Source organism: Meles meles, chromosome 13 (assembly GCF_922984935.1).
Source record: "Meles meles chromosome 13, mMelMel3.1 paternal haplotype, whole genome shotgun sequence".
Lineage (NCBI taxonomy): Eukaryota > Metazoa > Chordata > Mammalia > Carnivora > Mustelidae > Meles > Meles meles.
This window is the reverse complement of record NC_060078.1, coordinates 47,579,324-48,156,039: the sequence shown is the minus strand read 5'-3', so window position 1 is coordinate 48,156,039 and position 576,716 is coordinate 47,579,324. Positions and strand designations below refer to the sequence as shown.

The window sequence follows — 576,716 nt, the reverse complement described above, 5'->3', positions numbered from 1 at the left end:
CCCGGCTCCACACACCAATGTACTTGTTCCTCAGCATCTTTTCCTTCTTGGAGTGTGGTGACATCTGTGCTGTTATTCCTAAGTTGTTGCTCATCTTTCACTCGGGCAAGCAAACCATTTCCTTTCCTGCCTGTTTCATACAAGCATTTGTCTTTTTATTTCTGGGAGCAACACGTTTCCTCCTCATAGCAGTGATGTCTCTGGATCGGTATGTGGCCATTTGCAAGCCTCTGCATTACCTGACCATCATGAACCTGAAGACTTGCTTCCTTCTGGTCACTGCCTGCTTCACTTTGGCCTTCCCTCTCATCACTGGTCTGCTAGTAAAAGTTTCCCAGCTATCCTTCTGTGGCCCTGATGTCATCCCCCACTTTTTCTGTGACATTAGCTCCCTGATACATCTCTCCTGTTCTGATACCAGGTTTGTTGAAATGTTGGCCTTTGTTCTCACTTCCTTTATCTTGTTGACATCCCTTATCATAACCACCATTGCATACAGCAACATAATAGTCACAGTCCTGAGACTCCCATCAGCCAAGGAGAAACAGAGAGCTTTCTCCACCTGCTCCTCTCACCTCATAGCTCTCTCTCTGATGTATGGCAGCTGTTTGTTTATATATGTGAAACCAAAGCAAACAAACAGGCTGGAGTCCAATAGGGAGGCTGCCCTTGTGAACTCGGTGGTGACCCCACTGCTGAACCCTGTCATCTACACTCTGCAGAACAAGCAGGTCCACCAGGCTCTGAGGAAGATGATGGTGCAAAAAGAAAATATTAAGATAAAAAAATCGTATGATCTTGGTGTGGAAGTCTTCAGAAAAACATTTGTCTTCATTCTGGCCAATGTAACAGTCCAAAGAGTTAATCAGTGTCTCTAACAGACACACTTGATCTGCACATTTTAGCAAAATGGAAATCCATTTCTCAAGGTCTCATTTTACTTTGGTCTGCATAAGTATCTTCTCCATAAAGTTTCCACATTTGGATGACAATGATTAATTGCAAAATCCTTACTGAATTGTTATTCTTTCTTCTGATAAACCATGTGCACCTAATTTCCAAAATTTAGTTATTTTTTTAAAGATTTTATTTATTATTTATTTGACAGACAGAGATCACAAGTAGGCGGAGAGGCAGGCAGAGAGAGAGGAGGGGAAGCAGGTTCCCCGCTGAGCAGAGAGCCCGATGCGGGGCTCGATCCCAGGACCCTGGGATCATGACCTGAGCCGAAGGCAGAGGTTTTAACCCACTGAACCACGCAGGTGCCCCCAAATTTAGTTATTTATACACTTTTTATTTCACTTCTTTCAAACCAATGACATGGGTGAACAGAATTAATAATGATTTGACAAAAAGCATTTAGATAATTAAAATAACAGAAGGTTGTAGATTATGCTGTGATTCAGAAGAAAAGGGTGGAAATAATATCAGTGCATTGGTATACATTCCCTCCATGACTAGCCCAAGGAAATAATGGTCATAGTACTCTTCACATTGGAATATATATTGTTTGTTCACGTGTGGTCTTAAATGATGTTCTTGGCCCTTAGCTTAGCTACATATATATGCATCAATCCCATGCTAGAGAGAAACAGAATTGTTTTCAGGTCCAGACCATTCTCTAAAGAGAGGGAAAAATCACAGCAGCCATGGCTGAGCAAAGCTCCTATTTCCTAAATTATTTATTCTAGCTTCAGCATAATGGACAGTTATGATTGGTTCATATCCTAAGCTCTTACCACAGAATGTTTATGTATACCAGTTGAAGGGTGCACTTATTTAATATTTCTATAAATTCTGCCAAAGATTCAAGTAGGTAGAATTTAAGTTATTTGCTTCTCTAATTCATATTGTTAGAAAAACAACAAATAAAATATTTTTCCTGGTTACCTTGTATTGTCAACCGTAAGGTCATCTTCTGACTGAAAAAATAAATAAATTTTTTAAAAAAGACAATGTATTCTAAAACCGACATTTCCATGATCTCAATCCTTAAACCTTTGTACTTTTTAAAAAAAAATTTATTTATTTGACACAGAGAGATCACAGGTAGGCAGAGAGGCAGGCAGAGAGAGTGGGGACAAAGCAGGCTCCCTGGTGAGCAGAGAGACTGATGCGGGGCTCATTCCCAGGACCCTGGGATCATGACCTGAGCTGAAGGCAGAGGCTTAACCCACTGAGCCAACCAGGCGCCCCAACCTTTGTACTTTGAACACCTATTTTTATCCAGCTAGGATCTATTTATTCATCAGAAGGAACATACCTAGAAAGGCTGAGACAATTTATTTTGTTTGTCTTTAACCCACACCCAGAGGTTAGATTATCTCAAATACATTTTGTGAAACATGTTCTATGCCATGATTAGATCCAATTTGCCCCCAAAAATCACAGGTGATTCACTGTACACATTGCTTTAAAAGGAATTTGCAAAAGCCATGATCCGTGTAGGAATGTGGGTACCGGCTCTGTTACTGGAATTAGAAGAGAATGATGTCGTAGGGAAGAGGAAGTAGAATGGAATGCAAAGAGACCAGAGTAGACTCTGAATCATTTGCACTGGACAAGTCTGCTGTTGCCTTTGACTAACTGATCAACTTCCAAGAACACACAAGTCACCTTCTCCATAAAATATGGAGATTGAGCCAGATGACCTCTAAGGTCCCCTTGAAAATACTCATGGACATAGCAGCAAAATGCTGCAGAAACATGGAAATAATGTTCTGCCCTGAGAGTTGAACAACTGAAGAGTGTATGAAAGTGGTTGAGGTTCAGTAATGTGGGAATAAATCAAGGAATTGTGGTCAAACTACTGAAAAGAGTGTGAGCCTCCCCAACATTTTAGTCATGATTGGATAATAATTTATTTTACTTAAATTAATTAAATGTACTTCATAATACCTTGAGATAGAATATGGTTGAAGAATGAGCCTGACAAACACAAAAATGAAGACTAGAAATCTAAAACTGAGTCTATAATCCAAGGCTGATGGTTACCAGCCATAGATGGTACCAAGATAAGGACAAACTCTAAGGTAGAGATTAATATACTAGATTCTGGTGCCATAAAACATTTTATTTTATTTTATTTTCTCAAAAATTTTATTTATGTACTTGACACAGAAAGAGAGAGAGATTATAAGTAGGCAGAGGCAGGCAGAGAGAGAGGGGCAAGCAGGCTCCCCACTAGCAGAGAGCCCGATGCAGGGCTCCATCCCAGGACCCTGAGATCATGACCTGAGCCAAAGGCAGAAGCCCAACCCAGTGATCCACCCAGGCACCCCAAAAAGGTAGCCAATTTTAATTTCTTTCCATAGGAAAAGAAACTTGAAGTGATTTTTTTTTTAAGATTCTATTTATTTATTTGACAGAGAGACAGGGCCAAAGCAGAGGGAGAGGGAGAAGCAGACTCTCCACTCACCGCTGAGCAGGAAGCAGCCTAATGTGGGACTCGATCCCACCATCCTGGGATCATGACCTGAGCCAAAGGCAGATGCTTAACCTACTGAGCCACCCAGGTGCCCCCATAAAACGTTTTATTGAGACAAATCCCCTAGGCTAATTCTATGCTGAAGATACTTCCAATCATAAGTTTTAAGCCACTTCATTGGCATGTGATTCATATATAAAAAGCTGTAGATATTTACTGTATACAAGTTGATATGTTTTGATATAAATATACACCTTTGAAACCATCATCACTACAAATGCCAAACCTATCTATCACCTCCAAAAATTTCTTCCTGACCGCTTGGTTGTTATCTTTTTTTTTTTTCCTTATATGCCAGGTAAAAGCACTTAAGATCTAGCCTCTTAGCAAAGTTTTAAGTACATGATAAAGTATTGTTGACCATAAGCCCTACGTTATACAGATCTCCAGAACTTATTTATTATGCATAACTGAAATTTGATTAATACCGCCTTATTTCCATACCCCTTCCAGCCCCTAACAATACTTGTATGCTCTGCTTCCACATATTTGTTTAGATTCCAGATACAGGTGAGATCATGCAATGTTTGTTTTTTGGTCTGGTCTTTTTTCTATAGAATAATGTCCTCATAGGTATACCTATGTTCTTGCAAGTGACAGGACCTTCTTTGTAAAGTCTAAATGAGATTACGTAATGTATATATGTCACGTTTTCTTTACCCATTCCTTTTTACATGGGCTTTTAGTTTATTTTCCCTTTTTAGCTATAGTGAATAATGTTACAGTGAACTTGATATTGCCAGGTGTCGTGTGTATCTCACCTGTAAAACCTTACACTTGGGAGTACAGATATCTCGCTGAGACCGATATTTCAATTCTTTGGATGTATACCCAGAGGTGGGATTACTGGATCAAATGGTAATTTCATTTTGAAATGTTTCAGGAAACCCTATATTGTTTACCAGAGTGTCTGGACCCAGTTTCATTAATACTGTACAAGGGTTCCTTTTTCTCCACATCCCTGAAAATACTTATCCTTTGTTTTTGGATGTGTTTTGGGTTGGTTTGTTTTGATTTGGTTTGGGTTGGGTTTTTTTGTTTGGTTTTGCTTTGGGTTTTTTTTTGTTTATTTGTTTGTTTTTTGGTAATATCCATCTAAAGAAGCATGAGGTGATATCTCATTGTCGTTTTACTTGTATTTTTTTTAATTAATTTATTTTTATTTGCTTATTTACAGCATAACAGTGTTCATTGTTCTGGCATCACACCCAGTGCTCCATGCAGTACGTGCCCTCCCTATTACCCACCACCTGGTTCCTCAACCTCACACCATACCCCACCCCCTCCCGCCACCCCTTCATAACCCTCTGGTTGTTTTTCAGAGTCCACAGTCTCTCATGGTTCATCTCCCCTTCCAGTTTCCCTCAACTCCCTCTCCTCTCCATCTCCCCATGTCCTCCATGTTATTTGTTATGCTCCACAAATAAGTGAGACCATATGATACTTGACTCTCTCTGCTTGACTTATTTCGCTCAGCATAATTTCTTCCAGTCCTGTCCATGTTGCTACAAAAGTTGGGTATTCGTCCTTTCTGATGGAGGCATAATACTCCATTGTGTATATGGACCACATCTTCCTTATCCATTCATCCGTTGAAGGGCATCTTGGTTCTTTCCACAGTTTGGCGACCGTAGCCATTGCTGCAATAAACATTGGGGTACAAATGGCCCTTCTTTTCACTACATCTGTATCTTTGGGGTAAATACCCAGCAGTGCAATTGCAGGGTCATAGGGAAGCTCTATTTTTAATTTCTTCAGGAATCTCCACACTGTTCTCCAAAGTGGCTGCACTAACTTGCATTCCCACCAACAGTGTAAGAGGGTTCCCCTTTCTCCACATCCTCTCCAGCACACGTTGTTTCCTGTCTTGCTAATCATATCAAAAAATGGGCAGAAGATATGAATAGACACTTCTCCAACAAAGACATACAAATGGCTATCAGACACATGAAAAAATGTTCATCATCACTAGCCATCAGGGAGATTCAAATTAAAACAACATTGAGATACCACCTAACACCAGTTAGAATGGCCAAAATTACTTGTATTTTTTCATAGTGATATTTGCATTTCTATTAATGATGGTGAGCATCTTTTCATGTACCTGTTGGCCTTTTGTATGTCTTCTTTGGAAAAATGTCCATTTCGTCTCTTTGCCCATTTTTCCCCACTTTTCCGAAGTTTTTGTTCAAAATTCAGTTAGTTAATATACAGTGTAATATTAATCTCAGGTGTACAATTTAGTGAGATTTAACACTTACATACAACACCCAGAGCTCTTCACAAGTGCCCTCCTTAATCCTCACCACCTATTTCACCCATCCCTCCAGCAACCTCGCTTCTGGTAACCATTAGTTTGTTCTCTATGGTTAAAAGTCTATTTCTTGGTTTGCCTCTCTCTCTTTTTTCCCCCTTATGCTCCTTTTTTTTTTTTTTTTTTTTTGCTTCTTAAATTCCACATATGAGTGAGAGGACATGGTATTTGTCTTTCTCTGACTTATTTCACTTACCATAATACTTTTTAGCCTCAGTCATTCATTCTTTTTGACGGCTGAGTAATATTCCATTGTGTATATATCACATCCTCTTTATCCATTCATCAGTTAATAGATATTTGGGCTCTTTCCATAATTTGGGTATTGAGGATAATGCAGCTATAAATATTGGGGTACATGCATCCCTTTAAATCAGTATTTTTAATCTATTGGGTAAATGTCTAGTAGTGCAATTGCTGGATAATCTGGTAGTTCTATTTTTAACATTTTTGGAACCTCCATACTCTTCTCCAGAGTGGCTGCACTAGTTTGCATTCCCACCAACAGTGCAAGAGGGTTTTCCTATCTCTGCATCCTTGTCAACACCCCTTTTTTCTTGTGTTGTTAATTTTAGTCATCCTGAGAGGTGTGGGATGGTATCTCATCATGGTTTTGATATGTATTACCCTAATGATGACAGATGTTGAGCATCTTTTCATAAGTCTGTTAGCCATCTGGATGTCTTTTTTGGAAAATTATCTATCTGTGTCTTCTGCCCATTTCTTAATTGGGATATTTGGTTTGGGGGTGTTTATTTGATAAGTTCTTTGTAGGTTTTGGATACTAACTGTTTATCAGATATGTCATTTGCAAATATCTCCTCCCATTCCACAGGCAGCTTTTTAGTTTTGTTGATTGTTTCCTTTGCTGTGCAGAAGCTTTTATCTTGATGAAGTCCCAGTAGTTCATTTTTGCTTTTGTTTCCCTTGCCTGTGGTGATGTGTCTAGCAAGAAATTGCTATGGCAAAGTTTAAAGAGATTTCCTCTTGTGTCCTCCTATATGACTTTGATGGTTTCCTGTCTCACATTAGAGTATCTCATCCATTTTCAATTTATTTTTGTGTACTGTGTAAGAAAATGATCCCATTTCATTTTTGCTTTTACTGATTTCCCAACACCATTTTTTGAAGAGACAGTCTTTTTGTCCATGGGGTATTCTTTCCTGCATTGTCAAAGACTAGTTGACCAAATAGTTGTGAGTCCATTTCTGGGTTCTCTATTTTGTTTCATTGATTTGTGTGTCTGTTTTTGTGCCATACCATACTGTCTTGGTGACTACAACTTTTTAATACAGCTTGAAATCTAGAATCTTGATGCCTCCAGGTGTTTTTCTTTTCAGAATTTCTTTGGGTATTTGGGGTCTTTTGTGGCTCCATACAACTTTTGTGATTGCTTGTTCTAGCTCTTTGAAAAATGCTAGTGGTATTTTGATAGTGATTGCATTTCATGTGTGGATTGCTTTGGGTAGTATAGACATTGTGACAATGTTTGTTCCTCCAATCCATGAGCATGAAGTGCATTATCATTTCTTTGTGTTCCTTCAACTTGTTTTCTACTTTTCTCTTTTACTCATTTATCCTCCCTTTTTAAGACCATTTGTTGTCTTGAATGATTTAAGATGGTGGAGGAGTAGGAGACCCTAAGTGTATCTGGTCCCTGGAATTCAGCTAGTTTGATAGTTATCAAATCATTCTGAACACCTGTGATATCAATCAGAGATCTCAGAAAAGAAAGGCTGCCATTCTACAACAGAAAAGCAAAAAAAAAAAAAAAAAGTATGAACCACTGCATAATCACATGACTGCTTTCTGGGTAAGGGCCCAGCAAAAGCCAGAAGCATGGAGAGATGCCTCTCATTCCCTCAGGAGGAACAGCACAAGTCTGTGCTGCTGGAGTGCAGAAAGTTTGGAGATTTGAAACTGGGTCACATGTCTTTCATAAAAATTCTTGGTCATAAGCTAGGTGAACACAGAGTTCAAACAGAAACCAGGGAAACATGAGTGATGGACCACTTTTCTGTGACAGTTGGAGGTGGAAACTTTCAGCTCCAGAGCTACAGTTTGGGGCGGTGCCATTTTAATCCCCTCCCAGTGGTGCTGAAAGCATTCAGGGAGCAAAACAGCACCTCATACTGCAATCTGGAGCCAAGTACACTGAGCCTGGTCCCCTAGAGAGAGAGGCACAATGCCACCAGAGCAAGGACACTGAGAATCAGGGCAACAGGCCCCTTTCCCAGAAGACCAGCAGGAACAACTGGCTAGGCCACCAAGTTTATAGATCATAGAGAATTGTAGAACTTCAGCTCATAGGGAAAACAGTATATAGCATTCATTTTTTTCTTATTATTCTTTAGTCCTTCAGGTTCTATTCAGCTATTTTCTTATCACCTCAGTTCTTCTTTTATTCTTTTTTAATTTTTATATACACTTTTTTTTTAGTTTGGTCTCCTTTCATTTTATTTCATTTTTCTATATATATAAGTTTTTCTTTCCTTCCTATTTTGGTATCTAATTTCCTTTAACAAACAAACCAAAATACACCCACGATCTAGTTTATTGTTTTGATCTGTTTTACTTCTTGTTAGATTTTTCAAATTTTGTTTTGTTTTTATTTCCTTCAAGTTTGTTTTGTTTGTTCTTTTCTGCTGCTGTTGTTGTTATTGTTGTCTTCTCTCTCTCTTTCTTCTATTATTTTCTGGACATAATGAGGAAACAGAGAAACTCACCCCAAAAGAAAGAACAGGAGGAAGTACTCATTGCCAGGGGTTTAGAAGGACAATTATAGACCAATATCCCTGATGAACATGGCTGCAAAAATTTTCACCAAGATACTGGCTAATAGGACCCAACAGTACATTAAAAGGATAATTCACCACAACTAACTGGGATTTATTCCTGGGCTGCAAGACTGGTTCAACATCTGCAAATCAATCAATGTGACACATCACATTAATTGACGAAAGGACAAGAACCGTATGGTCATCTCAGAGATGCAGATAAAGCATTTTACAAAATACAGCATCCTTTCTTGATAAAAAAAAAAAAAACTACTCTGTAGGAATAGTGGAAACATACCTCAACATCATAAAGGCCACATAAGAAAACCCACAGTGAATATTATCCAAAATTGGGAAAAAGTGAGAGCTTTTCTCCACTGTGGTTCAACATAGTGCTAGAAATCCTAACATCAGCAACCAAACAACAACAAGAAATAAAAGGCATCTGAATCAGCAAAGAAGAAGCTGAACTCTCACTCTTCACAGATGACATGACACTCTACAGAAAACCCAAAGATGCCACCCCAAAATTGCATGAACTGATACAGGAATTCAGGAAAGTTGCAGAATATGAACACAATGCACAAGCCTCAGGTACATTCCTTTATGCTAACAATGAGGCAGAAGAAAGAGAAGTCAAGGAATCTATCCCATTTACAATTGCACCCAAAACTGTAAGATACCTAGGAATAACTGTAACCAAAGAGGGAAAGAATCTGTACTCAGAAAACTGTAGAACACTCATGAAAGAAATTGAGGAAGACACGAAGAAGTGAAAAAATATCCCATGCTCATGGAGTAGAAGAACAAATATTGTGAAAATGTCTCTGCTACCTGAAGCAACCTACACATTCAGTGCAGTCCCTATCAAAATACCACCAACATTTTCCACAGAACTGGAACAAATAATTCTAAAATTTGTATGGAACCAGGGAAGTTTCCAAGTAGCCAAAGGAACATTGAAAAAGAAAACCAAAGCTGGAGCCATCACAATTCTGGATTTCAAGTTGTGCTACAAAGTTGTAATCATCAAGACAGTATGGTACTGGCCATACTGAGACACACAGATCACAAAAAGAGACACATAGATCAATGGAACAGAATAGAGAACCCATTATATATTCTTACATAGAGTAACGGTTAAGTTTCATTTTCTCCATTTGAATACCTACCTGATACAGCACCATCTACACGCATTAAGGACTATCCCAAAAGTTCATTTTCGCTTTTGTTTCCTTTGCCTTTGGAGACATATCTTGAAAGAAGTTGCTGTGACTGATATGGAAGAGGTTACTGCCTATGTTCTGCTCTAGGATGCTGATGGATTCCTGTCTCACGTTGAGGTCTTTTATCCATTTCGAGTTTATCTTTGTGTACGGTGTAAGAGAATGGTCGAGTTTCATTCTTCTACATATAGCTGTCCAGTTTTCCCAGCACCATTTATTGAAGAGACTGTCTTTTTTCCACTGTATATTTTTTCCTGTTTTGTCGAAGATTATTTGACCATAGAGTTGAGGGTCCATATCTGGGCTCTCCACTCTGTTCCACTGGTCAATGTGTCTGTTTTTATGCCAGTATCATGCTGTTTTGGTGATCACAGCTTCGTAGTAAAGCTTGAAATCGGGTAACGGTTTTGTTTTTGTTTTTCAACATTTCCTTAGCAATTCGGGGTCTCTTCTGATTCCATACAAATTTTAGGATTATTTGCTCCAGCTCTTTGAAAAATACCGGTGGAATTATGATTAGAATGGCATTAAAAGTATAGATTGCTCAAGACAGTATAGACATTTTAACAATGCTTATTCTTCGGATCCAAGAGCATGGAACGTCTTCCATCTTTTTGAGTCTTCTTCAATTTCTTTCATGAGTGTTCTGTAGTTCCTCAAGTACAGATCCTTTACCTCTTTGGTTAGGTTTATTCCCAGGTATCTTATGGTTCTTGGTGCTATAGAAAAGGCAACTCATGGAATGGGAGAAGATATTTGCAAATGACAGTACAGACAAAAGGTTGATATCCAGGATCTATAAAGAACTCCTCAAACTCAACACACACAAAACAGATAATCATATCAAAAAATGGGCAGAAGATATGAATAGACACTTCTCCAACGAAGACATACAAATGGCTATCAGACACATGAAAAAATGCTCATCATCACTAGCCATCAGGGAGATTCAAATTAAAACCACATTGAGATACCACCTAACACCAGTTAGAATGGCCAAAATTAGCAAGACAGGAAACAACATGTGTTGGAGAGGTTGTGGAGAAAGGGGAACCCTTTTACACTGTTGGTGGGAATGCAAGTTGGTGCAGCCACTCTGGAGAACAGTGTGGAGATTCCTGAAGAAATTAAAAATAGAGCTTCCCTATGACCCTGCAATTGCACTGCTGGGTATTTACCCCAAAGATACAGATGTAGTGAAAATAAGAGCCATCTGTACCCCAATAATTATAGCAGCAATGGCCACGGTTGCCAAACTGTGGAAAGAACCATGATGCCCTTCAACGGACGAATGGATAAGGAAGAAGTGGTCCATATACACGATGGAGTATTATGCCTCTATCAGAAAGGATGAATACCCAACTTTTGTAGCAACATGGACAGGACTGGAAGAGATCATGCTGAGCGAAGTAAGTCAAGCAGAGGGAGTCAAGTATCATATAGTTTCACTTATTTGTGGAGCATAACAAAGAACATGGAGGACATGGGGAGATGGAGAGGAAAAGGGAGTTGTGGGAAATTGGAGGGGGAGATGAACCATGAGAGACTGTGGACTCTGAAAAACAACCTGAGGGTTTTGAAGGGTGGGGGGTGGGAGGTTGGGGAACCAGGTGGAGGGTAATAGAGAGGGCATGTATTGCATGGAGCACTGGGTGTGGTGCAAAAACAATGAGTATTGTTATGCTGAAAATAAATTAATTAATTAATTTTAAAAAAAGATAAAGCATGTAACTCACTTGGCATATGATGCCAGTGTTTCCTATGTGTTTCTCAAAGTCTAATTGTAATGTTATGATCATTAATGTAATGCTTATATAGGGTATCATCAGTAGGCAGGGTTGTTGATATTTTCATAGTTATACAACATTTATGGTTTTTAATAATACTATCAATTTCTAAGTAAGCATAATAGTAATGTTAGTTATAATATTCCTTTTGAATATTCTCTTTAATAATGCAACACATTCTATGGTACAAGTTGTCATCATCATTGTGTATTGAGGACTTAAGCTTGGTACTATGCTGGTCACTGATATTCATTATTTCTATTATTCGTCACAGTAATCATGAGCCCCTTTTCTATGGAAGCAGAAACTGAGCCTTAGAGAGCTCCAGAAATTTTAGGTCACATAGCTGGGACCATAGCCCAAATCTAGAGCCTCTGCTGTTTACAATACAGTGATAAAATATTTTTAAATAGAATGAAATTTATCATTGATGATGTCTCACCTTAAGTGAAGATTAGTCTTATTTATCTCAACTCTTTCTATCCATACTTAGTATCACTGATGAGTTATTGGTCTGTGGAATGACATGAGGCTTAGAGAGGATCTAGTTTAGCACAGCATTTTATAGAAGAGACTGGAGACCAGAGGACATTAGGGACTGCCTAACAACATGACATAATTTTAAAGTTAAGATTTACCATCCCTGCGCCCCTTCCAGGATTCATGCTGTCTTGTGAGGGAGGTGGGAATGACAACAGTTCATAGCATTAACCCACTTAGGGGCACTCATGCACTCACTTTTATATCAGTCCTCTCAATGAGTAACTTCTCTCATGATGCTATTTGGCTCTAGCATCTCAAAGCTAGGTTAAAGGTCAGCTATGTGGGATGTGTCTCTCTCACTAACCCACCCTGGGCCCAGTCCTCTGAAGGGCTGCTCATGAAACCAAACTCCTCACCACTGAGTGGCACAGCCTGAAGGAGCCTCTCCTGTTTCTCTTGACCCCAATAAGTCCACCAAGTCACCAGGACACCAAGGCCAAACACCCACAGGCATCATCTCATGGGGGGCAGTACTTCCTCCTCTTGCAGCTGTTGTCTTCTAAGAAATCAAGAGCTTGCTCTAGGCTGAAGGGAAAGGAGAGGAGAAGGAAACTACTTGTCACAGCCTGTTGTCCCAGAGTGGAGCCAATATGCATCTCATGCTGCCAGTGCTCTGAATGACAAAGTCCTGTTTCCATAGCACTGAATGTTTCATATCACAGCAAGGCTATGTGGCAGCCTGGACCACTGAAACTCCAGAAAGGAATAGACAGATTTAAGCAAACACATTTCACTGCCCCCAGTCCTGAGCTACATCCGGACTCTCAGATGACATAGTGTTCTGATGAGTCAGCTGGCTCAACCTCACCCAGTGGGTAGAAGCCCACCTACCATGCAACATTTCTGTCTACCTTTGTACACCAGTTAAGGAGAACAGGGAGCTTCATTCATGTGCAGCCCTACGTGCTGCTGAGACAAGGGTCCTGCTGCAGTGCTCCATGTCATGGACCCACCTGCTCCAAGACACCTTGCACTGCACCATGCTCCTCTGTCACATCCTTACCTTTCCACGTGGAGAAGCAACCTTGTTCTGCTGAATCAATGAGAAACTGCTGATATATAAGTCTGAGACTCTGTGATATTTTTCCCAGAAGACTGTTTGGTCACCAAACATAATGGACGCAACCAGGGAGCAGAGAATGCAGACCCCCAAACTTTTGTGATGATTAAGAGACAGGGTCAGAAAGTAAAAGCACAGCTGGTCTCCTGGGGGCAGCTAATTGGTCACTGTTGAGAACAAGTTATTGGTACAATCCTTATATTTATCTCCCATTGTCCGTGGTGACACTGACTCCCAGAGGTCCACACTGCTCTCTGCCAAGGTTTTTTCATGGAAGTTATATGACAATTTCCCAAGGGATTCTAAAATCCCACCTGGAATGTTGCAAATAATTTGAGGTAAAAGTCCAGACTAAGTTTTCTTTTTTTTTTTAATTTATTTATTTTTATTTGCTTATTTACAGCATAACAGTGTTCATTGTTTTGGCATCACACCCAGTGCTCCATGCAGTACGTGCCCTCCCTATTACCCACCACCTGGTTCCTCAACCTCCCTCCCCACCCCACCCCCTCCCGCCGCCCCTTCATAACCCTCTGGTTGTTTTTCAGAGTCCATAGTCTCTCATGGTTCATCTCCCCTTCCAGTTTCCCTCAACTCCCTCTCCTCTCCATCTCCCCATGTCCTCCATGTTATTTGTTATGCTCCACAAATAAGTGAGACCATATGATACTTGACTCTCTCTGCTTGACTTATTTCGCTCAGCATAATTTCTTCCAGTCCTGTCCATGTTGCTACAAAAGTTGGGTATTCGAGGGGCGCCTGGGTGGCTCAGCGGGTTAAAGCCTCTGCCTTCAGCTCAGGTCATGATCCCGGGGTGCTGGGATCGAGCCCCACATCGGGCTCTCTGCTTAGCTGGGAGCCTGCTTCCTCCTCTCTCTCTGCCTGCCTCTCTGCCTACTTGTAATCTCTATCTGTCAAATAAATAAATCTTTAAAAAAAAAAAAAAAGTTGGGTATTCGTCCTTTCTGATGGAGGCATAATACTCCATTGTGTATATGGACCACATCTTCCTTATCCATTCATCCGTTGAAGGGCATCTTGGTTCTTTCCACAGTTTGGCGACCGTAGCCATTGCTGCAATAAACATTGGGGTACAAATGGCCCTTCTTTTCACTACATCTGTATCTTTGGGGTAAATACCCAGCAGTGCAATTGCAGGGTCATAGGGAAGCTCTATTTTTAATTTCTTCAGGAATCTCCACACTGTTCTCCAAAGTGGCTGCACTAACTTGCATTCCCACCAACAGTGTAAGAGGGTTCCCCTTTCTCCACATCCTCTCCAGCACACGTTGTTTCCTGTCTTGCTAATTTTGGCCATTCTAACTGGTGTCAGGTGGTATCTCAATGTTGTTTTAGTTTGAATCTCCCTGATGGCTAGTGATGATGAGCATTTTTTCATGTGTCTGATAGCCATTTGTATGTCTTCGTTGGAGAAGTGTCTATTCATATCTTCTGCCCATTTTTTGATATGATTATCTGTTTTGTGTGTGTTGAGTTTGAGAAGTTCTTTGTAGATCCTGGATATCAACCTTTTGTCTGTACTGTCATTTACAAATATCTTCTCCCATTCCGTGGGTTGCCTCTTTGTTTTGTTGACTGTTTCCTTTGCTGTGCAGAAGCTTTTGATCTTGATGAAGTCCCAAAAGTTCATTTTTGCTTTTGTTTCCTTGGCCTTTGGAGACTTATCTTGAAAGAAGTTGCTGTGGCTGATATTGAAGAGGTTACTGCCTATGTTCTCCTCTAGGATTCTGATAGATTCCTGTCTCACGTTGAGGTCTTTTATCCATTTCGAGTTTATCTTTGTGAACGGTGTAAGAGAATGGTCGAGTTTCATTCTTCTACATATCGCTGTCCAGTTTTCCCAGCACCATTTATTGAAGAGACTGTCTTTTTTCCATTGAATATTTTTTCCTGTTTTGTCGAAGATTATTTGACCATAGAGTTGAGGGTCCATATCTGGGCTCTCCACTCTGTTCCACTGGTCTATGTGTCTGTTTTTATGCCAGTACCACGCTGTCTTGGTGATCACAGCTTTGTAGTAAAGCTTGAAATCGGGTAACGTGATGCCGCCAGTTTTGTTTTTGTTTTTCAACATTTCCTTAGCAATTTGGGGTCTCTTCTGACTCCATACAAATTTTAGGATTATTTGCTCCAGCTCTTTGAAAAATATCGGTGGAATTTTGATCGGAATGGCATTAAAAGTATAGATTGCTCTAGGCAGTATAGACATTTTAACAATGTTTATTCTTCCAATCCAAGAGCATGGAACAGTCTTCCATCTTTTTGTGTCTTCTTCAATTTCTTTCATGAGTGTTCTGTAGTTCCTCAAGTACAGGTCCTTTACTTCTTTGGTTAGGTTTATGCCCAGGTATCTTATGGTTCTTGGTGCTATAGTAAATGGAATCAATTCTCTAATTTCCCTTTCTGTATTTTCATTGTTAGTGTATAAGAAAGCCACTGATTTCTGTACATTGACTTTGTATCCTGCCACGTTACTGAATTGCTGTATGAGTTCTAGTAGTTTGGGGGTGGAGTCTTTGGGGTTTTCCATATAAAGAATCATGTCATCTGCGAAGAGAGAGAGTTTGACTTCTTCCTTGCCAATTTGGATACCTTTTATTTCTCTTTGTTGTCTGATTGCCGTTGCTAGAACTTCTAATACTATGTTGAACAAGAGTGGTGAGAGTGGGCATCCTTGTCGTGTTCCTGATCTCAATGGGAAGGCTGCAAGCTTTTTCCCATTGTGGATGATATTTGCTGTGGGTCTTTCATAGATAGATTTTATGAAGTTCAGGAATGTTCCCTCTATCCCTATACTTTGAAGCGTTTTCATCAGGAACGGATGCTGGATTTTGTCAAATGCTTTTTCTGCATCAATTGAGAGGACCATGTGGTTCTTCTCTCTTCTCTTATTGATGTGTTCTATCACACTGATTGATTTGCGAATGTTGAACCAACCTTGCAACCCAGGGATGAATCCCACCTGGTCATGGTGGATAATCTTTTTAATGTGCTGCTGGATTCTGTTTGCTAGGATCTTGTTGAGAATCTTTGCATCCATATTCATCAGTGATATTGGTCTGAAATTCTCCTTTTTGGTAGGGTCTTTGCCTGGTTTGGGGATCAGGGTAAGGCTGGCTTCATAAAAAGAGTCTGGAAGTTTTCCTTCTGCTTCAATTTTTTGGAACAGCTTCAGGAGAATTGGTGTTATTTCTTCTTTGAAAGTTTGGTAGAATTCCCCAGGGAATCCGTCAGGTCCTGGGCTCTTGTTTTTTGGGAGGTTTTTGATCACTGCTTCAATCTCATTACTAGATATCGGTCTATTCAGGTTGTCAATTTCTTCCTGGTTCAATTTTGGGAGTTTGTAGCTTTCCAGGAATGCATCCATTTCATCTAGGTTGCTTAGCTTATTGGCATATAACCGTTGGTAATAATTTCTGATGATTGTTTCTATTTCCTTGGTGTTAGTTGTGATCTCTCCCTTTTCATTCATAATTTTATTAATTTGGGCTTTCTCTCTTTTCTTTTGGATTAGTGTGGCCAATGGTTTATCGATCTTATTGATTCTTTCAAAAAAACAGCTTCTGGTTTCATTGATACGTTCTACTGTATCTCTCGTTTCTACCTCATTGATCTCTGCTCTAATCTTGATTATTTCCCTTCTTGCATGTGGAGTTGGTTTGATTTGTTGTTGATTCTCCAGTTCTTTAAGGTGTAGAGACAGCTGGTGTATTCTGGATTTTTCAATGTTTTTGAGGGAGGCTTGGATGGCTATGTATTTCCCCCTTAGAACCGCCTTTGCTGTATCCCATAGGTTTTGGACCAAGGTGTCTTCATTCTCATTGGTTTCCATGAATTGTTTAAGTTCATCTTTGATCTCCTGGTTGATCCAAGCATTCTTAAGCAAGGTGGTCTTTAGCTTCCAGGTGTTTGAGTTCCTTCTGAACTTTTCCTTGTGATTGAGCTCCAGTTTCAAAGCATTGTGATCGGAGAATATGCAGGGAATAATGTCAGTCTTTTGGTATCAGTTGAGTCCTGCTTTGTGACCCAGTATGTGGTCTATTCTGGAGAAGGTTCCTTGTGCACTTGAGAAGAATGAGTATTCTGTTGTTTTAGGGTGGAATGTTCTCTATATGTCGATGAGGTCCATCTGGTCCAATGTTTCATTCAATGCTCTTATTTCTTTATTAATTTTCTGCTTCGATGATCTGTCTATTTCTGAGAGAGGCATATTAAGATCTCCTACTATTATTGTATTCATATCAATATGGCTCTTTATCTTGATTAATAGTTTTCTTACGTAATTGGGTGCTCCCATATTGGGGGCATAGATATTCACAATTGTTAGATCGTCTTGGCGGATAGTCCCTTTAAGAATTATGTAGTGTCCTTCTGTATCTCTGACTACAGTCTTTAGTTTAAAATCTAATTTATCTGATATGAGAATCGCTACTCCGGCCTTCTTTTGAGGCCCATTGGCATGAAAGATGCTTCTCCATCCCTTCACTTTCAGTCTGGGTGTATCCTTAGGTTCAAAATGGGTCTCTTGTAGACAACATATGGATGGGTCCTGTCATTTTATCCAATCTGCAACCCTGTGTCGTTTTATGGGTGCATTTAGGCCATTCACATTGAGAGTGATTATTGAGAGATAGGTTTTTATTGACATCGTGTTGCCTTTGAAGTCTTTCTGTCTATAGATTGTTTCTGTATTTCTGTTCAATGATATTCTTAGGATTTTTTCTCTTTTATAGGACCCCCCTTAATATTTCCTGCAGTGTCGGCTTGGTGGTTGCATAGTCTTTTAAGCCTTGCTGGTCTTGGAAACTCTTTATCTCTCCATCCATTTTAAATGTCAGTCTTGCTGGATAGAGTATTCTTGGTTGCATGTTCTTCTCATTTAGTACTCTGAATATATTTTGCCAGCCCTTCCTGGCTTTCCAGGTCTCTGTGGAAAGGTCTGACATTATTCTAATGGGCTTTCCTCTGTATGTAAGAAGCTTCTTTGTCCTAGCTGCTTTTAAGAGGGTCTCTCTTGAAACATAATTCCCCATTTTAACTATAAGGTGCCGTGAGGACTTTCGAGAATCTAAAATCTTGGGAGGAGATCTTTCTGCCTCTAGTACATGAACATTGTTTCCATTCGTGAGATTGGGAAAATTTTCATAGACAACTTCTTCCACTATATCTTCTAGACTTCTTTCTTTTTCTTCCCCTTCAGGGATTCCAATAATTCTGACGTTGGAACGTTTCATGGCATCATTTATTTCCCTGATTCTGTTTTCGTGGCTTCTGAGCTGTTTGTTCCAGGCTTCCTCCGGATCCTTTCTCTCTATCTGTTTGTCCTCCAGATCACTAATTCTATCTTCTGTCTCAGTTACCCTAGCTTTTAGAGAATTTAGATTGGACTGGAACTCATTGAGAGCATTTTGAACATCATCTCTGGTGGCTTTCAGTTCTGCCCTAACATTGTGAACATCATCCCTGGTGGCTTTCAGTTCTGCCCTCATCAATTCTGTTTGGTCATCCATGGCTTTCTCCAACCTAGCTATTGCCTGGATAATTGTTAGTCTGAATTCCTTTTCTGACATATTGTCTATGTCGATAGCCATTAGTTCTGTTGCAGAAGGCCCATCCTCTGTATTTTTCTTCTGTTGGGTATTCCTCCTCCTAGTCATTTTGGTAAGAGATGACTGAACAGATGCAGCTGGACTTATCGATTGTGGTGCAGTCAATGTGCACCCTGGAACGCTTCTGTGCAATCAGGATTCCCCACCCAAATGAGAGAAAAAAGAAAAAAAGAAATAGAGAAGAAGAAAGAAAAAAAAAGGGGAAAGAAAAAAGGAAGAAAAAAAAAGAGAGAGAGAGATAGGAAAAAAAGGGAAGATACAAGAGAAGGCTCAGCCCAAATGGGCCACAAGGTAAGATTTGTGGAGTATACAAACAAAAACAGACAGACAAAAAGTGTGATAAAAGTATATGACAAGAGAAAAAAATATGTATATATAAGCAAAAAAAAGGGAAAAACCTCCTCAGAAAGAACCCCAAGTATAAGATTTATATATTGTCAGGACAGACACAAATTCACAGAAACACTGACAGAAGGAAAAATTGGGAGAATGGTTATAGATTCTCAGTGTGGGTGAGGAAGGTTATTTTGATTCTTCCTGAAGGTATCTTGATGTTTTTGTTAAGGGACTCAACTTTCCTAAGTTACAGGGGGATTAGAAACTGGTTTGCCTATAGGGGTAGCATTGATTGGGGAAAGGGGGTTACCTTGAAGTTTAACTCTATATGTATAGTAGAAAATAAAAATTAAAAAAAGAATAAACTAGACTAAACTAAGTTAAAATTAAAAAAATAGAAAAACAAAAGAAAAACACGGGTGTATGTATCAAAAATTTCAGGTTAGAAGGTTATTAAAGAATTTGATGTACTGGACATCTCAGTGTGATGGTAAATAGGTTAAAAAATTATCTGTATGTATAAAAAAAAAAGAACCAGAATATTGGTAAAGAGTTAAAAATAAAAGTTGTATTTATGAAGTAGTGGTGGTTGTTCTCTTGTAGTCTTTTTTTTTTTTTTCCTTCCTTCCTGGTTGGTTTTCTGGGGGAGGGGCCTGCCACGTGGGTTTTCAGACAATGATGTTCCCTGAGTTAGGTCCTCCCACTCCCCTCAAGGGGGTGAGCTCTTTTTTTTTCAGGAAACTGTTTTTTTTTTTTCAGCCTTTTGTTCTCTGGGGGTTTTTATGTTCTTTCATCTGCTTTCTCTCGCCTTGACAGCTTTTGATGGTTTTTGGAGGTTTAGAGGAGAGCAAACAGCACCCCAACCTCCCTCTTAGAGAGAAGCCTCAGACTGTTTTGCAAAAGCTGCTGGCAGAGTTGGTTCTGGGTCACTGTCCCTGGGGATGCAGGAGCTCCTCGTTGTGCCCAAAACCAGGGCAGCTGTGGCTGTCTAGGCAGCTCCAGACCGCCAGAGAAGTTCCGAGCAGAGATCGCGCACTGAGATTTTCCCGCTGTCCCGGGCTGGGAATGTCTGGTTTTTCCTGCTGCCAGAGCTCCAGGCTAGCGCCTATGAGCACCTATCCCAAGGGAGGGTGTGGGACGCGCGCGTTTCAGGATTGCCGTCAGACCAGGCTCCCAGCCCCTCACGGGAGACAGACCCCACTTGTTCTCAGGCGCGCTGGCGTTCAGGTGCACTCGCGGCTCAGGGACGGAGACCTGATTTCTCCGCCGCACTCTCTCTGGCTCTGTGCCAGGGGAGGCTGTCCTGGGTCCGGGGACTTAGGTCCCTGACCCTAACCGCCCAGGTTCCCACTATTACCCCCCCACACCGCGATCCTTTGCTGTTTGTTTTTTGAGTGCTTTCAACCAGACTCCAAGTTAATGCTGGTCCCCAGACGCAGAGCACTCTCGTGTTGGGGTGTTACTTTCCAATCGGTCACCTCTGGTGGCTCCCTCCCCCTTTTGTTTATCTTCCGATATCAGTCCGATGCTCCCAGTCTGCTTTACCTGCCACTGGCGTCTTCTGCTCCAGTAGAGATCCAGACGTGTATAATTCTGATCTCAGGCTGATTTCATGGGTGGTCGGAGTTCTTTGGTAGGTAATCAGCTCACTTTAGGGTACAGGTTGAAATGGTGCCTCCTCCTACTTCCCCGCCATCTTGCTCCCCCTCTGAATCTCAATTTTTTCCAGACTAAGTTTTCTATATGTGATGTACGCACTGACATCAGAGCATAGTTGTTGAAAGAACAAATATTTACATTTGAAAGAGCTGGATTAGATCTTGCTTTCATGAGGCCCTAGGGAAAATACTGAGGAAGTCCACCTTTCTTGGTCACTCATTCTTCATGCCTCCACCAAGGTTATAATTCTTTCATTGCATACTTATATGTGAAGCATGTTTTCTTTGTGATCCCCAATCTCTTTGAAAAAGGAAAGCACAAATGTTTTTCTTCTGAATGGAGTAAACAGGAATGCTAGTTGGTTTCTGTAACATCACTAACCAAGAAGGCCCCTCTCTTTTTAAATGAACCTGGGAAGTGGATCCCCAGATTTTTTCTAGATGCAGAAAAGGAAGAGATGTGGAGAAGTTTTGTCCCTAGCAACCATTGGCTTGAAAAGGTTCTCCTTCTCCTCAGCATCTCTGCTGGGCTTCTGTGGCAGGAGTAAGCCACTATTCTGTGGTCTGGCTTCCACTCAAATCCAAAGAAGGGGGCTAAACTCCTAAGTGTATTTGCAGGCACCCCTGAGGCATGCAGTAGCTAGAAATCGTTTGTTTGTTTGTTTGTTTTTTCAAAATTTGTTTTGCCTGAATCTGCCCTCATCAGAATTGATGCAACATTAAGGTCAACACAAATATTATAGAAAATTTCACAAGTATTTTATTTTCACAAGTATATTTACCTTCCCACAAATAGACTAAATCATTTTTATAACATTTGTCCTTCTACCACTGTGCTTTCAGTGTACACCAAACCTGGACTTCATGGTCATATTCTCAGTTGAAGCGAGGGAAAATAAAGAAAAATGGTAGATGAGTTATAGAAGCTACAGCAATGTGAGACTATACATTTTAATGCTCAGATAAAGGCTCATTTGCATGGGGTTTTAATTTTATTCCGTGCTAGCTTCATGGTGCAGAAATACCTGTCACACTTCAGTGAGTCCCAATGCCACGTTCATGGTGGGAAGGTGAGAGGAGAGGGACTCCATGTGGTTTGATGGAAAGGCTTACAAAGTAGACAAAGAAATGGGCTGAAGTAACTCTACACTGCATCTAGCATAAGCAGTGGTGAGCTGGCTCCAAGATTTGCTTCAAATTATCCTTGGCCTGTAGTTTCTCTTTCTTGCATCTTGCCTTCATGGTTCACCAACACCTATTATTTCTTCCTCCCCCCACCCCCCCCATGGTTGTAATTGTTTATTTTTGCTTTTATTCCCTTGCCACAGAGAGGTATCTAGAAAGAAATTGCTATGGTCAATGTCTAAGAGGGTACTGCCTATGCTCTCCTGGGATTGTGTTGCTTTCTTGTCTCATACTCAGGTTTTTCAACGCTTTTAATTTATTTTTGTGTATGGTGAAATAAAGTGGTCCACTTTCATTCTTTTCATGCTGCTGCCCAATCTTCCCAACACCTTTTGTTGAAGGGACTGTCTTTTCCCTTTGGATATTCTTTCCTGCTTCGTTGAAGATTAATTGACCATATAGCTGTGGGTTAATTTCTGGGTTTTCTATTCTGTTCCCTTCATCTAGGCCTCTACTTTTGTGCCAGTACCACACTGTTTTAATCACTACAGCTTTGTAATAGGACTCAAAATCTGGAATTGTGTTGGTTCCAGCTTTGCTTTTCTTTTTCATGATTGCTTTGGCCATTTGTGTTCTTTTGTGTTTCCATACAAACTTTAGAATTATTTGTTCTAGCTCTGTGAAAAATGCTGTTGCTATTTTGATAAGGATTGCATTTAATGTGTAGATTGCTTTGGGTAATATAGACATTTTAAGAATATTTGTTCTTCTGATTCATGAGCATGGAATGTCTTTCCATTTCTTTGTATCTTCTTCAATTTCTTTCATCAGTGTTTTGTAGTTTTCAGAGTACAAGTCTTTTACTTCTTTGGTTAGGATTATTCCTAGATATCTTATTGGTTTTGGCAAAGCTGTAAATGGGATTGGTTCCTTGATAAGTCTTTTGCCGCTTATTATTGGTGTCTAGAAATGCCACAGATTTCTTTACATTGACTTTTGCATTCTGTGACTTAACTGAATTTGTGTATCCATTTTAGCAATTTTGGGGGTGGGGTCTTCTGGGTTTTCTGTATAGAATATCATGTCACCTGCAAATAGTGACAGTTTTACTTTCTTGTCAATATGGATGCCTTTTACTTATTTTTGTTGTCTGATTGCTGAGGACTTCCAGTACTATGTTAAGTAACAGTAGTGAGAGTGGACATGCTTGTCTAGTTCCTGACCATAGAGGAAAATCTGTCATTTTTTCTTCATTGAGGATGATATTAGCTGTTGGTTTTTTTATATATGGCCTTTAAAATGTTGATGTATATTTCCCTCTAAATCAACACCTTGAGAGTTTTTATTATAAATGGATGTTTTACTTTGTCAAATGCTTTTTTTGCATCTATTCAGAGGATCACATAATTCTTATCCTTTCTTTTATTAATTTGGTGTACCACATTGATTGATTTTTTAAAAGATTTTATTTATTTATGTGACAGATCACAAGTAGGCAGAGAGGCAGGATGAAAGAGAGAAGGGGAAGAAGGCTCCACGCTGAGAAGAGAGCCTGATGTGAGGCTTGATTCCAGGACCCTGGGATCATGACCTTAGCCGAAGGCAGAGGCTTTAACCCACTGAGCCACCCAGGCACCCCACACTGATTGATTTTTGAATATTGAACCACCCTTGCAACCCCAGAATAATTGCCACTTCATCATGGTGAATGCTTCTTTTAAACTACTATTGGATTTGGTTTGCAGTATTTTACTAAGAATTTTTTTTTAAAGATTTATTTATTTGACAGATAGAGATTACAAGTAGGCAGAGAGGCAGGCAGAGAGAGAAGAGGAAGCAGGCTCCCAGCTAAGCAGAGAGCCCGATGCGGGGCTCGATCCCAGCACCCCGGGATCATGACCTGAGCTGAAGGCAGAGGCTTTAACCCGCTGAGCCACCCAGGCGCCCCACTAAGAATTTTTTTATTATGGGGGCACCTGGGTGGCTCAGTGGTTTAAATCCTCTGCCTTCAGCTCAGGTCATGATCTCAGGGTCCTGGGATCGAGCCCCACATTGGGCTCTCTGCTCAGAGGCAAGCCTGCTTCCTCCTCTCTCCCTCTCTGCCTGCCTCTCTGCCTACTTGTAATCTCTGTCTGTCAAATAAATAAATAAATAAATCTTTTTTTTTAAAAAAAGAATTTTTTTATTATGTTCAGTTAGCTGACATAGTATTTTTACATCTATGTTTATAGAGGATATTGGCCTATCGTTCTCATTTTTAATGGAGACTTTGTCTGGTTTTGGCATCAGGGTAATGTTGGCCTCATGGAATGAATTTGAATGTCTTCCTTCCATTTTTTTTAATAGTTTGAGAAGAATAGATATTAATTCTTCTTTAAATGTTTGGTAGAGGGACGCCTGGGTGGCCTAGTGGGTTGAGCCTCTGCCTTCAGCTCAGGTCATGATCTCAGGGCCCTGGGATTGAGCCCTGCATCAGGCTCTCTGCTCAGTGGGGAGCCTGCTTCCCCCTTTCTCTCTGCCTGCTGCTCTGCCTACTTGTGATCTCTCTGTCAAATAAATAAATAAAATCTTTTAAAAAATAAAATAAAAAATAAATGTTTGGCAGAATTTGCCTGTCAAGCCATCAGGCCCTTTTTGGCCTTCATATATCCCAGAAAAGGTGCTTTAAGAGGCTCCAACTCAGAACCATCAGATTTTTTAAAATAGCCCCAGGAGAGGGGAGGGGAGCCTGTTCCCCCTAACCAAAAAACTAGGAGATGACCTAATAACACAATTTTTGTCAATACCAACACTACTCCGGACAAACACCAACAGAAAAGCCATACCTTCTTCTAGTGGTTGAGCAGGGATATTATCTTCCCTACCCATTCATGACAAAAAATAAAAATAAACTCTCAATAAGCTAGAAGTAGAGAGCAACTACCTCAACTTGATAAAGAGTATCTACAAAAGACTAGAGGTAAGTCTTCTTTTTTTTTTAAGATTTTATTTATTTATTTGACAGAGAGAGAGATCACAAGTAGGCAGAGAAGCAGACAGAGAGAGGGGGGGATTCAGACTCCCTGCTGAGCAGAGAGCCCAATGCGGGACTTGATCCCAAAACCCTGGGATCGTGACCTGAGCTGAAGGCAGAGGCTTAACCCACTGAGTCACCCAGGCACCCTAGAGGTAAGTCTTTTTAGAGGTAACATCATACTTAATGCCAAAAGACTGAATGTTTCCCCTGTAAGATAAAGAAAAAGACAACTCTGGATGTTTTCCCTCTGCAATAAGGAAAGAAAAAGAAATGAAAAGCATGTAGATTGGAAAGGAAGATATAAAACCATCCCTATTGGCAGATGATATAAAAATTTAGAAACCCCCAAATAAACTACAAAAGTAGTCCTAAATCAATAAGTGATTTCAGTAAGGTCAAAGGTTACAAAATCAACATCCAAAAAATCACATTTTTATATACTAACTATAAACGTCTGGAACCTAAATTAAAAATACATTACCACTTGCAGTAACTCCAAAGGAATGGTGCTAGAGCAATTGGACATCTACACGCAAAAATAAAAACAGATCACTATGTTTGTATCTTTAGGGTAAATACCCAGTAGTGCAATTGCTGGGTCATAGGGTAGTTCTATTTTCAACATTTTGAGGAACCTCCATGCTGTTTTCCAGAGTGGTTGCACCAGCTTGCATTCCCACCAACAGTGGAGGAGGGTTCCCCTTTCTCCACATCCTCTCCAGCATCTGTCATTTCCTGACTTGTTAATTTTAGCCATTCTGACTGGTGTGAGGTGATATCTCATTGTGGCACGTGTACGCGAATGTTTATAGCAGCAATGTCTACAATAGCCAAACTATGGAAAGAACCTAGATGTCCATCAACAGATGAATGGATAAAGAAGATGTGGTATATATACACAATGGAATACTATGCAGCCATCAAAAGAAATGAAATCTTGCCATTTGCGACGACGTGGATGGAACTAGAGCGTATCATGCTTAGTGAAATAAGTCAATCGGAGAAAGACAACTATCATATGATCTCCCTGATATGAGGACATGGAGAAGCAACATGGAGGGGTAGGGGGATAGGAGAAGAATAAATGAAACAAGATGGGATTGGGAGGGAGACAAACCATAAATGACTCTTAATCTCACAAAACAAACTGGGGGTTGCTGAAGGGAGGTGGGATTGGGAGAAGGGGAGCGGGCTATGGACATTGGGGAGGGGAGGCGAACCATAAGAGACTATGGACTCTGAAAAACAACCTGAGGGTTTTGAAGGGTCAGGGGTGGGAGGTTGGGGGAACAGGTGGTGGGTAATGGGGAGGGCACGTTTTGCATGGAGCACTGGGTGTTGTGCAAAAAGAATGAATACTGTTACACTGAAAAAATAAATAAAATGGAAAAAAAAGAAAAAGAAAAGCACATTGTAGGAGGAGCCCTAAATAAATAAATAAATAAATAAAAACAGAGAGAGAGGGAGAGAAGGAGAACAAAAGAAAACCTCAATCTAAGTCTGACAACTTAAAATAAAACAAACAACAAAACTAACTCAAAATGGATCCCAAACATAAAACATAAAACAACTTTTAGAAAAAAATAGGAAATCTGCAGGATCTAGGGCGAGGCAAAGTCTTCTTACACTTGACACCAAAAGTATGATCCATAAAAGGAAAAATTGGAAATCAGACCACATCAAGATTTTTAAAACTTTTGTTCTCTGAAAGCATATGAAAAGAGGATAAAAAGAGAAGCTACATACTGGAGAAAAATATTTGCAATCCACATTTTTGACAAGAGACATATCTGGAATATGTAAAGACCTCTTAAAACTCAACAGTAAAAATATTAATAGTAATAGTAACCCAATAGGAATATGGGCAAAGGACATAAACAGACATTTTACCTAAAAGGTATACAAATGCCATTTGAGCAAGTGAAAGACATTCAACATCATTAGTCATCAGGGACATGCAAATTAAAACAACAACGGAATGTTAATACACACTTAACAGAATGGCTGAAAACATAGTGATAAGACCAAATATTTTTGAGGATGCAGAGAAACTGGTCCAACTATACACTGCTAGTGGGAATATAAATTGGTGCAAGCATTCTCAAAAATTATTTGACAGTTTCTTATAAAACTAAACAAGAACCACACAACCCAGCAATTGCACATTTGGGTGCTCATCCCAAGAAATGAAAACCTGTGTTCACACAAAAACCTGTACACAAACATGAATGTTCATGGCAGCTTTTCTTAAATATATTTTATTAATATATAATGTATTATTAGCCCCAGAGGTCATGGCAGCTTTACGAGTAAAAGCCAAAAACTGAAATCAGCCCATATGTTCTTTAATAGGTGAATAAGCATATCATACCATCCACACCATTGCCTACGATTCAACAATAAAAAGGAATGCAATATTGGCATGTGCAATAGTTTAGATGAATTTCAAGGGAATCATGCAGAGTTTATAAAAAGATTCAATACGTTCCATATCATATGACTCCATTTGTATAACAGTTTTGAAATGAGAACATTTTAGAAACAGGATGTGGGATGTCTGGCTGGTTCAGGTGGTAGAGCATGTGGCTCTTAATCTCCAGGTAGTGAGTTCAAGCCCCACATTAAGCACGGAACTTACGTAAAAAGAAAAGAAAAGAAACCGAAGACATTGCTTAGGGGTGGGAGGGTAAAGTAAGTGTAGTTTTAAAAGGCAACAGGAGGGATCCTTGGGGTGTTGGAAATGTCCAGTATCTTGACTGTGATGGTAGATACATGAACCAAGACAATGTGATAAAATTGTACAAGAGGTGAACATACACACACACACACACACACAAACATACACGAGTATAAGTAATATTGGAGAAATCTGAAAAAGACTGGTGGATTGCATTAGTCAATATCCCGATTATGATATTAAACTATAATTTTGCGAAATGTTATCATTGCAGGACAATGAGTAGTGTACACGAATCTTCCTATTTCTTATAACTGCATGTGAATCTACAGTTATGTCAATAAAAATTTCAATTGAAGAAGAAAAGGATAGTTTGGGAGGTTTGAGTGATGGTTTTTCATAAAAAGTAGTACCTCCCCTGATTTTTTCAAAAAATGGATATTTAATTTCTAATTGTACTGAAACGAAAATAGTAATGCTAAAGGCTCATGAAAACGCAAAGACACTGGGCCACTCGTGCATTGCTAATGCGAATATAGAATGGTATAATCACTCTGGAAAACAGTTTGTCAGATTCTTGTAAAATTAAATGTGCCACATCTTCCTTATCCATTCGTCCATTGAAGGGCATCTTGGTTCTTTCCACAGTTTGGCGACCGTGGCCATTGCTGCTATAAACATTGGGGTACAGAACTTTTATAGCAACATGGATGGGACTGGAAGAGATTATGCTGAGTGAAATAAGTCAAGCAGAGAGAGTCAAGTATCCTATGGTTTCACTTATTTGTGGAGCATAACAAAGAACATGGAGGACATGGGGAGATGGAGAGGAGAAGGGAGTTGAGAGAAATTGGAAGGGGAGATGAACCATGAGAGACTATGGACTCTGAAAAACAACCTGAGGGTTTTGAAGGGGCGGGGGGGGGGGGTGGGAGGTTGGGGGAACCAGGTGGTAGGTAATAGGGAGGGCATGTATTGCATGGAGCACTGGGTGTGGTGCAAAAACAATACTGTTATGCTGAAAAGAAATTTAAAAAAACAAACGAACTAAATTTGTGATTACCATACAACCCAGCCATTGTGTTCTTAGGCACTTATCCCAGGAAAATGAAATCTTAGATTCATACAAACACCTGTACATGAATTTTCAGAGAAGCTTTATTTGTAATAGCTAAAAGCTAGAAATGGGACACCAGGAAAATGGCAGGATAGGAAACCTCTGATTCTCTTCCCTTTTCCCATAGATACCCTGAATAAACAGCTACACGCAGATCAATTCTCTCTGAAAGATCCAGAAACTAGCTGAGACACTCCTACAATACCAGGCAACTGAGAAAATAGCCACATCAAAATAGGTGGGAAAAGCTGAGACACTGTCACCATAAACCCCACCCCACATAGCACCTTACAATCAGGTGAGAACCCCTAACCCCCAGCTTTTCCCAGAAGAGCAAAGGGCTTACACCACACATCTAGGGCCTCAACTTATAGGGCTGACAACCAAAGGATTGGCTCCTAACTTGCCTGTTTCTAGGAGCTGAGAGGCCCATCATAGTCTAAAATCAAAGACCGGTATTAAAGCGTATGCAAAAACCTTCCTCAGCTCTTCCCCCTGGGTCAACATAGAGCAAGCAGGCAAAAATGGCCAGCTCTCAGTTTCTCCGTAGAAGGGATTAGTCTATACATCTAAAGTCTCAACATGACCAGCTGCTACCTTGATGGTCTGGCTTCTAACTAGCCTGCCTCTGGGAGCTGACAGACAGGAAGTCACTACTCTCCTAGGAGTCTGAAAAAGTCAGTGGCCACTTTCTGTAGCTCCTTTTCCCCTGGCTTGCTCCAGAGACAGAACCAAGTCTCCAACTAACCTGCCTGTCTCTGAGATCCAACGGCCCCCAGCTTTCATCAGGCCTTTGAGGATGACAGACAGTGAAGCGACAGTTTTAAAGAGTGTGGTCTGAATGAGAGTGCAGCCATTTGCCACAGGGCCTCTACCCAACTCAGCGAAGAGTGAGTAGGGGATTCACTCTCTCAGCTGCTCACTGAAGAGAGAAGGAATTGGACCACGCATCTAGCATTTGCACCTTTTCTAGCTTCTGCTAGAAAGACTAGTTTCTATCCTACCTTTCACAGGGACTAACAGGGTTTGGCATACTTTAATCTCCTGGGGTATACTAGAAACAAAGATAGTGGATTGAATGAGCACAAAGGTTCAAGAAGTACCCAGAATCTCGCTGGGCTGATAGGTGAGGTTCATCTCCTACACTAGTCTGGTTCATGAGGCCAGGCTGTGAAAATTGGCAGAGGTGGCTATTTCATCTAATGCACGGAAAGCAGAAACCCCGGGAACTCCTGCTTTTAGATTAGGCTCAGAAATTACCTTCTTTGGAGAAATAAGGGATAAAGACACAGCTGTCCTTGGAAGATCATAACCCCCAGGACACTTTATAATCAAACCATTCACAGGAAAAAAAAAAAAAATCTAAATCAGCCAGTATTTTTTGACAGTCTAAAATTCTTCCTAATCAGATTATGCCTTGAATATAAGTAATTCTCAAATCAAGCAGGAAAGGAGTATATGTGCGCAAATCAGACATATTGAAAATCAAATGCATAGCATGCATGTGCCATGTGGGATGTGACAGGAACTACTTCCCATTAGGGCCAGTTGTCTTCAGGTGGAAGCTGCTTCCTCCTGACCCAATTTTAGTCCATTTTTTTAAAATTACCAATTGCATTCATTTTCCTTTTAAACTTTCCTAATTATGAGTTTTGTTAGCTTTTGCTGCATACAGGGTCAACCATAATTTAGCTTAACCTGACAGACAGCAGCAGCTGCCACACCCAAAGTCACATTAGGAGAAAACATCTCTTCCATGTAGGGAGAAAATCTGGTAGTGGGGTCACCTACCTTTCAGCAATGTATTGGGGTCAAGGCTTGGCAACATCAATTACAGGGTAATAAATCAGAACAAATCTAAAAGTTCTGGGATGCCCGGGTGGCTCAGTCAGCTAAGCATCTGCCTTCAGCTCAGGTCATGATCCTAGCATTCAGGGATCGAGTGCAGCATTGGGATCCCTACTTGGCGGAGAGCCTGCTTCTCCCTCCCCTTCTGACTCATGCTCTCTCTCGCTATTTCTCTCTCTCTCTCTCTCAAATAAATAAATAAAATCTTTTTAAAAACTTTTTAAAATTTTGCATTTTATTTCTATTTTAAGAAAGAGTTAAAAACAATTTTGTTGATAATATTAGATACATCCTAACACCTGGAGTTATACTGAGCTATTTATTTATTTTTTTTTAAAGATTTTATTTATTTATTTGACAGAGAGAGAGCACAAGTAGACAGAGAGGCAGGCAGAGAGAGAGAGGAAAGCAGGCTTGCTGCTGAGCAGAGAGCCCGATGCGGGACTCGATCCCAGGACCTTGAGATCATGACCTGAGCCGAAGGCAGCGGCTTAACCCACTGAGCCACCCAGGCGCCCCTACTGAGCTATTTACACCTCTAAAACCAATAGACCCAAAGAGAGAACCAGCTTACTATTGGTTCATTTACATAAAAGTTCCAATTAATTAAATGCCTTATTTTTCACTTGGCTATAATATCATGACATTATATAATTTTAGAAAAATTTACTTCTAAAATTTCAAACCCTGAATACATAAAATGGTGATGGTTTCTATCCTTTCTTAGTATCAGAAAACTCAAGCATAAGAATGTACCATGAATAGTAATTATTATTATCTGATTGAAAGATAATAATTTTTTATTCTTAAAGATTTTGTATTATGTGATTTATGTATACTGGGCTCTCCATAAATGTTGTGTGAACTGAATTCATGAAAGACCACTGAGTAGAAAATCAAGGAAGATATTCTTCAACATGATATAGAGAACTAAAAGAAATTTTCAAAGAGTGAAAAGTATTGTATTGCAAAGTAATATTGTATCCAGCTGGATGAAAATTAGCATAAACTAGATCACCATATGTAGAATTTTATAGAAAACATTTCTGCAATCGTGGGAAATTGAACTAGAAGACCAAGACGTTCCACTTACCCTCCAAAGTTCTGTTTCTGTATCCTCAATCTCGATAGAGCATCCCTCAGAGCCCGGTGGACCTGCTTGTTCCGTAGAGTATAGATGACAGGGTTCAGCAGTGGGGTCACCACCGTGTTCACAAGGGCAGCCTCCCTGTTGAAGTCCAGCCTGTTCGTTTGCTTTGGTTTCACGTATATAAACACACAGCTGCCATACATCAGAGAGAGGACTATGAGGTGAGAGGAGCAGGTGGAGAAAGCTTTCTGTTTCTCCCTGGCTGATGGGAGTCGCAGGATTGTGACTACTATGTTGCTGTATGCAATGATGGTTATGATAAGAGATGTTATAAGGATAAACAAAGCGAGGACAAAGGCCAACATTTCAATAGATCTGGTGTCAGAGCAGGAGAGATGAATCAGGGGGCCAAGGTCACAGAGAAAGTGGGGGATGACGTGGGGGCCACAGAAGGATAGCTGGAAAACCTTCACTGCCAACCCAGTGATGACAGGGAAGGCCAAAGCTAAACAGGCAGTGACCAGGAGGAAGCAAACCTTCGGGTTCATGATGGTCGAGTAATGCAGAGGCTTGCAAATGGCCACATACTGATACAGAGACATCACTGCCATGAGGAAGAAAATTATTGACCCAAAAAATAAAAAAGAAAAGGCTTGTATGAGACAAGAGGTAAAGGAAATTGTTTGCCTTCCCAAAAGGAAGATAGACAGCAGTTTAGGAATAACCGAGGTGGTAAAACAGCATTCAGAGAAGGAGAACGTGCTGAGTAAAATATACATTGGTGTCTGGAGGCGATGGTCAACCTAAGTGATGGTGATGATCACCACATTTCCTGTGATAGAGGCCAGGTATGCCAGCAGATGGATGAGGAAGAAGACATTCCCTAGGTCCTGGATGGCAGGAAACCCTTGCAGAATGAATTCTTGGATTGTTGTCTCATTCCTCACCTCCATAGTAATTTCCATTTCTCTATCATTAACTCTGCTGGATCTTTCAAATAGAAAATGCCACCACCAAAGAATAAAAATTTCATTGATGGCCACTATTAAAAAGCAATAAATACTACTTTCAGCTACAATTCTGAATGAGGAATCACTTTATATTATTTAAATGTTATATTATAAATTATTTTGAAATTCATCTATTATTAAATTGTAAAAATTGAAGGTTTATTGTTTATTTTTGAAAATAATTTTTACTGTGCAACTTAACTTCTCTAGAATATATTTGAATAATAGTCCATAAGGTAAACACTGTAAAATAAAATTATTTTCAAATAACATATAAAAACAACAGATAACAGTGAAGGCTGTCATCCCACAGAGAATATTTTTATGGGGTCACAATGTTAATTTCTATACTTCAGGTAGCATATGCAATGTATAAAGCCCTCCAAAGCACTGACTTTAGCCCTGTAGAAAAAGAAAGTGTGGGGGAGGGAGCCATTTTCCTATTAGCATGTTCCAAACCAGTTATTTTCCTGAAGTTGGCTCATCCTGAGTTCTTTACCCAAAACTTTAAGACTGAGCAGGAAATCTAGTTTATCACAGTATCTCATAACTACCCAATCCTTGGGTTTAAAGGAAACCATGTCTAAAAATGGGAGTGAGAGATGGTTGCGTGACTTGGCTGTTCAGAATCAATGAGAAAACATTTAAATGTGCATCAGTTTCCCTCTCACTCTACACACCTGGCAGAATAGAAGATCTTCCTTCTGCTATTAGTCGTATTACCTTTCAACACTGTTTTATGGGAATATTTTTTGTTACACTGAAAAATTTCAGTGTGATGGAATTATAAATATATTCTCATTATAATCACTATAGGAACATTCATTTTTTTCTTTTTTTTAAGATATATTTATTTATTTGAGAGAGAGAGAATGAGAGAGCTTGGGGGCACAGAGAGAGAAGAATCCCTGCTGAGCAGGGAGCCTAATGTGGAGATCAATCCCAAGACCTGGGATCATGACCTGAGCTGAAGGCAGATGCTTAACCAATTGAGCCACCCAGGCACTCGAGGAATATTCGTTTTTTAAAAAAGGCCAGTGCCTAGCTGGAAGCCGAATGAATTGTCATGTAATCTTTGGGAAAGGATTCAGGCATATGTTGGAAATCAGTGCTCTAATAAGTCACCATAATTAAATTGTGTTTTACTTAATTCTTTGACTTAGTTAAAACTACTACATTAACTATCGATGATCCGCAATACAAACTTAAAGATAACCAATCTCTGCTTTAAATATTTGACTTGTTAGATTGCAAGTTATTCCCATGGTCATGTACTCACCAAGACGCAGCTCACAGGAAACAGCTTCTTTGGCAACGTGCTGCTTTTTTCTTCCAACAAACCAGGATCTTTCTTCAAAGCTAATGGAAAGGGGAGGTGAACTTTTGGGAACTTTTAAAGAAATCGACAAATGCCTATGTCTTAAATTAATAGGAAATTATTGAGACTAATTATTTTTTCATGGAAGACAGAGATTTCTAAACTCTGGAAGATTAACAGTCACAGTTTTCCCCTATGGCAATTGGAATAATAAATCCCAGATCAAGACAATAGAAACTGCTGTAAATATGCACAAGAATATGCTGATGCAACCATTTAAAATTCCTGAACAAATTTATATCCATTCTATGGGATAAAATGACACAGTCCATCACGAACATCAAATCTGGTTGGTTGTGCATCCAAAACAGGAGAGAGTCAGGAAGTAGAAACAACAAACTTTACTTTCCTTTGGACCCTGTTGCTAGTCACTTTCTTACCAACTAGTTGCTTCCCATTTTTCAGAGTAGGTGAAGATCATTGAAGTCATAAATGAGATTATATTCAAGTGCCCTGTTGATATATTTACCACAGAGTCATTTACCATCCCTCATGAGGACACACAGGGTTCAAAGGACAACCCTCTGGAATATTCAAGATTCATTAGATTCATTTGAGGAGTACCAAAAAAAGGGAGCACAAATTTTAATCACAACAGAATCCCAGAGGACATTTATTTATTCATATTTGGAAATTAGAAATTTCAGCAGAAACATACCCTAATTACCATTTCACTGCATATGGTGTTATACTATCACCATTCTCAAGACCCTATGCAGTCCTTTGTACAAGTACTTAAAGGTATATTTGCCGTGAGTGTCCTAGCGTTGCAAAATTTACAAAGTCCTGAATTACATATGTCCAAAAAGACAAGCTTAGGCATCAGAAAGAATGTTTTACAATTGCCCTCGCTTTTTTCCTTTTTAACCTGGTATTTTCTTTAATGAGGTATAATTTATACACTGTAAAATGCACAATTTTAATTACAAGTTGATGATTTTCTACATATGTAAACATCCAAATAACCACTGCCCAAACCATAGAACATTCCCACCTCATCACAAGTGTCCTTGTGCCCTGTCCCAGTCAATAGCCCACACCAAGAGAAAACAACTAAAGAACTACTTTAATTTCTGTCATCGAAATTTACTTTTGCCACCTCTTGAAATTCATTTATATGGAACACAGCATATGTCTGGCTTTAATTTTCCTCTGATTCCTCTGAGTTATCCATGCTGTCACATGAACCAATGATTAATTCTTTTGTGTTGCTTTGTAGTAGGTCATTATCTATGTATATCACCATTTTCCATTCTCCCACTGAAGGACATTTATGTCCTTTCCAATTTAGGGCTACTATGAATAAAGACATTATAAATATTCTTCTACAAGTCTTTTTGAAGGCAGCATTCATTTCTCTTGAGTATATGGCTTGGAGTAAAACTACTGAATTAATTATAGAATAGGTCTTAGCACTATAAGAAATCGCAAAACAAGTTCCCAAATTGGATTTAGGCTCTCAGTAGCAATGCATGAGAATTTAAAATGCTCCATATTATCACATTGTTCTTGTAAGTCATTTTTAATTAAACACATTCTCTGTAAATTGGTTCAACCACTATGGAAAACAATATGGAGGTTCCTCAAAAAATTAAAAATAGAACTACCATATGATCCAGAAATTCTACTTCTGAGCATATATCCAAAGGAAATGAAAACAGGATATTGAAAGATATCTGCACTACCATGTTTATCACAGCATTAGTCACAATAGCCAATATATAAAAACAGCCATCAGTGGATGAATGGGTAAAAAGGACATTACGTGTGTGTGTGTGTGTGTGTGTGTGTGTGTGTCTAACAGGTATATATGCTTACATTATATATAATATGTATACATTATACATTATGTATACACATATACTATGTAATAAATATATATAATATATGCACATTATATATATCATAATATGTGTATGTGTATATATGTATATAATGTATTATTATTAAGTCATGAGAAAGAAGGAAATCCTGACATTTCAGACAACATGGATGGTCCTAGAGGACATTATGCAAAGTGAAATAAGTCAGAGAAAGATAAATAATAATAGTCCATTATGTATATACCACATTTTCTTTGTCCATTCATCCATCAATGGACACTTGTATTGTCTCTGTAACTTGGCTTTAGTGAATAATGCTGCAGTGAATGTAGGAGTACAGATATCTCTTCAATATCTTCAATTCCTTTGGATATATCCAGAAATAGGATTGTTGGATCGTATGGTAATCGTTGGATCATTGGATCATATCGCCAGTTTTATTTTTTTTTATCTAAGTTTTAAACCGTTTTTTAGTGAAATATAATTTCATACAGTGTTATATTAGTTTCAGGTATACAATATAGTGATTCAATAATTGTATACATCACTCAGTGCTCGTCATGAAAATGTACTCTTAATCCCCATCACCTATTTCACCGACCCCAACCTACCTCCCCTCCAGCAATCACCAGTTTGTTCTCTATATTTAAAAGTCTGGTTTGTTGTCTCTTTGTTCATTTGTTTTGTTTCTTAAATTCCATATATAAATGAAATCATATGGTATCTATCTTCCTTTGAATTACTCATTTCACTTAGCATTATACCTCCCCCATAATTGGGTAATGGGCACTAAGGAGGGCGCTTGATGTAAGGAGCACTGGGTGTTATATGCAATTGATGAATCACTAAATTCTACCCCCTAACTCATCCCTGCTGCCTCAAATGACAAGATTTCAGTCTTTTTTTGTGGCTGAGTATTCCATTGTGTGTATGTATATACATTTGTGGTATGTGATATATATATAAAATATATATATTAAATATATATATTAATAATATATTAAATATTATAAATATTAATGATATTAAATATATATTAAAAATAGAATATATATATTAAAATAGGAAGCAACCCAAGTGTCCATCTATAGATGGATGGAAAAAGAAGATGTGATATAAAAAAAGAAGAAGATTTGATATATATATATATATATATCACATATATCTCACATATATATTCAAATCTTCTTCTTCTTTTTTTATATCACATCTTCTTTTTCCATCCATCTATAGATGGACACTTGGGTTGCTTCCTATTGTAATTCTTTGAGGAAACTCCATATTGTTTTCCACAATGACTGCATCAGTTTAGATTCTCATCAACAACGTACAAAAATTCCCTTTTCTCCACATCCTCACCATACATCTTACCCTTTAATTTTTTGGATAATGGCCATTCTAACCTAAGTGTGAGATAATATCTTGTTGTTGTTTTGATTTGTACTCTCTGATGATTAATGATGCTGAAAATCTTTTCATATACCTATTGGCTATTTGTATGTCTTCTTTGGAAAAAATGTCTATTCAGGTCATTTGCCCATTATTTTATTTAGATTGTGTTTTTTATTATTGGTTTGTATCAGATCTTTATGTAGTTTGGATTAGCTGTGTGTGGCCCCAGATTTGGCCCTGACTCCTGTCACTAGCTTGTAGTGTAGTATAGTCATCACTGGGCTCCCCTTCAGGCCGCCTCCAAAGCTATGCACCTGCATGCCTGAGCCCAACTGCCATCACCAGTCTCCATCGCCATGTGCACTCCTATAGGGAGACCCTGCTACCAAGAACCACACTATTCATTGTTCATTCTGGGAAAAATCATCGACAATGTGATAACTTGAGCAAAGGGAATATCCCAAATGTCAGAAAAAGAGATAAACCTACACAAAAAAATACATGGAAATCTTTCTATATGCACAATGTTCTGTTAGTGGAGTAAAATATATTCTTCAAATTCTTACATAATTGTGTGCCAGAAATCTTCATAACACAGTCAATTATTATCCTGCAGTCACAGAACAATCAGACCAAAATATTAGAGTGGCCATTAAGCAACCCATGCCAACAAACACCAGCTCCAGGATTTTTCTTACAGTATTTTGTTTCCAAATCTATCCTTTCGTATGAAAATCTTGAATAACTAAATTACAGTTGTAATTCTTCCACTAAAATATCCCACTAAATATTCCACTAAAATATCATTTGCACAGTGAAGCAAACCATCAACAAACAAAAAGGCAACCTACTAAGTACAACATATTCACAAATACCTATCTAATATATCTAATAAAGGGTTAATACCCAAAATAATTTTTTTAAAAAACCCTTAAGAACCTGGGTGGCTTAGTGAGTTAAACCTCTGCCTTCTGCTCAGGTCATGATCTCAGGGTCCTGGGACAAGTCCCGCATCAGGCTCTCTGCTCGGCAGGGAGCCTGCTTCCTCCTCTCTCTCTCCCTCTCTCTCTCTCTCACTGCCTGCTTCTCTGCCTACTTGTGATCTCTGTCTGTCAAATAAATAAATTAAATATATTTTAAAAAAACCTTAATCATCAAAAAAATTCAAATTATCTGAGTTTAATATTCATGACCTGGATAAACAATTTTCCAAGGAAGACATATACATGACCACTAACACATGAAAGAGAGAGAGGCAAACCATAAGAGACTCTTACTACAGGGAAAAAACTGAGGGTTGCAGGAGGGGTGGTGGGTGGGGGATGGGGTAATTGGATGATGGGCATTAAGGAGGGCACTTGATGTAATGAGCACTGGGTGTTATAGTGAACTGATGAATCACTAAAGTCTACTCCTGAAACTAATAATACACTATGTGTTAACTAACTTGAATTTAAGTTTTAAAATATGCCATGTGTGAACACACTCAAAATTTAAAAAAGGAAAAAAAAATTTAAAAAGGACTAAAACAAACAAAAACATCTCATTACTTTCTCTCTTCTAGGCTCAAATTGTATTTCTATTACAGTGTGTCTCCATGTCATGTTCAGCAGCAATAGAGTTATTTCTCTTTTTTTTTTCAGCATAACAGTATTCATTGTTTTTGCACAACACCCAGTGCTCCATGCAAAACGTGCCCTCCCTATTACCCACCACATGTTCCCCCAACCTCCCACCCCTGACCCTTCAAAACCCTCAGGTTGTTTTTCAGAGTCCATAGTCTCTTATGGTTCGCCTCCCCTTCCAATTTTTTTTTTTAATAAACATATAATGTATTTTTATCCCCAGGGGTACAGGTCTGTGAATCGCCAGGATTACACACTTCACAGCACTGACGATAGCACATACCCTCCCCAGTGTCCATAACCCCCTCCCCATCTCCCAACCCCACCTCCCCCCCCGATAAAGTTATTTCACACTAGTACTAACAATGGACACGCAGAGATTATCACATCAAACTTCTCATTCCACAAATAAAGATACTTGTTTATAGATTTATTTGGAAAGACTCTACAGTCACCATTAGACTCCTTTCTACCTATGAATAGATTCATCCCAGTTCCTTTAAATTTCCTATAGTAGAGAGACAGTCTTAACTACTCAATTTCTTGTCCTAGAACTGATAATGCTTCCTTTCCTGTGGTACTCATCGTCAGGTCTTTAGTACTGAAATCAACAAGGCAAACCAGTAAAACCAATGGGAACTTTTAATTTCAACCAGAGATACTTATGTGTCTTCGTTATAGTGGGAACTAGAATTATAAAGATTTGTATTCTATTTATATAAAAACTATGCACCAGGGCACCTCAGTGGCTCAGTGGGTTAAAGCCTCTGCCTTCGGCTCAGGTCATGATCCCTGGGTCCTGGGATAGAGCCCTGCATTGGGCTCTCTGCTCAGCAGGGAGGCTGCGTCTCCATCTCTCTCTGCCTGCCTCTCTGCTACTTGTGATCTCTGTCTGCCAAATAAATAAATAAAACCGTAAAAAAAAAAAAAACTATGCACCATTGAAAACAATTGCATTGAGTCATTTCGAGTAATGTTTTAATATCATGACAGTTACATATACATATATGTCCTTCAAAAATCAATATAGTGAGACCATGTTGCATCTAACCTTGAACCAGTTTGATAATCTTAATTCTTGTGAATTCATTTTTCATCTCCATGCACTTACCACAAGTAGACACTTGAAAACACACCTTACAACTTTGAGATTCCACATGCATCAAACAGAATCATGTATATGAAGCTGCTCATTAAAATTTGTTTAATCCTATTGAGCTAAAACTAGTGAACAGATCTGGGAAGATAATTTCATCTCAATATAAAAAAGAAAGTTAGAGCTTTCAAGTAGAGGAGTATATTGGATTACAAGATAAATTGGCCCCTATTCTAAGAATAAATAAGCAGAACCTCTAAAAACACATTTGCAAGTCTATATAGGAGATTCCAAAAATATGAGGGAGATTGAATTAGATGGAGAAAGGGCATTCTCCTCTGACAGTCTGTGGTTCTATTTTTGCAATCTAACCCTGGACAGAGCATTCCTCAGAGCCTGGTGGACCTGCTTGTTCCTCAGAGTATAGATGACAGGGTTGAGTAATGGGGTCACCACCGTGTTCACAAGGGCAGCCTCCCTGTTGGAGTCCAGCCTGTTCGTTTGCTTTGGTTTCACATATATAAACACACAGCTGCCATACATCAGAAAGAGGACAATGAGGTGAGAGGAACAAGTAGAGAAAGCTTTCTGCTGCTCCTTGGCTGATGGTAGTCGCATGATTGTCACTACTATGTTGCTGTATGCAATGATGGTTATGATAAGAGATGTCAAAAGGATAACCAAAGCAAGGACAAAGGCCAACAATTCAGTAGATCTGGTATCAGAACAAGAGAGATGAATCAGGGGCCCAAAATCACAGAAGAAGTGGGGGATGACATGGGGGCCACAGAAGGATGACTGGGAAAGCATTATAACTGGAACCACCATGAGGACAAAGCCCCAAGCTAAACAGGCCATGACTAGAAGGAAACACATCCTTGGGTTCATGATGGTTGGGTAATACAGAGGTTTGCAAATGGCCAAGTACCAGTCTAGGGATAATACAGCCATAAGGAAGAAAACAGTTGTTCCCAGGAAAAGAAAGACAAAGGCTTGTATGAAGCAGGCAGCAAAGGAAATTGATTGCCTCCCTGACAGAAAGATGGCCAGGAATTTTGGAATAACAGTGGTTATAAAACAGCATTCAAAAAAGGAGAAACTGCTAAGGAAGAAGTAAATGGGTGTCTGGAGATGATGGTCAACCCAGGTGATGGTGATTATGAGTATGTTTCCCATGATGGAGGTCAGGTATGCCAACAGATGCACCATGAAGAGAACCTTCCCAAGGTGCTGGACATTAGGAAAGCCCCCCAGGGTGAATTCCTGAACTTCTGTCTGGTTTCTTGCATGTTCCATCACTGACTTTCCATTTCTTCAATTCTATGAACTATGTTGTAGAGTTTCATGACTAAAGAATGAAGAACTTTATTTTATTAAACACATAAAACAGTGTGTGTACACTCTGTGTACACAGTGTGTGTACCTGGAAGCAGGTACAGGCTTCCAGTTATGGAATGAAGAAGTCACGGGATGAAAGGTATAGCATAGAAAATACAATCAATGGTATTGTAATAGTGTTGTATGGTAACAGACATTGCTATACTTGTGGGGAGCATAGCATAACATATAGAGCTGTTGAATCTAGAGTTGTTCAGGTATAGATTGTATACCTGAAACTAATGTAACATTGTGTGTCAACTATACTTTAATCAAAAAACTTTTTTTCAGAATGGAAAAAATAAAAATAAAATAAAATAGTGTAATCACGGTGACTGGATTTTTCTACTATTCTAAGCATTATATTTTACGTCTAATTGTTGCATTAAGTAAAAGTAAATTTTTATCTATGAATGTATTTAAGTTAAATTTAAAAAAAATAACTGTACATGTGGCTATAAGTTTTCATAAAGAATAATGTAATTTTAACAGTGTTAGTCATTCTTCTATAGTCTATTGACAAGCCGAAAAAAAATCCTTCTTTTAGTAATATATCTGATTATTAGTTATAAGGTACCATTCATATCATGAATTCACAGGGTAAATATTGTAAAAGTAAAATTGTAGCCTTAAAAAAAAACTTATTGTCATGAGTAGGTCATCCCACAAAAAAATATTCTCCAATGATATCCTTAGGAAGTGTCATCCATATTTGAAGTCACAACATCACCTGTAGGAAAACTTCCTTTGGTTCCAGGTGCTGCCCTCTAAAGTGAGAGAGCACTACAATAGCAGACAGACGTTAATTATATTGTTGGAGACACACATCAGGCCATTTTCCCACAGAGCTTGAGACTAATCAGTAAGAGAGGAGAGTTTTCCCTTCCTCCTGTGTTAAGTGGTCCATCTAAGGGAGAGTATCTTCTGACTCTTTCAGTCGATACATTTAGAAGATACTAGTCTGACGATAGAAAGAGAAATTGCATGCCTTGGCTCTGGCAATTCTTTTTTTTTTTTAAGATTTTATTTATTTCTTTGACAGAGAGAGAGACAGCCTGAGAGGGAACACAAGCAGAGGGAGTGCAGGAGGGAGAAGAAGGGTACCTGCAGAGCCAGGAGCCTGACAAGGGGTTTGATCCCAGGACCGTGGAATCATGACCTGAGCTGAAGGCAGATGCTTAACGACTGAGCCACCCAGGTGCCCCAGCAATTATTTTCTGATTCATTCTTTCTTATATTGTCCACTTAAATAAAATATTCTCTGTTACCATTAAATCCATAAACTTCTCTATGAATCTGGTCAACTAGTGTTCATCTCAGATCTCTAAACTGGCTGGGTGACTTAGTCAAGCCCCACTCTTAAGTATGTTAAATCAGCTTGAAGAGGAACAGACTCTGCTTCAATTCACAATAAACAAACATCAAAATAAGCCAATCACACTACAGCCATGTACTCACCCAAATGTAGCTCACAATAAGCAGAACTCAGTCTTCCTCTTTTTCACTCTTTCAATAAACCAAAATGCTGATCTAGGCACTTAGAAATGTGTGTTTTCCAGAGAAGGGTCAGGGGTGGGAGGTTGGGGGAACAGGTGGTGGGTGATGGGGAGGGCACGTTTTGCATGGAGCACTGGGTGTTGTGCAAAAAGAATGAATACTGTTACGCTGAAAAAATTAATAAAAGGGGAAAAAAAAAAAAAAAAAAAAAAAAAAAAAAAAGAAATGTGTGTTTTGGGGGGGTCGGGGAGAGCACTTGCATTTGAAATGACCCTAATTTCTCCTAGAGAAATGTTTAAAATGTGCATCATGTGTCCTAAATAGGCTTTTTCATATGAAATCAGAACTTTCCAAAATTGGGGTAATGTGAAAGTTCCATGGAAAACTGGCCTGATGAAATCCTGGAAATCCTGGAAAAGAAAGGATTACATCCATACATATAGTCCTAATGCTCTACTGGAATCTGAGAGTAAGTTAATCTGGAATTCCAAAAAACTTTTATACCTTCCTTGCAGGCTCTAGGTTCCCCAAACTCCCATTCTGCTCCTGCATTAGCCACCACCTGCAAGAGACCTGCTTGTTGGCAAATGCTCCAAGACATAGTGGAAGACATTAACCTCCTCACTCAAACTGGTCCCTTCTAATAGTACGCTTCTTAAATGCATTCCGGGGTAGGTAAAATGCATTTCCACTTCCTGACTTCTCTAGGTTGAGGAGAATATGCATGTCATTGGAAGCTGAGATCAAAGTGAAATTAATTCTGCCCATAGTTTTCTTAGCTTTGGACTCTCTTGACACCACTCAGGATCCACCAGGACCACTGGGCAAACCTCAGACACACCAGACCTCATTAGAATAAGAACATAGCTAGTTAGAGATCAATGTTCCTCTAGGATCCCCGGTGGCTACTAATTGGGCATTGTTGGAAACAGAAAATTATAATACAAAAATCATACCTACCTTTTCATTATATATGCAAATACAATAATATGGACTCTAAATGTCTATTGTATTCCATAAAAATCTTCAAAGATAGACTGCATATAATCCTCCCAGATTTTATAAAGTCCCAACTTCATAGTGCTACTAAGGTGGAGTTGAAAGCTCAAGTGGGGGAATTTAGAGCCCCGCCTGAGGTAATAAAATAAAGCTCTCCCTAAATCTCCAAGAGCAGTGTCAAAGAACACCAGACAAAATACCAAGATTAAACAAGAGCTAAATGCCCAGGTTTCAGTTGATAATACCTTTCACACCAAGAACAAGGAAGAGTTCAACTTCAACGAAAAAAAGACAATCAATGGACACCAACATCAAGATGCGAGAGAGATTACAATTATTTGACAGAGTTTGAAGTAGCCATCACAAAATGCTTCAATGACCAATAACAAGCATGCTTGAAACAAATTTAAAAACAGAAATTTCCAGCTAAGAAATAAAAGGCATAAAGAAGAACCACGTAGAAATTTTGGAACTGAAAAATTTCATAATTAACTTTTTCTTTAAATTATTGGATGGGGTCAATAGCAGAATGTAGGTGATAAAGGGAAAAATTAATGAACTGAAGAAAGAATAACAGAAATTACCCAAATGAACAAGAAAAAGAAAGCAAATTGGAAAAAAAAAAGATACAGCCTCATGGATCTGTGGAACTATAACAAAAGATCTAACATTTGTGTCACTAGAGTCTGCAAAAGAAAAGAAAAAGAGTGGGGCTGAAAAAGGACTTGGAAGAAACAAAGGCTGAAAACTTCTCAAATTTGGCAAGCAGGGGCACCTGGGTGGCTCAGTGGGTTAAGACGCTGCCTTCGGCTCAGGTCATGATCTCAGGGTCCTGGGATCGAGTCCCGCATCGGGCTCTCTGCTCGGCAGGGAGCCTGCTTCCCTCTCTCTCTCTCTGCCTGCCTCTCTATCTACTTGTGATCTCTCTCTATCAAATAAATAAATAAATAATCTTTAAAAAAAAAAATTTGGCAAGCAATATAAACTTACAAATCCAAGGAACTGAATAAATTCTAAATAGTATAAATCCAAAGAAATCCACATCAAGATACATCACATTCAAACTTCTGCTAATTGAAGAGAAAGAAAAAATTTAAAAGCAGCAAGAAAGAAACAATACATTTCCCACGGGAAAGAACAATTCAAATGACAGTAAATTTCTCATCAGAAACCATGGGGGCCAGAAAGAAGTAGCACAGTATTTTTTCAAGTGCTGAAAGAAAAGTATTGCCAATATGTAGAATCCTACATCCAGTGAAAATATCCTTCAGGAATTAAGGGGAAATAAAGACACTCTCAGATGAAGGAAAAGTGTAAGAATTTCTCACCAGCACACCTATCCTAAAAGAATGAACAGGAGTTCTCTGAAAATAAAGGAAATGATATCCAGAGCAACCACTAAAACTGCTGAGCAAATACATACACTTAAAAACATTATAGATAAATCAAAATTGAATTATTATTAAATGTTCCAGTAACCCATATGAAGGCAGGAAAAAGAAAATATGGAAATGAAAAACAAACAGAAAACAAAATGTAAACTGGTAGACTTAACCCCTAAGACATCAAAATATGAATGGTCTAGCTACACCAATTAAAAGAAATACTGTGCAAAAAGAATGAATACTGTTATGCTGAAAAAATAAATAAAATGGAAAAAAAAATAAAAAAAAAAGAAAGAAATACTGAGGGGCTCTTGGGTGGCTCAGTGGGTTAAAGCCTCTACCTTCAGCTTGGGTCATGATCCCAGGGTCCTGGGATCCAGCCCCATATCAGGCTCTCTGCTCAGCAGGGAACTTGCTTCCACCTGTCTCTGCCTGCCTCTCTATCTACTTGTGATCTCTGTCTGTCAAATAAATAAATAAATAAATAAATCTTAAAAAAAAAGAAATACTGATAACATAAATGAAAATCATAACCCAACTATATGATGTCTATAAGCACTCACTTTGAATATAATAATAGAGGCTGTTTGAAAGTAAGTGGATAGGAAAAGATTTTCACACAAATATTATCAAATGAAGGCAGGAGTGACTATATTAATATTAGCCTTAGTAGACTTCAGATCAATAAAAATTACCAAAATCAGAGAGGGATATTACACAATGATGAGAGCATCCATCCACCAAGAAGATACAGTGATCCTAGATACATGCACCAAACAAGAGACCGGCAAAATATGTAAAGTAAAAACTGATAGAACTAAAAGGCAAAAAAAGATAGTCAACAATTACATTTGGATACTTCACCATTCCTCTCCCAACAATTAATAAAACAAGTAGTCAAAAAAATCATTAAGATGTAGAAGAACGCAACACCATCAACTATCAGATTCTAACCAACAATTATAGAACACTCTACCCAAGAACAAAGAAAAAAATAAAAGCTCTGAAACTATGAATGAGGTCAGGAGAAATTCCTCTAGAGCATTCAGAGAGATTTGTCTCCAGCCCAATTGTGCAATGAGGAACATGTTGACCTCTTTTTAAAAAGATCCTTAAATCTGTAAGAGGAAGCCTAAACAAATTCTTAACTTTTATAATAAATACCACCTAAGGTCATCAGAAATGTCAACAAAATCAGAATTATCGTCTCCTAGCTCCTGGGGCAGGACAGGCTCTGGCCATCTGTCAAATGTCTGACATTTTATGTCTGAAATTGATGGACTATGGCTTAGATCTATCAAAGCCTGAAGGATTCCTGCTGAAGACCATAGGAGCAGCAGCAGAAATATCATTAAAGCAAACATCCACTGAATGGAAGCCTACATCAATGTCCAAGCTGGGAAACAGAAACAGTATCACACAACTTTACAGAGAAGATTTAATGTAGGAACTGGTTAAACAAGTTTTGGTGGACCAAAAGGGCATGAATCAAACACTGAGGTAATACAGAGACAGCAAGTGCAGAAGAAAGCTTCATCTCCTAGGACTGGAGGAACCAAGAAAGAGATTAAGGCTGCTGTAACTGAGAGGCCCAGAGAAGAAATTCCACTGAGCTAGGTCAGAGATCTCTGTTGGGGGTGTGTTTCCTGGGTATCCCTGGTCTTCCTGTCCTGTGAAGAGATTCTATGGAGCTAGGACTCAGGCCCCTGAGGAATAGGCACTCCTCAGAGAGTGCTGCTTCCTCAGGATCTTGAAGGAGAGAACTCCTGCTGAGCTGGGATTCAAACTTCTAAGTAAGCAAAACTTGTCACCACAGGACAGTTTCTGTGGGGCTAATAATAGTACTCCTGCAAGTGTGAAAACTGCAGCCAGCTGCTGCCCCTGGGCCCTATCACTGCTGCAGAGTTAAAGAAAGAGCATTACAGCAACGCTGACAAAAACAGGAAGCAAGTGGAACAGAACAAGTCCCTTCTGCCTCTAGCAGCTCAGTCTTTCTCTAGGGCTCCCTCTGGGCAGAGACTAACAGAAATCCTTCCGCAAAGGTGAAACATGGTTTGCAGAACCCCTGGCTCAGAGTTCCAGAGCTGGGGTTCGCGCTGAGAGATAGTAGGTTAATAATGAACCAGCTATTGCCCAAGCAACTCAAGACCTCCCCATCTAGACTAGCTCAAGCAGCTATCCCAGCACAGAGGGAAGCGGAAGAATGTGGTTGTGTTTCTTGGCATGTAGACCCACACAAATGTTATGCTGTGGAGATTAATTAGCATCCCAAGGAATCTGAGTGCAGAATGGATTATAATTCGGTCTCTGAGTTTTTCCACTGTCCAATACAGGAAACGTGGATGACAGTTTTGTTTTAGAAAGCACACATTTATTGGGCTACCCAATCACCATAATTCATTCTAATCCAGAAAAAGGAAGTATTCTGATGGGTCTCATTCTTCTCAGAAGCATATCATAACCTGTACAAGTCTACCATGGCCTGTACAGGAGTACAAGTGTTGAAGGTGGAAAAGGCAACATGTGGGAGCAAATGACAGTAGATCAACTCAGCATCATACTACAAATAGATTCAGACACAGATGTATGGGAAATCCTAGCCCACTGAAGACCTGAGGCTTGCTTACCCACCCCTCAAAAAAAAAGACAAAGCAAGAACTAATTCTGACTTGGTCCTCAAATCTGACATGAAGCCAATATAAGAAAAACAGTGTCCTCAAAAGCACAGACCCCCTCTTCATCTCATGTTTTTCTAAGAGAATGCCAGGTGTACTCTCCAGCTGAGCTGGCAACATAGTATGACACAAATATGGTGCCTAGCTGATAGATCTAAGGAGGCTACTGGGCTCACTCCAGTGGGTTGTGGAAAACAAAGGACTAGCCCCGCCTCGGGGCTCTGTAGCTCCCAGACGAAGTGCGCCAAATACTTTTTGCTTGTCCCTGATGAAAGGAACCCCTCCAAACTCCTAAGAGAGAGGAGGATCTTAGATTAAATTTAAAAAGATAAAATAAGAATCTGTTCCATGAAATGGGAAATCAAATGTGATAGGGTTTCTATAATCTTATGAATCCCTTTTTCTGGAATAAATGCCTGCCCCTGCCAAACAGGCCTCTAAGAAATCATATCTGGGGAAAGGGCTCAGGTCTCTCATCTCTGTTAAGTGATAGACATCACTGCACCAATTCAGTATGCCTGAAAAAAAAGTTATTAGGATCTAAATCTGTGTCCTCTGATGAGGCCAGTTGCTCCATTTCAAAACACTTTCAGAAAGATTGCTCTTTCAAATGCACTGGTTGGACAGGAGCTGAAGCAGGTCTGCTGCTTGTTAACAAACTCCCCTGTCCCAACTGTGGACAGTGGCAGAAGGTGGAGTCCATGACAGGCTCTAATATGCTTTGGTGGATAGGAGCATATGCTCTGGATTCATGGATCTGTAGCTGAAATCCTATCTCCACCTCCCATTTGTTGGAGAACTCGGGTGTACCACCTAGCCTCTTACAGTGTTCCTGGAAAACCAAAGATAAATTGTGACAGTACTTAGTCTCAGACCGGACACACAGAAGCTACCTTGGCTAGAGGCAGTAGTCAGTGGTGGAAGTGGCACACCAGTGACTACAAATCCCAAAAGTGAGAGAGACTGGTTGGTTGGAGCTCAGTGGTTCTCACCCACAGGTGATTTTGCTCTCTCCTCATCTCCAAGGAGATCTCGCAATGTCTAGAGACATTCTTGTCTGAATTGGTTCTACTGACACCTAGTTGGTAGAGGCCAAGGATGCCGCTAAATTTACTATGATGTACAGGACGGCACCTGCCATGATCAACAAGGTTGAAGTTGACAAACTCTGCTATTGTGGTACCCAAAGGTCAATCCTAAACTGAAGAAAAAGGAAAGCAATATAAAATAAAAATAAAATCCTTTGTCTGGAGCCAAAGGACAGGAATGTGACCAAGACTTCAGTTCATAAAACAGCCTTCATGGAGGAGGAACTGGATATACCACAGGCCTATAACTTATCGCCATCATCCAGACCCCTTATCATATGGCTGTTGGTGCTGCTGGAATAATCTGGTGGAACACATACTACTTGAGTCAGAGAGGCTAAAAGGGTAAGGGCTTATGGTTAGAGAAACATCTGAAGAAAGGGTGAGCCTCCCTTGACTGATAGACATTATCAAAGACAAAAAGCAGAGAAATAGGCAAATAAGAAGTTTCACAGTTCCCTTCTGTGGTTCATCAAACAATTGATAATGTGAAGTCATATCAGCCCATCATAGAAAATGCTGCCTGCTGAATGCCTGTGGCATCATGAGTTTGTCTACACTAAATCACAATGACTAATTTTAAGACAAAATTTCCAAGAAGCAAGAGCTGCATCTCTGTCTCAGCTAAGAAAAGCAAATTTGTTCCTGTAAAAAGGAGCCACCAAAAAAGGGGTCAGGTATCAAGTCTGTTGAAGGAAAGGAAGGCATCTAGAGATTTTCTAGAGAAAGGAATGTCCTAGAGAAGACAAACTCCAAGCAAGACAGTACTCTGGCAGGGAGGGATGCTTCACCTGGACATAGAAGTCACAGAGAGAAGGACCAGTTACTCACATAGTGCTCAGAGGGACAGAACCTGACACAGGGCTCCACTGAAGAGGGAAGAAAAGTAATCTAAAAACTAAAATGTACTGCTTGCATTTGAAGAGCAGGAACAAAACTTTGGGGCCTGAAATATGATAGACTTTAAGAATCTGGGAGAGAATCCACTAAGGAAATGTGGATGATCTATCTATCAGGAACTCCATTTGGCCTTTCCTGAGAAGAGCTGGTCTCACTCATGAGCCTGAGGCTCCCTGAGATAAACAGGATCCACTCTACATCAGAAGCCACCAGAATGGCTTTTCATTTACCCATCTCAGTGCTGCTTCTCACTGCGTCTTAGCTGAATCCACTGCCATCCCTGCAGCCTCTTCCTCTGTGGTTCGAGCATCTTAACCTTCACCTACCCTATCCAGCTAGCCACCACAAACATCACCTTGAGGCAGGCAGAGGTGAGGGGCTGTGATATCCAGACTAATGGACTGCTCCTGTCCTCAGCAATCACCGACCGCAACAGTATCTTACACTTAGACAGCACTTGATAGTATTGTCTTCAGTTCTCTTGTTCAGTCTTGACAGCACCTCTGGGCTGTTTACTTTCCGCATTACACTTAGAAGGAAACTACAGCTGAAAATCATTTTAAAATGTAGAAAATATAAAAATTACAAGATTACAAGAAAGCAAGATGAATAACAATAATGGCTCTTCAAGTCATTAGAGAATCTATTAGTAACCACACTGAGTCATTAGTGGTAATTTCCAAATCCTTATTCATTGGAGAGTCTCTGAAACCACTGTGGACTTCAACATGTAGTCTCCACCAAAAGCTTCAGAAGACAGAAATTAATTTCTGGAGAAGGTGAAAAGCTTCCTGAGGGCTGCCTTGACCTCCTTGTTTCTCAAAGTATAGATGAGGGGGTTGAGCGTAGGGCTCAACATAGTATACAGTACGCCAGCCAACTTGCTCTTCTCTGCACTATAGCTGGAGACTGGGCTTATGTAGGCATAGAAGACAGCAGTATAATACATGCACACCACAATGAGGTGGGAGGAGCAAGTGGAAAAGGCTTTCTTCTTCCCCTCTGCAGTCCGCATCTTGAGGATGCTAGAGATGATAAAGCCGTATGACACGATGGTCATCAGGAAGTTCAATATGCCATAAAACGCATCAGCCAAGACAATCATGATGCTGTTCACATAGGTGGAGGTACAGGAGAGAAGCAGCAGAGGAGGGGCCTCACAGAAAAAATGGGTAATGACATTGGGGCCACAAAAATTTAACCGTAGCATCAGCCCAGTGTTGATGGCCGCATTGAAGGCACAGAGCGCCCATACACCTAGAGCCAGCTTACAGCAGAATGCCTTGTTCATTGTGGTGCTGTAATATAGAGGATGGCAGATAGCTGTGTACCGGTCATAGGCCATGACTGTGAGGAGCAGCAGCTCAGAGGATGCAGACCATATGAGGAAATAGAGCTGGGCCATGCAGCCCCCGTAAGAGATGGAGCTGTCCTTTGACATCAGACCCTCCAGGGCTTTGGGCATGATGGAAGAGGTGCAGATAATATCCATAGTAGCCAAGTTGAACAGAAAAAAGTACATGGGGATATGAAGCCCAGGGTTGAAGGTGATGGCCAAAATGATGAGGATATTACCTATGAGAGCCACAGAGTAGAGGGAGAGGAAACAGCTGAATAAGAGCATGTGGTATTCTGGGTGCTCTGAAAAGCCCTGCAGGATAAATTCTGTTACTAGTGTCTGGTTACTCATGGTTCTTGGGCTGAGAGGGGTTTCCAGGACTATCAGGTGAATCTCTACCCACAGCTTCATGTGATTTCCAGGCTAGAGAGAGAAATGAGAGGTAACCTAAAGCAGGTTGCTATCATTTCATTTATACTTGACATCATGCCATGAGCAATATTTTACAGATATACTGGGATTTATAAAGGAAGAGAAACATGCCAATAGGACATTAGGCAAAGGGCACGAACATTTAGCTTATAAAAAGTAAGGATAAATGGCCAATTAAATTCATAAAGCATCATTCAACCTCAAAGAAATGCAAGTTAAATCAATAATCCAATCTTTATGAACCATGATTTGGCAAAGTTTGAAAATCCTGGTTTTGACGAACAATAGCATGGGTGCCAAGAGGCAGGCCTTTTAAAATTGGGAGTTGAGGGAAACTGGAAGGGGAGATGAACCATGAGATACTATGGACTCTGAAAAACAACCAGAGGGTTATGAAGGGGCGGCGGGGGGGAGGGGGGGGATGGGAGGTTGAGGAACCAGGTGGTGGGTAATAGGGAGGGCACATACTGCATGGAGCACTGGGTGTGATGCCAAAACAATGAACACTGTTATGCTGTAAAAAAACAAATAAAAATAGGATCCAGCAGCACATTAAAAAGATTATCCACCATGACCAGGTGGGATTCATCCCTGGGTTGCAAGGTTGGTTCAACATTCGCAAATCAATCAGTGTGATAGAACACATCAATAAGAGAAGAGAGAAGAACCACATGGTACTCTCAATTGATGCAGAAAAAGCATTTGACAAAATCCAGCATCCGTTCCTGATGAAAACGCTTCAAAGTATAGGGATAGAGGGAACATTCCTGAACTTCATAAAATCTATCTATGAAAGACCCACAGCAAATATCATCCTCAATGGGAAAAAGCTTGCAGCCTTCCCGTTGAGATCAGGAACACGACAAGGATGCCCACTCTCACCACTCTTGTTCAACATAGTATTAGAAGTTCTAGCAACGGCAATCAGACAACAAAGAGAAATAAAAGGTATCCAAATTGGCAAGGAAGAAGTCAAACTCTCTCTCTTCGCAGATGACATGATTCTTTATATGGAAAACCCCAAAGATTCCACCCCCAAACTATTAGAACTCATACAGCAATTCAGTAACGTGGCAGGATACAAAGTCAATGTACAGAAATCAGTGGCTTTCTTATACACTAACAATGAAAATACAGAAAGGGAAATTAGAGAATCGATTCCATTTACTATAGCACCAAGAACCATAAGATACCTGGGCATAAACCTAACCAAAGAAGTAAAGGACCTGTACTCGAGGAACTACAGAACACTCATGAAAGAAATTGAAGAAGACACAAAAAGATGGAAGACTGTTCCATGCTCTTGGATTGGAAGAATAAACATTGTTAAAATGTCTATACTGCCTAGAGCAATCTATACTTTTAATGCCATTCCAATCAAAATTCCACCGATATTTTTCAAAGAGCTGGAGCAAATAATCCTAAAATTTGTATGGAGCCAGAAGAGACCCCGAATTGCTAAGGAAATGTTGAAAAACAAAAACAAAACTGGCGGCATCACGTTACCCGATTTCAAGCTTTACTACAAAGCTGTGATCACCAAGACAGCGTGGTACTGGCATAAAAACAGACACATAGACCAGTGGAACAGAGTAGAGAGCCCAGATATGGACCCTCAACTCTATGGTCAAATAATCTTCGACAAAACAGGAAAAAATATTCAATGGAAAAAAGACAGTCTCTTCAATAAATGGTGCTGGGAAAACTGGACAGCGATATGTAGAAGAATGAAACTCGACCATTCTCTTACACCATTCACAAAGTTAAACTCGAAATGGATAAAAGACCTCAATGTGAGACAGGAATCTATCAGAATCCTAGAGGAGAACATAGGCAGTAACCTCTTCGATATCAGCCACAGCAACTTCTTTCAAGATAAGTCTCCAAAGGCCAAGGAAACAAAAGCAAAAATGAACTTTTGGGACTTCATCAAGATCAAAAGCTTCTGCACAGCAAAGGAAACAGTCAACAAAACAAAGAGGCAACCCACGGAATGGGAGAAGATATTTGTAAATGACAGTACAGACAAAAGGTAGATATCCAGGATCTACAAAGAACTTCTCAAACTCAACACACACAAAACAGATAATCATATCAAAAAATGGGCAGAAGATATGAACAGACACTTCTCCAACGAAGACATACAAATGGCTATCAGACACATGAAAAAATGTTCATCATCACTAGCCATCAGGGAGATTCAAATTAAAACAACATTGAGATACCACCTAACACCAGTTAGAATGGCCAAAATTAGCAAGACAGGAAACAACGTGTGCTGGAGAGGATGTGGAGAAAGGGGAACTCTCTTACACTGTTGGTGGGAATGCAAGTTAGTGCAGCCACTTTGGAGAACAGTGTGGAGATTCCTGAAGAAATTAAAAATAGAGCTTCCCTATGACCCTGCAATTGCACTGCTGGGTATTTATCCCAAAGATACACATGTAGTGAAAAGAAGGGCCATTTGTACCCCAATGTTTATTGCAGCAATGGCTACGGTCGCCAAACTGTGGAAAGAACCAAGATGCCCTTCAACGGATGAATGGAGAAGGAAGATGTGGTCCATATACACAATGGAGTATTATGCCTCCATCAGAAAGGACGAATACCCAACTTTTGTAGCAACATGGACAGGACTGGAAGAAATTATGCTGAGCGAAATAAGTCAAGCAGAGAGAGTCAAGTATCATATGGTCTCACTTATTTGTGGAGCATAACAAATAACATGGAGGACATGGGGAGATGGAGAGGAGAGGGAGTTGAGGGAAACTGGAAGGGGAGATGAACCATAAGAGACTATGGACTCTGAAAAACAACCAGAGGGTTATGAAGGGGCGGCGGGGGGGGGGGGTGGGTGGGAGGTTGAGGAACCAGGTGGTGGGTAATAGGGAGGGCACGTACTGCATGGAGCACTGGGTGTGATGCCAAAACAATGAACACTGTTATGCTGTAAATAAGCAAATAAAAATAAATAAATATATAAATAAAAATAAATAAATTAAAAAAAATTCATATTCAATATGAGCCAGAACCTCCACTTCTAGGAATTTAGCCTAAGGAAATAATTAAGAGCATCTCAAGGTGTCATCACAGCATTATTTATAATACTGAAAATGCAAAAGCAACTATACTTTTAAAGGTCAGTATATTATGATGTATTAATATAGCATAATGCTTTATACCTATCAAAATGATGCTTTAGAAGGGTTTTACTGATGCTTATAAAAATAGAACAAAGAAAATTCAAAAGTAAAAAGAAAGAAAATTGAAAAGTAGTGTATATAAAGGGATCTCATTTTGCGTTTAAGAAAAACAACTTATGTTTGTATATATACCTGTAGAAAAAAAACAAGTAAATGACAGTACAGAATTTGAATAGTGGGGATAAATTACACTTGATTTCATTTCTTTGCCTTTGCTTCTCTGTATTTTCTGATTTTTCCATTTAATAACCTTTCTAAAAGGCAGGTCTGACAGAATAAATGCCCCCAGCTGGTACCTTGGATCCACCTCCTCTCCAGACAACGTCTTCCCTCTCATCTCACTCCTCAAAGTCAAAGCTCTGGCACAGCCAGGACCCCCAAGTATGGCCAGATTTCGTGGCTTTGTTTTTGCAGCTCCCTCAGCTATAAATGCTCTCTTTCTCATGAACCAGGTCTATCATCATCTCTCACCTTTTCTAATATCCCTTCCCTAGAGATAAAGATAAAGCTCTCTCCTTTGTGACTCCTCAGGATTCTGTACTGACTTCTGTCCTAGAACCCATTGCACATCACTTCATGTTATGGTCCTCTAAGACTGAGGCATTTGCCTCATTCATCTCTGAGCACCACTTCTTGTTCTCCAGATATGTTATGTTGAAATAATAGTAAGGAACAGTCCAGTAGCAATAAAAGCAGAGTGATTTCTATTCTCAACACAGTGTACATTCTGTATTGTTTAAGATGAAATCAGCATAGTACCACATTTGCTTTTCCTCTCTTTCCAACTCTCTATTCATTAAAAGGGTTCATTTAAGGAAGATGCTCATTTTCAATTAAGAATTCTGCTTTTTGGGGCGTTTGGGTGGCTCAGTGGGTTAAAGCCTCTGCCTTTGGCTCAGGTCATGATTCCAGGGTGCTGGGATCAAGCCCCACATCGGGCTCTCTGCTCAGCGGGGAGCCTGCTTCCCCCGTTCTCTCTCGGTCTATCTCTCTGCCCACTTGTGATCTCTGTCTGTCAAATAAATAAATAAAATCTTTTTAAAAATCCTGCTTTTTGTTAACTTCAATAAATATATTTACCATTGAAGAGTTAAAAGATTTATACAAAATGACTAAACACCTATGATCAAGTCATGTCACCACTTTGTAAGGTGAACATGATTCTTGGAATAGAAGAATAAATAAATAAAATTTCTCTGACTCAGAGCAATAGGCTATTTTAGTAAAAATTCTGTTCAAAGCTGATGCAAATGACAGAACTCCATCTGCATCTTCCCAGCACCAAGGTATCAGGTCAGCCCTATCGTTTTGCCAGAGATGACAAATGTAATATGCTTTAACTTATTTCATATTTGTTTGGGACAAAAGTAGTGAATATTATTTTTGTCCAACTCAGTTGGAGATCTGGAGATTTTATTTGCTCTCCTGGGACTTTACTGGCTCTTCAACATAGTCTGGTGGGTGACTCCTGTTTAACTCCAGGGACCACTGTGAGACTGAAAAGCTGAAGCAGGCTGAAAAGGGACAGAGTTGGATTTGCCCCATGGATGTCCCCCTGTAGGTTTCTCCACTTACCGCTGATTTCTTCCCTAGGATTCTAACCATCTGACACCCCCCAGTCATCACTCACAGTCCACTGAACCACACGGATTATAAGCCAGAGACTCTTAAAGACTGTAGCCATACCTAAGAGGAGACAGACACCTTCATCACTAAACACTGAGCAATAGTGTGTGGGTCGATCACACAGCATGACTGGAGTAGTGAAACAACCTATTAGGAAGTAAACCTTATACCCAGTCTTTCCCTTAACTCCAGAGTGAGGACAGAAAAATAAATAACTGAAACCTAAATGGAATTTTTGAACAGGTTCTCAGCACAAAGAAGTGTCAACAAACTGATTCACATTCAGGGAACAAATTACACCTCAGATAATTACCCTCACTATAATTTCCAAGGCAGGTGGACAGTCTCCTCATCCAATTGGTCAATAGGAAGATCAAAGAATTTGGAAGCCAAGATTCTTTTTGAGAGAATGACCATAAAATCCCTCTTGGGACTTCAGCCAGTCACTTCCTCTTCTGAAAATAACAAAAAAACCTTTCTCTCCTGATGTCCATAGGGCATTGGCTTTTATCCTCATCAAGCATTACAGAATTATTACCAAAGGTGTGAAGGAAAAGGAAAAGATTTCAGGTACCAATTGCCAAGTTTAAACATGTACTACATGCAGACTACATGACTCTCCACATGTGGGGTGATAGGACATTTGAACAGTGATAATCTTCCACGTTTACCAGACCCTTCAGCCCTCAAGTTTCAAAAAAATAAAAATGCATCTTGGATGACTTGATTACTTTAAAGAAGCAGCACAAAGTGTCCTCAAATCCCTGAAATTAAAATGTTCATTTCACTTCATTTTTTATAAAGATAGGTTGGATTTTATGTGAAATATGATTTATTTTTAATGAAATTATATCTTAGCTCCAATTTATTGTTCATACATATATATGAATATATATAGCTTATATATAATTATATATATTTATATATAATTTCAAAACTGTAGAATTATTGTTATTGCAAGGTATTCAATTAATAATGGAGAAGTTGACTACTTCTATTATTTTTATCTCTAAAGAAGTTTGAGAATTTTCAGACATCATATAATTAATCCAATGTTCATCTATTACACATGAAGATAAATATTCCTATTGCAAAAATAATTGAAAAACAGAAAAATAAAAATCAGACAATGCCAAAATCTCAAATGTTTGGGTTTAAATCTGAAAGATGCTTTGAAGACAACCTAGTCCAACCCATTTACTGTAAAGTCACAGAGGCATACAAGTGATTTACCCTAATCACACAGAGTATTAGTGACCAAACTAATACCTAGTCCCAGGACTTTGGGATTCCATGCTAGAATTCTTTGCTACATAATTTTCTAGTTGCCCCACTAAATCTCACCTCATTGAATGTCCAAAGAAAGTCAATAAAAAGAAAAATCAGCCAAGAATTTATATGATTACTATTATGATTGAGGCATGAATGCACACCCTAACTCTCAGCCAGTCTTTGCATCTTGTTAGTCTATTCATTTAGTGATCAAACAGTAATAATACAGAGTGATAAATCTATCAATGTTAATGGTTGCAGGTCAGCTAAATGAAAAATATCAGGTCTTATAAATAGTTAATGATAAAAATTAAGCATACTTAGAATTATGAGCAGAATGTTTCTCATCCATTTATATCACCCAAAAGAATGAGCCATCTTCACAATACTCCTAATTACCTTGAAAAAAATTCTTCACCTTTGTGGAGCTAATGCATTTTATGTATAGCCATCCTTTTGCCATCTGTCATGACGGAGGTTGGAAACACGGTGACACTGAAGCAGTATGCCATCTAGGACAAGATCAGTCTAGATAAAAAGCTTTCTTCCCCTATTTAAGCTAATCCTGCCAAGAACTTGTGACTCATCTTCAGCAAGGTTTGTCACTGCCAATGGGAGACACCTGGGGACACCCGTTCTCAGCTATTATTCTAAGTGGACCCTGAAGGAGCAATTAAGTACCACTTTGCTGGGTGCTTGACTGTCACTGGTGTTCAGACAAAGGCCAGTTCAGATATCTGATCCAAATATATATAAAAGCATGTGAGCTTGGACAGAGAGCAGGACCAAAACTTTGTCCTAGTTCACAGAACCTGGGGCAGTGCAAATCCAGGTTCAGGTGCCCAGAATAATGACCTCACAGATATGGACAGGGCTGGGGGGAGGGAGCAGGGATATCAGGAAGGCAGCTAGCATTTCTAGACTGCCTTTCATGGAAATCTAGAGCCATGAAGCAAATGTCCCCATGTTCACCAGCATAAACCTTCCCTATCAACAACGCTGGCCCCCTCACCATCTTTCACTCATACCTTAGCTCCCTTACCAAGCTATCTTCCCTTCCCCTGTCCTCATATTTTCTCTCCCTATCTAAATCCTATCCAAATCTAACTCTACCAGCTCAAACAAGGCTTCTTTGACTTCCTGGAGGGAAATAATTACCCTCTGGTAAATTTCAGTCACATCCATTTCAGGGACACCCCCACCATGCTTTAGTGATAATAACATGAGCTTTGCAGTCTTTACAGACCTGGTGTCAAATCCCAAGCCTGAAAGCTACTTGCTGTGTGACTTGGCACAAGTCTCTTCACCTCTCCAGACTTAATCATAATAATAAGACTTACCTAATTATTGCAGTATTTAAAACATGAAAAGGGCTTGGTAATATTTTACTTCCTCTTTCCCCAGTGTGGCACCTGTTTATACATATACATGTTCTTCTGTATGAGTAGAGGACAGGCTAGAAATGTCTATGACCTTCTTCCCTATGAAAAGGTCCTGAATATCACTGACAATGCATAGTTGTTGATTAAGTGACTGATTAGTTTGCTTGGAGACTTAAGTGAGTTTGTTATTAAAAGACACTTCAATCACTTCTAATTTTACTAAGCAGTGTGAAGTATTTAGAACAAGCACTAAAGTAAATAGTTCACAAATGGCTTTGAGACTCATTAATTAAGTAGTTGTGTAAATTAATGTAAGTCCTTTTTTAAAAGATTTATTTATTTATTTATGTATTTGAGAGAGAGACCATGCATGCATGTGTGCATGCACAAGTGGGGAGGAAAGATAGATGGAGAGGGAGAAGCAAACTCCCTGCTGAGCAGAGAGCCCTATGAAGGGGCTCATTCCCAGGACCCTGAGATCATGACCTCAGGCAAAGGCAGACATGCTCAACCAACTGAGCCACCCAGGTACCCTGAATTTATGGAAGTCTTCTAATTTCTCTGAGTTCAATTTTTTAATCTAGAATGTGAATAATAATATCTCCCTTCAGGATTTTTTAGGATGCCATTTTAGTTTTTATTATGGATTATTAATGTTGGGGTCCATTATCAAATGAATGAAACTGAGACAAAGCGAAAGTTATGCAAAGCCTTATTCTATGCCAAGCATTAGAAGTTAGACTGACTGGCCAGGGGAAGAGATTGAGACAAAGTGAAAGTTATGCGAAGCTTTATTCTATGCCAAGCATTAGAAGTCAGACTGACTGGCCAGGGCTGCCTCCAAAGAGAGTGACCCCCTCCCAGTCTCACAGGCTGGTTTTATAGGGCATAACCGCAGACCCAAGGTACATGACTTCTATTGTTAAGGCATTTATTCCCGGAATCAATACCGGGAACCATACCAGGAACTACTGGGGCGTTTATTCCCAGAATGAAGTCCGTGGATGGAAACAACAATATGGCTACCTAGGCAATATGGAGTTGCTCTGGCTAAGCAGGCCCTAAAGAAGTTTTAACATTAAATTGGCCCTAACAATTAATTTGGTTATTTTATTTAATTTATTATCTATTATTAATATGGAAACAATTACACAGAAAGATGGTGCCCTGAAAGCATTATACCCAATAAGATTATATTTTTTCCAACAAAATAAAAGATACATAAACAAAAATTTCCTTCCTGGGATGTTAATAATATGTCACCATGCATGAAAAAATGTGTATTAGTTAAGTTAAAGACTCAACTGTTATAATGACCTGCTATAATGAAGAATCCCAAATATACCGTGGCTTAATATTTTCTCTTTTACTCAATAATCTGAAGTGTATATGAGTGGTGGGGTAGTTTCCAGATGGGGTAAACTAGCCCCATCTCACTAAGGGATCCATTTTCTCCAAGTTAATTATTCTTGATCTCCTAGGCTATTATTATCTTCAACTTCATGAAAGATTCCACAACCACCACATTTCAGCTTTTAGGAAGAAAAGTGACAGGAAGCCTTAGGAAAGCAATTTATTTCAAGCAAGTAAGGCATATTTGCACACATATCTTCTTTTTTTTTCCATTTTATTTATTTTTTCAGCGTAACAGTATTCATTCTTTTTGCACAACACCCAGTGCTCCATGCAAAACGTGCCCTCCCCATTACCCACCACCTGTTCCCCCAACCTCCCACCCCTGACCCTTCAAAACCCTCAGGTTGTTTTTCAGAGTCCATAGTCTCTTATGGTTCGCCTCCCCTTCCAAATTTTTTTTTTTAATAAACATATAATGTATTTTTATCCCCAGGGGTACAGGTCTGTGAATCGCCAGGTTTACACACTTCACAGCACTCACGATAGCACTTACCCTCCCCAATGTCCATAGTCCCCTCCCCCTCTCCCAATCCCACCTCCCCCCAGCAACCCCCAGTTTGTTTTGTGAGATTAAGAGTCATTTATGGTTTGTCTCCCTCCCAATCCCATCTTGTTTCATTTATTCTTCTCCTATCCCCCTACCCCCCCATGTTGCTTCTCCATGTCCTCATATCAGGGAGATCATATGATATTTGTCTTTCTCCGATTGACTTATTTCACTAAGCATGATACGCTCTAGTTCCATCCATGTCGTCGCAAATGGCATGATTTCATTTCTTTTGATGGCTGCATAGTATTCCATTATGTATATATACCACATCTTCTTTATCCATTCATCTGTTGATGGACATCTAGGTTCTTTCCATAGTTTGGCTATTGTAGACATTGCTGCTATAAACATTCAGGTACACGTGCCCCTTCGGATCACTATGTTTGTATCTTTAGGGTAGATACCCAGTAGTGCAATTGCTGGGTCATAGGGTAGTTCTATTTTCAACATTTTGAGGAATCTCCATGCTGTTTTCCAGAGTGTTTGCACCAGCTTGCATTCCCACCAACAGTGGAGGAGGGTTCCCCTTTCTCCACATCCTCGCCAGCATCTGTCATTTCCTGACTTGTTAATTCTAGCCATTCTGACTGGTGTGAGGTGATATCTCATTGTGGTTTTGATTTGTATTTCCCTGATGCCGAGTGACGTGGAGCACTTTTTCATGTGTCTGTTGGCCATCTGGATGTCTTCTTTGCAGAAATGTCTGTTCATGTCCTCTGCCCATTTCTTGATTGGATTGTTTGTTCTTTGGGTGTTGAGTTTGCTAAGTTCCTTATCGATTTTGGATACTAGCCCTTTATCTGATATGTCGTTTGCAAATATCTTCTCCCATTCTGTCAGTTGTCTTTTGGTTTTGTTAACTGTTTCCTTTGCTGTGCAAAAGCTTTTGATCTTGATGAAATCCCAATAGTTCATTTTTGCCCTTGCTTCCCTTGCCTTTGCCGTTGTTCCTAGGAAGATGTTGCTACGGCTGAGGTCGAAGAGGTTGCTGCCTGCATTCTCCTCAAGGATTTTAATGGATTCCTTTCTCACATTGAGGTCCTTCATCCATTTGGAGTCTATTTTCGTGCACACATATCTTCTGCTCACAGTCCATGGGTAAAAATTTTGTTATATTGCCTATTTAGCTACAAGGGAAATGTAGCTGGGAAGTCATGTAGGAAAAGGGGAGAGTAAATCCTTGGGAAAAAATAACTATTTCCGTAGATATACAAGAAAAAACTAAAGATAGAATTTACCAAAAAAAAAAAAAAAAAAAAAAAAGACTGGCAAGTCAGAGTGAAATTTATTCTACTCTTTTAAACAGAGACTCAAAAAAGGAAAGGAAAATGATCATATAGTTACATAGGAAGGAGAGGAAAGTTAAAGGGAAGGCAAAACAAAGAGAGAGGCAAATGATCTACACTGGAAGTTCAAAGAAGAAAGTAAGAAAATGAATTTAAGTGTTCTAACATTCTTATATAGTATTAAGAGTCCCAGAGTGGTGGAACTCAGAAAAAATATGTGTAACGCTCCAAAGCTGCCATTTGACAGACAAGTGTACCAGGCAGAGTTAAAGAATGACTGACTGAAAGACAGTAGGCACTGTGCTGTGAGTCAGAGCAGAAAGGGAAGGCCTTCCAGCAAGGAGATGTTTGACAAACATACATAATGGAAGGGAATCAGAAAAAAAGTAGAGAGTGAAACAAGCCATAAGAGACTATTAATGATAGAGAGCAAACTGAGGGTTGATGGAGGGAAGGAGGTGGGGGATGGGCTAGATGGATGATGGGTAGTAAAGTGAGTACTGGTGCTGAGCCCTGGTGTTTTATGTAAGTGGTGAATCACTGAATTCTACTCCAGAAACCAATATTGCACTGTATAGTAACTAACTAAATGTAAATTTTAAAAAAATTATTCTGACTAAGAAGCCACAATTTCATTGAATTCATTCAGAGAGGCTTTTTATGCCCCAGGGCATTGTTGAAAACAATACAGCAATCATCTTGCAATTAGTGAAATTGAACAGCCAGGTATGATGGGGAAAGAGTGGAAAAGAGACCTACCATTACCACTGTCTCCCCAGGATGACTGTAGGCATACTCAAAGCTAGGCTTCCTAAGGCTTATATTAGATATTTCACATTGCGGGGAGGAGAGAGACCTCATTAAAATGATCCAGTTAGTCACTGAACAAATAAGCAGAGTAGGAAGTCCTGAGGTGGGGAGTCTGTCCCAAAGTTGATACAATATATTACCTAAAATGTTGAGTTTCCAACAAAAAATGACAAGTCATACCAAGAAATAGAAAAATATGACACACATACCAGAAAAAAGTAGGCAACAGAAACTACCTGCAAGCACAACCAGATGTCGGATTTAACAGAAAAAGATTTCCAAACACACATTATGACCATGCTCACAGAAAGAATCATCTTTATATAAGAAAGGGATGATGACAATGTTACCCAAATAGAGAATAACAATAAAGAGATAGGAATTATTTTTTAAAATTCATGGAAGTGATGATATCTGAAAGAAAGTAAACTGGAAGCTCCAGGCCTTCATTTCCCCCAGGGAGACACTGAATTAACAGCAAGAGATAAGCCAAAATACCTCTGTGAGAACTTCAGGAAGTAGCTCAAAACCTACAGTCCCCAAGTGAATGCACAGTCAAGAAATGAAAGCTCACAAAAGGGTAAGTTCATAGCATTTTGCTCACCTTTGCCTCTCCCCTTATCTGGCACAGAGCAATTCAAACAGGAGGAAACCTCCCAATTTTCACCCCATCACTTAGGATGGACAGAAAAGAGTGGGACCTGTGCCCAGAGTTTTGGTTTGTTGGTGGACTGCCTGAGGGACCGGTTTCTGTCTCCGCTGATTGGGAACATGAATGAGAATGGCAGCATCAATCTGTCACCATTTTAGAGGTCACTGAAAACAGAGGCAGGTGCCACAGCACATTAAGAGCCACAAGGAATCTGATTATCCACAGACAGGTGGTAGGGAAGCAAGAGACTATGGGCAGAGGAGTAAAACAGATGCCAAGATCAAAAGCTTCCAAGAAGCAGGAATGTCTTAGGAAAATTAAGACTGATAAAAACTGCATTGGTTTGGAAGAAAGGCACACACAGAAGCCTAGAGAAGATCCATCCCCAGAAAAAGACTGAAAGGTCCAAAAACTTCTAACTGGGCTACTTGGTGGAGGTCTTCTACATAAACAATGGGAGAAAGCAGCTTTTCAAATGCCCAAATCTCAATAAAAGATCACAAAGGATATAAAGAAATAGGGAACTAGGACCCAATCAAAGGACCAAAATAAATCTTCAGGACCTGACCCTAAAAATAACAGATATCTGTGGATTATCTGGCAAGTACTTTAAAACAATTGCCTTAAAGATTCATGATTAGCTAAAAAAGAAACACAAAGGCACCTAAATGAAATCAAGAAAACAAAAAAAAAAATGATAATATCAACAAGGACACAGAAACTACAAAAACTAAACAAATTCTGAGGCTAAAGGATATAATAAGTGAATTGAAAAATTCCCTATGCAGGTTGGAAATTTAAAGGGCAGAAGGGAGAACCAGTAAACTTGAAGACAAGTCATTTGAAATTAGCAAGTTAGAGGAACAAAAACAACAAAAGAAAGAAAACAAAGTAAAGAGAGCCTAAGGGACTTAAAGATCACCATAAAGCAGACCAACGTACACATTATGGAGTTCCAGGAAAACAAGAGAGACAAAAAGGGGCAGAGAGCACATTTTTAAAATAATGAGTAAAAAATTCCCAAGGTTAAGGAAAGAAATGGACATACAAATTACAGAAGCTCAAAAAACTTCAGGATAAATGCAGAAAGATGCATACTGAGGCACATTATAATCAAACTACTTAAAGTCAAAGACCAAAAGAGAGACTTGGAAGCAGCAAGAGAAAAGTGACTTGTCATGTTCTAGGAAGCATTTATAAGATTTTCCATGGTTTTCTCAGCAGAAACCTTATATAGGGCTAAGAGGTACTTGTATGATATCTTCTCAGTACTGAGAGAAAGAGCAATGAAAAAAATATTATACTCAGCAAAATTATCCTTCAAAATTAAGGATAAATTAAGAATTTCCCAGATGAAGAAAAACAGAAGGAGCTCATTGCCACTAGATCTGCTCTATGAGAATGCTAAAGAAATCTTCTCTATAAGGAAATGCTCAAATGTTACACCTTCAAGGTGTAAGAAATTGATACTACACAATGACATAAAGCCATGTGAAAATATAACCTCCTTCTGTAAAAGTAAATATATGGATGTGTAGAGACTTGTATCATGTATTTTTGGTATGTAAATCCACGTTCAATTCTTACACAGTGTTTAAAAAGGAAGGGTGTAAAAATAATCACAAAGCTACATTAATGGATGCTCAATACACCAAGATATAATTTGTGACTTCAATAACATAAGGTGGGGGCAGAGTTGTAAAGGAATAGAACCTACAATGCAATTGAAGTTAAATTGTTATCAGTTTGAAACAGATAGTTAAAATTTTAAACTGTCTTACATAAATAAGCACCATGATCTCTCTCATCTCCACATAGAAAATATCTATAGAAAGTACATAGGAGATGGAAAGGGAATCAAAGCATGTCACTACAAAAAAGAACCAGCAAAACACAAGATAAGAGAATAACAGAGGAAATTAGAGTCAAAAACCTATAAGACATACAGAAAATTATTAAAAGGCAAGATTAAGTCCTTCTCTGTCCATAGTTACTTTATACATAAATGAATTAACTCTCCAATCAAAATATAGAGATTGGGAAATAGACTTAAAAATAGGATCCAACTTTATGCTGTCTACAAGAGACTCACTTTTTTTTAAATTTTATTCATTTGATAGAGAGAGAGACAAACAGACTCTGCTGAGCAGGAAGCCTAAAAAGGGCTTGATTCCAGGACCCTGACATCATGACCTGAACTAAAGGCCGATGCCTAACCAGCTAAGCCAGGAGCCCCAAATGAATGTAGTTATTAATATTATTAATAAGGAAACAGTTACACAGAAAGATTGTGCCCTGGCAGACTATACCCAATAAGGTTATCTTTTTTCCAAAAAGAGCTCAACTACAACAAAAAAATGTCAAACAAGAGTCCTATATCCAGCAAAGTGATATTTCAAAAATGAAGGTGATATACTTTACCAGATAAACAAAAACATTTTTAAAATAGCCACTTGAAAAAAAACAAAGGTAATTACATAATTATGGCATAGAAATGAATCTTTTCTTGTCTTCTCTTAACTGATTTTTAAAACAATATATTTTAAAGATTTATGTATTTATTTGTAGAAAAACAGAAAGAGAGAACAAGTGGAGGGGGGATGAAGGGAGAGAATCTTTTAAGCAGACTCCTTACACAATGCAGAGCCCAACATGGTCTAGAACCCATGACCCAGGAAGTCATGACCTGAGCTAAAACCAAAAGTCCAATGCTTAAACAACGGTGCCACCCCGGCTGCTGATTTTTAAAACAACTGTATAAAAAAACAAACATTATATGTCACATATGATGTTATAGATATAACGTGCATATAATGTGTTCTGTTGGACCTATAATATGTACAAATATAATATATGAGTATTATATTTCCTAATAGCAGCAAGGAGCAAAGCTGTTATAGGCTAAGTAAATGACTACAGATGGCAAATAATTAAAACAAAATACTATTGGGTTTGTAGCACAAAGATATGTAAGATGAATAAGAATGACCACAAAAGGGGAGAGAAGTAATAGAGCTATACTCTATCATAGAGTAACATTTCTTTATTTTACTAGAATCAAGCTCCTATAAATATGAAATTAATACTAACAAGTTAAATGTATATAGTTATCTAGAGCAACCATTAAAAATTTTTCAAAAACATAATGAAAACATCATCAATGAAATTTAAATGCTCTATTAGGGGGAGGAGTCAAGATGGCAGAGGAGTAGCAGACTGAGAGGACATCAGGTTGCAGGACATCAGCTAGATAGTTGATCAAGCCATTTTGAACACCTACAAATCCAACAGTAGATCAAAGAGAAGAAGAGCAGAAATTCTAGAAACAGGAAATCAACCGCTTTCTGAAAGGTAGGACCTGTGGAGAAGTGAATCCTAAGCCACAGGAAGATAGACTGGAGTCAGGGGGAGGGTCCAGTTCCTGGTAAGCGGCGGAGCAATGGAGCACAAAATCAACTTTTAAGTCTGCTCCACTGAGGGACATCGCTCCAGAGGCTAAGTGGGGGTGGAGCCCTTACAGCGACAGCATGGTCTCAGGTCCCACGGGGTCACAGAAGGATTGGGGGTGTCTGAGTGTGGCACAGCTTGCAGTTATCAGAGCATGGAAGCTGGCTACAGAGACAGAGCCATGGAGTGAGCTCTCAACTTGCGGTTAGGTTTAACTGTGTTCCAGGGCACTGCTATTTGAGCAGGGACCCCACAAGTGGCAGATCTGGGGAGACCCCGCTGGAAGAGTGGCAGGGATCTGCTGGGTTTGGAGACTCTAGGTGGGGTTGTATGCGAGAGACAGAGATGCTCAGTTGCAGGCCCATTGCGCTTGGAGCACAGCTGGAGACCAGGGAGATGGGAGTGATTGAGTGCTTTTCTCCAAGGACACACTGAGGAGTGGGGCCCCGAGCTCTCAGCTCCTCCAGGCCAGAGATTGGGAGGCCGCCATTTTCATTCCCGTCCTCCAGAGCACTATGGAAAGCTCCCTAGAGGAAACCTGAGCAAATTACTTAGCCTGGTCCCTGGCAAGGGCAGAGCAATTCGGCCTCAAGCAAAGACACCTAAGAATCACTACAACATGGCCCTCTCCATCAGAAGATCAGCAAGAACATCCAGCCAATACCAAGATCAAGGAGGACAGTGGAATTCCAGAGGAGGAATAAGCAAAGCATGGAATTCATGGCTTTCTCCCCATGATTCTTTATTCTTACGAAGTTAATTCATTTTTTAATCATTTTTTATTCTAATTTTTAACTTTTACTCTTTCCTCTTTTAATTTTTTAAATAGTTTATCTTAAAAATAACTTTCTTAAAAAATCTTTTTGAACCTTCATTATTATAGTCATATTTTATCTTTCATTGTATCTAACTTTATTTTTTGTATACACATAGGGATTTTTCTTCTAAAATATTATGGGATACAACTTCTTCTAATAGATTAAAACATACCCTAAATCTAGCACAGAGCTTTGTTATAGTCCCCAGCCTGAGCAAATTCTCTCCACTTTCTTTTTCTTTATTCTCCCAACCAACTTATCTTATCAACTACTTTTTTAGAATTTTTTTTAATTTTTTCTCTTTATAGTCATATTCCATCCCTTCATTGTTTTCACACTTTTTTTTGTATATACAACACACACACACATATATACATATATATATCATATATATGATATATACATACATATATACATATATACGTACATATATAAACATATATACATATATATATATAAACATATATACATATATATATATATATATATATATATATATGCTTTTTGTTCTTTAAAATTTTGGGAGGTAGTTTCTTCTAAGAGACCAAAATACTCCCACTATTAAGTGGGTGACTCTGTTCTATTCATCAGTCTAATGTATATATTTTCTCTTTTTTTTAACTTCTTTTTAGCCCCTTTCTTCTCCCAAAATATGAGGTCTCTTCTGATTTGGCTAATCACATTTTTGGGGGTCTTTGCAACCCTTTTAGTATTTATTCTTTCATTCATATATTCTTATCTGGATAAAATGACAAGACAGAAAAACTCACCACAAAAAAAAGAACAAGAGGCAGTACCAAAGGCTACAGACTTAATCAGTACAGACATTGGTAATATGTCAGATCTAGAGTTCAGAATGACGATTCTCAAGTGCTACCTGCATTCAAAAAAGGCATGGAAGATATTAGAGAAACCCTGTCTGGAAAAATATAAGCCCTCTCTGGAGAAATAAAAGACCTAAAATCTAACCTAGCTGAAATCAAAAAAGCTACTAATGAGGTGCAATAAAAAATGGGGGCTCATACTGCTTGGATAAATGAAGCAGAAGAGAGAATTAGTGATATAGAAGACTAAATGACAGAAAATAAAGAAGCTGAGCAAAAGAGAGACAAACAACTACTGGACCACGAGGGGAGAATTCGAGAGATAAGTGATACCATAAGATGAAACAACATTAGAATAATTGGGATTGCAGAAGAAGAAGAAAGAGAGAAGGGGGTAGAAGGTATATTGGAGCAAATTATTGTAGAGAATTTCCCTAATATGGCAAAGGGAACAAGCATCAAAATCTAGGAGGTGCAGAGAACCCACCTCAAAGTCAGTAAAAACAGGTCCACACCCTGTCATCTAATAGTAAAACATACAAGTCTTAGTAACAAAGAGAAAATCCTAAAAGAAGACAGGGACAAGAAGTCTGTAACATACAATGATAAAAATGCTAGATTGGCAGCTTGTTATCCACAGAGACTTGGCAGGCTGGAAAGAAGTGGCATGATATATTCACAGCACTAAGCACAAAAAACATACAGCCAAGAATACCATATCCAGCTAGGTTATCATTGAAAATAAAAGGAGAGATTAAAAGCTTTCATGACAAACAGAAAGTAAAAGAGTTTGTAAACACCAAACCAGTCCTAAAGGAAATATTGAAAGCGGTCCTCTAAGCAAAGGGAGAGCATAAAAGTAGTAGACCAGAAAGGAACAGAGACAATGTACAGTAACAGTCACTTACAAGAAATACAATGACACTAAATTCATGTCTCTCAATAGTTACCCTGAATGTAAATGGGTTCAATGCCCCCAATCAAAAGACACAGGTTATCAGAATGGATAAAAAACAAAACCCATCAATATGCTGCCTACAGGAAACTCATTTTAGACCCAAAGACACCTCCAGATTTAAAGTGAGGGGGTGGAAAACAATTTACCATGCTAATGGGCATCAGAAGAAAGCTGGGGTGGCAATCCTTATATCAGATCAGTTAGGTTTTAACCCAAAGACTATAATAGGAGATGAGGAAGGACACTATATCATACTAAAAGGGTCTGTCCAACAAGAAGATCTCACAATTTTCAATATCTATGCCCCTAACATGGAAGAAGCCAACTATATAAACCAATTAATAACAAAATCCAAGAAACACATTGACAATAATACAATAATAGTAGGGGACTTTAACAATCCCCTCACTGAAATGGACAGATCATCCAAACAAAAGGTCAACAAGGAAATAAAGGCCTTAAGTGACACACTGGATCAGATGGACATCACAGATCTATTCAGAACAATCCACCTCAAAGCAACAAAATACACATTTGTCCCTAGTGCACATGGAACATTCTCCAGACTAGATCACATCCTGGATCATAAATCAGGTCTCAACTGGTACCGAAAGACTGGGATCATTGCCTGCATATTTTCAGACCACAAGACTCTGAAGCTAGAACTCAATCACAAGAGGAAATTTGGAAAGAACCAAAATACATGGAGACTAAACAGCATCCTTCTAAAGAATGAATGGGTCGACCAGGAAATTAAAGAAGAACTGAAAAAATTCATGGAAACAAGTGATAATGAAAACACAATGGTTCAAAATCTGTGGAACACAGCAAAGGCAGTCCTGAGAGGAAAATATATAGCAATACAAGCCTTTCTCAAGAAGCAAGAAAGATCTCAAATAAACGACCTAACCCTACACCTAAAGGAATTAGAGAAAGTACAACAAAGAAAGTCTAAACCTAGCAGGAGAAGAGAAATAATAAAAATCAGAGCAGAAATCAATGAAATAGAAACAAACCAAAAAAAAAAAAAAAAAAAAACAATAGAACAAATGAACAAAACTAGGAACTGGTTCTTTGAAAGAATTAATAAGACTGATAAACCCCTGGCCAGACTTATCAAAAAGAAAAGAGAAAGGACCCAAATAAAGAAAATCATGATGAAAGAGGAGAGATCACAACCGACACCAAAGAAATACAAACAATTATAAGAACATATTATGAGCAAATCTACACCAACAAATTTGACAATCTGGAAGAAATGGATGCATTCCTAGAAACATATAAACTACCACAACTGAACCAGGAAGATATAGAAAACCTGAACAGACCCATAACCAGTAAGAGATTGAAACAGTTATCAAAAATCTCCCAACAAACAAAAGCCCAGAGCCAGACGGCTTCCCAGGGGAATTCTACCAAACATTTAAAGAAGAACTAATTCCTATTCCCCTGAAACTGTTCCAAAAAATAGAAATGGAAGGAAAACTTCCAAACTCATTTCATGAGGGCAGCATTACCTTGAACCGGACAAAGACCCCATCAAAAAAGAGAATTACAGACCAATATTCTAGATGAACACAGCTGGGAAAATTCTCACCAAAATACTTGCCAATAGGATCCAATAGTACAATAAAAGGATTACTCACCATGACCAAGTGGGATTTATACCAGGGCTGCAAGGTTGGCTCAACATCTGCCAATCAATCAATCAATGTGATACAATACATGAATAAAAGAAAGCACAAGAACCATTTGATACTCTCAATAGATGCGGAAAGGGCATTTGACAAAGTACAGCATCCTTTCCTGATCAAAACTCTTCAAAGTGTATGGATAGAGGGCACATACCTCAATATTATCAAAGACATCCATGAAAAACCCACCGCAAATATCATTCTCAATGGAGAAGAACTGAGCTTTTCTGCTAAGGTCAGGAACATGCCAGGGATGTTCATTATCACTACTGCTATTCAACATAGTACTAGAAGTCCTAGCCTCAGCAATCAGACAACAAAAAGAAATTAAAGGCATCCAAATCAGCAAAGAAGTCAAACTATCACTCTTTGCAGATGATATGATACTATATGTGGAAAACCCAAAAGACTCCACTCCAAATCTGCTAGAACTTGTACAGGAATTCAGTAAAGTGTCAGGATATAAAATCAATGCACAGAAATCAGTTGCATTTCTTTACACCAACAACAAGACAGAAGAAAGAGAAATTAAGGAGTCAATCCCAATTACAATTGCACCCAAAACCATAAGATACCTAGGAATAAACCTAACCAAAGAGGCAAAGAATCTATACTCAGAAAACTATAAAGTACTCATGAAAGAAATTGAGGAAGACACAAAGAAGTGAAAAAATTTTCCATGTTCCTGGATTGGAGGAACAAATATTGTGAAAATGTCTATGCCACTTAAAGCAATCTATAGGATTAATGGAATCCCTATCAAAATCCCATCCATTTTTTTCAAAGAAATGGAAGCAATAATCCTAAAATATATGGAACCAGAAAAGACCTCGAATAGCCAAAGGAATGTTGAAAAAGAAAGCCAAAGTTGGTGGCATCACAATTCCAGAGTTCAGGCTCTATTACAAAGCTGTCATCATCAAGACAGTCTGGTACTGGCACAAAAACAGAAACACAGATCAATGAAACACAATAGAGAACCCAAAAATGACCCCTCAACTCTATGGTCAACCAGTCTTCAACAAAGCAGGAAAGAATATCCAAATGGGAAAAAAAAAAAAAGGCAATCTATGCAATAAATGGTGTTGGGAAAATTGGACAGACATATCCAGAAGAATGAAACTGCACCATTTTCTTACACAATACACAAAGATACACTCAAATTAGATGAAAAACCTGAATGTGAAACAGGAATCCATCAAAATCCAAGAGGAGAGCACAGACAGCAACCCCTTTGACCTCAGCCACAAGAACTTCTTCCTAGACACGTCTCTAAAGACAAGGGAAACAAAAGCAAAAATGAACTGTTCAGACTTCATCAAGATCAGAAGTGTCTAGTTAACACAACTAAAAGGCAACCTAGAGATTGGGAGAAGATATTTGCAAATGCCATATCAGATAAATGTAGTGTCCAAGATCTGTAAAGAACTTATCGAACTCAGCACCCCAAAAACAAATAATCCAGACAAGAAATGGGGAGAAGACATGAATGGACATCTCTCCAAAGAAGACATACCCATGGCCAAGAGACTTTTGAAAAAAATGGTCCACATCACTTACACCACTCAGAGCAGCTAAAATTAACAAGACAGGAAACAAAATACATTGGTGAGCATGTGGAGAAAGGGGAACCCTCTCACACTGTTGGTGGGAATACAAACTGGCACAGCCACTCTGGAAAACAGTAGGGATGTTCATCAAGAAGTTGAAGATAGAGCTACCCTATGACCCAGCAATCACACTACGAGGTATTTACCCTTAAGATACAAATGTAGTGATCCAAAGGAGCACCTGCAGCCCAATGTTCATAGTAGCAATGTCCACAATAGCCAAACTGTGGAAAGAGCTGAGATGTCCAACTACAGAGGAATGGATAAACAAAGGATGAATACTTAACATTGACATCAATGTGGATGAAATGTGAGGGTATTATGCTGAGCTAAGTAAGTCAATCAGAGAAAGACAATTATCATATAGTTTCAGTAATATGTGGAATTTAAAAAACAGTGCAGGGGAAGGGAGGGAAAACTGAATGAGATGTCACCAGAGAGGGAAAAAAACCATGAGAGACTCTTAACTCTAGGAACTATATTGAGGGTTGCTAAAGGGTAGGTGGGGGGGATGGAGTAATTATGTGATGGGGATTAAGGAGGGCACATGATGTGATGAACACTGGGTGTTATGTGCAACTGATAAATTATTGAACACACATATGAAATTAAAGATGCATTATATGTTGGCTAATTGAATTTAAATATAAAAATAATAAATAAATAAATAAATAAATAAATAAATAAATAAATAAATAGACAAAGAAGACAACCTCCAAACTGCCTCTATGAACAGTTCAATAAATTAAATAGTTCAATAAACTGAAAAGGTATCTAGACATGACATGATACAATTTACAAATGCCAAATATAAATAAATCTCTGAATATCTACAGATTAAAAAAAATAAAAATACTTTTTCTACAAAAGACCACAGAAGTCCATATATCAATTTCTTTCACAACTTCTGATATTGGAATAAAGTAGGATGAGGCTGTTAAGCTTTCGGTAAATGATTTTCAGTGTAGAATCTTATAGTCATTCAGCTACTGACAAAATGTTAAAATAACTTAAAAACTTTTAATGTGACTAGAAATCATAAAATTTGCTTTTCATGCACCATTTCCTAGGTAAATTCCTGACATTTTGTTCCCATGAAATAAGCAAACAATCTACCCCTTCAAAAAAAGTAAAAACTGCACCTATTTTCCTCATCTGTGAAACAACATGTGGATTGACTACATTAATACAAATAATGCAATTTTAAAATTGTTTACGATTTAGCAATGCAATCTACTTAACTGTGGTGTTGGTGGTGGTGGTAGTGGTGGTGGTGGTGGTGGTGATGATGATGAGGATGATGATGATGATGATGATAGGCCCAGAAATGCCCAGAACTAAAGCAGAAAAAGAATTCCAAAAACATTAGATAGAACACCAAGATCAGATTTAAAAATGAAAATGAAATAAAGAATAAAGCCAAAGCCATGATGAAAGGGGAGGGTCATTAGAAATTCCAGGAAGTTAAAACCCTGGTTAAATTAAAGTGTTTCAGGTTGCGAGTAAAGATGGCGGAGAAGTAGCAGGCTGAGACTACATCAGGTAGCAGGAGATCAGCTCGATAGCTTATCTAAACATTGCAAACACCTACAAATCCAATGGGAGATAGAAGAGAAGAAGAACAGCAACTCTAGAAACAGAAAATCAACCACTTTCTGAAAGGTAGGACTGGCGGAGAAGTGAATCTAAAACGACGGGAAGATAGACCACAGGGGGAGGGGCCGGCTCCCGGCAAGCGGCGGAGCAACAGAGCACAAAATCAGGACTTTTAAAAGTCTGTTCCACTGAGGGACATTGCTCCAGAGGCTAAACCGGGGTGAAGCCCACACGGGGTCAGCGTGGTACCAGGGCCCGCAGGGTCACAGAAGGATTGGGGGTGTCAGAGTGTCACAGAGCTCGCAGGTGTTAGAACAGAGAAGCCGGCTACAGAGACAGAGCCGAGGACTAAACTCTCAGCTCAGGGTTATCTTGAACTGGTCATGGGCTGGGTGAGCTCAGAGCGCAGCTGGAGGCTGGGGATATGGGAGTGATTGGGTGCTGTCCTCTGGGCGCGCACTGAGGAGTGGGGCACCGGGCTCTCGGCTCCTCAGGGCCAGAGACTAGGAGGCCGCGATTTTCATTCCCGTCTTCCAGAACTCTACAGAAAGCGTTCAGGGAACAGAAGCTCCCAAAAGTGAGCCTGAGCGGATTACTTAGTCTGGCCCCCGGTAAGGGCGGTGCAATTCCTCCTCGGGCAAAGACATTTGAGAGTCACTACAACAGGCCCCTACCCCAGAAGATCAACAAAATATCCAGCCAGGACGAAGTTCATCTATCAAGGAAAACGGGTTCAATACCTAAGACAGCAGCGGGATTCCAGAGGAGGAGAAAGCAAAGCACGGAACTCGTGGCTTTCTCCCATGATTCTTTAGTCTTGCAGTTAATTCAATTTTTTTTCCTTTCTTTTGTCTTCTTCTGCTAAATTTTTTAAAACTTTTACCCTTTTCTATTTAACGTTTATTGACTAGTTTATCTAAAATATATATTTTTCTTTCTTTTTATATTTTTTCTTTATTTGTTTTATTTTTTTAATTTTTTTCTTTTTTTTTTTCTGAACCTCTTTTTATCCCCTTTCTCCAACCCCCAAAATTTGGGGTCTCTTCTGATTTGGTTACAGCGCATTTTTCTGGGGTCTTTGCCACCCTTTTAGTATTTTATTTGATCTTTCATATCCTCTTACCTGGACAAAATAACAAGGCGGAAAAAATCACCACAAACAAAAGAATGAGAGGCAGTACCGAAGGCTAGGGACCTAATCAATATAGACATTGGTAATATGTCAGATCAAGAGTTCAGAATGACGATTCTGAATGTTCTAGTCGGACTCGAAAAAGGCATGGAATATATTAGAGAAACCCTCTCTGGAGATATAAAAGCCCTTTCTGGAGAAATTAAAGAACAAAAATCTAAACAAGTTGAAATCAAAAAAGCTATTAATGAGGTGCAATCAAAAATGGGGGCTCTCACTGCTAGGATAAATGAGGCAGAAGAAAGAATTAGTGATATAGAAAACCAAATGATAGAGAATAAAGAAGCCGAGCAAAAGAGGAACAAACAGCTACTGGACCACGAGGGGAGAATTCGAGAGATAAGTGACACCATAAGACGAAACAACATTAGAATAATTGGGATTCCAGAAGAAGAAGAAAGAGACAGTGGAGCAGAAGGTCTATTGGAGAGAATTTCCTTAATATGGCAAAGGGAACAAGCATCAAAATCCAGGAGATGCAGAGAACCCCCCTCAAAGTCAACAAGAATAGGTCCACACCCCGTCACCTAATAGTAAAATTTACAAGTCTTAGTGACAAAGAGAAAATCCTGAAAGCAGCCCGAGAAAAGAAGTCTGTAACATACAATGGTAAAAATATTAGATTGGCAGCAGACTTATCCACAGAGACCTGGCAGGCCAGAAAGAGCTGGCATGATATATTCAGAGCACTAAATGAGAAAAACATGCAGCCAAGAATACTCTATCCAGCTAGGCTATCATTGGAAATAGAAGGAGAGATAAAAACCTTCCAGAACAAACAAAAACTGAAAGAATTTGCAAACACCAAACCAGCTCTACAGAAAATATTGAAAGGGGTCCTCTAAGCAAAAAGAGAGCCTTAAAGTAGTAGATCAGAAAGGAACAGAGACAATATACAGTAACAGTCACCTTACAAACTAATAATGGCACTAAATTCATATCTCTCAATAGTTACCCTGAATGTTAATGGGCTAAACGCCCCATTCAAAAGACACAGGATATCAGAATGGATAAAAAAAACAAAGCCCATCAATATGTTGCCTACAAGGAACTCATTTTAGACGCGAAGACACCTCCAGATTTAAAGTGAGGAGGTGGAAAACAATTTACCATGCTAATGGGCATCAGAAGAAAGCTGGGGTGGCAATCCTTAGATCAATTAGATTTTAAGCCAAAGACTAATAAGAGATGAGGAAGGACACTATATCCTACTCAAAGGGTCTGTCCAACAAGAAGATCTCACAATTTTAAATATATATGCCCCTTACATGGGAGCAGCCAATTATATCAACCAATTAATAACAAAATCAAAGAAACACATCAATAATAATAAAATAATAGTAGGGGACTTTAACACTCCCCTCACTGAAATGGACAGATCATCCAAGCAAAAGATCAACAAGGAAATAAAGGCCTTAAATGACACCAGATGGACATCACAGATATATTCAGAACATTTCATCCCAAAGCAACAGAAAACACATTCTTCCCTAGTGCGCATGGAACATTCTCCAGAATAGATCACATCCTGGGTCACAAATCAGGTCTCAACCAGTATCAAAAGATTAGGATCATTCCCTGCATATTTTCAGACCACAATGCTCTGAAGCTAGAACTCAATCACAAGAGGAAAGCTGGAAAGAACCCAAATGCATGGAGACTAAACAGCATCCTTCTAAAGAATGAATGGGTCAACCAGGAAATTAAAGAAGAATTGAAAAAATTCATGGAAACAAATGATAATGAAAACACAACGGTTCAAAATCTGTGGGACACAGCAAAGGCAGTCCTGAGAGGAAAATATATAGCGGTACAAGCCTTTCTCAAGAAACAAGAAAGGTCTCAAGTACACCACCTAACCCTACACCTAAAGGAGCTGGAGAAAGAACAAGAAAGAAACCCTAAACCCAGCAGGAGAAGAGAACTCATAAAGATCAGAGCAGAAATCAATGAAATAGAAACCAAAAAAAAAAAAAACAATAGAAAAAATCAATGAAACTAGGAGATGGTTCTTTGAAAGAATCAATAAGAGTGATAAACCCCTTGCCAGACTTATCAAAAAGAAAAGAGAAAGGACCCAAATGAAGAAAATCATGAATGAAAGAGGAGAGATCACAATTAACACCAAAGAAATACAGACAATTATAAGAACATAGTATGAGCAACTCTACGCCAACAAATTTGACAATCTGGAAGAAATGGATGCATTCCTAGAGACATATAAACTAACACATCTGAACCAGGAAGAAATAGACAACCCAAACAGACCAATAACCAGTAAGGAGATTGAAACAGTCATCAAATATCTCCAAACAAACAAAAGCCCAGGGCCAGACGGCTTCCCAGGGGAAATCTACCAAACATTTAAAGAAGAACTAATTCCTATTCTCCTGAAACTGTTTCAAGAAATAGAAATGGAAGGAAAACTTCCAAACTCTTTTTATGAGGCCAGCATCACCTTGATCCCAAAACCAAACAAGGATCCCACCAAAAAAAGAGAACTACAGACCAATATCCTTGATGAACACAGATGCAAAAATTCTCGCCAAAATATTAGCCAATAGGATTCAACAGTACATTAAAACGATTATTCACCATGATCAAGTGGGATTTATTCCAAGGCTGCAGGGTTGGTTCAACATCTGCAAATCAATCAATGTGACACAACACATTAATAAAAGAAAGAACAAGAACCATATGATACTCTCAATAGGTGCTGAAAAAGCATTTGACAAAGTACAGCATCCCTTCCTGATCAAAACTCTTCAAAGTGTAGGGATAGAGGGCACATTCCTCAATATCATTAAAGCCATCTCTGAAAAACCCACCGCAAATATCATTCTCAATGGAGAAAAACTGAGAGCTTTCCCGTTAAGGTCAGAAACACGGCAGGGATGTCCATTATCACCACTGGTATTCAACATAGTACTAGAAGTCCTAGCCTCAGCAATCAGACAACAAAAAGAAATTAAAGGCATCCAAATCGGCAAAGAAGAAATCAAACTATCACTCTTCGCAGATGATATGATACTATATGTGGAAAACGCAAAAGACTCCACTCCAAATCTGCTAGAACTTGTACAGGAATTCAGTAAAGTGTCAGGATATAAAATCAATGCACAGAAATCTGTTGTATTTCTGTACACCAACAAGACAGAAGAAAGAGAAATTAAGCAGTCAATCCCATTTACAATTGCACCCAAAACTATAAGATACCTAGGAATAAACCTAACCAAAGAGGCTAAGAATCTATACAAAGAAAACGATAAAGTACTTACGAAAGAAACTGAGGAAGACACAAAGAAATGGAAAAATGTTCCATGCTCCTGGATTGGAAGAATAAATATTGTGAAAATGTCTATGCTACCTAAAGCAATCTATACATTTAATGCAATCCCTATCAAAATCCCATCCATTTTTTTCAAAGAAATGGAAGAAATAATCCTCAAATTTATATGGAACCAGAAAAGACCTCGAATAGCCAAAGGAATATTGAAAAAGAAAGCCAACGTTGGTGGCATCACAATTCCGGACTTCAAGCTCTATTACAAAGCTGTCATCATCAAGACAGCATGGTACTGGCACAAAAACAGACACATAGATCAATGGAACAGAATAGAGAGCCCAGAAATCGACCCTCAACTCTATGGTCAACTAATCTTTGACAAAGCAAGAAAGAATGTCCAATGGAAAAAAGACAGCCTCTTCAATAAATGGTGCTGGGAAAATTGGACAGCCACATGCAGAAAAATGAAATTGGACCACTTCCTTATACCACTCACAAAGATAGACTCAAAATGGATGAAGGACCTCAATGTGAGAAAGGAATCCATCAAAATCCTTGAGGAGAACACAGGCAGCAACATCTTCGAGCTCAGCCACAGCAACATCTTCCTAGGAACATCGCCAAAGGCAAGGGAAGCAAGGGCAAAAATGAACTATTGGGATTTCATCAAGATCAAAAGCTTTTGCACAGCAAAGGAAACAGTTAACAAAACCAAAAGGCAACTGACAGAATGGGAGAAGATATTTGCAAACGACATATCAGATAAAGGGCTAGTATCCAAAATCGATAAGGAACTTAGCAAACTCAACACCCAAAGAACAATCAATCCAATCAAGAAATGGGCAGAGGACATGAACAGACATTTCTGCAAAGAAGACATCCAGATGGCCAACAGACACATGAAAAAGTGCTCCACGTCACTCGGCATCAGGGAAATACAAATCAAAACCACAATGAGATATCACCTCACACCAGTCAGAATGGCTAAAATTAACAAGTCAGGAAATGACAGATGCTGGCGAGGATGTGGAGAAAGGGAACCCTCCTCCACTGTTGGTGGCAATGCAAGCTGGTGCAACCACTCTGGAAAACAGCATGGAGGTTCCTCAAAATGTTGAAAATAGAACTACCCTATGACCCAGCAATTGCACTACTGGGTATTGACCCTAAAGATACAAACATAGTGATCCGAAGGGGCACGTGTACCCGAATGTTTATAGCAGCAATGTCTACAATAGCCAAACTATGGAAAGAACCTAGATGTCCATCAACAGATGAATGGATTAAGAAGATGTGGTATATATACACAACGGAATACTATGCAGCCATCAAAAGAAATGAAATCATGCCATTTGCGACGATGTGGATGGAACTAGAGCGTATCATGCTTAGTGAAATAAGTCAATCGGAGAAAGACAACTATCATATGATCTCCCTGATATGAGGACATGGAGAAGCAACATGGGGGGGTAGGGGGATAGGAGAAGAGTAAATGAAACAAGATGGGATTGGGAGGGAGACAAACCATAAATGACTCTTAATCTCACAAAACAAACTGGGGGTTGCTGGGGGGAGGTGGGATTGGGAGAGGGGGAGCGGGCTATGGACATTGGGGAGGGGAGGCGAACCATAAGAGACTATGGACTCTGAAAAACAACCTGAGGGTTTTGAAGGGTCAGGGGTGGGAGGTTGGGGCAACCTGAGGGTTTTGAAGGGTCAGGGGTGGGAGGTTGGGGGAACAGGTGGTGGGTAATGGGGAGGGCACGTTTTGCATGGAGCACTGGGTGTTGTGCAAAAAGAATGAATACTGTTACACTGAAAAAATAAATAAAATGAAAAAAAAAATTCCAAAAAAAAAAAAAAAAGAAAAGAAATGGGCAGAGGACATGAACAGACATTTCTGCAAAGAAGACATCCAGATGGCCAACAGACACATGAAAAAGTGCTCCACGTCACTCGGCATCAGGGAAATACAAATCAAAACCACAATGAGATATCACCTCACACCAGTCAGAATGGTTAAAATTAACAAGTCAGGAAATGACAGATGCTGGCGAGGATGCAGAGAAAGGGGAACCCTCCTACACTGTTGGTGGGAATGCAAGCTGGTGCAACCACTCTGGAAAACAGCATGGAGGTTCCTCAAAATGTTGAAAATAGAACTACCCTATGACCCAGCAATTGCACTACTGGGCATTTACCCTAAAGATACAAACGTAGTGATCCGAAGGGGCACGTGTACCCGAATGTTTATAGCAGCAATGTCTACAATAGCCAAACTATGGAAAGAACCTAGATGTCCATCAACAGATGAATGGATAAAGAAGATGTGGTATATATACACAATGGAATACTATGCAGCCATCAAAAGAAATGAAATCTTGCCATTTGTAACGACGTGGATGGAACTAGAGGGTATCATGCTTAGTGAAATAAGCCAATCGGAGAAAGACAACTATCATATGATCTCCCTGATATGAGGACGTGGAGATGCAACATGGGGGGTTAGGGGGATAGGAGAAGAATAAATGAAACAAGATGGGATTGGGATGGAGACAAACCATAAATGACTCTTAATCTCACAAAACAAACTGGGGGTTGCTGGGGGGAGGTGGGGTTGGGAGAGGGGGAGGGGGGTAATGGACATTGGGAAAGGTATGTGCTATGGTGAGTGCTGTGAAGTGTGTAAACCTGATGATTCAGACATGTACCCCTGGGGATAAAAATACATTATATGTTTTAAAAAAAAAAAAAGAAAGAAAGAATGAATACCCAACTTTTGTAGCACATGGACGGGATTGGAAGTGATTATGCTGAGTGAAATAAGTCAAGCAGAGAGAGTCAAGTATCATATGGTTTCACTTATTTGGGGAACATAACAAATGACATGGAGGACATTGGGAGATGGAGAGGAGAAGGAAGTTGAGGGAAATTGGAAGGGGAGGCGAACCACGAGAGACTATGGACTCTGAAAAACAACCTGAGGGTTTTGAAGGGGTGGGGGTGGGAAGTTGGGGGAACCAGGTGGTGAGTAATATGGAGGGCACATATTGCATGGAGCAATGGGAGTTGTGCAAAAACAATGAATACTGTTACGCTGAAAAAAATAAATAAATAAATTTAAAAAAATTAAAATGTTTCATATTCTATAGTGGTGAATTCAGTAGCTCTTTGATATCATATAGGAAGGTTTTTCAATTGCCAAAGTATTGTTTATAAAACTATTATTGATTTCTAGTTCTTGTACATTTTGAATAGAGAATATGAACTCTACAATATCTGATTTAAAAGTTATTTTTACATTATTGATATTTTCTTTAATCTGTAATGTGGACCATGGGCATATGCAAGCAAACAGTCTTCTTCTCATAGGGCAAAGACTTCCTTCTGTAAAAGTCTCTGTGGTTTCATCTCATCAGTGTCTGTAGAAATGTAAATTTTCCTCTACATTTTTCTGGATATTTCCTTCCATGTTATTTGCTGAATGTTACTGAGGCAGTCTCTGATGGATAAAAACATACCATAGAAGAAATACGTGCTAATTAACAGAGAACCCAATCCAATACATGAAGCGGTTGTGGTGACAGGTGTGAACATACCTCTATTAAGCCAAACTTCCATATCTACACTGCAGAACATTTTTCAGGTAGAAAATCCCCTGGTATTAATACTTAAACTTCAGAGAACATAACTCTCAGTAAAATTTGCCAACCAATGTTTATGTGAGCAATATTACTATTTGTAATAAACTCAATAAGAAAACAAATTATATGCAAAAAAGACTCAAATTCCATTACAAAGATGAATGGTGGAAAAGCCACAGAATGTCAACAAAGTGGTAGGGTTTTTGGCATCATGTGGTACTAAGAACAGGCACATTTATATGTAGAAAGCCATGGGTTGCCAAGAATCATATTTGTTTCTTAGACTGTGGGACCACTGGCAGCAGCAGGGACTATAGCTCACCCACTTACACTTCAGCTATAAGTCAAGATTTTACTTTAAAAAATCTGACCAACCACTAAACTGAAGGTTGAGTAAAAGCACGGGGTAAACTTAATATGGTGGGCAAGTAACTCTAATTATTATAAAGGGTGGACTGAAAAAGACACTGCAAGACCTTACCCATATTACCTTGGTATTCAACTTGTCAGGCAACCTGGAGAGTGTTTACTGAAACTCCTGAAAACTCTGGCAGGGAACTACTTTCTGGGCCTGGGAGCACATTTTTCCATGCACAAGATATGCCAAAAGTTTTAGGAATGAATGCTCCCATAAGCAATCCTCAGGGAATGATGAGTAGAGAATTGTTATAGGCACACCCCATCTTCTTTCCTTTTGGGTTTGAATAACTTTGAAGAGTGTTCTACATGGTATACAGAATTCCACAGTGACACTGGGCTCCAATTTTCCAGAAGGGTAACTGGCTTGATAATACACAATTCTTTTTACTATATCACATTCTCTCCTCCCTACTAGTCTTCCCTGGAACCAACTCCTCAATAAACTACTTATCTTAAATTCCTTTTCTCTGGGTCAGCTTCCAGTGTAACTCAAACTAAGACATTGAGCTTTCTTCTGTTACCTATATTTCTCCAGACATTCACAACTTCTGTGAAAATTATACACAAAGTAATAATATGAAGACGTTCCTGTGAATTCATCCTTATCTCAATTTTCATGGGCTGCCATATGAGGAATGTTTTCACAAAGAAACGCCGTTCATCCAGAATAAATTTGATTTCAAGGAGCTCATTAAGGCCTTCCTGTTCCACCAAGTAGGAATAGCTCTTTTATTCCCAGGTCTTCCCTCTTTAAATTTAAATATCCTGGATGGGGGTAGAGAGTGAGGTGAAAAGATAGTGGGGGAGTAGGTTGACCCAAGGCTCATCTTGTCTCATAAGCACAACTACTTAACTATCAAATCATCCTAAATACCCAGAAATCAACCTGAAAACTGACAGAACAAACTCTACAACAAAAGACACAGAAGAGACCACATCAAAGAAAGTAGGAAGTGTGATTTAGTGGAGAAATGATCGCATGTGCTGCAGAGGGGAGAGACCTATAGTCATGGAGAAGGACAAAGGAGTGTAGAACACACAAGGGGAACACACAAGGAGAACATATTCCAAAGTTATTGATGGGGGGAATAAGCAGGGCTAATTTCCATGAGTTCTTGCAACCAGCAGGGCTTAAAGCCTGAAGTTTAAAGGAGAGCAGGCTTGGCTAAGATAGATCCCAGAGGGCACTGCCCTACCCCTGCATGGAGGACAGACAAATGTCCTAGGAGGGAAGGGGGTGGAAATAGTGGTGTGAAGAACCCCAGGGGCACTCATAAGGGAATTACTCACTCTTCTTAGAGCACATTCCCTGAGAAGCAGCATTCCCAGAGACACTTCTCCAGAAACCAAGGAGTTGGCCAGTGCCATTTCCCACCCCATACCCCCGCACAAACACAGAGCCACCTGCAGGAAGCAGCAAAGCACTGGCAATGGCAGTCTAACTAGCTTACATCAAGTCCCATGCTCCTGCACTCTGGGGGGACTGCCCTTCTCAGTGACGCTTGTCCCAGACTCGACGTGACAGACCTCTCCCCAGATCAGCCCAAGCCTTAGCCCACAACATGTCTTCCAGCCAGACAGTTTTGCGGGGCTTCAGTTCTAATAGAAGCAAATCATGTCTCATTTCACAGCAGACCAGAGTACACCAAGTTGAAACTCAACACATTTTGGCTAAGGAAAAAACACTGCCCACTACAGGCAAGGAGAGTCTCTGCAGATAAACACACACACAGCACACAACCCAGACACTCCATGGACTCTACATGACCTCATCTTCATTGCCATTACTCTCAGGAGGAAGAAACAGAGCTGGCTTTTTCAACACACAGAAGAAAGCAGAAATTTAGACAAAAATGCCAACACAGAGGAATTCATCTGAATTGAAAGAAGAAAATAAGGCCAGAGCCAGAGATCTAAGCGAAGCAATATGCCTGATGGAGAATGTAAAGCAATGAACATAAAAATGCTTGCTGGGCTTGAAAAGGAATGGAAGGCTTCAGGGAGACTTTGACCAAAAGTCAAAGCCTTTGATAAAAGAGCTGAAAAATTATCAGTTAGAAATGAAGAATGCCATAACTGAGATTGGAAACAGGATTGATGCAATGAATAACAGGCTGGAAGAAGCAGAGAATGAATTAGTCAATTAGAAGACAATATAATGGGGGCACGTGGGTGGCTAAGTGGGTTAAGCCTCTGCCTTCAGCTCAGGTCATGATCTCAGGGTACTGGGATGGAGCCCTGCATCCAGCTCTCGGCTCGGCAGGGAACCTACTTCCCCCTCTCTCTCTGCCTTCCTCTCTGCCTACTTGTGATCTCTCTCTCTCTCTCTCTCTGTCAAAGAAATTTTTTTTAAAAATCTTTAAAAAAAGAATACAAAATAATGAAAAATAAAGAAGCTGGGAAAAGGAGAGAAAAGAAATTATACAACACAAGAATAGACATAGGGAACTCTGTGACTCCATCAAAGGTAACAATATTCATAGTCTAGATCCCAGATGTGGGGTGGAGGGTAGGGAGGGGATAAATTATTTGAGGAAATACTAACTGAAAACTTCCCTAATCTGGGAGAGGAAAGAGACATCCAATCCCAGGAGGCACAAACAACTCATATCAAAATCACAAGAGCAGGCCAACATCAAGACATATTATAATTAAGTTTGCAAACTACACTGATAAAGAAAAAAAAACTTAAAAGCAACAACACAAAATAAGTCTTTAAGTCTCAAGGGAAGATCCATAAGTCTAGCTGCAGATATTTCAACAGAAACTTGGCAAGTCAAAAGAAAGTGGCTCAATGTGCTAAATGAGAAAAAGAAGCAGCCAAGAATACTTTATCCAGCAAGACTGTCATTCAGAATACAAGGAGAGAGAATTTCCCAGACAAACCAAAACTACAGGAGTTTGTGACCACTAAATCAGCCCTGCAAGAAATATTAAAGGGGACTCTTAAAGCATAATGAAACACAAAATTGAAAAAGACAAGAAAGGATCTCCCAAAACAATGATAACAAGTAATAAAATGTCATTAAATACATATCTATCTTTAAGTACTCAGAATGTAAATTAACTAAATGCACCAATAAAAAGGCATAGGGTGTCAGAATGGCAAAAAAAGCAAAACCCATCTATCTGCTGTCTACAAGAGACTCCTTTTAGACCTAAACACACCTGCAGATTGAAAGTGAGGCGATGGAGAAACATTTTTCAGGCAAATCAACACCAAAAAAAAGTGGAGCAACAATACTTATATAGGACAAACTAGACTTAAAAAACAAAGCCTTATCAAGAGATTAAGAAGATACTGCAACATAACAAAGGGGATAATCCAAAAACAAGATCTAACAACTGTAAATATTTATGCACCAAACATGGGAGCACCCGAATATATGATATACTGGGTTACAAATACAAAAAATAATTAATAACAAACATAATGAAACCCACTGATGATACAATAATAGTAGGAGACTCTAACACCCAACTTACAGCAACCGACATATCATCTAAACAGAAAGACAACAAAGAAACAGTGGCTTTGAATGACACACTGAACTAGATGGACTTAACAGACACATTCAGATCATTTCATCCTAAAATAGCAGAATACACATTCTTTCCAAGTGTACATGACACATTCTCAAGAATAGATCACATATTGTGTCACAAGCAAGGCCTCAAAAAATACAAAAAGGTTGAGATCAACCCTGCATTGTTTATCAATGACCCTGGAAGTTAACCACAAGAAAAAATTTGGAAACACCAAATATACAGGGAGGTTAAACAACATGCTACGAAAAAATGAGTGGGTCAACTAGGAAATCAAAGAAGAAATACATGAAAACTAATGCAAATGAAAACACAATGGTCCAAAAACACTGGAACTCAACCAAAGTGATTGTAAGAGAGAAGTATATAGGAATAGAGGCCCACATTATGAAGCAAGAAAAATCCCATAAACCTAAAGGAACTCAAGAGAGAATAAACAAAGCCTAAAGTCATCAGAATGAAGGAAATAATAAAGATTAGAACAGTAAAAAATGATATAGAATCTAACAAAAAATAGAACAAATTAATGAAACCAGGAGCTGGTTTTTCAGGAAAAAAAAAAGATTAATAAAATTGATAAACTTTTAGCCACACTTACTGAAAAGAAAAGAGAAAGGACCCCCCAAAAATGAAATCACATATATGAGAAGAGAGATAAAAACTAAACCCACAGAAATACAAATAATTGTAAGAGAATATTCTGAGAAACAATATGCCAACAAATTGGACAACCTAGAAGAAATGGAAAAATGACTAGAAACATAGAAACTACCAAAACTGAAACAGACAGAAATAGAAAACTTGAATGGAATGATAACCAGCAGTGAACTTGAATCAATAATCAAGAATCTCCCAACATGGATGCCTGGGTGGCTCAGTGGGTTAAGCCGCTGCTTTCAGCTCAGGTCATGATCTCAGGGTCCTGGGATCGAGTCCCACATCTGGCTCTCTGCTCGGCAGGGAGCCTGCTTCCTCCTCTCTCTCTGCCTGCCTCTCTGCCTGCTTGTGATCTTTCTCTGTCAAATAAATAAATAAAATCTTTAAAAAAAAAAAAAAGAATCTCCCAACAAACAAAAGTCCTGGCCCAGATGGATTCACGGGCAACTTCTACCAAACATTTAAAGAACAGTTAAACTCACTTCTGAAACCATTCCAAAGAAACAGAAAAGCAAGGAAAGCTTCCCAGTCATTCAATGAGGCCACCATACCCTAAAACCAAAATCAAAGACTCTTCTGAAAAAGACTATAGGCTAATATGCCTGATGAACACGGATGCATAAAAGTAATAGCAAACCAAATCCACAAATACATTAGAATTATTTACCATGATCAAGAGGGACTTATTCCTGGGTTGCATGTGCTGTTCAATATCCACAAATCAGTCAATGTAATATAACATATTAATAAAAAATGGATAAGAACCATATGATCCTTTCAATAGATGCAGAAAAATCATTTGACAAGTTAGAGCAGCCATTCCTGAAAAAAACCCTCAACCAAGTAAGTTTAGAGGGAACATATCCCTGTATAATAAAGGCCACATATGAAAAACAGAGTTATTATCATCCTCATTGGGAAGAAAGAGAGCTTGCCTCTATGGTCAGGTACAAGAGAGGGATGTGCACACTCACAACTATTATTTAACATAGTACTGGAAGTCCTAGTCACAGCAATCATATGACTAAAAGAAACAAAAGTTTTCCAAATTGGCAGGGAAGAAGTCAAACTTTGACTATTCGCATATGACTGGATACTCTATACAGAAAACAGGAAAGACCCCACCAAAAAATTGATAGAACTGATACACAAATTCATAGTCACAGGATACAAAATCAATGTACAGAAATCTGTTGCATCTCTATACACCTATAATGAAGCAGCAGAAAGAGAAATTAAGGAATCAATCTATTTAAAACTGCACCAAAAATCAACAGCATGCCTAGGAATAAACCTAATGACAGAGTTTAAAGACCTATACTCTTAAAACTAAAAAATACTGATGAAGAAATTGAGGATGACATAAACAAATGAAAAGACATTCCACGCTCCAGGATTGGAAGAACAAATATTGTTAAAATGTCTATATTACCCAAAGCAATCTACACATTTAATACAACCCCTACCAAAACACCAACAGTATTTTCAAAGGGCTAGAACAAACTATCCTAACATATGTATGGAACCACAAAAGGTCCCAAATAGCCAAAGCAGCCATAAAAAAGAAAAGCAAAGCTGGAGGCACCACAATTCCAGACTTCAAGTTATATTACAAAGCTATAGTGATCAAAGCAGTATGGTAATGACACAAAGACAAACACATAGATGAATGAAACAGAATAGAAAACTCAGAAATGAACCCACAACTATATGGTGATATATATGATAATGGGTTAGTATCCAAAACATACAAAGCATAACACTCAACACTCAAAGCAATGAAAAATCCAATGAAAGAATAGGCAGAAAACATGAATAGCCATTTCTCCAAAGAAGACACACAGATGACCAAGAGACACATGAAAAGATGTTCAACACCCCACATCATCAAATAAAAATCAAAACTACAATGACATATCCCCTCATGCCAGTCAGAATAGCTAATATCAACAATACAGGAAACAACAGGTATTGGTGAGGAAGTGGAGAAAAGGTAACCTTCTTACACTGTTTCAGGGAATACAAACTGGTTCAGCCCCTCTGGAAAACAGTATGGAATTTCCTCAAAAAGTGAAAAATAGACTACCCCATTATCCAGCAATTGTACTACTAAGTATCTACCAAAAGAGTACCAAACTACTAATTCAAATGGTAATGCAGTATTATCTACAGTATCCCAATTATGGAAACGGCTCAATTGTGCATCAATGGGTCAATATATAAGAAGTGATATATATCACATCTTATATATTTATATTATAGATAATATATATATATAAAACATATGTGTGTGGGAATATATATATGTGTGTGTGTGTGTATATATATGTGTGTATATATATATATATATATATATATATATATTAAAATGGAAAAGGTTTCTTTTTTTCAATGCAAGAATAAAAAAGATACAAAGACACCCAAATAAAATAAATTATGCTTTGCCTTCAGCTTCCCCTCCTTGTCCCAAGTTGGAAGCTACTAACATTACAATGCTTTTCCTCACATGGACGGATGGGTATTGGTGTGATATTAGTGAACTTCTAGATCAGAACTGATGTGTTCTGGATCTCTGTTGCCATTGTTGCCTTACTTTTATGGAAATTCCATGAGGGACAGGTGGTTCTCAAAGTATTATTAGTTACCCAACAGCTCCACACAATGCTGAGTGCTACTCTCCTTCCCCCACTTCCTCTTCAAATTAGCATCCCCTACACCCTCTCCCACAATATCATAGATCATATTTAGGACACTTGTGATCTCTGAAAGGATTTACCTTTCCTCAGGCCTTAACTTAGCCTTCTTCCTTGGGGATACAATATTAGAAATTGGAGCCATTCGAGGAATAGATCATATTAACCAGATACACTACAAGCCAAAATATTCCTACTGTCTACATCCTGGGTATAGGTGTAGCCTGATTTTTCAAGAGTGGCAAAGGGATGGAATGGCAAAAAGAGCAATATTTTGCAGAGGAGAATCCACAAGCTGATATTTGCTTTAACCCTCCATGGTCTGATAACCACAAATACAACCTTAAAAACTATTCCTTCACTTACTCTAACTGGATAAACACTCAAAGCACAAGGAATGCTGAAAAATAGCCAAGATAAATGAGATCTCAAGGTTATCATTTAAAACATAAAGAAATGCTGGGTGTTGGACAGCTATGAAAACACTACTCATAAAAGAGAAACTACACTAAGGACAATTTGAAACATCTCTTGGTACCAGTTCACCACCTCTTATGCTAGATGCAATGTAGAGTTAGTTCACCCCATTTCTTTGACTGTCCACTTTGTAAGCCTTTCAATCAAACTACATACCAGGCGCTCTCCTACTCCCTTCCCACCATGATGTTGGCATTAGGACTTGCTCGGGTGTGATAAGTATTTCTGCACCATGAAGCTGGCACTGAAAAAAATTAAAATCCCATATAAAGAAGACTTCACCTTAGCATTAAAATATATAGTCTCACTTTATTCTAGCTTCTGTAACTCCTTTCCCATTATTCTTTATTTTCCTTCACTTCCAACTGAGAAAATAACCATGGGATCCAAGTTTAGCCTGAAGGGAAAGTAGAAGTATGTAGATGGACAGATGTTATAAAAATGATTTTGTCTGGGGGGAGATACAAAGATGGCGGGGAAATAGGAGGAGGCACCATTTCAACCTGTACCCTAAAGTGAGCTGATTACCTACCAAAGAACTCCGACCACCCATGAAATCAGCCTGAGATCAGAATTATACACGTCTGGATCTCTACAGGAGCAGAAGACACCAGTGGCAGGTAAAGCAGACTGGGAGCGTCGGACTGATATCGGAAAAGAAGCAAAAGGGGGAGGGAGCCACCAGAGGTGACCGATTGGAAAGTAATACCCCAATATGAGAGTGCCCTGCATCTGGGGACCAGCATTAACTTGGAGTCTTGTTGAAAGCACTCAAAAAATAAAGAGCAAAGGATCGCGGGGGGAAATAGTGGGAACCTGGGTGGTTAGGGTCAGGGACCTAAGTCCCCGGACCCAGGACAGCCTCCCCTGGCGCTGAGCCAGAGAGAGTGCGGTGGAGAAATCAGGTCTCTGTCCCTGAGCCGCCAGTGCGCCTGAACGCCAGTGTGCCCAAGAACGAGTGGGGTCTGGCTCCTGCGAGGGGCTGGGAAACTGGCCAGACGGCAATCCTGAAATGCGCGCGACCCACGCCCTCCCTTGGGATAGGTGCTCATAGGCGCTATCCTGGAGCTCTGGCATCCAGAAAAACCAGACATTCCCAGCCCGGGACAGCGGGAAAATCTCAGTGTGCAATCTCTGCTCCGAACCTCTCTGGCGGTCTGGAGCTGCCCAGACAGCCACCGCTGCCCTGGTTTTGGGTACAACGAGGAGCTCCTGCATCCCCAGGGACAGTGACTCAGAACCGACTCTGCCAGCAGCTCTTGCAAAACATTCTGAGGCTTCTCTCTGAGAGGGAGGTCGGGGTGTAGTTTGCTCTCCTCTAAACCTCCAAAAACCATCAAAAGCTGTCAAGGTGAGAGAAAGCAGATGAAAGAACATAAAAACCCCCAGAGAACAAAAGCCTGAAAAAAACAGTTTCCTCAGAGCCCACCCCCTTGAAGGGAGCTGGAGGACCTAACTCAGGGAACGTAATTGTCTGAAAACCCACGTGGCAGGCCCCTCCCCCAGAAAACCAACCACGAAGAAAGAAAAAAAAAAAAGACTACAAGAGAACAACCACCACTACTTCATAAATACAACTTTTATTTTTAACTCTTTACCAATATTCTGGTTCTTTTTTTTTAATATATACATACAGATAATTTTTTAACCTATTTACCACCACACTGAGATGTCCAGTACATCAAATTCTTTAATAACCTTCTAACCTGAACTTTTTGATAATACACCTGTGTTTTTCTTTTGCTTTTCTATTCTTTAATTCTTTTTTAACTTTAACTTAGTTTAGTCTAGTTTATTCTTTTTTAATTTTTATTTTCTACTATACATATAGAGTTAAACTCCAAGGTAATCCCCTTTCCCCAATCAATGCTACCCCTATAGGCAAACCAGTTTCCAATCCCCCTGTAACTTAGGAAAGTTGGGTCCCTTAACAAAAACATCAAGATACATTCAGGAAGAATCAAAATAACCTTCCTCACCCACACTGAGAATTTATAACCACTCTCCCAATTTTTCCTTCTGTCAGTGTTTCTGTGAATTTGTGTTTGTCCTGATAATATATAAACCTTATACTTGGGGTTCTTTCTGATGAGGTTCTTCCCTTTTTTTTGCATATATATATATATATATATATATATATATATATATATTTAGTTCTCTTGTCACATACTTTTATCAGTCTTTTTGTTTGTCTGTTATTGTTTGTATACTTCACAAATCTTACCTTGTGGCCCATTTGGGCTGAGCCTTCTCTTTTATCTTCCCTTTTTTCCCTATCTCTCTCTCTCTCTTTTTTTTTCCTTTTTTCTTTTCCCTTTTTTTTTCTTTCTTCTTCTCTATGTCTTTTTCTTTTCTTTTTTCTCTCATTTGGGTGGGGAATCCTGATTGCACAGAAGCGTTCCAGGGTGCACATTAACTGCACCACAATCGATAAGTCCAGCTGCATCTGTTCAGTCATCTCTTACCAAAATGACTAGGAGGAGGAATACCCAACAGAAGAAAAATACAGAGGATGGGCCTTCTCCAACAGAGCTAATGGCTATCGACATAGACAGTATGTCAGAAAAGGAATTCAGACTAACAATTATCCAGGCAATAGCTAGGTTGGAGAAAGCCATGGATGACCAAACAGAATTGATGAGGGCAGAACTGAAAGCCACAAGGGATGATGTTCAAAATGCTCTCAATGAGTTCCAATCTAATCTAAATTCTCTAAGAGCTAGGGTAAGTGAGGCAGAAGACAGAATTAGTGATCTGGAGGACAAACAGATAGAGAGAAAGGATCAGGAGGAAGCCTGGAACAAACAACTCAGAAGCCACGAAAACAGAATCAGGGAAATAAATGATGCCATGAAACATTCCAACGTCAGAATTATTGGAATCCCTGAAGGGGAGGAAAAAGAAAGAAGCTAGAACATATAGTGGAAGAAGTTGTCTATGAAAATTTTCCCAATCTCACAAATGGAAACAACGTTCATGTACTAGAGGCAGAGAGATTTCCTCCCAAGATTTTAAATTCTCAAAGGTCCTCACAACACCTTATAGTTAGAATGAGGAATTGTGTTTCAAGAGAGACCCTCTTAAAAGCAGCTAGGACAAAAAAGCTCCTTATGTACAGAGGAAAGCCCATTAGAATAATGTCAGACCTTTCCACAGAGACCTGGAAAGCCAGGAAGGCCTGGAAAAATATATTCAGAGTACTAAATGAGAAGAACATGCAACCAAGAATACTCTATCCAGCAAGACTGACATTTAAAATGGATGGAGAGATAAAGAGTTTCCAAGACTGGTAAGGCTTAAAAGACTATGCAACCACCAAGCCGACACTGCAGGAAATATTAAGGGGGGTCATATAAAAGAGAAAAAATCCTAAGAATATCATTGAACAGAAATATAGAAACAATCTACAGACAGAAAGACTTCAAAGGCAACACGATGTCAATAAAAACCTATCTCTCAATAATCACTCTCAATGTGAATGGCCTAAATGCGCCCATAAAATGACACAGGGTTGCAGATTGGATAAAACGACAGGACCCATCCATATGTTGTCTACAAGAGACCCATTTTGAACCTAAAGATCCACCCAGACTGAAAGTGAAGGGATGGAGAAGCATCTTTCATGCCAATGGGCCTCAAAAGAAGGCCGGAGTAGCGATTCTCATATCAGATAAATTAGATTTTAAACTAAAGACTGCAGTCAGAGATACAGAAGGACACTACATAATTCTTAAAGGGACTATCAGCCAAGATGATCTGACAATTGTGAATATCTATGCCCCCAATATGGGAGCACCCAATTACATAAGAAAACTATTAATCAAGATAAAGAGTCATATTGATATGAATACAATAATAGTAGGAGATCTTAATACGCCTCTCTCAGAAATAGACAGATCATCGAAGCAGAAAACTAATAAAGAAATAAGAGCATTGAATGAAACATTGGACCAGATGGACCTCATCGACATATAGAGAACATTCCACCCTAAAACAACAGAATACTCATTCTTCTCAAGTGCACATGGAACCTTCTCCAGAATAGACCACATACTGGGTCACAAAGCAGGACTCAACTGATACCAAAAGACTGACATTATTCCCTGCATATTCTCAGACCACAATGCTTTGAAACTGGAACTCAATCACAAGGAAAAGTTCAGAAGGAACTCAAACACCTGGAAGCTAAAGACCACCTTGCTTAAGAATGCTTGGATCAACCAGGAGATCAAAGATGAACTTAAACAATTCATGGAAACCAATGAGAATGAAGACACTTCGGTCCAAAACCTATGGGATACAGCAAAGGCGATTCAAAGGGGGAAATACATAGCCATCCAAGCCTCCCTCAAAAACATTGAAAAATCCAGAATACACCAGCTGTCTCTACACCTTAAAGAACTGGAGAATCAACAACAAATCAAACCAACTCCACATGCAAGAAGGGAAATAATCAAGATTAGAGCAGAGATCAATGAGGTAGAAACCAGAGATACAGTGGAACGTATCAATGAAACCAGAAGCTGGTTTTTTGAAAGAATCAATAAGATCCATAAACCATTGGCCACACTAATCCAAAAGAAAAGAGAGAAAGCCCAAATTAATAAAATGATGAATGAAAAGGGAGAGATCACAACTAACACCAAGGAAATAGAAACAATCATCAGAAATTATTACCAACAGTTATATGCCAATAAGCTAAGCAACCTAGATGAAATGGATGCATTCCTGGAAAACTACAAACTCCCAAAATTGAACCAGGAAGAAATTGACAACCTGAATAGACCGATATCTAGTAATGAGATTGAAGCAGTGATCAAAAACCTCCCAAAAAACAAGAGCCCAGGACCTGACGGATTCCCTGGGGAATTCTACCAAACTTTCAAAGAAGAAATAACACCAATTCTCCTGAAGATGTTCCAAAAAATTGAAGCAGAAGGAAAACTTCCAGACTCTTTTTATGAAGCCAGCATTACCCTGATCCCCAAACCAGGCAAAGACCCTACCAAAAAGGAGAATTTCAGACCAATATCACTGATGAATATGGATGCAAAGATTCTCAACAAGATCCTAGCAAACAGGATCCAGCAGCATATTAAAAAGATTATCCACCATGACCAGGTGGGATTCATCCCCGGGTTGCAAGGCTGGTTCAACATTCGCAAATCAATCAATGTGATAGAACAAATCAATAAGAGAAGAGAGAAGAACCACATGGTCCTCTCAATTGATGCAGAAAAAGCATTTGACAAAATCCAGCATCCGTTCCTGATGAAAACGCTTCAAAGTATAGGGATAGAGGGAATATTCCTGAACTTCATAAAATCTATCTATGAAAGACCCACAGCAAATATCATCCTCAATGGGAAAAAGCTTGCAACCTTCCCGTTGAGATCAGGAACACGACAAGGATGCCCACTCTCACCACTCTTGTTCAACATAGTATTAGAAGTCCTATCAACGGCAATCAGACAACAAAGAGAAATGAAAGGTATCCCAATTGGCAAGGAAGAAGTCAAACTCTCTCTCTTCGCAGATGACATGATTCTTTATATGGAAAACCCCAAAGACTCTACCCCCAAACTACTAAAACTCATACAGCAATTCAGTAACGTGGCAGGATACAAAGTCAATGTACAGAAATCAGTGGCTTTCTTATACACTAACAATGAAAATACAGAAAGGGAAATTAGAGAATTGATTCCATTTACTATAGCACCAAGAACCCTAAAATACCTGGGAATAAACCTAACCAAAGAGGTAAAGGACCTGTACTCGAGGAACTACAGAACAGTCATGAAAGAAATTGAAGAAGACACAAAAAGATGGAAGACTGTTCCATGCTCTTGGACTGGAAGAATAAACATTGTTAAAATGTCTATACTGCCTAGAGCAATCTATACTTTTAATGCCATTCCGATCAAAATTCCACCAGTATTTTTCAAAGAGCTGGAGCAAATAATCCTAAAATTTGTATGGAATCAGAAGAGACCCTGAATTGCTAAGGAAATGTTGAAAAACAAAAACAAAACTGGCGGCATCACATTACCCGATTTCAAGCTTTACTACAAAGCTGTGATCAACAAGACAGCATGGTACTGGCATAAAAACTACACATAGACCAGTGGAACAGAGTGGAGAGCCCATATATGGACCCTCAACTCTATGGTGAAATAATCTTCGACAAAACAGGAAAAAATATTCAATGGAAAAAAGACAGTCTCTTCAATAAATGGTGCTGGGAAAACTGGACAGCGATATGTAGAAGAATGAAACTTGACCATTCTCTTACACCGTACACGAAGATAAACTCGAAATGGATAAAAGACCTCAACGTGAGACAGGAATCTATCAGAATCCTAGAGGAGAACATAGGCAGTAACCTCTTCGATATCAGCCCCAGCAATTTCTTTCAAGATATGTCTACAAAGGCCAAGGAAACAAAAGCAAAAATGAACTTTTGGGACTTCATCAAGATCAAAAGTTTCTGCACAGCAAAGGAAACAGTCAACAAAACAAAAAGGCAACCCACGGAATGGGAGAAGATATTTGCAAATGACAGTACATACAAAAGGTTGATATCCAGGATCTATAAAGAACTCCTCAAACTCGACACAAACAAAACAGATAATCATATCGAAAAATGGCCAGAAGATATGAACAGACACTTCTCCAATGAAGACATACAAATGGCTATCAGACACATGAAAAAATGTTCATCATCACTAGCCATCAGGGAGATTCAAATTAAAACCACATTGAGATACCACCTGACACCAGTTAGAATGGCCAAAATGAGGAAGACAGGAAACAACGTGTGTTGGAGAGGATGTGGAGAAAGGGAACCCTCTTACACTGTTGGTGGGAATGCAAGTTAGTGCAGCCACTTTGGAGAACAGTGTGGAGATTCCTGAAGAAATTAAGAATAGAGCTTCCCTATGACCCTGCAATTGCACTGCTGGGTATTTACCCCAAAGATACAGATGTAGTGAAAAGAAGGGCCATCTGTACCCCAATGTTTATTGCAGCAATGGCTACGGTCGCCAAACTGTGGAAAGAACCAAGATGCCTTCAACGGATGAATGGATAAGAAAGATGTGGTACATATACACAATGGAGTATTATGCCTCCATCAGAAAGGATGAATACCCAACTTTTGTAGCAACATGGACGGGACTGGAAGAGATTATGCTGAGCGAAATAAGTCAAGCAGAGAGAGTCAAGTATCATATGGTCTCACTTATTTGTGGAGCATAACAAAGAACATGGAGGACATGGGGAGATGGAGAGGAGAGGGAGTTGAGGGAAACTGGAAGGGGAGATGAACCATGAGAGACTATGGACTCTGAAAAACAACCAGAGGGTTTTGAAGGGGCGGGGGGGAGGGGGCGGGGGTGGGGTGGGAGGTTGAGGAACCAGGTGGTGGGTAATAGGGAGGGCACGTACTGCATGGAGTACTGGGTATGATGCCAAAACAATGAACACTGTCATGCTGTAAATAAGCAAATAAACGAATAAAAAAAAAAGATTAAAAAAATAAAGAAGAATTTTTTTATTATGGGGGCACCTGGGTGGCTCAGTGGTTTAAAGCCTCTGCCTTCAGCTCAGGTCATGATCTCAGGGTCCTGGAATCCAGCCCCACATCGGGCTCTCTGCTCGGAGGCAAGCCTGCTTCCTCCTCTCTCCCTCTCTGCCTGCCTCTCTGCCTACTTGTAATCTCTGTCTATCAAATAAATAAATAAATAATTTTTTTTTTAAAAAAAAGAATTTTTTTATTATGTTCAGTTAGCTGACATAGTATTTTTACATCTATGTTTATAGAGGATATTGGCCTATCGTTCTCTTTTTTAATGGAGACTTTGTCTGGTTTTGGCATCAGGGTAATGTTGGCCTCATGGTATGAATTTGAATGTCTTCCTTCCATTTTTTTTAATAGTTTGAGAAGAATAGATATTAATTCTTCTTTAAATGTTTGGTAGAGGGACGCCTGGGTGGCCTAGTGGGTTGAGCCTCTGCCTTCAGCTCAGGTCATGATCTCAGGGCCCTGGGATTGAGCCCTGCATCAGGCTCTCTGCTCAGTAGGGAGCCTGCTTCCCCCTTTCTCTCTGCCTGCTGCTCTGCCTACTTGTGATCTCTCTGTCAAATAAATAAATAAAATCTTTTAAAAAATAAAATAAAAAATAAATGTTTGGTAGAATTTACCTGTCAAGCCATCAGGCCCTTTTTGGCCTTCATATATCCCAGAAAAGGTGCTTTAAGAGGCTCCAACTCAGAACCATCAGATTTTTTAAAATAGCCCCAGGAGAGGGGAGGGGAGCCTGTTCCCCCTAACCAAAAAACTAGGAGATGACCTAATAACACAATTTTTGTCAATACCAACACTACTCCGGACAAACACCAACAGAAAAGCCATACCTTCTTCTAGTGGTTGAGCAGGGATATTATCTTCCCTACCCATTCATGACAAAAAATAAAAATAAACTCTCAATAAGCTAGAAGTAGAGAGCAACTACCTCAACTTGATAAAGAGTATCTACAAAAGACTAGAGGTAAGTCTTCTTTTTTTTTAAGATTTTATTTATTTATTTGACAGAGAGAGAGATAACAAGTAGGCAGAGAAGGAGACAGAGAGAGGGGTGGGATTCAGACTCCCTGCTGAGCAGAGAGCCCAATGTGGGACTTGATCCCAAAACCCTGGGATCGTGACCTGAGCTGAAGGCAGAGGCTTAACCCACTGAGCCACCCAGGCACCCTAGAGGTAAGTCTTTTTAGAGGTAACATCATACTTAATGCCAAAAGACTGAATGTTTCCCCTCTAAGATAAAGAAAAAGACAACTCTGGATGTTTTCCCTCTGCAATAAGACAAGAAAAAGAAATGAAAAGAATGTAGATTGGAAAGGAAGATATAAAACCATCCCTATTGGCAGATGATATAAAAATTTAGAAACCCCCAAATAAACTACAAAAGTAGTCCTAAATCAATAAGTGATTTCAGTAAGGTCAAAGGTTACAAAATCAACATCCAAAAAATCACATTTTTATATAGTAACTATAAACGTCTGGAACCTAAATTAAAAATACATTACCACTTGCAGTAACTCCAAAGGAATGGTGCTAGAGCAATTGGACATCTACACACAAAAATAAAAACAGAGAGAGAGGGAGAGAAGGAGAACAAAAGAAAACCTCAATCTAAGTCTGACAACTTAAAATAAAACAAACAACAAAACTAACTCAAAATGGATCCCAAACATAAAACAACTTTTAGAAAAAAATAGGAAATCTGCAGGATCTAGGGCGAGGCAAAGTCTTTTTACACTTGACACCAAAAGTATGATCCATAAAAGGAAAAATTGGAAATCAGACCACATCAAGATTTTTAAAACTTTTGTTCTCTGAAAGCATATGAAAAGAGGATAAAAAGAGAAGCTACATACTGGAGAAAAATATTTGCAATCCACATTTTTGACAAGAGACATATCTGGAATATGTAAAGACCTCTTAAAACTCAACAGTAAAAATATTAATAGTAATAGTAACCCAATAGGAATATGGGCAAAGGACATAAACAGACATTTTACCTAAAAGGTATACAAATGCCATTTGAGCAAGTGAAAGACATTCAACATCATTAGTCATCAGGGACATGCAAATTAAAACAACAACGGAATGTTAATACACACTTAACAGAATGGCTGAAAACATAGTGATAAGACCAAATATTTTTGAGGATGCAGAGAAACTGGTCCAACTATACACTGCTAGTGGGAATATAAATTGGTGCAAGCACTCTCAAAAATTATTTGACAGTTTCTTATAAAACTAAACAAGAACCACACAACCCAGCAATTGCACATTTGGGTGCTCATCCCAAGAAATGAAAACCTGTGTTCACACAAAAACCTGTACACAAACATGAATGTTCATGGCAGCTTTTCTTAAATATATTTTATTAATATATAATGTATTATTAGCCCCAGAGGTCATGGCAGCTTTACAAGTAAAAGCCAAAAACTGAAATCAGCCCATATGTTCTTTAATAGGTGAATAAGCATATCATACCATCCACACCATTGCCTACGATTCAACAATAAAAAGGAATGCAATATTGGCATGTGCAATAGTTTAGATGAATTTCAAGGGAATCATGCAGAGTTTATAAAAAGATTCAATACGTTCCATATCATATGACTCCATTTGTATAACAGTTTTGAAATGAGAACATTTTAGAAACAGGATGTGGGATGTCTGGCTGGTTCAGGTGGTAGAGCATGTGGCTCTTAATCTCCAGGTAGTGAGTTCAAGCCCCACATTAAGCACGGAACTTACGTAAAAAGAAAAGAAAAGAAACCGAAGACATTGCTTAGGGGTGGGAGGGTAAAGTAAGTGTAGTTTTAAAAGGCAACAGGAGGGATCCTTGGGGTGTTGGAAATGTCCAGTATCTTGACTGTGATGGTAGATACATGAACCAAGACAATGTGATAAAATTGTACAAGAGGTGAACATACACACACACACACACACACAAACATACACGAGTATAAGTAATATTGGAGAAATCTGAAAAAGACTGGTGGATTGCATTAGTCAATATCCTGATTATGATATTAAACTATAATTTTGCGAAATGTTATCATTGCAGGACAATGAGTAGTGTACACAAATCTTCCTATTTCTTATAACTGCATGTGAATCTACAGTTATGTCAATAAAAATTTCAATTGAAGAAGAAAAGGATAGTTTGGGAGGTTTGAGTGATGGTTTTTCATAAAAAGTAGTACCTCCCCTGATTTTTCAAAAAATGGATATTTAATTTCTAATTGTACTGAAACGAAAATAGTAATGCTAAAGGCTCATGAAAACGCAAAGACACTGGGCCACTCGTGCATTGCTAATGCGAATATAGAATGGTATAATCACTCTGGAAAACAGTTTGTCAGATTCTTGTAAAATTAAATGTGCCACATCTTCCTTATCCATTCGTCCATTGAAGGGCATCTTGGTTCTTTCCACAGTTTGGCGACCGTGGCCATTGCTGCTATAAACATTGGGGTACAGAACTTTTATAGCAACATGGATGGGACTGGAAGAGATTATGCTGAGTGAAATAAGTCAAGCAGAGAGAGTCAAGTATCCTATGGTTTCACTTATTTGTGGAGCATAACAAAGAACATGGAGGACATGGGGAGATGGAGAGGAGAAGGGAGTTGAGAGAAATTGGAAGGGGAGATGAACCATGAGAGACTATGGACTCTGAAAAACAACCTGAGGGTTTTGAAGGGGCGGGGGGGGCGGGGGTGGGAGGTTGGGGGAACCAGGTGGTACGTAATAGGGAGGGCATGTATTGCATGGAGCACTGGGTGTGGTGCAAAAACAATACTGTTATGCTGAAAAGAAATTTAAAAAAACAAACGAACTAAATTTGTGATTACCATACAACCCAGCCATTGTGTTCTTAGGCACTTATCCCAGGAAAATGAAATCTTAGATTCATACAAACACCTGTACATGAATTTTCAGAGAAGCTTTATTTGTAACAGCTAAAAGCTAGAAATGGGACACCAGGAAAATGGCAGGATAGGAAACCTCTGATTCTCTTCCCTTTTCCCATAGATACCCTGAATAAACAGCTACACACAGATCAATTCTCTCTGAAAGATCCAGAAACTAGCTGAGACACTCCTACAATACCAGGCAACTGAGAAAATAGCCACATCAAAATAGGTGGGAAAAGCTGAGACACTGTCACCATAAACCCCACCCCACATAGCACCTTACAATCAGGTGAGAACCCCTAACCCCCAGCTTTTCCCAGAAGAGCAAAGGGCTTACACCACACATCTAGGGCCTCAACTTATAGGGCTGACAACCAAAGGATTGGCTCCTAACTTGCCTGTTTCTAGGAGCTGAGAGGCCCATCATAAACTAAAATCAGAGACCGGTATTAAAGCAGCATGCAAAAACCTTCCTCAGCTCTTCCCCCTGGGTCAACATAGAGCAAGCAGGCAAAAATGGCCAGCTCTCAGTTTCTCCGTAGAAGGGATTAGACTATACATCTAAAGTCTCAACATGACCAGCTGCTACCTTGATGGTCTGGCTTCTAACTAGCCTGCCTCTGGGAGCTGACAGACAGGAAGTCACTTCTCCTAGGAGTCTGAAAAAGTCAGTGGCCACTTTCTGTAGCTCCTTTTCCCCTGGCATGCTCCAGAGACAGAACCAAGTCTCCAACTAACCTGCCTGTCTCTGAGATCCAACGGCCCCCAGCTTTCCTCAGGCCCTTGAGGATGACAGACAGTAAGGCGACAGTTTTAAAGAGTGTGGTCTGAATGAGAGTGTAGACATTTGCCACAGGGCCTCTACCCAACTCAGCGAAGAGTGAGTAGGGGATTCACTCTCTCAGCTGCTCACTGAAGAGAGAAGGAATTGGACCACACATCTAGCATTTGCCACTTCTCTAGCTTCTGCTAGAAAGACTAGTTTCTATCCTACCTGTCACAGGGACTAACAGGGTTTGGCATACTTTAATCTCCTGGGGTATAGTAGAAACAAAGATAGTGGATTGAATGAGCACAAAGGTTCAAGAAGTACCCAGAATCTCGCTGGGCTGATAGGTGAGGTTCATCTCCTACACTAGTCTGGTTCATGAGGCCAGGCTGTGAAAATTGGCAGAGGTGGCTATTTCATCTAATGCACAGAAAGCAGAAACCCCGGGAACTCCTGCTTTTAGATTAGGCTCAGAAATTACCTTCTTTGGAGAAATAAGGGATAAAGACACAGCTGTCCTTGGAAGATTATAACCCCCAGGACACTTTATAATCAAACCATTCACAGGAAAAAAAAAAAAAATCTAAATCAGCCAGTATTTTTTGACAGTCTAAAATTCTTCCTAATCAGATTATGCCTTGAATATAAGTAATTCTCAAATCAAGCAGGAAAGGAGCATATGTGCTCAAATCAGACATATTGAAAATCAAATGCATAGCATGCACGTGCCATGTGGGATGTGACAGGAGCTACTTCCCATTAGGGCCAGTTGTCTTCAGGTGGAAGCTGCTTCCTCCATGAACCTACAAACACAATAACTGACCTAATTTTAATCCATTTTTTTAAAATTATCAATTGCATTCATTTTCCTTTTAAACTTTCCTAATTATGAGTTTTGTTAGCTTTTGCTGCATACAGGGTCAACCATAATTTAGCTTAACCTGACAGACAGCAGCAGCTGCCACACCCAAAGTCACATTAGGAGAAAACATCTCTTCCATGTAGGGAGAAAATCTGGTAGTGGGGTCACCTACCTTTCAGCAATGTATTGGGGTCAAGGCTTGGCAACATCAATTACAGGGTAATAAACCGGAACAAATCTAAAAGTTCTGGGATGCCCAGGTGGCTCAGTCAGCTAAGCATCTGCCTTCAGCTCAGGTCATGATCCTAGCATTCGGGGATTGAGTCCAGCATTGGGATCCCTACTTGGCGGAGAGCCTGCTTCTCCCTCCCCTTCTGACTCATGCTCTCTCTCACTATTTCTGTCTCTCTCTCTCTCAAATAAATAAATAAAATCTTTTTAAAAACTTTTTAAAATTTTGCATTTTATTTCTATTTTAAGAAAGAGTTAAAAACAATTTTGTTGATAATATTAGATACATCCTAACACCTGGAGTTATACTGAGCTATTTACACCTCTAAAACCAATAGACCCAAAGAGAGAACCAGCTTACTATTGGTTCATTTACATAAAAGATCCAATTAATTAAATACCTTATTTTTCACTTGGCTATAATATTATGACGTTATATAATTTTACAAAAATTTACTTCTAAAATTTCAAACCCTGAATACATAAAATGGTGATGGTTTCTATCCTTTCTTAGTATCAGAAAACTCAAGCATAAGAATGCACCATGAATAGTAATTATTATTATCTGATTGACAGATAATAATAATTTTTTATTCTTAAAGATTTTGTATTATATGATTTATGTATACTGGGCTCTCCATAAATGTTGTGTGAACTGAATTCATGAAAGACCACTGAGTAGAAAATCAAGGAAGATATTCTTCAACATGATATAGAGAACTAAAAGAAATTTTCAAAGAGTGAAAAGTATTGTATTGCAAAGTAATATTGTATCCAGCTGGATGAAAATTAGCATAAACTAGATCACCATATGTAGAATTCTATAGAAAACATTTCTGCAATCGTGGGAAATTGAACTAGAAGACCAAGACGTTCCACTTACCCTCCAAAGTTCTGTTTCTGTATCCTCAATCTCGATAGAGCATCCCTCAGAGCCCAGTGGACCTGCTTGTTCCGTAGAGTGTAGATGACAGGGTTCAGCAGCGGGGTCACCACCGTGTTCACAAGGGCAGCCTCCCTGTTGAAGTCCAGCCTGTTCGTTTGCTTTGGTTTCACGTATATAAACACACAGCTGCCATACATCAGAGAGAGGACTATGAGGTGAGAGGAGCAGGTGGAGAAAGCTTTCTGTTTCTCCCTGGCTGATGGGAGTCGCAGGATTGTGACTACTATGTTGCTGTATGCAATGATGGTTATGATAAGAGATGTTATAAGGATAAACAAAGCGAGGACAAAGGCCAACATTTCAGTAGATCTGGTGTCAGAGCAGGAGAGATGAATCAGGGGGCCAAGGTCACAGAGAAAGTGGGGGATGACGTGAGGGCCACAGAAGGATAACTGGAAAACTTTCACTACCAGCCCAGTGATGAGAGGGAAGGCCAAAGCGAAGCAGGCAGTGACTAGGAGGAAGCAAATCTTCGGGTTCATGATGGTTGGGTAATGCAGAGGCTTGCAAATGGCCACATACCGATCCAGAGACATCACTGCCATGAGGAAGAAAATTATTGACCCAAAAAATAAAAAAGAAAAGGCTTGTATGAGACAAGAGGTAAAGGAAATTGTTTGCCTTCCCAAAAGGAAGATAGACAGCAGTTTAGGAATAACCGAGGTGGTAAAACAGCATTCAGAGAAGGAGAACGTGCTGAGTAAAATATACATTGGTGTCTGGAGGCGATGGTCAACCCAAGTGATGGTGATGATCACCACATTTCCTGTGATAGAGGCCAGGTAAGCCAGCAAATGGATCAGGAAGAAGACATTCCCTAGGTCCTGGATGGCAGGAAACCCTTCCAGAATGAATTCTTGGATTGTTGTCTCATTCCTCACCTCCATAGTAATTTCCATTTCTCTATCATCAACTCTGCTGGATCTGTCAAATAGAAAATGCCACCACCAAAGAATAAAAATTTAACTGATGGTCACTATTAAAAAGCAATAAATACTACTTTCAGCTACAATTCTGAATGAGGAATCACTTTATATTATTTAAATGTTATAATATAAATTATTTTGAAATTCATCTATTATTAAATTGTAAAAATTGAAGGTTTATTGTTTATTTTTGAAAATAATTTTTACTGTGCAACTTAACTTCTCTAGAATATATTTGAATAATAGTCCATAAGGTAAACACTGTAAAATAAAATTATTTTCAAATAACATATAAAAACAACAGATAACAGTGAAGGCTGTCATCCCACAGAGAATATTTTTATGGGGTCACAATGTTAATTTCTATACTTCAGGTAGCATATGCAATGTATAAAGCCCTCCAAAGCACTGACTTTAGCCCTGTAGAAAAAGAAAGTGTGGGGGAGGGAGCCATTTTCCTATTAGCATGTTCCAAACCAGTTATTTTCCTGAAGTTGGCTCATCCTGAGTTCTTTACCCAAAACTTTAAGACTGAGCAGGAAATCTAGTTTATCACAGTATCTCATAACTACCCAATCCTTGGGTTTAAAGGAAACCATGTCTAAAAATGGGAGTGAGGGATGGTTGCGTGACTTGGCTGTTCAGAATCAATGAGAAAACATTTAAATGTGCATCAGTTTCCCTCTCACTCTACACACCTGGCAGAATAGAAGATCTTCCTTCTGCTATTAGTCGTATTACCTTTCAACACTGTTTTATGGGAATATTTTTTGTTACACTGAAAAATTTCAGTGTGATGGAATTATAAATATATTCTCATTATAATCACTATAGGAACATTCATTTTTTTCTTTTTTTTAAGATATATTTATTTATTTGAGAGAGAGAGAATGAGAGAGCTTGGGGGCACAGAGAGAGAAGAATCCCTGCTGAGCAGGGAGCCTAATGTGGAGATCAATCCCAAGACCCTGGGATCATGACCTGAGCTGAAGGCAGATGCTTAACCAATTGAGCCACCCAGGCACTCGAGGAATATTCATTTTTTAAAAAAGGCCAGTGCCTAGCTGGAAGCCAAATGAATTGTCATGTAATCTTTGGGAAAGGATTCAGGCATATGTTGGAAATCAGTGCTCTAATAAGTCACCATAATTAAATTGTGTTTTACTTAATTCTTTGACTTAGTTAAAACTACTACATTAACTATCGATGATCCGCAATACAAACTTAAAGATAACCAATCTCTGCTTTAAATATTTGATTTGTTAGATTGCAAGTTATTCCCATGGTCATGTACTCACCAAGACGCAGCTCACAGGAAACAGCTTCTTTGACAACGTGCTGCTTTTTTCTTCCAACAAACCAGGATCTTTCTTCAAAGCTAATGGAAAGGGGAGGTGAACTTTTGGGAACTTTGCCTATGTCTTAAATTAATAGGAAATTATTGAGACTAATTATTTTTTCATGGAAGACAGAAATTTCTAATCTCTGGAAGATTAACAGTCACAGTTTTCCCTTATGGTGATTGGAATAATAAATCCCAGATCAAGACAATAGAAACTGCTGTAAATATGCACAAGAATATGCTGATGCAACCATTTAAAATTCCTGAACAAATTTATATCCATTCTATGGGATAAAATGACACAGTCCATCACGAACATCAAATTTGGTGGGTTGTGCATCCAAAACAGAAGAGAGTCAGGAAGTAGAAACAACAAACGTTACTTTCCTTTGGACCCTGTTGCTAGTCACTTTCTTACCAACTAGTTGCTTCCCATTTTTCAGAGTAGGTGAAGATCATTGAAGTCATAAATGAGATTATATTCAAGTGCCCTGATGATATATTTACCACAGAGTCATTTACCATCCCTCATGAGGACACACAGGGTTCAAAAGGACAACCCTCTGGAATATTCAAGATTCATTAGATTCATTTGAGGAGTACCAAAAAAAGGGAGCACAAATTTTAATCACAACAGAGTCCCAGAGGACATTTATTTATTCATATTTGGAAATTAGAAATTTCACCAGAAACATACCCTAATTACCATTTCACTGCATATGGTGTTATACTATCACCATTCTCAAGACCCTATGCAGTCCTTTGTACAAGTCCTTAAAGGTATATTTGCCGTGAGTGTCCTAGCGTTGCAAAATTTACAAAGTCCTGAATTACATATGTCCAAAAAGACAAGCTTAGGCATCAGAAAGAATGTTTTACAATTGCCCTCGCTTTTTTCCTTTTTAACCTGGTATTTTCTTTAATGAGGTATAATTTATACACTGTAAAATGCACAATTTTAATTACAAGTTGATGATTTTCTACATATGTAAACATCCAAATAACCACTGCCCAAACCATAGAACATTCCCACCTCATCACAAGTGTCCTTGTGCCCTGTCCCAGTCAATAGCCCACACCAAGAGAAAACAACTAAAGAACTACTTTAATTTCTGTCATCGAAATTTACTTTTGCCACCTCTTGAAATTCATTTATATGGAACACAGCATATGTCTGGCTTTAATTTTCCTCTGATTCCTCTGAGTTATCCATGCTGTCACATGAACCAATGATTAATTCTTTTGTGTTGCTTTGTAGTAGGTCATTATCTATGTATATCACCGTTTTCCATTCTCCCACTGAAGGACATTTATGTCCTTTCCAATTTAGGGCTACTATGAATAAAGACATTATGAATATTCTTCTACAAGTCTTTTTGAAGACAGTATTCATTTCTCTTGAGTATATAACTTGGAGTAAAAGTACTGAATTAATTATAGAATAGGTTTTAGCACTATAAGAAATCGCAAAACAAGTTCCCAAATTGGATTTAGGCTCTCAATAGCAATGCGTGAGAATTTAAAATGCTCCATATTATCACATTGTTCTTGTAAGTCATTTTTAATTAAACACATTCTCTGTAAATTGGTTCAACCACTATGGAAAACAATATGGAGGTTCCTCAAAAAATTAAAAATAGAACTACCATATGATCCAGAAATTCTACTTCTGAGCATATATCCAAAGGAAATGAAAACAGGACATTGAAAGATATCTGCACTACCATGTTTATCACAGCATTAGTCACAATAGCCAATATATAAAAACGACCATCAGTGGATGAATGGGTAAAAAGGACGTTATGTGTGTGTGTGTGTGTGTCTAACAGGTATATATGCTTACATTATATATAATATGTATACATTATACATTATGTATACACATATACTATGTAATATATATAATACATGCACATTATATATATCATAATATGTATATGTGTATATATGTATATAATGTATTATTATTAAGCCATGAGAAAGAAGGAAATCCTGACATTTCTGACAACATGGATGGTTCTAGAGGACATTATGCAAAGTGAAATAAGTCAGAGAAAGATAAATAATAATAGTCCATTATGTATATGCCACATTTTCTTTGTCCATTCATCCATCAATGGACACTTGTATTGTCTCTGTAACTTGGCTTTAGTGAATAATGCTGCAGTGAATGTAGGAGTACAGATATCTCTTCAATATCTTCAATTCCTTTGGATATATCCAGAAATAGGATTGTTGGATCGTATGGTAATCGTTGGATCGTTGGATCGTATCGCTAGTTTTATTTTTTTATCTAACTTTTAAATCGTTTTTTAGTGAAATATAATTTTATACAGTGTTATATTAGTTTCAGGTATACAATATAGTGATTCAATAATTGTATACATCACTCAGTGCTCGTCATGAAAATGTACTCTTAATCCCCATCACCTATTTCACTGACCCCCCAACCTACCTCCCCTCCAGCAATCACGTTTGCTCTCCATATTTAAAAGTCTAGTTTGTTGTCTCTTTGTTCATTTGTTTTGTTTCTTAAATTCCATATATAAATGAAATCATATGGTATCTATCTTCCTTTGAATTACTCATTTCACTTAGCATTATGCCTCCCCCATTATTGGGTAATGGGCACTAAGGAGGGCACCTGATGTAACGAGCACTGGGTGTTATATGCAACTTTGGAGTCACTAAATTCTACCCCCTAACTCATCCCTGCTGCCTCATATGACAAGATTTCAGTCTTTTTTTGTGGCTGAGTATTCCATTGTGTGTATGTATATACATTTGTGGTATGTAATATATATATTATATATATGTGATATATATTAATAATATATTAAATATTATAAATATTAATGATATTAAATATATATTAATAATAAAATATATATATTAAAATAGGAAGCAACCCAAGTGTCCATCTATAGATGGATGGAAAAAGAAGATGTGATATAAAAAAAGAAGAAGATGTGATATATATGTGAGATATATGTGATATATATATATATATATATATATATATATCACATCTTCTTCTTCTTCTTTTTTTATATCACATCTTCTTTTTCCATCCATCTATAGATGGACACTTGGGTTGCTTCCTATTTTAATTCTTTGAGGAAACTCCATATTGTTTTCCACAATGACTGCATCAGTTTAGATTCTCATCAACAATGTACAAAAGTTCCCTTTTCTCCACATCCTCACCAATACATCTTACCCTTTAATTTTTTGGATAATGGCCATTCTAACCTAAGTGTGAGATAATATCTTGTTGTGGTTTTGATTTGTGTTTCTCTGATGATTAATGATGCTGAAAATCTTTTCATATACCTATTGGCTATTTGTATGTCTTCTTTGGAAAAAATGTCTATTCAGGTCATTTGCCCATTATTTTATTTAGATTGTGTTTTTTATTATTGGTTTGTATCAGATCTTTATGTACTTTGGATTAACTGTGTGTGGCCCCAGATTTGGCCCTGACTCCTGTCACTAGCTTGTAGTGTAGTATAGTCATCACTGGGCTCCCCTTCAGGCCGCCCCCAAAGCTGTGCACCTGCATGCCTGAGCCCAACTGCCATCACCAGCCTCCATCACCATGTGCACTCCTATAGGGAGACCCTGCTACCAAGAACCACACTATTCATTGTTCATTCTGGGAAAAAGTCACCGACAATGTGATAACTTGAGCAAAGGGAATATCCCAAATGTCAGAAAAAGAGATAAACCTACACAAAAAAATACATGGAAATCTTTCTATATGCACAATGTTCTGTTAGTGGAGTAAAATATATTCTTCAAATTCTTACATAATTGTGTGCCAGAAATCTTCATAACACAGTCAATTATTATCCTGCAGTCACAGAACAATCAGACCAAAATATTAGAGTGGCCATTAAGCAACCCATGCCAACAAACACCAGCTCCAGGATTTTTCTTACAGTATTTTGTTTCCAAATCTATCCTTTCGTATGAAAATCCTGAATAACTAAATTACAGTTGTAATTCTTCCACTAAAATATCCCACTAAATATTCCACTAAAATATCATTTGCACAGTGAAGGAAACCATCAACAAACAAAAAGGCAACCTACTAAGTACAACATATTCACAAATACCTATCTAATATATCTAATAAAGGGTTAATACCCAAAATATTTTTTTAAAAAAACCCTTAAGGGCACCTGGGTGGCTTAGTGGGTTAAACCTCTACCTTCTGCTCAGGTCATGATCTCAGGGTCCTGGGACAAGTCCCACATCAGGCTCTCTGCTCGGCAGGGAGCCTGCTTCCTCCTCTCTCTCCCTCTCTGTCTGCCTGCTTCTCTGCCTACTTGTGATCTCTGTCTGTCAAATAAATAAATTAAATATTTTTTTAAAAAAACCTTAAACATCCAAAAAATTCAAATTATCTGAGTTTAATATTCATGACCTGGATAAACAATTTTCCAAGGAAGACATATACATGACCAACTAACACATGAAAGAGAGAGAGGCAAACCATAAGAGACTCTTACTACACGGAAAAAACTGAAGGTTGCAGGAGGGGTAGTGGGTGGGGGATGGGGTAATTGGATGATGGGCATTAAGGAGGGCACTTGATGTAATGAGCACTGGGTGTTATAGTGAACTGATGAATCACTAAAGTCTACTCCTGAAACTAATAATACACTATGTGTTAACTAACTTGAATTTAAGTTTTAAAATATGTCATGTGTGAACACACTCAAAATTTAAAAAAGGAAAAAAAAATTTTAAAAAGGACTAAAACAAACGAACAAAAACATCTCATTACTTTCTCTCTTCTAGGCTCAAATTGTGTTTCTATTACAGTGTGTCTCCATGTCATGTTCAGCAGCAATAGAGTTATTTCACACTAGTACTAACAATGGACACCCAGAGATTATCACATCAAACTTCTCATTCCACAAATAAAGATATTTGTTTATAGATTCATTTGGAAAGACTCTACAGTCACCATTAGACTCCTTTCTACCTACGAATAGATTCATCCCAGTTCCTTTAAATTTCCTATAGTAGAGAGACAGTCTTAACTACTCAATTTCTTGTCCTAGAACTGATAATGCTTCCTTTCCTGTGGTACTCATCATAAGGTCTTTAGTACTAAAATCAACAAGGCAAACCAGTAAAACCAATGGGAACTTTTAATTTCAACCAGAGATACTTATGTGTCTTCATTATGGTGGGAACTAGAATTATAAAGATTTGTATTCTATTTATATAAAAACTATGCACCAGGGCACCTCAGTGGCTCAGTGGGTTAAAGCCTCTGCCTTCGACTCAGAGCATGATCCCTGGGTCCTGGGATAGAGCCCTGCATTGGGCTCTCTGCTCAGCAGGGAGCCTGCTTCTTCATCTCTCTCTGCCTGCCTCTCTGCTACTTGTGATCTCTGTCTGCCAAATAAATAAATAAAACTGTAAAAAAAAAACTATGCACCATTGAAAACAATTGCAGTGAGTCATTTCGAGTAATGTTTTAATATCATGACAGTTACATATACATATATGTCCTTCAAAAATCAATATAGTGAGACCATGTTGCATCTAACCTTGAACCAGTTTGATAATCTTAATTCTTGTGAATTCATTTTTCATCTCCATGCACTTACCACAAGTAGACACTTGAAAACACACCTTTCCAACTTTGAGATTCCACATGCATCAAACAGAATCATGTATATGAAGCTGCTCATTAAAATTTGTTAATTCCTATTGAGCTGAAACTAGTGAACAGATCTGGGAAGATAATTTCATCGCAATATAAAAAAGAAAGTTAGAGCTTTCAAGTAGAGGAGTATGTTGGATTACAAGATAAATTGGCCCCTATTCTAAGAATAAATAAGCAGAACCTCTAAAAACACATTTGCAAGTCTATATAGGAGATTCCAAAAATATGAGGGAGATTGAATTAGATGGAGAAAGGGCATTCTCCTCTGACAGTCTGTGGTTCTATTTTTGCAATCTAACCCTGGACAGAGCATTCCTCAGAGCCTGGTGGACCTGCTTGTTCCTCAGAGTATAGATGACAGGGTTGAGTAATGGGGTCACCACCGTGTTCACAAGGGCAGCCTCCCTGTTGGAGTCCAGCCTGTTCGTTTGCTTTGGTTTCACATATATAAACACACAGCTGCCATACATCAGAAAGAGGACAATGAGGTGAGAGGAACAAGTAGAGAAAGCTTTCTGCTGCTCCTTGGCTGATGGTAGTCGCATGATTGTCACTACTATGTTGCTGTATGCAATGATGGTTATGATAAGAGATGTCAAAAGGATAACCAAAGCAAGGACAAAGGCCAACAATTCAGTAGATCTGGTATCAGAACAAGAGAGGTGAATCAGGGGCCCAAAATCACAGAAGAAGTGGGGGATGACATGGGGGCCACAGAAGGATGACTGGGAAAGCATTATAACTGGAACCACCATGAGGACAAAGCCCAAAGCTAAACAGGCCATGACTAGAAGGAAACACATCCTTGGGTTCATGATGGTTGGGTAATACAGAGGTTTGCAAATGGCCAAGTACCAGTCTAGGGATAATACAGCCATAAGGAAGAAAACAGTTGTTCCCAGGAAAAGAAAGACAAAGGCTTGTATGAAGCAGGCAGCAAAGGAAATTGATTGCCTCCCTGACAGAAAGATGGCCAGGAATTTTGGAATAACAGTGGTTATAAAACAGCATTCAAAAAAGGAGAAACTGCTAAGGAAGAAGTACATGGGTGTCTGGAGATGATGGTCAACCCAGGTGATGGTGATTATGAGTATGTTTCCCATGATGGAGGTCAGGTATGCCAACAGATGCACCATGAAGAGAACCTTCCCAAGGTGCTGGACATTAGGAAAGCCCTCCAGGGTGAATTCCTGAACTTCTGTCTGGTTTCTTGCATGTTCCATCACTGACTTTCCATTTCTTCAATTCTATGAGCTATGTTGTAGAGTTTCATGACTAAAGAATGAAGAACTTTATTTTATTAAACACATAAAACAGTGTAGGCAAATGGTGGAGGGCAGGTACAGGCTTCCAGTTATGGAATGAAGAAGTCACGGGATGAAAGGTATAGCATAGAAAATACAATCAATGGTATTGTAATAGTGTTGTATGGTAACAGACATTGCTATACTTGTGGGGAGCATAGCATAACATATAGAGCTGTTGAATCTAGAGTTGTTCAGGTATAGATTGTATACCTGAAACTAATGTAACATTGTATGTCAACTATACTTTAATCAAAAAACTTTTTTTCAGAATGGAAAAAATAAAAATAAAATAAAATATTGTAATCACGGTGACTGGATTTTTCTACTATTCTAAGCATTATATTTTACGTCTAATTGCTGCACTTAAGTAAAAGTAAATTTTTATCTATGAATGTATTTAAGTTAAATTTAAAAAAAATAACTGTACATGTGGCTATAAGTTTTCATAAAGAATAATGTAATTTTAACAGTGTTAGTCATTCTTCTATAGTCTATTGACAAGCCGAAAAAAAAATCCTTCTTTTAGTAATATATCTGATTATTAGTTATAAGGTACCATTCATATCATGAATTCACAGGGTAAATATTGTAAAAGTAAAATTGTAGCCTTAAAAAAAACTTATTGTCGGGGCGCCTGGGTGGCTCAGTGGGTTAAGCCGCTGCCTCTGGCTCGGGTTATGATCTCAGGGTCCTGGGATCGAGTCCCGCATCGGGCTCTCTGCTCAGCAGGGAGCCTGCTTCCCTCTCTCTCTCTCTCTGCCTGCCTCTCTGTCTACTTGTGATCTCTCTCTCTCTGTCAAATAAATAAGTAAAAAATAAAAAAAATTAAAAAAAAAAACTTATTGTCATGAGTAGGTCATCCCACAAAAAAATATTCTCCAATGATATCCTTAGGAAGTGTCATCCATATTTGAAGTCACAACATCACCTGTAGGAAAACTTCCTTTGGTTCCAGGTGCTGCCCTCTAAAGTGAGAGAGCACTACAATAGCAGACAGACGTTAATTATATTGTTGGAGACACACATCAGGCCATTTTCCCACAGAGCTTGAGACTAATCAGTAAGAGAGGAGAGTTTTCCCTTCCTCCTGTGTTAAGTGGTCCATCTAAGGGAGAGTATCTTTTGACTCTTTCAGTCGATACATTTAGGAGATACTAGTCTGATGATAGAAAGAGAAATTGCATGCCTTGGCTCTGGCAATTCTTTTTTTTTTTTAAGATTTTATTTATTTCTTTGACACAGAGAGAGACAGCCTGAGAGGGAACACAAGCAGAGGGAGTGGGGGAGGGAGAAGAAGGTTACCTGCAGAGCCCAGGAGCCTGACGAGGGGTTCGATCCCAGGACCGTGGAATCATGACCTGAGCTGAAGGCAGATGCTTAACGACTGAGCCACCCAGGTGCCCCAACAATTATTTTCTGATTCATTCTTTCTTATATTGTCCACTTAAATAAAATATTCTCTGTTACCATTTAAATCCATAAACGTCTCTATGTGAGCTTTTGTCACTCTGGTCAAGTACTGTTCATCTCAGATCTCTAAACTGGCTGGGTGACTTAGTCGAGCCCCACTCTTAAGTATGTTAAATCAGCTTGAAGAGGAACAGACTCTGCTTCAATTCACAATAAACAAACATCAAAATAAGCCAATCACACTACAGCCATGTACTCACCCAAATGTAGCTCACAATAAGCAGAACTCAGTCTTCCTCTTTTTCACTCTTTCAATAAACCAAAATGCTGATCTAGGCACTTAGAAATGTGTGTGTTGGGGGGGTCAGGGAGAGCACTTGCATTTGAAATGACCCTAATTTCTCCTAGAGAAATGTTTAAAATGTGCATCATGTGTCCTAAACATGCTATTTCATATGAAATCAGAAATTTCCAAAATTGGGGTAAAGTGAAACTTCCATGGAAATCTGGCCTGATGAAATCCTGGAAATCCTGGAAAAGAAAGGATTACATCCATACATATAGTCCTAATGCTCTACTGGAATCTGAGAGTAAGTTAATCTGGAATTCCAAAAAACTTTTATACCTTCCTTGCAGGCTCTAGGTTCCCCAAACTCCCATTCTGCTCCTGCATTAGCCACCACCTGCAAGAGACCTGCTTGTTGGCAAATGCTCCAAGACATAGTGGAAGACATTAACCTCCTCACTCAAATGGATCCCTTCTAATAGTACGCTTCTTAAATGCATTCCGGGATAGGTAAAATGCATTTCCACTTCCTGATTTCTCTAGGTTGAGGAGAATATGCATGTCATTGGAAGCTGAGATCAAAGTGAAATTAATTCTGCCCATAGTTTTCTTAGCTTTGGACTCTCTTGACACCACTCAGGATCCACCAGGACCACTGGGCAAACCTCAGACACACCAGACCTCATTAGAATAAGAACATAGCTAGTTAGAGATCAATGTCCCTCTAGGATCCCCAGTGGCTACTAATTGGGCATTGTTGGAAACAGAAAATTATAATACAAAAATCATACCTACCTTTTCATTATATATGCAAATACAATAATATGGACTCCAAATGTCTATTGTACTCCATAAAAATCTTCAAAGATAGACTGCATATAATCCTCCCAGATTTTATAAAGTCCCAGCTTCATAGTGCTACTAAGGTGGAGTTGAAAGCTCAAGTGGGGGAATTTAGAGCCCCGCCTGAGGTAATAAAATAAAGCTCTCCCTAAATCTCCAAGAGCAGTGTCAAAGAACACCAGACAAAATACCAAGATTAAACAAGAGCTAAATGCCCAGGTTTCAGTTGATAATAACCTTTCACACCAAGAACAAGGAAGAGTTCAACTTCAACGAAAAAAAGACAATCAATGGACACCAACATCAAGATGCGAGAGAGATTACAATTATTTGACAGAGTTTGAAGTAGCCATCACAAAATGCTTCAATGACCAATAACAAGCATGCTTGAAACAAATTTAAAAACAGAAATTTCCAGCTAAGAAATAAAAGGCATAAAGAAGAACCACGTGGAAATTTTGGAACTGAAAAATTTCATAATTAACTTTTTCTTTAAATTATTGGATGGGGTCAATAGCAGAATGTAGGTGATAAAGGGAAAAATTAATTAACTGAAGAAAGAATAACAGAAATTACCCAAATGAACAACAAAAAGAAAGCAAATTGGAAAAAAAAAGATACAGCCTCATGGATCTGTGGAACTATAACAAAAGATCTAACATTTGTGTCACTAGAGTCTGCAAAAGAAAAGAAAAAGAGTGGGGCTGAAAAAGGACTTGGAAGAAACAAAGGCTGAAAACTTCTCAAATTTGGCAAGCAATATAACTTACAAATCCAAGAAACTGAATAAATTCTAAATAGTATAAATCCAAAGAAATCCACATCAAGATACATCATATTCAAACTTCTGCTAATTGAAGAGAAAGAAAAAATTTAAAAGCAGCAAGAAAGAAACAATACATTCCCCACGGGAAAGAACAATTCAAATGACAGTAAATTTCTCATCAGAAACCATGGGGGCCAGAAAGAAGTAGCACAGTATTTTTTCAAGTGCTGAAAGAAAAGTATTGCCAATATGTAGAATCCTACATCCAGTGAAAATATCCTTCAGGAATTAAGGGGAAATAAAGACACTCTCAGATGAAGGAAAAGTGTAAGAATTTCTCACCAGCACACCTATCCTAAAAGAATGAACAGGAATTCTCTGAAAATAAAGGAAATGATATCCAGAGCAACCACTAAAACTGCTGAGCAAATACATACACTTAAAAACATTATAGATAAATCAAAATTGAATTATTATTAAATGTTCCAGTAACCCATATGAAGGCAGGAAAAAGAAAATATGGAAATGAAAAACAAACAGAAAACAAAATGTAAACTGGTGGACTTAACCCCTAAGACATCAAAATATGAATGGTCTAGCTACACCAATTAAAAGAAATACTGAGGGGCTCCTGGGTGGCTCAGTGGGTTAAAGCCTCTGCCTTCGGCTCAGGTCATGATCCCAGGGTCCTGGGATCGAGCCCTGCATCAGGCTCTCTGCTCAGCAGGGAACTTGCTTCTACCTCTCTCTCTGCCTGCCTCTCTATCTACTTGTGATCTCTGTCTGTCAAATAAATAAATAAATAAATCTTTAAAAAAAAAAAGAAATACTGATAACATAAATGAAAATCATAACCCAACTATATGATGTCTATAAACACTCACTTTGAATATAATAATAGAGGCTGTTTGAAAGTAAGTGGATGGGAAAAGATTTTCACGCAAATATTATCAAATGAAGGCAGGAGTAACTATATTAATATTAGACTAAGTAGACTTCAGAGCAATAAAAATTACCAAAATCAGTGAGGGATATTACACAATGATGAGAGCATCCATCCACCAAGAAGATACAGTGATCCTAGATACGTGCACCAAACAAGAGACCGGCAAAATATGTAAAGTAAAAACTGATAGAACTAAAAGGCAAAAAAAGATAGTCAACAATTACATTTGGATACTTCACCATCCCTCTCCCAACAATTAATAAAACAAGTAGTCAAAAAAATCTTTAAGATGTAGAAGAACGCAACACCATCAACTATCAGATTCTAACCAACAATTATAGAACACTCCACCCAAGAACAAAGAAAAAAATAAAATCTCTGAAACTATGAATGAGGTCAGGAGAAATTCCTCTAGAGCATTCAGAGAGATTTGTCTCCAGCCCAGTAGTGCAATGAGGAACATGTTGACCTCTTTTTAAAAAGATCCTGAAATCTGTAAGAGGAAGCCTAAAAAAATTCTTAACTTTTATAATAAATACCACCTAAGGTCATCAGAAATGTCAACAAAATCAGAATTATCGTCTCCTAGCTCCTGGGGCAGGATAGGCTCTGGCCATCTGTCAAATGTCTGAGACAGAAATTGATGGACTATGGCTTAGATCTATCAGAGCCTGAAGCATTCCTGCTGGAGACCATAGGAGCAGCAGCAGAAACATCATTAAAGCAAACCACTAAATGGAAGCCTCCATCAAAGTCCAAGCTGGGAAACAGAAACAGTATCACACAACTTTACAGAGAAGATTTAATGTAGGAACTGGTTAAACAAGTTTTGGTGGACCAAAAGGGCATGAAGGAAACACTGAGGTGATACAGAGACAGCAAGTGCAAAAGAAAGCTTCATCTCCTAGGACTGGAGGAACCAAGACAGAGATTAAGGCTGTTGTAACTGAGAAGCCCAGAGAAGGAATTCCACTGAGCTAGGTCAGAGATCTCTGTTGGGGGTGTGTTTCCTGGGTATCCCTGGTCTTCCTGTGGTGTGAACAGATTCTATGGAGCTAGGACTCAGGCCCCTGAGGAATAGGCACTCCTCAGAGAGTGCTGCTTCTTCAGGATCTTGAAGGAGAGAACTCCTGCTGAGCTGGGATTCAAACTTCTAAGTAAGCAAAACTTGTCACCACAGGACAGTTTCTGTGGGGCTAATAACAGTACTCCTGCAAGTGTGAAAACTGCAGCCAGCTGCTGCCCCTGGGCCCTATCACTGCTGCAGAGTTAAGAAAGAGCATTACAGCAATGCTGACAAAAACAGGAAACAAGTGGAGCAGAACAAGTCCCTTCTGCCTCTAGCAGCTCAGTCTTTCTCTAGGACTCCCTCTGGGCAGACACTAACAGAAATCCCTCTGCAAAGGTGAAACATGGTTTGCAGAACCCCTGGCTCAGAGTTCCAGAGCTGGGGTTCACGCTGAGAGATAGTAGGTTAATAATGAACCAGCTATTGCCCAAGCAACTCAAGACCTCCCCATCTAGACTAGCTCAAGCAGCTATCCCAGCACAGAGGGAAGCGGAAGAATGTGGTTGTGTTTCTTGGCATGTAGACCCACACAAATGTTATGCTGTGGAGATTAATTAGCATCCCAAGGAATCTGAGTGCAGAATGGATTATAATTCAGTCTCTGAGTTTTTCCACTGTCCAATACAGGAAACGTGGATGACAGTTTTGTTTTAGAAAGCACACATTTATGGGACTACCCCATCACCATAATTCATTCTAATCCAGAAAAAGGAAGTATTCTGATGGGTCTCATTCTTCTCAGAAGCATATCATAACCTGTACAAGTCTACCATGGCCTGTACAGGAGTACAAGTGTTGAAGGTGGAAAAGGCAACATGTGGGAGCAAATGACAGTAGATCAACTCAGCATCATACTACCAATAGATTCAGACACAGATGTATGGGAAATCCTAGCCCACTGAAGTCCTGAGGCTTGCTTACCACCCTGCCCAAAAAAAAGACAAAGCAAGAACTAATCATGACTTGGTCCTCAAATCTGACATGAAGGCAATGTAAGAAAAACAGTGTCCTCAAAAGCACAGAACCCTCTTCATCTCATGTTTTTCTAAGAGAATGCCAGGTGTACTCTCCAGCTGAGCTGTCAACATAGTATAACACAAATATGGTGCCTAGCTGATGGATCTAAGGAGGCTACTGGGATCACTCCAGTGCATTGTGGAAAACAAAGGACTAGCCCTGCCTCTGGGCTCTGTAGTTCCCAGACGAGGTGGGCCACATAACTTTCTGCTTGTCTTTGATGAAATAACCCCTCCAATCTCCTAAGAGAAAGGAGTATCTTAGATTAAATTTAAAAAGATAACATAAGAATCTGTTCCATGCAATGGGAAATTAAATGGGACAGGGCTTCTGTAATCTTATGCATCCCTTTCTCTGGAATAAGTGCCTGCCCCTGCCAAACGGGCCTCTGAGAAATCACATCTGGGGAAATGGCTCAGGTCTCTCATCTCTGTTAAGTGATAGACATCACTGCACCAATTCAGTATGCCTGAAAAAAAAGTTATTAGGATCTAAATCTGTGTCCTCTGCTGAAGCCAGTTGGTCCATTTCAAAACACTTTCAGAAAGATTGCTCTTCCAAACGCACTGGTTGGACAGGAGCTGCAGCAGTTTTGCTGCTTGTTAACAAAGACCCTTTTCCCAACTGTGGACAGTGGCAGAAGGTGGAGTCCATGACAGGCTCTAATATGCTTTGGTGGATAAGAGCATATGCTCTGGATTCATGGAGCTGTAGCTGAAATCCTATCTCCACCTCCCATTTGTTGGAGAACTCGGGTGTATCACCTAGCCTCTTACAGTGTTCCTGGAAAACCAAAGATAAATTACTTAGTCTCAGACCGGACACACAGAAGCTACCTTGGCTAGAGGCAGTAGTCAGTGGTGGAAGTGGCACACCAGTGACTACAAATCCCAAAAGTGAGAGAGACTGGTTGGTTGGAGCTCAGTGGTTCTCACCCACAGGTGATTTTGCTCTCTCCTCATCTCCAAGGAGATCTCGCAATGTCTAGAGACATTCTTGTCTGGATTGGTTCTACTGACACCTAGTTGGTAGAGGCCAAGGATGCCGCTAAATTTACTATGATGTACAGGATGGCACCTGCCATGATCAACAAGGTTAAAGTTGACAAACTCTGCTATTGTGGTACCCAAAGGTCAATCCTAAACTGAAGAAAAAGGAAAGCAATATAAAATACAAGAATAGAAGCACCTCATTGTCTGGAGCAAAAGGACAGGAATGTGGCTAAGACTTCAGTTCATAAAGCAGCCTCCAGGGGTGCCTGAGTGGCTCAGTGGGTTTAACCTCTGCCTTTGACTCAGGTCATGATCTCAGGATCCTGGGATCGAGCCCTGAATCAGGCTCTCTGCTGAGCAGCGAGCCTGCTTCCCCCCTCCTCTCTCTGCCCGCTGCTCTGCCTGCTTGTTATCTCTCTCTCTCTCTGACAAATGAATAAATAAAATCTTTAAAAATAAATGAATAAATAAAGCAGACTCCATGGAAGAGCTGGATGTACCACAGCCTGTATCTTATCTCCATCATCCAGACCCTTTATCAAAATATGGCTGTTGGTGCTGGTGAACTAATCTGGTGGAACACTTATAGAAGATCTGCTTGAGTCAGGGAGGCTAAAAGGGTAAGGGCTTGTGGTTGGAGAAACATCTGAAGAAAGGGTGAGCCTCCCTTGACTGGTAGACACTATCAAAGACAAAAAGCAGAGAAATGGGTAAATTGGAAGTTCTAACAGTTCGCTTCTGTGGCTCGCCAAAGAACTGATAATGTGAAGTCATATCAGCCCTTCATAGAAAATGCTGCCTGCTGGGTGCCTGTGGCATCATGAGTTTGTCTACACAAAATCACAAGGACTAATTTTAAGAGATAACATCTGAGAAGCAAGAGCTGCATCTCTGTCTCAACTAAGAAAAGCAAATTTACTGCTGTAAAAAGGAGCCACCAAAAAAATTGTCATGTATCAAGTCTGTTGAAGGAAAGGAAGGCATCTAGAGATGTTCTAGAGAAAGGAATGATCTAGAGAAGATAAACTCCAAGCAAGACCGTACTCTGGCAGGGAGGGGTGCTCACCTGGACCTAGAGGTCACAGAGAGAAGGACCTGTTACTCACATAGTGCTCAGAGGGATAGAATCTGACACAGGACTCCACTAAAGAAGTAAGAAAGTGATCTGAAAACTAAAATGGACTGTTTGCATTTGAAGAGCAGGGGAAAAAGTTTGGGGCCTGAAATATAAAAGGCTTTAGGAAGCAGGGAGAGAATCCACTAAGGAAATGTGGATGATCTATCAGGAACTCCATTTGGCCTTTCCTGAGCAGAGCTGGTCTCACTCATGAGCCTGAGGCTCCCTGAGATAAACAGAATCCACTCTACGTCAGAAGCCACCAGAATGGCTTTTCATTTACCCATCTTAATGCTGCTTCTCACTGCATTAGCTGAATCCACTGCCATCCCTGCAGCCTCTTCCTCTGTGATCCGAGCATCTTAACCCCTACCAACCCTTTCCAACTAGCCACCACAAACGTCACCCTGAGACAGGCAGAGGTGAGGGGCTGTGACATCCAGACTTCCTGGTCTGCTCCTGTCCTCAGCAATAACCCACCACAATAAAATCTTACACTTAGACAGCACTTGACAGCATTGTCTCAGTTCTCTTGTTCAGTCTTGATAGCATCTCTGGGCTGTTTATTTTCCTCATTACACTTGGAAGGAAACTATAGCTGAAGTGAGTTGAGTGCTCTGAAAGAGTCTGAATACAAATCCAGATTTTCTCCTCAACCAGTGAGGGCTCCTTCCACATTGCATTCATCTTTGTACATCCACACCACACCCTGGAATGCAACATTCTTTATGTCTTTTCTTTTTATATTCACCATCATGGATACTGCTATATTCTTAAACTGAATTTTTTAAAAAGATTTTATTATATGATCTCCCTGATATGAGGAACTCGAGAGGCAATGTGGGGGGTTTGGTGGGTAAGAAAAGAATAAATGAAACAAGATGGGATCGGGAGGGAGACAAAACACAAGAGACTCTTAATCTCACAAAACAAACAGAGGATTGCGTGGGGGGGGCGGACAGCATGGTGGGGTTAAGGACATTGGGGAAGGTATGTACTATGGTGAAATGTGTAAACCTGGCGATTCGCAGACCTGTACACTGGGGCTAGTAATACATTATATGTTAATTAAAAATTATTAAAATCAGAAAAAATATTTTATTTATTTATTTGACAGAGACAGACATCAGAGAGAGAATTCAAGCAGGGGAGTAGGGAGGGAGAAGCAGGCTTCCCGTCGATCAGGGAGCCCAATGTGCTGCTCGATGTGGGGCTCGATCCCAGGACCCTGGGATCATGACCTGAGCCAAAGGCAGACACTTAACAACTGAGCCACCCAGGCGTCCCTTAAACTGAATTTTCTAAGGATATAGATCAAATGAGCTTTGTTTTACCAAATGAGTAATGTGATTTTAATCACTCAATGCTCATTTAAATGTTTTTTATTTTTTAAATCATTACAAAATGTAGAAAATATAAAAATTACAAGATTACAAGAAAGCAAGATGAATAACAATAATGGCTCTTCAAGCCATTAGAGAATCTATTAGTAACCACACTGAGTCATTAGTGGTAGTTTCCAAAACCTTATTCATTGGAGAGTCTCTGAAACCACTGTGGATTTCAACATGGAGTCTCCAAAAAAAGCTTCAGAAGACAGAAATTAATTTCTGGAGAAGGTGAAAAGCTTCCTGAGGGCTGCCTTGACCTCCTTGTTTCTCAAAGTATAGATGAGGGGGTTGAGCGTAGGGCTCAACATAGTATACAGTACGCCAGCCAACTTGCTCTTCTCTGCACTATAGCTGGAGACTGGGCTTATGTAGGCATAGAAGACAGCAGTATAATACATGCACACCACAATGAGGTGGGAGGAGCAAGTGGAAAAGGCTTTCTTCTTCCCCTCTGCAGTCCGCATCTTGAGGATGCTAGAGATGATAAAGCCGTATGACATGATGGTCATCAGGAAGTTCAATATGCCATAAAATGCATCCGCCAGGACAATCATGATGCTGTTCACATAGGTGGAGCTACAGGAGAGAAGCAGCAGAGGAGGGACCTCACAGAAAAAATGGGTAATGACATTGGGGCCACAGAAATTTAACTGTAGCATCAGCCCTGTGTGGATGGCTGTGTTGAAGGCACAGAGCACCCAAACACCTGTAGCCAGCTTATAGCAGAATGCCTTGTTCATTGTGGTGCTGTAATGCAGAGGGTGGCAGATGGCTGCATACCGGTCATAGGCCATGACCGTGAGGAGCAGCAGCTCAGAGGATGCAGACCATGTGAGGAAATAGAGCTGGGCCATGCAGCCCCCGTAAGAGATGGAGCGGTCCTTTGACATCAGACCCTCCAGGGCTTTGGGCATGATGGAAGAGGTGCAGATAATATCCATAGTAGCCAAGTTGAACAGAAAAAAGTACATGGGGGTATGAAGCCCAGGGTTGAAGGTGATGGCCAAAATGATGAGGATATTACCTATAAGAGCCACAGAGTAGAGGGAGAGGAAACAGCTGAATAAGAGCACATGATATTCTGGGTGCTCTGAAAAGCCCTGCAGGATAAATTCTGTTACTAGTGTCTGGTTACTCATGGTTCTTGGGCTGAGAGGGGTTTCCAGTAAATCAGGTGAATCTTTACCCACAGCTTCATGTGATTTCCGGGCTAGAGAGAGAAATGAGAGATATTCTAAAGCAGGCTGCTATCATTTCATTCATACCTGACATCATGCCATGAGCAATATTATACAGATGTACTGGGATTTATAAAGGAAGAGAAACATGCCAATAGGACATTAGGCAAAAGGCATGAACATTTAGCTCATAAAATGTAAGTATAAATGGCCAATTAAACTCATAAAGCATCATTCAACCTCAAAGAAATGCAAGTTAAATCAATAATCCAATCTTTATGAACCATGATTTGGCAAAGTTTGAAAATCCTGGTTTTGACGAACAATAGCATGGGTGCCAAGAGGCAGGCCTTTTAAAATTCATATTCAATATGAGCCAGAACCTCCACTTCTAGGAATTTAGCCTAAGGAAATAATTAAGAGCATATTCAAGCATTATTTATAATACAGAAGCATTATTTATAATACTGAAAATGCAAAAGCAACTATACTTTTAAAGGTCAGTATATTATGATGTATTAATATAGCATAATGCTCTATACCTATCAAAATGAAGCTTCAGAAGGGTTTTACTGATGCTTATAAAAATAGAATGAAGAAAATTCAAAAGTAAAAAGAAAAAAAATTCAAAAGTAGTGTATACAAAGGGATCTCATACTGAGTTTAAGAAAAAAACTTATGTTTGTATATACACCTGGAGAAAAAAAACAACAGGTGAATGACAGTACAGAATTTGAACAGTGGGGATAAAATATACTTGATTTCATTTCTTTGCCTTTACTTCTCTGTATTTTCTGATTTTTCCATTTAATAACCTTTCTAAAAGTCATGTTTGACAGAATAAATGCTCCCTGCTGGTATCTTGGATCCACCTCCTCTCCAGACAATGTCCTCCCTCTCATCTCACTCTTCAAAGCCAAAGCTCCAGCCACACCCAGGACCCCCCAGTCTGGCCAGATTTTGTGGCTTTGTTCTTGCAGCTCCCTCAGCCAGAAATGCTCTGAACCAGGTCCATCATCATCTCTCACCTTTTCTAACATCCCTTTCCTAGAGATAAAGATAAAGCTCTCTCCTTTGTGACTCCTCAGGATTCTGTACTGACTTCTATCCTAGAACCCATTGCACATCACTTCACAGTATGGTCCTCTAAGACTGAGGCATTTGCCTCATTCATCTCTGAGCACCATTTTGTCTCCAGATATGTGTGTTGAAATAATATTAAGGAACAGTCCAGTAGCAATAAAAGCAGAGTGATTTCTATTCTCAACACAGTGCACATTCTGTATTGTTTAAGATGAATCAGCATGGTACCACATTTGCTTGTCCCTTCTTTTCAACTATCTATTCATTAAAAGGATTCATTTAAGGAAGAAGCTCATTTTCAATTAAGAATTCTGTTTTTTTCAAACTTCAATAAATATATTTGCCACTGACGTGTTAAAAGTTTTATACGAGATGACTAAACACCTATGATCAAGTCATGTCACCACTTTGTAAGGTGAAGATGATTCTTGGAATAGAAGAGCATAAAATTTCTCTGACTCAGAGCAATAGGCTGTGTTAGTATAAACTCTGTTCAAAGCTGATGCAAATGACAGAACTCCATCTGCATCTTCCCAGCAGGAAGGTATCAGGTCAGCCCCATCACATTGCCAGAGATAACAAATGCAATATGTTTTAACTTATTTCATATTTGTTTGAGACAAAAGTAGTGAATGTTATCTTTGTACAGCTCAGGTTGGAGATCTGGAGATTTTATTTTCTCTCCTGGAACTTTACTGGCTCCTCAACATAGTCTGGTGGGTGACTCTTGTTTAACTCCAAGAACCACTGTGAGACTGAAAAGCTGAAGCAGGCTGAAAAGGGACAGAGTTGGATTGGCCCCATGGATGTCCCCCTGTAAGGTTTCTCCACTTACCGCTGATTTCCTCCCTAGGATTCTAACCACCTGACACCCCCCATTCATCACTCACAGTCCACTCCACCACACGGATTATAAGCCAGAGACTCTTAAGGCTGTAGCCCACCTAAGAGGAGACAGACACCTCCATCACCAAACACTGAGCAGTCGACACACTGAGGTCGATCACACAGCATGACTGGAGTACCAGAAGAACCTATTAGGAAGGAAACTTAATACCCAGTCTTTCTCTTAACTCCAGAGTGAGGACAGAGAAATAAATAACTGAAACCTAAATGGAAGTTTTGAACAGGTTCTCAGCAAACAGAAGTGTCAACAAACTGATTCACATTCAGGGAACAAATTACCCCTCAGATAATTACCCTCACTATAATTTCCACGGCAGGTGGACAGTCTCCTCATCCAATTGGTCAACAGGAAGATCAAAGAATCTGGAAGCCAAGATTCTTTCTGTGAAAATGACCATAAAACCTCTGTTGGACTTCAGCCAGCCACTTCCTCTTCTAGAAATAACAAAAAACCTTTCTCTCTTGATGTCCATAGGGCATTGGCTTTTCTCCTCATCAAGCATTACAGAATTATTGCCAAAGGTGTGAAGGAAAAGGAAAAGACTTCAGGTACCAATTGCCAAGTTTAAACATGTACTACATGCAGACTACATGACTCTCCACATGTGGGGTGATAGGACAGTTAAACAGCGATAATCTTCCACACTTACCAGACCCTTCAACACTCAAGTTTCAAAAAAATAAAAATGCATCTTAGATGATTTGATTACTTTAAAGAACCAGCACAAAGTGTCCTCAAATCCCTGAAATTAAAATGTTCATTTCACTTCATTTTTCATAAAGACAGGTTGGATTTTATGTGAAAGATGATTTTTAATGAAATTTTGTCTGAGTTCTAATTTATTGTTCATAATTTCAATTTTTTGAACAAATAATCAAATAATTTCAAATAATGTGAACAATTATTTGAACAATTTGCTATTGTAAGGTATTCAATTAATAATGGAGAAGTTGACTACTTCTATTATTTTTATCTCTAAAGAAGTTTGAGAATTTTCAGACATCATACAATTAATCCAATGTTCATCTATTACATATGAAGATAAATATTCCTATTGCAAAAATATTTTAAGAACAGAAAAATAATAAGAAAATGCCAAAACCTCAAATGTTTGGGTTTAAAACTGAAAGATGCTTTGAAGACAACCTAGTCCAACCCATTTACTGTAAAGTCACAGAGGCATACAAGTGATTTACCCTAATCACACAGAGTATCAGTCTAGTCCCAAGACTTTGAGATTCCAGCCTAGAATTCTTTGCTATGTAATTTGCTAGTTGTCCCACTAAATCTCACCTTATTGAATGTCCAAAGAAAGTCAATAAAAAGAAAAATCAGCCAAGAATTTATATGATTACTATTATGATTGAGGCATGAATGCACACCCTAACTCTCAGCCAGTCTTTGCATCTTAGTTAGTCTATTCATTTAGTGATCAAACAGTAATAATACAGAGTGACAAATCTATCAATGTTAATGGTTGCAGGTCAGCTAAATGAAAAATATCAGGTCTTATAAATAGTTAATGATAAAAATTAAGCATACTTAGAATTATGAGCAGAATGTTTCTCATCCATTTATATCACCCAAAAGAATGAGCCATCTTCACAATACTCCTAATTACCTTGAAAAAAATTCTTCACCTTTGTGGAGCTAATGCATTTTATGTATAGCCATCCTTTTGCCATCTGTCATGACGGAGGATGGAAACACGGTGACACTGAAGCAGTATGCAATCTAGGACAAGATCAGTCTAGATAAAAAGCTTTCTTCTCCTATTTAAGCTAATCCTGCCAAGAACTTGTGACTCATTTTCAGCAAGGTTTGTCACTGCCAATGGGAGACACCTGGGGACACCCGTTCTCAGCTATTATTCTAAGTGGACCCTGAAGGAGCAATTAAGTCCCATTTTGCTGGGTGCTTGGCTGTCACTGGTGTTCAGACAAAGGCCAGTTCAGATTTCTGATCCAAATGTATATAAAAGGATGTGAGCTTGGACAGAGAGCAGGACCAAAACTTTGTCCTAGTTCACAGAATCTGGGGCAGTGCAAACCCAGGTTCAGGTGCCCAGAATAATGACCTCACAGATATGGACTGGGCTGGGGAAGGGAGGGGTATCAGGAAGGCAGCTGGCATTTCTAGACTGCCTTTCATGGAAATCTAGAGCCATGAAGCAAATGTTCCCGTGTCCACCAGCATAAACCTTCCCTACCAACTGCGCTGGCCCCCTCATCATCTTTCACTCACACCTTGGCTCCCATACCAAGCTATCTTCCCTTCCCCTGTCCTCATATTTTCTCTCCCTATCTAAATCTCAACCAGATCTAACTCTAACAACTCTACCAAGGCTTCTTTGAATTCCTGGAGGGAAATAATTACCCTCTGGTCAATTTCAGTCACATCCAGGGACTCCCCCACCATGCTTTAGTGATAATAACATGAGTTTCGGAGTCTTCACAGACCTAGGGTCAAATCCCAAGCCTGAAAGCTACTGGTTGTGTGACTTGGCACAAGTCTCTTAACCTCTCCAGGACTTTCAATTATAATAATAAGACTTACCTCATTATTGCAGTATCTAAAACATAAAAAGGGCTTGGTCATATGGTACTTCCTCTTTCCCCAGTGTGGCACCTGTTTACATGTACATGTTCTTCTGCTTGAGCAGAGAACAGGCTAGAAAGGACTATTACTTTCTTCCCTATGAAAAGGTCCTGAATATCACTGACAATGCATGGTTGTTGATTAAGTGACTGATTAGTTTGGGTGGAGACTTAAGTGGGTTTGTTATTTTTCTTTTAAGTAATCCCTTTTTATTTTATTATTTTTTAATTTTTTAATTAACATAAAATGTATTATTAGCCCCAGAGGTACAGGTATGTGAATTGCCCAGTTTCCACTTCACAGCACTCACTATAGCACATACCTTCCTCAATGTCCATAACCCCACCACCCTCTAGCCCCCTACCCCTGGCAACCCTCAGTTTGTTTTTTGAGATTAAGACTCTCTTATGATTTGTCTCCCTCCTGATCCCATCTTGTTTCATTTATTGCTTTCCTAGCCCCCAAGCCCCCCACGTTGCCTCTCAACTTCCTCATATCAGGGATATCATATGATAATTGTCTTTCTCTCATTGACTTATTTCGCTCAGCATAATACCCTCTAGTTCCATCCACATCACCGCAAATGGCAAGATTTCATTTCTTTTAATGTATTCCATTGTATAGTATTCCATTGTATACATATACCACTCTTCTTTATCCATTCATCTGTTGATGGACATTCGGGTGCTATAAACATTCGGGTGCACGTGCCCCTTCGGATCACTACGTTTGTATCTTTAGGGTAAATACCCAGTAGTGCAATTTCTGGGTTGTAGGGTAACTCTATTTTCAACGTTTTGAGGAACCTCCATGCTGTTTTCCAGAGTGTTGTACCAGCTTGCATTTAAGGCACTTCAATCACTTCTAATTTTACTAAGCAGTGAGAAATACTTAGAATAAGCACTAACGTAAATAGTTTACAAACGGCTTTGAGACCTGTTACTTGAGTAGTTGTGTAAATTAATGTAAGTCTTTTTTTTAAGATTTATTTATTTATTTATTTATTTGAGAGAAAGAGAGACCACACGTGCACGAGTGCATGCACAAGTGGGGAGGAGGGGCAGAGGGAGAGGAAGAAGCAAATTCCCTGCTGAGCAGGGAACCCAATGAGGGGGTTTAATTCCAGGACCCTGAGATCATGACCTCAGCCAAAGGCAGACATCCTTAACCAACTGAGCCTCCCAGGTACCCTGAATTTATGTAAGTCTTCTAATCTCTCTGAATTCAATTTTTTAATCTATAGAATGTGAATAATAATATCTACCTTCAGGATTTTTCAGGACTCTTTTTTTCTTGTTTTTATGGATTATTAATTTGGTTATTTTATTTAATTTATTATCTATTATTAATATGGAAACAGTTACACAGAAAGATTGTGCCCTGACAGCACTACACCCAATAAGGTTATATTTTTTCCAACAAAATGGAAGATACATAAACAAAAATTTCCTTCCTGGGATATTATGTATGTTAATGATATATCACCATTCATGAATAAATGTGTTAAATTAAAGTTAAATTAAATGTGTTAAAGACTCAACTGTTATAATGAAGAAACCCAAATATACGGTGCCTTAATATTTTCTCTTTTCTCAATAATCTGAAGTATGAGTGGTGGGGTAGTTTCCAGACTGATGGGGCAAACTTGCCCCATCTCATTGAGGGATCAAGTTCCTCCCAAGTCAATTATTCTTGATCTCCTCGGCCATTATTGTCTTCAACTTCATGAAAGATTGCACAATCTCCACATTTCAGCTTTTAGGAAGAAAAGTGACAGGAAGCCTTAGGAAAGCAATTTATTTCAAGCAAGTGAGGCATATTTGCACACATAACTTCTGCTCACCGTCTATGGGTGACAATTTGATTATATTGCCTATTTAGCTATAAGGGAAATGTAGTCAAGCTGGGAAGTCATATAGGAAAAAGGGAGAGTAAATCTTTGGGGAAAAAATAACTATTTCCATAGATATACAAGAAGAAACTAGATAGGAGAATTTACAAAAAAAGACTGGCAAGTCAGAGTGAAATTTATTCTACTCCTTTAAACAGAGACTCAAAAAAGGAAAGGAGAACGATCATATAATTATACAGGAAGGAAAGGAAAGGTAAACGGAAGGTAAAAGAAAGAGAGAGGCAAATGATCTACACTGAAAGTTCAAAGAAGAAAGTAAGAAAATGAATTTAAGTGTTCTAACATTCTTATATAGTATTAAGAGTCCAAGAGTGGTGGGACTCTGAAAAATTATGTATAATCACCAAAAGCTGCCATCTGACAGACAAGGGTACCAGGCAGAGTTGAAGAATGAGTGACTGAAAGACAGTAGGGCCTGTGCTGTGAGACAGAGCAGAAAGGGGAGGCCTTTCAGCAAGGAGCTGTTTGGAAAATTGTAGCAAACTTAGGGATCTACAGAATGCCATGGGAAGTCCTGCCTAGGCAATACCATAGCCCACTCTTCCCAGGCCCTATGCCCTAACCTCAGCTAGGACCAACTGTTAAAACAATATAATTATTAATTTTTGGTTGAGTCCTTATTTCCCAGCTATAACCCTGAGTGTATTTCATACTCTTCAAGTCCTTTCTTTTCTGCCTAAATCTCTTGTACATACCAGCCTTGCCTCATACCTTCCTGAAAAGGGAAACACCATCCTATCAGACTTCCTCCATCTAGTTCCTTCTCATCTCAATCTTTCTACATCTTTATCCTCAGTCTTTGTTGATTCCTATCCTCTGTTAAAGTTCTATGAGAAACCAGTAGAAAAACCAAGAACAGCTCATTTTCCCTACAACAAACTGTTGAACTTGTTATTTTCTTTAAGATACCTATTGAATCTTAAAATGATTCCCATGCTAGGCATAATTTGTATACTAGACATGCAAAGATGTAGGGAAATATACTCATATTTTGAGGTGAGAAAAATGAATTAAAACTCAGAAATGACAAAAAATGATAAAATCAGATAAGACCATTAAAACAGATATTATAACTATATTCTAAATCTTCAGAAAACTATAGAAAACATAATAAATGGAGACATAGAAGATTTAAAGATTCAAATACAATTTCTGAGATGTAAACTACAATGTCTTCAATTAATAATACACTTAATGGGACTAACAGTAAATTAGACATTGCAAGAAGAAAATTGGTGAATTTGAGAAACTAGCAATACAACCTGCCCAGTCAAACACAGAAGAAAACAAAAACCATAAGAATAGTGCATCAGTGGGCCACAAATCCACTTCAAATAGCCTAATACATGTGTGATTAAACCCCATAAAGAGGGGGCGCCTGGGTGGCTCAGTGGGTTAAAGCCTTTGCCTTCGGCTCAGGTCATGATCTCAGGGTCCTGGGATCGAGCCCCGCATCAGGCTCTCTGCTCAGCGGGGAGCCTGCTTCCCTTCCTCTCTCTCTGCCTGCATCTCTGCCTGCTTGTAATCTCTGTCTGTCAAATAAATAAATAAAATCTTTAAAAAAAATAAGGAGATAAGGAATGGGGTAGAATGTAAGAAATATCTAAATGAATAAAGGCTAATTTTTTTCCAAATTTAATAAAAAAAAATATAAACTCACAGATGTAATAAATTCAACACACTCCAAGCACAATAAAAACTGCGAAAATCACACCAAGACATATGCTTAAAACCAATGACAGAAAATCTCTAAAAACAGAGTAAAAAAGAGACATTAAGTGCAGAGAGAAAAGACAAGAAATACAGAAGACCTTCTATAGAATCAATGCAAAAAAGGAGACTGTTAAGAAACATATTTAAAGAACAGAAAAGAGGGAAGGAAATGTCAGTGTAGAATCTTACATCCAGGAAAAAATATCTTTCAAAAGAAAAGGTAAAAAATATTTCAGAAATATAAAAGGAATTCATCACCAGCAAACCTATATAAGAAACATTAAATGAAATCTTCAGTGAAAAGGAAAATTACACCAGATGGAAATCTAGATTTACTCAAAGGAATGAAGAACACCAGAAATGATAATTCTAGAAAGGAAGCAATATTTTATTTATCATTTTAAAACTATTTAAAAGATAATAAACTACATAAAGAAAAATATTAACAGTATTGTGGGGTTTATAATATATTCAGAAGTAAAGGATGACAGTGACACAAAGGCCATCTGGGAAGAAATGAAATAATGTTATCATAGATTCTTAATACTATATATTAAATGATGTAATACCATTTAAAATACACTGTGATAAATTAAAGATGAATACTATAAGCTCTAAAGTGACCACTAAACTTAAACACAGAGTTATAGTTAACAAAGCAGAAATCAAATTGAATCATAAAATATACCTATAGTCATGCCTAAGAAAGCAGAAAATAAGAAGAACAGGAACAAAAAGTAGATGAGGTAAAGCGAAAGCAAATAGAATACAGTAAATTTATGAGACTGATGCGCTGCCTACTGCGCTAAGGAGGCACCTGAATACAGTAAATTTAAATCTGAAGTTCAAGTGTAGGACACCTTTAAGAACAATGGAGGTTGTGGGGAAAGACATTCCACCTTTAGAATCATGGATCAAATAAAGATACAGCCTAGACTTAGCAGCTAGTTGACAGGGGAGAACCCAGGAGTAAAGAGCTGGAAGAAACTGTCCAGGATGAGAACAAATATCAGACACTGACCTCATACAATGGATTATTTTTCAGCCATCAAAAAGAATGAAATCTTGCCATTTGCAATGATGTGGATAGATCTAGAATGTATTATGCTAAGTGAAATAAGTCTGTCAGAGAATGACAAATATCATATGATCTTATGCATATGCAGAATTTAAGAAAGAAAACAAACAAACATATGGGAAGAGAAACAGAAAAAAGGGAGCGAGTGAAACAAGTCATAAGACACTATTAATAATAGAGAACAAACTGAGGGTTGATGGAGGGAGGTGGGTAGGGGATGGACTAGATGGATGATGGGTAGTAAAGTGGGTACTGGTGCTGAGCCCTGGTGTTGTATGTAAGTGGTGAATCACTGAATTCTACTCCAGAAACCAATATTGCATTGTATGGTAACAAAATGTAAATTTTTAAAAAAAAGGAAATTATTTCTACTAAGAAGCCGCAATTTCATTGAATTCATTCATAGAGCCTTTTATGCCCAAGGGCATTGTTGAAAACAATACAGCAATCATCTTGCAATTAGTGAAATTGAACAGCTGGGTCTGATGGGGAAAGAGTGGAAAAGAGACCTACCATTGCCACTGTCGCCCCAGGATGACTGTGGGCATACTCAAAGCTAGGCTTCCTAAGGCTTATATTAGAAATTTCATACTGGGGGGAGGAGAGAGACCTCACTAAATGATCCAGTCAGTCACTGAACAAATAAACAAGCAAAGAATAGGAGGCCCTGGGGTGGGGAATCTGTCCCAAAGTTGATACAATATATTACCTAAAATGTTGAGTTTCCAAAAAAAATTACAAGTCATACCAAGAAACAGAAAAATATGACATGCATACCACAAAAAGTAGGCAACAGGAACTACCTGCAAGTACAACCAGATGTCAGATTTAACAGAAAAAGATTTCCAGACACTACAACTATGCTCACAGAAAGAAACATCTTTATATAAGAAAGGGATGATGACAATGTTATACCAAATAGAGACTACCAATAAAGAGATAGGAATTTAAAAAAAAAATTAAAAGAAGTGATGATATCTGAAAGAGAGTAAATTGGAATCTCCAGGCCTTCATTTCCCCCAGGGAGATACTGAATTAACAACAACATATAAACCAAAATACCTCTGTGAGAATTTCAGAAACTAGTTCAAAACCTACAGTCCCGGAGGGGAAGAGTCAAGATGGCGGAGAAGTAGCAGGCTGAGACTACATCAGGTAGCAGGAGATCAGCTCGATAGCTTATCTAAACATTGCAAACACCTACAAATCCAACGCGAGAGCGAAGAGAAGAAGAACAGCAACTCTAGAAACAGAAAATCAACCACTTTCTGAAAGGTAGGACTGGCGGAGAAGTGAATCTAAAACGACGGGAAGATAGACCACGGGGGGAGGGGCCAGCTCCTGACAAGTGGCGGAGGAACGGAGCACAAAATCAGGACTTTTAAAAGTCTGTTCCACTGAGGGACATTGCTCCAGAGGCTAAACCAGGGTGAAGCCCACGTGGGGTCAGCGTGGCCCCAGGTCCCGCAGGGTCACAGAAGGATCGGGGGTGTCGGAGTGTCGCAGAGCTCGCAGGTATTAGAACAGAGAAGCCAGCTGCAGAGACAGAGCCGAGGACTGAACTCTCAGCTCGGGGTTACCTTGAACTGGTCGTGGGCTGGGTGAGCTTGGAGCGCAGCTAGAGGCTGGGGATACGGGAGTGATTGGGTGCTGTCCTCTGGGGACGCACTGAGAAGTGGGGCCCCAGGCTCTCAGCTCCTCCGGGCCGGAGACTAGGAAGCCGCCATTTTCATTCCCGTCCTCCGGAACTCTACGGAATGCGTTCAGGGAACAGAAGCTCCCAAAAGCGTACCGGAGCCAATTACTCAGTCCAGCCGCTGGTAAGGGCGGTGCAATCCCGCCTTGGGCAAAGACACTTGAGAGTCACTACAACAGGCCCCTCCCCCAGAAGATCAACAAAATATCCAGCCAGGACGAAGTTCATCTATCAAGGAAAGCAGGTTCAATTCCTAAGACGGCAGCGCAATTTCAGAGGAGGAGAAAGCAAAGCACGGAACTCATGGCTTTCTCCCCATGATTCTTTAGTCTTGCGGCTAATTCAATTTTTTTTTCTTTTTTCAATTTTTTTTTCTTTTTTCTTCTTCTGCTAAATTTTTTAAAACTTTTACCCTTTTCTTTTTTAACATTTTTTGACTAGTTTATCTAAATATATATTTTTTTCTTTCATTTTTATATTTTTTCTTTATTTGTTTTATTTTTTAATATTTTTTCTTTTTTTTCTGAACCTCTTTTTATCCCCTTTATCCCCCCCACAATTTAGGGTCCCTTCTGATTTGTTTACAGCACATTTTTCTGGGGTCTTTACCACCCTTTTAGTATTTTATTTGATCCTTCATGTCCTCTTATCTGGACAAAATGACAAGGCAGAAAAAATCACCACAAACAAAAGAACGAGAGCCAGTACCGAAGGCTAGGGACCTAATCAACACAGACATTGGTAATATGTAAGATCAAGAGTTCAGAATGATGATTCTGAACATTCTAGCCGGGCTCAAAAAGGCATGGAAGATATCAGAGAAACCCTCTCTGGAGATATTAAAGCCCTTTCTGGAGAAATTAAAGAACTAAAATCTAACCAAGTTGAAATCAAAAAAGCTATTAATGAGGTGCAATCAAAAATGGAGGCTCTCACTGCTAGGATCACTGAGGCAGAAGAAAGAATTAGTGATATAGAAGACCAAATGACAGAGAATAAAGAAGCTGAACAAAAGAGGGACAAACAGCTACTGGACCACGAGGGGAGAATTCGAGAGATAACTGACACCATAAGACGAAACAACATTAGAATAATTGGGATTCCAGAAGAAGAAGAAACAGAGAGGGGAGCAGAAGGTCTACTGGAGAGAATTATTGGAGAGAATTTCCCTAATATGGCAAAGGGAACAAGCATCAAAATCCAGGAGATGCAGAGAACCCCCCTCAAAGTCAACAAGAATAGGTCCACACCCCGTCATCTAATAGTAAAATTTACAAGTCTTAGTGACAAAGAGAAAATCCTGAAAGCAGCCCGAGAAAAGAAGTCTGTAACATACAATGGTAAAAATATTAGATTGGCAGCAGACTTATCCACAGAGACCTGGCAGGCCAGAAAGAGCTGGCATGATATATTCAGAGCACTAAATGAGAAAAACATGCAGCCAAGAATACTCTATCCAGCTGGGCTATCATTGAAAATAGAAGGAGAGATCAAAAGCTTCCAGGACAAACAAAAACTGAAAGAATTTGCAAACACCAAACCAGCTCTACAGGAAATATTGAAAGGGGTCCTCTAAGCAAAGAGAGAGCCTAAAAGTAGTAGATCAGAAAAGTACAGAGACAATATACAGTAACAGTCAACTTACAGGCTAATAATGCCACTAAATTCATATCTCTCAATAGTTACCCTGAATGTTAATGGGCTAAATGCCCCAATCAAAAGACACAGGGTATCAGAATGGATAAAAAAACAAAACCCATCAGTATGTTGCCTACAAGAAACTCATTTTAGACGCGAAGACACCTCCAGATTTAAAGTGAGGGGGTGGAAAACAATTTACCATGCTAATGGGCATCAGAAAAAAGCTGGGGTGGCAATCCTTATATCAGATCAATTAGATTTTAAGCCAAAGACTATAATAAGAGATGAGGAAGGACACTATATCCTACTCAAAGGGTCTGTCCAACAAGAAGATCTAACAATTTTCAATATCTATGCCCCTAACGTGGGAGCAGCCAACTATATCAACCAATTAATAACAAAATCAAAGAAACACATCAATAATAATACAATAATAGTAGGGGACTTTAATACTCCCCTCACTGAAATGGACAGATCATCCAAGCCAAAGATCAACAAGGAAATAAAGGCCTTAAATGACACACTGGACCAGATGGACATCACAGATATATTCAGAACATTTCATCCCAAAGCAACAGGATACACATTCTTCTCTAGTGCACATGGAACCTTCTCCAGAATAGATCACATCCTGGGTCACAAATCAGGTCTCAACCGGTATCAAAAGATTAGGATCATTCCCTGCATATTTTCAGACCACAATGCTCTGAAGCTAGAACTCAATCACAAGAGGAAAGCTGGAAAGAACCCAAATGCATGGAGACTAAACAGCATCCTTCTAAAGAATGAATGGGTCAACCAGGAAATTAAAGAAGAATTGAAAAAATTCATGGAAACAAATGATAATGAAAACACAACTGTTCAAAATCTGTGGGACACAGCAAAGGCAGTCCTGAGAGGAAAATATATAGCGGTACAAGCCTTTCTCAAGAAACAAGAAAGGTCTCAAGTACACAACCTAACCCTACACGTAAAGGAGCTGGAGAAAGAACAAGAAAGAAACCCTAAACCCAGCAGGAGAAGAGAACTCATAAAGATCAGAGCAGAAATCAATGAAATAGAAACAAAAAAAAAAAAAGCAATAGAAAAAATCAATGAAACTAGGAGCTGGTTCTTTGAAAGAATCAATAAGATTGATAAACCCCTGGCCAGACTCATCAAAAAGAAAAGAGAAAGGACCCAAATCAATAAAATCATGAATGAAAGAGGAGAGATCACAACTAACACCAAAGAAATACAGACAATTATAAGAACATACTATGAGAAACTCTACAACAACAAATTTGACAATCTGGAAGAAATGGATGCATTCCTAGAGACATATAAACTACCACAACTGAACCAGGAAGAAATAGAAAACCTGAACAGGCCCATAACCAGTAAGGAGATTGAAACAGTCATCAAATATCTCCAAACAAACAAAAGCCCAAGGCCAGATGACTTCCCAGGGGAATTCTACCAAACATTTAAAGAAGAACTAATTCCTATTCTCCTGAAACTGTTCCAAAAAAATACAAACGGAAGGAAAACTTCCAAACTCATTTTATGAGGCCAGCATCACCTTGATCCCAAAACCAGACAAGGATTCCACCAAAAAAGAGAACTACAGACCAATATCCTTGATGAACACAGATGCAAAAATTCTCGCCAAAATACTAGCCAATAGGATTCAACAGTACATTAAAAGGATTATTCACCACGATCAAGTGGGATTTATTCCAGGGCTGCAGGGTTGGTTCAACATCCGCAAATCAATCAATGTGATAGAACACATTAATAAAAGAAAGAACAAGAACCATATGATACTCTCAATAGATGCTGAAAAAGCATTTGACAAAGTACAGCATCCCTTCCTGATCAAAACTCTTCAAAGTGTAGGGATAGAGGGCACATACCTCAATATTATCAAAGCCATCTATGAAAAACCCACCGCAAATATCATTCTCAATGGAGAAAAACTGAAAGCTTTTCCGCTAAGGTCAGGAACACGGCAGGGATGTCCATTATCACCACTGCTATTCAACATAGTACTAGAAGTCCTAGCCTCAGCAATCAGACAACAAAAAGAAATTAAAGGCATCCAAATTGGTAAAGAAGAAGTCAAACTATCACTCTTCGCAGATGATATGATACTATATGTGGAAAACCCAAAAGACTCCACTCCAAAACTGCTAGAACTTGTACAGGAATTCAGTAAAGTGTCAGGATATAAAATCAATGCACAGAAATCAGTTGCATTTCTGTACACCAACAACAAGACAGAAGAAAGAGAAATTAAGGAGTCAATCCCATTTACAATTGTACCCAAAACTCTAAGATACCTAGGAATAAACCTAACCAAAGAGGCTAAGAATCTATACACAGAAAATTATAAAGTACTCATGAAAGAAATTGAGGAAGACACAAAGAAATGGAAAAATGTTCCATGCTCCTGGATTGGAAGAATAAATATTGTGAAAATGTCTATGCTACCTAAAGTAATATACACATTTAATGCAATCCATATCATATCCCATCCATTTTTTTCAAAGAAATGGAACAAATAATCCTCAAATTTATATGGAACCAGAAAAGACCTCGAATAGCCAAAGGAATATTGAAGAACAAAGCCAAAGTTGGTGGCATCACAATTCTGGACTTCAAGCTCTATTACAAAGCTGTCATCATCAAGACAGCATGGTACTGACACAAAAACAGACACATCGATCAGTGGAACAGAATAGAGAGCCCAGAAATCGACCCTCAACTCTATGGTCAACTAATCTTCGACAAAGCAGGAAAGAATGTCCAATGGAAAAAAGACAGCCTCTTCAATAAATGGTGCTGGGAAAATTGGACAGCCACATGCAGAAAAATGAAATTGGACCACTTCCTTACACCACACATGAAAATAGACTCAAAATGGATGAAGGACCTCAATGTGAGAAAGGAATCCATCAAAATCCTTGAGGAGAATGCAGGCAGCAACCTCTTCGACCTCAGCCGCAGCAACATCTTCCTAGGAACAATGGCAAAGGCAAGGGAAGCAAGGGCAAAAATGAACTATTGGGATTTCATCAAGATCAAAAACTTTTGCACAGCAAAGGAAACAGTTAACAAAACCAAAAGACAACTGACAGAATGGGAGAAGATATTTGCAAACGACATATCAGATAAAGGGCTAGTATCCAAAATCGATAAGGAACTTAGCAAACTCAACACCCAAAGAACAAACAATCCAATCAAGAAATGGGCAGAGGACATGAACAGACATTTCTGCAAAGAAGACATCCTGATGGCCAACAGACACATGAAAAAGTGCTCCACATCACTCGGCATCAAGGAAATACAAATCAAAACCACAATGAGATATCACCTCACACCAGTCAGAATGGCTAAAATGAACAAGTCAGGAAATGACAGATGCTGGCGAGGATGCGGAGAAAGGGGAACCCTCCTACACTGTTGGTGGGAATGCAAGCTGGTGCAACCACTCTGGAAAACAGCATGGAGGTTCCTCAAAATGTTGAAAATAGAACTACCCTATGACCCAGCAATTGCACTACTGGGTATTTACCCTAAAGACACAAACGTAGTGATCCGAAGGGGCACGTGTACCCGAATGTTTATAGCAGCAATGTCTACAATAGCCAAACTATGGAAAGAACCTAGATGTCCATCAACAGATGAATGGATAAAGAAGATGTGGTATATATACACAATGGAATACTATACAGCCATCAAAAGAAATGAAATCTTGCCATTTGCAATGACGTGGATGGAACTAGAGGGTATCATGCTTAGTGAAATAAGTCAGTCGGAGAAAGACAACTCTCATATGATCTCCCTGATATGAGGACGTGGAGATGCAACATGGGGGGTTAGGGGCATAGGAGAAGAATAAATGAAACAAGATGAGATTGGGAGGGAGACAAACCATAAAGGACTCTTAATCTCCCAAAACAAACTGGGGGTTGCTGGGGAGAGGTGGGATTGGGAGAGGGGGAGGAAGGTTATGGACATTGAGGAGGGTATGTGCTATGGTGAGTGCTGTGAAGTGTGTAAACCTGGCGATTCACAGACCTGTACCCTTGGGGATAAAAATACATTATATGGTTATAAAAAAAAAAAAATTGGAAGGGGAGGTGAACCATAAGAGTCTATGGACTCTGAAAAACAACCTGAGGGTTTTGAAGGGTCAGGGGTGGGATGTTGGGGGAACAGGTGGTGGGTAATAGGGAGGGCACATTTTGCATGGAGCACTGGGTGTTGTGCAAAAACAATGAATACTATTATGCTGAAAAAAATAAATAAAATGGGAAAAAAAACAATGAGAAAAAAACAATGAATACTGTTACACTGAAAAAATAAATAAATTTAAAAAAACAAAAAAACAAAAAACCTACAGTCCCCAAGTGAATGAACAGTCAAGAAATGAAAGCTCAGGGCGCCTGGGTGGCTCAGTGGGTTAAGCCGCTGCCTTCGGCTCTGGTCATGATCTCAGGGTCCTGGGATCGAGTCCCACATCGGGCTTTCTGCTCAGCAGGGAGCCTGCTTCTCTCTCTCTCTCTGCCTGCCTCTCTGCCTACTTGTGATCTCTCTCTGTCAAATGAATAAATAAAAAATCTTAAAAAAAAAAAAAAGAAATGAAAGCTCACAAAAGAGTAAGTTTGTTGGGTCCACAATGTTGGGTCCCCCAATAATGGGTCCGTGATTAAAGGAGTGAGACTGATATAAAGTCAAGGTCAAGCAAAGCTTTATTTCGTGCCAAGCAACGAGAATCAAATCGACAGGCCGGGGCCACGCCTCTTACACAGAGGGCGACCCCTCCCTGCCTCACAGACTAACTTTTAGAGAGCAAAGGCCATGTAGTTGGGCCTTGCCACACACAGGTGGTGAATGAGATTGTAACACACAGAGAACGCTGCACAGTCATGCTGGGTCACACATAAGTGACCAATTCATTACAATTTACTCTATAGTAGACATTTGAACTAGCCTATCACCTTGGTGAGAACTGGCACCAAAAAGGCTGGGCCCATACTCCTTGTTAGCTAGGGAGACAGTATGCATGCTTTATTGATTGAATGTCTCCACCTGACCTAACTCATCCCTGCATTCAGGCTATTATCTCTACCTGACCTGACCTGCCCTTGTATTTGGGCTCTGTTACCTGGGACTGGTTTCCTGGACTCGCTTTTAAATAAGTTCCCCTGGAGGGGGGGGGACAAAGGGTCAATTTAAGTTTTACTTAAATACATAACATATTAAATACATACATGTTGTTTTTACATAAACAACAAAATGACTGTTCAACCGAGGTGTGGCCACTCTGGCTAAATAGGCCCTTACAAGTTCATAGCAGTTTGCTCACCTTTGCCTCTCCCCTTATCTGGCACAGAGCAATTCAAACAGAAGGAAACCCCCCAATTTTCACCCCATCACTTAGGATGGACAGAAAAGAGTGGGACTTGTGTCCAGAGTTTTGGTTTGTTGTTGGGCTGCCTGAGGGACTGGTTTCCGTCTCAGCTGATCAGGAACGTGAATGAGAATGGCAGCATCAATCTGTCACCATTTTAGAGGTCACTGAAAACAGAGGCAGGTGCCACAGCACATTTAGAGCCACAAGGAATCTGATGTTCCACAGACAGGTGGCAGGGAAGCAAGAGATTATGGGCAGAGGAGTAAAACAAATGCCAAGACCAAAAGCTTCCAAGAAGCAGGGAATGTCTTAGGAAAACTAAGACTGATAGAAACTGTATTGGTTTGGAAGAAAGGCACACACAGAAGCCTAGAGAAGATCCATCCCCAGAAAAAGACTGAAAGGTCCAAAAACCTCTAAATGGGCTACTTGGTGGAGGTCTTCTACATAAACAATGGGAGAAAGCAGCTTTACAAATGCCCAAATCTCAACAAAAGATCACAAGGGATATAAAGAAATAGGGAACTATGACCCAATCAAAGGACCAAAATAAATCTTCAGGACCTGACCCTAAAAATAACAGATATTCGTGGATTACCTGGCAAGTAATTTAAAACAATTGCCTTAAAGATTCATGATTAGCTAAAAAAGAAACACAAAGGCACCTAAATGAAATCAAGAAAACAAAGAAAAAATGATAATAACAAGGAGACAGAAACTATAAAAACTAAATAAATTCTGAGGCTAAAGGATATAATAACTGAATTGAAAATTCACTAGGCAGGTTGGAAACTTAAAGGACAGAAGGGAGAACCAGTAAACTTGAAGACACATCATTTGAAATTAGCAAAAATGTTAGAGGAACAAAAACAACAAAAGAAAGAAAACAAAGTAAAGAGAGCCTAAGGGACTAAAAGATCACCATAAAGCAGACCAATGTACACATTAAGGAGTCCCATAAAAACAAGAGAGAGAAAAAAGGGCAGAGAGCGCATTTCTTAAATAGTGAATGAAAATTTTCCAAGGTTAAGGAAAGAAATGGACATACAAATTCTAGAAGCTCAAAGAACTTAAGGATAAATGCAGAAAAACTCGTACTGAGACACATTATAATCAAGCTGCTTAAAGTCAAAGACCAAAAAAGAGTCTTAGAAGTAGCAAGAGAAAAGTGACTTGTCATGTTCTAGGAAACATCTATAAGATTATCAGTGGTTTTCTCAGCAGAAACCTTATATAGGACTAAGAGGCACTGGTATGATATCTTCTCAGTACTGATAGAGCAATAAAAAAATGTTATATTCAGCAAAACTATCCTTCAAAATTAAGAATAGATAAGAATTACCCAGATGAAGGAAAACTGAAGGAGCTCATTGCCACTAGATCTGCACTATGAGAAATGCTAAAGAAATCTGCTCTGTAAGTAAATGCTAAAATGTTACACCCTCAAGGTATAACAAAAGGATGCTACACAGTGACATGAAGCCATGTGAAAATATAACATTCTCCCATAAAGGTAAATATATGAATGTGTAGAGACTTATATCATATAATTTTGGTATTTTTAAATCCACTTTTAATTCTTACACAGTGTTTAAAAGGCAAGGGTATAAAGATAACCACAAAGCTACATTAATGCATGCTCAGTATATCAAGATATAATTTGTGACATGAGTAACATAAGGTGGGGGCAGAGCTGTAAAGGAATAGAGTCTACATGCAATTGAAGTTAAATTGTTATCAGTTTAAAACAGATAGTTAAAATTTTAAACTGTCTTACATAAGCTCCATGATCTCTCTCATCTCCACATAGAAATATCTATAGAAAGTACACAGGAGATGAAAAGGGAAGCAAAGCATGTCACTACAAAAAAGAACCAGCAAAGCACAAAATAAGAGAATAACAGAGGAAATCAGAAGCAAATACCTATAAGACATATAGAAAATTATTAAAAGGCAAGAGTAAGTCCTTCCCTGTCAGTAGTTAGTTTATACATAAATTAATTAACATTCCAATCAAAATATATAGATTGGGAAATTGATTTAAAAATAGGATCCAACTTTATGCTGTCTACAAGAGACTCACTTTTTTTTTCTTAAAATTTTATTCATTTAATAGTGAGAGAGAGAGAGATGAGCAGACTGCTGAGCAGGGAGCCTGACAAGGGGCTTGATTCCAGGACCCTGATATCATGACCTGAGCTAAAGGTAGATGCCTAACCAGCTAAGCCAGGAGCCCCAAATTAATGTAAGTCTTATAATCTTTCTAAATTCAAGTTTTATAATCTATAGAATGTGAATAATATCTACTCGTCAGGATTTTTCAGGACTCCATTTTAGAAAACATGTTAGTTGTTATTATAGATTATTAATTTTATTTATTGATTTAATTTATTATTTATTATTAATAAGGACACAATTACACAGAAAGATTATGCCCTGGCAGCACTACACCCAATAAAGTTATCTTTTTCCAAAAAGAGCTCAACAAGAAGTGTCAAACAAGAGTCCTATATCCAGCAAAGCAGTATTTCAAAATGAAGGTGATATACTTTACCAGATAAACAAAAACTGAGATAACTGATTGCTAGTGAACAGGATGAAATCAAGGAACCCCCATATAGTAATTCAAATCCACATTTTTAAAAAGTCACTTGAAAAAAATAAAGACAATTACATATTTGTTAGACAAAAGAAATGAATTTTTTCTTATCTTCTCTTAACTGATTTTTAAAACAATATATTTTAAAGATTTATTTATTTATTTTTAGAAAAAGAGAGAGAGAACAAGTGGAGAGGGGCTGAAGGGAGAGAATCTTTCAAAAAGATTCCTTACATAGTGCAGAGCCCAACATGGTCTAGATCCCATGACCCATGAGGTCATGACCTGAGCTAAAACCAAAAGTCCAATGCTTAAACAACTGAGCCACCCAGGCTCCTGATTTTTAAAACAATTGAATAAAATAACACACATTATATGTCACATATGATGTTATAGATATAACATGCATATAATGTGTTCTGTTGGACCTATATGTACAAATGTAATATATGAGTATTATATTTATTAATAGCAGCAAGGAAAAAAGCTGTTATAGGCTAAGGAAATGACTACAGAAGGCAAAGTAATAATTAAAACGACATATTTTTGGGTTTGTAGCACAAAGATATGTAAGATGAATAACAATGACCACAAAAGAGGAGAGAAGTTATAGAGCTATACTCTATTATAGAGTAACATTTCTATATTTTACTAGAATTAAGCTCCTATAAATATGAAATTAATACTAACAAGTTAAATGTATAGAGTAAATCTAGAGCAATCGTTAAAAATTTTTCAAAAACATAATGAAAACATCATCAATGAAATTAAAATGCTATATTAAAAAGTATTCACTCGGGGTGCCTGGGTGACTCAGTGGGTTAACACCTCTGCCTTCAGCTCAGGTCATGATCTCAGGGTCCTGGGATCAAGCCCCACATCAGGCTCTCTGCTCAGCAGGGAGCATGCTTGCTCCTCTCTCTGCCTGCCTCTCTGCCTACTTGTGATCTCTGTCTGTCAAATAAATAAATAAAATCTTTTTTTTAGTTTTTTTTTTATTTATTTGATAGAGATTACAAGGAGTCAGAGAGGCAGGCAGAGAGAGAGGAGGAAGCAGGTGCGGGGCTCGATCCCAGCACCCTGAGACCATGACCTGAGCCTAAGGCAGAGGCCTTAACCCACTGAGCCACCCAGGCGCCCCTAAATAAATAAAATCTTTAAAAAAATTTTTAATATTCACTCAATGTTAACAAAAGAAGTAAAGGAATGGAGGAACACAAAAAGACACCTTTTATATATATATGTACATATACATATGTATATGTATGTACATATATATATAAAATAAATAAGATGGTAGAAATAAATGGTAGAAATAAGTGCAGTAATATCAAAGATAACATTAAATGTGAGTGAAACAGGGACACCTGCATGGTTCATTCGGTTAAGCACCTGCCTTTGGCTCAGGTCATGATCCTGGGATCCTGGGATCAAGCCCCGCATCCAGCTCCCTGCTCAGCAGGGACTCTGCTTCTCTCTCTCCCTCTGCCTCTCCCTGCTGCTCATTCCCTCTCTCTTGCTTGTTCTATCTCTCAGGTAAATGAGTAAAATCTTTTAAAAAAATTTTTTTAAATGTGAGTGAAGTAAAATATCAGAAAAGAGATACTAGATTGGATAAGAAAACATGATCCAACTATATGTTGCCTACAGAAGACACTCTTTCATTTCAAAGACACAAATAGGCTGAAAGTGAAAGGATGGAAAAAGATAGATTACACAAATAGCAACCACAGGGAAGTTTGAGTGGTTATACTGATATCAGGCAAAATAGACTTTAAAACAAAAAGTGGTATTAGAGACAAGAAGAACATTTATAATGACAAAAAGAATCAATCCATTAGGAAGATACAATGATAATAAATTAATATGAACCAGTAACAGCACCAAAGTAATGAAGCAAAAACTGACCCAAATGAAAGGAGAAATAAACAAGCCAACAAGCCAACAATCATAAAGACTTCAATATGCCACTTTCAATAATGGATAGAATAACAGAAGATTAACAAAGAAATAGGGAACTTGAACATTATAAACCAAATATACCTAAAACATACCATGGAACACTCCTGTCAACAATAACAGAATATACATTCATCTCAAGGACACCTGGAACATTCTAGAAGATAGACAATATACTAGGTCGTGAAACAACTAAACAAATTTTAAATAATAGAAAGTATGTTCTCTGACCAAAATGGAATGAAACTAGAAATCAGTAACAGGAAAAAATGTGGAAATGTAAAAACACATGCTAAAACAACCCACAAGTTAAAGAAGAAATCAAAGGAAATTATAAATTCTTTGAAATGAATACTAATGAATACACAATGTATCAAAACATGAGATGCAGCTGAAGAAAGGCTTGGAGTGAAATTAATATCTATAAATACCTATATTAAGAAAGAAGAAAGATCAATAATCAATAACCTATCATTCTACCTTATGATACTGAAAAAAGATCACAGTAAAGTAAGCAGAAGAAAGGAAATGTAAAGATTACAGCAGAAATTAATGATATAAGACTAAAAACAACAGGTAAATCAATGAATCCAAAAGTCAATTATTTGAAAAAGTGAGCAAAGTTGATAAATCTTTATCTAGTTTCATCAAGAAAAAATGAAAGGAGTCAAATTATAGAACCTAAAATGAAAGAAGGGACATTACTACTGACCTTACTCCAAAAAAAAGGATTATGAAAGAATACTATAAACAACCATATACCAATAAACTGGATAAACCATATGAAGTAGACAAATTTCTAGAAAGATACAACTATCAAAACTTACTCAAGAAGAAATAGACTGGACCTGGAGGGGAAGATGGCAGTAGAGTAGGAAAAGCCTAGGCTCATCTCATCCCACAAATACAATCGATAACTATCAAATCATCCTAATACTCCAGAAATCAACCTGAACACTGGCAGAATAAATTCAACAACTAAAGTTAAAGAAGAGGCCACAGTGAAGAAATCAGGAACTCTGGAGAGACAGATTGAGAGAGAAATGGATTATGGCTGCTGTGAAAGAGAGGAAGCCACAATTGCAGAGAAGGGTGAGAGACAGCCTAGCACACAGGAGCGTGCATGGGGGAAACAAATCCCCATACAATTGGCTTGGAAATTGAGAGGAGCTGAATTTCAAGAGTTCTTGTAACCAGCAGGACTTAAAGCCTGGAGTTTTAAGTCAGCAGGCTTGGCTCATCTAAGGAGAGCCCAGAAGCAGTGGGGCTGCTCTTGGACAGAAGGCAGGGCAAACAGCCCATGGACATACAGCATGGAGACAGTGATCTGAAGAACACTTGGGGCACACAGTGGGGAGACTATTTGCTCATCTCAGAATGTGTCTCAGAGAGGCAACACTCATGGAGAGACCAATACAGGAACACAGGAACTGGCAGGTGACATTTCCTTCCCCTACCCCTCAGATAAACAGAGCCACCTGTGGCAACCTAGCACAGCACAAACACTTGCTATCTAACTTGCTTACACCAAGCTGTGCCCCCCTATGCTTCAATGGAACTGCCCTTCCCTGTCACACTTGCCTCAGTCCCACCATAGTGGGTCCCCTCCTGCTGAAGACTTGCCCACACTACATCTCCAAACCCAGGAGTTTTACAGGGCCTTGGTTCTGATGGCAGTGGCAACAGGTCTCATTTCACAAGCAGACAAGAGCACACCTGTTGAAACATTCAGGTCAGGGACCAACAATGTCCACAACAGGCAAAGAGAGCCTCTGCAGATGACTGGTCTAAAGGACAAAGCAGCCAGAAGACAACAGCAGAGCACATACAGCACACACTGCAGACACTCCTGGAAGTGCCAGACCCTGGGAACACTACACTGCAGAGCACTACTGGACCTCTTCATAAGTCCATTACCCTCAAAAGCAGAAAAGTAGTTGACCTTCCTAACACACAGAAGCAGGCACAGAGACTTAGACAAAATGAGAAGAGAGAGGACTGTGTCCCAAATTTAAAAAAAAAAAAGGGGGGGACAAAGCTAAGTAATATGGCTGATAGAGGATTTAAAGTAATGATCACAAAGATACTCACTGGAATACAAGAAAGAGTGGAAGACATCAGTGAGACCTTTAACAGAGATAAGGAATAGCATAGCAGAGATAAAAGACTCAGTAAATGAAATGAGAAACATGCTGGATGGAATGAACAGCAGGCTGGAATAAGTAGAGGAACAAATTAATGACACAGAAGACAGAGTAATAGAAAGTAATCAAACTGAACAAAAGAAAGAAAAAAGAATTATGCAAAGCAAGAGGAGACTTAAGGAACTCAGTGACTGCATCAAGCGTAATAACCCTCAAATTATAGGAGTCCCAGAAAAAGAAGAGAGTGAAGAGGGGGCAGTGAATTTATTTGAAGAGGTAATAGCTAAAAACTTCTGTAATCTGGGTAATGAAACAAATATCCAGATCCAGGAGGCACAGAGAACCCTCCCCCAAAAATCAACAAAAACAGGCCCATACCAAGATATGTTATAATTAAAATGGCAAAATATAGTGATAAAGAAAAAGATTTTAAAGCAGCAATACAAAAGAAGACAATTACATACAAGGGAAACATCATAAGGCTATCAGGGGATTTTTCAGCAGAAATTTTCCAAGACAGAAGAGAGTGGCATCATATATTCAAAGTGCTGAATGGGAAAAATCTGCAGCCAAGAATACTCTATCCAGCAAGGCTATCATTCAGTATAGAAGGAGAGATAAAGACCTTCCCAAAGGAAAACTAAAGGAGTTCATGACCACTAAAACAGCCCTTAAAAAATATTAAAGGGAGTTTTTTTAGTGGAAAAGAAAGATCAAAAGTGACAACATGAAGGTAGGCAACATAAAAGCAAATAAAAATGGGTATTTTTGTAAAATACCCATTAAGGAACTCACAAAAGAAAAGGATGTAAACAAAAGCAAAAATGAACTTTTGGGACTTCATCAAGATCAAAAGCTTCTGCACAGCGAAGGAAACAGTCAACAAAACAAAGGGGCAACCCACAGAATGGGAGAAGATATTTGCAAATGACAGTACAGACAAAAGACTGATATCCAGGATCTATAAAGAACTTTTCAAACTCAACACACACAAAACAGATAATCATGTCAAAAAATGGGCAGAAGACATACAAATGTGAAAAGTGAAAAAGTGAAAAGACACATGAAAAAATGTTCATCATCATTAGCCATCAGGGAGATGCAAATTAAAACCACATTGATATACCACCTTACAAAAGTTAGAATTGCCAAAATTAGCAAGACAGGAAACAATGTGTGTTGGAGAGGATGTGGAGAAAGGGGAACCCTCTACACTGGTAGTGGGAATGCAAGTTGGTGCAGCCACTTTGGAGAACAGTGTGGAGATTCCTTAAGAAATTAAAAGCAGAGCTTCCCTATGACCCTGCAATTGGACTGCTGGGTATTTACCCCCAAAGATACAGATGTAGTGAAAAGAAGGGCCATCTGTATCCCAATGTTTATAGCAGCAATGGCCATGGTCGCCAAACTATGGAAAGAACCAAGATGCCCTTCAACGGATGAATGGATAAGGATGATGTGGTCCATATACACTATGGAGTATTATGCCTCCATCAGAAAGGATGAATACCCACCTTTTGTAGCAACATGGACGGGACTGAAAGAGATTATGCTGAGTGAAATAAGTCGAGCAGAGAGAGTCAGTTATCATATGGTTTCACTTATTTGTGGAGCATAACAAATAACAAGGAAGACATAGGGAGATGGAGAGGGGAAGGGAGATGAGGGAAATTGGAAGGGGAGATGAACCATGAGAGACTATGGACTCTGAAAAACAACCTGAGGGTTTTGAAGGGGCGGGGGCGGGAGGTTGGGGGAGGCACATGGTGGGTATTAAGGAGGGTATGTATTGCATGGAGAACTGGGTGTGGTGCATAAACAATGAATTCTGTTATGCTAAAAAGAAATAAATAAAAAAAATTCCAAACTCAAAAAAAAAAAAAAAAAAAGGATGTGAAGTATGACACCATATACATAAAACATGGGGAGGACAGAAGCAAAGAATGGATTCAAACTTAAATGACCATCCACTTAATATAGATAGCTATATATAGAAGTTATATACAAACCTAATGGTAACCACAAATAAAAACCACTAATAAACATGCAATGAATAAAAAGAAAAAAATCCAAATGTATCATCAAACAAAACCAGCAAACCATGAAAGAGAAAAACAAGATAGGATCAGAGAAAATCTTCAAAAAAACCATAAAACAGGTAATAAAAACACTCAACTATAGAGAGCAAACTGATGGTTACCAGGGCGGGGGGGGGGCGGTAAGGGGAATGAGTGAAATAGGTGATGGAGATTAAGGAGTGTACTTGTCAGGATGAGCACTGGGTGATGTATGGAATTACAGAATCACTATATCATACACCTAAAACTAATATAACACCGTATATTAACTAACTGGAATTTTAAAAAAACTACAAAAAAATTGAACAGGTGAGGAATTGCTTCTTATGAATGAACAAAAAAAAGTGGTTCTTGAGAATGGAATGGAATATACTCCTGGTGAGAATGCTGTGAAGATTTCTGAAAAGACAACAAGGGATAAAGAATATCACATAGACTTAGTGACAAGATTGACTCCAATTTTGAAAGAAACTCTGCTAGGAATAAAGTCCTATCAAACAGCATAGCTAGAGAAATCATTTGTGAAAGCATGAGTAGATCAAGACACAAACTTCATTCTTGTCTAATTTAAATAAATTGCCAAAACTAGCCCAACTTTCCTCAACCACTGGCCTGGTGAGTCAGGATCTATCACATCAAGGCTATACCTTCCACCAGCAGAAAGATTACAGCTCACTGAAAATAAGGATGATGATTATCATCTCTTAGCAATAAAGTATTTTTTTAATTAAAAAGAAGAAATAGACCATCTAAATAGACCTAAAACAAATTAAAATGTTGAGTCAATAATCAAGAAACCTTGCTAGATGTCTATGCTCAAAAAGAAAAGTCTAGGATGGCGGAGAAGTAGCAGCCTGAGACTACATCAGGTAGCAGGAGATCAGCTCGATAGCTTATCTAAACATTGCAAACACCTACAAATCCAACGGGAGAGCGAAGAGAAGAAGAACAGCAACTCTAGAAACAGAAAATCAACCACTTTCTGAAAGGTAGGACTGGCGGAGAAGTGAATCTAAAACGACGGGAAGATAGACCACAGGGGAAGGGGCCGGCTCCCGGCAAGCGGCGGAGGAACGGAGCACAAAATCAGGACTTTTAAAAGTCTGTTCCACTGAGGGACATTGCTCCAGGGGCTAAACCGGGGTGAAGCCCACGCGGGGCCAGCGTGGCCCCAGGCCCCGCAGGGTCACAGAAGGATCGGGGGAGTCGGAGTGTCGGACAGCTCGCAGGTATCAGAACAGAGAAGCCGGCTGCAGAGACAGAGCCGAGGACTGAACTCTCAGCTCGGGGTTACCTTGAACTGGTCGCGGGCTGGGTGAGCTCGGAGCGCGGCTAGAGGCTGGGGATACGGGAGTGATTGGGTGCTGTCCTCTGGGGACGCACTGAGGAGTGGGGCCCAAGGCTCTCGGCTCCTCTGGGCCGGAGACTGGGAGGCCACCATTTTCATTCCCGTGTTCCGGAACTCTACGGAAAGCGTTCAGGGAACAGAAGCTCCCAAAAGTGAACCCGAGCCGATTACTTAGTCCGGCCTCCGGTAAGGGCGGTGCAATCCCGCCTCGGGCAAAGACACTTGAGAGTCACTACAACAGGCCCCTCCCCCAGAAGATCAACAAAATATCCAGCCAGGACGAAGTTCATCTATCAAGGAGAAAGCAGATTCAATTCCTAAGACAGCAGAGCAATTCCAGAGGAGGAGAAAGCAAAGCACGGAACTCATGGCTTTCTCCCCATGATTCTTTAGTCTTGCGGCTACTTCAATTTTTTTTTCTTTTTTCAATTTTTTTTTCTTTTTTCAATTTATTTTCTTTTTTCATTTTTCTTCTTCTGCTAAATTTTTTAAAACTTTTACCCTTTTCTTTTTTTAACATTTTTTGACTAGTTCATCTAAATATATATATTTTTTCTTTCTTTTTTATATTTTTTTATTTGTTTTATTTTTAAAATTTTTTTCTTTTTTCTTTTTTTATTTTCTTTTTTTTTTTTCAGAACCTGTTTTTATCCCCTTTCTCCCCCCCACAATTTGGGGTCTCTTCTGATTTGGTTACAGCGCATTTTTCCGGGGTCTTTGCCACCCTTTTAGTAGTTTATTTGCGCCTTCATATCCTCTTATCTGGACAAAATGACAAGGCGGAAAAAATCACCACAAACAAAAGAACAAGAGACAGTACCAAAGGCTAGGGACCTAATCAACACAGACATGGGTAATATGTCAGATCAAGAGTTCAGAATGACGATTCTGAACATACTAGCCGGGCTCGAAAAAGGCATGGAAGATATTAGAGAAACCCTCTCTGGAGATATTAAAGCCCTTTCTGGAGAAATTAAAGAACTAAAATCTAACCAAGTTGAAATCAAAAAAGCTATTAATGAGGTGCAATCAAAAATGGAGGCTCTCACTGCTAGGATCAATGAGGCAGAAGAAAGAATTAGTGATATAGAAGACCAAATGACAGAGAATAAGGAAGCCGAGCAAAAGAGGGACAAACAGCTACTGGACCATGAGGGGAGAATTCGAGAGATAAGTGACACCATAAGACGAAACAACATTAGAATAATTGGGATTCCAGAAGAAGAAGAAACAGAGAGGGGAGCAGAAGGTCTATTGGAGAGAATCATTGGAGAGAATTTCCCTAATATGGCAAAGGGAACAAGCATCAAAATCCAGGAGATGCAGAGAACCCCCCTCAAAGTCAACAAGAATAGGTCCACACCCCGTCACCTAATAGTAAAATTTACAAGTCTTAGTGACAAAGAGAAAATCCTGAAAGCAGCCCGAGAAAAGAAGTCTGTAACATACAATGGTAAAAATATTAGATTGGCGGCAGACTTATCCACAGAGACCTGGCAGGCCAGAAAGAGCTGGCATGATATATTCAGAGCACTCAACGAGAAAAACATGCAGCCAAGAATACTCTATCCAGCTAGGCTATCATTGAAAATAGAAGGAGAGATCAAAAGCTTCCAGGACAAACAAAAACTGAAAGAATTTGCAAACACCAAACCAGCTCTACAGGAAATATTGAAAGGGGTCCTCTAAGCAAAGAGAGAGCCTAAAAGTAATAGATCAGAAAGGTACAGAGACAATATACAGTAACAGTCACCTTACAGGCTAATAATGGCACTAAATTCATATCTCTCAATAGTTACCCTGAATGTTAATGGGCTAAATGCCCCAATCAAAAGACACAGGGTATCAGAATGGATAAAAAAACAAAACCCATCAGTATGTTGCCTACAAGAAACTCATTTTAGACGCGAAGATACCTCCAGATTGAAAGTGAGGGGGTGGAAAACAATTTACCATGCTAATGGGCATCAGAAGAAAGCTGGGGTGGCAATCCTTATATCAGATCAATTAGATTTTAAGCCAAAGACTATAATAAGAGATGAGGAAGGACACTATATCCTACTCAAAGGGTCTGTCCAACAAGAAGATCTAACAATTTTCAATATCTATGCCCCTAACGTGGGAGCAGCCAACTATATCAACCAATTAATAACAAAATCAAAGAAACACATCAATAATAATACAATAATAGTAGGGGACTTTAACACTCCCCTCACTGAAATGGACAGATCATCCAAGCCAAAGATCAACAAGGAAATAAAGGCCTTAAATGACACACTGGACCAGATGGACATCACAGATATATTCAGAGCATTTCATCCCAAAGCAACAGAATACACATTCTTCTCTAGTGCACATGGAACCTTCTCCAGAATAGATCACATCCTGGGTCACAAATCAGGTCTCAACTGGTATCAAAAGATTAGGATTATTCCCTGCATATTTTCAGACCACAATGCTCTGAAGCTAGAACTCAATCACAAGAGGAAAGCTGGAAAGAACCCAAATACATGGAGACTAAACAGCATCCTTCTAAAGAATGAATGGGTTAACCAGGAAATTAAAGAAGAATTGAAAAAATTCATGGAAACAAATGATAATGAAAACACAACAGTTCAAAATCTGTGGGACACAGCAAAGGCAGTCCTGAGAGGAAAATATATAGCGGTACAAGCCTTTCTCAAGAAACAAGAAAGGTCTCAAGTACACAACCTAACCCTACACGTAAAGGAGCTGGAGAAAGAACAAGAAAGAAACCCTAAACCCAGCAGGAGAAGAGAACTCATAAAGATCAGAGCAGAAATCAATGAAATAGAAACCAAAAAAAGCAATAGAAAAAATCAATGAAACTAGGAGCTGGTTCTTTGAAAGAATCAATAGGATTGATAAACCCCTGGCCAGACTCATCAAAAAGAAAAGAGAAAGGACCCAAATCAATAAAATCATGAATGAAAGAGGAGAGATCACAACTAACACCAAAGAAATACAGAGAATTATAAGAACATACTATGAGCAACTCTACGCCAACAAATTTGACAATCTGGAAGAAATGGATGCATTCCTAGAGACATATAAACTACCACAACTGAACCAGGAAGAAATAGAAAACCTGAACAGGCCCATAACCAGTAAGGAGATTGAAACAGTTATCAAAAATCTCCAAACAAACAAAAGCCCAGGGCCAGACAGCTTCCCAGGGGAATTCTACCAAACATTTAAAGAAGAACTAATTCCTATTCTCCTGAAACTGTTCCAAAAAATAGAAACGGAAGGAAAACTTCCAAACTCATTTTATGAGGCCAGCATCACCTTGATCCCAAAACCAGACAAGGATCCCACCAAAAAAGAGAACTACAGACCAATATCCTTGATGAACACAGACGCAAAAATTCTCGCCAAAATATTAGCCAATAGGATTCAACAGTACATTAAAAGGATTATTCACCACGATCAAGTGGGATTTATTCCAGGGCTGCAGGGTTGGTTCAACATCTGCAAATCAATCAATGTGATAGAACACATTAATAAAAGAAAGAACAAGAACCATATGATACTCTCAATAGATGCTGAAAAAGCATTTGACAAAGTACAGCATCCCTTCCTGATCAAAACTCTTCAAAGTGTGGGGATAGAGGGCACATACCTCAATATTATCAAAGCCATCTATGAAAAACCCACCGCAAATATCATTCTCAATGGAGAAAAACTGAAAACTTTTCCGTTAAGGTCAGGAACACGGCAGGGATGTCCATTATCACCACTGCTATTCAACATAGTACTAGAAGTCCTAGCCTCAGCAATCAGACAACAAAAAGAAATTAAAGGCATCCAAATTGGTAAAGAAGAAGTCAAACTATCACTCTTCGCAGATGATATGATACTATATGTGGAAAACCCAAAAGACTCCACTCCAAAACTGCTAGAACTTGTACAGGAATTCAGTAAAGTGTCAGGATATAAAATCAATGCACAGAAATCAGTTGCATTTCTGTACACCAACAACAAGACTGAAGAAAGAGAAATTAAGGAGTCAATCCCATTTACAATTGTACCCAAAACTATAAGATACCTAGGAATAAACCTAACCAAAGAGACTAAGAATCTATACACAGAAAATTATAAAGTACTCATGAAAGAAATTGAGGAAGACACAAAAAAATGGAAAAATGTTCCATGCTCCTGGATTGGAAGAATAAATATTGTGAAAATGTCTATGCTACCTAAAGCAATCTACACATTTAATGCAATCCCTATCAAAATACCATCCATTTTTTTCAAAGAAATGGAACAAATAATCCTCAAATTTATATGGAACCAGAAAAGACCTCGAATAGCCAAAGGAATATTGAAGAACAAAGCCAAAGTTGGTGGCATCACAATTCCAGACTTCAAGCTCTATTACAAAGCTGTCATCATCAAGACAGCATGGTACTGGCACAAAAACAGACACATAGATCAATGGAACAGAATAGAGAGCCCAGAAATCGACCCTCAACTCTATGGTCAACTAATCTTCGACAAAGCAGGAAAGAATGTCCAATGGAAAAAAGACAGCCTCTTCAATAAATGGTGCTGGGAAAATTGGACAGCCACATGCAGAAAAATGAAATTGGACCACTTCCTTACACCACACACGAAAATAGACTCCAAATGGATGAAGGACCTCAATGTGAGAAAGGAATCCATCAAAATCCTTGAGGAGAATGCAGGCAGCAACCTCTTCGACCTCAGCCGTAGCAACATCTTCCTAGGAACAACAGCAAAGGCAAGGGAAGCAAGGGCAAAAATGAACTATTGGGATTTCATCAAGATCAAAAGCTTTTGCACAGCAAAGGAAACAGTTCACAAAACCAAAAGACAACTGACAGAATGGGAGAAGATATTTGCAAACGACATATCAGATAAAGGGCTAGTATCCAAAATCAATAAGGAACTTAGCAAACTCAACACCCAAAGAACAAACAATCCAATCAAGAAATGGGCAGAGGACATGAACAGACATTTCTGCAAAGAAGACATCCAGATGGCCAACAGACACATGAAAAAGTGCTCCACGTCACTTGGCATCAGGGAAATACAAATCAAAACCACAATGAGATATCACCTCACACCAGTCAGAATGGCTAAAATGAACAAGTCAGGAAATGACAGATGCTGGAGAGGATGTGGAGAAAGGGGAACGCTCCTCCACTGTTGGTGGGAATGCAAGCTGGTGCAACCACTCTGGAAAACAGCATGGAGGTTCCTCAAAATGTTGAAAATAGAACTACCCTATGACCCAGCAATTGCACTACTGGGTATTTACCCTAAAGATACAAACATAGTGATCCGAAGGGGCACATGTACCCGAATGTTTATAGCAGCAATGTCTACAATAGCCAAACTATGGAAAGAACCTAGATGTCCATCAACAGATGAATGGATAAAGAAGATGTGGTATATATACACAATGGAATACTATGCAGCCATCAAAAGAAATGAAATCTTGCCATTTGCGACGACGTGGATGGAACTAGAGCGTATCATGCTTAGTGAAATAAGTCAATCGGAGAAAGACAACTATCATATGATCTCCCTGATATGAGGACATGGAGAAGCAACATGGGGGGGTAGGGGGATAGGAGAAGAATAAATGAAACAAGATGGGATTGGGAGGGAGACAAACCATAAATGACTCTTAATCTCACAAAACAAACTGGGGGTTGCTGGGGGGAGGTTGGATTGGGAGAGGGGGAGCGGGCTATGGACATTGGGGAGGGGAGGCGAACCATAAGAGACTATGGACTCTGAAAAACAAGGGAACTTTCTTAACATGATAAAGGATATTTGTGAAAAACCCACACCTTACATCATACTCAGTGGTGAAAGACTATATGCTTTACCCCTACAGTTAGGAAGAAGACAAGGATGCCCATGTTCACCACTACTACTGAACACTGTAGTGGAAGTCCTAACCAGAACACATAGTCAAGAAAAGGACATTAAAAGCATATAAATTTTAATGAAAGAAGTAAAATTATCTCTATTCACTGATGACATGATTCTAAATATAGAGAATCCACCAAAATTTACTACAATTCAAAAACAAATTCAGCAGAGTTGTAAATACAATATCAGCACAGAAAAATCAGCTGTGTTTCTATACATCAACAATGAAGTCTGAAAATGAAATTAAGAAAAGAAATTCCACTTACAATAATAAGCCTAAAAAATTCCTAGAAATAAATTAACCAAGAAATGAAAAATTTGTAGACTAGAAACTATAAAACATTCCAAAAGAACTAATTAAATACAAAGGTTTACCATATTCATGGATTGAAAGAGTTAATATTGTTAAGATCGCAAACTCCCACAAAGATAGCTACAGATGCAGTGCAATACTTATTGAAATTCCAATGGCCTTTTTTGCATAAATGGAAAAGTTAATGCTCAAATTTACATGTAACTCTAAAGGGCTCCAAATATGGAGAAAGAAAAACAATATTAGAGGGCTCATGTTTCCCAATTTCAAACTTACAAGTATACAATGGTAATCAAGACAGTGTGGAACTATAAACCACTGGAATATGACTGACAGTCCAGAAATAAACCCACACATTTATGGCTAACAGATTTTTGACAAAGGCAATAAGATCATTCAAGGAGGGGGTAAAAGGGTTTCTTCAACAAACAGTGCTAGAACATCTGGATAGCTACATGCAAAGAATGAAGTACCATATCATAATATTCAAAAGGAGGAAAGGGGGTAGGGGGAATGGGGTAACTGGGTGATGGGCATTAAGGAGGGCATGTGATGTAATGAGCACTGGGTGTTATATACAGCTGATGAATCACAAAACTCTACCCCTGAAACTAATAATACACTATATGTTAATTAATTGAATTAAAATAAAAAATTTTTTAAAAACAATGTGAAAAGACAACTCACAGAATAGGAGAAAACACTTGCAATTTATATGTCTGATAAGATTAATATTCAAAACATATAAGAACTCTTACAATTCAATAACAAAAAAGACAACACAGTTTCTAAAAAACAGACAAAAGACTTGAAGAGACTTTTTTTTTAGCTGTTCTGACTGGTGTGAGGTGATATCTCATTTTTTTGATTTGTATTTACTCTATGATGAGTACTATACATACTACCACATGGATGAACCTTGAAAATATTATGGTAAGTAAAAGAAGCCAGTCACAAAAGATCACATATTATAGGATCCCATTCAGATTAAAGCCCAGAATAGGGAAAGCCGTAGAGACAGAAATTAAATAGCAGTAAAGCTGCTGGGAATTGAGGGCAGAGAAGGTAATGGGGATATACAAACATAATGGCCAAAAGATACAGAGTTTCTTTTTGAGGTGATGACATGTGCTAAAATTGTGCTGAAGAATGCACATTATCTGTGACTATTCTAAAAACTACTGAATTATACATTTTATGTGGGTGAATAGTACTGCTTATGGATTATAGATCAATCAAGGTCATAAAAATATTTAAAGATTTTATTTATTTATTTCACAGACAGAGATTACAAGTAGGCAGAGAGGCAGGCAGAGAGAGGAGGAAGCAGGCTCCCTGCTGAGCAGACAGCCCAATGTGGGCTCGATCCCAGGACCCTGGGATCATGACCTGAGCCGAAGGCAGAGGCTTCAACCCACTGAGCCACCCAGGCACCTCAAGCTAATAAAATATTTAAATTCAACCATTTTAATAGTCATCCTAACTACAATAGGTCTAAACACACTGTTAAAAGGCAAAGATTGACATAATGGGAAAAAGGAGGACCCAATTATATGCTGCCTACAATAAATGCACTGTAAATACAAAGACAAGTGTAGGTTAAAAGTAAAAGTGTAGAAAAAGTCGTATCATGCTAAAACTGATCAAAAGAAATCTAGATTAGATTTATTAATAGCAAAGTAGATTTCAGGGCAGAGAATATTATCAGGGATAAAGCACTTATTTCATAGTGTTAAAGTGCTCATTTAATCAAAAGGACATAACAATTCTAAACATTTATGTACATAATAAAAGAGCTTCAAAATACATGAAGCAAAACTGATAGAACTGCAAGGATAAATAGAGAAATTCAAATGACAATCAAGGATTTCAACAACCTTCTCTGAGCAATTGATAAAACGTGTAGAGAAAATAAAGATAAACATTACTGTGACCAAACTTGACCTAACTGACAATTTTCACTCCAAGCAAAAATAGCAAAATACACCTTGTTTTAAAGTGCACGTGTCTACCAAGACAGTTCAGAGTCTAGTCTTCAAAACAAGTCTCAAAAATGTTTTCAAATCAAATATACAAGTAGGTTATTGGAACATAATGAAATTAAATTAGAAATCAGTTGAAAGATGTCTGGAAAATACTCAAATATTTGGAAGTGAAATAATAAAATTTTAAATAATAACACATGAACAAAGAAGAAATTAGAAGAAACAGACTCTTACTATAGATAAAAAACTGATGGCTGCCAGAGGAGAAATGGGTGGGTGGTTGGGGGAAATAGGTGATGAGGATTAAGGAGCACCCTTGTACTAATGAGCACCAAGTTGTATGGAAGTGTCGAATCACTAAACTGCACCCTGAAACTAATACTACGCTGTAAGTTAACTAACTGGAATTTAGATGCTTGTTCCCTTTGTCATATTAGGGAAATTCTCTACAATAATTCTCTCCAATATACATTCTGCTCCCCTCACTCTTTCTTCTTCTTCTGGAATCCCAATTATTCTAATGCTGTTTCATCTTATGGTATCACTTATCTCTCGAATTCTCCCATTGTGGTCCAGTAGTTGTTCGTCTCTCTTTTGCTCAGCTTCTTTATTCTCTGTCATTTGGTCTTCTATATCACTAATTCTCTCTTCTGCCTCATTTATCCTAGCAGTAAGAGCCTCCATTTTTTATTGCACCTCATTAATAGCTTTTTTGATTTCAACTTGGTTAGATTTTAGTTCTTTTATTTCTCCAGAGAGGGCTTTTATTTCTCCAGACAGGGTTTCTCTAATATCTTCCATGCTTTTTTCGAGCCTGGCTAGCACCTTGAAAATTGTCATTCTGAACTCTAGATCTGACATATTGCCAATGTCCGTATTGATTAGGTCCCTGGCCTTCAGTACTGCTTCTTGTTCTTTTTGTGTGTGTGTGTGGTGAGTTTTTCCACCTTGTCATTTTATCCAGATAATATATGAAGGAGCAAATAAAATACTAAAAGGGTGGCAAGACCCCAGTAAAATGTGCTTTAACCAAATCAGAAGAGACCCCAAATCATGAGGGGAAGAAAGGGGGTAAAAAGAAGTTTAGGAAAAAAAAATTTTTAAGAAAAAATATAAAAAAGAAAACATATATATTAGACTGGTGAATAGAACAGGGTCACCCACTTACTTTTGGGAGTATTTTGGTCTCTTAGAAGAAACTACCTCCCAAAATTTTAAAAAATGAAAAACATATATAAGGGTAAACACAATGAAGGGATGGAATATGACTATAAAGATGATTTTTTTTTAATTTCTAAAAAAGGAGTTGATAAGGTAAGTTGGTTGGGAGAATAAAGAAAAAGAAAGTGGAGAGAATTTGTTCAGGCTGGAGACTAGAACAAAGCCCTGTGCTAGATTTAGGGTATATTTTGATCTATTAGAAGAAGTTGTATCCCAAATTTTTTTAGAAGAAAAAAACCCTATGTGTATACAAAAAATAAAGTTAGATACAATTAAAGATAAAATATGACTATAAAAATGAAGGTTCCAAAAAGATTTTTTTGAAAGGTACTGTTAGGATAAACTAGTTTAAAAACATTAAAAGAGGAAAGGGTAAAAGTTTTTTTTTTTAATTAGCAGAAGAAAAAAATTAAATTAAAAAAAAGTTAACTTTGCAAGACTAAAGACTCATGGGGAGAAAGCCATGAATTCCATGCTTTGCTTTCTCCTCCTCTGGAATTCTGCTGTTCTCCTTGGTAAGTGAACTGGGTCATGACTGGATTTCTTGCTGATCTTCTTGGGGAGGGGCCTGTTGTAATGATTCTCAAGTGTCTTTGCCCAAGGCGGAATTGCACTGTTGTTACCAGGGGCCAGGCTAAGTAATCCGCTTGGGTTCGCTTTTGGGAGCTTTTGTTTTCTGAACACTTTCCGTAGAGTTCCGGAGGATGGGAATGAAAATGGCAACCTCCCAATCTCCAGCTCTGAGGAGCAGAGAGCTCGGACCCACTCCTCAGTGCACCCTCGGAGAAAAGTGCTCAATCACTCCTGTCTCCCTGGCCTCTCATCACGCTCTAAGCTCATCCAGCCTGTGACCAAGCGAACTAACTGGAATTTAAATAAAAACTTTTTTTTAAAGGGAATTTCTAACTAAATGAATATGAAATAAACTATATCAAAATTGTGAAATGCAAATTCAAGCAATATTTAAAGGAACATTTTTATTATATATATTTTATTATTAATTATTTTTATTAACATATAATGTATTATTAGCCCCAGGGGTACAGGTCTGTGAATCATCAGACTTACACACTTCACGGCACTCACCATAGCATATAACTTCCCCAATGTCCATAACCCAACCACCCTCTCTCCACACCCCTCCCCCCAGCAACCCTCAGTTTGTTTCATGAGATTAAGAGTCTCTTATGGTTTGTCTCCCTCCCAATCCCATCTTGTTTCATTTTTTCCTTCCCTAGCTCCTTAACCCCCAACTTTGCTCTCAACTTCCTCATATCAGGGAGATCATATGATAATTGTCTTTCTCTGATTGATTTATTTCGCTCACATAATACCCTCTAGTTCCATCTACATCATTGCAAATGGCAGGATTTCATTTCTTTTGATGGCTGCGTAGTATTCCACTGTATATATATACCACATCTTCTTTATTTAAAGGAACATTTCTAATACTGCCTGCACATTTTATAAAAGAAAAAAATGTCTCAAATCATTTATCTGTCTCATTTTTTTAGAACTAGCAAAAGGAGGAAATTAAACCCAAAGTAAACAGAAGAAAAAATATTAAAGAGCAGAGAGAAAAAATCCATAAAATCAAAAACAAATAAGAAAACCCTATTAAATAAAAAGTCTGATATGAAAGTCAATAAAATTGATAATTCCCTACCCAAATTAATTAGGGGAAAAGAGACAAATTGCCCATATCAGGAATGAGAGAGGGGTTTCAATACAAGCTCTCAAGACATTAAAAAGATAATGAAGGAGTAGTGTGGAAATGGTATGCAAATAAATTCCACAACTTAGATGAAAAGGATAAACTCCTTGAAAGAGACACTTCCAAAGTGCACTCAAGAAGAAATAGATAAGCTAAACAGTCATATATATAATTAAAAATTTGAATTTGGAGATTTACAACTTTGACCTCAAAAACACTCTAGACCCAGGAGTCTTTATTGATAATTTTACCAAACACTTTTTTTTAAATAATGCCAATTCAATACAACTCTTCTGGGACATTGAGGATGAGGAAACATTTTCTAACTTATTGTAGGAGACCAAAGTTACCCTAGCACCAAAATCAGATGAAGAAATTACAAAAAATAAAAAATTATAGACCATTATCCTTCATGACCACAGATACAAAAATTCTAAATAAAAGTTCAGTCAATCAAACCCTAACGCTATATAAAAAGGATAATATACCACAATCAGGTGGGTTTTATCCTAGCAATGCAGGGTTGCTCTAACATGAAAATTAACCAATGTCATTCACTAAACAAATTAAAAAAAGAAAAACCATATAATCATCTCAATAGACGGAGAGAAAAATTTACAAAATCCAACATCAACGTCCATTCATGATAAAAATCATCAGAAAACCAGGAATTGAAGGAAACATACTCATCCACAAAAAAATGGCTTCTGTGAACCCTACAGCTAACATCGTATTTAATGGTAAAAGACCGAATGCTTTCATCTGAAGATCAGGAAAAAGACAAGGATATATGGATTTTCACAGCATGTTTATAGAAGCCAACAAACCTTTGGATTCTAAAACAAAAACAGAGAGAACAAGCTGCTAGAACAAATAAGTGAGTTTAGGAGTGTTGCAGGTACAATATCACTATATAAAAATCATTTATATTTCTATGTGCTAGCAATGAATGACTAGAAATTAAAATTCCCAACTTATTACTAAATATATAAAATATCAGAATTTATATAGAGAGATAAATCTAACAAAAGACATGTAATATATGTACACTGGAAATTACAAAACATTGCTAAAAGAAATAAATAGGATATAATGAAATGAGGAGATACGCTATGTTTGTGGATTCAAAAACTCAATTCTCTCCAAATTGACCTGTGGATTTAAAACAATCCCAATCAAAAGTCCAGCAGATTTTTTTATAGGTCTTGCTAAACTAGGTCTCAAAGGTATACGAATATGCAAAGGATCTAGAATTGACAAAATAACTTCGAAAAAGGAAAAAGTTGGAGAACTACCTACCACCACCTTACTTTAAGACTTACTTTGGTGAAAAGATAATACATAAGTAAATGGAAAGGAATAGTTAGCCTATAAGTAGATCTATCTATATACACACAGCCAATTAATTTTGGAAAAATGTGTAAAGACAATTTCATGGAAAAAAGTCTTTTTCCAGGGGCACCTGGGTGGCTCAGTGGTTTAAGCCTCTGCCTTCAGCTCAGGTCATGATCTCAGGGTCCTGGGATCGAGCCCCGCATCAGGCTCTCTGCTCAGTGAGGAGCCTGTTTCTCCCTCTCTCTCTGCCTGCCTCTCTGCCTACTTGTGACCTCTCTCTCTGATAAATAAATAAAATATAAAAAAAAAAGTCTTTTTCCAGCAAATGAAGCTAGAAAAATTGGGACATCTGCAAAGAAATGAACATTGATTCATACCATACATTAGATACAAAAACTGACTCAAACTGACTCATAGGTTTAAATGAACAGAAACCTGAAACTACATGATTTTTAGAAGAAAACATAGGAAAATAGTTTTTTGATCAGTTGGGCACAAATTCCCATTATGCAATACCAAAAGCACAATCCATGAAACAGAAAATCTAATAAATTGTATTTCATCAAAATTTTGAAGTCCCGCTCCTCAAAATAAGCTGTTAAAGACAAATCCATGATTCATATAAAATATGTGCAAATCAAATACCTGATACAGGACTTACATGTAGAATAAAAAAGAACATTTAAATCTCAACAATAAAAAAGAAAGCAATCCAGTTCAAAAAACTGGTCAAGGGATTTGATCAGATACTTTGCCCAGAAAAATATGGAAGTCACAAAGAAGCACATGAAAATGTGCAAATGCCACTAGTTATTAGGGAAATGCAGACTAAAACCACAATGAGATATTAGTGCATGCCTAAATGGTTAGCATTGAAACAACACACTTCACACTGACAACAAATGGCGCATCTAGAACTCTCATACACTGCTGGTAAGAATGTAAATGATATAAACACTTTGGAAGACAGCTTGTCAGTTTCTTAAATGGACACTTACCATCTTACCCAGCCCTTCTACTCCTAGATATTTATTTACCTTACAAAAATGAAAATGTATGTCTTTATAAAGACCTGTATGTAAATGTGGATACAGCTTTATTTCAATAGCCAACTGGAAAGGAAAATAACCAGCTGGACAAAAAATGAATTGTTCATCAACAGGTGAACAGATAAACAGCAATATACTCATACAACTGAATATTTCTCAATGATTTAAAACAATGAAAAACTAATAAAATACAGTCACATGGATGAATCTCAAAGTAGCCATACTGAGTGAAGAAAAAATATCCAGAAGAAAAAGGGTACACACTGTAGGATTCCATTTATGTAAAAATTCTATAAAATGTATACTAATCTGTTGTGACACAAAACAGATCAGTAGTTGCCTAGGGAAGGCACAGGGAGTGATTCCAAAAAAGCATGAGGAAACTTGGGGTGCCTGGGTGTCTCAGTGGGTTAAAGCCTCTGCCTATGGCTCAAGTATTTTCTCAAGGTCCTGGGATGGAGCCCCGCATCAGGCTCTCTGCTCAGCAGGGAGCCTGCTTCCTCTTCTCTCTCTCTGCCTGCCTCTCTGTCTACTTGTGATCTGTCTGTCAAATAAATAAATAAGTAAAATCTTTAAAAAAAAAAAAAAGCATGAGGAAACTCTTCAGAGTGATGAATACCAATTTTCATTATCGTGGTGATTTCAGATGTGCTCAAACTTCATATTGTACACATGAAGTAGGTAAAGTTTATTGTATGTCACTGACAGTAAATTGCAGTCGCTTAAGAGAAGAATCAAAAAAAGGACTCAGAATGGAGAGGCTGTGGTTCAAAAAAACAACAAAAAACAAAAAACTAATGGTAAGCATCAAACCCATTTAAATATGGACCCAGCACTAAGCAACTATGGAATTCATGGCTACAGGACACAATAAATAATAAACACAGTAATATAACTGTCTAGCACTGAAATTACTGTGACAAGGGATTTTGAAAGATGTTACCTATATTGCCAACCAAGGGAATATTTTCACAACTGTACCCATACTATTTTGGTATTTCATCTCTGCTAAGTGAGAAATACGTTCTTATTCTATATTTTATTACTCTAATTGAAGGTTGAACAGCTTTCCATATGTATTAAATTTACATGGTTATTCTTTTTCTGTTATTTGCATGGGCTCTCGATGTGTTAAGAAATCACCCCTTCTTCTACCAGACATTACAAATAGCTTTTGTTTAGTGTGTGTATCTATATGCATGCCTGTGGGTGCATAAATTTTGAATATTTTATGTAGTCAAATCAGTAGATGTTTCCTATTGTGAATTTTGGCTTTCCTGCCTTACTAAGAAAAGCTTTCTTTACTTTAGTGTGTTAAAAATATCTAGTATTTTTCCTTGGTAATTTTAAGGCCTAATATTTTATACCTAAAACTATGAATCAGCAATTCCTCAAAAATTTAACATAGAATTATTATATAACTCAGCAATTACACTTCCGGGCATACACTCAAAAGAATCAAAGCAGGCATTTGAACAGATATTTGCACACAAATGTTCACAGCAGTATTATTCGCAGGAGCCAAAAGATGAAAGCATTTCAAGTGTCCACTGATAGACAACTGGATAGACATTTGGTGTATACATACAATGCAATTTTATTTAGGTTTAAAAACGAAGGGAGATTCTGGCACATGCTGCAACACGGAGGAAACTTAAATACACTATGCTAAGTGAAAGTCACAAATAGAGAAGAGAAAATTGTGGCTATCAAGTTCTGTGAGGAGAGGGAAATGCACCTACAAAGTGCAGATCCCAGTGTTGAGAACTGTGGCTGGCAGTGGAGTCAGTTCTTCTCAAAAGTCAGGATGCCTCAAAGACATTTCTGACACCTCCAAGAGGGATCTGGCTTAGTGAGAAAGCAGTTGGCCCATGACATCCTAAATGCACCCACCATACTCTGTCCCTTTTGCTACCACCACTTGGGGGCATACTGTTTTTTTTTGTTTGTTTGTTTTGTTTTGTTTTGTTTTGTTTTAATTTATTTATTTGACAGAGAGAGATCACAAGTAGACAGAGAGGCAGGCAGAGAGAGAGGGAAGCAGGCTCGCTGCTGAGCAGAGAGCCCGATGTGGGACTCGATCCCAGGACCCTGAGATCATGACCTGAGCCGAAGGCAGCGGCTTAAGCCACTGTGCCACCCAGGCGCCCCGGGGGCATACTGTTAAGATGAAAACCAGGAGGTTTTGTCTGCTGAATCATGGCTAACCATCCCCTTCAAGCTCACTCTGGAGCAGCTCTTAATTTTGCCGCCAGCCCAGCTCTACAGGGCCCTTCAAGGACCAAAGATGTAAAGTGTTTGTTCCCAGGGCTGGGTGAGGTAAAGGGTATGCCCTGCTTTCCCTTCCATGCTAGGATTCCTTCTTTCACTCCCCAAGAACCCTTAGACTTGCCCCTGGGGAGCTGGCATCTGGTGTGAATGCCACCAGCCTCCAGTCCTGGATAGGTGAGAAGATGAATGAGAACCACTGTGGCCACTCCATAAAACATACTTACTGGACAAGTCACTTCACCTTCTGGGGCTTCTCTTTCCCAACTGTCGGCTGAGAATAACCACTAACACTCACCTCTTCTGCCTCTCAAAGCTATCATGGAAGCACAATGAAGTCCATGCAAGAAAATGCTTTGTGCTGGGCAAGGAGATAGGTAAGGGGTAATTGACACTATCATCATTGGTCTCATAGATCAAAAAGACTTAAACTCTAAAAGGTGAGATTTTTAAATTCATTTTACTGATCGCACCTCCCTTCTCCCCTACAACTTTGATGAAAAGCTGGGACCCTAAATTTAGACTACCAAGATTCACTACTTAGTGGTCTGCCACTTAACTGGGTACGCAGCCTTAGGAATGTTACTTAGTTCCTCTTCCCCTCAGTTTCTCTATTTGTAAAATGAGGGTGAGAATAGTATGTGCACAAATAAGATTCAGGTCAGTTCCTGGCAGCATGGAGCCGCCAGTAGAAGTTAGTCAACATCACACACATAATTGACATTTTGGGGTACTGGGTTTTAATCACACTAGACTATTTTCCTTTCTAAAGAGTTTTTCAGGGGGCGCCTGGGTGGCTCAGTGGTTTAAGCCTCTGCCTTCGCTCAGGTCATGATCCCAGGGTCCTGGGATCGAGTCCCGCATCGGGCTCTCTGCTTGGCAGGGAGCCTGCTACCTCCTCTCTCTCTCTCTCTCTTCCTGCCTCTCTGCCTACTTGTGATCTCTCTCTCTGTCAAATAAATAAATAAATAAATAGATAAATAAATAAATAAGAGTTTTTCACTCTAACAAGCACTTTCTTGGATGCTGATTGCTGTCCTCACCTACTTGAGACATTTAAACACACACACACACACACACACGATGCCATTTGGGAGATATTTGAACTCAGGTTCCCTTCTCTGTAAAACTGAGTAATGATATTTACTTCCTGGGGGTGTTATGAGAACAAATGAGATAGAGTACGCAAAATTTCTTAGCCCATAGTGCCTGAAAAATTACTAGCTTCCTTTCTCCCAACCTACATGTGACCACAAATCTTTGTGGTGGGGATCACACATTGAAAGTGAACAGAACTGGAAGATATCATGGTGCTCAGCCTTCAGCAGGAGACACAGACAATCAAACCTAGTGGACATAGTAGGAAAGACATACCACAGAGTCAGCCAGCCATAAGTGCAGTCATCATCAGTAAGAGCCACCCTGAACTCAGGAAGCTCCTAGAAGCTTCTGCCTAGCTACCAATTTTATGTTTTCAAAACTAACAAATAGCTATAAAAGGGAAAGAAACATTTTGAGTATGACCCCGAGGATGATGCCTGGGCAGATGAAGTCATAAAGTGACCAACCAAAAGTTAAACCAGGTTCATTATATTGTTAAAATCCCCATCCTGGGAGGGGCATAAGCTTCATTAACATAACACACATGTATGCATAGGCATATTTTCTGAATGGGCATATGCTTCTTTATGTCTGCCCGTTATATGCAACGATGGGAACTCCCCTTCTGAATATTCATCCTAAACCCTAATAAAAGGAACCTGCTTAACCCTGTTTGAGGAGTGGAGACTTTGGAAATTATTCCCCATGATCTCCTTCTTTGCTACAAATACAGATGACTTTGTGAGGCAACTCCACCTGGTGGAGGCTCTGTCTGTAACTCACCAAAGAGCAGACCCACACTGGCTCAGTGAAAACAGTTCACATGGCATGAAGGGAGTGGTCTTTTCAGACAGGAGGTTAGGGCAGGCCTCTCTGGGGAGAGACGATGATGCTCAGTCCTCCTGGAGTGAATTAGTCCTCTTGTGCTGGTTCAGTTAGGGTTCATAGAGATAATCTCTTGTGATTATCTGATGTTGGATGAAAAATATCACATAGGTTTCAGCCTGAGTATGAGAATTATTCTTCCTTTTGAAAAACACACTAATCACAAATATAACAAGTGTATTTGAATCTCGTCCTTCATGGGTCAGAAAGTATCTCTGTACTTGGAGGTTAAGTTCCAAAGGGAAGAATGTCCACTAGGTTTGTCTTCCTAAGCAAAACAGTTGAACTGGACTATAGAGGGTAAACCTACCTGGGTCTTAGGAGAGTATAAAACAAGGTAAGGTAGTATGGGGTGCCCTATCCCACTTCTTATATATAACAGCCTTGCAGGCTAGGAGAGGGACCAACCAGCAAAGGCCTGCTCTTGTTCTGAAATGCACAAAGCAGGAGAAAGTGGGGGTTTGAGAGTACTCATTCAAAAGGGCCTGAACTCTGACAGCAGACTGAAGAAGGAGCAACAGGCTTTTTCATCCTTATCCTTTCAGGATCTTACGAAGAGGCACTCTCACAACTCAGTCTTATTCTTCTTATTCTACCTGGGAAAGGATAAAGAGCAACCAAACAATGGGGCTGGAGGAGCAGGTGACATCCCCCTGAAGGGAACTCATCCAGGACTAGGAGGTCATCTATCCAATGGCAGGGGTGGGGAGGTGGGGTTCTGGGCAATTTTTTTTCTTTTTCCTTCTTTTTCTTAATTCCCGGTGAATGAGCATTAGTCAGTGTTTAATTCTGGTTAACTATGCAAATGAACTGGAAGAAAGTGAAATGAGCTACAAATGTTTGGGGATCACCCAAAGAAGGTGTGGTCCAGGTGACAGATGGTAACCACACTTATGGTCGTGAGCATATCATCATGTATGAAATATCAAATCACTATGTAGTATGCCTGAAACTAATGTCATACCGTATGTCAACCATACTTCCATTTTAAATGTTTAATGAGAAAGAAAAGAAAGTTTGTATCTAAGAAACAGTCTCCAGATGGAAATGACTACTCAGAAGGACCTGTTGGCAGTCACTTCCCTGGCCAGCCAGAGCACCAGGACCACGCTGTCCAGCTGCAGTCATTGGTGCTGTGGCTACAGGGCTTCCTATACGCATGCCACAAGTTCCACTCGTGACTCAGGGGATCATGCGACCCGCTAGAGGGGAAGTTAGAGCTGCTCTCTGGAACTTAGGCTCAGGCTGCCTGTCTGCTGTGCCTGCCACAAAAACCAGACTTGCCTAACAAGTTTCAGGTTCTCCCGTTACTCAACCTACCAAGGATCTACTTATAGCTTCTCTGTGCCTGACATCATGCAGGAGACCAAGAGATGAAGAAGCTACTGTCTCTGCCCTCACATACTCCAGGATATGTTGGGGGAGATAGAAACAGAAGCAGGTGCCCATGGGACAGAAGGGCAATGTGCCAAACTGTGGGCATGAGCAAAAGTTGTGGGAGCTCAGAAGACATGCAACTAGCTCTGCCAAGGAGAGTTCCACGGAAGGAGCAACACTGGTGTCATTTCTTGTAGGAGGAAATCAGGAGACAGAGAAAGAAGCCAGGAGTGCTTCAGACAAGGGAAGGAAATATGCCAAGACTTCAAGGGGTGAGAAGAAGTAGTGTTCAGGAAAGAGCAGAATAGTTGAAACGCAGAATGAGGTCAGTTTTCTCTGTCAATGTGGATAGGTTATAGGAGCCAGTCATTCAAACAAACACTAACCTAGGTGTTACTGTAAGATATTCTGGAGATGTGCTTAATATCTCTAACCTTTTGACTTTATGTAAAAAGAGACTATCCTGGATTATCTGGGTGGGCCTGATCCAATCAGTTGAAAGGCTTTAAGAACACAACTAAGTTTTCTCTGAAGAAGAAGAAATTCCCCCTGTGGATAGCTGCTTGGCCTCAGAGCTCCCAACCTACCCTTCTGGATACCCTGACCTACAGATTTCAGTCTTGTTTACCCAACTCCCCCAGTCACATAAGCCAATTCTTGCAATAAATCTCTTCTTGTATACACATATGCTTCTGATCCTGTGTCTCTGATGGAACCCTGACCAAAACACATGGGAAGGATGGAAGAGTGAGTGGACAGTGCCCTAGCAGGGAGGCAAGACTGTGAAGGGCCAGTGCATAGAGTGAATGCTTCACCCTAAAGACAAATGATTCTTAAAAATGTTCCCACTTGTATCAAGGACTTGGAGGATAGCAATGAGAGGTGGAAAGTCAATCAATCAGCATTTCCAGTCCCTGCATTATTTCACTTTATGTTGAGCCAGAGCATCTCTGCTTTTACCTGCTTTCAGTAGGATTCCTTTTGAAAAAAGGATTCACTCTTCAGGTTGGAAAGCAAGGATGCAAGAAGCATTTCCAGAATGATGGCACGAGGAGCTCTGCAGACATTCTCCAGAGTGAAGCCACCATAACTGGTGAGAATCAAAAAACAGAACAAAAAATATGAAAGTGAGGAGATATTGTCCTAAAGTCATACAGCAAATGAAGAAACATTTATTCAAGAAAAGCTACTGACCTCAGTAAGAGTATTGAGAATCTGTGGCATTTTAGCTTTGACCCACTCCCTTCCTTCCCTCCACACAGCCCTATAAAACAGATACTTTACTCTGGGGAAGTCCAGCAGAGAAGATAGGGCTCCCTCATCCCTCAGCCTAGTCTATGGTTATAGTGTCTTCCAGGAGGCAAAGACCACCACCATTTCTCATCTCATCTGGCTCTATGTTACAAAAGCTGTATTCTAGGTAAGCTTGGCCAAGAGGTCGAAAGCTCTTCTCTGGCTCCCAGTCTCTACTCTTAGGGCACGAGCTCTCTCTGAGGCCCAGCAGGCCAAGAATATTGTGATCTGAATGTCCTCACCTCAGGTCACTCATAATTGGGGAATGCCATGCCACGAGAGGAGATTCCATGCCACAAAAGGCAGAAAAACAGGGACTACTGCCCCACTCATAAAGAAGGGAAATCATCTGAAAAAAGAATGGTGCTGGGAAAATTGGACAGCCACATGCAGAAAAATGAAATTGGACCACTTCCTTACACCACACACGAAAATAGACTCCAAATGGATGAAGGACCTCAATGTGAGAAAGGAATCCATCAAAATCCTTGAGGAGAATGCAGGCAGCAACCTCTTCGACCTCAGCCGCAGCAACATCTTCCTAGGAACAACGGCAAAGGCAAGGGAAGCAAGGGCAAAAATGAACTATTGGGATTTCATCAAGATCAAAAGCTTTTGCACAGCAAAGGAAACAGTTAACAAAACCAAAAGACAGCTGACAGAATGGGAGAAGATATTTGCAAACGACATATCAGATAAAGGGCTAGTATCCAAAATCTATAAGGAACTTAGCAAACTCAACACCCAAAGAACAAACAATCCAATCAAGAAATGGGCAGAGGACATGAACAGACATTTCTGCAAAGAAGACATCCAGGTGGCCAACAGACACATGAAAAAGTGCTCCACGTCACTCGGCATCAGGGAAATACAAATCAAAACCACAATGAGATATCACCTCACACCAGTCAGAATGGCTAAAATTAACAAGTCAGGAAATGACAGATGCTGGAGAGGATGTGGAGAAAGGGGAACCCTCCTCCACTGTTGGTGGGAATGCAAGCTGGTCCAACCACTCTGGAAAACAGCATGGAGGTTCCTCAAAATGTTGAAAATAGAACTACCCTATGACCCAGCAATTGCACTACTGGGTATTTACCCTAAAGATACAAACATAGTGATCCGAAGGGGCACGTGTACCCGAATGTTTATAGCAGCAATGTCTACAATAGCCAGACTATGGAAAGAACCTAGATGTCCATCAACAGATGAATGGATAAAGAAGATGTGGTATATATACACAATGGAATACTATGCAGCCATCAAAAGAAATGAAATCTTGCCATTCGCGACGACGTGTATGGAACTAGAGCGTATCATGCTTAGTGAAATAAGTCAATCAGAGAAAGACAACTATCATATGATCTCCCTGATATGAGGACATGGAGAAGCAACATGGGGGGTTAGGGGGATAGGAGAAGAATAAATGAAACAAGATGGGATTGGGAGGGAGACAAACCATAAATGACTCTTAATCTCACAAAACAAACTGGGGGTTGCTGGGGGGAGGTGGGATTGGGAGAGGGGGAGCGGGCTATGGACATTGGGGAGGGGAGGCGAACCATAAGAGACTATGGACTCTGAAAAACAACCTGAGGGTTTTGAAGGGTCAGGGGTGGGAGGTTGGGGGAACAGGTGGTGGGTAATGGGGAGGGCACGTTTTGCATGGAGCACTGGGTGTTGTGCAAAAAGAATGAATACTGTTATGCTGAAAAAATAAATAAAATGGAAAGAAAAAATAAAAAAAAAAAAAAAAAAAAAAAGAATGTCATTGTCTCCAACCTACCTCCAGAGCAGTGGCATGGAACTTCTCAGAGAGAGAGGCAGGTCATAAGAAAGTCTCCCTAAGAGAACTGACTTTATTTGGAAGAGAGCATGGGGAGGTTCAATCTAAGGATATTATCAAAAACGGTAGAGATTTTGGCAGTAAGCAATTAAGAGGAGACACCGGCTAAACGGGAGCAATAATCCAAAGTATAAACCAACTAGAAGGATACAATAGAAACCAAGAAAGGAGACCACCATGAAAAGTTGTCATGGTTGAAATGTTGAAATAAACTTCAAATACAAGTCTCAGAGACTACTGCTATAAAGGGTCCAAATTTATTTGGATCTTACCATGAAGCAATTTATTCCTCAGGGAACTGTCAAAGACAACAGCAATCACTCAGCAATTAATATAGGATTAATAAATAATAGGATGTGGTATCAAAAAAGGCAAAAAACTTAGCAGACAGGGAGAGACACAAAGAGAGAAGTGCTAAAACAAAACAAAACAAAAAAACAAAAAACACATTGTCATCCCGCTTGAGAATACACGTGCCCAAGTCTGCATGCTGTGGAGTGACAGCAGAGCCCCCCACACTGCAGGGAAACAGACTTCACTGTACTGACCGGTCAAGTCAATAAAAAATAAACAATCAAATGAGTGCAACACACACATCGACCAACTGAATAGAACAGAGAATCCAGAAACAAACCCATATACATTGCCAACTAAACTATAACAAGTGTGGCAAGAATACACGATGGGGAGGGGTGCCTGGGTGGTTCAGGTCATGATCCCAGGATCCTGGGTTTGAGCTCAGGGTCAGGCTCCCTGAAGGGAACCTGCTTCTCCCTCTCCCTCTGCCCCTCCCCCTGCTTGCACTCTTTCTATCTAATAAATAAATAAAATCTTAAAAGCAAAAAAGAATACATAGTAGGAAAAGAATAGTCTCTTCCATAAATGATGTTGGGAAAGCTGGATATTCACAAGCAAAATGATGAAAACTAGCTCTTACCTTACACCATATACAAAATTGACTCAAAATAGATTAAAGACTTAAATGTAAGGCCTGAAACAGTAACACTCCTAGGAGAAAACATAAGGAAAAAGCACTTTGACATTGTCCTTGTCAATCTTATTTGGATATGATACCCAAAGCACAGAGCAACAAAAGCAAAAATAAATAAGTTGGACTATATCAAACTAAAACTCTTCTGCATAGCAAAGGAAACAATGAACAAAGTGAAAAAAACAACCATTCAATGGGAGTAAATATTTGCAAACCATATACCTGATAAGAATTTAATCTCTAAGGGAAGCAAGGGCAAAAATGAACTATTGGGACTTCATCAAGATCAAAACCTTTTGCACAGCAAAGGAAACAGTTAACAAAACCAAAAGACAACTGACAGAATGGGAGAAGATATTTGCAAATGACACATCAGATAAAGGGCTAGTACCCAAAATCTATAAAGAACTTATCAAACTCAACACCCAAAGAACAAATAATCCAATCAAGAAATGGGCAGAGGACATGAACAGACATTTCTGCAAAGAAGACATCCAGGTGGCCAACAGACACATGAAAAAGTGCTCCACATCACTCGGCATCAGGGAAATACAAATCAAAACCACAATGAGATATCACCTCACACCAGTCAAAATGGCTAAAATTAACAAGACAGGAAATGACAGATGCTGGCGAGGATGTGGAGAAAGAGGGACCCTCCTACACTGTTGGTGGGAATGCAAGCTGGTGCAACCACTCTGGAAAACAGCATGGAGATTCCTCAAAAAGTTGAAAAATAGAGCTACCCTATGACTCAGCAATTGCACTACTGTGTATTTACCCTAAAGATACAAACATAGTGATCCAAAGGGGCACGTGCACCCAAAGTTTATAGCAGGAATGTCCACAATAGCCAAACTATGGAAAGAACCTAGATGTCCATCAACAGATGAATGGATAAAGAAGATGTGGTAGGAGAGTCAAGATGGCGGGGAAGTTGGAGGAGGCACCATTTCAACCTGTACCCTAAAGTGAGCTGATTACCTACCAAAGAACTCCAATCACCCATGAAATCAGCCTGAGATCAGAATTACACATGTCTGGATCTCTACAGAAGCAGAGGACGCCAGTGGCAGGTAAAGCAGAGTGGGAACGTTGGACTGATATCGGCAGATAAACAAAAGGGGGAGGGAGCCATCAGAGGCGACCCATTGGAAAATAATACCCCAATACGAGAGTGCCCTGCATCTGAGGACCAGCATTAGCTTGGAGTCTGGTTGAAAGCTCTCAAAAAAAAAAAAAAAAAAAAAAGAGCAAAGCATCGAGGGGGGAAATTGTGGGAATCGGGGCGGTTAGGTACAGGGGCTTAAGTCTCTGGACCAGGACAGCCTCCCCTGGCGCTGAGCCAGAGAGAGTGCTATGGAGAAACCAGGTCTTGGTCCCTGAGCCCCCAACGTGCCTGAGCTGCAGCACGTCCAAGAACACGTGGGGTCAGGCTCCCATGAGGGGCTGGGAGCCTGGCCAGTCGGCATTCCTGAGGTGCGCACAGGTGCTAGCCAGGAGCTCTGGCATCCTGAAAAACCAGGCATTCCCAGCCAGGGCCATTGGGAAAATCTCAGTGTGCAATCCCTCCTTGGAACCTCTCTGGCGGTCTGGAGCTGCCCAGACAGCCACCGCTGCCCTGGTATTGGGTACAAGGAGGAGATCCTGCATCCCCAGGGACCGTGACTCAGAACCGACTCTGCCAGCAGATCTGCAGAGCATTCTGAGGCTTCTCTCTGAGAAAGAGGTCTGGATGCAGTTTGCTCTCCTCTAAACCTCTAAAAACCATCAAAGCTGTCAAGGCAAGAGAAAACAGATGAAAGAACATAAAAACCTCCATAGAACAAAAGCCTGAAAAAAAAAAAAAAACGGTTTCCTCAGCGCCCACCCCCTTGAGAGGGGTAGGAGGACCTAACTCAGGGAACATCATTGTCTGAAAACCCACGTGGCAGAAAACCTCCCCCAGAAAACCAACCCGGAAGGAAGAAAAAAAAAAGAAGACGACAAGAGAACAACCACCATTACTTCATAAATACAACTTTTATTTTTAACTCTTTACCACTATTCTGGCTCTTTTTTTTATATACATATAGATAATTTTTTAACCTATTTATCATCACAGAGAGATGTCCAGTACATCGAATCCCTTAATAACCTTCTAACCTGAACTTTTTGATACATACACCCGTGTTTTTCTTTTGCTTTTCTATTTTTTTTTAATTTTTTTTATTTTTAACTTAGTTTAGTCTAGTTTATTCTTTTTTAATTTTTATTTTCTAATATACATATAGAGTTAAACTTCAAGGTAATCCTCTTTCCCCAATCAATGTTACCCCTATAGGCAAACCAATTTTTAATCCCCCTTTATCTTAGGAAAGTTGAGTCCCTTACCAAAAACATCAAGATACATCCAGGAAGAATCAAAATAACCTTCCTTGCCCACACTGAGAATTTATAACCACTCTCCCATCTTTTCCTTCCGCCAGTGTTTCTGTGTATTTGTGTTTGTCCTGATAATATATAAATCTTATACTTGGGGTTCTTTCTGATGAGGTTCTTCCTTTTTTTTGCTTATATATATATTTCTTTTTCTCTTGTCATATACTTTTATCGGTCTTTTTGTTTGTCTGTTTTTGTTTGGATACTTCATAAATCTTACCTTGGGGCCCATTTGGGCTGAGCCTTCTCTTTTATTTTCCCTTTTTCTCCTGTCTATCTCTCTCTCTCTCTCTTTTTTTTCTTTTCTTCTTCTCTATTTCTTCTTCTTTTCTTTTTTCTCTCATTTGGGTAGGGAATTGCACAGAAGTGTTCCAGGGTGCACCTTGACTGCACCACAATCGATAAATCCAGCTGCATCCGTTCAGTCATCTCTTACCAAAATGACTAGGAGGAGGAATGCCCAACAGAAGAAGAATACAGAGGATGGACCTTCTGCAACAGAGCTAATGGCTATCGACATAGACAATATGTCGGAAAAGGAATTCAGGCTAACAATTATCCAGGCAATAGCTAGGTTGGAGAAAGCCATGAATGACAAAACGAAATTGATGAGGGCAGAACTGAAAGCCACCAGGGATGATGTTCACAATGTTAGGGCAGAACTGAAAGCCACCAGGGATGATGTTCAAAATGCTCTCAATGAATTCCAATCTAATCTAAATTCCCTAAGAGCTAGGGTAAGTGAGGCAGAAGATAGAATTAGTGATCTGGAGGACAAACAGATAGAGAGAAAGGATCAGGAGGAAGCCTGGAAGAAACAACTCAGAAGCCACGAAAACAGAATCAGGGAAATAAATGATGCCATGAAACATTCCAACGTCAGAATTATTGGAATCCCTGAAGGGGAGGAAAAAGAAAGAAGTCTAGAAGATATAGTGGAAGAAGTTGTCTATGAAAATTTTCCCAATCTCACAAATGGAAACAACATTCATGTACTAGAAGCAGAGAGGTTCCCCCCCCCCCAAGATTTTAGATTCTCGAAAGTCCTCGCGACACCTTATAGTTAAAATGAAAAATTATCATTCAAGACAGACCCTCTTAAAAGCACCTAGGACAAAGAAGCTCCTTACATACAGAGGAAAGCCCATTAGAATAATGTCAGACCTTTCCACAGAGACCTGGCAAGCCAGGAAGGGCTGGCAAAATATATTCAGAGTACTAAATGAGAAGAACATGCAGCCAAGAATACTCTATCCAGCAAGACTGACATTCAAAATGGATAGAGAGATAAAGAGTTTGCAAGACCAGCAAGGCTTAAAAGACTATGCAAACACCAAGCCAACACTGCAGGAAATACTAAGGGGGGGGGGGGTCCTATAAAAGAGAAAAAATCCTAAGAATATCATTGAACAGAAATATAGAGACAAGCTACAGACAGAAAGACTTCAAAGGTAACATGATGTCAATCAAAACATATCTATCAATAATCACTCTCAATGTAAACAGCCTAAATGTGCCCATAAAATGACACAGGGTTGCAGATTGGATAAAACGACAGGACCCATCCATATGTTGTCAATAAGAGACCCATTCTGAACCTAAGGATACACCCAGACTGAAAGTGAAGGGATGGAGAAGCATCTTTCATGCAATGGGCCTCAAAAGAAGGCTGGGGTAGCGATTCTCATATCAGATAAATTAGATTTTAAGCTAAAGACTGTGGTCAGAGATACAGAAGGACACTACATAATTCCTAAAGGGACTACCCACCAAGACGATCTAACAATTGTAAATATCTACGCCCCCAATATGGGAGCACCCAATTTCATAAGAAAACTATTAATCAAGATAAAGAGTCATATTTATATGAATACATTAATAGTAGGAGATCTTAATACGCCTCTCTCAGTAATAGACAGATCATCGAAGCAGAAAATTAATAAAGAAATAAGAGCATTGAATAAAACATTGGACCAGATGGATCTCATAGACATATACAGAACAATCCACCCTAAAACAACAGAATACTCATTCTTCTCAAGTGCACATGGAACCTTCTCTAGAATAGACCACATACTGGGTCACAAAGCAGGACTCAACCGATACCAAAAGACTAACATTATTCCCTGCATATTCTCAGATCATAATGCTTTGAAACTGGAGCTCAATCACAAGGAAAAGTTCGGAAGGAACTCGAACACCTGGAAGCTAAAGACCACCTTGGTTAAGAATGCTTGGATCAACCAGGAGATCAAAGAAGAACTTAAACAATTCATGGAAGCCAATGAGAATGAAGACACTTTGGTCCAAAACCTATGGGATACAGCAAAGGCAGTTCTAGGGGGAAATTCATAGCCATCCAAGCCTCCCTCAAAAACATTGAAAAATCCAGAATACACCAGCTGTCTCTACACCTTAAAGAACTGGAGAATCAAAAACAAATAAAACCACTCCACACGCAAGAAGGGAAATAATCAAGATTAGAGCAGAGAACAATGAGGTAGAAACCAGAGATACAGTAGAACATATCAATGAAACTAGAAGCTGGTTTTTTGAAAGAATCAATAAGATTGATAAACCATTGGCCACATTAATCCAAAAGAAAAGAGAGAAAGCCCAAATTAATAAAATTATGAATGAAAAGGGAGAGATCACAACTAACACCAAGGAAAATAGAAACAATCATCAGAAATTATTACCAACAGTTATATGCCAATACACTAAGCAACCTAGATGAAATGGATGCATTCCTGGAAAACTATAAACTCCCAAAATTGAACCAGGAAGAAACTGACAACCTGAATAGACTGATATCTAGTAACGAGATTGAAGCAGTGATCAAAAACCTCCCAAAAAACAAGAGCCCAGGACCTGACGGATTCCCTGGGGAATTCTACCAAACTTTCAAAGAAGAAATAACACCAATTCTCCTGAAGCTGTTCCAAAAAATAGAAGCAGAAGGAAAACTTCCAGACTCTTTTTATGAAGCCAGCATTACCCTGATCCCCAAACCAGGCAAAGACCCTACCAAAAAGAGAATTTCATACCAATATCACTGATGAATACGGATGCTAAGATTCTCAACAAGATCCTAGTGAACAGGATCCAGCAGCCCATTAAAAAGATTATCCACCATGACCAGGTGGGATTCATCCCTGGGTTACAAGGATGGTTCAACATTCGCTAATCAATCAGTGTGATAGAACAAATCAATAAGAGAAGAGAGAAGAACCACATGGTCCTCTCAATTGATGCAGAAAAAGCATTTGACAAAATCCAGCATCCGTTCCTGATTAAAACGCTTCAAAGTATAGGGATAGAGGGAACATTCCTGAACTTCATAAAATCTATCTATGAAAGACCCACAACAAATATCATCCTCAATGGGAAAAAGCTTGCAGCCTTCCCGTTGAGATCAGGAACACGACAAGGATGCCCACTTTCACCACTCTTGTTCAACATAGTATTAGAAGTCCTATCAACGGCAATCAGACAACAAAGAGAAATGAAAGGTATCCCAATTGGCAAGGAAGAAGTCAAACTCTCTCTCTTCGCAGATGACATGATTCTTTATATGGAAAACCCCAAAGACTCCACCCCCAAACTACTAGAACTCATACAGCAATTCAGTAATGTGGCAGGATACAAAGTCAATGTACAGAAATCAGTGGCTTTCTTATACACTAACAATGAAAATACAGAAAGGGAAATTAGAGAATCGATTCCATTTACTATAGCACCAAGAACCATAAGATACCTGGGAATAAACCTAACCAAAGAGGTAAAGGACCTGTACTCGAGGAACTACAGAACACTCATGAAAGAAATTGAAGAAGACACAAAAAGATGGAAGACCATTCCATGCTCTTGGATCCAAAGAATAAACATTGTTAAAATGTCTATACTGCTTAGAGCAATCTATACTTTTAATGCCATTCCAATCAAAATTCCACCGGTATTTTTCAAAGAGCTGGAGCAAATAATCCTAAAATTTGTATGGAATCAGAAGAGACCCCGAATTGCTAAGGAAATGTTGAAAAACAAAAACAAAACTGGCGGCATCACGTTACCCGATTTCAAGCTTTACTACAAAGCTGTGATCACCAAGACAGCGTGGTACTGGCATAAAAACAGACACATAGACCAGTGGAACAGAGTGGAACAGAGCCCAGATATGGACCCTCAATTCTATGGTCAAATAATCTCCGGCAAAACAGGAAAAGATATACAATGGAAAAGAGACAGTCTCTTCAATAAATGGTGCTGGGAAAACTGGACAGCTATATGTAGAATGAAACTCGACCATTCTCTTACACCATATACAAAGATAAACTCAAAATGGATAAAAGACCTCAATGTGAGACAGGAATCCATCAGAATCCTAGAGGAGAACATACGCAGTAACCTCTTCGATATCAGCCACAGCAACTTCTTTCAAGATATGTCTCCAAAGGCAAAGAAAACGAAAGCAAAAATGAACTTTTGGGACTTCATCAAGATCAAAAGCTTCTGCACAGCGAAGGAAACAGTCAACAAAACAAAGGGGCAACCCACAGAATGGGAGAAGATATTTGCAAATGACAGTACAGACAAAAGGTTGATATCCGGGATCTATAAAGAACTCCTCAAACTCAACACACACAAAACAGATAATCATATCAAAAAATGGGCAGAAGATATGAACAGACACTTCTCCAATGAAGACATACAAATGGCTATCAGACACATGAAAAAAATGCTCATCATCACTAGCCATCAGGGAGATTCAAATTAAAATCACATTGAGATACCACCTTTCACCAGTTAGAATGGCCAAAATTAGCAAGACAGGAAACAACGTGTGTTGGAGAGGTTGTGGAGAAAGGGGAACCCTCTTACACTGTTGGTGGGAATGCAAGTTGGTGCAGCCATTTTGGAGAACAGTGTGGAGATTCCTGAAGAAATTAAAAACAGACCTATGACCCTATGACCCTGCAATTGCACTGCTGGGTATTTACCCCAATGATACAGATGTAGTGAAAGAAGAGCCATCTGTACCCCAATGTTTATAGCAGCAATGTCCACGGTCGCCAAACTGTGGAAAGAGCCAAGATGCCCTTCAACGGACGAATGGATAAGGAAGATGTGGTACATATACACGAAGGAGTATTATGTCTCCATCAGAAAGGATGAATACCCAACTTTTATAGCAACATGGATGGGACTGGAAGAGATTATGCTGATTGAAATAAGTCAAGCAGAGAGAGTCAAGTATCATATGGTTTCACTTATTTGTGGAGCATAACAAACAACATGGAGGACATGGGGAAATGGAGAGGAGAAGGGAGTTGAGGGAAATTGGAAGGGGAGATGAACCATGAGAGACTATGGACTCTGACAAACAACCTGAGGGTTTTGAAGGGGTGGGGGTGGGAGGCTGGGGAAGCAGGTTGTGGGTAATAGAAAGGGCACATATTGCATGGAGCACTGGGTGTGGTGCAAAAACAATGAATATTGTTACACTGAAAATAAACAAATAATAAATAAATAAATAGGAAGATGTGGTATATATATACAATGGAATACTATGCATCCATCAAAAGAAATGAAATCTTGCCATTTGCGATGACATGGATGGAACTAGAAGGTATTATGCTTAGCGAAATAAGTCAGTTGTAGAAAGACAACTATCAGATGATCTCCCTGATATGAGGAAGTGGAGATGCAACATTTGGGGTTTGGGTAGTAGGAAAAGAATAAATGAAACAAGATGGGATTGAGAGGGAGACAAACCATAAGAGATTCTTAATGTCACAAAACAAACTGAGGGTAGCCTGGGGGAGAGGGGTAGGGAGAGGGTGGTGGGGTTATAGACATTGGGGAGGGTATGTGCAATGGTGAGTGCTGTGAAGTGTGTAAACCTGGCAATTCACAGACCTGTACTCCTGGGGCTAATAATACATTATGTGTTTATTTTAAAAAATTAATAAAAAGTATGTAAAGAAAAAAAATTAATCTCTAAAATATATAAGGAACTCCTACACCTCAATTGCAAAGAAACAATCAACCCAATTAAAAACTGACAAATGATCTGAATAAACATTTTTTTCAAAGACATACAAATGACCAGCAGGTGCATGAAAGGTATTCAACATTATTTGTCAGGTAAATACAAATCAAAACGACAGTGAGGTACCACCTCACACTTATTAGGATGGCTATCAACAAAAAGACAATAGATAACAAGTGTTCACAGTGCGGAGAAAAGGGAACCCTTGTGCCCTATTAGTGGGAATGTAAATTGATGCAGCAACTATGGAAAACAGTATGCAGATTCCTCAAAAAATTAAAATAGAACTACCATATGATCCAGCAATCCTACTTCTGGGTATAGATCCAAAGGAAATGAAATGGGGGTCTCAAAGAGGTATCTGTACTCACATGTGTATTGTAGCATTATTCACAATGGCTAAGATATGGAAACAACTGTTTGTCAATAGATATATATGTGTGTGTATGTACGTATATGTATGTATAGTCTATGTACGTGTATATATATATATATGCACACAATGGAATACTATTCACCCATAAAAAAGGAAATCTTGTCATTTGCAACAACATGGGTGACCCTGGAACACATCTTTCTAAGTGAAATAAGTCAGACACAGAAAGCAAATGCTGTATGATCTCACTTACATGTAGAATATAAAAAAGTCAAACTCAGAACCAGAGAAGAGAGCAGTGGTCCCCAGGGTCAGGGGTGCAGAGATATTGGTCAAAGGGTACAAACTTCCAGCTATAAGATAAATAAGCTATTGTACAGCATGATGACTACAGTCCATACATTATATTGTATACTTGAAACTTGCTAATAGGTCTTAAGTGTTCTCCCCACACCAAAAAAACAAACAAACAAACAAACAAAAAACAAACAACTATGTGAAGTGATGGATGTCTTAATGGTTTGGTTTTGGTAATCATGTCACAGTGTATCCACATCAAAACCTCACACTGTATACCTTAAATATATACAATTTTTATTTGTCAATTATACTTTAATAAAGCAGGGGAGACGGAGGGACAAAAATAAATAGCATTCCTTAAAAAAAGGTAAAATATTCAGGAATAAATTCAATAACAAAAAAGTACACTGAAAACTATAAAACATTATTGAAATAAATTAGAAAAGATTTAAATAATTTGAAACATATCCCACGTTCCTCATTCAGAAGATTTAATATTAAGACAGCAATATTTCCAAATTGACCTATAGCTTCAGTGTGATCCCAATCAAAATCCCACCTTGCTTTTTTTCCCTTTTTTGTAGAATTGAGAATTTGATCCTATAATTTGTAAGAAAAAGCCAAGGTCACAAAATAGCCAAAATACTCTCAAAAAATAAAGAACGAGGGTGAATCCACACTTCCCAATTTCAAAACCATAAAGTTACAATAATCAAAACAGTGTGGCACTGACATACACACATACTGGTCAAAGATACAAAACTGAAAGTCCAGAAATAAATCCCTACACTTATAGTGAATTAAAATTTTTACTAAGGTACAAAGACAATTCAAGGAAGACTCATCAACAAATGATGCCACAACAACTGGATATTCACAGGCAAAAGAATGAATTTGGAAAGAAAAATTTATACATGAATATTCATGGCATTATTATTCACAATAGCCCTGAAGTGCAAACAACTTAAAGTTCCATCATCTGATGAATGGGTAAACACAATGTGACATGTCCATATCCATCAAATGGAATATCATTTAACCACAAAAAAAGAATAACATACTAATGCAAGCTATAACAAGCATCAACCTTGAAAACATTATGGTAAGTGAAAGAAGCCAACCACAAAAGGTCACATATTGTATGATTCCACTCCTAGGAAATGTACAGAATTGGCAAATCTATAGACAGAAAGTAAATTAGTGCTGGCCTTTGCTGGAAAGATGAGGGGGGCAAAGGAAAGTGACTGCTAATGAGGTGGCAGAAATGTTCTAAAATTGATTGCTGTGATGATCTCACGATTCTCTGAATACTACTAAATATCATTAAATTGTATACTTTAAATGAGTGAATTGTATAGTATACGAAATACATCTCAATAAAAATGGATGGAAGGAAAAGAGAGAGGGAGGGTGGGAGGAAGGAAGGAAGGAATGCAAGCAAGCAATGGTGGACTGTAAGTAAGGTAGTGAGATTATCCCATCTACGCTACAGGGAAACTACTCTGGTTAGAGAATTGGAGGGAGGGGGGCAGCTAGGCTAAAGACAGAGAGATGAGGTAGGAAGCCGTTGTTATAGTCTGTGTAGGAGATCCTGAAAGCCTAAACCGGGACAGAGACAATGGGGACAAGATCTAGGGGTATTTTAGAAACTACCCCACAATGGCAAAATTTCTATGAAAGCAACATTCCTTGTTATACATTACAGTAAATGGCACAAGTATAAATTACTATAGTCCTTGGATAAGTAGCTTAATAACATGTTACAAAGGTCTCAGAATATTCATACTCTCTGGTCCATTTCTAAATCCCTATCTTAAAACTTTTAAAAATGTTTTAAGCACCAAATATGTACTATAGCAATTAATGAGGGAAAGCAACTTAAATGACCAATAATAGTGGACTAATGAAAAGAAAGTGGTATATCCATATAATTGAATATTATACAGTTGTCAAAATATTTAAAAAGTAAAATTACATAGGAAAATGCATGTTACAATACTAAGGAACATACACATACAAAAAATTACACACAATAGTGGGGTCCTAATGGCATAAAAATGCCTAATAAGGAATATTTACTAACCACTTTTTCTACACATTATGAATTTTGTTTATATATCCACTTTTCTCTAATTTCTACAATGATAATTTATTACTTTTGTCCAAAAAAAATATTGCATTTACTTTTTAAAGAAAAACAACAGTCATTTCATTCTTAGATGTGAAGTGCAACTCCACAGCCATCCTTCACTCCCCTCCTCACCGAGGGTTCCGGGAGCCTATCTCCTGCCTGGCAGGGGTCAGGTTCCAATTCTGAGCTATCTTCACCTGCACATCTCAGCTATGACCATTCCTCCGTGTCTTATTTGATTCTCAGAGAACCTCTTCAGTGCCTGTCTTTCCATGAATAAAGCCAGTCCCGCTGAAATCTGTCCTCATCTCCCACTGTAGAAAGTGGATCAGCAGGTTCCCTCTCTGCTTTGAGTGGTGGTCCTGCCAGACATTGGAGGAAGCAGGATTTGCCACAAGGTGGAGCCCCGCATCCCAGAAATGGGGAGCCTGTCTCAGGCCTGCCTCTTTGCACCTCCCAAACAGTGAGTGTACAAAGCCAGGCACTTGACGCACCCACCTGACATGGAATGAACTTATATTTTAATTCAGTTCAGCTCATTATCGAATATGCACCACAGTCAGACCCAGTTCTTAAGGGGGGGGGGGGGGGTTGCTGCGAGCCAAGAAAGTGGAAATGAAGGTTGGGGTAGGTGCAGGCGAACACAGATTTATCAGATTAGGTCACAGCAGTAGGAAAGCTGACCACCGATGGGAAGCTTCCTTCTAGGGCACAAAGCCTTCTACAAACATCTCTTAGCCCACCACCTGTTGAAATCCGACCAATTTATTGGGCCAGGCAGCCTGCTCCCCAACTCCCATCCATAACTTCTGGAACATGCTTGCTGTGGAGTACACATCTTTCCCAGGACTTCCAGCCAGTGGTCCCCCTGCCCCCCGAAAAACCATCTCTAAGGAAGCCTAACTCCTTCCCCAGCCTCCCGCCTCCCCAAAGCCCGCTGACCTTCTCCAGACAACACCCAGGTGTTCAGATTTGTGTTTTCTTGTCCTGGCCCCCTCGGGCTGCCCCGCTTTCCGCAGTAATCTCTAGTCCGAGAGCCGCTGGCATCTGACTCACCTCGGTGCCCATGTGCAGCTTGCCCAGGGTGACACTCAGCCAAGCCTGCGGAAGAACCCAGAGCTGCCCTAAGTCTGTGCTCCAGATACCACTCTCAGTATCAGCTCCGGTGTGGCCTCCTCCAAGAAGCCTCTCTGGTATCCCCAGGTGAATCCCCCTTTCCCCTGTAGACTCCCAGAGCACCCCTAGTCTAAGAAATCATGGCATGGGTAATCGCCCCAGGCACAACCGGAATTTGGTGAGAGTAGACACGACGTCTCATTTTAAGGGGTCGCCTAGGGGCTTCGGGGAGCCTGGCGCTGAGGCAGGAAGGATGGATGAAGGGTGAGAACAGTGAATGGGAGGCTGAGTGAGTGAATGAACGGATGCAGGGGTGAGGGGACGGCAGCTGAGGTGTCCCCAGTCCCCAGACGGCTAAAACAGACACCAAGCCCATGGGGTGAAAAACAGGAACGCGCGACTCCTACCACGTCCGCCGCGGGTCTGAGCCGTCGGAGCGTCAGGGGCGGGGCGGGGCGGGGCGGGGGCGGGGCCGGGCTTCTGGGGTCCCGGGCGGGTTGGGTCTGGCCGAGCGGAGGGCGGGGGAAGAGGCAGCTGCTAGTGCCGAGGCGCGTGGACAAGCCGCACCGAGGCTCGTGGAGTTCGCGTCCTCTGCCATGCCGTCCTACACCGTCACCGTGGCCACCGGCAGCCAGTGGTTCGCTGGCACCGACGACTACATCTACCTCAGCCTCGTGGGTTCTACGGGCTGCAGCGAGAAGCACCTCCTGGACAAGCCCTTCTACAACGACTTTGAGCGCGGCGCGGTAGGGGCGCGAGGCTGGGGCCGTGCTGGGGACACCCGCGGGCCCGTCGGGGCGGCACAAACCGAGGCGGGGGGCTTCCGGGACCCGTTGGAGTGGTTAGGGACCAGGCTAAGGAACTGCCCGGGACCACGTCTGGCGGCTGGGATCCAAGGTCGGGGGCGGCAGGCTTGCAGGGTGAGGCCTGCAGCGCGCCGAGCTTCTCCCCCAGGAGAAGGTGCAAGGTCTGCTCTCCATTTCACAGACAGGATTCCGAGGCTCTGAAAGGTCCCTTAACTGGGCAAGTGCTGTGGGCATGCTTGTGCCCCATTTCGTAGGGCTCCTTCCACAGGTTGTGGGTTGGGGGGCGCTGGGGGGTTGTGCAGTTCCTGCCCTGCTGTGAAGCACAGATGGCACCTCGGAGCAGCCCCAAGCTTTGGGGAGAAGGCACAGGTCTGGGAGTTCAGAGACCTGGGTTGAATCAGGGCCCGACTGCTAGTTCACTCTGTCTCCTCACCGGACCTCAGTTCCCCCAAATGTAAAGTGAAAGTGATGACTTCAAGCTGGTCCAGGAATCTGTGTGAGCCCAAGCGCAGCTGCTGGTCCAGAGTGATACTTGTAGGTGTCTTCACACCCGGGTCCCTGGCATTCTCAGGCAGGTCCCCAGAAGAATTTAGAGGGAAGGAACAAGAAAACTCAAGCAAGAAGCCTTTTGCAACCTGGAGATATCTGACTCCCCACAGAGTATTCACCAGGGAATACTTGAACCCCAGGTGTGAGGGCTCAGTGGAGCAAGAAGAGGAAGGAGGGCTTCTCCTCTCCCCTTGTCACTAGATACTCTGGAGCTGGGGGAGTCCAGGGAGCAAAGGGAGCCAGTGTTTACTGTACCTCTAGTCTGTGCTGCCAAGTACTATATAAGGCGGCCCCATTTAGAAGTGAGCTCCTGATGCCGACCTGGGCATGAATTCCAGCCCCATGGCTTTCTCAGTGAGCATGGCAGCTCATGGTCCTTACTGAGCATTTACTGACTTGCCCAGTCCACTAGCAAGTGCATAGGAAGTGCTCATTGTATGATTATTCTGACAGTCCCAACATGCTTTAGGTAAGTGCACAGGGAATGTTCCCTTCTGTCACCTCCCAGCCCCCGAACTGAGCCAGAAAGATTTAGACTTCACTAAACGTTCTTTTCGCCACTTAGTTGATTATTGGGTTGGACCATATGAAATTGCTCAGAGTTGACTATTTTTTATAAACAAAACCAGGAATTTCATATGATTCAACTGAATTCTTCTTGGATAAAACTTGTGAATTGGGTTTTAGGTCTGTAGAGGCTGCAGTAAGTAAATAATAGTCCACTCCTTTCCCCATTTCCAAACTCAGAGTGGGCTTGATTCCTCCCCCAAGAGCTTCAGAATCTTGTTATTAGCCAACGTGGCAATTAGCCAAGTTTGACATGTTAGCCTGGCTCAAGCTCCCTTCAGGAAGAGCAAGGTGTTGAGTATAAATACAACTATCTGTTGTCTGGTTTCCCTCATTAGGGAACTGGGCCTGAAGACAGTGGTGCAGGAGGGAAGGCAATGAGACATCCACTTGGGAAGATGACACCTTCTGCCATTTCTGAAGCACCTTCATTTATTTCCATTCTTTCATGGTTTTCCCAACATCTCAGGGAGGAAGATTGAGTGCAGACTACTTTCATAAGGGGGGCCATGGTGGGCCCCATTATCCTCTAAACACACCAGTGTGCTCACGCTGTGCAGCGCAGAGTGCCCCACGTGCAGACTCTACCCAAAGAAGACACTGTGGTGTGGCCATAACAGGGTCATTAGAAGAGGGCTGAAAGCACTGTTCTGTTCATTATTTCCCCTTGAGATTTCATTCAAATGACACTATGACTAAACACCTCAGTGAGTGCCCCAGAAGCAAATTTCAGGAGAGGTTTGCATGTCACATTTCCATTAGGGTGAGAGAGGGCAAGTTAGGAAGGCTGCTCGGCTGCAGGGGAATCCACTGGGTCCTAAAGCCTCTGATAAAAATCCACTTTTGAGAAAGTTCCTGTTGGTACAAAGTTACTCCACACTTTGTCTTGCACAGCCCAGAGTTACTTCCCCATTCTCCAGCCGGTGGCTCTTTAAGGACAGTCTGTCCCTGTTGGGGAAAGGTGAAAAAGAAACCTTAGAGAAAAAACTTGCTCTAGAGGAACTGGCCATCCCATTTTATTTGGAAAAGTGTCCGAATCATTATGGTTAACAACAGTTACAGTCACAACAATAAGGGCTGTTACCAGCCAGTTCAGTCATCTCTAGGTCTTTGGCACATCAACACCCACATACCTCTGTGCAGAATTCTGTTAAACAGTAGGACTGATTTCTTCTCCACAAATTGAGTTACAGAGCCCCATTTATTCTCATCAGAGTTCCACATACTTATTTGGTTCAGGACTAGGAATAGGAGTCCTCCAAAGGTGAGACTCTCCTGTAGATGGTCTCCCCCTCAGGAGCTCCCCACTGCCTGGTTGGAAAAACCCAGACCATGGACCCAGACAGCTCAGAGACTGGCCTGAGGCTGGGCAAATTTGGCAAATTGATTTGTTTCCTTACTTCTGTCAACTGAAACCTGTTCAAGGCAGATGGGATGACTTTTCTTGATCCAAAGATCTCTGGGAAATCACTTGAGCCATTTTCATTCCAAGACAGCACTCTTAGGAAAGCTAGGGCCAAGACAGAAGTGTTTAATATATTGTCCTTGAATATATTCGGTGAGTGTAGACAAGTCTTACAACTATATGTACCTCTCATATATTCAGGGAATGTTAACCTTATTAATTTCTATGAAGAGAACACTCTAGAATAACTCTTCCTCAATAATAAGAATTACTGATTAATGAAGAATAAACATTTCCTTATGAACTTCCATCTATATTCCCCAGTCTTCCCTCTCTGTCCTCTCTTCCTAGATTCTGCCTCCTGTTCCTCCTTTTCTTCCTTACTCTACTCCCTAGTTCCCACCATGCCCCAATGTCCCCCATTTCTCTCTTCTTTTCTGCTGCAATTTCTCCCTCTTGCTCTGTCTTCCAATCCCCCCCCCACCCCGAGTTCCCTCTTCTCTGCTTCACAACGCCCCCATCTCCCTGCCAGCCCCTCATTAGCTTCCACCAAGAAGAGCATCCCAGGCTGGGCCTCAGGTCTCTCTTCTGTCCATGCTTGAGCAGAGAGATCCCTCTCCTTGTCCCAGCAACAACAGAGATCTGGAACAGAAAAGAAACCTTTCTAAAAATGCTCATATAAAGATCAAATAAAAAGTGACTAGCTAACACATTGATGAAATATTCAAAAGCCTTAAAACCATATAACCAATAAAGAGTTGAAATTAACAAGTAAAATCAGAAAACTGGCCCTTCTGTGAGATGAGGCTGGGGAATTGCATGTTTCCCTGACTTCATGTCCCTCTCTAGCATCTGAGCACCTCTGGCCCAAGGAGCTCCAGGCTCTAACCTCCTCCTCCTTCTTTTTTTTTTTTTTTAATATTTTATTTATTTGACAGAGAGAAATCACAACTAGGCAGAGAGGCAGGCAGAGAGAGAGGAGGAAGCAGGCTCCCCGCAAAGCAGAGAGCCCGATGTGGGGCTCGATCCCAGGACCCTGGGATCATGACCTGAGCTGAAGTCAGAGGCTTTAACCCACTGAGCCACCCAGGTGCCCCTCTAACCTCCTCCTTCTAAATATGAATTCCCCACCTAAGGAGGTTTGCTCTCTGTTCTCTACAGATAAATGCCTTGCCCATTCCTTCTCCTCCCCATTGACCTCACCTCCAAAACCTTACTACTTGGCCTACTGATGCCTCAGCTCCCACCCCAGAAGTCACCCCAGAAGAGCTGTGTCCTTCCTTTCCTCTTCTCCTCCCAGGTCCTTGGGTCATCCAGCCCTTTACTGGGATCCTGCACCCTGGGGCTTCCTGGCTTCTTCCCAAGGGATTAGCATCCTGCAGTACAGATAAACTACTCAGCTGAGGTCCCGCAGCCTGGGGGTCAGTGCTCTCTGTGACCTCACCTATGCATTCTGCTCTCCCGCAGACACACTGTGGGAAAGAAGGATTCTTTCACTCTGCAGGAGGGTGCATTCTGGCAGCACAGATATGCTTGCACACCTGTTAGGGACCAAGAAATGTCATCCCAGCACAGAGGCCTGGCTCCTTGGTCCTCAGAAACATTCTGAGGACCCAGGCCCAGACCACAGGGCACAGGGAGGAGACTTCCACTTTCTGACCACAAGTGTCTGGCATCTTCAGTAACCGCAACATGCGAGCTGCTCACTGCACTCAGAACCAAGAGGTTTGCTAAAAATACCCAACTTCCCATTCCTCTTAGGAAGTCCTCCCTGGGGTTCCTCTGGCAGCTTGGTGGGAGAAGGTTAGAGACAGAGACGCATGAGAGCACATGCAGGATGAGTCCCTCCCCCTCTCCATTTACTTCACTATCACACAGAACTCTAAGTTCTGCCACCAATGAAAAAGCTCAAGGACTGGTGAAATCCGGCTTAGAAAGTACCTTGGTGGGGATTGTTGGGGGGGGGGGCACCAAGTGCAGGGCTTCCCAAACCTGCTTGTATATAGAACACCCGATGTGATGCTTGAGCTCTCTTCCTTCCTTTCCCTCTGCCACCAAGAATTGCAGACACACAGATCACCCCAGAGCCTTGGAAGGGTTGCCTGCCCATCTCCCAGAGTCAGGAGCCTGCCAGCACAAAGCACTGAGCAGCTCAGGGACCTGGTGGGCAATCTGCACAGGGCCTACGGTGGCTCCTTCTAGCAGCAAGACCAACCTCATCCCACCACCCACAGATCTCATGGGTACCGCTTATCTGATTTTCTTGACCTTTCTGTGGCTCAGTGACAGAGGATGCCCTAGGATGATGTGTACCTGTGCAACTTCTCTTATACCTGAGCCTCTGCATTTTCGCTCAGTTATTTGCTCCCCAGAGAACAAGGGAGACACGGAGTAGCTGTACTGGAAAGGTCTGGATTAGAACTCCATCTCTGCCAATGAATAGCTGAAGTGAGACTTAGTAAGCCTCAATATCTTCATCTGTGACACAGTCATGACTGCCCCTCATCCTCACATCATTGTAGGGGTCCATAGCAATTGTCAGTAAGCCTTTTGTAAGATGTAAAGGGCTTCCAAGCATGCAAGGACTAGTTTGCCCTCTCCAGCCTGCAGGGCGGGAAGGCCAGCCACCCCCTGCCCTCATTGTGGGCAGGGGCAGCTGCAGAAGACTCTTACCAAGCACAGCCTAGGAGAGGGCATCCCCTCCCTGGAGTCTCCCCTCTTCCAGCCTGAACCATGTGCAGACAGCAGAATGTCCCACTCTGAATGTGATGAATGTCCCCATCCATCCCTCACTCACTAGACCTCCATCTCCGTAAAGGCGGAGCCAGGATTTGTCCCCGTGTGTCTCCCAGGTGCAGCATGGAGCCTTGCCAAGGGCAGGCATTTGGACAGTGTCTTAGCTAAATGAACTAAGAGGTGATACAAAGGCTCAGGAAACCCCCAAACAACTTGATTTGCCTTTTTCTCCTCTCAGGTTGATTCCTACGATGTCACAGTGGATGAAGAACTGGGTGAAATCCAGCTGGTCAAGATCGAGAAGCGCAAATACTGGCTCCACGATGACTGGTACCTGAAGTACATCACGCTGAAGACGCCCTGTGGAGATTACATCGAGTTCCCGTGCTACCGCTGGATCACCGGCGAGGGCGAGATCGTCCTGAGAGACGGTCGCGGTGAGTGTCCACTCCCTGAGCTTCCCAGGAACCGAGGGGCTTTGCAGGCCCTCCTTCCTCCAAGAACCGTATTCAGAGGAATAGCAACACTGCTGCTCTGAGCCTTGATGCACCGGCAGGTGCTGTGACCTTCCTCGGGGTACTAACAAGCCCCACACGCAGAGGGTGGAGGGAGAGGCCCCTGGCCACGTGCTCAGCTGTCTTCCGTCTGTGCTGCAGTCCTTCAGGGGCAAGCTTATGACTCCCTTTTTGCCAGAGGGTCCCTCGTAGCACATGCCTGCAGGACATCTCCCTAGATGGGCAGTTTCTAGGGGAATTCTCCAGTTTTCCTCTTTGGGGGTCATAGTGGGGCTTGGGCTCCAGGGCACCGGTGCCACACAGGCCTGGGAGGGGAGGATGTTGATAGGAGTGTCCCAAGTGCCAGCCTGGAGGGGCGATGGCCAGACCTGGCCATCATGGTCACCAGTTGTTAAACCGGAAGTCCTACATTTTGCTAAAAAAGAACCTAAAATCTACCCTCTTAAGCAAGACCCTCCAGTGTACAAACCCCAACCCGGCACTCCTTGGACGAGCATTCCTCATAAGAGATAGGGCGTTGGCTTGGTGTGGAAGAACAGAGAGAGGGATGGATGGCAAAGGTCAGCTAAGGCCACTGTCCCTCTGAATGAGTCCTCCTTGCACACTAGCCTCTTAGCATATGGGAGTCAAACCCATGCCTTGGCAAATTCTATCTGACTTCAAGTCATGGCCTTTCAGTTTTCTCACGCTCTAAAACCAGAATGAGAAATCTTCAAAGCTGTGTACCACTAGAATAATGAGGAAGAGGACAGATGTTTCACCCATAAGATATTTAACACTTCCTAGTCGAAAGCGCATTCCTATCACTAGATCATTCATTCTTCACAGAGGGTGAAGGTAAAATGGAAATGATTACTACATCCTTTTTTTATCTAAGAAAACCAAGACAGAGGAGGAAGTTCTTTTCTACTTCATATTCTTAAACTATCAGGCCACATCCCCTTGTTTCTCACATGAAATTTAAGAAACCAAATTCTAAAAATATTTCCAAACTGAGTGATTGGAGCTAGAAGGATTTTTTGTCTCCTGGCCTCATGACAAATAAATAAATAAATAAATAAATAAATAAATAAATAAGTAAGTATCACTATATTCACTCTGTCTTGTGGTGGCCAGAATGTGAACAGTTGTAGACAAGGTTCTTCTCTTTCTCTGGTTTTGGAAAAACCCTAGCTCCTGGTCTCCCTCCTGCCACTCCCACCCAGGGTCTTGGTAAGACAGTGTCCCTCTTCCCACATACCCTGAGTCCCTTTCCAGCAAAAAAACATATGGCCCGTTCAAATGAGGATGTTTAGAAAGGCCAGTGTGCAGGGGAGCACACCAGTGTGGAGGCCATTGGCACTGCTAGTTCTGGTAGGGTCAGGGGAGAGAAGGAACGCCAGATTAATCCAAGAAGGGAAGTGTCCTCGAGACATCACTCCCTTGGGAGTAGCTATGGCTCCCAGTAGAGATGCAGACACTGGGGAAGTACTGAGAGAGGACCTGGGGAATAACGTCCTCCCTCATTCTCCCACGCCCTCCTCTCCCTGGTCAGGGTTCCCAGTGGCTAACCCAGTATGGAGCCCATCAATGCAGTTCATTCCCATCAAGGACAAGATGAGGCTCTTCAGGGACAAGACAAGGTAGATCTGGAGGGACACCTAGAAGCTATCCATCCAATTTGTTCCACTTACCGATTGCTGTGTAACAGTCTGGTGGCTTTAAACGGCCATTTTCTTCTGTGCATGATCTTATGGGTCAGAAATCTAGGAAAGGCTCAGCTGGGCAGTTCATCTGTGAGCCGTGAAGCATTAGCTAAGGGGGAAGGACTAGAAGGCTCACTTTTAAGATGGTTCTTCCCACACATGCCTAGTGCCTCAGGGCTCCTTAGCCTCTCTTTCCACCTGGAATCTCATTCTTGAAGCCTTCTGTATGGCATTGGGCTTCTCACAGTTTGGAGGTCACAGGATAGTTGCACTTCTTATGCAGTGGCCAGCTTCCAAGAACAAGTACTCCAAGAGACAGGAGGTGGAAGCTGCCAGTCTCTTCCTGCCCAAGCCTGGAAACTGGCGGAGGGTAACTTCCACCATATTTTATTGGTCCAAGCAATAGAATAAATCACAGAACATACCCAGACTCAAAGGCGACAGTCCCCACCTCCTAATGAAAAGAATGTCAAGGAATTTATGGCCATCTTTAATCCACCACATAGCACAACAACCAATCCTTGGGACAACTTGGAAATGAAGGGGCCCACCCCACGAGTGACATGGTAACCTCTGCCATCTAATACTTCACCATGGCACCTGGGGTGAACATAATGGTCAGAGGCCCATCACTGTGGTCCTGGGGATCCAGAACACCTATGTGGAAAGAGAGCTTCAGTAAGGCACTCATATCAGTGTTTTGGCATCAACCCCCACTCCCGAGCTTTGGGGCATTTAGTCTAGGTCTTGTCACCTGGTCACCTGCTATCTTCCCAAAAGTTCCATCAGTCACTGCAGGAAATGCCCAATACCTTCAGGGCCAGGAGAAATGGAGCTTACACCTTTTGAAACTTGGTACTTGCAGTTTCACATGTTCTGACTTACTCATACCACTGGAACTGAAGAGACCCAATTTCTCAGAGCCAGGTGCCAGAGAAAGAGGTGGATTAGAAATGATGAATGTCGAGTCCCCATGACAGCGTCTCCTACAGCCAGGGACAGCTGTTGTTACAATTAATACTCATCTTGCCTTCAATGGCCTCGGGCTGCACCTACTGGATTGCTTTCCATCCCCACTGGGGAACAAAGAGGTGCTCTATTGATCATCCTCTGTGGACCCCAGTTCCAGCCCTGGACTGGAGCTGCCTCAGCCAGAAGGGGTTCTGAGTGTGGGCTAAGAACTGGTGGGTGTTGGTCTTTAATGAGATAAGTACAGAGACTGAGAGTAGACATTTACAAGCTTTTATAGTAACTTGCAAGAATTATTCTGCGACTGTTGCATCTTATAATAAAGACAGGGCTTTGTTTTGAATGTCCTTGGTTTGTGTTTTATTTCATTTTTCCCATAGTTAATTTTTATTGTATTTTACAAAAATATCAGTCTGTGATGAAATGGAAATTTTGAAAACCACAGAGAGCTGGAGAAGTACTATTATAGGCCCACTTTTCAGGAGATGTTCTGGAATCCTGCTAGTCTGGGCTCCCACTAACTGTTCACTGGCTTTACCTTAAATAACAGTATACAGAGTAATCAGGAACGAACCTCTCCTGCTCTAAAGGCCCTGAGCAGCTTGACCTTGCCTTTAAGCCTCTTGCCCCACTCCTGAAATGAGAACCAAGACACTTTTGAATCTGGGCTAAGAGGGAGGAAGAAGCAGCTCAGGTCCATCATGATTATAAGGACAATAGTAATAATTATTGTTCCCACGTACTGGGTGCCAAGCCCTATGTGAAGTACTCACAAAATCCCCATCATGACCCCAAAATTGGGCATTATTATCTCCATTTTACATGTGAGAAAGCTAAGACAACTTGCTATATACACGGTGCCTGCTGGAGAGAGGTAGCAGATCATTGGCCTGCCCCTATAATGCCTGACAACCAAGCCCGGGGCTGGATGTGATTCTCAGGTCCCCCAGCTTGATGAGTGAGCAGGCAGAAAGAGGGGCAACTGGATTTGTCTTTTGCAATGGGAGTGGCTAAGAGCACAGCACTTGAATCTTGTGTTGAAAATCCATTAATTAGGTATATGACTTTGGGCAAAGTTCAAAGGCAAAGCTGTTCAAACTCCCTAAGTCCCAGTGTCCTCAGTATGAATGGGGGAGGGTATTCTGAGGCAGGTAAAGATGGTGCACAGGCAGGGGGTGTGAGGGAAACCCAAGTACTGAACGTTGTTACCCTTCTTGTGGCTCTCCTCACAGTCCTGTCCTTTTCTCACAGCAAAGTTGGCCTGCGATGACCAAATTCACATTCTCAAGCAGCACAGACGTAAAGAGCTGGAAACACGGCAGAAACAGTATCGGTGAGTTATGACAAATGGCTATAAAAAAAAACTGTGCCCACAGTTATGGCCAACCACTGCTGACAAATGATGGCCAAGCCACCAGTTCCCTGAAGGGCTCCCCAGTCCTCAAGCTACCCCTGACCACCACTCCAGGCAGAGATGGTAAAGAGCATTATGGAGAAAACTTGAGGTCAACCATATCGGCATTTAGGAAGAACTGGGCAGCAAAAGCTTGGATTTACATTAATGTTCTTTCCCCTCCCAAACATGGCTTCCATAGAGTTTGGAATTGCATTGTTTAGGGAAAGTTATATAGCAGTGGAACAAAAAATAATAACAAGGAAACAATTCTCATAAAAGGGAGATGGTGAGTGGGAAGCAGGTGCAGTGTGGGGGTGCCAGTAACATTCTGATTCTCCATCCGGATGTTGGTTATATAGGTGCGTGCACTTTTCTGCATGCGTCTGTACATATGTATGCTATACACATGTACACGTATTCATACATTCAATTCCATAATAAAATGTTTATATAAAACTTTTATGTCTTTATATCAGGTAAGGGAAGGTAATCTGATTACATGAGTACTGTTAAAGATTTACGAATTTGTGATTTAAGACATTTGTGTGTGAGCTTCTCAGCTCAGACACCATATAGATGTGTACTAAGACTTGTGTATTTGGCACAGTGCACAAGGCATTGCCTGAGAGCTCTGCACCACCATTCCCATCTTAAAGGATTGTTATTTCTTTTCTTCCTGAAGTAATTTTTTTTTATTTTTTCCCATTTTATTTTTTATTTTTTAAATTTAGATTAATTAACATATAAGGTATTATTGGTTTCAGAGTTAGAAATCAGAGATTCATCAGTCTTATGTAATATCCAGTGCTCATTATATCACGTGCCCTCCTTAATGTCCATCACCCAGTTACCCCGTCCTTCCACCTCCATCCCCTCCAGTTGTTTCCTATGATTAAGGGTCTCTTATGGTTTGTCTCCTTTTCTGGTTTCATCTTGTTTAATTTTTTCCTCTCTTCCCCTATGCTCCTCTGTTTTGTTTCTGAAATTCCACATATGAGTGAGATCATATGATAATTATCTTTATCTGATTGACTTACTTTGCTTAACACAATACCCTCTAGTTCCATCCACATCATAGCAAATGGCAAGATTTCATTTTTTAATGGCTGAGTAGTATTCCATTGTATATGTACACCACATTTTCCCTATCCATTCATCTATTGATGGACATCTGGGCTCTTTCCATAGTTTGGCTATTGTGGACATTGCTACTATAAACATTCAGGTGCACGTGCCCTTCAGATCACTACATTTGTATCTTTGGGGTTAATACCCCATAGTGCAATTGCTGGCTCATAGTGTAGCTCTATTTTCAACTTTTTGAGAATTGTTATTTCTACGTTCCTTCCTCAACTTTCCTCCCCACTTCAGCCACCCCTGTCAAAACCCCTACAGTGAGCACTTCATGTACTTTTGGCCCTGTGGGAAGAAGGAATCTTAGATTGTGGTGATGCTAAACAACTTTCAGAGAATTGGGCGGGTTTGTATCCTGTTAGGTGAGTGGACAAGTTTTATCAGTTCCACTGTAACTCAGACTAAGATGTTACCAGCTGATAAATTAGTCTTACAGGCACGTTGTCTTAACTCAGTATTTTCCGAAGCGTGCCCTGGAGCACTGGTCCCAGAACTTTGTCCGCAAGATAAGACAAGTTCAGGAAATCAAATGCCCTTCCTGGAAGTTTCCAGGGCACATAAGCATGGAGAATTCTGAGAAGTTCTGTGCTGGTGGATGGACTGTGCTTAAATTTTTTTGGTCCAGTGTTTCCCAAGAGAATCTGACATATAATTCCTGACATCCAGCTGAACAAGTCCTTTGCGGAACACCCTTTGGAAAATGCCCCTTTCGGTCGATCCAGGAGTGTGTTTGTTTCACAGGGATAGGGCTGTGGTGGGGACTAGGAAAATGGGACCAAGAGCTTTCTGGTGAAACAGTTTTCTCCTTTCTTAGATCTAATCGTCATTTTTTTCTTCCTCCTTCCACTCATCTGTCCTTTTCAGATGCCTTCCTCTCCTTCCGTTCAGGAAACACTGAACTTTGCATCGTCTGCATAATCTAGGGGTTCCTCTTTCACTTGAACTCTCGGGGTTCCAGATGAGAGTTTGGAAGTGAAGTAAGACCCGTCTCCACTCTGTCAGCAAGCTGCAGGTCCAGCTGGCCCTCGGCCCTCAGTCAGCCAGGCAGGCAGTTGGAGAAGCCCACTCGGCTCATCACACACTGCCCTGTTCTTAGCAGCATGTAGTGTAATGGTTTGCGATTTATAATATGTAATCTCTTCATGACTTGCTTTTTTCATCCATTATTCTGTTTTGAGGGCAGCCAGTTGACACAGATAGGTGTCATCCACTCATTAGGCATCTGGACAGCACACCATGGTATGAGCAAACCACCAGGCTCTCCCACTCTCCAGCGGATGGACAGGTGGACCATTGTTCATTCCTGGCTGTCGCAAGCCGCACCTCAGGCAGCTTCCTCGTACGTCTCCTGGCGCTATCATGGAAGAGTTTCTTTAGGCGATATTCCTACGGATAGACATGCAGGATTGCAGGCCACATTTTAAGTTTTCTAGATATTGCCAGTTGTCTCCCAAAGAGGTTCTGCCAGCTTTCACCCCTCGCAGCTGTTTCTGAGGGTTGCAATTTCCCTACATTGTTGACATACTTTTCATCTTGAGACATTCTTGTTCAGGTCAGTCTAATGTCCTGAAATCGTATCTCCTTGATTTCCTCATTCTTAAATTGCCACATATTTCTAGCTGTGTGTGAATTCAACCATTCCCCTACTGATGGGCATTCAGCTTGGTTTTCATCTGTTTGTCCGTCTGTCTTTGGCATCACCCACAGTGCTGCAGGACGCAGCCTTGCACAAGCAGCTGGATGTCCTGGTGCTTTCATCACTGTCCATTAAGTTCCAGAACCCACAGTGCTGGGTCAAAGTAGCAGTTTCATTTTAAGAAGTACTAACAGGGGGCGCCTGGGTGGCTCAGCGGGTTAAAGCCTCTGCATTCGGCTCAGGTCATGATCCCAGGGTCCTGGGATCAAGCCCCGCATCGGGCTCTCTGCTTGGCTGGGAGCCTGCTTCCTCCTCTCTCTCTCTCTCTGCCTGCCTCTCTGCCTACTTGTAATCTCTATCTGTCAAAAAAATAAATCTTAAAAAAAAAAAAAAATTTAAAAAAAAAGAAGTACTAACAGAAGTCCTTTCCCACAATTTTATGCTGATTTTTGGTGCAATTTTCCAGTTGCATGTGTATACCTATGACATACCCGGTCATGCCGATCTTTTATATTTTTAACAATCTAAAAATTTGTAAGTTGGACTTCATTGTTGTTTTAATCTGCATTCCCCTCACCACCGGTGAGTTTCGCCTCTGTGGGGGGCCTCTTCTTTGAATTGCCTATGTGTAGGCTTTATTTTTCTCTCTTCTTTACGATTAAACCAAAGGAGCCCTCTGTATATCAGGCTAGCATCCTTTCGCTATAAGTATAGAACATGTCATTTGTCTTCTGTTGCTTTTGTCACAGGTTTTAGTTCTTTGTTTTCTTAACTACATGTATTGGTTTTCCTTTATTGCTTCTGGGTTTCCTGCTTTGCGAAAGAAGGCCCTCCCCACCCAAGTGTTACATAAATACACCTTTATTTTTATCTAATACTTTTGCGATTTAGGCTTTAACATTCGGCTTTTAATTCGCCTGCCATGTATTTTTATACACAATGTGAAGCAGGGGTCCAGCACCCTCAGTATGACTTATTATGGATTACATTCCGCCCTCCTGCCTGGAGAGGACCCCCACCGCGCAGAGCCGGCCTAGGACAGTGGTTATGGATGGGCATGGGCTCTGAAGCCCGCTTCCAAGCTCAGCTCCCCTTAGAGCCACTCACTCCATGTCCTGCAAAAGTTGTTTAGTCTCTGTGTGCCTCACCCCCCCACTCTAGAAGACGGTAGAAGAATAGTACCACCTCACCAGGTTTTGAGAGAATTAAATAGATTAAACCATGAAAACACATAGACTAGTATTTGGCACCTGGATAAGGGTTAGCTAGTTTTCTGTCACGTTTACATATTTTCTTGGGACTGTTTCTGGACTTCGCATGTTAGTCCGCTTTTCCGCTCTGCAGCCAGGGCCATGTTTTCATTATTTAACTTTCTTTCTTTTTTTTTTTTTTTTTGAATATTTAACTTTCGAATATGTGTTAATAGCTCTGTCGTTCTCTCACTGTTTGTTCTCTTTTAAGATTTTCATGATGAGAATTGATATGTATGTACTGACGTGCTGATGACATTCAGTCCTCCCCACCGCCGTGGAGACCTAGAACACAGTGTGCCTTCCTGCACCCAGATCTTGTGTAATGACCTTCCGTAGAGTTTCTAAGTTTCTTCTTGCAGGTCTTTCTCCTCTGTGGGTACTTTAGACAAAAGAAGGTATAGCTTGTACCATTCTGAGTGGCATATTCTTCTGTTTGTAAATAAATATGGCTGGGATAAAGATAAATTAGTTATTTTTAAAAATATTTTCCTTGTATTCACATCTCACTAAGCTCTTTTATTGGCACTAATCTTTTCTGTTAATGAATCTTTTTGGTTACCTAATCAGTCATGCTATCGAAATGATGATCATTTTTCTCTGTTATTTTCCATTATTTTCATCGCTGTGTTTTTTTCTTATTTCCCAGTTGGAATTCCCAAAACAAGTAATAGCAGCAATGATGGTTTTGATTTTTTAAAAAAATACCTTTGATATTTTTGTTTATTTACAGTTATACACGCTATTGTTTTTTGATGAATACTCTTTACTAAATTTCAGAACTTCTTGGTTCATTCTAATTTTTTGGCTGAACTTCTTCAGTTAATTTCCTCAGAAGAGGTTTGGGGATAATAGAATATCTGAGTCAGTGCTTGTCTCCACCCCCCAAATATTCTCCTGCCCTCACCAATTACTTGATGATATAAGAGGCTTAGAGGATGACCTAAAAAGAAGTCTGTAAACACTTCATGCCATCTCCCATTTTTAGTATAAAATGAGAAATCTAATGATAACCCGATTATTTTTCTTTCCCCAGAAACTCGTGAGCTTATGAGAGCATCTCTCTCCTCCCCCCAGTTTCCCTCTCCTCTCCCTCCCGCATCCTCCCCCCTTTCCCTGCCTCCCTCCCTTTCTCTTTCTTCCCCCCATCTCACACACACACACACACACACACACACACAGAGTCTTCTCTCTCTTTGGCAGTATATATCTAAACATGCCTTTTTCCTTTTCTTTCCTGTCTAGGACTTACTCAGTAAATTGAGGTCTTTTCAACTTAAGAAAGTTTTTCTCTTATTCCTTGATTTTTACTTCTCCCTATATTTCTCTCTCTCCTTTTGGACCTCTTAGTCTCTATATGTTAAATCTTCTATATCTGCCTTTCATGTCTCCTGTGGTTTTTTTCTTTAAGTTTTTATTTTAATCCCAGGTAGTTAACATACAGTGTCATACTAGTTTCATACATAATAGTGCACTATTCAACACTTCCGTACAACACTCAGTGCTCATCACGAGTACACTCCTTAATCCCCATCGTTGTTTCCTTTTCTCTGTGGTTTTGCTCTGTATTTGTGTTACATTATCTTCCATTTTGCACAGAGCAGCGCCTGGTCCATGACAAGTTCTCAGTAATTATTTAACGAATGAACAAATTTTGTCCAGAAGACAAATTAGATATCTCAGTGACTATTCTCTTTTCCCATTTCTCTGTTGAATTTTCAATTCAGAAATCATGTTTTGTTGTTGAAGAAAGTCTTTTAACATTCTACTTATATCTCTTTAACACTTCTCCTTTTTTAAAATAAATGTCTTTTTTGCTTCTTTCCTTCCTTCGTCCTGGTTGTTCAAGTGTGATTTTATTTTTCTTTGACTATTATCTGTGAGCACGAAGTCCTTTGGCCCCCATGCAGGTCAGGTGTCTGAGATAGCAGTGGCCTGCAGTAGGAGGGACACCAACGTTTTTGGTGGTGAGCTTACAAACTGTACTGTCTCCACGCACTAAGCGGCCCTAGTCTCCTGACCACGCAGATATGGCACGTCCGTCTCTCAGTGCTGCCACCCTCAGGAGGCCTGGGGAACAGCAGCGGGAGGCCGGGAGTTCGAGGAAATGAATTATTTTCTCAAACAAAGGGAAAAAAATCAGTAGATTAGTTGACGTTGTACACGCGTCTACATTTTATCCTATTAATGTACCAGCAGTGATGCTAATACAAATATAACAAATATGGAAGATTAAACTCCAGGCAAACAGAATATTGTAAGTAAGCCAACAGTGAGAAGTGATAGTACTGCATGACAGAAAACGCTTTTCAAAATGCATCTGCTCTGACTGAGCGTATCCAGTTCCTGTTCACCTCTGGTGGTCCTAGTGGGAGTCTTACTGGGCCAACAGGACAGCAGGAAAAACCATGGGGACTTCCATGACAGTAAAAGGACAAGATGATATTAAAGGGATGCCGGAGTTTTTCATGACCTCAACTCTCAGTGCTTTTGTTTCCTGTCATAAGAGAGATTTTAATAAAGGAGAATTAGGAATACAAATGAAAAAGCTGTTTACTCAGAACGTAAATTTTGGTTTTTAAACAAATGCAAGATCATTCTCCTTGCGCTAAAGAAACAGTCTTGGTTAGTTTGAGTTTTGGGGTAAGCAAAGAAAAAAATAAATAAAGTTTTTTTGTTTTTACGTAAAATTTAAGGGGCACCTGGTGGCTCAGACTGTTAAGTGTCTGACCCTTGATTTCAGCTCAGGCCACGATCTCAGGGTCATGGGATCCACACGTCAGGCTCTGTGCTCAGTGGGGAGTCTGCTTGAGATTCTCTTTCTCCTTCTGCCTCTGCCCCTCCCCACCATGCTTGCAGGTGCTCTTTCTCAAAAATAAATAAATCTTTAAAAAATTAAATTAAGAACAAAAACAAAATGTATGTGCCCAGTGCTGCAGGGTAAGTTTCAAGACACCAGGATCGGAAAATTTGGGCTAGACAGAATGCATGGCCCATGTTTGGGGGGAATTATTTTGATTATAACAGTCACTAAGCCAGCCACGGACAGCATCTATGCCTAAAGCCCCACATCCAACCACCCTGCTGTCCTAGGCACCTACTGGGAAGGAGTGACCACCATCCCCATTCCCCAGCCGCCACACATGGTGCAGGGGCTTGTCGGCTGAGCTGGAGGGATACTGACTGTCCAGGACAGCCTGGAAGTGGGGGAGCCTTGCCCATTTCTACCTCCAGTGATCAGCAGGGCTGTTCTGTGCCAGCGGAGAGATAGTGGTTGAGTATCCCATCAATTCAGTGAGGTCTTCTAATGCTTCCTTTCAACTTCTTTTTATGCACTGGTGCACATCTACCATTCCCTACCCCTCTACAGAGAGCCCAGTCTCAGGTTCAAGGGACCTCGGGCCTCCTACTGTGATGCTCAAGTCACAGGGAAGCAGGCTACCACCTGCCCCTGGGAGGGGTCCCCGTTCCTCTCAGGCTGTACACTTAGCTAACGGAGGACACATGGGCAACCTTTAGCCTGAGGGACCAACCCAAAGGCGAGGCATTTGATAAAATTTTCTTCTTATTATTCATTCTCAGGTGGATGGAGTGGAACCCTGGCTTCCCTTTGAGTATTGATGCCAAATGTCACAAGGATTTACCCCGAGACATCCAGTTTGACAGTGAGAAGGGTGTGGACTTTGTTCTGAACTACTCCAGAGCGTGAGTTTCCAAGAGCTTAAGGATGCTGGGCAGGCCCTCCATGGGTCAGGGGCGTGGGTGGGACCCTCACTCCTTTCTCTGTAGGGGCTTGGGGCTGGGGAGTGGCTCATTTGGGCGCCTCTTCCCACATCATTTGACTGGACCCTCAGTGCACAGTCACAGGGTGGCTTGTATCTAAACCAAGTTACCACCGTGATGACTCCAGACACCAGACATACTCTGTCATCAGCCCAAAGTCTAGGTCTTTCCTTGAAGTGCCCCATCCCCATTCACGTCTCATCCCCCCTGGGCCAGTTCAGGGATGGACAGAGTCCAGGCTGTCACCTAGGTAGCAGGGCTCTGCAGTAAGAATGGCCCTCATGGGGTTTTGAAGGGTCAGGGGTGGGAGGTTGGGGCAACCTGAGGGTTTTGAAGGGTCAGGGGTGGGAGGTTGGGGGAACAGGTGGTGGGTAATGGAGAGGGCACGTTTTGCATGGAGCACTGGGTGTTGTGCAAAAAGAATGAATACTGTTACGCTGAAAAAATAAATAAAATGAGAAAAAAAAAAAAAAAAAAAGAATGGCCCTCATGGCTGCACTGGTCGCTGACACCCATCCCTGGCTGTCCATCCCAGCCCCCATGAGACAGGCACGGTTGTTATCACCTTGCCATTGGAAAATCTACGACTAAGGAAGTCACATACCTTGTTCAGTGGCCTCTGCTGATAAGCAGCAGAGACATGAGTTCTGTGTTCCTTCTTTATGACTGAATTCCCACAGGGCTTCTACTGAGACTCCTTGAGGGCTCCTGAAACATATGGAGCCCCAGAACAATCCCAGGGCTAGTTGGGGAGCCCTGAGATGCGCCTTGACACTTTAAGGAGTTCTCACACTCATACACATCTAGAAAACTCTACATCCATGATTCTGCCACCTGACTGAGCTTTAGCACCTGCTGGTTCCAGGCCAACCTCACAGCCAGGATGAGAGTCTCCAGGGTGGGGCCCTGGCCTCCGGTAGGCATATCCAGGAGGCAGATGGGTGGAGAGCCACTAACCCAGCCAGCTTCAGTGGCAGCATCTGCCTAGAGCAGAGATGCCCCCCTTGAGAAGGGCCCCTCATCTGGTCGGACACACTCAGGCCTGTGCCAAAGTCTTCTTCCTCCTTTGCACATTGAGGAAGAACTCTACATGCAAACACAGCCTTACAATCAACCTCCATAGGGGACCCCCTCAAAATGGAAAGACCATGGGCATTTGTCTCCCTCAGGCTTCACTTACCTTGGGGGGAGGAGGTGGTAGGGGTCTAACACTCATCACACCTCTGCTGAGTGCCAGGCTCATAAGTGTGGGTGTTTTCTAGTAGAATCACCTAGTTTAACCTTCACAGCCATCCTGGGAGGTAGACACTGTTCTTGAATCTTTCCAGGTAAATAAGCTGATGTTCTTCTGGATCCAGGTCAGGGAATTTGTCTAAGGACATTTAGGCAGAAATCGGCACCGTCAGAATTTGAATTCAGATCTATTTGGGTCCAAAGCTGGGGACATTTTTTTCCCTGCTACAACTGAGATCAACTAGGAAGAAAACCTAAAACCAAACATCTACATTAGTAATGCAGTGTAGTACCCAATATCTGGCTTCCTGGAAACACTGGGGCAATTATATGTCTCATGTCCCACCCAGAGATTCCCAAAGTCATGTGGGTTTTATGGCAAAGCTATGGCCGGGATGGTCCAAACAGGAGAGAAGGCCCTTGTGAGGGGGCAGACTGAAGAGAAAATGATAAGGATGGAGAGACAGCAAGGTCAGAGGTGATGATACTGCTTTGTGGAATAGGGCCACCTCTTCTTAGTAATGGAGAAGGGATAGATGGCAGAGGGATAGTGGACGATGGATGGATGGGTAGATGGTGGATAGATAGATGGTAGAGCGATGGATGGATGATGGAGGGGCAGTGGATGATGGATGGATGGGTAGATGGTGGATAAATGGATGGTAGAGGGATGGATGGATGGTGGATGATCAATGGGTAGATGGTGGATAGACAGATGGTAGATGGATGGTAGAAGGATGGATGGATGGATGATAGAGGGATAGTGGATGATGGATGGATGGGTAGTGGTGGATAGATAGATGGTGGAGGGGTGGTGGATGATGGCTGGTAGAGGGATGGATGAATGGATGTTGGGTGGAGGAATGGAGGGAGCGAAGGAGGGTGGATGGCTGGTAGAAGAATATGTGGATAGATGGATGGAGTGTGAGTGGATGGACAGTGGAGTGAAGGCCAGACTGTGCCTTTCTTATGTCTGCTCAGTGTTCCTGAAATTAATTGCCGTCTTTGTATCTCAGGAGCCTAGCACAGCAGCTTCCACAGAGTAGGTGCTCAGTAAACTCTATCATAAGGAATGGAGTATGACCCTGGTGGCCTCTCAGAGGCCTTTGTTATCACCTCATGGGTACTTCACACACCCACACTCACTCTCTGTCTTATTCTCTTTCCATCTCTCTCTCTGCCACACGCACACATGCACACGCACAATCACCTTTCTCCTCTCATGTACCCCCAACATGGCTGACAGCCTCTTCAGCTGTACTCTCCCTGCGACCTCACCCCACCTAGCCATGCCCAAACTGCTAACCCACCCTCTGTGACACCATTTCTACATGTTCTTGGAGTTCCCTGGGGGATTCCAGTGTATAGTCAGGGCTGGAACCACTGGCCTCCAGGCCTCCCTTGGCCTCATCCTCCACCCAGTTGCCTGTGTGGTCATGTCTATCCCCTGGGGCCTCAGGATGTATGTCCTTCCCTCCCAGCTCTGTCATCCCTCCCTGAGACATTCAGAAATGCCCTTCTACCTGCTTCCCTAGGATCCATCCAGCATAGCAATTGGAAGTTCATTCTCAAGTGCCCATATATTTTGTTGGAAGCTCCTTCTACAAAGGCAAATATAATTCTTTTACTTCCCCATAAAACCCTCACTGATTACCCCAGTTCCAGGAGAGAGCCTGCACATCTCTGCCGGGCTCCTCTGCCTTCCCTCCTGCCCCCAGATACAGAGGACATCCCAGCCATATGCATCCAGAACTAGTTAGCAAGGCATCTTCATGCCCTTTGTCTTTGCCTGTGCCATTCCCTGCAACTCAGATACCATTCTTCCCTTCTTGGCCTAAACTCATCATTTTTCAGGACCTTCTCCCAGAAGCTCCTAGAAGCCCCTGGGCCTGAGTGAGGTCTCCTCCCTTGTGCTCCCCAGTACTGGCCGCACAGGCCACCATTTCTCCAATGACATCACAGCCCGTCTTTCTCCACATCTGCTGTATAACTTGGTCCCTTGAACTGTGGACCATTTGGCAGGAACAAGCAAAGAAATCTTGAAATGGGTGCTCAGCCCCTCCTGCTACAGCACAGCTTGCAGGGTCGGGGGGTCAGCTAAGCCCTGCCTCTGCTGGTTGAGCACCATGAGGTTCTAAGAAGGAAACTGGAGATGTGCCCCCTGCCTTTGAGGAGGGTGCAGCCTGAATGAAGGGGACTGGACCTCAAGGAGATAGCTCAGAGTACCCTCCACCCTAAGAAGATGAGGGGCACGTGGGAGAGGCCTCTGGGCCAGCGGAGAGTGATGTTAGGGAAGCTAACTTCTCTGAGCCTCAGAGTCTCACCTGAAGAATGAGACCACAGCTCCTGCTCAGGGCTATTGTGAGAATATAATGGGGCCACATATGTCAACCCTGCACAGAGAAGATGCTCCCTAAAAACAGCATTAGTTCCCACCCATTCTTGGTCATGGGGTCAGGCCAACAGGACCCAGGTCTCCACCTTCACACACCAGCTGAACACCAGCCCCCTCAGATTGGCTTCCGCCCTCAAGGACTCACAGAGGACCCCTCATTGTGTCTGGTGTTGTCTTCTTATGGGGACCATGAAGTCTTCACAGCGGGAAGCCATCTGGCCTGGCCTTGCAGTGAGCAGGCAAACAGGCAGGGGCCTGGAGGAATGGGACAAGGATGGGCTGGCAGAGAGGGCACCTTAGGCCAAGGTCAGCTGTGGCAGGACCTGTTCACAGAACCAAGTGCATTGTAACATTTCCTGGTGGCATCGAAGGAGGAACAACTTGTGCGTTTACTGACCACTCACTGTTTGCAGACTAGAGCTTGACTGCAGGCATTGGTGGCCTGATAAGGGAATGTCCCTTTAAAGGAAATTGAGAAAGAGAGCTTCCTTCCTAGTAAGGTAGAACACTGCAGAAATGGGACTGAGTTCCAGAGGAGGTGACCAGCCTCGTGCCAAGACCAAGGGGCTCGGACCCTCATGCCCTGGGCATTTCCCATCACGTGGGATCAGATGGAGGTGCCTGAAGGGGCACCCTTCTCCCTGAGGTCCCAGGGGCACCTCACTGTGACCATAGATGCCTTCCTGGGAGGGCGGCCTCAGACGAGCTGCCACAGCCTGCACGGACTGCTCCGGGCCTGCGTTTGCGGGGTTCGGTGACAGACAGGGAGCTCTGAGAGGGATCGCTGCTGCATTGCAGAAGCTCGGCCTGGCTGCCTTCAGGGGTCAGAGGAGAGAGCCTAGAGCTGGTGAAGAGGGGAAGCGGGAGAGTAGGGAAGATTGTGGGATGTGGTGTGGATGGACCTGGGATCTGGTTGGAATTCAGGCATAATGGAGAGACTGAAGGGAGACCCCCAGGCTTCCTTGGCCTGTGGATCCGTCTGTCAGGAAAATAGAGTGATCCTTACAAAGGGGAGCTGGGGAAGGAAAGGAGGAGATGAGTGCCGCTTGGGAGCATTGATGAGGTTGAGAGCCCCAGGCAGCCTCTGGTGGTGCCAGCAGGCTCAGGGCCAAAGGCCAGAGCTTGCTTCCAGATAGAATTTTGAACTTGTCTGCTTGTCCCCCAGAATGCAGTGCTTAAGGCTGTAGACTTTAATATTAATAATGAGGAACAATTAGGGCACTACTTGCTAATGTTTGTTGAACTCTTTTTATGAACTGGGCATTCTGTACATTAGGTCAGCCCTGTGAGGCAGGGACAGTCATTGTACCCATTTCACAGGTGAGAAAACTGAGATGCAGCAAGATTAGGGACTTGCCCAAGGCCACGTGGCTGGGGAGTGATGGGGCTGAGATCTTGGGCCAGGCCTTTAACACCTGGTGCTGAGCAGCCCCATTTCAGCTGCCATCTCTCAAGGACTCCCAGCCCTAACGCAGACCCAGCACTTGGGTCAGGGGCTCCAAGACCCCTTGGCCAGCGGGGTCTGACGGGGTGTCCTTGAGGAAGGGACATCCAAGTGCCTGGCAGCCTGCTCTGCATGGACAGTTCCTGATAGGGAGAACCCGCAAAGCCAGCGCCTAGCTAGCCTGTGTCCCTGCAGCCCACGCTGGAGCATGCCACTCTGCCTGCCCATGGCTAAATCAGGTCCTGCTGTGGAAAACAAACTTGTGGCTGAGGTCACCAGAGAGACCTTCCCCATTAAATCTCTGGCTTTGGGCAGCTCAGCCTCCATGCCACTTGTGAGTAATTCTGGGGACTTGTCTCTTCTGAGCCACCTGCTCTGGCTGGAACGAGGCAGCCCTCCTCTGCAGGTGCTGCCCCCCCTCGCCCCAAACAGCAAAACTGTGAAGTGGAAAATGGAGACGCTGTTAGAAGGAAAGGGGCAGGGGAAGCAGAGGAGACTAGAGCTGTCCTCTCTCCTGGCACACAGCAAGCAGCCCAGTGCATGTTGGCGCTGACTGTGTGACCCTGAATGAACCAGTCGCCCTCTTTGGGCTGCAGGTTCCTCTTTGTGCAGTAACAGGTCATCGGCGTCCCACCAGTCCGGTTGTCTGTAAGCATGGAAAAATATTTTGCCTTGAGATGACATGCAAATGTTTTCCTCCTAATTCTACTTCTTCCTGAATCTGTGGCTTCCTCTGGGTACCAGCCCACCCCACCCTGTGCTCAGTGCCAGCCTTTTGTTTTGAAGTCAAAGACACCCAGCTGGGGAGACGAAGAGCCAAGGGCTCTGACTCACTCCCAGTTCCCCACAAGATCCTCAGACCTCAGGACCTCTTTCCTGGGCACCATGTGGCGTGTGCTGGGGCTCCTGGGCCTGCAGAGACCGGGAAGACCTGTCTTCTCCCAGAAACGTGTCCTTTTCCACACCCGGTCTGACAGTGCATGTCACAGTGCAGTTTACTCCTCTTGTTTAACGCTGCTCTCTGCCCCAGGAGGCTGAGCGGACGAGGGAGGTAGACGAGGACAGCAGATGCTGGCTGGGGAAGGGGTAGCGACGCTGATAGCAGCTTCGTGGGGCTGCCTAGCCATGGTGAGGCTCCAAAGCATGTGTGCAAAATAAGCATGCGTGTAAGAGCCCCTCCCTCCTGGGGAGGGGCTCGGATAATGTGTTGAAGAGACCAGTCCAGCCTATAGGACAAGTCCAGCTCATTCTCCAGCCCCGGGGTGCAGAGCACCTGCTGTGCGTATGACACGGCCCAGGCTGCACCCCAGTACCTTCCCGGCACTGCAGCCTCTCCAGAACCCTCAGGCAGCTGGGTCATCCGACTCAGAGAAGGCGAGGCCCATAGAGGTGACCAGCCTCATGGCTCCTGGACCCACTCCCGGGCAGCATGGCCTCCTCCTAGGGGTCCCAGGGCAGCTGGTGCAGAGGAGAAGCATTTGCTAGATTGAGCAGGGGGATCAGAAGGGGAGTCGTAAAGGTGTGCCATGTTCTGCCTCACGTGCCTTTCCCACATCTGGCAGGGCTAGGAGGGAACCCTGCTTTCCTGCATTCAGTCACTCAGACTTGCTGCCCTCGTGCATACTCCCTGGTAGCTCCCCTGGAATGAGATAGCCATCTGTCCCCATCAGCCAGGGTCACTCTGGACAAAACACCCAAAGCTCAGTCCTTTGATGCTGCTGGGAAAGGTGTGAGGTGGCTTTGGAACTCCCACGCAGGCCCCAGCCACCCGCTCCCCACCAAGGAGCGAGTCTAAGGAGGGCCCCTGGCCTGCACAGATTGGGCTGCTGCTTCTGGGGGGCATTGACTCTGCTGCTCATGCCTGGGAGGTGGGTGGATAGGAAGGGGGGTCCCCAGGAGGAGCACTGACCAGCATGGTCCCCTGCCTGGGTGTATACACTGTCTCTCTCAGTCAGTGATCAGGGCAGCCAGAGTCACTGGAGAGCCTGGAGCCCCCAGCTCCGCGCAGAGCAGTGCAGACGCACCCTTGACCTCCGGTGCTGCAGGCAGAAGCAGGGCTCAGCACTACTGGGAAAGCATCATGGGGTGGACTGGGCTGGGGAAGGGGAGCTCCCCTGAGATCAGAGGAGTGTGGGGGTCCTCGAGGCCAGCCCTCCAGATACACTGACCTCACAGACCCAGGAGGAGAACAAAGAGGGCATTTCAGGCAGAGGAACAGCACGTGCAAAGGCCCCAAGTGAGGACATACAAAAGGCAGTGCAGGCGGGAGACTTGAATTCAGGAGTGGGCAGTGAGCATTGACAGTGGGGAGGGAACAGTGTGACTGCCTGGTGCCTTTAGCTGTGGGTGTTCCAGAGAGAGAAACTGAGGCAGAATGTGTCACATGAGCACTGGCCAGAAGGCCCTAACCTCAGTCCTGCACCTTGCTTGAGTTAGTAGGGAAGTCGGGGAGACCTCTCCACCCCCCCACCATTCCCAGGCCCATTCCAGAGTTCCCTCCTCCGGTTAAGCCCCTGGAATTGCTCAGACCACTCAGATCTCACTCCTGAGTGTGTGAAGGCTGCTTTTTGGATTTATGAAGCTCCTGTCCTGGCTTATTTGGCTGTCCTGTGTAAGGAGCATTTGGAAAACTCTCTCTCTCTCTCAGTACCAGGCACAGAGCCAGAGTTAGGCAGAAAGTAAGGGATGAACTCAATCAAACTGCTTATGCCCTAAAATTCCAGACGGCTGGCTGGAGTAGCTACGTAGGACCTAGGGTGCTCTGTGCCTGGGAGCTGGTCCCTGATGGGGGCAGCAGAACTTTACTGAATGACTGAAGGCATGGGCGAAAGCTGGTGTGGAGGGGATTGGAGGAACTGTGGGCTGTTCTCAAGGGTGGTTGGCAACTTTCCTTTCCAGGGGAGATGCAGTAGGGAGAGCATCAGCGTCGGTGCTGGTTCCTGTCCTGGTTCCACCAGGCCAACCAGCTGTCCTCTCAGAGCGGTCCTGGGTTCAGTTCCTTGCTGCCCAGGAGGCCACAGTGTGAAGGGGCTGTGTGGAGGGGGGCAAGGCCAGAGCGAGAGCGAGTGGGGACGCTGTCTCCTGGTCTGCAGGATGGAGAACCTGTTCATCAACCGCTTCATGCACATGTTCCAGTCTTCCTGGAGTGACTTCGCTGATTTCGAGAAAATCTTTGTCAAGATCAGCAACACTATTTCTGGTGAGCGTACACAGCCTTTTCCAGGGGTCTCTCGTGGGGCTGGGGAGATTTGCTGGGGATTAGGAAAGGGCCGCCCCACCCCTGCTCCCACATGGCCACTGGCTCCTCCCCATCAGCCAGGCCCGCACCCCTGCCACAGCCCCCGCAGTTTCCCAGTGGTCCCCCTCCTGCCCAGAGCTTTCCCCTCCTTGGACACTCAGGGCTCACCCTCAACCTCACTTCGTCATCAAATGTCTCAGAAGTGTCAGAACTTTGTATTTACGTGAATCGGTCATTTATGGTACATCTGATCAGAGTAAAGGCAGAACTTAGCTTGTTTTTTAAGCATTTACAGAAAAGTGACCTTGGGTTTGATTGGACTAGGATGTGTTTGGTAGGTGTTGACTTGCAATAGCAACATAATTATCAGGGATGGTCCAAGAAGGAAAAACAGAAAAGATAAGGAAACAGGAATGATGGATGAAGAATGGGTGTTGAAATAAGCACCTGGGAAGACCCTGCGCAGACTTCTCCCCAGGAGGCCCCTCTGCTCCCTCCATCTCCCCCCTTCTCCCCTCCTTCTCCCTCCTTCTCCCCTCTTCTCCCTTCAGCTTAGGTGGAAGGTCTGGAGTCCCCCTCTCCCCTAGAGGCACAATGTTGTACAGCAGATCTCTAGAACATATTCATCTTGCTTAACTGAAACTTCTTGGTCATGGGGTAGTAACTCCGCATTTCCCCTCCCGCAGCTCCTGGCAACCACCATTCTGACTTTAGGAGTGGGACTGTTAACGACCACCTGTCAGTGGCATCATGTAGTATTTGTCTCCCCATGACTGGCAGGTTTCCTTAGCATCGTGTCCTCCACGTTCACCCACGCTGGCAAACTGCATGGTGTCCTTCCTTTCTTAAGGCTGTTTCCACACCTCAGCTCTTAGGAAGTGTGTTGCAGTGACCATGGGAGTGTGGCCATCTCTTCCAGATCCTGATTTAAGTTCCTTGGGATAAATACCCAGAAGTGGGATCGCTGGATCATACAGTAGTTCTACTTTTAATTTTGGGGGACCCCACCCTACTGTTTTCCATAGTGGCCACACATTTTGCATTCCCACCAGCAGTGCACAAGGTTCCAGTTTCTCCACACCCTCTCCACCCCCCGCTGTCTTGTTCTTATGGTAGCCATCCGGACAGGTGCGAAGACATACCCCACTGTGGTTCTCACTTGCACTTCCCTGATGCTTAGTGACATTGAGCAATTTTTCATATACCTGCTGGCCATTTGTACGTCTTCTTCGGAAAAATGTCTGTTCCAGTCTTTTGTCTATTTGATAATCAGGTTATTAGTTTTTTTGCTATTGAGTTGTAGGAGCTCTTTATATATTTTGGAGATGAACCATTTATCAGATGTTCAGTTCACACGTTTGCTACTTTGTAGGATCGTTTCACTCTGTTGACTGTTCCTTTGCTGTGCAGAAACCTTTTAGTTTGGTGCGATCCCATTTGTCCATTTTTGGTGGTTTTCTTGAGAACAGAATTCCCCCAGAAACTTTCTGAGCCACCAGGGGCAGCTCATGGAGGGCAGGGTAGTGCCATGTCCTGAGCCAGGGGTCGGGCAGTAGGGCACAGCCAGCGGGATTCATGGTTGACCAGCTGGCCGACAAACACCTGGGGGATGGGACCCAGCAGGGACTCTGGTCCTCAGCCAGGGTCAGAAGGGCTGCAGCCCGGGTTGCCGTTACTCAGAGCTCGGGCAAGGCCACAGTTTTCTCCCCTTCAGAGCGGGTCATGAACCACTGGCAGGAAGACCTCATGTTTGGCTACCAGTTCCTGAATGGCTGCAACCCAGTGTTGATCCGGCGCTGCACAAAACTGCCCAAGAAGCTCCCTGTGACCACAGAGATGGTGGAGTGCAGCCTGGAGCGGCAGCTCACCTTGCAGCAGGAGGTCGAGGTAGGACCTGGTTATTGGATGACTTCAGCCACCGCCAGCTCAGATGGCTAGGTCACCCTCTGTGGGGCAGAAAGCACTTTCTGCTGGCTGGTGCTCACAAACCTGTCTCCAGGCACCTCTGCCAGGCTGAGGAGGAGATCAGCTGCCCTCGGTGAGGGGGGTCTCCTCCTTTCCCTGGGCATTTATGGAAAATGTCTTGTCCAGTGTGGGAGGAAGCATTGACGGTGGTAATTCTCAGTGCTCAGGGCTGGGAGCATGCCTGTATTTTCAATATCCGTGTCACTAATTAAAAGAGCTCCCCCTCAGTAGGGGCTAGTTGTGGGCCAGGCTTTGTGACAGAAGCTTTACACACACGGCTGTCGGGTTGTCACCAACCTTGCAAAAGTAAGGAAACTGGAGAAAGACGCAAGCACAAGGAAAAAGGAGAAAATGGGTGGAATTTTTAACTTTCTAATCAAAAATGTTGGTGTCTTCTGCTTCTGCCCTCACCTTCCTCCCAGCCCTCCTTCTGGCTCACCTGCAGGGAGCTGAGACCCAGAGACAGCCCTGGCTCTCCAGTCGGTTGGCCTCTCCCACCAGAGCCAGCACAACGGTCCCCTGCTCCCAGGTGTCTAGGTGGCCTTCTGTTTCTGGTCACATGTCTTGTTTGCTCAGCTTGCCTTGGGGCCCCAGCGAGGGAAGGGTGGTCTGTGCCATCTGTGGACAGCCCGCTCAGCCCCCACCACCTGCTCACCTGGCTCTAGAGGGCCACCTGCCCAGCTGACTGTCCCCCACCCCAGGGCACATGGTCCCAACCCCTGTACCCTAGACTGTCCAGGCCCCAGGACGCTAACGGGTCACATGGGCCGCTGACCAGGGCTGCACACGCTCCACACAGCCACATACTCACACACATGCACACACAGTGGTATCCTTTGTAGATTCCATTTCTGGCCAGATGAACAGTGATTCGGTGGCTATGGGTTCCACACTTCAAGCCAGAGAATCCTACAAGCTCGAGAGCCACAGTGTTGTACAATGGGAAGGGACTGCATAGCCCTCTGGCCAGCGGACAGCTTCTGCTTCTCCAGGGCTGGGGGTTGTGGCTATCTTTGTCAGAATGGCCACCTTTCCTCTGAGTGATGGTCTAGATGCTCAGCCGTGGTTTTTGTCACAAAGCAATAATCTAATAGCCACCACTGACTAGAGTGTTACGTGCCATCCATCTCTTAAACACACACCACCCATCTCTTACACATGCCTCCCATCTCTTACACACACACCACCTATTTCTTACATGCCATCCCTTACACACATTTCCCATCTCTTACACACACACCACCTATTTCTTACATGCCATCCCTTACACACATTTCCCATCTCTGACACACACCTCCCATTTCCTATAGCACAATTCTTAATTCCCTGAATCAGTCATTAGGGCCAGGAAAATGGAGCCTATGGACCAAAAGGAGAGGACAGGGACACCAGACAGGCAAGAACACCAGTATCCAGTGCAGAATCCCAGAACATCAGAACTAAGAGATAGGGTCTCCCTCCTCACTTTTAGAAGGATGACACTGAGACCCAGAGAGAGGAGATGACTTGAGATAACAGAGCAGTGCCCCTGGTACGGGCCCAAATTCCAGGCCACCTGGTTCCCTGGCCTGGGTTCCCAGGGCCTCTTGTTAGCCTGGCATTCATCCCTTTAACTAACCTAGGTCTCCTCGAGATTGGATTGGCAGCCATTCCTGGGCAGTACTCACGATGGTCATGTCCACTCTGACAGTCCAGTTGTCCAGCCATCACAGGAGCCCACCCAGCCCAGTGACCCACCAACCCATAGGCCTCTACCTTTTTTTTTTCTTTAAAGATTTTATTTATTTATTTGACAGAGATCACAAGTAGGGAGAGAGGCAGGCAGAGAGAGAGAGAGAGGAGGAAGCAGGCTCCCTGCCAAGCAGAGAGCCCGATGCAGGGCTCCATCCCAGGACCCTGGGATCATGACCTGAGCAAAAGGCAGAGGCTTTAACCCATTGAGCCACCCAGGCGCCCCCCATAGGCCTCTACCTTCTTGACAAGGTGATCCTGAGGGGTCTGGTCACACGCTATCCTGAAACCAGCTTCTCCCCACACTCCTGCCCTGATGAGCAGTGGGCACAAACTCCGTCCTCTCCACCTCTGCCTCACACACATTGCAGACAGACAGCCCAGAGCTCATCACTGGTGCCAGGTGACTGCCAAGGTCCATCAAGCTGAAAAAGGAGGAAGATGGTGACCAGGCCCTTAGCTCCTGTCCCATGTTCGGTCCCCCCTAAGGGGGATTCCTAAAGTTTGTTCTGGGCGGTCCAGCACGCCCTCTGCAGGGTTGTGGACACACATTTCACCTGAGCACTGGTGGAACCGGCTCTGCAGCATCAGGGACCGCCCCCCCCCCCCCCAGCTGCATCCATTACTTGCTTAAAATGAGAAAAGCTTTAGAAGAAGCTCCCCATCCTCCTCCCAAATTCTTCAAGTTCTGGCCTGAGGGGGCCCCAGCCAAGAAAGGAACCCTCACAGCTCTCAGGTTGGGCTTCCTGTAGAAGACTGATCTGTAGTCTGTGAAGAGTGACTTTCTCCCTTCCCTACATCCCAGAAACATAACTTTTTTTTTTTAAAGTATAACAACCCCAGAAAAAGAGCCCAAATCAGGAGTGTCAGCAAGATCAATGAATTTTCACTGAGTGACCCCCGCCTTGCCACCAGCCTCAGACCAGGCTGCAGAACACACCATCCAGGGACACAACCGCTCTTGCCCCCAAAGAATGTACCCTCCCCCAAGGCCTAAGGACCCCACCCAGTACCCTGCAGACCCCTGCCCCTGCAGATGCCCCTGCAGAAGCTTCCACCCCCGAAGATATGGCCCCATTTCTCTTCCCGAGAGTGACATGTCGTGACACCATGTAAGTGCAGCCCAGCGGCAGTGCTCCTTGGAATTTGTGTTCTTGTCTATCTCGTCTGCACCCTATCTGCTTTCTTATGATGCTGCCACTCTGAGGGATCATCCAGCATCTTGCATGAGGGCCACGCAGCTTCCAGGGACAACACATGCAGACCAGGCCCCTGCCATTCCTTCACATCACCAGAAAACCGCCACAGCCTCTGAACACTCTGGATGCGAATCAGCCCAGAGAGAACAAAACTGTCCATTCGGAGCTCCGATCAGATGCTAGGGGCCTCTAAACCCACCTCTCCTCCCCCTGGGCCTGGTTCTTGGGTCCATCTCTGGCTGAGACTAATGCAGCCATATTTCTTCTTGCCTCCTGCAGCAAGGGAACATCTTCATCGTGGACTTTGAGCTGCTGGATGGCATTGATGCCAACAAAACAGACCCCTGCACCCTGCAGTTCCTGGCAGCGCCCATCTGCTTGCTGTACAAGAATCTGGCCAACAAGATTGTCCCCATTGCCATCCAGGTAGGCCATCACCCTGTTCCTTTCCTGGACAGCTCTTCCCTCAGCAGCCAGGGCTTGGCAGGGAGTTTCCTGGGTGTCTCCACCTGAACCTCCAGGAGGAGGTGACCACTCTGCCTCGCACCTCCTCGGGAGGGTGCAGAAAGCTGAAGGCTGTGCCAGGTGGATAGGAAGAACAAGAACTTAGGGCTTCCTGCCAGCAGTGGGGAGAGCTGGCCCCAAGCAACAGGAAGGGCTCCCTTCCCCAAAATACACTTGACAGATTCCCTCTGAGCACCTGCCCTGGGATAACATACTACCCACCTCGCTCCCTCCCAGCATCCTGACCAGGGGCCCCAAGTCAGAACATCAAAAGGGGTCTGGCAGGTGAGGCTGTGAAATGAGCTAGAGACTGAGGCCACCAGGGGGTACCATGGAGGCTGGGGTCAGAAAGGGGCCCGTCCTGCAATACTGCCTTCTAGTGCCCAGGGGTTCTTGTTTCTACCAAAGATGATGGAGGAGAAAGAGGGGCAGTTCGGGTGAATGGAGGCAGGGGCAGAGCATCCTCTCTCCCACCCCTGGCTCCTGCTTCCTCAGAGCACCAAACACTCTGTGACCTCTGGTGTGCAGACAGCAGGAAACAACACCTAGCACAGGACCAGGTGTAGGTCTATGAAGAGGGCTGCTGCCCACGGGCCCCTGTGGGGGACAGATGGACAAGCCATCTGCAGACTTGACTTTGAGCCAGCAGTGAACCGGGCGTTGAGTGCTATGGGCATAAGAGCCACTGGTTTGCCCTGCATTAACCCCATGACAAGACTGTCCCAAAGGTTAGCCTACATATTTTCATGTTGAAATATTTTCAACATATTGGGTAAAACAAAATTACCAGAAGGTTCACCTGTTTCTTTTTACTTTTATTACTGCGTCCACCTGAGCATTTTAAATTCCATATGTGGCTTCCACTAGGCTTCTACTGGACAACACTATGTTCAAAGGAGAGACAGGGAAATTACCTTCCAAAATACTTAACATGACCTTAAGCAGTCCACTGGATTTGGCCCCTCCCCACAGTCCCGGGCAGCTGTCCTCTTCGGTCGGTCACTGCGCAGCCACACTGGTCTCCGAAGCGCCTAAGGGGCAGCCCAGCTCCTGCCCACCCCAGCCCACAGTTCCTTCAGCCCACATGCTGCTCCTCCACTCCAGATAATTCCTTCTCATCCTAAATGTTCACTCCTCCAAGGCTCCCTGTCTTCCTCCAAAAGAGGAGGTAATGACAGTGCTCGCATGACCTCACAGTGTCAAGTCCAGAAGCTGTGCTGGCTCGTGGCTGTTGTCATGGGCAAAGCTAGGGACCAAGGAATTGGTGGGCAGGGAGGGCCGAACGTAGGGCTACTTCTGCAGAGATGACAGCGGCCAGATCATGGACTTTGGGGGCTTTCTTTTCTGGCATTAAGAGGTGACTGGTTTTGGAGAGGGGATTGACATAACATGATTTGCATTTCAGAAAAAAAAAGTCACCTTGGCCCCAGTGTGGAGCTGAAACTAGAAAGGCAAAGGCAAGCTTTGTTTCTCCGACAGGAGGCAGCTGGCTACAAGTCTGGGCTCAAATGACAGGGACCTAGGTCACTGCATCCTGAGGACCTTAGAGCCCTGGAACTGGAGGAGCTAAAGGAGGGCAAGAAGGGAAGTCAGGTGCACCAGCCCGAGCCTGGGGAACAGCAACATTTAAGGGAAGAAGGGAGAAAGGAAACGTATGGGACATGGAAAAGCAGCAGTCAGAGCAGTGGGAAGAACCCAGGAGGGAGAGAGCAGGCAAGGGAGGCGAGAAAGATGGGGGCAGGAGTAGAAGAGCAGAGCAACACACACTAAGCCCCTAAGCTGGTCATCTTGGTCACTGGGCCATCTTAGTCACTTGGTGTCACTCTGGGAGGTAAGTAAAGAGTGTGGCAGATGGTGGAACCGGAGCTCAGAGAGGCTCAGGTGTCCAGTGTCCTACAGCTAGTAGGTGTCGTTACTGGGGTGGCAAACCCTAGACCCTCTGCCCTCCTCCACGATCCTCTCATGACTCCAAGACCACTGTTTAAGAAATTCGGACTCTTCTGGAATTTCCTGAGAGGCTAGGCTTTCCTATATAGAACAAAATATTACCATGTATTTTCTTTCTCCAATGTATCAGCTCAACCAAATCCCAGGAGATGAAAACCCAATTTTTCTCCCTTCTGATGCAAAATATGACTGGCTTCTGGCCAAAATCTGGGTGCGCTCCAGTGACTTCCACGTCCACCAGACCATCACCCACCTTCTGCGCACACACCTGGTATCTGAAGTTTTTGGCATTGCCCTGTACCGCCAGCTGCCCGCTGTTCACCCCATTTTCAAGGTACAGCAAGCTGCCAGTGCCCTCAGCTGGTGAAGGAGGGCATTGGCACATGGTGGGGGGTGGCAGAGGGAGGGAGGCGGGGCCCTGACACCCCCACAGGCTGGGGCCAGGAGTAGGCGGCAGAGAGGGGCGCTTGGGGATGCTCTGGTGGTGGTACTACAGCTCTAAGGCTGCTGGTTCCTGAGGACACGAGGCCTGGGCCTGACAGGGCCTCACTGGCCTGGGAGCAGAGGTTGAAGAGGCAGATGAGGTCTGTGTGACCCTGGTCTGATACCAGGTGCCACCAACACTGCCCTTCTCTTCCTGAATCTTGCTGGTACTGACTCCTGGGACGCGGCAGGCTCTGGGCCTGTTTCCCCATCTGTGCAGCAGGCATCGAAGAGGACACCTGCCTCATAGGATTCCCGTCAGAACCAAAAGAGTTAGCAAATTCCAGAGCTGAAAATACTACCTGGCACATAGTTCAGCTCTACACAAGGGCTGGCTGTTATCATTTTCATCATTATCGGGTCACTAAGCGTCAAAGCGGCAGTCCCAGGCCCCAGCAGCTCACCTGACCTGCACTTCCTCCCTCAGCTCTGGCATCACCCCTCCTCAGCGGACTGGGGTGCAGGGTGCTGGGGGTCTCTGGGGCACACGGGGGGTGCAGCCCTGGTCAGGAGGCCTGGCCAGGCCTTCTCTGAGGCCTTCTCCTGCTCCTCCCCCCAGCTTCTGGTGGCACACGTGCGGTTCACCATCGCCATCAACACCAAGGCCCGTGAGCAGCTCATCTGCGAGTATGGCCTCTTTGACAAGGTGGGCACCTCCCGTCCACCTCTGTGCAGGGCCCTGCCTCTCCAACCCTCCGCCGCCAGCCCAGGTTTCCTCTCAGGAGTCAGGCATCTGGGCACCAGGGTGGCAGTGGGTGCCTGAGAAGGGTGGGGGACTGGAGGCGCTCAGAGTGAAGGCTCCCCAGGTCCTCTGGCCAGTCTGGCCCTTCTCTACGGGTGCCCCCCTCCCCTCCCAATGCACTGTCTGCTGCTCTGCACTTCCTCACGTGGCCTGTGTCACCCCGTACCCTCCTCCTGCTCCTCCCCCATCCTCTGGCTTGTGGCTGTGGATTCTGCTCCCAGCCCCCACTCCTCCCCTCCTGCTCTGCTTCCTCCCCTCAGCTAGGTCTAACCCCTACCCATCCCTCAAGTTCTCCCAGGAAGCACTTTGCCTGGTCTGACCCCTGCCTCGTAGCAGCCCTTGAGCCTCCTAGCAGCCCTTCCCCCGCCTTCCTCCTCTCCTGCCCCGTTACTGAGGCAGCCCACTCATCAGTAAGGCTGAGCCCCCGCGTGGGCTGCAAATAACCAAACCCAAGTCAAACGAGCTGAAGCTGGAAAAGAAGCATAGTCTCTCAAAACGCAGAACATAACGGAGGTGAGGGGCTTCCAATCCCTCCCAAAATGGACTCAGGGACTCAAACAATGGCCTCAGGGGACAAATGCACTGGCTGGCACGCTCTTCTACTCTTTAAACTGTGCGGGCCTCAATCCCCCACCAGTCAGGATCTGCGGACAGGCTTTCCCCCACGGGAGGGGAATGGGCCCTCATCACAGGGAGTGCCAGGCTCATGTCCCCACACAGTGACCGTCCTCTCCCATCCAAACAAAGTCCAGGGAGCAACTCCCATCACTCCAGCTTGGGTCAAACAACCCTGGGACCAACGTGTGGCACTCCAGTATCCAAGTCATCCTTTACAAGGTCCTGTGGCCTACATGCTCAGCCACCGTGTGTGCTGGGATGGGGACCAGGATGCCTCCTGTGCATCTCTCCCGCCCTCACCTAAGCACACAAAGGCCCTCAACAGAGTTGTGTGGCCCTGGGGGCTGGTATCTGCCCCTTTCTTGAGCCCAAAGCTCAGGTCACTGCAGTGCTTGCACTCCGGGCAGCCTGTGCTCAGCACGAGAGCCCTGCCCTCCCACAGCTGCCCCCAGTCCCTGCGCACACCCTTCGGCTGTAACCCCTCGCATTAGATGGGGTCTCCCTAACATCTTCTGTGGGCTGCCTGGGTATTCTCAGAATTAAATAGCCCTCCTACCCCAACTTCCCTACCCCTAGGACATGGGCTTGCCTGTCCGTGTCCCCAGCCACCCGGGCATCCTCTCACAGTTTCTCATGGTGAGCTCTGGGTGAGAAGGCTGGCCAGGGGCGGCCAGCCTCAGTTCATGATGCTCTCTCCCCTCCCACTCAAGGCCAACGCCACAGGGGGCGGTGGGCACGTGCAGATGGTGCAGAGGGCCATGCAGGACCTGACCTACACCTCCCTGTGCTTCCCTGAGGCCATCAAAGCTCGGGGAATGGACAGCGCAGAGGACATTCCCAACTACTTCTACCGGGATGACGGGCTTCTGGTGTGGGAGGCCATCAAGACGTGAGTGCCTGCTGGGGCCAAGGGACCCACTCTGTGCAGAATGAGTAGAGGTCCTGCAGGAGGAGAGGACTGGGGCATTGACAGGCCAGACCAGGGGCCTGGACCACTGACTCAGCGGGCCAGGGCATGGCTCCGTTGTCAGGGCCCTGAGAGAGGGGAAGGTAAGTGGGTGGGGGCAGGAATGAGTGACCCGAGTCTAGACATTAAGGAGTAAGTCACAGGGTCACCAGTGGAACCCGGCCCTGGGGCCCAGGGGCCCAGCTCTGCAGATCCTGGCCAGGTCACCCGCTCCTAGCTGGGCCCCCCCTCCTGAGCCAGGTTCACCGCCGAGGTAGTAGGCATCTACTACCAGAGTGACCAGGTGGTGGCAGAGGACCAGGAGCTGCAGGACTTCGTGAAGGATGTGTACATGTACGGCATGCGGGGCAAGAAGACCTCAGGTACAGACCGCCTCCACTCTCCTCCTGGCAGGCTCTGCTCTTCCCTGCACCTCTGACTTTCCTTGGGCAGCGCTGGCCCATGGCATCCACCTTAGCGCCTGCTGCTGGGGCCAGAGCTCCCAAGAGACCCGTGCCCACCAGTATGTCTCATGGGGACACCTCAGGGACTTTCTGCAGCCACTGAGAACCAGGGTCGAAAACATCAGGAACACTGGGCCATTGTCCCCTTCCAGCGTCTTGCCCGTGCCTGGGTCCCCAAAGTCCTTGTATGGGAGAACTCAGGGACTGGGGGAAGGAAGGGGAAAGGTGTCTGTGGGTCATCGGTCCACTGTGCCCTCTGTCCCCCGGGGTTGGGGCCTCAGCCAGCCCCTGGCTCTGCCCTAGGTTTCCCCAAGTCCATCAAGACCAGAGAGAAGTTGTCGGAGTACCTAACAGTAGTGATCTTCACAGCCTCAGCCCAGCATGCAGCAGTCAACTTTGGCCAGGTGGGCTAAGGCAGGGCGGGTCCTCTGGGCAGGACATTGCCAGAGTCACCTTACCTTGACTGCTGCTGATGGCCCAGACAGAGCCACCCCTCTTTCTAGTCTTCTGGGGCTGGTCTCGGGCAACCTCAGGGCCAGCTGGAGAGGGGTACCGTGGGCAGGCCCTGCTGGAGCAGGAGGTGATGGGAAGGAGGAAGGGAAGTGTCTGGTGGTTGCTCTCTCTGTGGGGCAGGTAGAGGATGGTCTGCTGCGGAGGGGGTGGCAGCTGGCTGACGAGGGGCCCACCCATGTCTGTGGCTGCCCCTGCAGTATGACTGGTGCTCCTGGATCCCCAACGCCCCGCCAACCATGCGGGCCCCACCACCAACGGCCAAAGGTGTGGTCACCATCGAGCAGATTGTGGATACGCTGCCAGACCGCGGCCGCTCCTGCTGGCATCTGGGCGCAGTATGGGCACTAAGCCAGTTCCAAGAAAATGAGGTGAGCCCTCTAAGGGGCAGGTTGCCCAGATTTAACCCATTCCTCCTTCTCAGGCCTTTTCGATTAAGGGCTTAGGCTGGACACCTGTTCTCCTGACTTCCAAGGCTGGGGGTGCCTAGGGGGTCCCAAGGCCTGTGCCCGGCTGGAGCTCAGGGTGGGGGAGGGGCAGGAGAGCACAGGGATTCTGCTCCACTGGTGACTACCCAGAGGGGACAACTGGGTATCCTGCCAGACACTCCCATGCACATACACCTTACTGAACCTAATGTCAAAGCTGGGTATCTCAGACGCAACCCCATGACATTAGCTCAGTAGCACACAGAATGACTGCCAATTCAATCAGCCCCAGACCCATGGGCACTTTAGGGGGCATTGAGGTTGCTTTGGGGACTTTGCTAATGTGTGGGTCCCTCACTAACATTTTTGTACGTGTCTTTGCACATGTGTTCAGGAGGGCCAGATGACGTGCTCTTTGTAGAGGAATTCTGGGTCAGAAATCATTGAGACCAATGTGTCCTCTACAAACTAATCCCAAATCCCATTCTTTCTAGCCCTGGCTATGAAACTTGGTAACAATCCCATAATTTTGAAAAAGACAGATCTAGTTTTAATTTGGAGACATCTGTGTGAGTGTGGAAATGAGCACAGCACCACAACAGGGCCCGGCCGTGGCTGTCCCAGGCTGTAGAGGCTAGCACTGGCCCCCGTGCTCCCAGAGCTCAGACAGGAACGCAGCAGTGCCGCGGAGGACAGGGCCCAGCAGGAGCGGACTGCCGCCCACCCGCCCGCCACAGCCCCCCTGCACCTGCACCATCCCATACACGGCAGCTGTTTCTCCCATTTACCTGAGACCCTAGACCGGGGGCATTCTTGGGGTACTCTCAGCAGGGGGTAGAGAAGGGGAAATGAGCACATGCTTCCTCACTTCCCCAGGTTGGTCTCTGGGGGTGAGACAAGGCCTGTCAGTTTGCATCACCTCAACAAAGATTAACCTGTCTGTTTCGGCCCTTAGCTGTTCCTGGGCATGTACCCAGAAGAGCATTTCATTGAGAAGCCTGTAAAAGAGGCCATGGCCCGATTCCGCAAGAACCTTGACACCATTGTCAGCGTGATCGCTGAGCGCAACAAGAAGAAGAAGCTGCCATATTACTACTTGTCCCCAGACCGGATTCCCAATAGCGTAGCCATCTAAGTGGTCACCTGAGCCAGGCTCATGTGAAAATGGCCAGCTGCTCACAGCCGAGCTCAGCACCCAGCACCTGTGGCAGGGCCACAGGTGGCCCCAGAGCCGACCTCCTGGCCGCTTGCTCTCCAGAGACTGCCCCAGCTCCTCAGGGCCCTGGCTGACTGGCTTCAAACCAAAGGCTTCCAGGTTGGGCCATGTTATGCCTCAGCTTCAGTGCATTTTCCAGTTTGTTCCTCAATCTTTAGTGAATCCCATACTTTGACCACAGTGGGCACACTGCAGGGACCCGTCCTATACAGAGCAGGAGAATGTCACTTCCTGCCCTAGGCCTTGCTCAGTGCTTCCGCAGGGGGAGCGGCGAGAAGTCAGGACCAATATGCTCTTGCTAGGGGGTGTGGAATGTTTATCTTCGATTTATGCTTCGTCCAATTTCCTGCATCTAGTAGGTGCCCAAATAAATCCTTATTGAATGAATGAACTGGTTATCCTAAAAGTAAAGGAGTGCATTTAAAACAAGCATCCATCTGCATGTTATGTTCCAATCACCCCAAACAGCTCACATCCCCTCTCACCACAAAAAAAAAAAAAAAAAAAAAAAAGCCATAATCACTGTGATTCCATCTGGGCAAAAGCTCCATCCACCCACAAACCCCAGTCTAGACAGGAGGTAGTTTTTCCTCTTCATTGCTCAGAAAGCTCAGACATTTTCTTCAGAACACATCCTTAATACCGTCCACCCTGGGGAGGCATCTTTGATTCTCATCTCTACCCACCACCCGCCCACGCCCAGGCCCAGGGCTTTGTCCAAACTTCTGTTGTTTTCTTCCCACATGGTCTCTCCCTTGGGCCCAAAGCCAGTGTAGGACAAGGAACTCACCTTACTTGTGGCACAAGGCACCAGCCTGCTGCTCCCTCATTTCCCTCCTGTAAGGCACCTGGCAGGTTCTAGGCACTATATAGGAACTACAAGAGAGGGCTTAAAGTGACTTGTAAAATGCATTTCTTTTCCCACACCCAAGAAGCAAAGCCAGCCCTGAGCCTGGGCATGACGATCCGTTGTGTCCTCCTATACACACTTATCCAAACTATACCCCCAGCCCCGGCTTCAGAATCAGATCACCAGGGTCTCCAGAATTTCTGGAAGATGTACCCAATGTGCTAGGTCAGAAACTCAAAGTCTAGGTCAAAGGTGTCCACTAGGGCCAATAAAGCATGGGAGAGGTCATGCAGGAGAAGGCTCCTGAAGCCACAAGTCCCTCTGAGGAAACTTGAGCACTGGGATGGGGACTACAGAGAGTGAGGCCTGGACATTTACTGCCCCAGACTCCCTACCATCCCTCTGAGAACTGCCCACACTGATGAGTGACCTTGGTGGTGGACTCCATAATCTTATGGTCGTGGTCAAGGCACTCACTCAGCTCCACGTTCCTGCAAGGGCCAACGTACCAACCTTTAGAAGCTGCAAGGCCGTGTGAGCAAAGGAAGGAAGAGGAGCAGGCAGGAATGATGATGCGGGCCTGATCCTGTGGGTGCAACTAGGGAGGGAAGGAAGAAGGTCTGCGTAGAATAGACTCGACTGCAGGGCACCTCGACGAAAGCCTCACTCAGCTAATGTGGAATCCTCAAACAAAAGTGGCCCATTACAGAAATCTTGCATCGGGCAGGAATGACAAAAATGGTCTTGGCATGAAGGTCACAACAGATCCAAAGGTGTGGCAGCTGGAGCTGTTGGTTAATTATGTTCTCTGCAGCTGGCCCTCGGCCTTGCCCATTCCCCTGCAGCTGGGTATTTAGTAGCACACCCCAGCAAGGCTAAGGACAGGGGAAACCCCACTTCTGTGCACAAACTCTGTCTAAACCTCTGGCTGACCCCTTAGCCAAGCATGCATGTGGCCAGCTGCAAATATCTCAACCAAGGTTCAAACCACTAAAGCGAGATTTGTTAAACAGTTTTCAGTTTCAGCTCAACCAAGTTAACTGCTTGCTTAAAAACAAAGTCCTCTTCAGAGGAATGTAAGAGAACTCAGAATCTCTATAAAATAATATTCACAATACCCAGGGCACAATCCAAAATTATTCAACATAAAAGGAAAATGTGACGTACTCTCAAGGGAAAAGGCAACCAAGAGAAACTGATCATATATGATAGTACAGATATTGGAATCAATAGATAATGATTTCAATGAAGCTTTTATACCTGTGCTTTGTGGTTAAAGGAAATATATTACCAGTTCATGAAAGGACAGGAAATCTCAGCAGAGAACTATACCTTGCAAAAGAGAAGAAGAAGGAGAAGAGAGGGAAGAGGAAGAAGAAGAATCATCATCAGATGGAAATTCTATAACTAAAAATATCTGGAAAAAATAATCTAGCAGAACAAAGACAAGAGAGCAAGGAATCCATGAACTTGAAAACAGATCAATAGAAATGATCTAATCTGAAGCAAAGAGATTTTTTTTTTTACATGAACAGAGCTTCAGAGATCTATGGGACAATATCAAAAGGTTTTACATACATGTCATTGGGAGTCCTAGAAGGAGAGGGGAGGTAAAAGACAATGGGGCAGAACAAATATCTAAAGAAATAAAGGCCAAAAATTTCCCAAATTTGGTGAGAAACAAATTTATAACTTCAAGAAGCTCAGCCAAACCTAAGCCCAAGCAGAATAAATACAAAGAAAATCATACTTCAGAGACAAAGAATGAAAGAGACTACACAGAATTCTATAACCAGCAAAAATATTTCTCAAGTATGATAATGAAATAAAATTTCCAGGTCAAATAAAATAAAGAGAATCTATTGCCAGCAGATCTACAAGAAATGCTCTCATGGAAACTCAGATCCTCAGGAAGGACAGGGCAGTATCAGATTGGTAAATATTTGGTAAATGTAAGAGACTTTCTCCCCTCTTCCTTCCTTTAAAATAGACATCATTATTTGAAGCAAATGTTATAACACTGTTATGTGGCATTTATAATACATGTAAACACACAAGGAAGATAGCATTAAGACAATGGGTGTTGAAAGACTCTTTCAGGCACATGGTTTCTACATCTTCTATCAAGGGGTACAATATTAATTCTAAGTAGTTTGTGAAATTGTAAGTAGGTAGATTATAACCTCTAGAGCAACCATTAAAATAGTATAAATAAGTACAGCTAAAAACCGAGGACTTAAAATGGAATTCTAAAAATATATAAATAATTTAAAAGAAAGGGGGGAAAAAAAAGGAATAGAGAAACAAAAACACAGAGGACAAATCAAATAATAAAATGCCAGGCACAGAACCAACCATATCAGTAATTACATCAAATGCTTTAAGGACTAAAAACTCCAGCTAAAAGGCAAAGATGATCAGAATAATTTAAAAATCAGTACCCAACTACATGCAATATACAAGACACAGACTTTAAATCCACAGCAGCGTCAAGCACATTTTTTCCTGTAAAATATTTTAGGTTTGGTAGGCCACATACAATATACTGCACTTTTGATTGTTTTTAACTTTTTTTGAGATTTTATTATTTTTTTGGCAAGAGAGTGAAGGCAGATGATTAAGCCACCTTGGTGCCTCTGTTTTACAACTTTAAAAGGTTGTTTTAAAAAATGCAGCAGGGGGCACTTGGGTGGCTCAGTGGTTAAACGTCTGCCTTTGGCTCAAGTCATGATCCCAGGGTCCTGGTCCCACATCAGGCCCCCTGCTCATCAGGGTTTCTGCTTCTCCCTCAGCCTCTGCCTCTGCTCCTTCCCCCACTTGTGCTCACACTCTCACTCTCTCTCAAATAAAATCTTTTAAAAATTAAATTAATTAAATAAAATTATAAAACACATTCCTAGCTCAAGAACTTTAGGAAAATTGGCCATGAGCTGGATTTGGCCAATGGATTATAGTCTGTCAGTCCTGGTATGAAAAGATAGATAAGCGGGTGCCTGGGAGGCTCAGTTAAGCATCTGCCTTCAGTTCAGGTCATGATCCCAGGGTCCAGTTCAACTGGGAGCTCAATCCTTCTGCCTCTTCCTCTGCTTGTGTTCTCTCTCTCTCAAATAAAAAAATAAAATCTGTTTAAAAAAATAAAAAATATAAAGATGTGTGAATGGCAAATAAGCACATGACAAGAAGCACACAAAAAAGACGCTCAACATCATTAGTCATTGGGAAAATGCAAATTAAAACTACAAATGCAAATTAAAAGCAAATTACAACTACACATCTATGTGAACAGCTAAAATTCTTATATTTTAGGTTAGTGACTGACAACACCAAATGTTGCAAGGGTCTGAAGTAAATGGAAGCTTCCCACCTTGTTGGTAGGGATGTAAAATGGTACACCTGCTTTGTGAAAATGTTTCTTTAGTTTCTTATAAAACTAAACATCTCTACCCTCTCTGAACCCGCATTTTATGCCCAGGTATTTACCCAAGAGAAATGAAAATGTGTCCACAAAAATAATCTTAACAGTTCTATTCATAATGGCCAAAAACTGGAAAGAGTTCAAGTCTCCAACCATAAGAAAATGAAGAGACTGGTATATTTACACAGTGGAATATTATTCAACACAAAACAGGAATGTGCTGATACAGGAGCATAGACAAAACTCAAAAACACTGTGCTGACTTAAAGAACGCTTAAACAAGAGTGTGAGCTCCGTGACTTCACTAAAATTAAGCTCCAGGACAAGCTAAAACCAAAAATCAGAACAACGATTTTGCTTCAGAGGGTATGGGGACAGGGGTGGCCTGGGAAGGGGCATCACAGTTTTCAGGACTGAGATAATGTTCTGTATTTTAACACAGAACCTCTGCTTTGGGGTTTCACAAGTATATACATCTGCCAGACTCATCAAATGGTACATTTAAGGTTTATACATTTCACTGTATGTAAATTTTTCCTAAGAACAAAAAGAACTATAAACACATGTTGAATTGTAGCTAACGATACACAAACTGAGGTGGGGTAAATTATACACTTCCAGTTGTAGTCTACTCTGAAAGGCACTCAAAAAGCAAGGTGTTGGAAGGACAGTGTCATGAACAGATGGAGATACATGCTAAAGTTTATACAGCAAAATGCTAACAGTAGAATCTAGGGTACGTGAAATCTCACTAGGCAACTACTTAAAATTTTATATAAAAGTTTTTCATAATAAAGTGGAGAAAAAAACAAAGAGCCAGTTACATCAAACCAGAGTTAATGCTCTTTCACCAGAAAAAGCTATGATTTAATGTAAAATATACCAAAAAAAAACCAAGAGAAATGGCCAAGGCATGGAAATTCACACAAGCAGACACATACAGTAAACAAAAGACGCTCAATCGCATTTATCCAAGAATGCAAAGTAAAACATCAATGATGAGAGAGAAGACAATCATTTTAGTAACGATTTAAAAAACACCTCCATGATACAATGTAAGGAGAGACTCCAATTCTTTTGAGTCATTTTGGAGGGAGCTTTTGGAACTTAAGTGCCTTTACCCCTTTCTCTCCTTCTAGGAATTTATCTTCCGAACTGCTCCCCACCGCCACACACACATGCGCATACAAAGATAAATGTCATGGATGTGGACTTCAGCCTTGTTTCTAATATCGAAATTCAATTAAACATCCTTATCATTGCAGTAAGGTGACTGCCGTAAGCAATAACGCATTTCCCAGCTCTTTCAGACACTTGAAGAGTATGTGACGCCTCTACCACATGACTACGGCCCAGAACCCCTGCCTACCCCGGGACCCAGCGCTGGCTCCTGCTCAAGGCCTTTCCCTGAAAAGGGGCTGTTTGATGATCTGCCTTTTTTTTTTTTAACCCATGCTGACCGCTTTGCTTGTTGCATGCCTGCCCCTCCCCTCGGAATGTTTAGTCAGAAATTTCATCTTTTCCAAAGGGACCAGCCACTCCTGCTCATCTAGGTAGTTCTACTATAGCAGCAGGCTCACCCTCCTCCCACCAGCCTGACACCCCAAATGATGAGCAGTAAGCATGTCAGTATGCCACTGAATGGGGCTGTAAGTCTGTTAAGGTTTCTTACAAAACAGGAGGCTGGCCTGTATGTAGTTTGCCCTCCTGGAAGTGTGCCAGGCCGCAGCCCTCACCCCATCACTTTGTGGCTGCTGTTAAAGGGCAGAAAGGCCTGGGGACAGCGGGGTCAAGCCTGTGTGCAACAAGACCCCACTGGGCATCTCTTCGGCCACCCTCACCAAATTTGGTGGATCCCCAAAGCAGAGAGGCTCCCCTCGGGGAGTACCCCCCACTTCATCTTTTCACCCATGATTCCTCTTTCAGCTCCACCCTCCTCACCCCTCCAACCAATAGTCAAGCACTCCCTCCCTCCCATGGGCACATACCTGTTCAGCTCCCCCGTGGTCATCCTCCTCCAGAGGCCTCAGCAGCTCCTGAAGTCAGGCAAGGATATGGCAGAGTATCCTCCCGCTTAGTTCCCAAGTCTCCTGGCAGTTACTCCAGTACCCTTAACTGGTGGACGATTCTCTGGGCTCACCTAGCGAACGGTACGTACAGGGCAATCCTGGCCTCTGTTTTCACCTTGGGCACACAGGTAAAGGCAGATGCCTGCCCTCGGCACACATAGCCCTGTGAACAGTTTTCAGGCTCAAGGCAGAAGGACCTATGACACCACCATAACTCAGGGCGGCCCCATCAGAGGCCGGGAGATACAGCCAGGCTGAACTATCACCAGAACCTCCCTGGTTCTCCTATTCAGCAAGGCTGCAGCTCAGTAAGTGTTTCAACAGACAAGGGGAATTAGGCAATAATCACCTGCTCCATGGTCACATCACCAGACACACCCTGAACTTGAATCTGGCTTCTCGCAGGGCACGGAGTCCAAGTAGAGCCTGGATGTTTGAAGCAAGCAGAGCTGTGTGAGCTACTTCTGTCTTTACTCCCATTCCCGCACACTCTCCTGAACCCAACCCCTCCCCACCAACCAATCACCGATGTCTGGGGGAGCCACCGCCCCCCCCCCCCCGCCTAGGAAAACAGATACCTCCAGAGGTTGCATGATTTTCTTCCCCAACGTGCAAGTCAGAGGATCATGGAAAGGGGGATGAGAACCACTGGAATGCCTGCTGATGTTCCCAGCCTTCTTGCAGGAAAACACTTTCATGGCAAAAATCCCTTTTTAAAGAGATGCTTTATTGCTGCAATTAGACCCCCGTGTATAACACAAACAACCCCCCTAGAGAATGATTCAAGTAATACTGAGAAACAGTGAACATACACAAAAGGATACAAAACCAGACATTCAGATAACTAGAAACTTCACAAGTTAAGAAAATCTTCGAATGTGAAGTGCCTTTTAGAAACTACACCACACATGCCAGTGTAAATTTGGTTTTATTAACAATCAGCTTTCTATAAACATTGCCTGTAAATAGGTGAAGAGCTGCACAACTTAACTGTGTCCAAAACAAAGATAAATGCTTTTACTCCCCTGTGTTCTGGTCCTTCCTTGGGCTGGAGAGGGAAGCTGCATATTTCAAATCAGATTCAAAAGGGAAAGTATCCAAAAAGTGTCTTTGCCTCGGGCCAAATGCACAGCATCACAGCTCCTGGCCCTGTGGTTCCCAGGCCCCCTCCAGCCCGGCAGCCAACCCACCAGGCGGCAGCAGCAGCCCCAGCTGTGCAGGCCCTACTTCAGGCTCTGGAACTGGCCCACTGCCTGTGGCCTGCATGTCTGCAATCAGGTGGGGCACACCAGCAAGGCTGAAAAGCAGACCCATAAGACTGAAAAGAGTGGAAGAGGCAGAAAAGGAGGAGACGGAAGAGGCCTTTGATAGTTTCCAGAATTTCTTAAAATCAACTCAGGCACAAAAACCAAATTCCTGCTGGCAGCCAAAGTTGGAAGTGCTCGAGCCAACTTTTGAGGGAACAGAGGCCAAATCAGAGAGGGCTGACTGGCAACACCCAGGAAGCCACTTCCCTCTCCTCCTGGCCTGGCCCCCCCCAAGTACCAGCCTCCAGGCCCTGAGACCACCAGCTCATCCCACATTTCTGGTTCAGCCAAATGTTGTCCTTCCACCAAAGCCACGTGCAGAATGAGGGGAAACTGGGGAATAAATAACCCCCCAAAACTCGAAGGCAAGTTGCTACGACTAAAGGAACCCCCTGGCAGATCCGCTGCGCCCACTAGATGGCAGCAGAGCACCACCTTTCCTTAGCTTGGGCCTCCCGAGTCCATCTCTGGGGGTTAGTGATTAGAGCAGAAACTAAGAATGGAGTCAGAGGTGCTCAACTAGAACCTAGGAGGAAAGAAAAAGGCAAGGGAGCATGTGTGTGCCATCCCAGGTGAGGAAAGAAGGATGTGGGATGGACCATCCCCAGGCAGAAGGTATTTTTTTAGGAGCTTGGTGGAGGTGGTGAGTTGGTGTTGGGCCTTCCTGAAAAGAAGTGAGGGTTTCACATGAGAATTTGATCAGGCACAGGAGCAACACAGCAGTCATGGGTTATAAAGGCACCTCTGCCATAGGGTGTGCCAGCCATGACAGGTGGGCTGCCCAGAGGCTATCCCTACCTAAGCACACTTTCCTCTCTGCCAGAAATCTAATGACTTTCAAGTTCAGTGCAAGGGGTTCCATCAAGGACGGGGAAGGAATCCCACTTAAAAATAGGTCCCAGTCTTCACATGACTGCTCATCTGCTGTAAGAGGGCAGGGACAAGGGGCCTTGCCTGGGCAGCTCCTAAGGGGCACAGGCAGGGCTGGTCCAGGACTCAGCTCCGCTGAGTGGACACTATAGTTACCGGGCGTCCCCAGGCTGAGAATGGGTTTGGGTAATTGCACTTTGGGAAACAGTAAACACGGGCACGGACTGGATGCGGCCTGGGAGGTGGAGAGAGCAAGCAGGCTGACCTATTTTCAGGGGATGGCCAGAGGAAGGCCACAGTGGGGCAGCTCCTTAGACCAGGGTCCGTGATGCCAACAAATCAGACACAGGATGGGAAGAGATGGCAGGGCAAAGCTACCCTCCCCCAGAGCTTAGATGCACTTTGGCCTCCTCCAGGCTTTCAAAACAAACCAGAGCACTTCCACTCTGAAAGGCAAAGAGATCGTCTTGTGTTTGCTTTATCCTCTTAGCAGGACAGGGGAGTCAGCTAAGGTTCAGGGGACAGAGGGCAGGACCCCCGGGCTCCCTTCCCCTCAGAGAAGGCTTACACATGCAGAGTCACCTGGAGAGTAAGTACCCAGGCACGCTCGTGTTACACTGCAGACCCTCCTGGCCTGTTTTCCTGGAGTGGACTCTTATTTTCCTGGTGAAGTGAAACTCATTTTTAAAAACAGAATTTAAGCAGACTTTTTAAAGGGACAAAGGCCATTTGATGGTAGTGATTTTGGTTTCGTCTTATGAAAATGGTACAGGAAATAATCCTTGATGACAGAACGAACTGATCACAAGAATCCTCTCTGTGCAGTCCAGTTAAGGCGATAAATGGGTAGAGGTATGGCTGGGGGCAGTGACCATGGGCCATGGCAGTTTGCTGCTCACTCCTGGCCTTTGTCCCAGAGCCAGTCCGTCTGTCTCTCTGCCTGGGCCAGCAATCCACAGAACTTCCCCCAAAGCAGAAGCCATCCAAGGTGGCAGGCGCCCAAGGAGCAGCCCCTGGGGCCGTGCCCCAGGCCAGGGCAGTGCACGCTTACTCTTTCAGTGAAGCCTCACAAACTGGAGAGGTTTGTCCAGAAAGGAGTCGTTTTTAAATATTCAGTTTTGTTCTAATTACTTGCTTGCTTCCTTTTGTCTAGATCTCACAAAACCTTCTTTTTCAAAGTTGACCAAAAAGAAATGTTTGGGGAAGGCCCGTGACATAAACACTTGTCATAAAATAGGCTTGAAACCACAGGAATTAGGCCCAAATTGCCATGTGGCATCCATTAATTCCCATGAAATGTTAGGAAAAAGCCTCCGATCTGTTTGTCCTTGCTTTAGAGACACAAGTCCCTTTTATGGACACAGAGTAGATGTCGGGTTTCTTAGAATATATAAGGCAAAGAGGGTTTTAGATCTATTATAATGTAAAAGAGATAATGAAAGGAAGGCTTCTAAATGAGACGTTCTTTTAAATGTCAATCCTACTGGACACACATATTACAAAATAAAGATTCTCTTTTTGTAAAGTGCTGTTTGCTTAGTGAATCACTCGCCACCGTGCACAGAGCACCACAGCCCTGTCTGCTCAGGAAAACGGTCAGTGGCAGCATCGGCAGAGGGGCTCGGCTCCCCAGGCTCTTCTCGAGGAGGAAGGAAATCCTCTCATCATGGCTAGACATTCCCGAACACTCTGTGCCAGGGTGGGGACTGCTGCCAACCGGGAGAGGCCAGGCTTCGAGGCCAGAGTGCCACCGGCTCCTGCTCTTCCCTCAGGTTTGGCATTTTATTCTCTCATTCTGCTCATGGGCCAGAACAGCCAGCAACCCATCACAGAGCATCACCGGGACCTCCCTTCCCATGCAAATGCTGGCAGAGGTGGAACCCGGCCGTGCACAGCCAATGTGAGGACTTTCCAGAAGATTCACTAAGGAGGGTTTAGAAAAAGAGAAGCCATTAAAACAGTCACCTGCCCGGTCTATGCTATTAAAGGACATAAGAAAAGGTACACAATTGGCAGTAAACAATTTCCTTCAGCTGTTCTTCGATGTCTAGGAAAACTACTCCTCCACAAAATCAGACATGAACGATTTCTGTTCCAGTGTCTTCAGGTTCTGTCCAACAAGAAGAGTTTGTGTCAGAATGGCAGAGTCCATGTCCATCTTTATTTTCAAAGTTGGCTTCTGTTAGTGCAGACTTTTCAAAAATATTCTTTTTGCTTGTTTCTGGACAGTTCTGAACATAGATTACTCTGTTATAAGCCTTGAGTCTCTTCCATAATTGCACGTACACTTTGCACTGAACGTACATAAAAAGAAGTCCGCCGGTAAAGCCGATGGCCACAACCACCAGTTTAGTCCAAAAGGGCCACTCTAGGATTCCTGGAAGGGGAAAAACCCGGTTAGCCTATCCGCAGATCTAATTTAAGAACCAAAGTAAATAAAACACAACTTCTGACCTTCACATAACCAACGGAATCTTCACTCATCAAATCCTGCTTCATCCTAAGTGGGGAGGCAGAGGGTGTCCATTCTCTCATCCTGCTGCTCTTCCAGGAGATTCTCTCTCTCCCTGGTTTATCTCTTCTGACTGAGTTTTTAAAGAAGTACTCACCACAGCAAGAGAAACATCCAGAAAGGATGCTTGGTGCCTCCTAACTGAAGCCCCTGCTCCAGAAACCCAGATATTTGAAGCCTGACTTAAAAACCAATCTAGAATGACGTCCCAATCCTAGAACCCCTATGTGTTATCCAGGATGTCTACGCTGTGCCTATCTTGCACCCTGAGCACATACCTGTTGCCTGTCCGTGTTTGATCTCCTCGGTGGTACGGTCGATGAGCACATATAAGGACCAGACGACGCAGGTGATGGCAATGACATGGAACGTCACTGAGCACATGATCTTCCTGCGCTCACTGGCCGTCATCTGCAACCTCTCCCACTGGAAAGACCACACACAGAGCATGAGGTGCAGGACCCCAACGGAAAGGACAAATAATGGGGGTGAGAGCATTGTAGATGGGTAAGATTGGCTTTCTTACCCCTCCCCTTTCCCCAGACTTCATGAATTTTCCCAAATACCAAAAGTCATTCTCCTTAAACCAACCAGGTACCAGGCACTGGTATTCTGTTGACGGCCAACTTCTCATGCAATGAAAAGAAGCTGGGATCAAGATGAGCTATGAACCACAACCAGGTATCAATCCTCCTGTCTGCTTATTCTTACAGGCAGACAGCCCATGGCTAGCTGAAGGCCTCTATGATTTCAGTCCTGATGAGAACAGCATGTTGGCCCCCAACCCAGGTGGCACACACGAGACCTCCCTGCCTCGCTGACTGGCGTGGGCAAGGGGAGGAGGGTTGATGACACCACGGCACACTAGCAGATGGGTCACACTACATCGTGAAGGTGATGGCGGGAGGCGCTCACTCTTTGATCCTTTGCTACTTTGGCAGCAACAGCTTGAAACCGATGCTAAGAGTTCCTGGTATAAGCAGACTCTGACAGTCCCATCTCCTCTAGGAGCTCATTAACTTACTCCAAAGAGCCAGATTTTCTTTTTCATTTACTGCTTTCCGAATCAGAAGAAAACACATAAGGGTAGAGAAAAAGAACAAAGTGTGAACACTCTGTATATCCTTGGCCAGCCCTAGTCATTGCGACTTTCCAGAGAGATCTGTGCAGGATAAGCTGAGAACAGAGCCTCGTGGATTTTCTACATTGGTCAGAGTGCTACAAGCCTCACTTGAGAGGACAGCGCAGAGTAGGTACCCAATAAATCACATGGGGCAAAATATTCTTCAAGTAGTTTACATCTGCCTTCTCCAACAGTGCAAATGCTTTCTGCTATGGTTTTATAGAGTATCTTCTTTTAGCTTTCCTCCTAAAATCCCCCCCTGCTCCTTGATCTCCTACTATTTCCTAAGACACACTCAGTCCAAGCCTTTCACACTGCCCTGCAATGCTCACACACACTATTTTGGTGTATGCTTTTCTACACAACCGGACCTCTCTAAACTCCTTTCACTTCACTCCAAATCCTACTGATCCTTCAGGAATGGCTTTAACACCTAGACATTCTGTGACACAACCACCATTCCACCTCCCCAAGGCTCCAGCCCACAGCCCGTGCTTCCTCCTGTGAATGTCTGACAGTGCTCTGCCGCCACTTAATCTAGCCTTCATTTGGTAATGTCATGTGTTGTGATTTGATTGTGTGACTGTCCTTGAATACACATACCAAAATTCTGAGATAAGAACAAGTCTTACTCTTCCAAACAAAACCTCACGTGCTGGGCATATAAACAAACACATTAAACCATTTTCACAGAAGGCACAAACCAAACGAGGCTCCATGCAGAGGAAGCTGTGACATGGTGCCTAAAGAGAGCTGCGCTTCCCATAAGGCCTGCGGTTCCTCTCTTTTCCCACCCACCCTCCCCCTACCGACTGGCAAATACTTATCGCAGGTACCAAACAAGTAACTATGTGCTTTGCACAGGAGAGAGATACTAATGTCTAATAATATACAGTCCTAATCAGAGACAAGACACGAACAGTTAATACATACAAAATTAAATGCTAAGATGTCACAAAATGGGCTGTGATCAACGGCCAAAAGACTGACACAGACAAAAAAGCAGTCTTAGTTTGATGGAAAAACACCTTAGGACGGAAGGGTTAGAAAGAGCTTGTCCCAAGAGGAGGGAGCAGGAAAGAAGACTGGGAAAGGATGACGCCTGTAGCAGGATCACACGCGCCAGCACCCACTTCCGACAGAGGAGCGTAAGGCTTCGCCCCTGCTGAGGTGGTGACTCTGCCCGGGCCCTCATTTCGGTGAGGCAAGGGCGCCTCCCAAGGTGTCCTGCCACGTACCTTTCTCAGAGGCTTCAGCTTGATCTCCATGATGAACTCGTACTTGCAGAGCTCACAGCAGCGCGTGTCCGAGCTCTTGATCCACTGCTGCAGGCACGTCTGATGCACGAAGTGCAGGCTCCCCGTGCAGCGGCAGGGGGTGATCAGAGGGCTCTCGTCGTCCCCCTCACAGTGGCAGATCCTGTGGGGAGAGGAGAGCCAGGCATTACCAGGAGACCCGCGTGCCAGAGAAGAGGACGCTCCAGGGGAGGGTTGGTCCCCCAGTGAAAACTTTCAACAACAAACATCACAGAAAGGACCACAGGCACGAAACACACAAACACGGATGTGGACAGTGACTACAAACTAGAAACTTCTAGCTTACCGTACCAATATGGAAAGTCTGGATGGCATTTGGCATCAGAGAGAAAAAAATAATATAAAAAATGACAAAGCAGTCATTTTTGGTAAGATTTAAGAACTTCACCGAAAGCCAAATTTAAGGCAACACGGAAGCATCCTTCACAACATGTTAAAATAATTAGAAGAAAAATTTCCGTGTAAAATGGAACCAGCACTCTACTTTCCAAAAATACCAGTGACTTAAAAAGATGATGAATTTGTTTTTTGGCGGTAATCACAGACTTCACCTTAGCACACTACACTACATGTCTCTGGCCTCCTGCAGACAGTACACAGAGAAAACACAGGACCTCTCCTGGACCTATAAACCCCATTAGAAGGTGCCATTTCTTTTTTGAGGGCACGAGAATTTTGAATCATTTTTGAGGACGCCAAAATTTTAAATCATTCATGATTTCTAAGGGTGCATGCAAGAGGACATAGCCACTAACCTCAAGGAACTTAACAGACTTTCGAGACACGGAAGGGTCTGTTCCAGCTGCTGGAGAACAGGTAGGGATACCTGGCCTGACAGGAGCTGGGCCCCGGCCCTGGCCATGCTCGCAGCTCTCTGTTTCTGTGAGAGGGGTTTCTGATCCAACTGTTAGAAATGGTAACAGCGGGCCCGGAAGGGGTGCCCAGAGAAAGGTTGGAAGAAGGAAAGCGTGAGCGTGGTGACCAAAAGCGGATTCTTAAAGATTCTAGAGGCCAGACAAGGATGCTGCACACAGGAAGACAAAGGTGGGAAGTGGAGGCAGGACCCGGGCAGAGGTGGCCACATCCGAGTTAAAAAGAAGGAAGGTGCTGCAGAAGGCCGGCCTCCTCCCATTCACGCTGTGTTGCAATTGGAACAAATGGTAAAAATGAGGCTGGAAGGGGCAGCCAATGCTTAACAACTAGATCCTCAAGCTGGGAAACTGGAGATACTATTTTCTCTCTTCTTTAAGCAAAGTCTACTTATTTTTGGTTGAGAAGAGTCAGCTTGGCCTTTAATATGTGTAGCTTCTTCCTCTTTTGTCATCTGGGAAACTATTTGGGACCCAGCTCGTAAAAATTTGTCAAATGACACCAATACTCCACTCCTCTGGAGGAAGCTATCAACCCACAATCGTCTACCTACCGCCCATTACTTCATTTTCCTGAAACTTCACATATTAAAGCAAGATGAGGCCACCGAGGTATGGGGAGCAGAGCTGGCCAGAACGCTGGTTCTTGGCAAACCAACCTGCAGGCATCCCCTGACGTGGACACAGGAGAGATGGGGGGGCATTTTTCAGAGGGGGGAGAAGGACAATCCAGGTCACTGTCCTTCTCCACTGAGCAGAGGGGCGCCCGCAGGACCTTGCTCTTCCATTTTGCAGATGTGCTGTCCTCAAAGACATCGTCGTCTCCCATTTCATCGGAGTAGAAGCCCGTGCTCCCCGCCAGCCCACTAGAGGACTTGGTGGTGTGAAGGTGGGTGGCACGGCTCTCCAGCTCCTGGAACCTGTGCAGGCTGCTGGCACTCGAGCCATGTGAGAGTGAGAACAGGTACTGGAGCAGTCGCCGACCCCGGGACACGGTGTCGCCATCCGCTTTCTCTTCCAAAAGAGGGAGGTGCATGCCCCCCTTGCCAGCTTCCGCCTCTGAGGCAGTTGACCGATGGGCAGAAAGGGAGGAAACACAAGAATGTTTGGAATTGCCAAGAGGTTTGTGATGCAGTGCTCTTTTTTCCTTCTGACGGAACCTGTTAATTCTCAGACCCGGATCTGGAGGGATGATCAATTTCCCTTCGGAGCAAGTTCTTTCCATGTAGTCAAAACTTTCCACAGTATCCTGGTCCTTCTCACCCACATCGTTTAGGGATTTTGAGAACTTTAGTGTTCTTCTGGCTTTGGTATTGTCAGCAGGCTTCAAGGCCTGGGCCCATTCGGAACCACAGGAATTTCTCTTGGACAATGTGTCTTTACAGATAACTGTCACAGTGAGCCCTTGTGTCAGAGAACTCGGGCCTGGAGGAGCTTTCAAGACAACAGCAGACTGCACGGGACTGTGGTGACAACACTCAGAACACACTGCCCTGGAACTGCATGCAGAGAACAGTGGAATAAAAGCACAGAAAGTAAAAACAATCTTAAAGGAGAACAGACATCAAAGGGAAGAAATGAGACTCGGGTGGTAACCTGGGGAGCAAACAGCACAGAAAACTGAGCCAGCTGTTTACAGCAAAGGCATACTGACCGAGCAAATGGAAAATCGAGAACCTGCAGACACTAACGCTTATTTCCGGGACGTCACATGAACCACTCCAGCATGTGAAGCAGAGCGTTACCTGCAGATGTCCTGATTGGATGGCGTGACAGAAGAGCGAGGGAAGGCGGATACCGGAGCCGACGCCAACGAAGAACCCCCAGCCTGCAACGACACACCCCCGGTCAGTTTCAGAGGAAAGAGCAAAGGGGATGGTGAACACCACCTCCTTCTGGATGGCAATGGACAGAGAATCTAAGAACACCTGCTATTTCCAACTGCTCGCTGAGTAATACAAATTTAAGGTCCTGATGTGTGGAGGCGAGACAAATCAAACAGCACTCTTTTGTTCTGTGTGGGTAAAAGCGTAGCCAAGAACTATCTGAGACTCTAAAGCAGCAACACCAACCTCCTGCAGATTCAGTGATCCTTATTTACTGAGCATCTGAATTTAATTAGTTCATACATAGTCAAGATACCAAGTACTAGACGGGGGGGGGGGGGGGGGGGCGTATGCCTGGCTGGCTCAGGGTAGAGCATGCAACTCTTGATCTCAGGGTCATGTAAGTTCAAGCCCCACACTGGAAGCCTACAAGGAAGGAAGGAAGGAAGGAGGAAGGAAACCAAGCACCAGACGGTATATGCAAATACAAAAGAAATGTGAGGGGCCATCCCTGCCAGGGCTTACACCTTCCCCACCTGGCACTCTTTAACCTGGTTCCGGGGGTAATCCTAATCAGGGTGGCTGGATGGGAGGGCTCTCTCCTACTCACCTTACACTGGGTCCAGGAAACCCTGCTACCCCACCGGATCTCTTTACACAGAAGGGAAACTAGTTGATCACAGGGCCATCAATGCGTAGCTCAACCTGGGGCCCAGGATGGGGCTGAGCACAGAAGGTTCCCGAGAGTTCAAATCAAGGGATTGGGAATTAAGAAAAAGAACCAAGAAAATTTAAATTTGAAAGAATGTGTCACGACCTAGAGCAAGGGCCCTGAGGGTTTATAAACAAGACAAAACTAGAAAGGAGCTCTAGGAGGGTGAAAGAGCACCACAGTGGAAAGAGAGAAACAGGAAGAGTGTACCTGAGCCTCCCTCTGCAGGCTCCTTGCTAAGCCTTCTCTAGACGCACAGTCCTGAGTTCCCATGAGGCCCTCGGAGCACCATGTGCATTCACATAAATGCATTCCTCCCTCCTAACACAGTCAGCCTATCTGCCGCACACAATCTGAACAGCCACATGAAAGCAGTACTAAGAGCAAGCCCACATTACCTCCCTACCTTCCCCAGGCCTCCCCAAGTGGCCTTCGGCCCTGCTCCTTCATTCGAGGGAGCCCCACAATTCCCCCGCTGAGGAAAACCTCCCAGTCTTGCTAAGCGCCATCCCCCAGGGCCACGCCCTCATCCTGGCACGGAAGCTACAGGACCCCTGCCATGGACCAGCCACCAAGCCAGCAGCACCACTGTCCAGAAGCTCTCCCCATCTGTCCTCTTCAGGAAATGCGCCCACGTGGGGAGAGAACCAGGCCTGGCAGTCGGACTGAGGGCTTCAGTGGACCACTCTTCCCGCTCCCCAGCAGGAGAACTAAACAGCACTTTAAATCCAGCTCAACCTGAAACTTGGTCCAAGAAGTTACATGATATCACACTGCATGTGTATGCTAAAACCATGCAGTAGTACTCAACTAGCACACCTGCTGAATCACCAAAGAACCTACATGTTCTAACTGAACATGGAAAATAGTCAGTGTCCTGGGAGGAGGCAGGTGTCAGATGGGAAGCTGAAATCAAAAGAAAATGGCTTCTCACTCCTGTGCTGAGTTCAAGGGACCCAGGTCAAAAAGGGAAGGCTGGGGCTGTGACAGCATCAGCACAAGCCCCAAAACAAGGGAGTGCTTGGAGGCAGGAGGGAAGAGCCTCAGGGCAGAACAAAGCCTGCACTGAGGAAGCAGGGAGATGGTCCACACCCACAGCAGGAGCTGGGATCACTTCCCCATGGATTCCGTGTCTCAGGCGTACCCCTGGGAACCCGCACAGTCACCTGTGTACTTGCAGCAAAGCATCATGCCTGTGAGTTGGTGGCAGCAGTCCTAAGCCCATGATCTGCTTATTCAGGAAAAAGGAATAGTCTCAGCATCCTCTCTCTGTGTCCCTGTCCTCATTTCATCCTATCTAATCCCACAAAAATATCATGAGACACCTTCAACAGGTAATGTCCAAGCCTCAACAAGCCTCCCCATTATAGAGAAAAATTTTCTCTTCTCATTCGATCTTGAAGTTTCAAGGAAATTTTTAAAATCTACTTTCTGTTGTTTGATATAAACACAAACCAACAAGTGCACCTGGGTGTCTCAGTAAAGCATCTGCCTTCAGCTCAGGTCATGATCCCAGGGTCCTGGGATCAAATTCCACATGGGGATCCCTGCTTAGCAGGGAGTCTGCATCTCCTTCTACCCCTCCCCCCTGCTCATCTCTCTCTCTCTCTCTCTCTCTCTCTCAATAAATGAAATCTTTATAAATAAATAAATGCAGACAGACAGACACAAAAACCAACAAATTTCTTATCCTGGCGGACTCCTTCTCCAGTAAGAATGAGAAAATAGTAAGAATGAGAAAACAGTAAGAATGAGCCTGGGTGGCTCAGTGGGTTAAAGCCCCCCATCAATCCTGTCCAGAGAAGGGGGCACATTGAAGGGCGCTTGTTCTTAGCCACATAGGAAGACACTTTTGAGCAAACTAGGCCTTTTGTTGCTAACAGTTCAGTTGTACCCAGGAACCAAGAAGAGTCGGGCAGCATTTGGGTTATGCATAAAAAAATAAATTAAAAATAAAAATATATATACGGGCACCTGGGTGGCTCAGTGGGTTGGGCCTCTGCCTTCGGCTCAGGTCGTGATCCCAGGGTCCTGGGATCGAGCCCCGCATCAGGCTCTCTGCTCAGCAGGGAGCCTGCTTCCCTTCCTCTCTCTGTCTGCCTCTCTGCCTACCTGTGGTATCTGTCTGTCAAATACATAAATAAAATCTTTGAAAAAAAAGGAATGAGAAAACAAGCAAGATTTGTGGGGCCATCACAGATCTCATAAGAGGCTCCTGCTGTTTCCAGTTAAAGAGGAGCCCATGTTGAAGTTTGGGGCCAGTCTACATGTAAAATGATCACCAAAGCACAGCATCAACAATTTTAAAGAGCTTAACTTGCTGCTGGTATCAAGTTGAGTAAAATCTATCAACCTACCGATGAGGATTTGAAAGACTGGATTGATCGTTAACAGCAAGGACAAAATGTAGCCTACAAATACAGTTCAAATACAGTGCCAGGGTCCAACTGAGGAGGTCAAGATAGGTCAGGGGCCACCGGTCCCCTCTCAGAGGCCTGGGGCGCTAAATAGCTCTCCCGCTCATCCTGGAGAGCAGCCGGGTGGCATGGGGGGAGGCTATGAACCAGCAGTAGTCACCTTAAGTAGTCTGCCTTAAGGGAAAAGGAGAGAACCCTCTCTCTTCTACAAGATTAGACCACACAGGAATGTTGCTGATAAAAGTACGTGTCAATGTTCATAATGAGAACATGCCCATGTGTCGAAAAAACTAAAGCCCTGTGTTCCCGAAGCTCTTTTTTGTTCTCAAACAAAAGATTTTCTGGTCCTGTAAAGGAATGTAAAGGAATCTCACTACAAAAAAATTTTTGTAAAAAATCCCCTCTTCTTAAGATGTCGTAATTAATTACGCAAACAAACCTCTGGATTGCAATTAGGCCTAAACCCAGTTGATTGTATTTCTTAGGAATGACAATTTTAGACAATCGTCAGTACTCAAGTCACTTGAGGGTCGTCCTTCCTATCAGACTCCTTGTTTTAAATTCTTTTATCGGGGCGCCTGGGTGGCTCAGTGGGTTAAAGCCTCTGCCTTTCGCTCGGGTCATGATCCCAGGGTCCTGGGATCGAGCCCCGCATCGGGCTCTCTGCTTGGCGGGGAGCCTGCTTCCTCCTCTCTCTGTCTCTGCCTGCCTCTCTCCCTATTTGTGATCTCTATCTGTCAAAAAAATAAAAAATAAAAATCTTTAAATTCTTTTATCAACGCTGCCAAAAACAGCCAAAGGAAAACTTACCATATAGCTTTAGTAGAAGCCGACATTTCCTTTTGCGAGAGCTTGCTGCCACAGAAAGGGCTATCATGACAGACTCATGAAGTAATTTCTCCGTTCATGCCGGGAACTTAACAATTTCACACCAGAGGGACTTTCTCACTGCAGGACACCAGCCGGACCTTCCCCAGCTCTCTTCTTGCTTCATGTCCTTTCCCTGCTCCTTCCAGTAGGTTACTTCCCAACCTCCCACTCTCTACCACCCGTTCCCTCCTTCTCTGCTGTAAACCCTCAGTGGTCTTCTTTTCCTTTACTGACAAAGCTACTTTTAAGCATCTGGGGTTCAGGCCCCCAACAAAAGTGAATTCACCCATCCGATTTACATCAACAGGTATAGGGGCCACAAGAAATGGCCTGGTTGGGTTCATTTGCTTTTAAGCCAGGAGCAGTTTGAAGAACGACTGGATAAGGACGGTAAGAGACAAGTGGGGCTCCTGTTTACAAGCGACCTCAAACTCAACAGAAAAAATGGGAAAAGGACTTCCCAATTTAGATGGCTCTCCAAACATAAGATGCTTAGCCTCTCTTACAATGAGAACTACAAATTAAAACTACAATGAGATATACCATCAGCAACAACAACAAAAGCCTGTTTTTTTCTTTTTTACATTGCCTGATACCTGTGTTGGCAAATGTGTGGGAAAACATGCATGCTTCTACACTACTGGTGTGAAAGCAAATTGCTAAATTCCATAAGATGGCAATCTGGCAATTACTAAATTACAAATGCACATTCACTTTGTCCTGGCAATTCTTCTTTCAGAATTTGTCCTCACACATATGCACAAACAGGTTTGCTCAGCACTGTTTGGGGGAGCAATCGCCTGGCATAACCCCAGTGCCCGTGGGCCCAGAGCTGACTGAGTCAATACACTGACAGAAAGGAACACGAGGTGGTCATACAGCAAAGCAGAAGGGACTGTTCTGCCCTGTTCTGCCCAGTACTGGGGACATGGAGGGACAGGCAGAGGGGACAGCCATGCCCTGGGTGCTGGCCCATGCAGACTACTCATCAGTAGAAGGGTGCACACTGCAAGGCTCCTAATAGCGGTTTCCTCTGAACCGTGGAAGGAAACCAGGGCCCCTGGGCATGAGGAACAAGGACTTCAGTGGAGATCCTTCCCAAGCATTACACCCTTTTTACCATGAACACATAATTCCTAACCACGAATTCATTTTTTAAATAACATGTGATCGAAAGTTTAAGAAGTAAAATAAAACTACAGAAGCAGAGTCAACTGTACTGATTCTCCAACTCTGGGAAAGCCAGTGAACAAACTGAGTTAGTGAGCCATGAGCTACATTTTTAAGAAATGAAATAAAATAGAAGATGTCAGAATGCATCTGACATCCTAAGGATTAAGCCTTCTGGAGGAATTTTTTTCTTTCAGTTGTGTTTCTTTCAGTTGTGTTTGTGAGTAAATGGATTTTCAATGTAAAAACTGTTTTGTACCGACAATCATGGTCAAAATAACTTGGAAGTCACTACACTACTCTATTTCTACAAATACAAAACACCAAAAGAAGAAGAAATGGCACAGTCCAGAGAGCAGGCGGCACCGCCAGCACAGAGGTTTCAGAGGTGGGAGCTCTGGCTGTGCCCGAGAAGGAAGGCCTTTCCTCCACAAGGACAGCGTTTCCACCCAGATGACATTTCTAACGCTGGCTAACAAAGTACCACCCACTTAGTGGCTTAACACCACACCAACATTGAATCAGACACATAGTGTGATGGGGTCCTCTGCTCAGGGTCTCTCTCCTTTCTGGAAGCTCTGGGGAAGAACACACTTCCACGTTCATTCAGCTCGGCGGCAGGATGCGGTTCCCTGCAGGATGTCAGTCAGGAGCCACCTGCCTTCCCCATCCATCCCTCCCCATGCTCAGGTCCACTCTTACTTCCAGTCTCTCATGTCCTCTTCTGCCACCAGCCAGAGAAAGTGCTCTGCTTTTAAGAGCTCAAGGGATTCCATTCGTTACAACACAAGATCCTGGGAATGATACCTCGTCACATACGGGCATCACATAGGCACAGGGTCTGGGTGTCGGGGTGGGGCATTCTAGAAACAGTGCTTACCAGGCTACCTGACACTTACTCACTGCTCAGTACTTACTAAACGCTGCTGCCGTCCTCGCTCCCACCCAAACTGGGAGATACTCATTTGCTCCTTACTGCCGGCTCAGCAGGCCTGCCTTCATATAAATAGAGCCAAATAAAGTCTAACTTGGTGTTTAGACACTGCAATACAGACTGCGACTGCATTTCAGCAAACTTTCCGCTTAGTACAGAAGTTGCTCTGTGAAAACAAATGCTTCCTTATAAACAGAGACCCTGGTTTCTATAAATACCCAGTTGTATTCAACTTCGAAAATGAGCTACAATTGAAGGAGAGGCCAGTTCTGTGGCTGCTCTGATAAACGCATGTTGACTCTTGATGAAGGGCTGTGCCAAGAACAAGCTTTCAAAATGGCAGTTAATTAAAACTGACCATTAAGAAAGTAAATATAGAATATATACAATATAGGATTCATGGAGGAGAGTGTACAATAAAACTACTGAATCCTCAAATGAGTTCCATTATAAATGACTCTCTTTATTGCCTAGCAAGTAGTGCTAACACTGAACGCTGTTCTATGGTGGCCTTTTAGAGACAGTTAGAATCACGGGAATAATAATACATCCCCGGCACAACGAGGGGCACATATCACAGCACTGTTAGAGGCCAAGCAACAACTGAAGGGACTTTCTCATGGCTCATCTTCCAAAGCAGGCTTTTAACTATTGCTGGGAACATTACAAATATAGCTGGTTTTCAATAAATTATATTGAAGGCAATGATTTCTGAGCAAAGATAGCTTCACATTCCCAGAAAGTACAAGTGTAACCATAAAAAGATCCAAAATCATGGTGTTGGGTCACCCAGCACTGCACACCGCTCGCTCTTCCTGGGGATGCTCCATACCCCATCCAGTAGGACCAGCCTCTCCTCAGATTTCTCTTCAAAAGGGGCTTTTCACTGTCCTGGTAACCCCGTTCTTTTCTTTCACAGCACTTACGAAGCTTTATCAAAAGATGTTTCTGGAATAATATGCTAACTCAGAAGCCATGCTTTGGCCTAGCATAGTGCCTGGCACACAGTAGGTGTTCAAGAACACTTCTGAATGAATAAAACAAGTACACTCTGAAGTGAATGTCTGTTCATAGGCATAAAACAGGTTCTCAAATGTGTGGGTCTCATGAGGGACCCCTCTATACTATCAAAAAATCACTGAGTCCCCCAAAGAGCTTGTGTTTATAAGGGTTACGTCAATGAATTTTACGATATTAGAAAACATTAAAACAAAAGGGGCTCCTGGGTGCTCAGTCAGTAAGTGTCCAACTCCTGATTTCAGCTCGGGTCACAACCTCAGGGTCGTGAGACTGAACCCCAAGTGTGGCTCCTCCCTGGGCTGGAGCCTGCTTAAAAGTCACTCTTTCCTCTCCTTCTGCCCCTCCCCCTCCCCCTCCTCTCTCTTTCTAAAAAGAAAAGAACTTTAAAACGCAAGGCCACCAGCACACGTCCCACTAGTGCCAGAGAGAAGATGCCATCTTGCAGGCTGCACAGCCCTGGGCAGCTCCTCTGCACACTCATGAGAGACTAAGAGTGAAAAAGGCAATTAAATAATATGCAGTTATGACACTGGTTTTAACCTTGCCCCTTCTCCCTGAGAAGACTCAGAACCAAGTTTTGAAAACTGCTCGTCTAAAGCTTTAGCCAAAAATGAAATTACAAGCAGCCAGAAGAAAAAAAAAATACATGAAAATATGGTCAATCTCTACAAAAGGTGAGCCACATAGCAAAACAGTGCCCGTGGCACTCCGTCAGCATCCCAAGTGAGACCACACCGTGCCGGTGAGGCCACTCAGCTCCTCCATGTCACTTCCCTGTTCCTGCCGCAGGAAAGTACGTATCTCGTCCTTAGGACTGATGTTTTCTTCAATACGAATTAAGAAAGGTATAGTTTGGCTTATACTCAACCTGTAAGTCTGAGCAACCTAAGTCTGTCACTCGTCAGCTTTGTCTTTAGAAACACAGAGAAGCAGACACTAGTCTTGACAAAAATACCACAGCCCATGGCCTCCCTCCTAAGGCTGCATTTACGTCTACACATGACATTCTACTATAACCCATTCCTATCTAACAGCAGCGATAACAAGAAAATATTCAAGAGATCTGGGAAAGCCAATGATTAAATTCACTCAGATCTGCTTGCCAAACAATAGAACAGCAGTAATTTTAGGTGCTCTTTCAACAGGTCTGGTTGGACTTGTCCCCAGGAATATCTGATTAACCAGAGACACATAAGGCTCATAGTATCTGAATAAAATTATGCAGAGCTCTAAAATATTCTACTAGGTACCAGCCTTTAGCAAATGTCAGAGCCTAGGAGGGCTAACTGCCTGAGTGCAGAAAGGACAGGGCCCATGCTCCAGTTTTCATGATGTATGTCTAGCTCACCTCACCACTACCATTTCCTTTTATGTGCTACCAACCATGAATTTGCTCGAAAAAATGGTGTCACCTGGACCAAGTCCAATTCTCAGGGTCAAATGAGAATGCTTCCCTCACGATAAAGTAATGTCGTGTCTATGTGCTAAGAGAGGTCTGAGGAGAGTCTCTAGAAAGTCCAGCCCCTACACTGAGCCAGACGGAAGCAAATTCCTGGTGCCTGAAAGAATTCCAGTAGACTGAGTGAGTTCAAGCATCTCCAGGGAATTCCAACCTTCCTCTGAAAAATTTTAAGCTGAGGGGCACCTGGGTGGCTCAGTGGGTTAAGCCTCTGCCTTTCGCTCAGGTCATGATCCCAGCACCCTGGGATCGAGCCCCGCATCGGGGTCTCTGCTTGGCGGGGAGCCTGCTTCCTCTTCTCTCTCTCTCTCTCTCTATGCCTGCCTCTCTCCCTACTTGTGATCTCTGTCAAATAAATAAATAAAATCTTTAAAAAAAAAAAAAAAGAATTTTAAGCCAAAGTACGGTTGTCCTCACTGGAATGCCCCCAGCCAACATGGTCAGCAGGCACCCTGCAACTGGGCAGTTAGGACAGTCTTCACTCCCAGTACAGCTGCCTTTCATTTCTACCTATTGTTTTGGATTTCTCAAGGAGGTGACAACCAGTTTTCTACAGTTTAATCCCATCCTGGCTGGCTCCTTTTCACTGCTTTCTGGTTTTCCATCTTGCTTTAAGGAGCCCCTCCTCAGCCACACCTTCCCCAAGCAGCCCTTCTAAACTCTGTTCCTTGGCTTTCTCTACCTCAGACCCTGTCTTTTACCTTCATAATAATTCTCTCCAGCTTTCCACATTTTCTGGAGGTCTGCTCACTCATCTCCTCTGCCTGGTTCAGCGTTCGGAGCACAATGGTTGGCATAGAGTTAAGTGTGAGACCAAATCTGACCTCACATAATCCTCATACATGCTGCACTGGGCCCCCTCATCTCGTCTGTGTTACAGATGATGGTACCTCACGCTGGGGCGGTGAGAGAGGCTTTAGGTGAGGGGCAACTGTGGTATGTTCCCCTGGACAGGGAAGCATATCACCTCAATCTGATGTAGCAGGCCTGCCATGCACAGGCTGCATGGCACATGCACACGCACAGGCTGCATGGAGAGCTGCATTCAAGTGCCCCTTCCACAAGCATGCCTCCAGTGGCTCTCATCACACCTCAACTTCTCTAGGCACTGAGTCAACAGAACAGATCTCTTTCCAGGGGGCGATTCTGCTGCTTCTTTAAAAAAAATAAATAAATAGGGGCACCTGGGTGGTTCAGTGGGTTAAAGCCTCTACCTTTGGCTCAGGTCATGATCCCAGGGTCCTGGGATTGAGCCCAGCATCAGGCTCTCAGCTCAGCGGTGAGCCTGCTTCCCCATCCCCCACCCCCACCCGCCTCTCTGCCTACTTGTGATCTCTGTCTGTCAAATAAATAAATCTTTTAAAATAAATAAATAAATAAAGGATTGGCCTCATATTGCTACAGTATCATTATAAACTACGGTAAGGGATTCAAATGAATGAGTGTGCATGTGGCCGGGACCAGATCACCTCAGATCTGGCACATGAGGGTAGAGAGTTTGAATCTTATTCTAAATACAGTAAGAACCCACTGAAGGCTTATATGAGCAGCACTGGGAGTCTGTTTACCTGGTGGCTGGGGTGGAGGCTGATTTGGAAGGTTGCAAGAATGTAGGCAGATTCTTAGAAAGCTACTACGGTAGTCCAGGGGACTTGGGCCCGGGATGTGGCTGTGATGATGGACAGAGCAGAGGGCTAGATGTCAAGGGTCCAGCACAGCACTATGCACACATTCATCCAACAAACATATACTGAGCTGCTCCCAGGCTACTGTCTATCCCTGGCTCTGAAGATTTATGGGTAAACAAAACACAACCTTAGCCTCATGGAACTTACTTGTGGGGCAAAGGGGCAACAGAAAAAGAATCAATAAAAACTCAGGGAGTGATAGGTGTTCTCTTGAAAATAAAGTAAGAAAAGGTACCTAGGGGACCACTTAAGTGATCAGGATGGGCCACTAGGAGGAGGTGACCAATTTCATGAAAACTTGCACTTGTAACAGAGCCTCAATAAATGATACCCACTTAACATCATTACCATTAATGCAAAACAAAGTACTCAGTATAGACTTTGCAATCAAAACTGCTTGAATGTCCCAATATTCTTCCTTAAATTAGTTCGTTCTCTAAGAGGATCACACCTGGATGCCCATTTTAAAGCCAGAAGAGCCATCTAGCAGCCTCTCACACAGCCCATCTAATCTGTCTGCTTCCTTCTTTGAAAGGGGCTCATGGTTTCTGAGGCTTTAGCAAAATATGGGAGTCTCCAACAAACACTGAATGAGACACCCCATCACTCCGTAACAAGATCTAGCTGGAACACTAGGAGACAGATGGAAGGTTTACTTTCACCTGCGCTCAACCTCTAACTTCATGTCCCTTCAGTTACCAGTAGCGGTACAACGCGGGAGCGTCATGCACACTGCAGGTGACTGACTAACCCGGACACCAGCCAGCACTGAATTCGGCCGGATGCTGAGTCAGCGAGAGACCATGGAGATTTCAGGTGGCATAAACCAAGTCTGTGATCTAACCTTTTTTTCTATCTTCTATCTCAAGGATATGAGGCCTAAGTATGTCTGCTATATTGAAAACAGAGTTTTATGTGCCGTGGCCTAAAGTGGCCTCAGAAAACAGGCTCATTTTATAGATATTGCAAGAAAGAACTGCATTCTCAAAAACAAAGTTCTCTTTCATAGTAGTCCTGCCCACCTCCCAGACCCATGTAACTGGTTCGTGCCCAAGGACTCCACATTATACAACTTTCTGATTTCAGAGGGGTACATTTTGCAACAAAATTTCATGCTGATAGTTCACTGGGAAGTAATGTGTGCACAACACACCACTCCTGAGATTTCCCTCTTACTCCAGTTCAGTGTGCAGAACTCTTGCTTTGAAAATCGAAGAGGCCCACATCTTCTTGGCCCTACTCTGTGGCAGAAAGCTGTGAGGCTTTCACAGTTACCCCGTTTCTAAAACCAAGTGTGGAGCTAAAATTGCTTTTTTAAGAAAACTCCCATCCTGCCCATAGGAAAGCGCTATGTCAGTGCCCGTGTTTGTCTCCCTCATCATTTTATGCCTGTACCCAGCTTAGTGCCTGGCACAAAGAACACATAATAAAAATGTATGCAAGAAGGAAGAAAGAAAAGGCCAGAGTTTTTGTTAGATTTAATTTCCACTCCAGTTGATATTTATTTTAAAGTACGCAGTCCTGCCTTTGATCAGTAATAAAATAGTAACAGCTATCATCAAGGACCAGCATGCCCCAATCCCAATCCACCTAAGATCACCAGGGTTCAACAAAGGTTGACTACAGTGAGTTCACTGATTCACTGCAATGAGGGAGCTGCCCTAGGGTTCCTTGCAAACATTATCCCCAAGACTCACAGCAACACTGAAGGTTGTATTATTCCCTGATTTTACTCATTAGGAAATTAAAATTCGAGGAAGAATCTTTCCTCACAGTCTCATGGCTAGTAAATTCCTGTCTATCAAACTCACAGAGTTTGAAAACTATCACAGAGCAACTCAGGATATCATAACCTAGTCTGCACCAAGCTCATAAGATGTTCCTATAGACCATGTAAGCCAGTGGTTTACAATGTTTAGTTTTTTTTTAACTGCAGGAGGAAACTTCCGTCCAAATAAAATCTTACTAAAACCATAAATAGACATATATTTGAGGCACAGGATATTGCCGTCCTTCAGAACTGCCCTAGCCACTGGGGCAAGGCAATGAGAGCTACTATATACTTTTAAAATGTTTAATTCAACATAACCACACAGGCTGTCTGGATCTACATCTTCTCACTCTTCTCGATTCTTAAATGTTGGACAGCTCCTTCAAAGGGGGTAGGACAAAACTGGGCATTTAACGCAGACAGCAAAGACCTATCACTGCACAGTTCCATTAACTCCCATAGTCCCAGGTGAACGAACAGCAAAAGAAAAGAAATGGAGGTTGGAAGAAGAGGGATTATTTGTTGAAAGGTATTTACTTGAGATGGCCAAGGCCTATGCCTTGAAAGACTGTTCTGGGGGTGGGGGGAGGAGGAGAGGTCAAGTCAGGAATGCACCAAGGAGCACTCTAAAAGGCCTTCGGTGTCATACTGAGCACCGTGGACTTTTCTTTTTATGCAAAACTAAGTGGATGGATGATATGGTGAGATCTGAAATATGCCTAAGAACAGACTGATCATCTCAAAGGATTTGCTAGATTCTACTTCTCAGTTAAAAAAAAAATAGGGTACTACAAATGAAAGTATCTGTATAGTTTGTAAATTAAAATGGCATATAACATGGCTATTTATTTCTGAGTACTCAGGAGGCCCGAGACAGCAGGTCAGGTTTCGTCACACTGTTCAGACCTTCCTGTCAGGATCTGTGTCGGTGTCTGGCCAGCTGACACAGACATAAGGAGAAGGCCCATCTCTGCAAGGAACCTACATAGACACACTGTATGGATGACATCGGCCGGAGCCTGTGTCTGGGCTGGGAACTGAGCAGTGCCTACAAACAAGCTTGCCTGCTGGCTCCTGGGTCACCCATAGCAGCTGATATGCTCCTGACAGGCTAGTCGAGTGACTACACCACAGGTGTGTCTGGTGCTTTCAGATGGCCAGTTCACCCTCTCACTTTCCTAGCCACTTCAGCGAGAGGCAGCTCTGTGATCCAGTTCTGGCCAGTGAAATGTAAGCAGAAGTCAGACAGCTGCGTGGGGCGTCTGGGAAAGCTTCTGGCCTTCCTGCTGGAAAGGGTTGCTCTCCGCTGACAAACCCCTCCATCCCTCATCATTCTTCTTAGTCCTGCCAAGCCCATCGCCATGATACCTGGAGGTCCAACTCCCATCTTGAGACAATGAGGTACTAAAGCAGGAGGATGACAATATGCTAAGGAAAGTGGCATAGAGAGGACAGAAAGTGCCCGGGTCCCTGACAGCACCTGGGAGCAACTACATCAGCCTTGACCCACCTACCTCCAAACACACTCCGTCATCAGGACCACATAAACCCATAATTACTGAGGGCACCAGAGTTGGCTTTTTGTTACTATCAGTCAAATGCACTCCTGAGGGGATAGATTCTCTGGTGACTCTCTGAGATCTTTTTTAACCTGAGAGTAAACGATTTCCACTGAAAGAAATACAGGGTTTTCTCCTATTAGTCACTAACTTCAATACACATTTGGAACTGCCTCACTAGAAAAAAGTAACAGCCATATACCTCACTGTATGGTCCTAAAGCAGATTAAAGAAATGTGTCAATAACTTCGCATACTGAAAACTAAAGAGTACAAATACTTGCAAGATAGAAGAAACCAAACCCCAAACTACAAAAATAACGTATTTCATTGGCACTCTACCTTAGAAATATTACTTGAATGACTCATGGAATGTCCCAAAGTCTTCTCATTCTGCAAGAAAATGAAACAGGTAATTAAAATGTGCAGAGAATAAGTAATTTACTCCTAACAATCATTTCCTCAACTAGAATTTGCTAAGTGCAAACTATTATGTACTAGCAAAAATGAATGAAACAGTAGTCCTTGTCTTAAAGGAACTTAAGAACAGGAATTTAGAATTAACTAAAAATAAAAGAGCTGTAAATGTCCTAAGACACATTCAAATGGAGGTTCAGAGGCAAGAAACTGCAGGTTGAGTTTTATCTGATGTTGCCAATGCTGTGAGGAGCCACTGTAGGATCAGGAAGAAAGTGGGATAACTGACCCCACCCAGGTCGTTTGGCTGTCCACGTGGTGGGTACTCAACAGGGACATCCCACACCTCACATCTGTTCCCTTAAGACTGTTTCTCCTCCTGGATTAGAGAAATCTGAGAGTCATGCTAGACTCCTTCACCTTTAGTAACAAAGTCTTGTATCAAAATCTTCCTGTTTAAGGCCCTTGGCAAGGATACAGAGAAAGGGGAATCCTCCTACACTGTTGGTGGGAGGCAAGCTGGTGCAGCCACTCAGGAAAACAGCATGGAGGTTCCTCCAAAAGTTGAAAATAAAGCTACCTATTATCCAGCAATTGCATTACTGGGTATTTACCCTAAAGATACAAATGTACTGATCCAAAGGGGCACGTGTACCCAAATGCTTATAGCAGGAATGTCCACAATAGCCAAACCATGGAAAGAGCCTAGATGTCCATCGACAGATGAATGGATAAAGAAGATGTGGTACACACACACACACACACACAAACACACACAAATATTACGCAGCCATCAAAAAAAAAATCTTGCCATTTGCAACAACGTGAATGGAACTAGAGGCTATTACGCTAAGCGAAATAAGTTTATCAGAGAAAGACAATTACCATATGATCTCACTGATGTGAGGAATTTGAGAAACAAGACAGAGGATCATAGGTGAAGGGAGGAAAAATGATACAAGATGAACCCAGAGAGGGAGACAAACCATAAGAGACTCATAATCTCAGGAAACAAACAGGATTGCTGGGGGGCTGGGGGGAGTGATAGGGTGGCTGGGTTATGGACTCTGGGGAGGGTATGCACTATGGTGAGTGCTGTGAATTGTGTAAGACTGATGATTCACAGACCTGTACCCCTGAAGCAAATAATACATTATATGTTAATAAGTTTAAAAAAAAAAAGAAAAGAAAAGAAAGAAAAACTACACAATCAAAAAAAAAAAAAAAACAACTTCCTGTTTAATGTCTCTCAATCTTGAATCTCTATCCCCAACCCCCACCCACAAACTTGGTCAGACTTCAGTGAGCAACACAATAATCCCGGAAGAGGCTGGAGCCACTCAACCAAACACCACCCCCCAGGGCTGACAAGGGCATCTTTACTAGGGAAGGTCTGACTTGTGAGCCACCAGTGTAGTGGGCCTCTCCAGCTGAGGACCAACACGGGCACCCTGCAGGTACCAAGGCTACTGATCATACCGTGCTCCAAAGTGTCAGCTTCAGTTCTGGTGGAAATAGGACCAAACTTTTTCTTTTTCCATTAGAATCAAGCTTACAGTTTTTTGTTTGTTTTTTTTGTTGTTGTTGTTTCCTTTCCTCATTTTTTGGATCAGACTTTTTCTTTTTTTTTTTTTCTTTGTTTTTCTTTGGAATCAGACTTAAAGTTTTTTTGTCTGTCTGTTGGCATTTTTGTTTGTCTTCCTTTTGTCTTGGATCAGGCTTTCTCCTTTTTCTTTTCCAGGCTTTTTTTTTTTTTTTTTAAGATTTTATTTAGTTATTTGTGAGAGAGAGAGTGAGCACTGGCAGACGGAGGCAGAGGGAGAAGCAGGCTCCCTGCCGAGCAAGAAGCCCGATGTGTGACTCAATCCCAGGACGCTGGGATCATGACCTGAGCCGAAGGCAGCTGCTTAACCAACTGAGCCACCCAGGCGTCCCTTCCAGGCTTATTTTAACAAACAAATCAAAGCACACTTAGTTAAAGGTCCAAATCCTCCTCACTGAAAGCAAGGAGGAACTCTGCAGAGGACTGACCTGTGGGAAAGAGTAGCCAAAACACCACAGTGGAGTGCACACAGCATACACCAGAAACACTTCCTGAAGCACCAGGCCATGGACAATTTATGACCCCCTTCTTAATATATCATTACTCTCAGGAGCAGAAAACAGAACAAGATTTTATAACATGCAAAAGAAACCTGGACAAAATGACAAAACAGAAATTTTCCCCAAAAGAAAGATCAAGAAGAAATCACAGCCAGGGATTTGTTCAAACAGATATAAGCAACATGTATGGATAAGAATTTAGAACAACAGTCATATGAATACTAGCTGGGCTTGAAAAAAGCATTGAAGATACCAGAGAAACCCTGATTCTGCAGAGATAAAAGACCTAAAAACTAGTCAGGCTGAAATAAAAAATGCTGTCACTGAGATGCAAAACCAACTGGATGTAATCACAATGAAGAAGGAAGAAGCAGAGGAATAAATAGGTGAAATAGAAGATAAAATTATGGAAAACAATGAAACTGAAAAGAAGAGGGGAGAAAACAATTTGGTTACAAATAAGACTCAGGGAACACAGTGATTCCATAAAGCACAACAATATCCACATCATAGGAGTCCCAGAAGAAGAATGAGAAAGCAGGGCAGCAGGAATAATTGAACAAATTATAGCTGAGAACTTCCCTAATATGGGGAAGGAAACAGGGATTCAAATCTAAAAGGCAGAGAGAACTCCCCTCAAATTCAACAAAAACAGGTCAACACCAAGACAGATCAGAGTGAAACTTGCAAAATACAAAAGTAAAGAGAAATCTGAAAGCAGCTTGGGACAAAAAGTGCTTAATCAACAAGGGCAGACACATAAGGTTAGCAGCATATCTGTCCAACAGAAATTTGACAGGCCAGAAGAAAGTGGCATGATATATTCAACATGCTAAATGGGAAAAATACACAACCAAGAATACTTTATCCAGCAACCCTGTCATTCAGAATAGAAAGAGAGATAAAGAGTTTCCAAAACAAGCAAAAACTGAAGGAGTTCATGAACATTAAACCAGCTTTGCAAGAAATATTAAAGGAGACCCTCTGAGCAGGAAAGAAAGACCAAAAGCAACATAGAAAGGAATGGAGACAATCTACAGAAACAGTGACTTTACAGGTTATGCATTGGCACTAAATTCATATCTATCAATAAATACACTGAATGTCAATGAACTAAATACTCCCATTAAAGAACACATGGTATCCGAATGGCTAAAAAAAATAAGACCCATGGATATGCTGCTTACAAGTGACTCTTTCTAGACCCAAAGACACTTACAGATTGAAAGTGGGGGGGGGGGGGGTGAAGAACCATTTATCATGCTAATCTCCAATCTCATTTACACTTCTACTATCAATGCCTTAGGTTTAGATTCTCTTCATTTTTCACTTGAAATTCTTGAATAACTTCCTATCTTATCATCTTTCTACTTTGAAAGTGACCTCCCTGATACATAATTGCTATGGACTGCATTGTGTCCTCCCAAATTTGTATATTAAATTCTAGCCCCCAGTACTCAGAATGTGACTATATTTGGAGATATGGTCTTTAAAGAGGTAATTATGTTTAAATGAGGTCATTGGGGTGGGACTTGACCCAATATGAATGGTGTTCTTATAAGAAGATGAACTTAAGACATAGGTACACACAGAGGAAATAATATCATGTGAAGACACAGGGAGAAGGCAGGGGAAGCTATCTGCAAGCCAAAGAAAGTGTCCTCAAATGAAACCAAACCTGCTGATATCTTAATCTTAGAATTCTAGCCTCTAGAACTGTGAGAAAATTATTTCCTGTTGCTTAAGTACCCACTGCCTCATTATTTTGTTATGGTAGCACCAGCAAATAATACAAGAATCTTCCACACTATAACTTTCTTTAAAAAAAAAAATTAATGAATGTTCAAAATGTAAATCTGATTTTCTAAAAATAAGAAAGTAACTCTCCCTTACTCTAAACCCAACTGAGTAAAAAAAAACAAAAACAGAAACTATTACCTATGGGAAAAGATCATCTTGTATTTTTAAGATTGTCATATTCTCTTTTCATCTCACATGCTTTGCAATAATCATGGGGAAGACCAGAGAAGGTTGAAATGTAATTAGCAGGTAAAATTCCTTTGGTCAAAAGTACAAAGGAGCTACTGGATTATTTTAAAACTGCTTTGAGAAGAGTTGATTCCATTCCACCAAGCTTCTCCTTAAAGAGAACTAGCAATCAAGAAAATTTTAACTTTCCCCTTCCCCCAAACCCACCAAATGACATACTGCCTTGACTTTGGTACAGTTGGCTTTTCACCCCTAAAATGTTAGTGAAGAAACATTTCAAGAGCTCCCAAATGGCCTGCCAGCTGGCACTTGTTTCAACAATATTGTCTTTACAGCAATGTGTCTGTGCAATTTTTTTGAGTATTTTCATTATATTCTCTTATTTTATAAATCTGAGTGAAAACAGAAGTTCAAATCTCTTAAGTATAATACAATACACACACTGCTATTAAATGTTTTTGCATCATTGGAATGTTTCTTGGTTTTAAGCTAGTCAGTTAGTTTTAGGAAAAGAACAAAATTATAAAGTATGCTCAAAGTATTGACAATGTCAGCAAAGACTATTTCTAAATGACCGGAAGAATCAAATTTCATTCATTCATCTTATTAATGCATTCACTCGTTGGGAGTAGAGAGTCTCTCTGTCCAAAGCACAGGTAAATCTGTAACCATTCAAGTGTCATTCATGAGTCAAGAATGTACTATGGACAAACACAGGGCACTGCTGTGAATCCAAGCTTTTAAGGCTCATCTACCAGCAATTTACTACTAAATTTTAAGTTAGCTTACTAAAGATTCCATATGCCCTAGAATATCTTACAGAAAATCATTATAACCACTATGACATTACCCAACCTTAAAGGAAATGGCCAGTTTAACACCACCTGGAAATCTACAAATAAGTTCTGAGGTACTAAAAGAAGCAATAATTTCTATCCTTGACTTTTTTTTTTTTTTACATTATTATTCCACAGAGAAGAGTTACTGGGGTGGGGAGAGGCCTAGGTATTAAGCTAGGTAACATTATAAATCCAGACTGAGATGCTTTTTACCTTATGAACTTGAGAAGTAAATTTAATAATGTAAGCCTGTATCCTGTTTTCCTTCTTAGAACAAGTCAATATTTTACTTTGGTAAAAATCAAACAAATTATCTAGCCCCAGAACATACAGATGCTTTAAAGCCTGAAACCTGTCAACATTTAGAATTGTTTCTTCTGCTTGGCAGAAAATTAATAATTCAGTTCCAAAAGACCATCTTTTCCCTTAAATACTACTACATTTATTTGGACTTACTAAAAAAAATCTAAGAAGTTCAGGACCATAACCAGACCTATTTTTCAGGAAGCAAATCCCAGGATTCATTCAAACCAGTGACTCACTCATTCCATACATATTTACTATTTGACTAACACATGCAAACAAATGTTATTAGGCACAAAACATGGACAAAAATAAATCTCACTCCTAAGCTTGTTCTAATGATTATGTTAACCGCAGAACTTCTTTGAAATAGTGTTTCAATGAGAAATATATAACCAGGAAATCAAATGAATAAAATTTTTAAAAACATTAAAAAAGTACAAACATGAATTATATCAGGATACAGTGGGTGACACCATTCTTCCCTACAGTCACACTCGCATGGTTCTGAATGAAAAGGACAGGTTACCAAAGATCAAGGTCAAGAACTGGAATTAGGCATTCTGAAGAGAAAAAGAGTTCCATTCCAGTTCAAGCCAAAATTAAGTTCCAATGCCCAAGTGATACAAACCTTAGCAAATCATTTTCATAAATCTTTAATATACTTAGTCACTGTTTACTTGAACAGTGTACTGTTCAATACTGATACTGAGTCCACCATCTTATAATCCTGGGTGAGATAAAAGCCTCACTGCTGGTAGCAAAAGCTATTACTTTCTTTTCTTGGAGAAGGTACCAGGAGATGCCACACTGTGATAGCACAAGCTCCCCTGGCTTGCTCTCACCTCCATGTGCCTTTGGCGGGCTTCTGTCTACATTTTAAAAAGAGGAGCTGCTCAGAACACAGTTCCATGCCCTCTTCTCATTTGTTGTCTCACTCAGACCAGTGCTTCTGAAACTTCGTGCACTTCAATCATTTAAACACCTTCATAAAATGTAGACTGTAATTTGTTAGGTCTGAGGTGGGTTGAGATTCTGCATTTCTAGTAAGCTCCCAGGTGACTCCCATGTTGCTGGTCCCCAGACTATACTTTAAGATGCAAGTTTCATTCCAAATCCTGAGCGAGAATAATCCATAAGGGCTATGATTCATTTTTTTAATTGCAGTATAAATGAATATGACTCATATTTTAAAGAGCAAGTCATGACTACTGTAAAAGTAAATTTTTGCATAAAAGATGGTAGTGAGCTCACAACTGAGTTAATACAAATAAATCAATCAGGAAACAGACTGATACATATACTGGGAAAGACTGAGTCTGAGGGTGTGAGAAAGAAAAGTCTTATTAATGTAAGAAGTTACCAAATCACAAAGATAAAGAGAAGCTCTGTTGAAGAATAAGGGACATTTCACAATTTACTTAGTCCAGTCAGTGGTATTTTGCAAGTCCATGTGTAGCTCCAACAGAATGTATCTTGAGGGTAGAACTGAGATGCAGAGCCCCCAGAGACCAAACACGCCCTGGGAAGTAGAAGCCAAGAATTAATGAGAAGACAATGAGGTGAGATGCCTAAGCAAGTTTTGAGGATTTTGTATAAAGGAGTCAAACAATAAAACTTCATGTGGGAGTCTCCCTAAAACTCTGACCAGGAACAATCATTTAAAAACACACACACAAACACGAAAAACCAAAAAAAACAAGCAAACAAGCAAAAAACCAAAACAAACAAACAAAAATCCGTGTAACAGATATGTTATATATCTACCCATCTCCATCCCTACATAGAACAAATTTGTTCTGAGCAGCAATGGGCCCAAGTAAAAGTTCTCACTTTCTCACTCTATTTTGTAATTTTAAGTAAATATGTGAGAAAGTTCTCCCCAAACACATTAAACTTGAGGTTTTCTGGGAGAACATTCTGCTACAGCCACAGCTCCTTTCTTCAGCATTCCTTCTTCCCTGAGTCACTCTAGAATAAACATGTCACGCCAGGAGGTGCAGCAGTCACCTTGAAAACACAAGGAGAAAAAGTATACACAGAGGTCTCCAACATTTTTCTCAGGACACCTTTACAAGTATATTACTGAGGACTCCCCAAACCTCCTGTTTATGTGGATTACATATATTGATATTTGCCATATTAGAAATTAAAACAATTTTTAAAATATGAATCTCTTAATTCAGTTAGAATAAACCCAGTTAATATAAATAACATTTCTATGAAAAACAACTATTTTTCTGAAAAAAATTAAGTGAGCAGAGTAACATAGTTTTATATTTCTATAAATCTTGTAATTGTTCAGTTAATAGAAGATTGCTGAATTCTCATTATCTGCTTGTACATTCAATCTCCTCTGTTGTTCTGACTGAAATAAATGAAGAAAATTTGGCCTTCTACAGTTACATATTTATAAAAGGAGTGTGTATTTAACAGCCATTTGAGATAACTGGATATTCTTTGTACTACACAAAAACTCAACAAGCAATTAGGGGTGATGTACACTCTGAAATGGTATTAATAAATTTTTAATACTCCATTAAAATCAACTGGTCCATCTTCTACTTTGAATTGATCTCTTCTTAATCATGCATGACTTTATAATATCACACTAAATTCGTCATTTAGAAATTACTGGTTCACTGCGTTATGCAAATCTTCCAAGACTGACACATTTCATAATGCAATATGAAAAAAAAATCACACTTGTTAATATGACCATAATTATAGAAAAGGTATCTAAAAAAAAAAAAAGAAAAAGAAAAGTTATCAAGCTCACAGTGGTAGATGAAAGTTTTCCAAAATCCCAATTTTTGCTTAGAGACTTCAAATTTTTTTTTGGCAACAAAAACTGCTACTTTCAAGATTGGCTCATTCATTCAATTTAAAGAAAATGTCTGCCAAATATCCAAGTCAGAATAAGCTAGAGTTTGACTGCCAGTAATTCTTCCAAGTAAAAATTGTATTCCACTGAAACTAACTAGTTAACTTAGCAACTCAATCACAGGCGTGCTTTGCTCTGAGTCAAACAATGCACTTTGGTATTCAGTGGAAATGATTTATACCAGATATGCAAAAATGGAATAAAACACATAATCTAAATGGAGAATAGTCACTTAAGAGTGGCATACATATTAAAATGAGCAGAAAATGAATCAAAGTATTATTATAATTGTCTTCAAAATGTTCCCAAAGTTAAAGAGAAATAAGATACAAGAAATATATCAAACTTCCAAAGATAAACACTAAAAGAGATAAAGAGATACACTCATTAACACCACACATAAAAGAAAAAGAAATTGTTAACAGGGTTCAAGCAGCCCACATGATGGTAAGAAAAAGAGAAGGACGAAAGAGAGATGGGGAGAGAGGGAGAGAACAAACAGAAAATAAAAAGTAAAATGGCACCCTTAATTCCTAAGATATCAGAAACTATCCTAAAGGCATGTGGCAAATAGAGAAACATTTATTCAAGAAAACTGACTAAACTTTGGTATGAACAGTAAGAATCTGTGGTATTTGGGGGCGCCTGGGTGGCTCAGTGGATTAAGCCGCTGCCTTCGGCTCAGGTCATGATCTCAGGGTCCTGGGATCGAGCCCCGCATCAGGCTCTCTGCTCCACGGGGAGCCTGCTTCCTCCTCTCTCTCTGCCTGCCTCTCTGCCTACTTGTGATCTCTCTCTCTGTCAAATAAATAAATAAAATCTTTAAAAAAAAAAAAAGAATCTGTGGTATTTGAAGCATAATCCAGTCCATCCTCAGGCTAGAAGCTCCACTCTGGAAGGGTGCAGCCAAGAAAAAATACCGACCTTTCCACCCAGCTCCCAAAAGAACAGAAAAGCATCTCCAGAGGGGCAGGCCCCAAGCATGACACATTCTACTCTACCAACTCTATGTTCCAGAAGCTATGTCCCAAGCAAAAGTGATTTAGAAGTAAGTCTGGGCTCCTCTCCATACAGTGCCCACTACGAGAGAAGAAGCTTCTACTTCGCATGGCGAACTGGGTATAATGCAGCCCCTTTGCTCAACGCCAAGGACTGATAGGTGGAAGATGCACACCAAGAGAGGCAAGCCAAGAAAGCCACAGGCTACTGCCCTACATAAAGCAGGTATGTCACTCCAAAAGATGTGGACTACTACACCTACCCCCGGCTCTAAAGCACAAGCTTAGACTTTGAAAAGGTGGAAAGGCAGACCAAAAGAACAGAGAGCTCATAAGCTATCTCCAAAGAAACAAACATTAACTGGAATAGAATATGTAGAAATTCCAGCCTAATGCTACTGGCAAAAATGATGGCATTTTAGGTGGCTGGTAACTCTAAGAGAGAAGCAAGAAAAACCATAAAAGTGTACCACAGAAAACCAGGGATAGAGACAACTAAGAAGGTCCTCCTGAGAACAGAAGAAACCTCAAATACTGCCGTCAAAAACAGTTGTAGCAAAGGAATCTGCATTTACATGGATCAGACGTGAACAATGTCCCAGGGAATTGTCCAAAATAGCAGTGTGATCAGCCAGCAGTTAATGGAACTAAAAACTGAGTGTGAAATCAACAGAGACAAGAAAACATAAGAGGTCAGGGAGACAATCAATCAAAAACCACTGCTCTCAACAGTCATCCTAACTTGAGAGAGCACATGCCCAAGGCTTACCACTCTGAGAAGCAAAATCAGAGACTACATATTGTGAGGAAAACAGATTTTGCTGTAAAATCCAGCCAAGTTACTAAACAAAGAACAACCCACAGGAGGTGGAGGGAGGTAAAAGAATTTTAATTCAAAGATGCTAAAAAGTATTATATAAAATATACAGCATTGAGTACAAAAATTACAAGATATGCAGAGAACGAGGAAAGCATGACCCAAATGGGAAAAAAGGGAGGTAACAGAAAAGGCCCTTCAGAGAGCCTACAAACTGTCTTTAGTATACAAAGGCTTCAAAGTAACTATGATAAATATGTCCACAGAACTAAATGAAATCATACTTAAAGAGGCAAAGGAAGATATGGTGCTAGTATCTTACCCAACTGATGAAAGCAATAAAGAAATAGAAACGATAAAAAGTGAACATGGAAAATGCGGAACTGAAAAGAACAATAACTGAAATGAAAAGTTCATCACAGTCATTCAACAGATCTGACCTGGCAGAGGAAAGAATCTGTAAACATGAAGATGGATCCTCAGATTATGCAATCTGAAGAATAGAGATCAAAAACAATAAAGAAAACTAAATGCAGCCTTAGAGAAACAGGGAACATGATTAAGTATACCAATATATCCATAATGTGAGTACAAGGGAGAAAGAAGAGAGAGGAGGAGAAAAAATATTCAAAGAAATAATGGCTGCAAACTCCTAAAATTTAGTAAAAACATTATTCTCCACAACCAAGAAGCTAAATTAAATTGTAGCAGGATAAAAGCAAAGGGACCCACATCCAAACACAACAAATTAACATGCTGAAAGACAAAGAGAAAACTTTGAAATCGGCAAGGGAAAAATAACTAATTATATACATCAACCCCCCCCCCCAAATTAATAGCTGATTTCTCATCAGAAACCACGGAGGACACAAGACTGGGGGGAGGAGAGAGGGAGACACAATTATAGAGAACCAAAAGAAAAAGAATTTTAATCAAGAATATTATTCCAGCAAACCTATCTTCGATAATGAAGGCAAAATAAAGTATCAAGAAATTATCAAGAATGACAAAAACTGAGAGAATGCAACAGTAGTAGACACACCTTAAAAGGAGTATTAAAGAGAAGTTCTTCAGGTTGAGAACAAGTAACACCAAGCAATAATTAGAAACTATGTGAAAAAAAAAAAAAGAATGCCAGAAAAACTAATTATATAAAAATAAAAGACAGTATACACATATATACTTCTTGTCCTTTTATCTCTTATGTGATTGTAAAAGGAATTATACAAAAACATGTCTATATTGTATTTTTGGACCTATAACAAAAAGAAATGTTAACATACTTGATAATAACAAACAAAAGAGATGAGTGGGTACAAAACTGTATTGGCAAAGGAAGCATCACCAGATGGCAACACAAATCCACAGGAATAAATGAGAACGAGAAATGGTAAATAATTTTGAAAGAACAAATTCTATAAATGCTCTTTCTTTTACTTATTTAAATAACAAATTAATAACTGCAACAATGTATTATTAGGTTTGGAACATATATAGTGTAATGTATAACGATAAGCAAGAAAGGGAAAGAAGAAATAGAGGTATATAGGAAGCATGATTTTATATCTTATGAATTAAATTAATATGATGAATCTGAAATTAGAGTGTGTTAAAAGAATGTATACATTAAACCCTGGAGCAGACATGATGTTGGTAACTTTAATAACTTAATGCAAGACAAAGGAGTAAAGGAGAAATAGAGAAAAAAGACGTAAGATATATAAAAACAAAAAGTGAAATGACTAACAAATCAACCATATTAATAGCAATAAATATTAACAATCCAATCAAAATGAGTTTATCAAAGTAGACAAAAACACAAAATGCAAGGGCACACTGGAGAGAAAACACACTTTACACTGAAAATTATGAATAGGATTCAAGTTAAAAGAAGGAAAAAGAAAAATTGCAAAAACAATAACCATAAGAAAGTTGAAAAGATTATAACAGTATCAGACAAAACAAAATGAAGAAAATTATACTAGAGATAAAGAGGGATTTTTTTAAATTTATTTATTTGACAGACAAGAGATGATGAGTAGGCAGAGAGGCAGGCAGAGAGGGGGAAGCAGGCTCCCCGCCAAGCATGGAGCCCGATTCGGGGCTCGATGCCAGGATGCTAGGATCATGACCCGAGCTGAAGGCAGAGGCTTTAACCCACTGAGCCACCCAGGCGCCCCAAGAGGATGTTTATTATAAGACAGTCAATCCATCATGAAAATGGAACAATTATAAACATATATGTACCTCATAAGAGACCCAAAAATTGCTCATAAGAGAGCAAAAACTGACAGAACTGAGTGAACACCAGACAATTCAATAATACTGGTGGACCTCAATACCATATATTCAACAGTGGACAGAACAACTAGGTAGAAGACGACTAACAATAAAGAACTAAACAGTGCTAGCAGCACCTCTGCCTGCCTCTCTGCCTACTTGTGATCTCTCTCTGTCGAATAAATGCATAAAAAAAAAAAAAAAAGATTATCCACCATGACCAGGTGGGATTCATCCCTGGGTTGCAAGGATGGTTCAACATTCGCAAATCAATCAATGTGATAGAACAAATCAATAAGAGAAGAGAGAAGAACCACATGGTCCTCTCAATTGATGCAGAAAAAGCATTTGACAAAATCCAGCATCCGTTCCTGATTAAAATGCTTCAAAGTATAGGGATAGAGGAAACATTCCTGAACTTCATAAAATCTATCTATGAAAGACCCACAGCAAATATCATCCTCAATGGGAAAAAGCTTGCAGCCTTCGCATTGAGATCAGGAACACGACAAGGATGCCCACTCTCACCACTCTTGTTCAACATAGTATTAGAAGTCCTAGCAATGGCAATCAGACAACAAAGAGAAATAAAAGGTATCCCAATTGGCAAGGAAGAAGTCAAACTCTCTCTCTTTGCAGATGACATGATTCTTTATATGGAAAACCCCAAAGACGCCACCCCCAAGACACCACCCCCAAACTTCTAGAACTCATACAGCAATTCAGTAATGTGGCAGGATACAAAGTCAATGTACAGAAATCAGTGGCTTTCTTATACACTAACAATGAAAATACAGAAAGGCAAATTAGAGAATTGATTCCATTTACTATAGCACCAAGAACCATAAGATACCCGGGAATAAACCTAACCAAAGAGGTAAAGGACCTGTACTCGAGGAACTACAGAACACTCATGAAAGAAACTGAAGAAGACACAAAAAGATGGAAGACCATTCCATGCTCTTGGATCCAAAGAATAAACATTGTTAAAATGTCTATACTGCCTAGAGCAATCAATACTTTTAATGCCATTCCGATCAAAATTCCACTGGTATTTGTCAAAGAGCTGGAGCAAATAATTCTAAAATTTGTATGGAATCAGAAGAGACCCCGAATCGCTAAGGAAATGTTGAAAAACAAAAACAAAACTGGCGGCATCACGTTACCCATTTTCAAGCTTTACTACAAAGCTGTGATCACCAAGACAGCGTGGTACTGGCATAAAAACAGACACATAGACCAGTGGAACAGAGTGGAGAGCCCAGATATGGACCCTCAACTCTATGGTCAAATAATCTTCGACAAAACAGGAAAAAATGTACAATAGAAAAAAGACAGTCTCTTCAATAAATGGTGCTGGGAAAACTGGACAGCTATATGTAGAATGAAACTCGACCATTCTCTTACACCATACACAAAGATAAACTCAAAATGGATAAAAGACCTCAACGTGAGACAGGAATCCATCAGAATCCTAGAGGAGAACATACGCAGTAACCTCTTCGATATCAGCCACAGCAACTTCTTTCAAGATATGTCTCCAAAGGCAAAGGAAACAAAAGCAAAAATGAACTTTTGGGACTTCATCAGGATCAAAAGCTTCTGCACAGCAAAGGAAAAGTCAACAAAACAAAAATCAACCCACGGAATGGGAGAAGATATTTGCAAATGACAGTACAGACAAAAGGTTGATATCCAGGATCTATAAAGAACTCCTCAAACTCAACACACACAAAACAGATAATCATATCAAAAAATGGGCAGAAGATATGAACAGACACTTCTCCAATGAGGACATACAAATGGTTATCAGACACATGAAAAAATGCTCATCATCACTAGCCATCAGGGAGATTCAAATTAAAACCACATTGAGATACCACCTTTCACCAGTTAGAATGGCCAAAATTAGCAAGACAGGAAACAACGTGTGTTGGAGAGGTTGTGGAGAAAGGGGAACCCTCTTACACTGTTGGTGGGAATGCAAGTTGGTGCAGCCACTCTGGAGAACAGTGTGGAGATTCCTCAAGAAATTAAAAATAGAGCTTCCCTATGACCCTGCAATTGCACTGCTGGGTATTTACCCCAAAGATACAGATGTAGTGAAAAGAAGGGCCATCTGTACCCCAATGTTTATTGCAGCAATGGCCACGGTCACCAAACTGTGGAAAGAACCAAGATGCCCTTCAGTGGACGAATGGATAAGGAAGATGTGGTCCATATACACGATAGAGTATTATGCCTCCATCAGAAAGGATGAATACCCAACTTTTGTAGCAACATGGACACGACTGGAAGAGATTATGCTGAGCAAAATAAGTCAAGCAGAGAGAGTCAAGTATCATACAGTTTCACTTATTTGTGGAGCATAACAGAGAACATGGAGGACATGGGGAGATGGAGAGAAGGGAGTTGAGGGAAATTGGAAGGGGAGATGAACCATGAGAGACTATGGACTCTGAAAAGCAACCTGAGGGTTTTGAAGGGGCAGGGGTTGGGAGGTTGGGGAACCAGGTGGAGGGTAATAGAGAGGGCACGTATTGCATGGAGCACTGGGTGTGGTGCAAAAACAATGAGTACTGTTACGCTGAAAATGAATAAATAAATTTTTTAAAAATTAAAAAAAAAAAAGAACTAAACAGTGCTATAAACCAGATAGACCTAACAGACCTTTACAGGACACTAAACCCAACAACAGAATACACATTCTTCTCAAGTGTACATGGAACATTCTCCAGGACAGACTACAAGGCAGACCATAAAACAAGCCTAAAGAAATTCAAAAGAACTGAAATAATACAAAGTATGATTTCTCACAACAAAGTTAAATTAGGTATCAAAAACAGAAAAATAAGAGATTCACAGATACATGGAAATTAAACAATAAAATCAAAAATAACCAACTGGGTCAAAGAATTCACAGGGAAAATTAGAAAATGTGAAATTAATAAAAATGAAAACACAAAATATGAAATAAAAATGAAAACACAGGGGCGCCTGGGTGGCTCAGTGGATTAAGCCGCTGCCTTCGGTTCAGGTCATGATCTCAGGGTCCTGAGATCGAGCCCTGCGTCGGGGTCTCTGCTCCACAGGGAGCCTGCTTCCTCCTCTCTCCCTGCCTACCTCTCTGCCTACTTGTGATCTCTCTCTCTGTCAAATAAATAAAATAAAATCTTTAAAAAAAAATGAAAACACAAAATACCAAACTTATCCAATGCAGCTAAAACAGTGCTTAGAGAAATATTTATAGCTGTTAAGTGCTGATAAATATAAAGAATAAGCTCAAATAAATTACTTCCACAATAAGACACTAGAAAGAAAAGAACAAAGCACACCTAAATTAGAAAACAAAGGGAAAGATTACAAGGAGATGTTAATAAGGACTAGAAAATTGATGGAGAAAAAGCAACAAAACCAAAAGTTGGCTCTTTGAGACAAGATTTTCTTTAAGTCAAAAAATTTATGTAGCTTCACCAAGTAAAAAATGAAATGTAACTCAAATTATTAAAATTAGGAACAAAAGAACATGTCTTACCAACCTTACAGAAATATAAAGGATTGTGAATAATTTTATACCAAAAAAGTAGAAAAGTAAAAGAGGAATTCCCAGGGTTACCTGGGTGGCTCAGACCAATAAGCGTCTGCCTTTGGCTTAGGACAAGATCTCCAGGTCCAGGCATCAAGTCCCACATCAGGCTCCCAGCTCAGCAGGGAGTCTGCTTCTCTGTGTTCTGTCTCTCTCTTTCAAATAAATTAGTAAAATTTAAAAAAAAAAAAAAAGAGGAAATTCCTACAGAGAAAGACACAAACTATCAAAAGTGACTCAAGAAGAAATAAAAAAAATCTGGGGGCGCCTGGCTGGCTCACCTGGTACAGTGTGTGACTCTTGCTCTTAGGGTCATGAGTTCAAGCCTCACAATGGGCACAGGGCCTCCTTAAAAATAAAAATTTTTTAAAATAAAGAAATAAAAGAAATTTTAAAAATCTGAATAAACCAGATTAAATAAGTTCTCTAAAAACTTCCCACAAATAAGGGCACCTGGGTGGCTCAGGCAGTTGAGTGGCCAACTCCTGATTTCAGTGAAGGTCATTATCCCAGGGCCCTGGAATCAGGCCCTGCGTCGAGCTCTGCACTCTCTCCCTCTCCCCCCTCCCCTGTTCATTGTCTCTTTCTCTCAAATAAATAAACAAATCTTTTTTTTTAAAGACAAAAGATATCACAAGAATAGAAAATTGCACACCAGTATTCCTTATGAATACAGACTCAAGAATTCTCAACAAAACACTAGCAAACCAAATCCAGCAAAAGATAAAAAGGATATACACTATGACTAACTAGCATTTATACTAGGAATGCAACACTGAAATAGCTAAAACGCAACATAAGACACAAGATCAAAAACTGCGTAAAATACACAATAAACATTTGACAAAATCTAACACCTTTCCTGATAAAAACACTCAACAAAAGGGGAGTGTATCTGATAAAGTGTATCTATAATAAATCCACAGTAGTTAACATCACACTTAATGATCAAAGAATGGTTTTACACTAAGATTGGGAACACGACAAGCTGTTCACTCTTTCATCTTCTATTCAACATTGTAGTGAGGATTCTAGGCAGGATTATTAGGAAAAAGAAAGAAAGAAAAAAGACATCCAGCTTGGAAAGGAAGAAGTAAAAGTAACTTTGTCCCCAAATAACATGATCTTGTATACAGAAAATCCTGAGGACGAAAATAATATACAAAAATAACTTTCATTTTTTTATACTGTAAATGAACAACCCAAAACCAAAATTTGGAAAACTCTTTTACAATACTATCAAAAAAGGTAAAATATTTAGGAATAACACTAACAGGATAAATGCAAAGTTCATACTCTGAAACTACAAAGTATTTTTGAAAGAAATCAAAGACCTAAATAAATGGAACATTAAGTTATTTGCTGTTGTTGAGTTGTAGGGAGTTCTATATATATTCTGAATATTAACCCCTCATCAGATATACAATTTGCAAATGCTTTCTCCAATCCACAGACTGTCTTTTCATTCTGTTGATGCAGTTTTTAATGTTTATATAGTCCAGTGTATTTATTTTTACTGTTACTGCCTGTGCTTTTAGTGTCAATAAATCCTTGCCAATCTAATGTCATGAAGCTTTTCCTCCTGTATTTTCTTCTTCCAAGAGTTTTATATAGTTTATGTTCAGTTAGGACTTTGACACATTTTGAGTTAACTTTTTTTTTAAGATTTTATTTATTTATTTGACAGAGAGAGATCACAAATATAGAGGCAGGCAGAGAGAGAGGGAAGCAGGCTCCCTGCTGAGCAGAGAGCCCGATGCGGGCCCTGAGATCATGACCTGAGCCAAAGGCAGCGGCATAACCCACTGAGCCACCCAGGCACCCCTTGAGTTAACTTTTGTATGCAGTGTAAGAATCCCATTTCATTCTTTAGCATGTGGATATTTAGTTTTTCCCAGCACCATTTGTTGAAAAGACTACCCTTTCCCCACTGATCGTCTCAGCACTCCTATATCATTTAGCACTCAAAAATTAGTTGAGATCTATGTGAGGGTTTATTTCTAGGCTTTCTATTCTATACCACTGGTCTAAATGTCTATCTTTATGTCAATACCATACTGTTTTGATTACTGTAGCTTCTGAAATCAGGAAGTATGAGACTTCTAACCCTGTCCTTTTTTCACAATATCATTTTGCTATTTTGGGTCCCCTGAGATTCCATATGAATTTTAGGATGAATGTTTTACTTTGGGTACTACTGACCTTTTAACAATAGTAAATCTTCCAGGGGCGCCTGGGTAGCTCAGTGGGTTAACCGTCTGTCTTTGGCTCAGGTCAGGTCCTGGGATGGAGCCCTGCATTGGGCTCTCTGCTCGGCAGGAAGCCTATTTCCCCCTCTCTCTCTGCCTGCCTCTCTGCCTACTTGTGTGTGATCTCTCTCTCTCTCTCTGTCAAATAAATAAATAAAAATCTTTAAAAAATAAAAAATAAAAAAAAATGGTCTTCTAATACATGAACACAGGATGTCTTTACATTTACCTATATCTGCTTTGATTTCTTTCAGCAGTGTTTTACAATTTTCAGGGTAGATGTCTTTCATCTCCTTGGTTAATCAAGAAAAAACTCCTAAAATAAGTAAGTTCAGTAAAGTAAAAGGCACAAAATAAACACAAAAAACTTAACTGCATTTGTCTATACATCAATGAACAAAAGGACATGAAAATTATTATTCACAATACAAATCTAACAAAACAAGACTCAAATGCTAAAACTAAAACACTGATGAAAGAAATACAGAAGATCTAAATAAACAGAGATATACTATGTTCATGGATTAGAAGACTCAATACAGGAAAGTTGTCAACTCTTCCCCAAACTGATATACAGTTTTAATCTAACTTCTATCACAACCCCAGCAACTACTTTGTAGATACAGAGAAACTATTCTAAAATTTATATGGAGAAACTATTCTAAAATTTATATGGAGAGGTAAAAGAATTATAATACCTAAAACAAATGCATACAAGAAGATTAAGAATAAGAAGTCTATATGATTTCAAGACCTGTGAAATAGTTACAATAATTAAAACTGTGTGGTGTTGGCAGAGAAACAGACACAGATCAATGGAACAAGACTGAGAATTCAGAAACAGATCCACACAATGGGCCAAACTGACTTTGGAGAAAGAATCTTCAGCAAATGGTGTTGGAATCATTGGACAATAAGCAACAAAACAAGACAAAAACCTGTAAAACTTCTAGAAAAAAAAAATCTTTAGGATCAGGTAAAGAGTTCTTATACTTGATATCTAAAATATGACTGATGCAGGGGCACCTGGGTGGCTCAGTGGGTTAAAGCCTCTGCCTTCGGCTCAGGTCATGATCTCAGGGTCCTGGGATCGAGCCCCACATCGGGCTCTCTGCTCAGCGGGGAGCCTGCTTCCTCCCTTCTCTCTCTCTGCCTGCCTCTCTGCCTACTTGTGATCTCTGTCAAATAAATAAATAAAATCTTTAAGAAAATAAAATAAAATATGACTGATGTAGAAAAGAAAAAAATGGTAAATCAAACTAAAATTTACAACTTTTGCTCCATTAAGAGGATGAAAATAAAAGCTACAGACAGAGAAAATATCTGAAAACCACATATCCAACTAAAGACTAGTATCTAGAATATATATAAATTCTGAGAATTCAACAGCACAAAAAATTTGATTAGAAAATGGCCAAAAGGGGGAGCCTGGGTGGCTCAGTGGGTTAAGCCTCTGCCTTCAGCTCGGGTCATGATCTCAGGGTCCTGGGATCGAGCCCCACATCGGGCTCTCTGCTCATCAGGGAGCCTGCTTCTCCCTTTCTGCCTGCTTCTCTGCCTACTTGTGATTTCTCTGTCAAATAAATAAAATAAAATCTTTAAAAAAAAAAAAAGAAAATGGCCAAAAGACATGTAAAGACATTCCAATGAAGAAGATATGCGGATGGTAAATAATCATATGAAAACACGTTCAACATCATTAGCCATTAGGGAAATAGAAATTAAACCATAATGAGCTCTCACTACACATCTATCAGAATGACTAAAATAGAAAATAGTAACATCACCAAATTCTGGCAGAGGATACAGAGAATCTGGATCATGTGTATATTGCTTGCAGGAATATAAACATATTTACTGTGGAAAAACACTGGAAGTTTCTCTAAAAATTAAACATGCAAATACCACATGAAACAGCCATTGTTCTTTTGGGCATTTATCCCAGAGAAGTGAAAACATATGTTCATATAAAAACTTGTACCTGCGGGGTGCCTGGGTGGCTCAGTCAGTTGGTATTTGATGCTTGATTTCGGCTCTAATCGTGATCTCGGGGTCACGGGATTGAGCCTGGGAGTCAGACTATCCATTGAACTCTGCTTGCCCCTCTCCCTTCCCCTCTGCCCCTCTCCCTGCCCATGTAGGCTCTCTCTCTCTCAAAAAAATAAAATCTTAAAAAAAAAAAAAAAGCCTTGTACATGGGTGTTTACAGCAGCTTAGTTCAAACAAATGTCTTTCAAGAGGTGAATACTTGAACACTGTGCTATATTTATACCATGGAACACCATTCAGCAGTAGAAAGGAAATCTCAAGAGAATGATACATAATTTAAAAAGCCAATCTCGAAAGTTCACAAGTATGATTCCATTTATATAACATTCTTTAGTTGACAAAATCATAGAAAAAAGAATAGATTAACGGTTGGCAGTGGTTAAGGAGGGAAGTAGGTATGGCTATAAAGGGCAACTTAAGGATCCTTGTGATGATGGAAATATTATATATCTTGACTATATCAATGTCAGCATCTTGATTGTGACATTTTACTAGAGCTCTGTAAGATGTTACCATTGGGTGACAGTAGGTAAGGATACATGAGATTCTCTGGAACATTTTTTCACAACTTTGTATGTGTTTATGATTTATAAGAAATGTATATTTAGTCATTCAGATGACCAAAATAGATGACCAAAACCTATTTTGGTCATATATATTTGGTTTTCATCCATAGTTCCCCGCTCACAGTTCCCCAAATCCTTGGAATTTCCAAAGCTGAGAGTGGTAAGGGTGTCTTTGGTTATGTTAATGAGTGACTTAAGGATAGGGGGCCATGTGATTAAAGAGTTGGAATTTTTAAGGTAAAGGGGGTGAAGGCTAATCAATTGCCAATGGCTAATGATTTAATCAACCAATCATACCTTATGTAATGAAGCCTCCATAAAAACCCAAAGGACAGAGTTTGAAAAGCTTTGGGGTTGGTGAACATGTGGGGATGTAGGCAAAGTGGTGCTCCTGCAGAGGACATGGGGGCTCTATGCCCTTTCCCTATACCCTGCTCTACGCAAAATTTCCATCTATCAGGTTGTTCCTAAATTATATCCTTTTACAATAAACTCGTGATCTAGTAAATTAAACATTTCTCTGAGATTTGTAGCAAATTAATCAAACCCAAGTAGGGAGGGCATTGTGAGAACCCCTGATTTATAGCCAGTAGGTCAGAAGTACAGGTAACAACCTAGACTTGTGACTGGTATCTGAAGTCCAAAGAAGGGCTCATGAGAACCTCCAATCTGTAGCCAGTTGGTCAGAAGCACAGGTAACAGCCCAGGCTTGTGACTGGTGTCGGAAGGGAATGGTGGAGGGAAGGGGGGCAGTCTGGAAGAACTGAACCCATAATCTCTAGATCAGATGCTGTCACCGAGTAGATAGTGTCAGAATTGAGCTGAATTCTCACTCTGCTGGTGTTCTGAGAATCGCCTGGTGCTATGTAGGAAGCCCCTCTCCCCATACTGGAATCAGTACCAGAACCAATTTGTACGTACGTATGTATGTATGTATGTATGTATATGTGTGTTTGCAGTATATATGAATTAAACACCATACTAAAACACAAGTCGAGGTTTTCGACTTGGAGATAAAAGCAAAATACAACTACATGCTACATACAAGAAAAACACTTTACATATATAAATACAAACAGGTTAAAGATAAAGCCTGCGACACCAATAACAAAATTACACTAATAATAAGATGACAGAGGTGTTGAAATTATCTGGCAAAGACTGCAGCTCAAAGGACCATTCACAATTCTTAAAATAGAAAATGGACTCAAAAATAGAGAAATGAAAGAAGAAAAAAATCAATGACAGAAAAAGTATTCAATCTTAAACAACAGATAGAAAAAAGAAAGATTTAAAAAATATGGACAAAATCTCAGGGACCTGTGAAGCAAAACCAAATGGTTTAACAATCATATCACTGGAATCTAAAAAGGAGAACGAATACAGTGCTGAAAAATACTTGAACAAAAACTTGCTGAAATGCTCCCAAGTTCATAGAAAGACATAAACCTACAGCTTAAAGAAGGCGAGTGAACTACAAACAGGATAAACAAACAAAAAACTTACTAGAAATCTTGCTTTAAAAAAATAACCGCCTTTGGGGCACCTGGGTAGCTCAGTGGGTTGGGGCCTCTGCCTTCAGTTCGGGTCATGATCCCAGGGTCCTAGGATTGATCCCCACATCAGGCTCTCTGCTCAGCAGGGAGCCTGCTTCCCTTCCTCTCTCTCTGCCTGCCTCTCTGCCTACTTGTGATCTCTGTCTGTCAAATAAATAAATAAATATATTTTTTTTAAAAAATCGCCTTGGTCAATGCTCTGGATTGAACGGGTCACTATCCAAAGTTCCTATATTGAAGCCCTAACACCCAAAGTGTCTGTATTTGGAGATGGGGCTTAAAGAGGTACATAGAGTTAAATCGATCATAAATGGCCCTCACCCAACAGGACTGGTGGCCTTATGAGAAGAGTGAGAGAAAAGACATCTCTGTCTCCACACTCGTACTATTTTGTTACGGCTGCCCAAGCAGTTTAATAAGGTTGGCAAAAAGAAAAATTATGAAGTAATCTACACCTATCTCAAAAATAAAAGCAAAACTCAGGTAGTTTTAAGGAATAACAAAATATTTTATAAGAAGTTCAAATCTGAAATAAAATTTAGAGCAACACTTGAGTCACTATAATTATAACCCAGGAAAAAACCAATTGTATCACAAAAATTTGGTGGTGGGGGGGGATCTTATAAAACTTTATTTTAACAAACGGACTAGGCAATTTATTTAAAGTTATACAAAATGCATCAATAGTTGTCTTCAGTAAAACAGTTCAAATTTATAGTAATGTAACTATCCACTTCACTTTTTTTAGCTTTAACACAATAATGAAGTAACAAGAAACTAGAAAGCATAAGACCATAACAGTAACCATTTTTTCTTGGCCATTCATCTATACTCTCTGGACTTCAGTTTTGCCCTTTATAAAGAGGGCTTGTATGGAAGGGGGTGGGTCAGAGAAGTTAACAAAGAGCACCCCTTTGGTTCCTCTAAGCTCCCAAATGTGATATATCTAGGGGGAAAATATGTTGCCCTATTTAGTTCTACTCAGCACCACACATACTACAATTTTAAAATTAGCCCTGAAGATATGAATGAATGGGTTTATAGTTCCAAAAACCCTTCTGACATAGACTAATTAATATTTTTAAAATGTTAAATGTAACTGCATGAGTAGAGTGAGAATCTTCCTAGTAATGTATTGATGAATACAATCTTTTTCAAATGAGTTTTCCATTAATTTTCATTTTTATTTTTTGAACATGAAATAAAGTTATGCTGAAAAAAATTAAAGGTCTTTGTATTCCTCATTCATATTTTAAAACCTTAATTATACAAACAGTAAAACAGATTTTAATTTCTGTCGTTTAAAAACTCAATATATCCAGTAAATTCATATACCTTGAGGTTAGCTGAAAAATCTTTATCACAAATCAGAATACATAAGCTATAAAAGTTATTACAGAAACTGTAGCACTGAAAATACTTCCCACAGTGCTGTATAAGTAACCTTTATAGAAAAAGTGTTCAATTTCTTTAATATAGAATGTATTCATTCAGGGAACACATTCATTGACCACCAACTATGTGTCAGATAACATTCTAAGTCCTTAAACGATGAATGAACAAAACAAAAATTCCTCCTCTTGGGGCGCCTGGGTGGCTCTGCTGGTTGGGTGTCCGACTCTTGGTTTTGGCTCAGGTCATGACCTCAGAGTCAGGGGATTCAAGCTCCTGCATCATGCTTTGTGCTTGGCTAGGAGTCTGCTAGAGATTATCTCCCTCTCCCTCTCCCTCTGCTCCTCCCCCTGCTCATGCTCTCTAAGATAAATAGGTAAAATCTTAAAAAAAAAAAAAAGAAATTCCTACTATTATGGAGCTTGAGAAAATGGTGCAGAAGGAGACTGTTATTCTTTCCTGATTGTCTCAGAGCTCAGAGTGTTACCTGTTCACAATATGTCTGTTCACTTAAGTTTCAAAACTATAAATGATGTTTCATGGTGAAATACATCCAGTTTGGCCCAGATGCCATGAGGTCTGATTCCTTTCATCTCCCCTATCTTTGTCCCTTGTAGGTCAAGAGCATCTCACAGTCTTAGCAAAGTTAACAGAGACAGATAGCACCTATACAAAATCAGACAGACATGCAAATGGCAACATTAGAATGTCCCTGCCGAATGAAATCACATGCCTGGCTTAGATACACACACGATATTATCAACAAACAGAACTAACAGCCGTTGTTACTGTTCCATCTTTATGCATTTTCTATCCTGTAAGAAGCTAAAAAATCTTCCCAGAATAAATGCTCCAGCAAAAGAACCAAGCAAGGAGCCTTCTGAAAACAAAACTTCCTCAGGAAAATGCACTGGAGCCTGCAGCTGTGCTCATTCCAATTAAAAACTAAGTTGCCTCTTTCAGAATCTTTCCAAAGCCATAATTCCCTGATTTAAATTTATATGGGCAGTATCACATCAAAAAACAAAAGAAGGTACTTTTTACACTAGCAGGAGGATACCATTAAAAGAAATCTGCTATAATTCATACACTTAAATGCTCATTTGGCTTAAGAATACTTTTCACAATTTCAAGGAACAGTTTTGTTACAAAGTACATCCTTGAAAATGGAATTAAACCCCTAAGCTTCTCTGGTTGAGAACCTCAACAGTGAGGTGTCCTTGAACAATTCTGGTTCTCTCTGTATTTATTCCATAAGGCCTAATGGCATCCCTAAAATCAATGAGAAATCCGGCCACTGCTGATAGGGCACTTCTCCTACCTGAAGCTTCATTTTCCAGCAAGATGCATCGGGGAGTCCTCGGTGCAGCTCTCCCCAGCAGCATGTTCCTGGGTTCCTCTGCACCGCAGCTGCCGCCCTACAGCAGCCAGCAGACACACATCTGCGCAGCTGGACTTGTAAGGGCTTGCTGGAGCCCTTGGCATACCACTGCTGTGATCAAATTGGACTAACTATTTCCTCCAGCTGATTTCCAAGGAACTAGATAATGAATGAATAATTCATGACAAGTCCATTCCAGCAAACCATTTCTGCTCTACGGTCTACTCCCCACAGCAATTTGCAATGTAAAGATTCTAAAACCTATACTTGCTGGCAAAGAATGAAAGTTCACTTTCCTAGTCAATGACAGTAAAAAAAAAACAGAGCAAATCTGTTTGCTCTTCTTTCATGCTAACCTATCACCCAGACTTACTTAAGAGATTTTTTAAAATGTAGGAAAGGTAAATGATTAACCACAGATATTGGACACATGCACACAAAGAATTTTTTCCATAAAACCTGTCCTACACAGTGGTTTCTGGTGGTAGGAAAAGCAGCAAAGTGCTTGCTGTAAGATCAGCAGGTCAGTACTTACATTTAGCAAAAGACCAGTTCTAGCAGAGCACAGGAAATCATCACATGGTAGGGGAGGGGAGTTTCAGTATCAATGCCAGGAAACAAATTGCTTCAAAGGGGAATTTTCCTGGTCTCTCAGGCTATAAATATAACTTTCATCTCATTGGTATTCTTCTAGGAAGAACATGAACATTCATTTTCACCAATTTGTCCGTGTTTACATATTTCCAAATGGGTGTTATCTAAAGTAGTCAATTCTCTGCAACCAAACACATGATGCCAAGAGGAACGTGAACAAAAAAACTCCTTCTAGCTCAGCTCCACATCCAGGAAATCCAATCCTACACCTATCATTTTTACCTGTTTCAGCCTTTCTTTCCTTTTCTTCCGCACACTGGAGCTGTCTCAAGCTTGTGCCCTGTCAGTAAGTTCATTTTCCAGACATGACTACTCTGTTCCTAGCTACTTCTAATTTATTTGTTCTGCAAACTGGTTCTCATGTGACTCCTTGGCTCTGTATTCTTCCCTTTTCACCTCATTCTGCCATTTCATTATTTTTTTCATTCTTTTATTTTATTATATCATTTTATCCAACCCAGGTCCTTAACAGCTTACTCCTTAATAGCTTACTCAGGAATTTCCCTTCATTCTGAAGGGAAATGAGTATTTCTTACAGAATAGATGGTGCATCCTTCTGTAAGTCCTGTGCCTGTGCCTTTCCCTCCTTCCTGCCATGTGTTCAGAGGGCCTGTGATGACTACTTGTTGGCTCAAGCTTCACTGGGAGCTTCTTTTATATGAGTTAGTGAAGTTTTCATTGTTTAAGCCAGGTTGGGTTGGTTGTTCTGTTACTTAGAGCTTAAAGCATCCTCCTTGGACTATCTGTTTATATCATTAAACCCTCTTTTGTTAGTCTGTATATTTTTGTTAGTCTGTATAAAATTAATGCAGAACTTCAAACTGATTATTAAGACTCAAGTATGGCTGAGGATGCTCAAAAAAAAAATCAGAATCAGTGATTCTCAGAATGAACAGAGACAAAGGTCATCTATTACAACCCAACACAGAGCCTGAATCCTTGTATAATACTGTAGCTCTGGCTGTTTCTCCTCAACACTCCCAAGAACAAAGAGTTCTCCAGCCACCTCCCAAGGCAACCGATTTGCTTCACTCTGCTGATAAATGAATCCTTGTTACTGTTGGGCTCATCATCCTTTGGCCTGAGGGGTCTATTGGAACACTGGATTTTAAGAGCAAATTAAAAAGAGGGCAAGCAATTTGGCACAATGCTGGCAGCAGCAGCACAGCAATGGCATGAACAAGGCACACTATAGACAACAATTTTCCCAAGAGTATCAGTTAGTTGGCAGAACTGTGGCTCCATTAGCATTTAACCAGATTATGAAAACTTTCTCAAGATGGACTGCACACATACACTCTGTGTTTTAGGGCCTCTTTCCACTCCTCACTCTAAGAATGAAAATGTGAGAGGTGCCTGGGTGGCTCAGTCGATTAAACGTCTGCCTTAGGCTGAGGTCAGGATCCTAGACCTCTTCGCCCTGCTTCTCCCTCTTCCCCTTTTTCATGCTCTCTCTCTCTCTCCCCCAAATAATAAATAAATAAATAAATAAATAAATAAATAAATAAATAAATAAAATCTTTTTAAAAAAGAATGATGATGTGAATATAATGTAAAAAGGAGAACCTCTGCTATAAGAAGGACCTATAGGGGCGCCTGCGTGGTTCCGTTGGTTAAGCGGCCAACTCTTGGTTTTGGCTCAGGTCATGATCTCAGGGTCTTAAGAGTGAGCCCTGCACTGAGGTCCATGCTCTGTGGGGAGTCTTCTTGAGGATGCTCTCTCCCTCTGCCCCTTCCCCACTCATGTGCATTCTCTCTCTCTCTCTCTCTAATAAATAAATCTTTTAGAAAAGGTCTTGTAAGTGTTATAAGAAACTAAAGCTACAAGAGAAGATTTTGGAACATAGACTCAATCAAGTTTTCTTCTATTTTCCATGTCCTCTTCAGCAGACTAAAGTTTGGGTAAACACATCCTAAATATCATAGGTAAGGTTTTCAACATTTTTCTATGACAAACCATGAGAAAAACATAAAAGACTGCTGGATAATATATTAATTCTGCATGATCAACTAATTCTCCAATTTTGAGATACTCATCATTTTATCACAATCTACTGGATTTTTTATATATTCTAAGAGGTAAAAAATGTTTTGAGTTATCATTCTAATTCTTCTTTCTGTCTCTCAACTACTGTCATCTATTCCTTATCTCAACTTCCTCTTTTCAAGTATATCATGCTCTGGGTTTAAAACTCTCACTGAAAGAAACATTCTTTCATATATTCTTTCAAATATGTATGTCTTTAAAACATACATATTTTCTGGTAATTTTTCTGGTTTTTTCTCCAAATATCATTTCATCTGGCAGCTGAAACAACAGATGATGAACTCACAGCATATTCCAAGTATCTCATAAAGAACTGATTCCTTTGGGGTGTCTGAGGTGAAAGGCCTGATTATGGAGGCCCTGGCTTTCATTAAAAAAAAAAAAATGAAGTAGGGCAAGATGGTGGTGGTCAGGCAAGCCCTTTCAACTTTCATAAAAACTCTGCAACAGGAGCACTTGGGTGGCTCAGTCTGTTCAGTGTCTGCCTTCAGCTCAGGTCATGATCCCAAGGTCCTGGGATTAAGCCCCACATCAGTCTCTCTGCTCAGTGGGGAGTCTGCTTCTCCCTCTAACCCTTGCTCCATGTGCTCTCCCTCTCCCTCTCAAGTAAATAAAATCTTAACAACAACAAAAAAACTCTATATCAAAGTTGGACTTCCCCAGAGTACTTTCAGTTCTGTGTTACAATGCCACATGAAATGCAGAATAGAGAGCCCTAGGTGAGACAGAATACAGCGGCTGTGGCTTGATTACAGTACACATGTACTCTCCACCCCACTGACGACGTTCCAATGAAGACCTTCAAGTTCTTAAGACCGTTACAATGACATGTCCCTGAAGCAGCAGAAAATATGAAAGGAAAGTAGCCATAACCCCGCCTGCCTGTATCAACAATCACTCATGGCTTTTCTCTGTCAGTGCCACTGTTCTGAGGACCCTGATGATGAACTCTTGGCTCATCAGCTCTTGAACATTCTTTTTTTTTTAAGATTTTTTATTTATTTATTTGACAGACAGAGATCACAAGTAGGCAGAGAGAGAGGAGAAAGCAGGCTCACCACAGAGCAGAGAGCCCGATGCGGGGGCTCGATCCCAGGACTCTGGGATCATGACCTGAGCTGAAGGCAGAGGCTTTAACCCACTGAGCCACCCAGGCGCTCCCAGCTCTTGAACATTCTTAAATGCTCCTTCAAATTTTGCCTAATACCCTGGACAATCTATCTGGTTTGCTCTGACCTCTACTATATGTTTATTTGAGTCTTTCAGAAGGACTGGTCTTCCTTGGTTACTAAAAAGTTACCCAGGAGAACTGTGTGAGAACTCAGCAGAACTTTTCTACACTATCTCTAGAATGCCAGTCCTAGCCTGGCCTACTGATAACAGCTCAGCAGCAAACTGTGCCCTCAGACATTGGTACAGTTTTCTACCTGGAGCCTTCTTCTCACTTATCTGCCACATACAAGAACATTCTTGAAGCTAACAGTCTCGTATCATTGCTCTACAGTACAATGTTTCTAATAAAGCATGTATCATATACTTATTAAAACACTTAGCTTTCAAACCACTGTACTTGTCAGAGGACTGGGGGCCTTGGAAGTTTTATAACAGACGTATTGAAAATCCCACAGTTATAGAAACTCTAACAGATGGGCTGGGAAGAGGTCTACACAAGAAAATCCTTCCCAGATTTTTCCAAATGCCACTGCATACTATTTTTTTTTTTTTACTTACTCTTAAAATGAAAATCCAAATATTTGAGTAGAATTACAATTACCATTTACAAAAGGTTGAGTATGTCTTCATTCAAAGCTGGATAGCTGTATGTTACAAGGGATTTTTGTTGATGACTAAAATATCATCCATTCTCAGGACCCTTGTACCTGGTGCTGGAATGCAGCTTGGCTCCCCAGGAGTTCCCAGAACCCCCTGCTCCACATGCCCTCAGTCCTAGTACTGCCTCCAAAGCTGGAGGCCCATTCCACTTGCACTCCACTATCAAGTCTGGGTGCCTAATGGGTTCCAGGTATTTCCCTCCTTTGTGGGTCCTCTCTGTATTTCCCTCCTTTCCCCAATTAAAGTTCTAGCCTGGGGGAAAAAAATCACTCCTACCAGTAAGGAATTCATACTCTATTATGGGGATATAAACACAGGACTACAAGTAACAATCATGTAGTAGAATTTTTTAAATGCCACATCAGAGATACAGATGCTAATTTCTCTTTCTCTCTTTTACATATCTACCCATTACAACCCATTCATGGAAGAAGAGAATGGAGAATGGGGTGGAAGAATGGAGTCCCTAATAGGCATATGAATGAGAGAATTTATAAACACTTTATACAGACCTACTTAAATACAGAAAAAAACCAGAGTATTCACAATAACAAACACCGAAGCAATCCTTGAATACTTGATATAATATACCGTATATTACCAAATTTATAACTTAACAAACTCAATTATATCAGATTAAATTCCTTCAATGCTAGAAAAAATTAATGCTAAATATATACCCGGGGGGGGGGGAGTACAAATGAAGATTTATGCCGTTTGGATAAAGCAAAATCAGGCTTCGGATTCAGAAAGGGAGTAGGATCTGAAATAGGTATTAAGTAGGATTCAGACTTGTGCCAGTCACCCAACTGCATGCTTTTGTTATGTTCTAAAGACTGATGTACAAAAAAAAAAAAAAAAAAAAGACTGATGTAGTCTCTGAATTCCTTTCCACCACAAAAGAGAGGATGTGGAGAAAATATCAAGGTGAGATTACTAAAAACTACTGCAATTACTGTACTGCTAAAAACAAATCAGCCTGGCAGCAAGAACATAATTTCATTTTTTATTAATAGGAGGTAGAAAATAGAAAATACAAAATAGTTTGAGAATTAAATATAACTAGAATATTTCATGATAAAACTCAATAAAGAGGCATTAACTTTGTTGAATGATACACATTTTATCTGAAAGAAACTATAAAATATTTTTATCCTCACATTTTACCTGAAATGCCCTGAAAAACTGTATAGTCCAAGAAAATATTCTAGTCACATTTAAAACAATCAGCTTCACTAACAAGTACTGCTTCAGCTGTTCAAATACGCATTACTCCATCGCTACGACCATCATAGCAACTGAGAACTGAGAATAGCTGAAAAATGAGCTTATCTTTAAATATGTTATCTTAAAAAAAAAAATTCTATCACTTGAAACTTACTTTGCTCTGCTCTCAAAGGTTTCTCCCTCAAAAGCTCTTGATTAAAGAATAGTAATTGTCTGGCACCTGGGTGGCTCAGTGGGTTAAGCCGCTGCCTTCAGCTCAGGTCATGATCTCAGGGTCCTGGGATCGAGTCCCGCATCGGGCTCTCTGCTCAGCAGGGAGCCTCTCTCTCTCTCTGCCTGCCTCTCTGCCTACTTGTGATCTCTGTCTGTCAAATAAATAAATAAAATCTTTAAAAAAAAAAATAGTAATTGGGGGCAGAAGAGATGAAATCACTTTCATGAAGCTATCTATACTATGCGTTCAAAATACGCAATCACAGGGCAATATAGTCTCGTTCTGAGGCCTCAGAAATACAGTTCGTGTAAGACAGAAAAAGATAAATGGCCTAGGTATTATAATGAAGTAATGTGATTACTTATTAAAAGATTTCCCCAAATCAGTAATTCCATTTGTCCCTCCGATGGCCTGAGATGTTTTTTTCCTAGGAATGGCAGCAGAGTTAAGTAAACGGATGTGTCCTCCTTCCAAGGAGGGAAGAGCTGCTGGGAGAGGAGGTGCAGGTGAGCAGTCTCAGGCTCCAGTGTACATGGAAGGGGAAGATCTGAAGACGGATCCCCTTAAGCCCAGCCACGCTTGTGCATCTTCTGGAAAGTCTGCATACACCTCCCAGAAATGGGCATGCCAGGCTGAAGACTATTCTTAAATGTATCAGAGAAAAAAAGGTCAACCAGAAAGAGTGAGCCATACATTTGAGAACACTGAAAGTCCACATATTTGACAGCACAACTTGCAAAAACCTAAACAAAGGAAGAAAATTCTCCAAAATACAACACAGACAAAATCTACAGATAGTCACAACTTTATTTTGGATATTCTACTAATATGATAGGTGAGGAATATCACTAATGATCAGCCATAACCACATTTTAAAAACAGAACTCTTTATTCTGAGCATAAACATCAACCAATGTCTACATAATCCTAAAATATAAAAAATTTAGAATAAGATTTTAAAATATATGAGTATCTAGGAAGCATCTCATTAGATAACTTACCCGCTTAGTCTTAAAATTGTTTATTATTGTTTACTGTTTTTTCATTGTTTATTGCAATCTGAGCTTTAACTTACATCTGGCAACAGCATAGTCTTTTATCTCCCAAAACTTTTTATTTTGAAAATTTTTCATCTACACAGAGTTTGAAAGAATAATATGATACCCTATATCCTTCAACTGGATGCATTAACTAATATAAAATTTGCCACATTTGCTTTCTGATACACACACACACACACACACACACACACACACACACACACTTTTTTTTTCCTTTGTTATTTTTCTTTTTCTGGCAGAACCATTTGAAAGTAAGTTGCAGGGGTCCCTGGGTGACTCAGTCAGTTAAGCATCGTCTAGACTCTTGGTTTCAGCTCAGACCATGATCTCATGAGTGGTGAGATTAAGGCCTTTGCTGGGCTCCACAGTTAGCAGTCTCTCTCTCAAAATAAATCAATCTTTCTAAAAAATTTAAAAAAAAAACTTTAAAAAAAGAAAGTTGAAGATTGAAGACATTATGTACCTTACCACTAAATATTTCTGTATGCATTTTCTAGGAATAAGGATATTCTCCTATACAACCACAGTACCATTTTTATGTCTAAGAAAATTAACCATAAGTCTATACTTACTTATCATCTAATATATACACACTATTCTAATGTCCCAGTTGTCTCAACACAGTTTATAGCAGCTAATTCTATCTAGCAGGTTCCATTAAGGTTTATACATTACATTTGGTTGTTAAGCTCCTTTAAATCTAAAACAGTGCCCCCATATTTTTCCTGTTTTTCATAATAATTTTTTATTTTTTTTAAGATTATTTATTTATTTATTTGGCAGACAGAGATCACAAGTAGGCAGAGAGGCAGGCAGAGAGAGGAGGAAGCAGGCTCCCTGCTGAGCAGAGAGCCCCATGTGGGACTCGATCCCAGGACCCTGAGATCATGACCTGAGCTGAAGGCAGAGGCTTAACCCACTGAGCCACCCAGGAGCCCCTTCATAATAATTTTTTAAAGTGAAGAGCTCAAAGCTTAAAGTTTTCTCAGAAAAAACTCTCAGTAATCTTGATCTTAATGGAATTTTTTCAAAGTTATGAAAGTGCACTTATTGGAAGACTGTTTAGTCTCTGTGTCTGTTAGTTACATCCGCAATAACAACTGCTATGGGTGCACTGGCTATGGGAGGGCCACTGAGGCCAAGAAAGGAAGACAGTGATCCTCACTGAGTGACAACAAGAATTATGCCGATAAGCAGAGGCTGATCCAAGTTCAGCAGAATCCTAGGTCACACAGTGTATTTAAAGAGAATACCTCTGCTCTTGGGGTACAGTACGAATCACTTGAGCATGTTTTTCACAATGCGACTCAGCTTAGAAGAGCTAAGCAAATGGCTGATAATACTTAATCATTATGCCTCAATTGGCCTAAGCCTAATTCAAAAACAATACCCCAGGGTAAAAGACATTAAGACTTTCTTGTAACACAACCACTACTAGTTATTCACATATTACCCAAATACCATGAATCTGACAGCAGTCTCCTGCTATTTAAGAAAAGACACTTTGAAATGTGGTAAATTGAGTTCTTTATAAGCAAACACAAAAAAACACACAAACTCAGCATTAGGAAGACCGAACAAAAGAGGCACCATTTCATGGCCTAGACAAAAGTGGCATGGAAGAAAGATACAATATTCTCAAACACAGCAAGCACCAGAAGCCACCTGAGGTGCTTGCTGCTGTGATAAGGAATGTCTCTGAGACAGGGACTCCAGATGGTGCCTCCCCTTCCTCATGTCCTTTTTCTACTCAGGCAATTCATTCTAACTGACAATTTTATCTCTTCCTAGGGCCTTCTTTACCATCTATATGCTACCCAACTTCAAAATTTCTCTCTTTCTAGCTCTTGCTTCAATAGATTTCTCTCTAAAGATTGAGACACAACTGAATTCTGGACATCTTCAGGTGACCCACCCACAAGCACCTCACACATGCATGTTCACCATCAAATTAACCATCCAATTCCCCCACCTTTCTGATTAACCTGCTGTCCTTCCTCCATCAAAGTGAATGTCTTGACGAGACCTCACCTCCCCAAGACCACCACAATCCATCAGCCATCAGCATTCTTATCAATCCCGCCTCCTGTCCATCTCCTGTGATCCGCTCACTTCTCCCTGATACCACCTCCCTGATTTAGGCCATCATCACACGGAGCGTAGCATTAGCTTTCTGAGTGCTCTCCTCCCCCATCCCCTTCACCAAACTACAATCACATTACTAAAACAGAGCTCTGCTCTTCACGGTTTCAGTTCCCTTAGCCCCACTATGGCTACTCCCACCTCATCTCACTGCTCCCCCACCTGATACATCAAGCTCCCACAATGAGTTTTTCTCAGTACCACAAATGTACCGTTCTTCTCTTCTCTAGGAATTTTTGCCCCGTACTGTACCAAACACTCTTCTCCTCAATCTTCAACTAGCTCTTACTTCTCAAGACTCATCCCTGACATCTCTTCTTCCAGACAAGCCTCCGTGTCACCACAAGACTAGGTCGGGTGCTTCTCTAGACCATGGCACTTACCACACCAAACTGGGCAACTGCCTATTTTCCCAGGCAGCAGAATGCAGAGCAGGAAGAGGGAGGCCGAAGTACAGAGACCAACATGTGGGTTGCTGCAGCAGGAGAGCCGACCAGGACCTGGACTACAGTTGAGGCGTGGCTTACAGAAGCATAAGCCCTGGGAGATTCGGGCAGCAGTGAGGGCGTCTCTGTGTTACACAGCACTTATGCCCAACGTCTGATGGCAACTGCCATGTAACGGGTGCTTAATATGGATCTGTTCAAAAAATGACAGATCAATGAAGAGAGAAGATAAAGACATAAGGAAGCAAACAGAAAAACATCTGAATCAAGCTCAGTATAGACTCAGTGAGTGCTGGGAGAATGAAGACACAGAGCAAGCGAAGCTAGGCGAGTTTCATCAGGAGGGACGTGTGGTTTGGAGAGATAAAGGCCAGTGGCTGGCAGAGCAGCACGCAAAAGGCAAGTGAATGAAGAGCATACGTGTGGAGGCTGGGTGTGAATACCAATTCTGATACTCGCCAACCGCCAACGGGGGAACCCTAGGCAACTCATCCAGCCGTTCTGCGCCTCACCTAGAAGATGAGGGTGACGATGGATGACAATGATAAAGCCTAATGGTACTTGGATGAGGATCAAACGAATCCACTGAGCTAATGTTTGTAAAGTCCTTAGAAGAACCATGCCTTGTACAGAATAATCATGATGTAAGTATGTTAAATTAAACAAATCCTTAGTAGAATCTCAACCTATTTAGATGCAGTAAAAATGGCCACCTGTGAAGTGAATAATTAATTAATGGTATATGCATACCTCCACTTATTGGAAGGAGATGTATCAACCATATTTACTGTAAAATGTGAAGAATTTTTCTCAACCAGAGTTTTAGGTAACAGAACTGCTTTTACACATATACACACAATTCATAGTACACTGGGGAAACTGGAACTTCTGAGCTACACTAAAAAAACACAACACCCTATTCCCATCTCCAGTCACATACAAATCCAGGAAAAATACAGCAAAATAATTTTTAAAGGTTTTTTATTTATTTGACATCAAGATACAGAGTACAAGTAGGCAGACCAGCAGGCAGAGGGAGAGAGAGAAGTAGGCTCTCCACTGAGCAGGGAGCCCGATGCGGGGCTCGATCCCAGGACCCTGACATCATGACCTGAGACGAAGGCAGCCGCTTAACCAACTGAGCCACCCAGGCACCCCAGCAAAATAACTTTTAGTACACAGCTGAGCTCAAAAGCAAGAAGAAAAAAATTCCCAGAGGCCAAGAGCAAGGAAAAAATTTAAAGTCAGAGCATTAAACAAGAGGCTAAAGCTAAAGGAGAGAAACTTAAACTACAGGTTCACAGAGATAAAGAAAAAATTCAAAAAACATTATGCAAAGACAAAGGAAATTATTTTTAAAAATTATGAAATAAAAACATGGAGACATTGAAATTATGATCGCAATAGCAGAACTAGACCTGGCTAAGGAGAGGGTTAGTGAACACAAAGAGAATGCTGAAGAAATCAGAGCTCAGCACATAGACAGAAAGCATGGCAGAAGACAGTGAGCTTTGCTCCCAGAGACGCAAAATGAAGAGAATGGGGGAGAGGCAATATTCGAGGAAATAATGAGTGAGTGCTTTCCGAAAGTGAAGAAAGGCCTAGGTCCTCAACTTCAAAAACTGAAAAAGCACACTTACATTCCAAGCAGAAATGGGATAAACAAAAACAAAAGCATAACAAGCTACATCACAGATCAAAAGACCTCGGTTACAGTACACTGGGGAAGCTGCCATCAGAGCGTTCACCACATTCTCTGACATGGCTCTTCCCATCTCCCTGCTACATTATAGGCTTCTCGAGGGCAGGGTACTTTCCAGCACATAATACACTGTTAGTATCTGCTTGATGCATGAATGAAAGTATAAATGTGTGCAGTGAATTCGTATTCATGGAAAAGCATTTTTTGGAAAGATTTTATTTATTTATTTGATAGAGATCACAAGTAGGCAGAGAGGCAGGCAGAGAGAGAGGAGGAAGCAGGCTCCCTGCTGAGCAGAGAGCCCCATGCAGGGCTTGATCCCAGGACCCTGGGATTACGACCTGAGACAAAGGCAGAGGCTTTAACCCACTGAGCCACCCAGGTGCCCCGGAAAAGCATTTTTAAGAAGAAACAAAATAATATGGAAGAAACATCATACAAATTCAAACGTCCATGGATAAGGCATTTCTCTTAGGACCTGTTTCTTCATTTGTGTAAAATAAAGAAATCATATCTCAATGATGTCAGATATAAAAGCCACTAACAAATTATTACAGGATACTATAATATTATTTGAATCGTTTTATTTCCAACAGGCTTACTGACAGGAAATCTGAAAAATTACCTGCCTCCTAGTTGTTTCATGCAGGTAGGACAGCTCTAAGAGAACAGTACAACCAACAAACCACAGTCATTGAGTCTTGAGGTAGGACCCTAGACAAATATATTTATGCACCACCTTTGGTCAATTTACATGCAACATACCAAAGCCAACTGCAAATGTTTCACTTCACAACCAAACTAGACTCTTGGTTTTACCTACAAGACATGGATTCTCATCTAACAAACTCTCACTAGATCAACATTACAGAGTTCAGCTACAGTCATTCTGTGCATTCTTCCATCCCCATACCTAAATAAGTAAACAGCAAACCATTAACAATCAAATTCAGAAAAGAATTTGTCAGAATTTGTTTCTTAAACAGTTGAGTGTGCTACCACTTTCTATGAATGCTTGAGCAAACTAGGAGTAACAGTGATAGATTTGATTACCAGACAGGAAAAACACATTAGGAAGCAGACTTTCAAAAAACACTCTAGGGACAAAGGAAAGATAAACAGATGACAAAAGAAATCCTTGTTTCTAGGTATGAGAATATTAATCTCTTGGGCTCTTATAGGTAAAGTAGGTAGATGATTAAAGAAGTCATACAATCTCAGAGGGTGACACTTAATCAGAGACAGTAATTTGGGACAAGTATATTTTAAAGATGTATATTCATCTCTTCATTTAAAAACACTTATATGAAGAAACCAGGAATGGTCTGCAAGAGAACAATCAGAATGCTGAGAGATTCAATTTTGTGATACATAAAACAATGGATTTTTTTGTTGCGGAATAAGACTGATGGTCCCTGGAAGAAAAAATTTAAGACTGAGATGCCTGGGTAGCTCAGTCATTTAAGCATCTGCCTTTGGCTCAGGTCATGATCTCAGAATCCTGGGATTGAGCCCTGAGTCAGACTCTCCCTCAGCGGGGAGTCTACTTCTTCCTCTCCCTCTCCCTCTCTCTCAAATAAATAAAATCTTTAAAAAAAATAAAAAAGAATGCCAATAAAATAAAGTTACAGAGAATTTGTTATAGTAGATCTCAAATTTCTGGTCACCTAAAAAAGAAGAAAACAGTCAGGGCCATGAGGGATGCCCTAATGGTGCCCCAAGAACAAGCCAGCCACAACGATACAGAGCAGGTTCAAGCATTAAATTGGGAGTTGGGCTAGATTCTGGTATGTTAAAACACAGATTTTATGATTTAAAAAGGGAATGATTTATCAAATAGAAAAAAAGAGAATAATTAAAAAGTAAATGTGTAGTGATTATGCCTCAAAACACTGTTATCAATTGAGAGGGCAGAAAATGTCAGGTAAAGATCAGTACAGTATTAGCTGCCAGCATTCATATATTCTTATAGCAAATATAAATGTGGTTAGATGATCATCACCCTGTAAGTGCATATAAACTTATGTGTAAAAGCAAATGAAGTAGCTATGTGCTTAACACACTGAAACTACAGAACATATAAACCATCTTTCCAGTAACGTCTTATTTCACTAAGATACAAGTGTTTGTAAATGTATGTGGCAAAGCATAAAAAAATGCAAAAGCATAAAAAAAATGATCATCATCCCGATGCTTCACAGTAAAATCAGAAGCAAGACAGGCCAAAGGGGTCAGCAAAGGAACTGTTCATAAAAATACAAAAGAAAATAGTACTTTCTTTTCCTACTGTTTCAGTGTTAGCTATTCACTGAATTACCTTTGTTTGCCCTTTTCCAAAACTACCATAATGCGGGCCAATTCATTCAGTATCCATATACATCTCATCTTAAAGTGATACAAAGCAGAAAATTTAAAACTGTATTTTCTGAACAATCTTGCAATATGGGTCCAGGCATAATTGGATTGTGCTGATCACTGCACTCACACTCAGTGTTTTGATGTGGAGATGATATGTGGGGGTAAAAAACAGAGGGCAGAGCATCCACTTTGCCCATCCAGATCATGGCAAAAGTGAGTGGTTCTAGAGCCAGCAGCTTCTTCCCACTTCAGCAAAGTCTGTAGCAATGTGGCAGCTTTTCCAACTACGGTTAAGGTAGTGATTTCTTCACCAGAAGTGACAATAACAACTTTAATTTGCCAGCTGACCTCAGCAGAACAGTCCCAAGAGTGCTGGGATTAGCTGTTCCTGGAAACCCAGCCTGCTCCTCCAGCCATTCGATTATTTTGTAAGCATATACTACTTTGCTATATTAAATCCCTCTCCTTAAACTGATTAGAAATAATGCTGTTGCTTACAGTGGACCCTGTCAGTAACAGGGAAAATGGACATCATTCTGGAAAATAATTTACACATACTGTCAAATGAAATGTGCACTTCTAAACATAGATTTGGTGGCCAAGTACAAAATTTGTCTTTTAGACTTTTAAGAGTACATGTTTAAAATCCTACTTAAATGAACAGAAGGGTATTTTAAATACGTCTATGTGGGCCACTTGAGTGACTCAGTCAGTTAAGGGTATGCCTTCAGCTCAGGTCATGATCACAGGGTCCTGGGATCGAGTCCCCTATCAGGCTCCCTGCTCAGCCAGGAGCCTGCTCCACCCTCTGCTTGCCATTTCCCCTGCTTGTGTGTGACATATGTGAGCTCTGTCAAATAATAATTTTTTTTAAGATTTTATTTATTTATTTGACAGAGAGATCACAAGTAGGCAGAGAGGCAGGCAGAGAGAGAGAGAGAGAGGGAAGCAGGCTCCCTGCTGAGCAGAGAGCCCCACGCGGGACTCGATCCCAGGATCCTGAGATCATGACCTGAGCCGAAGGCAGCGGCTTAACCCACTGAGCCACCCATTGCCCCAATAATATATTTTTTTTAAATTTTATTATTTTTTTCAGTGTTCCAAGATTCATTGTTTATGCACCACACCCAGTGTTCCATGCAGTATGTGCCCTCCTTAATACCCACCACCAGGCTCACCCAACCTCCTACCCCCTCCCCTCCAAAACCTCCAGTTTGTTTCTCAGAGTCCACAGTCTCTCATATCTTTCAAAAATAAAATATAGTAGGCCCAAAGATAGGAAAAAGATCAAATAATTGGGAAAGGAGACAAAAGAATGAGAAATACATAGATTTTTTTTTAAATGGTGAAATTATTTGTGTGAAAAAGAAAAGAGACCTGATAATGAAATACAGAAAAATCTCAGTTAATCAAGTAGATACCCCAAGTATGCTAAAGTTAGATAAAGAGGGGCGCTTGGGTGGCTCAGTGGGTTAAAGTCTCTGTCTTCAGCTTAGGTCATGGTCTCAGGATCCTGGGATAGAGCCCCGCATCGGGCTCTCTGCTCAGCAGGGAGCCTGCTTCCCCCTCTCTCTCTGCCTGCTTCTCTGCCTACTTGTGATCTCTGTCTGTCAAATAAATAAATAAAATCTTTAAATAAATAAATAAATAAAATTAGAGAAAGAAAAAAGTCTACAAAGATATCCATCACATGGTATCTTAAGTCAGTTTTATTCTTAAATAAATTTTTTAAAGATCAATTTGGATCACATGATCAAAAAATTTAACAGAGATATGGAAGATATAAAGAAAGAATCCAAACTAAACTTCTAGAGACAATAACTATACCAGGAGATGAAAAATACACTAAAAAGATTAACAGCAGATTAGACATGGAAAAAGATTAATAAACTCAAACACAATTAGAATGATCCAAAATAAAACACAGAAAGAAAATATAAAATTCTTTCAAATGTAAGCATTAACATTGGACATCTTCCAAGAGTTAATGTGTGAAATGGAGTCCCAAAAGAAGGGAGAGAGCAGAAGAATATTTGAAAAATATTTCAAATTAATGGAAACCATAAACTCACAGATCCACAAAGTTCAACAAACCCCAGATACAAGAAATGAAGGGACTAGGGGACACATGGGTTGTTCCGTCAGTTGAGCGTCCACCTCTTGGTTTCAGCTCAGGTCATGATCTCATGGGTTGTGCTATCAAGCCCCAGATCAGGCTCCATGCTCAGTAGATTCTGATTTGAAGATTCTCTCCCTCTGCCCCTGTCCCTACCATCTCTCTCTAAAATAAATTTTAAAAATCTTAAAAAGAAATGAGGAAAACAAAAAAAGAGGAAAAAAAGCTGAAAAATTCTTTACCACCCAACTCACACTGTAAGAAATGTTAAAGTCCTTCCCAAAGAGATAGTGAACAACAGAAACGGTATTTATGAGAGTAAACAGATATTTTTTCTTACTATATTAATCTCTTTAAAAATCTTTTAAAATGACACTGGGATTTATAGCATATACATAAGAAATATGTATGACAGGGGCGCCTGGGTGGCTCAGTGGGTTAAAGCCTCTGCCCTCGGCTCAGGTCATGATCCCGGGGTCCTGGGATCGAGCCCCACATCGGGCTCTCTGCTCTGCGGGGAGCCTGCTTCCTCCTCTCACTCTGCCTAGTTGTGATTTCTGTCAAATAAATAAAATATAAAAAAAAATGTATGACAACAATACCATAAAAGCCAGGAGAAGAGAAATACATAGTATACTTGAAGTAATATAATATCACTTGAAAGGGTAGTCTGTGACAAGTTAAAAATGTACACTATTATAAACCTTGAAATTTTTTTAAAATTAAAAAACCATTAAAATAAAGACTCATAGCTTATAAGCCAACCAAGAATTTATAAAGGCCAAAAGGGATGAGAAGGGGAACAAAGGCAGATGAGACAAACAGAAAACAAACAGGAAGAATTAACCCAACTGCAGCAATAATGTCTTTAGATATAAATGGTCCAAACACCTAAATAAAGAGTAGAGATTGTCAGACTAGATTTTTAAAAAAGACCCAACAATATGCTGCTTATATAAAGACCACTTTAAATATAAAGACACAAATGAGTTAAAAGTGGAAAGACAGAAAAGATGATGCTTTGCTAACACTTACCAAAAGAAAGATACAGTGCCTATAATATTAACAAAGTAGCTTTCAGAGCAACAAATATTATCGCCATGATAAAGATAGTCATTTCATAATAATAAAGGGTTAATTTATCAAGAAGACCAAACAATCCTAAATGTTTATACACCTAATAGCAGAGCATCAAAAACATGTAGCAAAATTGGGAAAAATAAGACAAAGCTAGAATTATAGTCAGCAATTTCACAGCCACTCTTTCAACTAACAGAGCAACTAGACTCTAGGATACAGTAGACTTGGAAAACACTACCAAACAACTTGACCTGACTGACATTCACAGAACACAACATCCGACAAGAGAGAAATACACATTTGTCTAAAGTTAGTACACTGCACATTTACAAAAAGAGACCATGTTCTGTGCCATGGAACAAGCTTTGATAAATTTTAAAGGATTTAACTTACTCAAAATATGCTTACAGACCAAAATGGAATCAAACTAGAAATAAATAAGAGCAAGATCTCTGGAAAGTCCAGAAATTTTGAAAATTAAATAACACTTAAAGACACCCATGGATCAAAGAAGAAATCGAAGGGAAATTAGAAAGTATTTGAACCAAATAAAAATGAAACTCAAAAAACAAAATTTGCCAGATGCCACAAAAGCAGAAATTGGGAAATTTATAATCTCTAAATACCTACACTAGAAAATAAGAAAGTTCTCAAAAAAAAAAAAAAAGGAAAATAAGAAAGGTCTCAAATAAATAACCTTGGTTTATACCTTAAGAAGTTAGAAAAAGAAGAGCCACTTAAACTCAAAGAAAACAGAGGAAAGCAAACGATGAAAAAGAGAAAACAAGTAACAACAGAGAAAATCTATGAAACTGAAAGAATTCTTTGAAATCACTTAAATTGATAAACCTGTGACCAGATGATCAAGAAAAAAGGATAATCAGTGCCACAGATGAATGAGTCTCTCCCAAAATTCATATTCATATGTTGAAATTCTAATGCCCATGTGATTATACTAAGTGGGGACTTTGCATGTGAGTAGGTGAAGAGAGCAGAGCTCTCATGAATGGAAAGAGGCCTCAGAGATATCCCTCTCCTCTTCTGCCACATGAGGCTTCATGAGATGTCTGCAACCCAGAAGAAGGCTATCACCCTGGATCATGCTGGCACCTTGATCTGGGACTACAGAACTATGAGAAATGAATTTCTACTGTTTATAAACCATCAAGTCTGTGGTATTTTTTATTATAACAGTGCAGAATGGACTAAGACAACAAGGGAACATTATAAACAATTTTATGTCAATAAATTCAACAATGAAACTGACCAATTCCATAAAAGACACAAATTATCAAAGTACATTAGAAAAAAAACAGATAACCTAAGTGACCTTATATTAAAAATATTGAGACTTTAGTTTAAAATTTGCTCATAAAAAATTTTGAGGGGCACCTGGGTGGCTCCGTCAGTTGACTGTCTGACTCTTGATGTCGGCTCAGGTCATGATCTCAGGGTCATGAGACCAAGCTCCACACTGGGTTCTGCACTTACCGAGGAGTCGGCTTGAGATTCTCTTCCTCTGCCCCTCCCCATCCCTTATGCACATGTGCTCTCTCCGAAATAAATAAATAAGTCTTTTTAAAAAAATTTTTTCCAGACCCAGATGGCTTCACTGGTTATTCCTACCAAATCTTAAATTAGAAATAATAATACCAATTCCATTTAAACGCTTCTAAAATACTCAAGAGGAGGAAACAATTCCTTAATCATTGAATGAGGCCAGTATTGTCCTTATGACAAAATCAGACAAAGACATTACAATCAAAGAAAACTACAGACCAATATCCCTTTTGAACATAGATGCAAAAATTCTAGACAAGAATTCTAGCAATTCAAATACAACCGTATATAAAAAAAGTTAATACAATATGGGGCGCCTGGGTAGCTCAGTCATTAAGCCTGTAAGTCATTCAGCCTCTGGCCGAAGTCAATCTCCAGGTCCCTGCTCACTGGGGGAGCCTGCTTTTCCCTCTTCCTCTACCCCTTCCCCTGCTTGTGTTCCTTCTCTCTCTCTCTGTCAAATAAATAAAATCTTTTTTTTTCTCATTCTTTTTTCTATTTTTTTTAATTTATTTTCAGCGTAACAGTATTCATTGTTTTTGCACCACACCCAGTGCTCCATGCAATACGTGCCCTCTCTATTACCCTCCACCTGGTTCCCCAGCCTCCCACCCCCCCCGCCCCTTCAAAACCCTCGGGTTGTTTTTCAGAGTCCATAGTCTCTCATGGTTCATCTCCCCTTCCAATTTCCATCAACTCCCTACTCCTCTCCATCTCCCCATGTCCTCCACGTTCTTTGTTATGCTCCACAAATAAGTGAGACCATATGATACTTGACTCTCTCTGCTTGACTTATTTCACTCAGCATAATCTCTTCCAGTCCCGTCCATGTTGCTACAAAAGTTGGGTATTCATCCTTTCTGATGGAGACATAATACTCCATCGTGTATAGGGACCACCTCTTCCTTATCTATTCATCCGCTGAAGGGCATCTTGGTTCTTTCCACAGTTTGGCGACCGTGGCCATTGCTGCAATAAACATTGGGGTACAGATGGCTCTTCTTTTCACTACATCTGTATCTTTGGGGTAAATACCCAGCAGTGCAATTGCAGGGTCATAGGGAAGCTCTATTTTTAATTTCTTGAGGAATCTCCACACTGTTCTCCAGAGTGGCTGCACCAACTTGCATTCCCACCAACAGTGTAAGAGGGTTCCTCTTTTTCCACATCCTCTCCAACACACGTTGTTTCCTGTCTTGCTAATTTTGGCCATTCTAACTGGTGTCAGGTGGTATCTCAATGTAGTTTTAATTTGAATCTCCCTGATGGCTAGTGATGATGGGCATTTCTTCATGTGTCTGATAGCCATTTGTATGTCCTCATTGGAGAAGTGTCTGTTCATATCTTCTGCCCATTTTTTGATATGATTATCTGTTTTGTGTGTGTTGAGTTTGAGAAGTTCTTTATAGATCCTGGATATCAACCTTTTGTCTGTACTGTCATTTGCAAATATCTTCTCCCATTCCATGGGTTGCCTTTTTGTTTTGTTGACTGTTTCCTTTGTTGTGCAGAAGCTTTTGATCTTGATGAAGTCCCAAAAGTTCATTTTCGCTTTTGTTTCGTTTGCCTTTGGAGACATATCTTGAAAGAAGTTGCTGATATCAAAGAGGTTACTGCCTATGTTCTCCTCTAGGATTCTGATGGATTCCTGTCTCACGTTGAGGTCTTTTATCCATTTTGAGTTTATCTTTGTGTATGGTGTAAGAGAATGGTCGAGTTTCATTCTTCTACATATAGCTGTCCAGTTTTCCCAGCACCATTTATTGAAGAGACTGTCTTTTTTCCATTGTACATTTTTTCCTGTTTTGTCGGAGATTATTTGACCATAGAGTTGAGGGTCCATATCTGGGCTCTCCACTCTGTTCCACTGGTCCATGTGTCTGTTTTTATGCCAGTACCACGCTGTCTTGGTGATCACAGCTTTGTAGTAAAGCTTGAAAACGGGTAACGTGATGCCGCCAGTTTTGTTTTTGTTTTTCAACATTTCCTTAGCAATTCGGGGTCTCTTCTGATTCCATACAAATTTTAGAATTATTTGCTCTAGCTCTTTGACAAATACCAGTGGAATTGTGATCGGAATGGCATTAAAAGTATTGATTGCTCTAGGCAGTATAGACATTTTAACAATGTTTATTCTTCCGATCCAAGAGCATGGAACGGTCTTCCATCTTTTTGTGTCTTCTTCAGTTTCTTTCATGAGTGTTCTGTAGTTCCTCGAGTAGAGATCCTTTACCTCTTTGGTTAGGTTTATTCCCAGGTATCTTATGGTTCTTGGTGCTATAGTAAATGGAATCGATTCTCTAATTTGCCTTTCTGTATTTTCATTGTTAGTGTATAAGAAAGCCACTGATTTCTCTACATTGACTTTGTATCCTGCCACATTACTGAATGGCTGTAAGAATTCTAGTAGTTTGGGAGTGGAGTCTTTGGGGTTTTCCATATAAAGAATCATGTCATCTGCAAAGAGAGAGAGTTTGACTTCTTCCTTGCCAATTGGGATACCTTTTATTTCTCTTTGTTGTCTGATTGCCGTTGCTAGGACTTCTAATACTATGTTGAACAAGAGTGGTGAGAGTGGGCATCCTTGTCGTGTTCCTGATCTCAACGGGAAGGCTGCAAGCTTTTTCCCATTGAGGATGATATTTGCTGTGGGTCTTTCATAGATAGATTCTTTTTTTAAAAAAGTTATTACAGTATAATCAAGTGTGGTTTATACCAGAAATGTAGGGTTGGTTTAACATTAAAAAAAAAAAAAAAAAAAAAAAACACTAACCAGTATACTCGGCAATCTTAACAAACTGTGATGGTTATTTTTGTGTGTCAACTTGACCATGCTAAAGAAAGCCCAGAGAGCTGGTAAAACATTATTTCTGGGTGCATCTATAGGAGCAGTTCCAGAAGATATTAGCATTTGAATGCCCCCAAAGCAGGTAGGCATTATCCAAATCCACTGAGGGACTGAATAAAACAAAAGGCAGAGGAAGAGTGGATATGTTGTTTGCTTGAGCTACCAAGTCCATCTTATTCCGCCCTTGGATATCAGCACACCTGCTTCTCAGGCCTTCGGACTCCAGCTCTGGAATCAAACTGAGACTCTAACATTTGCTTCCCTGGTTCTGAGGCCTTTGGATTTGGACTAAATGATATCATCAAACTTCCTGGTTCTCCAGTTTACAGATTGCAGTGGTAGGATTTCTCAGCCTCCATAATCATGTGAGCCAAGTCCTATAATAAATCTCATATCTGTATCTATATCTATATACATATAGATAAAGATATCTCTTTTTTTAAAGGTTTTTTTAAATTTATTTGACAGAGATGGAGATCACAAGTAGGCAGAGAGGCAGGCAGAGAGAGAGGGAGAAGCAGGCTCCCGCTGTGCGGAGAGTCCGATGCTGGGCTCGATCCCAGGACCCTGAGATCATGACCTGAGCCAAAGGCAGAGGCTTAACCCACTGAGCCACCGAGGTGGCCCTAGATAAAGATATCTTATTGGTTCTGTCTCTCTGAAAACCTTGACGAATATACAAAATTAAAAAATAGAAACCATCTGATCACCTCAGTAGACAGAACTGCATACTTGTAGTACTCTTTGGTACATCTGACTCCATCCAAAACCCTGCACTAAGAGACTTGAACAAACACTAACTAGCATAGTTTCTAACTTCTCATGGCCATGTCCCTAGAATGATGATTAAACAACCCTCTTAAGTTCCTGCCTGGAAAAACTCAAAGATTGCCAAAAGCATTTAGTGTTTGTTCCAGCCAACAACCTGAAGACAGAACCCCTGTATCCCAATCCCTGTAGGAGAGTATAAGCCTAAACTGAGTAAGCACCAGGTAGCAAACCCAGATGATTTAATCACCCTAACCAGCTCCTTTCCAACTTTTTGTAAATTTCAACATTCCTGACTCTGCTCAAGCCCCCACTCATTTCCCATTTTTTCCTCCTCTCTACACCCTCATTTTCTTTTTTGAAATATTCTAGTCACCTCCACACAAAAAGAAGATGAGTTCTGTTCACACTGGACTCTCCTCCCCATTGTAATAGTTATTACTGAATAAAATCTGCCCTTACTGCTTTATCTAGAATGCAGCTTTTTATTTGCTAAGATACAGAAAAAGCATTTGACAAAACCCATTATCCATTCCTGACCAAAACTCTTAGCAAACTAGAAATGGAAGAGAACTTCAACCTGATGGTATCTACAAAAAACATACAGCTAACATCATACTTAATATTGAAAGAATAAATGTGGGGCGCCTGGGTGGCTCAGTGGATTAAGCCTCTGCCTTCGGCTCAGGTCATGATCTCAGGGTCCTGGGATCGAGCCCCGCATCGGGCTCTCTGCTCCGCAGGGAGCCTGCTTCCTCCTCTCTCTGCCTGCCTCTCTGCCAACTTGTGATCTCTCTCTCTGTCAAATAAATAAATAAAATCTTTAAAAAAAAAAAAAAAGAGTAAATGCTTTCCCCCTAAGATCAGGAATAACACAAGGACTACACATGTTCACTAGAACAAAAAGGAAGGAGGCAGGCATCCACATAAAAAAAGGCAATGTAAAACACTATTCATAGATGACACAAGTACCTATGTAGAAAATTTAATGGAATCAAAGCTACCAGAACTCATAAGCGAGTTTGCTAAAATGGCAAACAAGATACAAATATAAGATCAATACACAAACATCAATTTTATTTCTACATATTAGTAATGAGCAATAGAACGTTAAAATTTTTTTTAAAAAATAGTACCATTTACAAAGAAAGCAAAAGTACAAAGTAAATAGGGACAAAACTGACAAAAAAAAAGATTGATCTACACACTGAAATCTATAAAATACTGCTAAGAGAAATTAGGTAAGACTTAAAGAGAAGACATATCTTGTTCATGGGTCAAGACTCAATACTGTTAAATGTCACTTCTCCCACAAACTGAACTAAAAATTCAATAATCCCAATAAAAATCCCAGCAGACTTTTGTGTAGAAACTGACAACCTGATTCTTAAATTCATATGGAAGTGCAAAAAAACTAAAATAGGAAAAACACGTTTGAAAAAGAATACTACTGATTTTCAAGATTTATTATAAAGCTGCAGTGTTTATGACAGTGTGTACTGGCTAAAGACAGTAAATAGATCAATGAAACAGAAAAGAATCAAGACAACTGACACAATGGGAGAAGATATTTGCAAATGATATTATCAGATAAAGGGCTGGTCTCCTCAGGAAACAAACTGAGGGTTTCTAGAGGGGAGAGGGGTGGGAGGGATGGGGTAGGTGGATGATGGACATTGGGGAGGGTATGTGCTATGATGAGCACTGTGAATTGTGTAATATTGATGAATCATAGACCTGTACTCCTGAAACAAATAATACCTTATATGTTAATAAAAATAAATGAATAAATAAAATTACAAAAATAGCTAAACGTTGAGACCCAAGGCTTAAACCAAAATGGAAAATTTTTTTAAGGTTTTATTTATTTGACAGATAGAACACAGGTAGGCAGAGAGACCGACAGAGGGAGAGGGAGAAGCAGGCTCTCCGCTGAGCAGGGAGCCCAATGTGGGGCTCTATTCAGAACCCTGGGATCAGGACCTCAGCATAAGGCAGCCACTCAACTGACCAAGCCACCCAGGCACCCACCCCCAATATGGAAATGTTTACAAGCATAAAGGAAAAGTCCTCTATTTGGATTCACAACATTAAATTACATGTGATAAAGATTCCTGTGACCCAAAGCTTAAACTGAGCCAGTAATGTTTTAACCTGCAAAACCTAACATATATTTTAGAAACTGTACATGCTTTATGAATGCACTTAGCCTTCTTCAGTTGTACAGCATATCCAGTGTACGTGCTCACTTCCCAACTTGCTAATTAAAGGCATTCAATAAACCACGGTGAGTCCAATTAATCGCAACCAAATAAACATGGTAATTACACATCATACAGTGTTGGGGGCAGCTGACACCCATCAAGCACTTAGGGAAAAAAGAAAAGAGTCAAGAAATAAGCACATACATATTTGGGAAACTGATTAAGGTAATGTGATGGAGAAAAGACAGTCCATTCTACTCAAAGAATGTTACTGGAGCAACTGGATATAAACAAAAAAAACCTATATTGGATATATACTCCATATAATATACAAAATATACAAAATACAATAATTCAAAATAGATCCCAGATATATGTGTAAAACCAAAACTATAAGCATTTTAAGATACTATTTGCACCTTTGGGTTATGTAAAGCTTTTTTTTTTAATATTTATTTTTTATTTGGTGCAGAGAGAGAGACACAGAGAGAGAGAGAGATTACAAGTAGTCAGAGAGACAGGCAGAGAGAGAGGAGGAAGCAGGCTCCCTGCTGAGCAGAGAGCCCGATGTGGGGCTCGATCCCGGGACCCTGGGATCATGACCTGAGCAGAAGGCAGAGGCTTAACCCACTGAGCTACTCAGGTGCCCCTCTTTTTTTTTTTTTTTTTTAAGATTTTATTTATTTGACAGAGAGAGAGAAATCACAAGTAGGCAGAGAGGCAGGCAGAGAGAGAGGGGGAAGGAGGCTCCCCACTGAGCAGAGAGCCCAATGTGGGGCTCAATCCCAGGACCCTGAGACCATGACCTGAGCCAAAGGCAGAAGCTTACCCCACTGAGCCACCCAGGTGCCCAAGTAAAGCTTTCTTAATAGAACACCAAAAGTACAATAAATACAAGGGAAAAGGATAAATTTGACTTCACCAAAATTTAAAAAGTTAAAACCAAACTTTACTCTTCAAAATACACTGGCAGGAACATTAAAAGACAATCCAATCACTGGGAGAAATCATCTGTAAAGCATTTATCTGATAAAGGACTTGTATCTAGAATACATACAGAATGCTCAAAATTAGACAAAAGAAAAATGGCCACCAATTTCTTAAGTGGACAAAAGATTTAAAGAGGCTCTTCAACAAAAAAGACGTAAGGATGAAAAGTGCATGAAAAGATGCTCCACACCATTACTCATGAGGGAAATGCAAATTAAAACCACAATGAGATGCCAGTATACACCTATTAGATGTTAAAATTAAAAACACAGACCATATCAAGTGTTGGCACAGATGTAGAAGAACTGGAACTCCCCTCCTTCTGGTAGGAATGTAAAAGGGTACCATCACTTTGGAAAACAGTTTGGCAGTACCTTAAAAAGTTAAACATCCATCTACTATATGTTTCCACTACTAGGTATTTACCCAAGGGAAAGGAAATACATGTCCACACAAGGGCTTATATGAATTTTAAGAGCAGTCTTAATCACAACAACCCAAAATAGGAAACAACCCAGATGTCCATCAACAGGAGAATGAATAAACAAATTATGATAAATCCACACAATAAATACTACTCAGCAAGAAAAGGACACAACTTGGTACACACACACACACACACACACACACACACACACATACACAAACACACATAGGAATATAACTCAACCATCAAAAAGAATGAAATCTTGCCACTTGCAATGACATGGATGGAACCAGAGGATATTATACTAAGCGAAATTAAGTCAGTCAGAGAAAGACAAATATATGGTTGCACTCAAATGTGGAATTTAAGAAAAAAAACAGATACACATAGGGGAAGGGAAGGAAAAATAACAGGAAACAGAGTAGGACAAACCATAAGAGACTCTTCAGCTACAAGAAAGAAGCTGAAAGTTGCTAGAGGGGAGGTGGGTAAGGGGATGCGGTAACTGGGTGATGGGCATTAAGAAGGGCACCTGATATAATGAGTAATGGGTGCTACACGCAACTGATGAATCACTAAATTACCTCTGAAACTAATAACATACTATATATTAATTAAATTTAATTTTTAAAAATGTAAATAAGAAAAAGACATAACTATGGATACACACAACTTGGATGAATCTCAAAAGAATCTCTGAAAAAAACTAAATTTTAAAAAGTACATAACATGTAATTCCATCCATATAAAACCCTAGAAAATGCAAACTAATCTACAGTGAAAGAAAGCAGATCAATGACTGCTTGAGTATAGGCATAAGGAAACTTGCGAGTGATGGATATGTTCACAATCTTGCTTGAGAAGATACTGTACATTTTAAATATGTTATCTCATGTCAATTATAATGTAATAAGGCTGTTTAAAAATGAAATAAAGCAAAAAAAAATCTTAAAAAATGTAACAGGACCTATCAAACCACAAGACAGATTTAGTTTTGATAAGAAATTAATAACTCTCTAAACTATAAGAAAAAATATTCTCCCAAAAAACTATTTAGAATATATTCCTTATAAACGGAGTGCAAATAACCTCTATATCAGGTTTCTAAAGGCAGACCAGAGTCTGGAAGGTGATGGATTGATACTTATAAAACACTAAGAAAAAAAATATTCTCGAGAAACATCTACCCAGTTCATGAGCAACAGTAGCAGAAATCTTTTTATTATAAAACATTCCTCTTAATTCCATAGTGGTCCCCATACCATTAAAACTAAATTCATTCATTCATTTCATCAACTGTATTGACTGCTCTGTAAGTCATTAACTCTTTTTGGAACTGTATAGATATGGGCTCATGCAATGGATGCTATTAAATCATGTACCTGATAAATCTAAGTAAAACTGTCAACATTAAGGGTTAGATTATTTGATTCTGGGTAAACTGCAAGGCCCCTCCTCCTTACAAGATTCAGAAGGAATAAAACTATTATTAATGTAATGAACTGTCTCATGTTATACCAGAGACTGTGAGATTAAGTTCAACCTTTGCAGCTCTGAGAACAGTGGGTAATGAGCAGGAAGGAAGGAGTGTCTCCTCCCCTCCTCTTCAAACACAGAGGATCAGAAACCAAACCAAAGAATTCTGTTGTGAACTCACTGGGCCAGGGAAACTGGATAAAGGAAAACAGACTCCAACGGACAAAAATGCGTCTTCCAAATAAATTCTGAAACCACACTACAAAACCTAGACACCCACAAAAATCATTTTCAGCAACGTGTCAGCTGCTGCTGAAACTTCAAGCTCCTGTCTGGGCCGCAACCCCACTGCCTGCAGCCTCACCTTGGCACCTTGATTCCCAGAACTCTCACAATGCCATCAGGTGTCCAAACTATTCCCCACACTGAAGTGGCACAGAATGGTGCCTCTTCTCAATGCCGATTAAAATCCCAACTCCATGAACATAGTCATTAGTGCTACTTATTTAAACCTTAAAATCCCCATCCAATAGATCAATTCACTAAGTATTTACTGAATATCCACTACAACAAATCAGCAATAGGGTTTTACATCCAAATGAATCTCCCTTCCTGGCCTAAAATGTTGGACTTCTTCCTTTTTTTCCAAACAAGTGTATCAAGAAATTCCTGCCATCTGGTGTCCAAATTTGACACTGCACTGAATAGGGACCGAGCAACCTCTAGTTGGTACAGGCAAGCACCCTAGAACTAAAAAATGTTCCATGTGGTGGTATTTAAAAATCTATTTGGACTAAAGAGTTACAAGAAAAGACCATTAATTTAAATGAATCTTAAATGAAGACTATTAACTTAAATGAAAACTGAAAGAATATGGGAAAACAGGCCTTCTCCCATCTCCAGCAAATCAAGGAAAAACTGAAATACTGAAAATGAAATATCCAAAACCCATCTACACCAGCACCACTCCTGGTCAGCCTTTCAATCAATGCTGATCATACTCCTAAGTACTCAGCAAAATAGAAAGGGTGGAGACGAACAACACAAACAACTGAAAAAAGGAAAACACAAACTAAGAATATAGAGACCTCTTTTAAGTTATATGGTACCCTCTCATTTTCCATAGTCCATGTTTCAAGAACTATGATATGATAGATTCAGGGTTGGGTTTTTTTTTTTTCATTATTTATGTAATAAGGCAAAGAGTGGTGTCCCATCAACTATAATGACTCAACTTCAAACAAGACATTACTTTTTGTCTTAACAAGGATTCATTAGAGTCTTCAGCAAAGATTTGCTGCAAAATAGGAAGACTATCAGAACTAATGAGCATGTGTCTACACAACACATGGTAAAGGCGAGGAGAAAGCAGGAGTCATCCCTGATTCCTCCCTACCTCACGCCACATGCAATTACCAAGCTCAGTGGATGAATAAACTAAGTATCTCTCTATTCCCACTAACCTACCCTAGACAAAGTCACCATCACCTTTTCCTTAGGCCAGGAACTGGCAAACTACAGCCGACAGGCCACATCTGGCCTGTCACCTGTTTTTGCAACTAAAGTTTTACTGGCACACAGTCATGACCACTCATTTATATATTATCTTTGGCTATTTTCATGCTATAATGACAGAATTAAGGAAATATGACTAGCCCACCAAGTCTAAAACATTTACCATCTGCCTCTTTACTGAGAAAGTTTGCCAAACTTGGCCTAAGTAGGCTATTAAATAATACTCTAACTAGTCTCTCTACCACTCAATTAATTCACTCTCTAAACTCCAGTCTGAGTGAAAAGTTTTAAGAACACAAATTTGATCATTCATTCTGCAAAGATAAACCCAAATTCCTTATAAGGAATATATATTCCTTATTCCTTTTCCAACCTCCCATCTTCCCACTACCCTTTATGTTCCAGTAATTCTATTTTAATCTCTCCAAACCCACCTTGCTTTAGCCTCTGAGCTTTCAGCATATAATATTTCTCCCAATTGGGATACTCTACCTTTCTTTTTTTTTTTTAAAGATTTATTTATTTATTTATTTGACAGAGAGAGATCACAAGCAGGCAGAGAGGCAGGCAGAGAGAGAGAGAGAGAGGAGGAAGCAGGCCCCCGCTGAGCAGAGAGCCCGATGCGGGACTCGATCCCAGGACCCCGGGACCATGACCTGAGCTGAAGGCAGAGGCTTAAACCACTGAGCCACCCAGGCGCCCCAAAGGGATACTCTACCTTTCTTTAGCTAACTCCAGGTCACCCTTCAGGTTCTCTATGTAAATGTCATTTTCTCCAGGAAGCCATTCCTGACCCCTTGGGCTGGAATTTGGTGGTCCTGCATTCCTCCATCACTGACCTTGATTTTAGACTCTAATGCATTTTAACTGTCAGGCCAGATCAAGAGCCACACAAGGGCAGAGACAGGCTCTGTGCTGTTAAATATGATACTCTTGCAGCAAACAGGGACTAGTATGTATGAGGTATTTATAAAATCTTGGTTCAAATTAATTTACCCTTTGCATCATGTTCTGAGAATTAAAGAACTTGTTTTCAGAGATTTATCAGAAATAATCATACCATTGTAGGCAATGAAGATAAATAAGTCGTGTATAACTATAGCAGAATACGTTGATACCAAAATCTGAAACCTAGAAACCTACAGAGAATACTTCGGAGCCCAGCTATTTACACCTTTTGCATTTTAGTGTATTACTGGAGAAAGCCTTGATCGTCAGAGCTTATCATTCTAGACCACATATAATAAAAATAATGAAACTAAAAAAGCATTCTCCTAATACCTGCTCTTCCCTCTCCTTTTCTTTGGTCTTACTTCTGTAGACTCGAGCAGAGGCGACATCCTGGGTTGGAATGGCAGAGATCTGATGCAGTGGCATGCTCATCCCAGCCTCCTGTCTGGTTGTCTTCTTTACTGAAGAGAGTCTCCAGTGGTAGAGTCATTTTGGGCCATCGACGTCAAGCTGAGAGGGAGAATACAAGACATAAATGAGCTAAAACACTTCAAATTTCCAACAGTGAGATTAGCATTTTATATTTATATTCTTATATTCATAATTGAATCAGTTACAATGTCTGACATAAATACTTGGTATCCAAAAACAACAGAAGATAAACGTTTTATGGGGGAAATTTTAACAGTTTTCTCATATAATAAGATGGAAACACCTGAAAGAGTCTGTGAGTCAGGTACAGGTATAATGAGATATTAATTTTCCATTGGCCATTAGTTTTTTTTTTAATATTTTATTTATTTGACAGAGAGAAATCACAACTAGACAGAGAGGCAGGCAGGGAGAGAGGAGGAAGCAGCCTCCCTGCGGAGCAGAGAGCAAGATGTGGGGCTCAATCCCAGGACCCTGGGACCATGACCTGAGCCGAAGGCAGAGGCTTTAACCCACTGAGCCACCCAGGCGCCCCATCCATTGGCCATTAGGTTTTAACCAGCAGTGAGATCCTTTATTTTAAGAATATTTCTGAAATCAATTTTTTTCTTTTTTTTTCCTTTATTTATTTATTTATTTGACAGAGAGAGATCACACGTAGGCAGAGAGGCAGGCAGAGAGAAAGGAGGGGAAGCAGGCTCCCTGCTGAGCAGAGAGCCCGATGTGGGGCTCAACCCCAGGGCCCTGAGATCATGACCTGAGCCAAAGGCAGAGGCTTTAACCCACTGAGCCACCCAGGCGCTCCAATTTTTTTTTTTCTTGAAAAGGCATTCATTCTGACCGAAGTAGTCATCTTTCCTTAAAACCACTGCCCTAGAATCCACATAATGGTAGGATTAAAGGTTAAAAACTCTAGAATAAATTTAAAAGATCTATGATCTCTGCTTAACCTTCTGAAAGTTTAGACTGTCTAGACCAGTTGTCGGCTAACTTTTCCTACAAAGGGCCAGAGAGTAAATACTTTAGGCATTGTGGGCCATATATTCTTTTCGTAATTACTCAGTTCTGCTCTTGTAGCATGAAAGCAGCCACAGTAAGTGTGTAAATGAATGAGTTATGTTCCAGTAAAACTTTACTTATAAAAACAGATGGCAGGCTAGATTTGGCCCATAGCCTATAGTGCTAATCCTGTTCTAAGGAATTTTCCAGGAAGAAGAATGTCGTCAGGAATATTCCTGGGATCTTGAGAAGGCTGCCCTTAGGTAAAATAATAGTTTCTAAGTCCAATGATTCCAGGCACAACTGTCTTTTTTCTGGTTTTCTTCTACATTCCTCCAAAGTACCTGGTAACTGAACTGTGTGTTTTCCATCCCCCCGACACTGTCCCCACTGAAATTTATCGAACTCTGTATACAAAACCAATTATATATCCAAATTATTCATTAACTTTAATGTAGTAATGTTTCATGCTACTTGAATTTTAACAAAGGATGGAAGCATTAAACCAAACAATGAATCTCTGATTTGGGGATTTTCACTTAACTAACCATGCATTGGAGGGTGGGACAACAGGCAGGGAGTGTAAACAACAGGGCTTGACAACTCTGAGATCATATTTGATGAGTAGCCATTTATTCTACCCAACCCTAAGGTCACATCTGAAGGGAAGCCAATTATTCCACCTCTCCCCAAACTCTGCTCTGTGTGTGTATGGCTGGTCCCATCCCTGACAGTGTTACTAACCAAACCAATGAGCAACAGAACTCACAGAATTAATTTCTTTCACCAGATTCTCTGATCAACAAGCAACAAGAAGGAATAAGAAACTGGAAGGGATCAACACTATGAGAAAATGAACAAAAAGAATACTGTTCTTAAAAGTCTAGTATTGGGGTGCCTGGGTGGCTCAGTGGGTTAAAGTCTCTGCCTTTGGCTCAGGTCATGATCCCAGGGCCCTAGGATCGAGCCCCACATCGGGCTCTCTGCTTAGCGGGAAGCCTGTTTCCTCCTCTCTCTCTGCCTGTCTCTCTGTCTACTTGTGATCTCTGTCAAATAAATAAAATCTTTAAAAAAAAAAAACTTTAAAAGTCTAATGTTATAATAGGTGGGTGATCACTGATAACCAATAAAATAGGGAAATACAGGTGATATTAATGTCTACATATTACAATCAATAATTAATAAAATGTTAGTGTCTACATACTATACATTACCTACTCTATCTTAAGCCTTTGATGATTCTGACACAAGATGGAACACTGTGCCCAGCAAATGGTCTGGATATTTATGTTCGCATCACACAAGATAAGAGGCACTTACTGCTGAGTTGTCTTATACTCTCTGGGTGGTCACAATAGTCACTGGAGAGCAGTTTTGCACCAATCAGAGTTCTCTGTCACAGATGGCAAACTCCATGTGGCCTCTTGGAATACTTACTGAAAATAATCATGTCCACAGCCCCTACTACATATCATATCAATAGGTGTCTTTGGTGCTTCTAGTATAATAATTATTATTACATCATTGTACATGACCATGACAGGCCTGAAGAGGACTATTTATGCCAGAGAGACATAAATGTGAGAATAGGTTTTAAATATTTTGTAGAATTTTGAAGGTCCTCCCCTCCTTACAGTCATTTAAGCTACTCTTCTGATATGAACCCCTATCTCCAAGTAACCATCCTGAAAGTCTGCCTGAAGCAATTCCTCTCCTATGCTGTATTTAGGACAAAAATGATAATGTTAAGGGGTGCCTGGGTGGTTCAGTGGGTTAAGCCTCTGCCTTCGGTTCAGGTCATGATCCCAGGATCCTGAGATGGGCCTGCATCGGGCTCTCTGCTCAGCAGGGAGCCTGCTTCCCTCCCGCCCCCGCCTGCCTCTCTGCCTACCTGTGATCTCTCTCACTGTCAAATAAATAAATAAATAAATATTTATTTATTTAAAAAATGATAATGTTAAAAACCAAAATGCAACACAGACCATGCCATTTTCTGTGTGAAGGTTCATGTGAAAAGCATAAAGCAGGTATTACTCATACTATTTTCTTTGCATGATTACCAAATATCCATTTTATATCAATTCATCTGTAATGAAGAGCAATAATTAAACCTCTGCACTATGCCTGACAATCAAGGCATGAGGACTTCAATTTCTACTGCTAAAAATATAGCACAACTGATACGAACATCCATATCTAGAAGAAATGGACAAAGTGGGTGTTTAAGAATATGGAAACGGCTGATATGAGGACATGGAGATGCAACATGGCGGGTTAGGGGGATAGGAGAAGAAGAAATGAAACAAGATGGGATTGGGAGGGAGACAAACCATAAGTAACTCTTAATCTCACAAAACAAACTGAGAGTTGCTGGGAAGGGGGGTTGGGAGAGGGGGAGGGGGGTTATGGACACTGGGGAGGGTAAGTGCTATGGAGAGTGCTGTGAAGTGTGTAAACCTGGCGATTCACAGACCTGTACCCCGGGGATAAAAATACATTATATGTTTATAAAAAAATAAGAAATAAATAAAAATTTTTAAAAAAAAGAATATGGAAACGGGGGCACCTGGCTGGCTCAGTTGGTGGAGTATGCAACTCTTGATCTTGTGGTCATGAGTTTGAGCCCACATTGCATGTAGAAATTAGTTTTTAAAAATCTTAAAAAATGGGGGGGATATGGAAAGAAATGGATATTCCATGTCACTAGACCAGAAGACTTACTATTGTGAAGGTGGTAATTTTCCCAAAACTGATATTATACACATAAAGCAACCCTTATCAAAAACCCAGCAGACTTCTAGGCAGAAATTAGACAAACTGATCCTAGAATTCGTATGGAAAGTAGAGGAACCCAGGATACTCAAACAATCTTGAAGAACAAAGTTGGAAAACTCACACTTCCCAATTTCAAAACTTACTACAAAGGAATAGTAACCAAGAGAGCATCAAATTGGAATATGGGTAGATATACAGATTAACAAACCAGAACTTAGCGTCAAAAAGTAAGCCCATTATCTATATCTATGGTCAATTGGTTTTTCAACATGGGTTCCAAGACTATTCAATGGGGGAAAGAACAGTCTGTTCCATACACAAAAGAATGAATTTAGATTCCTATCTCACACAAATAAAAAATAAACTAAACATCGTCAAAATAAAAACGTTTGTGCTTCAACAGATACCATCAAGAAAGTGAAAAGACAACCACAGAACACAAAAAAATCATTTTGCAAAACATACAATAAGGGACTTGTGTGTTGAATATATGAAAAGGGCTGTCACAACTCAACAATAAACAGACAAATAACCCAATGAAAAATGCGTTGTTCAAGAGACTCTAAATTATACAGATTACTAGAGGAGAGGGAGGTGGGAGGATGGGTCAAATAGGTGACAGGGATTAAGGAGTGCACTTGTGGAGATGAGCACAGGGTGATGCATGGAAGTGTTGAATTACTGTATTATATAACTGAAACTAAGATAACACTGTTAACCAACTAGAATTAAAATAAAACTTTTAAAAAGCAAAAATGTGTCATTTAACATCATTAGCCAAGAGAAGAATGCAAATCAAAACCATGAGATATACATCAATTATGACTATATTTAAAGACAGATAAGTGTTGACAAGGATGTGGAGAAACTGAGGTCTTCATACAGTGCTGGTGGAACTATATGCAGCTGCTTTGGAAAACAGTCTGGATCTTCCTTAAAATATGGAAATAACACAAATGTCCATAAATTAATGAATGGATAAATAAAACATGTTGTCTATATAATAGAATACTATTTAGCAATTAAAAGGAATGATATATGAATACATGCTACAATATGGATGAAACTTGAAAGCATTATACAAAGTGAAAGAACAAAATATTTTATGATTACATTTGTACGAAATGTCCAGAGTAGGCAAATCATAGAAACAGAAAGTAGATTACTGATTGCCAAGGACTAGGGTAGGGCTCGGGAATGGGGGCTGATGGCTAAAAGGATTTCTTTTTAGAGTAATAAATATGTTCTAAAATTTATTATGGTCATGTTGCATAATTTTTAAAGATACCTAAAAGCCATAGAACTATAGAATTTAAATGGGTGGATTGTAATGAATGTGAATTATATCTCAATAAAGCTGCTTTTAAAAAGAATATATAAGTAATTACTATGAATTAAGATAGATAAACTGACCCTCAACTCTATGGTCAACTAATCTTTGACAAAGCAATGTGAGTTTTTCCCAATGGAAAAAAGACAGTCTCTTCAACAAATAGTGGTAGGAAAACTGGACAACCACATGCAGAAGAATGAAACTGGACCATTTCTTTATACCATACACAAAAATAGACTCAAAGTTGATGAAAGACCTAAATGTGAGACGGGAATCCATCAAAATCCTAGAGGAGAAGACAGGCAGCAACCTCTGTGACCTTGACCGCAGCAACCTCTTGCTAGATAAGTCTCTAAAGGCAAGGGAAACAAGGCAAAAATGAATTACTGGGACTTGGTCAAGATAAAAGCCTTCTGCAAAGGAAACAGTCAACAAAACCAAAAGATGACCAACAGAATGGGAGAAGATATTTTCAAATGATATTATCAGATAAAGGGCTAGTATCCAAAATCTATAAAGAACTTATCAAACTCAACACCCAAAGAACAAATAATCCAATCAAGACATGGGCAGAAGACATGAACAGACATTCTCCAAAGAAGACATACAAATGGCCAACAGACATGAAAAAGTGCTCAACATCACTTGGCATCAGGGAAATACAAATCAAAACCACAGTGAGATACCACCTCACACCAATCTGAATGGCTAAAATTAACAAGTCAGAAAACGACAGATGTTGGCGAGGAAGCAGATAAAGGGGAACCCTCCGACACTGTTGGTGGGAATGCAAGCTGGTGTAGCCACTCTAGAAAACAGTATGGAGGTTCCTCAAAAATTTGAAAATAGAACTACCCTATGACCCAGCAATTGCACTACTGGATATTTACCCTAAAGACACAAACGCAGTAATCCGAAGGGGCACATGCACCCAAACGTTTATAGCAGCAATGTCCACAATAGCCAAACTATGGAAACAGCCTAGATACTCACAACAGATGAGTGGATAAAGAAGATGTGGTACATATATACAATGGAATATTATGCAGCCATCAAAAAACTGAAATCTTGTCATTTGCGATGACATGGATGGAACTAGAAGTTATCATGCTAAGCAAAATAAGTCTATCAGAGAAAGACAATTACCATATGATCTCACTGATACGAGGAATTTGAGAAACAAGACAGAGGATCATAGGGAAAGAGAAAAAAAAATAAGACGAAATCAGAGAACCATAAGAGACATCATAAGAAACAAACTGAGGGTTGCTGGAGGGGAAGGGGGGTTGGGCGGATGGGATAACTGGTGTGGTAATGAGCACTGGGTATTCATATAAGACTGACGAATGGTTAGATGATCAGTGGACTTCTACCCCTGAAACTAATAATATATTATATGTTAATTAATTGAAAAAATTTTTTAAAAAGATAGATAAAAATGTTTTTATTCGTGGTATCCCTAAGTCATTTATCTGATGACATGGATACCATTATCCGATGACACAGGATACCACTGTTACCCGCTCTTCTGGTTTTGAGAAAGGTAACAGGAAGAGTGTAAAATCAGCAATCATAAATCTAAGTTCAAGCCTTGACTCTTGAATACTACGTGATGTTGGACAAACTAAGGAATTTCAAAGGCTCCGTTTCCTTCATCTGTAAAACAGAAAGGTAATAATCTCTACTCCATTCACAGGGTTATTGTAAAGACCAAAGAAGACTGTGAATGTAAGGGTTCTTAACATCAGCACATTTTCCAGCCTGCTTTTTCAGGCATCTGCAATGATCCCCCTCACTGCCTCACAATGGCCAGTTTGTTTCCTTTGTCTTTCCAGTACTATTTTCTGTCTTCCTACATCTCATTCTGATGCAAGATTTACACAACTGGGAACTTCAAATCCTTTCTGACATTTATTTAGGACCTCTAGCAGCATGAATCTGAGGGGAAGCAAGGCTGACAATACTATCCCTACAAGGGCAGAGGTAGGAAGGCCTGACCGTAAAGATGATCAGCGTGGTGTAACAATCACGCTATTCTATGTGCTTTCCAAATGGTCAAGATAAACGAAAAAATCGACCCATTCCAACGATGATGCTCAGGACAAATACAGACAACAAAGAGGCAGCCAGAAGAAGACAAAGATGCCAGTTGCAGCTTCCCTAAGGAACAGTCACCACAGGTCTGCATGCCTCCCTGCACCCCTCCCTACAGGGTGCCAGGCTCCAAGAGCAGCCTGCTCCTACCCTTTGTGTGGTGTTGAATCGTAACATCCTGAATGGCACTCAGAATAGACAACTTTAAGTTAAGCCTGTTTTTATCAGAAACACATTTCATACAGAAAATGAGAAGCCTGGGTACAGCAGCTAACAGATACAAAGAAAAAAAAAAGCAGTAAGAGAAAGGAGACCAGCTGTAATACTAATGAATGATCAAAGCAGGACCTAACACAGTGAATGTGGATGGAGGGAAGAGAGAGACGATTTGAAAAGGAGGACTAACATAATCTAGTGAGGGGACTAAAGCATACCCCGGTTTCTCACTGTACATTCAGAAGACCAGGATGCACAGAGGAGTGGGGGATAAAGAGAAGTTCACTGAGAGCACATTGAGCTTGACATGCTTGTGGGAAACCCAAGATATGTACACGGTGTACACTGGGAATCACCAACATACCACAACACCTGAACACAGAGGAACAGAATTAAAGGAAAACCTGCAGAATCAGTAGTTTACATTAGATGCTATAAACAAATGATAAAACACAATTATCAATACAGAATTTTTAGATAGCAATGAATTATTCCTAACTTTGAAAAACACCCATCTCAACCAAAAGTTAACTTCACAAATGGCAAAATTCCTAGAGACATTCTAATTAAGCCAAGAGGCAAAATAAGCACATTACCACTACTGTATTTAATATATAGATTTTTTTCTGCTAATGTGATAAGACTTAAAAAGAGAACTTTATAGGGGCAACTGGGTGGCTCAATCGGTTATCTTTTTTTTTTTCATTTTATTTTATTTTCAGTGCTCCAGAATTCACTGTTTATGCACCACACCCAGTGCTCCATGCAATCTGTGCCCTCCTTAATACCCACCACCAGGCTCACCCATCCTTTCACGGCCCTCTCTTCCAAAACCCTCAGCTTGTTTCTCAGAGTCCACAGTCTCTCATGGTTTGTCTCCCCCTCTGATTTCCTCCAACTCACTTCTCCTCACCATTTCCCAATGACCAAGTGGTTATCTTGATCTCAACTCAAGTCTTGGTCTCGGGGTCATGAGTTGAGGCCCTGTGTTGTGCTCCACACTGCACGTGGAGTCCACTTAATAAAAGAGCGGGGGGGGGGGGGGGACTTTATAGTACAATAAAAGAGCTAAAGTCCAAAGGAATTTTCTAAAAACTACTAGAATCAGTTAAAAACATAAACACTTGGGCGCCTGGGTGGCTCGGTTGGTTAACTAAATGCTTTTGGCTCAGGTCTTGATCATGAAGTCCCAGGATCAAGTCCTGCACTGGGCTCTCTGCTTAGCAGAGAGTCCACTTCTCCCTCTGACCCTCCCCCGCTCATGCAGGCAAACTCGCTCGCTCTCTCAAATAAACTTTAAAAAAAAGTCTTTAAAAAAGCTCTTTAAAAAATAAAAAAATAAAAACATTTGTGTAAATCAGTAATGTATTCTAGTGTAAAAGAAAAAATACATAAATATATAATGTCACCACATGCTTTTTATGCATGCCCTTATTCTCAGCTCAGGGCCAATTCTTTTCCACTTCCCTCAGGAGCTATAAAAAACAGATGGTCATACCATCTTTTTGAATTTGTCAATGAATCACACAAAACCAACAGTGTTTTTCTAGAGGGACAATACAGAGTGACATACAGAGTGTGCTCTGCACATGGAAACTTACCAGGAAAAAAAAATATACAATGTCGCCAACATTCCTTTACACCAACATAACAAAAATCATGAAACAGAGATGAATGATACAAAATCTACTTAAGAATTTTTAATGAAAAATATTCAGTGATCTTAGAGTATATTTGAAAACTATAATAATATTTTGTTGTAATAATAATTTTTATTCTTCCCAAATAAAGCATATATATAAAATGTTATTCCAAGGAGTCCAAGTAAGATTTTTTTCCATTTTACAAAATGATTCTAAAATTATGCATAAGAATTAATGAGAAGATCAAATAAAGATATTGAGAAGCAATAGAGAGATGAATCCTCTTAGAATATAGACATAACAAAGCAATAATTATTATGAAAGCAGCAAGATACAGAAGACTGAAAAGACAGTCCAGAAACTGGATGAATTATACAGAAGAGTAAAATAGCAGCCCAAAATTACAGGAAAGGGACGTTACTCCTTAACTGATGTTGGGATAACTGGATAAGAATTTGGAAGGGAAAAGAATTATCAATTAGGACTCACATTTCATTCACTAAAGTAAATTCTAAGGGACATAAAAGTTAAATGTTTAAAAAATCCACATAAAAACATAAAATGCAATTATGAATGAATATATTAAGGAACTAAAGGGTGACTAACTTCCTAAGTCTCAAATTAATGGGAAAAAAGTTACAAAAGAAAATGATTTATAGATATGACCCTATAATTAAAAATAAAAAGAAACAGGCAAAAAAAAAGAGACTGGAAAACATTATAGAATATAGGAGAGAAATTCAGTATCTTTTATATATATAAGAAGTTAATATATCCATTTTGAGTTTATCTTTGTGTATGGTGTAAGAGAATGGTAGAGTTTCATTCTTCTACATATAGCTGTCCAGTTTTCCCAGCACCATTTATTGAAGAGACTGTCTCCTTTCCATTGTATATTTTTTCCTGTTTTGTCGAAGATTATTTGATCATAGAGTTGAGGGTCCATATCTGGGCTCTCCACTCTGTTCCACTGGTCTATGTGTCTGTTTTTATGCCAGTACCATGCTGTCTTGGTGATCACATCTTTGTAGTAAAGCTTGAAATCAGGTAACGTGATGCTGCCAGTTTTGTTTTTGTTTTTCAACATTTCCTTAGCAATTCGGGGTCTCAATTATTTGCTCCAGCTCTTTGAAAAATACCGGTGTAATTTTGATCGGAATGGCATTAAAAGTATAGATTGCTCTAGGCAGTATAGACATTTTAACAATGTTTATTCTTCCGATCCAAGAGCATGGAATGGTCTTCCATCTTTTTGTGTCTTCTTCAATTTCTTTCATGAGTGTTCTGTAGTCCCTGGAGTAAAGATCCTTTACCTCTTTGGTTAGGTTTATTCCCGGGTATCTTATGGTTCTTGGTGCTATAGTAAATGGAATCAATTCTCTAATTTGCCTTTCTCTATTTTCATTGTTAGTGTATAAGAAAGCCACTGATTTCTGTACATTGACTTTGCATCCTGCCACGTTGCTGAATTGCTGTATGAGTTCTAGTAGTTTGGGGGTGGAGTCTTTGGGGTTTTCCAAATAACGAATCATGTCATCTGCGAAGAGAGAGTTTGACTTCTTCCTTGCCAATTTGGATACCTTTTATTTCTCTTTATTGTCTGATTGCCGTTGATAAGACTTCTAATACTATGTTGAACAAGAGAAATTAATATAAATAACTTCTCAAAAACATTAAAATTCTCACAGATAAAATCGGCTTAGGAACAACTGCTTCACAAAAGAGGACACAGCATAGGTCCTCACTTAACATTTTAATAATCAGGGAAAAGCAACAGTTCAAAGAACCTATTTTTCAGGCACCTGGGTAAAGCCTCTGCCTTTGGGTCAGGTCATGATCCCAGGGTCCTGGGATCGAGCCCCGCATCGAGCTCTCCGCTCAGCGGGGAACCTGCTTCCCTTCCTCTCTCTCTCTCTGCCTGCCTCTCTGCCTACTTGCGATCTCTGTCTGTCAAATAAATAAATAAAGTCTTAAAAATAAATAAATAAATAAAAGAACCATTTTTCCCCTTCACAAAATTCTACAAAAAATATGGCAAAACCTACCATTTACCAGTAAGTGCTGAGCCTATGTTCTATGATCCTCCAGAAGAATCATAAACTCAGAATGCCTGTCAGGAAAAATGCTAAGCAACAGGGCTGAGAAACTGTGGAAGAGTATGTCTTTGGGAAGCTTAGCCTGAGAAAATACATAAAAATCTGAGCCCCAAGATTTTCACCATTACATTATTTACAGCAAAGAAAAACACACAGTTCCCTTAATTTCGCCAAACTGGGGAAAAGCTAATTAAATTACAGTGCTAGAACAATCAAAGGAAGGTTACGTAGGCATTAGAACCAAGAGAAACATGGGTTTGATAAAAAGCACACATTGTAATTAGACCTATGTTAATATATACACAAGCAAAAATCCTAGGAGGGAAACTCATTAAAAATGCTAAAAGCTGGCACGACTGGGTGGCTCAGTTGGTTGAATGGGTGCCTTCGGCTCAGGTCATGATCCCAGCGTCCTGGGATCAAGTCCCACATCGGGCTCCTTGCTCGGCAGGGAGCTTGCTTCTCCCTCTGCCTCTGCCTGCCACTCTGTCTGCCAGTGCTTGCTTGCTCGCTCTCCCTCTCTCTCTCTCTGACAAATAAATAAAATCTTTTAAAAAATGTTTAAAAATGCTAAAAGCAGGGGCGCCTGGGTGGCTCAATGGGTTAAGCCGCTGCCTTTGGCTCAGGTCATGATCTCAGGGTCCTGGGATCGAGTCCCGCATCGGGCTCTCTGCTGAACAGAGAGCCTGCTGCCCTCTCTCTCTCTGCCTGCCTCTCTGTCTACTTGTGATCTCTCTCTGTCAAATAAATAAATTTTAAAAATCTTGAAAAAAAAATGCTAAAAGCAGAGGGGCTCTTGGGTGGCACACTCAGTTAAGAGTCCAAGTCCTGGTTTCAGCTCAGCTTATGACCTCAGGGTTGTGCGATAGAGCCCTGAGTCAGGCTCCATGCTCAGTGTGGAGTCTGCTTGAGTTTCTCTCTCCCTCTGCCTCTGTCCCTTCCCCTAATCTCCATGTACTCATGCTTTCTCTCTAAAATAAATCTTTTTTAAAAAATGCTACCAGCAGTTTAATGATGTAGCAATGTAAGTGATTTTTCATTTCTCTATGTTTTAAAACCTTAGTGATGATATATTACTTTTACGGTTTAAATATTTAAAGAATCAAAATTAAAAGCTCAAGTTATCCCACCTAGGTAGGCAACAATCAGAATTTTAGATTGTCAATGACCATATACAACCATAAAAGGTAGTACATTTCTGAAGATGTCACAAAATTCAAGCTTTATCTTTTTCTTTTTAATTTTATTTATTTGTTAGAGAGAGAGAGAGAGCACGAGCAGGGGGAGGGGCAGGCAGAGGGAGAAATGGGTTCCCTGCTGAGCAAGGAGCCTGATGTGTTTTAGACTATGTTAGAACTGCAGTCCCTATCTTTAAACTATAACTATGTGTTACATTACATAATGTTATATCCTTAAACTATTACAGCTATATAAAACTTAGAGTCGTATCTTGAAATTATTCTAAAAGGTCATTCAAGAATAGGGACAGAGTGGACTCCAGGTGTGCCCAACAATGCTGCCCCATGGGAGGAGAATGGGCCCCTAAGGAAAACTGATGAAACTTGGTACTAAGTTCTTACCCAAAAGCAAGTGGTAGGTGGGGCGGGTGCCTGGCAGGCTCAGCTGATAGAGCGTGAAGCTCTTGATCTCAGCATCATGAGTTCAAGCCCCATGTTGGATGTAGAGATTACTTAAATAAACTTTTTTTTTTAAATGCTGGGCAAGAGAGAGGAGATGTGCTGCAAACTTAAAGGCCAGTATGTATAATTTAGAATCTCAAGCAGCAGAGCAACACAGCAAGTAAGGGAGAAACAATGTGGGGCAGATGGGACTCAGCTCAAAGCAATGCATACCATCTTCTCCAATGACCCTGGGAGACCTCAGTAGAACCACTCCACCATTACCGGATAAAGGATCTGGACTAACATCCAGATTTTCCAAAAGAGTCTGAACCCTAGGAAAGTTAAGGAGGAATACTCCTGGGCATTCCCTTGCTCACAGGACAAATACAAGAATACTGAAAACACTCAGTTAACAAAAGGGAAAGAGCTCTGTTGGGGTTCTTTCAGCATTTCACTTCTGAGACGGAAGTGTGAGTCTGACTGACGTTAGAGATAGAAAACACTTCCAATGAAGTACAGAAATAGTCCACTTCGTCTAGTTCCTCCAAATGTTCTTCAATTCCTGTCCTACTGAGAACAGTGCCTGATCCTTATAACTGAGGAAAGAGGGACAGAGAAGAGATCAAGGCCACAGCAGCCCCGAGCCCTTCCTGGGCATTTACCACACTGTAACAAAGTGACCTACTTATATTTCTGCCTCCCTCACTGGCCTGTGGGCAACTTGAGGGTTCAGTAACAGAACCATGACTAGAAAACAGAGATGGATTCTAGCCATTTATCACAGGATGTTTCTGTTTGCTACTGCTGGGAAACAGACTACCCAAAACTTAAGGTGCTTAAACAGCAATGATTTCCTATTTCTCACAATTCAATGGTTTGGCTTCTGCTGCCCTTATCTGACTTAGTCATGCTGCAGCATTGGGTCAAGGTCAGCCAGGGCCTGGGTTCAGTGGGGAAGGCTGAGCCTCCCTTTCCACGTGGACTTCCTCCTAAGCTTCTTTATGCAGTAGCAAGCAGCACTCTGAGAGGCAAGGCTTGAGAGGGGCAGCTCACTGCACACGCTGCCTCTGACTGCATCATTCTCATCTACCCTCTTGGGATGCTCTCCATACCATGTACACTGGGCCATAAACTCCCTGGCCTTCAGAACACATTCTGAAGCTTGTCTCCTCTACAAGAAATAAACAGCAAAACTAATTCCCCCTCCCCTTTAATACCACCCATTGCACTTATCCAGTATTCTTTACAGTGTGAACAAAATGGCCCTTCAATATTTGCAATGGCTAATTTTATGTCCACTTGACCAGGCAATGTACCCAAATATTTGGTCAAACATTATTCTAGACATTTCTGTGAAGGTATATTTTCAGATATGATTAACATTTAAGTCAGCAGAATTTGTATAAAGGAGATTACTTTCCACAACATGGGTAGGCCTCATCTAATTACTTGAAGGCCTTAATTTTAAAGGACCAACCTCCCCTGGAAGAAGAGAGAATTCTGCCAACAGAATACCTTCAGACTCGAATTCCAGAAATCAACTCTTCTCTGGATTCCCAGCCTGTCAGCTTCCACAGCACATGAACCAACTTCTCAAAATCAAACAAAATCTCAATCTCAAATCTTTTTCAGTGTGTCTGTCTCTCCGTGTCTCTCTCAGTTTCTTTATATATATATATATATATATATATATATATATACACACATACACACACACACACACGTGTGTGTACATATATAAAAAAGTACCAATAGGATATATATTATATATACCTAAGTATATATTATATACCTATGTAATATATTATTTGGAGAACCCTAACACACTACATACTTCAAGATGATTATTTCCATGCATATAAAGCTTAGCTTACTTAAACGGCTGATTTCTCTCTTGATCATTATATTCCTTTAGCACTCCCTACAGTGTCCTGAATCATCATATATTTCCTTAGTATTCTCTACAGTGTTCTATATAGAACAGTGGTGAAACACTTCTGTAATTTTAATTGCTGTTTCCTTATGACTAAACTTCGAATCCTTTCATTTCCTAACCTTTTGCCCTCACTGACTATGACATGCATGTAAATGCATGACAAAACAAAAGCTGAAAGAAAGAAAAGTAACCCTGGTCCTGTTTCCTTATGGAAAATACCAAAAGGTGGCTAAGGTCAATTAAGAATTGGTAAATTTAATATTTATTTGCGTATGGGTGGTATACTTAGGTATACTATATTTTTTATGATCCTGGAGCCCATTCTTTTTAGTTTTCTCCCTCTAGATAGCATTTTCTAGTGAAAAAACTATAGTTACAGAAAAAATATTTCAGTCAATCATCAAAATAATAACCCCAGTCCTAATTTTAAAATAATATAAACCAGGCAATAGTTATTTGCTTTTTTTTTTAATTTTTAGTTTTTTATTGACATATAATGTATTATTAGCCCCAGGGGTACAGGTCTGTGAATCACCAGGTTTACACACTTCTCAGCACTCACCACAGCACCTAACTTCCCCAATGTCCTTAACCCAACCATCCTCTCCCTCCCCACCTCCCCCTGGCAACCCTCAGTTTGTTTTATGAGATTAAGAGTCTCTCATATTTTGTCTCCCTCCCGATCCCATCTTGTTTCATTTTTTCCTTCCCTACCCTCCAAATCTCCCACTTTGCCTCTCAACTTCCTCATATCAGGGAGATCATATGATAATTTTCTTTGATTTACTTCACTTGGCATAATACCCTCTATTTCCATCCACATGGTTGCAAATGGCAAGATTTCATTTCTTTTGATGGCTGCATAGTATTCCACTGTATATATATACCACCTTTTCTTTATCCATTTATCTGTTGATGGACATCTAGGTTCTTTCCATAGTTTGGCTATTGTGGACATTGCTGCTATAAACATTCAGGGGCACATGCCCCTTCAGATCACTACATTTGTATCTTTAGGGTAAATACTCAGTCATGCGATTGCTGGGTCGTAGGGTAGCTCTATTTTCAACTTTTTGAGGAAACTCCATGCTGTTTTCCAGAGTGGCTGCACCAGCTTGCATTCCTGCCAACAGTGTAGGAGGGCCCCCCTTTCTCTACATCCTCGCCAGAATCTTTCGTTTCCTGACTTGTTCATTTTGCCCATTCTGACTGGCGTGAGGTGGTAGTTATTTGTTTTTAAAGTCAACTATCAATTCTCAGAGGTTTTCACTTCATTACAAATGCCTTCTTTTTGGAAAGACATAAAATATCTGAATCAATTAAACTAATCAAACAAAAGGAGAGACAAGTATTTTCACAGGAATAAGAAAGCTAGTCTGGCCCAAACACTAAAATGGCTCATCAACATTTTCTGAGCACCTTCTAAGTGGCAGGATCCTATGGGGAACTGAGAAATGTTAGAATGGGACTGATTCTAGCCATCCCCTCCCTAAAATATCTGGCTAATACCCAGAACATACAGACTACTCACATTTGGTAAGCAAATCTCAGTGAATGCGCACATTTCTGCTCCCATCAATTATGTGCATATCCTAAATCTACTGTTTATACCTACTAAAATAACCAGATTACGCCCAAAAAGGAATCCCTCAAAATAAGCCCTAAGTCAACAAACCAAAACTTAACTAAATCTCTGTGTTCATCTCTTCCAGAAAAGGAAGGTCTAGGTTAACCAGTCAGCAACATCTGCTCAGCGCAAGTTACCTGACCTGGCTCCAAGACTTCCCTTTCCTCCATATAAGGAAAGTAACCATAATCCTGCTCTGACCAATGAGCAAATGGCCAGTGTAACTTCCTTGATTCACTTTGATGTATAAACATCTTGTAGAGTGCTTTTTTTTTTTTTTTTTTTTTTTTTTTTTTTGTAGAGTGCTTTTGATCTGCTAGGTTGGATGCTGCCAATTCTTAAATCACTGAATGAAAGCTAACTAGATCAGTAAACTGACTATGGAAAATTTTCTTCTAACATACCCAAACCTGTTTATGTCAGCTCTTCTCCTGATCATAACTGTATAATTCAATACTATATAAACTAATCCCAAAGAAGCAAAAATGTGGCTATAAAAATAAGAAATTACTCTTCTCATAAAAACTAAGTTGACAACTTTGGAAATTACTGATAAAGGCATATTATTTCCCTTAAAATTTTCTGACAAATGGGTTTAAGACAGACTACTATAAGAGACTAGGAAAAAATACTCTGAAACACTAGAATTCTGTGCTCAGATTGCTTCAAAAATTTCTAAAGTCTCAATCTACTTTAAAGAAACTAAAACTAGAAAATACAAGTTACCAGCTGGATGTAGTTTATACAGCAATAATGATCTGGGACACCTAGATGGCTTAGCCAGTAAAGCATCTGCCTTCAGTCTGCCTTTGGCTCAGGTCATGATCCCGGGATCCTGGAATCAAGCCCCACATTGGGCTCCCTGCTCAGTGAGGAGCCTGCTTCTCCCTCTGCCTGTCACTCGCCCTGCTTGTTCTCTGCCTCTCTGACAAATAAATAAATTAAATCTTGAAAAAAAAATGATCTGGAACTCCAATCAGTGGAGGCATACTCTAGGTCAAAAGATTGACCTCCTTCATTCCCCACTGATATCAGAACAATCTATCAGTGGCAGTAACCTTGCATCTGAATGCTTCCTACAGTCAGTTATTCTACTTAAATTTCCCTCGAGGGTGGTAAAAATTCAGAAACTATAGATATACCAGTTACTCACTACAGCACTATTTGTAACAGCAAGAGACTAAAGACAAAATGTCCATTAATAATGGACTAGGTGGATAAACCATATCACATTCACACAAGGGAATACGATATAGCTGCAAAAAAGACAAAGAATATTCTCTACATACTTGCATTGTATGATCTCCAAGAAATAACATGAAGAATAAAAAGCAAGGAGAGAAAATTATACATAGTATGTTATCATTCATCTAAGACGAGGTTGAGAGGCCGAGATAAATACGTACATGTGAATGTGCACCTGCATGCACACACACATGCCTACATGTTTTAAGTAAAATGACAGGGAGAGAAGACCAGAACAGAGGGGACGAGGATCAGAGCTAGGCTTTTCTGATGCTGCCCTGTTCTGTTGACTTGGCTCTGGGACCATGTATATGTTTTCTGTAATTACTAAGCAAAAACACAAAAAACAGAAAACTTTTTAATTCCTAAAATTCAAAAGCAAAATGAAACGAGCCTAAATATTTATACAATCAGTGGTATAACTATACAAAAAGGAATTATTTCAAATGACTATAAACACAATTTCACCATACATCCCTTGAGGATATTATCTTAACAGAAAAAAGAATCAGAGAAAAATGTTTTTTAATTCTTAAACCATTTTTAGTAATCATATTGTTAGTAGTAAAATTTATAAATATAAATATCAAAAGAGTTCATGTCAAAAGGTCTGAGGACCCAATGTGAATGAAGGCGCTCTCGCTGGCCAAAGATGGGACAATATGATCAATGAGAATAACTGTGATGGACTGAAAAATAATCAAATATGTTAAAATTCATTTGTTCTTAATGATATGTTTTAAAATGAAGAAAAAATCATTTACCATCTTTGGAGATATTAAGAAGCCTCCAAAAGTTAAAAATAAAGAGAAAAAAACATTCATTTAGCTTGTTCCCCTGTATGAACTGTTACCTCTGAGTAACCAATACTTAATAAAGAGAAACCTCTCTACGGATGTATTACAGCTAATAAATGAAGGAATGCTGAAATTAGAATAGATACATCTTGGGGCACCTGGGTGACTCAGTGGGTTAAGTCTCTGCCTTCTGCTCAGGTCATGATCTCAGGGTCCAGGGATGGAGCCCTGCTTCTGGCTCTCTGCTCAGCAGGGAGTCTGCTTCCCTTCCTCTCTCTCTGCCTGCCTGTGATCTCTCTGCTAAAAAAAAAAAAAAAAAAAAAAAAGGAATAGCAATATCTTGCAAGCCCCTGATTAAATAATGGATCTATGCAAATTATAGTGGCCATTAACATCACAAAGGAAAAACAATCAGGCATGAAATGCTGTTGGAAACCACCCTCTAAGAAATATTCTTGCAACAAAAATAAATCTAAATCAAATCAAATCTCTAAAATTCACATTCAGTTTACAGGAAACAAGGGGTCGGGGGAGAAACATATTAAATGACACCACTGGGATACATTCTGCAAAATTCACAGTATGGGCAACTCCAAGATAAAATGACAGGATTTCTTCAGCAAATATGTTTCAAGAACAAAGTAAATAAATAAGAAGGGGAACCTATATGTTAAAAGATAAAGAAAATGTACCAACTAAATGTAACATGTGGATGAACCAGGCTTAGATTCAAACAAATAAACTGCAAAAAAGAGTATGAAATAGATGTGTCCTGAGTGGTTCAGTGGGTAGCATCTGCCTTTGGCTCAGGTCATGATCCAGGGTCCAAGGATGGAGCCCCTGAGTGGGGCTCCCTGCTCAATGTGGAGTCACCTTGTCCCTCCCCCTCCGCCCCACCACTCATGCCTGCTCAAGAGCTTGCTCTCTCTCTCTCTCTCAAATAAATAAATATTTTTTATTTGACAGACAGAGATCACAAGTAGGCAGAGAGGCAGGCAGAGGGAGAGGAAGAAGCAGGCTCCCTGCCAACAGAGGACCTGATGCGGGGCTCGATCCCAGGACCCTGGGATCATGACCTGAGCTGAAGGCAGACGCTTTAACCCACTGAGCCACCCAGGCGCCCCTTAAATATTTTTTAAAAGGTATTGAAATAATTGTGGGACAACTGTGGTATTGCAGTTAATTCTAAGAAAATGGCCCTTCTCTCTCGGTAAGAGTACCAAAATATTTAGATGAAATGATAATATAACTAGAATTTTCTTCAAAGATGCAGGGGGGTGGGTGTAAGGAAACAAAAGGGGCTAGGAGAGGATGCCAGAAGCGTACTATACTATTCCTCTACTGAAATTTTCCATAATTAAGTTTTGAAAATTTGATGAATGCGCAAATATAAACTTTAAATTACTAATAAAATGTTCACGGTATATACAATTCTTCTCTTCTGTAGTTCAGTTTAAGTGGCAATGCTTGTACTGTGTCACCTATCTGTCCTCTGGGGCATATGCCCCTTAGATCTCTAAATTATAAACTAAAAGCACAGAGCCTACTATACTGGAGGTGCTCGATAAATGTTAAATGAGTATATTCTGTTTGTTGTACATCTGCTCTGCTCTGGTAAACCTTCCAATAATTCTAATTTGTCAATGCAAGTATGTGATAAAGGATGAATAAATAGAACCAAGGAAAAAAGAAAAAGTTTTAAAATCCCAAACACTGTACTTAACTTTTTCAATCTACATCCACAGAAGATACTCATTCTTCTTTTATTGTGGTAAAAAAAAAAATGTACGAAATTTATTAACCATTTAGGTGTACAGTTCAATAGTGTTAAATTTATTCACACTGTTTTGAAAAGATCTCCAGAATTTCTTCAACTTGCAAAACTTAAAAACTTCCATACCCATTAAACAAAAGATGCTTATTCTGAATACTTCCAACCCACTGTCTATTTTATCCTATACATGCCTCTAACTACAACAGCCTTTGAAACATAATTCTTCTAACAATAAAAATTATGGATCACTAGCACAATAGCAGATTTCAAAAAAAGAAAAAAGAAACACCTTAGACCTTAAAGGAAATGGGAGAGGTCAGAAGTAGGACTATGAACAGAAGATCCATATGAGCGCCTGTGCAGAGAGGAGGACAGGGCTGAAGAGCGGCTTCAGAGTTACTCTGAAGGGGCATGAGGGGTCAGAAGCAGTGGGCCCAACACTAAGAGAAGTCCCGTGAGGCAGCACCCCAGCAGAAGCAGCAGGCCTCTCACAGGTGCGCTCAACAGGGCTTACCACACCCCCAACGGTCCCACAACAGTGATGGCAAGACAGCTGACAAGTACACACCGCAAATCTAACAGACGCCTTGGATCAGTACCTAGAAATGCTCTGTGCCGAGATTCACTCAACACTTTCAGTTAAGTATGCCTATTCAGACATACAGTAGTAATAATGGCAGCTAGAAATCTGGGAATAATTATCTGCCACAGTGTGTCTAACAAATATGTAAGAAGAGGATCACTAATACTTTTTTGCCTGTTATTACAGTTCCAGTTAACTTTGGTTATTTCTATCTTAGAAAGATGAACCCTGGGATACCTGGAGGGCTCAGTGGGTTAAGCATCTGCCTTCAGCTCAGGACATGACTCTGGAGTCCTGGGATCAAGCTCCAGGTAGGGCTCATTGCTCAACAGGGAGGCTGTTTCTCCCTCTCCCTGCCACTCCCCTGCTTCTGTTCTCTCTCTTTCTCTCTCTCTCTCTGAAATAAATAAATAAATAAATAAAATCTTTTTAAAAATCGCTCCATACAATTTTATTCCTCTGAAACAACTCCCAGCTGAGCCTACACTAGGACCACTCCAGGAAAGACAGATTTTGCACAGGAATGAGGACATTGGCAGGGCCAGACCAGCCAAAGGCCTGTTTACAAAAGGCACCAAGAGGACTAAGAAATCTCTATGGGTGGGCTGCAGGGAGGGGAGAGAGGAACAACAATTCACTGTAAAGCAAAGGCCAGGTTTAATTCAAATAAGGCGACAGAGCATGAGAACAGAGTTGTGGCCTGGAAGACCAACATGGCGTGCGTCACTCACACTACGCTGCACAAAATAGGGGAGCTGTAGATAGAGACACTTCTCAACAAGGCTCTGTAGAACAATAAAATCTCAAGGAGTTGGCAGCATAAGAAGCAGCATCTGTTAGCCAGAAAACTAAGAGCAGCGTCAGGGATAATGACCATCCTGGTGCCCTAGCCACAATGGTGTCCTGTCAACACAACATCTGCACCAGTAACAGTGGCTGTACTGACAATGTGGGGCATAAGGTGAAAGCTCTCAGCTCTGCCTCTAGCACCAGCAGGTTGTGTGTGGGCATGTGTGTATGCACAAACACACATATGTACAGGTGTGTGTGACATCCAACTATTAACAGTGTAACTGGAAAGCACCCAGACAGAGAACCAGAGTGGCATCACAAGGGAACTTTCTCTTTTGTTATACTGACTTTTTTGGTGTTTTTTTTTTTACAATTATGTTGTAGTACAAATAAACTTATATTTTGGAGAAATAATGTCTACACAAAGTAGAACATTTCGAGGCCTAAAGGGAAAAAATACGTAGTAAAATCAGCAAAATTTAATACAGAATTTATAAAAAAGCCCCAGTCATACTTTGACAATTCTTGCCCTTTTATTAATTTTTTGAGAAAAAGAATGAAAGAGAGTACAGGGAGCAGGCACAGAAAGAGAGGAAGAGGGAGAAGCAGACTTCCTGCAGATCAGGGAGCCTGAACGCAGGGGCTTGATCCCAGGACCCTGGAATCATGACCTGAGCTGAAGGCAGACATGTAACCATCTAAGCCACCCAGGTGCCCCAATTCTTGCCTTCTTATCCAAGTGAATTTATCTTTAAAAAGAAAAAGTGTGGTTTAAAAAGTAATAATTTCTAGCAATATCAATTATTTAGGAAGAACATAAATTTTAGGAAAGGAATAAATTTAGCCTCTAATCATATGTACATTAAAAGTTGATAAACAGGGCGCCTGGGTGGCTCAGTGGGTTAAGCCGCTGCCTTCAGCTCAGGTCATGATCTCAGGGTCCTGGGATCTAGTCCCGCATCGGGCTCTCTGCTCAGCAGGGAGCCTGCTTCCCTCTCTCTCTCTCTGCCTGCCTCTCTGTCTACTTGTGATCTCTGTCAAAAAAAAAAAAAAAATCTTTAAAAATACTTAAAAAAAAAAGTTGATAAACAGATCATAAACTTAATAGGCCATCAGAAGAAACACAATATAAAAGTACAAGATTCAGAGTCAGGGAACCTGGTCTGAGTTCTGGGTCTACCACCAGGGCTAGCGAGCCTGCACCAAAACAAATATTAACAGAGCGTTTACTGCACCACAGGCCAGCTCCACATACTTTACATATACTAAATACAGCAATCCTCACAACCCTATCAGACAGATCCTACTATTATATCCATTTTACCCATGTGGAAACTATGACACAGAGAACTGGACTGGCGTGCTAAGGGTCCTTCATCTGGTAAGGGCTAGCCCAGATGGCCAACAGCAAACCTAGTCTCAGAGCGTGTGTGTTACATCCAACTATTAAAAAAACTATTATAAATATTGTATTATTATATTAATAACTATTATAAATATCTATAACTGTTATAAATCCTCATTAGCACAGCTCCCTACTTCCTGGCATAATTCATATTCAATGGCTTCTTAGTGAAAATATCTTAAGGGGCACCTGGATGCCTCAGTCAGTTGAGCATCCAGCTCCTGGGTTTGGCTCAGGTCATGATCTCAGGGTCATAAGACAGAATGCCACATCAGGCCCGCATTCAGCAGGGAGTCTGCTTGAGATTCTCTCCCTCCCTCTCTCTCTGCCCCTCTCCCTGCTCATGCACACTCTCTCTCTAACATAAATAAATCTTTTTTTTTTAATTGCTCAAAAAAAAAGAGAGAGAATATATCGTCAACTGAGGCTCTTTGGACTGTAACAGACTAAGTCTGAAAAAATAAATATAAGCTCAAAGTCAAATTTTGCCACACACATGAATATGTCTCTATGAGTGAAAGAGCAGAAAGAACAAATACCAGAAACAATACTTGAAGTGATAAAAACTGAGAATTTTCACAAACGTATGAAAGACTTGGACCAAGATTCAAGAAAAACAATATATACTAAGTAGTATAAATAAGAACTCAGCACCTAGATACACTGCAGAAAACTGCAAAATGAAAGACTTTAAAATAGCCAGACAAAAAAACTGATTACTACAATTAGATCTGACTAAAGCATGCTGACCAGCAACAACAAAAACCAGAAGATAGCAGATTATCTTCAAAGTACAGAGAAAATGTAATGTCATCAAACACTGTATGCTCAAGAAAACTATCCTTCAAGAATAAAGATGAAATAAAAATACTTCCAACTAAATAAGAGTTTATAACCAGCAGATCTTCACCAAAGAAATTTTGAAAGAATATACTGCAGAAAAATGGAAAATTATCTCAGAAAACAGATCTGAGATAAAAGAAGCAATGATATAGTAATTATGGGTAAACATGCAAGAAAATGTAAACAAACATTTTCCATGCTAAAAGCAGTAATAGTTTGCAATTGTGGGTTTAAACAGAAGAGAGCAAATAAAAATCTGAAAAACTAAAGTGTTTAAGTTAAGGCATATAGATGGGAAGAGAGTACTATCTCAAGAATAAACCAGGAAAAAACTCCCAAAACAACACAGAGGGGAAAACATCATAAGAAAAAAAACAAGAGAGGGGTGCCTGGGTGGCTCAGTGGGTTAAGGCCTCTGCCTTCAGCTTAGGTCATGATCTCAGTGTCCTGGGATCGAGCCCACATCGGGCTCTCTGCTCAGCAGGGAGCCTGCTTCCTCCCTGCCTCTCTGCCTACTCATGATCTCTCTCTCTGTCAAATAAATAAACAAAATAGTTTTTAAAAAAGAAAAAAAAAGAGCGAAAATCTTATTTTTTTTTTAAACAAGAGCAAAAAAAAAAAAGCATAGAAAAGTGCAAATAAAAAGTGCAAAGTAGGGGCACCTGGGTGGCTCAGTGCGTTAAAGCCTCTGCCTTCGGCTCAGGTCATGATCCCAGGGTCCTGGGATCGAGCCCCACATCAGGCTCTCTGCTCTGCAGGGAGCCTGCTTCCTCCTCTCTCTCTGCCTGCCTCTCTGCCTAGTTGTGATTTCTGTCAAATTAAAAAAAAAAAGTGCAAAGTAAGATAGCAGGGATAATAAATATATCAACAATCATAATATACATAAGTGAATTAAAATTGCCAATTAAAAACATTATGTTATTTTATAAAATAGAAATAGCTTATATATTATTTATATGTTGTTACATATTGTTTACACAAGACATACCCAATAAATAAAAACGAAAAGTTGAAAGTAAGAGGATTAAAAATTTTAAGTTAAATATTAAGAGAAGACGGGAATAGGTGTAATAATATCAGAAAAAAATACACTTGTATCAGCTGTTACCCACTGTAAGCAAAAAAATAAGAAAATGTGGTCTTAATGTGTAGAAATCTCAACTGAGAATGAAAATTAAGAAATGGAACCAAACACTTCCTAGAAGTGAAGAAAATTAAAATTAAAAACTCAATAGATGATCTTAACAGTGGACTGGAGATGATAGCAGAGTCAGTGAACTGGAAAACAGACCAGCAGAAATTATCCAAGCTGAAAACGGGAGGAAAAATTGGAAGGGAAAAAAAAAAGAACTCTCACAAATCTGTGATACAATATCAAGAAGTATAACATACAGATAATTGGAGATACAGATGAGGAAGACTGTGAAAGTGGAGCAGAAAAAAATATATGAAGACATGATAGCCAAAAATTTCCTAAATTTGATAAAAAAAAAAAAAAAACAACACTGACCTATAAATCCAGGAAACTCAGTGGATACTAAGTAAGATCAATAAAAGAGAATTATACCAGAGCATATCATAAACTACTGCTAACCAAAAACTTTATTTTACTTATTTATTTAATTTTACTTATCTTGAAAGTGCCTAGAAGGAAATGACAATAACAGTAACAGCAATATGAATGACAGCTCACTTTATCATTTAAAAAGAAGCCAAAACACAATGAAACAACATCTATAATGCTGAAAAAGAAAAACTGTCAATCCATACTTCCATATGCAACAAAAATATCCTTCAACAATGAAATCCAGGGCACCTGGCTAGCTCAGTCAGTACAGCGTGTGACCCACTGTCATCTCAGAGTTGTGAGTTCAAGCCCCAAGGTGGCTATACAGATTACTTAAAAAAATAAAATCTTAAAAACAATGAAAGACAAAGATATCCACATAAGCAAAAACTAAGGAAATTCAGCCCTAGCAAATGACACCTGATAAAAACTAGGATCTACAAAAAAGAATTTATCAGAAATGGTAAATATGTGATAAACATTAAAAAGTATCTTTCATTTTCTCCTCTTAATTTCTTTAGAAGACACTGGCTATTCAACAAGTATAATACCAGGGCTTATTATGTAGGTATATGACAACAATAGTACAGTGAATGGGGTGGGAGCAGAATTATATTTTTACAAAGTTCTTTTATTTTACAGGAATTGTATCATATTAACACTAAGACTAGGATAGCCTAGGATAAGTTAAGGATGCATATTGTAATTACAAATGCAACCACTAAAAAAAGTTCTTAAATAGAATACTTTTTTAAAAAACAGTCGATTTAAAAAAAAAAAAAACAGTCGATTTGCCCTAAAAAGAAGGAAAATAAGTAACAGAAAAAGAAAAGAAAAAAGAGATATAAGCCCAACTAGTCAAGTCTCATTATGTGAAGCAGGTATATGCTTAAACTAGCCGTGAATATTGAATTAACAAATATAGAACCATTGCTCCTAGGGGAAATCTAGGGCTGGGTTCCTGTGAGCCATTGTTAACACTTTGGTCATCCAATCAATACATAACCTTGTTTTATGTTTGTTTCTGTTTGAAACCACCTTATTTAGTGAATATATATTGCTGATTCAGTAACACAAAACTGAAGACCAATAGCGCTATAACTCATGCCTAAAGAGAAGTTTTATCTAACATGTCTATATTCTCTGTAAGGTACATAACCGCCTTCTTGCACTAAGGAACACTAGGCAGCACCTCACATTATATTTAGAGATTCCGAAGTTATTTCTTTCACAAAAATATTTTTTAAAGATTTTTTTTATTTATTTATTTGACAGAGAGAGAGATCACAAGTAGGCAGAGAGGCAGGCAGAGAGAGAGGAGGAAGCAGGCTCCCTGCGGAGCAGAGAGCCCGATGCAGGGCTCGATCCCAGGACCCTGAGATCATGACCTGAACCGAAGGCAGCAGCTTAATCCACTGAGCCACCCAGGCGCCCCTCACAAAAATATTTTTTAGTTGTAGCATACTTCAAAACACACGGTTCTAAAAGATATATATAATACATTCCATCCAAGAAAAACAGAACACACATTTTCTGTTAAGATATATTTATTTATTTTAGAGAGAGTGAGAGTGTGTTCAGGGGATCAGGGTGGGGGAGGGAGAGAATGAGAGGGAGAGAGAATCTCAAGCCGACTTGGAGCTGAGCTAAGAGCCCAGTAGGGGCGGGAGGGCAGGGGAGTCTTAATCTCACGACCCTAAGATCACGACCTGAGCCAAAACCAAGAGTCGGATGCCTAAATCTACTAGCAAAACCTAAAGAAATTACAAAACAACTACAAACCGCGAACACAGGTTATAAACACAGATGAAAACATTCTTGGTAAACTAAGGGAAAATCAAAATCAGTAACTTAAAGGATAATATATTATGATCAAGTGGGGTTTATCACAGGAATATAAAGTTGGATTAACATTTGAAAGCCATTATCTTTCAATATAATAACATAAAACACAAGCATTTGACAAAAATCAACACCCTAAGTTTAAAAAAAAAGCCTCAGCACACTACAAGGAGAAATTTCCTTTATAATATAAAACCTATGGCAAATAATATAATAATGAAATCCTCAGAATCTTCCCTCTATGGTGGCAACAAGTCAAGTATGCCCACTCTTACCTCTTCTATTCAACAATAAAGAGAAAGTCCTACTCAGTATAATCTGGCAAGAAAAAGAATTATATGGTATAAAAATTGGGAAGAATGATGTAAACCTGTCTCTTTTCCCAGATGACATAATGTTAACAAATTCCTAAGAAATCTAAGTCAGTTTAACAAGATTAATCAAGGTCAATTTATCAAGTTTGCAAGATGCAAGGTTGATAAACAAAATTCAAGTGCATTTCTATATACTAGCAACAACAAATGTTAAAAATTCATCTTAAAATAATGTCAAAAGCTGAGTAATTATAAAACATTTTAACAAAAGTCATGCATTCCCTATATACTGAGAAGTAATTTAAAAAAAAAAAGAACTCCTGAGAGAAGTTAAATATCTAAGTATCTAAGTAGAGATGTACACCTTGTTTGTAATTTGGAAGATTCAGTGCTATAAAGATACTGATTCTGCCCAAATCAGAAGTATATTCATATTCCTACCAGGCATTTTTATAGAAATTGGTCATTTGATTCTAAAATTTATGTGGAAATGAAAAGACTGGAACAGCCAAAACAATCTTTTTTTTTTAAGATTTTTTTTAAAGATTTTATTTATTTATTTGACAGAGAGATCACAAGGAGGCAGGCAGAGAGAGAGGGGAAAGCAGGCTTCCTGCTGAGCAGAGAGCCCAATGAGGAACTCTCAATCCCAGGACCCTGGGATCACGACCTGAGCCGAAGACAGCGGCTTAACCCACTGAGCCACCCAGGGGCCCCCAGCCAAAACAATCTTAAAAAGAACGAAGTTGAAGGACTTATACTTCAAGAGTTACTATAAAGTTCAGTAATCCTCAAAGTATGGTCCAGGCCTAAAGACAAAAAGATCACACCAGTAATAAATGCACAGTCACACAGGCAATTGATTTCAAAAGAGGCAGGGAAGTAATTCAATGGGACCATTCAACAAATGGTCCTAGAGAAACTGGATATCCACATAGGAAAAAAGATAAACTTCAATCTCTATATCACACCATAAGCAAAAAATAATCTGAGACAGATCATAAATCATAAACTAAAAGCTAAAACTATTAGATTCCTAAAATTCAACATAGGAGAGTATCTTTTCACCATTAGTGTAAGCAAGATGCAACAGCATTTGGCAAAATTCAATATATGCAGGGACACTGGAATGTATCTCCATGGTGTTGGATAACATTGGTAGTATCTCTATGAAATCAGGTGTTTTGTTTTGTTTTGTTTTGAAAGAGTGCATGCAAGCAGGGAAAGGAGCAGAGGGAGAGAATCTCAAGCAACCGCACCCTCAGTGTGAAGCTGGACACAGGGCTCAGTCTCACCACCCTGAGATCATGACCTGAGCCAAAATCAAGAGTCAGATGTTGAACCCTGGTGCCCCTGAAATCATTTTTAATAGATATATACATGTGTATGCACACATGTATAAGTGAAAAATACAGATATTATGTGAGTATGCATCTGCATACACACACACACACACACACACATGCTGGCTCTGTCCCCTAAGAGGCCTAGATAGTAACAACACACTAGTTGCAGTAAGTATATCATGCACCCAGATCTTGTTCCCCACTTTTCCGAGGAGAAAAGTTTACTTGAGGGCTGAGGTACATAAAATGAGCCCAGAGTGTCTTGTTGTACAAGAAAGCAAATAATTCTCAAAGAACTGCAGACATACAAAAAGGACACAGGAGTCAACTTGAAAAGGTTCACATGGACCAAATCTGGAACAATTAGAGTACCCAAATAATTATAGGTCACTAAGTTATAATAAATTATAGGTCGTTAAATAAAATGTAAAATAAGTAAGTAATAAATAAATGAGGGGTGGAGGGAGGAAGGAAAGCTCTTCTTTATATGAGAATGCCAATTAATAAATACAGAAGGAAAATGGAGTTGAAAGATCACAGGATGCTAAAACTAGTGGATGAAAGCTTAATGAGGAATACAATATTATATAGTGTCAATAATTGTTAATCTCAAAGGGAAAAACCGTATCTTGACAGTGGAGAAATCTAACAGATAGCAACTTAATCAAGTGTTAAATTATTGGTGATTTTATCACCAATATTGGAACTTCCTATCATCAGGAGGCTCCTAATATGCTGCACTGAAAAAATTAAAAACCACTTTTGTATTCTCCCCATCTAAAATGTATAATCTGAATCTAACCATGAGGAAACTTCAGATAAGCACAAATTGAGGGATATTCTAGAAAATAACTGGTCTGTACTCTTCAAAAATGTCAAAGAATATCAAATAAAAAATGTCCAAAAATATCAAGAATGACAAAGATGGGTTGAGGAAATACTCCAGATTAAAGGAGACTAAAGAAACCTGATGTCCCCATGCCTGTTATTCACCATCCACTTTCCAGCAATGCCAGTAACTCAGCTGTCTCACAGTGTTTCATTCAAGCAGCCTGACTTATTAACTATCATTTACATCATAGCTCACTTAATGGACTATACCAACTTGGTATTTTTATATCATCTATGTGGGGACAGCATGTGTCCATTCTGTAAAGACAAAAATTTGCAACCTCCACCCATTTCCAAACGGCTGTGTTAGTTTTGACACATGGTCAAATAATTTTTGGCAAAGGCAATAAAGTGATGCATGCAGATTAAAAAAAAAATTCAGTGTGATTCAGAATTGCATACTGAGCATGGAAAACAAAAGAACAATAAAGAACATTATAGGTGGGCACCTGGGTGGCTCAGTGGTGTAAAGCCTCTGCCTTCGGCTCAGGTCATGATCTCAGGGTCCTGGGATCGAGCCCCACATCGGGCTCTCTGTTCGGCGGTGAGCCTGCTTCCTCCTCTCTCCCTCTCTCCCTGCCTCTCTGCTTACTTTTGATCTCCGTCTGTCCAATAAATAAATAAATAAATCTTTAAAAAAAAAAAGAAAAGAACATTATAGGGATAATTGTTAAAAATGCAACATGAATTGTGAATTAGGTAATAGTACTATACCTAATTAAATAATTTCCTGACAAATATTTTACTGTGGTTTTATAAGAGAATGCCCTGGTTCTTGAGAAACATACAAATTAGACTCAAATTAATCAGAAAAACGTGCATTTAAATATATGCATAGAGAGAGCATGATAAAGCTAATGGGTAAAATATAAATAACCGGTGAATCTTGGTAAAAGATACGTGAAAATTCTTTGTATTCTTCTTGTACTTCTCTAAGTTTGAAAGAGTATCAAAATAAAAAGTGACACATAACACAAAAGACATAATTGAAAAACTGGAAAACTTTGACAAATATGACAGGCGAAAAGTTACTTCCTTTAATAAAGAAACTGTACATAATATTCAGGAAAAAAGATTAATGGGAAAAGGGTTTGTACAGCTTATTTCTAAAAGAAATTAATAAACTTGTAAAGGAAAAACAACAAAAAAATCAACTTCACTAATAATTTAAAGAGGCAAAGAAAGACGAGATGTTTTCCATCTCTTAAATCAGTTGGCAAACATGCCCTAAAATGGCCGCTCAAAACCTGTAGGTGAGAGTGTTAATTATAACCTCAAAAAAAAAGAAAGAAAGAAAGAAAGAAAAAGAACCTTTCAGTAAAGCAGTTCATAAATATAAATCAAAAGCCTTAAAAATATCCACACCATCTTACTCAATGATTCTAGTTCATAATACTATCCTAAAGAAATCATGTGAACTATGGATTTAAAATATATGCCCCGGGGCACCAGGGTGACTCAGTCAGTTAAGCATCTGCCTTTGGTTCAGGTCATGATCCTGGAGTCTCAGGATCAAGCCCTGCACCAGGCTCCCTGCTCAGCAGACAGTTTGCTTCTCCCTCTGCCCTTGATCCCACTCATGTTCTATCTCTCTCTCTCTATCTCAAATAAATAAAATCTTTAAAAAAAAAGAAAGAAAGAAAATACTTTACATAATGTATGCCCAAAGATATTCATCAAAGGATATTTACAGTAGCAAAATTCTTTAAAGCAAGCTATATGTTCAACAATAGGGAAATGGGTAAGTAAATCAGGATATAATCACAAATACAACAGGCAGCCATTAAAAGTTATTAAAAGTGGGGACTATTAAGCAATAAATGTTAAGAAAATAAAGTTTATAAAAACAGGCATTCAGGGCGCCTGGGTGGCTCAGTGGGTTAAAGCCTCTGCCTTTCGCTCAGGTCATGATCCCAGGGTCCTGGGATCGAGCCCCGCATCGGGCTCTCTGCTTGGCAGGGAGCCTGCTTCCTCCTCTCTCTCTCTCTGCCTGCCTCGCTCCCTACTTGTGATCTCTATCTGTCAAATAAGTAAATAAAATCTTTAAAAAAAAAAAAAAAAAAAAAAAAAAACAGGCATTCAAGGATGACCCTGACTAGGTAAAAAAAAAAAAATCTATGAAACACAGAAGAAAAGTACTAATAACAAACACTGATTGTTTGACTATAAACAAAGACTGTGAACACCTGTTCCAATTCTCAAGTTATCTGTAAGAGCTTTCCTTGTCCACCCCTTAGCGTCTGCCCCCACCTAAGAGAGAGCTACCGCCCCTTACATGGTGGCATCATTCCAAGTTACCTGCCTCACTCTTCAGGACTCAGCCTTTCTTGAAGGTATGGCACTTTGCCCAGCTGCACTCATCAAACATTTGCTGCTTCATATTTACAAATTCTCCTACCTCGTTTCATGTATGTTTTAAAAAAAAAAAAAAGCCTGTTAACAGTATCTAGCTATTAAAGTCACCTCAACAACGAAATCGAAATTGAACACAGAAGTTCATCAAGAAGCAGTCTATCTCCTCTTTGTTTCTTTCAAATAAAAACATTAAAGAGAGAACATCCCTGGAGCTTTCTTCCAAAACCGCAGACTCCCAAGACAGACTTCAGAAGGCGTGAAGACATCACTTACCTGATGAGCATGAAACCACTGTCACTGTCAGCTCACTTTCACGTCAGGAAACATTTGTTTTTAAGTCTAACCATTAGCTGCCACCAAAAAACACACCCGTCTGTGTGTTGCAGGGATCAGCCACTACCCAGGGCCACACCTTACACCAGCTCTGCCCTATTCCCCATTGATTTCACTACCTCTGCCCTATTCCCCACCTTCCCCTTGGGAACTTTCCACCTAATTAGCAGAGCACAGCACAGTCACAGGGAGGAAGCCATGAGCAAGACCAGTAACATGGAGAAACCAGATGGGAGCAGGATGACAGAGGGCTGGCGGAGCAGCATCTATAAGACAGTGGTTCTCAACTGGAGCAATTTTGCCACCCACAGGACTTTTGGAGATATTTCTGAATGCCCTAACTATGGGGTGCTACTGGCATCCAGTAAGAAGACACCAGGGATACTACTAAATATCCTGTAATGTACATGACAGCCTCCCACAATGAAGAATTATCCGGCCCCAAATCCCAATAGTGCAAACACTGAAACCTGCTATAAAATGATTTATCCACTAGCACAGTGCAATCCAGTCCCAACTCAGAAGGAAGAGGACACCCAGTGGGTAAAGGAGATCTGAGGTAGTTTAGTACATACACACACACACAACCTCCTCAACCAGACGCTAAGTCAGGGTGAGACAACTGTTCCTCTGATGACCAAATTCTACTGAAGTAGGAAAAGGAGCATTATAATTCAATAAAAGGAGTAAGAATAACTTTTTCCCCTAGGGTGTGCTCCCCGACATACATTCCTTCAAAGACTGCTTCAGAGCAGAAACTATAAGATTGTACTATCAAAATTTTCTGCCCAGACCCGTAAACATCTCCAAAGAAGCTGGCAACGTACTCACACAGTCAATGACAAATTTAGCTGGTATGTCAACAAAACCCAAGAACCCAAATTCACAGTTCCCAGCTTGGCTTAAAAGGAGAGTGCCAAACATTCACACATCAGTCAAAACAAAGAAAATAACAGTGCTGCTCTTCCCAGATGAATCACCAAAAACTACACAAGACTCAGGAGGAGCAACATTTTCAAAACCGAGAACAAATAACAGTCTAACACTACCATGGAAAGAAAGACAGAAAGAAACAAAGACACAAACAAAAAACAGAAGTGAATTTAGAATACGAACGTCATTGTTACAATTCAGTTAAAGTCCGACCACTTTGCCACACTACAATATGGCTTTCTTTTCTTGATTTTTTTAACAACTTTATCATGTCATGATTTACACCCCATGGGAGGCCAGAAGGTTTCTAGAAGTCATCCAGCACCATCCCTGGCTGAGGCAGAAATAACTTTGGTCTGACTCTGAAGCATCACTTGCTAGTCTGGCCTTGGCCCTTGTCCTTCCAGTGTCAGGAAGCACTTAACGTGGCCCATTTCAATGCTGGGACAGGAGTATCTGTTAGAAATGAATCCATCATGCTGAATCAAGAGCTCTTCCCTTCCAACTACAAGTGTTAGTTTTTCCCTAGGTTAGAATCAGTGAAATAAACCTAATTATCAATGTATCAGCCCTTACTGTTTTCTGTAAGCCCATAATAATGTTTCTCCCCACTCCAAGCTTTTTTTTTTCTTTCTTCTCCAGGCTGTAAAATATGCTCTCCTCATGAACTGTGTTATAGCTAGCTCAATTATGATTCAGTGGGAGACAAAAGAACCACAATGGAAGAATTGGAAGGACTCTTGGAGTCCTTGGGAGTTCAAACCCAAGGCCACTTTTTTTTTTTTCTTAGAGGTAGGCAGAAGGGCAGACAGAGAGAGAGGGGAAAGCAGACCTTTCCGCTGAGCAGAGAGCCCGATGCGGGGCTCGATCTCAGGACCCTGAGATCTTGACCTGAGCCGAAGGCAGAGGCTTAACCCATTGAGCCACCCAGGCACCCCCCAAGGCCAATTTTTTTTTTTTACTTTTTTTAAATTTATTTTCAGCGTAACAGTATTCATTGTTTTTGCACCACACCCAGTGCTCCATGTAATACGTGCCCTCCCTATTACCCACCACCTGGTTCCCCCAACCTCCCACCCCCTGCCCCTTCAAAACCCTCAGGTTGTTTTTCAGAGTCCATAGTCTCTCATGGTTCACCTCCCCTTCCAATTTCCCTCAACTCCCTTCTCCTCTCCATCTCCCCATGTCCTCCATGTTCTTTGTTATGCTCCACAAATAAGTGAGACCATATGATACTTGACTCTCTCTGCTTGACTTATTTCACTCAGCATAATCTCTTCCAGTCCCGTCCATGTTGCTACAAAAGTTGGGTATTCATCCTTTCTGATGGAGGCATAATACTCCATCGTGTATATGGACCACATCGTCCTTATCCATTCGTCCATTGAAGGGCATCTTGGTTCTTTCCACAGTTTGGTGACCGTGGCCATTGCTGCTATAAACATTGGGGTACAGATGGCTCTTCTTTTCATGACATCTGTATCTTTGGGGTAAATACCCAGCAGTGCAATTGCAAGGTCATAGGGAAGCTCTATTTTTAATTTCTTGAGGAATCTCCATACTGTTCTCCAAAGTGGCTGTACCAACTTGCATTCCCACCAACAGTGTAAGAGGGTTCCCCTTTCTCCATATCCTCTCCAACACACGTTGTTTCCTGTCTTGCTAATTTTGGCCATTCTAACTGGTGTAAGGTGGTATCTCAATGTGGTTTTAATTTGAATCTCCCTGATGAACAGTGATGATGGGCATTTTTTCATGTGTCTGAAAGCCATTTGTATGTCTTTTTTTTTTAAGATTTTATTTATTTGACAGAGAGAGATCACAAGTAGGCAGAGAGGCTGGCAGAGAAAGACAGAGGGGGAAGGAGGCTCTGTGCTGAGCAGAGAGCCCGATGCAGGACCCAATCCCAGGACCCTAAGATCATGACCGGAGCTGAAGGCGGAGGCCCAACCCACTGAGCCACTCAGGAGCCCCCAAGCCCACTTTTATAAATGAGTAAAGTAAGGCAGAGAGAGAGAAAGCAAGGTTGCCTACTTGCCAGAGTCAAGCGGCTCTCATGAAAGTAGGAAGTGGAACTCGGGTTTCCTAACTCACAAGACTAATGCTCTCAGAACTATACCAAACTGTAGAATATGCTGTGTATGTAACAGAATTGATATATTTTCTTTAAAGTTCTATAATTAAAAAAAAATAAATTTCAGTCTTAAGTAAAACAAAACAAAACACAGATTTCATGTTGTCACAACCACCCTATGAAGTAGTAGAATTGGTATCATCTCCACTGTATGGATGGTAACCCCCGCTCAAGTCCATGCAGTAAGCACTGAACCTGGCTCCAGGGCCCATATCCTTAACTACTATGTTACCTGGGTAAGTACGAGAACATTCCTAACAGTATCTCAACTGAATTAACAAACTTAAGACTTCCAATAATTCTTGAAAATGTTAATGCTATGACAGAATCTAATATAAAAGTTATCCTTCCTGAGAATATAGTAAAATTATTTTTAACAAATCAAGATAGATGCAAAAGATTAGAGCATAAGAATTATAATTTATAAACTACAAATTTAAAGGATATATATTATACCAGTATTCCTGGCAAAAAAAAAAGTCATTTTAACCTAAAAATCAGGTTACGGTATTAAAGTATCATCTTCTACATCAACTACCCTCAAGAAATTCACCTAAAAGCAATCTAATCTTTCTGGGAGTAACACAGAAGGGATTCATTTATAGAATGGAGGTTTTTGAAAAATCTTAGTCAAGCAGAGTTTCATGCTCTCAATCATTTCTCAAAGGCCTTCGTACATACTGTGTGCCATGTACAAAACAAGCACTGAGCAAATAAAATACGTAATCTCCCTAATTCATACAAATGTACTAAAATATTAATAAATAATAAAAGTATGGATTAAGCACTTAAGTTTAGTTCCTCTTCCACCAAAACTATTAAAATGATGGTAAAATCACTTTTAAAAATAAAAAGCTTATGTTTCTGGGAAGATGGAGTAAACATATTTTTTCTTCTTCGTCTCACTAAGTACAACTAAAAACTGCAGACATTACATATAAAATAAATAAAGACTCTGAAAGGCAGATAAGAAGGCAGACCAGCTAGGGACCTCAGGCTTTAAAGAACGATACGGTACCGAGGTTCCTTGGGTTTTGTTTATATAACCCAAACTTACAGATGAAGAACTGGCAATTCAGAAACATCAAGAAGTACAGACTGAAAAAAAAAAAAAGTCAAGGAAAGCCATCTCTTTCTACTCAACAAGCAGAAAAGGGTCAGCCCAGAAAGACAAAAAAGTTTAAGACAGTAAAACTTTTAGACACCTTACTCCAGCCAGACACCACAGAAAAAAACTACAGCTACAACCCCACTCAGTCCAGCAACGACAGAAGACAGACTAGACTTCTACTCCCACCAAGATGTAACAAAGCATCCCAATATTTTCATCAGGATAGTATTAAAGAAAGCTGAATAACAGCAGGGATTTTCATCCCCACTACTGCTGTGTCTTGGTAAAAAACAAAAACAAAAACAACAACAACAACAACAAAACACCAAAGTCTCAGCAAGGACACACAGGATACAAAGAAGAATCAAAAGGTGATTTCAGAACTGAAAAATATAATTATCAAAATACAAAAATCACAAAAATGAACTATTGGGATTTCATCAAGATCAAAAGCTTTTGCACAGCAAAGGAAACAGTTCACAAAACCAAAAGACAACTGACAGAATGGGAGAAGATATTTGCAAAGGACATATCAGATAAAGGGCTAGTATCCAAAATCAATAAGGAACTTAGCAAACTCAACACCCAAAAAACAAATAATCCAATCAAGAAATGGGCAGAGGACATGAACAGACATTTCTGCAAAGAAGACATCCAGATGGCCAACAGACACATGAAAAAGTGCTCCACGTCACTCAGCATCAGGGAAAGACAAATCAAAACCACAATGAGATATCACCTCACACCAGTCAGAATGGCTAAAATGAACAAGTCAGGAAAAGACAGATGCTGGCGAGGATGCGGAGAAAGGGGAACCCTCCTGCACTGTTGGTGGGAATGCAAACTGGTGCAACCACTCTGGAAAACAGCATGGAGGTTCCTCAAAATGTTGAAAATAGATCTACCCTATGACCCAGCAATTACACTACTGGGTTTTTACCCTAAAGATACAAACGTAGTGATCCAAAGGGGCACGTGCACCCGAATGTTTATAGCAGCAATGTCTACAATAGCCAAACTATGGAAAGAACCTAGATGTCCATCAACAGATGAAGGGATAAAGATGATGTGGTATATATACACAATGGAATACTATGCAGCCGTCAAAAGAAATGAAATCTTGCCATTTGCGACGACGTGGATGGAACTAGAGGACTAGAGGGTATCATGCTTAGTGAAATAAGTCAATCGGAGAAAGACAACTATCATATGATCTCCCTGATATGAGGACGTGGAGATGCAACATGGGGGGTTAGGGGGATAGGAGAAGAATAAATGAAACAAGATGGGATTGGGAGGGAGATAAACCATAAGTGACTCTTAATCTCACAAAACAAACTGAGGGTTGCTGGGAGGAGGGGGGAGGAGGGAGAGAGGGGGTAGGTATATAGGTAGAGAGGGGGAGGGGGGTTATGGACATTGGGGAGGGTATGTGCTATGGAGAGTGCTGTGAAGTGTGTAAACCTAGCGATTCACAGACCTGTACCCCTGGGTATAAAAATACATTATATGTTTATTAAAAAAAAAAAAAGAAAAAATTTTAAAAAAATACAAAAATCAAGAAATGGGTTCAATATCAGAACGGTGGGACCAGAGAAAAGAGTCAGTGAACCAGAAGACAGAAGAGAAACTACCCAATATGAATAACAGAGAGAAAGAAAACCAAAAAAAAGAAGAAGAAAAAGAGAGAGAGAGTGTGTGTGTTTCAGGGACCTGTGGGACTGTAACTAAAGAGCCAATATTCGTGTCATTACAGAGGACTGAATTGAAAAAGCATTTGAAATAATGGCTGAAAATTCCCAAATTTCACAGAAGGTAATACATACACTTACAGACTTAAGATTCTGAGCAAACTCCAAACAAGATAAACTTTAAGAACTCCTTACCAAGCCCTGTCATAGTCATACTTCTGAACACCTCAACGAAAACATCATGAAAGCAGTGAGAGAGCAACAACACCTTACCTACAAGGGAAAAATCATTTAAATGACAGCAAGTATTTAATCAGAAACCAGAGAGACCATTAAGAAGAGATACAATACTTTTTAAGGACTGAAGGAAAAGAACTATCACCTCGGAAATGTACAACCAACAAAAATATCCTTTCAGAGAGGAAAGGGAAATCAAGACATTCTGAGATAAAAGTAAATTAAGAGAATGTGTCACTAGCACATGCACTCTAAAAGAATGAAAAGGCTACATAATGTTCTCTCAACAGAAAAGAAAAAGAGAACTTTAACAAAGTATTCACAAACACAATTTAGCAAATATAAAAAGAAACTATGACCAAATGAACCTTATTCTAAGGATGTAAGATCTGTCTATTCTTGAAATCTACAATGTTAATCTATAATGTTAAAAAGCTAATAAATAAAATCACATGCTCATATCAATGAATGCAGATAAAACATTTGATGAAATTCAACAACCATTTATGATAAACTCAGAAAAATAAGAAAAGGAATTTCCTTAATTTGACAAAAAGCATCTACCAAAAAACAAACCCCTACACCTTTTTGCTTTCCCCACTAAGACTGGGGAAAAGGCAAATCTTATTTAATATGGTGCTGGTGGCACTAACCAGTGCAATAAGGCAAGAAAAGGAAATAAGAGAAATGCAGATTAGAAAGTAAGAAATAAAACTGCACCTATTTTTCAGCTGGCATGACTGTCTATATAAAAATTCTCAAGGAGTCTACCAAAACACTCCCAGAATAAGTGAGTTCAGCAATGTGCAGGATATAACAGAAGCTTACTAAAATTAGTTGTACTTGTATATACTATCAATTAAAACAAGGACACAAATTAAAAATACAACACAATCATTTAAAAATTACATAGTTAGGTATAAAACAAAGATCTTTTATGCTGAAAAGCACAGAATGCTGGTGAAAGAAATCAGAGAACTAATAACATGAAGACACATACTGTATTCGTGGACTGGAGTTCAACAAAGTAAAGATGTCTATTCTTTCCTAACTGATATACAAGTTTAACATAATTCCTATCAAAATCTCATCAATATTTTTTCATATACATAGACAAGATTATTTTGGGTCACCTAGGTGGCTCAGTCAATCAAGCTTCTTTTGATCGCAGTGTTGTGCAAAAGAGAGAAGGAAAAGAAAAAAAAAGGCAAGATTATTTTTAAATGTATATGGAAAAACAAAGAATCCCATAATAGCCAAAATACCTCTGAAAGAAAAAAACAGAATGGGAGAAATCAGTCTACTAATTGTAAGACTTTAATTACGAGTTACCATAATCAAGACTGTGTGGTATTGCCAGAGGGACAGACATATAAGTTAATGGAACAGAATAGAGAACCCATAGATACATCCACACAAATATGTCCAGAAAATTTTTGATAAAGCCATTCAACGGAAGAAAGATAGCTTCTCAATAAATGGTGCCAAAGCAAGAGGAAAAAAAATGAGCCTTGACCTAAGTTTCATATATAATACAAACATTAATTCAATATGTGTATAACATAAAGCTATAAAAAACTTTTAGGGAGAAAAAAAATTATAGAAGAAAGTCTCTAGGATTTAGGGTTAGACAAAGAACTCTGAAACTTGACACCAAAGTCATGATCCCCAAGAGGATAATTTATAGATTTCATAAATACAAAAAATTTTGCTCTGTGAAGGGCGAAAATACTACAGACTGAGAGAAAATATTTATGAAGCACATATCTGACAAAGAACTAGTAAAAAATAAATAAAAAAGGTATAAAGAAGAAGGCTACAAATGAGAGAGGGCACCCAAGCAGACAAAAAAAAAAATCTCAACATGTTTTTTTTTTTTTTAATATTTTATTTGCTTATTTGACAGAGATCACAAGTAGGCAGAGAGGCAGGCAGAGAGAGAGGAGGAAGCAGGCTCCCCGCTGAGCAGAGAGCCCGACGCGGGGCTTGATCCCAGGACCCCGAGATCATGACCTGAGCTGAAGGCAGAGGCTTTAACCCACTGAGCCACCCAGGCACCCTCAACATGTTTTTTGAAAGAATAAAATATGGAAATATTAATAATTAAATTAGTATATAAATATTAATAAATTGATTAATGCTAAATTGATGATTTAACAAGGTGAAGAAGGCCACAATGTAAAATACATGAAATGATGGATAAAGATACAAAATAAACTAATTCAGGGCACCTGGGTGGCTCAGTCAGTTAACCATCTGCCTTTAGCTGAGGTCATGAAGCTCCACATCAGACTCCCTGCCCACCCCATTCATGATCTCTCATGTATGCACTCTCTCTCAAAACAAATTTTTTTTTTAAATAAACTAACTTGCCTATTTAAAAAAAAAACACCACAGGGCTCAGGCTTCGGGTTATGAATGGAAACAATCTAAAGGCTAAGAAACAGAGACACAATAAAAGTATATAAATAAAACAATTTGTCAACTGCCATCCTGGAGGCAGATGGCATAGTTAGAGATGGAAGAGTTACAGCCACCCTGTATTAAATTTTGCATAACAACAATATTTTGTTGTTCCTAGTGTTACTGTTACCGCACTATAGCACAACCCCAGGCTTTCAAATTTTTCAAGGCATACAAATCATCTTGTTGCAGATCTGGGATGCAGCCTGAGATTCTATAATTTCCTAACAAGCTCAAAGATGATACTTAATGTGGCTGGTTTATGGAATACATTTTCAGGAGCAAGGGTTTAAATTATCAAGACTAATACACAATGAGAGAACAGATGATTCTCTGGAGAAACTGGCCAGAATAGAGGTCTCCCAGACAGAGCAGGAAGCCCAGAGAATTCAGGTTCATATTAAAGCGGGATTATGGAAGGCTCTAGGAGCAAAGACCTCCAGAATATCAGAGATGGAGAGAAGATATATAATAGATGATATAGAAGAGCATCTGGTAAAAATGAAGAATGTGTATATGAAAAGTTGTGTCACTGAAAAAAATGAGGTAACTTTTAAAAGATACGTAAGAAAGAAAAAGTAGTCACAGACTACTACTTGGCTCTATAGAATTAAGTGGTCACTGACTGTTATTTCAACAAAACAGGGTTATAACCATAGCTGGAATGCAGAAGAGGAAAGTAAGGAATTTAAGATTCCCAAATCCATGTAACAGGAAGGCAATGTATAATCTAAAGCTGATAAGTATGTATTTGCATTATAATGGTTTTGTATAATATGCACAAGCATTAAGTTTAAGAACCATGGAGGTAAATACCTAGAAATGAGAAAACAGAAATTGCCTCTGTGTTCATTATAAGCCCTTTGTGTTCATTATTTTTAAACAATATCCAAGTATTTTGATGAAAACTTAAACATTAATTTTAAAATACAGAAAAATATAGAGATTGGTAACAGATAATATGGACAAGGGAGTGGAAAAAACGTACCTACACATTATTAGGGGGAAATACAGAGTGAAAAAAAATTGGGGCAACAATTGCCACTACACAATTTAAATCTCATTTGGCCAGACAATACCACTTTTAAGACTCTATACTGTACTAATACTTCCATGAATGTTCAAAGACATCCAGATGATAACAGGCACTTCAACACCATTACAAATGAGAAAAATCAGGGGTGCCTGGGTAGGTCAGTCAATTATGTGCCCAACTCTTGATCTCAGCTCAGATCTTCATCTCAGGGTCATGATTTCAAGCCCCACAGTGGGTGTAGAGATTACCAAAATTTAATAAACTTTTAAAAATTTCACATAACCACTGCTCCTAACAGGAAAAAAATTAACAACCCGATTATTCACCAAGAGTATAAAGATCAAATTAGGGAATACTCATATAATGTAATGCAATCAACAATGACATATCAATGGACTACAACCACATACAGAAATAGGGGTGAGGCTCTCAAGTCTCATATTATGTGGGATAAAAAAGCAAGTGATGAAAGTATACATGCAGTATGATTCTAGTTATTAAGTTCAACAGTGTGAAGACAGAAAGAACACAGCTTAGAGAGGCAAATGTGATACAACTATTAAAAATAACAAGGAAATAATAAACACAAATTTAGGGCATCAGTTATCTCTGTGAAGAGGTAAAAAAAAAAAATGGGGTGAGAGGAGGACCAAGGGGCATCAAAGGTAACGTAAGGCTTTGTTCCTAATTGGTGGTGATTAAAGAATAAAAGTATTTAAGATTTAAACATATTTCATAATTATTATAGTGCTTATTCAACATTTAAAAGATGAAAACATCAAGGAATAAAACTTCCAGATAACAAAAAAAAAGAAATATTTTGCTTTTGTCAAGACATGTTCATTGAAAAAATACAGGAAATATTATAAATAATATAGGAAATCATATAGGAAATGTCCAAATAATATAGGAAATAATATAGAAAAGTCCAATCATTCTTTAAATCACCTAAAATTTCACCATCTAGACATAATCAGCAACAATTTGCTGAACATCCTTTCAAACATTTCCTATGCATGTGTGTATACATACATTTAAAAATTTTACATAGGCATGCCTGAGTGGCTCAGTGCGTTAAGCCTCTGCCTTCAGTTCAGGTCATGATCTCAGGGTCCTGGGATAGAGCCCCACATCGGGCTCTCTACTCAGCAGGGAGCCTGCTTCCTCCTCTCTCTCTGCCTGCCTCTCTGCCTACTTGTGATCTCTGTCAAATAAATAAATAAAATCTTTAAAAGAAATTTTACATAGAATTACTCTATATAAAACATCTATGCTTATTCTATAAATGCTATTTACACCCTTGCTTTTTTAAATCAACTATATTGAGCCACAATTTATAGAAAATACCCATTTTAAGTGTAATGTTGGAAGTTTTGACAAAAACACACAGAGTGTAACCACTAACCAATTAAAATTCAAACAGAACATTTCTATTACTGCAAAAAATTCGCTCTTGCTCCTCTGCAGTCAATTCCTCCCACTCTGGCCCTAGGCAATCACTAATCTGCTTTATTATAGATTAGTTTTGTTGGTTCTAAGATGATTTGAATGGAATTATACGGTATGTACTCTTTTGTGTCTGGCTTCTTTTGCTCAACAAAATGTTTTCTGATTACGTGCCGTGATAGTATCAGCACTTCCTTTTTGACTGTGGAATAGTGTTCCACTGTGTAATCATTGATGGACATTTGGGCTTTTTCCAGTTTTGATCTCTGAACATTGGGGAGTAAATCATTTGTGATGTAATCATTTATTTTATAACTAGGAGTGGAATCGCTGGATCATCCTATAAACGCATGTTCAAGCTAACAGGAAACTGCCACGCTGTTTTCCACACTGCGTGTATCATCATACACTCCTACTAGCAATTCATATAAGTTCTGGTTGTTCTACATTTTCACCAGCCCTTGATAAAGTCAATCTCTTCAATTGTAATCATTCTTATAGGCAAAGAGTTGTTTATAATTTTGATTTGCTTTGCATTTCCCTAAATTACTGAATATATTGAGAATTTTATTTTAAGATTTTATTTATTTATTTATTTGACAGCGAGAGAGAGAGATCACAAGTAGGCAGAGAGGCAGGCAGAGAGAGAGAGAGAGAGGGAAGTAGGCTCCCCGCCGAGCAGAGAGCCCGATGCGGGAGTCAATCCCAGGACCCCGAGATCATGACCCCAGCCGAAGGCAGCGGCCCAACCCACTGAGCCACCCAGGCGCGAATTTTAAATGTGCTTCCTGTGAATTCAAATATCTTCTTTTGTGAAGTGTCTATCGAAATCTTTTACCAATGTTATAATTTGGGTTGTCTGCCTTATTAATGATTTATAGAGGTTCTTTATAAACACTGGATAAAATTCCTTTTCCAGATATATGAATTGCAAATATTTGTTCTCATTCAAAGCAGTCTTTTGGGCTCCTGGGTGGCTCAGTGGGTTAAAGCCTCTGCCTTCGGCTCAGGTCATGATCCCAGAGCCCTGGGATGGAGCACTGCATCGGGCTTCACTTTCTCTCCTTTTGCCTACCTCTCTGCCTACTTGTGATCTCTGTCAAATAAATAAATAAAATCTTTTTTAAAAAAGCAGTCTTTTAAAGTGCAGAAGTTTCTAATTTTTATTAAGTCTAATTTAACATTTGAAAATGTTTATACTTAGTACCTTTTGTATCATTCATAAGACTCAATCCTTTCTCCTTCAGACTGAGAATAACACATGACTGTCTGCTTTCTACTTCTGTCATAATGTTGGATTTGAGGTGTTAGCCAATGCAGTAGGTCAAAGAAAGAAATTAAGAAGGAAAGAAAGAAGGCAGGCAGGAAGGAAGAAAGAAATGGCATACTGACTGGAAAGGAAGAAATAAAGAAATAAAACTATCTTTATTCAATGATCACATTATAGAAAATTCTTAAAATGTAACCAAAAGACTACTAGCAGTAGTATGGGAATTTAGAAAGGCTACCAGATACTAAGGGAATACAAAAAACTGTACTTCTACATATGAGCAATGAATAAGTAGAAAATGATTTTTAATCCTATTTGTAACATCAAAAACCATAAAATATTAAGATATAAACTTGACAAAGTATGTACATGACATGTACACTACAAAATTAAAAACAGTTCTTTGAAACATCTTTGAAAATAAGGTAAATAATTTATACTAACCAATTTCAAACCACACATAAATCTACAGTAAGAAAGGCAGTATGGTACTGACATAGGGACAGACTTACAAACCAACAGAAGAGTCCAGAAATAGATCCACATATATCTCACCAGTTGACTCCCAATATAAAATGGCAAGGTAATGCAATGGGCAAGGAATAAAGGACATCAAATGCAATATGGAAAGTATAATCTTTTCAACTAATGATACCAAATCAACTGTGTATTCATCAAGAAACCTAGATCCCTATCTCATACATATGCTATTAACCCCTAAAAATAGATCACAGACCTAAATATAAGAACTATAAAACTTCTAGGAGAAAACTTCTATGGTCTGCTTTTCTTCATATAACAACACTTTACTGATATCTTCGTATATTAATAAATATACATCTTTAATACTTCTTAAAAGGTAGGAAAAATAAAGGACAAAGAGAATCCTTAAAACCTTTTAAACATGTCTTCATTTTTAAAATCAAATTTCAAAACCCATGATTTCCTTATTCACAGAGTCAATCTCTCTTCAACTGAAATACAGAAATATTCAAAGGAAAAGAAAAAAAACTTCTTTACCCTCTTTTCATATGGTTTCAATAGAATGAGGCTGTAGGGAACTTCGGTTTTTCCCTCAGTAACTATTTTCTTAGTGCTATGCTAAAGCCATAAATAATAAAATAAATCTGCCTAAAATATATTAATACCATCCATAACTTTTAAATATAAAAGAGTTACCAGAAGATCATGAAAATATGAGAAATAGTCTGTACTGCTATATGGTCTGGAAGCGGCCTGCCCTGACTGATAAAGATTCATAATGCAGCACATAGGATTACAAAATTTTTTAATTATAATAAAACAAATTGAAAATATTCTAAGCATAAATCCCCCCCCCAATAATTTAGAGAATATATAAGAAATATATTACTAACTCTTGGTAATGAGTTATGGTTAACAAAATGATAAATAAAAAGAAGAGTCAATTATAGTATATTAATTTAACCATCATGGCTTTCCATAACACCAAATGAAAGGCAACCCATAATGCAATGCTACTGTCCACGTATTATTTGTTGTACATAACAAATTATCTCAAGACTCATTTAAAACAATGAACATTTACTATCTAACAGTTATTATGGGTCAGCAATCTAGGCAGCTAAACTGGGTACCTCTGGCTCATGGTCTGTCACAAGGCTGCAGTCAATACTACTGGCCAGGTTATAGGATCATCTAAAGGCTTGACTCTGTTTAAAAGGGAGGAATGAGGAATTTGCTTCTAAGCTCACTCAGGTGGCTATGGGCAAGTCTTGCTCCCTCGCCACAAGGGTCTCTCCATAGGGCTGCTCACAACAATAGCAACCTTTTGTGTGTTTTGTTTTGTTTTAATATCCTCCCTTCTCTTAGGTACAATTCAATGGTTTTTCACATATTCACAGAATTGTGCAACCATCAGCACAATCAATTTTAGGACATTTCATCATCCTAAAAAGAAACAATACGGATTGTCAAATCTCTCATCTACCCCCAACCCAACTCCCAGCTCTAGGCAATCACTGCTATATTTTCTCACTGTATAAATTTGTGTATTCTGGAAATTTTGTATAAATATAACCATACAATATGCAGCCTTTTGTGACTCACTTTTATGATTTAGCATCATGTTTTCAAGGTTCATCTATTTATGTTGTAGCATGAATCTGTACTTCATTCCTTTTATGGCTGAGTAATATCTCCCTGTATATGCAAACCACATTTTATTTATTCATACATTTGTTTCTATTTTTTGGCTATTATGAATATTGACACTGAACATCTGCATACAAGTTTTGGTGTGAATATATATTTTAATTTTTCTTTGGGTATAAACCTAGGAGTGTAGTTGCTGTGCCATTTGCAATCCCTATGTTCAGCTGTTTGAGGAAGTACCGACTGTTTCCCAAAGTAGTTCCATCACCTTGCATTCCTCATAACAGTGTATGAAGATTCTAATTTCTCCTCTATCTCCTCAACACTTGCTATTATCTTTTTGACTACATCCATCCCTGTGAGTATGACATGGTATTTCATTGTGGTATTCATTTGCATTTCCCTGGTGGCTAATGAAATCAAGCTTCTTTTCAGGTGCTTATGGGCCATTTGTACATCTTGTCTGAAGAAATGTCCATTCAAATCCTTTGTTTAAAATGAGTTCTTGTTCCTTTTATTGTTGAGCTGTAAGTCTTCTTTACATGCTCTAGACTTTTCTTATTAGGCATATGATTTGCTCATACCAAATTAACAGACAGCATATAGACAGGAGAGCAGTAGGAACTCTCATACACTGCAGGGAGGAAACTAAAACCGCACAACCACAACAGAAAGTAACTTGGCAATATTTAGGAAATTACAGATACCCAAACCTACAAGCAGCAACCCCAATCCTAGCTGTTTACCTCAGTGAAATCTTTACACTTCGTAAAAACATAGGTGGAACCTTAGTGGGGGGAGAAATATGAATGAAACATAGTAACCTAAGTGGAAAAGTCTCAGAAAAAATCCACATAGTATGATCCCATTTATATAAGGTTCAAGAACATGTAAAAGTAAACAATGTTTGGGGGAGTTGTATACACATAAAATAGGTTTATGAAGAAAAGCAAAGAAATGATAGAATTCAGTACGTACTTACTTCCAAAGGAAAGGAAAAGGGGTGTCTAATCAGGAAGGGGCACACAGATTTCAATGGTGTGATAATATTCTATGTTTTTGAGGTTTATGTATGCAAATTACACATTTTTGTTCGTGTAACATATTTCATAAATATTTTTTCAGAGAGCTACACTGACATCTGAAGATCTAATATACACACTGAAGAAATTTCATTCCAATACACTTAATGCAGATGAAGAGTATTAGTGAACCAAAAACTACATGTAAACAATATTATCAATTACTTTTAACCCAAAAAAGTGTATGCTTTGTAGAACTGAGAATATGGATTCCCTACCTTTTCCTGCTTCTTCATACCTTTCTGTAAGCCTGTCTTCCTGACCCAACATTTATCACAATAATCTAGATTACATACCACCTCCTCTAGGAGGTTCTGCCATTCAATCTATCAACTGATGGGTTCTCATCCTCCTCTCAATTTCCACGGTATTTGTATTACTTCAAGGCCCTCATCACATAATCCCTAGAATGCATATGATTTAACTTTTCTGTCAAATATAAGCACCTGAAGATCTAGAACACTGATTACAAGAGTCTGGCTCATAAAAGACACTCAATTTTTTGTTGACTATTGACTGAATGAATGTATGAATTTGAAATTCAGGAATTTCAGAGAGAGGTGAGTAAAAGATTTGGCCTAGTTTTCTTTAAAACTCTCAAAAACTATAAAAAATTAAAAACTATACTCCTTGGAAAAGAATTTCAACACTGAAATTCTTCAAGATATAGCAAATACAAGATTAACAGTGGTCGGTTAAAATATAAAATGTTTAGGGGCGCCTGGGAGGCTCAGTGTGTTAAAGCCTCTGCCTTCCGCTCAGGTCATGATCTCAGGGTCCTGGAATCAAGCCCCGCATTGGGCTCTCTGCTCAGCAGGGAGCCTGCTTCCCCCCCTCCTTTGCCTGCCTCTCTGCCTACTTGTGATCTCTGTCAAATAAATAAATAAATAATCTTAAAAAAAACAATATCAGCATGCACTAGTTTAAAAAAATAATAAAAAAATATAAAATGTTTATACTGCATACATTGATTATTTTCCATATTCACAGGGGACCAAATCATAGGTTAACAACTTCCTGAAAGATTATTTACCATCAGAACAGTCAACTGTCTTAGAACATATCTTAAAGTCAATCATATAACTGGAGGATAGGTAGAGTTTCATCTTCTATAGAAAAAAAAATAGCACATACATTTCCTGACCCAAATTTGTTACTTTTAGAAATTTGAGCAACTTTTTTTTTCTTTCAGATATTTAAATTGTTTACCAGAGAACCTTGGTGGCACAGATGGTTGAGCAACTGATTCCCAGTTTCTGCTCAGGTCATGGTCTCAGGGTCATGAGATGGAGCCCCTAGTCAGACTCCAGGCTCAGCATGGACACTCAGCAGACACTCTCTCCCTCTACCTGTGCCTCACCCTCCTCCTGTGCTTGCTCAAGTTCTCTCTAAAATAAATAAATGTTTTTTAAAATTTAAAAATTAAAAAAAAAATAAATTGTTTACAACCAAAAATACAAACCTAAACATTATGTGCCTATGGTAGAAAAGGAATTTCTTCATGGTGCAACCACAAATGAAACAGAGCTGTTCTTTAAGAACTAGCCACTACTGCTGATAATAGGGAGTCTTGAATGAATAAATTCATTCCTGTCTATGCATCTATAACTCCTTCCTAAAGCGAATTTAAAGACAAAAAAATGTTGAAGTAGGGTCACCAGATTCAGCAAATAAAAATACAGTAAGCCCAGTTAAACTTGAATTTCAGATAAATAATGGATTTTTTTTAGTAATGCATGCCTTATGCAATATTTATACTAAAAACTTTTTCACCATTAATCTAAAATTCAAATTTAAACTAAGTTATCTGTATTTTATGTAGTAACCCTAACTGAAGCCAAAAAACTGAGTAGTAATCAATCCAATTTCCTCACTTTGTAGCAGAAACTGAGACATAAAAATATGTGACTTACCTAAACCTATACCAAAGATTAAGGAAGTGAGTCTACTTTGAACAGAGAAAACGGGGTACCTGGGTGGCTCAGTTGTTAAGGGGCTGCCTTCGGCTCGGGTCATGATCCCAGGGTCCTGGGATCAAGGTCCGCATTGGGATCCCTGCTCATAGGGAAGCCTGCTCCTCCCTCTCCTACTCCTCCCTGCTTGTGTTCCCTCTCTGGTCTCTCTGTCAAATAAATAAAATCTTTAAAAAAAAAAAAAAAAAGGAAAAGAAAAGAGAAAACATATTCCATAGATCTCCTTGGGTTCCATTCATACTACTTTCAACCTCCAATCCTGGCTCACCTCACAGAAGCGCCAAGTGGACAAGCTGTAAAAAACTATGGTTTTCCAATAGCCAAACTATGGAAAGAACCTAGATGTCCATCAACAGATGAATGGATAAAGAAGATGTGGTATATATACACAATGGAATACTATGCAGCCATCAAAAGAAATGAAATCTTGCCATTTGCGACGACGTGGATGGAACTAGAGGGTATCATGCTTAGTGAAATAAGTCAATCGGAGAAAGACAACTATCACATGATCTCCCTGATACGAGGACATGGAGAAGCAACATGGGGGGTTAGGGGGATAGGAGAAGAATAAATGAAACAAGATGGGATTGGGAGGGAGACAAACCATAAATGACTCTTAATCTCACAAAACAAACTGGGGGTTGCTGGGGGGAGGTGGGATTGGGAGAGGGGGAGGGGGCTATGGACATTGGGGAGGGTATGTGGGGTATGTGCTATCGTGAGTGCTGTGAAGTGTGTAAACCTGGCGATTCACAGACCTGTACCCCTGGGGATAAAAATACATTATATGTTTATTAAAAAAAAAATTTGGAAGGGGAGGCAAACCATAAGAGACTATGGACTCTGAAAAACAACCTGAGGGTTTTGAAGGGTCAGGGGTGGGAGGTTGGGGGAACAGGTGGTGGGTAATGGGGAGGGCACGTTTTGCATGGAGCACTGGGTGTTGTGCAAAAACAATGAGTACTGTTACGCTGAAAAAATAAATAAAAATAAATTAAAAAACTATGGTTTTCCTCTTTCAATATCAAATTTCAAGTTTCAGTAAATCTCTTATCAACCCTAATCTCCGAAAACAACCAGGAAACTAAGCAATTTCTCTTAACTTAAAAAAAAAAATCATCCTAATAATTTCTGGTCTACAGACCACAATATGAAACAGGACCTCCTTTTCACCTAAACCCAGTTCTCTCAAAATTCAGGGTTTCAAAATTTGTAGTATGTTCATGTTATTACATGACTCTAACGATTTAAGTCATGTATTCTCCTAACATATATTTTTCAGAGTTAATGTCCTAATCCATTCAGTTGGGCCTAAATAAAAGTCTTGCAAAAAGTCTTCCACTCCCATTTTATACCTGAGCAAGTAAGTTAATAATGAGCGCTAGGTCTACTATAAGCATACACTTACACCCTTTGGGCCTGGAACGCAAGAAAAGATGGAAACAGAAAGATCCATCGGAAATTTGGGGGCCTTTCCCACGTCTATACGCGAAATATACCAATTGTCTCTCTAACTATATGACACACGATCGAACAAAATTGAAGGAAAAATAATAGAAAACTCCACATAAGCAAAAGATTCATCTTCCAGAGCCTATTAAATTAACAAACACTGAACACTTCCTCAACAGTGTAACCGTGCTTCTCAACCTGTGATCCCTGGGGGCCCTTTGGGGTATTGCAGTGGAACAGGAAGACAGAGAAGCAGACAAAGGTTTCAAGTTTCTTTTCTTTTTTTTCTAACTAACTGGGCTTTCAGAAGAGGTTCTAAGAAAGGTTTCGTTGCATCAGAAAAGCCTGGGGGCGGTGGAAAGCAGCAGCACAAACCATTACGACTTTGTATAGTAAGTTTTCTATTAGAAACTTCACCCAGGTGAACAAGAAGCCAAATCGAGTCAGATGAAAAATTCAAAAACAGGAACTTAGCAATTAAAAGACAGGCATCTACTTAAACTTTCCCTCTGGCAGTTTCCAAAGCATGCAGGTCTTTCTCGAGATCGCACACGTCAGAAGTGGAAGGTCCTCACAGATCACCTAGCCCGACGTTCTCTACAGATGTGGAAACTCAGGCCAGGGCCAGGGCCACGGCTTAGGCTCACTTGCCCAAGGTCTCACAGCCCGCGTGGGCTGGCGACTTTAACAGGGACTTCACGCTGGCAGCCCCACACCCTAAGCGCCCGACGGATCCTGCAGCTCCCGGCTCGGCCCGATCCCAGGGACAGCCTCGAGCAGCCGGAACAGAAGGGCCCACAACCCGGGGTCGCTGCCGCCTTTCGCCGACTCCACGCCGGAGCCGCGACCCAAGGCGCTGCAGAGCCCTGGCCTCGGCTGCCGCCCCCGCCCACCCCACCTGTCGCAGACAGCACAGCCGGCAGCCACACCCCCTGCCGGGGCCGGGGGCTCTCTCGGCCCGGTCGGCTGCGGGCAGCGGCTCCTGCAAGTGGCGTGAGGTACGCCCGTTCCGAGGCAGCAGGGGTTACCTCAGGTGGGCGCTGAGCTCGCGGCTGGGCCGTCCGGGCCCGCCAGAAGCATGCCGGACACCAGGATGCAGCAGGCCAGCAGCTCGGCCGCCACCGGGCCTGTTTACACCCCTCTGCCGGAGGACGCCACGGCCCCGTCACGTGACATGCGCGTCACGTGTTCGCCCGCGGGCGGAGGTTGTGGAGCTGTTGCCTGGCAACGACGGGTGCGCTAAGGGGCGGGTGAGGAGCAGCGGCGGCTGTGGCGGCTGCGGCGGCTTCTGCTTCCTTGGTCTCTGCAAGGCCCGCGGGTCGTAAGCTGTCAGGCCGCGGAAGGGGAAAGAGCGTTCCTGTTTCCCACCGTTCCTGTTTCCCACCGTCCCTTTGTGAGCCCTGGGCTCGACCGCTTATATTATTAGTGTTTTGGGAAAGGAGAAGGGAATTCGGTCAGGTATTCTGATGTTGACCTTGGAGAAAAAAAAATGGCAAACGAAGGCGGAGTGTTTGTTTACCTTAAGGAATATTTCTGTTTACTTTCGCTCCCTAACCTGGAGTGAATGGCTATTCCACAGCCTACCCGACCCTGACTCCCATCCTAGAATGGGTGTGAGGAAGGCTTATGGGACTTCATCTTCTATTTTAAATTATATTTTATTATAATTTTCATGAGAATTAGTTTTTGCATCTATAAATACACACATACCTAAATAAATATTTGATTCGGGGGCACCTGGGTGCCTCAGTGGGTTAAAGCGTCTGCCTTCAGCTCGGGTCATGATCTCAGGGTCCTGGGATCGAGCCCAGCGTCTAGCTCTCTGCTCAGCGGGGAGCCTGCTTTCTCCTCCTCTCTCTCTGCCTGCCTCTCTGCTACTTGTGATCTCTGTCAGTCAGATGAATAAATAAAATCTTTAAAAATATATTTGATTCAGCATTCAGGTTTTGTTCACAGCAAACTTTACTGATTATAGCTGATACTTGTTTTTAGTAACTATTTCTACCAAGTCATTTTCCTCCATCAGACTTTACAGAAGTAGTTTCAGCCACTGCCAATTTCTCCCATAATAGTCATTATAAATTGCATAAAAGCCTGATAATCTGTACTATTTCTTAGGAAGTTAATGAGAATTGTGACCCAATACCTTCAAATATTCCAGAATTGTCCAGGAATGATCTATTGCATAATTAATTCCTCCATACAATCCTGGTCATGTTGCATACATGGCTAAGAGCAAACTGACAGAGTCAAAACAGTGGGCTCATTTTATCCTTCCAGTCAGTGCAAGGTCAATCATCCTCTTCATTAACACACCTAAAAGGCAACACTACAAAGAGAAGAAAATACAGTGATGAATTTTCTCCATACTCATCTTTTACTATAGAAAATAGGTTGCAAGGCCAGTTGCCACAACCTGCTTGACTTTTTTCTACTGCTTCTGGCTGCAGATGTTCCATGAAGGCAGGGAGAGTATCTTTCACTGGTATACTTTATGCCTCGACCACGCCTGAGAAGAAAAGGTTGGCTAATCTATGGCTTGTGGATCTGTAAGAAGTGGTAAAGACCCTTCAGATATCCAGAGGGATCTGTAAGTTAGGCAGTACTCATGGAGACAATGCTAGTATGAGTCCTGGCTCAGCCATTATCTATCTAGGCAATTTACTTCACATTTCTGAATCTCATCATCTACCTAAAAGAAAGATAGTAGCTACTGAATAGTTTCGAAGATGAAATGAAATAATGCTGGCCTAGCACTTTAAAGTGCCCAATACATACAGTGCTCAATAAATATTAACCATATATGACCTTTAGCAAGAGGTAGTGATATAGGAGGTCAGAGTCCTGAGGGAAAGGCAACTGACAGCTTGAATGGGTTCAGGTCCTGGGTCTGGACTCTTGCCACCTGGACTGGAGTTGAGCATTGCCAGCAAGGAAACTAAGCACAACCACAAAAAAAAATCTTTGCATTTAGAATGGAAGGCTATCAATAAGGGAATTTCTCATGGATGACCAGGTCTTCACTCCAAGGGGAGTATTGGTCATATGGCAGCAGGTTAATTCCACATTATGTTTGTGGTGATGGCAGCAGGTTAATTCCACATTATGTTTGTGGTGAGGCACCTGTCCGCTGCCTCAGCCCACATAGGAAAATTGCCTGCCCTCTCCTAGTGGGAAAGAAAGAAGTCACCACCAAACAGCTGAACATATCTAGTTTTTCAGTTAGGGTTTCACTGCTAACAAAATGCATTAGTAGGTACGATAAGATATACTATAATTATTGCTGTAATTACATATGACTCTATAACAGCATATCATCCAACACAATGTGTATACTAGAGTTCTCCCTAGAGTGATGAACACAAGGAATAATAGGAGACTTGCAAACAGAGAAAGAGGTGAATAATCACCTCTTAACCATCATAACAAAGCTATGATGTGGTAAAGCCAGCCTCGTATTTATGTCTCCTGACTCCAAGTCTAAACGTCTTTTCATTAATAATCATCAAAATGTGGTTTCACTATATCTGTTTATTCTCTCTTGATTTTGGCCTTCCTAGCTATGCTAAATGACAGTCTTGATTCACATAGTATTTTTCATATTTCAAAAGTAGACCCAATAGGATATTCAGATTGATTAGAGGTATTTGTTAAAGAACGGAGCGAAGGATGACTCCAAGGTTTTTGGCCTGTACAACCAAAGGAATGGAAGTGTCATTTACTTAGATGGAGAAGGGTGTGAAAATTAAAGGAAACCTCACTAAAACGGAGTTGGGATGGGGCGCCTGGGTGGCTCAATGGGTTAAGCTTCTGCCTTCGGCTCAGATCATGATCTCAGGATCCTGGAATAGAGCTCTGGCTCTTGTTCTTTCCCCCCGTCTGCCTCCCGTCTGGAATAGAGGAATTGGGCTCTCTGCTCATCAGGGAGCCTACTTCCCCCCACCCCTGCCTCTCTGCCTACCTGTGATCTCTGTCAAATAAATAAATTTTAAAAAATAATAATAATCTTTAAAATGGAGTTGGGAAACCAGAAGAGGGAGCTCTTGTGCCATATCACTCATCAATAACTGGAAGAATTACCTATTACCTCAACAGGAAAACCGGATAACAGAAAAGAATTATCAATTACAGGTCCCAATAGGAAAAGATGTACAGCATATCTCCTATATGAAAGTATGCCAGCAATTCAGCCAATAAGAAACCCTCATCACTGGGGCACTTGGGTGGCTCAGTGGGTCAAAGCCTCTGCTTTCTGCTCAGGTCAAGATCTCAGGGTCCTTTGATGAGTCCTGCACCAGCTCTCTGGTCAGCAGGGAGTGTGCTTCCTCGCCTCTCTCTTCCTGCCTCTCTGCTTACTTGGGATCTCTGTCAAATAAATAAATAAAATCTTAGGGGGAAAAAAAAAAACCCTCATCACTCTGAATTCTTGCTTTTCGCCAATGGACTTCTGTTTAAAAAAAAAATCCTAACTTCCTCCTTCATCTCCATAAAATGTTCCTCTTTTCTATGACGAGCCTAAGGTTTTTGCTAAACCTTGGTTCTCCTGAATTGCAATTCTCTGCCATTCCCAAATAAATTCACTTTTGCGGTAAAATAACTGACTTACATTTTTAAAGTCAAAAAAGGGTTATGTGCAGGCTGGGAGGAAAAAAAATCAAGAATTTGATTTTGGACATGCTAAATTTGACATGCCTGTCTATTAGCCGTCCAAATAGAGGTGTACAGTTAGCAACTGCACAGAAGACACTGGAATTCTGAGGAGATACAGAGACATAAATTGATTGGTCGGTAGTATCTAAGGCTACAAGATTGGATGAGATCACATGGAAAAGCAACTTTCATACCTTCTGATCTCAACCCAGGATACAAAATACATTTTTCATACTGACCAAACACATGTATATAACTTAAAAGTTTCAAAAAGCAAATTTACCCTCTATAATTCACTATTTCTTTTCCACTTTATTCTGTTCCATTTTTTAAAACTTCTCCCAACTCATTTTTTTGACAGAGTAACAGTATGGCGTTACAATTTGAAAATCACTGAAAGTTGCTGACCAAGGACATTAATTGCATAATTGCAGGGGAAATAAAAGATCCAAAGGCTGCTGGTGTAGCACTTTGGAGATGGGAAAACTAGCAAAGAAAACAGCAGTAACAGCTAAAGGTAAGAGAAGAGGAATGAAATAGAGGAGTTCTAAAGGCTAAGTGAAGAAAACTTTTTAGGGAAAAGGTAGTGCCTCAGTGTGTCATTTCATTTGCTGCTGAGAAGTTGAGTAAAATGAGAAGTGACCTTTGGATTTAGCAATTGAGAGATCTTTGAGAACTTGAGAACAGAGCAATTAAGATAAAGTGGTAGGGATACAAGCCATATTGCAGAGATAGTAAACAGTGACAGGAAGCAGATTTCCTTTTGCTACAAACAGGGGAATGGAACAGCAGGCGAGAGATGTGGGGGTTAGGTATTTTGTTTATTTATACACTAATATAGAAGTGGTCCAGTGATGAGAAAATATCAATGCAGGATAGTGACAAACATAGGAAGGAAATCCTTGAGTTAGCTGGAAGGGTCATCCATAGATAGATGAGCTTGGGGTGTGGAAAGGTAATTTTTTGTTTGTTATTAGATGCATATAGAATTTCTTTTCCAGGGTGCCTGGGTGGCTCGGCCAATTAAGTATCTGATTCAATTTCAGCTCCAGTCATGATCTCAGAGTCCTGGGATTGGGGCTCCATGTGGGGTTTTGCACTCAGTATGGAGTTGACTCAGTATGGAGTAAAAAAAAAAAGGATTTCTTTTCCAATTGTTCCTAGTTTAATAAAATAAGAAGTTGAGAGTGAAGACAGGGAGAGGGGTGTTGGTTATTTGAGAAGAGGATAAAAATCATCCAGGAGAGCTACATCCCAGCCCAGCCCTATGAATTCCTATGAATGATGATGATGATGATGATGATGATGATGATGATGATGATGATTATCTGTCTCCTGGTTTCCATCGTTGCCTTCTCCAATGTTTTTCTATACAGTCACCAAACTGATTTTTTAAAACTTAAGTCCAATTATGTAAACCTCCAATATCATCCCAATTCAGATAAAATCCAAAGTTCATGCCTATCAAGTCTTCCATGATGTAGCTCCTTATTTCCTGTTTTCCCCCTTACTTGCTTTGTTCTAGCTACCAGACTTCCTTGCTATTTCTTGGTTTCCTCAGGCTTAGAACACTTCCCCCATTTCCTCACTTCCTTTGTGACTTTACATAAATGTAACTTTCTCATAGTGGAGGTCTCTGACCACCCTTTCTAAAACAACTCCTATCTGTGTGTCACTCTATTGTGCTCGGCTTTTGTTCTTAGCCCTTAATACCATCAGTGGCAGACATTTACAACTCATTGAATATCCATTCCCCACCACCCACCTAACTCTGGCAAATGGGTAAGGCCATATGACTAGCTCTAACCAATGGGTTGTGAGCAGAATGTATATACACTTCTACACAAAGTCAATGAAAAGTCAATGAGCAACCCTCTAGCCCTCTCTCCCCTGCTGCAGCAACCCTAGAGAATACACGTTGCATTGGCAAAATCATAAAATGGAATTAGCCTGAATCAGCCTGAATCGCCTCATCAGGGAGCTACCCTGGGAAGTTGCTTGGCTCACTAGATTTTTCATGGATGAGGAATAAAAGTTAATCTGTTACCACAGCAATATATACAATCTGTTATGGTCTGAACTGTCTCCCCCCAAAATTTATATGTTGAACCCCTAACCTCTGGAGGCCAACAGTGAGGTGGTCCTGGCCAACTATCAGGGAGTCAGAGACTTGTCCTGGCAGCACTCTGCAAGAAGCCAGATCAAACCAGACAGATCCAAGATGGAGGAGACCATGACAGGAAACCTCTGACCAAATTAGGAAGAAAAAGCACGAAACACAGCTTATTGCCCCCAAGTAATAACTATTCTGCTCCCTAGTTAACAATTATCTATAAAAAATAGAAACCCAAGACACAAAAAGATGGAAAAAACATTCCATGTTCATGGATTGGAAGAATAAACATTGTTAAAATGTCTATGCTGCCCAGAGCAATCTATACTTTCAATGCCATCCTGATCAAAACACCACCGGCATTTTTCAAAGTGCTGAAATAAACAATCCTAAAATTTGTATGGAACCAGAAAAGACCCCAAAACACTAAGGAAATGTTGAAAAAGAAAAACAAAGCTGGGGGCATCATGTTGCCTGATTTCAAGCTACATTACAAAGCTGTGATCACCAAGACAGCATGGTACTGGCACAAAAACAGACACATAGACCAGTGGAACAGAGTAGAGAGTCCAAATATGGACCCGCAACTCTATGGTCAAATAATCTTCGACAAAGCAGGAAAAAATATCCAGTGGAAAAAAAGACAGTCTCTTCAATGAATGGTGCTGGGAAAATTGGACAGCCATATGCAGAAGAATGAAACTGGACCATTCTCTTAAACCATACACAAAGATAAACTCAAAATGGATGAAAGACCTCAGTGTGAGACAGGAATCCATCAAAATCCTAGAGGAGAACATAGGCAGTAACCTCTTCGACATCGGTCATGGAACTTCTTTCCAGACACGTCTCCAAAGGCATGGGAAACAAAAGTGAAAATGAACTTTCGGGACTTCATCAAGATAAAAAGCTTCTGCACAGCAAAGGAAACAGTCAACAAGACAAAGAGGCAACCTATGGAATGGGAGAAGATATTTGTAAATGACACTACAGACAAAGGGCTGACATCCAAGATCTATAACAACTTCTCAAACTTAACACCCAAAAAACAGATAATCAAGTCAAAAAGTGGGCAGTAGACATGAACACACACTTCTCTAATGAAGACATACAAATGCCTATCAGACACATGAAAAAAATGTTCATCATTAGCCATCATGGAAATTCAAATCAAAACCACATTGAGATACCATCTTACACCAGTTAGAATGGCAAAAATTAACAAGACAAGAAACAACAAATGTTGGAGAGGATGTGGAGAAAGGGGAACCCTCCTACACCGTTCATGGGAATGCAAGTTGGAGCAGCCACTTTGGGAAACAGTGTGGAGATTCCTCAAAATATTAAAAATAGGGCTACTCTATGACCTGGAAATTGCACTACTGGGTATTTACGCCAAAGATACAGATATAGTGAAAAGAAGGGTCATATGTATACCCCAATGACATAGCAGAAATGTCCACAAAGCCAAACTGTGGAAAGAGCCAAGATGTTCTTCAACAGACAAATGGATAAAGAAGATGTGGTCCATATATACAATGGAGTGTTACTTAGCTATCAGAAAAGATGAATAAACAACTTTTGCATCAACATGGATGGAACTGGAGAAGATTAGGCTAAGTAAAATAAGTCAAGCAGAGAAAGTCGATTATCATATGGTTTCACTTATTTGTGGAACATAAGAGAGAGCCTGGAGGGCATTAGGAGAAGGAAGGGGAAAATGAAGGGGGGGAGGTTCAGAGAGGAAGACAAACCATGAGAGACTATGGACTCCGGGAAACAAATTGAGGGTTTTAGAGGAGAAGTGGGTAGGGGATGGGTTAGCCTGGTGATGGGTATTAAGGAGGATATGTATTGCATAGAGCACTGGGTGTTATACACAAGCAATGAATCATGCATGGAACACTACATCAAAAACCAATGATGTACTGTATGGTGACTAACATAATTAAAAAAGAGAGAGAGCGAGCGAGTTTTGGGGGGAGGGGCAGAGGAAGAGGGAATGAGAGTCACAAGCAGACTCTGCATCCCAATGCAAGGCTGGATCTTACAGTCTTGAGATTAGGACCTGAGCTGAAACCAAGAGTCAGATGCTTAACTGACTGTGCCACCCAGGAGCTTCTGCTTTCAATTTTTAAATCAACCCAAATACAAGGCAGAAAAAGCAATAATATCACTTAAAATTACTAGATCACTAAAAAGACTTAGCAGATTCTTAAAGTTTTTTCAATCATTCAACAAATATTAAGGGCTTCTCTGCAATGCTTGGGAACAAGGATGGACAGACAGGAGGGCAATTCCTACTCTGGTGGACTTGCCATCTTATGCAATTCAAAGGATCACAGAAATATCAAAATAATACTGTGGTACATTCTATGAAAGAAACGTATCTGGTAGGAAGAGGAATGGTACTGACTTAAACAAGAATACATAAGGGAAGTCTTCTTTCAGGAAGTAATGATGGAGTAAGCATCTGAAAAACCACTGGGTATTAAGGAGAAAGAAACAGGCTGGGAAAACTAAAAGAAAGTCAATGTGAGCAAATTCCAGAAAGCAGGGGGAAACCGTGCAATTTGAGAATGGAGAAATTGGTCAGGGCTAGATCACAGGGGCCTTACTAGGAAGAAGTATTAAGGATTTGGGTTTTTATTCTAAGAACATAAGAAGTCACTAATATATTTCAGGCACTGAAATGTGCTCAATTTTTGGTTCTCAAGTTCACAAGTGTAGAAAATGGGGTTATATAAAGGACACAGAAGTAACTCAAGAATCCCAGCTAGGAAGCTTAAGCAGTTACAACAGCTCAGGTGAAAGTTATGGTGATAGGGACAAGGGTAACTGCAGAGGAGTGGGTGAATTTGACATAAATACTCTAAAGAATTGACCAGTATGGACGAAATATATGTGTGTCCTTCAGATTGTTAAACCCCAACCCGTTGTGGCTGTTTCTGGATTAAGGAAGTAACTGAGATGAAGTGAGGTCATAAGAATAGGGCCCTGGTCCCATAGGATGAGTGCTCTTGTAAGACAAGACGCCGGAGAGCTCCATGTATGGGTACACTGAGGAAAGGCCATGAGAATACAATGAGAAGGCAGCTCTCTGAAAGCCAGGGTGACAGATCTTACCAGAAAACCACGCTGCTGGACAGACCTTGATCTGGGACTGCTAGCCTCCAGAACCATGGAAAATTAATTTCTGTTGTTTAAGCCACCCAGCATATGGTATTTTGTTACAGCAACCTCAGCAGACTAATATACTAATAAAAATTGGGGAGTACAGAGGTAATGAGTTATCAGGTTAAATTCCTGATCTGTAATAATGGGGTGTCAAAAAATAATGTCTAAATATATTGGCTAGTGTTATGATAGTAACTACCAGAAAAACTAAAACAGAAATTTTTAAAAGAGGTGGGAGGAGGAGGCTGTCCATGGTGAAATTTCAACTTTCATTTTTTATCCTTATGCATTTTTTCAAAAAACATATATTCACTTTCATCAACCATTTTTAAAGTCTAACGTAATTTTCAAAAAACATGAGATACCTTTATTCCTAAATTTCAGTCATTCGCATCTGTTATGATGTTATACATACTCTTGCTTGTCAATTTTCAATCAACTTTTTTTTATCTGTATCAATTTATTTTCAACTTAAGCTACTTGAGTCATTTCATGATAAACATTAAAAGTATATAAATATTTTTTAAAAGTTCATTCGTGTGTCACTTAAAATCTTGTGTTTCAAGATAGGTACAGGGTTCATACTTTGGAAAACCCCACCAGAAAGGAGATTGGATTCTCTATCCTGATGGCTTAAAACCACATTAAACATATACCAGGAAATCAATTCCTATATTCTGTTATAATTAAATCCTTCCACAAGTGAGAACACAGATAAAATTTTTAAATATCTGAGTATATAGTTGAAATTCTCATGTTAGAATGATTAAAATGCACTAAACTTAACTTAAATAATGTTTCACAAAGCTAAGTTAAACATTTTAACTTAGAATGTTGCTAAAACCAAATACTTACTGTTTAAAAATAAAAATTCAGAGCGGGTTCCTGGGTGGCTCGTTGGTTAAGCTTCAAATCTTAACTTCAGCTCAGATCATGATCTCAGGGTTGAAACTGATCTTAACAGCTGGCTAAGCATTCAAATCAACTTCAGCTCAGGTCATGATCTCAGGGTCAAGACTGAGCCCTCTGTAGGGCTCTGGGCTGGGTGTGGAGCCTGCTTGAGATTCTTTCTCTCCTTCTGCCCGCCCCCTCAAAAAAATAAAATCCAGAGACTGAATTTTATCACATAAAATTAGTTTAGTTATATAAAACAATATAAACACCTTGATTTTTGGTCACAGTTAAGCAGTCCCATATAATTAATTTATTTAACTAATGTTTAACCTGGGTCTACATGTAAAGCACTCTGATAATTACTGGGGTTGGAAAGACAGATCTGAGATCTGCAAAATTATGATCACCTCTTTGTAAAAATTTAAAGCATAAAGAAATGCTTTCCAATGATATTATTTCTTGAATTTGACTGGTTTCCCTCTCCGTGACTTAAAAACTAGTACGACAAGGACCAAAAACTCACTTTTAACCATAATCTTTGATGGACTTAAAACAAGACTTATTTCTACATGGTTTTAATTTAAAAAGCATAGTGCACTGAGCACATATCAATACCCTAACCATTCATATTTATTGTAGAATAAATATGTTTTGTCCTTTTACAGAAGCCTATCCATGCAATAGATTTTAAATGTCTAAAGTACATGTTGTCTTGATAAGGGGGGGGATGAGAACTGAACTACTCAACACAAATTTAAATATTTTCATTAGTTTGTATAGCTCGCCTTAAAAACCATCGCCATCAACCCCTAATTGTATCACTCCTCCACTAGTATCTTTCCCACTTGTAAATGTATTTCCTTCCTGACCAGGAGCATCTTGAGATGTCTTCAGAAAGATAAAGGCTCTTTATCCATTTAACATTCCATCTCTTTTTAAGAAGTAGAAGGAAGGGGCGCCTGGGTGGCTCAGTGGGTTAAGCCTCTGCCTTTGGCTCAGGTCATGATCCCAGGGTCCTGGGATCGAGCCCCACATCGGACTCTCTGCTTAGCAGGGAGCCTGCTTCCCTCTCTCTCTGCTTGCCTCTCTGCCTCCTTGTGATCTCTGTCTGTCAAATAAATAAATAAAATCTTAAAAAAAAAAAAAGTAGAAGGAAGAGTAGAACTCTCCAGTTCATTCACCCCTTTGTGGAGAAATAGACCCTGCAGAGCACCTAAATTCAGGTACCACTGCAGATCCAACTTGGGTGGGGCTAGAGTTGCAAAATCCATTTGGATTGCCTGCCACGTGTTAACCAGGGTTCAGGATCTGATTCAACTAAGCTTTCATGAAGCGAGTGAACTTTCAAAAGCTTATATTGGTTATATTGCTTACATCTGGGGAACAGGGCCCTTATACCCTAAAAGAATACCTTTATACTGATAGTCATTTTTTCCAATTAGAATAAATTACTGATTTATTTAATGAAATCATTGAGGGTATTATCCCAAGCAAAATAAGTCAGTCAGAGAAAGACAAATATATGATTTCACTCATATGTAGAATTTAAGAAACAAAACAGATGAACATAGGGGAAGGGAAGGAAAAATAAGATAAAAACAGAGAGGGAGGCAAACCACAAGAGATGCTTAACTATAAACTATATATAAACTATTTATAAACTATAAACTGAGGGTTGCTGGAGGGGACGTCAGGGGGGCTTGGGGTAACTGGGTGATGGGCATTAAGGAGGGCACGTGATGTGATGAGCACTGGGTCTTACATGCAACTGATGATCACTAAATTCTACCTCTGAAACTAATAATGTAGTATACGTTAATGAAATTGAATTTAAATATTTTTTTTAAAAATTAGAAAAGAAAAATTATTGTAAATAATCAAATAATCAAACTCATAATGAAAATGAATATTTATTTGAATTTCTCCTGGTAATAGCACTCAACTTATAAGAAAAACAAATCAAGTTGTAAGATTTTGTTTTAAATGTAGCCATTTTTCAAAAAGTGAAAAGCTGGATTCCGTATTTAATGGCAACAACTGAGACCCCTTGTATTGTAAAACTACCATTCAAAAAGTAGTATTTTAAGAAATATATAGTATGATTAACATGATGTGTTTTATAGAATGGATACATATCTGAATGCCAATCTGAATATGGAAGAAATATGTATGTGTTAAAATCACACTGGGAAACAAAATGTTCTTTTTTATAAAAAGTAGCCTGAAATAAAAAGGAACTTGCTAGCAAACTCAATAAATTTTCACACATGGGATTTAAAAAAAAAAAAAAAAATCCCCACCCCCGCCCCCGCCACACCCTTCAAAAAAGTGATGGATATGAATAGAGCCGCTGCATGGCGGCACATTTCTGTACAACGTGGAAGCTGGTTACATGGTCAGTGATAACTTCCTAAAGTGCATTTTTTGAAGACTTGTCTATGAAATTGCAGTATCAAATATAAAATAATTAACACAAGACATGCAATAACAAAGCTAAATCATTATCAAGTTTTTAAAACTACTTTTTAAAACTTTCGATTCACCAAAGGATAAAGATGTCAAACAGAGTAGCATTCTTTCTCCAACAGTATGCATTATATGGTTTTGTTATTCGGCAAATCTTTTAGAGTCGAACAAAAATAATGCAGTCTGAACAATATTTCTTCTGTCATTGTAATACAATTCCTAGGCGCAGAGCAAGAGCTAGATTTTTGGAAGTTTGGGTGCGTTAACCACAGGATTTGCCTCCTGTAAGTATCTCCTCCCTGCACTCTTGTAATCATAGGTGCAGCCGTGAGTTTCTGCATAACGATGAGATGCACAGAAGTTGTTTCCACATCTAAAGCACAAAAAAAGTCCATGTGAATGGTCACATTTCTATAGAGGCTCATCTCTTTGGAAGATCAGAGCTTGATTTCAGGTATCCAACAGGAGCCCTCTGGTTCTCTTAGCAATTTCCAGCACTGACATTTCCCTTGTGCTCACAAACCAGCACAAGTACCCCAAAAAGAAAAAGTTAACTGTCCATGAATATGAGAGTTTGTAGTAAAGAACTATAAACAAAGAAATGAGACAGGATACAGATCTTTATGAAGCAGTAAAACTGCAAAAGCTGATAAATATGTCTATCATTTCTCTTACATCTAATAAACCTGGGAGAACTGAATTTGTGAGAAATTCAGTCTCAAAAGAAAATCACATGAAACCTAATTATGAAAGGAGTTTTAAATATTCTAACAAATAAGATGAGCTATTTCTATTTGAATAAAGAGTACTCTGTGAAGCAGCAGTTCATTTTAATGCCTGCAATCAAACTAAGGGCAGATACCATCCTCAGAGCATATTAATCAATGCTAATGAAAGAGATAATTATGAGAAATTCATTAATTTTTGTGAATGTATTATTCATCTGTTTCAAATTAAATTGTACCAATAATAGTTAAATTAACAGTACAATAAATTTAGTCCCTTTTGTGTTCAATTTCAAATAGAATCTTGGAGGATGGGTTCTTCCAAGTTATATTTAAAAAAAAAAAAAGCATATCTATCATGAGACAAAGAAAGTCTATTCTCCCATTGATTTAAATCTCCTAACTTGAAGTAACAGGAGAGGATCTCGTGATTTATAAACTCAGGAGCTGTCTACTTACTCTTTAGCCAATTAGGAGCTCAACTGAGGACTGCTATTTGAACATCACCTTAATGATGTTAATGAATAGCCAATTTAAAGAGTGTTTTATACTGTATCCCCACGCTGGGTCACCACAAAGAAAGCATCTCAGCTTTTCCAGCCAGCCAACCTGCCTGCATTCGTAGCTAGTAGCCAGTCCAGTTTTCTTCCCACAAAGGAAACAATGCTTTGTTGATTTCTTCTTTGTTTGAATGGGGGCATTCACAGGTGGGAGGTGATGAGTACATTCTCCTGTTTAAAGAAAGGATACCCTGATTAATAGAGGCACAGGATTTTAAATGTGAAATAGTATTAGGCAAAACATGAAACACATCCCTGTCACAGGAAACTTCCTTGCCATAAGAAATTAATTTGTGTTATTTTTATATCCAAAATTATCTATAGAATCTACAAGTAAAGATCCAACAGAACTGTTACAGGTTTCTACTGACTGAGACTTATATTTTCAAGACTTCTGTACACACTGGCACTTTTCTGATTACTTCCAACGACAATTGGTAATTGTAAAGTATATCAAACTTTGACAGAGAATCAAAAGAAAATGTCTGGGTCAAAATCATCTTTATGAGGCCTCTGAGAGGAAACAATGTAACCCTATTCTGTTACACCAAGAAGGAACACCAGAGTATCATAAAACTGGTCTTTTAGTCCTGATTACCATTGAAATTATATTCATCAAACCACAAGCAAGTTATTTATTCTTTTTTTTAAGGTTTTATTCATCTGAGAGAAAGAGAAAGACAGGGATAGCACAAGCAGAAGGAGAGGCACGGAGAAGCAGACTCCCGGGATTCCCCAGTCTCCTGGCTGAGCTGGCAGGTTAACGGGCTTGATCCCAGGACCTGGAGATCACGACCTGAGCCAAAGGCAGTTGCTTAACCATCTAAGCCACCCAGGTGCCCCTATTTATTCTTTCAAAACTTCAGTTTATTCATTTTAAAGACAATGTAACATGTATTTTTCTCCCTTAGGTTTCTAGGTGTCTTAAGGTCAACTTAGTTCTCACACGTAAAAAGCATTCTGAAAATTTTAAATGTTATAATTATATTAAATATACCATAATCAATAGTAATATGGTACACTGCTCAATTTCACAGTACTACTACCTTTCCAAAAAATATTTACTAAATTTTGTACTATTGTAACAACTTGATTTTTTTAAAATATTTTATTTATTTATTTGACAGAGAGAGGTCACAGTAGGCAGAGAGGCAGGCAGAGAGACAGGGAGAAACAGGCTTCCCCACTGAGCAGAGAGCCCGATGCGGGGCTCGATCCCAGGACCCTGAGATCATGACTTGAGCCGAAGGCAGAGGCTTAAACCGCTGAGCCACCCAGGCGCCCCTGTAACAACTTGATTTTTAAAAAAGATTTTATTTATTTATTTGACAGAGAGAAACACAGAGAGAGAGGAAACACAAGTAGGGGGAGTGGGAGATGGAGAAGCAGTCTTCCTGCCAAGTAGGGAGCCTAATGTGGAGCTCGATCCCAGCACTCTGGGATCAGGATCTGAGCCGAAGGCAGATGCTTAATGACTGAGCCACCCAGGTGCCCCATAACTTGATTTTTTATCTTAAAAAACAAACAAACAAACAAACAAAAACACTTGCATCAATGTGGATGGAACTGGAGGGGATTCTGCTAAGTGAACTAAGTCAAGCTGGGAAAGACAATTATCATATGGTTTCACTCATATGTAAAACATAAGGAATAGTGTGGATGATCACAGGGGAAGGGAGGGAAAACACAATGGGAAGAAATCAGAGAGAAAGATAAACCATAAGAGACTCTGAACTCCGGGAAACGAACTAAGGGTTACAGAAGGGACGGGGGTGGGGGGAAGAGGTAACAGGGTAATGGGTATTGAGGAGGGCATGTGTGGTGATGGGCACTGGGTGTTATACACACTAATGAACCACTGAACACTATACCAAAAACTAATGATTTATTGTATGTCGGCTAATTGAACATAATAAAAAAAAAGCACATGTTGTTACATAAGAAATAATTAAATCAGGGGTGTCTGAGTGGCTCAGTTGGTTAAGCCTTTGACTCAGGTCATGATCTCAGATTCCTGGGATTGAGCCCCACATCAGGATCCCTGCTCAGTGTGGAGTCTGTTTCAAATTCTTTCTCCCTCCCCATCTGCCCCACCCTGTCTGTGCTTTCACTGTCTCCAAAATAAATAAATAAAATCTCTAAAAAGAAATAAATAAAAAGAAAAGAAAAATAATTAAATCAATTTCTTTTTTTTAAACTTTCACTTTCATTTTTTGTGTTCCAAGATTCACTGTTTATGCATCACACCCAGTGCTCCATGCAATATGTGCCCTCCTTAATACCCACCACCAGGCTCACCCAACCCCCCATCCCCTTCCTTCCAAAACCTCAGTTTATTTCTGTGTCCACAGTCTCTCATCATTCATCTTCCCCTCTGATCTCCCCCAACGCCCTTCTCTCCATCTCCCAGTGTCCTCCATGTTATTCCTTATACTCCACAAGTAACTAAAACCATGAGATAACTGACTCTCCCTGCTTGACTTATTTCACTCAGCATAATCTCCTCCAGTCCCGTCCATGTTGATGCAAAAGTTGGGATGGAGGCAAAATACTCCATTGTATATATGGACCATATCTTCTTTATCCATTTGTCTGTTGAAGGGCATCTTGGCTCTCTCCAGTTTGCTGTGGCCATTGCTGCTATGAACATTGGGGTACAGATGGCCCTTCTTTTCACTACATCTGTGTCTTTGGAGTAAATACCCAGTAGTGCAACTGCAGGGTCCTAGGGTAGCTCTATTTTTAATTTCTTTTTTTTTAATTTTATTTTTAATTTCTTAAGGAACCTCCACACTGTTTACCAAAGTGGCTGCACCAACTTGCATTCAATTTCTTTTAATTACTAAGTGAAATACTCTTAGAACTGAGCAAAATTCCAACAAACCTGACTCAAGCAGACAGGCTCAAAGTCACTGCCCACAGTTGTTAACAATAACAGTACAACCACACTGTGCCTGGTAGCACTAAAAGGCCAAGAAGCAAGAGGCAAACAAAGAAAACAAAAACAAGGGGGAAAGAACAAAAAGAAAAATGATGGTCTCAATGGTATTGGTACCTATTCACTACTGAAGAAGGTTTTCAAGGCTTGGGCTAAATGTTTATATGACATTGAAAATACTTCAAGGGTTCAAAAAATTGGAATTACAATGAATTGGTGCTATATATTTTGCCACCCAGATTGGGGAACTGGATATATAAACCCAAGAAAATTAAGTCAGCTTTATTACCAGCCTGAAATACTTTCCTAGATCTTGCCTAAAATTATAAATGAAATTGGATACTAATTGAATGACTCCTTATGGTAGAAACAAAATTGAAAACTAAGTGAATGGCTCCCAATGGTACCGGGGTGCTAACTCAGTTAATAAGCACTTTCTTCTTCAAGTACACTTAAAGAGTTATCAAGAAGAAGGTGATGGGGTACTTTCCACTTCTCAAAAAATGAAAGTAAGATAAGCATTTGCAAAGGACACACAGAAGAGGCATATAATACCAGATATCCTCTGAAACTCATCTAATTGCAATTATCTTTGAAATTCAGGTTTAGAATGTCCTTCCCCAATGGAATAACCTATTGATAATAATTTAGTTCAGTATAGTCATATTTTCATTTTTTTCTTTCCTTGGAATTGCTCCACTTAATGTTTCCCAAACTGTTTTCATTCAAGAACTTTTGTGAATGTGCAGAAACATACAACACAGTAGTGACAAGAATGAGTTGGCAGGAATACAAATGCATTCTTCTTCTATGAGAGTGGTTTCCATATATACTTCTATCTTTTTATATACATAAAAGTTTTTAAATAAATCATTTATTTTTTTTAAAGACTTCATTTATTTATTTTTCAAAGAGAGAGAGCACAAGTGGAGGCAGGCAGAGGGAGAAGCAGAGAGAAGTCCCTGATATGGGACTCGATCCCAGGACTCAGGGATCACGACCTGAGCCAAAGGCAGACGCTTAGTTAACTGAGCCATCAGGCATGCTTAAATAAATTTTCTAAATAAAACCATTTATAAGTCATCTATTCCATGATAGGATCGATCACTGGTATAAACGTTTCCTTCTATTCTTTACAGTGCCATTCAGGGTCTTATATGTCCAGTATGATACCTTTCTGACTTCCAGAGCCATTTTCTGTCATTTACATCATACCCACTCTTCAATGAAGCACCAGACCCACTCATAGGTGCAATTTCTTCTAAAATGCTCTATTCCACCTTGTCAACCCCGTAAAACTCCACTCATCTTGTAAGAACATATCATCAATTATCAATTCCTCTCTGAAGCCTTCTCTCATATGTGCACTGGACATAAGAATAAAGAAAATAAAGTAATAAAGTAATTCCAATGTGAAAAGTTGCTTTTCAAAACAAGGTTAAAGATATTCAAAATAATTCACTTGTTTGGCATTTCCTAGTCTAATAATTGATCTAAGACAATGATCTATAAAAATTTACCCAACGAAAAAGACAGCCAACAAAGTAATAAGAGTAGTGTTCTGAATGCCAGTTCTGGATGCTAGTAGGCAGTAATCTCTGCCTAAAAATGATGACTACACAGTGGATAAGATTTCCAAGGGAGACCCTATAAGTTAAAAGCAAAGAAAACCAATGGAAGAACCTAGCAAATCAATTAAATAAAACTTATATCAAACTCTTACAGACTCAAGGAAATTCAGAGTGATAGAGTTATTACTGAAAGGAAATGGCAGTAAGTTACACAGCTCTGTTCAGGTGATGATAACTGCAGGTAGCAGTTGATGGCTTGACTTAAATGAAATGAACCAAAAGAGTGTATACCTTGGGATAAGCAAAACGTTGGTAAAACAAGTCAAAAAAGAAACTCAGGTTTAAAAAAAATGAGACAAAACAAAAATCTACAACAATATGATAGCCCAAAATTAAAAAAAGAAGAAGAAATGAAAAAAAAGAGAGAAACAAAGGAAAAGAAAGAAACTATTTCAAGAAAGAGGGCCACAACAATCAAACAAGATAAGGATACAGAAGTATCCATTGGATTTGAAACTGTGGACATCTTTGGTGACCTCAGCAACAGCAACTTCAGAAGAAGAGTGAGAAGAAAAGTCAAGAAGCACCGAAGGCCAAATTAGAATTAAACATAAATATATTACAGTAACATTGTGGTACTGGGTTAAAGAAAGGCAATAAAGAACCCAGAAAGAAACCTTCACATATAGAGTCAAATGATTTTTGACAAGAGTGCCCATGGCCATTCAATGGGGAGAGTATGGTTTTTTTAATGAATGGCACTGGAAAAACTGGATATACACATGAGAAAGAAGAAAGCTGGACCCTTACATTACACTATATACAAAAATATATACATTAAAGAGTTAATTCGAGGTGTATCAAAGAGCAACCTATAAGACCTAAAACTATAAAACTCCTAGAAAATATAGGGGGGAAACTTCATAACAGTGAATTTGGCAACAATTTATTTTTTATTTTATTTTTTAGATTTTATTTGACATAGAGAGAGAGAAGGAGAGAAAGAGAGAACACACAGAAGCAGGGGGAGGCACAGGCAGAGAGAGAGGGAGAAGCAGGTCCTCCACTGAGCAGAGTCCGAGGTGGGGATTGGTCCCAGGACTCTGGGATCATGACCTGAGCCGAAGGCAGGTGCTTGACTGACTGAGCCACCCAAGCACCCCTAATTTGTCAATGAGTTACTGGACACAACATCAAAATCACAGGCACCGAAGGGAAAAAAAAAAACAGCAAAACTGGACTTCATGAAGATTAAAAACTACTGTCCATCAAAAGACACTATCAGGGGCACCTGGGAGGCTCAGTCGGTTAAGCATCTGCCTTTGGCTCAGGTCATGATCCCAGAATACCAGGATCGAGCCGGGATTCGGATTCCCTGCTCAGTAGGGAGTCTGCTTCTCCCTCTCCCTCTGCCCTTCACCCTGCTCACACTCTCTCTTTCTCACACTTTCTCTCAAATAAATAAATAAATAAATAAAACCTTAAAATAAGAAAAAAAGACACTGTCAGTAGAGTAAAATGGCAACCTACAGAATGGAAGAAAATCTTTGCCAATAATGTATCTGATAAAGGATCGGTATCCAGAATATATGAAGAATACCTAAACTCAGTAACAACAAAAAACCCCAAAACAACCCAATTTAAAATTGGGCAAAATATCTGAACAGACATTTCTCCAAAGATGTACAAATAGCTAAGCTCAAAAAAGTATACCCAATGTCACTAATCATCAGGGATGTGAAAATTATTAGGAGGTCCATTATCGAAAAACACACACACAAACAAAAATCCAGAAGATAAGAAGTGTTCTTATGAATGAGGAAAAACTGGAATTTGCACTGTTAGTGGTAATGTAAAATAGTGCAGCCATGATGGAAAACTGTATGGCAATTCCTCAAAAAATTAAAAAGGCAATCACCATATAAGCCAGCAATTCTACTTCCAAGTACATACTCAAAAGAATTAAAAGGAGGGTCTCAAAGACATATATGGGCATCCATGTTCATAACAGCCTTCTTCACAAGAGCTAAAATGTGGAAGCAACACAGGTCTCCGGCAACACAGGTCTCCATCCAGAGATACATGGATAAGCAAAATGCTGTATATATACACACAATGAAGTATTATTCGCCTTAAAATGTATGGAAATTCTAACACACGCTACAACACAGATGAACCCTGCTAAATGAAGTAAGCCAGATGCAAAAAGACAAATGCTGTATGATTCCACTTATATGAGACACTTAAAGTAATTAAAATTACTGAGAAAGAAAGTAGAATGGTGGCTACTAGAGGCTGGGGTAAAGGGAGAATGAGGAGTTAGTGTTTAATGGATACTGAGTTTCAGTTTTTTCAAGACAAAAAGTTCTGGAAATGGGGTGTCCAACAATGTGAACGTACTTAACGTCACTGGGTTATATGCTTAAAAATGGTTAAGATGGTAAATTTCATGTTATGTATATCTTACCGCAATGCAAAATCGAAAAAAGTAGATATATTAAGACTTTAAAACTTTGCGACTTACACAGCAGTGAAAAATAAACCCTAAGTATCTCTTTAAAGGCATAAAACTCATGTGATAACCATAATATATATTATATTGGTTGTCAGATCTGTTTTACAGACTATAAAGTATCCTTGAGAACTCCTCAAGGAGCTACAAAAGTAAAAGTAGTACATCTTTGGTAATGAGTTCCCACCCCTAGTCTGGGTATTAAACCACAAAAGATGAGCAAACAACAGCTGCCCTGGAAATAAGGACGGGCCAGTGCACTTTTAAGGTGTTCCTGGAAGAAGAAAGTGCTAATGTTATAATCACTTCTGCTACTGTGCTTTGGAAAGGGCTGGTTCAGGACTGTCCTTTCCTTTTACCTAGAAATAATCTGATTCATCAAAAGGAGATCTTAATAAAGCCATCCTTGATATTGGATCATGATATTAAGACACACCTCTCTAGGATACTTTCACAAAACCCACCCAGCATCCCAGAATGGCTGTAGTGTGGCTAGTAACTGAGAGGGTTGGGAACTACACGTTAGTTCTTCATTCTTCTTGTCTTTTCACATGGACCGTATCTTTTCCCAGGCAACAGAGACCTCAATTTCAATTTTTGCTTTATTCTTCAAATATGTCCTACAGTCAGTTTTCATAAGCATTTTCTTAAGTGGAACAAAGTTTAGGGAGAGTTTACTCCATACATACCACAAAGAATGTTCTTCTTATCTCTCTCTGAAAACACAACAACATGCATAATGAAATGATTGTTAGGCGTGTATTTTCAAAATCATCAGCAGCTTACCTACTCTTTTCCCTGCTGCTGTGTTATTTCCATTCATTCCAATACCACGGGCAGACTATAATTAAAACACAAAACATCTACAGTGGTAAGTTAATGAAGAACAGAAGAAAAGATCATTAAACATGAAATACTTGTATTTTTTTAAGACTTTATTTAAATTTATGTTAGTTAACACATGGTATACTATTAGTTTCAGGGGTAGAATTTAATGATTCATCAGCTGCATATAACACCCAGTGCTCATTACATCCCGTGCCCTCCTTAATGCTGGACACTCAATTACCCCATGCCCCTCCCATCTCCCTCTCCAGCAACCCTCAGTTTAGTTAAAAGACTTGTGGTTGTATTTTATCATGGAAATGCTGTTAGGCTTTCATTTAATTAAAATTTTAATTAAATTAATTTGGACTCTTGTTTCTCCAATCGAGCAATATTATACTTACTATTTTTCCTTAAGAGAATGAAATCTGATGGAATAAATAGAAGTTCTTATTTGGGAAAAATTAATAAAAATATTCAGCATAAAAATATGTCATAAATTGTCTACACAGAATTATTTTCAAATTACAGTTCTCAATTTAGGACTAAAACATTTAAAATTCAACTGTCAAATATATTTTCTACAAACTAGATAAACAGTAAGAGAAACTTATGAAAAGAATTCATCCTTACACCTCCTTACTTATGTAAACAAAAAAACAAATTTTAAATATGTTGAATGACTATAAAGATAACGAGTAGAACATACTGAAAGGCAAATACTTACTAGAAAAAAATCTGTAGGTTCTACCTGGGGAGAATTTTTCCTAAGATTTTCCTCCTGGAAATGCTGGAGGCTTGTAGACAGTCCGATTCCAGAGGTCCGAAGCCTGCCTGCTCCACGTGTGCTCTGTAAGCTATCTCTGCTTGCGCTCCGGGCCAGCGAAGCAAGAAAACCTATATTATTTACACAACCAACAGGCTCTTTGGAAGCCTTGTTAGCCATTTCTGTGATATCCCGAGCCTCAACTTTAGAAATAACATCAGATCTTTTCCCGGGTGAATCAACTTTAACAGCTCGAAAGCGAGTAGTCCTAGAGAAAGAAGAATCAGTTACATTTCGAACATCCAATGACCGAAGCACATTTTGTGATGCAGAAGACTGGAGATTCCCAGACTCAAAACATTTGGACTGTCTCTGTGACTTCCCCAGAGAATTATGGAGTGACATTGGTGTAGAACAGCGAAGAGGTGACAAGAGTCTATTCTTGTGAGGACTTAATTCACGGTGGTTGAGAACTGTAGTTTCTACTGATTCACCACTCAACATTCTTGCAACATGTTTAAGATGCTGCTCTGCAGCTTTCAACCCTTTATCATCATTAGTGAGTAAGAACTCTGGATTTACCTTCTGTGTGACTTCTAAGCCACTGCTCTGTTCATCAGTGTTTCCTTCTGTAAATGTAGCAAATGAGCCCACTTCAGGCAGAAGTGATTCTTCAGTTACACATTCTTCTGAAGTTGAAAATAAAACAGTGTCATCTTCATTATTAGATGACAAATTTCCTGAAAAGTGTTTTGTCCGCCTAGGCAAGGACGATCCAAGGTGGAGAACAGAATCAGCAAGCTCTTTGTCATTTTCCAATTCCGTGTGGGGTATCTGAGGTGGTAGTTTGATGCTACTATTGGAATGAGACAGTGTCTTACTCTCCCAGTTGTCATCTTCCTTAAGAAAATCATTAGTGATAGATGATAGGGGTCTATCAGCAGGGGGCAAAGTTGCCAAACTTGAAACTGCATTGTTGGAAGTTTCAGGTAGACATGCATTCCCAGGAGAAGGTAAACAAGACTGCCCAATGTGGGGGAGAACCCTTAATCTGTGGCGAGCAGCTGCCGTGGAACTACTAGAAGGTCGAGGAGCTATAGGTGGACGAGGTTTTACCTTGACAGCTTTTTTAGGCTAAAAAAAAGAGTGAATATATAATTTCTCACAGTCATTTTGTCTACCTATTAACAAAAACTAATGAAGGAAGAAAATGTTATTTAGTGCAACACTGGCATTTTGATAACCACAATTAAAAATGTCTTAAAAGATTAAAATCTTAAGCTTAAGGACAGAAGAATTTTGCTCTCTTTCTTCACTAAGGAATGATTTCTTGAGAATGGTAAAGAAAATGAATTTTGTTTTATTTTCCTCACTACTGATTATTTGTCAGAGTTTTCCTGAGAAGAAAATTCACTGATTTATAGGAGATAGGATATCACCAACCTATTTTAGATCCCCCAACAATTTTTCCTAGTAAGATGAACAGGTGTTGACTATATAGGCACTACAGAAAAGAGGTAACAGGTCTAAACTGTTACCGTTGCAAAGGCCTGCTTGCAAGGTTGGCCCTTGGGTAGCTTCTAGGAACTTACATTTAAAGAGCATTCCCACCACCCTAACTGAAAAGTGCCTAACCTGTTGGTATAAGCAATATCATTTATGCTAAATACCAGCTTTCCTTCTGGGAGTCTGGAATTTTGGTACATGTTAGGCAGAGGCTGTCTACATCAATGACCCCTGATAAAACCCCTGGACACAGAGTCTCACAATATCTACAGATGTGCTGAGACAATTCATTGATAGAGGAATAAAGCATGCCCCATGAGACTCTTCTGGGAAAGGATTCTGGAAAGCTTGAACTTGGTTTCCTCTGGATTTGAGTCATGAGCCTTTTCCCTTTGAAGATTTTACTTCATACTGTTTTGCTGCAATAAATCTTAGCCACGAATGCAACTATATGCTAGTACTGTGAGTCTTCGTAGCAAATCACAGAACTGGGGACTGGTCTAGAGGTCCTCCATACACTAAGTTCTGATGAAAGTATTATAGACAATTCATGATGTTATGGATAAACTTAAAAATCAAGGATATCAAGCCTCAAGATATTGGTTGAAAAGTGCATCAGGAAAGGATGGAACACCTGATGACCTAAACAACACTCCCAACCTAGAAATACAAGAAAAGCCAGATACTTCAGTGGACACCAGTGAAGGCAAGAAACAGAGGAGCTAAAACTGCAAAGAAAGAAGAACCTTGGAAAGATAAGCTGTGATCACCAAGACAGCATGGTACTGGCATAAAAACAGACACATAGACCAGTGGAACAGAGTAGAGAGCCCAGATATGGACCCGCAACTCTATGGTCAAATAATCTTCGACAAAGCAGTTAAAAATATAAGTGGAAAAAAGACAGTCTCTTCAATAAATGGTGCTGGGAATATTGAACAGCTATATGTAGAAGAATGAAACTTGACCATTCTCTTACACCGTACACAAAGATAAACTTTAAATGGATAAAAGACCTCAACGTGAGACAGGAATCCATCAGAATCCTAAAGGAGAACACAGGCAGTAACCTCTTCGGTATCAGCCACAGCAACTTCTTTCAAGATATGTCTCCAAAGGCAAAGGAAACAAAAGCAAAAATGAACTTTTGGGTCTTCATCAAGATCAAAAGCTTTTGCACAGCAAAGGAAATAGTCAACAAAACAAAGAGGCAACCCACGGAATGGGAGAAGATATTTGCAAATGACAGTACAGACAAAAAGGTTGATATCCAGGATCTATAAAGAACTTCTCAAACTCAACACACACAAAACAGATAATCATATCAAAAAATGGGCAGAAGATATGAACAGACACTTCTCCGATGAAGACATACAAATGGCTATCAGACACATGAAAAAATGTTTATCATCACTAGCCATTAGGGAGATTCAACTTAAAACCACATTGAGATATCACCTGACATCAGTTAGAATGGCCAAAATTAGCAAGACAGGAAACAACGTGTGTTGGAGAGGATGTGGAGAAAGGGGAACCCTCTTACACTGTTGGTGGGAATGCAAGTTGGTGCAGCCACTCTGGAGAACAGTGTGGAGATTCCTCAAGAAATTAAAAATAGAGCTTCCCTATGACCTTGCAATGGCACTGCTGGGTATTTACTCCAAAGATACAGATGTAGTGAAAAGAAGGGTCATCTGTACCCCAATGTTTATAGCAGCAATGGCCATGGTCGCCAAACTGTGGAAAGAACCAAGATGCCCTTCAATGGACGAATGGATAAGGAAGATGTGGTCCATATACATGATGGAGTATCATGCCTCCATCAGAAAGGATGAATACCCAACTTTTGTAGCAACATGGACACGACTGGAAGAGATTATGCTGAGCAAAATAAGTCAAGCAGAGAGAGTCAAGTATCATATGGTTTCACTTATTTGAGGAGCATAACAAAGAACATGGAGGACATGGGGAGATGGAAAGGAGAACAGAGATGAGGGAAATTGGAAGGGGAGGTGAACCATGAGACTATTAACTCTGAAAAACAATCTGAGGGTTTTGAAGGGGCGGGGGGTGGGAGGTTGGGGGAACCAGGTGGTTGGTATTAGGGAGGGCACTTATTGCATGGAGCACTGGGTGTGGTGCAAAAAAAATGAATACTGTTACACTGAAAAGAAATTTAAAAAAAAGAAAAAAAAAAGATATGCTGGCTCCTGCAGCTGCTTATACTCTAGGGGCACTGTCTTATCAAACTACAATTCTCTACTCAACAAAAATATTCTTCAAAAATAAAGGTGATGACTTCTGGGCTGTAGAGATTAATGGGTGGTTGCCTAAATCTGAACTTCTCCATGCATCCTCCAAAAAACAATACAAATCAACAAGCAAATAAGCAAATAAAATAACCCATAACTCATGCCTTCATCAAAACCAGGTGACAGATAAAATTAACTTCAAATTACCTATAAGGAGAAAAATACCCAAATCTAGGAGACTCATCTGCAAAGCTTATACTTGTGGTGAGAGACAAGAAAATATGTTGAGCCAGAAAGGAAGGAAGAAAGGCAGTAAGACAGAGAGGGACTGAGGAAGAGAGAAAAGAGGGAGGGAAAGAGAGAGTGAGAGGAAGGAAAAGAAGAAAGGAAGAAAAAGAGAGGTGTAGGTAAGCTAGGGATGATGGAACAGCGATAAAATAAACCCTTAAAAGAGAAAATCCCACTTGATTATGAAAATACTGAAAAGAGGTTTAAGATCTAGGATATTAATATTTATTTATTTACTTGTCAGAGAGAGAGAGAGGGAGGATGGGTGAGCATGAACAGGGGGAGCAGCAGGCAGAGGGAGAAGCAGGATCTCCACTAAGCAAGAAGCCCAATATGGCACTCAACCCCAGGACCCAGGGATCATGACCTGAGCCAAAGGCAGATGCTTAAATGACTTAACCACCCAGGCATCCCTAGATCTAGGATATTAAAACATGAGCTGCTGGGAAACCAAAGGCAAGTGACCTGAAACTGTTCAGAACCTAAGGGGATAGCTTCAAGAAGACATGACTTCTGGGGGAAGTAGGGGTAAACTGAAAGTTCTCCATTGAGAACTTGATAGTGAAGATAAAGAAGGCAGTAAGAAAATAAAAGGAAGGATCCATAGACACAAAAGGGAGTTACCAAGTCAGAAAACACAACAACCCAACTCTCCAATGAAAGAGTACTATGATTTTTTAAAAACTACATTTCACTATACCAAGAAAAGATAGTGCTCTTGAAATAAGAAACTTACTTCACCACACAAAAGCCTCAGTTTTGTCTACACACAACGATTAATATTCCTTTGGGTAAATAAAAATTATAGGCATATCTCATTTTATTATACTTTGCTTTAATGAACTTCACAGATATTGCATTCTTTACAAATTGAAGGTTTGTGGCAACCCTGCATCAAGGAAGTCTATCGAAGCCATTTTTCCAATAGCACTTGTTCACTTTATGTCTCTGTGTCACATTTTGATGATTCTCACAATATTTTAAACTTTTCCGTTATTATATTTATCGTGGCTATCTGTGATCAGTGATCTCTGATGTTACTGTAATTGTTTTAGGGTGCCATGAATCCCACCCATACAAGATGGCAAACTTCATTGATGAATGTTGTGTGTGTTCTGACTGCTCCACCAACAGACCATTCCCCCAACTCTCCTCCACTCCTTGGGCCTCCCTATTCCCTGAGAAACAACAATATTGAAATTAGAACTACAATAGCCTTGAAGTGCTCAAGTGAAGGAAACAATTGTGCATCTCTCACTTTGAATCGAAAGCTAGAAATGATTAAGCTTAGTGAGGAAAGCATGTCGAAAGCTGAAAGAGGCTGAAAGCCAGGCCTCTTACACCAAACAGCCGGACTGTAAATGTAAAGAAAAAGTTCTTGAAGGAAACGAGAAGTGCTATTCTAGTGGACTCAAATATGATAAGAAAGTAAAACAGCCTTATTGTAAAAATGGAGAAAGTTTTAGTAGTCTGGATGGAAAATCAAACCAGCCACACATTCCCTTAAGCCAGAGTCTAATCCAAAGGAAGGCCCTAACTCTCTTCAAATCTATGATGGTTCAGAGGTAAGGAAACTGCAGAAGGAAAGTCTGGAGCTAGTAGAGGTTTAAAGAAGCAGCTGTCTCCATAATATAAAAGCACAAGGTGAAGCTGCAGTGCCGACGTAGAAGCGGCCGCAAGTTATCCAGCGATCTAACTAGATATATTTGCTGAAGGTGGCTACACGAAACAGATTGGCAACGGAGACGAAGCAGCCTCATAATGGAAGAAGATGCCATATAGGACTTTCATAGCTAGACACAGTTCTGTATAAAAGAGACCAAGAAAACATTACAGCTACATGCAATGTATGGTTCTTGACTGGACCCCAGATTGAAAACAGCAAAAAATCAAAACAAATAAAATCAAGTGCATTACTGGGATACTGAGGAATAGGAATATAGCTGACAGAATGTGTACCAAGGATAAATCATGTGTATGATAACTGAATTGTGGTTATGCAGAAGACCCTTGTTCTTAAGAGAGAAACACAAAATGAAGTACTTACAGGGTAATGATACCGGCAACTAACTCCCAGATGGATCAGGTGAAGAAACAAGGACAGAAAGCAATGTGTAAAAATGATAATTGGTGAATTGAGGTACAGGTACATGGGTGTCCACTGTACTGGTCCTATAACATTTCAGAAAGACTGAACATTTTTCAAAATACGAAAGATAAAATTAGTAAGTATTCTGACAAAAGTTGAAAGAATCCATTGTTAGGAACCCTAAATGAAAAAGAAATACTAAAAGATATGATTCAGACAGAAGTAAAATAATCCCTGAAGGAAGCACATAATTGCAGAAAAGAAAAAAGAGCAACAGAAAAGCTTAATTTGTGGGTAAATATAAGTAAAATATGGGCAATATAAAACAATTGGAGAAGTTCAAAATTTTTGTAAAATTAATATATGATAACAATGACACAAAAGATATTTGAATATATAAGTACAGTTAGAGTCCTAGAATTCTGTCATTAACAGGAAAGCAATAAACATCATTTTAATTGGAATTTAATAGTCAAGGTTGCACGTTATAATCTCCAGGGTAATCACCTGAAAAACCAGTGTAAGTATCCATAACCAAGAAAGTAATGCAGAACAAAAACTAAATAAGGAAAAAATAGACTAATCCAAAAAAGGACAAGAAGGAGAGAAAAAGAAACAAAACAGCTGGTTAAACAATGAGATATCACCTCACACCAGTCAGAATGGCTAAAATTAACAAGTCAGGAAATGACAGATGCTGGCGAGGATGCGGAGAAAGGGGAACCCTCCTACACTGTTGGTGGGAATGCAAGCTGGTGCAACCACTCTGGAAAACAGCATGGAGGTTCCTCAAAATGTTGAAAATAGAACTACCCTATGACCCAGCAATTGCACTATTGGGTATTTACCCTAAAGATACAAACATAGTGATCCGAAGGGGCACGTGCACCCGAATGTTTATAGCAGCAATGTCTACAATAGCCAAACTATGGAAAGAACCTAGATGTCCATCAACAGATGAATGGATAAAGAAGATGTGGTATATATACACAATGGAATACTATGCAGCCATCAAAAGAAATGAAATCTTGCCATTTGCGACGACGTGGATGGAACTAGAGGGTATCATGCTTAGTGAAATAAGTCAATCGGAGAAAGACAACTATCATATGATCTCCCTGATATGAGGACATGGAGAAGCAACATAGGGGGATAGGAGAAGAATAAATGAAACAAGATGGGATTGGGAGGGAGACAAACCATAAATGACTCTTAATCTCACAAAACAAACTGGGGGTTGCTGGGGGGAGATGGGGTTGGGAGAGGGGGAGGGGGTTATGGACATTGGGGAAGGTATGTGCTATCGTGAGTGCTGTGAAGTGTGTAAACCTGGCGATTCACAGACCTGTACCCCTGAGGATAAAAATACATTATATGTTTATAAAAAAAAAAATTGGAAGGGGAGGCGAACCATAAGAGACTATGGATTCTGAAAAACAACCTGAGGGTTTTGAAGTGTCAGGGGTGGGTGGTTGGGGGAACAGGTGGTAGGTAATAGGGAGGGCACGTTTTGCATGGAGCACTGGGTGTTGCGCAAAAACAATGAATACTGTTACGCTGAAAAAAGAAATAAATTTTTAAAAATCAGAAAAAAAAAAACAGCTGGTTAAGCAAAAAACAAAGGTGATAAAAATCCAAATATATCAGTTATTCACTAAACTTTAAGTAAAATAAAAGACAAGTTTGGCAGTTTAGGTTAAAAAGAGAATACATTGTATGTCTACTATACTTCAATAAAATATAAAATTGAAAAATAATAAAACTAACCATATACCAGTTAGAAGAAACAAATCCTAAATATAGGGACATGAAGATATTGAAAGTAAAAGAAGAGAAAGAATATACAATAGAAACACAAACGAAAAGAAAGCTAGGATAGCTATGTTACTAGTGACAAAGTAGATTTTAGGACAAGTGCATTACTAGAGATAAAACATTTTATAATAATACAAATATTAGATACTACAATTCCTTGGATATCACACAAATCTGTATTAGATCAAATGACAGTTTCAAAATACATAAAATAAAAATGAGACACACAAAGCTATAACAAAATAGGGAGACTTTTTAAATAAACCTCTCTCAAAAATGGAGAGAAAATAAACCCCCTACAAAAACACCAGAAAGGAAACAGAAGATCTGAACACCACAATAAACTTGATCTAATTAATGCATACAGAATATTACATATAGTGACTCATTACAAAGTATTTTCAAGGGCACAAGTGGCACTTAACCAATATGCTTTGTCACAAATTAAACCTTAACTAATATCAAAGGCTTGAAATCATTAAGAGTATGTTCTCTGATGACAGTGAAAGTAAACCACAATAACAAAAAGGTATAAATATTCCACATGTTCAGAAACTAAGGCGGCCACTTCTAAATAAGCCATAAATCAAAAGTAATATAAAGATTTAATGTAATCTCTATCAAAATCCCAACTACATTTTTTTCAAAAATAGAATAATCTGGGGCGCCTGGGTGGCTCAGTGGGTTAAAGCCTCTGCCTTCGGCTCAGGTCATGATCCCAGGGTCCCGGGATCGAGCCCCACATCGGGTTCTCTCCTCCGCAGGGAACCTGCTTCCTCCTCTCTCTCTGCCTGCCTCTCTGCCTAGTTGTGATTTCTCTCTGTCAAATAAATTAAAAAAAATAATAATAATAAAAATAAAATAAAATAAAATAATTAAAAAAAAAGATTTAAAAAAAAATAGAATAATCTATCCTAAAACTCATATTGAACCTCAGGGAACTCCAAATAGCCATAACAAACTTAACCAAGAAGAACAAAATTGTAGGTTTCTCACTTCCTGATTTCAAACTTATTACAAAGCAACACAGTAGTCAAGAGTGTACTATTCCAAAGAATGAAACTAGACCAGTACCTTACACCCTATACAAAAATAAATTCAAAATGAGGACTCCTGGATGGCTCTGTTAGGTTAAGTACCTGCCTTCGGCTCAGATCATGATCCCAGGGTCTCAGGATCAAGTCCCACATCAGGTTCCTTGCTAGGTGAAAAGCCTGCTTCTCCCTCTGCCTCCTGCTCCCTCTGACTCCTGCTCCCTCTGCTTGTGCTCTCTCTTTCTCTCTCTCTCTGACAAATAAATAAAATCTTTAAAAATAAATAAATAAATAAATAAATAAATAAATAAAGGACTCAAACTTGAATGTAAGACCTGAAATTATAAAACGCCTAGAAGAAAACATAGGAAATAAGCTATTTGACAATGGTCTTAGCAATGTTTTGGGGGGCCAGTCTCCTTAGGCAAGGGCAACAAAAGCTAAAACAAACAAATGGGATTACATCAAACTAAAATGCTTTTTTTGCACAGTGAAGGAAAGCAACAAAACAAAAAGGCAACCTACTAAATGTGGAAAGATATTTGCAAATCATATATCTGATAGAGGTTAATATCCAAAATATGTAAAGAACTTACATAACTTAATATCGAACAACCAACCATCACATTAAAACATGGGCAGAGGACTTGAATAGACATTCTTCCGAAGAAGACAGACAGATGGCCAACAGGCACATGAGAAGATGCTCAGTATCACTAATCATTGGGGAAAGGCAAATCCAGACTACAATGAGATATCATTTCACATCTGTCAAATTGGTTATTACCAGAAAAATTAAAATAACAAGGATTAGCAAGGATATACAGAAAAAGGAACCCTCATACGTTTGGTGGGAATGCCAGTTGGTACAGCCACTCTGGAAAACAGTATGGAGGATCCTCAAAAAATTAAAAATAGGAGACCCTGGGTGACTCATTTGGTTAAGTGTCTGACTCTTGATTTTGGCTCAGGTCATGATCTTGGGGCCTGGAAGTGAGCCCCCAACTGGGTTCTACACTCAGCAGGGGGGCTGCTTGCGGATTCTCTCTCCCTTGCCTTCTGCCCCTCCCTCCACTCATGCTCTCTCTCAAGCAAATAAATCTTTAAAAAAAATTAAAAACAGAGCTACCATACAGTATATCAAAATTCTACTTCTGGGTATCGACCTGAAGAAAATAGAAACATCAACTGAAAGAGATGTATGCTCCTATGTTCAGTGTCACATTATTTACAATAGTTAAGATATGGAAGAAACCAAGATGTGGTATATATATCCAATGAAATATTAGCCAAAAAAAAAGAATAAAATCTTGCCATTTGTAACAACATGTATAGACCTTGAAGGTATTAGGATAAGTGGAATAAATCAGACAGACAAAGACAAATACCACATGATTTCACATACATGGGATCTAAAAAACAAAACAATCCAACAAAAGCAAATGGAGACAAACTCAAAGATACAGGAAACAAACTGCTGGTTACCAGAATGGGGCGGGGTTGGGCAGGACAAAACAGGTAAAGAGAATTAAGAGGTACAAACTTCCAGTTATAAAAGAAATGTCATGGTGATGTAATGTACAGCATAGGAAATATAGTTAATAATATTGTAATAACTTTGTGTGGTGACAGATGGTAACTAGTTTTATTCTGGGGATTATTTCATAATATACAAAAATACTGAATCACTATGATGTATACCTAAAATTAACAGGATACTGTATGTCAATTATATTTTAATAGAAAAATAAAGATGTGGTATTGGCAGAAAGACAGACACATCAACCAATGGAATGGAGTAGATAACCCAGAAATAAACCTTCACATATATGGTCAAATGACTTCCAACAAAGTATCAAGACCACCCAATGGGGAAAAGACTGTTTCTTCAACAAATGGAAAAGGGAAAACTGGATATCCACATATAAAAGAATGAAGGTGGAGTCTTACCTTATACCACATATAAAAAATAACCTAAAATGTACGAAAGATCTAAATGTAAGACCTAAAGTTATAAAACTTTTAGAAAAGAAACAGAAGGAAAAGCTTCATGACATTGGATTTGGCAATGATTTTTTGGATATGAAACCAAAAAAGTATGGGCAACAAAAGTAAAAATAGATAAACTGGACCACATCGAAATTTAAAATTTTGGTGTATCAAAGGTCACCACCATCAGAGTAAAAAGGCAACCTACAGGAGAAAATATTTGCAAATCATGTATCTCCTAAGACTTTAATATCCAGAATATGTTTCTAAAGAATTCTTAAGCCTCAATGACAAAAACAAATGTCCTAATTCAAAAATGGACCAGAGACTTCAATAGACATCTCTCCAAAGAAGATATACAAATGGTCAACTAGCACATGAAAGGATGCTCAACATCACTAATATTTAGAAAAAGGCAAATCAACCTGCAAAGAGATATCAGCTCAAACTAATTAGAACGACTACTCTTTAAAAAATAACAAAACAGGGGCGCCTGGGTGGCTCAGTGGGTTAAAGCCTCTGCCTTCGGCTCAGGTCATGATCCCAGGGTCCGGGGATCGAGCCCCGCATCAGGCTCTCTGCTCAGCGGGGAGCCTGCTTCCTCCTCTCTCTCTCTGCCTGCCTCTCTGCCTACTTGTGGTTTCTGTCTGTCAAATAAATGAATAAAATCTTTAAAAAAAAAAAAATAACAGGGGCGCCTGGGTGGCTCAGTGGATTAAGCCGCTGCCTTTGGCTCAGGTCATGATCTCAGGGTCCTGGGATCGAGCCCCACATCGGGTTCTCTGCTCCGCAGGGAGCCTGCTTCCTCCTCTCTCTCTGCCTGCCTCTCTGCCTACTTGTGATCTCGCTCTCTGTCAAATAAATAAATAAAATCTAAAAAAATAAAAAATAAAAAAAAATAACAAAACAGCAGCAAGTGTTGGTGTGGATATGGAAAAACTGAAAACTTGGTGTACCATCAGTAGATTGTAAGATGGCACATACAACAACTATAGAAAAAAAATATAGAAAAAATATATGGCAATTCCTCATAAAGTTAACAACAGAATTACCATATGATCTTGCAATTCTGGGTATATATTTAAAGGCTTGCTTTCAAAGAGATTTATATACCCATGTTGCTAGCAACATTCTTCCCAACAGACAGAAGGTGGAAGCAACACAAATCTCCATCAAGAGATGCATGGATAAATACAATGTTGTATATTTTTATATACACAAACACACACACACACACACAAATGGAATATTACTCAACCTTAAAAGTATGGAAATTGTGACATGTTACAACATGGATGAACTCTGAGGACATTGCTAAATGAAATCATTCACAAAACAACAACAACAAAAAAACCATGATTTCACTTTATAGAAGGTATCTAGAGTCAAACTTACAGAAACAGAAAGCAAAACTGTGGTTGCCAGGGACTGCAGGGGGAGCAGGGAAACAGGGAATTGTTTAATGAATACAGAGTTTCAGTATGCATGATGAAAAAGTTCTAAAGATTGTGAAACAGTATGAATGTACTTAACTCTCCTGAACAACATGTAAACTTAAAAATGATTAAGACAGTAAATTTTATGTATATTTTACCATAACTAAAAACAACTGTTAAAAAATGTTAATTATAAAATCTAGGTGGTAGATAAATGGGTGTTCACTGTAAAATTCTTTCAATTTTGCTGTATGTCAGAAAAAAAATTACAGACCAATTTCTCTGATAAACAAAAGTCCTAAATATAATATTAGCAAATAAAATATAAAGATAAAAAAAGGAAAATTTGTCACAACTAGGAGTGGTTCATTCTAAGAGCGTAATAATGACTTCATACTAAAAAAAAGTAATTCACATTATCAGAACATTTCTGTTCCATGCAAAATGGTTTTTAATTTCTCTTTGGATTTCTTTGACCCATTGATTACTGAGAAGTGTGTTATTTCCAAAATATTAGACTTTCCATATATCTGTTACTGATTCTTAAGTTTATCCCATTATAATAAGAGAGACTTTTTGTATAATTTTAATCTTTTCAAATTTACTGGGACTCATTTAATAGCAAACAATATGATTTATCTTAGTAAATGTTCTGAGTGACTGTAATGAGAATGTACATTCTGCTGTTTTTAGGTGGAGCATTCTGTAAATGTCAATTAGAACAAGAAGGTTGATAGTGTTATTCATGTCTTCTTACATCCTTTCTGATTCACCAGCTTTTTCTATCAATTTTTTCAGAGTGTAAGTGTAGAATTCTTCTAAAATAACTGGATTTGTCGATTTCTCTTTGTCGCCTTTGCTTTGTGTTTTATTAATGCATAAACATTTAGATTGTGGGGAAAGAAATTTTTTTCAATAGAGCTAGGTCAATTGTTCTCCACTTGAAAGAAATTCTTTACCCTACTTCACATGACACTTCTTTTAAGTTTGGTTTTTTTTGTTTTTTTTTTTTAGAGGGGTTAGAAATCTAAATGAGAAAGGAATAATTACAGAGCTTTCACAAAACTGTCTGGCATAGTGACTAAAGCTACACATAAACCTACCCTATGACCAGTCCATTCCTAGGCTTATGTCCCAAAGAAGAGTGCATATGTCCACCAAAAACATATATAAGAATGTTGAAAGCATCTTTACCGATGAAAGTCAAAGACTACAAACAACTCAACCTATCAAAAGGAGAGAAACAAACAGAAGAATCATCATACAATGCAATAGTACCTAGCCAGTAATAAAGAATGAACTAATACCCACAACATGAATGATTTACAAAAGCATGATGTTGGGCAAAAGAAACCAGACCAAAAAAAAAAAAAAAAAAAAATAGGATATTTACTTATACAAAGTTCAACAAGTGGCAAAACTAATTTTTGGTGACAAGTGTAAGAATAGTAGTTATTTCTGGGAGTAGAGAAAGGTTATAAGGAAACCTGGTCCTATTTTAATCTGGGTTGTACCTACATGAGTGTATAAGGTAAAAATTCATCAACCTGTACATTAAAGATCTGTGAACCTTATATGTATATATTATATTTCAAGAAAGAAAAAGGGATTAGTTATTAATAGAGTGAAAAGCAAAGTAACAGAGTAGTGATTTGTGTGTGTGTGTGTGTGTGTGTATGATAAAGGATTTATATCCAGAATATATGAAGACGTGTGTGTGTGTGTATGATAAAGGATTTATATCCAGAATATATGAAGACCAAAAAAAAATCAATAAGCAAAAAACATACCACTGAATAGAAAAATGTCCAAGAGATCTGAACAGGCATTTCACCCAATAAATACGAGAAAGGTGCTCAACCTCATCAGTCAGAGGAATTAAAACCACAATGTGAGGCCACTACATATCAATCAAAATGAGAAAAACAAAAAAGAAGAATTATACCAAATGCTGGTAAGACTATGTGAAAACCCTCTCTCATTCATTACTGGACGGAATGTAAACTGGTTCAATTATTTTGGAATCACTTTGGAAAACTGACAGTATCTAGAACAGCTAAACATAGGTATATTTCTTTCAAAGCCCAAATAGAGGAGATATCCATAATAAGCAAATATTAACAGAGCATTTTTAAAAAGTAATTATTGACAGATTAATATTAGGCTATTTTTTATTATCCTTCTTACTAGAGCTAAGAAATTTTAAAAAAACAACCAACTATTTTAAGTGCAGCATATCACAGTAAATAGTGGTGGCCTAAAAAAACCAATTCATCACTTTTAATATCTCAATAAATAACTGAGGCCAGAAACTTGAAAAGAACAGTATTTTATAAATAATCTGTTTTCACAGTTACCAACAGACCCCAATGCTGTAAGCCCTGCAGGGACAAAGTACAGAAAAGCCTGGCCAAATGCCAACAGCTTCACCTTTTTGCTGTGATTCATGTTCTCCATCTTAGCCTTCAGCAGCTTCATCTTATTCATAGTTATTGAATTTTCAATTATCTGTTGTCCAGAAGGAGAAGGCTCAATTTCTTCATCTTCATCCGTATACAAATTATACACAGAACCACCACTGCAAAGAAAGTAGTAATTACTACTGAGATGTTTCTGATACCTGCTCAATGACTAAAAATATTTATGTATAGATGTCGCTAATGCTAAGAATAATGGCAAGACTAAATCTTGCCAATGTAAAGAACAATGGCAAGAATAAATCTTGCCAATGTGAATTCAAGGCAAATGTATTTCAAAAAATATATTTCTTAGAAGAAACAAATAAATATGGATCAACAGTATGACCTAGCATTACTGACAATCTAGCACAGCTAAGCTTTTCCGAAATCAGTGCACCACCAGTGAAGGTCCTATACCACCTACTACCTCACTCCCACAGAAGCAAAAATCCATCTTCACAAAAATGCCCTGATTTCATTTTATCAGCCATGGCTGATAATTGTGAAACCTAGACCTAGGCTGATCAGAATTCCATTTAACCATAATGAAAAAGAAATTGACACAGAAGCCAGATTTTCATTCATCCTGAAAGGATTTTCACTAAAAGAGAACTCACACAGGTACCATCAGAACATTATCTGTTCTTAAGAAACAAAGAAAAAATAAAAATAACAAGATTTTTTTTCAGTGTTTGGAAGCACAACCCCCTAGAACAGCATGTATTTTAAAATGAAAAAAGAAACCCCAGTCATGACACAAATTATTATACAGGTAAAACATCTGAATTACTGATCAGTCTCCAAGACATTTATTGATACCTTAACAGAATTCTTTGGAGCACCTTGTCTTTGACTGCATAATATAATGGCATTTATCACACTATCCTCATATTTAGATTTATACGTCTATCTTCCTTCTTACTCCCCCATATGTAAGCAAGGTGAAAACAGATATTGGGCCTTACTCATCTTCTTGGTCTCGGCGCCTGGCCCAGTGCTTGGTACATAGCCAACAAATGTTTCTTGAACTGAATATAAACATGAATGAAGTTTCACTCAGCTTTTTCAGTAATAGTAAAAGGTAAAAGGTTTGGGAAAAACATAAGTTCAGCACATTTGTAGAATGACAAAGATTTTACATAGAGCAGACTAAGAATAAGTATAGGACACCATGTCTGATTAACTTACAGAAGAACTAAAGCATGTATCTCTGCTGAAGCATGAGGGTTAACAAAATTTCCCGTTTTATATGGTTGTAGGAAATGGAAACAATTTAGGGTAAACTTAAATAATAAGGGCATATTCCATAACACTTCTGAAGCGCGTACTACCACGTGCTGTGTGGACAGCCCCATTCTTAAAACTTTACATGGTGAAATGATGACATTTTGAAATCACAGATTAACTACCTGCATAGCAGGTATGGGCATCAGAAGGAGTGATAGCAGGAACACGTCTCCATTATCAGTTTAGTCCCTAGTGTTCGACTTGTGACCATCACCACTTCTACCTACTGCAGATGCCTACCACAGTATGGAAATTGACACAATGGGAACAACACTAATATTGTTATCACTTACTGAATGCTACTCTGCCAGATTCTTTTTACATGCTATTTCTAATTCTCATAAGAACTATGTAAGTGATATTCATTTTATAAATGAAGAAACTACAAATGAGAGAAGTTTTACTAAGTCTGTAAACGGTGGACTTAAGATTCACATCCCTGCTTCCAAAGCCTATTCTTTGTACTAATTCCTGCCGCTCCCTCAGGCACTGAACAACAGATTTTACTGCCTCATGCCTGTGAACCCAAGTAAGTGCCAGAACATAAGAGTATGTGGGGGCAACTGCCTTGAAGTTAACTACACCTGAAAAGGAGGCATGAGTGATTTCTGCCAGGTCACTCTTGGAGTTGGAAGGAATGACTCAAGCATATTCTATCCTTGGTCACCTTGCAGTATTTTAAGTATTTCTCTCATACATCCTATGGTTATTTTAACTTAAAATACCCACACTGAATACTGAAAGAGGTTTCTGATTCAACTTTCCTGTCATAAAAAATTGGTCCTTTAAAGTTTTCCTATGGAAAACAGTGTGTCTGTGTGCATGGGCTTGCATGCACACATGTATGTATGTATATACGTATATTTGTAAAAGCACAATCATGACAACTACTTCAATGGATGCATTTTGGAAGGTAAAAATACACTTTTAGATTCACATAATGTTTTCAAAGAATCACATTACTGTGTTTTCTCTCACAAAACAGATTTAGGAGATCAGTTAAAAACCAATCAATTTTTTTTCAAAATGGAAAAATGTAACTAGACTAAGATAACATAGTAATTTATAAACTTAACCCATAAATATCTTTTTTGTATTTAAATGTTCTAAATATTTTCTTAAGTTTCTAGGTATTTTCTTGAATGCTATATTTAACTTTTTCTGAATCTTTTAATCTAATAATGTGATTAAAGACAAAAGATGGGCAAATGAATATTTGAATACTGTTCATCCAGAAGCCACATACTCACGTGACTGTCACAGACAAGTTACCATGTAATTAAAATTGTCTTGCATTGCCTCCTTTAATTTCTTCCCACTTAAAGCAATAAGGTGGCATGATTAACTATAAAGATTCAAGATTAAAAAATGACTGATACTAGATTTTGTATCAGAATGAGCTTAATTAGCACCCAGTCTTCCTGTTTCCTCCCTAGAGCAGGAGTTGGTAAACTATGGCCACAGGCCAAGGTCATTCTACCACTTATTTTTGTGTGGTCCACAAGAATGGTTTTCACACTTTTAAATAGTTGAAAAAAATCAAAATAAGAATATTTCATAATGTTAAATTATATCAAATTCACATTTGTGTCCATAAATAAAAAGTTTAATTGAAACATTGCCACACTCACTGTATCACATATTGCAGATGGTATGGTAGAGATGAGTAGCCACATTAGAATTTTTTTTTTTAAGATTTGATTTATTTATTTGAGAGAGACAGACAGCGAAAGGGGAACATAAGGGGGGGGGGATGGGAGAGGGAGAAGCAGGCTTCCTGCTGAGCAGGGAGCCCACTGTGGGGCTCCATCCTGGGACTCCGGGATCATGACTGGAGCTGAAGGCAGCTGCTTAAAGACTGAGCCACCCAGGTGCCCCAATTTTAAGTCATTCCTTTTTTTTTTTTTAATTTATTTATTTTCAGCATAACAGTATTCATTGGTTTTGCACCACACCCAGTGCTCCACATTAGAATTTTATGTGGCTATCTCACGGCTTTGCACTGTTGCTTGGCACACTACAAAGCACAGTGGCACAATCATAATTCAACAGCATTTTGAGTGCCATGTGTATCACTGTACCATGACACTGACACACACACCCAACATGTCAACAAGAAGAGAGGACTTTGAATGCTGTAGTTAAAAAGACAAAAAAACAAAAACAAGATGAATGCCACAGTTTTAAGGCACAATAGAGAGTGGTCTATTTTATTGTCAATTACATGGCAAAGCATTATGTTCATTATGCAATGATACTATAGCTACGCTAAAGAAAAACAACTCATTTGGACGTTACCAGAATGAGAATTCATCACACTATTCCCAAGTTGCAGGGAAGTGTCAGAAACATTGCAAAAATTTAAAATGTAATATCTCATCAAAGTAGAATTTCTTCGCAAAAAGAAAAAATAAAAATGAGACTGCAACCAAAATAAGCTTCCAAATAGCTAACTTACTGGCTAGCAAGAAAACCTGTTTGCCAGGGACGCCTGGGTGGCTCAGTTGGTTGGGCAGCTGCCTTTGGCTCAGGTCATGATCCTAGCATCCTGGGATTGAGTCCCATATCGGGCTCCTTGCTCCGCCCGGAGCCTGCTTCTCCCTCTGCCTCGGCCTGCCTCTCTGCCTATTTGTGATCTTTCTCTCTCTGTCTCTCTCTCTCTGACAAATAAATAAATAAAATCTTTAAAAAAAAAAAAAAGAAAAAAGAAAACCTGTTTGCCAACAGTGAATTAATTAAACTATGCTTGAACACAGCAATTGATGAACTATGTCCAGAGAAAATAAACTTGTTTAAATAAAGACTACCCCTTTGGCAAGAACAATTTCTTAAAGAACTGATAACAATGGAAGCAACAACAACAGTCAACTAAACCAGGCAATGATTTGGAGTTCTGTTCCTTGGCTTTTGATGAGTCAACATAAGTTACTGGTACTGTTCAGTTGTTTTTGTTTATCAGGGCATCAATACCAACTTTGAAGTTACGGAAGAACAAAGGCCCTATGAATAGTCTGCATAAAACAACTAGAGGTAAGATTTTCAAGAGTTGCTAAAACACGAATTCAGTACAACTTGAAGTGAAATCTCCTACAAGTGATATAGTAAAAATAGGTGTGAACAGTAAAAAAACAAGTTGGACAAATTTACAATGCTAATGAAAACCTAAAATATTAAAAGGCTATGGTTACTTGCTGTATCATGCATTAGCAGGTTTTGGGGGGTAAATATTTGAATCCATTATGTATTCTTGAACAAGTAGTGCCAACAGTAAACTTTTTTGGTTCATGGACTTAGCCATCTGTTCAATGTCTTGACTGTAATAGTTTGTGGGTTTTTTTTTTTTACTGTAATAGTTTTATTATGATTCTTTAAAGCTCAGGGCTAACATCGAATTTTTCTGAACAAGAAGAATCACCTTCACCTAAATGCTTCTGAAAATTAGTTTTTGCTGTGGACTTAATGTTTCTTACTGAATTCCAACTAAAATAAAAACCAAAACAGTGCTCTTATAAGAGACTTACACTGCAGTAATGTCATTCTGATGACACCAATATTACTTTGAATCACATGTAATAGCATGCTTTCAAAAGTTAAAAAACAAAAGCAAGAACATTCCCACACAAATTTACAGGGGGCATGCTTTGTAAATTCCCAGCAGTGACTTCACACCTCATTGCAAGTTAAAGGAAATTTCCATATTTCAAAATCTATGTAAATACGCAATTGAGCTTCACCTATCTTGAAGTGATTCATATGCAATGTAATGCCATGCTAAAGGCAAAAAGCAAGAGGACACTGTATTGGAATTCTATAACTGCCATCCAAGCAATGAATATGTTCAATTAAAATCATAAGCTTATGTACTGGTATCAATACTTGGCAACGTCTGTGTGAAAAAAATTTTTCAAAGGTAAAATACATAAAATCTCATTACAGGCCCATATTAACAGATGAATTTTTGCAACTGATTTTGCAAGTCTAATGGGTAACAATAGCCTGCAACCTCGATTAAGTAAAATATTACCCCCCAAAAGCATTCAATTCTCCTCTTTCATGGATCCAAGTCATACACACACACAAGTATTCAATTATCAATTTTTTAAATTTTTTTAAGAGTGAGTGCGTGTGAGGGAGGGGCAGAGGGTGAGGAAGAGAGAGAATCTTAAGCAAGCTCCATGCCCAGGCTGAATCTCAAAATCCTGAGATCATGACCTGAGTCCAAATCAAGAGTTGGGCACTTAACCAACTGAGCCACCCAGGGGCCTCTTTTATCAGTAAAAATTATGTGGAAATTCTTCTCTGTCGTTATGTAAGTACTGACACAGTACCCTTGATTTTATCTCTTGGCCTGAAAATCCTAAAATAGTTACTATTTGGCCCTTTACAAAAAAATTTTGCTGCCTCCCTACTACAGAGTTAAGAAAGCCTCTCCTACAATAGTCAAGCTAAATGTCATTCAAAGTATGGCCAGAAAAAAAAAGTTTTCTACTCTCCTTTCTCACCCACCCTTATCCCTTGTCCAATTCTGGTAGGTGAAAAGAAAGGAAGAGAAAAGTTTAAAAAATATACCTGGGGAGGAAAACTATAATTTCAACCGAAATCCTCGGCAACATCTGGGCTATGTCTTAAACACAAACAGAAGCTGGCTGAGGAGAAACTGAGGTAAAAGGAGAAAATGACATTTCAAGCAAAAGGTAATGGCATAATGAAGGGGAGCTGGAAAATGGATGATGACAGGTTGTGAAGGGCCTTACAGGCAAAACTAAGGAGCTTGGATTTTCTTCTTCGGAAAAGGGAGCCAGAAGAGGATGTTCGAAGGAAGGAAATCAAAACAACAGTGAGCTAGCACATAGGGAGACTGGCATGAAAAAATTCTATTTGTGGTCCAAGTAGGAGGCACTGGATTAAGGCTGTAGCCCTCATCATCCCTCTTCTCTATTTCTGGCCTACATGGTTGTGGTTACTATGTGGTTACTACTATACTTTGTAGTAACCAGATCCGAAAAAGTTAGTCAGCAGTCAACACCCATTTGTCACACTCAGCTCTCAAAGAATGAGTCTAATCCTTCTTCCACATAACTTGTGGTGGGCAGAATGTAAAGGAATCCCCATGATTCTCAATCCCTGGTGCTCATATCCTGTATACTCCCTTACACTTGAGTGAAAAATGACCTAGGACTTGCTTGCAGTCAACACAATATGGCAAAAGTGATTTTTCAGATGTAATGTAGGTCCCAAATCTGTTGATTTGAGTTCATCAAAAGGGAGCTGAGGGCAGTCTCTAGGCAAAAGCCAGGAAAAAACCCAGGGCCCTCGGTCATACAACTGCCAGGAAATGAATTATGCCAACAACATCATTAAGCTTGAAATAGATTCCACCAAGCCTCCATATAAGAGTGCATCTTTGCCAACACCTCAACTGTAGCTTTGGGAGACCCAGAGCAGAGCACCCAGCTAACCTGTGACTAGACTCCTGAGCCACAGAAACTGTTCTCTCGACTACAAGTTCTTTTTTCTATAATTTTTTCTACTAGTTTTATATACTGTGGGATTGAATTTAGGCACCTGTATCACCAAAGGATCCCCAAACAGCCAAAGCAATCTTGAGAAAGAAGAAAAAGCTGTAGGTATCACAGTCTTAGGTTTGAAGATATACTATACAAAGCTATAATAATCAAAACAGCATGGTAAGTGACACAGAAATAGACACATAGATCAATGGAATAGAACAGAGAGCCCAAAAGTACACCCATGCTTATAGAGTCAAGTAATCTACAACAAAGAAGGCAAAAATATACCATGAGGGAAAAGACAGTCTCTTCAATAAGTAATGCTAGGAAAACTGGACAACTACAAGAAAGAAAGAGCGAGCAAGAGAGAGAAACTGGATACTTTCTTACAGTCTACACCAAAATAAACTCAAAATGAGTTAAAGACCTAAATGTGAGACCTGGAACCATAAAATTCCTAGAAGAAAACACAGGCAGTAATTTTTTTGGCATCACCCTTAGCAAAATTTATCTAAATATGTTTCCTCTGGTAAGGGAAACAAAAGCAAAAATAAACTATTGGAACTATACTAAAATAAAAAGCTTTTGTACAGCAAAGGAAACCTTCAACAAAACGAAAAGGCAAGCTACTGAATGGGAGAAGATATCTGCAAATGATATAACCAATGAGGGGTTAGTATCCAAAAATATATAAAGAACTTATACCATTCAACACCAAAAACACCCCACAATTAATCTGATTAAACTTAGTTATCTCTAATACTTTTCCTTCCTTGGTCTGCTTGGAAAACTCTTACTCCCTTTTTAAGTTCCGTTCTTCTCAGAGTTTGTCCCTAACTCCCCACCTTTCAGGCAAAATGAAGGCCTTCTTATAGTTTTCCAGAGATGTTGATATCTTTTTATAACAATTGGCTAAGAATATATTATAGATACTAGTTACAGCAGACTGCACGCTCCACAAAGGGAGGGACAGTCATCTTTGTAAGCCAGTACTAGTGTACAGACTGGCTAAAAAGTTCATTAAGTGTTTAGTGGCTTAAAGTGAAAGGCAATAAAGAATCAAAGTAAGGGGGCGCCTGGGTGGCTCAGTGGATTAAGCCGCTGCCTTCGGCTCAGGTCATGATCTCAGGGTCCTGGGATCGAGCCCCGCATCGGGCTCTCTGCTCCGCAAGGAGCCTGCTTCCTCCTCTCTCTCTGCCTGCCTCTCTACCTACTTGTGATCTCTCTCTCTGTCAAATAAATAAATAAAATCTTTAAAAAAAAAAAAAAAGAATCAAAGTAAGACAGAGTACACAGAAACTTACAGATGACCTTTTCTTATTTCCTAATTGTTCTATTGCCTAGTTAAGTACCTTTAAAGTTTAGAATCTAAAGCTAAGTATGCTGGAGTTTTAAATCAATTTAACGACTCCTCTTCCTTTTACAGAGCAGGAAAACAATACCAGAAAAGTAGAGATTTATCTGCCTCTAAGCAGCAGAGTTACTAAATTTTGAATAAAAAAAAAAACAAAAAAACCCAGCAACTCTAGGTTCAACCCTATTATGTCAAGGCTGTACAATAAAACACTATTATACCAAGACTCTGTAATCAAGTCAGCATCTTACAGTTTCATAACTCTTATTAAGAAATAAGTCTTAATAAATATATAGTTTTGGGGCACCTGGGTGGCTCAGTGGGTAAAGCCTCTGCCTCCTGGGATCAAGCCCTGCATTGGGCTCTCTGTTCAGCTGGGAGCCTGCTTTCCCCTCTCTCTCTGCCTGCCTCTCTACTTGTCATCTCTCTCTCTGTGTCAAATAAATAAAATCTTAATATATAAATAATTTAATAGGTAATATACTAATAAATATATTAATTATTTTTATTATGAATAAATATATTTCAATATAAGTAAATAAGTATAAAAATCCTATTCCATAAAGAAATTTCAGTTTTATAAATTACTCTCCAAATATCAATCATATGAAGGACAACTTCAGAATTAAACAGTTGGGCCAGGGATTGGGGAGAATGCATGGAATTTAGTTAGTCTTGTGAATATAAGATTATTCTGATAACACAAAATAAACATTAAAATCTATGGAGTATATCATACAGTGTTCTCTTTTTCAAATTGAGACATGCAAATGAAAACCTATTTACCTTAAAGATTCAGATAATGGTGTTAAAGTGCCATCTCCCCTATCTACTACACGAAAGAAATTCAATTGATCTCCTTCTCGGTATACCAAAAATGTAACTTGTTTGTTGCAGGAGGTCTTCTCCCAGACCTCATCTCGACTGGAATCCATGTACTCAGCCATCTCCCTAAGTGGATCTTCCATAGGAACTACAAATGGAAAAATTGATAAAAAAGCCTTGAATTTATATCAAGTTTTATACATGTTGGTACAGTGACAGGATATAATGTGCCAAGAACAACATATACATGATAGTCTTTATAAAGAAGTTTCTCATCTTTTTTTTTGCAATTTTTTTTAAATTTTTATTTATTTTTTAAATTCTTTTCAGTGTTCCAGAATTCATTGTTTATGCACCACACCCAGTGCTCCATGCAGTACGTGCCCTCCATAATACCCACCACCAGGCTCCCCCAACCTCCCAGCCCCCGCCCCTCCAAAACCCTCAGATTGTTTTTCAGAGTCCACAGTCTCTCATGGTTCGTCTTCCCCTCCAATTCCCCCCACTCCCTTCTCCTCTCCATCTCCCCATGTCCTCCGTGTTATTTCTTATGCTCCACAAATAAGCGAAACCATATGATAATTGACTCTCTCTGCTTGACTTATTTCACTCTGCATAATCTCTTCTTATAGTTAATACAGTATTCCCTATGTTGTACTAACATGAAAGAAATGAAACGCATTATTATGTTATTACATACAAAGACAGGACTTAACTAAATACATTAGTATTTTCCCATGCCACTAGAGTCTGTATAGTTGCTGCTTCTATGACATAATTACCTAAGACTATTTTCACTTCACATGTCCACTTCCTATATTTTCCAATATTGTTACATCAATAATTTAAAAGCAATATAAATTCCACTTACTTAAGATAAAAAAAAGACACATACACATAACTGGGAAACATTATGTTGGAAATTAGAAGCAAATGAATCTCCTTTTTTCTTTCTGGCTTTAGATTCTTTGATTTTGGTTTTACATTCTTCTTAGAGCTATTTCTTGACAAGTATACAACAATTTAGAACACAAAGGGGCCCGTGAGTGTACTGCAACGGCCATGTGTGTATTGGGCAGTACGTTGTTTCTTGAAAGCATCCTCCCAGGACTCCAACTGTCCTGGAATGTACCCATGTGTCTAGTCAGAGCACAAGAACTGAGGCAAAGCCCTGCACTACAATAGTAGTGGCCTGGAGTCATCCTCTTGATATTACAGACATTATTACAACCTGCTCATGTCCACAGAAACCACAGATTCTGCTCCTGTGGGCGGAAGGGCCTCAAAAGATTGCTGGCTCATCAGTTTAATGTTCTAAAAGACTCTGACTCCAGACTTAAGTAATGATTACAGGAAAAAAGCTGACTCCCAAAAACTCTCATGTAAAGCTGCAGAAACATTTATTCTTTCCTAAAAGATGCAACAATTTCTAATTCCCTAACTTTGATAAAAGTAGCTTATTTATTAACAGAATCACAGTACTGTGCTAACCTTTTAAAAACTTACAGCAAATTAGAAAGACAGGAAACAACGTGTGTTGGAGAGGATGTGGAGAAAGGGAAACCCTCTTACACTGTTGGTGGGAATGCAAGTTGGTGCAGCCACTTTGGAGAACAGTGTGGAGACTCCTGAAGAAATTAAGAATAGAGCTTCCCTATGACCCTGCAATTGCACTGCTGGGTATTTAACCCAAAGGTACAGATGTAGTGAAAAGAAGGGTAATCTGTACCCCAATATTTATAGCAGCAATGGCCACGGTCGCCAAACTGTGGAAAGAACCAAGATGCCCTTCAACGGATGAATGGATAAGGAAGATGTGGTCCATATACACAATGGAGTATTATGCCTCCATCAGAAACGATGAATACCCAACTTTTGTAGCAACATGGACGGGACTGGAAGAGATTGTGCTGAGTGAAATAAGTCAAGCAGAGAGACTCAAGTATCATATGGTCTCACTTATTTGTGGAGCATAACAAAGAACACGGTGGACATGGGGAGATGGAGAGGAGAGGGAGTTGAGGGAAACCGGAAGGAGATGAACCATGAGAGACTATGGACTCTGAAAAACAACCAGAGGGTTTTGAAGGGGCGGGAGGTGGGGGTGGGGGGCGGTGGGAGGTTGAGGAACCAGGTGGTGGGTAATAGGGAGGGCACGTACTGCATGGAGCACTGGGTGTGGTGCAAAAACAATGAACACTGTTACGCTGAAAATAAACAAATAAAAAAAAAAAAACAAAAAAAACTATCTTACCTTTAAAAAAAAAAACTTAGAGCAATAAGAAATACTAAACTGGGAAAGTAACAAGGTAGAAACATTAAAGATGTCCCCAAATCCTAATCCAATACCACCATCACTAAAAGAGAAAAACTAGAAATATAATAAGATTTAGCTTATTTTGTAAAAATATTTGGATGTTTTGACCAACTCTTTCATAGGCACAAGATGTGCAAATATTAAAAGACATGTTTAAAATAAGTTCTTGGGGCACCTGGGTGGCTCAGTGGATAAAGCCTCTGCTTTCGGCTCAGGTCATGATCCCAGGATCCTGGGATCAAGCCCCGCATCCGGCTCTCTGCTCAGCAGGGAGCCTGCTTATCCCTCACTCTCTGACTGCCTCTCTGCCTACTTGTGATCTCTGTCTCTCAAATAAATAAATAAAATAAGTTCTTGCCATTTTTTAGTTAATGCTACACATTCCACATTACCTTAAAAAGAAATAAAATCTATGTTACTGCCACTACTAAAGCCGTGTGAAGGCTTTACCTAAATCAACACGGTGTGTCATATACGAGGGGGCTCTGGGATTGAGTACGTGCACCACCTATGTGGCATATGCACACACCTTTTCATAACAGAAAAACCACTGATTTCATCAGGTATAACACACTGTATATATACTGTAAGATAAAATTTAGTTTTAGAAAGGATTTTCTATGCTGTTTGAGATTTTAAAAACTAAGTATTACTGAACTCATGGTATTTTCTAAACCATAACGTTCAAGTAAGACTAAATAGCCCAAAGGGGCTCCTGGGTGGCTCAGTCATTAAGCATCTGCCTTCAGCGCAGGTCACGATCCCAGTGTCCTGGGATCCAGTCCCACATTGGGCTCCCTGCTCAGCAGGAAGCCTGCTTCTTCCTCTCCACTCCCCCCTGCTTGTGTTCCCTCTCTCGCTGTCTCTCTCTCTGTCAAATAAATAAAATCCTGGGGGAAAAAAAGACTAAATAGCCAAAAAGTATGGTTTCTCAAATACAACATGGAAAAGTTGTAGATCTGGGTATCGTTTTTAATCTTCACAAAGTTTTCAATGATACATGGAGACAACAGCAAGCTTTTAAAGAAGTTGATTCAGTAAAGGCAAAATTATTAAATATATTACTTAAAATATTAAAAAACACAAGTTCTCCTTGTTGATTTTTTCAATTTACAAAGCATAGAAACCTGGAGGAAAAAAAGTATTACAAAGCTTCAGTTGCCCCAGGATAGCGATGCTATCATTTCTCAAAAAAGTAAAAAACAAAACAAAACACAAAACACAAAAAACTCCCACACATATATTTTTAACTCCAAATCTATAGCACTTACACTTCTCATAAACATAAAATAATTCTGGCCCTAGTAAGAAAAGTAAATGTTCTGATAAAACACCCTGCTTTAAAGACAATACTATACACAAATAACCAACTCTCAAAGTTTTATAACAGTGGAATTCACATGTCATTAAACACTGTATAATTCTATCTTATCATAATGGCTCCATAAACACTTTAGGTTTCTTGGGATGCCTGCATGGCTCAGTCGGTTAAGTGCCTGCTCAGGTCATGATCCAGGGTCCAGGGATCAAGTCCCACATTGGGCTCCTTGCTCAGTGGAGACCTGCTTCTCCCTCTCCCTCAGCCTGCCGCTACCCCTAACTTGTGTGCGCTCTCTCTCTCTCTCTCTGACAAATAAATAAAATCTTAAACACTTGAGGGTTCTTAAACTACCCTGAGACTTGGTACTATAAACATCACCTTATGTCACACAGGACAATTTTTAAAGTCCAATTTATATAATTGCTGATATTAGGAACTAACTCTAACACTACCACCTTTGGTTTTTTTCTAACCTATCCAAACAGTTCAACAATTAAAGTAACATATCTCACAAAATCCTCCTTAACTAGTTAGGAACAAAATGATAAGTCCCATTTCCTACCTAAAATTACAAAACACAGAGATAAAATTTGACTTGTGGAAGAAATAAAGCAGCAGCGGAATCAATACTTAAAATATGACACCCTTCCCCAAATGAGGCCCAGAGAGCAAACTTCTCTGAGCAGTCCCCTTTGTGGGGATTCATGTGAATCAGGAACCCATGTAAACACTCCCAGTTTTCCCAATGCTTAGAGCTCTCTTGTTAATTGAGTCTCTGCTCACATCATCTCTTCCAAGGCCCTTCCACAATCATCCTCCTAGTATCCTACTTTCACAGACACTGTCACACTCCCTTATTTCCTCCATAGCACCTGCAACTGCCTGATATGACATCAAATCTTTACATCTTTATTGTGGGCACTGTCAGTAAGCAGAAACTTTTTCTTCCACGAAACACTGCATTGAACATCTAGTAGATACATAAAATATATTTGTTAAATGAATTAAAGACCTCCAGGGACTGCCCACCTTCTCTTTTTTTTTGCCTATTTATAGGGCTGTAATTTTAATATGGAACATATGGTGAGGTCTTTTTTTTTCCATGTTCCTTTTTTTTTTTTAAATAGATGTACATTTTTAAAATTTAAATTCAATTAATTAACAAATACTGTTTTATTAGTTTCAGAGGTAGAGGTCAGTGATTCATCAGTCTTATATAATACACTGTGCTCATTAATTACATGCCCTCCTTAATGTCCACCACCCACATTCTGAAAAAGGATTCAACAGGGCTGCAATAATATCTATAAACCCAAATGCATCACAAACCAGTCTAACAGGCAACTTTAGAATTTTCTGTAACAATCATTACATCCAGAATTGAAGACTCAGTGAGTAAAAAAAAAAAACCAACAAATTGGTATGAACTTAAACACAATGATAACAACACATTCACACAATACTATTCATTTCCTTTCCCTCTACTGGTGAGGTTTATTTTTAAATATCCCTGGACTGAATCAGGAATCGGGAAATTTTTTTGAAACCTGAGGTTCTTCTGCACATATATGCTTTACAGAACAATGCTTAGAAAAACAAATGCTGTTCAAAGACCTAACAGCAGAAAGAGAACCTGATTAAAACTTGAGACTATAAAAATACCAACTGGCTTGAAAATTATTATTATCAAATTGCTTTAATGTACTTAACTAATGCTTACCTCTTCTAGTATTTATAGGTCCACCACGCATAGCCAACACCAGCTTCAAGGTACAACCTTCTGATATGCTGTTAAGAGAAAAACAAACCATCATTATCAAAGCACGTTCAGTGTTAGACAGAGACATAATTACTAGTTTATCAGGCATCATACTCACCCTCTATAATATGAAAAAGATACAGCAATATGCATAAATATAAAGTGTTAACTTAATTACTTGTATAAGTAATGAAAACGTAAGTTCTCATAAGCTAAATATGACATGACACCTCAGTTTAGCATCTTCATTTCACATGTAAAGAAAAAGACGCCCTAAGAAGAAGTTTTCCAAGACCCAAAGTGTTAGAAAACAAATCTATTTAATAAAAGAGAAAATAGAAAAATAGCAACTCTGCAATATCTACAAGCGCTCCCAAATCCCAGTGCTCTTCCAGATACTTCACACTGCCTCTGACCCTTCTGTTCTTAAGAAAAGAGTGAAGAAAACTATGGAAAGAACCTAGATGTGCATCAACAGATGAATGGATAAAGAAGATGTGGTATATGTATACAATGGAATACTATGCATCCATCAAAAGAAATGAAATCTTGCCATTTGCAACGACGCTGATGGAACTAGAGGGTATTAGGCTGGGTGAAATCAATCAGAAAAGACAATTATCATATGATCTCTGTGATATGAGAAATTTGAGAGGCAGGGCAGGGGGCTGGGAGGGGTAGGAAAGGAAAAAATGAAACAAGATGGGATCAGGAGAGAGACAAACCAAGAGAGACTCTAAATCTCACAAAACAAACAGGGTTACTGGGGGGAGGGGGGGAGGGATAGGGTGGTGGGGTTACGGACATTGGGGAGGGTATGGGCTATGGTGAGTACTGTGAAATGTGTAAGCCTGATGATTTGCAGACCTGTACCTGGGGCAAATAATACATTACATGTTAATAAAAAATAATTTAATAAAGGAAAAAAGACTGAAGAAGTGTATGAGAGAAGGGAGAGAGAAAGAAAAAAGTCAAATAATATATCTACAATCACTGGTGCATATACAGTGTCACTTAGTAACAGGAGGAGGTCTTGATGAAAAATGAAGGACTTGGTGAAGAGCAAAACTCTCTTATCCAATACTCTTTTTTTTTGTCTTTATCAAGTGTATTTTATGTTTTGTTTTATTATTTTTAATTTTAATTCCAGTATAGTCAACAGCGTTATATTAGTTTCAGGTGTACAATATAATGATTCAACAATTTGCGGATTACTCAGTGCTCGTCATGGTAAGTGTCCTCTTAATCCCCTTCAACTAATTCACCTATCCCCCTGGCCCAGCTCCTCTCTGATTAACCATCAATTTGTACTCAAGAGTCCGTTTCATGGTTTGTCTCTTTTTTCTTTTGCTCATTTTTTTGGTCCTCAAATTCCACATATTAGTGAAATTATATGGTACTTGTTTTGCTCTGACTTATTTCACTTAGCATTATACTCTAGCTCCACCCATGTCATTGTAAATGTCAAGATTTCATTCTTTTATGGCTGAATAATATTCCACTGTATATATAGCACATCTTCTTTATCCATTCATCTACCAGTGGACACTTGGGGTGCTTCCATAATTTGGCTATTGTAGATAATGCCACTATAAATATAGGAGTGCATGTATCCTTTGAATTAGTGTTTTTGTATTTCTTGGATAAATACCCAGTAGTGCAATTATTGGATTGTAGGGTAGTTCTATTTTTAATTTTTTTAAGACCCTCCAAACTGTCTTCCCCAGTGGCTGTACCAATCTGCATTCCCACCAATAGTGCAGGAGGATTCCTTTTCTTTCCACATCCTCACCAACACCCACTGTCTCTTGTGTTATTAATTGTAGCCATTCTAACAGCTGTGAGGTGATATCTCACTACAGTTTTGATTTGCATTTCCCTGATAATGAGTGATACTGAGCATTTTTTCATAAGTCTGTTGGCCATCTGGATGTCATCTTTGGAGAAATACCTGTTCTTTACTTGGATCATGAGGTTTTGGAGTGCTGAATTATATAAGTTTTTTATATATTTTGGATACTAACTCTTTATTGGATATGTCATTTGCAAACATCTCCCATTCACTAAGTTGCTTTGGTTTCATTGATTATTTCCTTCACTGTGCAGAAGCTTTTTATTTTGGTATAGTCCCAAGAGTTTATTTTAGCTTTTATTTCCCTTGCCTCAGGAGACATACCTTAGAAAAATGTTGCTACAGCTAATGTCAGAAAAATTACTGCCTGTGCTCTTTCCTAGGATTTTTATTCTTACCCAATTCTCTTATAAAAATGAAGAAAAAGAAAAGGAAAGTAGTCAAGTGGGAATGGGCCAATATTAAAAGAAAAAAGCACAAGGCAAGTTCAAAAGAGAGGGATCTAGAAAGGCAGGGGATATATAACTTGGTGTGAATAATGAGAAAAGAGAAAACAAATAATCAAAGGATAGGATCAGGTAGTTTGGCGTACCAAGCCAACATATCTTAAAGTTCAGGATTTACACTTAAATCTAGGGGTCACAACTATTCAGAAGAGACATGATACAAGGATTTCCCAAGAAAAACACTGCTATGTGGAGTTGTAATACTGAGCATCTATAAAACAGCTAATATGTAATTACACTCACTTGTAATCATTCAAGCAATAATCATCTTCAAGTTCCATGTTATTCCAAATTAAGTGCTGCTGACAGATGGGAATACCTTAGAGGAAGGTTATAAAAATATGGTTATAAATTCAATAGAATCTTCAAAAGAGTATGATACAAAGCTCTTCTATTAAAGGACTACTACTAATAATAAACATACTTCTAAATTGAATGCTAAGTGCTTAGCTAAAATTGACAGAATCACAGATAAAAGCTATGGTTAAAAGTAGATGGAAGCCAGTCCACTAACTTTAGAACAGTGTTTTAGTAACTCTCTATTCTTGAAGCCAAGTATAACATTAGGGAGCACTTTAAAAGACAAGTATTGTGAAATCAGCCCTGAAGCATTTAAGATTTAAGGTCTAGAAGACTGTTCTCAATGCTACAAAGTACAGGCTTCATTCAGTTATATGCAATTTGTTAAAAGTATAGTGTAAGCAGCAGTGGAGATGAAATGGGTGAAGGTTGTTAAAATATACAAAACTCTCTTAGGGCACCTGGGTGGCTCAGTGGGTTAAAGCCTCTGCCTTTGGCTCAGGTCATGATCTTAGGGTTCTGGGATCGAGCACCACATTGGGCTCTCTGCTCAGTGAGAAGCCTGTTACCCGCCTCTCTCTGCCTGCCTCTCTGCCTGCTTGTGATCTCTGTCAAGTAACTAAATAAAATCTTTATTAAAAATATATACTAGCCAATAGGATTCAACAGTACATTAAAAGGATTATTCACCACGATCAAGTGGGATTTATTCCAGGGCTGCAGGGTTGGTTCAACATCCGCAAATCAATCAATGTGATACAACACATTAATAAAAGAAAGAACAAGAACCATATGATACTCTCAATAGACGCTGAAAAAGCATTTGACAAAGTACAGCATCCCTTCCTGATCAAAACTCTTCAAAGTGTAGGGATAGAGGGCACATACCTCAATATTATCAATGCCATCTATGAAAAACCCACCGCAAATATCATTCTCAATGGAGAAAAACTGAAAGCTTTTCCGCTAAGGTCAGGAACACGGCAGGGATGTCCATTATCACCACTGCTATTCAACATAGTACTAGAAGTCCTAGCCTCAGCAATCAGACAACAAAAAGAAATTAAAGGCATCCAAATTGGTAAAGAAGAAGTCAAACTATCACTCTTTGCAGATGATATGATACTATATGTGGAAAACCCAAAAGACTCCACTCCAAAACTGCTAGAACTTGTACAGGAATTCAGTAAAGTGTCAGGATATAAAATCAATGCACAGAAATCAGATGCATTTCTGTACACCAACAACAAGACAGAAGAAAGAGAAATTAAGGAGTCAATCCCATTTACAATTGCACCCAAAACTATAAGATACCTAGGAATAAACCTAACCAAAGAGGCTAAGAATCTATACACAGAAAATTATAAAGTACTCCTGAAAGAAATTGAGGAAGACACAAAGAAATGGAAAAATGTCCCATGCTCCTGGATTGGAAGAATAAATATTGTGAAAATGTCCATGCTACCTAAAGCAATCTACACATTTAATGCAATCCCTATCAAAATACCATCCATTTTTTTCAAAGAAATGGAACAAATAATCCTCAAATTTATATGGAACCAGAAAAGACCTCGAATAGCCAAAGGAATATTGAAAAAGAAAGCCAAAGTTGGTGGCATCACAATTCCGGACTTCAAGCTCTATTACAAAGCTGTCATCATCAAGACAACATGGTACTGGCACAAAAACAGACACATAGATCAGTGGAACAGAATAGAGAGCCCAGAAATAGACCCTCAACTCTATGGTCAACTAATCTTCGACAAAGCAGGAAAGAATGTCCCATGGAAAAAAGACAGCCTCTTCAATAAATGGTGCTGGGAAAATTGGACAGCCACATGCAGAAAAATGAAATTGGACCACTTCCTTACACCACACACGAAAATAGACTCCAAATGGATGAAGGCCCTCAATGTGAGAAAGGAATCCATCAAAATCCTTGAGGAGAATGCAGGCAGCAACCTCTTCGACCTCAGCCGTAGCAACATCTTCCTAGGAACAACGGCAAAGGCAAGGGAAGCAAGGGCAAAAATGAACTATTGGGATTTCATCAAGATCAAAAGCTTTTGCACAGCAAAGGAAACAGTTCACAAAACCAAAAGACAACTGACAGAATGGGAGAAGATATTTGCAAATGACATATCAGATAAAGGGCTAGTATCCAAAATCTATAAGGAACTTAGCAAACTCAACACCCAAAGAACAAACAATCCAATCAAGAAATGGGCAGAGGACATGAACAGACATTTCTGCAAAGAAGACATCCAGATGGCCAACAGACACATGAAAAAGTGCTCCATGTCACTCGGCATCAGGGAAATACAAATCAAAACCACAATGAGATATCACCTCACACCAGTCAGAATGGCTAAAATTAACAAGTCAGGAAATGACAGATGCTGGCGAGGATGCGGAGAAAGGGGAACCCTCCTCCACTGTTGGTGGGAATGCAAGCTGGTGCAACCACTCTGGAAAACAGCATGGAGGTTCCTCAAAATGTTGAAAATAGAACTACCCTATGACCCAGCAATTGCACTACTGGGTATTTACCCTAAAGATACAGACGTAGTGATCCGAAGGGGCACGTGTACCCGAATGTTTATAGCAGCAATGTCTACAATAGCCAAACTATGGAAAGAACCTAGATGTCCATCAACAGATGAATGGATAAAGAAGATGTGGTATATATACACAATGGAATACTATGCAGCCATCAAAAGAAATGAAATCTTGCCATTTGCGACGACGTGGATGGAACTAGAGGGTATCATGCTTAGTGAAATAAGTCAATCGGAGAAAGACAACTATCACATGATCTCCCTGATATGAGGACATGGAGAAGCAACATGGGGGGGCAGGGGGATAGGAGAAGAATAAATGAAACAAGATGGGATTGGGAGGGAGACAAACCATAAATGACTCTTAATCTCACAAAACAAACTGGGGGTTGCTGGGGGGAGGTGGGATTGGGAGAGGGGGAGGGGGCTATGGACATTGGGGAGGGGAGGCGAACCATAAGAGACTATGGACTCTGAAAAACAACCTGAGGGTTTTGAAGGGTCAGGGGTGGGAGGTTGGGGGAACAGGTGGTGGGTAATAGGGAGGGCACGTTTTGCATGGAGCACTGGGTGTTGTGCAAAAACAATGAATACTGTTATGCTGAAAAAAATAAATAAAATGGGAAAAAAAATATATATATATATAAAACTCTCGCTATAAAATAATTAGGTCATAAAATAAAGTAGAGCATGGGGACTATACTTAATAATATTGTATACCTGAAAAGTGCTATGAGACTAGATCTTAAAAGTTTCCACCACAAGAAAAAAATTTTGTAACTATGTATGGTGATGGATGTTAACAAGATTCATTATCCTGATCACTTCGCAATAAATACAAATTTTGAATCATTATGTTGTACATCTGAAACTAGTATGTCGATTATGTCTGAGTTTAACTAGTATTTCAATTATATCTAAGCTTAAAAATATAGAACATTTAATTTAGTTTATTGTCCTTTGGGGGGGTGTATTCCTAAAATGTGTTCTCAAGTAACATTATTTAGTGATTAACATGTCATCTTCCATAATGCTTCTGAATGGAAGTCATTAATCTTGAAAAGGGCAGAAAACTTAATTTCCAAAATAAACATTAATGTACTAGAAAATTCCTTCCACCTCAGCATTTGTATGTGATTGTACTTTAACATGTTCTTTTGTAGAGTCTGAACACTAATTACAGAATAATTCAATATTTGAGGAAAAAAACTACGTTATAGATAATTTTCAATACTGAAAATTATATATAATTTTCAATACTGAAAATTATAGTCTATAAGACAGTTTATTTGTATTTCTGTCATGTTAAAGAAATATTAAAAAGATTTCATACTCTAGCATAATTAACCTTTTTCATTTGTTTGGTTTTTTGCAAAGTACACATTAGACTTCCCAAAGAATATTTGGACTATACTAGTCAGAGAGTATTATCTACTCAACAGGACATTTAATGGATACTGATACTGATGAAAATCTTTTTTGAATATCTCATATACTGTCTTCCCAAATTACTTTTTCTTATGATACTAAAACTTGACTAGAATAATAACAGTGGTGGGGCCCCTGGATGGCTCAGCCAGTTAAGCATCTGCCTCTTGATTTTGGCTTAGGTCATGATATCAGGGTCCTGAGATCAAGCCCCTCATCTGGCTCTGTGCTCAGCATGGAGTCTGCCTGTCCCTCTCCCTCTGCTCCTCCTGATGCTTACACTTTCTTTCCTTCTCTCTAATAAGTACATGAAATCTTTAAAAAACAAAAATAACAGTGGTAGGTATGCTAGTCTGCATTATTATAAGCCAAGCACTGTTAAAAGTGCTTGACTTCTATTATCATACTTTAACTGCAACCACAATCTTGTGAACTGTGCATCAATATTATGTTCACTTCAGAGGTTATAAAACTGAATGAAGTACTGAGGAGCATGTGGGTGGCTCTGCCAAATAAGCATCCAATTCTTGATTTCAGTTCAGGTCACGCTCTCAGGGTTGTGAGATCAGGCCCTGTATGGGGCTCCATGCTGAGCATGGAGACTACTTGAGATTCTCTCTCTCTCCCTCTGCCCCTTTCGCTTCCCTTCTTTAAAAAAATGAATAAATAAAACTGAATACTGACAGACTGACACACAGAGTAGGCGGAGTTGAGGTGTGAAGGCCCCACAGGCAAACTCCAATAATCAGATGGGAAATGTTAAAATAACTATGATTATTTTGTTAAAAGCTCTAACAGGTAAAGGAGATAGCAAGCAAGATTAGTTTGGCAATGTAAGCAGAGATGGAAATTCTAAGAAAGAAAAGGAAATGCTGGAGAGATCAATAACACCATAACAGAAAGGAATAATGCTTTTTTATGGGCTCATCAGTAGACTGGACACAGCTAAGGAAAGACTATCTGAGCTTGAGAATAATAAAGAACATGAACAACTCCATGCCCACAAATTTGATGATCTAGATGAAATGGGCCAATTCTGCCCACACAAAACACACAAAAAAGAGATAATGTGAATATTCCTTTATCTATTAAACATAAATAGAGTCAATAAGTAATGACTTTGAACAACAAAAAGCACTGAGGCCAGATTATTTCACTGGTGAATTCTACCAGGTATTTAAGAAAGAAATTATCCAATTCTCTACAACTGATTCCAGAAGCAGACTGGATACATCCTAATTCATTCTATGAGGCCAATATTACCCCAATACCAAAACCAGAAGAAGACATTACAAGAAAACCACAGACCAATATCTCTCATGAACATAGATGACAAAAAACAACAAAATATTAGCAAATGAAATTCAACAGTGTATAAAAAAGAATTATGCAAATCTTGTTGATCATTCAAAAATCAATGTAGTCCATCGCCTCAAAGGGCTGAAGAAGAAAAATCCCATGATTATATGAACAAATGCAGAAAAAGCATTTGACAAAATCCTAAAGTCATTCATGATAAAAATCCTCAGCAAACTAGAAATAGAGGGGAAGTTCAACTTGACACAAACCCTATATATGTAATGGCTTAAAATTTAAAGTTTTCCCACTAAGACTGTGGACAAGGCAAGGATGTCCCCTTCTTACTAAGGCTTTTGAATACTGTACTGGAAGTCCTAGCTAATGCCAGTATTAACTAAAAATAATAAAAGGAAATAAAAGGTATACCAATAAGGAAGAAATAAAACCATCTTTGCAGATGACATGATTGTGCAGATAATCTAAAAGAATCAACAACAAAAACTATTAGAACTAGGGGCGCCTGGGTGGCTCAGTGGATTAAGCCACTGCCTTCGGCTCAGGTCATGATCTCAGGGTCCTGGGATCGAGCCCCGCATCGGGCTCTCTGCTCCGCGGGGAGCCTGCTTCCTCCTCTCTCTCTGCCTGCCTCTCTGCCTACTTGTGATCTCTCTCTCTGTCAAATAAATAAATAAAAATTAAAAAAAAAAACTATTAGAACTAATAAACAATTATAGCAAAATTACAGGACACAAGCTTAATATACTAAAGTCAATCACTTTTTTATATACCAGTAATTACCAAGTAGAATTTGAAATTTACAATATATTGCCATTTGATAAAAATACCTATATCTTAAAAATATATATGTAGATTACCATCTACATTAGCACCTAATGAAAAACAGGTGTAAATCTAACAAAATATGTATAATACATAACAAAATATGTATAAAATATATACAGAGGGGGAGGAGCAAGATGGCAGAGAAGTAGGAGACCTAAATTTTGTCTGGTCCCAGGAATTCAGCTAGATAGTTATCAAACCATTTTAAATACCTACAAACTCAACAGGAGATCGAAGAGAAGAATAGCAGCAACTCTATGAATAGAAAAGCGACCACGTTCTGGAAGATAGGGCGTGCAGAGAAATGAATCTGAGGTGATATATGGGAAGATAGACCCAGGGGGGAGGGGCTGGCTCCCAGCAAGCAGCAAAGCAATGGAACACAAAATTGGAACTTTTAGAAGTCTGCTCCATAGGGCACCTGGGTGTCTCAGTCATTAAGCATCTGCTTTTGGCTCAGGTCATAATCCCAGGGCCCTGGGATCAAGCCCTGCATTGGGCACGCTGCTGAAGAGGAAGTCTTCTTCTCCCTCTCCCACTCCCCCTGCTTATGTTCCCTCTCTTGCTGTATCTCTCTCCGTCAAATAAAATCTTAAAAAAGAAGGAGGAGGAGAAAAAGAAGAAGTCTGCTCCATTGAGGGACCTCACTCCAGAGGTTAAGTGGAGGGTGGGGCCCTCACTGGGACCGTGTGGTCTCAGGACCTGCAGGGCCACAAAAAGACCAGGGGTGTCTTAGTATGGCAGAGCTCCCAGGTATCAGAGCAGGGAAGCCGGCTGCAAAGACAAAGCCGAGGAAGGGGCTTTCAGCTCAGGGTTACCTTAAACCATGATCTGAGGCACAGTCATGCAACTACTCTTTGAGCAGGGACCCCACAAGTAGCAGATCTGGGGAGCACACCCCCACTTACTCCACCAGGAGGAGCAGCACGGGAGCACACTGCAGGAATCTGCTGGGCTTGAAGACTCAAAGGAAATAAAAGGAATACCGAATCTCCTGGGTTTGGAGACTCCCAAAGGGGCAGTGTGCCAGAGATAGAAATGCTCGGTCACAGGCCAGGTGAGCTTGGAGTGCAGCCAGAGGCCAGGGAGACAGGAGTAACTGACTGTTCTTCTCTGAGGGCTCACTGAAGAGGGAGGCCCTGAGCTCTCCCCTCCTCCGGGGCTGGAGACTAGGGAGCCGCCATTTTCATTCTTGTCCTCCAAAGCTGTACAGAAAGCATTCAGGGAAGAAAAGCTACCAAAAGCAAATGCAAGCAGATTGCTTAGCCTGGTCCCTGGCAAGGGCAGTGCAATTCCACCGCCTGCAAAGACATTTTAGTAACACGCCCCTCCCCCAAAAGATCAGCAAGAACATCCAGCCAAGACCAAGTTTAACAATCAATGAGAACTGCAAACCACCAGTGCTACGGGAATACAACACATAAAATTCATGGCTTTTTCCCCATGATTCTTTAGTCTTTCAAAGTTAAATCTTTTAAATTTTCTGGGGCGCCTGGGTGGCTCAGTGGATTAGGCCGCTGCCTTCGGCTCAGGTCATGATCTCAGGGTCCTGGGATCGAGCCCCGCATCGGGCTCTCTGCTCCGCAGGGAGCCTGCTTCCTCCTCTCTCTCTGCCTGCTTCTCTGCCTACTTGTGATCTCTCTCTCTGTCAAATAAATAAATAAAATCTTTAAAAAAAAAAAATCTTTTAAATTTTCCTTATCTTTTTTCTTCTTCTATTTTTTAAATGTTTCCTCTTTCCTATTTTAACCAATTTTAACTATTTTATCTTATCAATACCTTTTTAAAAATTATTTTTAATTTTCATTTTTATACTTATAGTCTATCACTTCATTCTGTATAACCTTCTTTTACTTATACGTATAAGTTTTTCTTTCCTTAATATTTTGGGATACAGACTCTTCTAGCAGACCAAAATATACCCTAAATCTACCATATGGCTTTGTTCTACTCCGCACCCTGATCACATTCCCTCCGTTTTTTTTTTTCAACAACTTATCACCTCAATTCCTTTTTTAAAATCTTTTTAAATTTTCATCTTTACAGTAATATTCCATCCCATCATTGTGTTTACCCTTATTTATATATATATAGAAGTTTTTCTTTCTTCAAAATTTTGGGAGGTAGTTTTGTCTAACAGACCAAAACATACCCTACATCAAGTGTGTGGCTCTGTTCTCTTCACCAGCTAAATTTTTTTTTTCCCTTTTTTCTCCTCCTGGTTTTGGGTCTCTTCTCACTTGGTTAGTGTATATCTTTCTAGGGTCAATGTTACCCTTTTAGCATTTTGTTGTCTCATTCATCTACTCGTCTCTGGATAAAATATTCTTCTCTGGATAAAAGGCAGAAAAACTCACCTCAAAAAAAAAAGAACAAGAGGCAATACCGACTGCTGGAGACCCAATCAATACAGACATAGTAAGATGTCAGAACCAGAGTTCAGAATGATGATTATAAAGATGCTAGCCAGGCTTGAAAAAAGCATTGAAGATACTAGAGAATCCCTTTCTGGAGAAATAAAAGAACTAAAATCTAACCAAGTTGAAATTAAAAAAAAATATATTAATGAGGTGCAATCAAAAATGGAGGCTCTTACTGCTAGGATAAATGAGGCAGAAGAGAGAATAAGTGATAAAGAAGACAAATGACAGAGAATGAATAAGCTGAGAAAAAGATAAACAACTATCTAGATCACGAGGGGAGAATTCAAGAGATAAGTGATACCATAAGATGGAATGGTATTAGAATCGGGATCCCAGAAGAAGAAAGAGAGATGGGCAGAAGGTATACTGAAGCAAATTATAGCAGAGAACTTCCCTAATTTGGGGAAGGAAACAAGCTTCAAAATCCAGGGGCACAGAAAAACTCCCTTCAAAAACAATGAAAATAGGTCAACACCCCATCATCTAATAGTAAAACTTATTAGTCTTAGTGACACAGAGAAAATCCTGAAAGCAGGTTGGGACAAGAAGTCTGTAACATACAATGGTAGGAATATTAGATTGGCAGCAGACTTATCCACAGAGACTTGTCAGGGCAGAAAAGACTGGCAAGATATATTCAGAGCACTAAACGAGAAAAAAATGCAGCCAAGAATACTATATCGGGCTAGGCTGTCACTGAAAATAGAGAGATAAAAAGCTTCCAGGGCAAACAAAAACTAAAAGAATTGACAAACACCAAACCAGTCCTAGAGGAAATATTGAAAGGGGTCCTCTAAGCAAAGAGGGAGCCTAAAAGTAACAGAACAGAAAGGAACAGAGACAACATACAGTAGCAGTCACCTTACAGGTAATACAATGGAACTAAATTCGTATCTTTTGATAGTTACCATGAATGTAAATGGGCTAAATGCTCCAATCAAAACACACAGGATATCAGTATGGATAAAAAAAATAAGACTCAACGATATGCTGTCTGCAAGAAACTCATTTTAGACCCAAAGACACCTCCAAATTTCAATTGAGCAGGTGGAAAACCATTTACCATGCTAATGGACATCAAAAGGAAGCCGGGGTGGCAATCCTTATATCAGACAAATTGATTTTAAACCAAAACCTATAATAAGAAATGAGGAAGGACACTATATCATACTGAAAGGGTCTGTCCAACAAGAAGATCTAACAATTTTAAAAATCTATGCCCCTAACATGGGAGCAGCCAACTATATAAACCAATTACTAACAAAATCAAAGAAACACATTGACAATAATACAATAATACTAGGGGACTTTAACACTCCCCTCACTGAAATGGACAGATCATCTAAGCAAAAGATCAACAAGGACATAAAGACTTTAAATGATACTAGCCCTTTATCTGATATGTCATTTGCAAATATCTTCTCCCATTCTGTCAGCTGTCTTTTGGTTTTGTTAACTGTTTCCTTTGCTGTGCAAAAGCTTTTGATCTTGATGAAATCCCAATAGTTCATTTTTGCCCTTGCTTCCCTTGCCTTTGCCGTTGTTCCTAGGAAGATGTTGCTGCGGCTGAGGTCGAAGAGGTTGCTGCCTGCGTTCTCCTCAAGGATTTTGATGGATTCCTTTCTCACATTGAGGTCCTTCATCCATTTGGAGTCTATTTTCGTGTGTGGTGTAAGGAAGTGGTCCAATTTCATTTTTCTGCATGTGGCTGTCCAATTTTCCCAGCACCATTTATTGAAGAGGCTGTCTTTTTTCCATTGGACATTCTTTCCTGCTTTGTCGAAGATTAGTTGACCATAGAGTTGAGGGTCGATTTCTGGGCTCTCTATTCTGTTCCACTGGTCTATGTGTCTGTTTTTGTGCCAGTACCATGCTGTCTTGATGATGACAGCTTTGTAATAGAGCTTGAAGTCCGGAATTGTGATGCCACCAACTTTGGCTTTAGCAAACTCAACACCCAAAGAACAAACAATCCAATCAAGAAATGGGCAGAGGACATGAACAGACATTTCTGCAAAGAAGACATCCAGATGGCCAACAGACACATGAAAAAGTGCTCCACGTCACTCGGCATCAGGGAAATACAAATCAAAACCACAATGAGATATCACCTCACACCAGTCAGAATGGCTAAAATTAACAAGTCAGGAAATGACAGATGCTGGAGAGGATGTGGAGAAAGGGGAACCCTCCTCCACTGTTGGTGGGAATGCAAGCTGGTCCAACCACTCTGGAAAACAGCATGGAGGTTCCTCAAAATGTTGAAAATAGAACTACCCTATGACCCAGCAATTGCACTACTGGGTATTTACCCTAAAGATACAAACATAGTGATCCGAAGGGGCACGTGTACCCGAATGTTTATAGCAGCAATGTCTACAATAGCCAGACTATGGAAAGAACCTAGATGTCCATCAACAGATGAATGGATCAAGAAGATGTGGTATATATACACAATGGAATACTATGCAGCCATCAAAAGAAATGAAATCTTGCCATTTGCGACGACGTGGATGGAACTAGAGCGTATCATGCTTAGTGAAATAAGTCAATCGGAGAAAGACAACTATCATATGATCTCCCTGATATGAGGACATGGAGAAGCAACATGGGGGGGGGGAGGGGGATAGGAGAAGAATAAATGAAACAAGATGGGATTGGGAGGGAGACAAACCATAAATGACTCTTAATCTCACAAAACAAACTGGGGGTTGCTGGGGGGAGGTGGGATTGGGAGAGGGGGAGCGGGCTATGGACATTGGGGAGGGGAGGCGAACCATAAGAGACTATGGACTCTGAAAAACAACCTGAGGGTTTTGAAGGGTCAGGGGTGGGAGGTTGGGGGAACAGGTGGTGGGTGATGGGGAGGGCACGTTTTGCATGGAGCACTGGGTGTTGTGCAAAAAGAATGAATACTGTTACGCTGAAAAAATTAATAAAAGGGGGAAGTAAATTGTCTAAAAAAAAAAAAAAAAAAAAAAAAAAAAAAAAAAAAAGACTTTAAATGACACAATAGACCAGATGGACATCACAGATATATTCAGAACATTCCATCCCAAAGCAACAGAATGCACATTCTTCTTCAGTGCACATGGAACAGTCTCAAGAATAGATCACATCTCGGTCACAAATCAGGTCTCAACTGGTACCAAAAGACTGGCATCATTCCCTGCATATTTTCAGACCACAACGCTTTGAAACTAGAACTCAACCACAAGAGGAAGGTTGGAAAGAACTCAAATACATGGAGGCTAAGGAGCATCCTACTAAAGAATGAATGGAAAAAATAAAAATTAAAAAATAAAAAATAAAAAAAGAATAAATGTCTTAACTAGGAAATTAAAGAAGAATTGAAAAAATTCATGGAAACAAGTGAAAATGAAAACACAACAGTTCATAATCTTTGGGATACAGCAAAGGCTGTCCTGAGAGGAAAGTATATAGATTTAAAAACCTTTCTCAAGAAACAAGAAAGGTCTCAAATACACAACCTAACCCTATACCTAAAGGACTTGTAGAAAGAACAGCAAATAAAGCCTAAACCCAGCAGAAGGGAAATAATAAAGATCAGAGCAGAAATCAATGAAATAGAAACCAAAAGAACAGTAGAACCGATCAATGAAACTAGGAGCTGGTTCTTTGAAAGAATTAATAAGGCTGATAAACCCCTGGCCAGACTTAGCAAAAAGAAAAAAGAAAGGACCCAAATTAATAAAATTATGAACAAAAGAGGAGAAATCACAACCAACACCAAAGAAAAAAAACAATTATAAGAACATATTATGAGCAATTATATGCCAGCATATTTGACAATCTGAAAGAAATGGATGCATTCCTAGAGACATATAAACTACCAAAACTGGAGAGGAAGAAATAGAAAACCTGAAAAGATCAAAAACCAGTAAGGAGATTGAAGCAGTCATCAAAAATCTCCCAAATAACAAGGGCCCAGGGTGAGATGGCTTCCCAGAAGAATTATACCAAACATTTAAAGAATAATTAATACCTATTCTCCTGAAACTGTTCCAAAAAATAGAAATGGAAGGAAAACTTCCAAACTCATTTCACAAGCATTACCTTGATCCCAAAGATGGGCAAAGACCCCATCAAAAAGAAGCATTACAGACCAATATCCCTGATGAACATGGATGCAAAAATTCTCGACAAAATACCAGCCAATAGGATCCAACAGTACATTAAAGGATTAGTCACCATGACCAAGTGGGATTTATTTCAGGGCTGCAAGGTTGGTTCAACATCCACAAATCAAACAATGTGATACAATATACTAATAAATGAAAGAATAAGAAACATATGATACTCTGAATAGATGCTGAAAATCCATTTGACAAAGTACAGTATCCTTTCTTAATCAAAACTCTTCACAGTATAGGAATAGAGGGTACATACCTCAATACCATCAAAGCCATCTATGAAAAACTCACTGCAAATATCATTCTCAATGGGGGAAAACTGAGAGCTTTTCCACTAAGGTCAGGAACACAGCAGGGATGTCCACTATCACCACTGTTATTCAACATGGTACTAGAAGTCCTAGTCTTAGCAATCAGACAACAAAAAGAAATAAAAGACATCTGAACACGCAAAGAAGAAGCCAAACTCTCACTCTTTGCAGATGATATGATACTTTATGTGGAAAACCCAAAAGACTCCACTCCAAAAATGCTAGAACTCATACCGGAATTCAGTAAAATGTCAGGATATAAAATCAATGCACAGAAATCAGTTGTATTTCTATACACCAACAACAAGACAGAAGAAAGAGAAATTAAGGAGTCAATCCCATTTACAATTGCACCCAAAACCATAAGATACCTAGGAATAAATCTAACCAAAGAGGTAAAGAATCTGTACTCAGAAAACCATAGAATGCTTATGAAAGAAACTGAGGAAGACACAAAGAAATGGAAGAACATTTTATGCTCCTGGATTGGAAGAAGAAATATTGTGAAAATGTCCACGCTACCTAGAGCAATCTACACATTTAATGCAATCCCTCTCAAAATACCATCAACTTTTTCAAAGAAATGGAACAAATAATCCTAAAATTTATATGAAACCAGAAAAGACCTCAAATAGCCAGAAGAATGTTGAAAAAGAAAACCAAGTTGTCGGTATCACAATTCCAGATTTCAAGCTCTATTACAAAGCTGTAATCATCAAAACAGTACGGTACTGACACAAACACAGACACATAGATCAGTGGAACAGAATAGAGAGCCCAGAAATGGACGCTCAACTCTATGGTCAGTTAATCTTCGACAAAGCAGGAAAGAATTGTCCAATGGAAAAAAGACAGTCTCTTCAACAAATGGTGTTGGGAAAATTGGACGGCCACATGTAGAAGAATGAAACTGGACCATTTCCTTACACCACACTCAAAAATAGACTCAAAATGGATGAAAGACCTCCATGTGAGACAGGAATCCATCAAAATCCTTGAGGAGAATACAGGCAGCAACTTCTTCCTAGAAACATTGCCAAAAGCAAGGGAAGCAAGGGCAAAAAATGAACTACTGGGACTTCATCAAGATCAAAAGCATTTGCATAGCAAAAGAAACAGTCAACAAAACCAAAAGATAACTGACAGATTTTACAAATGACATATCAAATAAAGGGCTAGTGTCCAAAATGTATAAAGAACTTATCAAACTCAACACCCAAAGAACAAAGAATCCAATCAAGAAATGGGCAAAAGACGTGAACAAACATTTCTGCAAAGAAGACATCCAAATAGCCAAGAGACACATGAAAAAGTACTCCACATCACTCGGCATCAGGGAAATACAAATCAAAACCACAGTGAGATACCATCTCACACCAGTCAGAATGGCTAAAATTAACCAGTCAGGAAACCACAGGCATTTGGCGAGGACACGGAGAAATGGGAACCCAACTGCACTGTTGGTGGGAATGCAAGCTGGTGCAGCCACTCTGGAAAACAGTACGGTGGTTGCTCAAAAAGTTGAAAATAGAGCTACCCTATGACCCAGCAATTGCATTACTGGGTATTTACCCTAAAGATACAATGTACTGATCCAAAGGGGCATGTGCAACCAAATGTTTAAAGCAGCAATGTCCACAATAGCCAAACTATGGAAAGAGCCTAGATGTCCATCAACAGATGAATGGATAAAGATGATGTGATCTGGTGTATATATATATATACGTGTGTGTATATATATATGTATGTGTGTGTGTGTGTGTGTGTATATATATATATATATATATATCTGCAATGATGTGGAGGGAACTACAGGAGATTATGCTAAGCAAAATAAGTCCATCAGAGAAAGACAATTACCACATGATCTCACTGATATGAGGAATTTGAGAAACAAGACAGAGGATCACAGAGGAAGGGAGGGACAAATGAAAAAAGATGAAACCAGAGAGGGAGACAAAACATAAGAGACTCTTAATCTCAGGAAACAAACTGAGGGTTGCTGGAGGGCGGGGGTGGAAGGGATGGGCTGGAAGATGGACAGTGGGGAGGATATGTGCTATGATGAGAAATAAATTAATTTAAAAATCCATATGTAGAAAACCATAAAATTCTCAGGAAAGATTTCAAAGAACTAAATAAATGGAGAGAGATTCCATTTCGATGGATAGTGGGATTCAATATTGTCAAAATGTGGGTTCAAAACAATCTCAATGAAAATTTCAGCAAATTATTTTGTGGATATCAACAAAATCGTAAAGTTTATATGGAGATGCAAAAAGCCCAGGATAGTCAACTCAATACAGAAGAACAGAGCTGGAAGACTAATACTACCTGACTTCAAGACTTGCTATAAAGTTTCAGTAATCAATACAGTGTGGTAATTATTAAAAAACAGACAAATAAACCAAGAGAACAGAATACAGAGCCCAGAAGTAAACCCACATAAATACAGTCAACTAATCTTTAATAAAGGAGCAAAGGCAATATAATGGAGCAAAAGCAGTCTTTCCCAGAAATGGTGCTGTAACAACCGAACATCCACATGAAAAAAAAAAAAAAAAGAAAGAAAGAATTTATTCACATATCTTAGTTACACCCCGCACAGAAATTAATTCAAAATATATTGGGGACATAAATGCAAAATGCCAACTATAAAACCCTTATATGTTAACATGATGAAAAACCTAGTTGACCTTGGGTAGGATGATGACTTTTTATTTTTAATTTATTTTCCAAAGTTAATATTTTCCTTCTTTTAAAAGATTATATTTATTTTAGGGGTACCTGGGTGGCTCAGTGGGTTTAGCCTCTTGCCTTCAGCTCAGGTCATGATTTCAGGGTGCTGGGATCAAGCCCCACATTGGGCTCTCTGCTCAGCAGGGAGCCTGCTTCCCTTCCTCTCTCTCTCTGCCTGCCTCTCTGCATGCTTGTGATCTCTCTCTCTCTCAAATAAATAAATAACATTTAAAAAAAAGATTTTATTTTAGAGAGAGAAAGGAGTATGATTTGGGGGGAGGAGCAGAGGAAGAAAGAATCTCAAGCAGACTCCCTATTGAGCAATGGAACCTGATGCAGGGCTCAATCCCATGACCCTGTGATCATGACCTGAGCCAAAACCAAGAGTCAGACACTTAACTGATTGAGCCACCCAGGTGCCCCAATGATAACTTTTTAGATACAATACCAAAAGCATCATCCATGAAAGAAATAATTGATAAGCTAGACTCCATTAAAATTAAAAACTTATGCTCTGTGAAAGATAATGTTTAAGAATGAGAAGGCAAACCACAGACTGGGAGAAAATACTTGCAAGAGACATATCTGATAGAGGACAATTATTCAAATTATACGAAGAACTCTTAAAATGCAACAACAAGGAAACAAACAAAATCACTGGAATCATACAGTATGTAGGCTTTTTTTTTCCCAGTTAAAGACTTGACAAAATACTTTATCAAAGAATATATAGAGAGCATCTGAAAAAAATGTTCAACCTATATCACCAGTGAAATGCAAATTAAAGCAAGATACGACTACAAACCTATTAGAACGGCCAAAATCCAAAACACTGACTTCATCCAATGCTGACAAGGATATGTAACAACAGAAACCCTCGTACTGCTGGTGGAGAACACAAAATGGTACAGCCACTTTGGCAGTTTCTTACAAAACTAAACATACACTTACCATATGATCCAGCAATCAGTTACTCTCTTGGTGTCTTCCCCAAAAAGTTAAAAACTTATGCCCACATAAAAGCCTTCACCTGAATATTTATAGCATCCTTATTCATAATCATCTGAACCTGGAGCAACCAAGATGTCCTTCACTAGGTGAATGGATAAACTGTGGTACACGCAGACATGGAATATTATACAGTGGTATAAAGAAATGAACTATCAAGTCATGAAAAGACATGGAGGAAACTTAAATGCCCATTTTTAGAGGAAAGAATCCAATCTAAAAAGTCTACACATTGTATGACTCCAACCATATAACATTCTGGAAAAGGCAAAACTATGGAATAGATAGTAAAAAGACTGGTTGCAAAAAAAAAATTTTTTTAAACTGGTTGCCAGTGGGTGGTTGTGGGGAGGAAAGAATAAATAGGCAGAGCACTAAGGACTTTTAGGGCACTGAAATGATTCTATCTGATAATGGAATGGTGGACACACATTATTACACATTTGTGAAAACCCAAAGAATGTAAACATGCAAGAGTGAATCCTAATATAAACTACATGCTTTAGGTGGAAAATGATGTGTCACTGTAGGTTCATCAACTGTAACAAATGCACTACTCTGGTGTGGAATGTTGATAATGGAAGAGGTAAGAGGGGAGTGGTTTATTTGGAAACTCTCTGTTTTTTGCCCAGTTTTATTGTGAACTTAAAATTGCTCTAACAAAGTATATTAATTTTTTAAAAAAACCTATTTTTAAGTGAAAAAAAATCAATGCAATTAAAATTATTTCTATTTCCAATTTCTTGTCAATACTGAATGTGTACATCTATTCAATACTGAGAATTACTACTTTAATTCTTAAGGTTACATGATGTTATGAGTATACATATAACACGCACACTTTAAAACAAAGATCTTGGGGCGCCTGGGTGGCTCAGCAGGTTAAAGCCTCTGCATTCGGCTCAGGTCATGATCCCAGTGTCCTGGGATCGAGCCCTGCATCGGGCTCTCTGCTTGGCTGGGAGCCTGCTTCCTCCTCTCTCTCTCTCTGCCTGCCTCTCTGCCTACTTGTAATCTCTATCTGTCAAAAAAATAAATCTTTAAAAAAAAAAAAAAAGATCTTGAAAGTAAATTTGAAAACTGTAGGAAATGTAGTCATTTCAGAAAAAGCAAAAAATAGTAGAAAGAGGATTGTGAGAAGGAGTGGTATAAACATATAAAGGATTGCATATTTTAATTTCAGAAACAGGAAAATAATCTACACCAGAAGACCACATTTCAATTAGATACAGTTAAGAAATATTAAGCATCACTCTGGATTGCCTTCACTCATTCATTCTTCAAATATTTGAGTGTCTATTCTGTATCAGACATTATTCTCTGAGATGAAATATAACCGTGAACAATAAAAAAGACACTGCCCACTGGGGCTTTGGATTAGGCAGTGGTTTCTTGAAAATTACCACAGCTTCTCTTGACTTTTCCAGATCTTTGTATTTCATGTCCTGTGGCAGTCCCACTTGCTGACCCACATTAACAGAGAAGTTCACTTTTGGTTCTGGTTCAAGATGGTTATATAAGGAGGCTCACCTCCCCTAAGGAACACACCAAATCTATTAGATGCATAAGGAACAATTCCCTCTGAAAGAAATTCAGAAACTAAGCATCAAACAACCAAGAGAAAAACAACCCATATTTAAATAGGTGGGAAAGGCTGAGGAACAACCTCACCATAAACACCACCTCTGGTACAACAACACATAACTAAAAGGAAACTCACAATTCCTAACTTCTCCTTAAGGATCAAAGAGTTTAGACCCCACACTGTGCATCTCCACCGGAGAGACAGGACCTCAAAACATGTCGCTTTTTGAAACATGAGACTGACAAGGCTAATATAGTTCTTAAAGGATTAATGTAGACTCACTAACTGAGGTGGGCTAACCACCACCTCAGACCCAAAATAGAAGCAACAAACAGAAATGCCCAGACTTTCTGTGAAAGAGATCTGTTTGCTTAAGTTGGAGTCTGAGAGGCACGCTTCTAATTTAACACACATCAAGGGGTTGACTAAAATAGTCTAAAGAGACCAAGGAAACCAACAGGTGCCATCTTTGTACTTTCTCCCTCTGCATTGTTCCAGGCCTCTGTTATCTCCAGAAAGACGCTTACACACATACCTGGCACTCTGGTTTTTGTGGGTGATGAAAAACAGAGAAACAATTCTTGCAGCAGATGGGTGACTCAGTTTGTTGAGCACCTGACTCTTGGTTTGGCTCAGGTCATGATCTTAGCATTCTGGGACCAAGTCCCACATCAGGCTCCAAGTTCAGCAGGGAGTCTGAGATTCTTTCTCTCCCTCTCTGCCCTTCTCACTGCCTGTGCACTCTCTCTCTCTCTCTTTGTCTCTAAAATAAATAAACTTTTTTCTTTCTTTATTTTTTAAAGATTTTATTTATTTATTTGACAGAGAGCACAAGCAGGCAGAGAGGCAGGCAGAGAGAGAGGAGGAAGCAGGCTCCCTGCTTAGCAGAGACCCCGATGCAGGGCTCCATCCCAGGACCCTGGGATCATGACCTGAGCCGAAGGCAGAGGCTTTAACCCACTGAGCCACCCAGGTGCCCCAATAAACTTTTTTCTTTAAAGAAAATAACATAGAAATAATTCTTAACTGGCTACAGTACAGTGCAGAAGAGGCAGATAAAAACACCCATCTACGAGCCTTTCCCTAAAAGAAGTAAATCTGCATACTTGAAAGGCTGTAGCCTAGGGGTCCAGCTTCCAAACAGCCTGCATCTACATGCTGAGATCTTCCCCTCTGGGACACCCACAGTCTTGGCAAATCCTCAACTACTGCAAGCCACAAAGAACAGACTGTTTGGACAATCAAAAAGATCTGAGACACAACCAAGAGCTACGGCAGGGTTGAATGATAAGGTTCATCTTCTACATGAGAAGACTACATCAAGACTGGGAGAAGAGGCTGTTTTATCTAAAGCACAGAAATCAACATAGAGAGTCAAGAAAAGTGAAGGAAGAGGCAAATACATTTCAAACAAAAGAACAAGAAAAAAATTCAGAAAAAGACCTTAATGAAATGATACCTGATAACAAGTTCAAAATAATGGCTGGCCGTAAAGATATTTGCCAAGGTTGGGAGAATAATGCATGAACGAAGTGAGAATTTCAACAAAGAGACAGAAAATGTACGAAAGCATCAGATAAATCAAGAGCTAAAGAATAAAATAACTCAATTGAAAAATTCAATATAGGGGTAAACAGCCAACTCGATGAAGCAAAAGAAAAGATCAGCAAACTGAAAGAAAAAATCAGCAAACAGTGGAATTCATCCAATCAGAGGAGTGAAGAGAAAAAAAGAGACCAATATTTGCATTATAGAGGTCCCAGAAGATGAAGGTACAGAAAAACGGACATAAAACTTAGATGAATCTATGGAGACCCACATCAAGACATATTATAATTTAACTGTTTTAAGTTAAAGACAAGGAGAGCATTTAGAAAACTAAAGCGGCAAGAGAAAAACAACTTCTTAAGAACGAGGAAACCACCATAAAACCATAGGAAGACTTTCCAGCAAAAAATCTCCAGGTCAGAAAAAAGTGTTACAATGTATTCAAAGTACTGAAAGAAAAAAAAAAAAAAAAAAACACCTGCCAACTAGGAACACTCCATCTAGCAAAGCTGTCTTTCAGAATTACAGATAAGATAAACTTTTCCAAAAACAAGCAAAAGCTGAAGGAGTTCAGCAACAACAGACTAGAATTATGAGAAATGTCAAAGGGACTTCTTTAAACTGAAATGAAAGAATACTATAACTAGTAACTGGAATACATCTGAAAGTATAAATCTCACTGTTAAAAGTAAACATATGGTTAAATTCAGAGTAATCTAATGCAATAGCAGTGGGTTAATCACTCATAGATCAAGTGTGAAAGTCACAGGACAAAAGTAGTAAAAACAACTGTAACTACAATAATTTGTTAATGAATACAAGATAAATTATGATACTAAAATGTAAAACATAGGAGGAAGAGTAATAATGCAGAGCTTTAGAGTGCATTTAAAATTAAGTTTTTATGAGCTTAAAATAAACTGTATAAACACAAGATGTTTTACATAAGCTTCCTGGTTTTAACCACAAAGCAAAACCTATAGTAGATATGCGAAAGATAAACAGAAAGAAATCTAAGCATACCACTACAGAAAATCATCTAATCACAAAGGGGCAAGAGAAAAGGGAAACAAAGGAATTACAGAACAGCAAGAAAACAATTAACATAATGGAAATAATGCCCATACCATAACAATAATTACTTTAAATGTAAATGGACTAAATTCTCCAATCAAAAGATAATGTAGCTAAATGGGCCAATGATAATAATCATAAGACTTAACTATATTCTGCTTAGAAAAGACTCACTTCAGCTTTAAGAACACACCAGAAAGGGATTGAAAAATGCATTCCATATCAAAAGAAACCAAACGAAAATGGGGAGCACTATATCAGACTAAATGAATTTCAAGAAAAAGACTATAAAAAGAGACAAAAAAGGTTATTATAGAATGATAAAGGTGGGTGGCTGTAATATCCCACAGAGGATATTTTATTTATAAATATCTATGTACCTAAAACAAATATCATGTATCAATCAATCAACAAATATCATGTATCAATAACATATCTATGTACCTATAAAACAAATATCAACAGACAGCAATATAATAATAGTAGGGTACTTCAATATCCCACTTTCACCAACAGATCATCAAGATAGAAAGTCTATAAAAGAAACATTGGATATAAATGACCTGTTACACCAGCTGGATTTTCTTTTAATTTAAATTCAATTAGCTGAGGTATAGTATATCATTAGTTTTTTATATAATGTTCAATGATTCATTGGTTGGTTTTAACAAACATTTACAGAACATTCCATCCAAAAATAGCAGGATGTACACTCTTCTCAAGCACAAATGAACATACTCCAGGATAGATCGTATGTCATGTCATAAAACAAGTCTTAATAAACTAAAGAAGGCTGAAATCATATCAAGTCTCTTTTCCAACCATAATGTTATAAAACTAGATATCAATTACAAAAAGAAAACTACAAAATTCACAAATACATGAGGATTAAACAACATGCTGTTGAATAAATAATGGGTCAAAGAACAAATCAAAGAAGGAAATAAAAAAATACCTGGAGACAAATGAAAATGGAAATACAACATACCAAAACTTAAGAGATAAAGCAAAAGTAGTTCTAAGAGAGGCATTCCCAGCAACAAACAATTACATTAAGACACAGGAAAGATTCCAAATAACCGAACTTTACAACTCAAGGAACAAGGAAAGAAAAGGAAAAAAAGAACAAACTAAGCCTAAAGTTTGTAGAAGGAATGAAATAACAAAGATCCATAGCAGAAGTAAATGAAATAAAGACTAAAAAGGCAATAGAAAAGATCAAAGAAACTAAGAGCTAATGTCTTTGAAAAGATAAAGCATATAAATCTTCAGCCAGACTCACCAGGAAGAGAGGAGACTCAAGTAAATAAAATCAGAAATCAAAAAGAAGCTGCAACTGATATCACAGAAATACAAAAGCTTAGAGACTACTATGAAGAATTGCAAGCCAAAATATGGGACCATGTAGAAGAAATAGATAAATCTCTAGAAACACACAACATACTAAGATTGAATCATAAAGAAAGAAAAAATCAGACCAGTTCTAATAAGGAGAATAAATCAGCAATCAAAAATCTACCAACAAACAAAAGCCCAGGATCAGATGGCTTCACCTGTGAATTCTAGGAAACATTTAAAGAACAGTGAATACTAATCCTTCTCAAACTCTTCCAAAAAATAGAAGAGGGAACATTTCCAGAATTCATTTTACCAGTCTACAATTACCCTAACCCCAGAACCAGACAAGGATACTACAAGAAAATTACAGGACCATATTCCTGATAAACGGAGATGCAAAAATCCTCATAAAATATTAGCAAACCACATTCAACAATACATTAAAAGGATCATATACCATGATTTATTCCAGAATGCAGGGATGGTTCAATACCCGTAAATTAATGTGATACACGCCATTAAAAAATGAATGATAAAAAAAGGATAAAAATATGATCATTTCAACAGATGCAGGGAAAGCATTTAAAAATTCAACATCCATTCATATTACAAACTGTCAACAAAGTGGGTCTGCAGAAAATGTACCTCAACATCATGAAGAACACACACGACAAGCTCACAATGACCATCATACCAAATGGTGAAAAATGGAAGGATTTTCCTCTAAGGTCAGTAACAGGACAAAGATGCCCACTCTTGCCACTTTTATTCAACATAGTACTGAAATTCCTAGTGAGAGCAATTAGGCAAGAAAAAGAAAAGGTATCCAATTTAGAATGAAAAAGTATAACTGTTCTTATTTACAGATGACATATTATATATTAAAAAACTCTAAAGATGCCACCAAAAAAAAAAAAAAAACCTGTTAGAATAAAATAAATTCAGTTAAGTTGTGGATACAAAATCAATCATAAATAACAGTTCTGTTTCCATACACTAATAATGAACTATCAGAAAGAGAAATCTTAAAAACCCAATTTACAGAGGCACCTGGGTGGCTCAGTCAGTTAAGTGTCTGCCTTTGGCTCAGGTCATGATCTCAGAGTCCTGGGATCAAGCCCTGCCTCTGGCTCTCTGCTCTGCATGGAGTCTATTTCTTCCTCTCCTTCTGTGCTCTCTCTCAAATAAATAAATTAAATCTTTTAAAAAGTTAAAATAAAAACCCAATTTACAATTGCATCAAAAAGAATAAAATACCTAGGGTTGCGTGGGTGGCTGTCAGTTAAGCATCTGCCTTTGCCCAGGTCATGATCCCAGAGTCCTGGAATTAAGCCCCACATTGGGCTCCCTGCCCCAGAGGGAGCCTGCTTCTTCCTCTCCCTCTGCCTGCAGCTCTCCCTGCTTGTGCACGCTCTCTCTTTCTCTCTGTTAAATAAATAAATAAAATATTTTTAAAAAATGAATGAAATATCTAGAAATAAATTTAACCTTGAAGGTTAAAGACCTGCACACTGGGGCCCCTGGCTGGCTCAATGGGACTCTTGATCTCAGGGTTGTGAGTTTGAATCCCAAATTGGGTATAGAGATTACTTAAGAATAAAATCTTAAGAAAAAAAAAAAAAAAAGAAGACCTGTACACTGAAAACAATAAGACACTGAAGAAAGAAACTAGAAAACAAATAAATGGAAAGATACTCTGCACACATGGATTTGAAGAATTGTTAAAAAGTTCACTAGTTGTTATATGCAACTAATGAATCATTGAACACTACAACAAAAACTTATGTACTATATTCTGGCTAACTGAGCATAAAAAAAAAGTTCATACTATCCAAGGCAATCTATAGACTTAATGCAATCTCTATGAAATTCCAATCGCATTTTTTTACACGGAAATGAACAATCCTAATTTTTTTTACACATTTTATTTATTTATTTGAGAGATAGAGTGCATGAGCAGGGGAAGGGACAGAAGGAGAAGAAAAAGGGACAAGCAGACTCCCTGCTGAGCACAGAGCTCAACACGGGGCTTTGATCCCAGGACCCCAAGATCATGACCTGAGCCAAAGTCGGGAGCTTAACCACCTGAGCCACCCAGGGACTCCAACAATCTTGTAATTTTTAAGAAACCACAATAGACCAGAAATAGCCAAAGCAAATCTTGAGAAAGAAGAACAAAGCTGGACACATCAAGCTTCCTGAATTCAAATTATATTACAAAGCTATAGTATTCAAAACAGTATAGTACTGGCATAAAAAGAGACACATAAAACAAGAGAATAAAGAGCCCAGATTCTGGCAGCTGCTCTTGGTTGGGGCCATCCCGCACCTAAGCTCAGGAAGACAGGAAGATGGTAGCAGCAAAGACAAAAAGTCTCTGGAGTCGATCAACTCTAGGCTCCAGCTCGTTATGAAAAGTGTAAAGTACATGCTGGGGTACAAGCAGACTCTGAAAATCACCAGATACTGCAAAGCAAAACTGGTCATCCTCGCCAACAACTGCCCGGCCTTGAGGAAATCTGAAACAGAATACTACACCATGTTGGCCAAAACTGGTGTCCATCACTACAGTGGCAATAATATCAAATTGGGCACAGCATGTGGGAAATACTACAGAGTATGCAGGCTGGCTATCATTGATCCAAGTAATTCTGATAGCATTAGAAGCATGCCAGAACAGATTGGTGAAAAGTAAATCATGCAGAATTTTTCTTTAATATAACTGGCCACATCTTGTTTAAAAAAAAAAGAGAGAGAGAGAGAGAAAGAGAGAGAATAAGGAGCCCAAAAAATAACTCACATACAAAAGGTCAATTAATTTGTGAGAAAGGAGTCAAGAATATACAACAGGGAAAAAAAGTCTTTTCAATAAATGGTGCTGGGAACACTGAACGGCCATATGCCAAAAAATGAAATTGGACCACTATCTTATGTACATAAAATATGCATCTCTCATAAATAAACATCAACTCAAAATGGATTAACGACTTGAATTTAAGAACTGAAACCATAATGCTCTTGTTTTTTTTAAAGATTCTATTTATTTATTTAGGACAGAGAGAGAGAGAGAAAGCACCAACGAGGTGGGGCAGGCAGAGAGAGAAGCAGGCTCCCAGCTGAGCAGGGAGTCCAATGCAGGATTTGATCCCAGGACCCTGGCATCATGACCTAAGCAGACGCTTAACCAACTGAGCCACCCAGATGCCCCTGAAACCATAAAACTCTTAGAAAACATAGTGGGTAAGATCCTTAACATCTGTCTTGGTGATGATTTCTTGGATTTGATACCAAAAGCAAAAATGAATAAATGAGACCACATCAAGCTAAAAAGCTTCTGTACACCAAAAGAAACCATCAACAAAATGCAAGGCAACAAAATGAATGGGAGAAAACAACTGCAAATCATATATAAGGGATTAAGTTCCAAATATATGTTAAAAACTCATAAAACTCAATAGCAAAAAAAACAATTTAATAAATGGGCAGAGGGTCTAAACAGAAATTTTTCCAAAGAAGAAATTTAGATAGCCAACAAGTACATGAAAAGGTGCCTGACATCACTAATCATCAGAGGAATGGACATCAAAACCATAGTGAGATATCACCTCACATCTATTAGAATGGCTAGTTATCAAAAAGACAAGAAGTTAAGTGTTGGCAAAGCTATGGAGAAAAGGAGACCCTTGTGCACTGTTGGTGGGTATGTAAATTGGTGCAGCCACTATGGAAAAAAGTGTGAAGTTTCCTCAAAAAAATAAAACTAGAAAGAACTACTGTATGACCCAGTAATTTCACTTCTCGATATTTATCAAAAGAAAATGAAACCACTGGGGGGACTGGGTGGCTCAGTGGGCTGGGCCTCTGCTTTCAGCTTGGGTCGTGATCTCAGGGTCCTGGGATCGAGCCCCCACATCCGGCTCTCTGCTCAGTGGGGAGCCTGCTTCTCCCTCTCTCTCTCTCTCTGCCTGCCTCTCTACCTGTGATCTCCCCCTTTGTCAAATAAACAAATAAAATCTTTAAAAAAAAAAAAAAAGAAAATGAAACCACTATCTCAAAAAGGAACCTGCACCCCCCTATTCACTGAAGCATTAGTAGCCAAGGCATGGAAACAACCTAAATGTCCACAGATGGATAAATGCATAAAGAAAATGTGCTATATATTATAAAATACATACTATTTAGCCATAAATAAAAGAACTTCTACTATTTGTGACAAGACTGATTAACCTCAAGAGCATTATACTAAGTGAAATAAGTCAGAGAAAAACAAATCATGTGCGGTATTACATATTTGTGGATTTTTAGAAAACCAAACTTACAGATACAGAAAACAGATGGGTATTTTCCAGAGACTTTGGTTGAGGAGTATGCAAAATGGGTGAAAGTGGTCAAAAGTACAAACTGCCACTTAAGAGAAGTCCACTGTACTTACATAATATACGGTATCGTGGCTATAGTTAACAATACTGTATTGTATACCTGAAAGTTGTTCAGAGAATACCTTTTTTTTAAAGAGAGAGCATCTTGGGGCACATGTATGGCTCAGTCATTAAGTGTCTGTCTTTGTCTCAGGTCATGATCCCAGGGTCCTAGGATGGAGCCCCACATAAGGCTCCCCGCTCAGTGGGAGCCTGCTTCTCACTATCCCACTCCCTCTGCTCGTGTTCCTTCTCTCGCTGTATCTCTCTCTGTCAAATAAGTAAGTAAAATATTAAAAAATAAATACAGAAAGAAAGAACATCTTAAAAGCTCTTATCAGAAGAAAAAATATTGTAACTATGTATGGTGACGGATATTAAGTAAATTTACTGTGGTACTCATAATATATACACATATTAAATTTTAAATTACTGTTATACATCTAAAACTAATACAATGTGATATGTCAATTAAATTTGAATTAACAATTATTTTTTTAAATGACAGCAAAAGCACAAGCAACAAAAGAAGAAAACCCAAGTTGGACTTAATGAAATTAAAAAGTTTTGAGCATCAAAGGCATTAAAAGGAGGGCCCGTGATGTGATGACCACTAGCTGTTATATTCAACTAATGAATCACTGAATGCCACATCAAAAACTAGTGATGTACTATATGTTGGGTAACTGAATTTAAATTTTTTTTAAAAGCCTGCAAAAAAAAAAATAAATAAATAATAAAGGATGCCATCAAGAAAAGTAAGAAGAAAATCCACAAAAGCAATTATTTTCTCTTGTTCTGTGGTTTGTCTTTTCATGAAGGTTTATGATGATGAAGGTTTAGCATCTAATATATGATGATGAAAGTTTAGCATCTATATAACTATTGTCACAATACAACAAAAAGACATGTAATTCAACTTAAAGACAGGCAAAGGATTTGGCTAAACACTTCCCCAAGATGATGGGCAATAAACACAAAAAGATGCCTACTTAACATCTTTAGTCATCAGAGAAGAGCAAATTAAACCCATAATGAGATATCACTAGGATAGTTATAATAAAAATTTGGAAAATAACAGGCATTGTTGAGGATGTAGAAAGACAGGAATTCTCACCACTGATGGTGACAATGTAAAATGGTGCAGCCACTATGAAAAAGCTCAGCAGTTCCTCCAGTTGTTAAATATAAAACTATCATACGATCCAGTAGCTCTGCTCTTAGGCTTATACCCAAGTGAACGGAAAACATGTTCACATATAGATTTGTACATAATTGTACATTATAGTATTAATTCATAATAGCCAAAACTTAGAAGTCAATTAAATATCTACCAACTGATAAAATGTTTAAAAAGTATAGTACATGCATATGATGACATACAAGTGAGACATAAAAAGGAATAAAGTACAACTTGGATGCACCCTGAAAACATGCTAAGTGAAAGAAGCCAACATACGGTATAATTCTATTTATAGAAATGTCCTGAATGGACAGATCCGTACAGACAGGAAGATTAGCAGATGCCAGGGTGGGCAAAGTATAGAGGTAAACTGGAAAGTACAAGGTTACTTTTGAGAATGATAGAAATTTTCTGAAATCAGGGAGTAGTGATTAATGCACAATATTGTGAATGTTAAAACACAGCGCATTACACACATCAAAATGGTGAATTTTATGTTATGTGAGTTTTATCTCAACTTTTAAAGTTAAAAAAGTGAAATACAAACATCTCAGACATACAGGGGGGCCTCGGTGGCTCAGTGGGTTAAGCCTCTGCCTTGGGCTCGGGTCATGATCTCAGGGTCCTAGAATCGGCCCTGTATTGGGCTCTCTGCTCAGCAGGGAGCCTGCTTCCCCCTCTCTCTCTGCCTGCCTCTCTGCCTATGATCTTTCTCTCTCTGTCAAATAAATAAATAAAATCTTTAAATAAAAAAAAATCTCAGACACACAAAAGCAGAAAAATTCGTTACCAGCAAACCTACACTACAACATGAACGTTAAGTCCTTAAGGAAAAAGAAAAATACTACATTAAAATTTGGGTCCATGTAAAGGAATAGTGAGCATCATAAACAGTAACTAAGTATTTTTGCTTATTTTTAAAACATTTTAAAAAAATAATTTTTCAAGTATAATTACTAATGTATTATGGAATTTATAACTTTTATAAAAGTTTTATAAAAGATGCATGACAACAATAGCATCAAGGCCAGGATGAGAGAAGTGGGAGTATAATATTGTAAGGTTTGTATAAGACATGTAAAAATGGCATAATATCACTCAAAGATAGAGAATGGTAAGTTAAAGATGTATGCTACAGAACACCAAAGCAACACCTAAAATATCAAGACAAAGTGTTATAGCTGATATGCCAACAAAGGGGAATAAAATGAAATTATAACAAATAATCCAGAACAAAGATGGAAAAAAGGAGCAAAGAACAGATATAACAATAGAAGCCAATAAAATGACAAAGTAAAACCTAAGCATATCTATAGACATTTTAAATGATCTAAAAACTGTACTTTAAAGGCAGGGGTAGATTGGAATAATCAATAATAATTAAAAAACAAGATTTAATTAGATGTTGCCTATAAGGAATAGCCACCTTGAATATAAAGACACAAATAGATTAAAAGTAAAAAAACAGGGTGCCTGGGTGGCTCAGTGGATTAAGCCGCTGCCTTCGGCTCAGGTCATGATCTCAGGGTCCTGGAATCGAGTCCTGCATCGGGCTCTCTGCTAGGCGGGGAGCCTGCTTCCCTCTCTCTCTCTCTCTCTCTCTCTGCCTGCTTCTCTGCCTACTTGTGATCTCTGTCAAATAAATAAATAAAATCTTAAAAAAAAAAAAGTAAAAAAACAAAAAAAAAGATATTTTATGTTGGCCACAACTCCAAAGAAATCTGGGGTAGATTTCAGGGCATACACAATTACCAAGAATAAAGGAGGTAAATCATTTCATAATGATGAAAGAGTCAATGAAATCAAAAGGACATAAAATCCTAAAGTGTATGTACCTAATAACAGTTTCCAAATACATAATGCAAAAGCTGACAGAATTGGAAGGAGAAAAAGACAAAGCCACAATTACAGTTGGAGTTTTATATACCTCTCTCCCAAATGGCTGCCAGAACAAGTAGATAGATAATTAGTAAGAACACAGTAAAACAGAACACTATCACCAACACTGAACTGATTGAAATGTACAGAAGACTCCACCAATCAACAGAATATCCATTTTTCTTCTCAAGTGCACAATAACATTTACCAAGACAGACCATACTAAGGACCATAAAACAAGTTTCTACAAATTTAAAAGAATTCCTGTTTTATAGTGGAATTAATTTATGTCAGTAACAAAGATATCTCAATATTCTCCAAATTTTTAGAAACTAAACAACATATTTCTAAATAACCCACGGATAAAAAAAAATCAAAGGAAAATTAAAAAATGATTTGAACTGAATGGAAATACAATATAACAAAATGAATGGGAGGACAATAAGGCACTACTTGGAAGGAAAGTTAAGACACTAAATTCCGATATTTCTTTTTTTTTTTTTTTTAAGATTTTATTTATTTGAGAGAGAGAGAGAAAGTGCACACACGTGAGCAGAGGGAGGGGTGGAGAGAGAGGGAAAGAGAGAATCCCAAGCAGACTTCACCGAGTGAAGTGGTGGGCTGGATCCCAAGACCTGGAGATCGTGACCTGAGCTGAAACCAAGAGTTGGACGCTCAACAAACTGAACCACTCAGAAGCCCCATAAATATCAATATTTCATTAAAGTTTCATATCAACCTCATTCTCTTAATTAGAAAAAGAGCAAATTCAACCCAAAGTAAGCATAAACATAATTAATAAAAATCAAAACAAAAATAGATGAAATAGGAAACAAAAAAAAATCAATGCAAGTAAAATCTGATTTTTTTTTAAGTAGGCTCTATTTTTTTTTTAAGTAGGCGCCCAGTGTGGAGCCTGAACTCACCACCCCAAGACCAAGAGTCACATGCACCACCAACTGAGCCAGCCAGGTGCCCCTAATATCTGACTCTTGAAGAAATTCAGTAAAATTGATAAAAACTGATTTTTAGGGGCACCTGGATGGCTCAGTCAAGTAGGTGGCTGACTCAATTTTGGCTCAGGTCATGGTCTTGGGGGCTCGGATCAAGCCCCAAGTCAGGCTCCACACTCAGTGGGGAGTCTGCTTAAGGATTCTCTCTGTCCCCCCGCCCCACACTTTCTCTCTCTAAAATAAATAAGTAAATCTTTTTTTAAAACTTGATTTTTAGAAAGAGAATATACCAATAACCAGTATTAGGAATGAGAATGGTGACATCACTACAGATTCTACAACTACTCAAAAGAAATAAGGGAGTATTATAAACCCTATGCCAATAAAATTCAACAGATGTGCGAAATCCTTCAAAGATTCAAGCTACCCAAACTCACTCAAGAATGAAAAGAACTTGAATAATCCTTTATTTATTAAAGAGATGGCCTCAAAAAAAAGGGGGGGGTATGGTGCCTGGCTAGCTCAGTTGGTAGAGCACGCGACTCTCGGGGTTTGAGTTCAAGCCCCACATTACACATAGAGATTACTTAAAAAAAAAAAAAATCTTAAAAAGAAAAAAAGGGTACCTGGGTGGCTCAGTAGGTTAAGCAGCTAACTCTTGATTTCCCCTCAGGTCATGCTCTCAGGGTACTGGGATTGAGCCCTGAGTCAGGCTCCACACTCAGCAGAGAGTCTGCTTGAGGATTCTTTCTCTCCCTCTCAGTCTGCCCTTACCTCTGCTCACGTGCACTCTCCTCCTCCCTCTCACTCTCGCTCTAAAATAAATGAATAAATCTTTTTTTTTTTTAAAGAGAGATGGCTTCACAGATGCGGATACGATACCAATTCTACTTTCTTTCAAAACATTGCAAGGGGAAGGAATAGTCCCATTTCATCACATGAGGACAGTATTTCCCTGATCCCAAAACCAGAAAACCAGAAAAAAAAACCAAAACATTACAAGATAAAACAAATATCCTTCATGAACACAGATACAAACATTCTACACAAAGTTTTAGCAAATAGAACTCAATACATTACTGTTATACATTATCATCAAAGATAATACATGATCAAAAAGGTTAATTCCAGGGATGTTGATTTAATACTAAAAAAAAAATCAATGAGGGGTGCCTGGGTGGCCAGTCTGTTAAACATCAGACTCTTGGTTTCAGCTCAGGTCATGATCTCAGGGTGGTGAGACTGAGTTCCATGTTGGGCTCCACGCTCAGCATGGAGTCTGCTTGAGATTGTTTCCTGCTCCCTTCACCCTCTCTCTCTCTGCTCCTCCCCTGCTCTCTCTCCAAAATAAATAAATAAAATATTTTTAAAAATTAATGTAATTGAACTTTTGGAGGAAAAAATTCTGTGACCTCAGATGAGACAAAGATATTTTAGATATGACATCTATATTGATGAAAAAAACTGTCTTGAAAAACTGGGACTTCAGCAAAATTAAAATTCTGCTCTTCAAAAGACACTGTTAAGAGAATAAAAAGATAAATCACAGCTGGGGAGGAAAATCTCAGCAATTATCTAACTAAAGCAAAATCTAATTAAATACTTATATTCAGAATATATAAAGAATTTTCAAAATTCAACAGTAAAAAAACAAACAACCTGATTAAAAAAAAATAGGTACAAGAGTTGAATAGATACTTCGACAAAAACAAAACAAAACAAAACAAAAAAATATATATATATATATGGATGGCAAACATGCTCATAAAGATGCTCAATATCATAAGTCATTAGGTAACTATAAATTGAAACCACAATGAAATATCACTACTTGACTATTAGGACGACTAAAATTAAAAAGATCAGCCAAACCAAGTGTTGATGAGGATATGGAGAAAAAACCCTCTTCCATGCTCCTCTCCAACTACATTCTCTTCCCTCAATCCAGGGGTAATCACCATTGCAAATTCGGTGTGAATTATTCCTCTGATTTTTGTTATTGCTTTACTTCAATATGTAGTATGGTTTCTTTTGCCCTTTTTTTAGCTTTATATAAGTAGAATCATAGTGTATTTGTTCCTCCAAGATTTGCTTTTTTAATTCAGCATTGTTTTTAATTTACCCATGTCAGGCATGAAGCTATTATTCCAATCCCTGTTGTAATTCTATTCCACAGAATTCGATTCCAATATATAATATTTACATATATCACAATTTATTCATTGTAGTGTATTCTTGTGTTTCCACAATTTAAAAATTATCAACAATACTACTATGAACATACCTACATGATTTGTTCACATGTTTCACTTTAAATGCATTTTACATAATTATCAATACAGAAACACTAGCTTTCTTCAGGATAATATTTGCCTAGTGAATCTTTTTCAGTCCTTTCAACATTTTGAGGTTCTTACATTTTACATTAAGTCTCTTATAAACAGAATTTCACAGTTTTTTTAAAACTAATCTATCAATTGTGGTCATTCAATGAGAGACTTTTTTTAATCCACTTTACATTATTGGTATTACTGATATGTTCTTTTTTAATTTTCCCTCTAATTTTGTGCTTTCTACTTGCTCTGGTTTAACTGTCTGCCTCCTTTATGAATTAATTTAGACAAATAGAAGAAGGTAGGGTACTTCTACCATTTGGAAATCAGATAACTCCATTTCTAATCTCTAATGATTACTCTAGAAATTTAAATGATCATATTTGATAAATTTTAGAGCTAATCACATCTTTACCCTCTTCATGAACAATGCTAACACCTTTAGCATTGTTATTACAAACAACTCTTTCTTCACTTATATGTCATTGTTAGCAGCACTTTAATTCTATTTTTTCAAACCTTCATACATTATTATTTTATTAAGAAATGTTTATTTAGATTTACCCACAAGTGTGCCATTTTCATAATCATTCCATCCTGCACCAACTTCCTTTAGAGATCATTTGTCCTCTAAGATATTTCCTTTAGCAGTTCCTTTTGCAAGAGTTTGTTGTTTGGAAATTCAAGTTTTGTTTTTGCTGGAAATATCTTTACTTTGTCATCATCCTAGAAGACAAACTCAATTCTAGAGATTGTTATTTTTCTCAGCCTTGTGAAGATAATAGTCCACTGTCTTCCGATTTCTATTATTGTGGCTGAAAAGTCAATTGTCATGCCCAGATCTTGGTTTCTAATACTACTCCAATAAAAGGAACCAGGATTCCTTGAAGAAGTGGCTGATTCTAAGACAGTGCAGTACATATACAAGATGATCCAAAAGCATCTTGCAGTACCAGAAAGTAGGTGGCAAAACAAAACAAAAACATGGTGGTTGTAGAGTTTGAGGAACAGATTTATCTCTGAGCCAACTTCTCACTGTACTGAGATACCAGATTTTCTTTCTCTTCCCCTTTGCTTCCAGGCACAGGAGGATTTTGGTGGGGTTCTTGATTGTGGTGATAGTTACAGGACAGTAATGTTTGCCAATAACAATAGAACTATATACTACATATGGGTTCTCTTGTATCTCCCAAAAGTTCATATATTGAAGTCTTAACCCTAACCCTCAATACCTCAACATGTGACCTCAGTCAGAAATAGGGTCTTGATAAATGTAGTTACCTTAAAAACAATATTGAGACTTCCAGTTTCAGATACTACATGTAGTATCTTAAAAGAGCTTAAAAGTTGCCACTCCCAAACTTAAAACAAAACAAAACAAAAAAGCTGAACAAACTGAAAACCAACAACTCTTTTTCAATTTGTTAGAGACATAGGGAGGAGGACAAACCATCACCCCAAATCAACAGAGATATGAAAATCCTGAGAGTTACAGCCAAGATCTGTTTACCTGAAGGAACACTGAAATGGTAAGTTCCAGGAACTGGTGAAGGCTGAGGATGGATTAGCAAGCATAAGACTGAGGAATTCCTGGAGGCCACAGTTTAGAGAGGGCTTCCATACGGTTAAGAGTTTTATCTCTAAGAGTCCCACCTGGTTCTCCCTGTGAAAAGTCAAGAAAGATCATCTTGCAGCCTAGGCAGAGGGAGTAGAAACAAACATTAGGAAAAAGTTCAGGGAGTCCCTGGGTAGCTCAGTTGGTTGGGCGACTGCTTTCGGCTCAGGTCATGGTCCCGGGATCCTGGGATCGGCCCCTGGAAAGGCTCCTTGCTCAGTGGGGGGCCTGCTTCTCCCCCTCCCTCTCCCTGCTGCTCTGCCTGCTTATGCTCTCTCTCTCTCTGTCAAATAAATAAATAAAATTAAAAAAAGAAAAGAAAAGAAAAAGTTTAGAGCAATCTCCATAATAAAGGTCTATACTCACTTTATCAGAACTTTATCTCATCTGGGGTAAGGATATTTCACTGATTCCAGACCCACCTAGCCTTCTTATTGCACCTAAGTAATAATAGGGTGGGGGGAGGGGAGATACTAACAAACACATTGAAGGTCATGACCCAGGAACACAGGTCCAGAAAAAGAATGAGACTGAGTAAGATTAGAGATGGTTTCCCTTCTCCAATACTTTACCACTACACTAACAAAGATCTAACATAATAACAGCGGTTTACAGGTAAGTTACAAAACAAATTCTTTTGAAGCAGGAGTTCTTACAGAAACCCATAGACAGCAAGGGAGACAAAACAAGGAAACTAGAGGAATCTGAAGCCTCTGGCACTTACAGCTACAATAAACATTAAACAAAGCACAACTCCTGGCCAGTTTAATATAAAAGCTATTTAATTCAGTTATTATTACCTAATAATATCACATCTGGCTCTCAAAAAAAAAAAATTACAAGGCATGCGCTCAAAGGAAATCACAGTATGAAGAAATAAAGTAAATATCAGAACCAGACTCGGATATGACAGATTTTATAATTATCAGATAGGGAGATTAAAATAACTATGATAAATATGTTAAGAAATCTAATGAAAAAGTAGACAACATGAAAAAACAGACTGAAAGTATACAAAAGAATTAAAACTAAATACTGGAAGTAAAAAACAGTAACATTTAAAAAGCCTTTGATGGTCCTGCTTATCAGTAGACTGGATATGTCAAGGAAAGACTCAGTGAGCTTAAAGAAATGTTGATGGAAACTTCACAAATTGAAATACTAAAAGAAAAAAAATGAAAAAAAATTCTAGAATAGCCAAGAACTGTGGAAAAGTTTTAAAGGGTGTAACTGGAATGCTAGAAGAAAGAGAAAATAGAACAGTGAAATATTTTAAGTAATAATGACCCAGAATTTTCCAAAATTAACAAGATATACCAAAGCAGAGAACAGGAAGCTCAGAGAACACCAAACAGGATAAAAATTTTAAAAGCTACACCCAGGTTGTCATACCAAACTGCAGAAAAGCAAAGGAGAGGAAAAATCTAGACAATAATTATAGGGAACTTTTCATTACAAATCCTGTAAGCAAGAAGAGAGTTTTTTGGTGTTGTTTTTTTTTAAAGATTTGCTTATTTGAGAGAGAGAGAGAGAGTGCACACACACACAAACAGGGGAAGCAGCAGGCAGAGGCAGAGGGAGAAGCAGGCTCTGCCCTGAACAAGGAGTAAGAAAAGAGCTTTTAATTAAAACCACAAAAGGCAGAAAAGAGTGGAAATGAAGGAACAAAGAACCAGGAGGATGAACAGAAAACAATAACAAATACAGTAGTCATTAAGCCAACAATATAAAAAATAATTTTAAACATTAGTTGCCTAAATAAACCAATTTAAAAAGATAGAGATCATCAGGCTTAACCAAAACTGAAGACCCAACTATATATTGTCTACAAGAAATGCACTTTAAACATAAAGATATATATAGATTAAAAGTATAGGGGCGCCTGGGTGGCTCAGATGGTTAAGGGCCTGCCTTTGGCTCAGGTCATGATCCCAGGGTCCTGGGATCAAGCCCCATATCAGGCTCCCTGCTCAGTGCAGAGCCTGCTTCTCTCTCTCCCTTGCCCTACAGCTCCCCCTGCTTGTGCACTCGCTCTCTCTGTCGAATAAATAAAATCTTTAAAATTAATTAATTTAATCAAAATAAATTAGAAAGCTAGAGTTGCTGTATCAATTGCAGACAAAGCAGACCAGTGGAAGGAAAGATCAGGGATAAAGAGGCATTACATAATGATAAATGGGTTAATTCTCTAAAAAACATAAAAATTATTTTTATTTATTAGAGAGAGAGACAGAATGAGAGAGAAAGAGCATGACAGTGGGGAGGGTCAGAGGGGAACCATAAAGTAGGTTATGCTGAACCCCCCCAACGACCCCAGAGATGTTAGTGGCTTAAAACAAAAATTGATTTCTTGCTCACGTTACATGTCCACAGCATATCAGCAAGGGGCTTCTGTTTACTACAGTTATTCAGGACTCGGGCTGAGAGAGACTTCTATTCATAGCTCACTGACCAGAACTAATAACAGGGTCCCACCCACTCATAAGAAGGCCAGGGAAAAAACCCTATCCCATGGACAGAAGAGAAATCTTTACAGGCAGTAGTAGTGCCAAGGACTGGATGTGTGAGAAATCCACTGCCCATGGCGATCATGAACCAAATGACAATAATCCCTTACATTTCTTGGCACATTTTCTCTTTCCAAATTCTACTGGATTATTTCCCATATCCTCTTAGCATGCACTCTCCTTTGCAGACCAGTGTTCTAGGTAATAAGCTCCAAAAATTTCCCCTTCTCTGAAAAACTAAGAGAGTTAAATACATCTCCTCCCAAGGACATAGTTCTTATATCCATGGGTACATATTGCACACTCTCTACAGAGTAACCATTTTCCCCTGATAAAGAACAAGGATGCTCTGCTAAATGTTTTACATTTATTAACTAGGAATCCTAAGAACAACTTTTTGTGACTGGTACTATTATTATTCCTATTTTAAATTAGCACAGCTGAGGTAATTAGAGGTTAAGTAATCGGCTCAGCTAGAAATATGAAATCAGACAGTCTGGCTCCCATGCACCTGTCCCTTCAAGGGCCATTGAAAGTTCCCTTGCAGATTCTGCTTCCTTCCTGCTACAGCCCCGTCATTCCTAACCAGCACATTCTTGGGTAGAAAGAGAAAGACCAGGGGTCCTTGGGTGGCACAGTCAGTTAAGCATCCGACTCGTGATTTCGGCTCAGGTCATGATCTCAGGGTTGTGAGATCAAGTCCTGCACCTGGCTCTGTGGTGGGTGTGGAGCCTGCTTAGGATTCTTTCTCTCCCTCTGCCTCTCTACCACCCTGCACACTCTCTCTCTTAAAAAAAAAAAAAAGAAAGAAAGAAAGGAAAAGGAAAGAAAAGAAATAGACCACCCAGAAAAAAATCAAAATTCATCATGAAAGATGCCTTCTTGAAGCCTCCTGAAGAATAGAAGGATTATCAGTGCTCATGGGCAGCAGGAAGTTACAAGAAAGTATGGAGAACAGGAGGAAAGAAACAAATGAGGGATATAAGGATCAGGAAGGGGAAAAGGAATTAAGATCTACTGACAGCTTCTGGTAGGCGCTGTGGACTGAACTGTGTCCCTACTCTCAATTTTTATCCTGAAGCCCAAACTCCAGTGTGATGATATTTAGAGTCATGATCTCTGGAAGATAATTAGGCTTAAATGAGGTCTTAGAATAAGACCCTCATGGTGGGATCAGTGCCCTTAAAAGAGATGTCAGAGCGCATGCGCGCTCTCTCTCCTCTGCGATATGAGGACACAGCAAGAAAAAGGCAGTTTCTAAGTCAGAAAGAAAGCCCTTAGTAGAATCTGACCATGCTAGTACCCTGATCTCAGACTTTCAAGCTCCAGAACTATAAGACAATAAATGCCTGTTGTTTAAGCTATCTAGTCTATGGTATTTTATTATGACAGCAAGATTTGTATTTACTATTTTTTATTACCTCATTTAATTTCCCAGTAACTATTTGCTTTATACACATCTATATTAAGATCCAACTGTCCAAGGACAAATCAACAAAACTAGGAGCTTGTTATTTGAAAGAATTAATAAGGTTGATAAACCCTTGGTCAGACTTATCAAAAAGAAGAGAGGACCCAAATAAGTAAAATCATAAATGAAAGAGGAGAGATCACAACCAACACCAAAGAAATACAAACAATTATAAGAACATGTTATGAGCAACTATATGCCAGCTAATTTGACAATCTGGAAGAAATGGATGCATTCCTAGAGACATATAAACTGCCACAACTGAACCAGGATGAAATAGAAAACTTGAACAGACCCATAACCAGTAAGGAGATTGAAGTAGTCATCAAAAATCTGCCAAGAAACGAGTGCAGGACCAGATGGCTTTCCAGGGGAATTCCACCAAACATTTAAAGAAGAATTAATTTCTATTCTCCTCAAACTATTCCAAAAAAAAAAAAATAGAAATGGAAGGAAAACTTCCAAACTCATTTTATGAGGCCAGCATTATCTTGATCCCAAAACCCGACAAAGACCCCATCAAAAAACAGATTACAGACCGATATCCTTGATGAACACAGATGCAAAAATTCTCACCAAAATACTAGCCAATAGGATCCAACAGTACATTAAAAGGATTATTCACCACGACCAAGTGGGATTTATTCCAGGGCTGCAAGGTTGGTTCAACATCTGCAAATCAATCAATGTGATACAATACATTAATAAAAGAGCAAGAATCACATGATACTCTCAATAGATGCTGAAAAACCAACTGACAAAGTACAGCATCCCTTCCTGATCAAAACTCTTCAAAGTGTAGGGATAGAGGGCACATACCTCAATATTATCAAAGCCATCTATGAAAAACCCACCGCAAATATCATTCTCAATGGAGAAAAACTGAAAGCTTTTCCGCTAAGGTCAGGAACATGGCAGGGATGTCCATTATCACCACTGCTATTCAACATAGTAATAGAAGTCCCAGCCTCAGCAATCAGACAACAAAAAGAAACTAAAGGCATCCAAATTGTCAAAGAAGAAGTCAAACTATCACTCTTTGCAGATGATATGATCCTTTAGGTAGAAAACCCAAAAGACTCCACTCCAAAACTGCTAGAACTTGTACAGGAATTCAGTAAAGTGTCAGGATATAAAATCAATGCACAGAAATCAGTTGCATATCTTTATACCAACAATAAGACAGAAGCAAGAGAAATTAAGGAGTCAATCCCATTTACAATTGCACCCAAAACCATAAGATACCTAGGAATAAACCTAACCAAAGAGGCAAAGAGTCTATATTCAGAAAACTATAAAGTACTCATGAAAGAAATTGAGGAAGACACAAAGAAATGGAAAAATGTTCCATGCTCCTGGATTGGAAGAATGAATATTGTGAAAATGTCTATGCTACCTAAAGCAATCTACACATTTAGTGCAATTCCTATCAAAATCCCATCGATTTTTTTCAAAGAAATGGAACAAATAATCCTAAAATTTATATGGAACCAGAAAAGACCTCGAATAGCCAAAGGAATATTGAAAAAGAAAGCCAAAGTTGGTGGCATCACAATTCTACACTTCAAGCTCTATTACAGAGCTGTCATCATCAAGACAGTATGGTACGGACACAAAACAGACACACAGATCAATGGAACAGAACAGAGAGCCCAGAAATAGACCCTCAACTCTCTGGTCAACTAATCTTCAACAAAGCAGGAAAGAATGTTCAATGGAAAAAAGACAGCCTCTTCAACAAATGGTGTTGGGAAAACTGGACAGCCACATGCAGAAAAATGAAATTGGACCATTTCCTTACACCACACACGGAAATATACTCCAAATGGATGAAGGACCTCAATGTGAGAAAGGAATCCATCAAAATCCTTGAGGAGAACATAGGCAGCAACCTCTTCGATCTCAGCCGCAGCAACTTCTTCCTAGGAACATCACCAAAGGCAAGGGAAGCAAGGGCAAAAATGAACTATTGGGATTTCATCAAGATCAAAAGCTTTTGCACAGCAAAGGAAACAGTTAACAAAACCAAAAGACAACTGACAGAATGGGAGAAGATATTTGCAAACGACATATCGGATAAAGGGCTAGTATCCAAAATCTATAAAGAGCTTAGCAAACTCAACACCCAAAGAACAAAGAATCCAATCAAGAAATGGGCAGAGGACATGAACAGACATTTCTGCAAAGAAGAACAGATGGCCAACAGACACATGAAAAAATGTTCGACATCACTCGGCATCAGGGAAATACAAATCAAAACCAGAATGAGATATCACCTCACACCAGTCAGAATGGCTAAAATTAACAAGGCAGGAAATGACAGATGCTGGCGAGGATGCGGAGAAAGAGGAACCCTCCTACACTGTTGGTGGGAATGCAAGCTGGTGCAACCACTCTGGAAAGCAGCATGGAGGTTCCTCAAAAAGTTGAAAATAGAGCTACCCTATGACCCAGCAATCGCACTACTGGGTATTTACCCTAAAGATACAAACGTAGTGATCCGAAGGGGCATGTGCACCCGAATGTTTATAGCAGCAACATCCACAATAGCCAAGCTATGGAAAGAACCTAGATGTCCATCAACAGATGAACGGATAAAGAAGATGTGGTATATATATATAATGGAATACTATGCAGCCATCAAAACAAATGAAATCTTGCCATTTGCGACAATGTGGATGGAACTAGAGGGTATTATGCTTAGCAAAGTGAGTCAGTTAGAGAACAACAACTATCATATGATCTCCCTGATATGAGGAAGTGGAGATGCAACATGGGGGTTTTGGGGGGTAGGAAAAGAATAAATGAAACAAGATGGGATCGGGAGGGAGACAAACCATAAGAGACTCTCAATCTCACAAAACAAACTGAGGGCTGCTGTGGGGAAGGGGGTCGGGAGAGGGTGGTGGGGTTATGGACATTGGGGAGGGTATGTGCTATGGTGAGTGCTGTGAAGTGTGTAAACCTGGCGATTCACAGACCTGTACCCCTGGGGCTAATAATACATTATATGTTTATAAAAAAATTTAAAAATTAAAAAAAAAAAAGATTTAACTGTCCAGTAAACTACAAAGCCACTGCTTCTACACTGACGAAGCCTGCTCCTACAGAGGACAGAAGTCCACATCTTGGCTCTGAAACCAACTCTCAGCAATTAAACATTTCCCTTGGATGAGGCTCCAGTATTCTGTAAACTCAAGTTTACTAGACACTAAGATACCTAAGCAAGGGGCACCTGGGTGGCTCAGAGAGTTAAGCGTCTGCCTTTGGCTCAGGTCATGAGCCCAGGGACCTAAGACTGAACCCCATGTCAGGCTCTTGGCTCACCGGGGAGTCTGCTTTTCCCTCTCCCTCTCTCTCTGCCTACTGCTTGCCTTGCTTACGTGCATGCACATGCTCTCTCTCTCTGTCAAATAAATAAATAAATAAAATATTAAAAAGGAGGGGGGCTGCCAGGTGGCTCAGTTATTAGGTGTCTTCCTTCGGCTCAGGATGTGATCCCAAGGTCCTGGGATCAAGCCCCACATCGGGCTCCCTGCTCAGCGGGAACCCTGCTTCTCCCTCTCTCATTCCCCCTGCTGTGTTTGCTCTTTTGCTCTCTCTGTCAAATAAATAAGTAAAATCTTTAAAAAATAAAATAAAATAAATTTAAAAATTAAAAAAATAAAGATACCTAAGCAAGATATTCTCTAAAATGCTTTTGCTGCATGAGGATTATCCAAAATCCATGAAAGGGGAAATAGAGAGATTTAGAACACAAGAGGGTTTTATCTTCCTGCTCCTAAAAGATATCACTATGCCATCATATTAATAACGAAGCAGAACAATGCCAAAATAACCTATGCTGACTCCATGTCTCAGCAAATCACTTGAGGGAAAAGATGTTTCATGTGCCATTACTCTATGTACTAATGTGGTCACTGGACTCAGCTGGCCACTAACTTAACAGAAGTTAGTTGGTAGAGAATAGCAAATATTTAGAAGCCTAGCCACCAGGATCCTTGACTTTACAAAAATAAAAGATTCCAACCCTAATCATCCTGCAATTCAGAACTTAAACTGGACAGGGGGCAATGCTAGTTATTACTTCTAAATTACAGCAAGACCCATTTACTGTTACAGAGACAATTTAATTTTCAAGTACATACTGGGTTCTAACAACTACAATGGCAAATACCACTTATTTCAGAAATCCACAAAGTACAAAGAAAAAGACCCTAATTTTAACACAAAGTAATTTATGACACCTGTCACAAACATGTAAACCACAGAGACACTGCACAATATTCAGCATCCCTGCAATACTGAGGAAACTTCAAATATATGCAAATGTAAACCAAAACTCTTACAAAACCTCCACACTAAAAGAAGCAAAGTTCTCGCTTTGGCAGCACATATACTAAAATTGGAATGATACGGAGAAGATTAGCATAGCCCCATGTGCTAGAATGACATGCAAATTCGTGAAGTATTCTGTATTTTAAATAAATACATAAATAATAAAAGTTAAAAAAGGTATTTGCAAAGTAGTATAAATAGGTAAAGAAGGTCATTAAAAGGGAGCTCAATTATGATTTTCCACTGAAAGTAACTGTAAGGTATTTATGGCAGATTTTGCATGTCATGATAAGCTGTTGAAAAATTATTTTAAAATATTATTTCACACACTATTACCATGATGCCAGGTATTTCCTTCAAAAGAATCTGGTAGAAGTGGAAGGGGGTGGAAGGAATATAAAACACGATAGTTCATGAATTGATAACTGTTGAAGCTGAGTAAGGGGTATATGGGGTACATTATCTTATTTTTCTTAGTTCCATATAGGTTTGACATTTTATCCATAAGAAAAGTTAGAATTATTATACACTCTTGATAAATAAATTTAATCCTAAATTTTACTCTAAAAGCAAAGAGAAACTAGTACCTTCCAATCTTTGAATTTTTGCTTTCACAGAAATAACAGCTTCAAAGGGTGAAACTCTCAGCTCAAAACATGTTCCAGTCAATGTTTCAATGAAGAGCTCCATGGTATCATAGAAAGGAAGTTTGTAGTAAAATGGTCCCACGTTATCTTCATTGAAGAATGGAGGATCTTTTCTGTTATCCATTACTTTGAGTTTTCTAATTCCTCTGGAATATGTTGTAGGCAACCGTATTCCAGTTCTAGCCACATCAGCTTTAAACATTGGTAATATATATTGTTGTTCATGTTTTGAATTTTGTACCTAAAAAAAAAAAAAAAGAATATTTTTTTTAACAAGACTATCTGGAAGTCTTATTCTGCCATAATGATTTTCTGAATAAGGGTGCCTGGGTGGCTCAGTGGCTTAAGCCTCGGCCTTCAGCTCAGGTCATGATCCCACAGTCCTGGGATCAAGCCCCACATCAGGTTTTCTGCTCAGTGGGGAGCCTGTTTCCCCCTCTCTCTGCCTACCTGTGATCTCTCTAGCTTTGTCAAATAAATAAATAATATCTTTAAAAAAAAAAGACTTTCTGAATAACTATGGCCCATATCAATCTGTCAGACAGCCCCAGAACTCTTTTTAGTACTTAATTTATCTAATCCTCTATCTTTCAAGTTTGTCTCCAAAACCACTCTCCCAATCAGACTGTAAGATTACTGAAAACAGGTATATTTACAATACTTTCCTGTATCTTACTAGAGCTCAGCACATTTATTTATAGTACATATTCAACAAATATATTTTTGCTATTAATGACATTTAAAACAATGAACTCAACACAGAGATACATATTTGCAAGATTTGGGGAATTTTATGCATATCCTATACTAAACCATGTAAACTATGTTTTCTGACCATACAAAATATAATTTTATAACCATGGTACATCTAAATCACTCTGAATAAAAGAACAGCAAACAATTTAATAGATTCCTTAAAAAATAGGACTCATTAAATAATCAATAAGCATTCTAGAAGTTATCTATCAGTACAGCACTGAAATGATATCAATATTGGTAACAGACATTAGACATAATCTCTACACACAAACATGCAACAACTAATGAACAAGAGAGGCAAACACACCAAACAGAAGCCCTAAGAGTATATAATTAAGACAACAGGAGGGGCACCTGGGTGGCTCAGTTGGTTGAGCGACCGCCTTCAGCTCAGGTCATGATCCCAGAGTCCTAGGATCGAGTCCCACATCAGGCTCCCAGCTCCATGGGGAGTCTGCTTCTCCCTCTGACCTCCCCTCTCATGCTCTCTCACTCTGTCTCTCTCGCAAATAAATAAAAAATTTTAAAATTTTTTTAAAAAGACAATAGGAACAATCAAATTGATAAATTGTTATTAATCAGTGAAAACTTTGTAAAGGGAATGTCTTGAACTTAAACTAGGACAGGCGATACACATCTTCTTGGAGGGGTAGGTAGCATTACTGGTCAATTATGAGTTTTACTGAAACCTCACTGAAGTTTATGATAACTTTACTGAAATATAATTTACATACCATAAAATTCATCTACTTAAAAAAGTCTAAAATTGACCAGTTTTCCTTATGTTCACAGAATTGTACAACCATCACAATCATCTTTAGAACATTTTCATCACCCCGAAAAGGAACCCCATACACTTTAAATATCTCTCAAATTCTCCTTTTCCCTCTCAGCCCTAGGTACCCCTTAATCACTTTCTGTCATTTTGCCTATTCTGGTAATTTCACATAGTCATACAATATGTAATCTTTTGTGAATGGCTTCTTTCACTTAGCATAACATTTCAAAGCTCATCCATGATTCTAAGATGCATCAGTATTTCATTCTTATTGCTAAATAATAATCCATTGTATGGATATACCACTTCTTGTTTTATGGCGTTGCCAATTGATGGGTGTGTTGGGTTGTCTCCAGTTTGGGGTTATTATGAATAATGCTATGAGAACATCTGATTATAGGTTTTTGTGTGGACATGTGTTTTCCTTTCTCTTCCATATATACCTAGGATTTCTAGGTATATTGGAATTACTGGGTTAGGTGGTAACTTCACATTTAGCAATCTGTGTTACTACCAAGTGTATTCCATCCTACATTCCCACCAACAATGAAAAAGGGTGCTGATTTCTCCACATCCTTGCCAATACTTATTTCCTTTTTGATTAAAGCCAACCTAGAGTGTTTGAAGTAGTATTTTAATGTGGTTGTAAATTTTCTTTCTCTAAAGACTAATGATGTTGAGCAACTAGCTATTTGTGTATCTTCTTTACAGAAATATCAATTCAGAAAAATATATTCATATCCTTTGTCCTTTTACTTCAGTTGTTTTATTACTGAGTTATAAAAGGGATTTTTAATGTTTTTTTAGATACAAGCCTCTTAAAGATATATGATTCTCAAATATTTTCTCCAGTGTTATGGGCTGTCTTTCAACTTTCTTGATAGTGTTCTTCAAAGTAAAAAAGCTTATTTTAATGATCTCCAATTTGGATTTAATGATCAATAATTTTCTTTTGCTGCTTGTACTTTCAGAAACACATTTTAAATGCTTGACCTAATCCAAATTAATAAAGAGTTATTTGCACATAGTTTTCTAAGAACTGTATAGTTTTAGCCTTATATGTAGGTCTATCCATTTTTAATTTATTTTGTGGATGGTGTGAAAGCAGGATCTGGCTTTATACTTTTCCAAGTAAAAAACCAATTGTCCAAGCAGCATTTGTTGGAAAAACTATTCTATTCCCTTTGAATTGTCTTGGCACCCTTGTCAAAAACCAACCAACCATAAATATGAGGGTTTAATTCCAATCCCTCAATTCTATTACATTGATCTACATGTCTACCCTTGTAATAGTACCACAATGTCTTTTTACCTTTGTAGTAAGTTTTGAAATCAGAAAGTGTGAGTTCTCTAATTTGCTCTTCTCTTTCATGATTCTTGAGTTATTCTGGGTCCTTTGAATTTCCATATGAGTTTTAGGATCAGATTGTCTCTTTTGCAAAAACACCCAGTTGGGCTTTTGAATAAGGATTGTGTTAAATATGCAGATTAATTTGGAGAAAATTACCATCTTGACAATATTGTCTTATAATCCATGAACATGCAATGCCCAATAGTTTATTTACAACTTCTTATTGGTGCCTGAGTGGCTCAGTCAGTTAAGCGTCTGCCTTCCGCTAGGGTCATGATCCCGGAGTCCTGTGATCAAGCCCCACATCAGGCTCCCTGCTCAGCGGGGAGTCTGTTTCTCCCTCTGTTGCTGCTCCCCGTGCTTGTGTGTGCGTGCTCTCTCTCTCTCTCTCTCATTCTACATCAAATAAATAAAATCTTAAAAAAAAAACTTCATAAATTGCTTTCAATAATGTTTTATACTTTTCAGAGTACAAGTTTTGTTTTAAAAACAGTATTCTTAAGAATATTCTTTTTGATACTGCTATAAATGAAATTATTGTGTCCTATTTAATTTGTTCATTGCTAGTGTAGAGAAATACAATTGACCTTAATATATTGATCTTGTACACTGCAATCCTGCAATTCATCCATTAGTTCTAGTAGTTTTTCAGTGGATTCTTTAGGATCTTCTTCATCAAAGATCATGTCATCTGCAAATGGAGATTTTTACTTCTTCATCTCCAATCGTCAACATTCCAATAAGATGCTCTTTATTTCCTTTTCTTATTTAATTACCCTGCCTAAATCTCCAACACAAGGTTGAGTACTGGTGGTGGGAGCCAACATTCTTCTCTTATTCCTGACTATAGGGGAAAAGCATTCAGTCTTTCACCACAAGGTACTGATTTGGACTATGGGGTTTTCCATACATAATCTGTATCACAATGAAGGTGTTCCTTTCTACTCTTACTTTAAGGGTCTTTTTTTTTGTTGTTGTTGGTAAATCAGAAAGGTATTAGATTTTGTCAGATGCTTCTCTGTCCAGTGTCTATTGGGATGATCACGTGGCTTTTGTCTCTTATTCTATGAATATGGTGTTTAAAAGAACACTGATGGTGGGGCGACTGAGTGGCTCAGTTAGTTAAGCATCCGACTCTTTATTTCAGCTTAGGTCTTGATCTCAGCATCATGGCTCCCCACTCAGCAGGGAGTCTACTTGAGATTCTCCCCCTCCTCTCTCTCTGCCCCTCCCCACTCCCATGTGCTTTCTCTCTAAATAAGATTTTTTTTTAAACCCACTGACCTTGTTTTCTTTATATGCCTTTGTCCGGTTTTGGTATCAAGGTAATATGGATCTCACAAAATACACTGGGAACAAAATTTACAGAGTTCCCATATTACTCCCGGCTGCCACATATGTACAACCTTCCCCTCTGTCAACATCCTACACCAGAGCAGTGTGTTTGTTACAACTAAGGAAACTGCAGTGATATCCCATTATCACCCAACACCCATAATTTATAGTTTAATCTTGGTGCTTTGTATTTTACTGGTTTTCACAAATATATACTGGCATGTACCCACCATTACACTATCACACAGAATAGTCGCCCTGCCCTAAAAATCCTTTGTTATTCACCTATTCATCCCACCTGCCCTCCCAAATCCCTGGAAATCACTGACATTTTACCATCCTCATAGTTTTGCCTTTTCCAGAATATCATGTAGTTGCAATCATACAGTATGTAGCCTTTTCAGATTGTCTTCCTTCATTTACTAATATGCATTTAAGTTTCTTCCATGTCTTTTCAAGGACTGATAGCTCATTTCTTTCTGACATTGAATAATATTCTATTGTTTAAATGTCCCACAATTTATCCATTCACCTACTGAAGGACATATCTTGCTTGCTTCCAAGTTTGAGCAATTATGAATATAACTGCTATAAACATGTGTATAGGTTTTTGTGTGGACATGTTTTTAACACGCCTGGGTAAACGCCAATGAGTGTGATTCCTGGATCTTACAATGTGTTTAGTTTTATAACAAACTGCCAAAGTGTCTCCTAAGTGGCTGTACTATTTTGCATTTACACCAGCAATGAGTAAGAGTTCTTATTGTTCCACATCCTTATCAGCATTTGATGTTGTCAGTATTCTAGATTTTGGCCATTCTAGTAGGGGTGTAGTGGTAACTCAGAGTTTTAGGTGGCATTTGCCTAACAACATATGGTATGGAGCATACCTATCTTATTAAAAGGTAGAACTAATCACGTATTTCTTAGCTCCAGGCCCCATGATGGCTTCCACAGAATAGAATGCCTGTAGAATAAAATCACGGAATTAAATTCACTGCTTAGAGAATAAAATTCAGACTCCTGAGAAATGCCCTGAGGTCATGCATCTCACCTTCCAGCCTCATTTTATTTAGACACATACATCATCTCACCCTGCAACACCTCTGGTACATCTGTCTTCTAATGGTTTGTGCCTGCAGCTTCAGAATACATCAGCTCTATCTCATTTCTCCTGCTTGACTCTACCCCCTGCCATCCCCACACCTGGCTACCTGACAAGCACCTAATCATCTTTCCAGATGCAGCTCAAACAGCAACTATTCCACAAAGCCTTTTATGTGACTCTCCTTTGTCCCCTGACCTCCTCCAACATATATATTGCACCCATTACAATCCATTTCATTTTTTACATGACTTTCTTATTCTCCTAAATAAACTGTAAGCTACTTAAGAGGGAAACCATAACTGATTTTCTGCCCTATCACCCACCACAGTGTTTTGTGTATACTAGTACTCATTAAAGGTTTATTCAATAAAACAGTAAATAAATATTCACTCCTTCAATTGATCCTTGGAACAAATCTGTGATAAATATGTATGGTATTACCCTTGTCCCAGAGATGAAGAAATATTTGGTCATGCCCTAAAAGTCTGTTTATAGGAATATTGCTTTCCCATGAGAATTATGTTATGATTCACCCCAAAGTTCTTTGCAAAGTTTGTCTAACTTATAACATACATGCACATACATGGATTTCTGCTACAGTGTGAATTTTCATAACATCATCTGGAAGTAGGATTAATTAGGCAAACTGAATGGCAGAATAAAGACTGCTAATGGTCCTACAGAGAAGGCACTTCAGGAAGAAAAGTTGTTGCTGGCACCACGGCTGCTTTGAGTGCTATAATACTAGTTATCAAAACAGTGAGTAAGTAAATATAACAATACAAAGTACTATGCTAATAATACTGCTGGTGATGGTGGTAAAAGACCATTACTCTTAAATATAAGCCAAATAAATGGCTGTTTTGCTCAGGTTTTGTTTTTGTACCTTTGAAACATTGAAATGGCTGTAATAAAATGAATTTTTATGAAGCTAATCCCTAACCTCTTTTTCCCCCCTCACTGAAACAACTTCTTTTATAATATGACTTTGGGTAACGTGTGGAATTCTTAAAAGCACACTTATCATGCTCCATCAAATAAGAATGTACTAAAGAACTACCAGTGTCTGTTTCCCCACAGTCAACAGCAATCCCACCTGCACAGCAGCAGCTCTAGCAATGGAAGTCAGGGATGGGATCCGTAATGCTGAAATAAAGGCATGGGTTACCAGTGCCTGTCCAAGGAATGTAGAGACAGAAGATAGAAGGACCATTTCCTTCACTACAGTACTCTTCCACAACAATACCCTGAATACAATAAACATGCACAGATGGGAGAGGGTAACAGATTTGGAAGTTCTTCCCCCATAAGGAGAATGGATAAAGTAACTACGGGCCGAAAGAAAAACCGCAACTGCGGGCATCGCTAAATTGCACTGGAACACCCACCTAAAGTTTGGCACCGAGAATCAATGAAGTAATCGCCAAATCCAGAAAGGAGCAAGGCTGGTAACCAAATTCAAAACTGAAATGTATGCCTCTAAAAAATAATTACACTTGTCCTCAGTAGAAAACACAGTAAGAGAGGACAAAATGAGGCTGTGAAATCTGGTAAGCCAGACTGAAGGACTAGATGATGGCAGAGGAGCAAATTAAAGTTCCTGCCAGCCAAAGACCTAGTCAGTATTAAAACCTGGGCCCACTGACAGCTTCTGAACGTGGTGTGTGGTCACTCTCCACTAAGCACATTATGGAACCCTATATAATGCTGGAAAACGAGGGCAATGATGGGAAATGTTGCATGAACATTAACAGCTAAATTATACAAAAGAAAGAGCAAAGAAAGAGGCAGGTAGAGAAAAGATATACCTCCAGAATTTTTACCAATAATTGAAAAAACCTACTTAGCTATTAAGAGAAATGGCATCAAAAAACATTCCTACTGCATCTGGGTGGCTCAGTGTTAAGCCTCTGCCTTAGGCTCAGGTCATGATCTCAGGGTCAGATCTCCCTGCTCAGCGGGGAGTCTCTCCTTTCCCCCCCATCCCACGCCTGCCTTTTTGCCTACTTGTGATCTCTGTCGAATAAATAAATAAAATCTTTTTAAAAATGTGATTTTAAAAATTCCTAAATCAATTCCCCCAAAACTTTACTTTCTTCTGCAAGAGTTCTAAAATACACAAAGAGGGGAGAGCGCGAAGTAATTTCACTAGAAATCGACTTTATCCTGTTGTAAAGAATATTAGCCACAGAGGACAGTTATCTTTTAAACTTTTCCCCCAATATGAAGAGACCCAGAATGTTATGCAATCATTAAAAAACACTGCCTTTTAATGAAATTTTTACTAATTACGTGAAAACATTCCAGTTTTAAACACAAGCTACAGAAGTCTGTCCATCACTTCGTGCATATATACCCTAAACTTTCGCCTAGCCTCAATCTTCTAGCAGGTCTGGGAAAACCCTTGAAGCCAAGTTCGTCTACCCGAGCCTACAATGTACACTCGAAGCCCGCCGGATCACCTGCGCTGCCGGTGCTCCTCCGGGATAGACTCCGGCTACCCACACGCTCGGGCCCGATCTGGAGGGCAGTGCTCAGGCTCCGCGTCAGAATCGGCGACTGGCAGATCAGCACCGGTCGGACCGGGCGGGGCGGTCCGGCGGAAAGTGCAGGCTGCGTCCTCGAGGAAGGCGTCGCGCCGCGCCGGTCTTGCGGCAGCCGCGGCCGAGGGGGCGGGGCTCCGCCGAGCGGCCGGCGCTCCTCTCCGGCCCGCGGAGGACGGCGGCGGCAGCGCGGCCCGGTGCAACGGCCCGCAGCTCCGGGCGCCCTCCCGGCTGTCTTGTTTACTCGTTCGCCTGCCGGCAGGCCTACACAGAAACGCTGCCCCGCGGGCAACGCCACGGCAGGCACGGACGAGCAACACTCGGCAGCCGCCGCGCCCCGCCCCTTTGTGACACCGCGTACCAATCGCTCGCCAGCGCTCGCGTCGCCCTCCAATCAGCGAGGGTGCGGGCGAGGGCGGGGCCTGGCCGCCCGACGCCGGCGGTTGCTCGGGAGCTCCGTTCGGTGTTGGTTGTCGGTTAGAGGCCCGGATGTTGGCCCTTTATTACTAGCAGTGGGCACCTGCCTGGGACCGAATTGGTTGGGTTGGAGACCAGCCGCACGGTCTGCTGCGAGCGGCGGGAGTGGCCTCTGGCCGGGCGATGGTGTGCACTGCACCTTACCAGAGGCCACCCAAGGTTGCTCTTGGAGGCGCCCCAAGCGCTGGGATGAGGAAGGTAACGAACTGCAGGCCTCCAGTGGGTCCCTTCCAGAACCCGTGCATTCCTAGTGCTTTCAGGGCCGTCCTGCCTTTAACAGATATCCCCTTACAGTGCTTCACTGTTTCCTAATGTTAAGGCCTCAAAGGTCTCATCTGAAATAGGGGGCCACTGCTATACCAAGTTGAAAACAAGGGCAAAAGTAAATTACCTCTCTTGGTCTCTATTTATGCCTCATCTGATTTACCAACTGAGAGATGTAAATCAGATACTAGAGTGGGCACCTTGGGTTGTTGAATCTCAGAGTTGGGTAAAAACCCAGCTATACTTTTCTCCCACTCTAATTACCAAGGTGCTGAACTCAAGTGTTTAAGATGACAATATAAACCCTCCAACCTGAAATGGGCCCCCACTCCTTTTCCTCTCCATTCCCCACACATGTTCTAAATCCAACCTTTACAGATTTCCCAACCGAAAAGGCCTATTTCACTAGGCGGATTACCAAAATGATAATGAACAGTAATCCCCCTCCCAATCTAGCTTCATCATCCTCATCTTGAGTCAGAGGAATGTATCTAAAATGAACCCCAGCGTCTAATCTATCCTTTCTCACAGCTCCTCTGAGACCCACCCACCAATTAATCTCCACAATCCAATACTGAGCATACATTGGGGTTTATGATGAGACACATCTCCAGGCTCTCAACCCTGATTCCTTCTTAAACTCCAATACTGAATTGACTGGAGCTTCTTAAGGACAGAGATATTATTATCTTTGTATACAAATTCTAAAATAGTACCTGTGATGGAGAGCATCATTCTGAATCAAAAATTTGGTCTTTCAACCTGCCTCCTCACTTCAGTCAGGGAGACCTAAGATCACAGGCTTTGTGTAATCAGACAGATGGGTTTGTAGCCTTGGGTTCCAATACAGAAGCTCTGTTATGTTGGCCAGATCATTCTTTCTCATCATCATCATCATTTACTGTTTTTAAAATGCTGTGTGGTCAACAAAGGTCATTGCATATTCTCTCCCATCACAATCCTACAAAGTTGGTAGTGAACACCTGACAAAGTTGACAAAGGAGACAAAGCTGAGAAAGGTAAAATACTTCGCCTACTCTCAAACACCTCTAGAACCAGATTCTCACTAAAAACTTGTTGCACAATTGTATTCTGCTTCCAGATTTTATCCTCATCTGTAAAATGAGGGCATTACCTATCTGGACTTAGGGAGACTGGATAAAAGAGCATTGAAAGTGCTGACTATAGGACCAATAACTATAAATTCCCTCCCCCTTTCAAACCTCTCAAAATAGCAATTTCCATTTGTTCTAACTCTAATTTCTCATGAATTCCCTGGAATCCGTCCTAATGATGAATCAGTAGAGCTATCATTCCCAAAGGAAAACAACATGTTTAACAAATGCCTACTGAGGAGCCCCTGGGTGGCTCAGTGAGTTAAAGCCTCTGCCTTCGGCTTAGGTCATGATCCCAGGGTCCTGGGATCGAGCCCCAAATCATGCTCTCTGCCCAGCAGAACCTGATTTGCCCCTGCTTCCTCCTCTCTCTCTGCCTACTTGTAATCTCTGTCAAATAAAATCTTAAAAAAAAAAAAATGCCTACTGAGTCAGACACAGGGATAGGTAACTATATACACAAGTAACCTAAGAAACAAAAGGTATAAGCACCCTCTTTTGCCATCAAGTCACTCTCAGAGCAGAGCACCACAAACAGCTGATCTGTGAGAGCTGTACAAAATCTCTGACTCAGGCTCAGCAATTCCAAGTTCAATCTTAAAAAGTGCCGAAGGGGGACGCCTGGGTTGCTCACTGGGTTAAGCCTCTGCCTTCAGCTCAGGTCATGATCTCAGGGTCCTGGGATCGAGCCCTGCATCAGGTTCTCTGCTCAATAGGGAGCCTTGTGTCCCCCCCCACACCCCCTGCCTGCCTCTCTGCCTACTTGTGATCTCTCTCCCTCTCCCTGTCAAATAAATAATTTTTTTTTTTTAAGTGCCGAAGGTCTTGAAGAAGTAAGTGGTTTTGGGACTGGTAAAACCAACTGAGCCTACCTGTAAGACTGTGCTATGGTTACAGTTTGAATACTTAGCACCAAGTCTGCACAGCACAAGAAAACACAGACTGCAGGAGGGGTCAGCTATCCTTGTGGCTAGCAGTTACCACACTGGACAACACAGTTATATAATATTCCCATTAGTGCAGAGTTCTAAGGCACCTAGCCGCTCCACAGAAAGACATCTCCCCCTCAGTACGTCTCCTTCCTTTATCTGGGCTCATTCTGCCTCATTCACAAAATAATGAAAAGCTCCAAAGGAATGGAAATGGATGCCTTAGAGCAAGGATCAGAATACTGTATGTAAAGGGTCTGAAAGAAGGTATCTTGGGCTTTGTGGGCCATCCAGTCTCTGTCACAACTACTGAACTCTAGCATTGTAGAAAGGGTGAAAACAGCCACAGACAATATGTAAATGAATGGGTATGGTTGTGTTCCAATAAAACTTTATTTACAAAAACAGAAAACAGAGGGCCACAGTTTGCCAAATGAACCTATAGACGCATTTTCAGAATTCAGTGGAATCAGAGGAAACCTACTCTCCTACTGCAAAGAGTCATGAAGTACACAATCTCTCATCCCCTTCCTCTAGCACCTGCATAGGCTCTGAGCTAGGGCTTCTATCCATGAATGGAATATTCCTGATCATCTGCCTGGCACTGCTTCCTCTGGAATTCCCTGCCCATTCATGAAAGGCACATAGAAGTTTTTTCTCCAACATGCCCCAAATCATACTGTGGCCCCATCAAGGCAAATTAAATGAAAATATAGTTTAAAAAAAAAAAAAAAAGAAAGAAAGAAAACACTGTGAAATATTTATTTTTGTTCTGTGGTATTAAACATGATTAATACCAGGGCAGAAAAATACTTAAGTATGTTGGGTGAGAAAGAGGTGAGCTAGCTGCTTCATTATTTGCTTTTTCTAATTCAATTAAGACAATGAGTACACAAGACAGCATCATTAACTCAAGAATATAGCTGAAGGGTGAGATGTGATACCCTGTAAGCTCTACTGGCCTCCAAAGGCGTTCAAGGGATCATCAAAAATGTTGGACACCTTCTGTTCAGATCTTGGTTCAGGTGCTGCCTGTGAAGATCGACTTTTTGGTTTGGTTGTCTTAGCCTGGATACCAGAGGAGAAGATATCATCTTTAAAAAGAAAAAAGAAAAAGAAAAAAAATTGCTGATTAGGCACGAAAATAGACACATTTACATAAATCACCAAACATTCAAGTCTGGTAACAGTACGGGATACCAAAAACATTAAGAGTCAAGCCTTTTAGATTCTGGTCCTGGCTTTGCTACTAATTTTTATGATCACATACAAGTCACAGGTTCTCTTTGACCACAATTTTCTCAGCTACAAGGTACGTGTATACACGTGGAGGAGAAGAAAAAGGGAAGGATAACCAAACACCAATCCTGCCCCTGACTTTACTATCTGTGACATATCTACTTTTACATTCTCTTCCCACTGGATTTTAAAAGGAAAGGGCAATACAAACAAGCAAAGGGAAATCCAACATAGGAGTACCCCTCTCTCAGAATACATGTACCTATCTGAGGCACATCAATGTCAAAATTCTAAGTCTTTATGACCACATTCATGTTTAGTTTTTTCGCTGCCTCCAGTGTTTCATGAGTCATCTTACTCACCTGAAGCATTACTGCTAGGATTCTATCCTACATTTTAGTATGTGTACACAAAGATACGTATACATAAATGTTAAAGACCATGGCACTATTTTTTTAAATTATCATTTACTTATTTTTTTTAATTAACATATAATGTATTATTTGCCCCAGGGGTACAGGTCTGTGAATCGCCAGGTTTACGCACTTCACAGCATTCACCATAGCACATACCCCCCCACTGTCCATAACCCCCCATGGCATTTTTTTTTTTTTTTCATTCTGGCAAAGGAGTTTATTTTCCTGCTGCCTCCATGGCCATATGAAGTCATAAAGGGCTTAAAAAAAAGACAGGTAATCTTGGGATTCTATTTTTTTTTTTTATTCGTTTATGTATTTACAGCATAACAGTGTTCATTGTTTTGGCATCACACCCAGTGCTCCATGCAGTAAGTGCCCTCCCTATTACCCACCACCTGGTTCCTCAACCTCCCACCCCCCACCCCCGCCCATTCAAAACCCTCTGGTTGTTTTTCAGAGTCTCTCATGGTTCATCTCCCCTTCCAGTTTCCCTCAACTCCCTCTCCTCTCCATCTCCCCATGTCCTCCATGTTATTTGTTATGCTCCACAAATAAGTGAGACCATATGATACTTGACTCTCTCTGCTTGACTTATTTCACTCAGCATAATCTCTTCCAGTCCCGTCCATGTTGCTACAAAAGTTGGGTATTCATCCTTTCTGATGGAGGCATAATACTCCATTGTGTATATGGACCACATCTTCCTTATCCATTCATCCGTTGAAGGGCATCTTGGTTCTTTCCACAGTTTGGCGACCGTAGCCATTGCTGCAATAAACATTGGGGTACAGATGGCCCTTCTTTTCACTACATCTGTATCTTTGGGGTAAATACCCAGCAGTGCAATTGCAGGGTCATAAGGAAGCTCTATTCTTAATTTCTTCAGGAGTCTCCACACTGTTCTCCAAAGTGGCTGCACTAACTTGCATTCCCACCAACAGTGGAAGAGGGTTCCCCTTTCTCCACATCCTCTCCAACACACGTTGTTTCCTGTCTTGCTAATTTTCGCCATTCTAACTGGTGTCAGGTGGTATCTCAATGTTGTTTTAATTTGAATCTCCCTGATGGCTAGTGATGATGAACATTTTTTCATGTGTCTGATAGCCATTTGTATGTCTTCGTTGGAGAAGTGTCTGTTCATATCTTCTGCCCATTTTTCGATATGATTATCTGTTTTGTGTGTGTTGAGTTTGAGAAGTTCTTTATAGATCCTGGATATCAACCTTTTGTCTGTACTGTCATTTGCAAATATCTTCTCCCATTCCGTGGGTTGCCTTTTTGTTTTGTTGACTGTTTCCTTTGCTGTGCAGAAACTTTTGATCTTGATGAAGTCCCAAAAGTTCATTTTTCCTTTGGTTTCCTTGGCCTTTGGAGACATAGCTTGAAAGAAGTTGTTGTGGCTGATATCGAAGAGGTTACTGCCTATGTTCTCCTTTAGGATTCTGATAGATTCCTGTCTCACGTTGAGGTCTTTTATCCATTTCGAGTTTTTCTTTGTGTACGGTGTAAGAGAATGGTCAAGTTTCATTCTTCTACATATCGCTGTCCAGTTTTCCCAGCACCATTTATTGAAGAGACTGTCTTTTTTCCATTGAATATTTTTTCCTGTTTTGTCGAAGATTATTTCACCATACAGTTGAGGGTCCATATCTGGGCTCTCCACTCTATTCCACTGGTCCATGTGTCTGTTTTTATGCCAGTACCACGCTGTCTTGGTGATCACAGCTTTCTAGTAAAGCTTGAAATCGGGTAACGTGATGCCGCCAGTTTTGTTTTTGTTTTTCAACATTTCCTTAGCAATTCGGGGTCTCTTCTGATTCCATACAAATTTTAGGATTATTTGCTCCAGCTCTTTGAAAAATACTGGTGGAATTTTGATTAGAATGGCATTAAAAGTATTGATTGCTCTAGGCAGTATAGACATTTCAACAATGTTTATTCTTCCGATCCAAGAGCATGGAACAGTCTTCCATCTTTTTGTGTCTTCTTCAATTTCTTTCATGAGTGTTCTGTAGTTCATCGAGTACAGGTCCTTTACCTCTTTGGTTTATTTTACCTCTGAGTTTTTTTACCTCTGGCTTTACCTCTGGGTTTATTCCCAGGTATCTTATGGTTCTTGGTGCTATAGTAAATGGAATCGATTCTCTAATTTCCCTTTCTGTATTTTCATTGTTAGTGTATAAGAAAGCCACTGATTTCTGTACATTGACTTTGTATCCTGCCACGTTACTGAATTGCTGTATGAGTTCTAGTAGTTTGGGGGTGGAGTCTTTGGGGTTTTCCATATAAAGAATCATGTCATCTGCGAAGAGAGAGTTTGACTTCTTCCTTGCCAATTTGGATACCTTTTATTTCTCTTTGTTGTCTGACTGCCGTTGCTAGAACGTCTAATACTATGTTGAACAAGAGTGGTGAGAGTGGGCATCCTTGTCGTGTTCCTGATCTCAACGGGAAGGCTGAAAGCTTTTTCCCATTGAGGATATTTGCTGTGGGTCTTTCATAGATAAATTTTATGAAGTTCAGGAATGTTCCCTCTATCCCTATACTTTGAAGTGTTTTCATCAGGAACGGATGCTGGATTTTGTCAAATGCTTTTTCTGCATCAATTGAGAGGACCATGTGGTTCTTCTCTCTTCTCTTATTGATTTGTTCTATCACATTGATTGATTTGCGAATGTTGAACCAACCTTGCAACCCGGGGATGAATCCCACCTGGTCATGGTGGATAATCTTTTTAATGTGCTGCTGGATCCTGTTTGCTAGGATCTCGTTGAGAATCTTTGCATCCATATTCATCAGTGATATTGGTCTGAAATTCTCCTTTTTGGTAAGGTCTTTGCCTGGTTTGGGGATCAGGGTAATGCTGGCTTCATAAAAAGAGTCTGGACGTTTTCCTTCTGCTTCAATTTTTTGGAACAGCTTCAGGAGAATTGGTATTATTTCTTCTTTGAAAGTTTGGTAGAATTCCCCAGGGAATCCGTCAGGTCCTGGGCTCTTGTTTTTTGGGAGGTTTTTGATCACTGCTTCAATCTCATTACTAGATATCGGTCTATTCAGGTTGTCAATTTCTTCCTGGTTCAATTTTGGGAGTTTGTAGTTTTCCAGGAATGCATCCATTTCATCTAGGTTGCTTAGCTTATTGGCATATAACTGTTGGTAATAATTTCTGATGATTGTTTCTATTTTCCTTGGTGTTAGCTGTGATCTCTCCCTTTTCATTCATAATTTTATTAATTTGGGCTTTCTCTCTTTTCTTTTGGATTAGTGTGGCCAATGGTTTATCGATCTTATTGATTCTTTCAAAAAACCAGCTTCTGGTTTCATTGATACGTTCTACTGTATCTCTCGTTTCTACCTCATTGATCTCTGCTCTAATCTTGATTATTTCCCTTCTTGCATGTGGAGTTGGTTTGATTTGTTGTTGATTCTCCAGTTCTTTAAGGTGTAGAGACAGCTGGTGTATTCTGGATTTTTCAATGTTTTTGAGGGAGGCTTGGATGGCTCTATGTATTTCCCCCTTAGAACCGCCTTTGCTGTATCCCATAGGTTTTGGACCGAGGTGTCTTCATTCTCATTGGTTTCCATGAATTGTTTAAGTTCATCTTTGATCTCCTGGTTGATCCAAGCATTCTTAAGCGAGGTGGTCTTTAGCTTCCAGATGTTTGAGTTCCTTCTGAACTTTTCTTTGTGATTGAGTTCCAGTTTCAAAGCATTGTGATCTGAGAATATGCAGGGAATAATGTCAGTCTTTTGGTATCGGTTGAGTCCTGCTTTGTGACCCAGTATGTGGTCTATTCTGGAGAAGGTTCCATGTGCACTTGAGAAGAATTAGTATTCTGTTGTTTTAGGTTGGAATGTTCTGTATACGTCGATGAGGTCCATCTGGTCCAAAGTTTCATTCAATGCTCTTATTTCTTTATTAATTTTCTGCTTCGATGATCTGTCTATTTCTGAGAGAAGCGTATTAAGATCTCCTACTATTATTGTATTCATATCAATATGACTCTTTATCTTGATTAATAGTTTTCTTATGTAATTGGGTGCTCCCATATTGGGGGCATAGATATTCACAATTGTTAGATCATCTTGGCGGATAGTCCCTTTAAGAATTATGCAGTGTCGGGGCGCCTGGGTGGCTCAGTGGTTTAAGCCACTGCCTTCGGCTCAGGTCGTGATCTCGGGGTCCTGGGATCGAGTCCCGCATCGGGCTCTCTGCTCGGCAGGGAACCTGCTTCCCTCTCACTCTCTCTGCCTGCCTCTCTGCCTACTTGTGATCTCTCTCTGTCAAATAAATAAAAATAAAATCTTTAAAAAAAAAAAAAAAGAATTATGCAGTGTCCTTCTGTATCTCTGACTACAGTCTTTAGTTTAAAATCTAATTTATCTGATATGAGAACTGCTACTCCGGCCTTCTTTTGAGGCCCATTGGCATGAAGATGCTTCTCCATCCCTTCACTTTCAGTCTGGGTGTATCCTTAGGTTCAGAATGGGTCTCTTGTAGACAACATATGGATGGGTCCTGTCGTTTTATCCAATCTGCAACCCTGTGTCGTTTTATGGGCACATTTAGCATGGCATTATTTTTAATAAAGAAAACATGGCAACAATCTAGATCATCTTCAATATGCTAATGGCTGAATACAAAGGAATACTATACAACCACTAAAAACAAGGAAGTAGACAGATTTCTATACTGACATGGGAAGACATTAGGTGACTAATAGGAACAGCAGAACAGATAAAATATATTCATATTTTGGAAAAAATAAGTATACATTTCTATGTATACAAAGCTCTATTAACATCACCCAATCTGAAAGGATACAGAGGAAACTCTCCATAATGGTTAACTCCAGGGATTGTTTTTCATATTTTACACTTTTCAAGTAGTAGTCACCTATTACAACAGGTATGTGAAACTTTTGTTGTAATTAAAAAAAAAACAAAACAAAGTCTCTTCTGCAACCCCTGTGGTGGGAAGCAGGTAGAGACAGAGCACATGGCTTACTCCAGGAACAGGCCCCACGTGGCACTGCAGCAGCTGCTTTCTCCCAGTTAACCCCAAGGTCTAGATCTGGGAAGGACGAAAAAGTATGTATTTGGCTTCAGCTCAAGTCCTATCCACCAACACAGGACATAAAAGAAGTGTCATATTTAAGATCAGGCATTCGGCTTGCCCATTGATAAAGGAGATGTTACGTCATGGGGCGGGTGGGGAGGGGTGGAATGAGCATGTTTACAAACACAGGAGATCTCTGATGAGACATTAAGTCTGAGTTATAAGCTGCTTTCATACATAATCCTGCTCTGCTCTTGCACTCCCCCCCTCCATCCTCTGAACTCCTGACGCTCACTCCCCAGTTAGAACTGATTCGAACAACTGCAACATGCCCAAGGAAGCCATCGGGGCCTCCTTCAGCCTATGGGTCAGTTTCTGACCCCCCCTTAATAACATCAGAATGTTCAGAGCTATCACAGATGATTGGTGGGGGGGCTTATTAAAATAAAAGTTATATTATAATTAAAGGTCAAATTCTGGGCTTTTTCAAATTCCTTGACTACCATCAGGACAAAAAATTGTCTCACTGAAATAACTAGTCCATTTATTGATCCATCCTCAGTCTACCTCCGGATTATATAGCAAGCCAAAGGAAACCCACTGAGGAATATTTTCCAAGAAAGGGCCCACACAAAGGTAGAGAAATAATAGTCACTGAATGGTAATCACTCATTGTGTCATATATAGAAAATCACTTACCCGGAGCACCTGGGTGGCTCAGTGGGTTAAGCCTCTGCCTTTGGCCAGGTCATGATCCCAGGGTCCTGGGATCGAGCCCCACATCGGGCTCTCTGCTCAGCCGGGAGCCTGCTTCCCACCTCTCTCTGCCTGCCTTTCTGCCTACTTTTGACCTCTCTCTCTCTCTCTGTTAAATAAATAAATAAAATTTTTAAAAAAAAAGGAAATCACTTACCCATATCATCGTCAAATATAGACTTAGCTTCTACCTTCTTTTTGGACTTCTCTTTTGGTTTTACAGTTAGGTCAGCAAAGATATCAATGTTATCATCAAACAAGTTGGATTCAAATGTTCTTTCCTTGTCTCTTGTTTTTTGTGTGGGTTTGATTGCTTCTGTAGCAAATATATCATCCTTGTTGAGCCAAAAAAACAAATGAAACAATTTTAAATCAAGTTGCAGAAATGCAAACTGCCACCATATTCTGGGACAACCAGGTGACCTGTTCTCTCTGCCTGGATTGCCCTACTCCGTCCAAATCCCTGCCTGGCCCAGTCTTGGTCTTTCTTCTAGTCCCAGCTCAAGTGCCAGCTCTGTAGAGAGGCTTTCTATACCAATCCTACCTGAAGGAGTGGTTCCTGCCCCCATCCATCACTCTGTCCCAGTGCCTTGAGGTGTTTTCTTTACGGTACTCAACATTATCTGAAAACAGTTTATTTATATGTTGCCCCGTCTGTATCCAAAGCCTCTAGCATACTAGTCCTAGCTCACTTTGTGCCTCCAGTACCTGGATGCTCAACAAACATGTGCCCAGAGAGTGGCACTGAAGGCTTTCCTGCCAGCACTAAGTTGTCGGCTCCAGCCAGGGCCTGTTTCCCCAAGAACCACAGGCTAAACCCTTAAGCTGTACTGAAGCTGCTTTATATATGTGTCACAGAGCAACAGGCCAAGGACACTGACTACAGCAACATGCTGATAACAACTATACAAATGAAGATTTGTACCAGTAACTATGGCTGGCCAAGAACCACCCCGTGAAACAAAATGAAAAACGACTTCTGAGTAAATTTCAGAATTACTAATAAAAGGACCTAACTTTAAGTACTAAGCAAGTAGATAGCAAGCAGCAATGAAACAAGATCATTGTAACGTATGGCTCAAATGAGCCAATCCGGCATCATCTTAACATAAAATCAGGCCCAAAAAAGGTACTGTTATGTCCTGTTACCTCAAAAATATCTTGTGCTTTTGAGATGACATCCTGCTGACTGTTGGATTTTGACTCATTCTTCTTGGCTTTCTGATCTGTAAAGAGATCATCCTCATCTTCCAAGAGGGGGAAAGGATTCGTTTTCTTTGCTGGTTTTGGTTTAACAGACTGGAACAGATCATCATCACTGCCTGCCTCCCCTAGAGCAGGAAACATGGAGCTCTTTTCTTTACTTCCCCCGGGTGGGTTGGCCAGGCCCTCTGCTGCCTTTGCCTTGGCTTTTCTTCTTCCCGTGGACTGAGATCCAGTACCCTTGGAGAAGATATCTCCAGAATCAAAAAGGTCATCCTCAAGAGGCTGACCCAGAGATTTCACCAAGGGGCTTCTGTCCACTTCAGACACAGGACCACCTTCCCAAGCTGGAGCGGCAGCGGCCACGACCCCATCAGAGCTGTCTTGTCCACCAGCTGCCCTGGACTGTGGCTGAGGATCACCTGGTGAAATGTCTTCATCTGTCAAATGTGCAATGGACCTTCTGGGGACACTCACATCCTCAGCCTCAGTGGACTCCTGGGCAGCCAACCGCCGAGCCGCACGGGTCTGTGGTCTACGCTTCCCTCTCACTTTGACCCGGCTCTGCAAGGGCAAAAAACCACATGTTGATCTAACGATTTAAAAAAAACAAAACAAAAAACTCTCTCTCCTCTCAAGCTCTCTCTCTCACTCCCTCAAATAAATAACATCTTTAAAAAAAGTCTTAAAAAAAAAAAAAGCATTCAAAGCTAACATAGCAAGTAATCAGTGACTCAAAATATTCTAAGGTTGTCTGGTCTACTTCAATCAAGATCTTATCTAAGACACAGAAGAGATTATTTCCTAAAGATTTTCAAAGACATTTAATGCTCCTCCAAGATTGCATTACTCTGAATCTTTTAATGTTCCCCACTTTTGAGTCTTTGGGAGAGCAATATCAGTTGTTTCATATAAAAGGCTTCATTTGCTCCCGGAACCCTGCAAAGCAAGCATGTTGGTACGCTTTTCTATGCCCTAACTGGCCCTTACTCTGCCCTTGGCTTATATGTGGGTATCTTTCAAAACAAGAATCGGGGGGAATTCTAAGGGTAACCTTTACCAGGGGCTAGCCTAAAACGAGGCTCCAAAACCAGGAAGATAAAAGACAATAAAGAAAGAGAAGCAATCTAAAGTGTTCTTTTCTTCACGTCAACAAACACTAAATTCAAATGCTAAATATTTCACCAAAAATCAGAACTTTAAAAATAGAAATCAGAACTTTTAAAATAACCACAAAATATGAGTTACTTATTAGCAATAATGCAGTATTTGCGATATTTTCCAAAATATACAATCAAGTAGTTTTAAGAAGGTACAAGCTACTTTGGCCAAAGTATTTGGTTGTGTGTGCCTATTTCAAGGAAATATCACAAATAGTCATAAAAAGTAGCCAATGTAAACTCACCCTTCCCCTCTCCAAAGGCTGACCAAAAAAAAAAAAACAAACAAAACAAAAAAAAAACAGAACAAAAGGAAGGATATTTTTCACAAGGAAAACAGGTTTGGAAATACTTAAAATGAATATATTTGCCAGGGTTATCTGAGGTACTGTTGCTTACTCAGAGATCAGCCAAGATTTCCTAGAGAAGGAAAGCTGCCGGATAGAAGAGAACCAACTAAAATGAAAGCAAAACCTCGAAGAGTTCAGTCTATTGAGCATACATCCACAGTCCTGTGTGCCAGTGTGACAGAACCATACCACCGGGAAATAACTGCCCTGGGATCTCAGAGGAGGGAGCCCAGGACAAGAGAGCAGGAGGGGAATCATCACAGAAGCAGGGAAGTCTGAGCAGACTGTCAATGAGCAAGAAGAGCATTCCTGACAGAGGAAGCAGCCCAAGCTGTTGGCAGCAGAGGGCGAGTGTGTGTGTGTTCATGGAACGGTGCCTGGTAGGACTGGAGTTTAGGCTGACAGTGTGGTTGGTGGGCAAGTTGGTAGCTTTGGTTAGCATGTTTGTAAAAGGCTTTAACACCAAACCAAGGAGCTTGAATGTCCTCCTCCCCGCAGCACAGAGGCCAGAAAAGGAGGGACGTGATCTGCTCTGTGTTTAAAAGACCACCAGGGGGCAATGCAGGAGAGCCTGGAGGAAGTGGGACTTTATGTGGCTACTGAGCAGCATATAAATGTAACAAACAGAGGCAGAGGAAGGCAGAATTAGGAAGGCATAAGGGAGATGGAAAGGCTGAAGGAAGGAAGACGTGTCTCCTTCATGTGGGGAATGGGAGACAGCCTATGATGTGTAACTGATGGACTAGAAAGAAATATACAAGTTCTTCAGGCTTTAAAAAAAAAAAAAAAAAAAAAAAGGCAAGCAAGCAAGCAAAGCGAAGGTGGTTTCATCACCTTGTTTGCACTGTGTAACGTGTCTGCCTGAGCTGGAAGGTCGAAACTCACTCCGGCCTCCCCGCTACTGAGAAGAGAGGGCATACGTTCCAGATTGTGGGTCCTCTCGGGCTCAGATGAAGGAAAAGCCAGTTCTGGCGAAACGGGCTTTATTCCAGAGATCTGGGGAACCGCTGCAGGCAACAAGGCTGCTGGATTAATCGCTAAATTGGCCTAAAAAAGAAAAAATGAAACTTACTCTGTATGTTTTCTTAAACACAGCAGTCTATTATCACTACTGTGACACATGACAAGAGACATGGTATACGTAATGCATAATGTGGTAAGAGAAAGAAAAATGCAGGGAGGTCTCCTGGTCTAGACTTAGAATTAAAACAGAGTAAGATTATATACCTGTGCCCACCACTTGGACCAAAGAAAAGATGTTACAGATGTAGCACACAAGAAGCAACAACTAGAGGATGGGGAAGAGGTAAGAAAATGCCAGGCAGCAGCTGACAAAAGTAAATATCCAAAAAAGTTTAGATGCCACAAGGCAGGCAGTGCAGAGTCCAGACATGTTATAATTACTTGTATTTTCCAGATCCGAGGGGATGGCTCTTTGGTTTTAAATGGAGCGGGACCTGGTGAGCCCTGTGTGAAATTACATTCAGTTAACAATCCATTGGGGAGGTAGAAAAAAAAAGTGTCTCTTGGATTACACTCATGCCCATTAAATTTGATGGAGCAAAGCTGTCACTTTCTGTAATTCTACAATGGGAAAGGCATTCAAATCTCTCCTGGGGCCTTGAAACCTTTCACTAACATTATTTCACTTATGCCTCCTCATCTGTTGTGTAGGTGGAATGCTGTCAGACCATATATGGAGTAAAGGCCCACAAAGATCATGGGTAAGATTCCTAAGACTCACAGTGTACCCGAGCACCAAAACCCGACCAGTTGGCAAAATTACCATGCTGGTTCCCCCACACAGCAAATACCACAGGGTACACCAAAATTCACACACAACCTAATGCACTGAGGTTCTAGAAGCAAGGGAAGCTGAAATTTGGGGCACGTCAATGCAGATGTGTTCTCCCTAGTGCCTGATTTTCGCAACTCAGGACATTGAAGCCTCAGGGAAACACCCAGAGACAGCTGTAAGCCGGAACCAGATCTCGCTCTCCAGTTCTGGTCTGTTCCCAGAACAAGCTCCTGAGAGAAGAGGGCTGAGGACAGAGACCTATCAGCAGTAACCCGAGGAGAGGTAACCAAGAAAATGGGGGAACCAAGGAATATTGGTTACAATTTATATTTAGTTGGTTATAATTTATATTTAATTCTAATGTAATTCTACTCCAACATAGCCCAAAGGGAGACACTGGGGTTCTAACAGGAAAAATATTCTTCACCCTATATTAACTCTATTTTGGAACTGAATTTCAAAGTTCTTCAAAAACGGTAATCATAAGTATAGCTTCATGGGACTGGGCTGTAGATTGAGAAGAGACGAGGCAGTAGGGAGGCGTGTTTTTAAAACAAACACAGGAGGGGCGCCTGGCTGGCTCAGTCAGTCGTAGAGCATAAAATTCTTGATCTCTGGGTTATGAGTTCAAGGGTCATACTGGGTGTAGAGCTTTACTTTAAAACATGTTTAAATTGTGAATTAAAAAAATTTTTTTTTAATTTAAAACACACATATACACAGAGTTAAGAAAGAGAGGCAGTCCTATTTGCTTTTTCCTCCCTAATCAAGAGAACTCTGAATAGCCTTGGGTCTGCGCAATGGAGTCCCTCTGTCCAGATATGCAAATGAGAGCTGAAAGTCCTTATAAGCAGATCTCACCTGAGGTGTTTCCGGTTTCAATGTGCTTTTTTCTTTGATACCCTGAGTGGATTCAGGATGTTTCTGGTTCTTGAAAGAGGATACCGAGTGGTCTTTTTTCACTACTCTCTTCTTTTCTGGTATCTTCAAAAAGAAAAAGAATACCAAACACCTGTCAAGATCTTAGAAATTTCAAAATAAAGTCATAACTCATAAAAATAACCTTTCAGAAATGGCATTCTAAAGCCTGTGACCTTCTCAGGAGTCTTCACTATGCCAACAGAAAATAGAGAGTACCTAGGGATGCCTGGGTGGCTCAGTCAGTTAAGTGTCTGTCTTTGACTCAGGTCATGATCTCAGGGTCCTGGGATCGAGCCCTGTGTTCAATGGTGAGACTGCTTCTCCTGCTCCCTTCGCCCCTTCCCCGCCGCTCATGCATGCTCCCTTTCTCTCTCTCAAATAAACAAATTTTTTTAATTAAAAAAAAAAAAAAGAGAGTATCTAACAAAATCTACTGGGGTGGGGAAAAATGACACAGACTAACACTCAGATTTAAAGCTTTGCACCTGAAAAGCAAGAATATTTAGTCACCATGTTGCATGCACTGGTCTTTCAACAAACAACCTAAAAATCAAACAAATCTGGGAACGCCTGGGTGGCTCAGTCGGTTAAGAGTCTGACTCTTGATTTGGCTCAGGTCAAGATGTCAGGGCTGTGAGTTCAAGCCCCATGTCAGGGATCCTTACTGAGCACTGAGTCTGCTTAAGATTTTCTCTCTCCCTTTGCCTCTGCCTCTCCCTCCCTGGGCTCTCACACACACTCTCAAAAAATAAAAAAAATCTTAAAAAAAAAAATCAAAAAACAGGGCTCTGCCTCTCCCCCCTGCTTGTGCTCTCTCTCCCTCTCTATTTTCCTCTCTCTGCCAAATAAATAAATAAAATATTTAAAAATAAATCAAATCTGGAATGCAGTAAGAGCCTGGGTTGGTTAACGCTCTAATGTTAGTTCGGAAACATTAGATGGGGATACCACAAGCACTGTCATCAGCATGCTATTTGCCATTCTTTTACTAGTAAGCACCACAATTCTCTGTGGATTTTCCTTACTCTTTTTTTCTAAAGATTTTTTTTATTTATTTGGGACAGTGGGGGAAGAGAAAGAGAGAGAGCACAAGGCAGGAGTGGGAGGAGTTGAGGGAGAAGCAGACTCCCCACTGAGCAAGAAGCCGGACACATGACACACGGGGCTTGATCCCAGGGTCCTGGGGTCATGACCTGAGCCGAAGGTAGACACTTAACGAAGTGAGCCACGTAAGCACCCCATGTTTTCCTTACTCCTATAAATATATGTTAATTTCCTTCCCAGAACCCTTCCCCCACACTCCAGTATTGAGAACAAAAGGCTTATACCAAAGACCGTGACTTGACAGGGCTGAAAAGATCATCATCTTCATCATCCCCAAACAGGCTCCCAACACTTGGCTCTAATAACTGGAATAGACAAAACTCACATTCAATATTCACAACAAAAGCCATTTACAGAGAAAATTAGGTAAGCTACTGACACGCTATCTAATACAATAACAGCATCATGATGTAAAGAACCTTTTGAAACTGACCCTGGTTTTCTTGGTGCCAGAGAAAAGGTCAACATCTGGGTCATTGTCCTTCTGGAGCTTGTGACTAAAAAGGAGCTCTTCATCCTGAAAGACACCTGTGCTCTTTGGGCGGGCATCAGGATCAGGACTCTGGAAAAAAGAGGGATGTTCTAAGGATTTAGGCCAAGGAAATCGCAGCTGCAAATGTGGAAATACAAAGATATTCCCTGCAGCTATTTACAAGTGGCTAAGGGCTGGGTACAGCCCAAGTGGCAATCAAAAAGGGAAGGACATATTCACGTAACAGAAGCTATCAAAAACAGTGGAAAATCTATTGGTAAATACAGATCACATATATATAAGCTGGAAAGATCAGCTTCCAGCCTGTGTGTAATAAATGTCTGAACTTTTTATTCAAAAAACAATCCATTAATTCCCAAAACGAGAAACATTTTAAGGGTGAAAACATACAAAACTCAAGTAAGTGTCCTCCATTTCATTCACAAAGGGATGAAGAGAACGCAGCCGACTTAATACCAGAACTACAGAGTGGTCAAGCACATATCCCTAATCGGTCAGCATCCGACCCCAACGTTCCCCTATGCCCATTCACCTTCCATCCCACCATCTTCGGATTCCAAACAAGTTCTTTTTATTTGGTAGAGTATCTGACATTTCGAAGTTATTATTCACATTACTTGTTTTGACACGCTAATACCCCCAACTTGACATTCTAAAATACTCCCATATTTTTTTTTTAATGTTAGATAGAAGCTACCATAACAGAGCAGTGGAAGGCAGAGTCCCAAGTCCTTGAGGGGAATGATAGAGACAAGAGCAGGAGGCAAGAACGATATAAATAAGCATGACAGCCTGACCTTGTGACTTCCAAGACCTTGGGGCTGGCAGACCAAAGAGCCACAACTATGGAACACAAGCTCTCCTCTCTCATCTCTGCCCCAGGGTAACCCCTAGGCCCATTATAATGTATTTGCATTGAAGGTACCCCCACCACCACCACCAAAACCCAAGGAGAAAGGTGCCAAGACCTTTGGGGTAACAAACCTCGCCATGTCAAGAACTCCCCCTCCCAACTTGTGGAAGGAGCTTCCCAAAGGACTGGAAGCAGCCTCCATTACAGACCACCCCACCTCTCAGCCCGGAGAGACCCACAAATATCCAATTACAAAACAACCACTCTCACACCATGAGAGTGTACTTTCGCTTTAATAAACTGCTGTGGTTGCTACTTTCCTTCTGGCTGTCTTCATTCCGTTGAAAATCCTCATGGAAAACTCCTAAGGAATCCAAAGACTGAGACCTTCTTTCACACAATATAGACTTTCTCGCCCGTAACATTTAGCATCACAACCACAGAGTAAACAAAAAAATTCACAACTGAGGAGATGTGTCACATTAAAAATTAACTAATTATTATTATTATACATAAAACCCCAGTGTAACACAGTAACTAAGTTTCACAACCATGAAAATCTGTACAAAATCACACACGGTAAAAGAAATAAAATATATTTGAAAAAAGAATATAGCAAATAATTCACATTCACTATGCGTAGCTCTCATTTATAAGCAGGGATATACTACTGGTATAATAAAAAATAAAACATTTTTTATAGAAATCAACATGGACCATGTCCTCAGTTTGGTTTACAAAAAGCACTGGCAATATGCTACCTTACAGGTTTTTTTTTCTTTTTTTTTTTTTTAAATGTTTATTCGACAGAGAGAGATCACTAGGCAGAGAGGCAGGCAGAGAGAGAGGAAAGCAGGCTGCTCGCTGAGCAGAGAGCCCGATGCGGGGCTCGATCCCAGGATCCTGGGATCATGACCTGAGCTGAAGACAGAGGCTTTAACCCACTGAGCCACCCAGGTGCCCCTACAGGTTTTTTTTTTTTTAACATCCCTACTGAGATAAAATTCGCATACTATAGAATTCACCTAGTGTATAATTCTGTGATTCTTAGTATATTCACAGAATTATGCAAACACCACCACTGTGTAAAAGTTTAGAACACTCCCATCAACCCAAAAGAAACCCCAGTCCCTCTCCCTTCTCATCTACCCCACTCCCCCAGACCGAAGCAACAACTCATCTACTTTCTAGCTCTATGGATCGGCCAATTCAAGACATTTCAAATAAATGGGATCATAAAATTCGTAGTCTTCTGTCACTGGCTTTCTTTCAGAATGTTTTCAAGGTTCATCCACGTTGTAGCACATATCAGTAACTCATTCTTTTTTACTGTCAAATAATACCCCATTTTGAATAGATAACGTTACACTGTTTACCCATTCATCAGTTGATGGATTTTTGAGTTCTCTCCATCTTTTGACTATAATAAATAATGCTGCTGAGAACATTACATTCTAGTTTTATGTTACTATATGTTTTCATAACTCTTAGATATGTACCTAGGGGTGGAATTGCTAGGTCTCGGTGGTGACTCATGTTTACCAATTTCAGGAACGACGAAATTGTCTTCAGAAGCAGCTGCACTAACTTACATTCCCAACAGCAACACAGGAGGTTCCAGTTTCCCTGCACCCTCACTAACACTGGGCTATTACAGAAAAAGTCAACAAGCATTGGTGGAGATATAGAGAAAACAGAACCCTCAATTCTTCAGTAACTCACATGACAGAATGGATACCATAAAATGAGATTCTTTTATCCTTTCAAAAACCTGAAATTAATAACTTCACTGCTTTTTGCTCACCTTTCCTACTTCTTTCTTTGGAGCTTGGATACTGTTTTGATCTTCTGTTTTATCCTCTTCCTCATCAAACAAACTAAGAACAGTTTTGGTTCTACTTTTGGTTCCTTTCTCCACGGGGGATGATGAAGAAAATAAATCAGAATGCTTGACTGCTTCCTGAGTAGATACAGTCAAAGGGCCTCCCTGAAAATGGAAACAACAAAAAAATAAATCACACGGAGAAATACAAGGCCCACTGTGGGATGCCCCCCCTTCAAACTCCTCAAAAATTCAGTAACGGCGGCATCTGCATGTTTCCAGGTGCTATGGCTCATCACATCTACTCCGAAATATCAAAATACCAAGGCCAACTCTCCACTGACGGCTTCAACAGAGACTCCTGTGCAGGTCATTCACAGCCAAAGACAATTTCCCCAACTAGTTTAAAGTCATGGCTCCCTTCCTCCTACCAAGAGATTTATGTATCAGTTATAACCCTGATCCACACTAAGTTGCTCATGAGCTATCAACTTAGCCATAGAGAAAACACAAATGCCAATCACCAGGAGTGGATCATGTATTTCCTAGTATTCCATTAATACCTCAGACCCAAGGAAAAACCTTACTGACAAAATCAGACGCTTAAACTATAGAGGACCCACACCATATTATACAATTAGAAGAATCACAATTTATTTATTCATTCAACATTTATTCATTTATTCATTCAACAAGTTCCACACTTCAAGTAAGAGACCATTGATTCTAAGAACCACTATTACTGTATGAACCACTAAGAAAAAAACAACTCCCAATTAAATATGCCACTGATTGTGAAGCACATCCTAAATTCTAAGTGATTAAATTGTGGAAAATATGCTTCTTTGAAGAAACAGGTAATTTCAAAGTGCCTGCTAGGTGGGAGGTAATCTGCTAAGGACTACAGATGTCACGGTGAGCCAAAGAAACCTGGCCCTGGTCCTCAAGGAGCATGTACTTGAGCCAGAGCCGGCAGTGCAACAAGCAGTTACACCTCCAGCTGACTGGGGTAACTCGGGGCTACAGGAGCACAGAAAATGTCCACACAGAAACTACAGGTAGGGAATGCCCCACAGTGTTTCAGGTACAAATAAAATATCTGTATCACTACAGCTCTAAGGGCCTCAACAGGAAAAGTATATGTGCTATTCTTCACATGGGCCCTGAAAAAGAGATTGGACGTGAACAGCTGAACAAGCAGAGAACTAGAAAAGTTAGAGGAAAGTAAGAAAAAGTAGGGGCACCTGCATGGCTCAAGTTGGTTAAGCCTCTGCCTTCAGCTCAGGTCATGGTCCCAGGGTCCTGGGATCAAGCCCCACATCGGGTTCCCTGCTCAGCAGGGAGTCTGCTGCTCCCTTTCCTGCTCATTCTCTTTCTCTCTCAAATGAATAAATAAATAATCTTAAAAAAAAAAAGAGAGAGAGAGAGAGAAAAGAAAAGAAATAAGAAGAAAGAGAAAAGATATACAGACACTGAAGCCATTAGTAACCCCCAGGTGCAGCCAGCAGCCTTGTCCACAGGCTCCTGCTGATGACAGACCACCCAGGAGAAGACAGCAAACGTTTTGGAAGACAAGAGATTTCAGTTTACGCTCTAACTAACAGCCAATGTCAATTAATGCAAGAACAGGAAATTGAGATCTTCTTAAAACGGTCATTTTAATTGAAGTACAGGTGGAAGCAGAAGAGAAGGCGGGGGGGCGGGGGGGACGACAGAAACGCTACAAGGGACACATGACCCAGAGCAAACATGCAGAGAAAACTGAAATGAAAAGCAAGCTGTGGGAGAACACCTTGGTGAGAGAAAGGCAAAACCGACATGGACACAAGATGACAAAGAGAGTGTAAAATGGGAGAAAGGCACAGCATTGTGTGCACCTGCGCTTACGAAAGAGACTGAACAGCAAGAACGATGGTGAAGATTTCCCTCAATGGTGGCACCAGATTTTCTTCTTCAGGCTTTTCAGTTGTTTTCAGAATTTTCAACAAATATGCCATCTGTTTTCCGTGGTAGAAAAAGGTAAGGGTGTGTGCAATTGTGCGCGCGCGTATGTGTGTGTACGCGCGTTTTACAAGACACAAGAAACAAACACAACAGAATGGACATGCCAAAAAAAGGCTACCTTCTCGGACTCCTCCACCACGAGAGCGTGCCCCAGTTCGGACGGTTCTTTGGCGCCCTCAACCTTCTTATCCACGGGTTTCACTCCAAATGGTGCCTCCTTCTCTTCTTCATCGCTGAACAGCAAAGGTGGTACCTCAAGGACAGGCTCTTTTTTCTAGCAAAAGAAGAGTAGATGACATCCTTAGAAACAAAAGTGTGCTTCTTGACCAGCATGACAACCTAAAGAACAAGGTGAAACCACAGTCCTCGAGTGAGCGAAACGTGGTGGCAGGAGAGAAAGGGCGCAACAGTGAAGGACATGCAAACAGGGCAAAGGAAAAAATATACCACCCCCAGACACAATGCTTCACACCTTCGGCTACAACACCCGCACCTGTCTCCATGTGTCTGTCCACTTCACAGACACTGCCATCGCCTAGACCCTGACCTCTGCCACCCAGACAGCTACTAGTCTGCTTCCCTCCTCCCTTTCCAGCTCAGTGACATCATCCAGAGGGCCCTGCTAAAATAAAATGCCCCCCAGATTACTTCATCTCCCACCCCACGCCTGCATTATTTGTGTTAAGCAAATGCTACACAGGTCAATCAACTGACACTTCCTTTTCTCCCTTTATCCATCTGTACCCTATCAACCCTCACTACTCCCTACACCTACCGTAAACTTTCACACTTCCGTGCTTGCTCCTCACTGGAGAAGCAAACCCTCATCTTTCAAGTGTAGCCCAGCTCGAGGTCACCCATAAAGGTTTCCCCATTTTCCTTCTACCTAGTAAGTATTGCTGCTATGCTGGTAAAATTACTTATCCCTCTCCCGAGCCTTTACTTCACTTGCTTCCTAATGTACATTAATAGCAATCACACATCTGTCCGTTCACTAAAAGGATCTTATATCACCATAGCCAGTCATGGTGTCTTATACCAAGTGGGTGGTCAACACAAGTTTGCGAGCACTTTGTCTCATCTCCCATCTGTTGCTTACATGGGAGGCAGGGAATTCGGAGATTAGAAAATTGAGGTTATGTGCCTTGTCTAGAATTACTGGCATCCTTCGGGCAAAGGATTGATCAAAAATTCTTGAGGAAAAAAACTGTAACTCTGTCATATCAGCTAGACTAGGTGTTATGAGGAAGTACGCTCCGAAGCAGTATCTGAATCAAGTCAGGAAGACAGATTTGGGAAATCAAAGATCCCTACTAACTATGAGAGAAAAAATTACAAAGGAAGTAAAAATAGGGTAAGATGATTGATTATTGTTAAGAAGAAGTCCTTAAAACGCATAATCATTTGAACCTGAAATAAAAGACTGGAAATCCAAAGAAACAGTTTTAGAAGAGATCAGGCAATACTGAAACGATTAAAGGAAAAAACTTTTGTGGAATGCGCTGGTCTCACTGAGAACTACATACAACTTCGATGCAAAAGTCGGTCCTGGTAAGAAACGAGATTTAAATATGGTCTCTTAAACCAAGAAAAATGCCACCCAAACTTTCGGTTGTAAATGTTCCTAAAGATAAGCTGTATTCATCTTGATCATGAAATTAATTTCACTGATAGGTTGATAACTGAGTCACATCTAACTTTAATATATTCTAAGATCTCTGAACAACAACAAAAAAATCTTTTCTATACTATTGTCCAGAGGTGCTTATATTTCACAAACGCTACAATTCTGTGTACAGTTTGTTCAGCTACTTAAGATGCTGATCGCTGATTTTTGTCTCATTTAATAATTACTATTACTACAGGTAGAAAGAAGTTTTCCATTTCCAGAACCTTTAGTATTTATTAAATTACTGCTCATTTATCCAGGGTAGAAGTTTTTATTTATAATCTACAGAAGAAAACCACCCAGATCTGATTCTTTTAACCACCTGATATCTTCTTTAGGGAGATTGAAGAATGAGTGATTCAAGGAGAGGAGGACAAGAACCTCAGAAGCAGCAGCAGGAAGGCAGCATGCTTCTCCCCATGCTGAAAGCTTCTGGTACAATTCCACTTAATGGAAATGTGGTGGGGAAAAAAAAAAAATTCCTAAATCGTCAATTGACATGTGCCTGGTCTGGCAAGCTTTCATAGGACAAGTTAATGTTTGTCCTATGTCTGAAAATATGAAGACTATTTCCAGATCAGGGAGATAATAAGGACCCCTGGAGTATTGTGAGACAGGGTGAGTCACCTAGAGCACATCGTGAGTGAGAGTGGGAAAGAGGAGAGCCGCTTGAATGAGATTACAGGCAGCATGGGAGGCTCAGCTGAAGTATTTGTGACAAAGACAAGACAGGACCGGGTTATCTTTACAAACAGAACCAGGGCAACGGCAAGGAGAGCAGAGGAAGAAAGGAAGAAGCGATTGTGGAGAAGTCAGATATAAAATTATCTCAAGTCAAGGCTAAATATGACAAGGCAGTAGGGATGGGAAGAAACATCCCTAATAAACTAGAAGGAAACAATGACAGTTACTCCATCTAAGCCAAAGTCAGTCACACATGTCCCAGTACAGTTACAGGGAATACCGAGAGTGGCAAAAAAAGAACATGCTCAAGCTTATGAAAATGAAAAACATTCTGCAGGATGAGAAAAAAGATGCATAAAAATGTATAACATGATCTCACTTAAATAAAACAGACACGGGGTGCCAGGGAGCAGGCCTAAAAGAGCTGATGACACATAGTTACTGATGACTCCTCTGGGAGGAGAGAGAGTAAGGACTTTGCATTCTCTATGCATTTTCTAAACCTTTTTAAAGAAGGCACATAGGAGGAGACCCACGGGCTCATCCCTTCTTCTCTGTCATGTGGGTCTTTTTGCCTCTATCACACGCCAATTTGAAGGGCCTGACGTTGGGACTGAAGGCCTGACAGCAGGCTGTGACGTGACTTGATTCTTGGCCTTTTAAGCTAACCGAGCCAGATAAAGGATGTCTCCATGCAGTATAGCCTCAAAAGTTTTACACTCTCCTTTGGGGCTGTTAGCAATTGCCAGCTGGTAGTAAACCAGTGCTTGGCCTCACTTTGTTCTATGTGCACACGCTCACACATACCCACTAAGGGAAGGAGTTGGGGAGGGATGAAGGGCAGGCCAGAGCAGGATTCTAGTAGGCCTGGGTTCCCTGAACAACTATTATCATAATCCCACCTGCCTCTCATTCCTTAATACTCCTTTTTGATTTAACTATCATCAAGACTGGCTAAATTTTTTAGCTTAGGTGACTGTGGTAGTGACATCACGTAGATGTAGTCACCAGAATCATTTATACCAGATAGCCACCAATTGACTTTTTCTTATCACATCCTTTTAATTTAAAAAAAAAAAAAATTTTTACTCTCGTTAAAAAACATAAAATTGACCATCTTAACCATGTATATAGTTCAGTAGTGCTAAGAATATTCACACTGTTAGGCAACCAACCTCCAGAAATTTTCCATCTTGCAAAACTGAAACTCTGTACTCATTAAAAGACTCCTCATTTCCCTCTCCCCCCAGCCCCTAGAAACCACAATTCTACTTTCAGTTTCTTGGAAGTTGACTCCTCCAGGTACCTCATCTAAGTGGAATCATATACTATCTTCTTCTGACTGCCTTATTTCACTCAGTGTGAAGTCCTCAAGGTCCATCCATGCTGTAGCACATGCTAGAATTTCCTTCCCTTTTCCTGACTGGCTACTGACAGTAGTAAAAAGTGTTAGTACTTGAAACGCACTCCTAAAAGGAATAACATGTGCCTTTCCAGTCTGGTCTAACGTTAGCACGATTCCACACGGCTGCACCCGAGCCTGGCGACCCCCACCAGGACTGCAGCAACGCTCTCCCCTGAGACTCCAGATCCTACCCCTGATGCTGAAAGGGGTGCATGACATGGAGGAAACCTTTCCTCCATGCTTTGTGCTTGTGTTTCATCTATAAAATACCACTAACAGAAGACCTCTTTCTAAAACTAGGCAAATGGGATTTTCCATTAGACTCAGCCTCCAAGAACGGTTTTGGGGGCTGATTCAGGGAAATATCACTCTTCATGTGACATCGCCTCGAGGGTATTTCCTGGACCTAGGAAGCTATGAATACCGTTGCTGTAGGAGGAACAGATGCGGGAGGAGAGCCAAAGAGAGAGCTTCCACTGTCAACATCATCTTCAAAGAGGAGTGACACTCTCTGAGTCTTCTTTTGGCTGTACAATCAAACAAAAGGTCAAATAAGGCAAATGTGATTAAAAAAATACATACAATATTCCCTCTAGACCATACTTATAGGAACCCACCTACTACCAAAACACCCAAGTCATTGCTGACCTTACATACTTAAAAAGAAACCAGAAAAACCTTTAAAATGGGTGCAGTTTGTGTCTAACATATCATCAGCCTCTGGCTCTCATCCATACGTAGAAGTTTGAGGGCCTCTTCATCTTTCCCTTTGACTCACTATAGATGCTCTAGTTGTTAACTTGGCCAAGTATTTAAAAGCATGGTTGGGAATGCTGGGAAGAGAGGTAGATTTGGAGTAAAAATGGTGTAAAGATTTGAATTACTAGATTTTAAAGCAACTGCCAGCTTTCTAGAATTCCTGAGAAGTATAGAAACTAGGGATCTCTAGCATCTGTTTTCAATAAAGAATATACTGGAGAGGGGAAGGGGGTGCCTGGCTGGCTAAGTTGGTGGAACATGCAACCCTTGATCCCAGGGTCATGTGTTCATGCCCCATGTTGGGTGTGGAGCCTACCAAAAAACAAAAAAGCAGAATGAAGTTAAAGTATTAGAAGAAAAAAGGGGGAAGCTGGGGGAGTGTGCGCCTGGGTGGCTCAGTCAGTCGAGGATCTGCCTTCAGCTCGTGTCGTGACCCCAGGGTCCTAGGATCAAGTACTGTGTCGGGCTCTCTGCTCAGCAGGAGTCTGCTTCTCCCTCTCACTCTCCTTGTGTGTGCGCTCTCTCTCTCTCTCTCTAATAAATAAATAAAACATCTTAAAAATAAAGAAAGAAAGAAGGAGTAAAAACATACTGGGTTCTTTCAGTCACAGCTCTCCTCACCACCTTCCTCTAGCCTGTCTTTACCTACCTCCGCGCCTAGGATTCTGCCCTGGCCCCTACAGAGAAAGTGACCAGTAAACACCTGCCAGAACAAATACTGGTTAGGACTTTTAACGGACAGGAATACTACAGTGGAGGATCACACGGAGGCTTAGAACTAGACGTGGGGAATCCAGAACAGAAAATGAACTAAAAGGTCAAATTCCAGTTTTCACTATGTGATGAAGAGTCATCCAACTAGCACACTACACAATTACCAATATAACAAAAACTTTAAATTCAACTTTAGGGGCACCTGTGGCTCAACTGTTAAGCATCTGCCTTTGGCTCAGGTCATGATCCCAGTATGCTGGGATCGAGCCCTCACTGGGCTCCCTGCTCAGTGAGAAGCCTGCTTCCTCCTCTCCCACTCCCCTGCTTGTGTTCGCTTTCTCACTGTCTCTCTCTGTCAAATAAATAAATAAAATCTTTTTTTAAATAAAAATAAAATAAATTCAATTTTAGCTAAGTAAAAATGATACTAACACATCATTTCACTCAATTGTTCACCATCTACATCTACATACATTAGGACATAATTAATATATATACACAAGTATACATATCATAATCTTTTTCATATGTTTAATTACTAGCAAGGCACAATCTATGTGCCTTATTCATTAGTTTAATACTGACTTCTGCCTATCTTAAAAAAATTTTTAAAAACCTAAGCATCACAGACTAGGGAACACAAGTAACCAAACCCTTGAGTGTACGTAGTTAGACATATACACTGAAAAAGGTTAAACATTAAGGCTATACCTTGAAGAAGTTATAAAATGCAAAAAGCCACAGTACGGTGGTAATTTACACACCTTTATGGATATATACCACTAAAAATTTACATAAATTATAACCAAAATATTTCACTACTTGGTGATGAGTGATCACAAAATATTTACAACTATATAGGTCAGATGCCTAAAGAATACCAGAAACCTCATTAAGCTGCTACAGCAGGAAAAAACCATAGGCATGATTTTCTGAACAATTTCTATAAACAAAACATCAAACCAACCCACAAAAAGTACGTGATGACAGATTCTGAAGGTAAGCTACAGAAAATGAGTTAGCTCTCTGGACAGAGCTACAACAGAGAACAATAGACTCAGCAACTACTGGTTAAATTGGGGCCTCCTATGGAACTCTGTCCTCAGAAAAAAAATATGCCGATCAGTGAACTAGGGTATTTCTCATTGTAAATAACAGGTTGCGTATTCTGATTTATTTGAAAGGTGCAGACATCAGCAAACATGAAGATAACCAGAGCCTATGGCCTAAAACAGGACATTTCTGAGAATGACAGGGAAATTAACAACAATCATGCTGGAATGACAGGCACAAACCAGGGCTGTCCAGGCAAGCCAGGACATGTGAGTGCCCTGCTCACAAGGCAGTATGTCACAACTTGTTAGAGTCACAGCTCTTCCTTCGTTTTTCAGAAGGGTTTTGAGATATAATTTACATACCATAAAATCTACCCTTTTATAATATAGTATGAAATTCACTGTTTTTTAGTACAGAGTTGTGTAACTATCACCACCATCTAACTTCATGATATTTCCATCAACCCAGAATGAAACCCCATGCCTATTAATATTAATAGTCACTCCCGACTCTCCTTGCCCCTCAGCCCCAGGCAAACACTAATTTACTTTGTCTCTATAGATTTATCTCTTTGGTATTATTATACACAAATGGAACCATACATGTGGTCCTGTGACTGGCTGCTTTCAATTAACACAATATTTAAGGTTCATCCATGCTGTAGCATGTATCAATATTTTATTCCTTGTTATTGCTAAGTTAAGAGCCCACTGTATGGACATAACACATTTTCTTTATCCTATCATCTGTTCATAGGATGTCTGGCTTGTTTCCACTTTTTGGCTACCATGAATAAGGCTATAATGAACATTCACATACAAGTTTTTGGCTGGATGTATTTTCATTTCCCTTGAGCATCTACCTAAGAGTGAAATTAAGTCATATGGTAACTCTACGTTTAACTTTTTAAGGAACTGCTGGACTGTTTTCTAAAGTAAAATCATCTGACATTGCCACCAGCGTTGTGGGAGGGCAACAATTCTTCCACATGCTCTCCTACACTTGCTACTATCTGTAAAAGCAGCATGTACACCACCAACAGGGCCCATGTGCAGTCTACAAAACATTCCATGGGCTTTAGTCCAAGTATCCATGTGGGGAGCAGCCAGAGCAGCAAAGAGTCAGCAGCCACTGGGCTGACACCAGCCACTGGGCTGACACTGCACAGCTCTGCAGAGAACCAACCTTCAAACAATGTTTTTCAATGCTTAGTAGATTTCCATTCAAATGGGAAACTTAAGTAACTCAGACCAAATTTCACGTTCTATAGGGTATCTGAGAAGAAAAACAAAAAAAGATAACAAACTGCACTTGAATCCCTAGCAAAGAAAAATAATGTTTAGGGGTTAAAAAAATAGTAAGTAGAAGAAATTAGATAAATCTGCTAAGGAAAACATTTCCCAGCTTTGGGGGGGAAAATACCTTACAAGTGAAAATCAAAGACGTTCTTCCTTGCATGACCACTAAGTAATAAATGATTATCACGGCACCCCAAGTAACTGACATCTTGTGAATCAAATACCATTACTTATTACCACAGACACTGGTTAAACGACTTCTTACAATGACTATCTCACCTGTCCTTAGCAACAGCAAACAGATCATCTTCATCATCCTCCTCAAAGAGACTGGTCTTTTTTACAACCTTGGCCTCCTGCTCCTGAGTGGTGCCAGAGTCCCTAAGTTTAGACCTGTTGTCAGATGCTGAGTTTGTCTGTGAATCAGCAATATTCCACTGGTCCTTAAAAATATAAAATATATATTAAAATCCTGTGGCAATTCAGACTAAGGAACCTGGAAATAAAATGAAACTTACATTCATTAAACTAAATTGTATTTAAACTATTAAACTAAGTGCATCATTCTTAACCCACTTTTTCTTTTAAAGCATTTTACTTATTTATTTGACAGAGAGAGAGAGAGATCACAAGTAGGCAGAGAGGCAGGCAGAGAGAGAGAGGCAGAGAGAGAGCAGAGAGCCCGATGTGGGGCTCGATCCCAGAACCCTGGGATCATGACCTGAGCTGAAGGCAGACGCTTAACCCACTGAGCCACCCAGATGCCCCATAAGTGCATCATTCTTGAAGAAAGTTCACATCTGGGGCTTTTCTTTGAACTCAAGTCTAGACATCTGGGTTCTTTAACCTCCAGTCCAGACCTTATGCCTTCCTCTATCACCACGTGTTTCTTCCCTCTACGGTTTTGTTCTGGGTTAGGACAGGGGAATTTGTCTAAGGAGATTCAAACTTATGTACAGAGGGGAATGAAAAGAAAGAGGAATGTAAAAAAAAAAAAAAATCAAGAACATAAAACTTTTGAGAAAAATGATACTTTAAAGATCTTAAAGCCAACTGGAAAAAAATGTATAAAAAGCTCGTGCAATGCACATCTAAACAAGACACAATGAAAGTGCTAGTGGGAGGCCTGGATGGTTAAGTCTTCAGGCTTGGGTCATGACCCCAGGGTCCTGGAATGGAGCCCTGCGTGGGGCTCCCTGCTCAGTGGGGAGCCTGCTTCTCTGTCTGCCTCTGCTGCTCCCCCTGCTTGTGCTTGCTTGTTCTCTCTCTGTCAAATAAATTAAACCTTAAAAAGCAAAAAAGAAAGCAAGCTGCTAGTGACCCTTTCACCACAAAAGCCTAAATCTTAGATCTTTAGAAAGCATTAAGGGAATCCCACCTGGCTATGCTCTCAAACACAGGAACTCCTGAACACTTCCTTAAGTGGTCTTTTGGTCTCTAGAGTCTAGAGTTTTGCAAAGCCAAGTGGGATCCACAAGCAGCGGCATATGTTATACAGAATTCTGGTTCCAGCCCAGACTTTCTAAATTAGAGTCTGCATTCATAACAAGATGCCCAGGTGATTTCTCGACATGTCATGGTTTGAGAAGTGCTCCTCTAGTGTAGTGAGGCCCTCCCAGGAGAGCTTTAGAACATTCCAGTGGCAGGCCATATACCAAACCACTCAGAATCTACAGGAGTGCAATTAAGTAAAAGTACTCTTTTAATTTTCTCCACGTGATTCCAATGGGTAGCTAAGGTGGAGAGTAACTGTTCTAGAACCTTGGTTATCTTTACTGAGCAAGTACTGTTACTCCCAGCTTTAGCTAATACGACTGACCCTTCAACATGGGTTTGAACGGCATGTGGATTTTTTCAATACATCTATGTACAGTACTGTAAATGTATTTTCCCTTCCTTATGATCTTAACAATTTTTCTCTAACTTGCTTTATTTTTAAGAATACAACGCATAATCCATATATACATGCAACATATAAAACTAAGTATTAACCAACTACTCATGTTATTGGTAAGGTTTCTGGTCAACAGTAGGCTTTGGTAGTTAAGTTTTTGGAGAGTCCAAGGCTACATGACAATTTTCAACTGTACAGGAGGTCAATACCCCTAATTCCCACATTGTTCAAAAGTCAATTGTATTTTTATTTTCCCTCAACCACTTTAATAGAGTGTAGGAAAAATTCCAGATAGTTGGCCATTACTGTAGGGAGAACAACTGAAAACAATGCTAGAAAGAAAAAAAAAATGGAAAATCTGTCATAAAATTCGTATGTTTGAGTAGAAAAAGCAAATTATGCTGTATCATTATAAGCTGCTTCCAATAAAACACACTACTATGTCTATAATTTCTCCATCCACATCATGCCTTCATAACTTGCCTACAATGTTAAAATAAAAAACAATTATTTTAATGCAAAAAGATTTTTAATGCTCAGGGTCTGTAATGTCATTACATTTAAGGTCCTTTTCTATACAATTAAATCAGCAACTAAACCATATTCACTACTAGCTCTGCTAATCTGTACCTAGACAGCAAATAAAAATATTGTTAAGTCTCACAAAAAAGGAGTTAAACTTGCAGAGGATATTCCTACCATGTCTAGCTACAGTTCTTGATTAATGAAACATAATACTCATTTAACAATATAAAATAGTCCTAACTCATTTGAATTGGCATATAATTTAAGACGCATACTTCTTTTATTCTCAACTGTTCTCTGAAAACACTAATTTTTACGTTAATATACTATACTAAATATCCTTCTTCCAGAAAAAAATGAGACAGTTTTATCAACAAAATCTTTGGTGACTGAACTTCACTGGATATAAAACAGGAAGGAAAAAAAATGTTTAGGATAGCTGTAACTCTTAAATCCCATGAAACAACCTCTTGCTCTTCTCCAGGATAAACTTTCCACCCACCTCCTCATCACTGCTGAACAACAAAGCAGACGCTTTCTTTCTGGAGGGCTCAGATGGTTTTGCTTTTTCTTGGCTCTGAGTTAGAAGAGATGATGGCTGCTTCTTAGCAGCTGTTGCCGCAAAAAGATTATCCTAGAAAAACAAATGACAGAAGAGTATGGTAACTTTATAGACATAAAGCAAAAAATAAGACAATCTTCCATGTCAAACTGTTGAATTGTTGAAGTCTCTGGTCAAGTACAGAATACATATAATATCTTAAGGGGGGAAATCACGAAATGCCAGTAAATCCCACTTTTCTCCTACAGTTAACCCTAAAACAACAGTCTATAATCTTCTCTAACTGTATTCTCCATCCACAGAAGGGAACAGACCATATGGAACTCAAAGGCAAAACACTTGGGAGGGAGTGGGAGGAGGCCAAGGTCACAGAGATAGGAGCAAACCTGGCCCCACTCAGGCCAGCTATGTGTGGGTCCTCCATGCTCATCAGTGAGAGCAGTCCAGCCTATGTGACAGGCAACAACTTGCAAAGAATTACAAAGAGAAACTGGGAGCTTTTTCCACTCTCTCACCTACAAAAGACACACACCTGGGACAAAGGGAAGGAACGACTCGTGTTTTCTGGTTAATTTTAAACAGACAATACAAACATAAGAAATAGTTAACCAAATAAAATCACTGGCCTACTAAAGAGCTAATTCTCAGGTTCAATGGCATTTACGAATTTTTGTACAGTCAAGCATTCCAAAAGTATCTATTATTTTCATTAAGGTAATAGAAACAAAATCATCAGAGCGCCTGAGCCCGAGTTAGACCAAAAAAACACTCAATATACAATATACCACAGCAGATGAATAGTCCTAAAACGTAAAGATTTGATAAGGGGAAGCTTTAAGCAAAGTGTGGGAAGGTAGGAAGGCCAAATGAACTGCATCCGATAGAGATTCTAATGACGACAGTGAACATTTCCCAGGTACTTACTATGTGCCAGGCACAGTGCCAAAAGCTGTACCTGAGCTGTTCCAGCGGCCACAGTGACTCCACATACTATTAAGCCATATAAGGTTTGGGAAGTTTAAGTTAGTTGCCCAAGGTCCCTGATTTTGCAGGTGAATGCAGGCAGCTGGTACCAAAGCCCATGAGCTTGACCACTGCACAGTACTGTATAAGAAAGAAGGTTTGATTTGTTTTCCCTCTTATTTACTTCCCCGACTTTGCTCTCTCATCCAGGGTAGGAAAGAAAAACAAGGTGAGGACCTGGCTGTCTTCTATTTGCGCTTTATCCAAGATATTCTCGTAGGTCATTGGGTATAATAAAGACAACCTCTGAAAAGTATTTTCTAGGTGGGGTTGGGAGAGGGGGAGGGGTTTATGGACATTGGGGAGGGTATTTGCTAACGTGAGTGCTGTGAAGTATGTAAACCTGGCGATTCACAGACCTGTACCCCTGGGGATAAAAATATATGTTTATTAAAAAAAAAAAAAATTTGGAAGGGGAGGCGAACCATAAGAGACTATGGACTCTGAAAAACAACCTGAGGGTTTTGAAGGGGTGGGGGTGGGAGGTTGGGGGAACCAGGTGGTGGGTAATAGGGAGGGCACGTATTGCATGGAGCACTGGGTGTTGTGCAAAAACAATGAATACTGTTATGCTGAGAAAAAATAAATAAATTTATTTAAAAAAAAAAAGTATTTTCTTAAAGACAGATTTTTAAAATGAAATCTACAAAGCCCTCCATTAAAAGCTGGGTCAAGAATCTAAAAGGGCACCCAGGTGGCTCAGTTGGTTAAGTGTCTGCCTTCAGGTTAAGTCATGACCCCGGAGTCCTGGGATCCAGCCCCGCAGCAGGATCTCTGTTCAGCAGGGAGCCTGCCTCTCCCTCTCCTTCTGCCTGCTGCTCCCCCTGCTTGTGCTCTCTCTCAAATAAATAAATAAAATCTTTAAAAAAATAATAATCTAATGTCCTGCTCATTGTACAGCTAGGAGTCAGGAAGAAGGCAGAGACAAAAACTAAAATATTTTTGTTATATAAGCCTCCGATTGTTTCACTGCTTCTCATCACCTTGTTCTACTGTATGAGCCTCCGACTATAAAGCTACATGAGCAACGGTTTTCTACTCATCAAAAACTTATCTTGCATTGCAGTAATACCATTTACCTCTTCATCTTCGTCATCAAAAAGCGAGACTGACGTGGGGAGTTTGTTAGGCTGGAGAGATGCATCTTTTGACTTACTCACATTTTGAGAAGAAAACAAATCCTGTTGGACCAAGATTAGAGTTCCTGGTTAACAAGACAGATCAGCTTTTAAAGTATCAGTTAAATATAAAACACTGAAGACGATGGCATGATGGCTGCGTGAGTCTAGGTCTCTCTGTGAGAGGGAAGCTGGCTGAGAAGATGTGTCAGTTTGTCCTGGCGGGTGCAGCATGGACGCCTGCGTGTGAGAAGGAAGAGGCCCACATGGAACTCCAGGTGGCCTCACTGGAACTCTGGGGTTTCTAAACTCCCACATGGACATTTCCCAATTGATCTCTTATCCTGCTAAAAAAGTAACAATGACTTCCTTTTTTTTGCCCAGAAAACTGGAGCAATTAAACAGATTCAATAACGGAAGTAGAGGCTAAATTCCCAAATTACTGCATCTATGACTCTGTTGTATTTACTAACACTCTCCTCTTCCCTTATAAAAGTATGATACTATTTCTTCCAAATATATACAAATCCAGATTTTATTTTTAAATGTTTGGTGTTCTACTTGAACTACAGATAACAAACGCTGCAAAAGATCTACTAGACTCTGAAGAAACTTCATGTGGTGTCAACCTAGGATGCAAACTGAGCTGCATGAACTAGAAACATAAAAACAGGATACCTATTCCCTTAGGACAGAAACATCAATGGCCAAGAGCCAGACAATTAAATAGGATGAGAACAGTTTCTGAGAGCTCTCTGGGTATTTCTTTTTATTATGGCATCAATGCCTCCTCTCAAACACAGACCTGATGAATTCATTAACTGAGAAGAGCTCTTCTCAGCCCAGTGGATTCACCTGGACTCCATGGAGTCCCACAGGTCTGTTGAGGTAAAGAGGCCACATGGGGGGAGCGACAGCCTCTCCAGCATTTTACACCTGGGCAAGATTTCACTTACAGAAAGATTTCTTTGTCTCACTTTTCCTTGCATAAGTCCCCCAACAGCATCCAGTAATAACAATCTATGACAATGCACACGGGACAAAGCCTTCAGTGGTGGTAGTGAAACCTGTCCGCAAATTTTTATACACCTGAGATGCCTGGGTGGCTCAGCTGGTTAAGCGGCTGCCTTTGGCTCAGGTCATGATCCCAGCATCCTGGGATCGAGTTCCCCATCGGGCTCCTTGCTCGGCGGGGAACCTGCTTCTCCCTCTGCCTCTACCTGCCACCCTGTCTGCCTGTGCTCGCTTGCTCTCTCTCACAAATAAATAAATAAAATCTTTAAAAAAAAAAATTTTTTTTTATACACTCCTACCACCAACAAGTAGAGTCTGCATCGCCCCACCTGGAATCTCGGCGGGCCTCTGTGACTATCTCGACCATGCTGACCTCCAAGGCCAGGTTACAAAGAGCAATATGGCCGCTGCACTGCTCTCTGGGCAATCTCACTTTGAAGCCCTGCGCTACCACTTAAGAACCCACCTTCCCTGCAGTTGCCATTGCCAGGAGACCACAGAAAAATGGAGAAGGGTGCCCCCAGAGCGCCAGCTGTCTGAGTCTTTCTGCCCAGTTACCGGACATAGGAGTGAGAGGATTCTCAGCCCAGCCACCTTCAGACCAGAACCACAAGAGAGACCCTAACTGCCAAGTGCCTGGCTGAACCCAGTCCAATTCTAGAACCAAAGGAGATAATAAAACTTACTGGTGTTTGATACCACTAAGTTTAAGAATGACTTATTTCACAGTTAATAAAGAACTGGAACACATTTTAAGTCAGTGAAATTGCTCACATTTGGTTTTTTCATGTAGTCAACAACTCTTAAATTGGCTTACCAAAGGCCAAGCACTAGCCTAAGTGTTAGAGGTATAGGAGGAAACAAAAAGGCCTGCCCTCGTGGAGCTTATTCTAGTTGGGACTGAGGTAACGAACAAGTACACATGAAATATCACATAGCAACACATATCGTGGGGAACGACAGAGCAAAAGAGAATGCAAGGAGTGCGGTGTGGCAAGTGCTGGTGGGCTTGCAATCATGCAAAGGATCGTCAGAGGAGGCCTCAAAAAAAAAAACGAAAACCTGGAAGAAGGAAGGAAACAAGGCATCCAGATTCTGGGACAAGCACTCCCAGAGGGTAGGAGTCAGTGCAGGTGTGGTTGAAGATGAGGAAGCCAGGAGCGTGGGATAAGACTAGAGTGCGAGGCCCCACCATGCTGTGCTCATGTGTCAGGAGTTTGGCTTAACTGGAGTCTGGTTAGTTCCTATCTTCTGTACACTGGCCGTCAATGAAATATAAGCCTCACTGGTTTTATTTACATCAATGGCAATCACTCCACTTCCAAAGAGTTGTACGTCCATCCTTGCTGTTAGTGCAAAGTAACCACAAAAGCTTAATCCAGAGTTCACAATTTATTGATATTACATGTAAATTTCTGCCATGTCTACATATTTTTCTATAAAGGGGATTTACGACGCCCGTTACATTTTCAGACAGGTCTCTGATCCCCTGAGCCCCATACTGGGTGTAAAGATTACTAAATAAATAAATAGGGGCACCTGGGTGGCTCAGTCCATTAAGCATCTAACTCTTAATTAATCTTAAATGAAATCAGATCTAAAAGGACCTAGGCCTGTGAGAGACACTTGTGAGAGGGTTGCTATTCCACTGGAAAGATGATTCCAGATGGGAACCTTCAAGAACCGAGGCTGTCTGCAAACACTGCCAGCCCACAAACCGTTACTGGTCACAAGATAAAAGGCTATGCCAGATTACATACCATGCGGCACTAAGCCCGTTACTCAATGAGACTACTGGAAAAGGAAACAGCATGTTGATTTCTGTTCTGGTAAAGGCACCTCACTGCACCGTGGATCAACAAAGAGCCTAAGATTTGAGCATCCTCAAGAGAGTATTTTTCTCCCAGGAGATGGACTGGATTCAAACCCAACAGTGAAAAGTATTACTACACATACTGCTTTCTAAACACCATGTGTTCTCAAAACATGAATTTCAAAAAAAAGAAGTATTTAATAAAAGGTCTTGTACCTCTACTAAAAAACTCTGATTTAGAAATATTTTGTCATATCCAAAGACTAGCTCCCTAGAACTAAAAACGAGAATTCCTTACCTCAGAGTCCTCTTCATCTGAAAATAAGCCTTTTTGAGTCTTTGTTTCTGGCAAGAGCTTGGGATTTTTGCTGGAAGGAAGGGTAACCTGGGGGGGGGGGGGGGACCAAAAACCTAAAGGTTAACAAACAAGATAAATAGAAAAGAGGGTTTATTCAAACATTCATTTGGAATACAGACTGGGTCTCTGCTCGGGTAAGGCACCAGGCCATACGCCAAGGGAACAAGATGCAGACATTAAACATGTACGAAGACGTAATGCAAAAGAAGAATCATGAGAATTTAAAAATTGGCATAAGTTAGGAAAGAAGAAAAAAATAGTTCCTCATAAAGTAAATTTCTCAGGACAAAGCCTAAACACAGGAGATGGTACAGGTGAGGACACGCCAGGCAGAGGGAACTGCAGGAGAAGAGGAAAACAAGTTAAGCCAGAGGGCACATCTGGTGGATCCGGGTACTCAGTATCCAAATGGGACACGAATAGTTGGAGCCAGCAGAGAAAGGCAAGTTACCCCTAGGAGGCTGCCAGGAACTGAATGCTAAGGCACAGGTGATCAGCAGTGGGAAGGTCTGGGTTTCATAGAAAGGACACACAAGAGGTGCTTTAGAAAGAGGATGATCAGGGCACCTGGCTGGCTCAACTGGAAGAACATGCAACTCTTGATCTTAAGGTCATGAGTTCAAGCCCCATACTGGGTGTAAAGATTACTAAATAAATAAATAGGGGCACCTGGGTGGCTCAGTCTGTTAAGCATTTGACTCCTGATTGAGGCTCAGGTCATGATCTCAGGGTCCCAGGATCGATTCCTGTGTCAGGCTCCATGCCTAGGAGGAATCTGCTTGAGATTCTCTCTCCCCCTCTCCCTCTGCCCCACTCCCTCATGCACATGTGTGCACATGCTCTCTCTGTAATATAAATAATCAAACAAACAAAGAAACTTAAAATAGAGAGAGAGAAAGAAAAAGGACGATCAAGCTATGTAGGATACCAAGGAAAGGGACAACAGCCAGAAGAGCTTAAAGGCTGATGGGGATGCATCCTGCCAGCCAGACACAAGTTCATTTAAAACAAACAAAAACAATGATACTAATGGTTTATAACAGGTTGAAGAGAGAATCCATAATCCTATAGTGACAACTTAAAAATCAGGAAAAAAAGAGGAAAGTAAGTTCGGTTCTGTTTGGAAAAATGTTAGCTAATACAGAAGAAATGAGAGAATTGGAAAAACGTTCTTTTGTAACCCTTAACATGATAACTGGTTCAGGAACAGATTATCCATGGAGGTAAAACACACTGAGCAAGGCAAAATCCAAACAATTCTACAATCTAGGTGGTAGGTATTCGGATGTCAGCACTCAGTGTTCTTTCACCTTGCTGTATGATCCAAGTCCTTCACCATACACCTGAAAGGAAACACCACTTCCCTCTGGGTTCCAGACGGACTCACAAGATGCCCCAAATCAACACTTAACAAGGCTTCACTATGTTAAGTTTCCTTCCTGCTCACCTTTTTCTCTGCCCTTGCTTTATTTTCCTCTGTCCGAGTCACAGTGGCTTCTGGCAAAGTAGCTGCTTTTTCTTGGAACAGATCTCCTTCCTCATCATCAAATATACTGGCAGTGGATTTGACTTTGTCTTTGAAACAGATACCACAGCAGAAAATTACACTAAAGTCAAAACTCCCACCACTAAATTCACAGATTAAAAACTCTTCCCCCCCAAGGAGTAAATAGAAGAGTATCATTCTTTGATTAGTTATGAAACAGTATTAAGTTGGAATTTTTCAAAATACACAAGAGCAGCTCAAATGAAACACAGGACCCGTGGTTTAACCACCTGGCTCACACACTCATCCAAGCAGTGGAGTCCTAAGCTTAGCCTAGCTTGGACTGCCATTAAAGGTAAACAAAGACCTAAAGAAAGAAAGATCATTTAAGAAGCAACCACCTTAGGAATCTGAGAAGTGAGGGTTGGGTCTTCCCTTTAAAAAGTCAAACTACCGGGGCGCCTGAGTGGCTCAGTGGGTTAAAGCCTCTGCCTTCGGCTCAGGTCATGATCCCAGGGTCCTGGGATCGAGCCCCACATTGGGCTCTCTGCTCCGTGGGGAGCCTCCTTCCTCCTTTCTCTCTGCCTGCCTCTCTGCCTAGTTGTGATTTCTCTCTGTCAAATAAATAAAATATTAAAAAAAAAAAAAAAAAAAAAGTCAAACTACCGGGCAGCTGGGTGGCTCAGTTGGTTAAGCAACTGCCTTTGGCTCAAGTCATGATCCTGAAGTCCCGGATCGAGTCCCACTTTGGGGGGGGCGGCGGGGGGGGGGGGGTCCATGCTCAGTGCAGGATCTGCTTCTCCCTCTGACCCTCCCCCTCCACGCGCTCTCTCTCTCTCTCTCTCAAATAAATAAGTAAAATCCTTAAATAAATAATTAAATAAATATATAAAAAGTCAAACTACTGGGGTGCATGGCTGGCTCAGTCAGCAGAGCATGGACTCCTGATCTCAGGGTTGTGAGTTCAAGCCCCATGTTGGGGGTACAGATAACTTAAAAACAAAATCCTTTTAAACAGTAATAAATAAATAAAAGTTAAAAGTCAAACTACAAAGGCACACAAAAACTAATACTGAAATCTCCCACATAACTCCATCTGCCCACCCAAACAAAACTGCCATCAGGAATAGTTTATATACACATACCTAATTCCTCCAAAGGATACACTGACATACTCATTTCAGTGACTCACAAATAAAGCTATAAATGATAACATAACTCTAATAATATTTATGATTTATGTTTTTCACTTAACGTACCTTCAGAATCTTTCTCATATCAACATACACAGACTTCATCCTTTGTAACACTTCACCAAATCCCACTGAACAAGAGACCACTGTTGACCCTACAGGTGAGAACCAGGGCAGTCTCCAGCCTTTCACTACCAAGAGCACTCTTGTATGGAATGAGGTATGTGTCACTGCAATGAGGACACTGACCTGCAGTAGCTGTCAATTTCTCTAATTTTAAATCAGTTCTCAACAATCCCCACTAGGCAAGAGTCCTTCCAAGCCAAGAGACGCACCATGACCTTTCTTCACGGCCATTTTAGTCAGCCTAGATCTGAGTGTTTTATGTATCTGTCTGCACACTTTCTAAAATAACTAGGTGATCATTTCTCTCAGGTTTCTGTTTCTATCCTTACTTCTCACGCTCACCACTGGAAAAGGAGCTAAGTCCAGAGAATGTGTTTCCCACTGAATCCTAGTTCACCTTGTCTTCAAAATAACAGTCTTCTTCTCATTTTGCTGGAAACTGTACACCTAGTAGTATCCTTCTTTTCTGGAAAAACACTTGGTGTTTCCCACCAAGGAGGCTGTCAGAAATGTAGAAATCACAGGCCTCACCCCAAACCTGCTGAATCTGAATGTGAATCTGCATTCTGACAAGAGTCCCAGAAAACCCATCTGCGCAGAAGCAACTGATTTAAGAAGAGCGACTTCGTGACCATATGGGCTTGAATTTGAGGAGAGAAGAAAGGAGAGTGCCAAAGTGGCCAAGGGGCTGAAAACCCTGCCATATAAGAGAGGTTAAGGTTATATGGGCTTCCTGGCACAGGGACAAGAAGCTGGGAACTGAACAGCTAACACGTGGCATTCTGCTCATATAATTTACTAGGTGCTGCCAGAAGAAAGCATGATCAAAACTTCCTCTGTAACTCCAAGGGTCACAACCAGAAATCTTCAGAAGGTACTACAGGGGAACAGATTTTAGCTCTCCATAGGGCAGATAATCCCAGGAATTATTTTCCAAAGCAGAAAAGATTAGTTCGGAAAACAGAGACTTCTAAGGCACCACGACTAAGGAAGGCGAGAAAACACTCTATGGCAGGAATGCTTGAGGAGGGACCCCGTTACTAGAAGACACAGAGAACCTGACAAGCTTTGTCAACATTCTCTTCCTGGCTCAATTCCCAGAAAAAGATGCTTGAAGAGGTACCTGTTTTGGAAGGTTTGCTACAGGATGCCGTAAAAAAGTCATCGTCGTCATCATCATCATCAAAGAGGCCAGCTGGTGCAGGAGGGTACGGGCTTTTCCCTGCAGTGGGCTGCTCAGGCTTCTGGGACTCCTTGGCCTTCTGGGGCTCCTTCAGAGATGGAACAGAGGTGGCACCAAACACATCAGTGTCCCCTGTGGGTGGAGGGACAGGACAGCCACAGCAGTGAGCCAGAGTGGGTGGGTCTCTTGATTATTTACAGGGGGATAAAAAAAGGACCACCCACCAAAAACAATCAGTTTCTACTCATCCACAAAACATGTTAACAGGACCCAACAAACCCCATTCTTTACTGCTACAGAACATCCCCTGACGCCAATCACCTGGTCACTAAAACATAAGGAAGTCCAAGGCCACTGCCTTCTGAAAGAATATGAGCTAACACCAATGAATGAGCTCTTCCTGCAGGCTATCCGTTGCCCTCTGAAGCTCCAGATGGCACTTGGATGACAATTTAAAAAATGACAAAACAGTGCTTAGCTGGTTTTAAAAAACAAACCCTAGATCACGATACCTAAAAATACAGAAACAGCTCCTGCTGGGATTTTCTTTCCAGGTTTGGAGGACGAAGACACTAAAAATGAGAAAGAAAAAAATTACCACTTCAGGAAAGATGACTTTTCTTGTTAAAGGCACCTTACTGAAATATGTACAACACAATACAGAACTAATGGGAGACCTTTGAAAACTAATTTTTCCTAAAAGAGCCATTTTAAAACTCCTTAGCTTTAGTTCACTCTTCTCTCCACCCCAGTACTTTTTTCTTGGTACTAATAAAATCCAAGCTTTGATTCCCAGGGACGATCACTCTGAGTTTGGTCAAACAATAGCACTGAGTGGGCTGAGGGGTCAAGGAAGGGGAAAGGCCCCAAGGGAAGGCAGAGGCAGAGCAAACAGGCCTCCTTAACAGTTTTGGCTCTATGCATTCCAACTGGAGAACAAACAAGTCAAGAGAACAGCAAAAAATGTGAAATAGCAACAACAACAAAAAAATGAAGACAATAACAATAAGGAGGGAAAACCAGCATCCACTGATGCCAAAAAGTAGAGAGCAAAAACGGCAGGACATCAAACAGCATCACAGCAAGTCCAAAATCTGATGGCTGGTGACCCAAGGAGACCATTTGCTTCAATTAATTAATTCCCAAATCCCAAGAACTACCACATATGGAATGAATAAAATTTGTCAAGTTTTTTTCTTTTTCATGTGTGCTCCACAGACGATTCTGATGAACACCGGACAATGGAATTACTGACCTCCAATTTATATGCAGAATTCTAGAAATACTTCTTTGAATTAAACATGATTAAATTAAAATATCATCAACACTGCTACAGAGTACTTTTCCAGTTTGACTTTTTATGACTTCTCTATTAAGAAAGAGATAAAGGAGGACATGTGATATAATGAATACTGGGTATTATAGAAGACTGACAAATCACAGGCCTGTACCTCTGAAATCAAGAATAAACTATATGTTAATTAATTGGATTTAAATTTTAAAAATGTTAAAAAACACAGAATTTTAAAAAGAAACAAAACTATGATGTGGGTTTACAAGACAGGAATTAGAGAAGATCAGAAGCTCTTAACTATTCCAAGGCTATAAAACAGCTTCCTGCCTAATGAACGAGGCTTGGGGAACAACTGTAGGGGTTCCTCCTCCTATTGAGAAATTAAGTTCCGGAATTCTGTTCACGATTAAGAAGAGCCAGCCTCAACACAATCTTACCTGCATTAACAGAGGTTTGAGTTTCCCGATCCTGAGGGGCTTCTGTGAAGAGGTCACTCTGCTTGCATGAAAGTACAGGACATGATATTTAAAAAACAAAAAAAAAAGGAAAATGCAGCTGCATTTGAGGATTTCTAAAGAAAAGTACCTTGTGAAGTTTAAAGATATGTATTTACTGTTCTGCCAGAATTTAGTTTCAAAGTTAAAACTATGGCAAAATCAGAGTCTTAAAGAGTTTAGGTCTATCCAGGAATTAAATATAATGGAAGAAAATAACAGATAAGAAATGACCATGTGATTGAGTATTCATTATAAACGCTCTCACAACCTCTCTCCACCTAACAAAGGGCATCAGGATACAGTATTTTCTCACTTTGTGATCCTTAGTTCAAAATATGAGAAAGTACAACTTGCAACTAAGAAGCCGTTTCTTCCCTACTGATTGTGAAGCCAAGACACAACGAGGGGGAGTTTCGTTGATTACCGAGGACTCACCTCGTCATCCTCATCATCGAAAAGTCCTTTCCCTCCACTGAACAGGCCACCTCGGGAGCCAAATGGGGAGAAGTCTTCATCAGTCAGCTTGGGGGGTCTGAATAAGTTGTCCTCTTCATCTAACAAGCAGAAAGGGAAATGTTTTGGTGGGGGAGAGTTAAAGATGGGTTTGGAACTCAAATTTCCAGGGTTAGTCTTTACAACATCTCCGAGACCAGCGTGGAGTATAACTAACCATACGTAACAGTAGTCTGAGGAATTTCAAACAAAATTCATTCAACAGTCCAATGAATCCCTTAAAAGGCTCTCTGGGTTCCTACCCTTAACTCTGTACATGTCTGAAGTAAGATGAATTCCACAGACAACCCTTTTCACCTAGATTTGTTTCTCTGGAAGGAAGTAGCTGGTTCAATTGCCTTGAAGACCCCACCAAGAATTTGGGAGAAGCGCAGACTGAACAAAGATCTGTAGACTGACACAGTCACAAGTAGGAATGTAATGGATGTTGTTAAATATATTCTTTATTGAAAATAAATGTTAAAAAAAAAAAAAGAAAATAAATGCTAGGGATCCCTAGTTTCTCTACTTCCAGAGAATTCTAGAAAAACAGCTAATGATCTCTAGAAAACTTAGTAATTTAAATCTTTACAGCATTCTGACGCCACACATAATTCTCCTCCCAGGAACCCAAAGCACAGACCCCATGAGAGAGACAGAGAGAGAGAGAGACCCCATTTGTCAGCATTTAAAGCGGAATTCTATGAATTACAAAAGTGATATTCCTGAATCAGGAGCCTCCTAACGTAACAGAATTGAGGGGAAAGGCTTACCATCTGAGGGAGTTTTCCTCTCCTTCTTCTCCTTCAATGTCTTCCGAGGTTTTGCTTCTCCTGGAGACAAGGCTTGAAGAGTATTTCACAGTTTTAAGCATACACAGTCTACCCTTAGTATCTATAGACTGACTTTTTACACTTATTTCTGTCAGCCTTGAGGCTCTGAAGTTAAGAATAGGACGTTCAACTTTGTGTCTCAGCTCTACCTTAGAACTATAGTCAGTACCCTCAACCTGAAAGAATTATTCTGACATCATTCCATCCTGTTTAGTCACTAGAATATATGAGATCGTACATTCGTGTTTAGTCAAATATAGCAGTAAATATTAAGTGAGAGATCCCTCATCTGGAGCCTGTGATAAATGATCAGGGCATCTATTAATCCTCTGAAACTCCATATATGTGTATATGTGCATTGTTCTTGGAAGTTCCACAATGTTCAATTATCAAAGAGTCTATAACCAAAAAAAAAGAATAAGCCTCTCATGCCTCAGTAAAATTAAACAGGGAAATATGCTCTCAGTGAAGCCCAGCAGAGGGTTCTGCACTCCGTGCCCGACCGTCAGCTCCTCTCAGTGATATACCTGTTCGCTCTTCTTCCACCTGGCCTGTAGCCTCCCCTTTGATTCGAGCTGCCAGCTCATCAGCAAATGATGTAGGTCTACTTTTTTTCTACAGGCAGAGAAGATCAAAAGTATCACCTTTTTTGGTAACACACAAACTACGACAGTTTCTTTTGATACCTAACAAAATTATGTAAACAACGTCAAAGGAATTGAACTGATTAAAAATTTAACTAAATGAATGTAAGCATATGTAACCTATCCAGATCATGTGAGAAACAGAACTCCCTTCATAGGAAGATGCTCTTATTTGCTTATTTTATTTCAATATTTCACTTTAATCCTGGAAGAGTCAGATAAGAAAGCTTCCATGAGGAACTGTAGGTGGGAAAAGGAGAAGAGTAGGGACTTAAAACTCTAGAACTGAATAGACTTGAACGATCTGACTTGTAAAACTGTAACAACTGGAAGAGAAAGTGAACCCTGTAAGGCCAACTAGCGATGCTCAACCATTACTTTCAAAAGTGTAAATGTACAAAATATAATGCAAAATGAGATAGTTATGAACATAAATGACAAAAGAAGTAATGAGTCCTCATTCTAAAACCTTGTCAAGAGAGTTAACTGTAGTCTTTCTTACAGGTCTAGTATTTTCTTCAATGTCCTCAATATCTTCCTCCTCCTTCTCAGAGTCAGCGAAAATGTCACAGCCGTCGTCATCCTCTTCTTCATCACTCATTTGCGCAGTGTGCTAAGAGCATAAACCTCGAGATTAGAATTAGGAGATAAGGTCATCCAACTGAAAGAGATAGTGCCACTTAGCCTATCGGCGAAACATTCACAGCTTGTCAAACAAGGGGCACAATGGTGGGGATGCAGCCGAAGTCCCAAAGCAATAAATGTGCTTCAACAAATAACACTTAAGATATATTTTCAGTGCAAATACTAGACAGAATAATAAACACTGACATATGTAAAACGTCCATCACTGGAAAAATGATAACCTAAATAAGCAGAATCTCATCTTGCTAAGAATACGAATAATTAAAAGGAATCAGATGTAACAACTGCAGAGGCATCAAAGGCATCAAGTGAAAGAAATGCTGAATGAGAAACTGAGCATGATTCTCTGCCCCCCACCCAAACACCTATCTCACTTCTAGGGACACAGATACATTTGAAAAAGCAAAGAAAGTACTTATACCCCCAATCACAACACCAGTTACCTCTGGAAGAGTGTACGATAATGAAGATTGGAGGGCTCAAACTAAGCTTTATCTGTGAAGTTCTAATCTTTATAAAAGCAGCCAGTGGTAGGTGTGAGGTACTAAGCTAAAAGCACTTTATAAACTACTTTAATCCTTAGAATCCTGAGGCTCGCTGGGGCACAGAAAACCAGTCTGTCTTTAACAATAAAATAAATGGTTAGGTCAATGCTTTTAACCACTATATTGCATTATATCAAAGTCTGAAGTTATCAATCTTAATAGTAAGTTCTGTAGATATAAATATCCTCTACAGACCGATTATTAAATCGCCTCTGTGAATACAACCGGGAAAATATGAGTACTAACCAAAAAGTATGAAATCCTTTACTTGGTAGTTGAAAATTTTTGTGAAAAAATATTTCCCATTAGGAAACTGAAATGCAAATTGGGACTATCTCAATATACCACTGTATGTATATTACGGTAGCAAAAATCATAATCCCAGTGCTGATGAGATTATAGGAAACTCATTACGCATGATCTGTAATGAGACAATAATATCAAGAGCCTTTATTCTAATTCTATACCATCTCATTCCTAAGGAAATTGTTCATATAAGCGGATTTTTGTGTACGGAAATAACGTAATACAGCATTATCTCACGGAAATAACATAATACAGCATTATCTCAAAAATAAAATCCTGGAAATAAACTATTTCCATATAAATTTAGAAACTATGAAAGAATCATTATATTATTATGCTTAAAATATAGAGTTCACAAAGCAAATACGAACAATTCAAAATATAAGAAACTATTTTAATATGTTAACATAAAAGAGCAGAAAAGATATGCATATTAAGGAAAGAATATATCCTTAGAAGGTCATGCAAAAATTAAGACTGCTATGCTAACACAGTAGGATTAGATTTGCACTTTCTGAGTGTCCCTTAACCTTACTGCTGTATTATCTCAAATTTTAAAACAGGGGAAGGGGATTCATGTGAAATAGTTCCGCTTGAGCAACTGGGCCTTCTTTTAGAGACTGTTTCTCAATTTTGTTTTTCATTTCTTTGTTTTCTAAGAAAAAATGAAGATAAAATATAAAGCAAAACTGAAAAAAACAAACGAACGAACGAGAAAACCCCAAGGTGATAACTTAAAAACATGAAATGCTTAAAAGAAAATTAGCAGTAAAAACAAGGAATAAATCCTTACTTTCCCTTAAGTCATTCTAAGTAATTTTTTATTTGATTTTTTATTGTTTTAATTCCAATATAATTAACATACAATACTATATTAGTTTCAAGTGTACAATATAGTGATTCAACAATTCTGTATGTTACTCAGCGCAATCCCCTTTACCTATTTCACCCATCCCCCCCACCCAGCTCTCCTCAAAAGTCATTTCAGCATATATTTAGTATACATGCTATGCTTCAGTTAAAATTTAAAAGCAAAGTCACTTTAGTACATGAGACTCACCCGGTTTTGATCGTTGTCACTATGATTAGCAAAATCTTCATCTGACTCCTTTAGGGGAAAAAAAGGCTTTGTTGTTAATACAGGATTTACTCACAAGCACAGAAATGACTTCAGGTCTAAGTCTCTGGGGCACATCTATACTCAGTCTCTTTGTACTGCTTATGTCACCTGGAGTATCAAGGTGCAGATAAAGTAGGGAGTTGGCAGTAGCATCAAGAGCCAGGCTAACATGTAATTTTTGTGGTTAATTTAAACATCTCTAATAATTTGCTCATACCTATCTGCACTATCATTGCTAACCTCTGAAGTTAAAGTAATATTTGCACATTTAATTAAACTATCAAAGTTGGTTTGTATGATGTTACATTTTAGACTCCACTCTCTATAGTCCCTCTAAGATAACTACTACATCAGGCCCAAGGGGGGAGCATCAGTGTTTCCTACCAGCAGTCAAATGCTAGAAGCAAAGGATTCAGCTAATGAACATCACTTACAGCAAGTTTATTTACGAAAAGTTTATTCCTACTGTTAGGGGCTATATTTGGAGGGCCAGCAGGAGGCAGGGGAGGCCGACTACAGAAAGAGGGAAGGAGGAGAGGAGAGGAGCATACGTACAATACCGTCTCCTTTTAGTAATCCACACTCATGAACTATCCTTCACACATTAGTAACAAATATTCTGTCTCAAGGAACAACCCCAGATACAACAACGGTCAAGGTCCGCAGAGGCCAAGGCCCTAGAGCAGGGAGTCAGATCATGTTCTGTAGATATGAAGATACTAGAGCCAGGAGCAAAATGGAAATGTAAGTGAATGCTTCAAGCATGCTTCTGGATTAGCTTTTATAGTATAAACAAGTTTTAAATATGGACTTTTTCCCTAAAATTATTCCAAAATAGGAAATCAAAGACTGCACTATAGGCAGATTCTTCCAAAATATCTAAGCTGCCCCCCTCAAAATATATTGGTAAGAGGAGAGCTTGATGGGGAGGTGGGAAGGGGGGGAATGGTAAAAAAAGGGATTAAATGGGACACCTGGGTGGCTCAATCAGTTAAGTGTCTGCCTTAGGGTCAGGTCATGATCCCTGGATCCCAGACCCCGCACAGGGCTCCCCGCTTAGCAGAGCAGTCTGCTTCTCCCTCTCTCCCTGCCCTTCTCCTTCTGTTCATGCTCTGTCTCTGGATTTCTTTCTCCAATAAATATATAAAATCTTTTTTAGGGGCGCCTGGGTGGCTCAGTTAAGCCGCTGCCTTCGGCTCAGGTCATGATCTCGGGATCCTGGGATCGAGTCCCACATCAGGCTCTCTGCTCAGCAGGGAGCCTGCTTCCCTCTCTCTCTCTCTGCCTGCCTCTCTATCTACTTGTGATCTCTCTCTGCCAAATAAATAAATAAAATCTTTAAAAAAAAAAAAAATCTTTTTTAAAAAGGGGAGGGATTTAAAAAAGCAGTTTCCTTGCTTTTGTACACAAGACAAAAGGGAAACTCAGTAGCAAGGGAAAAAAAAGACCTCAGATTATGGCTACTATCATTATTTTAAAAATTTGTGAAAAGAGATTGCTGATTGACAAATACTTATTTAGCCTGCTAAACACATCCTTAGGTTCCTGCCCACCATGACCTGGAGACACCAAACAGTCCTTACCTCTTCTTCATTCTCTTCACTGTCTGCAATACTGCCACGATCACTGCCTACCGACCCCTCTGGTTAGAAGAAAGAAAAAGCGTTATCACCAATATTCATAATAAAACATCCTCAGTTCCTTCTCAAAATCACAAAACACGACACCTGAGCATCACAGAGATTTTGATAAAGCATCTATACACATTAACTGGAACTAAAAGTATCTTCACTGTAGTGAGGAGTAAAACATTTACATAGCCTTAAAGGATCTCCCCATAAGGTACTTATTAACTACCAAAAAAGTTAATTACCAAGGAAAGAAACTGGCCTACATGCTTCAAAAACGTGAAACCTATAAAAACCAAAGAAAAGCTGAGAAATTATATCAGACTAAAAAAAGACCAGAGATTTGACAACTAAATGCAGTGGGTGATCCCACACTGGAGCTTAGACCAGCGGGAAAAGAGCCTGTAAAGGACGTTAAGTGGGACAACTGGCAAAATCTGAAATATGACTGAGGATTAGCTAGTAGAATTATGTCAGTAAAATTTCCTGACTTTGATAATAGACCCTAGATACGTTTGAGACTGTCCTTGATCTTAGAAAACACACCGAGAAATATTTTGGAGTAATAGGGCATGATGTCTGCCTCTCTCAAATAGATTCAGAAAAAAAAAAAACATTATGTATATATAATCGAAAAAATCAAACAAATGTGATGGAATGTTAACAACTGGTAAACCTGAAGGAAGGGTACAGAGGAGTTCTCTGCAATATTCTAATAACATTAAGGTAAAGACTGAAATTATTTTAAAATAAAAAGATATAAATGTTCAAAGTAACAAAAATATTTGGCTCAAAAGAATACCTTCACTAGACAGCTCTCCAAGACCTACATCTTCCTGTTCCATGAAGAGCTTTGACCCAATTAAATAAGGTAAAGGACGATCAATGTATAGATCCTGTAAAGAATGAAAGATAACAGTCATGAATTATTCAGGTTGAAAAATAAGTTTCCAGGGCCTCTTCGGGGCGCAGTCGTTAAGCATCTGCCTCGGGCTCAGGTCATGATACTAGGGTCTTGGAATCAAGACCCGCATCAGACTCCCTGCTTGGTGGGAAGCTGGCTTCCCCCTCTCCCACTCCCCCTGCTTGTGTTCTCTCTCTTGCTGTATCTCTCTGTCAAATAAATAAAATCTTTTTTTAAAAAAATGACAAGAAAAATAAGTTTCCCATTTGACATCTTGTTGCATCTGACTACCCCAAACAAGTTACATAATGAGAGTGAAGTGTAAGAAGCAGCAGGATGCAGAGTCCAAAAAAAAAAAAAAAAAAAAAAAAAAATCACTGACTTTTTTTTTTTTTTTAAAGATTTTATTTATTTATTTGACAGACAGAGATTACAAGTAGGCAGAGAAGCTGGTAGAGAGAGAGGAGGAAACAGGCTCCCTGCTGAGCAGAGAGCCCGATGCGGGGCTCGATCCCAGGACCTTGGGATCATGACCTGAGCCAAAGGCAGAGGCTTTAACCCACTGAGCCACCCAGGCGCCCCACAAATCACTGACTTTTTAAAAAGTTAAATCTTTAGGTAAAAAATAGCCAAGAGAAGCTAAATCACACAGAATGTCACTTCTCAAGGGCCTCATTATACTCAAAATAGCAAAGGTATGCACAAAATTTACCAGCAGTAACCCAATAAGGGTCACAACTTCATAGTAACATGTTCAATAGGAGGACCAAGTAAAGAAACTGAAAGCTCTGGCCAGCTCTGATGGGTCCTAGCCCTGCCTTCCTCCCCTAAAATGCAGTGCTGCTGAGCAAAAATCAACCACTCAACCAATCGATCTTGAGAATCATCAATCATCGTCCTAAATTTGCAAAGAAGCACAATGAGGAAATAACCCAGATGCTTTTCTAGGACTGTGGGAGGCAGGTGGGTGTGTCCAGGTTTGGGAGTGGGAGAAGGTGCGGACCAACAGCAGATTCCTTCACACTGCACTGCAGCGAAGAGAAGGCCGGAGAAGGCACATAAAGCATGGGCTAGATGAGAGGAAAACAGACCGCCACTACACAAGTATCTACGGTCAACAAAATGAACTAAAGGCACATGAGAACTGATGAGAACCTGCCTGGGAGAAAAAAATGACCCAAAGAAGGAAAAAGAAAAATATCCCCCAGCAACACCCACTTATAACTTAGAAAAATGAAGTTGGTACAATAAAACCAGATTATAGAACAACAGAATAAAATGAAGGACACGGTATGTAAGAGAAAACCTGCTGGACGCCCTTCCGTTTCCATCTTCTAAGTCCCACCCAACACACGTGTATTAAAAATTTAAGTTCAAGAAAGCACTTCACCCCAGGAAAACCTCCCACCTCCACAGAAAAAAAAGATTTGTCCTTTGCAAAGTAGGGCATTTGACCAACATCTCTCTTCTACACTGGAAAGATCCTAGGGGTGCAGGAGAAAACAATTCTGATGCTTAACGCAAAAGAGAATTTGGGAAGGTTAATGTAAAGGTTAAAGACACCATAGCAACTGGGGCACCTGGCTGGTTCAGTTGGTAGAGTGTGCAACTCTCGATCTCAAGGTCATAAGTCTGAGCCCTGCGAAGGGTGTGATTACATGAAAAAATAAAAACTTAAAAAACAAAAAGATAAAACAGTGCAAACAAAAAAGTACTAACTGGGCTAAGCATGACTTAGAAGGCCTTCCCACTAGAAAAGAAAGCAGTGTAGGACCTGGAACTAACACGTGTGGCCCAGGCAATACATCTGCCCAGGGTCCACAGCTGACTGATAATTTCTACAGTGAGAAGGTAAGCTAGCAAGTGTACCAGTGCAAAAGGAATGGCCCCGACACCGTACAACACTGGAAGCTTGAACTGGAAGGAGAAGCGTGCAGCAGAACGAATGACCAGAAGAGCTTGGCTCTGTGGTATGTTTATTTTTCTTTTCTTTTTTTTTTTAAGATTTTATTTATTTATTTGTCACACAGAGAGAGAGAGAGATGGAGGGAGCACACAAGCAGGAGGAGCAGCAGGCAGAGGGAGAAGCAGGCTCCCCACTGATCAAGAAGCCTGACACAGAACTCGATCCCAGGACCCTGGGATCATCACCTGAGCTGAAGGCAGACACTTAACCCACTGGGCCACCCAGGCACCCCGTGGCATGTTTCAATTCATAACACACTTGTGTGTCACAAGGACTCTCTCTCAAAATCAATACGGCAACCTTTTGTGTTTACTTCCGTGTGGCTGTGCTGCCCCAGATGTCTGCTCTGCAGATCTGAAAGTAATAGTAAAGCAGAAACTAATTTCAAGGCTAATAGTCTATTCATGAGTGCTCATAATGGCTTTACTCATCCTAGCCAAAACCTGAAGTCAAACCAAATGTCTTTCAACACTTTTTTTTTTAAACTCTTTCAACACTTCTGCAGTCTCCCTTAGCACAAGCTACAGAGAACTTCAGGTTCCCAACATCTGCCCCTCTCATGAGCCTCCCCATACTTGGAAACAAAATCGAAGTCTCCTCTGTACCCTCATTCCCAGTAGAAGTCAATTCTCTCTCAGAACACTTATGATCAGGACTCATATAAATGTCTCTCTCTCCCACCAGCTGGTAATGCTGTAATAAGCACTGTGAGAGTAGGAACCATGCCCCACACCCTTGTACTCTTCCTACTCTGGCATGCTGCCCTGTATCAATGTTCAGGTAAACCAAGTCTTTCCAAAAGAAGCAATGTGAAGTTGCTAAGTGCCACGCCTGCTTCCTCAAAGTCAAGTTCATGCCTTACTGATTCTGTGCCCAAGTAAAGTACCCAAACACAAGTATAACAATAAATGTATGAACTGAGTATCTTTACCTTGGGTTCAAGGATCAGTTCCACCCGTTCATTAGCATCTTCTTCTTCAGAGTCTGAGTTTCCCGCTTTTATATCTAGTTGCTCAAATGCACTGTCCAATACTTGCAAACCATAGTTCACAGCCTCCTGAACTTTAGGAATCAGATCTACTTCTTTCTGTTCCCGGGTCTTCTCCTACAAAAAAATACTGTTCAGCATCGATCTCCAAAATATTGATACCACCCTAATAAAACACAATAAAACAAAAAGAAATCAATTAAAAATGTTAACAGAAGTCAGATTCTGCTGAATGTCTCAAGAGACCTTGGAGTAGGTTTTAAACCCCAAATCTGTCACTTTCCAGACATGGATCGAACTACCTAAGGTCCCAAAGTTCCCAGTTCACCACCTACAGAAATAAAAGCACAACTCTGATACGATGGTTCAGCTAAGTAACCTATGTAAAAATCCCCTGCCCGAGAATGGTACATCACTCCCCTGCCATTGAAGGAATGAAAGGCCTAGATTTTCAGGTTCCTCCTGACTGCATCCCACAAACTTTGGTTAATGTGTCTTTGGACAATTCAGAAGTTAAGACTTTAGAAATACTCTAGCCAGAGATGTCATTTTTCAACTAGCTAAAATACAAAAACCAAAGCCTAGTAATTATGGCTATGTTATAAATCCGTTTCAAACCAAGAGAGGGTTAGTTCCATCTTGGACTTATCCTGCACAGGATCCTAAACCAATACCCCAATGAATGTCTGTACGTATTACCAAGCTGCTGAAAATACTCCACAGGCCTCCACTTTCTACCACAGCAGCTCTCAGTGACAGTCCCCTCACTCATCAACTGTGTCTTCAGTTGTGAGAAATATTGAAAAAAAGTTTCATGTCATTTCCCCTCTTTGTAAATATTCTACATGCTGATACAAAATTATAGAAAGAACCAAACCATACGGAGCTGTTATGAGGGTCAAAGGGAAAACCTGTGAGTCTCCTATACTTTTACCTCAAGTATGGAAGTGTTTCTAATGGGGCTTTTTTGTTCTGGCTGCATCTTTTTTCCACTCTGGTATGCTTGGTTCCAGTTAAATAGCTAACAGTGCACTACGTGTGTGAAAACGTATTTGTGAAGTAAATACATAGTAACTTTTTAAAATAGTGCACTACACACTCATCACTTCACAATGAACCTGACCTGGTGTAACCATACCCATTACATTCAAATTTAAACGGTTAGCAAATTGTTTGAGAATCATTAAAAGTAACTTTTTTAAAAGCTGAGAATAGACAGAAGTATGGGCGGTGTCTAACATCCTATCCTAACAGTTTCATCTGAGCAACAGTTACTCAGAGAATACCAACTTTTTCAAGTAATGTGTATTTTCTCAGTAAGTTAGAGCTGAGCCAAGGATACTCCCGTTATAAACTTATATTCCAGCGCTTTCCTAAGTGGAAGGTACAACTTATGCCAGGGGACTAGAAAGCCCAGAATGTCTTAACCATGCTCTGGCCCACGGTGTGGCAACACCCAGGGATAATGATTATGCATCTAGAACATCTGAGGCCACGGAAGGTAAAAAGATAGAAACTACTGCCCCTAGACTCCTCAGGCTGGTTTATGAAGCCCTCTAGCACCCACCCTTCACTCCCTTTTCCTTCTTCCTGCCTAGCCACCAGTATCTTCCATTAACATAGTCCATAAAAATACCAAGCACATACCCCAACACTGAACTTTAGCTGCTGGCATTCTCTCTCACTGAAATGGCCTTTAAAATCTGGCCCTTCTTTCTTCACCTAGCTAACATCTTATCCTTGTAGGTTTTCCCTGCTTACATCCCTCAGCTCTTCTTATCTGAACTCTCAGAACAGTTAGCAATTCTGACATGTTATTCCCTAGGGCCCCAACCAAGACCATAAGCTCCTGAGGATTAAATCTTTACGTCACCAGCTCCCTGCAATCTTAGGAGAGTCAATACATGCTCTCTGTGCATTCCATGTCCTCTACTAACACATCCTGTGGCAAGCAGGAGGCACTCAAATGTGCATGGACTAAACTAGCATTCGTCTCACTGTCGTTTCCAACTGGTAGGAATCCAGGCTGTCATGAAAGAACAGGGAAACATGGTCTTCAAAGAACTCACAACCTACAGACCAGTCTGTGGCCTGCTTTTGTATAACCTTCAAGGTAAGAATGATTTTCACATTTTTTTTAAAGATTTTATTTATTTATTTGACAGAGAGAGAGACAGTAAGAGAGGGAACACAAGCAGAGGGAGTGAGAGAGGAAGAAGCAGGCATCCTGCCAAGCAGGGAACCCGATGCGGGGCTCGATCCCAGGACCCCCAGATCATGACCTGAGCTGAAGGCAGAGGCTTAACAACAGAGCCACCCAGGCGCCCCATGGTTTTTACATTTTCTAAGGGTGTGAGAGGAAGGAGGAGAAAGAGAAGAAGGGAAAGAGACACAGACCAATGTAGCCAGACAAACCTAAAACATTTACTATCTGGCCTTTTACAGAAAATCTCCACTGACCTGTGCTCTACTCAAGCCAGAATTTAGAAACTTTACATATTTCTTACTATACAAAATTTCAGAAACAAACCAAACAATTCAACCCCCGGGCTATCAGGAGCAGCCTTTCCATTTCCCCTAGTAACCTTCCTCTTGCCCACAATCCCCCATCAGCCACGTTACAAAGTTCCACCACTTTCTTTCCCTAAGTCAAGACTCAACAGAAGAGAGATTTAGTACAAATACCTGTTCTGCTTTTTCTGTCTCAGCCTTGAGCACCGGTTCCTCCACCTCTTCGTCATATACACGCTACATGTGGAAGCAAATTCAGTGTTAAACGGTCAAAATATTTGGAACACCTTGCAATATTCAATATACAAATTCAACACTCAATATAAAAAGTCAAAGACAGAGAAGAAACGATCATTCAACAAATGACTGAGGCCATCAGTGAAAGACAAAAGGCAAAAAGCAGCAGTTAATGCATCAAATATTAAACTTAAAAAGATACAAATGACTAGGAAACATGAAAAAAAGTTCAATCTCACGGTTGGTTGATGAAAGAGTCACAAAAGCAATTAAGATATCATTTTCATACCTTTTGGTATAATCTAATACCTATTGCTGAGAGGGCAATGATACAGGTACTTAAACATGAAGATACTGGAAATGCCAACTGGTAGAACTTACCTACTAGGTAACAAGAGCTTTAACACTTTGAGCAATGGAAATGGTAAAAGTTTTTTTCATCCTGTTGCTTAAAGTGGTTGATAAACTTTTATTATCCCATTTATATGAAAGCAGGTAAGCTAAACCCACCAAATATTTGCCAGATGGCCAGGCATTTGACTGACCTGTACAGTGCGGGAAGGCAGGCATCTCTTTTCCAAGAGAGCTATGGCTCCAGTAACTCACTTTAATTATTTAACTATTAAAAAGTAGACATGGGAATGTGTCCTAGTAAGACTTATTCGAAATCTACAGTATTTAATATTGGGATACTAGCATAGAGATAATCATAATAAAATACAGAGGCAAGAAACTGATCCATAATTACATGTAAGCCTAATTTTACATTCACAAAGCACAAATGTATGTATACATACTTTCATACACATGAGTCAGTGAGGAAAAGAACTTAAAAATAAAGCTTACCCATATGGGGAAAAAACCAAAGTAACATTGCTATTTCATACTACATATATAAACACTCCTACACATCCATGCAGATATATACTTTCCAGATAAGAATAAAAATATAAATATACAAAGAGAGGTCCTCAGCCAAAGTATTTAGAGTTAAGGTAAAAAATGGGAAGTTGGTACCTTTGAAGCAAATATGGAAAAATATTAAAGTCTGCTAATGCAAAGTAGTGCATATTACTAGCATTTGTGGTGATTATCTGTTCTGTTCTAGACATTTGAAAGATTCCATTAAAAAGTTTTATATTGAAAAACTATTAAAATGGTTATAAAATAAACTAATATTAAGAAAAATGCGGCCTACAAATATATACATACAGAAAAGATTAAAGTTAAAAAAAAGACTAGAAAGAAATACGGCAAAGTGTTCAATGGCTGGTTAATCTGAGGAAGTGGAATTACAGTTGATTTTTTGTGGTTTTAATTTTTTCACTTTAGTACTTTTTATCTAGGCCAATCTCTTCTACAAGTGTTCATTACTTAACTTAAAGGCCAATGTCAGCATGGGAAATGGACTTAGAATGCATATAAGTCAGAACACTTAGAGGCCCCCTTCCACCATCTGAAATTTCAGATGCTGCTTCGTTTTCCATACTTTTAAAAAAATAACTGTTCTATAAGGACAAGAAATGGGGGGGGTAATCTTCAGAGATAGGAACAGAAAAGTAAATAAATCTCAAAACTGAGGCTTTCAGACATGGCAGCTACCAAGGTCACTTCGGATTTTAAATAGCAAGACCATTTAACCTAAAAGGTGGAGCTTCACGCTCAAGTCTGAACAGCACAAACATCTTACTTTTTCCCCTGCTTGTCATTAAAATCTAGGCATAAGATACTAGCAGACTTTGGCTGGTAGGCCCAACATGACCTCTAAGAAACCATCCAGCAAATACATAAAACCCGTGGATCTTCTGAGAGTAATGAGAACGATGTATCTCAAGTCCTCAGCATGCAGCAGGTAAACAATGCTAACTTCCTTCACTCTCTAACAGGCTACCCTCACAGCTTCATGTTTTCTTGATAATTTTTAAATCAGGTAGCTGTTCCCAGATTGTTAAAAATCTGTAATATTTCCCCTCAAAGGATCTTTTCTTCATTTGGGGAGATGGGGTCAGAGATATGGTGGTAAACTGGAGAAAAGGAACCAGGGGCTGAGGAATTCTTAACAGATTATAAACAGCCCTGGTCCTTTTCATTTATGTGTTCTCTTGTTCATTCATTCAGACATTCTCTAGGGTCCTACAAACCAGGGATGTGCTGGGCCCAAAGAATACAATATTTAGAACAAATGTGGGGCCTGATTTAGTAGGGTAATTTGACACAAAAAATTATATCAATAAATACGAAATTACAGTCGTAAGAAGTGCACTGAAGAAGTCATTTCTGGGGTGCCTGGCTAGTTCAGTCAGAAGAGCATGCAACACTTGGGGCACCTGGGTGGTTCAGTGGGTTGAGCCTCTGCCTTCAGCTCAGGTCATGATCTCAGGGTCCTGGGATTGAGCCCTGCATTGGGCTCTCTGCTCCGCGGGAAGCCTGTTGCCCGCCCCCCTCTCTGCCTGCCTCTCTGCCTACTTGTGATCTCCGTCTGTCAAATAAATGAATAAAATCTTTAAAAAAAGAAAAAGAAGAAGAAGAAGAGCATGCGATTTGTGACCCTGGGATCATGAGTTCAAGCTCCATTTTGGGTGTAGAGATTACTAAAAAAATTAAGTTAAAAAAAAAAGTCATCTCTAGGTCACTTAATGTTTCAGGACAAAATTCTTAAATTAATAGGTTAATGAAACCTTAAGAATTCTGTTCCCTTTTGATAACATGCCACTGTTAATTAGTATATCTCCTCCTTCAGAGTCCCCTCTTGGGCCTTTACTAAAGGTACTAATTTCTCTTGTCCTAGAAAGTTTTGATTGCTCTTTAATTTCACTAATTCTGTAATGCATTTTTCAACCTGGGTACCTGCTTCTGAGGTTAACTACTAAAACCCAGAAACCTACCTGTGATTTTGAATAATTTTCTAATAAACTACCGTGAAACTAAATGGCACCATCATTCAAGCCAGAATTGTAATACATGAGCACCAGTGTCAGGGTTTGAAGAAAACATATAAAAAGCCAAATCACTGGAAAGTGTCTTAATACATGTAGATTTTTTTTCACAGTTTTATTAAGCATCAGCTGCACCTTTCACATCATGTTCTGCCATGAATGAGAAGACCATGTAATACATGGCATTACAGGGAGGTATGAGAAGCGGTAAAACAAACACAATGAGCGGGGAATTCTGGCTGCAGAATGGAAGGGGAAGAAGCTTAAGGACAAAGGCAATGGAAAAACGTATGGAAAAAAGGGCATCCAAGAAGTGAACAGAAATAAAGAACTATTACCAAAAAAAAAAAAAAAAAAAAAAAAAAAATCAACAAGAACAAAAAACCCACCAGATCAAGGAAAACTCAAAACCTAAAAAAACCTGGCCAGAAAGTAACAGCTAAATGAAAGATAAGTATGACATGAGGACTGTGATTCAGAAAAAATAGTTTATGATGCCCACCCCCTACTCCACAAAATTCAACTGGGTACCAATTTAGTGGTACAGGCACATTGGGTACAAAGGGACCCTTCCAATTCCTTGTCCATTCTAGGGCTCCAGCACTAACTGCAGAGAAGAGCTGAACACCTGACCCAGCAAGAAAGGTACAGAATGAGGGCAAACAAGCATACTTAAAAGAAGACTCTATTTGGCTTGATGAAAAGGAAACGGGGCTGCATACACCTGTAAACTGCATCTGCCAGTGAGAAAGATGCTCACAACCAAGCACGCACATTCTACTCAGATGACCAAAAGCCGAATACAGATTTTACTAGAACACGTGCCATATCTTAAACTTACTGGCAAAGAGATTTCGAACTCCTTCACTAAATCCTTATTTTATACATAAGGTATAAAATAATGGTAGTGGCTATTCAACATGAGCTACTTAAAAAAACACATTACTATGTGGTATAAGATACCTACATGACAATATTTGGCTCTCTCGTCACAATCCTGATCTCGGGCTTTTATAATTTTGCAATTTTCAAAATCCTTTCTAATACTTTACATCTAACAATCTCGGGAAATAGGCTACTTTAATAATCCTCTTTTGGCAGATTATTTAAGGCTGATACTCAACAAGTTAACCTCCCGACGGACACAGAGATGTGCTTAACTAAGCTTCCTCTCCATCCTCATCTCTTAACAGTCTCCCCTTCACTCACTGGGCTCCAGCCCCATTTGTTTTCTTTCTATTCGGGAATTACACTATTACGGAATATTGTGGTATTCTCCAAAGAGAGGTCTAGCGAATTTACCTTTGTATTCCTAGGACCTAGCACTTAGAAAGTCAATACATATATAGTGAAAAATCACACATGGCTCAAAGCTCAGTACTCTGTTTAGAGCTGACTCCATATCACAGGTTCAGCCATTGAAACAAAATGTTAATCAATACTACAAGAAAGGAAAAAAAAAAGACTATTCAAAGTAGGCTCATGCATGCCTTTAATATAACTTATCAGAACGTGATGGACACAGTCAGTATTGCAGCCACATTTTGGTGCCCAGAGAATCAGACGAGGTGTACAGCTCTCCTTACAGAACATGTCCACAAAAAGGCTTGTTGGAATGCCATCCAAGTCAGTACAACTAAAACTAAAAACGGATGAAAAACTAGAACTAAGAAAAACTGTATCACTAGATTTTTTTAAAGCTTGAAAAAATAAATTTTACTAATTTAAAAAAAGGTATTAATCCTAGAGGAAGTAGCTTCAATTCCCAAGAACCCCTACATTCATCAAAATTGAAAAGGGTACCTAATAAAAAACCACTAAGTATCACAACAGAACTCACGCTTCTCCAAAAAGCATTATTTATAAGTCTGATACAACTACGTAACTCACGTTCTCAATGAATTGGGTATTAGACAGCATAAGGAAGTCATTGAAGACATTATGAAGGCGACAATCTGTGGCTTTAGTTTCACGAATTAGTCCATCCACTTGCTTCTTGATTTCATGGGTCCTAGAGATAGTCTGCTGTGAGAATTCCTGTAGAAACTGTAGCAGCTATTTAAAAAATAAACATACAGCAATATCAGTATCACATGCGTCTGCTCTGTGGGCCAAAAGAAAAAAGAACCCATTTTCTTCTCAACTTTGAGTGTATGTGCTGGAATGTAATGGATGCTGCTTTTGACAGTACCCAAGAGCAAGCAGCACGGAAAAACATTAAAGCAGCTCATCACAACAGTGACAAGAGTGATAAAGCAGCTCATCACAACAGTGACAAGGAGTGAATGGACACTTGCTATCTCATATCTGGAGAAATTTTTTAAAGTCTTGTTTGGTTATCATTCTTCAGAAATCCCAGACGAAGAGTGAAGTAACAAACCACCACTCTTAATTTGTTTAAAAAAAAATGTATTCATATGGGACTTTGGAATCACAGTTCCGAGCTTCTAGGGCCCCGGCCTTTAAAGTCCCACTGCAGGAAATCCAGAGGCTTGTCTACCTCCCCATACAGTCCGCGTCCCAACGTGGAATGGCCTCACTGGTGCCCTAGCAATCCCGGGCGCAGAGAAAATCCATCTGCGTCCCTCAAGATGGAGGTGGGTGCACCGCTGGAAAACCCAAACAAGGAAGAGAACCCGCGTCTGGGCTGCAGTCCGAGTGGGGGCACTCAGCCAGCTAAGGACGACAGGCCCGCCCCCGCCCAAGTACCTAGGGTCCGCCACCGTGGCGTTTTTTAAATAGAGAAGGGGCGTGTTATTTAAAAATAAGAGAGACAACGGGATAGACCGGGTGGAGAAGGATTCGGGGCTCCTATCCTTCTGCTAGCAAGCTGCGCGTCACCCCAGACGGCCCCCCCACCTCCACTCCCGTCCTTGGGGCCCGCCTCTCACGCCCGCATCAGCCGCCAGCGACCAGCTCTGGCTGCTCCTGCGGATCTCCTCCACCGACCAGGGTCGCTCCCACACAGGCTCGGACGAGGGCGCCCGCTCCTGGTCGGGGGTCGTCCGGTTCATCTGCAACGGGAAGGACGAAAAGAAGGGCTGAGCTTCGGGGAGGCGGCGGCCCCGGCCCGCCCCGACCCAACCCTGCCCGCTGCACGCCGCCCTCCACCCTCACCATCCCGGCCGTGCAGTTCGGCGGGCTCCGGAGTAGCCACCACCGTAGCCGCCAAGCCCCCCGGGCTCCGGAAGCGGAGCCCCGAGCCCCGAGACCCCCGGCACGTGACCGGTTGTCACGTGACCGGGCTCGCACGTGACCGGATGTGCCGCGCGGGCGGAAAAAAGATGTGGTCACGGCTTCGGAGTTGAGTCCGAAGGCCTGCGGCTGGGCTAAGATGGAAGCTGGGAGGAAAAGAAGATGCGGACGCCTGGGGGCGCTGGTGGCCGGGTTGCTGTGGACCCGGAGGGCGCAGGTGGTGGCTATGGGGCGCGCTGCGCGCCCGGCTACTCTCCAGAAGGGAACCCCGAAAGGAACCTGTGAAACAACCCGTCTAGGGGCTCCGGCCTTCGTGGGAGGAAGCAAAGCTTTCCCAACTGCGTGTCTTCCTGGTTGCAACTCCGCTGCCCTTCGCTGGGTCCGCGCCTTGGCGCTCAGTAAGTGGAGGAGGATGGACCAGTCTGACCATCACCATCCCTGCTGACCTGCACGGTTTCCAACTCGTTGTCTAGGTCCCGCTTAATTAAAAGCCTTTACTCACTCGGCATTGTCCACAGTTTGAAGTCCAGACTTCTCATAAGACAAGCAAAATCTTTTATAATCTGATCCCTGCCGCGAGTATATCTTCAGTTCTCCCAGCTCCCCGCTAACGCTGAGTGATCCAGATTTTTCCCTTTGTTGAGTTCTTGTGCCAGACCAACTCAAGAGCAAGTTATTTAACTTATGTTAGCGTTCCTCCTCAGGAAAAGGAAGATACGTGTCTTGCAGGGACATGGTATTAAATGTAATTTTTTTTTTTTTAGGTTCTTCACTTGTTTTTTTTTTTTTAATTTTTTATTAGCATATAATGTATTATTAGCCCCAGGGGTACAGGTCTGTGAATCGCCAGGTTTACACACTTCACACACTCACCATAGCACATGCCTTCCCCAATGTCCATGACCCAACCACCCTCTCCCTACCCCCTACCTCTGCGATATATTTTTTTAAGATTTTACTTACTTATTTGACAGAGAGACAGCAAGAGAGGGAACATAAGCCAGGGGAGAGGGAGAAGCAGGGCTCCCGCTGAGCAGGAAGCCCCATGGGGGACTCAGGACCCTGGGATCGTGACCTGAGCCAAAAGCAGACGCATAATGACTAAGCCACCCAGGCGCCCTTAAATGTGGTGATATTCTAAAAACAGCTAGCACAATTGCTGCCTTCTGGTGAGTATTGAACATGGATCTTACCACTGTCCCTATGCTCTTTGTCCAAGTCTTGGATTTTCTTTTGTTTTCACTTCTATCACCTCAGTGAAAATGTGCCCAATTATTCCAAGTACAGTTTAATTGTCCCTGTCGTTTTAATTGTCCCTGTCGTTTTCTATATGTTTGTATAAATATCATAAAGTATTACATTGTATTATAATTTATTTCTATATCTGTCTCCCTTTAATAGTAATAGCTAACATTTATGAAGTGCTGAGTATTGACCAAACACTTTATACATATTAATTCATTTAATTCTCACAAGACCCTGTGAAGTAGGTGCTATTATCTTAATGTTATAGTTGAAGAAACTGAGGCACAGAAAGATAAGTTCCTGAGGGTTAGACAATCAGCAAAGAATCAGAGCCAGGAGCCTACACAGTTAACTACTATGTTACACTGTGTCTAGTCTTACTCTCTTAAGGGGACTCTATTTTTAACTGGCTGTCTACCAGCTTTCTAGTAGAAGGCCTCACTCCATAAAAACAAAACAAAAACCTTTCCAATTTGGTTGGTAAAATTTAGGTGAGCCAGTTACTGCCTTTGCATCTCATCTGACATCATCAACTTAGGTAGCCAGATATTGACCCTGGGCTCAATGTGTCTTAATAACCTTGATCAATATCCCAGTTCTCAGAGTCCCTCACTTACCCGCACCCCAGTCCCTATCACCTGATTTTCTTACTTCTAACAGAGCAGCCTCTTAAATTTTAAGATCTTTCTTTTATTCCCTAGTCTGTTCTCAACGAGCCCAAACCTCATCCCTCAGTTCTCCCCCTTTTCCCCCAGTGCCACCTTCCTAGCTTTACTTCTTTCCTTGTTCTGCATAACACACATGATAGAAGCCATCAACTTCCCTTGAAAGTTCTTTATTATCCTCATATCAACCTTCTGACACATAGCCCTGCTAGCTCCTAACTTTGAATCAGTCCAATTATGTCCGTTCTCCTTTCCCGAACCAAGGTTCCCGAATGAAATCACTAGAAATTATATTCTGCAAATATGGATAAAACTTCAGCCCTGATTAGCAGTCCTTTTACTTATCCTTGATCTTTATACTTATCCTTGATTAGCTCCCTTCCATAACTTCATAGCGTTTTTCATATTACCTACCCCACTTGCCTCTGCAGGAAGAGAACAGACTTCCCCTTCCCACCTCATGCTTAAAATGTTTCTGTTTATACACACCTTCTGTATCTCATACAGCTCTTTATTTGCACAGAACAGAAATTGGAAAACTGACAAAATTGAATATGGGGGAAAGAAACTACAGAACTCACAGTTAAGGAAAAACTAAGCAGGCAGGGCTTGGGAAGGGCATAGACCACAGGAAACTCAGGAGTCCCCTTTGAGCCACTGCCACCAGAACGACCAAGGTCCAATCAATTCCCCTCATGTGTTTCTTTTCTGAACTTTCAAATTCCTGAGATACATAGAATCTGATTGGCTTCCGTTAGATCATATTCCCACTCCTCCCACCTCTAAGTGGGTCCCCAAACAAAAATTTGGGACTGTTACCAAAAGCTGAGATAAGAGATGCTAGGAAAACAAAAACAACAGGCTACATGCTCCCTTCTTCCAGTCCTGGAAAAGCTGTCCCCACTCTTGCCCAAGACTAGTGACCACTATGCTCTTGAAGGAGGCTTTCTGGCCTCCCTGGGATGGTGCTATCTTGACCTCCTCTTCTTGTCTGTTGAACCCTACAGTCATTATTGGCACTTCTCCCATAGACCTTTTCAAATGTTTTTGAGTCATGCTTTTTACTGAATTTGTTAGAGAATTCTTGCCCTGCCATAACCATGCCTGAGATTCAGATAAAGCTACCCATTGTACAGTATAGTAAAACTTGTTTGGGGGTGCCTGGCTGGCTCACCAGGTAGAGCTTGCAACTCATGATCTCAGGGTCATGAGTTAAAGCCCCGGGTTGTATGTGGAGCCTACTTTAGAAAAAAAAAAAAAAAAAACTTTTTTCATGTGCATTTTGATAAGCTCACAATCTTTTAAATAGTTGTAATAAGAGTACGAATGTTTTATGATTTACAAGATTTTATTTTTCACATAGTGGAAACAATGGCATATTCTTGTCTTTATTTTTCAGTCAATGACTATAATGTGGATATTGCACAAAGTCAGGCACAGGTCTAACAATTTTGTTGAAGACATAAACTTCTTAGCATTCTACAATCCAATATAATATATATTATTTCCTAATAATTTGATGGATTGTTCATTAATATTAGAGGATTTAATAAGAGAAAAGTCACTGACAAAATCTGCCTTACAATTGAAAATCCAGGGGTGCCTGGGTGACTCGGTCAGTTAAGTGACCAACTTCTGATTTTAGCTCAGGTCATAACCTCAGGGTCATGAGATCAAGCCCTGGGTCAGCTCTGTGCTAGGCTTGGAGCCTTCTTAAGATTGTCTCTCTCTGGGGCGCCTGCGTGGCTCAGTGGGTTAAAGCCTCTGCCTTCGGCTCAGGTCATGATCCCAGGGTCCTGGGATCGAGCCCCACGTCCAGCTCTCTGCTCCGCAGGGAGCCTGCTTCCTCCTCTCTCTCTGCCTGCCTCTCTGCCTAGTTGTGATTTCTCTCTGTCAAATAAATAAAATATTTAAAAAAAAAAAGATTGTCTCTCTCTCCCACTGCTCCTTCCCTTCCCCACCCCCCATGTGCACTCTTTCTTTCTCTCTCTCCAAACAAACAAACAAACAAACAACGAAACAACTGAAAACCCAGCATTTTGAAAGCTACAGAACTGTTCACTGTTAAGACACAGTTTCACAAAGTCATTGCTGAAGCTGCAAATACCAATGGAAAAAGTAAGAACAATAATACTAATTTTAAAAGCCTCAATTTTGGGGGCACCTGGGTGGCTCTGCCTTCGGCTCAGGTCATGATCCCAGGGTCCTAGGATCGAGCCCCGCATTGGGCTCTCTGCTCAACAGGGAGCCTGCTTCCACTCTCTCTCTACCTGCCTCTCTGCCTACTTGTGATCTCTCTCTGTCAAATAAATAAATCTTTAAAAAATAATAAATAAAAGCCTCAATTTATCCAAATTCTTTATCATTGATATAATTCATACAAGCAGTGTTAAATATCACGTTTTACATTACAGTGTGAGGCAAGACATTTATAACAAGATCTGTGCCATAGCTTCAGTATTTAATATATGTAAATGAATTTGGACCCATAACTAAAAGTGCTTAAATTCAGCTGGTAGTAATGAGTGGTACAAATGGTGTGATGATAGCATGAGAATTTGGGATTGTTACCAACTATCTCTAGCCAAGCCCCCAGTTCCTGTGCATGTATTGCTACCCCTCTATGGTTTGATTATTCTAGAGAACTTGTGAGTTTTGTTTTATGAGAACCCACAAACCTAAGAATCCAGTAATATAGTTCTGACCCAATTTAATAAGTCTACTAACTGTAAATTATATGCTTTTTTAAAGAAATGGTAGATATGTTTTTTTTAAGATTTTATTTATTCATTTGAGAGAGAGAACACATTTGAGAGAGAGAACAGGGGAGAGGCAGAACAGGGGAGAGGCAAAGGGAGAGAGAGAAGCAGACTTCCCACGGAGCAGGGAGCCCGATGCAAGACTCAATCTCAGGACCCCAAGATCATGACCTGAGCCGAAAGCAGACACTTAACCAACTGAGCCATTCAGGTGGCCCAGTTATGGTTATTTTTAAAGTATTATTTTAGTACTTAATTAATTGATTGATTTAGTACTTAATTAATTTAGTACTTTATTAATTATATATCTGGTAGTGTGGTCAAATTGAAGCCAAATTACTACTACTATTATCATTTTGCACTAGTATATGAAGTGTGAGCAGCAAATATGTGCAACTATATTCCAACAGTGTCAAATTCTATAACTCTTCAAGTTAGATTTCTTAGCTACAAGATATATTTTACCAATCAGCCCCTGACCAAGTTCTTTTTTTCTTTCTTTTTTTTTTTAAGATTTACTTATTTTAGAAAGAGAGAACGGGTGGGAGGGGCAGAGGGGGAGAGAGAGAGAGAGTGAATCTCAAACAGCCTCTGCAATGAGCACAGAGCCTGATGCAAGACTTGATCTCATGACCCTAAGATCACAACCTGAGCTGGAACCAAGAGTGGGACGCTTAACCAACTTCGCCACCCAGGCACCCCACCAAATTCTTTTTTTCCCCCACCAATTTCTTTTCAACAAGACTCACAAAATTATTTATGACATTGTTCTTTCTCTCTGGTAAAACCTCTAGTTCAACAAACTACTGCCTGCAAGGTGAGTTTACAACTCTTAAAGTGTACGTATAATTATTCTGGGTAGCCTTTATCTGAAGTATTTTGAAATACTGATGAGCACAAAAATCTTCCATTTTATAACAGTTTCTAACTTAATTCAATGTACACAATAGTGTAAACCACTAGCTGCTTGCCTTTTCAATAAAGGAATTCAAAGGTATTAAACAATGTGTAATGTTTTCTATAGTATTATTAATTTTATATCTTTAGGGCATTACAGGCAGAGAAAGTTGGCAAAAAAAAAAGAGTACATGCTTTTATGCTTTTATAATGCATAGCTCTCAGATTTCATGCTCAACTACCACCAGTTTTAAAATACCCATGGTTGGGGCACCTGGGTGGCTCAACGGGTTGGTCCTGTGCCTTCAGCTCAGGTCATGATCCTGGGATCGAGCCCTGCATCATGCTCTCTGCTCAGCGGGCAACCTGCTTCCCCTTCTCTCTCTGCCTGCCCCTTCTGCCTACTTGTGATCTCTCTCAGTCAAATAAATAAGTTTTTAAAAAAATTTTTTAAATATCCATAGTTGAGGTTGGCCATCAAATGTGTTATATGTAAGAATTGATTTTCTAACTCTGCTTTCTTGAAAATAAAGTCTAGCCAACCTGGTTTATTTTACAGAGGCCCCTCCAGTGAGCAAGCCATGGTTCTTCTAACAGTCATTTAAAGTGCCTGAGAGAAGATTTTCTCCAAGAACGGGCAGTTCAGAGGCTGCATGTGAGGTGAGTCAGAAATGCTTCCCAGTCAGAAAACCCAGACACCAGGCACCACACAGTAAGTACAACATACTGCTCTAAGAGATCCCTGCTCTCTGACCTGGGCAGAAAAGCTGATCCACATACAGAGTGACAGAGGCTGATGAGTTAAGGGAATCAAGGGGCTTTGCTTGCTGATACTAAACTCTGACTATATATGTCAACAAGCAGCACTTTCTCGGCCCTCAGGAATGCATTTCTACCATAGCCTTTCCCCCTGCCTCTGTTAATCATTGAGCTCTTTTTTTCTGAATTTGAGAGTGAGTCAAGGCTTTAACTTTAGGACAGCCTGATAAAGGTTCAGGAGTTGGAATTTTAAATCATCTGCAAACCTTTGAGTTTTGGTACTATATGACATTAAATAACCCTTCCACATGTTTATCCAGCCTCCCCTTGGCTCTGCTACTTGCCCAAATACATCAGAAGGCAGGCTGTCCGGCCTGCACTGCCAAGTAATGCCAACATCATTCCTAGAAGTGGTTGGCAAGTCTTATCAGGAGACATTGTCACCTTCCTAGGAGTCCAGTTCCTGCACTGACAGTTCAATCAAAGCTAAACTACTAGGAAATGCTCCTGTATCATGATAGTTTTGCCCACACATTTGCTTCAAAAGTAGCTAGTCTGCAACTCCTACATTTGGCAAAGAGATTGATTATATATAATATTACAATATTTTATAAATATAATACTTACTTATGTATAATTAAATTTTTTCTCATCTGACCTTAATGTTTTTGTGGAGAACATTAGCCAATTCTCGTATAAAATTTCCCTCGGTTTCCTCATGATTAAATGCAGGTTATGCATTTTCAGCAAGAATACAATATAGAAGGGTGCCTGGGTGGCTCAGTGGGTTAAAGCCTCTGCCTTCCACTCAGGTCATGATCCCAGGTTCCTGGGATCGAGCCCCGCATTGGGCTCTCGCTCAGCAGGGAGCCTCCTTCCTCCTCTCTCTCTCTGCCTGCTTCTCTGTGATCATCGTCTGTCAAATAAATAAATAAAATCTTTTTAAAAAATACAATATAGAAAAAAATGCAAAAATATTTTGGCAAACAATGAAAAGGAAAACCTGAGGAGGTCTAGCCTTATCAGACAAGAAGATACACTAGAGAGCCTCTATAACAAAACTGTGCAGTATCAGTGCACGAGTAGACAAATAGGCCAGCAGAATAGAATAAAATAAAAAGCCCTAAAATAGACTTAGACACATTTGGAAACTTGGAATATTGGTGGAGGGTCATCTCAAGCCACTGGGGCAAAAATTGACTTTCTAAAAAATAGTGCTGAAACAACTGGGTAACCATTTGGGAAAAGATAAAAGTAGAACCATACCTAACACGTCACATAAAAATAAATTCCTACTGGATTAGGGATCTAAATGCAAAAACCAAAACCACGCAAGTACTAGCAGACAACATGAATGATTTCCTCTTTAGCTTCAGTGTAGAGAAAGTCTTACTATGACTTGAAGTCCAGAGTAATAAAGAAAAATTGATAAATTTGAATACATAAACATAAAACATTTTTCATGGTTAAAAGCCATCATAAAAAGTCAAAGAACAATTAACAAACCATGAGACAATATTTGCAGCATATATAACAGACAAATGGTTAGTATCACTAATATATTAAGAGGATGTTAAAGAGTTCTTAAAAATTAAGTAGCAAGACACCATTAAAGAGAGAGAGAGAGCGTGCTTCCTGCCAGTATCTCTGATGAATGTAGATTCAAAAATCCTCAACAAAATATTAACCATTTGAGGGGCGCCTGGGTGGCTCAGTGGAATAAGCCGCTGCCTTCGGCTCAGGTCATGATCTCAGGGTCCTGGGATCGAGCCCCGCATCGGGCTCTCTGCTCGGCGGGGAGCCTGCTTCCTCCTCTCTCTCTGCCTGCCTCTCTGCCTACTTGTGATCTCTATCTGTCAAATAAATAAATAAAATCTTTAAAAAAAAATATTAACCATTTGAATCCAACAATACAATAAAAAAAATTATTCACCACGATCAAGAGGGATGTATTCCCAGGATGTAAGAGTGTTTCAGTATTCAAAAGTCAATCAATGTGATATATCATATCAATAAGAGAAAGGATAAAACCCATATGATCATCTCAGTAAGTACAGAAAAAGTTTTGACAAAGTACAACATCCATTCATGATAAAATCCCTCAACAAGGTAGATCTAGAGAGAATATACCTCAACATAATAAAGGCCAAATATGAAAAATCCAAAGCTAACATCATACTCAATGGGGAAAACCTGGAAGCTTTTCCTCTAAGGTCAGGAACAAAACAAGGACACTCTCATCACTTTACTTCAACACAGTACTGGAAGTTCTAGCGACAGCAATTGGACAACAAAAAGAAAGAAAAGGCATCCAAATTGATAAGTAAAACTTTCACTATTTGCTGATGACATGATACTATATATAGAAAACCTGAAAGTCTCCATCAAAAAACTACTAAAACTGATAAATGAATTCATAAAGTTGCAGGATACAAAATCAATGTACAGAAATGTCTTGCATTTCTATTTACTAGTAATGAAACCACAGAAAGAAATTAAGAAAACAATCTCATTTACAAGTGCAAAAAAAAAATACCTAATAATAATAATTAATAATAAATATAATAAATAAAAATTGTTTATTATAAATAAATATAAATATATTTCTATAATATAATAAATATAAATTATAAATAAATATAAATATAAATTAAAAATAAATAAAAATAAATATAATAAATAATATATAAATATATAAATAATATAAAACATAAATAAAATATAATTATATTAACATATAATAATAAATATAATACAATATAATATAAATATATTATATATAATAAATATAATAATATAATAATAAATATAAATTAAAAATAAATAAAAATAATAAAATACTTAAACAAAGTGGTAAAAGCCCTGTATTCTTAAAACTATAAAATACCAATGAAAGAAATTAAAGACAACAAAAAGAAATGGAAAGGCAGTCCATGTTCATGGGATGGAAGAACAAATATTGTTTAACTGTCTATACTACCCAATGCAATCTACAGATTCAATGCAATCCCTATCAAACTATCAACAGCATTTTGCACAGAACTAGAACAATACTAGAATTTGTATGGAACCACAGAAGACCCCAAAGAACCAAAGCAATGAGAAAGAAAAACAAAACTGAATGTAGCACATTCCAGATTTCAAGTTATGTTACAAAACTGTATTATTCAAAACAGTATGTTGCTGGCACAAAAATAGACACGTGCATCAAGGGAAGAGAATAGAAAACCCAGAAATAAACACACAATAATATGGTCAACTAATCTTTTACAAAGGAGGCAAGAATATGCAATGGGAACCAGTCTCTTCAACAAATGGTGTTGGGAAAACTGGCCAGCTACATGCAAAAGAATGAAACTGGACCACTTTCTTAACACCGCACACACACACACATACACACCCTCAAAATGTGAGACCTGAAACCATGAAAATCCTAAAATAAAGCACTGGCAATAATTTCTCTGACATTGTTGTAGCAACATCCTTCTACATCTGTCTCCTGAGGCAAGGGAAACAAAAGCAAAAATAAAGTACCAGGACTACATCAAACAAAATGAAAAGCTTCTGCACAGCAAAGACTAAAAAGACAACCTACTGGAAAGGAGAAAATATTTTCAAATGGCTTACCTGATAAAGGGTTAGTATCCAAAGTATCTAAAGAACTGATTCAACTTGGGGGTGCCTGGGTGGCTCAGTCATTAAGCGTCTGCTTTCAGCTCAGGTCATGATCTCAGGGTCCTGAGATTGAGTCCCACATGGGGCTCTCTGCTCAGCAGGGAATCTGCTTCTCCCTCTCCTTCTCCCACTTGTGCTCTCTCTCTCTCTCAAATAAATAAATAAAATCGTTTTTTAAAAAAAAACTGATTCAACTCAACACACAGAAAACCAAATAATCTGATTTAAAAATGGACAGAAGACATACCCAAACATTTCTCCAAAGAGGACATTCAGAATGCCAACAGACACCTGAAAAAATGTTCAACAGCACTCATTATCAGAGAAATGCAAATCAAAACCACAATGCGGCAGGGCGCCTGGGAGGCTCAGTGGGTTAAAGCCTCTGCCTTCAGCTCAGGTCATGATTCCAGGGTCCTGGGATTGAGCCTCGAATCGGGCTCTCTGCTCAGCAGGGAGCCTGCTTTCCTTCCCTCTCTCTCTGCCTGCCTCTCTGCCTACTTGTGATCTCTGTCAAATAAATAAATAAAATGTTTAAAACAAAAACAAAAACAAACAAAAAAAACTACAATGGGATATCACCTCACACCTGTCAGAAAGGCTAAAATAAAAAACTCAAGGGGCACCTGGATGGCTCAGTTGGTGGAGCATGTGACTTTTAATCTCAGGATTGTGAATTTGAGCCCCAAGTGGGGTGTAGAGATTGCTTAAAAATAAAATCTAAAAAACAAAAACAAAAATAAAAAAATTAAAGAAGCAACAAGTGTTGATAAGAATGTGGAGAAAAAGGAACCCTTCTGAACTGTTGGTGGGAATCCAAACTGGTACAGCCACTGTGAAAGACAGTTCCCCAAAGGGAGGTTCCTCAAAAAGTTAAAAATAGAACTATCCCGCCATCTAGTAATTGCACTACTGGGTATTTACTGAAAGAATACAAAAACAATATAAAAGGATACATGTGCCCCTATGTTTGTTGTAGCATTATTTACAATAACCAAACTATGGAAGCACCCAAGTGTCCATCAATAGACAATGGTCAAAGACATTTATATGTAAAACACACACACACACACACACACACACACACACACACACACACACACACACACGCAGTGGAATAGTATTCAGCCATAAAAAAGAATGTAGTCTTGCCATCTGAGACAACAATGAGAGTATAATGCTAAGTGAAATAGGCTGATCAGGAAAAGACAAATATATGATTTCACTCATATATGGAATGTAAGAAACAAAACAAACAAACAAAGGGAAAAAAAAGAGACAAACCAAAGAACAGATTCTTAACTATAGAGAACAGAAGGGAGGCTACCCTGTAATTACCAGAGGGGAGGTGGGAGGGTGGATGGGTGAAATAGGTGGAGGATATTGGGAGTGCACTCGTGATGCACACTGAGTAAGTATGGAACTGTTGAATCACTATATTGTACACTTGAAACTGATAAAGCTCTGTATGTTAACTGCCCTGGAATTTAAATAAATAAATAGCCTGATAACAATGGCACTTCACATTTGTGACAATTAGATCATGTAGGTTACTGGGACCAACGTTGACCCTACATTTTTAAACCACACCCGCCATCCTTCTTTGTACATCACCACCACCACTCCCAATAAAGGAAACCCTAAATAGCTCAGGGTCCTCTAAGACTGTTACTTGGGGCTTTCCTCACTTCTTGCCCAGCCTACTCCAGTTCTACTCCAGTTGTATCAGCTACCAATCATGAATTGCATCTCAGAGTTTGCAGCCGGTTTGAAGGCCCCTGAATTTGGTATGATATTTGGTTCTTTGTCTTGACCATTGGCAAAAGATTTTGACTCAGATTCTCTGCTCTGATTTTTCTCTCATGTGGTCACTCCAAGCAGTAATTTGAGCCATATGAAACTGCTGTTTTTATAGGACAAAAACACAAATATTTTGTATGGTTCAACGTAAAAGGTTACCCAAAACCTGGCCTGAACCTATTGACCAGCACAGCAGCAATTCTGTGTTCCCAACTTAGAGTATGTTCTATTTCAGTTTTGCTTTCCCAAATGTTTAATTATTTTATTATAGTCTCTTTTGATGCCTGCTAAGTCCCTTCCCATTCTTTTTTAGAATTATTCAGTGTGCTGTTGTTTATCTCATCATTTCTTTGTATATCTCATCATTTCTAACTGAAAACCTGGCTTTTTAAATAATATAACTTGGCAACTCTGTAAGTCAGATACCTACCTTCCAGGATTTATTTTAGTTAATGTTTCTTACAGTTGTTGTTGTTTTGTGTTTATTTAGTGACTTTCCTGTACTACTTTTGTAGCCTGTTTTCTTTGCCATGTGTGGCCACTAAAGTCTCTGCTCTCTTAACTTAAGGGTTAACCAGTGACTGGAGAGAGATCCCCTGTATGCCTGGTACCAGTAAGTCTCCCAGCCTTTGCCAAGGGGTCTATGTCTGTGTGTTAGGGCAAACCTTAAATCTGGCAGTTTACAACTCAGGCTTAGCCTTCAGTTCCTGCTTACATGGAGCCTCAACACTAACCAGAGGTGAGAGATTAGGGCCTTCTCCTGGGCATGTGGACTGGTTTGTACATCAAATGGCCTCTAGGCCCCAGGAATGCATTGGCACTTTTCAAAGTCTTCTATGGACATCGCATTCCCCAAACTTCCTTTTTAGTTTTTGGGCAGTCTCTTCTTTATTCCACAACTGTGACCCTTCTTCATACCAACCTACAATGTTAAACAGTCACTACTGATTTTCTTTTTTTAAACAAATGTTCCAGGAAAAGGCTTTCACAGTGAGTAAGCTCTGAATGAGGTCAAATAAAGATAAGCCCCGTGAGTGGGAATTTCCAGGAGCCTCTGAAAAGGTCAAATTGTGTAATTCTCTAGGAGTGGGGCTTTTTCAGGAGTCCCAAACTTGTCTGTTCTCTCCAGTGGTTGCTAGGTGGCTGGGTTGCACAGCTACCATGTTGTGAGGCTGTAGGTTTTCAGAGCTGCCATAGAGCTGGGAAGAAGGGGATCAAAATAGGGCAAGTTATAATTCTGAAAAGCTCCCTGTCCTTACTGGGACTCAGCCATTTTTCTTGAATAAATGTTCCTTGGATTGTTGCAAGCCTTTGGTTTATCTTCAGAATTCTGAAAAAGTTGATTTTAAATTTTTTTTGCCAGAGTTCTCATTGTTTTTATGGGGAGTGGATAGAGGTTCTTAGTCTGCCATTCTATTCTCTGGTGGAATTTTGAAGTTTCCTTTCTTTTTCTAAATTTTATTTGTTTATTTGAGAGAGAGAGTGTGAGAGCGAGAGAGAGAGAGAGAGAGAGAGAGAGAGTGCATGAGCAGGGGGTAGGGGCAGAAGGAGAGGGAGAAGCCACCTCTCAGCTGAGCAGGGATACTGATGCGGACCTCAATCCCAGGACTCTGGGATCATGACCTGGGCCAAAGGCAGATGCTTAACCAACTGAGCCATCCAGGTGCCCTGAAGTTTCCTTTCTATAGATATTATACATTTCTGAAGTTTATTCCTAGGGTATTTTTGTTGCTATTTTAAATATATTTTCTACCACTATATTTTCTAATTGGTTTTGTCTTTATTTAGGAAACCTCTTTTTTTTTAATTCCAGTATAATTGATGTACAACATTATATTAGTTTCAGGTATACAATATAATGATTCAGCAATCCCATACATTACTCAGTGCTCATCATGATGAGTCCTCTTTATCCCTTTCACCTGTTTTACTCATTCTCCCACCCACCTCCCCTCTGGTAACCATCTGTTTGTTCTCTATTGTTAAGAGTCTGGGTTTTTTTGGTTCATCTCTTAGTTTTCCTTTGTTTCTTAAGTTCCACATATAAGTGAAATCATATGGTATTTGTCTTTCTCTGAATGACTTATCTCACTTAGCATTATACTTTCTAGATCCATCCATATTATTGCAAATGGGAAAATTACATTCTTTTTTATGGCTGAGTAACATTCCATTGCATATATACACCACATCTTCTTTATTCATTCATCTCTCAAGGGATACTTGTGTTGCTTCCATATCTTAGCTATTATAAATAATACAATAAATATAGGGTGCATACACCCTTTGAATTAGTGTTTTCAAATTCTTTGGGTAACTATCTAGCAGTGGAATTATTGGGTCATATGGTGATTCTATTTGTAATTTTTTTGAGGAACCTCCACACTGTTTTTTACACTAGCTGCACCAGCTTGCATTCCCACCAGCAGTGTAGGAGGCTTCTTTTTTCTTACAACTTCACCAATACTTGTAGTTTCTTGTGTTTTTTATTTTAGCCATTCTGAAAGGTATGAGGTGATATCTCATTGTGGGGTTTTTTTTTGTTGTTGTTTTAATCTGAAAGTCTTCTCATTTGCATTTATTATTTTTTTTTTATTTATTTTCAGCGTAACAGTGTTCATTGTTTTTGCACCACACCCAGTGGTCCATGCAATACGTGCCCTCCCTCTTACCCACCACCTGGTTCCCCAACCTCCCACCCTCCGTCCCTTCAAAACCCTCAGGTTGTTTTTCAGAGTCCATAGTCTCTCATGGTTCACCTCCCCTTCCAGTTCCCTCAACTCCCTTCTCCTCTCCATCTCCCCATGTCCTCCATGTTCTTTGTTATGCTCCACAAATAAGTGAAACCATATGATACTTGACTCTCTCTGCTTGACTTATTTTGCTCAGCATAATCTCTTCCAGTCCCATGCATGTTGCTACAAAAGTTAGGTATTCATCCTTTCTGACGGAGGCATAATACTCCATTGTGTATATGTACCACATCTTCCTTATCCATTTGTCCGTTGAAGGGCATCTTGGCTCTTTCCACAGTTTGGCGACCGTGGCTGTTGCTGCTATAAACATTGGGGTACAAATGGCTTTTCTTTTCACTACAGCTGTATCTTTGGGATAAATACCCAGCAGTGCAATTGCAGGGTCATAGGGAAGCTCTATTTTTAATTTCTTGAGGAATCTCCACAATGTTCTCCAAAGTGGCTGCACCAACTTGCATTCCCACCAACAGTGTAAGAGGGTTCCCCTTTCTTCACATCCTCTCCAACACACGTCGTTTCCTGTGTTGCTAATTTTGGCCATTCTAACTGGTGTAAGGTGATATCTCAATGTGGTTTTAATTTGAATCTCCCTGATGGCCTCATTGTGGTTTTGATTTGCATTTCCCTGATGGTGGGTGATGTTTAGCATCTTATCATGTGTCAGTTGGCATTCTGAATGTCTTCTTTGGAGAAATGTTTGTGCATGTCCTCTGCCCATTTTTAAATTGGGTTATTTGGTCTTCTGTGTGTTGAGTTGTATCTTTAGATACTTTGGATCTAACCCCTTATCAGATATACCACTGTCAAATATTTTCTCCCATCCAGTAGGTTGTCTTGTTTAGAAAACCTCTTGATCATTATATATTAATTTTGTATACAATGGATTTTGTTTTGCTTATAATAGTTTTGTTGTTGTTGGTTCTAAATTTTCAGGTAAACGAATAATGATACTTTTACCATCTTTTTTCCCTCCAATGTTAAACCTCTTTTTCTTATTTAAATACATTTGTTAATACCTCCAAAGCCAAGTTAACAGTAGTAAGAATGAACATTCTTGCATTGTTCCTGACTCAAGTGGATCTTTCACTATTTTACCATTAAACTTGGTGCTTTTTTTCAATCATCTTCATAGTTTTTTTTTTTAAAGATTTATTTATTTGACAGAGAGAGATCACGAGTAAGCAGAGAGGCAGGCAGAGAGAGAGGAGGAAGCAGGCTCCCCGCTGAGCAGAGAGCCCAATGCGGGGCTCGATCCCAGGACCCCGAGATCATGACCTGAGCTGAAGGCAGAGGCCTAGCCCACTGAGCCACCCAAGCGCCCCCATCTTCATAGTTTTTAAATACATGCCGATGACCTATAATCTCTGCCTGGCTAGTCTTCATCATGGCTTCATTTCAAGGCAATCTATTCCAGCCCTTCCTTGTCTAGCCTGGACTCCTTCTAGTCATAACACTCTTCCATATCTTGGCCTGGAGCAGAGCAACCAGGATTTCTTCCTCTGGAGAAATACCCCAAACAGAGAAATACAGCACAGAGATGATGATAACATTAACAACATATCAGAGGGGAACCTTTGAGAATATTAAAGCAAATATTTTAAATTTGTATTAGCAAACAGAAATAGAAGCACATGAAAGTAACAATAGGCCAGTAATGTGTCTTTTTTCCCAAGCATGCAACAGTCTTCCAATAAAAGAGAATTTGATAATATAAGTTGCCATTTTAAAAGTCAAAGAAGATGTTCAACTATCTTATACTAGACATAAAAATTAACTCAAAATGGATTAAAGACACAAAAACAAAGACAACAGAAGCAAAAATAAACAAGTGAGACTATATCAAACTAAAAAGCATCTGCACAGGAAGGAAAACATTAGTAGAATGAAAAGGCAACCTAGGGGATGGGGAAAATTTGCAAAACTGACATATATCTGATAAGAGATTAATACTGAAATATATAAAGAACTCACACAACACAATAGCAAAACACCCCAAAACAGTCCAAGTAAAAAACAAGCAGATATAAACAGACATTTTTCCAAAGAGATATAATAGCCAGTGGGTGTATGACAAGGTGCTCAATATCTGTAATCACCAGGAAAATGCAATGAGATCACCTCACCTGTTTTAAAACACACACACACACACGAAGCAGTAAGGGCAGATGAGAACATAAAGAATTGGGAATTGTTGTGCACTACTGGTTGGAATGTAAATTGGTGCAATCACTATGGAAGACAGTTGGGAGTTTCCTCAAAAATCAAAATAGAACTACTGTATCGAGCAATTCCACATCTCAGTATTTATCTGAAGGAAATGTGAACACTAATATGGTCATTATTTCACCAGTTCGACCCCAAGACCTGATCTTTATGCCCAGTTGCTTATACTTACTGACCTTTGCCGACATTTTTCCTTAAGTTCTTTACAGCTTATCTTTTAACTCAGGCTAATGGAAACCAAAGCACCCTCAAGCAATAGTGACTACCCAGACAAGACCTCCTGCTGGCACAGACCACCCAGACCAGTTTAAGCATGACTCCACTGACCTGGAGTCACTCCATTGACCTGGGGTCATTCCACTGACCTTTGCAGGATATAATTCAGAAACAGCCAGATAGAAGAGATGCATGTGGAGAAGTATGTGGGGAAGGGCGTGGAGTTGCCGTGCCTTCTCTGGGTGCCACTCTCCCTGCACCTCCCAGTGTTCACCAACCCAGAAGCTTTCAGAACCCCACCCTCCTGGGCTTTTATGGAAGCTTCATTATTACATAGGCATAGTTGATTAAATCATGGCCATTGGTGATCGATTCAGCCTCCAGCCCTTCCCTTCCCCTGAGGTCAAGCCTCTAATAACCTCTGATAACAAGGTTGGCTCCCCTAGCAATCAGTCTCCACACTTAGGGGCTTTCAAAAGTTACCTCATTAACACAAATATAGATGTAGTGGAAGGGGGCTTGTTAGGAATCACAAAAGACACCTTCATTGGTCTTATCGTTTAGGAAATCCCAGGGGTTTTAGGAACTCTCTGCTAGGAGTGGGAATAAAGACCTAATGTATATTTCTTTTTACAAAGCACAATATTACAGTGCCCCCAATGAGGAGCAAAAGAAATGGCATCTTGTTACTTTGCATGCATCGACTTAACTTTTATTTCAAGCCCCATCCCATTGGGATGGTACATAATTTAATCTCAGTCCTTTTGGGGAATTTTTGCCTCTACTTCTGGGCATGCCTAGGTTATAGGGATTACACAGAGTCAAGATTTTAGAGGGGGTGTCCAAGTGGTTTTCAGACTCCTGTCTCCTCATGTTTTGGGGCAAACACTTGTTGTCTCTGGCCATGTGATCTCTTTGGATCTATAGCTGGTGCGTGGGGTACAAGAGCACCTGTCCCAGAGGGTCCCAAACAGACCAGGTTCAGCCATTAGTGCTGACAAAATCCACAGGCAGAAAGGCAAGTGGCGGTGAAACAAGAATGGAGTTTATTTCAGTGAGGCCAAAACCAGGAAGACAGCAGAGTAGTGTCTCAAAGACTGTCTCCAAAGTGCTGAATATACTTCCAGGTTTACATAAGGAAAAGGTGGGGCAAAGGTCGGTGGGTACATGCATCGGGGCAGTCAAGGTCAAGTTGGTCTTGTTGTCTTGGAGGTCAATCAAGCAGGGTCTTGCCATCTCAGAACCATCCTTATTGCCTGAGTGGGTAGTTTTAATTTCCATTGGGGATGCTTTGCCAACAGGGTCTTTTATCTAAGTTAAGAGATAAGCTAGAGAGAACTTAATGAATTAGAAAGTACTGACTGAGGTCAAAATGGAGTTAGTTGGAGTCCTCTTTTAATACATCATTATTTTTATTGCTTAATAATAAGCCATTGTAGGGGTGCCTGGGTGGCTCAGTAGGTTAAAGCCTCTGCCTTCGGCTCAGGTCATGATCCCAGGGTCCTGGGATTGAGCCTCGAATCGGGCTCTCTACCTAACAGGGAGCCTTCTTCCCCCCCTCTCTCTGCCTGCCTCTCTGCCTACTTGTGATCTCTGTCAAATAAATAAATAAATAAAATCTTTTAAAATATATGCCATTGTATGGATAGACCACATTTTGTTTAGCCATTCATTCATTACGTACATTTGACTTGTTTTTACCTGATTTTTTTAAACTATTGGCTCTTGTGAATACTGCTATAAACATTAATGTACAAGTATATATCTGAGTACCTGTTTTCAGTGGTCTTGAATATATACCTAGAAGCGGGATTGCTAGGTTAAATGGTAACTCTGTATTTGACTTTTTAAGGAATCACATCCAGTTTCTATATCTCCTTATTCCTGGCAACACTTGCTTCTGTCTGTCTTTGTTTATTATAGCCTTCCTAGTGCGTATGAAGTGGTATCTCACCGTGGCTTTGATTTACGTTTCTCTAATGACTAAAGATGTTGAGCATCTTTTCATGTGCTTACTGACCATTACAGTGGAACTTTTTAAAACTTTTAATTTTGATTTAGTTTCACATTTACAGAAAAGTTCCAGAATAGTAAAAAGGAAAAAAATATATCCTGTATGCCCTTTACCCAGAATCACCAACTGTTAACATTATGTCCCCATTCAAGTTATTTCCTCTCTCTGTCTCTGAGCACTACAAGAGTAATGCACATTCATCATGTCCCTTTCCCCCTGCATAGCTGTGTGAATTTCCTGAGAACAATGGCTTGTCTCTTAAACATGACCTCAGTACATTTATCAAAATCCTGAAACTTTTTTTAAAATTTTATTTTAAGTAATCTCTATACCCAACATGGAGCTCAAACTTACTACCCTGAGATCAAGAGTCACATGCTCCACTGACTGAGCCAGCCAGGTACTCCAAAATCCTGAAAATTTAACATTGATAAAATAATTATCTAATCCACTATATATTTGTACTTCTCCAATTGTCCAGATATTCTAGTTTTGAGTCCAGGATCCAATCCAAGATCCCATTTATTTATTTAGTTGCCTTTAATCAAAGACAGCTCCTCAGCATTTCTTCATCTTTCGTGGCCTTGATATTTTGAAGAATATGGGCCAGCTATTATGTAAAATATATTCACATGATATTTCCTTGTGATTAGACAAAAATATTCATTTTTGGCAGGAATTCCACAAAGGAATGTCCTCGGGGCCTTATAACAGGAGGCTCCTTGTAACCCAACCTTGGCAGTTAGAGTTGATTCTTTGGTTAGGTAGTATCGCTTGGCCTCCATTGAAATTGCTCTTTTTTCTTTTGTAATTAATAAGCAGTATGGAGGAGTTACTTTGATTTGATATAATATTCTGTTCCTCATTAAATTGTCACTCACTAGTTTCAGCATACTGTGCCATTATAAAAAATCAGTTCTAAATTATGCCTCAGTGGCTTAGTCGGTTAAGCATCTAACTCTTTTTTTTTTTTTTTTAAAGATTTTATTTATTTATTTGACAGATAGAGATCACAAGTAGGGAGAGAGGCAGGCAGAGAGAGAGGAGGAAGCAGGCTCCCTGCCAAGCAGAGAGCTCGACGCGGGGCTCGATCCCAGGACCCTGGGACATGACCTGAGCGAAAGGCAGAGGCTTTAACCCACTGAGCCACCCAGGCGCCCCAAGCATCTAACTCTTGATTTAGGCTCAGGTCATGATCTCAGGGTCTGTCTCTCCAAAGGAATAATGTGAGACAATAGATAGAAATCCAGACATGTGCTATCCCTAATCTTAAAGAACCTTGAAACTCTTTCTGAACCAGGCCTGACCTTCAAGCTCATTGTCTTGGTAGGAACTCAAAACACTTTATCCCTGACTCTTTGGGTGGGAGGGAAGCCACAAGGCAACAGGTCATACAGAGCATGAAAACATATTGGAAATGTTTCCAAAAACATCCCTACATGCACTAGGGGTTCTGTTTGTCTTCATTGCAAGGCTCTTGCAAGCCTGATGTCCTCTCAGAGGCCACAGGGGCACAGATGTGTTCCCTCACCACCCTTAGGGCCTAGGAGACAGGGTAGCTGTTGCCCCATAGGGCTGTTGTCACCACGTGCAGTGGTGTGGGGACACTTGAAGACATGGCTTGCTCTGCCTGGTCCCCACAAGAACTGAGGACAACTTTCCTTTTCTGCTTAAAGACTATCCCACTTACCTGAGGGGTCTGTGGCCCACACTGTTTTCTGTGCTGCCTGTCCTGGGTGGAGTAACGGATAGGACAAGAGCTCCCTTTCAGGGAACCCATCAGTGACTCGTCTGTTGCTCCCTCTCCAACTCTCTCTTTTCCCAAAGCTATGTCATCTTCATCTAATCTGCCTGGTACTAGGTATTTTTTCTATGCCTAGTGCTCAGGCTAAGAATTGGATTGTTAATGCCCCCAAAGCCTTTTTCTCCTAAACTGTATCTCTGCCATGGGCTGTGAAAGTCTACTTTGAAATTAATAGTTGAGCATTGAGTCACTTCTCTCTGAATTGCTGTAGGAAGTACTACTCTACCATCAGCCTTGGGTAACAAGAAGTAGAGTAGGGTGGGAGGAAGGGGCAAGCCTCTGGCTAATACATGTCCATACCGTGCCATTATGGTGCAATTGATTTGAGGGAAATAAACACAGGGCTTCACATTTATCTACCTTAAATATTTTCATTATGTATCTACCTTAACTTCTCCTCCTTTTAACTTCAGGACAAACCAGATAAGGAAAGCTCTCTGTTCAGTGTTCATTTTTCTTTTCTGGTAGTGTATCAGGTAGGAAGGAAGATAAAGGTAAAGTAAAGATGACTGGAGAAAGCAATGAAGGATTAGATCCTGTAATGGGATGTGAGTTTGGGCTTTGTGGAACAGAGCACCTGGGCCTGAAGGAAAAGAGAGGCACCTTTCCACGCCGTTGAGAAGATGGCACATGTGCTGACCAACCAGTGTGAAGGAAACTGAGAAGGAAAGGGGGCCGTGTCCTCCAGTATCATCTCAACCTAGGTATGTTTATTGTGTAATAAATAGGATATATTGGTAAATACTTAGTAGGTCTAATATCATTTTCACTTCTCCCAAAATTTTATGGATAGTGTACTTATTGTTAATTACTTCAAGCATGAGTGGAACTTCATAATGAACTTACTGTTTTCCTTCCTATTGCATTAGTCCGCTTGGGCTGCCATAACAAAATACCACATACTGGGTGTCTTAAGCAATAGAAATTTATTTTTCACAGTTCTGGAGGCTGGGAAGTTCAAGATCAAGGTGCTGGCAGGATGGGTTTTATACCTGTGAGGGCACAAGAATTCCTGTCCCCTTCAAGGGTCCTTCTAGCTGGACTAAGAATCAAATTGACACAAGACAGATTAACAGGAGAAAATTAACAACATATCTATAGGAAATCTACATAGACATGGAAATTCCAAAGATAGGCAGGCAAAATGAGGTATATATGTAATTCTGAACTAAGGAGAAAGGGGTAGGGGTCTGGGATTTCAGAGGAAAGAAATACAATTTACAGGACAGTAAGAAAAAGAGCAGATGTTTGGTAATTAGTTGTTTGGTCTGCTATACAGATGGGTCACTCAGACAAAATTTATCTTTGCTAATAACCCTTATTCTAGGAAAGAACCAATTTAGATTCTTCTGTGTAGTTAAGGGAAGGGCAGAATTTTCTCCTCAGCCCACAAGGTTTCTATTGCCTTCAGCTCAAAATAATCCACGTGCCAAAATATCCCATCTTGGGGAAGCCTGCTCTTGGCCTCCATAATTCCAAGCCCTCTCCCCTTGGCTTGCAGACTGCAGCCTTTTTGCTGTGTGCTCACATGATCTCTTTTTTGTGTGCTTGTTCGAAGAGAGGGGGTGATCTCTGGTGTCCCTTCCATAAAGGATTAATCCCACCTTGGAATTCCCATCCTCATGACTTCATTCAATCTTAATTACTTCCACAAAGGCCCTGTATCCAAATAGTTATATATGAGGATAGGAGTTCAATATGTATTGGAGGAGGAGGAGGAGGGGAGACACAAATACTCAGTTCATAACACCTGTCTAAAACTGGTCCTTTTGTTTTCCAATAGCGTACCCTCTCCCAGCTCTGATTTCCCAGTATTTCCAAAAAGTTGTGGCCATGTGTAGGCCTCCTTCTACAGGAGTTTACAATGAGCTTTAAAAAATTAAAATGCTTTTGGCCATCTCAGTAGCAAAAGACAGTGGGAAGCTTTAATTATGCCTTAACACTACTTTCTCGCTCTCATCTCTAGTGCCCCAAACTCTTATATAGACATCAGTATTCTTCTCTTAAGAAGTTCTGCATAAAGGGTGCCTGGGTGGCTCCATGGGTTAAGCCTCTTCCTTAGGCTCAGGTGATGATCTCAGGGTCCTGGGATCGAGGCCCGAATGGGACTCTCTGCTCAGCAGGGAGCCTGCTTCCCCCTCTCTCTCTGCCTACTTGTGATCTCTCTTTCTGTCAAATAAATAAAATCTTTAAAAAAAGAAGTTCTGCGTAAAGAACTTTGTTGGAAAGACAGAAAACAGCATTTATTTATTTACTTTTTAAGTAGGCTCTCTGCCCAATGTGGGCTCAAATTCATGACCCTGAGATCAAGAGTCATATGCTCTACTGACTGAGTCAGCCAGGTGCTCCCAGAAGGCAGAGAGTAGGACTGCAGGCCCTACTATCCCATTTTTAAAAATACTGTTTATTAACACTCTTAAAAGTATAGAAATACTCAAAATAATTCAGCCCCAAATCCCACTTCCCAATAATCTCTATTGTTTTTGTTTTTTAAAGATTTTATTTATTTATTTGACAGTCAGAGATCACAAGTAGGCAGAGAGGGAGGCAGAGAGAGAGAGATGGGGAAGCAGGCTCCCTGATGAGCAGAGAGCCCAATGCGGGGCTCGATGCAGGGCTCGATGTGGGGCTTGATGCGGGGCTCAATCCCAGGACACTGGGATCATGACCTGAGCCGAAGGCAGAGGCTTTAACCCACTGAGCCACCCAGGCGCCCCTATTGGTTTGTTGTTGTTGTTGTTGTTTTAAGTAATCTCTATACCCAACATGGTGCTCAAGCTCATGACCCCAAGATCAAGAGTCCCACGCTCTACCAACTGAACCAGCCAGGAGCCCCCAATATTGGTATTTTTAAAGAGTAATGTATGCAAGAGATTAGAAAAATCCAGATAGTACAGAAAGTGTAAAATGAAAAGTCAACCCTCCATCCTTCACTGTTCCAACACTTCACCCCAAAAGTAGCCTGTTAATAGTCATTCATTCATTGATTTAAAATAGTTGTTGAGGGGCACCTGGGTGGCTTAGTCCGTTAAGCATCCAACTCTTGATTTGGGCTCAGGTCATGATCTCAGGGTCATGAAATCAAACCCCAAGTCAGGCTGGCTTTGCACTCAGCAGGGAGTCTGTTTCAGATTCTCTCTCTCCCTCTCTACCCCTCTCCCCCAATACATAAATCTTTAAAAAAAAAAAACAAAACTTGCTGAGTACCTGCTATGTGCTGAGCACTGTTCTGGGTGCTGGGATTACAGTGGTGAGCAAGATGTGTCCAGTTTTCTCTTCCTGGCACTTGCACTTGTTCACTTCAACATGGACAAGGCAGGTGATAGACAAACACATAAAATAGTGTCAGCTGGTGGTAAATGCTGTGAATAAAAAACAGTGTGGGTGGGTGGGGGGATGGGGTAACTGGGTGATGGGCGTTGAGGAGGACATGTGATATGAGCACAGGGTGTTATACAAAACAGGTGAATCTTTGAACACTACATCGAAAACTAATGATGTACTATGTTGAATAATCGAATTTAAATTTTTTTAAGATTTTATTTATTTATTCAACAGAGAGAGAGAGATCACAAGTAGGCAGAGAGGCAGGCAGATAGGAGGAAGCAGGCTCCCGCTGTGCAGAGAGCCCGATTCGGGGCTTGATCCCAGGACCCTGAGATCACGACCTGAGCCGAAGGCGAAGGCTTAACCACTGAGCCACCCTGGCGCCCCTAATTGAATTTAAGTAATAAAAAAAAAAAAAAAAAGAAATGCAAAAAACAATATGGAAGAGCATTGAAAGAGGAGGACTATTCTGAGCTATGACCTGCAGTGAGGGATTAAGCCTCTGAAGATCTGGGGGAAGAACATTCTAGAAAGAGAGAACATAAGTGCACAATCCAGGGGCGAGAGTTTTCTTCCTGCGCCAGCAAAAGGTCCACCATCCCTGTTGTTTTTGGAATCTGTGCTGAGTGTCAGCAGGCACTTACCATCACATTCGTCCAGCTCCCTCTTACAGGGAAAACTGAAAATTTAGGGAAACCTCCCAAAATGGAGCCAGGAGACCAGAAGGGGGAGCTCTCCAGGCCATTCTGCATGAGTTACTGGAAAAACTGTCAATTCAGACCCCAGCAGAAGAATTGTCAACAGGAAAGAATCATCAGTTATAAGCACCAACGGGAGAAATATACATTACATCTCCTATTTCAGCAGCAAAGCCAATGAAAAACCATCATCATCCTGCACTCTTGATTTACTCCAATGGACTTTCCTTCAAAACAACCCCTCCCAACTTCCTCTTCCTTCTCCAGAAAATAGTATTCCTTTCCTTTGTTGGACTAGCCTATGGTTTTTGCCATAGCTTATTTGTCCCACGGTGCAATTCTCTACTATTCTTGAATAAACCTATTTTTGCTGCTAAAATAACTTTTATTTTTAAGGTCATTGAAAATGCATTTGTTATACATATGTCTCTGTCAAAATTGAGATAAAATGAAATAGACTAGAGGCGATATCCACTTAAAGAAAAATGAGAGAAAGCAAATTTGCTTGGGGATGTGGTCTCTTCTTCACTTGTTACATTACCTGTCTGGTTCCTATAAGCATTTGAGCTTGCCACCCCTATAGAGAGCAGACTCCCTCATTTGCCAAAGAGGAATCTGGGACTATAATAGCATTCCAACCAGGAGTTAAAGGTTAAACTGTTTCAAGCTTCTGTGCTCCCTGCTTGCTGAACCTCAGCTCCCTGCTTGCTGACCTAAGTTTCTTGGTCTATAGCAGAACTAACCTACTTTCCTTGAGATTTGCAGGCCACTGGCCTTGAGGAGTGAAGGCCCAGACTTTTCCATAGGGTAAGGCCTGACCACCATTGAAAACACCTACCTCTGATGCTAGCCAGTCTGTTCAGCATCATGTCCACATATGACTAACTGCCTGGCCACTGCTTCTCCTGCATAGAGGCCCCTACACCCGCCCTTCCCCATTTCCTGCACACGTCCCCTTTAAAACCTTTCAGTTTCAGGGGGGCCTGGTGGCTCACTGGGTTAAGCCTTTGTCTTCAGCTCAGGTCAGGTAGTTGTCCCAGAATCTCTGGCCATCCTTCCCCATTGTAGAGAGGATTCACCCTACAACATTCCCAATACTGTGAAACACCCTCTTATTGCAACTTTGGGCACAGAGAAGTGAATTTGTGTTATTGTTCTCATTGCCCTGTAGAAGTCAATGAAAATATTCATTTTTGCATAAATTAATACACAGAATAGGGCCAGCCTCCATCTTTCTGGTTTCTGGAGAGTGAAAACTATAAGGTCTGACACAGTCTCAGATCCTATTTCCAGAAGCCTATTCACCTCTGGATTGAACACTTGAAACCAAAACATTTCCATTTGCCAATGCTCATTTGAGTCCATTTTTCTAACACAGCTGACGAGATCCTGACTAGTGCAGAAATTGGTCTTGCCATAGGCTATCGTCGCAGACTCTAGAATGAAAAACTGATAGGGTTGGGTGGCCCTTCAGAGAGGATTGTTCTTTCCTAACTGGAAACTTGACAATTCTCACATACTGGGTATTTTTCCATCTGCCTCATCAAGACCACCTGTCATGAGGGAGGCTAGAGGAAGCCCCTGGGAAGGTATGTAGAGGTGAATGGGATCCAAGATGGCATCTCTGATAGAGCCAGGAAGCTGGAGAGAGAGCTGAAGGAATAGATGGGTGGGGCAGTTCTCATCTCCGTTCTCTGCGAAGTAAGAAGCAAGGTTATCTTCTGGGTGTCAAGGAGGCACAGATGGATGGGAGGTTTAGGAGAAGTTGTAACAATCTGGGAAGGCTCTAGAAAAGGATGGAGAGTGACTGACAGGAAACAAGTACTTGATTTGGAGACTGATGGAGAGGGGCTCCACTAATCCTAGGAACCCAGTCTGACACAGCTTCAGTCCAAGGGAGGGCCAGCTGGCCAACTGTGGCTCTCTGGATGCTGAGCAGCTCTGTGGGGGCAGAGATGGGGCAGCAGCTGATGGGCTGACGGACAGGCAGGGATAGTGTGGGCGCAGTGGAAGATGGGTGCTGAGGAGCTCACACTCAGGCTGACATCCTATTGGAGTCCACCCTCCTTTGCATGACAAACTGCACCTCTTCCCACAGTAACCCAAATTCCGAGAAACAGCACCTGAGAAGATAGGCGTACACCTGAGGCATGGGGTGGGGGAATGTGCCTTGACCATTCTTCTCTGGCATTATAGTCTCCATGAGAAATTGTCCATAGGAAAAATGTCCATTATGAAGATTCCATTTCAAAGTCTGGCTTGTAAAGGCCAACCTAAAATAGCTTTTAGGTTTTATGTGGTGAAAGAGGACAGCATATTCTCTCCCATTGTCACCTGATCAATCAAATTCAACAAGACTAAGCCTCTGCTGGCGAAACAGTATTTCCTATTCCAAAGACAGCTCATCCCAAGAGATTAAAAATTAGACCAATAGTTGTCCACTAGAAAACTCCTGAGCAGTCCTTATTATAATGATAGCAAGGAATAGAAAGCCTCGTTTATAGGGTGTTTTATGTTCATTCTTTGCCATCCGTTACTTCCCTGAGTCTTCACAATAACCCTGGGAGGTAAACAGGCTTATCCCACTCTTTCTATACTTCGGATGATGATGTGAGGTGCCCCATGCTCATTCTTCCTCCTTTGCCCTGCTCCCTGAGACTAAAGGCATTTCCCTCTGACAGTGTATGGAAGTCTACAGTTTACTAGCTAGTCACCGGATTTCCCTCCACCACCACCCCCACCCTGCCCAGTCTCGAGCCTTGCTCACTGCTGCTTAAAAGCCATAATACAGTTTGTTACAATAAATGTTTCAAAGGCTCACTTGTAAAATGGACTCGGCAAAAAGGTAAAGGGCCAAGCAGTATTTTTTCTGTATCATTTGTCTCCCATGGGAGGGATGAATCTATGTTATTTAAATTAATTAAATTGCAAGACCAGCTACCTGTCAATTTGGCAAACATGAATCCCTCTGGGTTATAGTAAGGGAAGTTGTGTTTCTGAAAATAAAATAATCCTGGATTGGTACTTGAAGGAGTTGCTGTGCAATCAGAAGGCACCAAATGGGCACTCGATGAATATTTATCAAATCAGTGCATCAAAACTCCTGCATGTGCCAATACGTTGCACCTTTTCTCAAAGGCCTATCTGTGAACTACAGGGAAGCAATGTTTGGGGATCAACAGTAAAGATATTTACCCAGTAGATATGACAAGATGTCACATGGTATCTCATAAAATGTGAAATTGAAGCTACTTCTAAGAGGAAATTAGAAAGTAAAAACGTACATGTACCAAGATCATCCACTTATAGAAGGCAGCTGCCCCACCTCCCCTCTTCCCCAGACGCACCAGCTGCAGACAGATCTCATGATGGAGAGGGTGTGTTCCTAGTGAAGTGTGGCCTCGTGCTTGTGGCTTTTGGCACTGTCCCCAGTGTGAAAGCAAATGGCACATCACAGAGACAAAATCCAGCAGAGCATTGCCAACACTGCCCAGAGTAGAGGAGACTTGGGCTATAAGACTCAGTGGGGGGAGGATGGGTGGCAATGTGGGGGCGGGGGGGGTGCAGCAAGATGCTGTTGCTTGCCGTTACCCGCCCTATCAAAATGATGACATCACCCTTTATCAGGCCCTGGGCTGAATCTTTAGAACAGTATGTCATTTATTTTTCATGCCAATCTCTTGAGAACTTGGATTAGAACATACTTCTGTCTTAGCCTGTGCACAAATCTTGCTCTGATTCTGCATTCACCTGGCTCCTCAGGCAGTGTTTTCTAAAGGAGAAGACTGTGGTGGACAGAAACCACGAGACCCAGCCGAAAGTGAGTGCTGGGAGCTAGCAGATCAGAGTTCCAATTCAGATACTCTCATTCGTGAGCTGCGGGATAGTGAGAGGGTCTTCTCTTTCCTCATCATTCTCTTTCCATAAGTGAGAAGGTTTGGTGACCTCACAGGGAAAATCTCTTTGCTGCTACAGGGAAGCCCCTCCATATGTGTTCTTGCTTTCCTCATTCCCCTTATCAGTGTGATAAGGGAACTTAGTAGGTCAACATTCATTTATGGGTTTCTTGGGAGTTTGGTACAATCCCGTGGATTCACAGACCAAAGCAAGTAGTGGGTTTGTCTGTAAACTCAGATGCTGAGCATCGCAGACCAGAATGTGGTAAGCTCAGCAGGCCAGCACTCCCCATAAAGACCCGGCTGCCTAGCAAACCCACTTCCCAGGAGAGTTCTTTTTAACTGCACTGATATTAAATATATTGGCACAACACTGCCTTCGGCCTTGAAAGTCCATTTCAAAGGAGAGTAATAGAATATTTTCTCTCCCAGCAGTTGGAGCCTGGGAGGGCATGGCAAATGTCCTGGGGGTAGCAGTGACTAGAAGATTCTGGCTTAGAGAGAGGGTCTTGGGTCAAGTGCAGATGGTGTGTGCTCCTTCGCAAGCATTTGCATCTGGTGGGGCAGAACACAGAGCACAAACTTTGCATGCTGTCAGGGCCAAACTAATCTGCTTGAAGTTACTCTGTGATAGCCTATGAGCTCTGTTGAGTACCAGAGTCTGGTCCCCAAAATGAGCCAAGTCTCCAGGTTACCAACAAACATCCTTGTGATAATAATTCTCACCTCTATTTGCATGGCACTTTATAGTTTCTATCACCCCTTCTACATACATGGCTTGATTTAAATCTCACTGCAAGCCTGGTGCTTGTTATCGCTGGTCTCAGTTTCTACAACAGCAGCAGTGAAGCTGTGGCTCCCATTTCCAGTGCACATGTTGGGTGTCAGGAACTGTGCTAAGCACTTTTTGGTCATTCATTCAGTCATTCAACAAGTATTTGTTAAGCCCCTACTACGTACCTGGTTCTTTTCTGAATGTTGGGAATAAAACTATGAGCAAAAGTGTCAAAATGCCTGCCTTAAGGGAGCTGAGAGTCTAGCTGAGGGGAGGCAGACAATGACAAATGAACAGGTAGGTCACTGTATCTTAGGTGGGGGAAGATCTGTGCTTTGGAGAACAAAGCAGGGGAAGTGAGGAAGAAGGTAATGTGTGGGGACTGACCTGTGGGTGGGATGTTGTGTAATTGCTCAGGAAAGGGCCTACTGAGAGGGTGACATTTGAGCAAAGGTCTGGAGGTGTCCACAGCCAGCAAGGAGGGTGAGGGCAGTTGGGATGGAATACATGAGGGTGAGGTCTTGGAAGGGCTGACAGGCCAGGGAAGGACTCCAGCTTGGACTCCAAGTGAGTTGAGAGACTGGTGGAGGAGAGACTTGATCTCACTTGACTTTTAGCATGTTTTATTTCATTTAACTTGCAGAACAACTCCACAGAGTAGATACTATTATAATCCCCATTTTAGGTGAATAATTAGGCACAGGGAGGTTAAGTCATTTGCCCAAGATCTTATGGTAAACATTTTAGAACCAGGATTTGAACCCAGGTCTGTCTGCCTCTGTAGCCCGCAATCCTAAGTCCTCCAAAGTGATACTAACTTTCACGCACAAGCAAACTAGTGCCACACATATCAAGGAAGCTATGGGCTAGTTGGCCAGTTTGAAATCATTTTCCCTTGCACTGATGTCTTGTATTTGTTTATATTTCATTATTTCCACCTCTATGGGAAAAGGTATGGGAAAAATAGGTAAAATATTTTCCAATGTACCAATCTTAGATTTTTCCTACTCCCTTAGATTCCTACCCCTTAGACTTTTCCTGACCCCAGACTGACCACAAACATACACACACAAAGAAATAAAATGAAAGTGTAGTAGGGACCTTGATAAAAGCCACCTAATGAAGGTCATCAATTGTGAAAAGGTTAGGCAATGTCTGATGCTACTTTGGGCAAGTGACAGAGCCAGTGTGATATGTCACATGGCTCTTGACTTACGCTACCCTGTAACATGGTGGAGAAGGCCCACATAGCCAAGTGGGGTGGTGTTAAACAGGAACTGGGCACACCAGAAAGTGCATATAAAAACTTTTGAAATCAGAATTAAGTCTATAGTTTAAGTTATACTATTACAAAACTGTGCCAATGTCAAATTTTTGGGTTTTGAAAATGTGCTATGATTATTTAAGAGAATATCACTAGGAGAAGCAGGGGAATGGTACACAGGAACCTGCTGTACAGTTTTTGCAACTGCTTGTGAGTCTTAAATTATTTCAAGAGAAAAAGTTGTTTAAGAAGTGGGAATATGGGGCCCCTGGCTGGCTCCGTCAGAAGATCATGTGACTCTTGATCTGGGGGTCATAAGTTGGAGCCCCACATTGGGTGTAGAGATTACTTAAATAAAGCTTTTAAAAAGTAAGAATAGCGCTTAAAGGCATGTAAACACAAAAAGAACAGAGCACTAAGAGAAGAAAGTAAGATACAGAAAACAGTGTGCAGATGCCCTATGAACTGGGTTCCACAAAGTATGCACATACCCATGTATGTGCAGACCAGCAAGGCTGAATCAGTGACAGCCACGAGTTCAATCTAGAGGAGCGGACAGACTGGGAGACAAGTGGAAGAGAGGCACGTGTGTGTGCATCTAAAATAAATTTTAAAATAAAGAGGAAAATGAGGCCCATTCAGTCTATAAAGAGGAAAGTTGAAATAGGAGCAAACATTGAAAATCAATCTGGCGGGTTTGGGTAGAGCTGGCTGCAAGACATCTAAGGAGGGCTGCTCCTTTTGTTTTCCTTTCTCCCCACTCTCTGTGAGCAGCCCTCACCTCTGCTTACAGCATTCTTTCCCTAGTACTCAGGCTCCTGGGGGTGGAAAGGCAGCAAGTGAGGGGGTGGGAAAGCAGAATCACCTTCCTGCCAGCACCTACTGGGCAGCAGAAAAGCTCTTTCTAACCACGGCACAGATCTTTCTCCTGCTTTGAACACCTGCATTAACCCAGTAGCAATTCTATCCAGTGTGGCTGCTCTCTGCCGGGCGTTGTGCTAGTCAGTGGGAAGGACATTAACAGAAATAAGTTATGCTCACTGATTCACAGAGTTCTCAGCCATCAACAACAGAACCTCCTCCAGTCTGTGTGAGCAGGAAAAGAATTTATTAAAGATAACGGGAAACTCACAGGCTTTGTGGAAGGCCAGAGGTGCAGTCTTGGCTCATCCGATAGATATCCCAAACCCCAGTCCAGTGGCTCCAGAAAGACCTCACTGTCACTAGTCCCAGTCACTGCACATTGGCCTCTAGAAACCCTTTTCCTAGGAGCTGCCTAGCCACCTTTGTTCCTAGGTAAGTGGTTCCTGTGCATCCTCTTTGAAGGAGTCCTGCTCAGTGGGTCTGATGGTGGAACCGAGGTCACATGTTTGTGACAAGGATACTAGCAGAGCAAGTCCTAGCCTCTACCTATGTGTAATGGGACTCAGACCCTAGGAAATTCTTCAAACTTGGTGTTTCAAAAGAAACTTAGGGGCTACAAACCATGAAAAATATGCCTTTGACTTCCAGGAACTTAGAGTTGATGTAGTTTGAACATACACAGGCAAAAGCAGAAGTGTGCAGGGGCCTGTGGTCTCCTTAGTGAGTGGGGAGGCAGGCCTTCGAGGAAGCAGGAGATACCCCAAGCAGTGTCAGGGGGTGGTAAGACTGACTTTAGGGCTGTTAGAGGATAGCACTGGAGAGGATCACTGTGGTCTGCTCTGAAGATCCTGGAGAGCCAACTGGTTAAGAGGTCTGTGCTCTCTGTGGGTAGAGGAAAACCCGGGGTGGAATTTGAGGCACTGTAGCAAGCTGTGGACGGGGAGCAAGTAGGGACAAAATGGTGTGGTGGGTTGAATTGTGTTCAACCCAAAATTCATATGTTGAAGTCCTAAGCCCTAATACCTCAGAATGTGACTCTATTGAAGATAGGGTCTTTATTTATTTTTTAAAAGATTTATTTATTTATTTATTTGAGAGAGTGAGAGAAAGCATGTACATAGTGGGGGGAGGTGCAGAGGGAGAGAGAGAACCTCAAGCAGACTTACCACTAAGCATGGAGTCAAAGCCCCAAGCCCGAAGCCCAGTCTCAGGACCCTGAGATCATGACCTGAACCGAAATGAAGAGTCAGAGCCACCCGGGCACCCCTGGAGATAGGGTCTTTAAAGAGATGGTTGAGCCCTAATCTAGGCTGACTGGTGTCCTTTTGAGGAGAGTAGGAAGCAGATGGCCATAGAGGAAAGAGCATATGAAGACTCAGGGAGCAGAAGGCCGTCTGCAAACCAAAGAGAGAACCTCAGAAGGAACCAATCATGCCAACACCTGGATCTCAGACTTCTGGCCTCCAGAACTATGAAAAAATAAATTTCTACTGTTTCAGCCCCTCAGTCTGGGATATTTGGTTATGGCAGCCTGAGCAAACTCATGCAGATGGTATGCCCCTCAAAAATACCGGGAGGCTCTGCTTGTTGCTGCCCCTTAAAAGCCATCCTGGGCATCATGGGAGCAAGCAGGCTTTTTTGGAAGATCATTGTTCTACAAAGGGAAGGAAGGCTTGCTTGATGCTTGGTGCTTGAAGGCTTGCTTCTCAAGTTTTGAGAAGAGTTCTAGGAAGTTCGAGCTGTGCATTTGGGACATTCCCACTCTCTCAGAATAGACTCCAAGAGCAGTGCTCTGGTGGCTGTGCTGAGCTGACCCACTGAGCTATTCTTACACCTTCCTGAAATCCAGCCTAGACAGGCTGCGTGATTGACATCTGTGAGTCATGTGCCCAGCCATCTAAACAGCACAGGATGAAAGCTCAAGAAAGCAGTTCTCCTCTCTGCTCTTTCAAATCAAGAGCAAATGAGGGGTGTCATGACAAAAGTAAATGTATAATTGGGGTGGAGACCTCATTTATGAACAATGAAAGCATCTTAAAACATAGTTTCTTGTTGGTAGTCAACCTTCTGTAAACACTGTTCTTGGTGAGTTGTCTTTCTGAATAGTGCCACGTGGGTGGTTGCCCTCTCTTTTGTCAGTTTGGTGTGACTTTCCCGGGTGCATGGCCTGTAAAGATTCCTGCTCATCACGATGGCAGGTAAACTGATGTATCCTGACGTGTTTCGTTTCATGATACATAGTGATCGTTTGCTCATGGCATTTCACATTCTCTTACTTCCTTGGTTTACCAGGTTTTTGTTTGTTTTGTTTAATTTTGTTTTGTTTTCTTGAATCAGCATGGTCTCAACCAGCCCTGTTCTTGGGCATTTGGGTTGGTTGGTTGGTTTTACATTTTCCCACTGCAGTGGGTATCATTGAGGATACCATACCCCTTCACTCTACCATCCTTCTTAGAATCAAGTCCTTGAGGTGAAAAGGTGAAGTCAAATGTTGTAAACAATTTTAAGAAGTTGGAGATGCATTATCACATCCCTCTCTAATTGCTCTAACATAAACCATCCTTGTGTATTTCACTTCCCATACATACCTCTATTTCCCTCTGGGTATTAGAAATTAAATAATTATTCTTGTTATTTCATTATGTTTCCATTTTATCAATGTATTTACATTTTTTGTGTTATCAGTAAGTTGAACTTTTTCACATGTTCACTCATCATTTCTATTAGGGTCCCTGCATGTGCGTGAAATGCCCCATTATTTCCTTTGTCATTTTCTACTAGGATGTTTTTCTTTTTCCCACTGATATTTAGAAATAAAGTCTTCATATAATGAAATTGTTCTCCAAATTTGGTCATTGCTTTTTAATTTTGTTAACGGACTCACGACTTTCACATATTCAAACTTATTTCTTTTATTTTTCTTTTCTACTCAGAATAAGACAAATATTTACCTGTATTTCCCGTGATGAATTTGTGATCTTACTGTAAAATTTAGCCTTTGAATCCTTTTAGAATTTATTTCATTGGAACTAAAATAGGAGGTAAGTTTTGTTTCTTCCCAAATAGGCTACCACTTGTTGTAATACCATTTATTGAATGAACAATCTGTACAGATTTCTAAGACTAGATTTATTTTATGTAATCTTTTATCTATCTTTTATGTTTTCTGGGTTTTCTATTTCTGTTAACTGTGTCTTTCTATCCTTATATCAGTAGCACGCTACTTCAAGAGGTATTCATAATTTTAGACATTCATAATTTTACGGAACAAGCATCCTCAGCCCATCTTCCTTTTCAAAAGGTTCCTGTAAATTCTTACATTAAAGTCTGTTTATCTAGCTTGCTCATCTCAAAATGTTGACAAAAGCAACTTGATGCTTTTCTTTGTCCTACAGATCCAGTATCAGCCCAGATGAACTGATACATACATGCAGCCCTCAAGATGCCTTAATCCTTTGGAAATGAGGTTCTTAGCCTCATGGTCCGGGAACTTGGACTAACTCAGTTACCCCACCTATTGTGTTTTCTTTGTCTCTGTATCTTTATCAGTGTTTTATCATCTTCCTGAAAGTCCCTTTACTGCCTTCTTTCTTTCTTTTTTTAAAGATTTTATTTATTTATTTGTGAGAGGGCAAGTGAGAAAGAGAGAGCATGAGCAGGGGGACGGGGGAGAGGGAGAAGCAGAGCCCTTGCTGAGCAGGGAGCCCAAAGCAGAACTTGATCCCATGATCCTGGGATCATGACTCAAGCGGAAGGCAGACGCTCAACTGACTGACCAACCCAGGTGCCCCACTGCCTCATTTCTATCCTTTAAATTAGACTTACTGTGAAAAAGCAGCTAAAAATCACCTATCCACAAGGGTTTCTAGAATATCCTCTGTAATAAAATAGCACACTCTCATTGCTCTGTGACTTGGGACTCACATTTAGCTCTTTTCCCAGTTCATTTCAAGTATTATGAGTAGGTCTTGTTCATTTGCTAGATTACCTAAGGGAAGAAGGTCTACCTTTAAACCACCTGCCTCAGTCCAGCAGGGATCCTGGTACAGGACATTCACTCAGTGATTACCATCTGAATTCATTGGTTCTCCTTCTCAGCCCTGCTTACCATTACATAATGTTCTGGGCAGCCTCTGGGTTTTGGCCTCATTTGTGATTTTATGCAATACTCAGTGCTCTACCTAATAAGAATGCTCCATGTGATTTATCTAATGGTAGGTCCTGCTTCTCAATTTGTTATATTATTGCATCCTGATAGATGTAACCTGTTGGCAGATGAAGGCCTTTGCATTTACATGAGAAGGAGGGTTAGGGCAGATATAGGAATGGAGTAAAATGAGGAACTTGGATATGCCATTTATATAAGACAGTATTTCTCAACCCTTGCTGTTTAAGAATTTCGTGAAGGGAAAAAAAAAGAATTTTTTGGAGGGTTTTTGAAACTTAGCAATGCTCAGGCCCCATCCCAGACCAGGTAAATCAGAATCTCTGGGGTAGGAGCTGCATGCACACTTAGTAGCTTCTTGGTCAACTCCTACACGCAGCCAGGGTTAAAAACCATCGATGATTCCAAAGCAGAACTTCTCAAACTTTAGTGTGCATGCAGACCTTCTGGGAATCTTGTTAAAATACAGGTTCTGATTCTGTGGGCCTGGAGTGGGAGTGATGTCCCAGATGGCCTCAGGGGGTGCTGATGCTCCTACTTCTTTCAGCACACTTGGATCACTAAGGATCTAATCTCACCTTGGCTGAATATTTGAACCACTTGGGGAGTTTTCTGAAAATATGACAGGCTGGACCCTATGCTTAGAGATTCCCATTTCACTGTTCTGGGGTAGGACCTAGGTATAAATTTGAAAATACTCAAAATGTTTTACATGTGCATTTGGGGTTCAGAACCAAAGCAAAGTCGAGAAATGAAGCGTTTCTCCTGTGATAATCCAACAGGAAAAACAAACAAACAAACAAACAGAACCAACAGAAAAAAAAAAAAAAAGAACAAAAACTTGGCACCAGGCACTGATCAGCTCATAACAGCTGTCTGATTAGAGGAAGGCCTTATTTTTTCTTGAAATGTCTGTTCTGAAATAAAACTTGGAAGGATTTAAGCTTGCTTTAAGAAAGTATTATCAGTGGCATGAACTGGACATTAGCTGAATTTAGCTGTGGGTGAACTCGGAAGCATTTTCTTAGACACCTTTTATATTGATGAGATGGTCCTTCTCTGAGAGAGGGGCAGATGGCAAGGGCTGTCCCTTGTTACATGACTTGGGGACCCTACTGATCTTGCCACAATGCCTCATGTATTATTTTAGAATGCAAGGATCTCGGTGGAGTCACACATTTGCCGAACTCCAAGTGGAAGACTAAGGTTTGTGAGGAGTGTTTTTGTGGCCAAGATGGAATTAACTGTTGCTACAAGGAAGTCTCAAGCTAGCAGGGTCAGTAGGGGGTTTCAGCTCTGTTGGGCTGCTCTCTGAAGAGTAGCTACTCCCTTCTTTAAAACCCCATCCTGAAGGGGGTTTAGTTTTGCAGTGGTATTTCTTTCTTTTTTTTAAAAAAATTGTGGTAAAATATAAAAAACATAAAATTTACCATTTTAACCATTTTTAGATGTAAAATTTGGTGGCATTAAGTACATTCACATTGCTGTGTAACCATCTCCAGAACTTTTTCATCTTCCCAAACTGAAACTCCGTACTCATTAAACAACTCTCTGTTCCCTCCTCACCCAGTCTCCAGCAACCCACATTCTATTCTGTCTCCATGAATTTGACAACCTTAGGTACCTCATATAGGTGCTATCTTACAGTATTTGTCCTTTTGTGACTGGCTCATTTCAAGGTCATGTCCTCAAGGATCATCCGTGTTGGAGCATGCCTCAGAATTTCCTTCCTTTTTGAGGCTGAATACTGTTCCATACATTTGGGTTGCTTCTATCCCAGGCTGACTTCCTTTATGTAGATTTTGAAACTTGATAAATATTTTATTATTAAATACCTGTATCCAGTCAGGATAGGAAATCATACCTAATCATCTGAAGGTATTCTAGAAGTTAGCCAGTGTCACTTCAGCTTTGGCTTGTAGCCATTTGCAAGAACAGAAGCCGTGGTGAGCACAGTGGAGGGATTAGATGTGAAGGTACAGAGGATGTCTGTAGTGTGCTTTACACTCTAAACCCTATGTTGCTTCACTGCTCTGTTTAATTCAAGTCAGCACAAAAGTTGTGTAGATGTTTTCTGCTGGTTTACTGTGGACACCAAAGGTCTAGTGCTTGGGGTGATAGCACAGAGTGTACTCAAATTGTGGCCCTAATTGTTCTGTTTCCTCAGTGGCTATGTCCATAAGAGCGACTTTCCACACCCCTCCCCCACCCAAGTCCATGTGTCGTCTTCATGCCAGTCTCTGCCTATAGCGTTTTGCAGGAACAGGAGCTGCTCTGCTGACAGAAGCATTGGCACAAATAGCATTTCCCAAACTTGCCCGATCACAGACAGAGCTGGGAGATTTGATGAAATACAAATTTCTGGGGGCACATCCCAAAGCCTACTGAATCAGAATCTATGGGCAAAGAAATGGAATTTTAACAACTGCCTCAGAGAGACTTATGGCACTACCAGTGAGTAGAGGGATGGAGCACGTGGCTTAAACACCTGAGTGCTACAGATTTTAAGTGTCGGGAATAGTCCAAAAATATGTATTGAGTGTGCCCCCATGCTAAGTGCTTAACGGGACAAGAAGGATAATGGATTGGGAGGCTGGCTGGCTGGCTGGTTGGTGGAAGCAGGTTTCCAGGTATTGCCTTGGTGGGGCCACCACCTATTACAGTTGAAACTTGGTTTTGTGGTTCCAGAAATCTGACATTGTCTTTGTATAAAGTGTCAGTGTAGCTCTGGGGTACGATTTATTGGACCAAATTTAGGGCTTGTGAAATGTTCCTCTCTGATCTAAGAGGGCATCTTCAAAGAGGCCAATGCATCCATGTCCCCTGGATTTGTCACTCCCCCTCTCTGGTCAGTGCTGCATCATCACAGCTATGTCAACACAACCCTCTCTCAGGGTTCCCGTGGATCTAGTATAGAAAAGAGTGAAGTGAGAAGAGCCCCAATGCTTAAATCAGAGTAACTGTGTCTGATTCTCCATTCTCTTTTATACCAGTTGTGTGACCCTGATAAGTTTCTTAATCTCTCTGAGCCTTGGTTTACTCACTGTAAAATAAGGATAATCAGGTGAATATGAAAATCAAATGAGATTTTAAATATAAATTAATTAACTCAAATATGTAATGCCTTCTCTCTGCAAGTTTAGAACCCGAGTCAGTAACTAACATCTAGTCTGGGCTCATGGTGCCCCCCCCCCCACTTTCCTGCCACATTGCCTGTCCATCCCGTTTAGCACACTGCTCCACACAGAGGAAATATGTGCACTTCTCCCTACTGTTCAGAGCCAACTCCTTTGCCCTGTAATTGTTTCATAGCCCACCGAGTTTTTCTCATGAACTTAAAAAAAAATTTTATTTTATTTTTTTGCCATAGCAAAATAGAGGGTTTGATTACATTTTGTCTGGGAGAATTTCTCAACTTATTGCATTTTCTGTCCAGATCTCAAGCTGCCCAGTGGGAGTCCAGCCTGAGGTTGGAGGCCCAGGCCCAGATTGCCCTGGTTTCCACACTGCCCAGGACACCCACCCCAGGAGCCCTGGGAAATCTTTTTCCATTTCTCATTATGGTTTCTACTCTTTGGGGAGAGTATTGAAATGTCCTCTTTTGTTAAAATAAGTCAAGGGCCACATTTTGGAAGGAAACATTATCACAAAGGGCCCTGGGGATAGCTGTTTCTATGTATACTTTGGGGAAGGGCAATTTAAATCCGGGGTTTATGGGTGTTTCTGGAGGGCGATGAGCCCTAAAATGGTTTGCACCCTTGAATGTGTGGGTGGACTTTTCCAGGGAGATGATCCTCATGTAAGAGCACTCCAACCTGTCTTGAGGGTTGACTTGCTTCAAGCTTAGGCACTCCTTGCTTGTTGACCTAAGCCCCTTGGTTTGTAGCAGAACTAACCTACCTTCCTTGGGATTTTGCAGACCACTGACTGGCCTTGAGGAATGAAGGACCAGACTTTCCCAGGAGGTAAGTCCTGACCACATTTGAAAACAGCTGCCACTGATGGCAGTAAGTCTATTCAGCATCATATAAATGTATGCAAACCAACTGAGCCCTGGCTTCTCCTGCACATAGAGCCCTCTCATTGTTTCCCTGATTTCCTATTTACAACTCTCTGGCTTCACCTGGATGGGGAAGATGGTCTTTAGGACGTTAGTCCACCATCTTCCCAGGTGGCCAGCTTCTTGAATAAAGCAACCTTTCCTTTCCCACCATCACTTGTTTCTTGAGTATTTCGGAGCAGTTAAACCTGAGTTTGGAATTGGTTCTCTGTCTGATAACATCTAGTTTTCATCAGTCTCTTTCTGAGCTTCATGCACATGGAGTGATTTTTTTTTTTTTTAATTAAAAAAAAATAATTTGAGAGAGTGAGCACACACATGCAAGATAGAGGAGGAGCAGGGGGGAGGGCAGGGGCCGAGTGGGGAAAGGAAGGGGGTGGGAGAGGGAGAAGCAGATTTCCTGCTGAGCAGAGAGCCCCATGAGACAACGTGGGGCTTGGTCCCAAGATCCTGGGATCATGAGCCAAAGGCAGAGCCACTTAGGTGCCCTCCACCTGGTGATTCTTTGTTCCTCTTGGCTGAGCCAGCTCCTGTCCTAACTGGCCTCCATGCCAGGGACAGTTCCCTTCCCATATTCAAGCAGCAGTACTGCTGGCAAATCCTGAGTAGGGAGGGCAAGAAGAGTCAGGCTGGAACAAGTTGACTGGCCCCACAGGAGCCCAGATCTGCTTCTGGGCCTGTCAGAACTTATTGCTGCCTTTCTGTGGATGCAGGGCACGTTGGAATTTTGGAGTGATGCCAGGGATGGTCTATATGTTGATAGTTCAAGTTCTATATGTTCAGGTCCAGGTTCCTGAAGGTGACACTTCAGTGTTTCCAGCCAAAGAGTGAAGTTAAGTTGGTGAGGGTCACCCCAGACAGCTGGAGTGTAGTCTGCTTCCATCACAGAGCTAGTCCTGGGGAGGCCAGGCATCCTATGCCTTCTAATAGGCCTCGCTCTCATCTCAATGACAACCCTGCTACACCTGTGTGCTAATGACAAAAACCAAGTGCCAGAAAATCTTCAGGAGGAGACCTGCAGCCATAAGGTAGTGAAACAGAATCATCCAGAAAGGACTTGTATTGTCAGTTGAATAGGTAATGTAATGTGCTTGTAATGGGCCCAGGTCTCCCAGCCTGAGAGGGCCCAGGCTTTCCCAGTGCAGGCCTCATTCCTCTTTGGTCTCTAACAATCCATGATTGTGTAACCCTACCTACCAGTAAAAAAGTTTTTGAACAAACACTTAAATCTGTGTATGTTTTTAGTTTATAAATTATTATGCATCAGTTTATAAATGTGTATGTGTTATAAATCATCCAAACACTGAAAGGAGACAAAAATAAAAATGAATAAAAGTTATAATGGTTTTATGATGTATACTGCAGTAGATCATTGTATGTCTCCTACTTAGGGAACCACTGCTGCTTCTATCACTTCTAATGTCTGCAGTCTTCTGCCCTGGTGTCCAGCTATCTGAAGAACAATCCAAAAAAAGCATGTGTCTTCAAGATGAAACCAGATCCCTCATTTTCTTTGAGGTTTTCATGTTTATCCTTCCTTCCTTTTCTTCAGAAAGCATCCTCCATACTGTGTCCCACATATACCCTTGTGTTTGCTTGAGGTTAGGACAGGGTTTTGTTTGTTTTGTTTTGTTTTCCAAAGTAAGCTCTAAACACAATGTGGGGCTTGAACTCATGACCCCAAGAGCAAGAGTCCCATATTCTACCAACTGAGCCTGCTAGACACCCTAAAGTTAGGGCAGTTTAGATCAATGTCCTGGGAGAAGCACCTCCAAGACCGCACACATCCTGACGGGGTATTAAAAGGCCAGGGATTCTGCCTTGTAGATGGAAATGGCTTGGGTGCAGGGCTCTAGTATCGTTTGCTGCATATAGACCACCCCAAAATGTCGGAACTTATGTTTTGTGACAGCTTCTTACTGAGTGCCTGGGCTAGATAGTGATCAGAGCCTGGGGCTAAGCAATGAACCAGAAAAACAAGGTCTCTGCTGTCCTGGGGCTTAGAGTCGAATGTGTACGTGAGAGATCACAAACAAGCAAACAGTCCTCTGTTGAACAATCTGCCGGCAATCGGTAAAGAGCTTTATTTTTCTTCTGCCCCTGAACCCGACCTGTTTAAACATGCTATGTAGACTAGTTGAGCAATCTAGACAGGCCCTTTAGTGTTTTGGTCCTAAGATAATTAAAAAGTGCTTTGGTCACTTTTAGTTACACAAAAGTATCAATCCAGAGTCTGTATCTGAACTGGAGAGGGGGATGAGAGAATTAAGGGCCAGGTAAGTCTTGGCTTCTTCTGCCAGTGGCAGTGTTTAGGATGATTTTCTTTCTTTTGGGGCTTTTGT

At 40.3% G+C, this 576,716-nt stretch overlaps 12 protein-coding genes and 1 non-coding gene across 22 annotated transcripts in view; 4 read left to right on the top strand and 9 right to left on the bottom strand.

The window, feature by feature from the left end:
- LOC123955050 (olfactory receptor 6C75-like) overlaps positions 1-878 on the top strand; it is a 1,044-nt gene extending 166 nt beyond the window's left edge. Inside the window, exon 1 of the mRNA XM_046026595.1 lies at positions 1-878. This exon is cut by the window's left edge and continues 166 nt beyond it. Coding sequence (XP_045882551.1) covers positions 1-878 — 878 coding nt within the window.
- Positions 879-31,690: 30,812 nt separating this feature from the next.
- LOC123955607 (olfactory receptor 6C74-like) lies at positions 31,691-32,656 on the bottom strand. The gene is given in 1 exon segment (XM_046027823.1): positions 31,691-32,656. A coding segment is annotated over 1 exon segment (966 nt).
- Positions 32,657-40,369: 7,713 nt separating this feature from the next.
- Positions 40,370-41,311, bottom strand: LOC123955613 (olfactory receptor 6C4-like). The gene has a single exon (XM_046027834.1). It carries the CDS (start codon positions 41,309-41,311, stop codon positions 40,370-40,372), a length of 942 nt encoding a protein of 313 aa, XP_045883790.1.
- A 9,388-nt stretch (positions 41,312-50,699) lies between these two features.
- On the bottom strand, positions 50,700-51,686 carry LOC123955747 (olfactory receptor 13A1-like). The gene has a single exon (XM_046028091.1). The coding sequence runs from the start codon at positions 51,684-51,686 to the stop codon at positions 50,700-50,702; it is 987 nt and encodes a 328-aa protein (XP_045884047.1).
- A 53,317-nt stretch (positions 51,687-105,003) lies between these two features.
- LOC123955599 (olfactory receptor 6C74-like) lies at positions 105,004-105,969 on the bottom strand. The gene has a single exon (XM_046027814.1). It carries the CDS (start codon positions 105,967-105,969, stop codon positions 105,004-105,006), a length of 966 nt encoding a protein of 321 aa, XP_045883770.1.
- Positions 105,970-113,305: 7,336 nt separating this feature from the next.
- LOC123955603 (olfactory receptor 6C4-like) lies at positions 113,306-114,247 on the bottom strand. Its single transcript, XM_046027819.1, has one exon. The coding sequence runs from the start codon at positions 114,245-114,247 to the stop codon at positions 113,306-113,308; it is 942 nt and encodes a 313-aa protein (XP_045883775.1).
- A 10,133-nt stretch (positions 114,248-124,380) lies between these two features.
- On the bottom strand, positions 124,381-125,366 carry LOC123955741 (olfactory receptor 13A1). Its single transcript, XM_046028066.1, is given in 2 exon segments — positions 124,381-125,333; positions 125,336-125,366. Coding segments are annotated over 2 exon segments (984 nt in total).
- A 64,369-nt stretch (positions 125,367-189,735) lies between these two features.
- Positions 189,736-229,125, top strand: ALOX5 (arachidonate 5-lipoxygenase). The gene is made up of 14 exons (XM_046027848.1): positions 189,736-189,948; positions 195,504-195,702; positions 199,686-199,767; positions 207,433-207,555; positions 215,798-215,904; positions 217,658-217,830; positions 221,118-221,264; positions 223,420-223,623; positions 224,332-224,418; positions 225,843-226,021; positions 226,340-226,461; positions 226,846-226,946; positions 227,253-227,423; positions 228,436-229,125. The coding sequence occupies exons 1-14, from the start codon at positions 189,799-189,801 to the stop codon at positions 228,613-228,615; spliced, it is 2,025 nt and encodes a 674-aa protein (XP_045883804.1). The 5' UTR covers positions 189,736-189,798; the 3' UTR covers positions 228,616-229,125.
- Positions 229,126-235,746: 6,621 nt separating this feature from the next.
- On the bottom strand, positions 235,747-366,459 carry MARCHF8 (membrane associated ring-CH-type finger 8). 4 transcript variants are annotated; one of them, XM_046027403.1, is made up of 8 exons: positions 366,333-366,459; positions 313,811-313,990; positions 258,795-258,845; positions 244,773-244,855; positions 243,687-244,526; positions 242,081-242,261; positions 239,998-240,145; positions 235,747-239,584 (listed from the first exon to the last, which is right to left on the bottom strand). In XM_046027403.1, exons 2-8 carry the CDS (start codon positions 313,910-313,912, stop codon positions 239,280-239,282), a joined length of 1,710 nt encoding a protein of 569 aa, XP_045883359.1. In that variant the 5' UTR covers positions 313,913-313,990; positions 366,333-366,459; the 3' UTR covers positions 235,747-239,279. The 4 variants fall into 4 exon arrangements, with proteins under 4 accessions (XP_045883359.1, XP_045883361.1, XP_045883363.1 ...); XM_046027405.1 differs by lacking the exon at positions 366,333-366,459 and adding an exon at positions 366,203-366,325; XM_046027407.1 differs by lacking the exon at positions 243,687-244,526.
- A 12,007-nt stretch (positions 366,460-378,466) lies between these two features.
- Positions 378,467-472,243, bottom strand: ZFAND4 (zinc finger AN1-type containing 4). 2 transcript variants are annotated; one of them, XM_046028094.1, is made up of 10 exons: positions 471,845-472,243; positions 463,992-464,292; positions 420,344-420,419; positions 417,704-417,771; positions 412,307-412,493; positions 403,341-403,488; positions 388,463-389,635; positions 387,697-387,751; positions 379,943-380,060; positions 378,467-378,977 (listed from the first exon to the last, which is right to left on the bottom strand). In XM_046028094.1, exons 2-10 carry the CDS (start codon positions 464,251-464,253, stop codon positions 378,842-378,844), a joined length of 2,223 nt encoding a protein of 740 aa, XP_045884050.1. In that variant the 5' UTR covers positions 464,254-464,292; positions 471,845-472,243; the 3' UTR covers positions 378,467-378,841. The 2 variants fall into 2 exon arrangements, with proteins under 2 accessions (XP_045884050.1, XP_045884051.1); XM_046028095.1 differs by lacking the exons at positions 420,344-420,419; positions 471,845-472,243 and having other exon boundaries at positions 463,992-464,106.
- On the top strand, positions 443,390-445,403 carry LOC123955539 (60S ribosomal protein L30-like). Its single transcript, XM_046027698.1, has 2 exons — positions 443,390-443,436; positions 445,043-445,403. The coding sequence occupies exons 1-2, from the start codon at positions 443,390-443,392 to the stop codon at positions 445,401-445,403; spliced, it is 408 nt and encodes a 135-aa protein (XP_045883654.1).
- On the top strand, positions 463,442-463,549 carry LOC123955854. Its single transcript, XR_006821398.1, has one exon. It is a non-coding gene; the product is annotated as a U6 spliceosomal RNA (small nuclear RNA).
- Positions 472,244-475,086: 2,843 nt separating the features above from the next.
- Positions 475,087-534,560, bottom strand: LOC123955215 (WASH complex subunit 2-like). Of its 6 annotated transcripts, none has more exons than XM_046026961.1 (31): positions 534,435-534,560; positions 534,209-534,331; positions 533,208-533,372; positions 528,319-528,381; positions 525,577-525,750; positions 522,578-522,671; positions 521,731-521,789; positions 520,088-520,135; positions 518,034-518,144; positions 517,415-517,502; positions 516,828-516,899; positions 515,998-516,116; positions 515,503-515,563; positions 514,284-514,343; positions 513,712-513,903; positions 511,231-511,358; positions 509,724-509,810; positions 506,560-506,661; positions 504,398-504,529; positions 501,756-501,919; positions 498,074-498,176; positions 494,010-494,165; positions 491,870-492,052; positions 489,153-489,281; positions 488,944-489,024; positions 487,556-487,678; positions 486,301-486,363; positions 485,731-485,943; positions 483,333-483,950; positions 482,341-482,518; positions 475,087-475,804 (listed from the first exon to the last, which is right to left on the bottom strand). In XM_046026961.1, exons 1-31 carry the CDS (start codon positions 534,435-534,437, stop codon positions 475,665-475,667), a joined length of 4,032 nt encoding a protein of 1,343 aa, XP_045882917.1. In that variant the 5' UTR covers positions 534,438-534,560; the 3' UTR covers positions 475,087-475,664. The 6 variants fall into 6 exon arrangements, with proteins under 6 accessions (XP_045882917.1, XP_045882918.1, XP_045882919.1 ...); XM_046026962.1 differs by having other exon boundaries at positions 515,503-515,560; XM_046026963.1 differs by having other exon boundaries at positions 516,828-516,887.
- Between the last annotated feature and the right edge of the window lie 42,156 nt (positions 534,561-576,716).

Excerpts from the sequence above, each read along its gene's own strand:
- LOC123955613 (XM_046027834.1), bottom strand. The coding sequence starts at position 41,311 with ATGGAACATGCAAGAAACCAGACAGAAGTTCAGGAATTCACCCTGGGG.
- LOC123955747 (XM_046028091.1), bottom strand. The coding sequence starts at position 51,686 with ATGAAGCTGTGGGTAGAGATTCACCTGATAGTCCTGGAAACCCCTCTC.
- LOC123955599 (XM_046027814.1), bottom strand. The coding sequence starts at position 105,969 with ATGGAAATTACTATGGAGGTGAGGAATGAGACAACAATCCAAGAATTC.
- LOC123955603 (XM_046027819.1), bottom strand. The coding sequence starts at position 114,247 with ATGGAACATGCAAGAAACCAGACAGAAGTTCAGGAATTCACCCTGGAG.
- ALOX5 (XM_046027848.1), top strand. The coding sequence starts at position 189,799 with ATGCCGTCCTACACCGTCACCGTGGCCACCGGCAGCCAGTGGTTCGCT. Across the intron at positions 215,905-217,657 it reads GATCAGCAACACTATTTCTG|AGCGGGTCATGAACCACTGG; the intron begins GTGAGCGTACAC and ends TCTCCCCTTCAG. Across the intron at positions 226,462-226,845 it reads GCGGGGCAAGAAGACCTCAG|GTTTCCCCAAGTCCATCAAG; the intron begins GTACAGACCGCC and ends GCTCTGCCCTAG.
- MARCHF8 (XM_046027403.1), bottom strand. The coding sequence starts at position 313,912 with ATGAGCATGCCACTGCATCAGATCTCTGCCATTCCAACCCAGGATGTC. Across the intron at positions 244,856-258,794 it reads ATTCAAGTAATATTTCTAAG|GCTGGGGGTTCTTCGTTGGC; the intron begins GTAGAGTGCCAA and ends GTGTCGTTGCAG. Across the intron at positions 239,585-239,997 it reads CAAACACGGACAGGCAACAG|GAATCCTAGAGTGGCCCTTT; the intron begins GTATGTGCTCAG and ends TTCCCCTTCCAG.
- LOC123955539 (XM_046027698.1), top strand. The coding sequence starts at position 443,390 with ATGACCATCATACCAAATGGTGAAAAATGGAAGGATTTTCCTCTAAG. Across the intron at positions 443,437-445,042 it reads TGGAAGGATTTTCCTCTAAG|CTCAGGAAGACAGGAAGATG; the intron begins GTCAGTAACAGG and ends CCCGCACCTAAG.
- ZFAND4 (XM_046028094.1), bottom strand. The coding sequence starts at position 464,253 with ATGTTTAAAGCTGATGTGGCTAGAACTGGAATACGGTTGCCTACAACA. Across the intron at positions 420,420-463,991 it reads AAAAATTCAAAGATTGGAAG|GTATTCCCATCTGTCAGCAG; the intron begins GTACTAGTTTCT and ends CCTTCCTCTAAG. Across the intron at positions 378,978-379,942 it reads GCTACTAGCTACGAATGCAG|ATGTGGAAACAACTTCTGTG; the intron begins GCAGGTTGGCTG and ends TTTGTGCTTTAG.
- LOC123955215 (XM_046026961.1), bottom strand. Across the intron at positions 533,373-534,208 it reads CGCTGGCGGCTGATGCGGGC|CTGCTACAGTTTCTACAGGA; the intron begins GTGAGAGGCGGG and ends TTTTTTAAATAG. Across the intron at positions 516,117-516,827 it reads GAGGAAAACTCCCTCAGATG|ATGAAGAGGACAACTTATTC; the intron begins GTAAGCCTTTCC and ends TCTGCTTGTTAG.